The 576,716-nt window shown below is 40.9% G+C and overlaps 4 protein-coding genes across 8 annotated transcripts; 3 read left to right on the top strand and 1 right to left on the bottom strand.

The window, feature by feature from the left end:
* Positions 1–11,564: 11,564 nt before the first annotated feature.
* LOC126468642 (protein ARV1) lies at positions 11,565–83,083 on the top strand. 4 transcript variants are annotated; one of them, XM_050096567.1, is made up of 6 exons: positions 11,565–11,773; positions 42,934–43,038; positions 56,357–56,476; positions 69,606–69,771; positions 71,857–72,090; positions 82,899–83,083. In XM_050096567.1, the coding sequence occupies exons 2-6, from the start codon at positions 42,937–42,939 to the stop codon at positions 83,015–83,017; spliced, it is 741 nt and encodes a 246-aa protein (XP_049952524.1). In that variant the 5' UTR covers positions 11,565–11,773; positions 42,934–42,936; the 3' UTR covers positions 83,018–83,083. The 4 variants fall into 4 exon arrangements, with proteins under 4 accessions (XP_049952524.1, XP_049952526.1, XP_049952523.1 ...); XM_050096569.1 differs by lacking the exon at positions 11,565–11,773 and adding an exon at positions 11,844–11,995 and having other exon boundaries at positions 71,998–72,090; XM_050096566.1 differs by lacking the exon at positions 11,565–11,773 and adding an exon at positions 11,844–11,995.
* Positions 83,084–101,650: 18,567 nt separating this feature from the next.
* Positions 101,651–473,560, bottom strand: LOC126468584 (transcription factor IIIB 90 kDa subunit). The gene is made up of 14 exons (XM_050096561.1): positions 472,787–473,560; positions 458,372–458,459; positions 423,171–423,307; positions 409,206–409,310; positions 173,452–173,601; positions 171,934–172,027; positions 162,287–162,416; positions 152,832–152,940; positions 147,854–147,988; positions 129,507–129,707; positions 116,860–117,133; positions 111,664–111,839; positions 108,883–109,044; positions 101,651–101,841 (listed from the first exon to the last, which is right to left on the bottom strand). Exons 1-13 carry the CDS (start codon positions 472,998–473,000, stop codon positions 108,914–108,916), a joined length of 1,944 nt encoding a protein of 647 aa, XP_049952518.1. The 5' UTR covers positions 473,001–473,560; the 3' UTR covers positions 101,651–101,841; positions 108,883–108,913.
* Positions 377,630–383,520, top strand: LOC126468600 (BTB/POZ domain-containing protein 6-B). Of its 2 annotated transcripts, none has more exons than XM_050096563.1 (6): positions 377,630–377,811; positions 378,378–378,647; positions 378,892–379,039; positions 379,119–379,335; positions 382,193–382,558; positions 382,670–383,520. In XM_050096563.1, exons 1-6 carry the CDS (start codon positions 377,721–377,723, stop codon positions 383,138–383,140), a joined length of 1,563 nt encoding a protein of 520 aa, XP_049952520.1. In that variant the 5' UTR covers positions 377,630–377,720; the 3' UTR covers positions 383,141–383,520. The 2 variants fall into 2 exon arrangements, with proteins under 2 accessions (XP_049952520.1, XP_049952519.1); XM_050096562.1 differs by having other exon boundaries at positions 378,375–378,647.
* Positions 473,561–473,627: 67 nt separating the features above from the next.
* Positions 473,628–564,429, top strand: LOC126468626 (retinol dehydrogenase 13-like). Its single transcript, XM_050096564.1, has 7 exons — positions 473,628–473,818; positions 529,533–529,698; positions 529,840–529,948; positions 552,818–552,963; positions 553,080–553,248; positions 556,460–556,667; positions 564,237–564,429. The coding sequence occupies exons 1-7, from the start codon at positions 473,742–473,744 to the stop codon at positions 564,334–564,336; spliced, it is 975 nt and encodes a 324-aa protein (XP_049952521.1). The 5' UTR covers positions 473,628–473,741; the 3' UTR covers positions 564,337–564,429.
* Positions 564,430–576,716: the final 12,287 nt, after the last annotated feature.

Raw genomic sequence — 576,716 nt, 5'->3', positions numbered from 1 at the left:
AGGCCCAACTCTATTCAAATGGAATCAACTACGTCCAAGTACACCAAAAGCTATGGTTCAGTGGAGAACTGGGAGCTGTGAATCTCATTTAACAAACCTATGCCAGTGTAGTAGTATTTTACCCTTTCACCCTGATTCCTGCGGTGGCAGAAAACGGCGAGCTGTGGGCGAGGAGCGATGCGCTGCGGCAGCTGTATGTTCTGACACGTCCACGAAAATTTGCAAACCACGCGGCCTTATCAGAGCCTTGAATTCCCAGCATATTTCAATGTGAGGTGCACCTTTTCGCTGGTCTGTCCAAACCAATATGACTCATAGGCACAATGGAGCGCGCTGAAATTGTCAAACATCAAAAACAGCCGACTCCGGACGAATAAACTCACCCTCGTGACTCACTGTGTGCCCGAGATGATATGCATTTCCACTGTCGGTACAGTTGGAAACTGCCACTGGCTCTTAGTCCACCACAAGATACAGACCACAAGTCTCACCCACTGAGGACCAGGAGACGAAGAAGGCAAAGAATCACAACCACTTTCCACCAAGCCTCGGTATAGCAGTCGAATTAGCAGAAACGAAACGACCTCCACATTGCACAACCCAAACAAACTATCCGCTATTCATTGAATTTCCTTTATTGACTGTTTTGTTGTCCTGAATTTTAGACTAGGGATGTGTTGTTTTCATGGTAAGCATGGTCGTGTTTTCGGCAAAAAAATATATAAACATCTACGTAGACGGGACGACAGTCCCTCATTTCAGTGAGATCTAATCTTTCCAGGCCGACCATTTTCCATTTCTGAAAAAAGGCTGTTAAGCTTCCCAGGCTGTTGTGTGCATGAAATACATATATTTTTGCTGCTTGTTAAAAAAGACCTGCAGACTTCGTGGCGTCAGGGGAGTTACAGCTTGCCTTCACTAAACACATGGACCAACTGCTCTGTCCATGTTGTCCCAGTTTCAAACATGAGAATGCATGATTTGAATCATCCACCCACTGTTTGCACAAAACCTAAGTTTACAGCCATCTCTCTTAAATGATTTCCTCCACCCATTTTCTGCCACCTTCATGACTGACTGCCACATGACCCAGGTAAAATGTTTTTATGATCCGGTGCCCTCCTGCTCCGACCATAAGTGGAAAAAGAGGAGCGCTACAGCCAGAAGTACCTCCACAGGTATGATCCACTGAGAGCTGCTTCCCAGAATCACTCGCATAGCCAAATCGCTGCTCTAGGCATTTATGCCCCACAGTCCATCTCTCTCCCTGTTCTCCGTCGCCTCCACTACAGCTCCTCAGGTGCAACGTGCTACACATGCAGTTATATGAATATTTTTCCCACAATTTCCTAATGCAAAAATGTCATAAACTACACATACCAAATGTAGTACTGGGGAACACCAAGATGATGACCTAAAATATGAATATTAATCTGACTGCCAGTTTTGTTAAAGTGAGGGAGTGGCGTGTCACCTCTCATTATCCGGTCCGGTAGACCCTGTCTCCTTTGCAGAAGGTACAGGCTCTGTCATCACCTGTCCACTTGACTCTGAGTGGCGTTTCAGTGGTAGAGCAAGGCGTCCTGTACAGTATGGATGGCGACTAGGCAGGACTCAGGGCGTTGTACTGATCTCCCTGACCAACAAGTCTGAGGTGCTCTCTTTCACTGAAACTGAAGCTGAGCCACTGGATTCACTTCACCTGTTTAGGGGAAACCTATTTTGTCTGGTATCAAGAGGATCTATTAATTATCAAGCAGTTCAAACATATGGCGAATTATGGCTCCACAGGAGAGGAAAGGACGCCAGGTGCACTCTGTGTGTGTGCCTGGGGACCTCATTCAATATCTTGAAGAGTATATTCTGGCAGCCACTGAGGGAAGAATGTGCAACCAAATGCAGATTGTGGCACACATTGGAACGTAAGGTGTCTGTCGTCTGGGCTCTGAGGTCTTACTTGGGTCACTCCAGCGACTGGCAGAGAAGGTTGACAAGACCAGCATTGCACAGGGAGTTTCAACAATGCTCACAATTTGCAGCATTGTCCCCAGAACTGATTTTGGCTCTTTGGTTCTGAGTCGAGTTGAAAGACTGAACCAGAGACTTTGAAGGTTCTGTGACAACTAGGCTGCAACTTCTTGTATTTGTGGCTTATGATTGAGAACTGTAGGGTTCCCCTAAATAGGTCAGATGTGCGCTACACATCGGAGGCTGCTACTCAGGTAGCTGACTGTGTGTGGGGCACACACAAATGCTGTTTAAATCAGGCGACTCTCCATACAGTCGGATAATGATGGCTCTAGGAAGCGCAGAAGTATCAGTGTAAGATCGAAATAAATGCCTCTCACAGGTGAGAGTATTAAAATCCTTATGGTTAACAACTGAAGCATTCACAAAAAAAGTCAGAGTTTGAACTTCTCCTGAAAAGCAGTGAAACTCACATAATACTAGATACAAAAACCTCGTTGAAACCAGAAACTGAAAATCTGAGTGCGAATCGAAAGGATGGGCAAACGGGAAATGGAGGTGGCGTATTTGTCGCAGTAGACAAGAAACTCAAATCTAGCAAGATAGAAATTGAAGTTTCATGTGAAACTCTTTGGGCAGGCTCATCCCATGAGGCAACCGAAAACCTTAGAGGAAACCTCAGTACACTTTCTACGTAAGTTCCTCAGTGATACAGCAATCACTGGTGGAGACTCTAATCATCCAATAGTCAATTGGGAAAATTACAATTCCGTTAGTGGTGCAGACGATAAGACATTTTACATGACATTACTAAATGTGTTCTCTGAAAACTACCTTGAACAGATAGTTCAGAACTGCACTCTTGATAGAAATGTACTGGATCTAACGGCAACAAATAGACCTGACCTCTTTAAAGATGTCCGCATCGAAACTTATATCAGTTACCATGACACAATTGTGACAACAATGATTGCCAAAGCAGGAAGGACAACTGAAACAAGCAGTAAGATATGTATCTTCATTAAACTAAATCAAAACTCAGTAGTTTCGTATCTTGATGAGGAACTTGAAACTTTTAGCACAGGACAGGAGCATTTAGCGGAACTATGGCTCCAGTTTAAAACAATAGTTGACCATGGACTGGATAGATACATCTGGACACCTGGCTGAAGATGACTTACAAGTTCGTGGCGCCCTCCCTCGGTAATGTTGGAATTCAATATGGTGTTGGCCACTCTTAGCCTTGATGACAGCTTCCACTCTCAAAGGCATACGTTCAGTCAGGTACTGGAAGGTTTCTTGGGGAATGGCAGCCCATTCTTTATGGAGTGCTGCACCGAGGAGAGGTATCGATGTCGGTCAGTGAGGCCTGGCATGAAGTCGGTGTTCCAAAACATCCCAAAGATGTTCTATAGGATTCAGTCAGGACTCTGTGCGGGCCAGTCCGTTACAGGGATGTTATTGTCGTGTAACCACTCCACCACAGTCCGTGCATTATGAACAGGCGCAGGATCGTGTTGAAAGATGCAGTTGCTATCCCCGAATTGCTCTTCAACAGCGGGAAGCAAGAAGGTGCTTCAAACATCAGTGTAAGCCTGTGCTGTGATACTGCCACACAAAACAACAAGGGGTGCAAGCCCCCTCCGTGAAATCACAACCACATCTTAACACCATCACCTCTGAATTTTACTGTTGGCACTACACACACCAGCAAATGATGTTCACCGGGCATTTGCCATACCCACACCCTGCCACTGGATTGCCACATTGTGTACTGTGATGTGTCACTCCACACAATGTTTTTCCACTCTTCAATCGTCCAATGTTTACTCTCCTTACACCAAGCGAGGCGTCATTTGGCACTTACCGGCGTGATATGTGGCTTATGAAGAGCCACTCGACCATGATATCCTAGTTATTTCAACTCCTGCCCAATTGTCATAATACTGGCAGTGGATCCTGAAGCAGTTTGTAATTCCTGTGTGATGGTCTGGATAGATGTCTGCCTATTAGACGTTATAGCCCTCTTCAACTGTCTCTGTCAGTCAACATAAGAGGTCGACCTGAATATCACATCAGAAACAGTGGACCTAGGGATGTTTAGGAGTGTGGAAGTCTCGTGTACAGACGTATGACGCAAGTGACACGCGACCATCTATGGCCAGATGGCGCCCCATTCTGCTCTTTCACGATGTCTAATGACTACTGAGATCACTGATATGGGGTACCAGGCAGTAGGTGGCAGCACAATGCACCTAACATGAAAAAAGTATGCTTTAAAAATGAAGTAACCCAATCTGGCCCTGGCATACCATTCTTAAATTTGGGGACACTTCTGCCTGTTTTCAATAAGAAATATTTGGCACAGAATCTTAAGTCTGTTTTAGTCACAGGAAATACAAATTATGCAACTTTCAAGATATGGTTCTTGAAACCCCTACTTCTCCTCTTGAGTAAACACCCTTGACCCCCCAATAACAGAGCTTCCTACACCCTTTAATTTATTTATAATGGTACTGCGAGGTTTTCCATATTTCTTTGCACCTGCACGATGTGTGAGGCGCTTGCATTTGATGTCTTCAGGCATTTTTGTAAAGTTTCAGGTGAATAGTCCACATATGAACGAGATCCAAGCTCACGTTTGTGTTTTCTGGGCATTGTGAACTGAAAGGTGAAAAATGTAACACATATAAGACATTTCAGGTTCAGAAAGTCAGTTAAATTTTATTTTACTCACTTCAATTTTATTTTACTCATGTCAAATGTCAACTATTTGATATTAATGCAATCAATGGGGTGACATTGTTCCAGGACCAAAGTCACCCCTCTCTAACCTCAAAGTTACCTCTTTGACATACATCTCAATTATTCGAAGAATGTGAGCTCTCAGCATTAAAATGCAAACTGGAACTTTATAAGCACAATATTAAGCACCAAATGCTTGCTTACCAGGTGTTTTGTCCGTTGTTTTGTGGGTTACAGATATGAAAGTTCCCAGACGACTTTTTCGCTACAAAATTATCCATCCAAAACAAACTAGTGCCACCTCTAGTGGAATTTTCCTGAACTTCAAACTCTGGTCCCTATGTTGACAACATGCATTCTACAACACGTGCCAACTATGAAAATCATAATTTCCCCACTAGTTGTGTCAGGGAAGCAATTTATAACAAACTACCCACATTGGAACAATGTTACCCTGTAGGATCAATCTCACCCCAGTTTACGGTATTTCGAAAAATATTGTACTGATTTTTAGTTAATACAGCATCCAAAGTGACTAATTCCTAACAAAAGACAGCTGAATGAGAAAACTGTGATCTGTCTGCGGCAGATGTGGCCAGCAGCACAATGGGAAGTGCACCGCTGCTCAGAAGTGAAGATCTGAGTTAAAATTTCAGCTGAGCATCAATTTTCACTTTCACTAGGAGGTAAATATTAAACATTTTTAACACCTAAGTACTTATTATTTAAAAACAAACTTAACTGAGGCCAAAAGTTTTATTTTTGGAAGGAAACATTTAAGGTTTTTTTTAACATAGATTACCTCCCAACAACCCCAATAAATTTATTAATTTAATTTTAATGAAAGACGTTTTACTGTGTTGGAAAATTTATAAGTATACTTTTTAGACTTTTTTGACAGATTGAAGATCTCAGTCTTCCTGCAGTCATATTTCTGTACCCTGGAATATTTGTTCTTCTTCTGCTTAGTGCTGTTGGCTGCCCAGGAATGTATTTTACAGTATTTTTCCTTTTCTATTATGCAACAAAAATTACAGATATCACAAAATATGAGATTATATTCTCCTTACAGAACAGATTCATAAGAAATTATGTATTACCTGCTCCAAAATTTGAACAGTGAGAGGCAAATGCAGTCAGCGCTTCAATTTTTTCACAGTTTCTCATACATTTTTTCCAGTCCATTGGCCATTTCTTCTGGTGATTTGTCTGCAAAATCTTTGAATATTCCATGAATTTTTGACACTAATTCCTCTGTCCTTTTGGATGAACAATCTGAAGTGAGAGGTAACTCTTTCACTCTTTCTTCCGTTTCCAGTACTGTTGAAATACATGTTCTGTCATTTTTGAAAGCATTCAGTTCTGTGGAAACGCTAGTTGTTCCACACCAAAGTTCCAGCAATCCTGCAGGAGGTTCTTCATTTGTGGTTATTAGATGATAGAATCTTCATAGCCTGTTGGGTCAATAGCCTCAATGTGTTTTTCTGAAGGAGAAACAATACTTGCCCAAACCATGTGTTTACATATTTTTCCAGTGTTTCCTTCTAATCATATGCCAATCAGAACATCTATGTTAACAAAATATTGGTGATTGTTTTGACTCTCACTTGGTACAAGGAAAACATTTTTCTCTATCATCTTAATTTTGTTTAGCACACCCTATGTAGTCATGGGTGACTGGAATTCGAGTGTAGGAAAAGGGAGAGAAGGAAACATAGTAGGTGAATATGGATTGGGGCTAAGAAATGAAAGAGGAAGCCGCCTGGTAGAATTTTGCACAGAGCATAACTTAATCATAGCTAACACTTGGTTTAAGAATCATGATAGAAGGTTGTATACATGGAAAAACCCTGGAGATACTAAAAGGTACCAGATAGATTATATAATGGTAAGACAGAGATTTAGGAACCAGGTTTTAAATTGTAAGACATTTCCAGGGGCAGATGTGGACTCTGACCACAATGTATTGGTTATGACCTGTAGATTAAAACTGAAGAAACTGCAAAATGGTGGGAATTTAAGGAGATGGGACCTGGATAAACTGAAAGAACCAGAGGTTGTACAGAGTTTCAGGGAGAGCATAAGGGAACAATTGACAGGAACGGGGGAAAGAAATACAATAGAAGAAGCATGGGTAGCTTTGAGGGATGAAATAGTGAAGGCAGCAGAGGATCAAGTAGGTAAAATGACGAGGGCTAGTAGAAATCCTTGGGAAACAGAAGAAATATTGAATTTAATTGATGAAAGGAGAAAATATAGAAATGCAGTAAATGAAGCAGGCAAAAAGGAATACAAACGTCTCAAAAACGAGATCGACAGGAAGTGCAAAATGGCTAAGCAGGGATGGCTAGAGGACAAATGTAAGGCTGTAGAGGCTTATCTCACTAGGGGTAAGATAGATACTGCCTACAGGAAAATTAAAGAGACCTTTGGAGAGAAGAGAACCACTTGTATGAATATCAAGAGCTCAGATGGCAACCCAGTTCTAAGCAAAGAAGGGAAGGCAGAAAGGTGGAAGGAGTATATAGAGCGTCTATACAAGGGCGATGTACTTGAGGACAATATTATGGAAATGGATGAGGATGTAGATGAAGATGAAATGGGAGATAAGATACTGCGTGAAGAGTTTGACAGAGCACTGAAAGACCTGAGTCGAAACAAGGCCCCTGGAGTAGACAACATTCCATTAGAACTACTGACAGTCTTGGGAGAGCCAGTCCTGACAAAACTCTACCATCTGGTGAGCAAGATGTATGAAACAGGCGAAGTACCCTCAGACTTCAAGAAGAATATAATAATACCAATCCCAAACAAAGCAGGTGTTGACAGATGTGAAAATTACCGAACAATCAGTTTAATAAGCCAGAGCTGCAAAATACTAACACGAATTCTTTACAGACGAATGGAAAAACTAGTAGAAGCCGACCTCGGGGAAGATCAGTTTGGATTCCGTAGAAATACTGGAACACGTGAGGCAATATTGACCTCACGACTTATCTTAGAAGAAAGATTAAGGAAAGGCAAACCTACGTTTCTAGTATTTGTAGACTTCGAGAAAGCTTTTGACAATGTTGATTGGAATACTCTCTTTCAAATTCTAAAGGTGGCAGGGGTAAAATACAGGGAGCGGAAGGCTATTTACAATTTGTACAGAAACCAGATGGCAGTTATAAGAGTCGAGGGACATGAAAGGGAAGGAGTGGTTGGGAAGGGAGTAAGACAGGGTTGTAGACTCTCCCCGGTGTTATTCAATCTGTATATTGAGCAAGCAGTAAAGGAAACAAAAGAAATATTCGGAGTAGGTATTAAAATCCATGGAGAAGAAATAAAAACTTTGAGGTTCGCCGATGACATTGTAATTCTGTCAGAGACAGCAAAGGACTTGGAAGAGCAGTTGAACGGAATGGACAGTGTCTTGAAGGGAGGATATAAGATGAACATCAACAAAAGCAAAACGAGTATAATGGAATGTAGTCGAATTAAGTCGGGTGATGTTGAGAATATTAGATTAGGAAATAAGACACTTAAAATAGTAAAGGAGTTTTGCTATTTGGGGAGCAAAATAACTGATGATGGTCGAAGTAGAGAGGATATAAAATGTAGACTGACAATGGCAAGGAAAGCGTTTCTGAAGAAGAGAATTTTGTTAACTTCGAGTATAGATTTAAGTGTCAAGAAGTCATTTCTGAAAGTATTTGTATGGAGTGTAGCCATCTATGGAAGTGAAACATGGACGGTAAATAGTTTGGACAAGAAGAGAATAGAAGCTTTCGAAATGTGGTGCTACAGAAGAATGCTGAAGATTAGATGGGTAGCTCACATAACTAATGAGGAAGTATTGAATAGGATTGGGGAGAAGAGAAGCTTGTGGCACAACTTGACTAGAAGAAGGGATCGGTTGGTAGGACATGTTCTGAGGCATCAAGGGATCACCAATTTAGTATTGGAGGGCAGTGTGGAGGGTAAAAATCGTAGGGGGAGACCAAGAGATGAATACACTAAGCAGATTCAGAAGGATGTAGGTTGCAGTAGGTACTGGGAGATGAAGAAGCTTGCACAGGATAGAGTAGCATGGAGAGCTGTATCAAACCAGTCTCAGGACTGAAGACCACAACAACAACAACATGTAGCTGCTTTACTGGCATGTTGGAAACACTGTGCCTTTGCCTATTTTTGGCTGCATCAAGCAGTCTTCTCACAAAATATATCTTAAATTTTGTTGTTGTGGACTCAAACATCTGGACAACATTAAAGGATGCACTCTGTCATATACTATGTCTTTTATAATTTTAATTAGTGCCTCAGAAAAATTACTTGTGTGGTTGCCTTGCATAAGTAGGCCATTGCAATAGGAGAACACCCACAGTTTCTGCCTTCTCCAATAATTAATTTTTTAAGTACTGCGAGTACTAAGTACTTTTTGACAGCCACCTCCAAACAGCTTGGAGCACGTGGAAGATGCACAGCAGAACTTCAGATGAAGGAAAGGAGCTGAGAATAGCAGATTGTTTTGCTTGTGAATCATCAGTTAAGAAAATGTTTGGACTGTAGATATGTCCACAAAACAGATTTTCACCTATAGTCTTCTTCAGAAGCTGAAAACCAATTTCTACAATACCACAAATTTCAGACAAAGTGATTAGTGTCCCAAGTGGTAGGCCTCCACAATCACTGTGTGTGGGAATCACAAATAATCTACTGACAGTTTGATCGACACCACCAGTAGGGTCCATAAATGCTACTTGTGGTGTGACTTTTGTATATATTTATGTACACATATTGCCAGGGGCGAGAAAATGCTGAAAAAGAATATTAAATAATCAAAATTTTCTTAATAAACTCTAACCACTATTGAAAAACAACATATGAAAAATGTTTCTTGCCGTATTACATAGTAATTGCCTTCACTGGTGAACATTTTAGCAAACACACTTCCAATTTTAACACTATAATCATATATTTTTTTGGAAAAACGGTTCTTCTCCTTCACTGTTAAAATCTACTGTGCCTTAGTCTTTCTTAAAAACACTTCGGTACAAATGATAACTATAATTATAGTCTGAGCATCTGCAAGTACTAAAGAATAACTTGGCTCATTCATCTGAATTTCGATTTTGATAGCCTCGAAAGCAGCAGCTGGTGAATAGCCTTTTTTGAATAGACTAATCAACTTATCCGTCACGTCACTTGCTGATTTTCTTAAGAGTAAGAATGTAGCACTTCCTAAACTGTGGTTATGATTTAATGTTAAATTTATTTTACACAGCATTTCAGGCAAGAAATCACCTTTCCATTTACATTTCCTTCTATATCTTTTCTTCATAGCGTGTACAGTAACTGCCAGCTTTGAACAACAGTTTGTATTTTTGGTTACCTTACGTACAACTGGAACATGTATGTGTTCACAGTTAGTGTTGTGCTGACAACGCAGACGCTGGTCAAAAATTATTTTCTGTTCTGATGCAGGATCAGTTGATCTAATGCTGTACGTACTTTTCGAGAAAGACTGAAACTCAAGTACCCATTGCTTAAAATCATTCTCATTTTCAGCAGCTACCAGGAAATTTACTTCCGCCAGTTTCTCGTCAGTTTCACTTCACATCAGACAATAATGTTTTCTATGGCATCAAAATTTTCTGTTGAAACGCAACACAAAAGTGTAATAATGAAGCAAAACTAACAGAAAACACTTTCAAGAATTCCAGTCTTTTCCTCGTGCGTAAAGTTCTCTTCAAAACTTATCATGTTAGGCTCTCCGCGATCCATCATAACTCACGAACATTCAACCGAAAAAACGCGGTAGACTTCAGTTGAAACTTCGGGGCTGAGAGGCCGTGGTTGCTGTATAAAATTTCCACCTAACGTTTCGTCTCCATCTGCGGGAGACGTCTTCCGGCTACTGCCCATAAATATATATATATATATATATATATATATATATATATAAGCTACCGTGCTGGCACCATTCAGCTACCGGGGACGGACACTTACTAGATATGTTACAAAGAGTAAAGATAACACATACCTCAAATAAGTCTAAACTTTTACTAAAACAATTATCTGAACCAAAACACATCAAGATATGATCCCTCAGCGAAGCATATTAGGGCTATTACTGTTCGTACGTCAGTAACTTTTACTGTAGTGATAGTAATGGAAAGAAATTGTCTTTGCTGACGACAGAAATTTTAAAGTCACTGGGAAAACAAACAAGAGAACTCCTTGCAGGTAAAAATACAAAGTGAAATCCTCAACGAAGTTAACAACTGCTCGGTACACAATACAGTGACACAGCACAAAAAGAAAACTAATGTTATGAATTAAAGTTCGTAGAGTGACAACGCCTGTTAAATTAAATGTAGATGGAACCTCTACAGAATGCCTAACAAACCAAAATTTCTGGGAATAAATATTGATTCTCAGTTGAAACGATATGAACCCACCAAGATACTTGCAGGCATAATGTCATCAGCATGTTATAATTTTAGAGTCTTCTAGTCAGTGTGTCACAGCCAGAGTCTTCCCGTTACATGCTATTCATCTGTACAGTCAGTTCATAGCTACGGGATTCTTTTGTGGAGAACAAATATACAGAGTGTGAACACAGCTGTCAAATTACAGAAAACAGCCATAAAAATAGAAGATGACTCCTGCAGATGGAGACGAAACGTTAGGTGGAAGTTTTATACATCGACCACGGCCTCTCAGCACGGAAGTTTCAACTGAAGACAACACCGGCCGTGAAAGCCTACATTGTATGACTAAACGTGTTAGAATTTCAAGGCAAGCGCGCTACTCGCCTCACGCAATTGGCTGCGTCATTCTGGCCTGTCATTGGTTGGGCGTGTGTTCTGGCAGAAGTGCTGTAAGATCAGTTTTCGCTTTACTATCATCTGTGTATTTACGTTCGGCGCGAGGGGCAAATTTTATAAGAAGTGACTAATGAAGTCCAGTGTGAAGTACATACAGACGGTGGCGGGCAAAGATTTTGGAACCTAAGCTTTCCTTAAAAATATATAACAACAGTTCCGTATTTTGTCGCTGTCTATATTTGAAGAACGTAAGAGAAATTTATTTCAAATGTGTAGCCTACCTGATTATTTCTAGACGTGTTTAGAGTCAAGTAAGATCGCGACGTGTGAACAGAAGATTCGTACTAATAATGTATTATGGGAATGGTTAAAACTACTTGTGGATAAATACTGGTTTAATTTGAACGAAATTAAATCACTGCGGTAAAAGGATGTATTTTTTGTGACTGAACGAAATGCCAACATATATGGTATTGTGTCTAAATTTATTGCGCGTGTAGAATAGTCGTTTCCCTTATACTATTGCATCGTATCGTAACTATTTTCTCAGTACGGCAATTTTGAGTTTTGTTCATTTATGTGATTGTAGTGCATACCTATTTTCGTATCTACGTACGTCCAAACTCGACACAATCAGACTGTGGCATTACATTCTTGCCTTATTTATATTACAGTCTGTTTGGTTTACAGTGGAATCGGGAAAAACGAAGTTTCCTGAAGAAGTGCTGAGAGATGGCTGGATTCTGAAGGATCATAAATATCAATTGATTCTAGTCGGCTTTGGCGGCTCCAGCTCCAGAGAGCTGTACTCCATTGAGTTTCCATACTAGTATGCTTTTGCAGCCAATCACTTCATTTGACTGTTTGATGTTGTATATATGATCCGGACGTTCCCACTTCCGTCATCTTGAGTGACCTGTGAAAATAATTTTCATTACCTTATTCATTGGGATTCTTGACTTTGTTGCTGGACTGGCCTTGTTTGAGAAAGTACTTATTGATACCGGTATTAATTTTGGTTTCTTATATTTCATTACTCCTGTGGAGAAATCTTGTGTTGAATAGCGTTCTCACACACATTTGGTGAAAGTCGTCCATAACTATCTTGAAACCATTTATCACCCTTGTAAATCAACTGCTTTGACAGTTTTTCCTTTTCTTTTAGTACTTCCTTCATCATTCAATTCCAACATTGGTATGGCACTGTGGGACACAGAAGCCATCTGGCAATAAAGCAATTTCAGATGTATTCTCAAACAGTGTCTGAAAAAACTGACCTTTCATGGATTGGTAATCACATTTTCACCCACTGGCTTAATAGAGGGAGGACTAAACTATACTAGACTTTTTTGTGTCCATTTTATTCACTTCGGATTGTGATGCAATTTCATGAAAGATCCACATTATATATTATAGTGACGAGAAGTGTGCTTTTGTTAGAAGCAAGCATGTCATAAGAACTGTCTCTACTTTAATTTCTTTTAACAGCATGCAACCTGTAAAAATATCATAATAAATATATGGCAGGAGTGATTCTGGAAGCTCTCTGAAGAAATCTTTCAGAATATTTGCGACATCTCACATACCGAGTTTCCCGCCACTGTTGAGATGTCTTTATCTGACTTTGTCAGGCATTTGGAACTTGCTTTGTGATGGAGCCTTTCCGTGCCACAATTCTCTTCACTACATTTACATGTGTCAACAATGAAATAGTTATTTACTGACACTGCAACTGAAGTAAAGGCCTTTAGGAGAGCCTGCTGTCATTACTTCATGTTGACTGAGAGTACAGTGCTTGTTGTCACTGAATTTCTTAAGCCTGTGATATACGCCTATCACCTTCAGTGCTTGCAAGATTACATGCTTCAGTGCCTCCTTGCATTCCTGAGTGGAAATATGCATAATGGATACAAACTAACTCCATACCTTAAATGAAGGAAGACAGGAAACTTTATTGAGGGTGCATAAACACTGCTAGATGTAACAGCATGGTAAGAAAATTCCAACACAGTCCTCATGATGAAATATTACAGCTAAACAAAAAGTACACCACAACTAACAAAAACTTTAATTTTTTATGTTGTAGATCATAAAGATAGCTATTGTAAAGCTCAAAAGTTGTACTGTTCTGTTGATCTATCATGACAATCATATTGGGAAGAGCATGTGTATAATACCATCTATAATTCTTCATATTGATTTTCATGCTGTTAGCCACTTTCTACATAATATATGAGAAGTGGAAGGTGTGATCATAACTGTAACATAAATGAAAAGGAGGGGGCAGGACATACAACCAGGCAAATGCAGAGTCAGTGGATGTCATAAATACTTCGATGGACTCCACAACCTAGGGAAAGCTGGGTAGATGACATTACATGCAGGAACAAATTGTATTAGTATAGCTACAGGCTGTAATGAATGGGGAAATCAAGACCACCTTGTCTGTCAATGGATATGAAAGAGTTGATGGTTTTGTGGAGTGTGTCCATGTTAATAAATGGGCTTGATTGGAAATACTTGACTTGGCTGTAACATTGTGTTGTATGCATGTTATTCTTACTCTTTTAGTTCCATAGGCAGTCCCAGCATACAAAGAAGTTAATTACAAGCAGTTTAGCTCCTCAGGAATGACAGCACACACATACAAAACTATACAATGTGAATCAAACTTTCAAAGTTTGTTAATGAGTACCACCTTAGTATTTTGGTGTGAGGGATCCATGGTCTCTGGCAGCTTGTTAAAAAGCTATTGCATTTTGTTTGGTTTCTTGTCTCCACTTAGCTTTGTATTTGTTGTGCATTGTAAATAGTGCACAACAGTGCAGATGTCAATATGTGCTGCCTCTCTTGCTTCCATTCACTCATGGCATTTACTAATAACAGTAATGTGCATTTTACTCTTCACCTTGAAGCTTGCATTCAGTACTGCTCAGTTCTGTCTTGGGTTTTTTGTTGTTTTTTTTTTACATTATTAATTGCTGTTTAGCTGAAGAAAATAATTTCTGAAAAATTATATTATTTTGCCTCAAGACAGTGTAATTTTCAGCATCTGCAGAAACTAAAGAGGATGAATTCTTTTTGAGCGGGCTTTAAGACGAGGATGCAGTCTCTCACCTCTGCTGTCTTTCCTGTTTGTTGACACAATAAAGGCAGTTTAGGATAGACCCACTAAATCATTAAAGGAAATTCACATGCTGCTTAATATAGTTTAGAGTTAATAGTGAAGAAAATAAAAATAATGAAAACAACATCAGTAATCTGCCAAACATTAAAACTGGAGAAACTCATAGTAAGATATCACAGGATAGTTGAATCATGGAAGTTGTAAGCAACAGATTTGCATATATGAAGAAATCTTTCTTCCAAAAATGAATTATATTTGTGCGAGAACTGATAAATGAGTTACCAATGCTGTGTGCTTAGAACACCGGGCAGTACTAAAGTTAAAGGATACTGGCTGTAGCCATGTCTAGTATACCTTTATAATTCATGGGAGGTCTTTATTCACAAGTGTTATACTTATCAGCATTCAAAAACAGTTATGTTTGCAACTACGAATTACAGATAAAACTGAGCATATTTAATTGCTGTCCACTTTGCTTATATGGTGAAAATTGAATCTGTGGCACAGGGCTGTAGTCACATTTGTAAGGAGTCTGATGGAGCCACTCTGTTTATGGCTGCATAGTTCTCCGAAGTCTCTTCTGATAAATGAAGGGTTCATGATGCCATCGCCCATTTATTTTCAAACTGGGAAAGGAATTTAAAAATATCTGTTGAATATGTTTTAGTGCATAATCATTATTTTGTAATGTTTCATAGCTGTTACATGCAAATATAGAAGCTGTAGAAACTGTTAAATAGATAATACAGGTTCAGTATGTTGTGAATAGTGATTTCCTATCTTTAATGTCACAACATGCCAGTTGTTGCAAAAGAGTAGAAAATATCACATTAAATATCTCTCTGACAGCATGTATGATCAGGTATTCTCTTAAAAATTTATTGCTCATGCCCCTCCTCCCACCAGTAGTTCCCCATTCTGTGTTCTGCAGCTTTTATGATTGTATGTGATGTAGCAGTAGTGCAAAACGTATTGAAATAATCTTTACGAGGTTATTTTATATAAGCTATAAATCAGAACATATTAATTTCACAGCAAATATTCTTGGTGTTGCCATTAAGAGTTAAAAACTCACCAGCAAGTGCAACAATTTAAAAAAAGTGGAGTATTCTGTATTATAAGGAATTTTTTGCAAAAAATGGCAAAATTAAATGGAAAAAAACCATAAAGCTACAAGAAAAGAGAAATAAAATTTTGTTAATTACCCATCTGTTATAGAAAGATAGTGATAGTAGATAAGATAAAGCAGATTCATATGAGGAAATTTCTGATTTGTATCCCTTTGTGATAAGAAACCAGAACCCGAATCAAATAATTCTATATTAACAAAAGATTTGCACTACCAGCCATTAAAATTACTACACCGAGAAGAAATGCAGATGATAAACGGGTCTTCATTGAACAAATATATTATACTAGAACTGACATGTGATTACATTTTCACGCAATTTAGGTGCAAGGATCCTGAGGAATCGGTACCCAGAACAACTACCTCTGGCCTTGATACGCCTGGGCATTGTATCAGAGCTTGGATGGCGTGTATAGGTACAGCTGCCCAAGCAGCTTCAACACGATACCGCAGTTCATCAAGAGTAGTGACTGGCATATTGTAACGAGCCAGTTGCACAGCCACCATTGACCAGACATTTTCAGTTGGTGAGAGATCTGGAGAATGTGCTGGCCAAGGCAGCAGTCGAACATTTTCTGTATCCAGAAAGGCCTGTACAGGACCTGCATCATGTGGTCATGCATTATCCTGCTGAAATGTAGGGTTTCGCAGGGATCGAATGAAGGGTAGAGCCACGGGTTGTAACACATCTGAAATGTAACGTTCACTGTTCAAAGTGCCGTCATTGCGAACAAGATGTGACAGAGACTTGTAACCAATGGCACCCCATACCATCACGCCGGGTGATTCGCCAGTATGGTGATGACGAATACACGCTTCCAATGTGCATTCACCGCGATGTCACCAAACACGGATGCAACCATCATGATGCTGTAAACAGAACCTGGATTCATCTGAAAAAATGACGTTTTGCCATTCGTGCACCCAGGCTCGTCGTTGAGTACACAATCGCAGGCACTCCTGTCTGTGATGCAGCATCGAGGGTAACCGCAGCCATGGTCTCCGAGCTGATAGTCCATGCTGCTGCAAGCGTCGACGAACTGTTCGAGCTGATGGTTGTTGCCTTGCAAATGTCCCCATCTGTTGACTCGGGGATCAAGACATGGCTGCACGATCTGTTACAGCCATGCGGATAAGATGCCTGTCATCTAGACTGCTAGTGATAGGAGGCCGTTGGGATCCGGCACGGCATTCCTTGTTACTCTCCTGAACCCACCGGTTCCATATTCTGCTAACAGTCATTGTATCTTGACCAACGTGAGCAGCAATGTCGCGATACGATAAACTGCAAACGCGGTAGGCTACAATCCGACCTTTATCAAAGTCGGAAACGTGATGGTACGCATTTGTCCTCTTTACACGAGGCATCACAACAATGTTTCACCAGGCAAAGCTGGTCAACTGCTGTTTGTGTATGAGAAATCGGTTGGTAACTTTCCTCATGTCAGCACGTTTTAGGTGTCGCCACTGGCGCCAAACTTGTGAATGCTCTGAAAAGCTAATCATTTTCATATCACAGCTTCTTCTTCCTGTCAGTTAAATTTTGTGTCTGTAGCACGTCATCTTCGTGGTGTAGCAATTTTTTATGGCCAGTAGTGTACATCCACCTCTGATGATGTCATTCATATCTATGAGAAAGTAAATTCAACCTACAAACAAATGGATGTGGCTAAAAACCCTAATGAAATTCTGGATGTTCATCTGCAAGTATCATAGTTATTTATGTATAGAGTAAAAAATTATTTACAGCAAAAAGAGTAATGGTTTTCACTGAAATTGAAAAAGATTGATAGGGCAAGAACAAAAAACTCAGTTATCAAAACAAAAACAAAATTTCATCCTTCATCAAATAATTGTACTTTGAAAGGGTGATGAAGAACTTACTTTTAAAAAGTTTGTTACAGAATACTTTCTGCTTCCATGTTGGAAGGCTTAAAGTGATGCTGGGTAATGCATTTGGCATCACACAGAACTTGCAGGCTCTTAGGCCAAGGTAGATTATAAAACTTTCTTCTAATGTTTCATCTCTGAGTGCAGGAGACATCTTCCAAAGTAAAACTGCTAATCGCAACCAGAACTTGAGGGAGTGCTCTAATTATATAGGCAGTGTAGAGGGCACAGCAGTCAATCATATGACGCCGGCTACGAGATCATCACTGGTATTGCCAATATTCTCAATTGAAAGAAATCGATCTTCATTCTTGTGTTGCAAAGTTGACATCCAAATTCTGTATGATCTAACACCTTCCTCTTGTCTGTTAAAATTATTGTGTGTGTATGGATTTCAATAGCCTCTCTGTACACATGCGCATGATAATGCAGTGTTTTTGAAATGACCTTCATCTCAGTGAATTTTATTTTCGTAATAACCATCTTTGTAAAGATGTTCCTCTAAAGCAGATTTGTGCGTATCTCCTAGGCGACAGTGCCTCTTGTGTTCAGCATGATGGGTGTTAACATTTACTTTTGTGGTACCAGTATACACCATTCCACAACTACAGTGAATTTATATACACCCGGTGTAGCCAAAGGATGTCTTCTATGTTTTGCTGATCCTAAATATTCCTCTATATTCATGGTGTGTCTGGGGTAGTTTCTACACTGTACTTGCTCAACACTTTCCTAATGCAACCTGTAATCATACTGATGAATGGAAGGCAAGCTTTCCCCTTGATTGGCCGCTGTTACTCGTCGGTCCTGATTCTCTCCCTAGGGCGAAGGGCTGTGTATATCTCCTTGTTGGACTAACCATTCTTCTTGAATGTCGACCGTTGATGTTAAAGCTCATCTTTAATGTAAGTCAGTTCAGAAATTTTGTGCGCCCTATCTACCAATGTTTTAATCACTCCTCTTTTCTGTCTGGTGTGGTGGTTAGAATCTTTATGCAGGTACCGGTCAATATGCATGGCTTTTCTGTATACTTTATGGACCAATGTCCTGTCCCCTCACATGATAGCAGACACATCCAAGAAATTCAGCTGGCCGTTATTCTCCATCTCCGTAGTAAATTGTATTTTTGGATTGATACTGTTGAGATGTACCAGGAAGGCATCCAATTCCTCTGTACCATTTGCGCATACTACAAAAGTATCATCAACATAGTGGTATCACCTGGCTGGTCTTTTTCTGGCAGTCTGCACTGCCTCTTGTTCAAAGTTCTCCATAAACAAATTGGGAGCAGCTAAACTGAGAGGGCTGCCCAACGCCGTCAATCTGTTCATAAAAATCATTGTTGTTTTGAAAATAGATTGTGGTGAGGCAGTGTCTGAGTAATTCCAGAATATCTGTTGGAAAAATATCACTATACATGATATTAAAAACTGCAGTCTCAGGCAACTGAAACCACACTGCGAGCAGCAGCACCAGTGCATGATGGGAGTGGCAACTGAGTTTTTTTATGTCTCTCCTTTTCCACTACTTCCCCCTACCCACCTCTCCTCTGCCTCCATCTAAACTGCCGCACTTCAATGCCTGCCACCCCCGCCATACTATCCCTCCCCACCCCAGCCTCCTTACCCCCACCCAGTTGTCACTCCCATCATGTACTGGTACTGCTGCTTGCAGAGTGATTTCAGTTGCATGAGATTGCAGTGTGCACATGCATGCGTCTGTTGTTGATGAAGGCCTTAATGGCCGAAAGCTGTAATTGTGAGAGTCTTTTTGCTGTGCCTAACTGCAACTCAGCATCTCCGCTGTAAGGTAACAACTTTCCTTCTCATAATATTGTTACATTCCATGATGCATTTTCCATTGTTTGATTTCAGCTGTACATGAGGTAGCTTTGTTCACTGGAATCGTGGTAAATGACAACACATCAAAACTTAAAAGGATATCGCCATGGCTCACATGAATTTCTTTTAATTTGTCAATGAAATGATATGAATGTTTAATGTGACTATCAGTTCCACCACCATAAGGCTGCAGCAGTGGGGCAAGTTGTCCAGCTAATTTGTGGGTGGGAGACCCTACAGGGCTCACAATAGCCTCATAGGAATCTGTGGTTTGTGCATCTTGGGTAGCCCATAGAGCCTGGGCAGGTATGCTTCCATTTTGCAGAGTAACTTCTTATCAGAGGAGAGTGAAAATGCTTTCATCAGTTGATTAGTGATTCTTAAAATATTTGTAGTTGGATCGAATTGAAGTCTTTCATAGTTAGCGGGATCCAAAATGTTATCTTTTCGCGATAGTCATCATTCCTCATCAGGATCATGGCATTACCCTTGTCTGCAGTAAGAACAATAATGTTTTTATCTGCATTGATACCTCTCAGTGCCTTCTTTTGTGCCTGCAACACATTACTGTTAGGTGGCTTACTTGTACATAAAATTCTAGCTGTTACCGTCCTAATTATATCAGCCAACTGCTGTGGAATCTGAAAGATCCCCTGCCAGTATTTGCTGTAATATCTTCCATGGATACTTTTGAAGATATCGCAGCTAAATTGCTTCCTTTGGTTGAAATTTCAGCTTCAGTCAAAACTTTATCAGACAGGTTGATAATAGTTTGAGAATTATCCTCAATCGAAGCTAGTGGCATGTTCTTCTCTAGACTAGCGAACTACTTTTTGTGTCTTTTAACTGATCTCTCATAGCATTGCTAATTCCGTAGGGCTGTAAATACAGTGAGCCTGTGCCAAACGAACATCCTCTTCACCTTCAGAGATTTCAGAACAGTCGCAGAGTCCCTGCAGCATAACAGGAGGGTGAACATTCTTAGCTGTTGTGCTTTCGTCTTGTGCATTCTCTCAAATTGTCAAACTGATATTGACATGTCCTCCCCGTAGAGGTGTTTGATCATACAGTGTAAGCTTTCGTAGCTTGTACTGACATAACTTAAAACTTCCAGGCCATTAGGCTGTTTGGTCAATGTATAAAACTTTCTCCTAACATTTCCTCTCCAATTGCAGGAGACGTCTTCAGAGGTAAAATGGCTAACTGCTACCAGATTGATTGATTGATTGATTTTAACAGGAGAGCTAAAACAGCTTAGGTCTGACCCGCCACTGCCCGCACTGAAACTAGATTTATTGTGCGGTAATCACTTTCTGTATATCTAGTAAAGCCAACCAATGCCCTTAAATAGTGCAAGGAGTCCCTCTACCAGTTTTTTGTTAGACACAATTTCTTCAGGTCTAGTTGTCCTGAAGATTCTGTATCTTTTACTCTCCACTGTCATGCATTCAAAGATTAGGTGTGATGCAGTTTCTTCACCCTCATCACTGATCCTACATTTAGGTTCCTCTTCCGTTATATCCATTGTGTGTAGGTGTTTTTTGAAGTTCCCCCGTGGCCAGTCATCAGTCCAGTCATGAGTTTGATCTCTCTCTTTCCTGTTCAATCCCAGGATTACATTAAAACATGGCTTGGGCATAATTACCTTACCATGTTCTTGTTTATGGACCGTGGTCCAATATCCTGCGTGCTGTTTCCTAAGCCAGTTCCGTAGTTCTAATTTGATCGTAGCCTTGGTGATTGTCAAGACAGGTCCAGGTCCAGTAAATGGAGTTGTAGCCCCCATCCTAGCCAATCTATCGGCTTGTTCATTGCCACAGATCCCTGAGTGGCCAGGGACCCACACTAGGTACACCCTATTGCTTCCCCCTAGCTCCACCAGAGGCCTGTGGCAATCTGCAACAATCTTAGATCTTGTTGCACGAGCTGCCAATGATTTCAGGGCTGCCTGGCTGTCTGAATAGATGTAGATGCTACAGTCATTGTAGCACCTACTCATATTCTCCTGATTGCAGTAACTTCGGCTTGGAATACAGAGTCCAGTTTCCCTGGAGAGATGCTGCTCTCCAGTCTTGGCTGAACCCTGCCCCAACACCTTGATCTGTTTTCGACCCATCGGTGAACCAAACAATGTCCCCCGTATAGTGTTGAACTGTTTACTCCCACTGCTCTCTACTTCCAATTATTATGTTGTAAGGCTTGTCGAATCAGTTGGGAGTTATATAGTCGGTGGGCATTTCCCCAGCCATACCTATATTTACCTCACTCACTATGTTAGTGTGTGATTCTGGATATCCGAATGAGACCCAGTTTTTGCCAGTTTTAAGTCTGTATGCCCCAGCTGCTGCCTCCATCTTAATCCAAAGGTGAAGTGGAGGCATATCCAGCATGGCTTCCATTCCAGCAGTTGGTGTGCTGCTAAGTCTGCCCGTTATGGCTGAGCAGGCCAATCTCTGCACCTTAACAAGCTCTTTAGCAGCAACCTGCTGTTCTCCCTTCTTCCAGCACACTACGGCCCCATAGGAAATCCTAGGTCTAACCACTGTGGTGTATATCCAGTGCAAACCCCTGGGGCTTAGGCCCCAGTTTTTGCCATGAGCCCTCCTAGTACTCACTAAAGTGCTTTTTGCCTTGGAGTAGATACTCTTAATATGAGGGGCCCAAGTTAGCTTCTCATCCAAGGTTACTCCTAGATATTTCACTGTCCCCTTCACAGGTAGTTTCATCGAAGAGCTTTAGATTCCAACTTGCATGCTGAATATGTCTCTTCGTAAATGGCACCACAACAGTCTTCTTAGGATTAATGCTCAGATCCTGTTTAATGCACCATTTTTGCACAATGTCCAACCCTCCTTGTGCCATATTCCTGACTGTGTCAGTGAATTTGCCAAGTATTACTATGACAAGGTCATCTGCACATCCTTGGCAGAAGCATTGTCTGGAATTTAGTTCCTCAATGAGTTCGTTCACCACTAGATTCCACAATAGAAGAGACAAAACTCCTCTATGTGGGCAGCCTCTAGTGGTCTTAATTACCATCTTTTCATTCATCATGGTAGCCTCTACCTTCCTTCCACTAAGATGGCTCTGGTCCATCTACATATAGTGGTCTCCAGGTCATGCACCTCTGTTGCCCTTACCATGGAATTGAAGGTTGTGTTACTAAAGGCCCCCTCAATATCCAGGAAGATGCAGAGGGCTATTTCTTGGAAGTGAAGTGCTTTTTCCACCTTCCCAACGAGTTCATGGAGAGCTGTCTCACATGATTTACCTGGTTGGTATGCATGTTGGTTCAGTTGTAGAGGGACCCTACTTAGCCTCCTCTCCCCAACATATACATTTACCAGTTTTTCCAATGTTTTGAGATTGGAGGAGATCAGACTGATTGGTCTCATATCCTTGGCCTTGGTATGATCAATTCTCCCTGGCTTTGGAATGAAGACAACCTTCACTGCCCTCCAAACATTGGGAATGATTCCTACTACTAAGCTAACCCTGAATATCCTGCATAGGACTCTTATAAGCTTCCCTCCTGCCTATTGCAGGAGAGCTGGAAAATTCCATCTGGGCCAGGTAACTTCAATAGTTGGAATGTTCCCACCACCCACTGGATTTTTTTGAAGTTCACACATTCCTTGGCCAATTCCCAGTCCTCTCTTTGAGTGCCTGAGAACTGTTGTCTCTCTGGAGTCACATACTGGTCTGTTATCTGGCAGAGCATATTGAGGAAAGTGAGTTTTGAGGAGCAATTCCAGCGTATCATGTGCTGTCTTTGTATATTCCCCATCCTCCTTCCTCAACGTACCTCCTGGATGAGTTGGTACTCTAGTGAGAATATTGTGAAGTCTGGCTTGTGCAGCCGTGCCTTCCACTTCCTCACAGAATGCCTTCCAGGATGCCTCCTTTGCTTGTCTTATTGCTAGATTGTAACTGACAAGAGCCTCACAATATTTAGCCCATTGTCCTTTATGTCTCGCAATATTAAACAGTCTCCGAACCTGTTTTCTTTGCGTTTCCAGTTTGTTATTCCACCAAGGAACACTCCTATTTGTGCACTTCCTGGTGATTGCGCAGTCGTCCTGATATGAGGTCACTATGGCAGAGGTAACAGCCTCTGCTACTTCCTCAAATTCTAGTGGCTTCCTTATCCTGGTTTTAATTTCCGATAAGCCTAAGTCAAGGTCCCTCCTATATGTCTCCCAGTCTGTTTTCCTGGGATTTCTATAAGTCATGGTCTGCCTGATTCCCATTTCAACCTTGAATTTAATCTACATGTGGTCCGGTGAGGATGGCTCCAACACCAATGCTATTGTTTCTCATAGCTACCCATCGTCATGGAACCAAATGTTATGTCGATTACTTCTTCCCTCCTGCTATTCCTGACTGTACGTTCATTGCTCTTATTCAGGACCTCTAAGTTGTTAGCTAAGAGGAATTCAAGAAGGTACTCACTTCTGTTGTTGGTGTCCTTGCTGCCCCACACTAGGTTGTGGGCATTGGTGTCACACTCCACCAGCAGTTGGTCACCTTGCTGATGGCAAGTCTCTACCAGTCTCCTCAACTCCAAGGGAGGGGGATAACGGTCTTCGTAAGGAAGGTATGCTGAGGCCAAAATAATTTCCCTTGTGATACCTTCCTCACATTGCTGCATTTTGATGGTCACTAAGTCCCTAGAGCAGAATTCCATCATTGGCATGAAAGAAATGCCATTTCTAACATAGATGCATGTTCTGGAGTTTCTTAGATTCCTAGCATAGATCAACCTCCAGTGCCTCCGAGGCCCGATACACCCACTTTGTATAAATAGGGTTCTTTTATCAGGGCCACGTCCACTTCCTGTCTCCCCAGGAGCGGCTCAGGCCAGCAGAGGCCCCTTTACTGTGCTGCAGATTAATCTGCAGCACCTCCAGGCTCCGTCTTACTACCATCTTTGAGGTCTTTGAGAACCCTGATGGTGACCTGCGAGAACGCTAAAAACAGTTTCAGGTCCTGCTCCTGCATTGCCTTCAGAGACTTCTCACCAACCTCCACCACCAGGGTTCGTCCTTCCGGAGCAACCTTCTGGTTGATCACTCTCCAGTCATGTCGGGACTTTTGGGTTCTGGGCCTCTATTTTCGCGAACAGTCTTGGGAGAGACTTACTTAGATATCGTGGGCACCTTGTCCTTGAGCCATTCTATTGTGTGCACCCCCTCACAGACAAAAATGAGTGTGCCACGATCTAGATAGACCCTCCTGAAGTTGGGACGTGGGCCAGTGTCCCCCCAATCTTTTCAAAGAGGGCCATATGTACTAGTTCCTCCTGCTGCAAGGTGATGGCCACCAGTGGATAACTGCCATCCTAAAAACCGAGACTGCAGCACTATAGGTCTGTTTTCCTGTTTCTTGCCTCGGTTTTTTCTGGACTGGCTTATCCAGGGAGGAGGGAGTCTTTGATTCCTCTCTTACCCACTTATTACCTGTCTTTGATGTTGTGGGGGTCTATGTGTCCCCTTCTGTGGGGGTCTATGTGTCCCCTTCAACCTGAGACAGTTTTTGCCCAGGGGTCTTGGGTTCTAGTCCTTTTACTTCCCTCCACTTGTGTTTAGGAAGCCATTCTTTTCCATCCTTTTTCCTCTGTTCCCTGAGTAGCTTCCTCCTTTGGGCCCCAGACAAGCCTTTGATCTTAATCTGATCTAGCTTTTCGGTTACAGTTCCCACTTCTGGCTCAGGTCTAGACCCTGATTCAGTAGTGGAAATGCCTTCCATCAGTTCAGTCCCCGATGCTTGGGTATGTGAGGTCTCAATTTGTCCCTCAGTTTCTTTTTCTGTAGTCGTGTCCATGTTGGTCTCACGAGATTTGGGGATCTAGAAGGTCCACACCACGAATACCCCGCACGGTGTAAGGCTAATTACTCAGGGAGGTTGCCCGGTATCCCTGAGGCTCTGTTTGCGACACATCTTCTCATGTGCCACGCACCCCTCAGCATGGATCGCATCACACCTGGGTTGGGTCAGGGAATAGGGTAGGACTAGGAGTGGATAGGGAAGATGGGACGTTGTGGGACACTCTTAGTCTGATCCATCGGCTGAGGCCTTTCCGGCAGTAGGTCCTCTACCTTCGGCATAGCCCTCAGCTTCCTGCAGATACGCGAGCCTCTCCACCCACACAGACAGTGCTTCGTCAGGGTGGTGTCCCCCAGAGAGGACTGCAACCAGAACTCACAGGAGTGCTGACTATACAGGCAGTGTAGAAGGCATCAGTCTTATCACATGATGTCGGCCATGAGATTATTGCTGGTATTGCCAACATTCTCAATTGAAAGAAATCAACAGTCATTCTTGGGTTGCAATGCTGACATCCAAATTCTGGCTAACTTAACACAGTCCTCCTTTCTGTTACAATAATTATGTGTTTATAGATCTCAATAGTCTCTCTATACGTACACACATGATAATGTGGTGTTTTCTATACACCATTCATTTTGGTGAATTTTATATCATGTATCATCTTTATAAAGATCTTCCGCTATGGCAGATTTATCTGTGTGTTCTCAGTGGCAATTCCTGTTGTGTTCAATGAGACAGGTGTTAACACTTCTGTATGTGATATCAATATAAACCCGTCCACAAGTACAAGGACTTTTATATACACCCGGTGTAGCCAAAGGACGTCGTATATCTACCTTCCTGGTGGGTCTGAAGTAGTTTCCGCACTGAACTTGCTCAACACTTCCGCAATGCGATATGTAATTGTACTGATGAATGAAAGGAAAACCTTCCCTTTGGGCAGCTGTTGTTCATCAGTTCTCATTGTCTCCCTAAGGTGAAGTGCTGTGTGTACCTCCTTGTTAGGATAACCATTCTACTTGAATGGTGATCGTAGATTTTCAAGCTCATCTTTTCTACCAGTCACCTGCTAGAGTTGCCTTCCAATCAGCCACCAGGATAGCACAGGCAATAGTGCACTGTACAGCCACACCACCATAACTCCTTCAAACTGTCCAATGACATCTCAGATATGTGTCATTGCTAGGTGCCAGATAACCAAAAATGACAGTATAGAAAGTAAGATATTCACCAGTATAGAACAGTGAGCCAACCTGAAGAGGACCACAACAAGTCGGTTGAAATGTTGGCAGTTTAGCTGTTTTAGTAGTTTACAGTGACACAGTCAATACCCAAAAATTATTTTATCCAAAATGAATCTGGCCATGGAAGTCCATGAACCTATATTACTATGCATTTGTTTTTCCATTTTCATTTTACTTGTGTAAATTCAGCACTATAGCAGCTAACACACATTATGTCATTGTAATATATAACTTTTATAGGAGTTATTACTATACTATTGCCTGGTTTGTCTTTTGTACCAGGTCATCATAACGCGAGGTATAAACTGTAACGGTGCCATCATGTTGCCTGTCTTCATTTATGACTAGTTTATCAGGTTTGTGTGTCAAGGAAATTATGACAAATTCGCTGTACCTATTTCCAAGGTTTCCAACATTCTTATGAAATACATTTTGGTTAGGTTTTGTCATTGGTTCACAGCAGACTGCAAATTTCTTAACATTCACTATTTATTTAGATTTTGTAGCTTATTTGATTCATGTTACTCCGCACACTGCATATATTAATCCTATTTATCAGGAAGCTGTCTCTTACCAACACCTGTGATTAGTTTTCTGGTGATATTTTTCTCATTTTTGTGGAGGTGCAACTAATGAATTGTATGGAATTCTTTCTATAAACTCTTAATTTGATGAGTCATACATTATGAAATAATTTACATATGATTTTAAATAGGTTTTCCTTTTTAGCCCTTCCATAATTACATTATACTGCAGTATCTATATGTCACACGTAATATTTAGGACATGCCTGGCCAAACGGCATTCTGCAAGCAAGTGTGCTCCAGCTGCACTCTTGTTTAGTGCTCTGGTACAATGGTAAGTGGGGATAAGTGGGAAGAGGAAAAGAAAGCTGCAGCTGTTCGCATAGAAGTCCCCTTGTCAGACATCAAGCAGTTTGCTGAGAATACTACTTGTGTTAAATTAGATTTATGCTCTGCTTTAGGAATACTATAGCATCTGTGCACTTGTAAAAAAATATATAATATGCTTAATATGCCATGACACTATTATGAGCTAGAAAAGCACTTATTGGAACCTGATTACAACACCGGCCACAAAGACGATTTGCATTTGTGTTCTGATGAATGACACTAATACTGACTTAACTGAAGGTGGCCATTAAAAAGAAAAAACTGAGTTAAGGGTGACAAAAGCTTTTATGGTTGACATCACCAATTATTTGAATTCATTATATGTTTTAATTGAAGGGAAGAATAATTTGAGAACGGACATAGCCAATAAGATTGGTGCCATCAAACAAAAATTAATTGTATGTAAAATTATGTAAGGAAAATTAGAGGAAAAATCATGTAAATATCTTAGGGAGTGTCATGAACAACATATTAAAAATCTTGAGTGGTGGAATGTGAAGATTGGGGTGGAGGACATTTAAAGGTCAACTTTTACATTTTTTCTTGAATAACTCTAAAACCATGGCTTCTAGTGAAAATGTTTCCCAGTACTAAATTAAACTATATTGCATTTCTAAAAAAAATTGACCTGTTATTTTTTCTCCTGGACTAACAGTTTCCATGTTACAGTGGATGAAAATATTGTACATTATCAAAAAATAGTGTTTAATGATATAAAATTAATGTTTACTGTTAAATGAAGTGGTTTAAGAACAAATATTAAATGTGTGTACCATGTCTAAGTGCAGTCTAGCATTATTAAAGAATAAATTATGTTCAGGGGGTGTAACTGGGTGGAAAGTAGAAGCATGAAAGAAGAAGGTAGGTCATATTGTGGCCATGCACTTCTCCTTCATAGGTCTGCAGATGAAAGAGGGGGCTGTGATTCCACACTTTATCTGCCCCACAAAGTGAAAAGAAGCAACTACAGGGTTTTTCACAAAGTTGTGCCAATCATGCGCAGCGCATCTGGCAATCAAATGCACAGACGTGCCTGGGAGTGTTTACTTTCCACAAAGTGCATTGACACCACATGGAATACAGGTATGAGTTATAATATGAGGCATATTCAGAAAGTAAGTGTACAGTGACCATAAGAGGCTGTGTGTGTGTGTGTTTTTTTTTTAGTGTTGGCAATACTGAGGGGCAGAGGGAGATCTGACCAGAGCAGGCATAGCAGGAACACAGTAGTATGTAAATTAACTTTGTAGTGTCCGGATGCATGAAAGATGTCAGTAAAAAAGCCCACCAAATGCGAACCATATGCTGTGATTCACTTCCTGCTCACAGATGGGATAACACCAGCCAACATTTTTTTGCATGTCAAAATGGTTTACAATGAAGGTGTTATGAACAGAAAACGTGTGTTTAAGTGGTGGAGGGAGTTTAGTGGAGGTAGAACAAATGTTCATGATGAACAGAGAAGTGGAAGATCTTCCATTTTGACTAATAGTTAATGCAAAAAATCGAGGAAACTATTTGTGCAGACTGCAGCTGACAGTGAATAAAATATCTGGAATGTTTCCACAACTTTCAAGAACTCTATTATAGGAGACACTCGCAGTGAACTCGGATACAGGAAACTGTGCACAAGATGGCTCCCTAAACAGCTGACAGAATGGTGCAAGAAAGTTCGGGTCATTAGCACCTGCGACTTTCTTGAGGGACTTGAACTGGAAGATGAGGATTTTCAGAGCCCAATTGTGACTAGAGATGAAACATAGGTTGCTCATTACACATTTGAGACAAAAAGACAGCCATCACAATCATGCAACATCAATTACTCATTTGCCAAAGAATTCAAAACCACAATTTCGGGCAAAAAATCATGGCCTCAGGGTCTTGGAGACAAAAAGGCATCAATTTGGTCAAATTTCCGCCTCAGTGGGATACCATCAATGCACAACAGTTCTGTGAGAACCTAACGAAACTCAAAAGGAACATCCAAAGCAAAAGGAGTGTAATGCTAATAAAGAGTGTTCTTGTTGCACGGCGACACCCACCCTCACACAGTCTTGGCCACCAGGGCACTCTGGGACTCGTTTGGTGGGAATATTTTGAATTTCCCTCTCCCCCCCCCCCCCCCCCTATTTTCCCCTGATTTGGCATCTTTAGGGTATCATGTTTTCACCTACCTTAAGACACAAATGATTAGAATTAAATTTTCAACTGATGAACAGACGTAGAAAGTTTTTGAAGTGGGGGAAGGGGCTGGCAGGGGAGTTGGAGGACAGCATAGAGAAGCTTGTGCCATGGCTCACAATATGCATTGATTGGCATGGGGATTATGTGGAAAAATAGCCAATAAATGTGTTAACAAACATCATCTTGTAATTATTTTTATTTTTCCAATACACTTTTTCTAAAATTTCTAAACATGCCTCATAATACTAATGCAAGAAAGGCATATGGACTGAATCTATTTAAATCTCTGCACATTCTTGTACTCAGCTAAAGGGGAAATTGATTTTTAGTTGTCTGCTATGGTAGCTGTAGCATTCTTACAGGAAAGGCAACTTACCCTACAACGAACACTGCTTGCTCTTCGTTTTGCAGACTGACTATTTCTGTAGCATTTCCTGTTCAGTTCTCTTATGTGAATAGACAGAATAACTTAAACGTTTCGTCTTATAGGTGATGGTCCTCTCTCGGGTTTGACCTCCATATTTCCAAATTCTTCCGAAGAGCGAGCCAATTGGGGAAGGGCGCCGTACATGGTGCATTGTGTTCATCGTGCATTGAGGACTTTAGCCAGCTTTCTCGACACGTCGTCGCATTGCCATCTCTTGAGCGAGAATACATTCCTGGGTGTGATTTCCACCGTGCACTGTACAGTGTTGCTTTTTGCAAAGACGACGACCATGGACTTCCTTGCACCTAATATCCAGCACGGTAGCCAATCTGTCGTGGTGGGGCCTCTATGTACCCTGTTGGTTGTAGCCCCCTGACAATACAGGGATTGCTCTGCTGATGCCTGTGCCGTTAACTCTATGCCAAGGAGTAGATGCTTATCTCCTTGGGGCATCGAGACTCCTGGCAATGGCCGTCCTGCCAGGTGGCCCTTGCTGTGGCTAGGTAGTGCCCGTGGGGAGGGGCCTTGGTTGAAGTGGGTGGCATCAGGGCGGATGACCCGCAATGAAGTGTGGTACATCATCTCTTGCTGGTGGCCAGCCGCCAGCAGTCTCTAAGTGTTCTTGGGCTCAATTCAATGCTCAGAAATATGATCCCAAATCATTCCCCTCCCTGACCACACCGTGGAAGTAGCATAAGGTTCAGGATGGCAGTGACACTTATTTGCCCTGGTTCCTAGTTTGTACGAGAGCTGATGGAGAGTCTTTCATGTCAACAAAACCTCAATTCTTTGTAGAGCATTTAGAGGACAAGTTTGGGGAGGTCGAGGGCTTGTCCAAAATGCGCTGTGGGTCAGTATTGATATAAACGGCATCCTCTGCCCAGTCACGAAGGTTACTTGCTTGGGATAAGTTAGGGGATGTTTCAGTTACCATCACACCCCATAAGAGTTTAAATAAAGTCCAGGATATTATTTTCTATAGGGACCTTCTTTTGCAGTCTGATGACGAGTTGCGCTCTAATTTAGAGCGTTGAGGTGTTCATTTTGCCGGCACGTTCATCGGGGCCCGAAGGATAACCAGATTTCTACTGGTGCCTTCATCTTGGCCTTCAAGGGTGATGCATTACCACAGAAGGTCAAGGTGATGGTATACTGCTATGATGTGAAGCCCTATATACCTCCCCCAATATGGTGCTTTAAGTTCTGGAAGTTCTTCCATATGTCTTCCTGCTGTACTTCCAGCCTCACACGTCGAGATTGTGGACACCCATCACATCCCAATACTCCATGTACCCTGCCTCCCACCTGTGTCAACTGCGGACAGCATCATTCATCTTGCTCACCAGACTGCAGGATCTTACAGAAAGAGCAGAAAATCATGAAATATAAGACCCTGGACCGACTGACCTATACCGAGGCTAAGAGGAAATATGAATGACTCCATCCTGTGTGAATGACTTCCTCATATGCCGCCGCTACAACAACTGTAATAGCCCCATCAGTTCAGCGAATTCCAGTCGGCTCACCGAGCCATACAACTCCACATGCCTCCTTGCCCATGGGGGACCACTACCCACCCTGTTGCTCCTGCACCACCTACCTCGGGAGCAACACGCCCCCCACCCATCGGGGACGTCCATCCCTGCTTCTAAGCTAGAGAAGCATCCAACTTCTTCGGCTCCTCTCACTTGCAAGGGGTCCCTTGGGTGCCTCCCTTCCCAAGTTTCCACAAGTGGGAAGGATGATGCCCAGCAGTAGCATAAGTGCCCACAAGCAGAGCTAGTCGTAGGGCTTTGTAATCCTCCTCCGTCCTGAAGACTGAATCGGTGAAGCCCTCCCAGCCAGTGAAACCCAAGGAGCAGCAAGAAAAGTCCAAGACCACCACCTCTAAGATGAAGGAACTAGCGGTGGCACCCACCCCACTGCAACCTACAAGCTCTGCGTCTGAGGGCGAGGTAGAGATTCTGGTATCCGCTGAGGACGTAGATCTCACCAGACTCTCAGACACATTGGATGTCACTCGCACAGGTACTCAATCAGTGGCAGCAGGTGACCCAGCAGCATTATCTGCCTCCTCAGTCCCTTCACGCCTTTCTCGGCCATGGACAATGTCATCCTCCAGTGGAACTGCAGCAGTTTTTTCCACGATATTGCTGAGCTCCAACAACTTCTCAGCCTTCACCCTTCCCTCTGCATTGCTCTTCAGGAAACTTGGTTTCCGGCAATGTGAACCCCCACTCTCTGTAGCTATCGGGGTAATTATAGGAACCGGGCAGCGTATGAGAGGGTATCTGATGGTGTCTGCATCTACGTCCTTCACTCCATTTACAGCAAGTCTGTCCCTCCAGAAACACTTTGAGGCTGTCGCTGTTCGGGTGTGGATGCCTCAGGCTGCTACTGTCTGCAGTCTCTATCTTCCACCGGATGGTGATGTCCCGCAGCATGTTGTGGGTGCACTGATGGCCCAATTGCTGCCACCTTTTCTGTTACTGGGCGACTTCAACGCCCATAACCCTCTGCGCCTCCTAGACCTTTTCAATCGTATCTGGGTTGAGGGTGAGTTCCCGTCACAATGGCGGGAAAGCGTCATAATCCCCGTGTTGAAACCTGGCAAGATCCCATTGGAGATGGACAGCTGCCACCCCATTAGCCTCACCAACGTTCTTTGCAAGTTGCTCGAACGCATGGTGAGCTGGAGGTTGAGTTGGCTACTTGAGTCTCGGGGCCTTCTGGCTCCGTCTCAGGGTGGGTTCCGTAAGGGCTGCTCTGCCGCCGATAATCTGGTGTGCCTGGAGTCTGCCATCCGTACGGCCTTTGCCCGCTGTCAGCATCTGGTTGCCGTCTTTTTTGACATGCGGAAGGCATACGATACGACATGGCGACATCACATCCTCTCTGCGCTTCATGGTTGGGGTCTTCGGGGTCTGCTCCCGATTTTCATACAAAATTTTCTGGCGCTTCATTCCTTCCGTGTGCAAGTTGCGGCCTCCCATAGCTCCTCCTGAGTTCAGGAGAATGGGGTACCGCAAGGATCTGTCTTAAGTGTGTGCCTCTTTTTGATTGCAATTAATGGGCTCGCTGCAGTGATGGGAATGTCTGTCTCATCCTCCTTGTATGCTGACGACTTCTGTCTTTACCATAACTCCACTAGCATTGCAGCTGCTGAACGGCAATGCAGGGTGCTATCCGAAAGGCGCAGTCTTGGGCTGTAGCACATGGCTTCCAGTTTTCGGCTGCCAAGACCTGCATTATGCATTTCTGCCAGCGACGCACTGTTCACCCTGAGCCACAGCTTTATCATGATGATGAACCTCTTGCTGTGGTGGAGATGCATTGGTTTTCGATACCCAGTTGACTTGGCTACCTCATAGTCAGCAGCTTAAACAAACATGCTGGCGGCATCTTAATGCTCTTTGTTGCTTGAGTCACACCAGCTGGGGTGCCGATCGGCCTACCCATCTCTTAATTCAGTCCCGTCTAGATTATGGCTTACAGTTCAGCATCCCCTTCTGCATTGTGGTTGCTGGAGTCCATCCTTCACAGTGGGATCCGGGACCCGATTCGCCACTGGAGCTTTCCGGACAAGCCCTGTCAACAGCATACTTGTGGAAGCTGGTGTCCCTCCATTGTGGTTCCGGCACCAACGATTACTGGCCGTTAATGCTACACACGTTTGTAGCTTCCCGGGCATCCCAATTATCATCTCTTGTTCCCTCAGTCGGTTGTAAATCTTCTGGAATGGCATTCCCGGTCAGGGTGTACGATTGCGTTTCGCCTCAGAGCTCTTCTCTCAGGGCTTGAGGTGTTCCGTCTTCCACCTCTTTTCCAGGCCCCTCTGCATATACCCTCCTGAGGCCCTCTGCTGCTGCTTTCTTTCAATCCTTGCCACATTTCAAAGCTCTGATGTTGTCTGTACTGACAGTTTGATGGCTGCTGGTTGTGTCGGTTATGCTCTTACTCTAGGGGATCATTATGAACAACACTCATTGCCAGATGGCTGCAGTGTTCTCACTGACGAGCTGGTTGCCATCTCTCACACCCTAGAGTATATCTGCTCCTGCTCAGGTGAGTCCTTTGTAATCTGTAGTGACTCCCTGAGCGGTTTACGAGCTATCGACCAGTGTTTCCCTCGCCCTCGTCTGGTGATGGCTATCCAGTAATCCCTCCATACTCTTGCCCGTTGTGGCCGCTCTGTGGTCTTTGTGTGGACCCCAGGTCATGTCGGCATCCCGGGAAATGAATGTGTTGACATGCTGGCCAAACAGGCTGTCGGTGCACCAGCCTTGGAAAGAGGCCTTTCGGAAAGTGACCTCAGGTCAGTTTTGCAGCAGAAGGTACTTCGCACCTGGGGTGAAGAATGGCACACCCTTCCTTCACCCAACAAACTTTGGGCCTTCAAGGTGGCTACCAGTGCGTGGCTCTCCTCCTTGCAGGTTTCTTGCAAGGACTCTGTTGTCCTCTGCCAGCTACTTGTTGGTCACACCTGGATAATACACAGCTATTTATTGCGCCGTGAGGACCCACCTTTATGTCGCTACGGGTCAGCTTTGAGAGTGGTCCACATCTGGTTGGACTGCCCACTTTTAACTTCGCTCAGGCAGACGTTTGCACTGCCTGATAGACTTCCTGCACTTTTATCAGATGACGTTGCAATGGCAGATTTAGTGAGTTTTATTCATGCAGGGGGTTTTTATCGCTTGATCGAAGTGTTTGTCCTCTTTTTTTTGTGTTGAGTCTGGCCTTTGGCCTATGATTTTAGACTGGAGTTTTCAGTGCGTTTCTTGGTGGTTGGCTTTTTCTTTTTTGTTTATATGGTTGGCCAACCACTGTCACACTCGGTGTGATTTTAATTCCTTTTGTCTGGTCTCTGTTTGTGTCTTTCTTGTCCTGTGTTGTCTCTTGTATCTCCATTGTTTGTTGTTTTTATTCCTTGTGGGGGTTTCAAGTTCATGGAAAAAGGGACTGATGGCCCTAGTAGTCTGGTCCCTTCAATCCCACAAACCAACCAACCAATTTGCAGCTGCTAGATGAGATTTTATATAAAATATGTTCCTATAAACAATAGCTGAGAAGTATATAATTTGTCATGTTGATGGTGACCTTCGCAGTGTTAGTGGGGAAGGGATTGTACTCATAAATGTGGCACCTTGCTGCTGTCTGTGGTTGACAGCATATTGTTAAGCCAGATCATTTTGCTATCACTTGGTGGTGAATTAATGATCAACCATAAAGATACTGCACTTCCGTCACTATTAACTGTGTTACTGGTAAAATGGATAAATCTCTTCCATTCAGGAATCTCGACAGCTTGTAGAGTGGGCTGCGCTGAGGGGAGCCACTTACCACTAAGCTCAGGCAATCACCCCTGCCTGGCCTGTACCGGGGGGTACATGCGAAACCTACCTGTTGACCTAGGGCTTCAAGCTATTGCAGTCAGCATTTTTCTTCTTCACTTCACCTTTTCCCTTTGTACTGTTTACACTCCTCTGTCATTCAGTGTCACCGGGGCATACTTCCCCCGGCTTACTAGTTTCTGCTGCTCGGTGACTTTAATACGCACCACCCCTTTTGGGGCTCACCCATAACCTGTCCAAAAGGTGCTCTCTTGGCTAACTTTCTCAATCAACTTAACTTCTTCTGCCTTAACACAGGAACACCCACATTCCTTTCAGACCCCACGCACACCTATTACCATCTGGACCTATCCTGCTGCACTGTTCAGCTTGTCCATCGTCTCAAGTAGTCTCTTCTCTCTGACACATACTCGAGCAACCATTTGTGCAAGCAAATGGCAGCTTTCTAAGGCTGACTGGAGGCTTTACTCCTCCCTGGTGACCCTCAATGAACATCATTTCTGCAGTTGTGATGACCAGGTAGAATATTGTACAAACATTATCCTTACCGCCATCGAACGTGTGCTGCCTATGAGCGCACAACAGGGAAGGGTTTGGGACCTGAAGCAGCAGAAAGTCACTTTTGTTGTACTGTACTGCAAGTTCTGCGGTTAGGTTATAGTGTTCGTAGATAGTTACAGTCTGATGGTGGCCGTTTATGTGGCTAGACAGCTGGTTAGTTGTCATCCACAGATAGAACACTGAATAATAATTGCAACACAACTGTTTTATAGAATGGCTACTCTTGCATGTGGCTATGTCTTTTTAGGAGAGCAAATGCTTCTTAGTTGACTGAAGTCAGAGTGATGGACGTGTTTAGCTGGAATAAGCACAAATAAAATTAAGCTGTTATAAACGCAATGTTCAGATTAAGTTTCAAGAAGTAGGTTAACTTTTATTGATGCAGACCTTGAACTGTTTGAACTCTGAAGGTTATCCTTTATGAAATGTAAGGAGTATAATGAATGTGGAATGTATAAAACAGACATTGTAGTTGGATCATCAATAGGAGACTGACCATTGTGGTATTATTTGTTCTGATATGGACACCATTAAAAAAACAAATCCTATGTATGGTGAGTGAGGTTTAGCAATTAACGTTGTTATTCACATGGAACTAACAGTAATGGAAAAAGGTGTGTTCAAATAATTTTTGTATATTTAGCTTTGGGAGCCTTTGTGTCTGAATGATTATGCAGATTTTGCAGAGAGGTAGACAAGACTTTGCAGACTCACATATTGTAAAATCAGGAATGGAGTACCAATATGAATTAAGGTAGATTGCTACTCACTGCACAGAGGAGAGACTGAGCAGCAGAAGGGGCACAGTTTTTGTCCCTTTAGCACTTGGCACTCTGTTCGTCACTGTTGATGCCACACCCTTCTACACAAACTGCCCATGTCACACTACTTCAACATCCTTAAAGCTTAGAGCCTGGCTGCCACTAAACGCTATATTTAGCAATGTCCAAATGACTCCAGACCTGCAACCTGCCTACCTTTTACCCAAAATTTCCCTCCCTTGGTGAAATGTCTGGATCTTTTGGGAATGTGTTCTGCATTTTCAGTAGCCTGACATCAGAATAGTCTCTCCACTGTTTTTTGTATCTTTTTCCTTTCTTTCTTCCCCTTCTCCTATCCTTCCTCCACTTTGGTGTTTGAGTTTCCTCTTTTTCTTCTTCCTTCTTGTACGTTCTTGAAGGCTGGCCCACTCGTACCCCATGTTACAGGCCAGGACCAGGGAGCGGTGATTGCCTGAGCTGCTGCCTTCCCATACTCCCAATTGGTCTCTGTCAGATATTCTTTTTTCACATGTTTGATAGTGGTGCTTCTGTTGAAGATCAAAGCAGGCTATGAAGTTATCACAGTCCAAATGTACTTTCCGAACCTGATGAGCTGCTACTAGTGTTGTCATTAGAACCGCACTTGGATGTCCTGTTGATACCTGATCAGATGTCACCCGTCTTAGGGATGCTCACAAGGACGAATGCCCACCTCCTCCTCCCTGCTGTATCAATTGCAATTATGACCATGCAGCCTCCTCCTGAGATTCTCATGTTTCTCGATGTGCAGGTCATCCGGAAGACCCGGGTGAAGGAATAACTGCCTTACTGGTTCACTTGCAAGTTATTGGGTAGTCAGAAAACCTGCATTCTATCATCCGGCACTTACAGTATTATTCTTGCTACATCTCCCTCCACACACATGGCCACGCAGATATGACTTCAATTTCAGCACACCACGCGGCCAAGGCTGCGGTCCTCCAGCCTTGGACAGCTTCTTGTTGCGTCCCTTCGTCAGATTGTAGCAGGGTCATTTGTAGGCGCATTTTATCGCTGTGGCATGCCGATTGGGCTGCACTTACAGACAACAAGCTTCGGGCCTTGAAACCTCTTCCCGCGGCTTGGACGTCCTCCTCGCGCCCTTCTCGGCGGGAGGAGGTAGTTTTGGCCCGGTTACAAATTGGACACTGCCGGTTCAGCCATCGCCATCTGCTGATGGCTGCGCCGGTGCCGTTCTGTCCATGTGGGCAATTGCTGACGGTCCGCCACATTTTAACGTCCTGTCCGGATTTTAACACACTGCGTCTTGATCTTGGCCTGCCATGCACTCTAGATGCCATTTTAGTGGATGACCCACGAGCAGCTGCTCGCGTTCTTCATTTTATCAACTTGACAACCCTCTCTAAGGACATTTGATTATGCTGTTTTTTTTTTTTTTTTTTTTAATCCTATGCCTGTCAGTCTGTCTTTTATCGTGTTTTCCGTTTCGTTGCTGTTTTAAACTTGTGACTTGCGGTGCATTCCTAACATAGTCTGGGCGCTAATGACCGTTGAAGTTGTGCGCCACAAAAAAAAAAAAAAAAAAAAAAAATCAATTTCAGCACCACAGTTGCAAAATCACCGAGTGTCACGGTAGCATCCCCATCTCTTCCTCCAGCTGTGCAACAAGCCACCAAACTTTTGCCTCATGGGGCGAAACCGGCTATATAACAGGTAGGCTGGAAAGGACAGAAGGAATACTCAGACAAAGACTTCTTATGTCCCTCCAGCCAAGAAACATCTGAGTATTCCTCTGCCAACTGGAAAGGCTCCTAGAAATCAAACAAAGCCGAAATATCTTTTCCTTTGCCAAGTCAGAGATCCTCTTCGATAGTGGCGCCACATGATACTCTCACCCAGCTGACCTCCATGTTGCTGGTAAGCACAACCATTTTTCTGCCCTGGACTCCACAGAGTGACAGAAGCAGAGTGCTGGCACCTCTATAGACTTCAGGGACCAGAATCCTCCAGCCTCTGCACCCTGTTACAGTGAGTCTTCGAAGGTTGGCACTTTGCAGCCCCCAATGTGACACCTCTCGACTTTTTCCCCCTCCTATTTCCTCGTCATGACTGTCCTCCAATGGGACATTCATGACATTAGATCAAACAAAGAGGACTTATGGCTATTCTTGTAATTGCAATGTCCACTTGTTCTCTGCCTCCAGGAAACAAAATTGCATCATCCTCATGACTGTTTTGAGTTCTCACATTTCTTTCTGGTCTGCTTTGACCTTGCTCCCGAGGATGGCATTCCACCTCATGGGGTAGTCATGCTGCTCATCCAGGATGACATTCATAGTCAAACCGTCTTCCTGACTACCGGCTTCAAGCTATTGCAGTCTGCATTTTTCTTCCTCACTTCACATCTTCCCTTTGTACTATTTACATCCCTCCGTCATTCAGTGTCACCAGATCAGGCTTCCCCCAGCTTACTGGGCAACTCCCTCACACATTTCTGCTGCTTGGCGACTTTAATATGCACCACCCCTTTTGGGGCTCGCCCAGAACATGTCTGAGAGGTGCTCTCTTGGCTAACTTCGTCAATCAACTTAACTTCCTCTGCCTTAACACAGGAGCACCCACATTCCTTTGACCCCACGCACACCTATTCCCATTTGGACCTATCCTGCTGCACTGTTCAGCTTGTCCATCGTCTCAAGTGGTCTCTTCTCTCTGACACATATTCGAGCAACCATATCTTGTGTGCTATCCATTTGCACAAGCAAATGGCAGCTTTCTAAAGCCGACTGGAGGCTTTACTCCTCCCTGGTGATCCTCAATGAACATCATTTCCTTAGTTGCGATGACCAAGTAGAATATTGTACAAACATTATCCTTACTGCCATCGAATGTTCTGTTCCTCTCACTTCCTCTTTACCGCGCTGTGTGTCATTCCCTTCGTGGACTGAGGCATGCTGCAATGTGATTCACACCCAGGGACATGCTCCCTGCATTTTTAGCTGTCATATTCTTCAGGACGGCAAAAAAACTAGCTGGATTTCGTTTACTAGTTATTTTAACAGTTCCACTCCCTCTTCAGTCATGTGGGCCAACCTCTGATGTCTCTCTGGGACCAAGGTCCATTCCCTAATTTCTGGCCTGACCGTAGCAGATGATGGCGTAGTAGACCCTACTGCTATCTCCAACATCTTGGGCTGCTATTTTGCATCGATTTCAAGCTCCACCCTCTATCAGGCCTTCCTCCATCTGAAACGAGTGGAGGAGGCTCATACGATACCTTCTCTTTCCAGAATTTTGAATGTTACAATGCCACCTTTACTATGAGGGAGCGAGATGATGCTGTCACTTCATCCCGATCCTCTGCCCCTGGGCTGGATAACGTTCACATTCAGATATTGCAGAACCTATCTGTTGTGGGCAAGTACTTTCTCCTTCATAAGTACAATCACATCTGGGCAGAGGGCACATTTCCCAGATGCTGGTGTGAAGCCACTATCATACACAGACCTAAGCCTGGTAAGGACAAACACATTCCTTCTAGTTATCACCCCGTATCTCTCACCAGTTGTGTTTGGAAGGTGATGGAACATATGATTCATGCCCAGATGATATGGTGGCTAGGGTCTCACAATTTACTAACCACTGCATAGTGTTGATTTCGAGCATGCCATTCTGCAGTTGACCACCTCGTCTTTTTGTCAAGTCATGTCATGAATGATTTCCTGTGTAAAACCCAGACTGTGCCCTTGTTTTTTGATTTGGAGATGTTACAACACCTGCTGGAGGACTGGCATCCTCTGTACTCTATACACGTGGGCCATCTATTGCAGTTATCCACAGGCTTGTCTCATCATCACTCATAGAGCATTGCAATTTCGTATGGATACATAAACAAGTGTGTAAGTGATTTAAAGTTGCAAGTATCTGTGACAGGTAGTAAGGCCTCTAGAGAGCATTAGCATTTTTTGTGTTTACAGTCGTTACCAGGGTTTCATGTGATGCCTAGTGTCAGTGGAGAGTGTCATTTTGTTTCTCATTACAAACAAAAAGTTATTTATAAAGTGGAATTTTACATGCCCATTCAGCAGAGCTGTCCCAACTTAATCTGGGGTGATATTTGTTTAATTGATGTGTATTAACAGGGACAGTAAAAGACAAAGAATAACAGTACTCCAGCAGCGACAGCACTACCCTGGCCTGCACTGAGTACTACTACCATGTGGAAATACTGCTCCGTCACTGCTGGAATACTGGTTATTCTTCTTTTACTGTCCCTGTTAGTACATATTGATAAAACTAAAAACACATTAATTTGGGACCATTCTACCAACTGGAAACGTAAAACTCCAATTCAAAATTCATTATGTCTGTAATGGGAAACAAACTGACATTTTGTCAGTGCTGGGTGCCATATGAAGGAAATGTTGAGCAGGACTTGTTTGAGCCAACTCCAGCTACACATTGCAAAAATCAGATTGCTAATTTCTTCCAAAACACTGGAGAAAATGTACCTGATGATCCATGGGGGAGAGACGCAGTGTAAGTGGTGTGAACAGCGTCAGACATTGAGTGAGCGCAGAGGACACAGACATAACGAATATTTGTGTACGACTATATCAGCAGCATCTTACAGTGACTGAAAGGGGACTCTTTGTGGGTCTCTATTTGGCCGGCTATTCAAATCTTGCAGTATTCACATTTGTGGAACATTTAAATGTCACACTGGCCCGACGTTGGGCTGCATCAGAATGTGAAGGAAGGCATGCTTGTTGTCATGGTTCTGGTTGACCAAGTTTGACTTTCACAAGGGAGGATCCCTGTATTGTGTGCTAAGCACATTGTAACATCTTCATGTCTGCAGCTGGAGCTCAAGAACAAGGAATGATATTGCTGTCCCGTGCATAGGCTGCTATTAATACAACACAAATGGTTGTGTTTGGAGTGGTGCCATGACCAGTTAGCATGGACTGCTGATGAATGGTGTTGCACCGTGTTCGGCAATGAACCAGTTTTACACCACCTTGGATGACCGTCGTCAGTGAGTATGATGATGACGTGAGGAGAGGTCCTATTCTTCCGTTGTTTTGCAGAGGCACAGCAGTGTTACTTCTGGTGTTCTTGTGTGGAAAGCCATCGGTTATGACCTCAGCTCGAGGCTGGTAGTGCTTGAAAGAACTCTGACTGCAAATTGGTGTCAGACATCGTGTGTCCTTATGTGTTACCTCTCGTGTGACAGTATTATGATGCCATTTTTAACATAACAATGCTTGGACACACATGGCACATGTCTCTATGAATTCTTGATGTGATTGTGAGATACTCCTGTGGCCTGCAGGATCCCCTAAGCTGTCCCTGATAGAACATGTGTGGAACGAGGTCAGGTGTCAACCCGATCCCAGTGCCGGTATCCTGAATATCGTGGGCCATTTACAACAGCTATGGGACAGCTTGTCTTAGGAGAGGTTACAATGGCTTTGACACCCTTCCCACTTGCGTCGGTGCTTGCATCTAGGCCAGATGGGGTGGAACATCTTACTGATAAATGGGATGATACTGCCAATTTCCTTGTTAGTTTGACTCGATATTGTAATCACTGAAAACACATCCTGTACCTTCTCAACTTGTGAAACTTCATTTAGTTTCCTCCCCCCCCATCCTCCCCCCCCATCCTCCCCCCCCATCCTCCCCCCCATCCTCCCCCCCTCATCCTCCCCCCCCTCATCCTCCCCCCCTCATCCTCCCCCCCTCATCCTCCCCCCCCTCATCCTCCCCCCCCCCCCCTCATCCTCCCCCCCCCCCCCCCCTCACCTCTTCATCCTGTTCTGGCTGCTTCACTTTTTTGTTAGACAGTATAATTTACGAGTAAAGGTAATAATTTACTGAATAGTAGAATCATTGTGTTACTGACAGGCATATAAATAAGCTTGCTGAATAATTCCATGAGCTGTACTGTGTGTGTGTGTGTGTGTGTGTGTGTGTGTGTGTGTGTGTGTGTGTTCATTCCTCTGATACTGCATGCAAAAAATTAATTTTTATAAAATAATGATATTCTATTTACTGTGATGCATTTATCTCTTGTTGAATAGTTTCTCAAAGAAGTACAGCATATTTTTTAATCCAAGCAAAATTTACAAAATATGTTTCCAGCTGATGCAGAATGATAGGTGCCAGTATGAATGTATCCACTGTGGAAACCAAATACAGGACCTTTTCAAGAAGTACAGTGCTACTGTACTGAAGCTGACAGAATGTGTGAGTAACTAACTGATTAATGACATAATAATACTAATTAATTATTATATATATAATGTAAATATAATTATAATAATAAATGGTAATAATATTAATAATTATAACAATGATAACTATTTTCCTACATGAACATAAACAAGAAAAATTACTCACACCTTCATCTCACTATTGATAGAGACACAAAACATTTAGTGAAGGGGATTGACAAATGTATGAGGTTGAGTGAATGACATAGCGGAAGAAAATTTTAGAAGAGGAATGTATGTTTCCAGGACAGAATTATTGTAAAGCTCTTCACACTGGGTGGTATTGTAAGAGAAGAGTGTAAGAAATATTTGTCATGATCCCACTTATTGTATAGTTTGCTTGACTGCTTATGTATCAGGTTTTCAAACAGATCTTTTGTAAACAGACTTAGATACTTAAAGGGAATGGTCCTATAAGACATGTGAAAACCTGTGCTGAATTTTTTTACGCACGAAGAAGCCAATGAAAGAAATAGTCAAAATTTTAGCTGCTAAGATGCATTGCAAGTGTTAAAAAAAAGATGACGTGCCAAATTCGTAGCGCACTAGGCAGCGGTAGAAATGTTACACCTCTACTGGCGTTGTAACAACTGCACATGCACAACTAGGCGCGCGCGCGCCCACACACACACACACACACACACACACACACACACACACACACACACACACACACACAGAGAGAGAGAGAGAGAGAGAGAGAGAGAGAGAGAGAGAGAGAGAGAGAGGGGGGGGGGGGGGGGGGGGGGATGCGAGATCAGCGGTACATTTGTAAACAGGAAACACGACACAACCAGATCGTAATTTGTAAAGGACATTTCAGGTTACCGTTCGTTGATATTTTCTCTGACACTACAGTACACGGTTATTACTCTCTTCAATTAACCACTCAAGTAACATCTATTACAAATTATTGGTTGCTTTACATGATGTAAGAAATATGCGCCAAATCGAAACCCAAAACCATCTGAATGACAAACTGTCCGAAAGAGTTAGAACTGTTCGTGAGAGGCTATGCACCATTACCCATGGAGATCTATGAGACAGGGCCCTCCGAATTGCGTCTGACGTGAACATTGTTAATTTCCAGGCTTCGTCGACCTGGCTATGCAGGTTCAAGAAATCGTACAGAATAGGAAGTTGCAAAATTACCAGGTTTACATCATGTAAACGTGTAGAGCAGCTGCCAGTGATGGACAATGCTATAGAGAAATTCATAGCTGATGTAAAGATGAAACTTGCTGTTACCCCGCAACAGCTGTTTATAAAGCTGATCAGTCCGCTTCCAGGAAAGAACTTCATGCACACCACGCTTTATCATTTCGCGGTAAAAGAAAGATGGAGTCGGTTGCCCAATAAATGAATGCGATGACACATTCATATATGATAATACCAGTGATAAGTGTGAGTGTTTTACTGCGTCACACTACTAGGACCAAAAATAAAAAAATGGACTGTTTAGTTGCAAAAATCTTGTAATTGACATATCAAAATCTGGAAAAATGGGAAAGAATAATTTTCAACATTTCATTCGAAATGTATTCCTACCAGCTGCAGAAATTAATTTATTGCTTTTGTTGGATTCGTGGTCTCTCTTTTAGCATAGGATGACGAAAAATCTGTAGATGTAATGTGGATTCTGTCTGGAACTGCTAGTGCGATTCAACCTCTCAATAAATAATTTTTTCGACAGTGGAAAGCATTTTTCAGGAAATTATCAGACAACATAATTACCAATACCTCACTCTCATTTCAGGTTTATCAATGGAACAGTATTCTTAAGTTCCAGTCAGTGTGCATTACCAGATTTCTTCGCCACCATTTATGAATTTGATCAAGTATGCCTGGTATGCTGTGCAATATGCAGAACAATGGGCAGGACTATTTCTGACTCAATCCAGTTTTGGCTAAATAAAGCTAGTGGTTACTGCGAAGTGCCTGGCTGCATCAATTTCTCCTTTGACCGGTTTGCCTGGTGTAAGAAAATTGTTTGTTTTTGTCATTCAATAGACACTTCACATTTTTGTGATGACTGCGGGGAAAGAGCTGTTTCACTGATAGCCAAATGCACAACATTCAAACATTATTATAAGGAATGGCCTACAGGAATTGTTATAAAATGTAGTACTGCAAGACATATTTCATTTCAACAAATTACAAATTCTCATTGATGGAAGTCATTTGTGACATCAGACGCTGCCATGATTTTATTTTCTCTGCTAGCCACTTTTATCAGAATTTCTTGTGTAAGAATTTAACTGTCAATATGAAGTTATTCATAAAAAATGTTTGTGTAGTTTAAGCCAAGTTTTCACTGGAGCAGACAAACTAACAAACACGAACAAAAGAGAATTCTGTCTGGTGTACCCGGCAGGCCTCTTGCAGGTCTTTCAACTGGATGCCACTGCAGCTAATTACATGTCCCCAACCTTCTCCAGTTACCTAATTGGAAAATGAAGACCAGTAGTTTAATTTATTTATTTATTGTTCCGTGGGACCAAATTAAGGAGAAGTCTCCATGGTCATGGAACGAGTCAATACATGAAATTATAACATGATATTAGAAACAGATAAAATGAAATATAAAAAAAACATATTCAGGTGACAAGTTGTAAGTTTAAATAAAGAAAACCAACAATGTAACACTGGAATTTGCTTAATTTTTTAGCTCTTCCAGGAGCTCCTCGACAGAATAGGAGTGAGCCATGAGGAAACTCTTCAGTTTGGACTTAAAAGAGTTTGGGCTACTGCTAAGATTTTTGAGTTCTTGTGGTAGCTTATTGAAAATGGATGCAGCAGAATACTGCACTCCTTTCTGCACAAGTGTCAAGGAAGTGCATTCCACATGCAGATTGGATTTCTGCCTAGTATTAACTGAGCAAAAGCTGCTAACTCTTGGGAATAGGCTAATATTGCTAACAACAAACGACATTAAAGAAAATATATACTGTCAGGGCAATGTCAGAATTCCCAGACTATTGAATAGGGGTCGGCAAGACGTTCTCGAACTACATATAGCTCGAACAGCCCGTTTCTGAGCCAAAAATACCCTTTTTGAATCAGAAGAATTACCCCAAAAAATAATACCATACGGCATAAACGTATGAAAATATGCGAAGTAGACTACTTTTCGTGTTGAAGTGTCACTTATTTCAGATACTGTTCTAATGGTAAATAAAGCAGCATTTAGTTTTTGAACAAGATCCTGGACATGGGTTTTCCACAACAGCTTACTATCTATCCGAACGTCTAGGAACTTGAACTGTTCCGTCTCGCTTATAATGTGCCCATTCTGTCTAATCAAAATATCGGTTCTTGTTGAATTGTGAGTTAGAAATTGTAAAAACTGAGTCTTACTGTGATTTAGCATCAAATTATTTTCCGCATGCCACGAACTTATTTCATGAACTACATTATTTGATACTGTATCAATATTATACACAACATCCTTCACTACCAAGCTGGTGTCATCAGCAAACAGAAATATATTTGAATCACCTGTAATACTAGAAGGCATATCATTTATATAAATAAGAAACAGCAGTGGCCCCAGCACCGACCCTTGGGGATCGCCCCACTTAACAGTGCCCCATTGGGACTGAACATCACTACCACTCTCAATATTGTAGAGAATTACCTTCTGCTTTCTGTTCTTAAAGTAAGAGGCGAACCAATTGTAAGCTACTCCCCTTACTCCATAATGGTCCAACTTCTGCAGTAATATTTTGTGGTCAACACAGTCAAAAGCCTTCGTTAAATCAAAGTAAACACCTAGCGTTCGCAACCATTTATTTAATCCGTCCAAAACCTCACAGAGAAAAGAGAATATAGCATTTTCAGTTGTTGTTAAACCATTTGTAAAACCAAACTGAACATTTGACAGCAAATTATGTGATTTTAAATGCTCCAGTAACCTTGTATATACAACCTTCTCGATAACTTTAGCAAACACCGATGGCACAGAAATAGGTCTAAAATTGTCAACATTATCAATATCTCCCTTTTTATAAAGTAGCTTCACTACCGAGTACTTTAATCAGTCAGGAAACCGACCACTCCTAAAGGAAAAATTACAGATATGGCTAAGTACTGGGCTAACATACGTAGAACAATACTTCAGTATTCTGCTAAATACCCCGTCATATCCATGAGAGTTCTTGGTCTTTAGTTATTTAATTATTAACTCAATCTACCTCTTGTCAGTATCATGGAGAAGCATTTCAGGCTCGGAACACTTTTTTCTAAGAGCGCTATATGATTCCCTGTTGGGACTAGATTTCTATTTAGTTCACCTGCTATATTCAGAAAGTGATTATTAAATACTGTACATATATGCGACTTATCAGTAACACGGACATTCCCACTACGCACTGATTCTATATCCTCAATCTGTCTCTGCAGACCAGCCACTTCCTTTACGACTGACCATATGGTTTTAATTTTATCCTGAGACTTAGCTATTCTGTCTGCATACCACATACTTTTTGCCTTCCTAATAAAATTTTTAAGCACCTTTTTGTAATGGGCTGCTGCATTTAGATTTTGACTGTTTCTAACGTTTTGATATAATTGCCACTTCGTTCTACAAGATATTCTTATCCCTCTAGTCAGCCACCCAGGCTGCCTGTTTGTGCTAGTACCCTGTTTTGAACCTCCAAAGAGCACGAAGAAAGTCTTGAGAAAAGCATTATATTTATCGTCTACTGTATCAGCGCTATAAACATCTTGCCACTCTTGTTCCTTGATAAGGTTTACAAAGGTCTCTACAGCAACTGGATCAGCTTTCCTAAACAGCTGATGACTATATTTAACACGTGTTGCAGCACAAAAATCTTTTAGAGTTAAAATTTGTGCATCATGATCTGAAAGGCCATTCACCTTTTTGCTAACAGAATGCCCTTCTAGTAATGAGGAATGAACAAAAATGTTGTCTATGGTTGTTCTACTGTTCCCTTGCACTCTCGTTGGAAAGAATACGGTTTGCGTAAGATTATATGAAGTAAGGTGGTCTACCAGCATCCTCTTCCTTGCACAATCACTTATACAATTAATATTGAAGTCACCACATATAACTAACTTTTTGTATATCCTGTAAAGTGAATCAAGAACCTCCTCTAGCTTTAGCAAAAATGTTGTGAAATCGAAGTCTGGGGTTCTATAAATAACAACAGTTAGAAGTTTAGCTCCATTAAATTTAACCACACCTGCACAACATTCAAACACTTTTTCGGTGCAGTACTTCGAAACATCAATTGACTCAAATGGGATGCCGTTTTTCACATACATGGCTACTCCCCCACACCGCAAAGAGCTCCTCGAAAAGCTGCCAGCCAACCTGTATCCTGGTAAAGGAAGCCTCTGAATTATCTCCTTATTTAAGAAGTGTTCAGATATACCAATAATTTCTGAGTCAACATCTATGAGCAGTTCACTAACTTTATCTCTAATACCTTGTATATTTTGATGAAATATACTAATTCCCTCATTACTCGGATACCTAAGCTTTGTCAAAAGTGGTTCCTTTGTTAGAGAGACTTCCCTATCAGCTGACTTCAGTCTAAAAAAGGTGCAGCTCTAACACCCAATACTGCAGGAATTTTCCCATGAGTGATCCCACCAACCCCACCTATGATGTCACCTATAAGCTTTGCTAACCTCCCCTTCCCATACCTGTTGAGGTGCAGGCCATGTCTAGTGAAACCCGTCCTGCTGATAGACTCCACTGACACCAGTGAAATGTGACCCATGCTTTCTGTCATCAGCGCACCCCCAAGTCTCATGTTATTACGCCTGACGGCTGTATTAAGATGAGGCCGATCTTGGTGCTGAAACAGTTCCACGAAATGCATATTTGTGTTGCCAGTCTGAGTGGCTATCTTTTCCAGGTCACCATCTATGTCATACTCCCCATCCCTATCAATACTATTACCAGCCCCACCCACAATCACTACCTGATCCTCTTTAGTAAAATCCCTACATAACCCCCCTATGTTAAGTCACCTGAGCCAATCCTGCATTAGGCTTCACAATGCTGGTGACCTGGTACTCACTCCCCAGCACTTCCTGCAACTGCTGGCCTACACATCTGCCATGAGAACTACCTAACAGCAAAACCTTCTTCTTCCTCTTCGACTTTGCAACTGTTCTAGCCACCGTAACTATTGAGGTCTGCTGCATACTTCCTACATCTACAGCTACTAGAGATTCCTCTCCACTAGACTCTAACAGTTGGTCATATCTATTGTAAACACCAATAGTAAAACTATCTGAAAATCTTCTTCTCCTAGCAGATCTCTTGCCAACAGCCAGCTCCCGTTCCCCAACCCCCTTCTCCCTCCTCATCCTATCTAGCTCCTCCTGTGCATTTTTCAGCTGCACCTGAAGGGCACAGATCTTACACTCCTGCTCCTGTATCAACTTACTCTTGCTACATAACCTGCAGTTCCAGGAGAGGATCTCACCAGAACGCCCACTGGCTTCCCCACTGCATTCCCTCCAGTGAAAATACTTCGAACAAGTCTCACACCACAATCCACTACTCACGAACCTACGGCAAAGCCCACACTTCTCACTCGTGATAAAATTTTACTTTTTCTAAGTTCCGCTACTACAATAAGATGATGTTAAAAACCTGACTACAATAATCACAAACTTACTCTACAAGGGAAGTAACTACTATTATTAACAGTATTAATCAACAACAAATGTGAATGTATCAAAATACTAATACAGAAAGAGAATCAAACGTCTAATGACACAGTAACGAAGCTGAAAACAGTTCCCAAAAGGTTCTTCTGAAATTATTTCACCAGAAAACACAAAAAACACCGGTTGAAGACTACTAAAGTTCCTAAATAAACCACTATACACAAACCATTAATTAGTACTTAGCTTTCGACGCGCCGCGACAGCTGCAACTGGTCAGCACGGAATGTAAACACAGGTAAGAGGTTACGTTGCTCAATATGAAACTCTCATAAATATCAGGTCACAACACAAGAAAGGCAGAGGTGAATGAAGAAACCACTAATAAGTCACTTATATAGCAAATATTATCACAAAAACTGTTAAAATATGTATCTGAAACCTAAAAAAATATATAAAAACTTAGAGAGCCATCTCACACCAGTCACTCGCTTATGACTTCACACCAAAGAAGTGTGGAAGAACCACATGTCTTTCGTGGCCTCTCCAACATCTGTGAGAAGTGATTGGTGGAAAAGTTGTGGTCTGAACAGGATTTGATCCCACGCTCTCTGGATCGTGAAGCTACCATTTTGCCACTACACATTACACACATAGTGGAAACGCTAGCTATGTCACCTCTTGAGATGATGCTCCACGTCGGTAGTTAGTGTTCTGTTCATAAATTTACCCTCATAGGTAATGAGAAGCTGAGGAAAAATGGCAGCCAGCATACAAGGAAAATTTTGGACCAGTGAGAGATAGAGATGCAGTTCCATGTAAAGTATACAATCTCCACGCATGTCATGCTTCCGTACAAATTGAGACACTTAAATTCTTTCTTCCCTGTCCCATTTCGCATACTCCATCGAGAACAGTGCACGCACCATGTGAAATAATCCTCACTCAATAGCAAAGTTTCACATTGTGGCTCTAACAAGATATAGTTGTATCCTGTATGCCGAATATTAGCTCCAAAAACTAACAACATGGTGTTCATAGGTAATGTTCGCTACCACATGCCCTCTCCCATTCCTCTGGTATAAATGGTTCTACCCGTACACAAGTTAATGGTAGTGAATTTTCTGCAGATGCTCATTCGCATGTGTTTGCTTCCATTCGCTCCGTTGTATACCAGGCTTTAGGTGCTTAAAATTGTTGTCTTTGAACTCCGGATAATTCCACTACACAATGCTGCGCGAGTGATTCGCTGAGTCACACGCTAGGCGTTTAGGGGTGTACATCCCGCTGTTATAAGCTGTTCTTTGTGAGGCAAAAATGTGTAACTTCCACATTTTTTACAAAATACTTGCAGTGCCTCTTAGCAGCTAAAATTTTGGTCGTGTATTTCTTTCGTTGTCTTCTTCCTGTGTAAAAAATTTCAGGGTAGGCATCGATGTGTCTTATTGGACCATTCCCTTGTTGGTGCGAATCTACACAAACAGGGGAAACAAATTAAGTAGATAGCTGCAGACTAATATCATTGTTAAATGTATTTTGACAATTTTTTTTAAAGATAATTTGCAACATAGTGGCATTTCGGCCGTTAACCATTTGACATCCACAGATTTCTCCATGTTACTGTGGGGTTCAGCTGCATGCATTGTCATTTACACAGTTTTCATTAGGACATCAGCTTCATATTTTCTTAAGGCTAGAAATTCAATAAGTAACTTCCTTGTCTTGCCCATCTTCATTTCATTGTCATTACAGTAACAATTACACCTTCCACTGTAGTTTGCTCTACCTACCTACGTACCCACCGCGCATGTGCACACGCGCATACACACACACACACACACACACACACACACACACACGTGAAGTCTGTACCAAGAGGCCTCCGTGATATCACATGGCAAGTTATTTGTGTGAACACCAGTACCATAACTTACACTGCCGCTGGATGATAAGCCATTTACCTGCACAGTGCTGTTTGTATCAAACTTCTCAGCCTTGCAACTGATCTTGAAAGTATTACTTCTTCGTTGTTTAAATTTGGTGGATACCATCCAAGATCCTCAATGTGATGTGCGTTGAGGCTTATTGACATAATCTACATGCACTTACTACATTGTCTAAGATACTTAAAGCAGAAGGCACACAGCTCATTCAGTAGGGAGACCAGATACTTTTGTGCACATGCTGTAGATTAATTATGGATTCAAAACTGTCTATGGAAATAAAATTTTCATTCTCCTTTTTCCACTACCACATGCCATTTGTTGGAACCCCATTACAAGAATTAATCTCAGCTTCACACTCACAACAATCACTTTCTACAATTAATGTCACATTCAAGTTTAGAACCACTACTATGCTCTGTACTTGGTTCTGTAGATGCATTGTTCTTTTCCAAAGTATGCATTCAGGCAGTTCATTCTCATTGGTGCCAGAATTTGAAGTAAACACAAAATACAAGTAAAATGAGAACCTATGCTATTGCGGAAAGTTTGGTCACAGAGCACTGAAGAGGTATCACTCATTCCTTTACCAATTTTGAGTGAGTGAGGATTTTATTTTAAAGGTAAAAACTTCAGCCTGTTCTATTGATATTAACATGTCTGCTGACATTTTTTCTTCTTAATGTAAAAGATTCCCCTCATGGTTGTATCCATCTAACTCAGTTTTAGCAATTTTGGAAAGAATAGATTGCTACTCACCTTGAAGATGATCTGTTGAGTGGCAGATAAGCACAACACAAAGACTAGTACACATTGAACTTTTGGCCAAAGCTCTCCTCAGGAAAGAAAAAAATGCAAGCAAGCACACCTCTTACACACCCAGGACTGCTATCTCTGACTACTCAGGCCAGATTTGGTGAGTAGCAATCTCTCTTTTCCATAATTTTTAATATTCCAACCCAGACTTTCCATTGTTTGAATCAATTTTGTCATCTCTGATGACACTGACCCATATTTTTTGGTACTTTCATGGAGATCTCATTGGCATAATTCTTCTTCTTCTTCTTCTTCTTCTTCTTCTTCTCCTTCTTCTTCTGTGGCTGTTACTCCCACAAAAATTTCCTCATATAGGTATTTTTTTTGTCACTCAGTGATTCTTCAGAGTTACGTCTAAGTAAGATTGTAAGAAACATTGGTAATTTAATCAGCTTTTGGCTGTTTCTTTTCCTTATTCCAGAATCTTGGGAATGCATTTCTGAACTGCTTGAAAAAATGTTATCAGAAACACATTGCCAAATGACTTGAACAATTAATACTAACATATATGAAAATAAGTATCTACCAGAATCCTGTTTCACAATGTGTTAAGTTGCTTCTTTCTTATTCAAATAATGTATTTTCCATAACAGTTATTTCTCAATGACCTCTACTGAGGCATTCTGTGTACACTGTTCAACCAACTCAACAATTTCAGAAATTCGTATTTACAGCTCTATGTCTATCCTGTACTTCTTGATTCTTACCATGTAGTTTCATTATTTCTCTTTTTCTTGCTGTTACAATTTTCTCACAAATTGTTTGTCGCAGAATTGTGCGTATGCAACATTCTTCACACTTTTACAACTTTACATTCTTCCTCCATCTCATCCTCAAATTATTGGATTTTGTATAGTGTTTCCATATCTCACTTGGTAATAACATTTGAATCATAAATAATATTATGGAATTTTTGTGTCTGGTCCTGTATCTTCCATTTCAGTTCATAAAAATCCTCTAGCCTCATCTAAACTTTGTTCATATGCTAAATTGTATATCACTGTGATTTGTATAGTTTGTCTTTAAATTCTTGCACACATGGCATCGAGAATTGGAATATGTGTGTGTGTGTGTGTGTGTGTGTGTGTGTGTGTGTGTGTTTGGCTTCATGTCTGTTGTGAGTCAGATAACACATTCAGTATGTTGCATTATTCCTATATGGTTTTCTACCGCTAACCCTGCCTAAATTATTTTGTTTTTACTATTTTGACAGAAACTTAAAATCCTGAATATACATAGACAAATTAAGAGCAGACTTTTGGGGAAAAAAAATCTCGCTTATATCAATTTCATCATCAATATTTGTGTGTTCTGCAACTACCTAGAGTGTGTACAGTCCTGCATTTGTGGCCTGGCTGTCATGTTTTGTTTGATGTGGTTTCTACTAGTCTTCTTTACTGGTGCAGATTTAGATAGTTGGCAACAAATTGTGTGCTTTCAGTGTGTTCTGTATTGTTGTTTAGGCAGTGCTTTCCTAAAAAGGATGGCTATAGTGATCCTGAGTTTGGCATTGAATTTAGCTGCTCAGAAACTGAAGAACAACAGTAAGGACTGAAAGTTATGGCAATTTGTCAATTGACTGACAAGTGCTTGCCAGAGATAATTTTGTCCACTGTGCTTCATCCAGCTTTTCCAAGATTTCTGTTGCAGGAAACCATTGAGAAATACATGGTTCAACTTCATAGAACCCAGAAACTTAAGAGGCTTCAAGCTTCGGGATATTTCTCTCAAAGTCTAGTTTACGAGTATACTTAGGAATTTATTAATGGTGATCTTTAAAAATTTATAGGTCATTACTTCAAGCTTCAAAAGCTATATTTCTATGTCTGTATGTAATGTCATTCAGTACAGGTTGTTTTTCATTAATAAAAAATATTTTTCAAACTTAATTTGGAAATAAAAATGCAGTGTGTTAAGATGTTAAATTTTCTAGCCTACCTACCCGATTAATGGGCATAAATTTCCACACTCAGATCCAGACCCGTACAATGCCATTTTTGTTTCTTCTGACAATATCCTCCTGAGTAGTCACCACCTAGACTCCCAAAAGGGAGGCCATTTCACCTCCGCAATATTTTACTCAAGAGGATACCATCGTCATCCATATTAAGCAGTTGCATGCCCTTGGGAAAAATAACAGCTATAGTTTCCTGTTGCTTTCAGCTGATCGCAGTACCAGCATAGCAAGGCTTTGTTGTCTTATGTTACAGGATCAAATCTCTATCATCCAGAATATTGTCCCTGCAACTACTGATAAGGCCACTTTTCTTCAGGAACCAAAAGTTAGTCTGGCCCCTCCACAGGCTGCAGTCACAGTGGCATCCGTATCGGTGGAATCTGACGACGACCAAATCAGTACACCGATATGTGTGCAGTCACACTATAGCCGATCTCAACATCCGAATAAACAGACAACAATCAGTGAAATAAAAATTGGTTTGTTTTCTTTGGTCAGATTGACAGACATTCTCACACACAAAATGTTGAATGTGAGAAGCTGATAAATTTAGTCCAAGAAAGAGTTATTTCATGGCATTCTGATGATGAAAATATCATAATCAGAATATACGAGGTTTGGAACTATTTATTGACAACCGATACAAAAGAGTTACATGTTTGCACCTGTTACTTTCTTTCAAAATTAGTCTCCAGCATTGTCTAGAACCCGTTGCCAGTGATGTGGAAGACGTAGTATACCGTTAATAGAACTTGTTCTGTTGATGGTGCAAATGAAGCGGTCTAAAGTTATGGTGATTCTCGTGTAGCACTGTGATGGTCTTATTGTAACACATTACGTTCCTTCACAGCATACTGTCAGTCCACAGTATTACTGTCTTTTTTTTTTGGAACATCACCTGCGACCACCTTTTCGAAAGAAGTGGAGACACTTTCTGCGCAACCCACCCATCATTTTGCACGACAATGTGCAGGTGCATATGGCGCAAGCTGTGGCTGCTCTCTTCGATCAATAGGACTGGGAAGTACTGCACCACGCAGCATATTCTCCAGACGTGAGTCCTAGTTTACTCTATGGACTAAAACCACAGGTTTATTGGAAATTACAAGTAGGCAAAATCTTTATTGGAAACTTTATGTGGGGATTATAACCTCAAAAAAAATTTGTTAGAGTGAGAGGAGTGGCATATCTTAGGCTTATAGTTTCTGTAGTGGGTCTTTTTTGAGTTGTATGTTGGCATTAGGTGTCTACAAATAATTATTACTGCTTACTGGGATTTTTGTGCCAGTAGTGTGATGATTCTGTTATATGAAGTGTTTTGCAAATGTGGTGTATAGTATGTATTTGCACTTTTCATTGCCTTAGGTGTTCAGAGTGTCTTATGCTAAATTTTATGATTATCTTTCACAAGTATGCTGAATGACAGTAATTGAAGGTTAATTGACATACGCCTGCACAGCTTTAAATAAATACAGTGAAACAGTGGGTTTTTGTAATCTTGCTTTTAGGGTCACCACGAATCATGCCAAGTATGTAACAAAATGTTTCTCCCGTCTTCTTATATATTCCTTGAACTTGTATGGTTATTTCAATAGCTGAAGGAGATATGCTACATAGATAAAACAGATTCTAACTGAACCTAGCCTCCTTCACCCTGCAAAAAACTGATGAGGGGGATCGGACACACTGTGACCAAGCTGTCAGCTGACGGTACCAGGCAACCTATGGTGATGGCGTCTAACAACTTGTTGGTGCATCTGTGAATGCAGCCTTACAGTACAGTTATCTGTATCATTGTGGCGTGGAACCAACCCCACCATGGAATGATCCATGGTTCATGGGTAGCCATGAAAAACAGGAGAAATGAGTTAAACTTAGTTTCAAGATATGTGGTTTACTTATTATTTTAACATAGTCTATCTTTATTCCAGCAAAATTGCAAGAACATTGCTGACAAGTATATTGAATATGACCCTGTAATTGTTATGATTGACCTGGTTCTGCTGAATGAGCAAGCTTACCGACACATCTTGTGGAATACTGGCTTTGAGGTACTTATATTTATACTATTTCACATATTCTTTTTGACTGTAACTTGTCACTGTATTTAATATAACAAATATAATTGCAGACTATTGATAGCCAAGACAGTGAAGTAGTATGATGAAGATAGAGAAAAATATTTATAATAGTATGGCAGAAGTGAAATTGAGATTTATGTATTAATATATTTAAAGAGAATTAATGTCACGTTATTCACAAACCTTCGCATTGCATACTGCATTACCACACACATCTCTTAATGTTTAAACGTTTCCAACCGATCTAAAACAAAAATATTAATAAAACTCTGCCAGGGCTCTCTCTCTCTCTCTCTCTCTCTCTCTCTCTCTCTCTCTCTCTCTCTCGCACACACACACTAGGGTAAAACTTGAACATGTGCAGTTTTATTTTTAACAGTGAAACAGATTCAGTGGCGTGATGTTAACTATAATCCATATTTATCCAGATTTTCTTTATATGCTGTTTGAAGATTGAGAGTATGGAGACAAGCTCAAATCTGAACTTTGTTTCATGAAATCTAGGAAATGACTGAAGTTGTGATGTGGTTTTATTATACTCTCACCTGGTTCACACTGATACAACAATTATTGTATATCTGAAGCTCGGAGAGAGGAGAAGTAACAGTTTTGTTGCAAAGACCTCACCATAAATCAGTTTTTCTTTACATAATTACATAGATTGAAAGGAATGGGAAGAAACCCTAATAAAGGGTACAAAGGGATGTACCCTATGGCATTACACTTCATGATGGGTTGCAAAGTATAAATATCGATGTAGAGATAAGTCAGGGTCTTCAATCATCCAGTATTTAATCAAAATTTTTCTGGTGTTTTAAAAATGTTTATCCTCTATATCTTGTTCTTAGATGTTTCTCCTGCATTGTAAACAGCATCCAAATAATACAGTTTTTCCCAATAATAATACAATTTTAATTTATGCAGTAAAAAATCTAATGCTGATGTCCCCCTTGTTTAAATTATCATTTCATTCCACATGAATTCTTCTACCAAATAGCCCCATTCCTCCCACAGAATAGGCTGTAGATTTATTTTTAGAATCTGTGGGTTGACATTAAATAAGTTAATTTTTGCCCGTTAATTTATTATGTATTTTCATATCCATACACTGTCTTGTGTTGTATGATTCTCCTCAAATAATTTTTGTGCACTATGTAGGAACATTATAATTTCATAAATGTATGTGAGAAAACCACGAGGATTTATATTTTTTGAAGTAATGGCGCACAACATTCTTTTTTCTGTACAATACACATTTATCTGACATTTCTTCTGCAGTTTCAGTAATCAAGATGTGCCATTTGAACTTCCCCAGAAAATAATACCATTCCTAATGCCAGATTCAGACTAACTGTGGTATGCTACTTTTTGTGTTCTCATATCAGTAGAATTTTCTAGTAGTTGCATTGCAAATGCAGATAGTCCAAAGAATTTGATCATGTCAACTTCTCTCATAAGTTGATTGTTACATTGTATTTCAAGCTCCACACTTTTGGAATATTTGATTTTCATAATATTTAATTTCAAACAGTTTCAGTGGAACCTGTTTCCTAGTGTATCACGTGTAATCACACTAGAGTTTGAAATTTGTTTCTTTATCATCTTCGATCAAAACAGGAGTACCCTCTGCAGACACTACTAGTGGGGAATTTATATTTGAGTAAATTATTTACACAGAGCAGGAACACAATTGATCCTAAAATGGAGCCGTGGGACACTTTCATTGATACTGTGACAAAGGCTTCTGTAAGACAGCGGAGACATACAACTTTACACTCCTCTGATCTAATATTTTGCTTATCTTTTCACCCCTAAAACTATTCACTGCATCTAGAGTCTTTTCTCCTTGTTGGTATCTAAATTGGTTACTTGCAATCCTGTAATATAATTTTTTTTACACTAAAATTTAGTGTGAATTGTTGCAACATTCTCTGACACTTGTGACACAACTGGAAGAATAGAAATAGAGTGATAGATTTTGAAGTCTTCCCTGAACTCATTCTTGAAACGAGATCTGACCACCTTGGTGTACTTAAACACTTCAGGAAAGCATCCCTGTTCAGAATGTTGGTTGATTGAGTTAGTGGAGTTGCCATTATGTGATACACTGCTTTAATTACTTTAGTGGATATCCCTTCCCACCAAACAGAGTTTTTGTTTTGTTGTGATAATATAACATTTTCCACATTTTTTATATCCATCCTCAGCTTTTTGGTGAAGTCCAAAGGGATTTACTTTAACATCTGTCATAGCCACATTTATAAAGAGTTCATTTAAACTTTTTGATGTTTGAGCTGGGTTAACAATAAGGCTATCATCGCCTTTCATGACTAATCACTCTAATTTGACAATGGACTACATTGCCTTTGTCTTACTTTTGTGTTGTAAAATGCAATTTTTTACCATTTGTTTAGCTCCCGTCACAGATTATTATTATTATTATTATTATTATTATTATTATTATTATTATTATTTAGATATAGCTTGATAATGTCAAACATACTCAGTACAATGCCTATTTTTATTATACTTCTTCCTGTCACTAGAAATTTTTGTACTTTGCGTTTGGCTCTAAGTGAAAAGGTTTCATTGAAGATTTTGAAGTACCTACTTAAAAATTTGTCGAAGTTACTATTTGAAATACAGCTGTCAAAAGGCCGTTCACACTCATGTAATTTATCAACCAAACAGGGTTGTATTTCTTTTATTGAAGTGTCTTTTGGCACAGTTTTGTTACATGAAATTTCTCTGTCAATTGTTGGTAGTTCAATAAATAATGCAGAGTGGTCAGAGATTCCTAAATTTAAGAAAAGCTTGTAAAAATCTTCAAACACATAATTTGTAAAAATTTTGTCAATACAGGTCACATTTGCTCTAGTTGTTTGTGTAAAGTTTACTTTGAAGCCAAAGTTTTTATAGTCGATGAATCTGTATGAATCATTGCTTCCAACTGTAATATTAATATTGAAGTAGGCAGTTGATCTTTTCCTGTTTTCTTTATAAAAAATTTCAGGCACGCCGTGAAATTTTACCAGAAAAGCTTCAATTATAAACTTCTCTGGTAATCTGTAAATAGAGATTACTAACACTATATGTAGGTCCCTTAACACAGCATCTCTGTTACACACTCTTCATTCAAAGAATGAAAATTGTTTCTTAGTTTATATTTATATCAGAGTGGATAAGTATGCATGCAACTTCTTTGAGAATTTTAATAATTTCATCTGTAAGCCATTGCTCATTGAGACAAGTAACTTTGATATTTTTACATTCAGAAAGAATAATTTCTAATAAATCAATTTGACTTTTGTATGTAAAGACATCAGTTAGACCATTAATATTTCAGCCTATAATATAGGAACATTCTTTCTTTTCTATAGTTTCCAGTGTTCTACATCTACATCGATACTCTGCAAATCACACTTAAGTGCCTAGCTTCACAATAATTCTCTATTATTTCACTCTCAAATGGTGCATGGAAAAAACGAACACTTATATCTTTTTGTGCAAGCTCTGATTTCCCTTATTTTATTATGATAATTGTTTCTCCCTAAGTATGTTGGCATCAACAAAATATTTTCGAATTTGTAGGAGAAAGCTGGTGATTGAAATTTTGGGAGAAGGTCCCGCCACAGCAAGAAACACCTTTGTTTTAATGATTTTCATCCCAAATCCTGTTTCATGTCCCTGACACGCTCTCTCTCCCTTGTTTCTCAATAATACAAAATGTACTATTCTTCTTTGAATTAACCGATGTACTCTGTTGATCCTATATGGTAAGGATCCCACATCGCGCAGCAGTATCCCTAAAAGAGGATGGACAAGTGTAGTGCGGGCAGTCTCTTTAGATCTGTTGCATCTGTTAAGTGTTCTGCCAATAAAACACAGTCTTTGGTTTGTTTTCCACACATCTTCTATGGGTTATTTCCAAATTAAGTTGTTCTTAATTGTAATTCCTAGACATATAGTTGAATTTACGACCTTTAGATTAGACTGATTTATCATGTAACCAAAGTTTAATGGATTCCTTTTAGCACCCATATGGATGACCCTACACTTTCCATCATTTAGGGTCAATTGCCAATTTTCTCACCATTCAGATATCTTACGTAAATCGTTTTGCAATTTGTTTTAACCTTCTGATGGATTTACTAGATGATAAATGACAGCATCATCTGTAAACAACCTAAGACAGCTGCTCAGATTGTCTCCTAAATCGTTTGTATAAATAAGGAACAGCAGAGGGCCTATAACACTACGTTTGAGAATGCCAGAAATCACTTTTTGTTTACTCGATGACTTTCCATCAGTTACTATGAACTGTGACCCCTCTGATGGGAAATCATGAATCCAGTTACATAATTGAGCTGATATTCCATAAGCACACAGTTTCACTACAAACCACTTGTGTGGTACAGTGTCAGAAGCCTTTTGGAAATCTAGAAATACAAGATCAATTTGAGATCCCTTGTCAATAGCACTCAACACTTTGTGTGTAAAGAGCTACTTGTGTTTCTTAAGAATGATATTTACTAAATACATGTTGACTGTGTCTCAATAGACCATTGTCTTTGAGGTAATTCATAATGTTCGAACACAATATATGTTCCAAAATCCTACTGTGTATCAGCATTAATTATATGGGCTTGTAACTTAGTGAATTACTCCTACTACCTTTCTTGAATATTGGTGTGACTTGTGCAACTTTCCAGTCTGTGGGTACGGATCTTTTGTCGAGCAAGCAGTTGTATATGATTGATAAGTATGGAGCTATTGCATCAGCATCCTCTGAAAGGAACCTAACTGGTATACAGTCTGAACCAGGAGACTTACTTTTGTTAAGGGATTTAAGTTGTTAAACTACTCCGAGGATATCTACTTGTAAGTTACTCATGTTAGCAGCTGTTCTAGATTCAATTCTGTTTTCTTTGGTGAAGGAATTTTGAAAGGCTGTGTTTAGTAACTCTGCTTTTGCAGCTCTGTTATCGATAGTATTTCCATTGCTATCACGCAGAGAAGGCATTGACTTTGTCTGCCGCTAACACACTTTACATACAACCAAAATGTCTTTGGATTTTCTGCCAGGTTCATTGTGGAAACTATTATAAGCATCTCACATTGATGTAAGTGCTAAATTTCAAGCTTCTGTAAAAGATCGCCAATCTTGGAGATTCTGCATTCGTTTAAATTTGGCATGCTTTTTTCATTGTTTCTGCAACATTGTTCTGACCTGTTTTGTGTACCAAGGGGCATAAGCTCCATCATTTGTTATTTTATTTGGTATAAATCTCTCAGTTGGTATCAATAGCACTTCTTGGAATTCAAGCCAAGGGTTGTCTACACGTACATTGTTAATTTGGAAGGAGTGGAGATTGCCTCTTAGGAAGGCATCAAGTGAGTTTTTATCTGTTTTTTTTTTTTTTTTTTTAATATGTATTTTTTTTTATTTTTTTTTTTTTTAGGATTTGAGGGTTACAAAATTCAGTCTTGCTATGACAACCCTGTGTTCACGAATCTCTGTATCCATTTTGATGCTTGTTACTAGCTCGGATTATTTGCTGCTAAGGGGTCAAGTGTGTTTTCACAACCATTTGCTATTCGTGTGGGCTCATGACCTAATTGCTCAAAATAATTTTCAGAGAATGCATTTAGCACGATTACAGACGATGGTTTGTGTGTACCTCCAGATTTAAATGTGTATTTTTGCCAACATACGGAGGATAAATTAGTCATCACCAACTAGAATTGTATAAGTCAGGTAGATGTTTGAAATTAAACTCAAGTTTTCTTTTTTCAGCAATTGTATCATCTGTGTTGGGAGGTTGGTAAAAGGATCCAATTATTTTTTTATTCCAATTGACAAGCATGACTTCTGCTCATACTTACTCAAAGGAACTAAAAGTTGTACCGCAAAACTGTCCAAATCTCACTTTGTGACCATGATGCCATAGCAAGCACAGAACACAGCAACAATCAGCCTTCTGCAATTTATTGTTGTGTTGTATTGCAAAACTTTCCTAGTACCCTTGTATCTGCTTCAATTTCGCTACAAGATAAACTACTTATAACAGCAACAAACATGACACCACCAACTGTGTTTATCCTACCCTTTAGGAACACCATTAGGTTCTTCGCAAAAACTTTGTCTGAACTTATATTCAGCTGTAGTCAGCTTTCAGCGTTTATAATGATTTGAGCATCAGTGCTTTCTATTAGCCCTTGGAGCTCTGGTACTTTGCCAACACAGCTACAATAATTTACAACTGTTATACCAATTGTTCCTCTTATCTATATTCTCCCTATGTTCAACCTCCTCCCTGTGAGACTGAAGCCCTTTTTGTATTTTCCGAAGACACTCTAACTGAAAAAAACTGCCCACAACCCCTGCTATCCATGTAGCCATCTCCTGCGTGTAGTGGGCTCCTGACCTATTCAGCAGAACCTGAAACCCCACCACCCTATGGTGCAAGTTGAGGAATCTGCAGCCTACAAGGTCGCAGAACTATCTGAGCTCTGATTCAGACCCTCCACTCAGCTCTGTACCAAAGGTCTGCAGTCGGTCCTGTTGACTACGCTGCAAATAGTGAGCTCTGCTTTCGTATGCAAGAAAGACTGGCAGCCCTTACCACTTCTGATAGCCGCTTGAAACTAGAGATAATCTCTTCTGATCCAAAGTGACACATATCATTGGTACCGACATGAGCCAGCACCCGCAGTTGACTGCACACGGTGCTCTTCATCGCATCTGGAATGACTCTGATAGGTATGCATCGAAGTGCACATTTGCTTACTTCCTCTCCTTGGCAGCCAAGTTCCTAAGGGGCCCCAACTACCAATAATCCTACCCTCTGTGATTGCCCAGATCTTGCAGGCTGAGAGGTTCCCTCTGAAAAAGAACAAGCGACTGCCTCTGGCTGAGGGCTACAGACTGCACCTGGAACCTGTATGTCAGACTAACCAGGGTGGCCTTACATGCAGCCCGCTGGGCAGTCTTTTGCTGCTCACCACACGCCCCTAGGCTACCTCCCACTCGACCACAGGTTGGTTAGTGGTCAACCTCAGTGTGAGCTGTAACTGGGCTGGTCACCAGTGCGGGCCGATCGGTGAAGTCAGACTTGTTGTGGATGTCCATTGCATCTGCACAGCCGGCACACAACAGTGATGCCCATCCACTGCAGCTTCAAGCTGTGTAACCAAAGCCATCACAGCCTGGAGCTAAGAGCAAAGTGTCACCAACTCGGCTCACATCTGCACGTGCAGCCATCACAGTCCCTATCCATACTAAAGACTGTGGAAAACTACACTACGTGGACAAATGACAGTCGACGTGCACTATGGAACTTTACCAGAGACACATAGGACAATGCAGGAACTGTGTCTAATAAATTAGATTAACACACAGAGATTCAGAAACTGAACTACCAAAGCACACAGATGAAACTATACAATTCACTCCTGGTTATGAACCCATAAAATGTTACAAAAGACGCGCAGGGTAGCTGCGTTGTTTGCTGCGTGTTGCCATGGTTCGTGCGGCTTCCCCCGTCAGAGGTTCAAGTCCTCCCTTGGGCATGGGTGTGTGTGTTCTTCACATAAGTTAGTTGAAGTTAGATTAAGTAGTGTGTAAGCCTAGGAACCGATGATCTCAGCAGTTTGGTCCCATAGGAACTTACCACCAAATGTCAGGTTACTTCCCTGTTTCTCAGCCAGCAGCTGCTGACTCACTCTGTATATTAATCACTGAGGGATCTTCTGTACGCACTGCTAGTCACTACAATTCCAAGTGTTTTGTAGAGGATACTGGCAGATCAAATTAAATTTTTTGTTTTGCTAATAGTTTCCTCTTCACTGTCGTTTCTAAGAGAATTTGTATCTACATCGATGAAAACTTGTTTGTAATTCTTCAGAGATGCATCTGCTGAACCATCCTGTAAGCTTAATATGTCATTGAAGTGTTACTTCAACTGGCAGCTTCTAGTTCCTGGGCAAACGTCAGAATAATTTGGCACTACCACATTCTTCGGCAGGGAATCACCTGTGACAAAGAATTATTATTATTTTTTTAAAATTCAGTTTTCATCTCTGAGACACTGAGTTTACTTTTCACTGTGTGTTGCAATTTTACACAGATATTCATTTTCAGCGTTTGGGACTTCCATGGGAGTTCCTTGTGTAGGTTTTTATGTTATTTTTGTCTACCTCCTCAGCTTTTTCTAAACTGTGTTTCAGTACTCAGTTTTATTATTTCTTCTTTTAAAGTGTCAATGTTGATATGTAGCATTTTAATAATTTCTTCCTGTGAACTAGTGGTGTTTTTGTCCTGCAAACAGTTATGGTACTTGATGTTAATTGGTACTGGTGTTGAATTTAAAGTTACAATACCCTTTAAATGCCAAAGTGATATCTCTTCGATTTTCTCTTTCCACTAAACCATATATTCTTCTGGCAGTCGACAGAGGACTTAAAGAAAAAGGCAAGCCAATTTCTTCTGTCCTGCACACTCTCACAGATTTTCAGGTTGGAATCTATGCCATTGGTCCAGCTCTTCACCTTGTGCCTTTGATCTTCCCAGACATTAACTTCTTTTCCAGCGAATCATGTTATCTCATAATATGCACAAAGTAGGTCAGTATCAGACCTTCCCAAGGAACAATCTGGTTTTATTTGCTCTAACTGACCTATTTGTTCTCTCTGTAGTTCATGGAACACTAAGGAATTTCCTCCTCCATCATCATAATTTAAAGGCATCCATTCTACGTCATTCAGTCTCTCTTACAGTCCAGGTCTCATATTTGTTCATCATAACTGGAAAGATCATAGTTCTTACTATACAAATCTTCATTGTTAATGTTATGTCTCTTCTCATTAAAACATTGCCAAGATTTGGCATTCAGGATTAGATCAGCCCTTGGACTCCCTTCTTCCAACTTCTATAAGCAAATCTTTAACTCTTCTTCGCTTTATGCCATCAGTATGGTGTCATCCACAAATCTAAGATTATTTATTCCAGCTGTTTTAATTCCAGTTTCTTCTTTAGCTAGCTCGGCTTTCCTCATAATGTGCTCTGCATAGAATTGAATAAATAAGGTGCTGATGTGCACCTCTGAATGTGGAGCCATTTAGTTGTGCCTTATATGGTCCTCACCATGGCTTCTTGGTCAGAGTATAAATTCTGTATGAGGTGATGTGGTAATCCCCTGTTTTTGAGTAGTTCCCATAATTTATTGTAGCAGATACAGTCAAAGGCATTAGCATAATCAATAAATCAGAGGTATACATCTTTCTGAAATTCTTGCCTTCTCCATAATCCATCAGATGTTAGCAATTTGATCTCTGGTCCTTCTTCCTTTAAAAAATCTAGGTTGTTCTTCATGTAGCTCTTGGTCCATATACTGGCGAAGTCTATTTAGTGAGATTTTGAGCATGACTTTTCTAGCAAGCGAGATAAGTGAGATTGTATGGTGATTTGAACACACTCTAGAATTTTCCTTGTTTGGGATGAATACTGAACTCTTCCCATCTTTGGCCACTGTTGGTTATCCATTTTTCTTGACATACTGAGTGAAAACTTTCACTGCATTATTTCCAATGACTCTGAACAATTCTGCTGGAATTACATCATATCCACTGGCCTCGTTTTCACCAACATTATATAGGGCCCATTTGATTTCTCTCCAAAATATCTGGCTCTGATTCTAAAATAATGTTACCTTCCTCATCATGAGTCTCCAGTTCTTTCCTATATAGATCTTCTATATATTCTGCCTATCTTTCCTTAATGTCCTCTGCTCCTGTTAAATCTTTACCATTTCTATCTTTCATGATTCCAGTTTTCACACGGAATTTTCCGTTGATGTCTCTAATCTTCTTGTAAAGCTTCCTTCTGCTCCTCACTCTGCTAGTCTCTTCAGCTTCTTTGCACTGTTTATTTAAGAAGATATTCTTGTCTCTTCTAGCTGATTTTCAAAACTTATCATTTAATTTAAATGTTGCTAATCTATCCTGTTTCAATTTTGCTTTACTTCATTCTTGTGCAACGTGCAATGCCTCAGCCGATAACCATCAGGCCTTCTCCTTATTCTATTTCTTGGGAGTCAGTTCTGCTGCTTCATAGACATGTTCACAAATCTTGTGAGTTTTTGTCTTTTAACTCTAGTGCATTAAATGTATTCCTGATGTCTCTTGTATAATCAGAAGGTATGTTCTTAAGATCATATCTTTAAAATGGTATGGCTTTGGCCACTTTCCTCAGTTTCAGCTGGAACTTTGCAATTAAGTGATCATGGTCAGATCTGCAATCAGCTCCAGGTCTTGTTGTAGTTGACTGGCTGGCACTCTTCCACCTCTGATTGCGAAGTACTTAATCAATTTGATTCTGGTATTGTCTGCTTGGTGAAATCCAATTGTATAGGCATTGTTTGGGTAGCTGGAGCATTGTGTTATTACTAACCAACGAATGCCATTACTTGATGAAGTTGTGCCAAACCAGTAAACTGTCTTCGCAGAATTCTAGGAATCTCTATCATGTTCCATTTGTTGTATCAAGACCAAAATTTCTCCTTACACTTTCTACAATTTGATTTCCCACTTTTGTGTTCCTGCAAATTTACATAGAATTGGTCAATAACATCCTCTTCAACATCAGTGGTTGGGATGTAAACTTGAATGATTGTGATATTAAGGGGTTGACCTTGGAATCTGATAGTCATCATTCTATCATTTTTATAGTTGCACCCCATTACAACTTTTCTTACTCTGTTACTAACTGAGAAGGCCACTACATTGCTCCTGTTCTCTTGTCTCAAATAGTAAACCATATAGCCATCTGAAGCAAATTGTCCCATGCCAGTCCACCTAATTTTTATTATTCTCAGTACGTTGTTGCCAGTTATCTCCATTTCTCTTTGGGCCATGTCCAGTTTTCCTTTATACAAGGGTCTTACATTTCATGTTCCCACACAGTACTTCTGCTTGCAGCATCTTACTCTTCATGAAGCTTCTCTGTGTGGTTCCCCCACAGATCTGAATGGGGAACTTAAAACTCAGGAGCATTTTGAAGCAAGTAATTTCGATGGTGGTTTCCCATTGCCTTTCACTGGCCTCCAAATCCTGTCCCCTCACTGACTGTTTCCCACTAGTGTTGGTTACCCAACCATTCACTGAGTTGCTCAGCTCAACAGAGGCACCTCATGTAGGTAGGAAGTTGGAAAATTGAGGTGACAGAGGCTGAGAGAATGCACTTCCTGAGTTTCTTGTAATTTCATCTCATCCCCATTTTTTGCAACATTCTCAAGGTGTTTGCAGCTAGCTGCTGAATAATAATAAGAAGAATATATAAATATATTGTTCCATCAGCTGCAGTTCATAACACCTCATATACACACAAAATATGATTGTAAGTCACAATTATAACCATTTGTTTAACAGTCCTTTTCCAAGCATAGTATAGATATGTTATCGAATGTAATAACAGCTTCAACTTTTGTTACCGTGACAATATTGCTGACAACATGAACTTCTCTCCCATGGCCCTCAGCACTCTTTCTAGGCAGGATGCCATAGCCCTCAGCACACTTTCTAGGTAGTGTGGTGATGACATGGAGTAATCAGCTGAACAGCAAGTGCCACATCATGTGGAAAGATTAACCTCAGTGTCCCGACCAGTAGATACGCTGCATCCATCTCAGATCGTGAACATGCACGTAAGAAAGTCAGAAACTTTCCTATAGTATGCTATTTGAAATGTTAACACTTAACAAACATGAAACCATGTTCACAAAGGTCACAGTCGTCATTCATCACTTAGAAAGATATGAGAATAACACATCAGCATGCCCAGTGAGTACCATCACTAATGAAGATTAAGCACACTTTTCATGTAGCTAGAAGTTGTTCTTCACACACAGAATTCCTTTTACATTCTGTTTCTGACACTTTATATACGATACACTGTTAAACTTTGCATTTTTAAACTTTTGCCTTTTTACAACTGTTGTCGGGCCGTCTCTAATGACCTCGTTGTCGACGGGACGTTAAACACTAACCACCACCACCACAACTGTTGTCACTGCACTTTTCAATAAGCACCCGTTTGAAATATTGTTTACTGAAGTAAACTTCTTCTGAAAACAGAATGCACTATTTTACTTGTACACTCCAGGACTACACTCAACACAGCTGGTGACAAAGTGATAGAATCGATAAAAGTTGCAGTACTGTATTTCTTTGGACTGATATTCTCCTGTTTCAGGTTTGTCTCTATTTTGATCCAGCATACAATGCAGTGCACATGGGTATTTTATCAGCATTGTGTGTGGTCTTTGACGTGCTGAGTTTCCTTTTTTATTTAGCTCTAGTTTAGCTACGTAACTAGTAATGTTTCATGTCTAATTTCAAATAAAAAAAGCAGACAATGTTTTAAACTTGGTTTTGTCTGCTAAGTCAGACTAGATTGGCAGTGAGGAAAAGCTATCCGTGTCTGTCAAATGCTTTTGATCCATGTCAATTTGACTAGCCCCAATAAGCTACAGCACCCGTGTGAGATTTTACTCAATATATGTACTGCAAATATAAAATTACAGTATTATGAAAAGGATAGATTGTCACTCACCATATAGGGGACATTTTGAGTTGCAGACAGGCGCAACAGACACTGTTAAATGTGAGCTTTCAGCCAGAAGGTCTTCTGAAGTAGATAACACACATGCTCAGTCACGCAAGCACAACCCACACACGTGTGGCCAAAAGTTCACATGTTCAGCAGTCTTTTTGTTGTGTCTGTCACTCAGTATCTCCTCTATATGGTGAGTAGCGATCTATCCTTTTTATAATATTGTCATTATTCCATCCCGGATTTTACAAGTGTAAAAAATACTTAAAATGACTGGATTTCTTTTATAATTCAAGGCCTTTGAAGGACAGTCATAGTCAAGCCCAGCCAAAATAATACATATTCTTCTGTGCATTTAACATGACTTCAATACTGTTATAGTCAGTGTAACTATGAAGTGTGCTGGGTTAACTATTTCTTTTGTATTTATCATTTACACATGTCCAAATCACATGTTTATATTTTTTCTTTATTTTTTTTCTATTTAAGGGCCATTGGAAGCTTGCAGCTGTGTTGCTTTTGGCTGAAACATATTGCGAATGGGTGTCCATGAAGAAACAGTATTCTCCATTAAGCAATGGAGGCTATAAAAGTACAGAACTTATGTTTGAAGGAGAGAAATACTTTTACATCACTTGCTTGCAAGTCCTTTTTGGTTAGTAAAATATAAATAAATAAATAAATAAATAAATATATTTCTGTCAATCACATCCATTCAGAATTTGGCAGATTAATATGGGAAAACGGGCATTCACAAGTGTACATTATTGATGCATCATCCCTCACTTATTCACATCTTGCACAGTATGGTCTGCATCTGAATTGCATTTGGACCCGTGGCCATTGGTGTGTGCATTTGGGTGGCTGTGTGCGTAAACGTGTGTACTTAAAGACAAAGAGCAAGAGCTCGAAAGCTAGTACAAATACTAAGCTACACAGAGTCAGCTATAGGTGAGTGGTTGCCTTTCCTTTATTTTACATATTATCCCCACAGGATTTTCATTGTTGTTTAACAATGTGGAAAGATTACAATTTTTGAGAACATTTCTCATGGAGAAATGGCAATCTGGCTAAAAGTACTTTAAAAATGGATTACAAACAGTCTCAACTGCAAAAACATTTACTTTGATGGTAACCAGTTTGTCACTATTTGACAATTCTCAGAACCTCATACCATGATAGCAAATAGTGATGGTGGATGGGGTGGGTGTTGGGATTACATGAACATTTGTGGAGTCACAACACACCATTCACTGCAACTGTGAAGTTGTGCTAGTGGAATGAGGGGGGGTGGGGGGGGGGGGGGGGAAGAGAAGAGAAGAGAAGAGAAGGTTTGAGGCCAGTGGGGTTATTGGGAATGAAAGATATGTTGTAGGGAGAGTTTGCACGTACTCATCTCACAAAAGCTGTTGGTGGTAAGAACACTCCAGATGGCACAGGCTGTGAAGTAGTCATTGAAGTTCGTGTTGGGCAGGATGTTCAGAAACTGGACGGTCCAGCTGTCCTTTGTTACAGTCTATCAGTGGTCATTCATGTGGACATACAGCTCATCAGTTGTCAAGCCCATATAGAATGTGGTACTGTGTTTATATCTAAGTTTGTATATTACATGGCTGCTTTTACAGGTGGCCCTGCCTTTTATAGGTTGGGAGATGTTAGTGACAGAACTGGAGTATGTCGTAGTGGGAAGGTGTATGGGCAGGTATTGCATCTGGATATATTGCAGGAATATGAGCCATGAGGCAAGGGGTTGGGAGCAGGGGTGAAGTAGTGGCAGAAAAAGATATTGTGTAGGTTGGGTGGGTGGCAGAATACCACTGTGGGAGAGATGGAAAGAATGTTTCTCATATCAAGAGACAGTTAGAGATGTGTCTATTGGCAGTGCTACACAGGTCATCTCCTGAAGGTAAGCTCTGTCCAGAAATCCTGTGACATAATTTATTAGAATACTCATATGGTCTTTTTATTGCATTGCATTCTGCCAACTGCAGAATTGTTTCTGCTGCATCTATATTAGTTCTGATTATACATTGAGAACAAATGACTGGGAACTATACCAGTGTCTTCAAAATGGTTAGATCCGTGATCAAGTGCTCTTGAATTTAATATTCAGTACCTAGGAAATTTGCACAAGCAGCAAGAGTATTTCTATTTCAGAACCAACAGCAGCACATGTAGAGAAGTATACAATTATTTTAAGTGCTTACATTTGCATAGTGATTTGCTTTATCACTTCATTACTACTAACTTTATTCACAACAAATTTTTCAGACAGGATCCATGAATGTACATACAAAATTATATCATTGTATGACACATGACATTCCATAAAAATTGAGAGTCTTGAAAAATTAGTTCTTCTGAACAAGGAGTGCAAACTGACAAACTTTACTCAGTCAGAAAGGTTTCACATGCTTGACATGTGAAGTTAAGCACGTTTACTCGTTGGTAAAGAAACCAGATGCTTTAAGCTGTTTTACACACAAGAACTGTATTCTTAAAGAACTGGTGTGGAGGGATTGCCGATTTTCATGTAAGAGGGCTCACAATGTAACACTAGTGTTTTTAATGTTGTTGCTGCCGCTGCTGTTGTGAGATTGGGAAATGCCCATCGTGTTTTAATGTGTTGTAATGTGTTAAGAGGATATCTTTTTTACTAATTAGAGAGAGAGAGAGAGAGAGAGAGAGAGAGAGAGAGAGAGAGAGAATGACTTCTCGTAATGTTGTACTTGCTTTGCAGGTCACATGCTGCTTCTTGCTACAGTGTTAGCAGTAACAAAGCTGTATTGGATTGTTTTTCCAAAAAAATATCAAGAAAATTTTACATTTTTGATCTTTTGGAAGGCATTTGTTCTGTCAAATTTTGGAAAATTTCTTACAGTTGCAGAGTTAATATGGGATGGCAATGGAAATGGAATAACAAGTTCGTTTGTTGCAATCTACGTATATCTCTCACAGTTACACTCTTACTCAGGTAATTTTTGTTTTATTTATCATGTTATTTTGAATTAAAATATTTGGGTTATACAGCCATAATTGATTTTCATTGTATATTTAGAAACAACGCAAAATACTTTCTTGTTTTCTGAAGGAAAAATTAAACAGGGTGTCACCTGGTGAATCTTTTGGAAGTCAAAAGATGATGATGATCTGTTTTTACTGAATGAATAGTGACTAGGGACTCATAAAATAACGAGTTTCAGTGATCCTGAAATGCTACTCAAAAGTCCTGGGTGGTATACATGTAATGTTAGGAGAAAATGTACCATACACCATAAAGTTGAGCACTCAACAGGCATATTAATAATACTGAAAATATTTCTGCACTTTTGGTCAGTACACAGGTGTGTTTCTCTAGCCAAATACAGTGTCCATTATTCATCAATGAGGTTAAACAAGAACTTCTGTTTTTCCAAATCAACCTATTCTGATCTCGGCCCTTAAGATTGTTCTCAGTACACTCAGATGATCTTGCAATGTGTGTCCTTACACTCTGTAATGTAGAATAATGAAATCCTTTTATTTATTTTTCAGCCTTTGATCAGACAAATGCTTTCAACTTCTTAGCAAGTTGTCAGGTGCCAGATCTGGAGAGGCACTCTACATTGTCAGGGCCTCACACCCTGTTCAGTTGTGTTTTGACAAGTTACATAGTAACACGTTCAGATCAATCATCTCATCTGATGATGGCTTACTAAGAAGTCGAAACCAGTTATGATGCAGTGTAGATTCACACAGCCTGTATCACTGATGTTGTTTTTGTTCTGTACCCCTGGCAGTCTTTGTAGGTAGCTCAGTTACGTTCTAACTGCTGTACGTGGAACACCAGGAGAATACATTGTTTGTTCATTATATTCTGAGCAGACTTGAGTTACTGACTTGGCTTCATCTGTGTCCTTTTGTAGTTTAATCAAAAATTTCTTGTGTGTTTGTGTAGGGAAGATTGTCATCTTTAGCATGAAAAAGGGCTGTGTTCAAATGTGAGCTGAGGTGATCCTTCACTCACAGCTCCAAGCTGTGCTGGCTTCGGTCGTACAGCAATGATTTGGCCGCTCACATCAGCTGACATGAATCTCATTGAACATTTACGGGACATAATTAAAAGATCAGTATGTGCACAAAATGCTGCACTGGCAACACTTTAACAATTAAGGATGGTTACAGAGGCGGCACGGCTCAATATTTCTGCAGGGGACTACCAGTGACTTGTTGACTGCATGCCATGCCAGGTTGCTGCACTTGGTCAGGCAAAAGGAGGTCCGACATGATGTTAGGTGGTGTCCCATGACTTTAGTCACCTCAGTGTAAAACAGAAATGTTTTTCATTATAGAAGACCGTTTCATGAAATTTCAATTACCAACTTTGAACAATGGAAATTCCAGGATGGGATAAGAACAATATTATGTTATCACCACCACCACCACCACCACCACCACCACCTTAATCAACAACTGTTTCCAGACCCAGGCTGGGGATGTATGGAACATAAGCCTCATCACCTAGCCCTGTCTTCCCACCAACTTTGTGTTCAATCTGAGCCAGTCCTTGCCTCTTTTTTTCAACACAAATTTCCTTCACATCTCCATTTTGTGTATCTTCTTGGGAATCCTCTTGTTTTCCATTCTCTTTAAGTGGCCATTCCATCTTAGCCTTGATGTTTGTATCCTGCTCTGTAAAGCTTCCTCTTTCCCTTACCCTATCATTCCTCATCCTCTTTCTCTCTCTTTGTTACTTTTATCCTATTTCTGAGGAAATTCATGTAATCTGCTTACATATTTTTTCTTGATTACCCTTGTTTCAGACGCATAGGTCAACAATACTGGGACATACTAAATTTTGAATAACAATTCTTTGCTTTTTTTGTGGAACATTTTCATTGTAAAACAGGCACCTAACACTTCATAGAAATATTTCTGCCTTTCTGCCACATTCACTGATCTCTTTCTCATTTCTTCCATTTTCCTCCATTGTACTTACCAAGTACTCAGCACCCTCCACCGTCTTCAGTTGTTAATCTCCAATCTTCATTCTACTAGTGAGTCTAGCTTTCTTTCTAGTTGTAACCAAGATCTCACACCTGTTTACATTAAATTTCATCCCATGCTGTCTCTTAGTTCCTTCCCAAGCATCCAGCTGTTTGTGAATCTCCTCCTCCCTGTTTCCCAGGTCATCTATGAACACGTTTGCTTTCATCTTGCCTCCTCCAATTTTTTGTGCCATCTTGGATGAGATAATAACTAAGACCAAACTGAAGAGGACAGGTGACTCTGGACTGCCCTGTTTCATACCACTTGTTTGCTGGAACCAATCCGTCCTTTCATTTCCCATTTTCTCACAACTCAACCTTCCACATTACATCTCGTCCACTCTGCTTGTTCTCTCTCTTTCCACTCCCTTCTTTTTTAGTGCTTCCCAGACATTTCTTCTACATACATCTGCTTATACCCTTTCTATATTGAGAAGTGCCACCACAAGCTCTTCCCCAAATTCGTAGTGATGCTCGTGGAGCTGCTTCATTGCAAATATAAGGTCAACAGTTGATGTCTCAGGTCTGAAGCCATGCCAATCCTATTTCAATTTGGTCTTGACCCTTGTTCGGATTCTGCACTCCATGATCTTTTCATATGATGTGACACAGTGCAGTATCAGTGTGACTCCCCTGTAGTTCCTACAGTCCTTCTTATTCCCTTTCTTGAATATAGGGACAATTAGTGCCCTGTTCCAATCTTGTGGAGTCTTCTTTTTACTCCACACATCCCTCATCACATGAAACAGACACTGTTTCTCAACCTCCCCTGCCGCCTTCACCATTTTGACACCGACTTCATCCATACCTGATGCCTTTCCTCCTTTCATCTTATCCAGTGCCATTTCCATTTGGATTTAACAAATGCTCGAGGTACTTCTTCTGCACTATCTTCAGTGTCTTTGTTATTAAGCTCATTCCCATTTCTGTCTGTCTTTGTTGCATTTTCTCTCAAACCACTTCTTACTTTTGACCATTCCATATAGTACTTTGTTTACTCCATCGTCATCCATTATAATATTACGTCATATATGATATTAATATTTCATAACATTGTTGCAGTCGGCAACTTTCTCTCCCATTTACATAGGGTGAAATGATCATCATAATCAAATAACACAAATCAGAGGCACAGAAAGCTTTAAATGTTCATTTTTCCGACACACTATTCAAGAGCAAACATTAGAGAAATAGTCTGAAACTGATTTTATGAACTTTCTGCCAAGCTCATAAGTGTTAACTGTGCAGTAGTCCTGTAGATGATACAATTTGAGAGAGCTGTGGCTGAAAAACAGGAAAGAACATTTTCGTTACAGTATAGTCACTGTTTTTCTCCCAAGGCAGTATGTGTAGTCTGTTTAGTCATGAATAAATTGAGTGCAATAAGAATAAGGGGACTATAAAACAATTTGTCATATTTAATATTGTCTGTTTCTGCAATGGGTTGTCCGAAATGAAGCCAGGAAGTTTACCCTTGCAGTAAAATGCTTAAAAGAGAAGGAAATACAGTTTTCAAGGGAAATCGTACACTGCTGTTTAAGACCATCAAGGGGTGTGTAATGGCGAAATTCAATGAAGCGCAAGAATGCGGTTCCGCCATTCATTATTGGCATTTACAACATTGGGCATTGGACGTAGCCAGAAATCTTGGGTGTACAAACTTTACAGCTTCACTAGGATTTATTACTGATTTGAAAAAGGAGTTTAGGATAACATCACGCCGTATCACTATGCTCCAAGCACGAAAAGATAGGATGACGAAGAAGAGCTGATTGAAAGAGCTCAAACGTTTGTTGCTGATGTCAATGAGCATATCACAAGAGAAAACATCGATATTAGTTCTGTATGGAACTGTGATCACTTAACTGTGCAACACATAGTTACACAATCAATGTTGCTATATAAATGAATATAATAGAGGGAAACATTCCACGTGGGAAAAATATATCTAGAAACACAGATGATGTGACTTACTCCCTACCCCCTAAGGTAAGTCTTTCCGCTCCCGGGATTGGAATGACTCCTTACCCTTTCCCTTAAAACCCACATCCTTTCGTCTTTCCCTCTCCTTCCCTCTTTCCTGATGAGGCAACAGTTTGTTGCGAAAGCTTGAATTTCATGTGTATGTTTGTGTTTGTTTGTGTGTCTATTGACCTGCCAGCACTTTCGTTCGGTAAGTCACATCATCTGTGTTTTTTGCAATATAAATGGATGGATGGTTGGCAGACAAACACTATATTTGCTTCCAAGAATCCAGTGGAAAGTTTGGACCCCACGTGTCAAGGGAAATAGAAATGCGGTGCCCTCCAAATGTCGTCGTCGATGAAAGTGTGAGTGGGAAGATGACGAAACAACATCTGAAGACGTTTTTTCTGTCAGTTTTGAATCCACATTTGTTGAGAAAGTCATTAGTACTTTGTGACTCCTGGTCTGGACGTAAGGGTGAATGAGTACTACTGGAAGCATCTGGTGGAAAACATGTAGATTTAAAAATCATTCTGCCTAAAACTACAAAATATGCACAACCTCTGGATGTGCATTTCTTCAGGCAATATAAAATATATGCCAAGAAAATAACAGACTTCATTAAACTACGTTCCAGTAATATGCAGCCGAAATTGCACGACAGATTCTTTATCATGAATATGCATTCTGTCATTTACAGTCGGTTATCTGCGAGAGTATACAGACCAATGCTTCATTAAGCATGAAAGAATGCTGACTACGATATTGGTGAACCAGTGAACAACTTCAAAAGTGTCATTGACGTGGCGTTCAACACTGATATTATAGAATGTTCAAATATGCCATGCGATCAACTTGCGTTTCTTCACTGTGTGTTTTGCAGTCATTCGTATTGCTCGGAGCATTTTATTGACATTCTGCATTTACATTTATAGTTAAGATTGCTACATTGCGTATGGCGTCTACAATTACATCTACAGTGATATCTAGAGCATGACTGCAGAGTTTTGCAGAAAAACAACACCCACCAGCTCATTCAGAGGTACATAATGGTCCTGTAACCAAATGTCATACAGATCTGTTTGTTCGAGCCCAAGTACTTTCCTGGTAAGTACGGAAATCTGTGCCATAAACTGCTGTACATACACACAATTTTAATTTACACAGTACAGTAAATGTATTAGAGAAATTGGCAAGAAAACATTAGGTTTAAACAATGCACAACAATGAAATAAAAGCTATCAAACTTGCTAAAATACAGCGGACATTTGATCCCTACTTTTTAGACGACAAAAACTCATTGTTTTTTGGCGTAATGAAGACAGTCTGTTATACGACATGTAGTTGCGCCATAGTCTCATAAACATCATATCAGCAGGTGTAGCAGTGGGCTGTTGCTCCAAATAACGTGGCGCGAGGTCAAGGGCTTCTGCTGCGACACTGTGTGGCAACAGCTCTCCTTTGTCGCTTTCAGCTCTCCTTTGTCGCTTTCAGGCTCATTGTCACTTCCGTCACAGCAGCAACTAAATCAGAGTCAATAAGGTTCTCCACACATGCCCCATCTGCTGCCTTCCACGCATCTATGTCTTCTTCACTAGCTTCTTCGCATCAGGGATTGCATCATTTGTAGTAGAGTTTCCTCTTCATTTTCGACTAGGTTGTCCTGAAATTCAAGAGATGTCCTCAGTTTTCTCCACGATTTTCTCAGAGTATTTTCTGAAATATTCTGCCATACCTCAGCGGCCCAATAAACAACACCCTTCACAAAATTGTTGAGGCTTTCGTGCCCACTTGTTGACATACTGCCTATTTACTTCTGTCTCGGGTTCTTCGGCCGACATTTGTCTGATGATTTTACTGATGTTTCGCCAGCACGAGTGGCTGGCATTGTCAAAGCTTTACCCTCCATTGCCAGTGGTTAACTGGAGCCAAGCTCACAGCCGCAGACTATATGTACCTGGCACGTCAACGTCTGAGGGCTTCTCCGAGGTCATTTCCGGTGCAGTTCTCCTCTTGCTACTTGCGACGGTCGTTCGCTGCAGTACAGGAAGCCAGGATCCGTTTACCTTAAGGCTTTCCTCTTTCTCACTGAAGCTGTTCATGTGTTTTTGTATTTCTACAGCTTCTCTGAACAAGCGCGTGTGATAGTGCTTCTCTACAGCCAGAACTTCCGTGTCGGTGAAATTTATTACATGGTCGGTCTCACTCAGTGCGTGCTCTGCCACGCCCAATTTCTCCACCTGCCCCAACCTGCAATGTCACTTATGTTATTTGATCCTGGTGTTGATTGATCATCCAGTCATTCCGACATAAACTTTTCCGCATGTGCATGGTAAGCAGTATATTCCCGACATTGCAAGTGGGGCCCCTTTTATCCTTTGCCAATCTGACATTCTTTGATCTTCCTTGTTGGTTTGAATATTGTCCTTACGCCGTGTTTGTGCAATATACGACCGATTCTGTCAGTCACTCTGGGAATGTATGGCAGAATGGCCGTACCCGACATTTCTTTTCCTGATTTCTAACTTTGTCAAGTGTTTGGTTCTGTTACATTTCTAATATAATTTGTGGAGTACCTATTGCTCCTCAGAATACTTTCCAGATATTGCATTTCACGTCTGAGGCGCTGCGGCTCACATATTCGTCCTGCTTGCATTACGAACATGTGAATCGTACCTCTTTTCTGGCTCAGGTGGTGGTTTGATAGTTTGTGCAGGTATCGGTCCACGTGTGTTGGTTTTCGGTACACGCTATGTCCCAGGTTTTCGCCATCCCTTGTGACTAGCACATCTAGAAATGGTAGTTTTTTTTTGTCCTTTTCTACTTCCATGGTAAATTTTATGTTGGTGTGGAGGCTGTTCAAGTATCTTAGGAAGTCACCGAGCTGCTCTTCAACGTGGCTCCACACAACGAAAGTATCATCGACATATCTGTACCACACCTCAGGTTTACAAGTCGCCAATTCCAGTGCCTGTGCTTCGAAATGCTCCATGAAGAAGTTGGCCACCATTGGACATAGGGGACTACCCATGGCAACACTTTCCAGCTGTTGTATAAATTGCCATTCCACATGAAATAGCTTGTGGTGAGACATGCATGGAAGAGCTTTGTGATGTCTTGCGGGGAAAATGGAATCGATGTGCTCCAGAGCGTCACTGAGTGGCACTTTCGCAAACAGAGAAACAATATCAAAGCTGACGAGGATGTCGTTTGGTGTAAGTTTTAGTTCCTTCAGCTTCTCGGTGAAATGTCCTAAGTCCTTTATTTATGTGTTGGTCTTCCCTACATGTGGCTGGAGCAGTGTGTCCAAGTGTTTTGCCAGTTTAAACGTCGGTGAGCCAGGAGCACTAACAATCGGTCTTAGTGGAACGTTGTTCTTATGGATCTTAGGTAATCCATACAGTAGAGGTGGTAGGGCTTCTGTTTTTCACAGGATTCCCTGTATGTCCATTGGCAGAGAAGAAGCCTTGATTAACCAATTCGTATTCTGTGTGATACGCTGCGTCGGATCTGCGCTTAGTTTTTGGTACGTCGTCGGATCTTTTGCTCATAATCTCTGTTCTTCATTACAACGGTCGCATTCCCTTTATCAGCAGGCAGTACCAATATACTCTTGTCATCGTTAAGATTCTTAATAGCTTGTACCTCTTCTTTCTTCAGATTACAAGCTGGTGGTTTAGCTCGGCGCTGTATCCTGGCTGTTTCAGTGTGTATTTCCTCTGTCCTTTCATAAGAAAGGGTCCGAATGGCCGATTCGGTGTTAGCAGTGATGTCCTCAATAGGTATAGTTCTTGGGATGATAGCGAAATTCCCTCCTTTTTGAAGAACAGACACTTCCTCTTCGGTCAATTGTCGTTCAGTGAAGTTGACCACTGTATGTGACATGTCGGGAATCGCCATGTCAGTCTGCTTCCGGCACCTTTCAAACTTTTTCTTCTGTCACACAGTACAGCATTTGTGTTTGTTCTGCATGCTCCTGTGAGTGATGCTGTCGATCTTTTCCCAGTCGTCTTGATGCCTTCTGCTACTTAGGTGATAGAATATGTCCAAACGTTCCTGATCCGTTCTTGACAAGTCTCTCCATGTTTCATGAATTCGCTCATAAAGGAAAGCTTGTTCCATTCTGTCGTAGATACGATGTGCTTGGGCGGTGTGAATATGCACTTACATTTCAAGAACTTCGGTGTAGCATCTTCATCTCTGCACCGCGAAAGGAAGGCAAGAGAGGACATCACTCACTCTTCCTTCTTCTGTCGTTGGTCAGGGTGTCGGTACCATCTGCAAATCTCCTCCCCATAGAGGTGTAATACAAAATTGTTGAGGCTTTTGTGGCCACTTGTTGAGAAACTGCCTATTTGCTTCTGTCTCAGATTCTTCGGCCAACGCTCGTCTGATGGTTTTACTGACGTTTTACCAGCACGAGTGGCTGGTATTGTCAAAGCTTCACTCTCCATTGCCGGTGGTGAACGACCGTCGCAGGTAGCAAGAGGTGAACCGCACCGGAAATGACCTCAGAGAAGCCCTCGGATGTTGGCACGCCAGGTACATATAGCTCGGCTCCATTTCACCACTGGCAGTGGAGGGTGAAGCTTTGATAATGCCAGCCACTCGTGCTGGCGAAATATCAGTAAAATCATCAGATGAATATCAGCTGAAGAACCTGAGACAGAAGCAAATAGGCAGTTTGTCAACATCCTTCACAGGTTCACTAAAGGAATGCTATCAAGTTTTAATGTATGCAGTACGCCCTGATCCAACATTCGGGGGCAAAAGCTTCACCACAATTTCTCCATCACATAATTCCCAAGTGCTGGGGTGAGATAGCGCGTTATCAATCAAAAGGATTGCACAGGGAGACAAATTATTTTCCTTAGAAAACTGTCGAACAGAGGGAACAAACTGGCCTTGAAACCATTCTTTGAACAGCTTACCATCCATCCATGTTTTTTTTCTGGTTGCGATAATATACGGGCAGGGACTTCATGTTGCAGTTTTTAAAAGCTCTGGGCCTAGCAAATTTGCCAATCAGCATTAAAGGCAGCCTGTGATTACCAGCAGCACTGCTGCATGCTGATAAAGTTACACGATCTTTGCACATTTTAAAACCAGAAGCATGGTCTTCTGCTTTTGATGGCAGGCTTTTTGTTGGCAATGCCCTAAAATTAAGGCCAGTCTTGTCAGTGTTATAAATTTGTTGGGAGAATACTTTTCCCCTCTCATCATTTTTTCAAACTTACCCAAGTATTCCTTCTCTGCATCACGGTCAGAAGAAAGCTTCTCTCCATTAATTGTTAGCTGACGGATTCCATGACGTTTTTTTGAATCTGTCCAACCAACCCGTACTTGCACTAAAAGACTCATCACCATTCATTAACTTGTTCAGGTAAACAGCCTTCTCCTGAACTGGTGCTCCACTAAAAGGAATTCCCCTTTCTCTTTCCTGCGTAAGCCAAAGGAAAAGGGCTTCATCCACTTTATCATACTGGGACTGTTTCATAGTCTGCCAAATTTAGAGTGTTTTTCCCAAAGACGTTGCACAGAACCATTCAAGCTTCACTCAGTTCTTCTGATCACAAATGGTTGCTTTACCAACACACAGTTCCTTTGTCAGTTTAGATACATTCTCACCATTGTCTCTCTGCTTCAAAGCATTCAGTTTTTCTTTGAGAGTTAACGTATGTTTCAGTTTACTCATGACGAAAATACGTACACCACTACACCTGAACAAATACAATACAACTGTTACGCATGCCAGCGATCGATAACTAACATAATCGAGTGTTTTGCGAGCCAACTGGCAGTGCACTGACCTCACACTACAAAAGTCTCAATAGTGCACAGCAACAAGGGCAGGGAGTGAGAGTGAGCCATTGTTCCCACACTTGTTCCCATTTGTTAACTTGGTGTACTTACTTATCTGCTTGGTATACTTCATTCTAGAATCTCGTCACCGTAATTCCGGCTAATCCAAACAAGGTCCGGTCCCAATTAGTTCGGAATAACAGGACTCTACTGTATTTGCTAATTAACTACTTTTGATTGATTATTTTTATGGTGTACTTATTAAGTGATGAAGTATTAAAAATATGCCAGATATTGAGAAACATGTTAGCAATTTCATGTATACTGTATTACTGTTGATACCTTCACAACTAAAAAAGTTTAAGTTTGAATTAGAGACTTAGCTTATGTGTATGAAGGAGATTTCTTCAGTTAAATAGCATCATTTTTAGCTTTAGACGTTTTAATTAGTAGTCAGTTAAAGGTTGTACATTACTCTTAGTTCTAGCATTTCATCGTTCTTTGATGCAGATGAATTTATCTGTAGTCTACGACACCACCTCTAATTGCAAATATGTATTCCTTATATATAGTATGTGTTGTATAAATAAATGCAAAATTATGCTCTAAAAGATTAAGAGGTGAATAATAATAGAAGGCAAATGATTTGAGCTTGTTCTAAGAAACTGAGAGAGAGGGCAGAGGACAAGTGTGTTTATACATACATGGACTGCATTGGGAGAAATTCTAATTTTAAGTGCACACGAAACATAGCTGACAGTTTTGTTTTTCACTGAATGTTAAGATTCTTTTTCACTCACTGGCAAGTGATTTCATACCTACAAAAAGTGCAAAATATTGTAACTTTATTTTTATAAAATGTGTTATATTTCAGTATCTCTGAGTCTCCTACAAGTTGATTTGAGATTCATTGTATATGAAATTTATGTATGGTAGAAATCAACGTTTTTATTCATTGTATTCAGGACATAATTTTATTTCTTTACAGTCATTTCCAAGACCTCAAAAACAGTGGCTGGTTTTGTGGTACTACTTGGATTTTTTACAAAAACAATCATAACAGAATCAGAAACACTGCATGTACAGCTTTACAAATATGCAATGTAAATCTGGGAAGGATGTGATTTCAAGGAGTTAAGAGAAATAAAGAATAGATTGATGGTGTTGAATAAACTTGTAGGTCAGTTTTGTGTTGGCCCCTTCCATTCCCCTCTCCCCTTCCTACATTTGTATGTAACAGCTTTCATTTCATTTTCTGTAAATATTACTATAATAATAAAAATCAAACAATGGTGGTATCAAGAGAGTTCACAAATTGCAAATTAAAGTATCTTGGGGGACGATACAGGCAAGTGGGATAGAGACAGGAACCCACAACAGAGAATTCAATGACTAGAACATTCTGGAAGACTGAAACATTCACAATAAACAGTTCCAGTCAGGTAATGTAAAAGTGAGACATTACAAGACTTTCATCAGTCCAGAAACATTGGTCATGGATCAGGCAGGTGCATGAGAAAAAAAATCAAGAAATTGGATAGAAGAATCATCAGAAACATCCTAAGGCCTAATAAGACAGAGGTAGTTTACAGTGTGTGGAACAGACAAGAGACAGAACAGATATCTAACATAGTACATAATACGAAGAAAAATCAATTGAAATATGGGCATATTGAGAGATTGCCAGACACCAGACAAACTAGACACATCTCGGAGTACATAGAAAGCATTAAGAACATGAAAAGGATTACCCGAAGCTCGCTGATTTGACAAACAGATACACAAAGCAGACAAACGCACATGTATAATGAAATAATAGTACTCCTGTGTACACTAATGCTTACCGTGCTAGCATTTATGTTTCCATCAATAATGGAGACATGGGGAGGGTTTAGAAGACAGTTATCATATACTTGTTGCAAAAATAGTGTAAAATACTGTCAACTTTTGAAGATATTACTGGTTGAATGGATATAAACCACCTGTTAACTTTTTTAAATCACTCTTGCACAATAAATAATTTTTATTGTGACTGGTCAGACAATTCAGACTCATTAATATACTCACTAATCTTCAGATGTAGTTCAATGTTCTCCCGGTCTTCCTGTAAGAGTGGTATTAGGATGCACTAAATTTGTTCAGTTTAATTTGGGTCTAGATTCAAAATCTGTCTTTTCCTAGCATCATTACACCCCAGTGTTGTTTTCCAGTATTCACTCTGCTTAAATGGACATTAGATGCACCATTGTTGGTTCTTGGGACAGTTGCCAACTGAGGTAGAGAAGTACTTTAGCTGGGAATCAGGTGTTACTTTTACAGTTTCATTGAAATTTGAGTGTTCAAATTATATCTGGATGTGGTTACCCTGCAAGTACTAACACTTCTTTTTTTCTGTACATAGTAAAAGCAATTTGTAAATTCAATGATAAATGCTCATTCACTTCATCTGTTTGTTAATCATCAATAATACTTTTAGTTAAGCTATCTTGCTATACACCAAGAGCTACATGTAACCTTTAATAGTTTTTACTTTTTTTTATTTTTGAAATTTGTTAGTTTGTCAGCTGTTAGTGTCTGGTTTGGGTCACAATTGCAAATGGGCCACTCGTAAATTTTTAGCACATACCACTTTTTTTTTTTTAAAAAAAAAAGGGGGGGGGGCATGCTGCATATGTCTCACTAATCATTTCTTGGACCGATTTTCCTCAGAATACAATCGGAAGTTAGTATAACACGTACAAGCAAGCCATACTTGCACCAGTATTTAACATTATTCAGTGGGGGAAATCATTTGTCATTTTCGCCAGTACACAGACATGTGGAATCAATTATGACTCCTGTAATGTGGTATATTTACTGGAGCTCAAAAAACGTTGCTTGACAATATTTATTAACAGTTTCCAATATACATAGCTACTCACGCAATATCACTTGCTTCACTCATTCCTCCAAACATATGTTGTTGTTTTGTTGGTCTTGCCAACTTCATAACATTTAAATGTTCTCATTTGATTTCTATCACTGTGATCTCTACACTACTGCCCCGCCAGTAATGATTAATAATTAATACCTACATCTACATACATACTCTGCAAGCCACCGTACAGTGCGTGGTGGAGAGTATCCTGTACCACCACTTAGTCATCTCCTTCCCTGCTCAGCTCTCAAATAGACAAAGGGAAAAATGATGATCTATATGCCTCTGTATGGGTCTTAACTTCTTGTAGCGTATCTCCTTGGTCCTTATGCAAAATGTATGTTGGCAGCAGTAGAATCGTTCTGTTTCAAATCACGGTTCTCTAAATTTTCTCAATGATGTTTCTCAAAAAGAATATCACCTTGCCTCCAGGGATTCCTGTTTGAGTTCACAAAGTATCCCTGTAATACTTGTGTGTTGTTCCAACTTACCAGTAACAAATCTTGCAGCCAGCCTTTGAATTACTTTTGTTTTCCTTTAATCCGATCTGGTGCAGATTCCAAACACCCGGGCAGTACTAGAGAATATGTTGCACTAGTCCTATACGCGGTCTCCTTTAAAAGTGAACTACACTTTCCCAAAATACTCCCAATAAACCAAAGTTGACCATTCACTTCCCTACCACAACCCTCACATGCTCATTCCATTTCATATCATGTTGCAAAGCTATACCCAGATATTTAATTGTCATGACTGCATCAAGCAGGACATTGCTAATGCTGTACCTCAACATTATGGGTTTGATTTTCCTACTCATCCACATTAACTTACATTTTTCTACATTTAGAGCTAGCTGCCATTCATCACACCAGCTAGAAATATAAGAATTCAAAACAGTCTTGGTTGTGAAGTTACTGTTGTTTCACTCTTTTAGAGCATCATCAGATTGTCCGTAAAAACAATAAACCAATCAATTAGAAACAAGTAGATGAAGGGGCATGGTCCTATATTGTATGACTACACAGGTAAAATGAACTAAAAGTAAAAGAAACTTATGCAAAAGTAACTGGATATGTAGTCCATCCACTGTAAAAACCTATAAAATGTAAAGTGGACCTAGCTAAAAGACAAGAAAACCACCAATATATCATAAAGAAGGTACAAGAAAGTGGTGGAAAAATTTCAATCACCATCACGTTACCTTGAGTGCATCAGCTGCCTGTTCCATAGCAGTTCGAAATAGGGCCACACTTACAAAAGAAATGTTTTATGAGCCACACACAGCACAGTGTCAGCTTGGCGTGCACACAAATCTTACTGTTACAGATCGAGATGCAAGCACCACATATAGTGCAGCAAGAGGTCCCAGGTGGCGTGCATGACCAGCGTAAGGCATATTTACGAAATACAAATACTACATAATACTAATAAATTAAGATCCATATATGCAAACCATTGCATTCATGTGACAAAAAAAGTACATTAAGGTACTCCTATATGAAGAAGGAAAAATGATAAAATGAAAAATATGTCATTACAACTCTGTCATACAGAGTAAAATAGCTAAACTTTAAAGTGCATGCACAGCATATGCATACAGCATCAACAAACCCAAACATCAAGGTATCAGGATCAGGGGCAGTCGTAAGCGTTGCACACTAGAGACAAAGACCTATTTTTAGTCATTAAAATAAAAAGGTAATGTCACCTACAATGTGATACATTACTCCCGTAACTTCCCTCACAACAAAATGAACAAGTTAGGAATAATGCTGTTGACATAAAATAAAAGGTACGATTGCAGCAACATTCTAAACAATGATAGCATTCTTGATTTCTGCAAGTCAGCTGATCATTCAGCAATTTGTCTTTATCAACATAGAAATGTTAAACAATTTCCATGTAGTATTTTCAGTTTTTCTAGTATGGGAGACTGGTGCCCACTTGAGTTAAGATTCTCAGCGAATGTGGAATTCTGGTTAACCTGGCCTTTCTTAGTTAGTATGTGCTTGCTGAACCCGGTCTTGTACATTGTCAGCCTGTCCAATATGACATTTCATAATCACTACACTCTAATTCATATAAACATGACCCTGCATACTTATATTTATGGGGATGTTCATTGTGAATGCAATTATGCTGAAGGTTATGACAAGTAGCGAAAATAACACACAAATCCTGGTTTGTAAATAGCTGAGTGAAATCGTAAGAGCTTTCCTATGAACTGTATCTTCACAAATCTAGACCTCAAAAACAGTGAGATGGGGAGACCTCTGTGCTCAGCAGCTACGTATTTACTCGAATCTAAGCCGCACTTTTTTCCGGTTTTTGTAATCCAAAAAACCGCCTGCGGCTTAGAATCGAGTGCAAAGTAAGCGGAAGTTCTGAAAAATGTTGGTAGGTGCCGCCACAACTATATGTAGGCTGCACGGGCATGCTTTGCAGGCACAAAGATATACTGGCGCCAAAACCTCCGCGTCAGTAAATAAATTAAAAAAAAAAAACGTGGAAGACTACCTTTCTTCTCCGCCCCGAGTTTCGACCACTGCATTTTATACATTATCCAACGAAGTAAATACAAATTCCGTATTGTTCAACTTCGAATGTAGCAGCATTTCAATGTACTACGAAAATCCAACTGGCAAGACTGTTTGGGATGTTTGTCAATATGGCCAACTCTACGTTCTGAATTTTTTCCTACCTGTGAGAAGAGATGGTTGCTAATAGGAACGTTTATGAATTGTGAATCACATGCAGTATTCTCTTCGCCATAGGAATAATACGAATATAAACATTTTGCCATGTATTCTTTCGTGTTTGCTGCTATCTCATTTAAATCCTGTCTGCCTAATAAGCTACGAAACTAGGGTGAGACAGCAGCAAATGCGGAAGAATATACATATCATGTCATGTTTATATTCGTATTATTCTTATGCCTAATAGTGATACAATTAGAAATGAAGCACTAGATTTTTAAATCTAAGATGACCCTAATTTCTGTGCAGAATGTAATGTACTAAAGAGGCGCCTGCAAAGATTTTCAAAGCGAGAAAAATTTTCGCTAAACTCTCGTTCAGAACGTCTTCTATCACAAGCAGTCTATTATTTGGTTCTTGTTGGTCATTATCAAAGAAAGCAGCAGTGTAAGTAACAACAAATAGTTTCTTGCCATTGTTTTGCTAATGAGACGATTCCTCTCTTTTTTTTAATTGTAAGCGGCGGTAGCGCGCACAAAATCAAGCCATGCCGCGAGCGGGGACAGGCCGTAAACACTCATTATCAGAATACGACAAACAATTCATGACACAATACAGTGATGCATTTTCAGCTTATAGTGACGTAAACACCTATATCAGAGAGATCGGCACTTACCAGATCAAAGCAAAATAAACAATCAATTCAAACCAGACGAAGCATGTGAAAAAGGAAAGGTAACTGTATAAATACGGACGGAGCGCGTGGCGCATAGCAATGGCTACCTGGTAAAGCTTAATTGCTAAGCTTATGACTTGAACCTTCTGTAGCTGTATCGTCATTCATTCCACCTAAATTGTGTCTCATATTACAATGGACCAACTTTGTTTCGATTTGGTGGTGCGGCCTAAAACTTTTCTCTCCCCTTGAATTTCGAGTCTCAAATTGCAGGTGCGGCTTAGATTTGGGAAATTTTTTTTTCCTTGATTTCGAGTCTCATTTTTCAGGTGCGGCTTAGATTCGAGTAAATACGGTAGGTTATCAACAGGTCTGTGTGCATTGTTTAGAGCACTGCATCTCAAATTCACTAATTACTTTTCTATGGAGGATTGTGTGAATGGTATCTCCAGGGTTTCCACAGGTTCTGGAGATCAGGGAATATCGGAATTTCAGACACATCAGGGAAATGAGGGAAATATCAGGGAAATTTGAAAAAACACTGGAAAAATGTCATTTTTGTCTCAGTAGATGAAATGGGTTGTTTGCTGAGGTGTCATGCATCGTTGCTGGCTGGATGCAACTAAGTTCGTCTGTCGTTTCCCTACTCCCTCATTCTTACTGCTTCTGCCCTTCTTACCACTCCCCTCACTTTGCAGTCAGCACTGCCACCACTTCTTGCCACTAGCCTAGCAGCTGCCAATGAGTTTGTTTGGATCTGATTCTCATGTGTGTGTAAGTTGTCTCTCAGTGATTGTGTGAATGTGTATATGCTCTCATTTTCTGACGAAAGCTATGGTGGAAAATTTAATTGCGAGTGAGATTGTCTTCCTGTCTGCAGCTCAGCAGTCATCTTTATGGTGTTGGTGAGTTGCTACCTGTCCTCATTAGTGTTTGAACAAGTAATCTGTTGCATGGATTGATCACCATGGTATCAGTTTATCAACATGCTATCTGTTGCTCATGAATAGCTGGCCAGGTGAGTGGATTTCCATGAGAGGCCAAAACCAAAGGTCATTTCTGCGGATATCTGTAATGGATCGAGCCTGCCAATCTGAAGCCGTTCAGTTCCGACTAATGTGCAGGCCCTGCACGTCGGATCTAGTCTCACCAATCTGCCTGTGGGCCAGGTCTGTTTGTGTGTGGTGTAATGCAGTGGATTTTCATGGTTTATCCATGGACCCAGGACTGCAGTGCTCCTCAGCAGGCCAGAGACCATGGGTGATTGAGTTCAGGAATTGCGACTATCTCACTGCAAGCACATTGTGCAGTGCGGTGTTTTGTAGACTTTTATTTGTTCTAGTGCATTTTGGCACTCAAAAGTAGTTATATGTTAGAAAGTATTGACGATAAGAAGAAGAAAATTGTGGCAGTCACTGGTGGTTTGTATGCTATGTACTTGTATATTTCTCAAAAGTAAAGTCACAGAATAGCTGCAAAATAAGACATAATGCAGAGGGTAATAACCATCAATAACAAACACAGCAGAACCAACATTTTATTGGTGGTCACCTATGATGTTGGTTTAAACAATTGTTCCCCACCTTATACACTTCTCTCAAGGCACCTACTTTTTTCTGAGATTATTTGTCAGTGAAGGTATTTTAAATCCATCTTGTAACTCCAAGGAAATGCATATTTTTGTTGCCAAATGTGTTTCATTTTATTAAAATAAAATAACGTCAGTGGGCTTAATGAAACACACATACTATTTGTCTTGCTTTCTCCAGTTCATTACAAAAGATGTATGTTAATACTTAAGATTTTTGCTCACATCAAGAAATGCCATCTGCTTGCAGGTTTTTTTCCCCTCATTTGCACTATTTCTTCTTGTACTGCAGCTGCAAAGGCAGATTGTCAGCTTACATCTTAGTTTACCCCTGATATATCAAAATTTGTCTGGGAAAAGTGCTAAAACTTGTCTGGAAATCGGGGAATTTCACTTGTGGAAACTTTCAGCAACTCTGATCTTGTCAATATGGTGTAGCATAGATTTGAAAAAAACTTAACTTGTACTGATGATGGTGGCAGGAGGAAACGTGGATTATTGAATTACCAGTTGTGGGTTTACTGTAGACGTGAAACTGATCAGTACCACCAACAAGCTGAAGTTGCTAGACTAAATATTTAAGCATCTTATTATGGTCTTTCACTTCACGAGTGAATACCATCTTTTTGTGTAAGGGATTAAAATGTGTCAGCTAGCAATGTGCACTAATAGAGCTGTTGAAGAGAGTAATATCACCTACATATCTGCAATAAAATAGCACCCGTTGAGACATAAGGTTTTTATCAGCATAGTGTATTCAGTTTCGGAATGTAGCCATAAATTAACAAACGAGTTAGATTCACTAATTAAAACAGAAATTAATTTCAACCAAAATTTGGAATACCTAATTCATTTGCATTAATAAAAACTGAAAAACTTACCCATTCCACCTAGTGCAAAACCAGTCTCATTTAGTGTTAACAGAAATCACACAATGGTAAACCCAGGATGGAATGTAACAATAATATGAAAAGGATAGTTGCTACTCACCATATACTGGAGATGCTGAGTCACTGATAGACACAACAAAAAGATTGTCAGAAAGTGAGCTTTCGGCCAACGTGGCCTTTGTAGGAAGCACACACATGCACACAGTCTCTGGCCGCTGAGGCCACACTGCGAGCAGTTGTGCATGATAGGGGAGGGGGAGGGGACAGTAAAGTGCTGCTTGTGGCAGCATACAGGGACGAGGTAGAGAGAGGTTAGTGCAGTCAGGTCAGAGGGAGGGCAGGGAGGGGGGGCGGGGGGAGTGGAAAAGGAGAGAAGTAAAAAAAGTTGTTGGATTGTTGGTGCAACGATGGAATAGAGGGCTGTGTAGTGCTGGAAAGGGAAAATGGAAGGGGCTAGATGGGGGACAATGAATAGTGAAGGTTGAGGCCAGGAGAGTTACGGAAATGTAGGATATATTGCAGGGAGATTTTCCACCTTCACAGTTCGGAACAGCTGGTGTTGGGAAGGATCCAGATGGCACTGGCTGTTAAGCAGTCACTGACAAGAACATCTTGTTGGGTGGTGTGCTCGGTAACGGGGTGGTCCAGCTGCTTCTTGGCCACAGTTCATTGGTGGCCATTCAGCAGACAGACAGCTTTTTGGTTATCCTGCCCATGTAGAATGCAGAACAGTGGTTGCAGCTCAGCTTGTAGATCAAATGACTGGTTTCACAGGTAGCCCTGCCTTTGATGGGCTAGGTGATGCTTGTGACTGGACTAGAGTAGGTGGTAGTGGGAGGATGTATAGGACAGAGCTTGCATCTAGTTCTGTTATAGGAATATAAGCCATGAGGCCAAAGGTTGGGAGCAGAAGTTTTGTAGGGATGGATGAGGATACTGTGTAGGTTCAGAGGGTGATGGAATACCACTGTGGGAGGGGTTGGAAGGGTAGTGGGTAGGATATTGTTTATTTCAGGGCACAGCGAGAAGTAGTTGAAACCCTGACTGAGAGAGTCCTAGGTTGTACTGAGTCACGGGGGGAATGCTCCTCTGTGCCTGGATGGTTGGACTTTGGGAATTGGTGGGTGACTGAGAGATAAGGCATAGATGATCCGATTTTGTACAATGTTGGGAGGGTAAATACTATCTGTGAAGGCCTCAGTGAGATCCTTGGTATATTTCAGGAGGGACCACTCATCACCGCAGATGTGACGGCCATGGGTGGCTAGGCTGTATGGAAGGGTGTTCTCAGTGTGGTGTGGGTGGCGGCTGTTGAAGTGGAGGTATTGCTGGTGTTTTTTGTGTTTGATATGGGCAGAGGTACTCATGTAGCCATCTTTGAGGTGGAGATCAACTTCGAGAAAGCTAGCTTGTTGAGTTGAGTATGGCCGAGGTTCTGGAGGAGTGTGGATAAGGTGGCCTTTTCGATCCAGATCAGGAAGATGTCATCAGTGAATGTGAACTGGGTGAGGGGTTTGGGATCATGGGTGTTTAGGAAGGATGCCTCTAGATGACCCATGAATAGGTTGGCATAGGATTGTGCCACGAGGGTGCCCATAGTCGTATGCTGGATTTGATTGTAGGTAATGCCTTCAAAGAAGAAGTAATTGTGGATGAGGATATAGTAGGTCATGGTGACTAGGAAGGAGTTTGTAGTTTTGGAAGCCATCAGGCATTGGAGAAGGTAGCGTTCAATAGTAGTACGGCTGTGGGCATTATGGATGTTAGTGTAAAGGACATCAATAGTGATGAGCAGAGCACTATGTGGTAAAGGAACAGGAACTGTGGGTGAAGGTGTTCATCCACAACAGCAGAGATTGTCTCTGGGGGCATAGTGCCCAGCCACAATGTCCTGTGTGGTTGGGTTTATGGACTTTAGGAAGTATGTGGAAGGTAGGGGTGTAGGAAGTGGTGGGAGTGAGGAGAGAGATGAACTCCAGGGAGAGGTCCTGGGATCTGCCTAAGGATTTGAGGAGAGACTGGAGATCCCACTGGGTTCCTCGAATGGGGTCACTTTGGCAGTGTTTCTAGGTGGATGATTCTGGCAGTCTGCAGATTCCATTTGCCAGGTAATCCTTATGGTTCAAAACCACAGTGGTAGAGACTGTCAGCACATAGGTTAATAAGGTAGGTTTCAGTTTTTAGGTCATGGATTACAGTTCTTTCTGCAGATGTAAGGTTAGTTTGCATGTTGATGGATTTTTGGAATGATGGTGAGGTAAGGTTGGAGTTTAAGAAATTCTGGGAAGTTCCCAGGGTGTGATCCGGCAGCAGTGAGGTAAATGTAGTAGACATGCAAGACGGGGCTTGTCAGCTATGAGGGGGAGATTGTTATAGAGGTGCATTGTGTATGTTGCTCTAGTTCCTGGAGGGAAAGAGTTTCAATGTGTGATACAGGATCCAGGAATCTGAGATCTCTCCCTACCCAAACCCTGCTCCCAACCCCTTGCCTCATGCTCATATCCCTGTAAGGGACCTAAAAGCAAGACCTATCCCATACATCCTGCCACCACCACCTTTGCCAGTCCGGTCACAAGTATCACTTATCCCATCAAAGGCAGGACTACCTACGAAACCCATTATGTGATCTGCAAGCTGAGCTGCAACCACTGTGCTGCATTCTATATGGGCACGACAGCCAACAAGCTGTCTGCTGAATGGCCACTGACGAACTGTGGCCAAGAAACAGCTGGACCACCCCATTGCTGAGCATGACTTTCTTCATTTCTATGACAGCTTCACAGCCTGTGCCATCTGGATCCTTCCCACCAACACCAACTTTTCTGAATTGTGCTGGTGGAAACTGCCTGCAATATGTCCTACACTTCCATAACTCTTCTGGCCTCAATATTCCTTAATTTTTGTCCTTATCCATCTAGCCCCTTCCCCGTTCCCATTCCAGCACTAAAGGGCTCTCTGTTCCACCAATACCCCCACAGTCCTTTTACTTCTCTCCTTTTCCACTACCCCCCCCCCCCCCCCCAATCCGTTTGACCTCCTGACTGCACCTATCTGTCCTACCCTCTCATCATCTTGTTCCTATATGCTCACACAAGCAGCACTTGACTGTCCACCTCCCTGCCCCAGCTCCTCCTTACCCCCACCTCCTGTTTGCCTCTTGTAATGGGATATCCTCCTGTAGCATTACTTTTCCTCAACAGTAGTTGTCGATACCAGTTTTATTTTTCGAGTTTTAGACAGGTCAAGATTATCTCAGTTGCTTTTCTGAAAAATTTTATGCACAATATGTTATATTTCAAGCTGAAATTTATGAAAAGGAATTACTTTATAAAATATTTTAGTTTCTATGTTATAATCAATAAATACTAGTTCTGAATTTACAGTTAAAATTGATTTTTTTAGAAACATCTGAAATTATGAACTATTGGCAAACTTAAAATTTCTATTATTAATAATACACTCCTGTACTGTTTACTATGTTTATTTCTGGATTCATTTATGAAATAATAATTGAAAGTAATAATGTAAGGGAAACTAGTAGAAATTTGTTTGTTAAGAAAAATTTAAAACCCTTTGGAATATTAATATTTCTATAGAGTGTGGGAACCGTGAGCCTCCCTCCGATGTGATCAGACATATTTTTGTGTGAACATTGTAATTTCGACTTTGTTAATGTGAAATATCAAAATACTGTATGATATTCTAAAATGTGAGAAAATATACTTAATTAAAAAAATGCGGTAACAACAACAATCTTCAGGTTTTTTAGTGAGGACCTGCTATGACATTTTCAGCTTCAAGAATCAGACCCCTAGACAAGAACAACTGGAGCCATCTTAGCATGATGAGTTAAGTAAACTAGAAAGTTTATTGTAATCTTCGCTCCTCTCAAATTTTCATAAAAAAGACTTTGCTTATTAATTACTTGGACTGGACATTGTTTAATGTGGACAATAGGTGGCCTCAGCAGCCAGAGACTATGGTCGAGCGTGCACCTGTGTGTGTGTGTGTGTGTGTGTGTGTGTGTGTGTGTATGTGTGTGAGAGCAAGCGCGCTTTCCCAACAAATGCCTTTTTGCGCAAAAGCCCACTTTCTGACAGTCTTACTGATGTTAGCAGCCTCTTTTCCAGTAGTCCTGTTGCAGAGGCAATGAAAATTTTAACAGAATTGTTATATAAAACCAGAACAAATCCAGTGGAGACAGAAGATATCAGATTGTCAACCGAGACATGTTTAAAGTAAAGTTATTTCCAATTTCAGCAGGCTCTGTACAGTCAGACTATTTAGCAGTGGGGTCCCCACTGAAACAATTATTACCATATTTCTGGTGTTTATGGATAATTTTGAACAAACATTTTTAGATAAAGAGGCTCTAAGTTGTAAAATGTGATACTGGACTAGGTGTGTGGATGATGTACAGTGCTTGTGGACTGGTAGCACGTACCACCAGACTATTTTTTTCAACACATGGATTTACATCACAGTAAAAAAAAAAATTGGGAGGAGACTGTCAACTATTTAGACCTCACTATTGACATCGGTAAGCAACAGCATTTATGTAAGATATACAGGAAAGTAAGTTCAACATGAACAATGGTACTTTCCAATTCCCAGCAACCTATAACACTCAAACATGCAGCCTTCCACTCCATGGTGCACCACTTACTATCAATACCACAAACCAAACCAGATTTTGAAAATGAATTGAAAATAGTTAAAGAAGCAGTATGCGGCAACAGTTATTGTACTACCATAAGTGACAATATATTGAGGAGGAGAAAGAAGATATTGTATAGATAAAGAATCTATTCACCAAGCAGTGCAAGAGAAAACACATACAGAAAAAGTTTTTATGTTTGCATGCTTTCGGAGCCAGGGGCTCCTTGGCAGAAGGGTTGAAGAACTGTCACAGCAGAATTGAATGGCTGGTAAAAACATCCAATAATTAACTTGGTTTCACCTAGACCAGGTACCTTCACTGCCACACTCCATTTCCAAATGTTTCCTTACAAAGGAAAGCCCAGGATAACTGTCCAAATTTAATCCTCTTGCCACCGAAAAGATGAATTAAATAAGTATTAGTGTCAATGGTGTTGAGAAACAGTTGAAATCATTAAAATTGAACAAAATTCCAGGCCTCAATGGAATCCCTGTCAGATTCTATACTGAATTTGTGGGTGAGTTAGCCCCTCTTCTAATTATAATCGAACAAAAAAACCATGTCCAGTTCTTGGGAAAAGGCACAGGCCACACTCATCTACTAGAAGGGTAGTAGATGTGATCCACAATACTACTGTTGAATATCCTTGACATCAATTTGTCTGTCCCATACATCCTCCTACCACCACCTACCCCAGACCGGTCACGAACATCACCTATCCCATCAAAGGCCGGGCTACCTGTAAAACCAATCATGTGATTTACAAGCTAAGCGCCAATCTCTCTGCTGCATGAACGGCCAATCTGTGGCCAAGAAACAAGTGGACACCCTGTTGCTGAACATGCTGCCAAACATGATATCCCTCATCTTAATGACTGCTTCACAGCCTGTGCCATATGGATCCTTCCCACCAACACCAGCTTCTCTGAAGTGCGCAGATGGGAACTTTCCCTGCAATACAAAGTATGTTCCCATAACCCTCCTGGCCTCAACCTTCGTTAGTCACTGTCCTCACCCATCCAGCCCCCTCCATGTTCCCATTCCAGCACTACACAGCTGTCATTTCACCGTCACACCCAGTCTTTTAATTTCTTTTATTTTTCTCCTTTCCGCTACTTACCCCCTCCCCCCTCTGCACCTCCTCTCCTGCCCTCCGTCTAAACTGCAACACTTGACTGTCCACCATTCCCACCATACTCTCCCTCCCCCTCCCTGCCCCAGCCTCCTCCTTACAATAACATTTAATTGCAAAAGATGAATAATAATCATTCTTATCTTTATTTACACTGCTATATAAAGAAAAGTTATTTAATATTGTTAACAAAAATTTCAAAAGAAAAAAAGCATGACTGCTTTACCTGAATATCTTTACACAATCCTCTAACAAACATTCAGATGGACATTCTGAAAACCATAAGAAAAACTGTTTTTCCTGTATATGTTGCTCCTTATTATATAGAATTGTAAACAGAACAATTTTCTGTTTTGTTCTCTTGCTTGTCGTCGGTTTTACAGAAAAGGTAAGTTGTATTTATGGCTTATCAGCTAATGATTTGAATACTCCTACAGAATCTGAATTGTTTGAACCTTTGTACTCCTACCCAGTCACAGATTAAAACTATGTGATACACTGTCATTGAAGCTACTATGCCCACAGATCCAGCAGCTGGTGAGGTTTCTCTCATATCTCATGCACCAATGATTCCAACCAATTTACCCACTCATTTCAAGCAACTTCAATTCCCGATCAAGGTTTCATAAATAAACAAGGCTGGGGGAGGGGGGGGGGGGGGCATAGAGTGTGGCAAGGAGGAGATGGAAAGAGGAGGAGGAGCATTGCTGGGTGTATACAATATAAACAGCATGTAACTGTTTTTCTCAAGGTGGAGTCCTTGAGGTATTTTGATTTTGAAAACATACAGACATAGGCACAGCACCTGAAAAACTTTACTATGATCATGTTTTCACCTTTCATGCATTTTTGAAAGTTGACAATTTTGTATTTCACAGTTCAGTTGAAAGCTGCTGTTAGGAATTGTTCTGGAAGTTGTGATTTACTGGAATTTTAACATATCACCGTTGGGTGCCAATTCCCCCCCCCCCCCCCCTTACGTAGTTTAATAAGGGCTCAATGACTAAAATCTGTTCTTTTCATACTTAACCCATCTATTTAGTGCAAATATCTAGTCAGTTTTTGGACAGAGTCTCACCATTTGCAAAGTTATGTTGTTTGGTATTTGATGAGTCTGTAATACCTAAATCCCAATTCTGAAATTTCTGTTCCATATTTATCCTGTGCATGTATTGCAAAACATTCACCATTTCATGCAGCATCTAAGATTAAGCTGCTCTTGTTACAGAATTCTGAAAATTTATCACACAGTTGTTTTCAGTCATTTATGTGAACATTTGTCATGTACTACCTATCTAATTTAAACTTGTATCTGAGTATTTGCCTGCAGTTATGCTGTTTTATTATTGTATCTGGAATATGCATTTTTCCTAATTGGAAGACAGATCTGCAACATATTCTGCTTAGGCTGTAATGTGTGGGTTCTCCCAACATTTGTTTACTGGAATATGAAATTTTATTAAGAAAGTGAACATAACGTATTTTAGAGAACTGTCTTACACAGTCTTGTCTCTGCCAGTAGATATGGGGCACATTGTCCCGTAGCATATTCATGATGAATGATATCACTTTAGATCTGTAATTCATGTTGAACTCTGCAGCAGTTTTAGCAACAATTGCATGCCTGTTGACAGAGATGCACTGACTGGTCTTCCACTCCACTTTTCATCATTGACACAATCTTGAACTTTTATATATTGCCATCCATTAATACACTCTCCCTTTACAAAAACTGAACCTTCATTCTGCAGTAGATTTCAGAAGGTTTCATTCCCTTTAACCAGTTAGATTTCTGGCAGTTGGTTGGAGGTGTTGGTCAGTGAGAGCTGAAATTCTTTCAGTGAGAGCACAACAGCAGCTACAATGGGGCACCCAGGACTGTTGGGTTTCTGGATATTGTGGGGCATATAGAAGGTGGGTGTGCAGTGTGTCATAGGGGTGAGGAGGGAAATGGATTCAGGGGAGAGGTTCTGGAAGAGCCTAAGGCTTTATGCAGGAGTTGGAAGTTATGTTGGATGTCTGGTATGGAATCACTCTTGCAGAATTTATAGGTGGAGGTTTCAGAGAATAGGAAGAGACTTTCCACCAAGTAGTCACTGTGATTTGTAATGACCATGGTGGAACCTCTGTCTCCAGGTAGGATGATCTGGTGAGGATCTGTATGGTTGTCCTTTCTGCTGGTAAAAGGCTCATGTTCTTGGTGAGACCAAGTTGGAGGTACACTGGTGAACAAGAGCGTACTGCAACTATGGTTTTGTTCAATGTTTCTTTGAAAAGATCTACATCTAAACCAACTTGGCAGTGGAAACACATTCACCCAGCACTGTGAAACACTTTTTGATTAATTGTACCACTTCACATCAAACTGAATCAAAACCAGACATTTTAGCAACAGTAAAGATTATGTGTTAGTCTGAAAGTCATTGTCATCCAGTTGATAGCCACAGCCAAATAAAGACCTCCTACAGATGTTCCCACTTGGCTCCTACGTGTTTTCTATTGCTATCTGTCCACCTTCCATTTGGTTATTGTCTCAATTATTTCTTATAATCAAGCAAAGAACTTTTATCCACCTATCACCCATTCACTTAGGTAGGACATGTAGCTATCACCATTTCAGTAACTATACAATGAAAATGTTATCTCCCACACCAAATTGTTTGTTTTCCTGTTGTCTCCAGTCATTCCCAATATACCACTTTCCATTTCTCACAGAGCAACACTCATTTTTTAATGGTTTTGCTGTTAGAAGTCCATGTATCACTGCTACGTATAAAAACTGGTGATACACACTGATATAAATTTTTCTGGTTCATGTTTTAGAACCACTAGTTACAGTTAACCAAATGCACTCCAGGCCATACTCACTCTTCTGCTGCTCATATGGTTATTGTCTTCAACTGATGAAACACAAAAACTCATCAACTAGTTGTATGACTTTATCATTAATTAGTACAATTTTCTTTTCAATGTATTAATTTACATTAAATTATTAGCCTTATTATAATTGATTTTCAGATTTACTTTCAAACTTGCTGTATTAATTTCTTCCTTTTGTTGTTTGTATGCACAAGAGACAAATAGTAGAGTGACATCAGTGCTAGAGGCAAATAGTATAGTGACGTCAGAAAAATATGGCATATCACACAAGTTTTGTTCATAAAAGTTTAGTTGGCACATATTCCTTTTTTCAGTTTAGGGGTCTGAAAACTTTTTTGAGGCCTGGTGAAAATAAGTTTGATGTAACAGAATCTCATCGCCATATTCCTCATATAGCTGAAAATTATCCACTACTACAGTGAAGCCTAGTGAAGTTACATCACTGGCAAATATACAAGGAGTGATCAAAAAGTAACAATTTTTTTAATTTTGCAGACCTTATACATACAATTTTCAAATTTTTTTTATCTTGTTTGTGAACATATTCCTGAAGTATGTTTGCATTTTCAGCTGTTTTGAATATTTAGTTTACTTTTCACACTCAAAAAGGCTATATGTGTTTTCGAGTGCTCAGCGAACTTGTACTTCCTGAAAAGAAAGATTGAGTTGAAACTGAGTCAAAAAATTTCTCAAAAGCTATGTTCCTTGGTCCATTGAGTAATACCAACTTGTGAAGAAAACTTTGCTAAAATGGAATAAAGTGCAGCACTGCATTCGAAATGTTGACAATGGATTTTGGTAAATCCACCATGAATAACACTAGAGTTTACAAGCGGTATAAACATTTCAAAGAGGGTTGAGAAGATGTTGAAGATAACTACTGCCCTGGACACCATAGCACATCAATTGCTGAGGGGAATGTGGAAGAAGTAAAGAAAATAGTTCTGGAAAAGTCACTGAGTCACTATCAGACAGATTGCTGATGATGTCAGCATATTCTTTAAGAAAAACAACAGTTACCATTACTTTTTGATCACACCTCGTATTCTTTAGTAAACTAAATTTCTTAATGGTTGTTGGTACAGATTGAGTTGAAACTGAGTCAAAAACTTTCTCAAAAGCTATGAATGGCAATATATGTTCCTTGATCCATTGAGTAATACCAACTTGTGAAGAAAACTTGTTGCTTTGCTTGATTAAAATACCATATCTTTTTAATGCAGATCATTATAAAATTATCTTGTATGGGATGGAGATAAGAGCAATTACAGAAAAGTTTTGGTTTTGGAGAACTGACTTCTTCAAAGACGTTCTGTAAATGATTTTGCAAGTTCTTTTTGTTTAACTTTTCCTCCAGGTGCATTTCCTTTCTTCATGCGTCGAATGGCTTTATGCACTTACTTTGGATTTCCTTCCACAATATCATTTTCATTATTAATATCTGTTTTAAATCCACTCTGAACTAAAGAAACATTTGCTAGTTACAATGCCATAGGTCATCTTAACTAATGATTTCTATGGTAATGGAAAGTCCTTGGTGGCAAAAATATTTTAGTGATTGAACTTACCTTTTTTTGAAAATTCTGGTCCACACATGAGTAGCAGTGCCGTTCCTTGCCTCACTTTTTGAATATCAGAATGTTCTTTCTTATTTCATCAGCAGAATAAGTAACTCTCCTGCCCCCTTCTTCCCCCCCCCCCCCCCCCCCCCCCCCCCTGTGAAATGCAGTGTTCACAGTAGTACTGTTCTAGAGTTTGAGTAGTTATATTTAGATGTCTCAATGGGGAAATAACACAGCCAAACAGTTGCAAATAATTGTTTAGTACATTATCCTAGGTTTCAACACCTCTAAGGATGTCTTCATCAGAATAAAAAGGCTGTAACATTTTTAATTGAGCATGTCTGCTCTAAACTTCGACTATTGCCTTCTCACACTGTAACTTTATGGCTTTTAAAATTTCATTTTGATGAAGACATCCTTAGAGGTGTCGAAATCTAGGTCAATGTACTAAACAGTTATTGGCAACTGGTTGGCTGTGTTATTTATCTGTTGAAACTTCTATATGGTAGCTGAAAGACAGCCATGTTCAAAACTGATATATTTAGATGCATGTGTACCTTCTATGCTCAATTGTGATCATGTTCCCATTGAACAGTCATGAAGTTCGCAAATGTAATATGGGCCTATTTGCAGACATAAATGTATTGGTAATGGAAGTACATATTTTAATGAAAGGTAAGGTTGTAAATAACAGAAGCTGTAATTTGTTGTTGAAAAATAATTATTCTTCATTATTCCATTGCTTCACAGTGGAGTGAATTATCAAAGTATTACAAAACATGATTCGTATTTCAGTTCATATATGGCATATGAAATAAATAAAAAATGATACAAATAAAATATTTTGGAATGAGTGTATTTATACATTATTTTCTTCATATGTCTTTTTAATACCTTAAATCCATGACATGCAATCTCCTTTTGATGAACCTAAAAAAATAACAATACACTTTAGGAGTAAACAGTTACTTGATAAATGGGGAGGCAGCTAACTCTGTCACATAAGAGCTGTATATACAGCATCTCAGTGCCCTAACAACATAGTAAATGGACTTCTTTCTGATCCTTTTAAAAGTTTGTTTATGAAGTAGCTTAAATGAAAACTCCATATTTCCTTATTTTTTTATCTTTTACATAAATTTTCATTCTATGCAATGTTCATAGCATTTATTTTCACGATTTACTGCTGGCTTATAACTGAATGAGCTCTTCTAATAAGATAGTGAAGACTATGCCCGTAGTCTTAAGTATACATGGAAAGTAAAAATGCAGTACTGCTAGTGTGTAATAACAGCACTGATGCAAAGGAAGTTGCATACTGAGCTTAATCAACCGTAGATGCCAATTCTCTTTCCTAAAATTCTAAAAATTAAGCCAAACAAAGCTTTTGTAGATTTTTTTCTCCCCACCTTTCAACCCTCTTTCCACTACAAAGTGACTTGGAGGCACATCTACTCAGCAAATGCACCACAAAATTGGAAAGAAAACTCTTCATCTCATTAGTAGCACACTCACAGGAATGGTAAATACAACGTATATGTTTCAGCCATCATTAGCAATTCATACACTCTGCAACCAGGTATCCACATAATTTGTCAGTGCAGAAATACTTGCATTAGAAAAATATAGCCTGCTTAGATAAACAGGGCAATTGGCAGAAAAGGTGTTGTCACTGTAATGTACTGAAACTGTGCTTTTACAGAAACAACTTCAAAAATTCTCACTGTACCTATAAAAAAAAAACCTTTGTGGTGTTAGAAAGGAACATTTCAAAACCACAAAATGTGATAAGCCAACTAATGCATAACAAAGTGGTGTAGAATGGGAGAGAAACACTACTATATATTTAAAGGACGCCATTTTTCACTTATTACAATTTTGGAATTATGTCACTGTCAAGCATAAATATTCAATGCTGTGTCACAGCGCAGATATAAATACAGGACCTGTTAAGGGTTAAGTCTACACTTTATATCCTGTTAACAAATCATAGATACATGCATTACATGTACTACCACAGATTAAAACTGCATGTGAACACGGAGGATTTCATGGCCCTATTTCCAAAATCTCATAGATTATTAGATAAATGTCAACCAACATTGGTATGTGGAAATTCTAGAAAGTGAACAAAGTCAAGCTCATATGAGAAATATTGGGACTCTGGTGTGTTCCATTTCATCCTGCCCCTGTGAGAATCTGGTACATAATGCATGTTCACTGCTTTTTGGTCGAAAATTCTGTTTTGAAAGTTGGCCAATGAAGTGTGAAATGGCATTTTTAGGATGGCAGGTCCCACTTCTGTTATGACAAAAGATGTCAGGGCATCCCACTGCGAGAAATATTATGATATGTGTAGATGAGAGAACAGCCTGAACCCATCACTTCTGCAATCCGAGACAGTGATTGAGCATCTCCACCTGCTGTGTGGATTAGATTAGAGTCAGTTTTCATTCCATAGAGCCAAAAAATGAAATGATTCTCATGGGTGTGGAACATGTCAGAAAGTATAACATAAAAAACATAAAAAATCTGTCAGAATGAAACACTGTTATCTGAAACCAAGTTTTTAATGTTTGGTGGCAATTTATTGAAGATGTGTGTTCCTGAATATTGGACCAAGGTAAGTGATTTTAGGTCTTTATGTAGATTGTTCTTATTCCTAGTATTGATATTATGTATTGAACTGCTGGTTGGAAATAGAGACATATTACTTGCAACAAATTTAATTAAGGAATAAATAACTGAGAAGCAGTAGTTAGAATACAAAGTTCCTTGAACAGGTTTCTACATAATGTTCTTGAATTTACACCACAAATGATTCTTACTACATGCTTTTGCACATTACAAACTTTTGCTTGTTACCCCAGAATGTGATCCGGTACGACAGAATAGAATGAAATAAGCAAAGTATGCAAGGTTTTTTTTATATTTATATCTCCTACATCTGACATCACTGTCACAGCAAATACAGGCTTGTTTAGGCACATTATGCTTTCAAGCTGTTTAGAAGACACAGAGAAAAGTTCACAATGACTGTTGAATTGACTTATATTAATAATATATTTCTTGTTTTGATCTTGTACAAGCTACATATTTTTAAGATGATCTGTCAGCTCCCTTAGTATTTGTGACTGTGTTTTGAAATATGATGGTTAACAGAAAGTGTGAATACAAAAGGTTTAAAATGCAGTTGTTTATGTCATTCAGGTAGCTAAGAAGACAACTGACACTCTCTTTCAGTGCCCATTCACACATATGAGAAAGGTCCTTTGAAGGCTGTTGGAGCACTGTTAGATAGCCCTGAATAGCAGGTCCACCTTGGCAAACATCAAAAAAGCTGACCGAAAGAACTTTTATTAAATAAATTTACTGATATCAAACATAACAGGGTTCACATCACACACAGGATGTGTAACACTGATGCCATGTCAAAAACCATCATGGCCACATTTCGTTAATTTATTTCTATAAAAAAGCACAAAATGACGATCTGCTCTTTTTTAATTGGAAAATAGCAGTGCAAGGCCTAAAGTTTAATGCCATTCTGGATGAACTGCCATGTACAGTATTATTAAACTATTTTGCCAAATGTGTGTAACAGTCATTATGGGCTCCTATTACAGACCAGTCTTGGCTGGGATAAGTAGCGAGAAATAGGATATGTGTAGAGTGGGGGAGGCAAAGGAACAAGACAAGTGACTTAAGGAAAGTTGTGTGGCACATTTAGAAGGGTACACAAGATGTATTGGGCATCTGGGCACTGGGCAGGTAAGAGGAACAGTGAAGAGAGAAAATACAAAAGGAAGAGGAAAGACCCAGACTGGGAGGAACTAGGGCTGGAGGAGACAACTAACTGTGGGAGAGGAGGGGGGGGGGGTTGGACTGAAGTGGAGGGCAGGGACTTGGAGAGAGTGAGGTGATGAGGGTTGGAAATGAATGTTATTTTCCATGGAATGTTTCCGCTTGTTCAGATCACAGAAGTTGGTGTTGTGGGTCAGGATCCATATGGTGAGGAATATGAGGCAGCAATAAAAGACCATATGTGGGTGGTCTGTTTGGTCCATGCAGTGGTTGTTGTTAAGTTTCAGTATGATTTAGGTGCTTTTGTAGGTGGACAGTGTAATAGCACTTTGGAAAGGGTGAAAAAAATTCTAGGAGCTAGGTCAAAGTAGACTAGTAGTTGTGAGTTGCTCTGGGACAAAGAGGGCACTCCTTCGTGGCTGGTAAGCAGCTGCATACTATGTAATGGGTGTATGTGGAGATACAAAATGGGAGATCTGCTTCTGGGTATGGGGAAGGCTAGTGTCTGCCTGTAATGCCCTCAGAGGAACACTTTTAGCATACTGGAACAGGGACTGTCTGTTACTTCAGCATGCATGTCTAAGCTCTATGTGAAGAACTTTGTCATGGGGAACGTGTATTCTTTCAGAGTACAGGTATTATTGGTGACAGAGAACTTTAATGTGGAAAGAGATTCTTATGGAGCAAGGACTATATCCAAAAATCTTTTTGTTAGATAAGCCTCTCTGCCAATCAATGCCTCTTTCTGCAGTTGGGTGTGCACAGACTGCACAGTTCCTGGCAGAATAAAACTGTGTGATGGACCAGGAATCGAACTCAGAGCCTCTATGTTTCATGTGCAAATGCTGCAGTGACTGAGCCAACCAGAAAGTTTCAAAATAGCACTCACTCCACTGCACTGCAGAATGACTCATTTTGGAAACAATCCCCCCAAGCTGTGACTACGTTATTTTGTGAATTTTGTAAAGTAAGACAGAAGTACTGACACAAGTAAAGCTGTGATGGTGGGTTGTAAGTCATGCCTGGATAACTCAGCTGGTAGACCTTTCGCCCATGGAAGGCAGAGGTTCTGGCTTTTTCAGTTCCATCCAGCACACAGTTTCTATTGGCCAGGAAGTTTCATGTATACTATATTATCCTTCCACCTGATAGCAGAATTGGAAAAACTGACATACGAGATCATTGCAGAATTGTTGAATCTGGGGTGTAAGTTTTCCACTTGACTCAAAACAAAAAAACCACAACAATGGGTCTCAGAATGACACTGGAAATCATGAACCATGCATCCAAGCCATGTGCAAGGTTAGTTGAATTCATCATTTCAACCAGCCATCTAAAGATTGCACAGAACCAAGAGAGCAGGCATAATTCATGCTGACATCTTTGACAATTTGCTGACTGCAGCCAGTATTCGACAGTTGCCAACAGAGTGTCCTCTGCAAATTGGATGAAACCCCCCTGGCATACATACCAAGTGCCTACTGATGTTCCTTCCCAATCTGGCAGCTATTACCCTGAATATATCCAATACTTGCCTGATCCTGGGGCTCCCAAAGACCAGCAAACCAAATCTCTGTGCTTGATTGAACTTTGTAGGAATCTCAACCATAGATCCTGTGTTGACTCAGATGTAACTTAACAATGGATAGAGTTTTGTACCTGTTGCCTAGGCAAACAGAGGCACTGTGTGGTCAGTATCCACTTTTGCCATCTTTCCAGGGATTCGCGAACCTGCCAAAGGCAGCAGCCTGAAGACTGTCAACCTTGGAAAATATAATTTTATCTGTTTCTGGACGATGATCAATGCTACTGACCTTTTTTAGGTACAGCCAAATAACAACATGAAAGAGGGTACTCACCCAAGCAATTAAAAACTAATTGAGGAGAGACTACTACAATGGGAAACCGAACTACATGAATGTTGTTGCAAGTGGCAGAAGTATCAAAATAAAAGTGAACTCTACAGCACTGCTCATAGGCAATCATATATGATTAATAGTTATACAACATTCAAACTACAATACAGTGGTGCTGAAGAATGAATTAGCACAAAACGCGCACAATGTATATTATAAATATAAAATGCTATATACAAAAAAGGTTACATATGAGGGGGGACTCAAAAGTAACCGGAATCGTAATGCTGCACATCGTGCACTTGTAGTAGCAAGTTGTGCTGCCAGAGGGTTGTAGTAGGAGCTCTGCTGAGTCATTCTGCCACGCGGCGTCACCCAACAGTGAGAAGCGTGATTTCTTTGGCAGTTCTTTGAGTGTGCGTACAGTGCAAACGTGACACGAAGAAATGGCTAGTTCTTACAAACGTGTGGCAGTGAAGTTATGTTTCTTGCTCTGCAAGAACGCAGCAGAAACTGTTGCAATGATTCAGACAGCCTACAAAGACCATGCTCTTAGTGCAACACAAGTGTACAAATGGTTTTCCCAGTTTAAAAAGGGAGAAATGGTGGTTGAAGACCAGCCCCGTTCCGGTCGACCTTCAGCTGCTCGAAGTGAAGACAACATTGACAAAATCCGTGTTCTCATCAGTGAAGATCGACGCAGGACAATCGACCAACTCGAGAACTTGTCCGGGTTGTCCTGGAGCTCAATTCAGCGCATCTTGACCACCGATTTGGCGATGCCAAGAGTGGCAGCAAAATTCGTGCCGAAGCTTCTTGGTGGAGATCAAAGGGATCGTCGCATTCAAGCTTGTCTCAAAATGAAGGACGTGTTCAAAGATGATCCACATTTTTTCAACAAAATCATTACAGTCATGGTGCTATGGGTACGATCCAGAAAGTAAACAACAGTCATCACAATGGAAGTCACCTGGCTTACCTCGACCAAAAAAAGCTCAAAAAGTGAAATCTAATGTGAAAATGATGTTGATCTGTTTTTTTGACATAAGAGGGATCGTACAATCTGAATTTGTCCCTGAAAACCAGACAGTAAACCAACAATTCTATTTGGAGGTTATGAAATGGCTTCGCAGAAGTTTGTCGCGAAAATGCCCGGCTTTGTGGGATTCTGGCGTGTGGTTCCTGCATCACGACAACGCTCCTGCGCACACGGCTCTCAGCGTTCACCAGTTTTTGGCCTCAACGAAGGCGACTACCTTGACCCATGCGCCCTATTCGCCAGATTTAGCACCCTTGGACGTCTTCCTATTCCCGAGGATGAAAAGAGACTTGAGAGGGAAGCGTTTTGCAGATGTGGAAGACGTAAAACGCAATGTCATGAAAGTGCTAGCAGGTATCAAAGAGGATGAATTTAAAAGGTGCTTCAAACACTGGAATGAACATTTGGACAAGTTTATTAATGTTAATGGAGAGTACTTCGAAGGAGATTAAGGTTGTATTTGAAAACAATAAAGTATATGCTTTCTAGAAAGAAATTCTGGTTATTTTTGGGCCCTCCCTCACATTCCTCAGTGAAAGACCATGTTTCTGCAGGTTACCAGGAATGTCACTAATCTGCATTCTAAACACACTGGACAGAAATTTTAAAAACTCAAGATAATTGCAAACCAAAAGACTTACTTTAATTTTGAAAATCAAACAATGGAAAATCCAGAATGGAATGTAACAATTTTATGAAAAGAATAGTTGCTACTCACCATATAGCAGAGATGGTGAGTCACAGATAGACACAACAAAAAGACTGTCAGAGTGTGAGCTTCCAGCCAACAAGGCCTTCGTCAGCAATAGACAACAAGGCCTTTGTCAGCAATAGACAACATACACACACATGACCACAGTCTCTGGCTGCTGAAGCCACACTGCGAGCAGCCCCACATGATGAGAGAGGCAATCGGGTGGTGGGGATAAGGAGGGGGCTGGGACGGGGAGGGGGAGGGACAGCACAATAGGGGTGGGTGACAGTAAAGTGCTGCTTGTGGGAGCATACAAAAACGAGATGGAGGAGAGTAGGCCAGCTAGATGCAGTTGGGAGGTAGTGAAAAAGGAGAGAAGTAAAAGGACTGTGGGTGCAATGGTGAAACAGAGGGCTGTGTAGTGCGGAAATGGGAACAGGGAAGGGGCTAGATCGGTAAGGAGGCCAGGAGGGTTTACTTTTGAAAGTAAGTTCCTCCAAATTTTCATTATTCAGTCATTTTTTCAAACAGAAATAAGTAAGAATGGTGATAATTTATCTCTAACTTGCAATACATACATGTAGGACAGGTTCACAGACTGTCATGCACTCAGTATTCATCATAATCATCGGCTCCATAATATTCATCATCATCTCTATGATGGTTGAGCATCTGTGCCAAAGATATTTCACTATTCTCAGGTTCAGGCTCAGGTTCATCTTCAAAATCTTCCGCTTCATCTGAAAAATAATGTTGCCAGTTTATATTTCACCATAAAGAGACAAATAAACTGTTAAATGGAAATCACAGCATTACACAAAGCAGGTAGGATGGCACAAAGTTACTAAAGCTTCACTGTACACTTATTCTTTTTGTGTAGTAACACTAAAAAAGTTACTTCTCATTTAATTTTGCTCTGATTACTATGAAACTGAGTTTAACTTGTACTTATGTTCATGGAAATCTTCTCCAAAACCTTTCATTACAAAGAATGTGATGGAACTATTGGAATCAAGTAAACTAAACGAATTTTATTTTACAGAAACAGTAAAATATGGCAGGAGAGAAAAATATTTTTTAAAGCTCAAATAGCCATTTAATAGTTGTTGTTGGAACTCTTGATCTTATATAAAAATGGCACTGTTTTTGGCTTGTGTGTTGTTTGGTGAACACAATGTGTTTGCATAATGTTTTGCCTTGTGCTTGCAACAAGCAATTCAAAAAACTATTCAATCTTGTGCAACCCACTTGGAAATGTGTTTTCAATTCTGCTATGTGAGACAGGAGTGAATCTTTGCATTCCACAAGGTAAAGTGTCGAACTGCCGAATTATCTAATGCCTTCCTCCAACTTGTTGACTGGCTTACTCACCAGTTAGAGGCAGAACTATAACTAACTGTAGACCTCAAACCACAGTGGAACTTGACATTTCTCACCACCACTAAGCATTTCCAAAGATGAAAACAACTATGAAAAAAGCTGGAGATCAAACTCTGAGCCTTAGGATTTATAGTCTGACAGCCACTGACACACAGTGCCATACTAAATGATATTCCCATGCACACAATGAGAAATGTGGGTATGATTTATACAGGGTGGTCAATTGATAGTGACCTTGCCAAATATCTCACGAAATAAGCGTCAAACGAAAAAACTACGAAGAACGAAACTTGTCTATCTTGAAGAGGGAAATCAGATGGCGCTATGGTTGACCCGCTAAATGGCGTTGCCATAGGTCAAACGGATATCAACTGTGTTTTTTAAAATAGGAACCCCCATTTTTATTACATATTCATGTAGTATATAAAGAAATATGAATGTTTTAGTTGGACCACTTTTTTCGCTTTGTGATAGATGGCGCTGTAATAGTCACAAACATATAAGTACATGGTATCATGTAACATTCCGCCAGTGCGGTCAGTATTTGCTTTGTGATACATTACCCGTGTTAAAATGGACCGTTTACCAATTGTGGAAAAGGTCGATATCGTGTTGATGTATGGCTATTGTGATCAAAATGCCCAACAGGCGTGTGCTAAGTATGCTGCTCGGTATCCTGGACGACATCATCCAAGTGTCCGGACCATTTGCCAGATATTTACGTTATTTAAGGAAACAAGAAGTGTTCAGCCACATGTGAAACGTCAACCACAACCTGCAACAAATGATGATGCCCTAGTAGGTGTTTTAGCGGAACATCAGCGACCTTAGTGGGTTAATGTATGGTGCAGCATTATGGGAGGAAGGATAATTGGCCCCCATTTTATCACTGGCAATCTAAATGGTGCAATGTATGCTGATTTCCTACATAATGTTCTACCAATGTTACTACAAGATGTTTTACTGCATGACAGAAAGGCAATGTACTTCCAACATGACGGATGTCCGGCACATAGCTCGCGTGCGGTTGAAGCAGTATTGAATAGCATATTTCATGACAGGTGAATTGGTTGCCAAAGCACCATACCATGGCCCGCACGTTCACTGGATCTGACGTCCACGGATTTCTTTCTGTGGGGAAAGTTGAAGGATATTTGCTATCGTGATCCACCGACATCGCCTGACAACATGCGTCAGCGCATTGTCAATGCATGTGTGAACATTACGGAAGGCGAACTACTCGCTGTTGAGAGGAGTGTCGTTACACATATTGCCAAATGCATTGGGGTTGATGGACATCATTTTGAGCATTTATTGCTTTAATGTGGTGTTTACAGGTAATCATGCTGTAACAGCATGCATTCTCAGAAATGATAAGTTCACAAAGGTACATATATCACATTGGAACAACCGAAATAAAATGTTCAATCGTACCTCCTTTCTGTATTTTAATATAAAAAACTTACCTGTTACCAACAGTTCATCTAAAATTGTGAGCCATATGTTTGTGACTATGACAGCACCATCTATCACAAAGCGAAAAAAGTGGTCCAACTCAAACATTCATATTTCTTTATGTACTACATGAATATGTAATAAAAAATGGGGGTTCCTATTTTAAAAAAACACAGTTTATATCCGTTTGACCTATGGCAGCGCCATCTAGTGGGCCAACCATAGCGCCATCTGGTTTCCCCCTTCAAGCTAGACAAGTTTTGTTCTTTGTAGTTTTTTCGTTTGACGCTTATTTCGTGAGATATTTGGCCCGGTCACGAGCAATGGACCACCCTGTATTCAAAAGCCAATGTTCAAATATCAAGCCAGAAGATTAATTCATCTTGAAAATTTCTTAAACGGGCTTCAGAGACAGAGAAAAGTATTTTTCATTAAAAGACAAGTAACATTTGAAGGCATACTGCAGAAGAAATCTTACTCTAAGAATGTGTGAATCAGAACAATAAAAGTAACAATGTGAATACCCATTTCAATATCCTGGACATCAACTGTGTCGGTTGTCTGTAGTGTAGTTGATGATTGTTCTGCACTACCTGGAACCGGTGTCACATCATCATCTTTATCCTCAATTACTTCAACTGGAAGCTCATTTGTTTTCTCAACAACTTTAGTATGGAGTGTTTTATTACTCGTGAGTTCCCTGTAATTGCCAAATTACATGGTATAAAATTTAAACACCCACACTGGAATTTTTCTTGGTGCTAACAGAGTTAATGAAATCAAATAATTAATTAAAACAAGATAGACTCGGAATATAACTTGCATAAAAATTAGCATAGTCACTTTTGGCAGCTCAAGAACAGAGTAATTAGATATAAGTTACCAACATTTTTTTTTTTTTTTTCCACTCGAGAAAATTGTCATAGTAGGTTCCTGTGACATATGCAACACAGAAACAGCCTAGATCAGATAACTAGCTGTGGGGCTAGGCAGTACTGTATTGAGGGAGTGGTAAGATAAGGCCCCACCATGAGTGAGTCACAATGAGGCACAAAAACTGATCAGAAAAAAAGCAAGGAATAAAAATGGCTTAAAAATTAACCAGGAGAGGTGAGTTCTCCTACCCTTCATGTTCCTGTTGTCTGCCTATAAAAAGAAGCCTTTCCCTCAGCCAGCAACTGTAAAGACACGCTGTTGTCACAGTGTCATTTCTTCCAAGTAGTATCATAAAAAAAACTAGTGCCAAACATATGTCCATCACTGACATTCTTTATGTGATAGTAGTGAAATCAGTTCACGCAGGTTGGTCATGTACAACTATGAAATTCTTGCTGCTACTTTGTAATGATGCTGCATTATCTTACAATTCAGCAAGCAGTTGCTAAAGCAAATGTGCTATCTGACCAAAGTATTTTCTAATTTTTGCCAATTTGTGCTGAGTAAGACTGTTTGAGATAGTGATTCAAAGTATTTTATAGAATACTACATGAAATGGAAAATAAATCTCGCATATATCACACAATTCCACGTGACTCTGATTTCCTGTCAGGAAATGCCTTAACTGAAAGCTCTATCTCTTTTCTTTTAAAACATACAGCTGATTTTGGTGTCAAATATAGCCAGAGAAACAGCAGAACTAGTTCGTGAAATAGCTGCTTTCAAGTTTCATGTGAATGAGCTAACTAAAAGCATTGACACAGCATCCCATTTAGATATTTTGAAGATTTTTTTTCAGGGTTTGGGTTAGCAGATGCGCTTACCCAAACATCAAAATTGTTTTGAGAATATTTACAAGAGTGCCAATGATTGCAGAATATTATTAACATAGTTTAGAAAATAAAAACTACTTAAGGTTTAGTATTGGTGCAAACAAACTGTCAAACAAATTTATCTGCATTGTCAATAGAATACTACACAGTTGCTAAACACGACTTCAACGACATAATCAGCAAGTCTGTAGGAAATGAAAAATAAAATTATAATAAAAGCACAATTCTTCGAAATGCATATTTTCTCAGCTCCTCATTATAGGCCTTTTTCTCTTATTTGTAATTAGTAATTTATGCACTATTAATAATTTATGAGAAACAAATAATATTTGGAACCAATGTACAGCAGCTGCCATTAACAGTAAGATATAGACTTTATTTTACTTTCAATTTTTTTAGGGAGTTTATACAACTTGTATTTATTTAGTACAATGATATATTTAACTTCTTGTGTGCAACATTTTATATCAATATACAGGGTCCAGTCACATTAATGTTATCATTGTAGTACAACGATATATTTAACTTCTTGTGTGCAACATTTTATATCAATATACAGGGTCCAGTCACATTAATGTTATCATTGCTTATCAAATCAAATCGATATGGAATGCTGTTAGAAGGGAGACAGGAAAAGTAACCACTGGGGTAGGTAGTATTACTGTTAAAGAGAACGAGACCATCTTAACCAACAGTACACAGGTAGCCAATGTATTTAACAATCACTTCTTAAGTGTAGGAGAAAAAATTGGTGAGAATAGCTCAAAAGAAAAAGCCAGGCACTACATGGAAGAGTCAGTTTTGAAAAATTTTAGTCAGATTAAGTTTCATTTAACAACCTCTTGTGAAATAAGGAAAATTATGAAGTCTTTGAAAAATAAATGTTCTGTTGGAGTACATGACAAGTTATTAAACAATGTGGAGCAATTACAACTGATGTTTTGAGTCACATATGTAATGCATCACTGACTCAGGGTATTTTTCCAGACACGTTAAAATATGCCATTGTCAGGCCTCTCTACAAGAAGGGGGAAATCACAGATGTCAATAATTACTGGCCAGTATCCTTGCTTACAGCATTTTCAAAAATCTATGAGAAAGTAATGTGCTCAAGAGCGGTTAGCCATCTCAACAGTAATGGGATACTTAGTAAATCACAGTTCGGATTTCAGAAATGCTGTTCCACTGAGACAGCAATATACAATTTCACTGTCCACATAATAGAGTCTTTAAATAGTAAAATGTCACCAGTAGGAATATTCTGTGACTTATCCAAAGCATTTGATTGTGTGAACCATGACATTATGTTAGAGACATTACAATACTATGATATAAATTGAACAGCATATGAATGGCTTAAGTCATATCTACAGAACAGGAAGCAAAAAGTCTCTTTATAGGCTTCAAGTGATACAAAGGAATTTGCCACTTCATCTAACTGGGGTGAAATTACATTAGGTGCTCTACGAGGTCGATCGTGGGTCCCCTCCTGTTCTTGATACATGTGAATGATCTCCCTTCTTATGTGAAACAAGATGCTGAACTGACAATGTTTGCTGATGATACAAGCACAATTATTAATCCAGTAAAAGAGAGTCCGACAGAAAATGATACAAATAAGGTCTTTGGAAAAGTTATTAATTGGTTTTCTGTGAACGGGCTTGCTCTGAACTTTGAAAAAACACAGTACATCCAATTTTATGCTGCAAAAGTATAATTCCTTCAATAAACATAACACATCAAAAGAAGTCAGTAGCCAGGGTAGGGCATACTAAGTTTTTTGGGTGTACATATAGATGAGAATCTTAATTGGAAAATTCATATTTTGGATCTCCTAAAGTTACTAAGTTCAGCAACTTTTGCAATCAGAATAATTGCCAATTTTGAGGATGTAGAAATTAGTAAGCTAACAAACTTTGCATACTACCACTCTCTGATGTCATACAGAATAATATTCTGGGGCAACTCAACACTTAGGCAAAAGGTATTCACTGCTCAAAAGGAAGTAGTTAGAATAATGTGAGGGGTTCATAGTCGCACATCTTGTAGGCATCTGTTTAAAAGGTTAGGAATTCTTACAACTGCTTCACAGTACATTTACTCAGTAATGAAATTTTTTCTCACCAACATGGACCAGTTTAAAATCAACAGCGACATTCATGATTACAATACCAGAAAAAAGAAAGACCTACACTATCCTTTACTTAACCTATCTTTGGCACAGAAAGGGGTAAAATATGCTGCTATAAAACTTTTTGATAAATTACCAGATGACATAAAATGTCTGACAGACAGCAGCAATAGTTTCAAAAACAAACTGAAATCATACCTCCTTGACATCTCCTTCTATACCATTGATGAATTCTTGAATATGAGTAAATAAATCTGGAGATATAATATATGCATTTTGTGCCATTTAAGGGAATGGGATAGATAATAGAAATATTTAGGTATAACGCTATAATGTAAAAAAACAAAAAACAAAACAAAACAAAAAACACCTTGTTTCCTGTGCACATTTCTTGTGCATTTGACATGTTCCATATCATAACAGTTTTTCCGTGCTGTTGATCAATGGAACATGTAACTAACTAACTAACTTCGACATACACGTCCAATAACCTCTCACAGACAGCAGATGGCAGCGCTAGTGGTGGAGAGTATGTAAGTGTGTTGGAGGGGATGGGAAAAACAATGCAGTCACTGTCGTAATGAGGGAATGGAGCGATTTATCTGACATCCGAAAGGGCAAGATCACTGGGTTTTGGGCCAAGGGTGGAAGCATTTCCGAAACAGCTAAAACTGTTCATGTGCTGGAATGGTTAAAGTAAGCCGTGCATGGCAAAATGGCTCTATTACAAAACAGGTATCGAGGCAACTGTGGTGCACCAAGGGCCACAGATGACAGTGGTGAATGACAGCTATGGAGGTGTGTATGGACAAGCAGACATGCAACTGTTGAGCAACTAACCACTCAGATGAACCAAGGGGCTATAAACAATGTCTCCTCAATAGCTGTTCAGTATAGGTTTGTGCATATCTGCCTCTACAGAAGCAGCCTGGTTCATGTACCCATGCTGACTGCTGTTCATCAGCAATGAAGGCTGGGTTTTGCAAGCCAATACCAGAACTGGATGTACACTGAATGGTGACAGGTGGTCTTTTCAGGTGAATCACATTTTGTGTCCCATCAGACATATGGCTGTTGGTGTGAAATGCCTGAAAGCATACACCCCACAATAATTGTCAGAGCATTATGGTCTGGGGAAAGCTTTCGTGTCATTCCCTAGGTGATCTCATCATTCTGTAAGGTGCAATGGATCAACAAAAATATGTACCTATCCTTGGGGAGCATGTCCATGCACTTTGTTTTTCCTTGGCATGATGGCATCTACCAGCAGTACAATGTAACGTGTCACTCAGCTTGAGGGTGTATGTGCATCGTTTGAAGAGCCTAGGATGAGTTTACTGTACTTCCCTGGCTATCAAACTCTCCAGATTTAAACCCAATTGATGATCTGTGGGACCACCTTAACAGGCTGTTCACACCATGGGTCCTGAACCAAGAAACCTAGCAAGCTGGCCGTGGCACTGGAGCTGACATGGCTCCACATTCCTATCAGCACCTGCATATCTCGCAGCAATCTGCACTGACAACACAGTTATTCAGGTGACTGGACAATGTAATTCATTTAAGTACTATTTTACACTAATACTTCATTTTTATTGACCGAGACAAAATTATAAAATGAGCTTAATCTACATGGAAAAAATTGCAGATGTTAGTTTTACCGGGGGAGGGGTGCAGCATAGGCTGTTCTACTAGGGGTGATGGATCACCTCATTACAAGTGTGGGATCAGGTTCTATAGTTTAAAAGTAACTTTCAGAAAATGCATAAGTGTTGCTACAGAAAGACATAGATAATATGGATGAAGATTTATATACTTACCTTGCAGGCAGAGATTTTATTAGCTGCGATGAGCTGGCTGAGCCAGCTGTTGTTGATTCAGACGTCTTCTCAGGCTGTCCTCCATCTTTTGCATTTAGGCTTTTTAAGACATCATAATTAATTTTTAATGATATTTTTTTCTCCTGCAGCATTTTCTCAATTGCTTCTCCTGCAGAACTTGAAGGTGGGATTCTAATTTTCCTATTTCCACATCTTCTCTTCTTCTTTTCTGGCTTCCCTTCTTCTTTTTCCTTTGCCAACTTTTCAGCTTTTTCTAAAACAAATGTTGTTACAGTGAGGCCATAAACTGTAGACACAGAAGACCCAAAATATAAGAAGAAAATACAACAAATATAGGAGGAGGATTCAAATGAGAAGTTTGAAAGTGCAATAAAATTCCTAAAACTTGTACTATCATTTTTGCAGGAGTTTTCCTTTTGTTAGACAAATGACAAATAGTTTCCAGCCTGTTGTTGACTTGCACCACATTGGAGAAGTGATCCGTGATATGTTTTCAGAGTAGTGAAGCTGTTAAACCAGCAGAAATGTTCCACAGGATGAACACAAAAGTATGATGCTTCACATGTGTCTCTGAAGCAAGTGTATGAGTGATGCAGAGAGTTTAAAAGGCTGACTTCTGTGGGTTGTACCATTTTACCCAGGCCAAATATTCCATATAGAAATGAATAAAAACATTTCTGTAGTGGAAGAGTTTGTGAAAGAAAACAAGCATGTTACTGTAAATGAAATAACCACTATTTTGGATATAAGTGTTGTTTGAGCACACAATATTGTCCATGATGTGTCTGCTTGATATGTGCCACAGCATGTGATTGTTGAATTGAGAGACTGTTGCATCAGTGCCTGTGAGAAGCTTCTGTGTCATTTCCAGGTCAAAGGTAATGGCTTTCTGGGCAGACTTGTTACAGGAGATGAAACCAGGGTGCACTATGACCAATCTGAAATGAAAAGATCTAGTAAGGAATGGAGTCAGAGCTCTTTGAAAAAAGATCTTCATTCAACTATCAGCTGTACAACTCATGCTCTCTCTATCTTTATTGGGTGAAAAAGGAATATATTTGGAGTGTAATTTGGAAAGGGGATTAACACAGTGGCCAGTAATTCATACCCAAAGCTACTTCAAAATCATCTTCACCCTGCAATCAGAAGTGAACAACATTGTTCACTTCTGATTGCAGGGTGAAGATGATTTTGAAGTAGCTTTGAGTATGAATTACTGGCCACTGTGTTAATCCCCTTTCCAAATTACACTCCAAAAATATTCCTTTTTCACCCAATAAAGATAGAGAGAGCATGAGTTGTACAGTTGATAAACAATGCTCTTCCCAATACTTCCTGTTCAACTGTATCAACAACACAAAATATGAAATTCTAATGTCTCAATCACCCACCTTACTCAATGTCTCAATCACCCACCTTACTCACCAGACCTCACCTCGAATGTCTTTCATGTGTTCAGACAGTTCAAATAATTGCTTAAAAGGCAAGAATTTCAGAAGGGATAAAAATGTACAAACCACTGTGCATGAGTGACAGTGTTCACAATCAAAAGAATTCTTCTCACAAAGTATATATATGTGTAGACCATATTGCACTATAGAGATTTTCTGGAAAGAAAATAAGGGGTACTTATACTTCGGCAGTCCTGAGAAACCAGGTAAAATGAAACATGCTTATAAAGCAGATATCAAATTATTTTTAATAACAAACTGTCACTGGATGGGCAAGCAGCATCTGGAATAATGTTATAAAAAACTGGTAATCATCTGCAATAACCAGAATGAGATTTTCACTCTGCAGCGGAGTGTGCGCTGATATGAAACTTCCGGGCAGATTAAAACTGTGTGCCCGACCGAGACTCGAACTCGGGACCTTTGCCTTTCGCGGGCAAGTGCTCTACCATCTGAGCTACCAAAGCATGACTCACGCCCGGTACTCACAGCTTTACTTCTGCCAGCATCTCGTCTCCTACCTTCCAAACTTTACAGAAGCTCTCCTGCGAACCTTGCAGAACTAGCACTGCTGAAAGAAAGGATATTGCGGAGACATGGCTTAGCCACAGCCTGGGGGATGTTTCCAGAATGAGATTTTCACTCTGCAGTGGAGTGTGCGCTGATATGAAACTTCCTGGCAGATTAAAACTGTGTGCCTGACCGAGATTCGAACTCGGGACCTTTGCCTTCCGCGGGCAAGTGGTCTACCATCTGAGCTACCGAAGCACGACTCACGCCAGGTACTCACAGCTTTACTTCTGCCAGTATCTCGTCTCCTACCTTCCAAACTTTACAGAAGCTCTCCTGTGAACCTTGCAGAACTAGCACTCCTGAAAGAAAGGATATTGTGGAGACATGGCTTAGCCACAGCCTGGGAAGTGGCTTACAAACCATGCTATTAATTTTGTACTGAATATGCTGTTCAAATCCATTTAAGTTCCTAAATTTTTTATGAAGTACAGAAGTCTGGCAGCAGAAAACCTTCTCAGTTGAATTACGTTTGCTTGAGAATTGTTTGTGATTTCCCTTTTAACATGATTCTGTAAATGGTATTTGCAGACAATGAGCTGTTGCTTTTTTGGACTTCAATTCAAATGTTCATGGTCCGGACAATACTTTAAAACACACACACTTTATTTCTTTATTTTTTATTAATAATTTTCAAGTCAATACCAGCTTCTCCAAGGGGTTATAGATGGTTTGTTTTAAACTAATGTATTATAGGCCTCCATACTATGAAAGGAAATTTTTTAAATCAGATCTGAAAGAACAACAATTACATAGCAAACAAGCATTTATTGCCTCAGGGTTAACGTCTAGTGTTGATCCACATGTACATACATACTCTACAAGTACACTACTAGTAATTTCCGTTCCTGTTACATTCGGAAATACAGTGACAGGAGAATGACTGTCTATATGTCTCTGTACAAGTCCTAATTTTCCTTGTCCTGTTTTTGTGGTCCTTATATGAAGTGCACATTGGCAGCAGTAGAACTGTTCTGCAATTAGCAGCAAATGCCAGATCTCTAAGTTTTCTCAGTACTGTTTCATGAAACGAATGGTGTCTTTCGGCCAGAGATTCCCATTCAAGTTCGCACAGCATTTCTGTAGTTCTCACATGCTGATCGAGCCTAGTGATAACAAGTCTAGCAGCACATCTTTGAATCGCTTTTATATCTTCCTTTAATTCAACCTGGTGGGGATCCCAAACACTCGAGCAGTACTTGAGAATGGATCGCATTAGTGTTCTATATGTGGCCACCTTTACAGATGAACATATAACTCGACAAGCTATAGATTTTACATGTATAAATCTATCACAAAGAGCAAAGATTGAGTTGAGTGACATATAAATGGTGGAGTTGCAGCAAGATGGCTATATAAGGTATGTGAGATGTACTGCATGCCATAAAAAAGCTTGAGGCTGCTGAGTCATAGCCAGCTATGTCACCACTTCCAGAAAACCCCATGTCACTAAGTAAACTGCGGTGCTTGCAAGCAGCACACTAATGTGATGAGGTTCTGAGCACATCTAGAATTAAATTATATATTTAAAAAAAAGACTGATGATTCAAATAAAATTATTGCCAGTCAAGAACAAAAAAGTAGTAATGGGGAAAAAATGTCTGCTTGTGTCTGTGTATGTGCAGATGGATATGTGTGTGTGTGCGCGCGCGAGTGTATACCCCTTTTTTCCCCCTAAGGTAAGTCTTTCCGCTCCCGTGATTGTAATGACTCCTTACCCTCTCCCTTAAAACCAACATCCTTTCGTCTTTCCCTCTCCTTCCCTCTTTCCTGATGAGGCAACAGTTTGTTGCGAAAGCTTGAATTTCATGTGTATGTTTGTGTGTCTATCGACCTGCCAGCACTTTCGTTCGGTAAGTCACATCATACACACACACACACACACACACACACACACACACACACACACACACACTGTAGTTTATAATAAAAATATTTACAATTACAGACACCATTCACAAACAAATGATATACCATCTGACAGAGAATGAAGTTACTTACAGCTTGAGGCTATGAGACAATTTTAAACAAAAGAGGAATTTGTTATAAACAAAAAAATCATACTACAATTGTTGTGTGCCATAGCAAAGTATCCACAACAATTACAAAAAAAGATCAACCTCTGCATAAAAAGTTTATATTATTGTCTTTTACTGTTTATACATATTAGTATGAAATTCTGGTAGTGTGATGTTGTAAGAGTGGCGTTTGACCAAAGCAGTAACGTAAGGGCATGAAGAATCAAGTTTTGAACTTGCAGTTCCTGCAGTTTCAACTTGTATTGCAAAAATAGCCTCTAAAAACCATGATTATTGGTATGTATAAAATTAATCTGTATAATAATGGGCTGTAAACATATCATAAAGCTGTATCTTATTTGTGTAATATAAAATATGTATATCAACTGTAAATAATGTCAAATGATGGTCTATAACTTAAAAGCTAACTTTAGCATAACAGTGGTTACAGGAACAAGCTATGAAAGAAGAAAGCAGTGCAGATTTAAGGTCTTTTGTTGGTGTTCTTGGTCTGGGTAAGAGCTGAGCAGCCTAAGAGCAGCTGATGTTAGCTTGTGATAACATGGTAGCAGGTAGTTTGAACACATTCATTCTGGTGCGACAATCTGCAATTCTGGAGATTTATTTTATTTGTTGTGTGTTGGTATTATAGTAATCTGTACATTACTACACTTTCGCCGCCCCTAACATGGCATGAATCTCACAGTTTTGAGTAGCACATCATTTGGCTGCTCCACACCCCCACCAGAGGTTGCTAATCATGGTTTGGTGCCTCAATTGCCTCAGCTGAGCGACAGTGGCCCCCGGTTGGCAAATGCTCTTTATATTACCACTCACAGGCTCCAGCTACCAGTCTGTATTTGTCACCAGTCTGCAAGTGCCAACAAGTCTTGTACAAGTCATTACTTCTGTTACTTCCTGGTTTCTGACAACCCTATCTTTTATCACGTTTAGAGCCACAACACAAGTGGCAATGAGTAGAACTTTGGTGTGCTCTGTTACAGAACTTTCCTGGGTTCAACTTTGGATCTTTTGTGTGCCTAACTTCAGTGAATGTTTTTTCACGTAGTTCTCCATGTACGCAGTTCTTTGTTCACTTCTCCAGCAACAGCAACTCCTTCTTAGATGACTTCATGGCTATGCTGACAATGCAGATTCCACCATCTCCCTGTGCACTACCACTGTTTTTAGCCATCCAATGACTATGTTGCAGTTCAGCAAGTTTTTACTCGTGGATCCAGGAGAAATTTTTCATATTTTGGGTAACAGACATGGACACTTGTATGGCTTTGTTTCTGTCTTCAATTTCTTCTCGCGTGCTCTCACTGCTATATTCATTGGTCTCCTTTTCAGACACAGCCTCCCTTTCTTTGTTGTTCTGTTCATTGGCCCCCTTTTTAGGAACTGGCCTGTTTCTCTTAGTTGTTGTGTTGGCTATCCCCCATTTCAGGAACTGTTTCACTCTCCTTTGCTGTCTTGTGTTGTTTGTTCTCTTTTTATCATAGCTTGCTCACCCATGCCCTTACCACTCATGTTGAATTTTTGCTAGTGCCACAATCAGCCACGTCAGTCTCCACGTCTTTTCTGCCTACAATCTGCCCCACATCATATGCAGTCTTCATGGTTAGGGATGCGATCATCCGCCTAGTGCCTGGAGATGTGGTTTGTCAGAGCACTCTTTACTGTTGTGTAAAGGGTCAAATGATTATAGTGATTAAGTTAGTTAAAGGTAGGAGTTTTAGAGTAATGAAGTTAGTTAAAACGTGTAGGAATATTGGGAGCCAGAACTCGTATGTGTGTTACATTTTGTTCTGCTGCCAATGATATGCTACCGTGATACAAGTGTCTCAGAGGAGTGTCGAGTTAAGGAACACAAAGGAGAACACTGTATCACCGACCACTGGGGGATGTGACAAGAAGCATCTTGCCACATGTGAGACTGTCAACATTGAGAGTGGTAATTGGGTCAGTTACATCGGAATATTCCACTGGCCTACTGGGGAGGAAGAACTGCAAACATCTTGAGGCACTGGAGTGACAAAGAGCCTGTGTCACTCAGTGCCACCACCAATTTGGAGTCATCGCAGTCATCGTAACAGTCATAATCATAATTCGGGTCGTAGCCTAGGAGGCACCAGAGTGATGTCGTCACTGGAGTAGTGATGCCACCACTGTAGTCATCACCATCACTATCATCAGATGCCATCAGCAGGCAGCTGCCTGTAATGGGAGTCATCACCTGGTGTGCATTGTGGTAACGCACTAGCGCCATCGTCCTGGGACACTGCACAAACACCATGAGTGGGCTGAAGCTGAGAACCCTGGCCTGGTGATGCTAAACAGTGACTGCCACGGATGGTCACTGAGACAGGGCACTGGCCTGTCCCACTGCCACAGCCACCATGTCCCCCAGCTGTAATCCCAACAGAGGCCTGTGTAGCATGGTTTCAGCCACTGCAGTATGACTCAGCAAGGTATCATCGTTTGTGAACCACATCGGTGCATGGGGCAAGCTCACTGTGAGAAGAGGAAGTCACTGCAGTTTATACCAGGGAACATCACCGCAATGAACAACTCAACCAGCTACAACAACAAGGACACCATGCAGCATTTTCCTCTGGCCCCTCTTGCTTTATGCAATATGAGGGAGCTGCTTGTGAACACTGGAGCAGCTGTTTCACTCCTCAACCCTCAAACATATGCATGGCTGAGCTCCCAGCCACTGGTTCCTGCAAACATCATCTGGTAAGCTGCAATAAACATCACATTCCTGTTGTTAGTCAATTTATAAAGTTGTGTTCCATCAAAACACTTATGGGGTTGTTAATGATCCTCATGCTGAGAATTTGTTTGAGTTCCAGGCTTTGTTACTTTTGAATTCTCTGTTATGATTACATAGTCTTTGTCTTTCCATGCTACATAGTGGCATATGCATTAGTGCTCAATCCATTGTCTGCTCAAGACAAATCATCATATTTTCCATTTGCCATGAAAGCATGACAGACTATTTGATACTTTCTCCATTGCCAACTCCAGGATTACATCCCCAGTAGCTACAGACCCAGTGCTTAAACACATTGATTACTAGGTGGAACAGTGGGTCACAGTCTGCGACAAGTGTCTAAACCAACAGGCAGCACTGCACGCTGTTTTTTCCCTTGGCCAGTACCAACAATACCTTGGGACAGAAGTGATATCAAGATTGCTGGACCCTTTTTAGATACTTTTTGACTGTTGGTTGATGTCTTTTCCATGTTTTCTTATGTTGTTTGTTGTTTATCTACCACAGCAGTCATGATTCTCAAGGCATTGTCCTCTGTCTTTCATGCTGAAGGCCTCTCTTGTAAAGTGGTTTTTCGGTTCATCTCTTTTTATGACTTTTGCTTCCACAATGATATCCACCAGCATCACAGTTTGCCGTGGCAGCATACTCCACTGGCTGTACCCATCCACCTTCCTACAGGGGAACCACCCCCACAAGGACAGCGGCACATCAGCATTATATCTATTTTAAACTTAAGTCATTTATTGATTGTCTACATTTTGCTAACACAAGAATTAAAATAAAAAGAAATGATTTACATTAATTTTTATATTCACTACGTTTTTCTCCTTTTATGCCTGTTGTCTGTGGTGTTACTATTTTTAATCATCACTGTCATCCTAATAGCACAGTTATGAAATTTATCTTTGTTATCACAAATATTTCACTGTTTCTTTTGAATATGTTGCAACATCTGAGGTTGCGATTATGATGGAACCTGAGAATGCAGCTGCTTCTTGCTGAATATATCAGATTTTGCTTCTATACTGATGTGAGAATGTTACAATGTTTCCTGCTTCCAAACATATTGTCTGCCCATTGCCCTCCCATTGGCTGCACAGAACTAGCAGCTAACATACTCCCTTTTGTTCCCATTATACCTCACAGTGAGCATCAACAACATTGTTGCAGGAAACACGTAAGTATGCCACTGGCCCCTATGTAGTCTTTTACCACCTCTTCCAGAAATGTGTACTACTGTTGTGTATCTGTCTAATTTTAAAGTCAGTTCAAATGGATTCAGAGAAACTGAAGTGTTATATGTTCCCATTGCTGGGAGCTTGATGGAATTTGCTGCCTGTTCACTGCTCCCCTCCCCAAACCATCCTAGTTCTCAGCCAAGCTGGTATCACTGTTCCCTCTCCAACCCTTCTGTAATGCTGTGCTGAGCAACTGTGAAGCATGGACTGCAATATCTTCTAGGATGCAGGTCATGTGTAACAAAAACAACTAGTACTTAAATAAAAGATTGCAATCATGATTCACTAAGATTCTCAAACTGTCATTCATTCTGTGATCTAGTGACTTCTGTTGGACTTTCTCCATAAGATGTCTTGGCACTGTAATTCATTATCCTGATAACAATTTTAGCCAGTTTAATATGACTTTTTAGACGTTTTATTTTTGATTACTTTTCTTTCTTGTTTCATCTGCATGTCACGATTTGTTCTAAAGCTGATTAAAAGGTGGTAATGTTTTTACCCAGTATTCTAATAAGAGACCAATGACAGAAATTCTCCTTTGCACCCCACTTGGTAAATCATTGCAGTATCTCATAAGACAAATAATATACTGACTTGCATTGAGAATCAAGTTACGTTTTTTGAAGGACAACATTTTGCCTTGCGAGGTTAACTTTACTTAACAAGCACCATACATGTCTTATACAGTATCAATACGTGTATGAGAACATTTATTGCATATCTGCTCAAATAAAACAAGATTTGTAAGATAACAACATTGAATTCTATATCCTCCTGTTTTTCACAAAATTGTCAAATTTTATGCAGCGAAATAGATTATTGTGGTGGCTAGTTGATATTTTCTTGCATATTCCTTGCACTAGCACTGCACAAGTCAAATGTTACATGATTATTCAAGCAAGATCGATACTGTACCAAGTGCGAGTATCATTTGCCCTCCCTACCCTTCTGAATTTGCACATGACCTCAACAGCTCAAGCTTTATCACTAAATGTAAGGCAACACTTATAGCAGTTTATCAAACAATGTAAAACGTTGATCTCATCAGAAATAGTTTAATACAGGAATATAAGATGACCCTATAGTTTTCAAATGACAAATTTGGGGAAAACCTTATCTGACATGTTCCACAACCATGAGAATCATCTAATTTTTTGGGTCTGTGGAACAAAAACTGAATCTAATCTAATCTTATAATTGAGTAAATATAATATGTTTCATATTTAACTGTGTTTCTGATCTATTTATTGACTGTAATTTGGCTGGTAGTTGACCCACTAAATTTATTACATGGTTGTGTGTTTGCCCACAGGTTGATAGGTGGTGGTAGCAAATTGCTACACTTATAACTAACTTTAATTTAATATTGTGGAAACAAACCAACTGGTATGGGACAATTGGTTATCTTTTGTCAGAAATGAAGCACCATAGGAAACATGATGTTGAAGCTACACTTTTTTATAGTTCTATCAATAAAATGAAGTCAACCTTTTGGTTCCCTACCACTCCCTTCTATTCCTGTAAGTTTGCTTTTTTTCGAAACATGAAAATCTTACTTTATTACCACTTTTGTGTTTGCATTTTAAATTCTTATGATAACTGTGCCTAAAGAGGAGGGAGCCAGAACTGGGGTCTCCATACCTAACAGGAAAATTTACAAAAAAGATATAAAATCTTAGGATCAGATTAGTGAAAGAATTCTGGAGATGCAAATGAAAGTTTTAAGGCTAGGATCAGATTAGAGAAAGGATTCTGCGAATGAACATGAAAACATTAAGCCATTCAGTCATGATCATGGCTATGTATGCACTAAATGATGGTGCCAAAATGGAGGAAAAAGAAAAACTTTATGTGGGGGTGACAGGATCACTGAAGAAGATAAATGATCAAAAATAAAATTTTATTATTGGGGATCTGAATGCTCAAAAAGAAAATTTAATTATTGGGGACTTGAATACATGTACTGGGTGGAGAACGAATTATCCCATTGTTGGTCAGTATGAGGGGAATGTGGTAAATGACAATAGGGATTGTCTGATGGGCCAAGGTCAGCAAAATGCTTTGAAGATAAGAATGGGTAGTTTAGGCATAAATCAAGAGCAGGGGATTTAAGTATTTTACATGTCTGGGAGTTTGACATCATCAAATGGACGAAGTGCCGATGACATAAATAATAAAACAGGGCAGGGCAAGAGGGCCATACGTCAACTGAACTCAGTCCTTTGAAATATCAAAATAACAAAAAGGATAAAACAGGTAATATATCACTCAGTTCTTGAAAATATTTCTAGGTGGGGAGCAGAAATATGGGAAGAAACTAGCATCAGAGAAACAAGTAGCTTGTACTATAAATGGACTTCTGGAGCTGAAGTTGTGGCATCTCCAAGCTAGACTGTGCACCAAATACCCTCATAAGGAAGGCTACAGGTGTTGATAAATCAATAACAGACATGATAAAGATGAAATGTCTAAAACAGTATGATGATGGACAACAGCTGATGAGCAAAAAAAGTGAGGTATTGGAACTCAACAGAAACAAGAAAGCATGTACAACTTAAGAGGATCTGGGGTCAAGAAGTCTAGGACATGATGGATGCCAGAGGACTACAAACGAGGAACTGGCATTATCGGAGAAAGTGGAATACGGAAAGCAAGAAGCAGTGCCAGCCATAGAATTCTTGGAATATAATGAAGATAATGACGGTGATGACACTGATGATGATGATGATGATGATGATCATAATGACATCTATGTTTTAGATGTCTTCAATAGTTATAGAATTCTACCATTACTGACACACTGCTGCTCACTTCCCAAGTAAATTTTAATAGTGAAAGAATTCTTGGATTTTTCAAAAAATCACTATCATCCTAAAGGTAAAGTAGCTAGTTATAGATGGATAACACATACATATTCAATTTTTTAATCAATGAGTCACCAACTTATTTACAGCAATATAGATAGTATAGATCATTGTTGAACCTATTTGCAGAATATTCCAACAAAATAATACATGTAATACACATGCTTACCTAAACGACTGCTTGCATAGTGTTGATTACTATTAAACAACATTAATTTTAATTTATCTGCCCTATGTCTTCTTGGTATACAAATTACAATAGTAAGAATTAATCAAATGATACCACTGCGTTTCACCCAAACATTTCAGTGAGGTATGCTGACACTAACTAAAGATAATTCCACATTTCAAACCAGTCTCTCCTAATTTTTGGGAATAGTTACAAAGTTACTCCGTGATTCACATTCATGTCTATCGTGAAGCTATGGAGCACCAACATCAAACATTACTCACTACAGATTTTTACTGGCCATCTTGAAACTTACATAATTTTATCCACTCAGTGAGTACATCATTTCTACCCTGTGGCCCAGCACATGGCGGTCAGGTTGTTCTCCATATCACTGGTAACAGACTACATTAGATGTATTCACCAGCCCTTTCCACTACAATGTACTTATGAAATATATTTTGATTGCCTCATTTCATTCATGTTTCACTTAGCAATCTTTGTAAACTAAGATAATATGTAATGAAATTTGACACTGGATATTTATAGGCTTGACAAAGCAGTCTGTAGCCAAGTCTAGATACGTTACACACAATGAATGTGCACCACTGGAAGATTTGTAGTAAAGTGCTTCAAATTCAGGTCCAACAACTTGTTTAAAAAACAGCCTTCAATTTTTTAATAATTTTAAATAATAAAGTCAAAACAAATCTATTCTAGACCTGCTGACCAATCTCACTCAAATTCATATGAAACGACAAACGATGAAGCGTCACAATCAAAGACTTAATTTTTAGATCTACTTCTTTGCTGAAAATTTACTTTGAAGGTTTTCACTCCACCCTTCCATTAAGTGAACCAGGGTTGGGGTTTTCTGGTATGGATATTAAATCTACCAAAAGCTGGTTATGTGCCACAGGGAGCAGTCATCACGTCTGATGCCATGGAAGTGGTTTCCAGCCTACAGGGAGTATAAGGGAGTGGGGAGGGGAGGGGATAAATGAAGTTTTCAAATGTCCAAAAACAAAAAGTTCATATATCCAAAAACAAAATGGGGTGGATAATGGCTAAGTGACAACGGTTATGGTACGAGGGAGTAAGTAATGCTTCTAAATTTCTTATGTGAGACACTTTAAAGCTTTTAAAATAAAACAAACTTTATTAACATTCTACACCTTTATTCTTCATGTCTCCATATTTATTTCCCAACATAGTCATCCTGGTGATGAACATATTTCTCTCACTAAGGGACTAGTTAGTTGATACCGCCACTGTAAAAGGTTTGACTTTGTTGACAGACCCACAACCTCACCTCTTGTCAAAGCGAAGTCCTTGAAGGTGTTTCTAAGTTTTAAAATGATTGTAGTTATAAACAGAGTTAAACTTCATTTTTTCGATTGCAATTTCATGGAATCAAAAGCTACCTCCAGTGATTTGAAAAGTCAGGGAACACAAACCACAATAAGCAAAACCAGATGATGCAGTTATGCTATAGTTATATTGTAGTACTAAAAATTAAGATAATTACCTTTCTGTTTCTCGAGATAAGCAGCATTAATTTTCATCCAGAGATCATCTTTATATTTAGTTTCTTTTTCTGACATAATATACGAGTCAATTTCAGCATCATCTATTCCATCGAGATCTAACTCAGCATTTTCCTCTTCTGCCTCTTTCTGTGTATGATCATCAACAGATCCTGTTAAGCCCATGCTGGCAATGTCTGGTCCTGTCAACATAAAATGTCACTGCAAAGTCAGCAGATCAATGCAGATGCACCCATTAACAATAGAGCCCTTTGGGAGCTTCAAGGAGAGCCTTCAGGGAGGTGGAAAGAGTCAAGTTATACATTAACAGACAGAAGCAACCACTGCTGGCTACTTCTGTGAAGTATACGAGCAACAAATTTTGACAGAGCTGAAGCAGGACTCGCCTGAAAAGATGACAGGATGCCACTAGTGTCCAGTGTTGTTGATAAGCACACCACTGTAGGTGCACCTCGCTCTGCTGCTATATCAAGACAATCCACAACAATGGTCATTGTGCTAGCAGTCCATAGTGCTCCAGATGTTGTCACACTGTCCCTGTGGACACTTATCCACTGCAAACAAGCTCATTTCCTGACTCCAGAGGTATGTGATGTGGCTGGATGGTCCTGCAAGGCTGAATGAAAAATAAGTCTGTCCCTTTGAGCACTGGTCATGTGGGACTGTTGAGATCCTGCATGGTGTTGAGTATAGCCCTTCCATAGTCACAGGTCAGCAGGGGGATTTCAATTAAGCCCCTTAGGGAAATAGCGGGAAGGTCGGGGAAGAAGGCCAGTGTTCACTCTGTCTGCTTGCCAGGGGGTCTCATCTGAAATGTGGAGGAGGCTCTGCCGGCGGCGATAGAGGGCACTGGGTGCACCCGACTGCAAATTGTTGCTCATGTCGGCACCAATGACTCCTGCCGTCTGGGTTCAGAGGTCATCCTCAGTTCATACAGGCGGTTGGCGGAATTGGTGAAGGCGGAAAGCCTCGCTCGCGGGGTGAAATCAGAGCTAACTATTTGTAGTATCGTTCCCAGAACCGATCGCGGTCCTCTGGTTTGGAGCCGAATGGAAGGCTTAAACCAGAGGCTCAGACGATTCTGCGGAGATCTGGGGTGCAAATTTCTCGACCTCCGCTATTGGGTTGAGAAATGTAGGGTCCCCCTGAATAGGTCAGGAATGCACTACACGCCGGAAGCGGCTACAAGGGTAGCGGAGTACGTGTGGAGTGCACATGGGGGTTTTTTAGGTTAGAAAATCCCCTCCCTAGGCCCGACAAGACGCCTCCTGAGACGCAGCAAGGTAGGAGTAGGCAAAATGCAACAGGGAATAACAATATTAATGTGCTAATAGTAAACTGCAGGAGCGTCTACAGAAAGGTCCCAGAACTGCTCTCATTAATAAACGGTCACAACGCCCATATAGTACTAGGGACAGAAAGTTGGCTGAAACCAGATGTAAATAGTAATGAAATCCTAAACTCAGATTGGAATGTATACCGCTGGACAGTGAAGGGGGAGGCGTGTTTATAGCGATAAGAAGTGCAATAGTATCGAAGGAAATTGACGGAGATCCGAAATGTGAAATGATTTGGGTGAAGGTCACGGTTAAAGCAGGCTCAGACATGGTAATTGGATGTCTCTATAGGCCCCCTGGCTCAGCAGCTGTTGTGGCTGAGCACCTGAAGGATAATTTGGAAAATATTTCGAGTAGATTTCCCCACCATGTTATAGTTCTGGGTGGAGATTTTAATTTGCCGGATATAGACTGGGAGACTCAGACATTCATAACGGGTGGCAGGGACAAAGAATCCAGTGAAATTTTTTTAAGTGCTTTATCTGAAAACTACCTTGAGCAGTTAAACAGAGAACCGACTTGTGGCGATAACATATTAGACCTTCTGGTGACAAACAGACCCGAACTATGTGAAAAAGTTAACGCAGAACAGGGAATCAGCGATCATAAAGCGGTTACGGCATCGATGATTTCAACCGTAAATAGGAATATTAAAAAGGGTAGGTAGATTTTTCTGTTTAGAAAAAGGACAAAAAGCAGATTTCAGAGTACCTGTTGGCTCAACACAAAAGTTTTGTCTCAAGTACAGATAGTGTTGAGGATCAGTGGACAAAGTTCAAAACCGTCGTACATAATGTGTTAGATGAGTATGTGCCAAGCAAGATCGTAAGAGATGGAAAAGAGCCACCGTGGTACAACAACCGAGTTAGAAAACTGCTGCGGAAGCAAAGGGAACTTCACAGCAAACATAAACATAGCCAAAGCCTTGCAGACAAACAAAAATTACACAAAGCGAAATGTAGTGTGAGGAGGGCTATGCGAGAGGCGTTCAATGAATTCGAAAGTAAAGTTCTATGTACTGACTTGGCAGAAAATCCTAAGAAATTTTGGTCTTATGTCAAAGCGGTAGGTGGATCAAAACAAAATGTCCAGACACTCTGTGACCAAAATGGTACTGAAACAGAGGATGACAGACTAAAGGCGGAAATACTAAATGTCTTTTTCCAAAGTTGTTTCACAGAGGAAGATTGCACTGTAGTTCCTTCTCTAGATTGTCGCACAGATGACAAAATGGTAGATATCGAAATAGACGACAGAGGGATAGAGAAACAATTAAAATCGCTCAAAAGAGGAAAGGCCTCTGGACCTGATGGGATACCAGTTCAATTTTACACAGAGTACGCGAAGGAACTTGCCCCCCTTCTTCCAGCGGTGTACCGTAGGTCTCTAGAAGAGCGTAGCGTTCCAAAGGATTGGAAAAGGGCACAGGTCATCCCCGTTTTCAAGAAGGGACGTCGAGCAGATGTGCAGAACTATAGACCTATATCTCTAACGTCGATCAGTTGTAGAATTTTGGAACACGTATTGTGTTCGAGTATAATGACTTTTCTGGAGACTAGAAATCTACTCTGTAGGAATCAGCATGGGTTTCGAAAAAGACGGTCATGTGAAACCCAGCTCGCGCTATTCGTCCATGAGACTCAGAGGGCCATAGATACGGGTTCACAGGTAGATGCCGTGTTTCTTGACTTCCGCAAGGCGTTCGATACAGTTCCCCACAGTCGTTTAATGAACAAAGTAAGAGCATATGGACTATCAGACCAATTGTGTGATTGGATTGAGGAGTTCCTAGATAACAGGACGCAGCATGTCATTCTCAATGGACAGAAGTCTTCCGAAGTAAGAGTGATTTCAGGTGTGCCGCAGGGGAGTGTCATAGGACCGTTGCTATTCACAATATACATAAATGACCTTGTGGATGACATCGGAAGTTCACTGAGGCTTTTTGCGGATGCTGCTGTGGTGTATCGAGAGGTTTTAACAATGGAAAATTGTACTGAAATGCAGGAGGATCTGCAGCGAATTGACGCATGGTGCAGGGAATGGCAATTGAATCTCAATGTAGACAAGTGTAATGTGCTGCGAATACAGAGAAAGATACATCCTTTATCATTTAGCTACAAAATAGCAGGTCAGCAACTGGAAGCAGCTAATACCATAAATTATCTGGGAGTACGCATTAGGAGTGATTTAAAATGGAATGATCATATAATGTTGATCGTCGGTAAAGCAGATGCCAGACTGAGATTCATTGGAAGAATCCTAAGGAAATGCAATCCGAAAACAAAGGAAGTAGGTTACAGTACGCTTGTTCACCCACTGCTTGAATACTGCTCAGCAGTGTGGGATCCGTACCAGATAGGGTTGATAGAGGAGATAGAGAAGATCCAACGGAGAGCAGCGCGCTTCGTTACAGGATCATTTAGTAATCGCGAAAGCGTTACGGAGATGATAGATAAACTCCAGTGGAAGACTCTGCAGGAGAGACGCTCAGTAGCTCGGTACGGGCTTTTGTCAAAGTTTCGAGAACATACCTTCACCGAAGAGTCAAGCAGTATATTGCTCCCTCCTACGTATATCTTGCGAAGAGACCATGAGGAGAGATTAGAGCCCACACAGAGGCATACCGACAATCCTTCTTTCCACGAACAATACGAGAATGGAATAGAAGGGAGAACCGATAGAGGTACTCAAGGTACCCTCCGCCACACACCGTCAGGTGGCTTGCGGAGTATGGATGTAGATGTAGATGTAGATGAACATGGCAAGAATATTTTGAAAAAATAAACAGAAGTCTCCATAGCCTCACTCCTGCTGTTACCCAATTCTGACTTGTGCTAGTAGAGATTACTTCTTCTTACCTGGGGCATAACATGATTTTCTCATGAACAACCAACATTCATATGAAGTTTTAGAAAGTGAAACCAACATCTTGTTTCATACACAGCCTGCAGATGACATCACTCCTATCTACTTTGTGCAGTTATGCTGCAATGCTACTCATTTATGTAGCTGAATGTGTAGTACATTTCATGCTAATTTGACATCTATTGCATGCTGCCATCATGATGTTGCAGTTTTAATGGCCAGCAGAGTATACAGTGGAGAGGCACCCCCTAGTAAAAGTCAAGTCACATCCGATTGTTACATAAGACAATGAGCAAATACCTAACAAAAATATTTCAGTAAACATAAAATTTTGCTGCAGGTATTTACAAGGTAAAATAAAATAAAGTATTGAATACAAAAAGGAAAATATTAAACAAAATATGCAAGTTTCAAGTAATTGAAAATGGAACTAAACTGCATTTAAAAAAATAACGATTTGAAAATTTCTTGAGAGAAAGTGGGAATTTATATGAAAAAGTGGTAAGAGAAACAAATGAAAACACTATGAGTGTGAAGAAAACAAAAGAGTTAACATCTGTTGGGCAAACACTAATTCATCTGTTAAGATAGCAGATGGCTCATTAATAATAACAGATAGAAAATTGTACTACTATTTGATTAATTGCACTAGCATTCGAATGCCTGAAATAATGAAATGCCTGACACAATGCCACATGATGTGTATAAAGCCATTTGCAGTACAAAGTATGTAAAAGTGCCTGAAGGTAATGTTGTTTCAACAGAAACTGTTCAAGCTGGAAGCAAAACTATACAAAATTAATTTCCAAAATTATTTACAGAATGTGTGTGGAGGAAGAAAATATCCTAAAAGCTAGAACAATGCTGTAATAATTCAACCTTACAAGAAGTAAGAGAGAAAGACAAAGTGTAGGCTTGCCAGGAATCTCTTTATAATGTACAAAATATTTACTAGACACATAAAACAAACATTGGATTTTTAATCAAACAAATGCATGAACTTTCTTTAGAAGTGTACATAGCACAGTTAATCATAAGAAAGTTGTGAACAAAATTATAGGTTGGAGCAGTAAATATGAATTACTATTTTACTGAGACCTATAGATTTACAGAAAGTTTTTGATTAAATTTCAGTAAATCTGTATTAACAGCCCTTCACTGATTGAACCTATGTTAGTATACTGAAGAACATGGATTAACACTACAATTTGCATTACATTTTAATGCATACATACATATGGAACTGTTCTGCCAGGAAGTAATGGAGTATCCATAAATAAGATTTATGTTACAGTTCATAAGGATAGAGGAACATTCTGAATCTAAAGACAACTCGGACAAAGAGATTCCATGCACCACAATTTTTCTTAGCAGGCTTATAACAAGTCTTTGAATTAGAAAGAAGAAAAAGGGATGTGTGTGAACAGAATATATCTGAACCATTATTGTTTTACCAATGTCAAACTGTTTGTCACTAGGTCAACTAAACTCTGGCAACTAAAGTATGAAAATAGGGCACACTAAAAAGTAAGCCAAAATATTAAGAAAAATTTATTGTCATCACATCACAAGTGAGAGCTTATCAAGAACAGCAGGGAGACATTCATGGGTATTACTGAGGAAGTAGTACAAACAATGGCGGTCTTGCTGCCAAAGGAAGGAAAATTAGCAGCATTCAGTTTTTGATTATGAAACTGCAGAATGGTGTCTTCCCCATGTTATGTATTAAAGACATGTGGAATTGGTGATTGGGAACTTTCCACCAGGTGGGGACATTAAGTTTGGCAGCTTCCTTTGTACTATTGAAGAAAAGTTGGTTGCATGCTGACACTCTCACCCATTATTTCATTTCCAAATCATCCATAACTACATCAGTTTAACACTGCAATGGACAAGAAGTGATCAAAGCCTTCCATGTGATGAAAATGTACACTTCATCCACTGCAATGAGGATAGCAGAAGGGCCATACCTTGGTTGTCCAGTACATCTTGTGGAGGACAACCATGAAATGGGTCACAACGTTTAGATCTGAAGTAATAGTTAAAAACACAACAATATAATGTTCTCCAAAACTCAACATGGAGTCCTAATAACAATGTCAATGGTCTGAATAGCTTAAGAAATGTTCCAGGTTAACCTGGTAAAGTGATGGAATTGGTACATTAAGTCCTTCAAACTAAGGACATTGACCACCTCTGTAAGGGGGGGGGGGGGGGTCAACATGGAGTTAGAGCAGCTGCTTCAGGTGGATACTGCATCAGACATGTGTTTGGTTCATGTTGATGCAATTGGTGGATGGGATTTCACTACGCATGGCCTGCATCTCAATTGGAAAGAGAAGGGTAAATTGGCTGGCTTGATAGCAAAATCCTTAAGAGGGGCACTGAAACTCATGGGAGTACATCTTCTTTAGACTAAGATCAGCATCCAGTGATTCAACATTGAAAGGAATTAAGCTTAATGAGAAACTCAGACAGGCAGGTTTTATAACTTCAAGTTGAACAAATATATTTCAAGGAAGACACAATACATGAAAGTCACAGATCAAGTAAACAGAGTTAGACGTGTGTACACTTTAACAGTCAAATCATAACTGAGTCGGAGTCTAGCGGCTGCTGGCTGGCTGGCCGCTTAGGTGGCACTGCTGCTGCATGGCTGGCAGACAGCGCCGCATGTAGAGGACGCGCATAACTGCGCGGCGGCACTTTGAAAGATCGGCGAGTCACAACACTTTTCCCCCCTTTGAAGTTTTTGCACGGGTCTTGATGGAGGTGGCCTGTAGATTGCTAACGTCCATAGGTGTTGTTTGACTGGCCGTAAAGTCTTGAGGAGGAGGCTTCTCGTATGGACGGAAGTGTCCCCGATGACAATGGGTCGAGATGACACGAGACGTGGGGGTCCAATCTGCTGGGGCCCCGTGCACCAATCTGCCCATTGCGGCAAGTCCGGTTGTTATAACAGGAGACATGGGCGATGTGTCCACATCTGTAGGAGAAGGAGGTGAGTAGAGTTGCTCCAACAGATGATGGTCATCTGGTTCCTGCATGGGCATGTCTCCTGGTGGCGTCAGTCCTTGTGCTGGCACCAATATGATGGTGAGAGAACTGCGTTGTGAGTAATGTGAGATTCCAGTATCCCGAGCGCCAGGTAGAGCTGAAGGTGGTGTAGCGGCATCCGGAACAGGCGTTGCTGGCACACGAGGCCGAAGCTGGTCCGAATGACGCACTGCAACACCCGTGTCCGTCTGGATTTCATACAGGCATTGGCCACGGTGTCATAAGATGCAGCCAGGACTCCATTTTGGCCACCTGCCATATCCCGTACCGATACAAGGTCATCGGCGGCGAACCAGCCAAGCGAAGGCACCCGCGGCCGTGAGGTGGAAGGCCACAGAAGATGAAGTAGCATGCGGGGCTGTCGGCCATGTAAGAGCTCAGCCAGGCTGTGGTCGCCCATGGGGGTGAAACGGTAAGAAACCAATAAATTGGAGAAGTGCATCATCAGCAGCAGAAGAAGTCAGGAGTTTCCTCATCTGAGCCTTAAATGTGTGGACCAGTCATTCAGCCTCACCGTTTGACTGTGGATGGAACGGAGGGGCTGTAACATGCATGACGACGTGATGGGCACAAAAATCCGCGAAATTGGAAGAGGCAAATTGTGGACCATTATCAGTAACAAGAGTAGAGGGAAGGCCTTCTAAAGAGAAAATGTGAGCTAGAGCATTTGTGGTTGCCGCAGTGGTAGGCGACGTGCAACGGACAATGAAAGGAAAGTTAGAGTAGGCATCAATAACGAGAAGCCAATAAGTACCTAAAAAAGGTCCCGCGAAGTCAGCATGAATACGCTCCCAGGGATTCTCAGGCGAAGGCCACGGTGACAAAGATGACTTCAGGGTGGCGGCCTGTGACGCACAAGGGCCGCAGGAAGCGACCATGTGTGCGATTTCAGAGTCGATACCGGGCCAGTACACATGACGGCGCGCCAGAGATTTTGTGCGAGAGACACCCCAGTGCCCTTGATGAAGGAGGCGCAAGACCAAAGCACGCAAAGATGCAGATACTACAACACGCGGCGAAGCATTTTCGGTGGAAAGGAGGATAACACCATCCCTAGCCGTGAAGCGGTAAGGCAAAGCGTAGTAGTTCCGCAACGGATGAGAAGTCTTAGTGGATGAACGAATACAGCGTAAAACCCGGGAGAGGGTAGGGTCAGAACCCGTAGCAGCCGCCACCTGGTCCCCAGTGATGGGGAACCCGTCCACAACCTGCTGCTCGGCAACAGCCAGGTGGAAACACAAAAGTTCGTCCCTATCGAATGCCAGATCAGGACCCATGGGAAGGCGAGACAGTGCATCAGCATTTGCTTGTTGAGCTGTCATCCAGAAATGAATCTCATAATTGAAACGAGACAAGTAAAGAGCCCAATGCTGGAGGCGATGTGCAGCCTTGTCGGGAAGTGACGTTGATGGATGAAACAAAGAAGCAAGTGGTTTGTGATCCGTAACAAGGTGAAATTTGGATCCATAGAGAAAAACACCAAACTTATGAAGAGCATAAATAATGGCCAAAGCTTCTTTTTCAATTTGAGGATAATTTTTTTGGGCATCCGTGAGCGTTTTGGGGGCATAAGCAATGGGTTGTTCAGAATAGTCAGAAAAACGTTGCGCAAGGACTGCACAGACCCCGTATTGAGAGGCGTCCTTGGCAAGACCAAGATGTTGGCCAGGTCAATAAGTAGCCAGGCATGGTGCCTGTTTCAGCATAGTCTTCAATTTCTGGAAAGCCGCATCGCATGGCGCGGACCACTGAAAAGGCACGTTTTTATGCAACAGGCGATGCAATGGCTGAGCCACCAAAGCAGCAGACGGTAAAAGCTTGTGATAGTATGCTATTTTCCCCAAGAAGGCCTGCAGTTCCTTAACAGATGTAGGGTGAGGAAGGGCATTGATCGCAGCGACAGTTTGCTGAAGCGGACGAATACCATCCCGAGAGAGTTGAAACCCCAAGTATGTGATAGATGCCTGAAAAAATTTTTATTTCTGAAGATTACACTTAAGACCGGCAGTCTGTAAGACATGAAAAAGTGTGCGGAGATTTTGAAGATGTTCGTCAGTGGTGGAGCCAGTGACAACAATGTCGTCCATGTAATTTATACACCCAGGGACAGTGAGCAATAACTGTTCCAAGAATCACTGAAAGAGAGCAGGGGCGCTGGCAGCTACGAATGGCAATCGTTGGTATTGATAAAGGCCGAAAGGCATGTTAAGGACCAGAAACTGCCGGGAAGCAGTGTCGAGAGGAAGTTGATGATAAGCTTCTGACAGGTCAAGTTTAGAAAAATACTGGCCTCCAGCAAGTTTAGTGAACAATTCTTCAGGTCGAGGCATAGGGTAAGTGATGATAAGACATTGAGCATTTACAGTGGCTTTGAATCGGCACAGAGACAAATATCACCATTTGGCTTAGCAACGGAAACAAAAGGAGAGGACCACTCACTGGAAGTGACAAGAAGCAAGACCCCTGAAGCAGTGAGACGATCCAGCTCCCGTTTGACCTGATCACAAAAGGCCACAGGAATGGGCTGAGCTCGAAAAAACTTAGGCTGAGCAGTGGGTTTGAGCGTGATATGAGCTTCAAAGTCGTTTGCACGGCCTAACCCAGGAGAAAAAAGGGACGAAAATGTCGTCGACAAGGAATCTAGTTGAGCATAAGGAATAGCATCAGAGACGATATTGACAGATTCATCTATGGAGAACCCAAAAATGCGAAAGGCATCAAAACCAAAAAGATTCTCCGCATTACTATGGTCGACCGCAAATATGGGAACAGTGCGAATGACAGATTTGTAAGATACCTCAGCATCAAATTGTCTCAAGAGAGAAATCTTCTGTTTATTGTAAGCCCGTAATTGCCTAGTGACAGGTGACAGGAATGGAGAACCCATCTGAAGATACGTGTGAGAATTGATGATAGTGGCAGCAGAACGAGTATCCACCTGCACGTGAACATCTCGACCAAGTATTTGGACAGTGAGGAATAACTTCCCTGAAAGGGAAGAAGTACAATTGACAGACAACACAGAATCAGAATCAGCGTCATGTGCATGAACATCACGTATGCGGTCGGATTTGCAAACGGATGACACATGACCCTTTTTTTTGCATTTGTGACACACGGCCCAAAGTTGTGGACAATCTTCTCGTGAATGTTTCGTAAAACACCGCGGACATGAAGGAAGTTGCCGTGGGTTTTGCTGCAGTTTCTTAGAGGTTTGTTTACGGTTAGGCCGAGGCTGCGCTTGGGAGCATACTACGGCCATGACGGCCAGCGGAGACACGACACACGCTTCGTCAACATCCCACAGAGGTTGTATTTCCCCGACACCGCCCCATGCCTCTATTTGCAAAAAAATTTCAAAAGACTGAGCGATGGATAGGACTTCATCTAGAGCCAGATTTGCCAACTGAAGGGCACGTTGCCTAACTTCTTTGTCAGGTGCCGAGCAGATAATAGCATCCCGTACCACGGAATCAGCGTAGGATTCTTTGTGAACTTCAGTAACAAACTGACACTTTCTACTGAGGCCGTGAAGTTCAGCAGCCCAAGCGCAATAGGATTGATTCAGTTGTTTTTGACAACGATAAAAGGCAACATGAGAGGCTACCACATGCGTTTGCTTTTGAAAATTGATGGACAGAAGTGAGCACATTTCAGCAAAGGACAAAGACGCAGCATCTTTCAAAGGAGCCAATTGTGACAACAACCGATACATTTGAGGTGAAATCCATGAAAGGAACAGAGACTTACATGTTTGTTCGTCTGCGACATGAAATGCCAAGAAGTGCTGTCGAAGACTTTTTTCATAATCAGACCAGTCTTCCGCCGTCTCGTCGTAAGGAGGAAAAGGAGGTAGAAACAATGACGAGAGACGCCCTGCATTTGATGCCGCGACAAAATCATGAATCGCATTTGTGAGAAGCATTTGCTGTTCTATGAGACCTTGCAATAGTTGCTCTAAAGTAGCCATGGAAACATGTGGGTCAATGATGGAAAAGAAAAATCACCAATTGTTATAACTTCAAGTTGAACAAATATATTTCAAGGAAGACGCAATACATGAAAGTCACAGATCAAGTAAACAGAGTTAGACGCGTGTACACTTTAACAGTCAAATCATAACTGAGTCCGAGTCTAGTGGCCGCTGGCTGGCTGGCCACATAGGTGGCGCTGCTGCTGCATGGCTGGCAGACGGCGACGCATGTAGAGGACGCGCGTAACTGGCGGCAGCACTTTGAAAGAACGGCGAGTCCCAACAGCAGGTACTAAAGATGTTACAATATCACAAGATCCTCAGCAAAGTACAGTGGAAAATAAGGTCAGTATATTGCATCAGGTAATTGAAAAACAAAGTGTAAGAGGTTCTTGTTTGTTTGGAAGATTTAGGAACTGAGGATTTAATAGATTTACTATGCCTGTGTGTACATCATATAGTCAAAAGATATGGAAAAGGTAAATGTAAGTGCATGTAAACTTACTTAAGTAGACACAGTGCAGAAAAAAGGAGGAGTTGCCAAACATATTAAAAGTCATCATAGTGTGAAAAATTTAGAAACTAAAAGAACTTATGTAGAGCAACATGTAAAAGCATATTCCTGTGAGTAAATTAAACGATGGTACTTTTTTAATAAATTGTAGCTGTGTATAGATCCCCATTGGAAAATTTCCACCAGTTTCTGAAAAACTTGGATTCTTTGTTGAGATACCTGTCATACAGAGGAAAGCAAATTATTGTTTGGGGGATTTCAATGTAGATTTTCTGGGAGGGTCTTATAGGAAGAGTGACCTTGTTTTTTTTAACTCAACATCAGTTGTTGATTTTCTTACTTAGGTAGTGCTGGAAAGCAGCACACTGGCAGATTTTATTTTCATAGGTCTTAATAAATTTAAGCAAATGAACATTTATCCTATTAAGAATGGTCTTTCTGATCATGATGACATATCTTCATATGGTAAAGCAGAATAGTCCTCCAAAATGGTGCATTCAAATAACAATTTAACAATTGCAAATTTATGGAAATTTGTTTTGATCTTTTATTATAAATAGGTTGGAAATATTTTTAATAATCTTTTTAAATGTTGTGGAGAAAAAATAGGAGTCAGATGTTCATTAGAAAAGGCAAAGCTACATGCGGAAGAGGCAATACCTATGAAGTCTGATGAAATTTAAATTCTATGCACCTCTCCTTCTGAAAGTAGGAAAATAATAAACTCACTCAAAAGTAAAAGCTTGAATGGAATTCATGGCATTTGCAACAAGGTACTGAAGGCTTGTTCCCAGCAGGTAAGTAGGATTCTCAGCCAAATATGTAATAACTCACTGTAACAAGGTATTTTTCCTAATAGATTGGTATATGCTGTTGTTAACCATTGTATAGAAAGAGGGATAGGTCTGATATGCCATCAACTGCTACTCAGTCTCACTTCTGGCACCTTTACCCAAAATTCTTGAGAAAGTAATGTACTCAAGAATAGCTTCGCAAATTTGTAAAAATAAAGTACTAACAAAATATCGATTTGCTTTTCTGGAAATCTTTTCAACAGGAATGCTCTGAATAACTGATCATCACTGATCATGATTTTCTATCATCTCTCAAAGGTTTTTGATTGTGTAACTCACAAAATTCTTGTAGATAAGCTTAAGTACTGTTGTATGAGTGGGACAGTATACAACTTGTTTAATTTATATTTAACTGCAAGACTGCAGAAGGTTGAAATAAACATTCACATAATGCAGAAAATGCAGCAGATTCCTCAAACTGGGGAGGTCCCATAGGGTTCATTCTTGTGTCCCTCATTGTTCTTAATATAATATATTAATGATTTGCCGCTCAATATTCACAACGATGAAAAGCTAGTTCTTTTTACTGATGATAACAGTGTAGTAATCACACCCAACAAACAAGAACTAGCTCAGGAAATTGTAAATAATGACTTTCAGAAAATTATTAAGTGTTTTCCTGCAGATGGACTCGTATTATATCTCAATAAAACACCGTATGTATAGTTCTGTACAGTAAATGACATAACACTATTAATAGATATAGAGTTTGAATTGAAGCCTGTAGTAGCTAAGGTAGAATATTCCAATTTTTTGAGTTTGGATTGATGACATTGATGAGAGATTGATCTGGAAGAAACACATTGATGATCTACTGAAACATCTGAGTACAGCTACTTATGCAATTAGATTTATTGCAAATTTTGATAATAAACACATCAGTAAATTAGCTTTCTGTGCTTATTTTCATTCAATGCTTTCATATGGCATGATATTTTGGGATAAGTAATCATTAATGAAAAAGTATTCATTGCACAAAAGTGCGTAGTCAGAATAATAGCTGAGGCCCACTCAAGATCATCTTGCAGACATTTGTTTAAAAAACTAGGGATATTCACAGTAGCTTCAATGTGTGTGTGTGTGTGTGTGTGTGTGTGTGTGTGTGTGTGTGTGTGTGTGTTCACTTACAAAATTTGTTATTTGGTACAGAAAGGGGTGAATTATGCTGCCACAAAAGCCTTTGGTCACTTACCAAATAGCATCAAAAGTCTGATGGATAGCCAATCATCATTTAAAAACAAATTAAAAGAATTTCTCAATGACAATTCCTTCTATTCGACAGATGAAGCTTAAGATATAAATTAGTAACCACACAGTTATTAAAAAACATGTTGAATTATGACAGGTAAAGTCTGGAGCCGAGCGACCGCTACGGTCGCAGGTTCGAATCCTGCCTCGGGCATGGATGTGTGTGCTGTCCTTAGGTTAGTTAGGTTTAATTAGTTCTAAGTTCTAGGCGACTGATGACCTCAGAAGTTAAGTCGCATAGTGCTCAGAGCCATTTGAACCATTTGAATGCCAAAATCCCGAACACAATGGGCAGAAATGTATTTGACACTGGTGTAACAGAAAGGAGGTACACAGAATAAATGAACATCTGTGTAATACTAAAAATATTGTCACAACATAACCACTCACATGTCCAAACCCGAAAGCTGGCTCATTGATGAAACATAACACTTAGCATTGAAAGCACACTTACTTTGAACATCAATGTGCCCAATAAACAAAGAAGAACATGATACAACCCAAAGCAATATTTTAGTAACTTTTCCAACAGTCCCACTGTTCACACAGGCATAAAAATCCATAACAAGAATCCCAGGCTACATCTCTCTGGCCAGTGCTTCACGTTAGCACACTCTGTCTTTCTCCTGAGTGTCTGAGGTTCATGTGTGAGCAAGCTGTCTTGCTTCTTCGGTTCTGGTGATTTCTTTCACATAGTCATCATGAGTATCGTCCAGTTGAAATGGGGACAGTGTATCCACTGTCATTTCAGCCTCACACCCATGGAGCAGAAAGAGTGGTATGAGGCTTAAAGCATCTTGCTTCACTGCGTTGCATGCTAATGTCATGATGGACATTATTGTATCTCAGTCTCCCTATTCAACATGCATGTTCATTGAGAGCATATTTGATAATATCTTATTAAAGCATTCTCTGAGGCCATTCATCTGTAGATGGACAACTGAAAAGCTTTCCTATGATCAGAGATCATCACATGGAACACTCATGCTTTAAAATTACATAATCTACAAGGAACTTCACAGCTTCTAGAGCTTTGGCAGTTGGCACAGTTTTGGTGGTAGCATAGTGGGTTAGGTAATCAGTGCAGACTATCACCCATCATTTTCCATTTGTCAACTTTGGGAACCTCCCTAAGGAGTTGATTTCAATTTGGTGGAATGGTGCTGTTGCAGGCTGGATTGCTACCAGATGCCACAAAGGAAACTGCCGCATGTTTTGCCATCATTGGCATTCTCTACGGTATCCCACATTTTGTCTAATAGATTGCAAGAGATTTGGCCAGTGATACTCGCATCTGATTCAGTCTAGATTCTTCATGAATCCTAAGTGACCAGGTATTGGAGTGTCATGACAGTACTCCTGGATCATTGGCCACAGATGAGCTGGGATCATGAGATACCACTTCCACCACATCAGGTCATACTTCCTCTTATACACTGTTCCATTTATTAATTGGAACCCTCCTTTGGTCAGTTTCTCATTTTCAAGGCTTCTATGGTCTTCAGCAATGCTAAATCTATCTGCTGTACAGCAGCAATGTCATTTAATGCATCAACAGTTGAGATTTTATCCTCGCTGCTGTGTTCCTCTGAAGGACTCCTTGAAAGGTGGGCAGCATCCTTGTGTTTATATCCATTTTTGTACACCAGTGTGATGCTGTACTCATGAAGTGTTAGTGCTTATCTTGCCAGCTGATCCAATGGCTCCTTCATGTCAGTCATCCAGTGAAGAAAATTGTGATCCGTCACAATGGTGAATGGTTTGCCAAATAAATATGTCCAAAGAAGTACAAGGCACTCTTTCTTGGTTGTGGAGTTCTGCTTCTCAGACTTTGAGAGTACTCTGAAAGCAGAAACTATCACCTTTTCAATGACTTCCTGAATTTGTACTAGAATGGCCCCTATCCCAAAATTGCTAGTATTGGTGTGAAGTTCTGTCGTGGCAGTCTCATCATACAATTCTAGAACTGGAGATGTCAGCACCTCCTTAAGGATAAGGAACAATATTTCTTGTGCCCTGTTCCAGCAAAATTTGGCATCTCCCAATGATAGTTTTTACAAGGTACATGCCTTGGTACTTAAGCCTTTATGAATCACCAGTAGTATGAGTATTCCACTAAGTGCTGTCCTCCTCCTTTACAAGGGCCACAGCAGAGGACCATGAATACTCTGAAGATTCTATGATGTCTTCTTGCAGTATCATCTCCATTTTCTCCTAGTCTGTCTGTCATTCAGCTAATGAAACTTTATGTGAGTGCTGGTTAATTAGTGCATCATCCCCACTGTCAATACGGTGTTTTATTATGAGGCAGATGGTCTGTCTTTTCTTCAATGTGGATTTGAAATCATCCAAAAACTGACACAGAACTGCTGTTAATGGCTGAAATTGTTCCTCAGTCAGACCAGATCCTATTGGCAGCTCAATAGTGGCTTCATTCCCTGCATTTTCTGTAATGGTAGTGGAGTATGATACTTTGTGACACTATGCTGACTTTCCTGGACTGGCTTGCCTGTCCCTACCTAGGATAAGTTGAGGTTGCTCGTGACAATTAGTGAGCCAAAGTTCTCCTTGACCACCCGCAATACTACTGTCATTGGCATGTAGATTTATTTTGTGAGCCTGAGTGGCGATTTGCAACTGAAAAAAGCCTCACAGTTTAACTTGACATCTCAACTGATGACTGTAATCTTCTCATTGATTATGGTGGGATAACATCATCTCCAGTGGCAAACTGCTGCCAAAATCAATCTTTGTCGTGTGATTGCTGGAATAACTTCATCAATCTGAAGCTCTGATCTTCCACAGTCTATGATTGCTTGTGAAATCTGTAAGAAGTTCCAACAAAGAATATCACCATGACTATAGCCTGTTAAAACAACAAACACATAGGGCTGTGTTCTGCTATTGAAAGTTATTTGTGCAATACACATTCGTGATGGCTGGTTGTATTTCCCATTTGCGACCTTTCATATCACAGAACATATCTTTTTAGCTAATGACAATAAGCACTTGATATTGCAAAAAAGGAATCTAATGAGTTGTCTTGGGGCCCAGACTCACTGGCTGTCAAAGAGATTTCCTGTCATCTTGGTGAGTGTAATCACTGGACGATTTTCACCTGTGGTGGCCTCACTTCCATAGCTCATCATATCTCTTAGTTTTTGTGAATTTGATAGCTAGGTGCATGACTGGCACCTCTGTATGGTGATGGGGAATGGCAAGACCTTGTGCAGTGTAAGGCGAAGAGCTTTGGCCCAAAGGTTGACTACAGATGACTGGCATGAATAGGGCAGTGATGATGGCTGATTACTTGTGACATACTAGTAATCAAACTCTCATCTTCTTTCTCTGCAATAGTGTACAGCATCTCCAGGGCATCAACAGTGAACACAGACTGATGTGTTTTCCTCCATCCTCCATACATCTGTTCTTCTGTGGAGCATTTTACTTAGTGAAGGGATTGGTTGTACCTGCATTGGTCAGATATTGGGTTTTTGCTTAACAGTGGAGGCAGCACAAGCCCAAGTTGGTAGAGTCCATTCTTCATGGTTTGTTCAACCGATGGAGGAGATCGGTGCTAAAGACTGAAACACCTCTTCCTCAACATTCTCTAATACCTCCTGATGTACCAGGTCGACATACAATGTTGCTATCTCTTGTGTTCTAAGTCCAAAGTTTCTGGCTACCATACAACCATGTATGTATTCCCTTATTCTATGATGTAAGGGAGAGGTGAACTCATGATGGCCTTCCACAACTGCCATAGGGACCACATTCAGCAGTCGGCAGTCTCTCTCTTGCCTGACTTTTTCTGTTGATTCACCGGCACCACTTGATGAATTCCTCTGTCATTAGAACCTCCTATACCTAAAAAGCTTAGTCTTCCGTGACTCCTTTCATCAAGAAAATTAGGCTGCCTTAGATGTCTGTTTTGTCCCATGTATCCACTTTGTCAGCTTCTGTTGTATTAAAATTCATGACTTGGAATAAGGCCAAAACATTTTGTATATATGTCCCCATGATGTTGGGGCCTGTTCTTCAATTATTCTTTGGGCAAGCAGACTTGCTGCTGATTGTTGCCAGTTCTGTCTGGAATTGGTCGAACCAATTAAAGTTCTCTTCTCTATTCTTGAATCACTGCTGGGATTTGCTGTCCAAGTTCAATTAAGCATTTGCCAAATACATCATGTCATCCTGAAAGGCAAAGGTTCCACAAAAGGCAAAGGTTCTGAGTTTGAGTTTTAGTCTGGCACAAAGCTTCAATCTGCCAGAAAGTTTCACATCAACGTACAGTCTGCTGCGGTGTGAAAGTTTCATTCAAGAAACCCAGTTGATGATAGCAAATAAGTTGTCTTAGTCTATACAGTAATGGTTAGACAAAAAATTCCTAGCATTAACCCAAGAACAATGCATTCAGATTATCTTTCAAGGAAGTATAAAATGCCATTCATCTACATAGTCTGATCTATCAACTTACCTAATCCTACAACATTGCTGCTATTGGATGAGCAGTTGACATCATCTGTAATACAGCCCTCAATTGTTCCCAGTGTTGATTCCACAATAAAATTTTCAGTCTCTTCACATTCATTATCAGAATTTGGACCTGCATCTAGAAGAAAAAAATATGTTAATTGTTAAAATATTACAGTCAAAAACATGCATTGAAAAGCATGTTGCGTACAGAACATTTGAATATATGTTTCCTACATACAAGACTTCATTGCAGTCAAGTGTTATTGTGTTTTCTGACAGCAAGGTGGCACATGATCTACATAAAAAGTTCTCTCTGTTTTTTGTCTTTGAAATATGTCCACAATATGTGAAACAACAGTATATAAAGCTGCCTGGATATCCTTCCCCTCCCCATAAGAAACTGATGGCAAAGTGTACTACTATACGTAAAAATAACTCAGTCATAGTCCCAAAACGTACCTCTACATTTAAACTAGGTTTCTTTACAGCACAACCAGTACCCTTGAAGCTAGTACACATTATTTTTGTGTGTATCTGTATGTTCCTGTGAATGATGGTCATGTTTCTCTTTTCATCACTAGTAAGCCAGTCTGACAAGGAAGTCATCAATGTCTCATGTAGTAGTGAGTACTTGAATTTCAGATGTGCTAATTAAACTTTTTTTTCTGTGAAAGTTTTATGAGAGAAAGAGACACTATATCTATTATTCCGTGCACAATTTTATTTTTCCCACACCAGCTCAAAATCCTACTTAGCAGTGAAATATTGATTGAAATCTTGCCTTGAGCTCCTGGAGAGCTGAGGTTGCCTTTTGGGTGAGGACAGTTAATCAGCTTTGTATTCCTTTTACAGCAAATATCAACTTCATTTGATTTTTTTTATCTACCAAATTCTTGCACTGTTTTTGTGAATTTGATAGCTAGGTGCATGACTGGCACCTCTGTATGGTGATGGGGAATGGCAAGACCTTGTGCAGTGTAAGGCGAAGAGCTTTGGCCCAAAGGTTGACTACAGATGACTGGCATGAATAGGGCAGTGATGATGGTTGATTACTTGTGACATACTAGTAATCAAACTCTCATCTTCTTTCTCTGCAATAGTGTCCTGTGGTGCCTCTCTTCCTCCCAGTTGGCCAGTTCACATCCTACTCCCCTTAAAAAAACTCAGAATTAATACTGGGTGGCATTGACAGACAGGAGTTGTGGTCCCACTTGTTGCCTGTCAGGTTGACTGCACTCCTTTCAACTATTTGCCTGACATACTGTAAGACAGGATATCAAAAATAGAAAATAAAAATAAAATTTAATACGTTCATTTTGCAGTGCACATCTTTCTGAAGAGTTTGATATATAAAACATATGTGTTCGAGGAAATGTAAGACGTGTTATTTGGTCTTACAGGTGCCAAAGTGTGTGCCGCACCTCTTCACACAGCACGTCACTGCATTTCGCTCTGTGGAATTCAAACATATATATTTTGTAATGGAAGCCACAAACCTATATTCATGTAATAACTACAAAGAATCCGCATCGTTCTGTCTTAGTACGGCTGAACAAAAATTTGAGTGAACATAGACACAACAAAAATACTGCTATATATTTAGGCTTTCGGCCAAAAAGCCTTCTTCTAAAGTAGCTAACACACACATTCACTCAAGCAAAACTCACATATACATGATTACTGTCTCTGGCCATTAAGGCTGAATTGCGCACAGCAACTGTCGTGTGTGTGTGAGTTGTGGTTGTGAGAATGTGGGGGTTTGTTCTTTAGGAGGAGGCCTTTTGGCCATAAGGTTAAATGTATAGCTGTCTTTTTGTTGCGCCTGTCTGACTGTACGGTGAGTAGCAACCTATCCCTTTCATAATATTGTCATTATTCCATCTTGGATTTTCCATTGTTTGAGCATAAATGTGATAGTTAAAAAATGAATGCAAAACAATTAATGAAAGACTTAAATTTTTGAAACATATCTTACAGCAGGAATTATTTCTTTCATTAACAGGGCATCTTTAACAAGGTCTGCAACAAGTCAAGACGGTACATATTACAAAAGTAATACAAACCTGACTACCTGCACTCACAGTGACCTAAGCTCTCCATACAACCAAGAAAAAATCTCAATTAAAATTTCACTGCTAAGCAAATATAAAATATTTTCTTTGTGTGTATGTGTGTGTGTGTGTGTGTGTGTGTGTGTGTGTGTGTGTGTGTGATCTTTACATCCACCCTGTAATGTATCAAAATGGGACAGTATTGAATGAAGAGTACAATCGCTCACATATTGGAGATTACAATACTATAATGCAATACTTGCATGAAGTTATACAGGAGGGAAGAAAAATTTGCATACTTGGACTTCACAGTGCCATCTGTCACATGCTAGTAATACAAAAACGTCTGTCACAAAATTTCATCCTGCGCCTATTTCCGGCAGTAAATGGACATTAAAGATTGCCAATCTGGCAACTCCGTAATCACATGTACATTAACTACCTCTGTCAGCATATAGGATAGTGTTGTGCAGCTGGTGCAGTGGATAGCATTTTGGGTTAGCATGGTGGAGATCGAGGTTTCAACTCTGTGTCAAGACGTATTTGTTTTTATTTGCCAATTTCATTCTGCCATGTAATACAGCAGTACACACCATTTCTTAACATAACTGATGTTCAGATAGTACAATGTTTTGTAATGATGAACATAACAAAAATGTGGTCAGACAAGTTAGAAATAGACAGATGAAACAAATGACCTGTCATAGGACAGAATAACAATTTTGAGATGCTAAAGATGAATGCACAGTTAAATAACCCTCAACATCTAACAGTCATTCACAATACACGCAGTACATCTGCTAAGGTGAACACATTAGCAACCAGGGACAATAATATTTTCCATATTACTGACGGCATGACGTTTACAAAGGAGTATATTGTCCTCAGAGCAGATGCTCAAAATGACCCTCACGCACGCCCAAACATTACGAGACCCACTGGATCATGCAGCTCTGGATTCTTCACAACATGGCTGCATCCATAGATAAAAGAGCAGCATATGCACCTGCTATCTGTTCCTCCATATATGTTGGCAGAGTAAAATACACATGCTCCTTCAAGTGTCCCCACAGGAAGAAATCCAGGGGGATTTCAGTGAGTTGAATGTGGAGGCCATAATTGTACCTCCCTGTCTGAGGCATTTCACTGGAAATGTTCTGTCTACATGCTGTTGCACATTAATTCCAAAGTGTGGAAATGCACCACCATGTTGGAATGATAAACTCTGCCGAACATGGAGTGGAACATCTTACAGTGTGTCAGGCAAATAGTTGAAAGGAGTGCAGTCAACCTGACAGGCAACAAGTGGGACCACAACTCCTGTCTGCCAATATTCTGACACAGATGTTGATGCCAAAGTGAACTTGACATCCATGCTCATGGATGATGTGCAGATTAACACACACCAATGGTGGGCATTGTGCATATTGAAGACACCCTCATGAGTCAATGTAGCTTCATCTGATCCTATTACAGTGTTCATGAAGTTGTCATTGGCTTCCTGTAGTTGTTGGAACCAATGACAGAATTACATCCACAGACACAGCCCCAGATCTATTATATTTCTGAACAAAGGCAAACACTTGATAGTGGCACCCCCCCCCTGCCCCCCTCAATAATCTGAGACAGGATGTCAAAAATAGAAAATAAAAATAAAATTTAATATGTTCATTTTGCAGTGCACATCTTTCTGAAGAGTTTGATATATAAAACATATGTGTTCGAGGAAATGTAAGACGTGTTATTTGGTCTTACAGGTGCCAAAGTGTGTGCCACACCTCTTCACACAGCACGTCACTGCATTTCGCTCTGTGGAATTCAAACATATATATTTTGTAATTGAAGCCACAAACCTATATTCAGGACAGTGGAAATTACAATGTCCTGTGGTGCCTCTCTTCCTCCCAGTTGGCCAGTTCACTTCCTACTCCCCTTAAAAAAAACTCAGAATTAATACTGGGTGGCATTGTTTGTAACCAGAAGAATAAGAATTCTCCAGAAAATTTGCACTCTTTATTGCCTATTAGCTAAAACTTTTTCTTTCATGTGATAAAATTAAATATAGGAAACAGAAACCAGTACAGACAAAAGACACGACAGTACCTATTTCTTCAGTCCTCAGATCCCAGCATTTTTTTTCTCTAATCTTGCTACAGCTTTACATGGCGTGCTTTCCCTTCAATGAAAGAATCTATTACCTCATCAAATTTTGTCAAACATTTTACTACAAGAAAATTAAAATGTCATTGTGTGATACTGAAAAAGCCATTAATACAAATAGTACCCAAAACTGGTATGTTTCTCGATTTGAATACATGTATTTTGTCACTGTTGGATAGATAAAAAGAAATAGGGCTTTATAATATTGCAGCAATTCTAACACATGCCACATATGCAATACTGTTTTGGTACAAATGGCCATTTCTGTCTACCTCATTTATGTGCATAACATGACAATATGGTTATAATAAAGGGAAACATTCCATGTAGGAAAAATATATCTAAAAACAAAGATGATGTGACTTACCAAATGAAAGTGCTGGCAGGTCGACAGACACACAAACAAACACAAACATACACACAAAATTCAAGCTTTCGCAACAAACTGTTGCCTCATCAGGAAAGAGGGAAGGAGAGGGAAAGACGAAAGGATGTGGGTTTTAAGGGAGAGGGTAAGGAGTCATTCCAATCCCGGGAGCTGAGAGACTTACCTTAGGGGGGGAAAAAAGGACGGGTATACACTCGCACACACACACATATCCATCCACACATATACAGACACAAGCATACGTATTTAAAGACAAAGTAGTTTAGGCAAAATGAAACTTAAATAAGGCTCAGAAGGTACAGATTAATAGCTGTGCTTGTTCAACTCATACAGAAAAATCAAATGTCTGAAAGGTACTCAATCTTAATTTTCATTCTCACCAATTATAACTTTTCTTTTCCGCTTCTTGTTATTTCTTTCATCAAGAAGTTTTTCAATCTCCCGCTGCAGTTCTGTAAAGTCTTTTTCTACACCCTCTTCCTCCAACATCTGTAAACAGATATCTTGTCAGTAAACATAAACTGGAAATAATGGAAAGGAAAATGTTGGATAAATAACTAACTGAAGATAAATTTGAACAAGACTACACAGTTTACATATCAAGAAATGAAAATCATATTTTACAGATTGACTGCAATCTTGTAACATGAACTCAATTCAAGATAATCTCCCTTCCTGTTTTATGCATGGGAACAAAGGGGTATAGTGTTGGGGTAGATTGTGTGGAGTGCCTTTCAACCACAATGTAAATGCTGATCTGTTGTTTGAACTGGGTGATTGATGTCGTATGATGTTGTTGTGCCTATTGCTTTTCTCTCGCAGACAGGAAGTTACACTCACCTGTTGATCTGCGGTCCCTGGACCTTTCAGGTGTCAGAATACTACTCCCCACAGGTGTTTTGTTGCCTAACTGAGAGCTTCATTTAATGAAAAAAAGAGACAGTGGGAAAGTTACAGAACATGATTCGCAGTAAATATGATAAAAAATTGGCATATATATTGCAGTAAAACACACAAATATGAGGCAGCCCTGTCACAAGTTTTCTAGCATGCACTCTCAAATCTGAGTGACTTGATTCAAAGCCACCTTGCTGCAGGACAAAGATTTAACACAAGAACAACATTAAAATGCAGTGAAGTTTAGTGAGATTACATCCAGTCCCTACAGAGTAAGGAATGGTTGAACAAGAGAGTGACAAGATGCTAGCCATGAGATCCACATAACAGAAACATGAGAAAGGACTGAACAACAAATCTTACCTCATTATGATTATTTTGTCAGGTTGCAATTCTGATCACTCACTGTGCAAACCGTGTAACTGCTCGGTAGCAACCAACATGATTGCTGCTAGCTTCTGAACATGAATCATGCTGATCTACAAGGATAGCCCTAATATATGGCTGCTCCCACCACAGGAGCTTGAATAATAAAATGTGGTGACTTTTGCAGTAATATAGTCTGTGAAGTGAAGGCGTCCAAAATCAGCATCCGAATGGCTGGAGCATGACTTTTGTTGTTATTTGTAAACTCAGCCACTGCGCACAGTGTGTGCCCACCCACAGTTCACAAATAGCTCCCGGCAGCCACCATAACACTGGGAGGGAATGAACTGTTGCTGCAGCCTTGCCCCAGAGGGTGGCTCAGTCTCTTCACCTCTCAGGCTGGGACACCTGTTTGGGCACAAAGTCTCCAAATGAGGGAAAACTGGTATGCCTACATTAACATGTGGCTTCACCTTCTATTCAAATGTAATGTCCAGGAACTGTTAAGGAAATTTGCCATTTTGAACATTTTCTACAATAACTAAATGGATAATGTGAAAATTAACCTGCCTCGTCCACTTTATGGTCCTTCATGTAAGCAGTGTTTTTGTGATACTGGTCGGTCAGGGAAAATTACTCTAATTGCATAAAATGATTGATTCTATTTTATGAATTGTTAATTAAAGGTCTGTCTGGTCTCAGCTTTTTATCAATGAGTTTGAAATTTTGTAGGCAGTTTGAATCTGTGGTAAGAATTATCAAATTAATTTTATTCGGCTCTCTTTCTTTGTGACAGGAACTGGCCAGTACAGTTCTTGTGGCCGTGCTCTGGGCACTGTATTCCCTCAAAAAGCCTCTGTGTTACAATAGCTTTTAATAACAATAACAAAAATAATATTTGTAAGATTCAATACAAATGCAGTGAATTAAAGCATTCCAGTGACAGATTGGATGAAGTGCTACTGAGGGAGCTTGTCAAGCCTTTTCATGACTAACAGACTAAATGTTGGGACAATGTAAAAATAATAAACTTTTAATAAGTTTCAACTCAGGGTAGCAAAATTAAAAACAAAAAAACAAAGCCCCTGAACTGTGTCAAAATCTGAACTCTTTAAAGTAAAATAATGGATCTTCCCCCCCCCCCCCCCCCCCCCCCCGCTCCACTTTCCCTTTCTTTCTTATCATCATTATATAGAGCTGACACATATAATGTTGACTAAATATCCTAGTACAAAGGGTAGGGGGAGGATGGAGCACAGGCATTCCTTCACACTTAATATTCCTACTTCTATATTCATCTTGGTTGAGGTGGTTGGAAAGCCAGACACTCTGAATTATTTCCTCTCTTTTAGTACTATGAGCATCAGTATGCTACAACCACAGTATGCATACACAATTTTCATTCTGTAGTACCCTGACCATTTTGCTCAGTTTCTACATATCATGATTAGCAACAGCAAAGCAATACAATTTTTCCTACAAGATCTGCATTTAGTCTCATATTCACATAGAGTCTTCAAGCACAACATTTCATTGTTTTCTGCGAATGATGTTAAAATTGGATCACTTTTATTGCCCAAACAGGTTTGCAGCTCTCTCTGAAGACCATGTAGTTAAAGCTTCCACTAACAATTAAACAGCTTTGAAATGCACTTCCTTCAACATTTCTGCAATTCTTTATAGTAATTTTATATTCTCATGCAAGATTTTCCAGTACAATATAATTCATTGCAAGAGAGAAGTTTCCATCTACAATTAACTGGAAAAATAAAGGAGAATTGTTCAGATGGCTTGGATGCACAAGTAAAAATACTGCCATGTGCATGAGGTACATCCACATAACCTATACCCCTATCTTTCCTAGCATTTATCCAATCATAAGGGGCCTCCAGTTTCCATGATGTGACATGTTTATTTTATTTTAACTGCATGGCTAAATGTCCTCCCTGCACTACTGCTGGGTACATCATCTATGTGTGAATTGTGTAGTCTTTGTTTTGTGTGCTATCATAGAGATTATATCTGGGCCCAGCTCACCTCCTTGTCTTATAAAAGTGTGCTCTGTGAGCTAAATGATCAGGGAGCCCCCCTAGAACCTCTATCCCACTCTTATACAGTCTGTTCAGAAGATACACTGAAAGCATTCTCACTACTTTCAGAACACACTGGATGCATTCCAAAAGCTTTTTCTTTTTCGTTTTAACAACAAATTTTCCGTTTTTGTTACATTATGATCAGAAATAAAAGGATTAGGGCAATAACACATGATGTGCTCCTGGAAAAGAACATTGAGGAAAAAGTTTAAAATGGTGTGAACATGTATGAGGACAATGTGGGGACATAGGAAGATGCACGAGATGAAGATGTGGGCTAGGAGATCAAGAGGAAGGCAAAGTGGAAAGTGGCGTATGTCTAAAAGGAGTGGAAGAAAGCCTCCAGAAAAGTAAAAAAGACTGGAGCAGAGTAGCAAGAGACAACAAGCTGGTGGCAAGAAACAATACATGATGATGCAGAAGATGATGATGACTGTACCAATATATTTACAAAAAAGTGTAAAATGTAAATACCTACCCAGAACTAAGTTAAAAACTGTAATGAGAGTACACCAGAACAGAGGAAATGCATCTCAATTATTGAACGAAACAATTTTTTAACAGGTGGGAGTTTCAAAGAAGCATGACCACTAATGCATTTATCTGATATTATATGTGGTTATGACTCAAGCATTTTCTTTAGTCACTTGTGTATCTGATTGTGTGTATGTACCTCCAATTTCCCTACAGGGAAATCTGGTTCCTCCCTACAGGGAAATCTGGTTCCATGATTTGTAGGATCATATGAATTTACAATGATATCATATTAAAATCATTCAAAACAAATAGTATAACAGATTCCTTTGCCTTTGGCATGTGCATTTAAATGTTTGCTTCATAAGTTCTAAAATGTAAAACTCAGCACTTTATAAAATGAAAAAATTTAGTATTCTGTGGATATAGTACCAACCAGTCACAGCTGGAATTAGACAATTTGTACCAAAAGCTGAGTGCAACACTTTGTAGGGATATCAAATGGAATAATATTATTGTCTCAGTTGAAAGTAAAGCAGGTGCCAGACACATAAAAGATTACCAGTACTGCAGTCGAAAAGTTATTTTTTTATATGAGAGCCACTAGTTAAGTGTTTGGACTTTTCAAAAAACTGACCAAATCTCTATCAAGTCCAAATCTTATGCAGTTGAAGTGAAACATTATGTAGATGTTGTGAACCATTACAACTGGTGTACAACCATGTAATGCATCCTTTAATGGAAGACAATTACTGCAGAATGTGGTAGGTTTAAGGAACTGTTTCAAGAAGTTATTCACCTGATCATTCTGGTCACTGTTCCAGTATCACCAGCATCCTCTGAGAGGTCATTAGGTGCCTTGTAAAGACTTAAAGCTTGTCTCAGGTTGACAATGAGACAGTCGAGATTCACCCATCTACTACTTCTTCATGTTAATCAAGACAGAACTGGAAAAATTAATATCATGGATCTCATAAAAGAATTTGTTTCCCAAACTGGAAAATGACATAATAATATGTAATTCTAAAGATTTAAGAAAAACAATGCCTTCTCCTTTTTCAAAGAAACTGTTATTACTTTTTCGGTCTTCAGTTCAAAGACTGGCTCAATGCAGCTCTCCTCGTAGTCTATCCTGTGCAATCCTCTTCATCTCTCTGGAACTACTGCAAACCACATTCATTTGAAGATGCTTACTGTAGTCAAACCACAATCTCCCTCTACAATTTTTATTCCCCACACTTACTTCCATTACGAAACTGACTAATTCCCTGATGCCTCGGAATCTGTTCTATCAGCTGATTCCTTCTTTTAATAAATTTGTGCCATAAATTTCTTTTTTGTCATTTTAGTTTGCTGCTTCCTTATTAGTTACTCAATTTATCCATCTAATTTTCAATATTCTTTTCTAGCACTATATTTCAAAAGCTTATGTTCTTTTCTTCTCTGGCCTGTTTGCTGTCCACATTTCCCTCCCAAACAAGGTTACTACTCTCATTCTGTTTCAACAAATAACTCTTTTTCAAAAACACTTATATTACTATTGTCAGTTTTCACTTCATATCACTCTATTTCAGCCACTATCAGTTATTTTGCTGCCCAAATAGCAAAACTCATTGACTGATTCTATAGTGTGCCATTTTCTTATCTATTTCTGCCAGCATTACCTAGTTTATTTCAACTATATTTCATTATCCTTGTTATACTTTTATTGATTCTTATCTTATAGCATCTTTTCAGGACACTGTCCATCCCAATCAACTATTCTTCCTTTCCTGCCTCTGACAGAATTAGAATTTTTATTTCTTCTGCCTGAACTTTAATTCCCTTTCCCAATTTCTCATTGATTTTCTTTACTGCTTGCTCCGTGCAAAGATTTAATAACATTGGGGAGAGACCACAGCCCTGTCTCATTTCCTTCTCAATTACTGCTGCCCTTACATGCCCTTTGATGCTTATAACTGCAATATGTACAAGTTGCAAGATAACTTTTATCTCCTTTTACTGTACCCCATCTATCTTCATAATTTCAAAAAGTGTATTCCAGTCAACATTGTTAAACAGCTTTCTCTAAATTTACAAATGTTAGAAACATATGTCTACCTTTCTTCAACCTATATTCTAGAGTAAGTCATAGGGTCAGTATTGCCTCGTGTATGCCTACATTTCTCCAAAAATCAAATTGATCTTCCCTATGGTCAGCTTCTATAGCATTTGCTTTCTTCTGTAAATAATTAGTAATAGTATTTTTCAACCATGACTTATTAAATTGGTGGTTTGGTGATATTCATACCTGTAAGCACCTGCCTCCTTTGGTATAGAAGTTGTTATATTCTTTGTGAAATCTGAGGATATTTTATCTGTCTGGTATAGAATCTTGCTTACAAGGTGGAACAGTTAGTCATGCCTGCCTCTCCCAAAGTTCTCAACAATGCTGATGGAGTGTTGTCTACTGGGGCAGGCATCTTTAAACTTGTTTTTCAATGCTCTGTCAAATTCTTTCCACAATATCACATTCTCATTTCAACTTCATTTCTGTAATAAAATCTTCATATCTGTTTCCCTTACTAGACACTCTGTGTATTCTTTCCACTTTTCACAGCCTTCCCTTCTCTGCTCAGTACAAGCTTGCTATCTGAGTTCTTAATATTCGTAAAGGTGCTTCTCTTTTTTCCAAAGGTCTCTTTAATTTTCCTTTATGCTGCAGTTATCTTTCCCGTAGTCACACATGCTTCTACAGCCTTGGATTTCTTGTTCAATCATCTCTGCTTAATCGGTTTCAACTTTCTGTCAGTCTCAGTATTTATACTCCTGGATTCTCCTTTGCTGGCTTCTTTTGTTGCATTTGCATATATTGTTCTTTTGTCAAATACATTATCCAAGAACTTCTACTGTGCCTTGTCTTTTTGCCTCTTTGATCCTATGCTGACTTCACTGTCTCAACTCTCACTGCAATCAATTTATCCTCTGTTGTGTTCCTTAGCTCTATTTCAGTCTGTCGTTGCCTAAAGCTCCCTTTGAAATTCTCAGAAACCTGTAGTTCTTTCAACTTATCTAGGTCCGAATTCATTAATTTCCAACCATTCTGCAACTTATTCAGTTATAATCTACAGGAATAACCAACAAAATTGTGACCAGATGCCATATGTGCACCTGTGCAAGAAATTATATTTTTCTTCCTTTCATTAACATGTGAAAAACAGTTCTTGTAAAATAGTAACTGTAGTAGTAGTAGTAGTAGTAGTAGTAGTAGTAATAGCAGCAATGAGGTCTATCCATAGCACTCAATGCCTAACACACTTAGTAATGAAGCAAGCTGGGATAATTTTAATTCCCCTCTTGTTCTGCCATCTGCCTCCTTAAATTCGTTTTGTTACTTCGAACTATTTATCACTAACATACGTGAGCATAATCTACATTTTCATAAAAGAGAAAGATTGGCCCTCAGTTTTAAAAGAATATAACACTGGATCTAATTTTGTTCTTAGTTTTATGTATGTAATTGATTTTATAATTTATTTTGGTTATTCCTAGTTAGTAACTTACATTATATGATGAAATCAGTAATTGTTTTGTAACTCAAATTCTACTGTTCACTTATAAACAAGTATAAATTCTGTAATAATCGTAAACATTTCAAAGACGAACTAATAGTAATCTTAAAGTATCTATTTAGCTCTATTCGAAAACATGTTAGCAAAGGCTGGCCCTTCATGAATTCCAAAGTAATTAAACAGTTTTGTCAAAAGTATTGTTTGAGTAACTATATTTGTTAATTTCATGATTTAAACAAATAATTTGACATAATTTCTGTTAAAAAGATGCAATTTTTCGATGTATTCAGATAATATCATGAGTTAAGTTTTAATTGTAATTTCTGTAAATTTAATTTCAAACAACGAGTACTTTCAGTACCGATTATTGTGATGATATATAAGGGCCCAATTTTTGGTCATAAGACAGTCAGTCCACGGTCAAGTTTCAGACGAGTAACCAGTGTTGGTTAGAACAACAACAATGCTTCAAATTAACTGTGGAATAAGTGTTAAACAATTAGGCTGCATGTAGCTCCATACGTACGTGATCATTCTTCAAGAACTGTGAACTTTGTGGTTAGGTTTTACTGCTCATAGATATTCAATAAGAAACTACTGTAGGAGTATTTGGAGTTGCACCCGCTAACTACTGATGAGGCTTATCGAAGATTAAATAATAGTGCACTGGCCATATAACAGTGCAATATTGGGGGTTGTGAACAGTGAAACTAAAGTACTATGAAACACAACTGTGCACCTGTCGGCTACATAACTTGCAATAGTCAGTGTCAGAATCCACAACCCATTTTTTCGGCCAGTGTAGCAATGCAGTACACCCATACTGAGGACAACAAGCAACAAATGAAGAAATATAAAGCAGGTGGAACCACCACAACTTTCCCATATTATTGGTTTTCCATGACTTCTGTTAATTGCTTACGGCAAATGCCAGGATGAATCCTGGGCATGGCAAACTTTCTTCCCCATCCATCCCTAATGAAGCTTATGCTGTGTCCCTAATGACCTCATTATCAATGGGACATAATCACTAAACTTCAAATTGCTGGTAGTTATGTGTGCTCAATGGTTCCACTGAAAGATATATGTTTAATTCACATTACACAAAATCAGCGAATATTTATCATTGATCATTGTCCTTTTCCCCACCCCCTTTCCCATTGCCCTCTTCCCCTATCCCTCCCCCCCCCCTCCCCCCAAAAAAGAAATCACTGAATAAATTTCCTTGCCCCCCCCCCTCCCAAAAAAAGAAAGAATAGTTGGTATGCCAGTGCTGCTGTAACTGTTCCTGTATCAGCAGCTGGTCATTTGAAATTCTTCTCTCTACTTGTATCATGCAATATTTGCAGCTTACTTTCCTTATGAGCTGACTTCCTACTAGGAGAAAAGTAGTTACTGTGAAAAAAGCCACTGCTACCCCTCTTTTACTATTTCCTGTTGTTTGTATCTAATATTTCGGACCAAGAATTTACATAACTTTATACAGAACACTATCAGCTGCCTATATATTGGTGAAATCAATATATGTTTGATACAGTAAAAATAAATCCAAATATCAACTACTAGCTTCAAATCCTGAACGACTGTACATGGCCCTCTATCATGGCTGATTGAGAGAACGTCAATGAATTCATGCTCATGCAAGATGGAGAACAGTCACTCAACATGCTTTCTGTGCATCCCTGAATGAAAAGCTTCCAAGACATTGGTTGTGATAACAACGGTATTATGAGTAGCTTGCCAGAAGTCCTGGGCTCATGCCTTGCAACTTATTTTTGGGGGTTCAAAACAAGACATATACCAAGCAAAACTGCATATATTACATGAACTGGAGGTTCATGCATGGGAAGTTACATGAGATATAGCACATTATTTCTTGTAAGAAAATATTTGTTTCATTTCTGCCCATTCAATACCAATGACATCTACACCAAAATTTAAGTTATGAAACCTACTTTACTTATTTCATACTGCACATATACATTAACTTCTGTTACATTCACTTAGATAATAAAGTTGTAGTACCAAGATTTTAATGTTTAGTCCAGTTACAAACAAACTGCTTATAATGATTCTTTAGTTAAAGTATTATTTGATCTCTTTCTCATTCTGCCTCGTTTTATTGAGAAATGTAAGCTTCTCCAAATAGAAAATAGTCAAAATGTGTTTCATTTCCATAACACCTGTACATTAACAGGTGATATGGGCACACAAAAAGTACCAAAGAGTGAAGTACAAGATAATAAATAAGTGAACAAAAGATTTGTTAATTGTGAAAAGCAATGTAAATATGACTGACTTAGCAGAATGCAACAAGGATATTCACCTTTTGAAAAAGATACAAAATAGAGTTTCAGAACTGTAATGACAATGCCAATAATTTTACGATAATTTTGTTCATTAAGCAAGTCATTAACATATTCACTGAGCTCTCATTTTACTTTAGTTACTTACCTTTAATCTTTCTTTATCTTTCTTCCGAGCTGCCTTAAATGATGGTGGATCTTGTTCCTCTTCTAAATCAATTGTCATAAATTCTTCAAGAGTCAGTGCACTTGAAGGTGTTTCACCAAACTCTATTAGTCTGTAAGTATAGTAAGCATCAAAATTTATATTTACAAATAATTATGAAACAATTACATCAAAACAACTTTTCACTTCATTTCACTTGAATTTAAACAATCAAAATCAATTTTACTACACATTTCAAAGCAGTTAAACTCAAATATTGGAACATGTTCAGTTTTAACATACAAAAAGAAGTGGCATAGTTAACTTCTACATTTTGAAAAGCATAAACATCACATAAAACAGAGAATATTATAATTTTTTTATTCGTGAAAGATCCCGAATGCTGTATTTTTCATTTACTTTTACAGACCACACTGCTGTTATTGAAGAGATTTGCACCAATGCTTTCTTTAACAGTTCAGTAGTTCAAAAACTACAAACTGCGGCTCTGGGGTTTGGGTATCTCCTGAGAAGAGATTCACACTGGTCTGATAAGGTGACCAGATGAGCCCACTAACGTCACCAAACAAAGAAATAAGATGAGTGGTAACGCTTCTCTAAAAATGAAAGTGAACTATGAGAAGTGTAATCTGTGCCCTCCATTTAGTTTAAGTCACATACATTTTCAAGATCAACCAAGTTGGGTAAAAAGTTCTTAGAATGGCACAATTATTAATTCAAAGTCCCAGTTGCCTTCCTCAAAAAATATGGACCCAACACACCAAAGCAGTTACTATGAAACTATGATATAGTTGGTAAGGGAATTACATCTTTGGAAATGTTCCCTCCTTGCAATGTTGTCTCTTATAAGACTTTAATGTTGTCTGAGACTGTGGGGTCATATTCTGCCTCCACAGCACATCTGTTTCTGTAGATAAACATTTGTGTATTTATTCAAGATGTATTTCAAACTCCAAACATATTACCTCATTCCCCTTAGTCCTTACCAAACACACAACTACTTGTCCTATGAGGAGAAGGTATATAAAGAAATGCATGGTACAGCCATGGGCACTGGCCTGACACCCTCCAACACCAATGTTTTTATGGGCCATTTATAGGAAACCTTCCCAACCTCCCAAAACCCCAAAGCCTTTGTCTGGTTCTGGTTCACTGATATCTTCATTATCTGGGTTCAGGGCCAAAGCACCCTATCCTCATTTCTCCACAACCTTAACACCTTCTCTCCCTTCTGTTTCACCTGGTTCCCTTCAACCCAATATGCCATCTTCCTGGACACTGACCTCCACCTCTCTGATGGCTCCATCCACATCTCTGTCCACATTATACCCACAAACCACCACTGGTACATGCATGTTGACAGTTATCATTCCTTACACACCAAAAAATCACTCCTATACAGCTTGGCCATCCATGGACAGTGTATCAGCAGTGATGATAACTCCCCTTGCTGAAGGTCTGATGAGGGCCTTCACAGACAGGCACTAATGCCCAAACATACTCCACAAACATATTTCTCATGCCATGTCCTCACAGCCTGATCATGCTCTCACCACCCACAAGAATAAGTCATATAAGAGCACCCATCTTATCACTAAATGTTGTTCTGGACTGAAGCAACTGAACCACATCCTTTGCCAGGTCTCTGATTGTTTATCATGATGCCCGGAAATGAGGGACATCTTATCCAAGATCATCCCCCCCCCCCCCCCCCTTATGTGGTGTTCCATCATCCACCAAATCTACACAACAGCCTAGTTCATCACTACGCCACTCCTACTCTTAACCCCTTGGCACAGGGGTCATATCCCTGTGGAAGACCCAGGTGCAAGATCTCCCCAATCCACTTACTCAGCACATCCTACTCCAGTCCTGTCACAGGCTTATCCTATCCCATCAGAGTCAGAGCTACTTGTGAAAGCAGCCTGCAATCACTGCATAGCCTTTTATGTCAGTATGGCAACCAACCAGCTGTCCAACAGAGTGAATGGTCACTGCCTGACTGCAGCCAAAAACAAATTTGATTATTCTATGGCAAAACAAAGCAAGGCATGCTTGATTTCAATGGCTGCCCTTGCCATCTGGATTCCTCCTCCAGCAACAGCTTCTCTGACCTACAAAGATAGGAGTTATCTTTGCAACACATCCTTTGCTGTTCTACCTCTCCTGGCCGCAATCTCTAGTATTCCACTGCCCCACACGCTCTATCCAACAGTTACCCCTTTCTCTTTCCTGTCATGCCATTGCAATCCACTTTATTGTGTTATTCTCATTGTGCGCACACCCCACCAGCTCCGGTACCCATGCATCACATGGAGGGGTGTGTGTGAGTGCATTTTTTGTACCCTAGCTCGACAAAGGATTTATTCCAAAAGCTAGAAGGTTTTCTCTTTTGTGTGTGCCTGTTGACAGCTTAAGGCTACTATCTCATTATTTCTATGATGTAGTCAAACCCTGTGTGGGAAAAAATAGCATGTGTGTTTCATTTAAGTTCAGTTTCAGTCCATTTGTTAAAACTTTTCAAAGAAATTTTCTTTACATTTTCGACCATTAAGTTTCTCCATTATACTGTATCATAATACTTGCAAAATCAATAAACAGAATTGTACAGTTAACAATGGTAAATCATATACTTTGTTTTTGTGGTTTTCTTGTTGTGATGTTCAGTCTGAAAGTTCGATTTGATACAGTTCTCCACACTAATCTATACCATGCAAGTCTCTCCGTCTGAGCATAGCTATGACAAACTACATCCATGTGAACTTGCTTACTGTACTTCAACTTTAGTCTCTCTCTACAGTTTTTATTCCCTACACTTCATTCATTACCGAATTAACTGTTCCTTGATAGTTCAGGATAATTTATATCAACCAATCACTTCTTTTAAACAAGACATGCAATAAATATATTTCCTCCCTGATCTGTTTCAGTACATTTTCATTATCTACTCGATCTATCCATCTAATCTTTCGCATTATTTTGTAGCTGTTTTTGAAACTTTATATATTTTCTTCTTGTCTGAACCATTTATAGTCTTTTACTTCCATATATGACCACAGTCCATCCTGGAAATTCTTCCTAACATTTTAATTTATATAAGACATTAAAATATTTCTCTTTTGCAAAGTAAGCTTTCTTGCTTTGGAAGTCTGCATTTTATATACTCTTTACCTCTGTCATCATCAGATAGTTTGCTGCTCACATAGAAAAACTCATTTTGAACTTCTAGTTTCTCATTTCCTACTTTAATCTCTTCAGCATCATCTGATTTAATTTGACTACATACCATTATCATTGATGATGCTATAACATCATTTTAAGACACTATACATCCAGTTTAACTGATTTTGCAGTCCTTAGTCATCTCTGGCATCCATGGTTTCCTTTACTGCTTGCTCAATGTACACAATTGAATAGCATGGGAGATAGGCTAAAATCCTGTCCCACTCCTTACTCTATCAGTGCATTTCTTTCATGTCCTTTGACACTGTTTCATGACATCACACTCCCTAGATTTCTTATTTTCACACTCCATGCAGATAAAAATTAAGTTATTATTTGGCCTTTCAACAAATTACTGATAATCTTATAACTTGTATGGTAATGAAAGATGAGGAGGGGGTGAGGGGGAGGGCGTCAGACAATTAAGACTTCATAAAGAGAAAAACCCCCCATTAACCATGGACCTTGCCGTTGGTGGGGAGGCTTGCGTGCCTCAGCGATACAGATAGCCGTACCGTAGGTGCAACCACAACGGAGGGGTATCTGTTGAGAGGCCAGACAAATGTGTGGTTCCTGAAGAGGGGCAGCAGCCTTTTCAGTAGTTGCAAGGGCAACAGTCTGGATGATTGACTGATCTGGCCTTGTAACAATAACCAAAATGGCCTTGCTGTGCTGGTACTGCGAACGGCTGAAAGCAAGGGGAAACTACAGCCGTAATTTTTCCCGAGGGCATGCAGCTTTACTGTATGATTACATGATGATGGCGTCCTCTTGGGTAAAATATTCCGGAGGTAAAATAGTCCCCCATTCGGATCTCCGGGCGGGGACTACTCAAGAGGATGTCGTTATCAGGAAAAAGAAAACTGGCGTTCTACGGATCGGAGCGTGGAATGTCAGATCCCTTAATCGGGCAGGTAGGTTAGAAAATTTAAAAAGGGAAATGGATAGGTTGAAGTTAGATATAGTGGGAATTAGTGAAGTTCGGTGGCAGGAGAAACAAGACTTCTGGTCAGGTGACTACAGGGTTATAAACACAAAATCAAATAGGGGTAATGCAGGAGTAGGTTTAACAATGAATAGGAAAATAGGAATGCGGGTAAGCTACTACAAACAGCATAGTGAACACATTATTGTGGCCAAGATAGATACGAAGCCCACGCCTACTACAGTAGTACAAGTTTATATGCCAACTAGCTCTGCAGATGACGAAGAAATTGAAGAAATGTATGATGAAATAAAAGAAATTATTCAGATTGTGAAGGGAGACGAAAATTTAATAGTCATGGGTGACTGGAATTCGAGTGTAGGAAATGGGAGAGAAGGAAACATAGTAGGTGAATATGGATTGGGGGACAGAAATGAAAGAGGAAGCCGCCTGGTCGAATTTTGCACAGAGCACAACATAATCATAACTAACACTTGGTTTAAGAATCATGAAAGAAGGTTGTATACATGGAAGAACCCTGGAGATACTAAAAGGTATCAGATAGATTATATAATGGTAAGACAGAGATTTAGGAACCAGGTTTTAAATTGTAAGACATTTCCAGGGGCAGATGTGGACTCTGACCACAATCTATTGGTTATGACCTGTAGATTATTAAAACTGAAGAAACTGCAAAAAGGTGGGAATTTAAGGAGATTGGACCTGGATAAACTAAAAGAACCAGAGGTTGTACAGAGATTCAGGGAGAGCATAAGGGAGCAATTGACAGGAATGGGGGAAATAAATACAGTAGAAGAAGAATGGGTAGCTTTGAGGGATGAAGTAGTGAAGGCAGCAGAGGATCAAGTAGGTAAAAAGACGAGGGCTAGTAGAAATCCTTGGGTAACAGAAGAAATATTGAATTTACTTGATGAAAGGAGAAAATATAAAAATGCAGTAAGTGAAACAGGCAAAAAGGAATACAAACGTCTCAAAAATGAGATCGACAGGAAGTGCAAAATGGCTAAGCAGGGATGGCTAGAGGACAAATGTAAGGATGTAGAGGCCTATCTCACTAGGGGTAAGATAGATACCGCCTATAGGAAAATTAAAGAGACCTTTGGAGATAAGAGAACGACTTGTATGAATATCAAGAGCTCAGATGGAAACCCAGTTCTAAGTAAAGAAGGGAAAGCAGAAAGGTGGAAGGAGTATATAGAGGGTCTATACAAGGGCGATGTACTTGAGGACAATATTATGGAAATGGAAGAGGATGTAGATGAAGATGAAATGGGAGATATGATACTGCGTGAAGAGTTTGACAGAGCACTGAAAGACCTGAGTCGAAACAAGGCCCCCGGAGTAGACAATATTCCATTGGAACTACTGACGGCCCTGGGAGAGCCAGTCCTGACAAAACTCTACCATCTGGTGAGCAAGATGTATGAAACAGGCGAAATACCCTCAGACTTCAAGAAGAATATAATAATTCCAATCCCAAAGAAAGCAGGTGTTGACAGATGTGAAAATTACCGAACTATCAGCTTAATAAGTCACAGCTGCAAAATACTAACACGAATTCTTTACAGACGAATGGAAAAACTAGTAGAAGCCAACCTCGGGGAAGATCAGTTTGGATTCCGTAGAAACACTGGAACACGTGAGGCAATACTGACCTTACGACTTATCTTAGAAGAAAGATAAAGGAAAGGCAAACCTACGTTTCTAGCATTTGTAGACTTAGAGAAAGCTTTTGACAATGTTGACTGGAATACTCTCTTTAAAATTCTAAAGGTGGCAGGGGTAAAATACAGGGAGCGAAAGGCTATTTACAATTTGTACAGAAACCAGATGGCAGTTATAAGAGTCGAGGGACATGAAAGGGAAGCAGTGGTTGGGAAGGGAGTAAGACAGGGTTGTAGCCTCTCCCCGACGTTGTTCAATCTGTATATTGAGCAAGCAGTAAAGGAAACAAAAGAAAAATTCGGAGTAGGTATTAAAATTCATGGAGCAGAAATAAAAACTTTGAGGTTCGCCGATGACATTGTAATTCTGTCAGAGACAGCAAAGGACTTGGAAGAGCAGTTGAATGGAATGGACAGTGTCTTGAAAGGAGGATATAAGATGAACATCAACAAAAGCAAAACAAGGATAATGGAATGTAGTCTAATTAAGTCGGGTGATGCTGAGGGAATTAGATTAGGAAATGAGGCACTTAAAGTAGTAAAGGAGTTTTGCTGTTTGGGGAGCAAAATAACTGATGATGGTCGAAGTAGAGAGGATATAAAATGTAGGCTGGCAATGGCAAGGAAAGCGTTTCTGAAGAAGAGAAATTTGTTAACATCCAGTATTGATTTAAGTGTCAGGAAGTCATTTCTGAAAGTATTCGTATGGAATGTACCATGTATGCAAGTGAAACATGGACGATAAATAGTTTGGACAAGAAGAGAATAGAAGCTTTCGAAATGTGGTGCTACAGAAGAATGCTGAAGATTAGATGGGTAGATCACATAACTAATGAGGAAGTATTGAATAGGATTGGGGAGAAGAGGAGTTTGTGGCACAACTTGACCAGAAGAAGGGATCGGTTGGTAGGACATGTTCTGAGGCATCAAGGGATCACCAATTTAGTATTGGAGGGCAGCGTGGAGGGTAAAAATCGTAGAGGGAGACCAAGAGATGAATACACTAAGCAGATTCAGAAGGATGTAGGTTGCAGTAGGTACTGGGAGATGAATAAGCTTGCACAGGATAGAGTAGCATGGAGAGCTGCATCAAACCAGTCTCAGGACTGAAGACCACAACAACAACAACAAAGAGAAAAAAATACTTTTCACTCCCTTACCTTTCTTCATCCACTCAGCTGTATTCATGAGATCAATTTAAGGTTCTGTATGTCTTCAGGTTTGCTGATACATGGAAAATACTTTCTCCATACTCTTATCAGAAAATGACACAGACTACAGATTTAAACTGATTTATGCACCATTGTAATGTGCCTAAAGATGGCACAGTTCGCTCTGAAATCAATTGTACATATTTTTGTCGCCAATAAATGCAACTGAAAGGATAAAGACAACCAGAAAATAGAATAAAAAAATTTGTTTTCTTCCATGGAAACTAACATGGAGCTCTCAGGTTCAATCCTCAGTATTCATATTCTTTTGGGATGGGAAGGTCTCGTGTGGAGTCCACTTTGTCTTATGAGGTCAAATGCTCAAATTAATAAACAACAACATTTGACGTGATAGCTGCTGACATGGCATCAAATCAAAAGGTTTGAATCTGGAACAGTGATTTACTGGAACTGTAATGAAGAAAATTTCGAACATATTGTGATTCTATCCTTTCAACAACTGCACCTTCTAGTTCGATTTTTTCTGTCCCTCTATGAAAACAGGCTATTTCATATGGTATCTCAGAATTTTATTCAAGTTGTAAGTAGGACTTGACAGAGTACTTCTGCATAGATACTGCTGGGTATATAGATCACTGTGTCTCTGCAGTAAGTTCTCATATAGTCAATCAAAAATATGTGGCATCTGGTGTTCATTTCCCTCACTCCATAATTCATACAACCAGATCCACCCCTGACTGCATTTGGAACTTGCACGCCTTATGTAGGCTCACAAAGAATGGTGTACAAGTTGAAATCCAAGGATTTTGATAACAAAACTTGACATTCACCTTGATTAGCCTCACTCTTCCCAAAAATCGCATTGAGATGCAACAATCAGACAGGACAGTTCATAAACAGAGGAAGTCAGGTGATACCTGGGAAGTAATTTTATTTGATGATTTTGGTACTTATTTGATCTCAGATAGTACTGGTAGAGAACATCTAATGCCAGCTTTGATCTTTTCTTCACAGTAGCTTTCCAACAAGACTTGAAGGACTTAGTGTAATACTACTGATACTTTACACTCCCTGACACTAAAAGTAAAAGACCAAAAAGATATGGTTAGATGTCAGTGTAACTTTGTACACATGCACACAATATCTTCATGTATGTAAATGACTAGAGTTGCAGTTCTCTGTGGTAGGTAGAATGGCCACCAAAGTACATTAGTGTTGTTCACGTTTAGCATTGTCACCAGACCCAGTAGGGCATGTAAGGGGAATGTGCAGTGTCAGATGATGAGTGATGACTATGGGGACAGATATGTCACATACTCATGTGGGATGCAGTTATTGCACCTGACAGAGTTTGAAAGCGGTCTCATTGTGGGGCTCCATTTGGCTGACTGGTTGAAGCAAGCAATATCGTGATTCATCACTTATCCTGATGTCACAGTCGTCTGACGTTAGACTTCATGGAAATGTAAGGGCATGCATACTCATCGACAGAGTTCTGGTTATCACATCTGGCCACACAATGGAGGATCGCCATACTGCACACCGAACACAGTGTAACCTCTTCACATCTGTGCCTGTGACTTGAGAAAAAGGACTTCCTGTAATGTTTTGTATCATCCCAAACCATTGGTCAGAGATTAGCAGCAGGTGCATAGGCTGCCATTGACAACACAACACAAGCAGCTGTGTTTGGAGTGGTGCCATGATCAGGAAGAACAGGCTGCTGCTGATTGGCATTGTATTGTACTCTCTGATGAATCACAGTTCTGCACTAGCCCAGATGACTGTCATCAGTTTGAACTGCAGAAACATGGGGAGAGATCCCGTTCTTTCAATGTTTTGGAGAGGCACAGCAGTTTTACTCCTAACATCATGTTGTAGAAAGCCATCAAGTGTGACTTTTGGTCACAACTAGTAGTGACTGAGGGAACTCTCATGCTAAACGGTACATCATGGACATGCAGTGTCCTCATGTGCTATGTCCATGTGACAGTATCATGGTACCATTTTTCAACAGGACAATGCTCATCCACACAACATGTTTCTCTATGGACTATCTGCATATCAAGGTACTACCATGGCCAGCAGGTTCCCTAAACCTGTCTCTAACAGAGCATTTGTGGGACCAGGTTGGATGTCAACTCCGTCCTAGTGTCAGTATCCAGGATATCGACTAGTTACAGCAGTTGTGGGCCAGCTAGTTTCAAGGGAGGTACAACAGCTTTATAATTCCCTTCCCAACTGAATCAGTGTTTGCACCCAGGCCAGAGGGGATGTAATGTTAAACTGATAAGTGGGCTCAAACTGGCAACTTCTTTGTAAATTTGATTTGACTTTGTAAACACTGAAATAAAATTGCATACCCTCTCAACCTGTGAAGTTTCATTTGATTTCCTCCTCTCCTTCTCGGTCCTTCACTTTCCTTGACAGGCAGTGTATTTCTAAACCCAACTGTGTTACATGAAACAGATGTAATCCCCAAAATTACTGTTTGCCTAACCATAACAGAGAAGGTAGCAACAAAGCACACGTAAATTTATTGTAAATCCAAGTTAAGAATAGTACCATGCCCTTGTGACTGATGTCTTGCACAAGAAACCCGAAACATTATTAGCAGAAACTTACCTTTTTTTCAATGTTGATTCATGAACTTTTACTATTTTAATTATATCAGAGACTGTGCGACTGAACTCATGTAGTCGGGCAGCAATCAACAAAGCTGGAAAAATAGATAACGAAGTTAGTAATGGCATTCAGTAAAAATAATGTCATTAACAGTAACAAGAACTAAAATAAAGCCTGAATATATGCAGGCAAAATACTTTCAACAACAAATAATTAACTTTGTGAAAAATGGGGCTTAAAATTCTGTAATTCCACTGTGTAATTCTTCTTTTATTTTTTCACAATACACAATATAATTGATCAACTATTCTGTTGTGTGTTTCACTCTCTAATTTTCAGCATTAGAAATCTACTGCCAGAATACCACTATACCTGCTCTGAAATGCTCTGCTGTGTTTGGAAGTGACAATTTTAAGATTATACTTTTTTATGTCATATTCTATTAGAAGTAAAGTATCATGTACAAGTAAAATTGATCAAGTATATATGATAGTCATACAAAACAGAACTTTTCTTGCCATAAAATATATTTAAGTAAATTTGAAACACTTAGCACCATGTTTAATTAAAACCCTTGTTATGTATAAATTCTCATCCCCTTGCTTACCTGTATTTGAAAGTTAAGTAAATAACTAGACTGTTAATAAATTCCAACTTCCAGGTACAGCCCTTGTATTGGTTCATTTCAAGCAGCAGCATAAAAGTTTGTTGCAGAAATTACTAACAGATTAATAAGACAATAAAATAATTTTATGTGGCTTTCAAATTTGAGTTTAAATAGCACCAGCGATGAAAGAATACTAGCATTAAATGGTTGAAACAAAATGTTTAGTGCGTCACTTGTGAAAAATTTGTAAACTGGAATTTAATGTTTGTAATTTTTAATGTTGTATGGAACATGAGAGCTAAAGACATGCTCCCACCTGGTAGTTAGGTGGTGACCATAATCAATCACCATAAAATGCAGAGAACATTTGCAGCTTGCAGAGTTTATGAATACAATATTAGAAGACAATTGTTTTTTGTCACTTTGGAATCATAAAAGTGACACAAAAACCAAGCACAATGACTTTAATGCAAGTGAATGCAAGATTAGAAAGATTTTGGTGTGTAGTAAATAATTAGGCATTTGTGTCTTTTTATCTTTAATATTCTCTGTTTTCTTTCCTTATCAGGCCACAAAGACCTGATTCAGGACACATTATATAGAAGTCAAGGTAAGTTTCAGTAACACTGGTGTGTAATAGGTTATTATTTTTAGTAAAATTAGTTCAAAACTTTAGCTGAAAAATACTGACTTTGGCAGTAAAGAGAAACATCAGTATTACATCCAGGTTCCTCTCCCATTCTTCTTTAATTGAACTATCACTCTGTCTTTAAGAACACTGAAGTCAGAGAGACATTAAAACATTATCATATTTCCTGTAAAGCAGCAGTACTATATTTGTCTCACATACATTATCTTAGAAACTTAAACCTTTTTCAAATATGTGTTAGTATGTTTTTACATTAAAATACCTGCACCACATAGGCCAGAAGGTCTTCTTCCAGTATGGATGCTGTCTCGTTTCATTCGCTGCACTAGACGCAATGCAGTCATGGAAACTTCATGAGTCTTATCTCCAAATTCTAGTCTATTTGCAAATCTTAGAATGTATAAACAAGGATCTGTAAAGAAAAAAGAATCAGTCAGTAATTAGTTTGGAATTTATTGTGGTAGTGGTATCCTGCCTGAAAACATGTAAAATATTTAATAATTCTACAAAAATGAAAAGAAAAGGTGGATTCATAGAGTAAGGAAAGAAAGTTCTGAAAGAATGTAAATAATTTAGGAGTAAAGGAGGTTATGCAATGAATAGGAGAAGTACTGAGTTGTCAACAGGCACACGTAAAAGAGAATGAAAACCTGCTAGCCTTGTTTGAAATAAATCCTTTGACAAGTTAGGACACACACACACACACACACACACACACACACACACACACACACACACACACACACACAGAGGATAGCTCACCTACAAAGGAGCAACCCTTTTGTCACCCAGTATTGACTGGACCAACAGGTCTTCGCCAAGGCTTTAATTATTCATCATCATGCCTAGAAATGAGGGACATTCTATTCAAGATAATTTCCACCCATCCTGAAGTGGCATTCTGTTGCCTACCCAACCTACACAACATACTGATCCATCCCTATGCCACTCCCATTCTGAACCACTCGCCGCAGGGAACATATCCCTCTTGAAGATCCAGGTGCAAGACCTGTCCAGCCCACCTACCCAGCACTTCCTACTCTAGTCATGTCACAGGCTTATCCCATCCCATCAGAGGAAAGGCCACTTGCGAAAGCAGCAACTACGCTGCAATCACTGCACAGATTTTTATGTCAGTGTGACAAGAAACCACCTGGACACTCGAATGAATGGCCACCATCAAATTGTGGGCAAGAACAAAGTTGACCACCCAGTGGCACAACATGCACCTGAAGACAACATATTTGATTTTAATGGCTAATTCACGACCCAAGCCATCTGGATGCTTCCCTCTATCACCAGATTTTTTGAACTACGCAGATGAGAGTTATTCTTACAACACATCCTTTGCTGCTGCATCTCCTCCCGCCTCAGTCTCCACTGACTCACTGTCCCCAAATCCTCTATTCAAAATTTTCTCACTTCTCTGTCCCATTAAACCCTCACAACTCACTCCTCTATGTCATCAGTGTCCCCCACTATCATGTAAGCACTGTTAAAGGTTGTGTAACTTGGTTTTATTAACATAATACCCCAAGAATAAGCTAGGGAGATTAGAATTAAACACCCAATCGACATGAGGTCATTAGAGAAGAAGTACATGTTTCACATAAACAAGGAGATGAAAGGAAATGAGTCTTGTTCCTTTCAAAGGAAACATACTGGTTGGTGTGTACACTGTCAGATACGGTACACAGCTAAGCCTACAGAGTGTGTGACATGCCAGGTAGCCTTCTGTGTGGTGACACATAGTTAAAATCAGTCGGCTTGCAGATGACAGACATAAGAGGAATCTCTTTACACTTCCACTACAAGACTTACAAATACTCCACTACATCAGCTAATAGTTGCGTCTCCCACTACTGAAGACAGTGACACAAAGGACTAAGTGGTCTGGCTAAAAAAATAGCTGGTGTAAGGATATAACATTCTTTATTTTTACTTCTTCTCAAATTTTACATTATTCCTTTAAAATTCTCCCCTTCATATTCCTTACTGCAGCCCAGGCAAATTTTCCACTGCTGAAAGAAGTGTTTGAAGAGAACTTTAAAAGCACGTTCATGGTCTCCATCATTTTCTTTTTCACAGCTTCACCTGTTTCAAATCTTGTCCCTTTCGTAGTAGATTTCACTTCCAGAAAGTGAAAAAGCGGCATACGGAGCAAAAACTGCTGAGTAGGGTGGATGTTCCAACAGAGATTCCATGCTTAGCGAAAAACGATTTGACAGGTGTCAGCTTCTTGTGCACAATTTTGAACAAACTATCCTCATGTGAAAATTATTTGTGTAGAATGTGCCACATTATTTCTTTGTTAATTCTTACAATGCGAGCAACCACATGAAACTCAACCGACAGTCTTCCCGAATTTACTTCCAATTTTTTCAAAGTTTTTGTCCCTCGTTGACGTTGCGGGTCGCTCTGCACGTGGCTCATCTCCAGTCTCTTCTCGTCCCTCTCTGAGCCGCTAAAACCACTCAAAATGTTGAGCGCATGAAACACATCCGGCACTGTATCCTAGTTTCAATGAAGAATGGACCTCTGGAGGTCTTTCCAAGTGGCCCGAACGTACAGATTTCGGACGACAGTCGGTGAAATTCAAATCAGTTTGTTTTTTCCCGTCAATATGGCCGACATGACACGAAACATGGACTGTGAGAAACTGATAAGTTTTGTCGAAGGAGTAGTTTGTGGCATCCTGAGAATGAAAAATATCATAATCAGGTTATAGTTCGGATTTTATGGACTGAAATCGAAGGTTTATTGGAAACCACAAGAAGGCAAAATCTTTATGAGAAATTTTAGGAGTAGATCATAGACTCGAAACATAATTTGTTCAAGTGACAGGAACGCTGTATCTTACGGTTAAAGCTACTGTAGTCGATCTTTTTGGGTTATAGCTGGTGGGCATTAGCTGTCTACAAATTACTGTTACTATTTTCTGGCATTTTTATGTCAACAGGCTGCCTATTCTGTTGCATGAAGTGGTTTGTAAATGTGATATACGTACGTGTCTACACTTTACAGTGAATGTAACAGCACACACGAAAAGTGTCTTCTTCAAAAGTAAGGTTAAACTGAGAAGCTTCCTTAGAACGTGTACGTGTTAGTTTGACATATCCGTAGTGCGAACTTGACAGGGAAGTTTGCTCTTTTAGGAGGAACTTAATAAGTTATAAAAAGTTCCAATGTCCATTCGAATTAAGTAGTTGTGATTACCGGGTTCTGAGAGTAATATGTCCTTTAGCAAATTTTCTTGGGTAAATCTGTCATTTTAGCCATTCCCTGGATCAGAGTCTCGCTTTTTTCTTCTTCCTTAAACACAGTGCTAGGACTGCTTTTTCTGCATTTGCGGCCGTACTCACTGCTCTCAAAGTACACACGAACACAAATAGTGTCTGCTTCGAAGTGAGGTTAAACTGACAAACATCGTTTGAACATCTACGGGCTTGCTTGTCAAATCTGTGGCTAGATAAGAGCGAATTTGTCAAATACGTTTGAACGTTTTGGTGGCGGGGGGGGGGGGGGGGGGGGCCTTTAATGCAATGTATCACTGAACCTACCGATACATATTTTCGTACTATGTGGGTGTATCGTAAAACTTGTTTGGTAATCCTAATAGCTGCAGACAGAGTGTACAGTACCGAAAATGTTTTTTTAGAGACAGATATAGCTCATTCAGCATCTTATTAACGAACGACGCATTGCAGCACTCGTCTCCAAGCACAGAGGCATCGTGATATCTATCCCACCCTTGGAAGTTAAAATGTATCCTACTTCGTTCATAGACCAGATTCTAATCCAACCTAACTTGCTCGACCGTACCAAAAACTGACAAACGAGATCGAACGCACCGTAACCAAGCAGTCGTCCGATGTTATCGAGCGACCTCTGGCGACGGCATCTGACAACCATTGTCGGTGTCACAGTGAACACAGGACAAAGGTCCGCAGCTCGTGGTCTAGCGACTAGCGTTGCTGCCTCTGGACCACGGGGTCCCGTGTTCGATTCCCGGCCGGGTTGGGGATTTTCTCTGCCCAGGACTGGGCGTTTGTGATGTCCTAATCATTTCATCATCATCATTCGACTGGACTGTGTAAAAGTTGGGACTTCGTACGGGCGCTGATGACTGCGCAGTTGAACAACGTCCCACAAACCAAACATCATTACCAGACAAATGCCGACGCCCCGCACATCTCCACTCAACTGTTGTCACCGCGATCAAGATTTTCGCATATCACCAGTTGCCGATCAGTTCCAGTTATGTGCGAGTGATCCTCGGACAGCCAATGCAGAGTATCAAAGTGTGTATAAGTATTTCAAGCCTGAACTATAAACTGTTTAACAGCAGCCTATTGGTTTAGTCAGCTAACGTTCACTGAGTTCGAATAGACCCGTCTTCCATACCTTACTTCATTGCCATGCCTGTTTATCAAGCTGAAGATGAAAATTTGCGGACATACTATCAAAATGATTGTTCAATATTACTCAGTGTGCTGCCAACTTTATTTGTGTATCAATGTACTACAGCATGCACGCTATCTAAACACAACAACCACATTTCTTGTGGAAGAGTTTTAGCTTCTTGTTGCCTTTTATGTTGGGCACCAAACTTATGTGGTGAATACAACATAAAACTGATACCTGTCTCACACTATTTAAGGAAATCTAAATCAAAATTGCCAGATACAGATTCGAATTCTCTTCTTCCCAAATGTGAGTTCAGTACACTAACCATTCTCCCACCTCACTCGGTGGTATTCCAGAACAGTCACAGAACTGAAAGTTGGTGTTTTTAAGCGAACACATGTGGTGTCACCGCCAGACACCACACTTGCTAGGTGGTAGCCTTTTAAATCGGCCGCGGTCCATTAGTATACGCCGGACCCGCGTGTCGCCACTGTCAGTAATTGCAGACCGAGCGCCACCACACGGCAGGTCTAGAGAGACGTACTAGCACTTGCCCCAGTTGTACAGCCGACGTTCATAGCAATGGTTCACTGACAAATACGCTCTCATTTGCCGAGACAATAGTTAGCATAGCCTTCAGCTACATTTGCTACGACCTAGCAAGGCGCCGTATTCAATTGATATTTATCATATGAAGCATGTATCATCAAGAGAGATGTTCTACAAATGTGGATTAAAGTTAAGTATTATAGCAACTGCGTCCATTTTCTAAGTTCTCATTTCCTTTTAACTGTTCCAGACCTCACGCCAATCTGCGTGAGCTTAACGCGTGCCTTTCGGCTTCCTCTCGTTGTGACTTGGCTGTCGTGCTAAGTCACAACAACACATGTGTACAGTTATCTTCCAAGGACTCTATAGTCAGACAGTTCTGTAACATGTTACGTTATCAGATGTAAAAGGTGACTGGTAGCAATGAAAGCAGCTCTAGCTGTTAAGAGTTTTTTTTTTTAATGCGACCACTTTCACTTTCTGAGTGCCATTTTCAGACGTCATCAAGTACCTATGGTCAGACAAGAAATGAACATACAGAGTTCTTTATGAGGGACAATTTTTCTCACAGATATGAAAGTAAGATAATCAAAAAGTTAACAATCTAGCTTCAAGCAAAACCAGTGAAAAACAAAACATAAAATGCATAATCACAATTCGGCTGAGGCTTGAAACACCCGGCAGTTACCGAAGAGTATGTCGGAGGAAATTGGCAGCGATCTTCTAGTAGAAATAAGCTGAGAAATCGGCTGCAATAATTTAGTAAAAACAACTGGAACTGAACAACGAGGCATGAGTGGAACTGGAACGCTGCTCTTGTTGGCTCGATATGAAAGACTGTTGTGCTCTCACAACTAGAGAACTATTTGTCACGACGTATTTGTGCGCTATTGCCTCTCCATTTTGAACTACGTACTTAGTCTACGACACAAGTACTCATAATCCATCATCTCAGTGCCAGTGTACAAATACACTGAGGCGCCAAAGAAACTGGTATAGCTATACGTTTTCAAATACAGAGATATGTAAACAGGCAGAATATGGCGCTGCAGTCGGCAACGCCTATATAAGACAGGAAGTGTCTGGCGCAGTTGTTAGGTCGGTTACTGCTGCTACAATGGCAGGTTATCACAATTTAAGTGAGTTTGAACGTAGTGTTATACTTGGCGCACGAGCGATGGGACACAGCATTTCCGAGGTAGCGACGAAGTGGGGATTTTTTAGCTGATTGTACATGTATTCTGCTCAACAAGGTGTGGATACTATCCAGCTACATTATGTTAATGTGTTTGTATACTATACCTGTGTGTTGCGGGAATATGTTATTGTGTTAATATATTATGACAAAATTACAATTACGAAGTAAGCTAAACTTATGTTAACATACACTGCCAGAAAAAATTCCAGCTCCTCAAGGTTTGTGTTCACTGGCATCAGGGTATAATACGTGCATACTGAAGGGTTGCTGGGTTGATGATTCATTTTCCATGGACATCGGCAATCAGCGCTCAGGAAAGCTATCAGTGCAGCCTCTGTTTTGACTCTACAGTAATTGTGCTGACTGTAGAGGTTAACAGTGTTTGTAAGATTCAGTCTGGGTACAAACAGACCCCACTGACGAGTATGTACTTCTGTTGGACAACTTCTGCATTTGAATGGGGTTGCATTGTGGGCTTGCAGGAAACCAGATTAACATATCGACGGATTGCTGCACCTGATGGGCATAATGCACCGGTAATGTGTCGCTGCTTTCAACAGTGGTCTCTGGAACGATCACACAATTGTCGGACAGATTGTGAACCTCCGCGTAGTGCAAATGCATTGAGCGAGCAGCGGTGGCTGACCGAATATCAAGGGGAACGAAATCTGGACATACGTTGCAGTAACTATTTTATCAGGGGCCATTGGGAACCGTCTGCTTGCAGCAGCATTAAGAACACGTGTGCCTCTGACCAGGTTACCATTAACTGCACGACACTACCGACCATGGCTACTCGGATGTCGTGAAAGAGTTGACTGGATAGTGGAATGACGCTCCGTTGCCTTCAACGATGACAGTACGTTCTGTCTGTACGCAAGTGATGGACGTGCATGTGTATAGCCTCGGCCTGGTGACCTACCTGAGTACATTCACCTACGACACACAGGTCCCATCCCAGGCTTCATGGTGTGGGGCCCATCAGTTACAGCTCGTGCTCACATTTGGCGTTTCTGAAGGGTAAAGTAACCAGGGACTGCTACATTGCGCGGGCTGTTACTGCCGTACTACTGCTATTTCTTTGACAGGAAGGTGATCTGATTTTTCAGCAGGAAAATGAGCGTCCATTGTGTGGCCGAGCATTTCTAGGCGCTTCAGTCTGGAACCGCGCGATCGCTACGCTCGCAGGTTCGAATCCTGCCTCTGGCATGGATGTGTGTGATGACCTCAGATTAGTTAGGTTTAAGTAACTCTAAATTCTAGGGGATTGATGACCTCAGATGTTAAGTTCCATAGTGCTCTGAGCCATTTTTGAGCGTCCATTATGCCTGCTGCAACGCAACGTGCTCTTCATGGTGTACAACAATTTTCCTGGCCAGCAGCACAGCCAGATTTCTCGCCAATTGTATACGTATGGGACCTGATGAAGCTGAAACTACACAGGCTGCAAGAACCACTGCCCAACTGCAACAAAAAGCGCAAGATACTTGGGACAATCTATCGTAGGACGTCATTCGGCATCTTTATGGTGGTTTGAATGGGAGAGTACGCTCCGACAGAGGAAGGTAGACTGTGTATTGGTGCGACTGTTAGGGGTCCCTTTACTGTGACACGTGTGTAATACGAGGGTAATTCAGTAATTGCAGGGACAAATTGGTCTGGACAAAAAAGCGTTTATTTTTACAAAACAATATGTTTTCTACTTTTCAACGTAATCCTCCCGAACATTTATGCACTTGTTCCAACGGGCTACAACCTTTTTTATTCTGGCTGCAAAGACCTCTTTACCTTGATGTTGGAACCAATTTCCCAGAAACATTTTCACGTCCTCGTTGTCCTGGAACCTCTTCCCACGTAATGCCTCCTTCAGTGCGCCAAACAAATGGAAATCACTAGGTGCTAAATCAGGACTGTAAGGGGGATGAGGTAGTACTTCCCAGTCCATTTTGTCGATGGTTTCACACGTTAGTTGAGCAATATGAGGACGTGCGTTGCCTTGCTGGAGAATCACACCTCTCCTCTGAGATCCACGACATCTCTTTCGCATGGCTGGCTTCACCTTGTTTAAAAGCAAATCCGTGTAACATTGGCTGCTCTTCGAGATAATCACAAAAAACTCGACCTTCAGCATCCCAAAACACCGTCAACATGACTTTTCCTGCTGATTCTTCGATTTTGAATTTTTTCTTGACAGGTGAGTTCGTGTGCTTCCACTCCATGTTTTGTCTTTTTGATATTGGCTCATAATAGTGAACCCAAGTTTAATCACAAGTTAAAATTTTGTTGAAGTGCTCACCTTCTCTTTCATAACGTCCCTTTAGCTTTGTACACACTCTCAACCTTGTTTCGTAGGGTAGCCGCGTCAACTCCTTTGGGACCCATCATGCATATGTTTTGCGGTACTTCAGCTTGTTACAGACAATGTTATGAACTGTACCAGTACTAACTTGAACCTCGTCAACTATAATTTCCAAAGTCACACGGCGGTCGGCACGAATAATTTCATCAATTCGATTTTCAAGTGAGGAAGTTGAAACTGCAACTCATCGGCCAGAACGGTGTTCGTCAGTCACTCAGTCGCGACCATTTTTGAACTGCACTACCCACTTGTAAAAATTTGCACGATTCATACTACATTCACCATAAATTTTCGACATTTTACAGTGTATATTCACTGGTTTCTGGCCTTCAGCAAGTAAAAAAAGAGTAACAGAACGTTGTTCAACTATGTGGACGTTTCAATATATTTTTGAAGTTATAAAGAAAACAATGTTGATACATCAGCTGATCAGGGCTCATCCCCGTGTGCCAACTTAAAGCCATAAATGTAACAAACTTTCCCTACAAACAGTTTTTCCCCAGACCAATTTCTCTCTTTAATTATTGAATAACCCGCGTACTTGGTATTTGGTCTTTATTCGTTATCATGCATCCTACACTGATGAACTACGTGTCACCTTACCTGTCAATAAAATTACCTTGTCCATCAAGTATTTTTTTTCCGGTAGTGCAATTACGCACACTACGCTTCGTTATACATATTTCTGACATTGTAAGAATACTGTTAACATTTACTATGTTGAGAGCATTGAGGTTACGAAAGCCATGGGATACCTTCTAGTATCGTGTCGGACCACCTCCTGCCCAGCGTAGTGCAGCAGCTCTCCGTGGCATGGACTCAACAAGGGCATTGGAAGTCCCTGCAGAAATACTGATCCACGATTCCTTTACAGCTGTTCATAATTACGAAAGTGTTGCCGGTGCAAGATGTTGTGAACGAACTGACGTCTCAAATTTTAAATTTGTGGGAAGATCTTATGGGACCAGACTACTGAGGTCATCGGTCGCTAAGCTTACACACTACTTAATCTAACGTAAACTAACTTACGCTAAGGACAACACACACACCCATGCCTGAGGGTGGACTCGAACCTTCGACGGGGGGAGCCGTGCTGAACGTGACAAGACGCCGCGGACAGCGCGGCTGACCTCTCGATTATGTCTCAGAAATGTTCGGTGGGATTCACGTCGAGCGATTTGAATACCCAGATCATTCGCTCTAATTGTCCAGAATGTTCTTCAAACCAATCAGCAACAACTGTGGTCTGGTGGCATGGCGCATTGTCATCCACAAAAATTCCATTGTTGTTTGGGGACATGAAGTCCATGAATGGCTGCAAACGGTCTCCTAGTAGCACAACCATTTCCAGTCAGTGATCAGTTAAGTTGGTCTAGAGTATCCAGTCCATTCCATGTAAACATAGCTCACACCAGCAGCTTGCACAGTGCCTTGTGGACATCTTGGTCCATGGCTTCGTGGGGTCTGCGCCACACTCGAACCCTACCTCCAGCTCTGAAATCGGAACTCATCTGACAAGGCCACGGTTTTCCAGTTGTCTAGGTTCCGACCGATATGGTCACGAGCCCTGGAGAAGCGCTGCAGACGATGTCGTGCTGTTAGCAAAGGAACTCTGTCGGTCGTCTGCTGTCATAGCCCGTCAACTCAAAATTTCGCCGTACGGTCCTAACGGCTACGTTCGTCGTAAGTCCCAAATTAATTTCTGCGGTGATTTCAAGCAGCGTTGCTACTCTGTTAGCACTGACAATTCTATGCAAACGCTGCTGCTCTCGGTCGTTCAGCCATTGCGTAGTTCGTGGTGAGTAGTAATGCCTGAAGTTTGGTATTATCGGCAGACTGTTGACTCTCTGGATCCCGAAATATTGAATTCCCTAACGATTTCCGAAATGGACAGTCCCATGCTCTAGTTCCAATTATCATTCAGCGTTCGGAGTTTGTTAATTCCGATTGTGTGGCCATAATCACGTCGGAAACCTTTTCACATGAATCACCCGAGTACAAACGGCAGCTAAGTCAATGCACTGCCCTTTTATACCTTGTGTACGCGATACTACAGCCATCTGTGTACATGCATACCGCTATACCATGACTTTCGTCAGCTCAGGGTACCATTACATTAAATTCCCATCTCACATAGCGCAGTAATGAAATTTCAGTTATCACCCCGAAAAAATAAAGTTCGGCAACTATTTTTTTGATTGCTTGGACGAGTATGTCTGCAATCCAGGCATGCAGTAAATCCCCATGCCACAGCACCATAGCACCACACTACAGGAGCCAAAACAAAATGGCTCGGCTCATCCCCACTTTACCATTGTGTTGCGGCATCTTGTTTTGGCTCGACAGGCGGCGTGCTATGGTGCAGGAATCTTACTGTGTGCCTGGACTGCAGGCAGGTACCTGCACGCCAACAACAAATTAATTGAGTAACTTTACTTTTTCGAGGTGATAATTAAAGCTTCACGGCTACCAGCCATGCCTCCTGCACGCGAGGGGCGTGAAGTGATACATAGAACCACACGGGAGGTTAACTCGCGCGAAGTCAGGCAGTAGCGTGACAAGTGAAAGTAAATGCAGTGGCGGCTGCCGAAAGAGTGAGAACAGCGTGACCCACAGAGCCGGCTGGCGGTGCAGCGGGTCTGGCTAGACGGTGAAACCCGCGCCCCGGCTCCCGAGTCGAGACGCTACTTTCGAGACTGGTCAGCGCGGCAGAGGCGAAGTCGTCGGGCAGAAAGCAGGTCGTGGTCCAGCGTCGAGCCGAGTGGACGCGGCGTCGGCGGCCGCGCAAGCAGATATGAATCCGCGCCATGGACAAGCCTCGCCTCGGTGAGTACCCTTGTTGCTGCGGCCTTGTGGCTGGCCTTACGGGGTTGGGGACGTGTTTGCGTGTGGTGATTAACGGTTCTCAGATACCTACAAGTGTGGCAAATGAGGTTTCCGTGAAGCGGATAACAATACTACACAGGTAAGCCTTTTCCAAATACATAAAGGAAGCTAAACTGACACTGTCCACCTTCTGCTTCCACAGATTTCGTGAGCTTAAAGTATAACAGAAGTGACGCTAGCCCTCCTTTCAAGGAGCTTCTATGACAAGTATTGTGACTGCTCCACAGAACGAGCATTCTCTCTGATGACGAGCGACAGCAAACAACATTTGGTTGTGTTCAGTTCGTGTAGGCAGGTGCTCGCCCGTGTTCCGCTACGTTGCTAAGTTTTCAGCGAGCCATCATAATAGTTCTCGTGCAGTCCGCTTCGGCACTCTCAAAACAGAGAACATCGAGCGCGAACTATGTTCATTGAGTGGCGTGATAGACGCCGACGTCTGAATATTGCTCATAGAACTAAGAGTCACAGCACAAAATGTCGAACAAAAAAAATAGGCTGGACAGAAAATGTCCGAAACACGCAGTGGTCCACTTCGGGATGTAACAAAAGTGATATATTCATTATTTGGTTTCATCAGGAGGGAACGGATTGAAGAGGTACAAGCTTTCGGACTTTTTTAAAAAATAAATGAACAGCATAATAAGTTTTCTTGAAGGTAAACAAATACGAACATGTATCTGTTATACTGACCAGTGTAAAACTGAAAATATATTAAAGATCTAATCACTCTTGTGATTTACAGTCAAGGTAGCTAAAATTATATCAAAGATACATCATTGCTATTTTAGGGGCTTTTGATGTAACAACCGAATAAATAAAAATCTTTTCCCGGCGTCATACAATCTCATCTCCAACAAACTAAATAGGAGATTTTATGAAGCACGCAATGTGGGGCAAATCATATGTATGTTTACATTAATTAATTGTACTTTACTGGCAATAACGTCTTTACATGCACTTAAACAAAGTCCTTGATTCATTTGTACATGTCACTGTTGACACGTTGAACTAACTGATATACCGTACAGCAGCTGCTAAAATACCAAACAGTTAACATTACTAAACGGCTAACATGAGGCACAATCCCAGTTGCAGGTTGTTTATCTAACGCCTTCCATGGGGAAACAAAAATTTGGTTTTCAGTATCCCGCGTAATTACTCACCGAGATTAATATGGCTCTGAGCACTATGGGACTCAACTGCTGAGGTCATTAGTCCCCTAGAACTTAGAACCAGTTAAACCTAACTAACCTAAGGACATCACAAACATCCATGCCCGAGGCAGGATTCGAACCTGCGACCGTAGCGGTCTTGCGGTTCCAGACTGCAGCGCCTTTAACCGCACGGCCACTTCGGCCGGCCCGGAGATTAATAATTCAGAATTCTGTCATACCTACTAATTGAGACCTACAATCTTATTTTAAAAGTTTAACACAATTAGCAAAGTATCACTATAAGAAACTACGTATATGACTTGAGGCAATGTAATTTATGGCGCACAAACTACCCAGACTGTATTTATCCAGGATTTGAGAACGAGACACTTAGCGACGTCCAATGAACTTTACACATAATTTCAAACCTTTGCGAAGCTTTTTCTCCCAGACACAAAATAATGAAAGGAGAAAAGTTTTATCGCTTGTTACATTTTCGCTCTTGCAGTAAAACTTTAGCAAGCGGCATAACGTTTCAATTTATTACTTCTTTACTGCTAACTCTATTCGGAATACATTTTGGAAAGAGTATTCACATATTCCACTGAATGTACCTGCAGAATTTATCATTGCACGACACACAGTTCACGAGATATGACGTCACTGAGATGCGTGAAAACCTAGCTTTTGCTTGAAACGGAGCGCATATCACCCAAATTCTACTCAACCACAAATAAGAGCACTTAGCGACTTCCAACAACCTTCAGTCATAATGTCAAACCTTTTCTGAACCTTTTCTCGCTTACGTGCTTATCGTCAACTATTTAACACATTAGCCGGCCGGTGTGGCCGAGCGGTTCTAGGCGCTTCAATCTGGAACCGGGCGACCGCTACGGTCGCAGGTTCGAATCCTGCCTCGGGCATGGATGTGTGTGATGTCCTTAGGTTAGTTAGGTTTAATTAGTTCTGAGTTCTAGGTGACTGATGACCTCAGAAGTTAAGTCCGCATAGTGCTCAGAGCCATTTGAACCGTGATAGCGTTAAGGAGATGTTTAGCAAACCCAAGTGGCAGACTTTGCAAGAGAGGCACTCTGCATCGCGGTGTAGCTTGCTGTCCAGGTTTCGAGAGGGTGCGTTTCTCGATGAGGTATCGAATATATTGCTTCCTCCTACTTATACCTCTCGAGGAGATTACGAAAGTAAAATTAGAGAGATTCGAGCGCACAGGGAGGCTTTCCGGCAGTCGTTCTTCCCGCGAACCATACGCGACTGGAACAGGAAAGGGAGGTAATGACAGTGGCACGTAAAGTGCCATCCGCCACACACCGTTGGGTGGGTTGCGGAGTATAAATGTAGATGTAGAATGCAGATGTAGAACCGATCACTGACTGGAAATGGTTATGTACGGCAACCTGGAAACCAGTTGCAACCATACATGAGTTTCATGTTCCTAAACAATATTGAAATTTTTACTGATGACAATGCGCCATGTCACTGGGCTACAATTCTTGGTTCGATGAAAATTATGGACACTTCGAGCCAAGGATTTGGCGATCCAGATCGCCCGACGGGAATACCAACGACCACTTATGGGACAGGCGTAATCGAAATCCTGCACCAGGAACACCTTCGCCATTATGGACGACTACAGAGGGAGCACAGCACAGTATTTCAGCAGAGGCCTTCCATCGTCTTGATTCCGCACCACGTCAACTTGCTGCACTATGCCGTTCAAAAGGGGGTCCGATGTGATTTTAGGGGATATCCCATGATTTTTGTCACCTCAGTGTGTACACAGAGTAAACCTTTATTCGACTTACAATATTTCGGCTGATATTCAAGGGTTGTTTTCTATTTTGGCATAAGAGACCCATGACTCTGGAGCCTCGTCGCCGCGTAATAAAGGCTTCTCCGGTTCGTTACCCCAATAATCTTTAACTTCACTACAATGATATGCACTCACCAAAACATCCCCTACAGATATGTGCAGATGCAGAAGTAATGTAATGTGGTTGCCACGCTACGAGAACAGCTGACCATAGCGTCATTTTGTCGCTTTTCCAGTCCTTTTAGTGAACCCATACACGAGGTGCGTATAGCCAACTCCTCACCAATAAACCTATTCATACTGCCGTATATCCCTGTTAACGTACAACTCATGCTGCTGGAAAAACAAACCCGAGGCAGAAATGAACAGAAAGACACACAGGGCACATCTCCGACACTTGCACTGTTGTTTGGATATTTTCCGTGCAACACATACAAAAGGACGAAGGAGATAAAAAATCAAACGAAATGCAATTAATAAGTAACGAACCACCGGAGTCCACGTTTCCTTATACCAAAATACAAAATATCCATGCACAATTCCTAAGCCGGCCGGGGTGGTCGAGCGGTTCTGGGCGCTACAGTCTGGAACCGCGCGACCGCTATGGTCGCAGGTTCGAATCCTGCCTCGGGCATGGATGTGTGTGATGTCCTTAGGTTAGTAAGGTTTAAGTAATTCTAAGTTCTAGGGAACTAATGACCTCAGAAGTTAAGTCCCATAGTGCTCAGAGCCATTTGAACCATGCACAATTCCTAAATTATGTTAGTGGATTTTGGGTTCGCCTTGTTTATGGAATTTGAACAGGCGTCATCGTGAAAATTCACAAACCAGAACAGGGTACCAAATACAGAAGGTTCCCAAAACTCAGTGTATCGTACAAACGTATAGCGTAGTATGACCGGACCGCAAGTAACATGTCCTAGATTATGTCGGCAGCATTATTTGACTACATGGATATCGTCGTTTTCGGGCGCTGGTCATCACAGAATTAACAGTCTGCGAGCAGTAATGTTCTTCCATACAAGAATTTTGATTGTTAATGTCAAAGGATTGAAGCTTGGCAATACTGTTCCTAAACGCAGGCACGTTTTGCATTGCTTTTAGAGTTTGCGCGTCTGTAACTCCACTGCTCCGATAGATCACTACGATGTTCCACGTACATTTCCAATAGTACAAGAGGTCCACTGCAACTAGATATCAAGTCTCTCCACTCCTGAAGTGCATTACTGGTACATTCTAGAGCTCTTTACACTGCCTGACAAAAACGGTGCAACACCCACAAAGTATGGAGGAAATTATGTGAAATATCAGGTGTTGAGAGGGTATATGATGTTATTTCAGTCAATACAAAATGTCGTCAAATTTACAAAAAAAAAAAAAGGATAAGGCTGGCCACAGGACTATCTCGATACAACGCAGATGGTTCATACAGACATGCGCCATGTCTCGACGAGCACTATCCTGTTTAAAATAGAACCGCGATAATGTCACATGAGAGACAACACAGGTACTACTGTGCCACGATAATATCCTCAATCACCACTAACCATGATCTGAAGTCATGCCAGATTGCTCCCCATAGCATGACGCTAGGGGTAAAACCGCTGTGCCTTTCCAAAATATTAGCTGAATGGAATCTCTCCCCAGGTCGCCGGCGCACTCACAGACAATGGTCACATGGGGAAATGCAGAACCACGATTCGTCCCTGAACACAATGCGACGCCATTCATTAGCAGTCCATGTTTCCTGATGACGGCACATTTCCATCACCGTCGTATGTGTCGAGGTTTTAGCGGAAGCGTACGCATGAGACCCACATGAGGCCCGTTTCATACTCTGCCAGGAGATGGAGGAGGAGGAGGAGATTAGTGTTTAACGTCCCGTCGACAACGAGGTCATTAGAGACGGAGCGCAAGCTCGGGTGAGGGAAGGATGGGGAAGGAAATCGGCCGTGCCCTTTCAAAGGAACCATCCCGGCATGTGCCTGAAGCGATTTAGGGAAATCACGGAAAACCTAAATCAGGATGGCCGGAGACGGGATTGAACCGTCGTCCTCCCGAATGCGAGTCCAGTGTGCTAACCACTGCGCCATCTCGCTCGGTCTGCCAGGAGATGATAACGCGGTCTCACACGAGTACGCAGCATCTCCGTGTCCTTCACAGAGATCATTCAATATCTCAAGCTATTCACGCCACTTTTATACTGTATCATGCATGGCAACAACATTAAACACCAACTAACGCATTCTGGTGGCCGTTCTACCTATCACAGAGAATTGCAATTCGAATCATTTCCACACCCGCCGATGGTGTGTACTTGTACGCAGTTATGTTGGCATCTGAACTTTTCTTCTGGGTGCTTCACTTTTCTTTTGTGAGGCCTGTATAGTTGATCCTTTTTTTTCGCTATAGGTCTATCACAATTTTAATAATAACCCGTCTTTAATAACAGACACCTTTCCGTCTAGCTGCCATTGGAAACAGGAAAACAAGAAACCACCAAGCACATCTTAATATCCTTTATTTAATACCCATACATTTTCAACTTTTTGTACGAGAATTCAGTTACCATGGCTCTATTCTCGTTGTTTTTTATCCCGAAGGACAACACTTGAAATTATCCAGCACCAGTTTGTGACGTCAAGTATCTACGATCCTTGATGACATCAATACTGCTATGAGAAATACAAAACAATGGTAACTTTTCATCCGCTTCGTGGTCCCCGAAATTAAAAAAAAAATCATTATTATTTTTCTTAATATAGTCTGCAGCAGGGGCTACTGAGTGAATTCTTGTCTTTAGCTTTTCGTTATCGTTGTTTGACTCAATGCACTGCAACAGGGCCGCACTTATGATTTAGGCTGAACCTGCGGTACAATCAATAACAGGATAAATTTTGTAAGAACTAGCTCGCAAATACAGCATTTTTGCGCTATTTTCGAATTTAAAAATGTGTACGGTAGCATTTAGGGTTTATTGTGTAATTGTATAAAATTTTACTATACAATTTACGTTTTACTGAATTCACGAGATTAAGGAAAATGAAAAGTATTGAAACAATAAACTATTAAACATGGATTATTAACATCACTATGAACACCAATATTTTTATAAAAGGAACAAATTCTTTTCACTCGTGTCCATAGAAAAACCAGTATTTCAGTTTTAAAAACAGCATATTATGAGTGTAAGCAAACATGCTTATTAGACAAATGCAAGATTATAAAACGACTGTAACAACCAAACGAATTTTAATTATATTACTTCAAGCACAATACCTTGCCAAACAATCAGCCTTAAAACGAAGGTTTATAATAATTTTACTGGCTAATTGCGCCTACACTTCGTACTAATAAAGCACCTTATAATACCTTCATAACAAAACGCTCATACGGTCACCCTTGACCTTGCTATTCGTCACGAGCCAGTAAGCTGTCTGTCAGACACTATGGATCTTGAAATATGTTGTCAGTCTTCTTTAAAGAATAAAGTTGTCTGAAAAGGGTTTCTCCAATTTAAATGTAAAAAAAAAAAAAAAAACCGCTCCCGATTTGGTGGCATGGCAAAAATCGACTTTCAAGGAAGTTGGACTCATTCCGCACTGCAAAAATTCCGTTAAACGTTCCCTTCAAAATCGGAAGATTTTGCCATGCCAGCGGGAGTTTTACTGGGAATTTGACGAGAGGGAGCGCAGGGTTTGAGAGGTGACTACTAAATTAATTCGTATCAGCTGTCCACTGAAAACTTTAGCACAATAAGCCTACGCAAAATAATTAGACTGCTTACCAGAAATGGTTACGCTCTAAAAGGCAAGATGATACAGATCATTACAGCGCAATTACGAAAGAAGAAAAAGGATGGTTATTCGATATAAAAAGGAGTTATGGGAGAAGAAATGTGCATAGGAAAACATTTTGTAGGACACAACATGGCATCAGAAGCTTGGCGATTTATAGGTCAAGTGAGAGCTCCTGCTAAAGAGAAGCTAGAATGATTGCCATCTCTGTATGGAAGACACATGGAAAATATCTTCTTACAGTGGACAGGGAAAAGTTGCGAGACGAAAAAAGCGAATTGGAGATTTATCCTGTAGAAGAGTTGACTGACAGTAAAGTTTATCAGACCCTTGAAAAACCAAAAGACTGGAAAGGCAGCCGATCGTGAAGGTATAGAATGGAATTATTAAAGTATGGAGGACCTAAAGCAGTAGCAGCACTAGTAATTATTTTTAATGAAGTAGTTCAAGGAGATGAACTACCCCAATGCGGGAAGATGTATAACCGCCATATGTAAGAAAGGGAGCAGGAGATGTCCGACTAATTACAGGGGAATAAGTGTACTGGTTTCGGTGAGGAGGATGTTCAGTACTGTAGTAAAGAGCAGATTAGTATCGGTCTCGCATGTCGTTTAGCTCAGAACAGTCGGTTTGTACTGCTGGGAAAAGCTGTGTTGATAACATATTTTTCGTGCACCAGAAAATGATTTGTGTGTATCAGAAAATCATTGCAAAAAATTAAGCTCTCGATTTGGTATTTGTTGATTTAGATGATGATGTTTGGTTTGTGGGGCGATCAACTGCGTGGTCTTCAGCGCCCGTACAAACCCCCAATTTTAACACAGTCCAGTTTCCTTTACACAGGCCAGTATAGCCACGGTCACGAATGGTGGTGATGATGATGATGAAATGATGAGGACAACACAAACACCCAGTCCCCGGGCAGAGAAAATCCCCAACCTAGCCGGGAGTCGAACGCGGGATTCCGTGATCCAGAGGCAGCAACGCTAGCCACTAGACCACGAGCTGTGGACGTTGGTGTAGAAAAAGCCTACGATTCTGAACCAAGGAGGTTATCATGGTTAGCAATGGAAAATGTTGGACTGGATCGTGCATTAAAAGCATTAGTGAAAAGGATGTACCACCAATGTGAGGCAATGTGAAGGTTAATGGTACGAAACCGGAAAGATTTAAAACAAGTAAAGGATTAAAAGTAGGATATTCTATGTCAAAAATTTTATTTAATTTGTATTTTAAAGTTGTTCTTGCTTACTAGAATAAACAGTGCAAGGTCTGGGAGTGGCAGGAAAGCACCAACATTTATGTTCATCATTATTTGCCGACGGTCAAGTACTTATGGCTCTGGATGCGGATGATACAGGGTATCAAACGAGAAAGTTAATGGACTCTTAAAAACAATGGGAACTAACAGTCAATAAAGATAAGACAGAATATCTTAATGTTGACAGTAGGCAAGGTGAAGATTTGGATTTTTAGTTTGACCTAGAAATAAGATTAAGTATCTGGGTTCACTAATTGATAAGGCGCCCAGTGTGAAGTGGACATATCCCACAGCATATGTCAGGCGAGGGTACCTATTAGATCATTAGATGGTATCTTTTGTAGTCGGCACATACCCAGACGAACAACGAAATTAGTGCTACATGCTGTGGTTGAAAGCATTCTGTTGAACACTGAACGAGAGAGAAAATGAGGCTGTCGAAATGGACAGGTTATGGCAGAGCATGAGAGCGACCCGTTTGGATTGAGTGAGGAATGAGTATGTAAGAGTGGATATGGATGCTGTGGAACCAGTCACAGATAGGATTGATGCTCGAGCACTGAAATGATACGAACCTGTTCGATGGATGGAGGAACAACGATGGCAGCAGTGTTGGCTCAAATAGTCTCCACCAGGCAGAAGAAGCCGAGGAAAGCCGAGGTTAAACGTGGAGGGGGAACTATGGCAAAAGCCATGGAAAGCAGGGGTATACTGGTAGAAGAGTGACACGATAAAAGTATGTGGCATGTGAGAAAAGGTAACTTCTGATAAGTGGAAACTCCTGCTGAAGTAAGTAAAATAATTAGGTCTATGCCTTTTACAATTATAAAAGATTCCGCACCATAGCATTAAAACAAAGACGTTTTTATTTTAAACTAGTGAACCAGGCAATGATTCGTAATTGCTAAAAATGTATGGGAATTGGATATACATCCTAATCTCCACTCTTCTCTCACTCTGTCCCTCTGCCCCTGCCCACTCTCTCCATCTCCTCTTCCCTCCCTTTGTCCTTATCCTCCCCCTCTCTTCTGCCCATTTCCTCCGCCTCCCCGCTTTCGCTCCCAATCTCTCTCCCCCCCCCCCCCCATACCAATCCTGCCTTTCTTTCCCTTTCTCTTTTATTTCCATTTCCTCCCTCCCCAGCTGTGCGAGGTAGCTGCGCGGTCTAGGATATCTTCTCACGGTTCGCACGCCTTTCCCCGTCGGAGGTTCGAGTCCTCCCTCGCGCATGGGTGTGTGTGTGTGTGTGTGTGTGTGTGTGTGTGTGTGTGTGTTGTCCTTAGCATAAGTTAGATTAAGTAGTGTGTATGCCTAGGGACCGATGACCTCAGCAGTTTGATCCCATAGAAACTTATACAAATTTCCAATTTTCCTCCCTCCCCTTTCTCTGTCCATCTACTCCCTCCGCCCCCATCCCCCCCCCCCCCCCCCCACCTCTCTCTCTCAGATCTTGAGCCTTGCTTACTGTATTGTAAATTACGATTAGATAGTTTTATTCTAATCATAAGATGATAAGCCATAAATAAATTTTTCTATTTTCTGTGAAAACCGACTGTGAGGAAGAAAATAGTACAGTAAATTGTTGTATTATAAGTTTCGCGTAAAAATATATGTAATGAGAAAGGATGTGCATGCGAGCAACAATGTTTCCTTACTGTTTGAATGCTACTATCGCAGTTGAAGCTGAATGTAAATTTCACTCATTTTTGTAATGAAACCATACACATTCACAGCAGAGCACAGCATACGATTTTCTTTCTCTAAGACGGTTTTAACAGAATACCTGAACATTGTTGTTTAAAAACATATAAAGCCTGGGTCCATATAAATGTTTATCACGCTATCTCGCAAAAATTTGAAGTAAATCGTCAAGAACTTTTCGAGATTTCTGCTATCAACGTTTCCCTATTATAATACATTTACATATTTACCTTACAAATGTAACAGCGTATGAGGCTATTATAATGCGTGGGATCTTCAGTGTTTATGCAAATCTATATTATGTAAACCACTGTGAAGTACAAGCAGAGGGTATGTCCCATTATACGTTTTTTTTCGCTTTCACAAATGGATCACGGGAAGAATGATTGTTTAACTGCCTCCGTTAGGGGATTGTAGTATATTCCAGGAGTCATGACTTAAAGCCGGTTCTTGAACTTTTGTAAGTAGGCTGTCTCGGGATAAAAACAGCTTAAACGGCTCTAATCACTATGGGACTTAACATCTGCGGTCATCAGTCCCCTAGAACTTAGAGCTACCTAAACTTAACTAACCTAAGGACATCGCACAAATCCATGCCCGAGGCAGGATTTGAACCTGCGACCGTAGCAGTCGCGCGGTTCCGGACTGAAGCGCCTAGAACCAAATTACATAAACAAAAATCAAATGATTCCAATGGCTCCGAGCAGTATAGGACTTAACATCTGAGGTCATCAGTCCCCTAGAACTTAGAATTACTTAAACCTAACTAACCTAAGGACATCACAGACATCCATGCCTGAGGGAGGATTCGAACCCGCGACCGTAGCGGTCGCGCGGTTCCAGACTGAAGCGCCTAGAAGCGCTCGGCCACATCGGCCGGCAATTACATAAACATCAAGGGTCCCAAGACACTTCTCTGGGGTACACCCGAAATTACTTCCACATCAGTCTCTCCATCCAAGATAAGGTTCTACAAAGAAATCCCCAATCCGTTCACAAATTGCGCTTGAAACCGCATACTAAAGTTGTTTTGGCGTAACCACAAGCGCCGGAACGAAGAAGAAGAAGAACGCAAGACCAGAGGAGGCGATGAGACGACGTCAGCCAATAGTGCGCTGACCAGGACGTCACCACGATAGGAGCGGCATCTAGCCGAAGTGAATATAAGCGTCGCTCCTGCCAGGCTCGGCCGGAACGGGTTTTCCGTGAGTGGCAGATCACAAAAAATCCCGCCACCAAGCGGCTGCTCAACCGACTGCGCCGGGCGATTTCGGCGGCAGTTGGCCACAACCGAAATCGGAACTGGGCTAGCAAGATAGCCACGCTCAGGATCGACGACGGCAGCGCCTGGGCGATGACCGAGAGCTCTCTGCAGAAGGGCCAGCGCATCCCGCCGCTAGGAGTTGGTCGTGGCATTGCTGCAGAGCCGGACATCAAGGCCAGCGTGCTCGCAGACACCTTCGCGGAGAACTTTACGCCAGTGGACGATGTCGTCGACCACAACATGATCTGGGAGGTGAATGAGCGTCTCCCGCTGTACTTGAAACAACAGGGCGAGGACGACGTCATCGAAGCCACCACTGAGGAAGAAGTCCAATGCCACCTCACATTCCTACAGCCCAGGACAAGACTGACAACGCCCTGCTGAAGAAGCTACCGCCGGAAGCAGTGCGCGACGTCACTGCGACCTTCAACGCCATCCTTGGTACTGGCGTCAACCCCACTGCGTGTACACGCCGAGGTAGTCGCCATCCCAAAGGCCGGAAAGGATCTCAGGCTGGCGCAAAACTACCACCCGATAATCCTCCTGCCTCTCCTCACGAAAACCTTCGAGAGGATATACACCAAACGCCTGCAGCGTCACGCCAGTGAAGAAGGCCTGCTTCCTGACGAGCAGTTTGGCCTTCGACGCGGTCATTCGACGCAACATCAACTTCTGCGACTGGTGGCGTAGGCTATAGGGGCCCTGGAACGTCGCGAGTACCTTGGGGCGGTACTCCTTGACGTTTCAAAGGCCTTCGACATCGTTTTGCACGATGGCCTCCTGAACAAGCTGCTGGTATAGGGAGTGCCCGTGTCGCATGCCCGCCTACTTCAGTCATACCTGCGCGGACGTACATTCCATGTGTGAGCTGATGGTGGTGTGCCAACAGCGCGCCACTTCCGAGCTGTTGTAAGCAGGGGTCGGTGTTTGGCCCCCTGCTGTACTCTCTTTACACCGCCGACGTACCGAAGACGACGCCGAGAGTACATCTTGCGCCCTACGCCGATGACACCGCTCACGCGCAGTATGAGCGTGCAGCTGATGCGCAGCCGCCTGCAACTCGCCTGCAACGAGCTCTGAGCTTGGGCTACCAAATGGCGGCTCAAGTTCAATGCTGGGAAGAGCCAAGCTGTGGTGTTTACACGCAGGCGAATTTCCGATGCGCTGCCGCAAGTGCGGATCATGGGAGGCCCCATTCCGTGGTCTCGCACTGGAAAGTACCTCGACGTCACCTTGGACCGGCGCCTCGCCTGGGGCTACACATCCGGGAGTTGAGAGGCTGAGCACTTGTTGCATCCTCTACTCAACCCCACGACTACACTACCCACACACTGCGGCATCTCGCTCTACGTAGCACTCATCTGGCCGGTGCTTGAGTACGCGGCCGTGGTGTGGGGAAACGCGGCAGACACCTATCTGCAGACACTGCAAAGAGTGCAGAATAAAGTCCTCCGGCTGGCGCTTCATCTGCCAAGAGACTTTGACACGAGGCAGCTTCACGACATCGCTGCAATCCCGATGCTGTAGCGCCGCTTCCGTGCGCTCGCGACGAGATTCTATGCGTCGGTCGGCGAGGACATCGAGAAACCCGGTGGTCAGTGGACTGGGCAACCAACCACCATATGGCCAGAACTGCTCCTGGAATGATCACCTGGCAGCAAGAGAATAAGAATGCAACGCAGTGACAACCAAGAAGACGAGCTGAACTGAGAAAACAACGAATGCACTGCGATTCACCGAAGCAGGAACAGCAGGCTCTGCTTAGCCTACATCGACCGTGCATAGACTGCACGTGTGTCACGAAGCAAGCAAGCAAGCCTCAGCCGGACATTAGTGGACAGTATTCGCAGAGTATTAGCACCGCCTAGCAGAGAGTGCTACGATAGTAGTTAGTAGTGATCCACAAACTGTGTGTCAAACTTGCATGAACATTATACTCATATAAAAAAGTATTGCATCACCTCGGTTCCTAGAGTTCCGGAACCTGTACAGAAAATTGAAATAGAGATCAACATAAACATCATTTCCGCACTTTTTATTGCTCATGAAAACCACACATTGCATGTTGTACACCATACAGGGAGACCTTCAGAGGTGGTGGTCCAGATTGCTGTACACACCGGTACCTCTAATACCCAGTAGCACGTCCTCTTGCATTGATGCATGCTGTATTCGTCGTGGCATACTATCCACAAGTTTATCAAGGCACTGTATTCCAGATTGTCCCACTCCTCAACGGCGATTCGGCGTAGATCCCTCAGAGTGGCTGGTGGGTCACATCGTCCATAAACAGCCCATTTCAATCTAGCCAAGGCATGATCGGTAGAGTTCATGTCTGGAGAACATGCTGGTCACTCTTGTCGAACAATGTCGTTATCCTGAGGGAAGTCATTCACAAGATGTGCACGATGGGGGCGCGAATTGTCGACCATGAAGACGAATGCCTCGCCAATAAGCTACCCATATGGTTGCACTATCGGTCGGAGGATAGCATTCACGTATTGTACAGCCGCTACGACGCCTTCCATGACCAACAGTGGCGTACGTCTGCCTCACATAATGCCACCGCAAAACAGCAGGGAACTTCCACCTTACTACACTCGCTGGTGTGTCTAAGGCGTTCAGCCTGACCGGGTTGCCTGCAAACACGTCTCTCCACGATTGTCTGGTTGGAGGCATATGCGACACTCATCAGTGAAGAGAACGTGATGCCAATCCTGAGCTGTCTATTCGGCATGTTGCTGGGCCCGTCTGTACCGCGCTACATGGTGTCGAGGTTGCAAAGATGGACCTCGCCATGGACGTTGGGAGTGCAGCCTACTGCGCACAGTTTCGTAACACGACGGCCTGTGGCTCCAGGAAAAGCATTATTCAACATGGTGGCGTTGCTGTCAGGGATCCTCCGAGTCATAATCCGTAGGTAGCAGTCATCCACTGCAGTAGTAGCCCTTGGGCGACCTGAGCGAGGTATGTCTTCGATAGTTCCTGTCTCTCTGTATCTCCTCCATGTCCAAACAACATCGCTCTGGTTCAGTCCGAGACGCCTGGACACTTCCCTTGTTGAAAGCCCTTCCTGGCACAAAGTAACAATGCGGACACGATCGAATCGCGGTATTGATCGTTTAGGCATGGGTGAACTACAGACAATACGAAACATGTACCTGATCGGCTGTCGGACCCCCTCCGTCTAATAGGCGCTGCTCATGCATGGTTGTATACATCTTTGGGCGGGTTTAGTGACATCTCTGAACAGTCAAAGGGACTGTATCTGTAATACAATATCCACAGTCAACGTCTATCTTCAGGAGTTGTGGGAACCGGTGTGATGCAAAACTTTTTTATGTGTGTATATAGCAAAGGACTTGGATTTATGTTGCATGTCAACCATCGCTTGCGTCACCATTGTTATTTCAAAGTTAAGTACTGTCAATCTGCTTTATTAAAATAAAACTACTAATGTAATTTGCTTTGATTGATGTATAACATTCCGAGAACGCAGCATCCTCTAGGCACACTACAGGAGATGAGTGGGCAAGACGCCACAATCGTACTTGCGATAAGTAGTTCACTGTCTTGGTCCGTGGCTTCGAGGATGTCATGTGAGAATGCGCATCAGGCGACGGAATGGCATATTTTTGTCCCATCACTTCCTGATAATGAAAAGTTTATCACCAGCCACTAAAATTTCTGCTCCTTGTTAGCCGGTAGCAGAATTTCCCTTTGACTAGCAGTTTTCTTAAATGATATTTTTCCCAACTAATTTGCACCAGTTTTTTCCTGTTATAATTACCGAGGACCAAATAAGATGACGCGATCCAACTAGGCAGAAAACGGACCTGCATGATGTTATTTCACATGATTGTAGTACGCGACCGTACATACAGAGGCGCATGTTCGATTTGTTTTGCTCAACATACGAGAGAACTCATCTACAGGAGCTAACCCCCAAACCTCTAGATGTCAGAGACTCAGACCAGTACCAAACGTTGTATGTCGAGACAGTATTAGCCGAAACTCCGATTTACTTCGTACTGTGTGCTGTCGTCCAGCAGAACGGGCGTAAACGTCAATTAAAAGTATACCAGAACTACGGAGCACAAGAAAAGCTTAACTGTGAGTGACTTTAACGTGTAGCTTCCGTGAGGGTTTGGTAGAGCTTTAGATCGTCGTACCGAGGATCAGGGGCTCATATCCCCATGGTGACAATTTTTTTAACTGCGTGAAAGTGTTGTATGGGACTATTAATACTTCCGCCCGTGTGATGCAATTGTTTCTTTATTCTGTTGTTCCTATTGTTTATGTTTATCCTGTCAAGCTACAAATGCACTAGCTGCTTCATCAAGAGTGGTGTCTACTCTGTCGCATGTGTCCGATAGAACAATATACCTACCTACACAAATGTACTCTATAGGTTTGCTACTTTCAACTAAAGAAGCGAAATCAGACTGCCAATGTAACATTGCTACAAACGCCGAGAAGTCCTTTTACATGACAGGAAAATGTTCTCCCATAGAACAGTTTGCCTCGTAAACAGTTAAAACAAACTCTCATCAGTGTGGGCTGAACAGGGGACCTTTGGCACAAAGACCTCACGCTCTACCAACTGATCCACCCGAAATATACGAAACTGTCTGTCGCAGATACGCATTTCTCATACTCCGTAGTTCTGGTGTTACTTTTAATTACCGTTTGTGCATGTTCTACTGGACGACAGCACATAGCACCAACTAAATCGGTGGTTTCGCTAGTACTCTATCGACATACAACGTTTGGTACCGATCTGAGTGACTGATAGCTCGAGGTTTGAGTGTAAGTGCACTTCCTAAAAGCAAAGTAAACAGAAGTGTGCTTTCTCTCAGTGAACGCCATAAGAACAATCACTAATCTCGTTAAGTTTCGTTGTTTTACGGGAAAAATAAAGCTACAACTTCGCAGTCACTTGTTTACGATATATGAGAATAGATTTGTAAGTCGTAACTTTCTACGCTACAGAAGAAACATTATAAAGCAGCCCGGCTGTTTTGCTGAAACTGCACGCATTTTTTTTTTCTTTTTACGGACCTTGCGTTGAGTTGTTTGTTGCTACCAGTTTCAGTTGATAATGTCTCGTGCTCCACACACACGGATAAAGACGAGCATTATGCAGAAAGGTAACATTTCAAGAGTAGAGGAAAAGAACGCGCTTTGTCTACCTTTTTTCTACGAGATGTAGAATTCCGTGTTGTATAATAGAGTTAATTAACTAGTGTGTTAATACGAATAGTTCACATTCTATACCACTTTTTACACTTAGGCATGCAGGGAAAGAACGTGCTGATGTCTCTCTCAACAGAGAATAACTGTGCATTGTCCAATGTTGTGCACCAAGTTTTTGATTCCTAGTAGGTTGGCAAACAGTGTTAAAGCAATGAACAGAGAATTCTTCTTTATTCTGTCTTGTTGGTACTAGTGAACACGGTTGCTTTAGTTTGAGAAATTCTATACAGTAATGCAGATGTTTAAGCGATTCATTTCCGTTTAATATTTTATAATTTATACTGAATGACGAGTACTTCATTTGAGGATGATAGACAGAGACCTTCAGATTCTAACAGTGATCGGAGAAGATAAGTGAGAGGGCAAGTGCGTACAGTCATGCAGAAATTAAAGCTTCAGTCGTACAAACTATGAGAAGACTGCAACTGCACGTTAAAGTGTTTTGCGGAAGTTTGTGCTGAAAGAAGATCAAGTATTATAAGAAAATTTAATGATTTGGAAGACTACAATAAAGAATCATTGCATCTGGCAGGCCTCATTATAGTACTTGCAGTTCACAGAAGGCAATCAAGGTAGAATAAAGTTAAAACAGAGCTCCGAGAGAGTAATTAGAACTGCACAATGAGAGGGAAATGTGACGAAATTGTACATGAACCTCCCATATGCAGAAAAGCCCTCATGGCAGTAATGGAATAACAAGGTAATGATTAATGACAGGAATGAAAGTAAATCTAATCTAATCTAATCAGAAGTTTATGAATTTGTGGGATTTTCCTCAGTTATCGAAGAGGTAAACGTGGTAACAGACCATGGAAAATTGAGGGAAAAGTAAGAAAGGCACTTTGTGATTACATTGATTTATTTAAGGGTAGGGCAAGTCATTACAGCAATGAAAAGACCAAGAATTTGTACCTCCCAGAACAACTTTCGTTGAAAGAAATGCATGAAATGTTCCAGGAAAAATGCCCAAATTTCGACATTCCAATGAAATGTTTAGAACAGTATTAAACACCAAATTCAGTATAGCTTTTGGATATCCAAGAAGTGATACATGCTCATCCTACGATAAGAAGACTGCTGAGATGGAAGTGCTGATTGCTGCCGTAAGTGAAATTTAACCATTCGATATAATAAAATTCTGGCGTAACCAGTTCACAAACAAAGCATTTCGTACTATTGACAGGAACCTATTTATCCGTTCTGGGAAGAAACTACCCCATCGCTCGCCTGCTGATGATTCAGATTTTTATGTTGACAATGATGCAGCTTGCAGTGGACCTACCTACTACACTGCTGTTCACTTACTTCCAGGCGATCTACACAATCACTTTGTTTACATTTCGCCGCTTCTTTTATCAAAGAAGATGATTTTGCAATCGACAATGAAATTATATAACAATACACCCTACGTTTTACACGTAATGAGAATTAAGTTTAGAATTCTATTGCTAGACAGATATAATTTCTTTCAGCAAATATTATTTATTGCAAATAGAAGCAAATAGAGTATTACGTTAATTTTGATAAGAATGGAGACCGTAGTCGGTCGCCTGTTCGGTAGACGATAAGTGATTTATGACGCTGAAACAGTTGTGTACACCGTCTGTGAGACGTCGTGATACAATACCGCACGAGAAGCCACAGGCTTTCCGTCTGTAGGTTTCATCACGGTAGACCTTAACTGCGAACCTCAGAACATTAATTGGGTCTACCAGACCATTATGTACGGCTACAGTATAATTACGACGGGAAAAATTCTTCAGAATAACCGCGTATTTTGGCTTTAGCCCTACTTTACTGCTAAATAGGTTAGATAAAGCTCGATACGGTGGAATAGAAAACAGCGCCTCACCTTCACAATGACCTAGGTCTGATTACTATCCTTTTATCTGAAATGTCACCGACATCTCGTCCGGCATATGAAACTGCATCAGAAGGTACTTAGAGCATTAGCTCTTCTGGTCTTTGCCTCCTCTTCCCCCTGGAAAGAAGTGCACAAGCATCAATTGAAGGTTATGTGCACGTTTCTTATTTCGTTTTCTTTTTTTCCCATATATAAAAGTAGCATTTGTCTTCGTGGCCGACACAGCCAAGGTTCGCTACGATGGCAGTGCCACACTAGCAAGTTGTTGGTTCGAATCCTATTGGTGGAAGAAATTTTCGTCTTCACTGGCTGTGGCGTACCTTTCAAAATATATCTACATGAGAACTCTGCAATTCACAATTAAGTGCCTGTCAGAGGGTTCATCGAACCACTTTTAAGCTATTTCTGTACCGTTCTACTCTAGAATAGCAAGCGGGAAAAACGAACTCGTAACTCTTTCCGTGAGGATCATTTCTCTCTATGTAGGTGGGCGCCAACAAAGTACTTTCATGCTCTGAGGAGAAAGATGATGATTGAAATTTTACGAGAAGGTCCTGCCCCAGCGAAAAACGCCTTTGTTTCAAAGACTGTCACGCCAATTCGTGTATCATATCCGAGGCACTCTCTCTGTTACTCTGCGATAATACAAAACGAACTGTCCTTCTTTGAACTTCTTCGATGTCCTCCGTCAATCCTATATGGTGCGGGTCTCACAGCGCATAGCAATACTCCAGAAGAGGGCAGAGAAGCGTAGTGTAAGCAGTGTCTTTAGTACACCTGTTACATTTAATAAGTGTTCTGCCAGTAAATCGCTGTCTTTGGTCTGCTTTCCCCGCAACGTTATCCACGTGATCGTTCTAATTTAAGTTAGCTGTAATCCCTAAGTCTTTAGTTGAGTTTACGGCCTTTAGATTGGTGTGATTTATCGTGCCACTGTAATTTAGCGGATTCTTTGTAGTGCTCATGTGAATGACTTCACGCTTTTCATCATTCAGAGTCAATCACCACTCTTTGCGTCATACTTATATCTCGTCTAAATAATTATGAAATTCGTTTTGGTCATCTGATGACTTTACATGACGGTAAACGACAGCATCATCTGAAAACAAAGAGGACTGCTCCGATTGTCTCCTATCGTTTATGTAGATCACGAACAACAATGGGCCTATAACAATTTCTTGGGGGACGCCGGATATTACTTCTGTTTTACTCGAGGACTTTCCGTCAATTATTACGAAGTGTGACCTTTCTGAAAGGAAATCAGGAAATCTAGTCACACAACTGAGCTGATACTCCATAGGCACGCAATTTAATTAGAAATCATCTTGGCTATTAATAAACGCTTCAGCTGTATTTTGGTCCTTTATTACTGTACCACTACCGGTTTCGTGGCGTTAAAGCCACATCTTCGGGTGACATATGATTAAAACATTAGAGCGGAAAAGCTCGGAATCTTTTCCAATGCTTTAATCATATGTCACCTGAAAATGTGGCTTTAACGACACGAAATCGGTAGTGGTACAGTAATAAAGAACCAAAATACGGCCGAAGCGATTATTAATACCCAAGATAAATACTCACAGCTGTGGTTGTCCCACTTACAAGGTCGTCTAATTAGAAATCGCTTGTGAGGAACGGTGTCAAAAGCCTTCTGATGATCTAAAAATACGAAATTAAATTGACGTCCCCTATTGATAGCACTCATTACTTCATGAGAATAAAGAGCTGGTTGTGTTTCGCAGCCGGCCAATGTTGCCGAGCGGTTCTAGGCGCTTCAGTCCGGAACCGCGCTGCTGCTACGGTCACAGATTCGAAACCTGCCTCGGGCATGGATGCGTGTGATGACCTTAGGTTAGTTAGGTTTAAGTAGTTCTAAGTCTAGGGGACTGATGACCTCAGATGTTAAGTCCCATAGGCTTAGAGCCATTTTTTTGTGTTTCGCAATAACTATATTTTCTGAATTCATTTTAGATATTTGTCAACAAACCGTTTTCTTCGAGGTGATTCATAATGTTCGAGCACAGTGTACATTCCAAAAGCCTACTACAAATCGACGTTTTAGCGAAATGGGTCGGTAATCAGCAGATTACCCCTACCTCCTTTCTTGGGTACTGATCTGACCTGTGCAACTTTCGACTAGTTAACTATGTACTTTGGGAATTTTACACACTACTGTTTACATTTCTAACAGCTAACATTTATAGCAATTTCAAAGACGTAACATTGTCCATGGTTGGTGCCAATGAATGACGCAGCCATTCTTACATTATTGGGATTATCAGGGGTACGGATTCCCCGCGATTTTTATGGACATCACGTATTTACTTCTGATCTTTTTATTTCAAAGAATATTCTTGTTGGACACCTCTTATTACTAGAAGGTGTTCAGCAATATGTGTTTCCCACAACTGTAATTTTTTCATGCACATTTTTTTAGCCTAATCTCACAAATACTCCTTCGGCCGGCATATAGCATACACATATTCTGAAGCCGTTTTAGAGACTATTCAGTGAAATGGTAAAGACGAACTAACAACGAAAACTACATTCTCCAGGACTCAGCATAGGCTTTGATATCAATCGTAGCAGGTAAACAAAACTGAATGTCGAAAAGGCCATTTAAGCAACGCTCCTACCGGATAAGTGTGTTGCACCTCCAACGGCACATGGTATTATGCGTATAGCATAAGATTCTATAGCACTGCTGTATCGAAGCATAATGCAGACTAACGCTTGTGTCGACGACACTTATTTAGTAGCATGGCAGCGGACAAGACAACGGTGTAAAAATTTCCTGATCAGCAGACAACATACTAATGTGTTGGGTTCCATACCAAGTTTCTCTTCAATACCACATGAAATGGGAGCTCATGACACTGCTAAAAGAAGAAGGACGGAAGACTGAATTTAACCTCCCGTCGACATCGAGGTCACTAGAGACAGAGCACAAGCTCGGATCTTGCCAAGGATGAGGAAGGAAATCAGCTGTGGCCTTTCAAAGAAGCCATCCCAGCATTTGCCTGGAGCGATTTTGGGAGATCACGGAAAACCTAAATCTGGATGGCCGGACGCGGGTTTGAATCGTCGTTCTTCCGAATGAGAGTCCAGTGTGCTAACTACTGTGTCATCTCGCTCGGTCATGTCACTGTTGGCCACTACTCCGTCGGATGGTAACGTTAAGGCCGCTCAGCCTTCAGCGGCACGAGTATTTCAAAAGGTGGAATGGTTAAGACATCGTGCCTAGCATTCGAGAGGAGCAGGTCTGAAATCGCCGTTCACGTATCTAGAATTGTGTTTTATATAGTTTGCGTAAATAGTTTCAAGCAAATGCCGGATGATTTTCTCCCTCGCCCTCATAAAATCAGAAATTTGAAATCCATATCTAATAACAAGGATGTCATCGTAGAGTTAAACTGCAATCTTCCTTCCTTCTGTATTCGAAAGGAGCGTGTTTCAACCTCTTCCGCCCCTCATTCGAAACATATATATGGCAACAATGCACATGTTCCAGTCGTTCACACGATATACGTACAGGGCCACAGAGGAAAGCAACGGCAAATCAGTTCACCTTTGAACTTGACATGTACGCGTAGCGACACATAAAATGCAAATGGCAATTTTGATGGGCGCTTGTTGTCACCGAAAGGGAACACAGAATGTAATGCTAGCGATATGGCTTTTACAACAGGTTACTATTGTTATTGTTGTCATTGTTGTGGTCGGAAGAGTGGTTTGATGCAGCTCTCCAGCCTAGTCCATTCTACGCAAGCCTCTTCGTGTCCGAACAATACTGCAACCTACATCCTTTTGAACATACTTAACTTGGTCTCCCTCGACGATTTTTACCCTCCACTCTTCCCTCCAGTACTAAACTGATGATTCCTTGATGCCTCAGAATGCGTCCTATGAACCTCTCTCTTATATTAGTCCAATTGTGTCACAAATTTCTTTTCTCCGCAGCTCTATTCAATACCTTCTAATTAGTTACGCAATCTGACCATCTAATCTTCAGAATTCTTCGGTAGCAACACATTTCTTTTTGTCTGAACTGTTTATTGTCCACATTTTACTTCCATACATGGCTACATTCCAGACAGAGTCGTGCAGAAAGGACTTTCTAATACTTAAATTAATATTAGATGTTAACAAATGCCTCTTTTTTTCAGAAAAGTTTCTCTTGCTACAGCCAGTCTGCATTTTATATCTTCTCTACTTCAGCCATCATCAGTTATTTTGCTGCTCGAATAGCAACTTCATTTGCTACATTTAGTGTCTCTCCCAATCTAAATTCCCTCAGCACCGACTGATTTCATTCGACCACACTGCATTACCCTTCTTTTGCTTTAGTTGATGTTCATCTTACATCCTTCCTTCAAGACACTGTCCATTCTGTTCAATTGCTCTTCCAGGTTCTTTGCGGTATCTGACAGAATTACTGTCATCGGCAAATCTCAAAGTTTTTATTTCTTCTCCCTGAACCATAATTCCTTCTCCAACTTTTTCTTTGGTTTCCTTTACTGCTTGCTCAATTTACAGATTAAATAACATTGGAAATACGCCACAACCCTGTTTCACTCCCTTCTCAACCACTGCACTTTCATGCCTCTCGACTCACGTAAATGCCCTCTGGTGGCTGTGCAAATTATAAATAGCCCTTCGCTCTCTTTATTTTACCCTTGCTACCTTCAAAATTTAAAAGAGAGTATTACACTCAACTCTGTAAAAAGCTTTCCCCAATTTAAAGGTGCTATAAACGTAGGTTCGCCTTTCCTTAACCTTCGATGAGAAGTTCTTGGGTCAGCATTGTCTCGCGTGTTCCTACAGTTCTCCGGAATCCAAACAGATCTTCCCCGTAGTTGGCTTCTACTAGTTTTTCCTTTCTTCTGTAACTAATGCGTGTTAGTATTTTGCAACCATGACTTTCTTTGGAATTGGAATTATTACGTTATTCTTCAAGTGTGACTGTACTTTGCCTGTCTCATACATCTTGTACTCCAGGTAGAAAAGTTTCGTTATGACTGGCTCTCACACGGATATCAGTAGTTGTGAGGGAATGTCATCTACTCCAGGGGCCTTGTTTTGACTTAGGTCTTTTTGCGCCCTGTCAAATTCTTCTCGCAATATCATATCTCCCACCTCATCTTCATACATATCCTCTTCACACTCTATAATATATACTTCGGGTCCATTTATACAATTGAGCTTGGAGGCCAAAAGTTAGGCGAGCAGTTGTCCCATCTGTAGCTGTGCCGCGTGTGACGCCCTAAGGTTGCGGCTACATGTTGCAAACAGGCCGAGTGTAGGCACGATATCTGATGGCCGTAAGGTGAACATGGCGACCCGATGTAAGTTAACGGACTTCGTACGTGGGATGATAATTGGTACAAGTCGCTTGGGTTACAGCATATCGGAAATTTCAAAAGAATTTGGGTTTCAGAGGTCAACAGACCCTACGGTGAATTTTCAATAGCTCAGGGAATCTTCGCACACTCGTAAACCGCCGCTCACGACGACCCCAGTGGCTACCGAGCGGCCGTAGCGCCGACCTGGCACACGTGTGCGGGGCACCTGACGGCGATTGGAGCGTGGTGCAACAGGAACCTCTTTCAGCCGGGGCTGTACGGAGATAAGTTCACCGTATAGGCAACAGTGGTCGACGACCTACTCGTGTGCGCTGAGGCTCCCAGTGACATAGCCATCTAGTGCAAATATCATCCACAACTGTACTAACTGTTATGAACCGGTGTATTGCTGTATTGGCTTTAGATATCGAATGAAAGCGGTCCACGGATGCCGTGAAAGGACAGCAAACATGAGCATATCGCACTGAAGTGCGTAAAGGACGTTTCGGCAGAGATAAAAAAACCGCTCTGGGCGGCGACACGATGTTGCACTTCGGTAGCTTGCAGATCATCGTCCGGTTCAAGCGCCTCTCTTATCTGCGTCCTTCCGGCTTTCACAGTAACCGTTATTCTTAAGTAGGTACTGTTCGCAAATTAAAATGCACTGAAATGGACTAAAAGTTATGATTTGATGCCCGATAACGGATTTTATGAATTTATGACGCATGGACTGATGCGCAGCAGTCAGTGAATGACCCATATTTTACTTAAGCAATGGCAAACATTAAAATCTAGATGATTTCAAGACTTAGAAGATTACCTACTGACATTATGTCTCAATGTTTGAAAGTTCCATTGAAACATTGGTTTCTAAAAGTAAACAACAACACTGAATCCATTATTTTGAAACCACTCATTACTTTATTGTGCTCTACCACAACGAAAACACACACACACACACACACACACACACACACACACACACACACACACACACACACAAACTCGTGCGCGCATCTGTGTGCGTGTGTGTTTGTGTGTGTGTTGTTCACGTGTGTTTGATTATAGTTTTCCTAAAGCACTTGAAATGAATACAGGAAAGGGTCTTTTGAAAATGCCATAGCCATAGTTCTCATATGCGCAATAAACAACCGCAATACGAGAGCAGGCATCGTCGCTCGGAGCACAAATTTGTGACAGAATTCTACGCGGAATATTTTGCTGGTTACTAATACGATGAGCGCTTAACCTGTAATGCCCAGCTGATCCATCAATAGCATGTTTCCAGCCACTAGATACTCTTCAAGGTAGCTATCAACGCAACAGTTAGCAATTTACTAGGTGAGCGAGCAGAAAAATGGTCCATAACCAGGAGGAGGAAAAAGCAAATGTTCGTGCTACAGGAAGTAACACTTTCCCTGATTCCTCTCAAATATCTTCTTTCACACATGATTTTTACTTTATTTCCGTAATGTCGTTCAGGTTTCTGAAAACCACAGTTTTTGTTCTATTCCAATTCTTCTAGTGTCTATAACAAAAGATTTAATATCCATTTACTTCAAAATGTAATATGTAAGCTAACTCAGGTTCATTACCAAACAATAAGAAAATGTTGGCTCGCTTTTGACAAATAACTGTGGCCGCCAGACGCTTGAATCACACAAACATGTCACTTCTAGCGTTTCAGACGAAGGTATTTCAGTTTGGAAAAATTTGGAAATCTGTGGTAAGGTCTTAAGGGGACCAAACTACTGAGGTCATCGGTCCCTAAGCTTACACACTACTTAATATAACAAACTAACTTACGCTAAGGACAACTCACACACACACACACACACACACACACACACACACACACACACACACACACACACACACACACACAGGAGGGAGGACTCGAAACTCCGACGGGGGGAGCCACGCGAACCGTGACAAGATCCCTAGACCACGCGGCTATTACAGTTTATCCTGTTTTAAAGACCCCCTCATCTACGTTAACGCCTCTCCAAGTGACTACATGAAACCACACCGACCACCAGCTCTCAGCTAGAACATTCACCACCTACTTCTTTCGGTGCGAAGCTTCAACATGAAAGCCAGCGACAGAGGCAAAGCGCTATGGTTACTGCAGGGCACTTGTTTTTGGAAACAGTGGAGTTCAAGACACAGTCCAGCCACAGAGATTTAGATATTCTTTGGCTTGGTAAATGGTTTACGGAGAACCCTGGGAAGATTCCTTTGTAAAGGCCCTGATTGTTTTCCTGCAACCTGGTTGTCCAGTTCGAAATGAGAAGTTAAAAACCTCAAAGTTCCTTACTTGCAGAATTTTAAATTTTTATTTCGCGCTTTGTCTAAATCCTATGCCTTGTTAAAACTAAACTTTTCATATGTTTGATTTTTTGGACAACAATGTCATGTCGTTTCAAACGGGGAATTAATTCTGCTACATAAGCGAAGCAATACACTAAATGGCCGAAATATATTAGTATATTCTGCCAAGAGACAACATTCGTTCTATGGGCTGGGTACTTAGTATCTAAAGACACCAATTATTTTATACGACTCTAATGAGTGCCTCATCGACGAGACGTTAAAACCCACTTTCCCTTGCGTAATTACAGTGTTTTTATCTTACTGCGGACAGATCACAGTTATTGCATGTATATCTGCATGCGTAGTTTCGACAGTTTTTGTAGAGAAACGTAGATACTAACGATATTCCCTGCCTACTAGTGTCCTTCCTCCATGAGAATCAGTGTTAGCACAAATTCTCATCTCAAAAACACAGTCCAGTTTGTTGAACTCGTCGAAACGCCGTGAAAGTAAAATATTTAATGGTACTAAATAATTGGCTTTGATCTGCTCGTATAGCTTGTTGCGCAGTGCGCTAGCTTGCGGACTAACAACTACCGGTCCAAAACCTAAATTAAAACAATTATCTGCGTCAGTCACTTGCATGTTTTCCCAAGACACTTTTCGACGGATTACACCATCACCTTCAGGTGTATCAATGGATTACATTACATTTTTGTTTGCTAGATGTAGCCAGTTATCTGTTTTGAGATTCAAAGCACAATAATAACGTACAATTAGCACTTGTTAGAGTAATACAGGACTGGAATTACAAATTTTAAACACAAGATGTTGCAGCAGAAAGAATCCTGAGGGTCGTCATTAACACACATTTTCATCATTAGATGGCGCACAAACACAAAATAACATGAACAATCCAGAGATAGTACAGAGGTAGACACACAGTACCTTAAAGTCAAAGAGCAGTCAGTACTAGCTTACGCTGTGGATCAAGGATACAGAAACGTGTATAAAGTGTTTAATTCTTCACAACATTTTCGCTTACGAATGTCGTTATAGTGAAAATCTTTGTTCCTGTGTACATCGGCAGATTTTCACCCCTGTTGAGGTAAATGCTGGGGTGGCACACAATCCTCATGGTTCACAGACAAATGGCGCAGACGATACCCTCTCTTAGCTGTCCTCAGCGCTAGGGCTACAGGAAGCACATCTGCCCACAAAGTCAAATAAAAACAAGTTTGCCAAATTTTGGGGGGAGGGATGGTAGGGAGGGGAGGGGAAGGGGCGGAAAAAGAAAATACGCAGCCCGTACGACGGGAAAAACGCTAGGAAAGAGAGACTAAACAACTTTCTATTCGGGTTTTGTGCTGAAGATTCAAATCGACATTTATACAATCGCATGTATCGACGATATCCACTCAGTACTAATACAGTGGGAAAAGAGTAGGGAGCGGGTTGTAGGATCGACACGCAGAGAGCCGTTACAAAATCAGGTTTGAACCATATTGTTTATTCGAAGCTTCGAGTCAGGTTCAGCAGAGCGGTTAACAAGGTGACAAGGTTTACTAGTTAGCATTCTTTCTCACTCATTCCCAAAGTCTTTTCGCAATCGCAAGTCGTGTGCATAGTGCAACCGGAGATGAGGACGTACGCTGTACTGGCAACTGGCCCTCCACAATACGACCTTAAATCCCCCCCTCCTTTGTTATGGATAAATTTGTCTGTTTGAAGCGTTTGTCAGTCCGCAAACTACGTACCAGGAACACAGCGCTACTTTTAGAAATGACAGTGTTTTCCGCCTGTATTTTTATTAAATACACTTACTCACAATCGTGAATATAAGACTATTGCTCTAAGTAACTATTCACCATTAAGTGCGTTAATGGACAAGCATTCCTCTTAAGACGGCGTCGTCCTAGTGTCATCTCCGTTTACACGTTTCATATGCATAATAAATCAGGATTTCTTGTCATTATGGCACTCCCTAACCATTCCTTGTCGTACTGCACTCCTATTTATATCACTGCTGGTTGTGAGCGTAAAAAAAGGAGGCCGGTCGGAGTGGCCGAGCGGTTCTAGGCGCTACAGTCTGGAGCCGCGCGACTACTACGGTCGCAGGTTCGAATCCTGCCTCGGGCATGGATGTTTGTGATGTCCTTAGGTTAGTCAGGTTTAAGTAGTTCTAAGTTCTAGGGGACTGATGACCTCAGAAGTTAAGTCCCATAGTGCTCAGAGCCATTTGAATCATTAAAAAAAGGAAAGAAAACGCTTCTGCGACAATACCGTCGACGTCGTCCACCATTAGACACGAAAAAATAGTTCGAGGAGGGAAAGACGGTGCGGGCAATTGGCCGAGGTAACCATCCCTCATACGCCTCAAGTAGTTTACGGAAAACTGAAACCAGAATGGCTGGGATTTAAACCGTCGACCTCCCTGTGCGAGTCCAGTATGTTAACCATTCCATTGCTTAGAAATCCGTTAGGCTAATCGCACAGGATACTTCAGGGAAAGCAAAGAAAGTGTCATTCACGATGTTCAGATAGTTATGAACACAAAAAACATGATGACACTCCTCTCTAACCCTCCGTTTCCAGTGTCAACACTTCAATGTTTTATTTTTTCCGCTAATTCGACCTGCCTATTTTACTGCACTAAAAAACGCAAACAGAAATTGTTAGTGTTGTTAAAAAGGATCCTTGTTTTATACAGAATATTTCACAATGACAACACGTTTCGTTGCTTTATTGGCGAAAACATACCACACCTGAGTCAACGAAATTCTTCAGGGTATGTGACCGCATTGCCAGTGTGTAAAATTCTGACGTTTCGGCCACTGTTGCAAATTGCTTTACTTAGGTTGCTTCTTTAGTTAGCCCAAGCATGCTGAGTAAGGTCATTTGCAACAGTGGCCGAAACTTCGGAGAATTCTACACACTGACAATGTGGTGGTATACCCCGAGGAATTTTATTGACTGTGACAACGGCCGCAAAAAACCACACTTACGTATCATACCTCGTCTTCTACGACCACCTTTAAAACCTATTAGATAAGTAACTAGTTGTATTCAGCTGCGTTGAATTCCTCGGCATCAACATAAATTGAAAGTACAACACGTAAAGGAATCACAGACTAAGCACTGACTCGTTATAATTCTCCTAAAATTTCCCGAAGAACGGAAAAGTAATAGCTGCGAAGAAACCGTTATCAAACTCTGGGAAAGGTCAGTCGAGGTGGCGACTGTACAGAGAAAGCGCAGACTAACGGCAGCTTTGGTAACGGCTTTCGAGAGAACCCGAGCGGACCATCGTGTTGCCAGACGCTCCATTTCGTCACCTCAGCGTCGTCTGCGGCCACAAACATGACTCTGTGGTCGTTTAAAGTGCAGTGGCGATGAAAGTAACTTTACATCACAGGTCCTCACTTAAGATCACCGCGACTGTTCGCGGCTTGGGGCACCAAACTGGGGTTGTGCTGGATCAGTTTTCCGAGCGAACGAAACCAGTCGTTTGTGGGGACATGAAAAGAAGATGAGGTGCAACAGCAGACAAACATCACTTCCGAACATGAGACGTACTCAAAGGTGCAGCGAGGCCCACCAACGACCATTGTGAGTTCTGTCGAGGTCCTGCCAGAATTACAATCTGTGAAGAATGTCCATATGAAATGTATCCGAAATAATATTAATTTCAAATCCTGTCATTGCTCCATCTCCAATATTAATTGTACTCTTCCGCTCATTTCATTCCCGTCTGAATGAGAATAAAAGGTCTCTCGGCAGGCTTAGCTCTTAATAGAGGTTAATCAAATATTTACTAAGGCGATTCATGAAACTTCCTGGCAGATTAAAACTGAGTGTCGGACCGAGACTCGAACTCGGGACCTTTGCCTTCCGCGGGCAAGTGCTCTACCAACTGAGCTACCCAAGCACGATTCACGACCCGTCCTTACAGCTCTCTTCCGCCAGTACCTTGTCTCCTACCTTCCGAACTTCACAGAAGCTCTCCTGCGGAACTTACAGAACTAGCAATCGTGGAAGAATGGAGTCGTGCTTGGGTAGCTCAGATGGTAGAGCACTTGCCCGCGAAAGGCAAAGGTCCCGAGTTCGAGTCTCGGTCCGACACACAGTTTTAATCTGGCAGTAAGTTTCACATCAGCACACACTCCGTGGCAGAGTGAAAATTCTGGGAGGTGATTCATATTCGACACAGTTTATTTCTTGGGATACGAGTTGTTGATGTTAAAATCGAGATTCACCGATGTCGATGATGATGCTGACAGACGCCGCAAGTTCAGGTTTCACATGCGTCATGACGCTACGGCACCACCGAGAAGATTATACCGGAAGATGAAAACGGCAGGAAATACAACAACTCGAAGAGACTACTATAAAGAAAGTGTTACATATGTAACACATCTGATATTGTTGTTCATGTTGACAAATTGATCGAGAAGTAATGCGAATATTATGTCTGCTTTATGTAAGATGCGATGTGCACCACAAACTTAAGACAGGAATGACAGTACCCGCTTGTGGCGAAATATGACATCAATTCCAACAAAATGTAACTAAAAGCCTTTTCTCGCCACGCCATGACGAAACAGGCAAGCGCTTCTAAATCTATCATGGATAAAGTAATGTTTCTAGGAAAGAGGGGAGGTGGATTTACGTTTCAGTACATTTTGTTAAACATTAAACAGCTACTATTCAGAAAGTGATATGGTTATCTCATTGAAAACGATATTTGCAACTTCAGGAATACTGCACAATAAAAATTCGAACAACATGAGTAATGTGTAGCCTCAGTTTTATGACATGCTTAACGGTAAACTACCGACGGCTCTGACGCTGCCTCACATGCTAAACGCTGAATATATTATTCTGTTAATTATGACTGTTTAATGGAATTGGTGGTCATACATGATGCTACTGGTGTGGCCTACAGTTTGTTTTGGCATTAATCGTGGAATGCTAACAAGACCAAAACTAGGACATTCCCCTATGACACACGACTCTGCCCTACGCGGACAATATGCACCGGTTTGTCGGGCATATGGAATGAGAGTTCTAGTCCGTCACATCTTCAGTAATTGCGTTACGTATTCAGAAAAAAGTGCAGAAAATTCCCTGTGGAGTCAACTACATTATTTCTAAGGAACCACGGGTTCAACGAGCAAATCGTTTTACGGGCTTTATGTTCGCTGGACTTATACACCAACTATTAGGTACATTCAGAGTACATTGGTTTCAATGCGGCTGGCTAACCATTCCGCTCAATAAGGAGTCAATCATATTTCTCAGATTTTTTTGTGACATCTATGAATGAAATTGTGTGTTCCTTTCATAAGACTTAAAAAACATGCAGTCTTCATCCACTTTTTTTAGTATCAGCACGTGGAACTGTATGTGTCTCTCATATCATCACGTCACACAGTTTAACCACAAGCGCTTGATAGCAAAGGCAATATGGCCGCTAATGACGTCGTGCGGTCTAAGTTGAAATATATCTGTGCCCGTCCGTAAGCTCCGCAAAACTTAAGGACAAGATAAATACATTACAAAAGGAACATGCTAACTACTCGGTAGAAATGAATGAAAGTGCGTGAGCTTGTTGCCAAAGGTCTCCCAGTCATACACAGAAAGTTGGACGTCATATGGTGTGAGGTGCGTGTCACCACAGCGCCAGATGGGGCTGGCCCTACAATATAAGGCAGTTGAAGGAGCGGGAAAAGACAGTGTATTCAATCAGCGAGAATTTACGGCCCGCTGTAGTGGTGTTCTTCACTAAAACATGGCCCAGAGACAACATCTGGATGACTTCAAGCTTAGAAGAATCATCAGGGAACTGGAAGAAAAACGGAGTGGGACGAATACTGTCCACAGGTTTGGCATCGCTCACGTGCACAGGGAGCGGAGAAGAGGCTGTCGCCCATGGTCAACTACAGCAGCAGATGACCGATACATCGAGCAACAGGCAAAAATGAACCACGTGAAACAGTGGGTGCAACTGTAACCACATCTAACAGAACTGCAAGAAGCAATCTCATGCTGTACAGTGCCACGGCGACTGCAAGGGGGTGGTCTCTTTCCCCAACGACCTGTGCGCTGTGTTCGGTAGACACCAGCATATCGTGCACCGTCTGCAATAGTGCCAAGAGCATAGGGGCTGGACCAAGCCGAGGAGAGCAGATTCAATCTGAGTAGTGAATCTGAACATACCCTCAGATGACGAGAGGTAGGAACACACACAGCACCTAAGAACAGTGTCGAACATGATCGTTTTGGTGGTCCAAGTGTTATGGTGATGTTGCACGAGTGCACTGATACCCAAATTTTCGAACGCGGTACACTCACCGGTCAACGTCACTGTAACACTATACGCCTTCCCTAAGTGCATCTTTTCATTGTTGCATTGGGCCCTAACTTCATTTTGTGGATGACAATGAGCGACCGCTTCTGATCTTCGCAGGTGGAGGAGCGCTTCGAACGAGAGGATATTCGGTGAATGGACCGCCCTGCACGTTCCCCCGACTTAAATTCCACAGATCATGTCTGGGATACGTTGGGGAGACATGTTTCAGCATGTCCACATGCACCAACGACGATTCGGCAGTTTTCAACCGAGCTGGTGGAGGAATGGAAGGCCTTGCCACAAGAACTCCTTACCAACCTTGCTGTCCCTGTTGATCACACACCCTGTTAAGACCATGTTCCGCCTTTTTTAATGGCCGGGGGACCATCAGAAATCGCGGTAACTTCAGTGGTATTATTGCCTTTTGTATAAAAGCGTCTGTTCTTTTAGTCTCATTGCATATTTCTTTGAGTTGCATTATGTACTATATTGTAGGAGATCTTTCTTTGTATGGTCCAAGATTCAACGAGCACGTTAGTATGCAGTGACACATTATACGAAAGTTACTTTCATCCTTGAGCTGCCACATCTCGAGTGCATCCATGGATCAAGTAATCTTCATGTTATATACTGTGCAACATCCAAACTGTTGTTACAATCGAATAAAATGTAACTATTATGGTATTTGGTAATTAAATGTTAAAATTCCATTCATATCAACGAATTAGAGGCAACGTCAGCTGCACAAGGGAAGAGATATGGAACAGATATGCGATTGTCTTGTTCAATGACTCATTCTGAAATTCGTACGAAATGGTTTTGGGAAAGCACATAAAATCTGAATCATGACTTCCGGTGGAGACATGAAGATGGTTCCTCCCAAACTGGTGTCGTTTTCAAAGAAAGCGTCTGCTACGGTGAAACATGAACGTTGTGGAAGAACCGTTATTCCACGTGGTTTCTGCTCATTTCTTCTGACCGTACTTATCGTTTCAGTGGGAACAATTCATACTTATTCATACTGTATTGTTCAGACTAGCTAACACCACACGGATGATTCTCGAACTCGAGATTTGTATGTGCAGAATAGTATCCGTGCTTTCAAGATTATCTAAGCCACACGTATTCCTTCACAGCCATATATTACAAGCGCAAACAAAGTTGACACTCCGCGCCCTATGACTCATGGGGGCGACCGAAAAGGTGTTTCCCATTTACAGTCGCTTCCATCAGCCACCGCGCCGAGTGTCAACTTTGTTTGCGCGAATAATACGTAGTGTTCATGAAGGAAGATGGGCACTGCTCAGCTGTCTAGATTGCCAGACTCCCTCCCGTTTCAATTGTGTGAGTTTCCGACATGAAAAGCATATCTGCCGAATTTGGCGACAATTGCATTAATTTGATGTTATAAACAGGATTTGAGTAGGACCTATTTTCGTTTTTAGGAAAAGTGGCGAGATCACAAGTGCTAGAAGCGACCACAATTTGGTCCCTCATGACGATAAATCCAGCGTGTCATATTTATTTTGGACGTCAATGTTAGAACATTTTTGTCTCTGCCTGAACTGTTTTGTTAGTGTCCGTTGTTGGTTTGCGTTAACCCTTCTTTCCAAACATCTCCACGATAAAATGACCAGCTCCCATCAGATTGGGCGAAGGCGGCGGCACAAATCCCTTTGAAATGGAAGTTTTTCTGGACGGACGCTGAATTTAAGCTTTACTGGTACGTGACGTATCTTCACCCCTCTCATGTACTGTAGGTGGCAAATAAATGCAATCGAGAGTTCCATACGTGCAGCTATTGTCATGGTTGTACATAATAAAGTGACATCAATTATGCATGGCCATGCTGTCCTTTATTAAACACTTACTCTCATTGGATTAAGACATTCATTATGTGGCGTACTGCGATTACCACTTCTGTAACGAGAATTTCGCGAAGCGAGGGACCCTTGTAAAACCAAGATAAACCACGACACACCTCAAACTGGTTCTCCAGTGGCGCTATTCCGACACAATAGGAGACTGAATGAGGTCTGGAGGCACGTTCAGACAACATGAATGTTAACGCAATTGCTCGCAATAAGCAGGATATTTGTGTTCGAATCCCGATCTAGGATGGATTTCTATCTGCACGACGTATTCAAGGAAGAAAAGGAAAGTTGCGTTGTCGGCCAAGTCTTAAACCATCCTGACATTTTCAGGCTTATAGAACTAACACTTGAAAATAAAACAGTCAACAGGCGTGGATGCGCTTCAGAAATTCATAAAGTAGGTTTCTAGTTAAAACTCTGCTAACTATTAAAATTGCAACAACAAAATGCGGCATGCAGCAAACGTCAAATTGGCATGAAGTGAACTATGGTGCTTGGATACGCAAATGATTAGAATTTCAGCGCAACCGCACAAGCAAATAATCGTAATGACACATACACTGGAATATAAGGGAAGATTAAGCGGAGGGTCACGTTATGCCTCATGTAACCTACTGAGAAACGCCTACCAAGTTTTGGAATCCGACAGCGGCAAGATCGTGACCTATCGAGGCAGCAGTTTTATAGGTCCATGATACTGACGCTGACAGTGGCCGGCATCCCACGATTATCATGCGAATAGGGAATCGATGGGTCCAGGAGAGCCATTCTGAACGCAATGTCTCGATCTTACTTGCCCCTTGCGAGTAGTTCTCGAGAGGAAGGAAGCTATCGCATATTGTTCCCTTGTCCTGGTATTTCCCATGAGCCTTGAGCCTCTTCAGACAACACCTGGTTCTGCAAGCCACATCACGAAGGACGTATCCGCATGTAGAGTTGAGAGGAGAACGATCGTTGCAAGTTTGCTTCCGGCATCATCAAACGGCCCAGCACCTGGTGTGATGATACGGAGTGTCATTTAGTTCACTACACGGTTATCTCTGGGTCACAGGGAAGGTAATTTGGACAGCAGCATTTCTGACGTGTTACGGTCGGCGGCTGTGCCCTTTCTTCGACAACTGCATGATGTTATCTTTAAAAAAGATTATACACGACGTTGCCCGTGCTGTCTTGAACTACCACTGCACACAGTGCGTTCGACTGTTGCCCTGGCCAATATGTTCTGAGATCTCTCAACGATTGAAAACATCTGGACATTGTTGAAAACATCTGGACATTGTTTGTCGAGAGTCTTGCACGCTACCGCTTGTCAGTCACTACAATTGATAAACTCTGGCAAAGAGCCGAGGCGGCATGGAATGACGCACATGTTTGTGATGTCCAAGATCAGTTCAATTCAATGTCCAGCTGGGTTAAAACAACTATTGCCGAAAGAAATTTTCACCTCTGTGTTTTAAATTTCTCATTCTATATACCACACCAATCACCCACAAATTTGAAGTAGTATTCTTTGTACTATATGTACTTGCACATTACGTAAAAATTAGCTACTTGCTATGCTTTCTGGTGTTGAAAATTTAATAATAACTCGTTTTGGAAGGGCAATGGATAAGGACAGATTTGTTATTAGGAACGTCAAAATCTGGTAACGGACCATCACTTGAAGATCTCCCCTGGAAGTTAGTAACAGGGGCCTTTCGTATACCTACATTTCTTAGCATTTGATTTTATACTTACAAGGGGTAGAATCTTTACTAATTTCAAAAGTACACGACCCGGTCACATTAATGTGACCACCGCCTATGCTCGACGTCGACGTGCAATAACCACTCACAGATGCAGGTGGCAGCACTAGTAGACAAAACGTGTCAGGGAGACGCGGACAACAGTGTAGTCGTCATAATGCGGGAGCGGGGCAATGAAGTCCCAAGGGGCATGATTATTGCATTTCGGCCAAAGGTGTCCGCCCCCGGTAGCTGAGTGGTCAGCGCGACAGAATGTCAATCTAAAGGCCTGGATCAGAGATTTTCTCCGCTCAGGGACTGGGTGTTGTGTTGTCCTAATCATCATCATTATCATCATCATCATCATCATCTCATCCCCATCGACGCGCAAGTCGCTGAAGTGGTGTCAAATCGAAAGACTTGCATCCAGACAACGGTCTAGCAGACGGGAGGCCCTAGTCACACGACATTTACATTTTTAGGCCAAAGGTGGAAGCATTTCCCAAACGGAAGAGTTTGTAAACTATTCGCGTGACATCATGGTTAAAGCAAGCGCGTGCGTGGCAAAATAGTGCTATCCAAATCCGGCGCCGAAGTAACTGTGGTGCGCCACGTCCACCGATGACAGAGGTGGACGACGCCTGCGGAGATGTGTGCAGGGGAATAGTCGTGCAACTGTTAAGCAACTGACTGCCCAGATTAACCAAGGAGCTAGAAACAGTGGCTCCTCACTGGCCGTTCAGCTATCTTTGTGCCTATGGGGCTCTGCAGAAGGCGTCTGGTTCACGCACCGATGCCGACTGCTGTGCATTGGTGACGAAGGCTGCAATTTGCACGCCAATACCGTAACTGGACGTCCACTTAGTGGTGACAAGTGGCCTTTTGAGATTAATCACGGCTTACGCTCCAACGGACCTCTGAAAGAAAACACCCCACAACCAGAAGGTAGCGTTATGATCTGAGGAAGGTTTTCGTGGTATTCCCTGTGTGTTCTCGTCATTCTGGAAGGTACAATGGATGAATACAAGTATGTACTTATCCGTGGGGATCATTCCCACCCTTACATGCAGTTTGACAATATCATGAAAAGGGTAGATTGCTACTCACAATAGAGAGGATATGTTGAGTCGCAGACAGGCACAACAAAAAGACTGCTAAACGTTTGAGCTTTCTACATCTACATCCATACCCCGCAAGCCACCTGACGGTGTGTGGCGGAGGGTACCCTGAGTACCTCTATCGGTTCTCCCTTCTATTCCAGTCTCGTATTGTTCGTGGAAAGAAGGATTGTCGGTATGCTTCTGTGTGGGCTCTAATCTCTCTGATTTTATCCTCATGGTCTCTTCGCGAAATATACGTAGGAGGGAGCAATATACTGCTTGACTCTTCGGTGAAGGTATGTTCTCGAAACTTTAACAAAAGCCCGTACCGAGCTACTGAGCGTCTCTCCTGCAGAGTCTTCCACTGGAGTTTATCTATCATCTCCGTAACGCTTTCACGATTACTAAAGACCCTGTAACGAAGCGCGCTGCTCTCCGTTGGATCTTCTCTATCTCATCTATCAACCCTATCTGGTACGGATCCCACACTGCTGAGCAGTATTCAAGCAGTGGGCGAAAAAGCGTACTGTAACCTACTTCCTTTGTTTTCGGATTGCATTTCCTTAGGATTCTCCCAACGAATCTCAGTCTGGCATCTGCTTTACCGACGATCAACTTTATATGATCAAACCATTTTAAATCACTCCTAATGCGTACTCCCAGATAATTTATGGAATTAACTGCTTCCAGTTGCTGACCTGCTATTTTGTAGCTAAATGATAAGGGAACTATCTTTCTATGTATTCGCAGCACATTACACTTGTCTACATTGAGATTCAATTGCCATTCCCTGCACCATGCGTCAATACGCTGCAGATCATCCTGCATTTCAGTACAATTTTCCATTGTTACAACCTCTCGATACACCACAGCATCATCCGCAAAAAGCCTCAGTGAACTTCCGATGTCATCCACAAGGTCATTTATGTATATTGTGAATAGCAACGGTCCTATGACACTCCCCCGTGGCACACCTAAAATCACTCTTACTTCGGAAGACTTCTCTCCATTGAGAATGACATGCTGCGTTCTGTTATCCAGGAACTCCTCAATCCAATCACACAATTGGTCTGATAGTCCATATGCTCTTACTTTGTTCATTAAACGACTGTGGGGAACTGTATCGAACGCCTTGCGGAAGTCAAGAAACACGGCATCTACCTGGGAACCCCTGTCTATGGCCCTCTGAGTCTTGTGGACGGATTGCGCAAGCTGGGTTTCACACGATCGTCTTTTTCGAAACCCATGCTGATTCCTACAGAGTAGATTTCCAGTCCCAGAAAATCATTATACTCGAACATAATACGTGTTCCAAAATTCTACAACTGATCGACGTTAGAGATATAGGTCTATAGTTCTGCACATCTGTTCGACGTCCCTTCTTGAAAAGGACGTGAGAGTATTTCAGCGGTATCTGACATCTAGCCATGACAACTAAAAATGGGTAGGATTGTGTTTTAAGTGTGTCACGTTAGGTGCTTTTCAATACATTGCAGTGAACTCTGTCTTGCAGAGATATTTGGTGCTATTGTTATTGTCTGTATCCTATCAGGAAGTTGGCCCTTCATCCTCCTTCAAAATGTAGGAGAGAGAATCAACTTAGGAATTATATAGTGCTTTAAAAACCCAACCGCGACGTTAAATTTCCGATTGATAGCCATTTCCAACTTCTAGCCATGACAACTATTACGAGGGCAGTTCAATAAGTAATGCAACACATTTTTTTTCTGAAACAGGGGTTGTTTTATTCAGCATTGAAATACACCAGGTTATTCCCCAATCTTTTAGCTACACAACACTATTTTTCAACGTAATCTCCATTCAATGCTACGGCCTTACGCCACCTTGAAATGAGGGCCTGTATGCCTGCACGGTACCATTCCACTGGTCGAAGTCGGAGCCAACGTCGTACTGCATCAATAACTTCTTCATCATCCGCGTAGTGCCTCCCACGGATTGCGTCCTTCATTGGGCCAAACATATGGAAATCCGACGGTGCGAGATCGGGGCTGTAGGGTGCATGAGGAAGAACAGTCCACTGAGGTTTTGTGAGCTCCTCTCGGGTGCGAAGACTTGTGTGAGGTCTTGCGTTGTCATGAAGAAGGAGAAGTTCGTTCAGATTTTTGTGCCTACGAACACGCTGAAGTCGTTTCTTCAATTTCTGAAGAGTAGCACAATACACTTCAGAGTTGATCGTTTGACCATGGGGAAGGACATCGAACAGAATAACCCCTTCAGCGTCCCAGAAGACTGTAACCATGACTTTACCGGCTGAGGGTATGGCTTTAAACTTTTTCTTGGTAGGGGAGTGGGTATGGCGCCACTCCATTGATTGCCGTTTTGTTTCAGGTTCGAAGTGATGAACCCATGTTTCATCGCCTGTAACAATCTTTGACAAGAAATTGTCACCCTCAGCCACATGACGAGCAAGCAATTCCGCACAGATGGTTCTCCTTTGCTCTTTATGGTGTTCGGTTAGACGAGGGACCCAGCGGGAACAAACCTTTGAATATCCCAACTGGTGAACAATTGTGACAGCACTACCAACAGAGATGTCAAGTTGAGCACTGAGTTGTTTGATGGTGATCCGTCGATCATCTCGAACGAGTGTGTTCGCACGCTCCGCCATTGCAGGAGTCACAGCTGTGCACGGCCGGCCCGCACGCGGGAGATCAGACAGTCTTGCTTGACCTTGCGGCGATGATGACACACGCTTTGCCCAACGACTCACCGTGCTTTTGTCCACTGCCAGATCACCGTAGACATTCTGCAAGCGCCTATGAATATCTGAGATGCCCTGGTTTTCCGCCAAAAGAAACTCGATCACTGCCCGTTGTTTGCAACGCACATCCGTTACAGACGCCATTTTAACAGCTCCGTACAGCGCTGCCACCTGTCGGAAGTCAATGAAACTATACGAGACGAAGCGGGAATGTTTGAAAATATTCCACAAGAAATTTCCGGTTTTTTCAACCAAAATTGGCCGAGAAAAAAATGTGCTGCATTACTTATTGAACTGCCCTCGTACTACTACGGATTGTATTGCGGTTTAAATGTATAGTGTCTAGTGCTTCTCAATACATTGCAGTGGACTCCTTGCAGTGGTATTCGCTGTTGTCTGTATCCTGTCACGCAACAGATCCTTCCATCTCTTCCGCCTCCGAATGTAACAGAGAGAACCGGTTTCGGAAACCTATAGTGCTTTAAAAATCCAATCGCGATGTCAGATTCCCGATTGATAGCGACCTCTGACATCTAGCCATGACAATTTATTACTATGGATTGGATCGCAGTTTAAGTGTGTCGTGTTTAATGTTGTTCAATACATTACAGTGAACTGTGATGTATTGATGTTTCTTTCAGAGGTATTTGTTTTTGTTGCTGTCTCTATCCTATCACATACTAGGCCCTTCCTGTTCCTTCCTAATGTGGCGGAAAGAACGAGCTTAGGTGTTCGCAACTTCAGATTCTCGATTGGTCAATTTATTGTTTCCAATAGTGGTATTGCGAGCACACACACCAGTCTAACCCCTCTGCAGATTGTTTAAGGAGAAGCAAGCAACTGAAATTTCAAATTTTCAGCTACCTCCAAAGTAATCAACTTCCTACCAAATGACCTAACTGTCCCAATATCCACCGATAGGAGGCAAGGGAAAACAAATCTGGTATGTTTTGGAACATGGGTGGCTGCAGGATCAAATCCTGTCAAACATTACGGTCCTAGTACACGCCAATAGGAAGCAAGGAGAAACTGTCCTACACAAAGGTATCGATTTAATTAACTAGTCAATTATTAATTAGCCAAATATTTCCAACACATCAACAGCTATGGGTTTACCAGGTAAACACTGATTCGTTTGCCGTCCACTCAGTGCATAACCAATAGCGCACGCAGGGCTGACAGTCGCACGTGACAGGGCGTGGCTGGCTGAGAGAGAGAGAGCACGTGATTCGACAGAAATTTCTCACCTACCAGCATCAAACCGTTGCCGCCATCTTACGCTTTTGTTCGGGAATTACCGCTATACTTCAAGGGGCTGTGGAGCCGCTGGAAGCTTACAGTGGTATGGCAAACCTGATGGCGTTCCCACGTCCCTATGACACGCTCTGTGGGCAGCCTGCATGGGTGTAGAGATGAGGGAAAATTTTTCAGATATGTTTAAATGGCCTGGAACAGTGTAATTATGTGTTTCCTTATGCGAACAGGATAAAAAAAGCGCCGGAATTATTTAAATGCTCCATACGGACTTCGCTTTCAAAATGTTTAAATACACAGTAATTCCATACACTTCAATCGATTTCCTACCAATTTCTTTAAATAAATAAATCGTGTTCCAAACGTTGCCTTGTATCCCATAAATTGTTTAAATAAGCAGTATTCAACGCATTGCCTTGTCTACCAGAAATTGTTTACACAATATCCATACACTGCATTCGATTCCCCACCAAATGGCCAATCAACTGAGTCGTTTTCCTGCTAGTTTCCAGGTGGAGGAGTTTGGCAGGAGGACTTGGTTGTTCCCAATAGGGGGAGGTTTTTCATTGATTGATTTAATTAATTAGTCAATCAAATTTATATCAAAAGTTTGCTTTTATCAGCGAGTAGGTTCCAAGAAGGGAGTGGAAGGAAGAGGGGGAGAGGGAGGGAGGAAGAGGAGGGGTCTGGTGAGTTTTCTCGGTAGGTCGGATTATCCCCAGGTAGTCATAACCCTCTTAGCAGAACAGTAGCTTAAGAACCTGTCAGTCAAAAGAGAACAATAGGTCTAACCCCGAATGCATACTTGCCTCTGATACAGGCGACCCACAATCTCTGATGATGCCTGCTTTGTCCCCCTACTTCCAGCAACTAAATTACCACATCGCAACTGTGATGATTATTACACTACTGGCCATTAAAATTGGTACACCATGAAGATGACGTGCTACAGAAGCGAAATTTAGCCGACAGGAAAAAGATGCTGTGATATGCAAATGACTAGCTTTTCAGAAATTTGTTAACATCGAATATTGATTTAAGTGTCAGGAAGTCATTTCTGAAAGTATTTGTATGGAGTATGGCCATGTATGGAAGTGAAACATGGACGATAAATAGTTTGGACAAGAAGAGAATAGAAGCTTTCGAAAAGTGGTGCTACAGATGAATGCTGAAGATTAGATGGGTAGATCACATAACTAATGAGGAGGTATTGAATAGGACTGGGGAGAAGAGAAGTTTGTGGCACAACTTGACTAGAAGAAGGGACCGGTTGGTAGGACATGTTCTGAGGCATCAAGGGATCACCAATTTAGTATTGGAGGGCAGCGTGGAAGGTAAAAATCGTAGAGGGAGACCAAGAGATGAATACACTAAGCAGGTTCAAAAGGATGTAGGTTGCAGTAGGTACTGGGAGATGAAGAAGCTTGCACAGGATAGAGTAGCATGGAGAGCTGCATCAAACCAGTCTCAGGACTGAAGACCACAACAACAACAATAGCTTTCCAGAGCATTCACACAAGGTCGGCGCCGGTGACGACACCTACAACGAGCTGACATGAGGAAAGTTTCCAACCGATTTCTCATACACAAACAGCAGTTGACCGGCGTTGCCTGATGAAACGTTGTTGTGATGCCTCGTGTAAGCAGGAGAAATGCGTACCATCACTTTTCCGACTTTGATAAAGGTCGGATTGTAGTCTATCTCGATTGCGGTTTATCGTATCGCGACATTGCTGCTCGCGCTGGTCGAGATACAATTTTGTTAGCAGAATACGGAATCGGTGGGTTCAGGAGGGTAATACGGAACGCCGTGCTGTTCCCAACGGCCTCGTATCACTAGCAGTCGAGATGACAGGCATCTTATCCGCACGGCTGTAACGGATCGTGCAGCCACGTCTCGATCCCTGAGTCAACAGATGGGGACGCGTTTGCAAGACAACAACCATCTGCATGAACAGATCGACGACGTTTGCAGCAGCATGGACTATCAGCTCGGAGACCATGGCTGCGGCTACCATTGACGCTGCATCACAGACAGGAGCGCCTGCGATGGTGTACTCAACGACGAACCTGGGTGCACGAATGAGAAAATGTCATTTTTTCGGCTGGATCCAGGTTATGTTTACAGCCTCATGAGGGTCGCATCCGTGTTTGGCGACATCGCAGTGAACACACATTGGAAGCATGTATTCGTCATCGCCATACTGGCGTATCACCCGGCGTGATGGTATGGGGTGTATGGGGTGCCATTGGTTACACGTTTCGGTCACCTCTTGTTCGCATTGACGGCACTTTGAACAATGGACGTTACATTTCAGATGTGTTACGACCCGTGGCTCTACCCTTCATTCGATCCGTGCGAGACCTTTACATTTCAGCAGGATAATACACGACCGCATGTTGCAGGTCATGTACGGGCGTTTCTGGAAACATAAAATGTGCGACTGCTGCCCTGGCCAGCACATTCTCCAGATCTCTCACCAATTGGAAACGTCTGGTCAATGGTGGCCGAGCAACTGGCTCGTCACAATACGCCAGTGGTATCTTGTTGAAGCTGCATGGGCAGCTGTACCAGTACACGCCATCCAAGATCTGCTTGACTCAATGCCCAGGCGTATCAAGGCCGTTATTACGGCCAGAGGTCGTTGTTCTGGGTACTGATTTATCAGGATCTATGCACGCTAATTGCGTGAAAATGTAATCACATGTCAGTTCTAGTATAATATATTTGTCCAATGAATACCCATTTATCATCTGCATTTCTTCTTGGTGTAGCAATTTTAATGGCCAGTAGTGTATATTTAAATGATGGTATCCGCTGGCCACCAAACAACCTGTATTTAAACCCAGTCGAAAATCTGCGGGACCACCTCGATCGGGCTGTTAGCGGCATGGTTTCTTGGTCGAGAAACCTAGCACAACTGGCCACAGTACTGAAGTGGGCACGGCTACACTATCTTGTCAGTACCTCCCAGAACCTCACTGACTCTTCCTGCACGTCGAGAAGCTGTCCGTGCTGCGTAAGATGGTTTCCAGGCTTTTGACAGGTCTTCGCATTAATGTGACTGGGCAGTGTAGTACGGCGATGCGGGTTAGGGATGGACCGCAAGCGCTGCGACGAGCGGTGACGAGAGCGGCGGTGAGATGTCGGTGGCCGCTAGCGGATGTCCTGTGGCTGTGGCGCGGCGCGGCGCGGCGCGGGGTGGGCCAGGCGGTGCGGCGGCGCGCCGAGGCGCGGCAGTATGGCGGCGACATGGGCGCGCGCTGGGACGCAGGCGGCGGCGGCGGCCACGGGAAGCGGCGGCTGGGCGCGGCGGCGGCGGCCGCGCTGCTGTCCGGCGTCGCCAGGGGCGCGCTCGCCTGGCTGGCAGACGCCGCGCGCCAGCCCGTCCACCTGCTGCTGCTGCAGCTGCACGACGCGCCGCACACCTCAGGTGCGTCTCCCCACACACGGCCGCTGCCAATTAGTCGTCGCGAACTTCCGAGTTGCTCACCACCGAACATCTCGAGCCGGCACCGGGCGTCCCGCGACGTGCCTCACTCGTCAAAATGTTGCGACTAGCGTACACACAGATGATGACGATGTCGTGTGACTAGGGCCTCCCGTCGGGTAGACCGTTCGCCTGGTGCATGTCTCTCGATTTGACGCCAGTTCGGCGACTTGCACGTCGATGGGGATGAAATGATAACGATTAGGACAACACAACGCCCAGTCCCTGAGCGGAGAAAATCTCCAACCCAGCCGGGAATCGAACCTGGGCCCTTAGGATTGACAGTCTGTCGCGCTGACCACTTTTTTTTTAATCTCATTTTGTTCGTTTTCGTTTGTTGTATCTGCTCAGGGCGGAGGTCGCAAGACACCGTTTCAGTTCGTCCTTGATCCAATAACTCAGTTTATTTATTACAGAGGGCAGCAAACCCTCTGACCGAACACGCTGAGCTACCGTGCCGGCATCCACTCAGCTAACGCGGGCGGACTGTACACACAGAAAAATCACGTCTCCAGCACAGTACTCTAATATTTGCGAAAATGTCATCAGCCCCAGAAAAAGCGCAAATGCATCCAAACTCTGGGGATGTGTAAGACTATCAGCAAAATGTGATCGGTTTTGTGATGATAGGGTGTGCACGTTGGAGAAGCAATATTCTCTCTCGTCCAAACGAGAATGTTTTTGCCATTCGGCAACATTTATATCCAGTCTCTGTTAACTCCATCTTTACACATATCGTTGCGGGACCTCGGCTGTTCAATATAAAATGTTGAATCAAAACCTTCAGCCGTCTAAATTTCCAGTTGTCTTTTAATTTGAACAACTAGTTTCAGAACTACATTACACCATCTTCAGGCCCCCCTGACGGACGTATAGATAGACTCCCACCTCTTGGCCAGTAGGCAAGTGATGGTCGAAGCGATCGGTGTGTCAAGAATCTAAGATACCAGTCACTGAATGCTGGTCCCTATTTTGACTGGAAAATGGCTGGCTCTGAGCACTATGGGACTTAACATCTGTGGTCATCAGTACCCTAGAACTTAGAACTACTTAAAACTAACTAACCTAAGGACATCACACACATCCAAGCCCGAGGCAGGATTCGAACCTGCGACCGTAGCAGTTGCGCGGTTCCGGACTGAGCGTCTAGAACCGCTAGACTTTTGACTGGACCAGAGGTCGGAGTCTTTCTACATGTCGGTCAGAGGGCCTGAAAATGGCGTGAAATAATAACTGGAAATTTAGACGTATTTAGACGTGTTTTGATTCCATATTTTATATTTTTTGTATTTATTTCCTCCCGGAATTGTAATTTTGGCTTATTAGCAATAGTCTCCTTTCGGAATTAGTTACATTGCATGTCGTAACGCTGCTCAGTAACATGATATTCGTTATTTGATCATACAGGGATCGTCACGTTAACGCCACTTTCATGGTATGTCAGAGTACGGAGTGGAAGCATCATGTACGTCGCGAACAATTGTACTTTTGCATCATACATAATTCTACAATGACATCATAAGTGAAGTACATCTTCGGCTGTTGGGTCCCTTTAGAGCATATGTGGCAAAATTTTAGACGCTGTTGATTTTCAGTACTTCATACTCTGCAATAGGTATATGTTGCCCTTAGATGAACATAGCTGCAAAGGTTTCCAAGTGATTAGCTTACGACCTATATATTTCCATGTGCATCCATTACACTTCTTATTGTCGCAATTTAATAAAAGTATTCTTATTTGTAAATTTGTAGCAATAACTGATGTTCATATACCACATGTTACCAACACGCTATTGAAGACCTCACTGCTAGCTTTGTAACTTATTTCACTTATTATGACATTTCAAAATTATGTTTGGCCGTTGTGAGAGACTGTTGACAACCTACACTTTGCCCTTTAACGCACCATAAAAGTGGCATTGCCATGACGTAACCCTGTATGGTCAAATAATGAATATCATATTCTTGACAAGAACTAAGAAGTACAATGTGGACAATAATGCTACGTTTATCTGTTGAGACGATACTCGGTACGATTATTAGTGTTGTACATGGCAATTCTGTAATAAATGCTGAAATGTGTACTATACGTTAATTGCATAATCCCTTGACAGTCGCTACAAAGCAGAAGTGGAGGCAATAAAATAAGTCAAATGGCGAAAGCATCACCATGTTAACAATTCTACATGATTGTGATTACTAACAATAAGAAAAGATCTGTCTTCTGTCACCGGAAAGGTCTGTATCTCACCAACCTTAGTCAATGGGGAGACGTCAAACGTATAGAATCGTGGGAGTGCCAACACGCCTTATGGGCGTCACGTAGCGCAATATTAATATGTCAGAGAGAACGGGACAGAATGATCAGTGCACGGAAAATAGTTAGTTACGTCGCGACATTTCGGTACGTACTGGGTTTGTTGCTTCTCTACAGTGAGGCGTGTGTCACAACCGACATCGTATCCGATCGTTCGTAACACAGCGCACAGTGCATTCAGTTTTGACTTGACACTAGAGCAATGCAAAGGGCATTGGCTCCATCTACCGACATAGGACGTCGTCTTTGGCTGCGACGCAGTGATGTTGCGCCTGACATCCAACGTGCGTAAAACGAGATAGAACAGAACACTGGAATTTTTTTATTTCCTATTTTACATTAGTATTTGAAATCTAAGTTGTGGTGATAGACTGAACTGTAGTGTAGCTCAAGATGTAGGTTAAGTTGGAAAGTGACCCTTTGTTAGCTAGCGAAGCTCACGAATGAGAATGTTAAATCTTAGTCGTGGTGAATACTGATCTGAGGTGTTGCCTAATATAGGTTAAGTTGAAATGTGACACTTTGTTTGCGAGTTATCTACGCCAACGAGTGTAACTTCACAACAATAAATATAATTCTGTTATGGCGGGTGTTTTAAGCATACTGGGTTTCGATTACTAGTTTATGCCCGCCAGTTTGATGGACTGAAGACTCTACGTAGACAGGTGGTATCGGCGGGCTCAATATTTCAGCAAAAATGGGTGTACCTGTCTCTGTCTAGGGTTCAACACTGTCTGCTGCGGTTTGGACCGGATGCACGTATATCAACGCGTCGGCTTCCACTTTCTACAAACGATCAACTCTTCACACTGCAATGATTACCTGAATGCCGTCGGTGAGAGGATGAACAGGGAGAGGAAAAAAACCTGGTAATACGGTGAGAGCAAGGTAGCGCACGTCGATTGGAGCAAAATTTTCCAAATACGGTAACAAGTCGGGAATGCACCGTTGTCTAGCAACAGCCATAAAGCGACAGGTAATCGGTAACAAGCGCGGGCAAGTGCACGCATCTAAACTATCTTGCCCCACCTAATAACTGTTGCGCTCTAGAGTCTAGAGCGCACTACTTATTAAATTAACTGAACAGTCAAAGAAACGCTAAAGACTGAGCACTGAAGAACGTATGTTCAAATCCTCATCCGGTCATTTCGATTTAGGTTTTCCGCGATTTCCGTAAATCGATTAACGCAAATTCCAGGATGGTTCCTTTGATAGACGGCCGGTTTCCTTCTCCTTCCTTCCCCAATCTGAGCCTGTGCCCCGTATCTAATGATCTCGTTCTCTACGGGACGCTAAACAGTAATCTTCCTTTTTCTTCCTTCCGTAAAGAGATTTTGAGAAAGTGCTATCTATGACGACCTCGGCTACCTGACATAGTGCGGTTTCACTTGCGCGAGTCTCCGGGTAACACTGTTGCTCGTAAGCTGAAGCCGCAGGTTCGAGTCTCTATTCGCATAAGAGGGTCGGTTTTAGATGAAACGTTACTGTGAGTCATCTTCTAGTATCATAGCGTGCAATCATACGTGTGAATATGGCAAAAGAAATGATTAGGAAAATACAATGAAACAGTTCAATAATATACAATGAGGTGTCGAAAGGCATGGGGTATCTCCTAATGTCGTGTCGAGCCTCCATTTTTGCGACGTAGTGCAGCAACTCGATGTGCTATGGACTCAACAAGTCGTTGGAGGCCTAAGGAGAAATAGTGAGCCATGCTGCCTATATTGCCGTCCATAATTGCGAAAGTGTTGCAGGTGCAGGATTTTGTGCACGAACTTACCTCTTGATTATGTCCTATGAATGTTCGATGGGGTTCGTGTCGGGCGATCTGGGTGGCCAGATCATTCGCTCCTCTTGTCCAGGGAGTTCTTCAAACCAATCGCGAACAACTGAGGGCCGGTGACATGGTGCATTGCCATGAAGTCCATGAACGACTGAAAAAGGTCTGCAAGTAGAGCCGAACATAATCATTTACAGTTAATCCATTCAGTTGGACCAGATGGCCCAGTCCATTCCATGTAAACACAGCTCACATCATTATGGAGCCACCACCAGCTTGCACAGTCCCTTGGTGACACCTGGGTTCGTGGTTTCGTGGGGTCTGCACCACACTCGAATCTCACCATCAGTTCTCATCAACTGAAATCGGGACTCATCCGACCACGTCACTATTTTCCAGTCGTCTAGGGTCCAACCGAGCCCAGGAGAGGCGCTGTAGGCGCCACGACTTTTGTCACCTCAGTGTGTGTAGCACTGATGTATGAAGTGTAAATAGTAATATCGGTGAAACTGATGATTGTGTATGCTACTAGCCAGATGATGAAGATGATGATGATGATGAGGAGGAGGAGGAGGAGGAGGAGAAGATGCGGGAGACCTGCACCGCCTACTAGGCAGGGTCCTAAAATAGAAAAAAAAATACCGCCTAAGTAACGAGTAAGTGATGGAACCTGCTCTAAGCCGTCAATATTGTCCTTCACCTTTAACCAACAGCCGTCTTTCGTTGTGAACGTGTATATAGATAAAAATATAATACGGTCTGGCCAACAGCTAAATTGCTATCCTTTTTATATTATCACTAGGACGAAACTTTGTGTCGACTTCTTCTATTGCTCCGCCAATATGTTAGGTTTACAGTTTAGGTGATCACTATCAGGGCTTTGAATTGGTCTACTGGACACACAACTCGTTTCTATAACGGATACAGTGGGAAGTTCATCGGAAATGAAAAATCGGGTCATCGTCAGATACCGGGGCAAATGTGGGAGTACGTTAAAAACGGCGCAGTTTGTGTGCTGTTGCAGCGCTGAAGTGGTGAAAGCGTATCGGGCGCAGGCGAACGCCACTACTGAAAACAACCCCAGTGAAAACAGTGCTATGCTTTCGAATGGTGCGGGAGGGAATGGTGCGACAGAATGAACCACGGGCGTGTACGTACGTCCAAGAGGCCAGTGCGGTAATTCACATGCGTGTTGGTGCAGAGGAGGCAGAAATGAGAAGAAAAACCCTAGCGCCACCCTTGCTTAACGAAGTTGCATAGGCGGAGAAGGATTTTCCAGCTGCAGGTGTTGGTTGCCTCTTCCCCGTGAGTCAAGTTCTCGCTTCGCGGAACCTATGAACGTTGGCGTGTCAGGTAAGAACGGAAGACAAACATCCTGCGAGCGCAGTTCGAAGTCAGCTGAGTAAAATTTTATTTTTTCATGGCTTTCGCTGTTAACAAGAGAAATAGAGGAGGTTCGAGGAAGAGCGGAGCGTTTCGTCGCGGGGTCACTTAGTCAGCTCTAGAACGTTACAGAGATGCTCGACAAACTCCAAAACGTTTTAAGCGGATCAAATAAACGACATCTTGTGTATAAGTAAGCTCGCTCCGCGAGTATAAATGGGCAGAAGGTGTGACTGCTATGTGGAGCATCCAGAATCGATCCCTAGTCGATATTAAAATTTTTCCTTAATGGGAGGACGGAAACGAGTTCCATGAAGCCTCACGAGGACAACTGGGAAGCTAAGTGAAACAGAAGCAGCGACATCTGTTTCGAAAGCCGGCATTAACGCCAGGAAAGCAGTTTTATCTTAGAACATTGTTTTCTAATGACAGACAGATGCGGCCTCCGGTCGGCAGGTCAATGTCCAACGGAGCACAAGAGCGGCACAGCATTCTATTTTGTTTCGTTCGCAACTGAAAGCCGACTTGTTTGTTTCACACGCATGTGGCTCTGAGCACTATCGGAATTAACATCTGTGGTCATCAGTCCCCTAGAACTTAGAACTACTTAAACCTAACTAACTTTAGGGCATCACACACATCCATGCCCGAGGCAGGATTCGAACCTGCGACCGTAGCGGTCACGCGGTTCCAGACTGAAGCGCCTAGAACCGCAAGGCCACTCCGGTGGGCCACACGCATGTACAGCGTGTTTGAATATTACAAGTAAAATGAAAGTAGCTAATAGAGGACAATGAAACACGCAAATAATCCTAATTAGCATAGATCCAGGAAACAAATGGTTTCTCCCATACGACGTGGTACATAGACACCTTATAATAAGAGTCTCCGAGGATCCACACTGCAGCCGGCCGGAGTGGCCGAGCGGTTCTAGGCGCTACAGTCTGGAACCGCGCGAGCGCTACGGTCGCAGGTTCTAATCCTGTCTCGGGCATGGATGTGTGTGACGTCCTTAGGTTAGTTAGGTTTAAGTAGTTCTAAGTTCTAGGGGACTCATGACCTCAGATGTTAAGTCCCATAGTGCTCAGAGCCATTTCCACACTGCAGATAGGTACTCGACGGCAAACAGTTTACAACAAGTGTTTGACACCGCCATCGCTCATATGAAGACAGGCTTCAGAACGTCTCCTCATCGGTGCCCGTACACTTTCGAAAATCCCATACTTGTTTTGAATACATTGACAACCATCCACAATGCGTTCCCAGAGTTCATGTCAACAGTGCTGGAATACATCGAAGCTTTTAAATATCCCATACAAAAAAATCCTACGGGTTCAATCTGGAAGGCCAGGGTATGGCGAGCAACGACAGTTACACTTGTTGTCGAAACATTATTTACCAATAGTTAGGAATGATGATAACACCGAACGAGGGCCGTTTATCACTTTGTAATTTTTGCTTCCCTTGCGGTTTTTTGTTTTTGTTTTAGGAGGCAAAAACAACTTAAGTCATGTGCGCCCATGACAGAACCTTAGAACACGAAGACAAAGAGAGGAGTTAAAAACTACTACACGTTAATCCCAATCGACGGAAGAGAAGACAGCTAAAAACAGGGACATAGAAAAAGATCTATAAAATACGCCATAGAGAAACGGAGGGCCTAAAAATTAAATGTCCTTCGCCATATTGCTACGACGGATAGAAAGTAAAACGCGGTCGACAGGACGCGAGTCGTTCGCTAACACGGCCGATAACTCAGATGGCAAACATACATTAGAACGCAAGTGGTTAAAAAAAGGGCATTCGATCAGGAAATGACGAACCGTCTTAGGTTGATGGCAACGAGCACAAAGTGATAAGGAAACACCACTAAATAAATGGCGATGTCAAAAACGACAGTGTCCAATACGCAATCTAGCTAAAATGATCTCCTAGCGGCGAGAGGGCAGAGAGAATGTCGGCCAAGCCTCTGGGAGAGCTTTAATTCTCCGGGGCTTGTACGCATGAAGGGAAGACCAGCGATGACGCCAAAGTGACACCACCTGCTGACAGACAGTAACACGGAGATCATCAGAAGGAATGGAAGAACTAACGGGTCGAGGAAGGACGACTACAGTCTTGGCAATAGCGTTAGCAGCCTCGTATCGGAGAAACCATTGGTTTTCTGACTTGCATATATTGTGATTTTATGCTTGTTTCATCGTCCCCGTTCACCCTATTCGTCTGTATCTATAATAGTCAAACACCTTGTATACTTCGTGGATTGCGCCCTTACCTTCTGTTCCAACCCTTTCATTGCAGACCGAATTCTAGCTCTAAGTAAACATTAACTTATTCCTTAAAATGTAGTTGACATCACAGCAAAAGTAATGTCGCAAGCGGTAGAGGTAAAGAGGAAAAAGACAGGGGACGAGAAAGAGTTGTTATAAACCTTCCATTCTTTACAATTCAGATCCGAGATATTTCGTTCGCTTTGACGCAAAGCTAAATTGTACTTATCCATATAAACAGTTTCATGAGAAGGCGTATCGAGAATCTAGCTTTCGTTGATAACTCCGTCAATATGTATGGAGAACAGCTCTCATGTTCGGTTTCATACTCTCTTTTCATACATCATATACTTTACAATAATCAGCATGTAACACTAACGTTAGATACTGCGGGCTATCTGTGATATCAAATTTCTTCAATGGTTAAGATTCTAAGTTGTTAGAGACAAGTAGGGCGAAAGAAGGTACAGTCCAACTATAAAAATTGAAACTGTAGATCGTTCACGCAGCATGCACAGGATATCTTCAGTTGACAGAGGGACCGTTGCTGTCTTTGTTTTTACACTGTAGCGCCAAAGAAACTGATATATGCATACGTATCCAAATACAGAGCTATATGGCTCTGAGCACTATGGGACTTAACATTTATGGTCATCAGTCCCCTAGAACTTAGAACTACTTAAACCTAACTAACCTAAGGACATCACACAACACCCAGTCATCACGAGGCAGAGAAAATCCCTGACCCCGCCGGGAATCGAACCCGGGAACCCGGGCGTGGGAAGCGAGAACGCTACCGCACGACCACGAGCTGCGGACACAGAGCTATATGAAAGGCAGAATACGGCGCTGCGGTCGGCAACGCCTATTTAAGACAACAAGTATCCGGCGTAGTTGTTAGATCGTTTACTGCTGCTACAATGGCAGGTTATCATGATTTAAGTAAGTTTGGACGTGATGTTATAGTCGACGCAAGAGCGAGGTAGCGATGAAGTGGGGATTTTCCGGTACGACCATTTCATGAGTGTACCATGAATCTCAGGAATCCGGTAAAACATCAAATCTCCGACGTCGCTGCGGGCGGAAAAAGATCCTGCAAAAACGAGATCAACGACGACTGAAACGAATCGTTCAACGTGACAGAAGTGCAACACTTCCGCAAATTGCTGCAGATTTCAATGCTAGGCCATCAACAAGTGTCAGCGTGCGAATCATTCATTCAACGAAACATCATGGATATGGGCTTTCGGAACCGAAGACCCACTCGTGTACTCTTGATGACTGCACGACACAAAACTTTATGCCTCGCCTGGGCCCGTCAACACCGACAATGGGCTGTTGATGACTAGAAACATGTTGCTGGGTCGGACGAGTCACGTTTCAAACTGTATCGAGCGGATGGACGCCTACGGGTATGGAGACAACTTCATGAATCCATGGACCCTCCATGTCAGGAGGGGACTGTTCAAGCTAGTAGAGGCTCTGTAATGGTGTGGGGCGTGAGCAATGGGAGTGATATGGAACCCATGATAGGTCTAGATACGACTGTGACAAGTGACACGTACGTAGGCATCCTGTCTGATCACCTACATCCATTCATGTCCACTGTGCATTCCGACGGACTTGGACAAGTCCCGCAGGACAATGCGACACCCCACGCGTCCAAAATTGCTACAGAATGGCTCCAGGAACACTCTTCTGAGTTTAAACACTTTCGCTGGCCACCAAACTGCCGAGACAAGAACGTTATTGAGCATATCTGGGGTGCCTTGCAACTTGCTGTTCAGAAGGGACTCCACCCTTGTACTCTTACGCACTTATGGACAGCCCTGCAGGATTCCTGGTGTCAGGTCCCTTCAGCACTACTTCAGAGTTTAGTCGAGTCCATGCCACGTCGTGTTGCGGCACTTCTGGGTGTTCGCTGGGGCCCTACACGATATTAGGCAGGTATACCAGTTTCTTTGACTCTTCAGTGTGTATTGGACACACGTATGCACCAATCGCACTTGGTATGTACCGCTTTCGATTGTTGTATGCGCGGTTGTTTTATTTTAGTTTGGCACTCGTATCTGTATCTTCTTTATTTTTATTTGCATTATGTGCCTGGTATTTTAACGAATGACCGCGTCGCGCTTGCTTGCAACTGTTCCCTTCGGTTCTGCAGCCGATTAGCACTGAAAATTTGTCTATGCAGCGGTTGGATGATGCATACTATTAGTTGAATTAGATGACGACATGAAAATGACGTTTCCGCGCCTTTGCAGTATTGCTTCGCTGTCATGAAGCTGTACGCATTACGGAAGCAAACACAGTTGCAATTCCCACATGCCTGAAAACACAAAGCATACTACACGCAGAGGACTAAAAACAGAACTCTGAGAATTACGTTCCTGAATAACACAGTCGGTATGCGCAATTACTTTACCACCGTAATCTCATTTCACATGAGCTGCAACCTTCAGTTTTCAAAACAATATCATCTCTTCCTGTCTCTCAAAATACTTTCTGCGCGTGTGTTACGAGTGCTTCGAGTAAGCTGTGCTGTCAGACCAGTTTCCTATCACAACGTGTGTTTGCAGCCAGTCAACTGATAAAGAAATTACACAATCTACTGGGTGTTTTCTGATGTACTGGTTGAATGTCTCGTCGAAGGTGTACACTTGGGAACAGACCATGTGGTTCAAATGAAGAATACGGACTGTACAAATTAGAAAAACCATATAAAATTAATCAGATAATTTACATAAGTTTCCGATATTACACATCTACGTGGAGTTGTACATTTCTGCAACTAAATCGGTTAAGTCCAGTCATCAATTGGCGTGATCGAATGATAGATCAACAGTAAAAAAAAAATCGCCCATAATTAAATCCCGTAAAAAAAAGGTACTTGACCTGGTACGAAGAATCCATCTAATGTAGATACTGAATCTCACACTTCTCAGCTGCAAACGCAGATCAAAGTGACCTTCCAGTGTCCGAGGATCTTTTTCCAGACTTCACTTGTCATCGCCAATCGTGCAGGGCGAGATGATCTAGAGAACTTCATTCTTTTGGGGTTAACAATCACTGCAAAAACTGTCACCATCCCAGAAGATAAACATTTCTTGCTCAAATGTACACTGAGAGTGTGTGATGTCTACTGCTAAAAATCTTTCGGCGAACACGTAGAAGAAGGACTATGGGTTCTGCTATGTTGCTGACACATCCGCAGAAACGGAATGAAAAATCCCATTTTAAAACTTAAGATAAACTAAACCCACAGGGAAGGTCGTTAGACGTCGCTTAGTCGGAGGCGTCTGCTGAGAACAGGCAGACAACTCAACGTAAACGGTGTGCCAACAAGGCGTCGTGTTTGGTCGCCTACTTAGCACCAATATCTCGAGTTGTTGGGGCGCTGTGCGGTGCTGTGTAGCAGCTACACACTCTCGGTTTCATAGTGCAGAAAGGACAGCATTACAAAGCCCTAACCTTCAGCCTTGTCAACAGTAAACAATGCGGCATCTCAGTTTAACTTCCCAGTCATCGATATGTCTCCATTAGCTGATACATGGATTGTCAGGTTGACATACCCACTTTTTGACATACTATTTCTAACGTAACAACTCAAAAGTTTCTAGTAATAAAGCGAAAATAATGGCTTTCCGAGGAAAATATCCAGTGCGATCAAAAACTTTTTTCGATACTTCAGTTTCAAAAAAAAAAGTCTCTGGAGTCTCTTATTTAGGCAGCGCTGTAAGTTTTGATTTTCACTCAGATATGGAAAATACAATATACAAATTGCAAACTGTCTGTGGCGCCATTACCAGACCATTTCCCCATAAAATACAAAAAGAAACCATCGTGAAATTCCATTAAGTGAGGGCAGTTCCAATGTTTTTCTACAGACGCGAAAGCTGTGTTACCAGGAAAAAAGAGAGACATGGTTAGAAATGACGATATTAGAAAGAAATATTTTCAATATGAATCAAAAAATTAAAAAGTCTCGTGAAGGTTGGAGACAACACCTGATGAGAATGCCAGGTCACAGAATACCCAGAAGATCCAGAACTAAGAGCCGAATTGGAAAGGAGATTTTGGTAGAACTCGAAAAAGATGGGAATGATTTTGTTTGTGAGTTCGAAACAGGCAGTTCCCTAATCCTTGAAAGGAAGGTTATGATGATGATGATGATGACTCCTAACCTGCTAGTCATTAATGAGCATAAATCATAGGATCTACTAAAACAGTGAGCGCGCGCGCGCGCACACACACACATACAGACACACACACACACACACACACACACACACACACACACACGCACGAACGCGCGCGTACGTCAAAATATTCCGTAGCAAAAACATAAAAAGGACGAGTTAATTTTCAAAAACTAATACCAGCCCATCAGAAAATAGAATAACCAAAATTTTGAAGGTAATTAGCTGCTCGTCACAATTCTGTGATTGCTAATTAAATATCTTCAGGTTTCGTTTGTTTGATAAAATTATTCTCTTGCTTTTACTGCGAAAATATATTCCAATGCAATTGCATATGTGCGATGAACTGAAAATTTGTTTCCGACTTGTGACATAAATAAGCATGCACTGAAGACGACGTACCCACTACAGCGTTTTTAGGGCATAAAAAACAACTAATTGTTTTTTACAAACGCCGATCGTTACTAAGGTATCACAAAATAATTATCTGATCCAAGAAAAGCAAGATAAACCAAGTCGCCCAATTATATAAAACACTGAAACTTTTCAAAGCATTTATTATTTCGCCCTACCATCTTGATCTGAAAGTTTACCGTGGTCTTCCGAGTCATTCCACGTTAACCCTAATAAACGGTTTGTACAGTAAGGCGACAGGCTCTTTGGTGAGATGAAACTTGGTGTTTTTTTTTTCCCCCTTCTTAAGTGTGTCGCTGTCGACGATATGATTAACTCAATAACAAAAAAAAAAAAGATGTTTATATGCTTGAAAAATTTTCATGAAGAGATGGAGTTTTTTTAACTGTTTTTACAAAATTCAGAAAACGGACAGTACGAAATTAAAATATCAGTAACAGAGTTTTTAAGCCGGATTATTTTCAACTAGTAGCTGAATGCAAAAGTACTGCCAACTATTAATTTATTGAGAGGATGTGTTTGTCATGGTACTGAGAATGCCATTACTGAAAGCTGCGAATGAGTGGGTTGTACGCTCCGCCACACTTAAAATGCACCAAAATGGACGACCGCAGACAGCGGGTGATGCCTTAGAAAGCCACCGCCATTGCCAAACATCCGCTCTCGTGGATTGCTGTCGGCCGCAAGAGCTGTGACCTAGGTCTGATACGGGCCGCAACTCTCCATTCTGTTTGGTTTCGTCACAGCTCGGTTTTAACAGAAGAAAGAGAGTTTTGAAGCTCAGAATAGCATCCAATTTTAAAATTAAAATATTTCGATCCACGTGACCAGACTCGGGAAAATATGCTGATTGTCTTCAGTAAAATGTAAATGTCGTGTGACTAGGGCCTCCCGTCGGGTAGTCCGTTCGCCGGGTGCAAGTCTTTCGATTTAACGCCACGTCGGCGATTTGCGAGTCGAATTGTCCTCAGTGGTGAGGTACTACGTTACTATTGGAGAAGACCTATACGGGAAACAGACGAAGACTCGGCGCAACCACCTCTAACTATGGGGAAGGCAACGTTAAACTGTATAGCGTTCAAGGAATGCAGTGACCCATTACCGCATATTTTCACACACAAAGGTAACGGAGGATATGTAATTGTGTACTGTCAATCTTCACTTCGGCGCAATGATGCCAAACTCCTTTGCTGCTGTTCATTTACAATATTTTGACATCACATGGTTTTAAACAGTATGATTCTACACTCTGCAGTCAATAGCAAGTTGCTGTGGCATTCAGTGACCAAACTTTAAATTAATCCGTGCAGATAAAAAAAGAGTATGTCCCCAGTTATCACTGTGAGTAAAGATCAATAATACAACTTAATACAACTGAATTAAAATTTGAAACTTTTGTAATACGAATGACAATGGAATGTGTTCAGTTTCATAATTCAAATAAATTATACATGTTAGTGACTCAGTCACGGCTGATCACGGCGGAGGTTCGAGTCCTCCATCGGGCATGGGTGTGTGTGTTTGTCCTTAGGATAATTTAGGTTAAGTAGTGTGTAAGCTTAGGGACTGATGACCTTAGCAGTTAAGTCCCGTAAGATTTCACACACATTTGAACATTTGACTCAGTCACTTCCTTTTCCTGGTACCTCGAGACATCAAGGGTTTGTTTTTTTCTTTTGACCAGACTACACAAAGACGAGTCTCCAGAATAACGAGATCAGAATCATTTACAACTATTGACCTTCAACGTAAATAAATATAATGTATTGCGCACAAACAGACGGAAAAGCCCATCACCGTCCGATTACAATGGAGTATGCCATGAATATGTCGTTCAACTTTCAAAGAAGTGGCTTACAAACGACTCGTGAGATTGTTTTTGAGTATTGCTCGCTATTCTAGGACCTTTAACAGGTAGGATTAACAAATGAGCCAGGCCAAAACAAGACGAGTGTGTTTCGTCGCATATTCCGCCGATATGCGCGAGAGCGTTACTGTAGTGGGAGACGCTACAAGAGACTTTGTGCAACACGGAGAGTTTTGCAGTTAAAATTCCGAAAGCGTGCTTTCCAGGAAGAGTCAGTCAGCATCTCGAGAAATGACCGCGGCGGGGAAATCACAGAAGTTACAACTCATACGCTGGGATACAGACGGTCGTCCTTCCGACCTGTCATTCGCGACGAAAGGCCGCAAACGACAGCGGTGCCACAACTACCCTCCTCCACACTCCGCATGGTGGCTTGCCACTGTTGGTGCAGCAGCTTCCTGAGCAACAAAGACCAAGTAAATTCAGTTTCAAATCCACAAACAACACTGTGGCGAAATTCGAAAGTGCGGCCCTCTAGTTCCGGCTTCTCTGCTTACCAGGTACCTGTAACTGGATCAGCAATTGAGCTCTTCTTTAAGAAATGTAATCCTACATCAACCAATTCGCTTCTCTTCCAAGTTCGAGCGGTAACCGCATCTACGTCAGTAACTGTATCTACGTCAGTTTTTATGGGCCATTATGTACGGGTGTAGCATACAGCCTCGTTAAGAGAGAGATTCCATCATCCACGTATGTCTGTTATCTTCGCCCAACACATTCACAAACTGCATAAGTGAAAATGATTTAGCTGGCAGCCTTATTAAATGGGATTATTAAAAACTATAGTCCTGACCATCGGAGCACGGCTTTCTAGCAGACAGTGCTCTCGCTTTCGTACGAACTAATAACAGTAGCTGTGTTCCATCGTTGACTTCTTTTCCAGCTGCCGGGACAGAGCTAACTAACGGGACGCGCGACAGTAGACACCTACTACCGTAGGCAAAGCTTTCCCCCCCGTCCAGTAGAAAGTCGCGATAGGATGTGCCAAGGCGGAAGCTCTCTGGTCTCCTACACTTCCACCGTGCGAGATAATGTGGTCGTTAAGACACAGGGGACATGAGCTGGAATTCCCTTTCGGCCACCTTGGCTTAGGATTTAGGTGATTTCCCCGGGGCGTTTCAAGCGACTGTCGAGAAGGATCCTGAAACAAGACACAGCAAACTTACACTCTTATAGACATGAACAGCAGTCCCAAGGAAGGAAATACGCTTATGATTTAACGTTCCGTCAACGACGAGTGCGTTAGAGACAGCGCAAGCTCGGACTGGGGAAAGATGTAAAAGGAAGTCTGCTCTGCCCTTGTCAAAAAACTCAAATGGGTGGCCGGACTGAGACTTGAATCCACATTCTAGTTAACCTAGTCTCCAAACGGTTCCACTGTCACCAGACGTCAGTCCGTGCACTTTTTTGTGCAGATTTATTGTTGACTACGAAGCAGATTGCTTATTACAAGGGATGAAACAATTTTTTCTTCTTCTTCCACGTAGGCTGGTCTATTCTAGAGTAACTTAAGTCTGTTATTTCGCCACGATTAACTAGATTCGGTATTACTGACAGTGTCAAGTATACCTACAAAACATTCAACTTATACGAAATATATTGTCACAGCAGTACATATTTTGCGCCATTGCATTAAAATTAGGATAAGCTGTGGGAGCACTTACATGTGTCACGCGCATGCGTCGTTTCTGTAACTGACGATACGACCATCTTGTGCATTATGTGTCATGTAATCAACTGGAATAAATATAGGAGTCCATACCAGAATGAGTAATACGATTATGTATACGTTGGAGGTTTTGGAGGTACCACTTCAAAATGGTTACAAGGCAGAAATAATAGAGTAACACGAAAGTAGCCTAGATGGAAGAAGAAATGTTCTACAATTTGAAAGATTTTGAGAGACTGTTGGAACCCAGCAAAACGAAACTATCTGTTTTGATTAGCTTGAATTACTGCGTATATCGCTGCAGTGAAATGCCAATTAATTTCGCGTACACACCAGTTCTACTGAGTGCGGGACGAACCATCCACTTCTGACCTCAGAGAACAACAAAAGAATATGGCTGAATTAATTATGATTCCAGCAGCCTGAGTTCCCAGGTGGAACTATTTCCTATTGTGTTCTGAGTGCCACCGCTCGACTACGAATACACCTGTGCTGAGGTGCTGTTGCAACTGTCACAAAGAAGTCTTACGGAACAGCACGTGCCAAGAAACATTAGGTCTTATCGTGACGTACCAGGTAAATGGCATGCGAAGTCTTTGACGAAAAAAAGCTTTCATTTTTTGTGATTTCTGTGAGAGGTTCTTTTCCATCGGTGCCAAACGTAATGTTCTCTCCATTAATTGTACCGCTCATCAGATAACACCAACTGTGGATATCGCGTGACGTCAAAGAGCACCAGCGCGATTTGGGACATAATTCCTTACATAGTGTCAAACTATCCTTGACATAGGTCACTACAATCAGTACAAAGAAATAATCGGAAATGTTCGGAATCTTGTCTGCTGTAACAAATAAAAGTACGAGAATCTACTGCAACTCCCAGGTACATCCCTCGTAAGGATTAGTGATACAAATGAAGAAATGTAAATCTAAGTTAGCCAGTTTACGGGACGACGTCATCTCGAGACCAGGATATTCAGCTGTACGCTGGAGACCATGCTATGTCCTTGTTTTCGTGAGAACAAGGTGGGGGTGTCGAAATATTGTATCGTGTATTTAAGATCAAACTACCCGGACGCACTCTGAAGAAATAAACAAGCAACTCATTCGACAGGGAAGCCAATCGATCACACAGTGAGAGAGAGGTTTCATTCTTGAAACATCCCCCAGCCTGTGAGTAAGCCACGCCTCCGCAATATCGTTTCTGCCCAGGAATGCTAGTTCTGCAAGGTCTGCAGGAGAGCTTCTGTAAAGTTTGGAAGGTAGGAGAACAGGTAGTGGCGGAACTGCGACTGTGAGCACGGGTCGTAAGTCGTACTTGCGTAGCTCAGATGGTAGAGCACTTGCCCATGAAAGGCAAAGGTCCCGAGTTCGAGTCTCGGTGTGGCACACAGTTTTAACCTGTCACGCAGTTTCAATGAGAGCAGAAGCTGTGGCCGTACACACACTTCATTTGTACGTCAAGTAAGCCAACACACAGAACTGATATCAGAATAATTACAAATACACACGACTAAGCAGGACACCGTAATACAGAGTACAGGTATGCACTGCCGCAACATTGAACTTATGTTCGTTGTCACATAGGGCGCACTATGGCTCGGATGCGATAATTCTGCGTAGGCTTTCACTGTTGACATTAGCAGCTATAGCCCGACACACTGATTAAAATTACTATTCTGATTGTCATCCATGGCCGGCCGAAGTGGCCGTGCGGTTAAAGGCGCTGCAGTCTGGAACCGCAAGACCGCTACGGTCGCAGGTTCGAATCCTGCCTCGGGCATGGATGTTTGTGATGTCCTTAGGTTAGTGAGGTTTAACTAGTTCTAAGTTCTAGGGGACTAATGACCTCAGCAGTTGAGTCCCATAGTGCTCAGAGCCATTTGAACCATTTTATCATCCATGTAAAAAAAATGCTTACACGCAAATTCCGTCATTTTAAATTGAATTTTAGCTAACTGCCACCACACTGTTGTTTTCATCAAAGATTTCACTGTATTAAAATTATTGGGACTCCCGAGATTAATAGCTTATATGCAGTGTTCTTATTGACACTCCATTGCTCTACAGTTAGTCCGTTCTTGTCGAACTTGGAAAAGCTTCTCTTAATTACCATACTTGAAATGCGAGATTTTTCGGTTTTTCGAATCGTGTATTGTAAAGGTGTCATACCTCGGGACGCTCATGATAGCTGACCCTGAAGTCGGATTCGTCCGCATGGGATACCTAAGGCGGTATCTAAAGAAACTGAAAACTTCCTGACAACGAGGTTACTAGAGGCAGAGGAAGGAGGGGGAGTGGGGGGGGGGGGGGGGGGAGGGGGAGGGGGGGCGAGGGAAGCCAGCCGTGTTCTTTCCACAAGAACCACCCCAATATTTAGGGAAAACACTGAAAACCTAATTATGATTGACCAGACGGGATCTGAACCGCTCTCCTCTCGGTAGCGTGTCTGGCGGTTTAGCCACTGGGCCACCTCGATCGGTCGTAGTTGATTGATAACCATCCAGAGGCACAGAAAGAATATCTGCTGTACCTTAGGAACGTGTGAATGAATCTCAGACTTTTTACTGAATATGCATTTATCTGTATTCAAGAGTAATCCAACAAAAATTGTAGTCATCCCTGGCGAAATATCAGCAAAGACTGGCGACAAGCTGTAAATGTATCCAAAAAAAAAAAAAAAAAAACTTGAGCTCTTCACAAAACCTGGAAATGTAGCAGCCTTTTTACTACATAATTACTCGATCACAACTTTGTTCAGCCGCATCATAAGAAGCACCAGAGAGTAACAACGTGTGGGGACATAAGCGGATCGACTACACGGACTACGCTGAAGGTATGGTCAGTAATAAGTTCCGTTTGATTGGAAGAATACCGGGAAACCGCAATTTGTCCAAGAGAGAGACTGTTCACAAAACACTTGTACAAACCTGGAACCCTGCTAGAGTGTGTGTTATCCGTATCATGCCGACTAGCCGGGAACGTGGTACTTATAAACAGAAGCGCGACACGACTGAGGGAAACTCTAAACTGAGTTCGTGGGGCACTAGAACTGTCATTGTATCCTCATCTCGTATGTCTGTTTAAACAGAATACTTAATAAAAAGTTAAAAATGTACGTGGACAGTCACAACACCAAGAAACTTTTTTTATGAAGTTACCGGCTTCGGTCTTTTTTAGACCATCTTCAGACCTCACACGTTGCTGGTTTCCAGCGAAACGTTCGTCTTGAATGCAGTGCACCAATGAGGCGAATTACTGATCTGTGGCGTGCTATGAATGTCGTGGTGCTATCAAAATCTTTCAGTTCGTTTCTCAAACATTTTTACGTTTCCACATATCTCAATATGATGCCGGGCCCATCTCATTTTAACAGATGCCTTTAGCAACACAGTGATAGAATGTATAAACCTAAAAATCGAGTGGGAGCCTCATTTGCAATCCAAAAGTGAACAGCGTATCCTCATATTGTCACTAAGTACTTCAACGTAAAGAGATGGCGCAATCGCTACAAATTGTCGCCTTGATGTTTGAAAGAAGGACAGAAACATTTCATTTCAATGGCAAGACGACATTCATAGATAGCATGCCACAGCTCAGTAATTCGCCTCATTGATGCACTGCATCCAAGACGAACGTTTTGCTGGAAATCAGTGACATGTGAGTTTGAAACCGGTCTAAAACATACCGAAACCGGTTGTGATTGTTCACGTTCATTTTTAAGTAATAAACAAAACCGCTTTTCTCCGAGAGAAATGTTCTCAAAAATTACTTATTAATCAAAAGTGCCAGGGAAGCAACGTCGACTGCCGCAGAGAGAATACCAACGAACAGTAGTCAAGCTTTGCGTAAGCTATAAACATAATGAAGAGTGTTCATTATTTGTCTTCATCTCCCCATTACAATTAAGATACTGATAATTATCTCGCGATCAGCGTACAGAACTTCTGAGATGCCTTTTACGATTATTAGCGCCGTCGATCCTACGGCTAAGTACAGTACAACGAATGAGAAGAGTGGGCGTGTTCTCCGTTGCGAGTCGATTAGCGCAACTGCTTTAGTAAGAACGCGGAAATCGGAATTGCAGCACGTGGTCAAAAATAAGACCTTCAAGCAGGGTAATAACATACTGGTGCTAAACAACTCTTCATTGCCTAATATACAAAGCTGTTTATCTGCCGCCTCGATACGGTTGAGCAAGCAGGAACTTGCTCTGAACGCCACGTAGAGTAAAACTTAAAGAACATTTAAAGCGAAGGTGCGTTGCGAAAATCCATCGCAAGCAATGAATTTGTGGGGCAGCCAAAAGTGTGACGCAATAGGCTAATGCAAACCTAACACAAAAGACGACCGCGCCACGAACTTGGCTCGCACAGTCATATACAAACAAAGTACATTCCCTTTCAGTGATGACAGCACTGCAACTACCAGGACATTACATAAAGGACGATTTTGACGTTTATTCGCTTTCACGAATGCAATTCAAACACTTCATATACATATCCTAACATACCCTACACAATTATCCAGATAGATTTGAGAGTGGTTCTGTTCCTTAACAAGAAAACCTTGGGAGGAATATTACCTTCAGAAAGAAAGCAATATCGGATGTATCATGCATACTTGAGTCAGGATAACAATTGCTCTTGTTTAAATTAATGAGTTGATAAACAACAGAAGTTTCCATCATAAATAAGCTTCCATCATAAAGAGTTCGCAGAGAACGTTGGTATCTATAGATCCTTTTCGGAAAAAAGAAATGCTTAAATATATATTCAGATCTTGAAACAACCTACTCTTGTATAAACATTAGTAACTGGTACTGAATATGTAGAGATGTTGTAGTTTACATAACACACTGGTGTGCAAAACTTAAGGACCAAAGTAACTTTCACATGACGTGTCACTGCCAAGTAACACAGCTTGGTGAAATTTGGACTATACATAGGGAGAACTGCTACAGTATAGTACAGACGGTAATTGAAAGAAATATGCAAAGAGATGAACGGAAAAATGATACTTTTTTTTAAGCAATAATTACACTAAAGTCACCTCAATTCGTGACGATACCCCGGATATTACAAAAGATGGACATAGTTCTTAATAGGTTGTGGAACCATCACGAATGGTAGTGCACGCTCTGCAACGTGCTTCCATGCTGGCGACAAGGTTGGTAAGGAGTTCTTGCAGTAAGGGGTTCCACTCCTCCACCAGAACGGTTGACAATTGCTGTAAGGTCGTTGGTGCTATACATCTCCCCAACGATCCCACACATGACCTGTGGAATCTAAGTCGGGGGAACGGGCAGGGCGGTCCATTCGCCGAATATCCTCTCGTTCGAAGCGCTCCACCACCTGCGAAGATCAGAAGGTGGTGGCTCACTGTCATCCATAAAAATGAAGTTAGGGCTGAATGAACCAATGAAAAGATGCACATGGGGAAAGAGTACAGTGTGGCCGAGGAGTGTATAGTGTTCACGGATATCAGACAATGACACCTGGACCACCAAAACGATCCTGTTCGACGACGTTCCTGGGTGCATTACGTGTTCCCACCTCTCGCCACATGGTGGTACGTCCAGAATCACTGCTGTTCTCATCAGAGAAGAGCACAGGACACTACTCCTGTTGGCCCAATCCCTATGCTCGTCAAACCCTCGCAAACGGTGCAGCCGTCGTGCGGGTGTCAACGGAACACAACGTACTTGTCGTCAGCCGGAGAGAGCACCTCCTTGTAATCGCCGTGCCATTGTGAATGTGAGACAGCTTGCCTTGCAGTCCTGTTAAACGTAATTACGACTGCACCCACTGTTTGACGTGGCTCCATTCTTGCCTGTTGCATAACGCAGAGGTCATCTGCTGCTGTAGCTGGCCGTGGTCGACCAACTCTTCTACTTCGGGCAGAAGTGGAGGTGTCTCTGAATGCTCCCCATGCACGTGAAACAATGCTGGGAGTTACATCAAACTCCTGGGCTACACTCCTCACACTTTGTCCTTTCTGCCCGTTTCCTAATGATTCTTCCTCGTGTGAAATCATCCAAATGCTTTCTCCGAGCCATGTTGCAATGAAGAACACCAGCACAGTGCACCGTAACTGGTCACTAAATGACCACTCACTGTCTTTTTCCCGTTCCTTCAGCTGCCTCACGTTGCGGGGCCAGCCCCATTTGGCGCTATAGTCACGCTCACCTCACGCCATTTGACGTCCAGCTTTCTATGCACGACTGGACTGGAGTCCTGTCGCAACATGATCCTACACTTTCATTCTTTTCCACCACGTTGTTAATGTGCTATGTTTCCTTATACCATCTCGTCCTTACGTTTCAGAGTACTGGTATGTACATAAGCATTAACTTTGCGCTACCCTGAAGTGAGCCGTAGGTAGTTTTATGTGGGCGTCTGAAATGAAAATGTTGCAAGAGGAGATTAAGTATATATTTTTAATTTCTTATAACTAAATTCATAATCGACTTTTATGAAAGAAAGAAACTTTTTCTTTTTATAACGACAACTCTTTTACAGTTTGAAAAATCTACATATAAATACCATTATTCACCACATTTCATAACTACTTGCGGATGATTACGAAAGATTTGGTAGGTTCCCTGGCGGCACGCTTGAGTGATTTGGAAATTTGCTCCACCAATTCATGCATAATTTCAGGTCCGGTGCGACACACTTCCTCTTTTGCCCGCAGCTAGAGGCCGAAGTTGCAGGTAGGCATAAGAAAAACTGGTACGTACATCTGGAATCCTTGTTTGCCCACCTAGCATTCTGGTAAGTGACAGGAAATATGAAAAGAGGGGATGCCCTACCTTGCGTAACACACACGGTGTCGATGTTCTTGGCTCAAATGGCTCTGAGCACTATGGGACTTAACATCTATGATCATCAGTCCCCTAGAACTTAGAACTACTTAAACCTAACTAACCTAAGGACATCACACACATCCATGCCCGAGGCAGGATTCGAATCTGCGACCGTAGCGGTCGCGCAGTTCCAGACTGTAGCGCTTAGGACCCTTCGGCCACTCCGGCCGGCGAGATTCAGTCGCTGTGAACTTCGGTTCATTTGCTGGATACCAAAGAAAGTGTACAGTCCTCAGAAAGGAGATTCACTGTATGATTCACACTGACGTACTGCTCAAGTGTGTGAAATCCACAATGAGAGAAACTAATAGGGAAAGTAGAGCGTATGCAAATGAGGAGAATTCGGTTTGGTAAGTGGAAGAGTACCACACAGAGGGTGGACATTTTTAACTGACAACCACTTGTGGAAAGACACTCCCATATCTTGCAAAATGTAATCAGAATCATCAACAACCCTTACATAATGTCCCGGCGATGTTAAGATGAGACTAACAATTATACTAGAATAAATCGGCCGTTCTGCTCACGCACCATCTGTAAATGTAAATGAATGGAATATACTCCCTGTACCATGCAACTTAAAGTGATTTGTACTGCACAGCTGTGCGTGTACTGGGGAGAAAGAGCAGACGCGCAACGCCTATAAAGTAGTTGCGCTTTAAGATTTTATTTAATTACTGCTCCTGAAACTATGTATTTCTTCATCTCCGCTTCCACGAGTTTGGGTTCTCAATTATTGTCGTTCCTCGCAGAGGGAAAGGTACTATAATGAAAATCAAAAGTAGACCGTCGTTAGCACACACACGTGAGTTGTCTCACGATTCTCACAAGCGACAGCCACAACGTGAAACCTGAATGCATAATCGCACAACAGAATGTAAACACAGTGGACAACATTACGAATTCTTTGACCTGTGTCGACGCACGCTTCCGGCTGCCGGCGTTGCGAACTCCCGACTCGCAGCCAGAATGCTCCTTCGTACGCCTCGTAACGCCTCGCATTAGCGATGGTAAACACTCTCAGTCACCACAATAGACTGTGTAAAACTCTAGTTAAGAAAGCTCCTAGTAGTGACGTACACTACTTCACCAAAAGCCTCTGGCACTCATTGATGTTCATTCCAATGACGACTGCCATCTAAATAACAGTGCACAAAAATTCTTTCTCCTTCTACGGCACCACTTAAGGCTTTCCACAAAGTTTTGACAAACTGAGAGCAGACTGAACTTCCTTTCCCCCTAATGAGCTTTGTTCAGTTTCCATAATTTTGAGCGAACTGATCCGTCACGCAGCCGATGCTCTGATTCACCATAAATACAGTGTGTCCGAAATCTTAAGGGTCAAAGTTTTACAGATAGCAGAAGATCCTAAACTGAGTACTTTGAGGTAAGGAACTAATTGTCAGTAATTAATGGTTCAAATGGCTCTGAGCACTATGGGACTTAACATCTGTGGTCATCAGGCCCGCAGAACTTAGAACTACTTACACCTAACTAACCTAAGGATATCACACACATCCATGCACGAGGCAGGATTCGAACCTGCGACCGTAGCAGTCACGCGGTTCAAGACTGTAGCGCCTAGAAACGCACGGCCACTCCGGCCGGCCAGTAATTAATATTTAGCTTTTTATTGACATGTTGTTGTTTTTGTTGTTGTCATTGTTGCGGCCTTCAGTCCGAAGATTGGTTTGATGCAGCACTCCAATGCTACTCTATTCTGTACAAGCATCATCATCTCCGAGTAACTACTGCACTCTACATCCTTCTGAATCTCTCGGTCTCTCTCTACGATTTAACCCCCCACCCCCACCCACGTCCCCCCAAAACCAAATTGGTAATATCTTTATGTCTCAGAATGTGTCTCATTAACCGACCCCTTCTTTTAGTCAAGTTGTGCCACAAATTTCTTTTCCCTCCAGATCTATACAGAACTTCCTCAATAGTTACGCTATCTACCCGCCTTACCTTCAGCATTCTTTTGTAGCACCGCATTTCAAAAGCCTCTATTCTCTCCTTGTCTAAACCTGTTACCGTCCATGTTTCACTTCCATTCATGGGTACACTCCAGACAAATACCTTCAGAAAAGACTTCCTAACACTTAAGTCTATATTCGATGTTAACAAATTTCTCTTCTTTAGAAACACTTTTCTTGCCATCGCCGGTCTACATTTTATATCCTGTCTACTTCGACAATGATCAGTTATTTTACTGCACAAACAGCGGAACTCGTCTACCGTTTTTTCTGCCTCGTTTCCTAATCTAAATCCCTTACATCAACTGATTTAATTCGACAGCATTCCTTGTAGTGTTTTTGCTGATGTTCATCTTATATCCGTCTTTCAAGACACTGTCCGTACCATTCATCTGTTCTTCCAAACGTCTTTGCGGTCTCTGACACATTAACAATGTTGTCGACAATTCTCAAAGTTTTTTATCCTCTCCCAGAACTTTTAATTCCTACTCCAAAGCTTCCTTTGGTTCGTATCTTATATCTATGTTGCAGTCTTCAGTCAGGCGAGCGGTTTGATGCTGCTCTCCACGCTACACTATTTTGCACGGTGTGTTAACTTTAAGTTCGCTGGTCAGCTTCCTAGTCCTAAATCGGCAGAAGTCGGAAGGCTTCAGTCGGTAGACATTTGCTTTTGGCTGCAGCAAACATTATCTAGCTGACAGTACTTTGTAGAAAGAGACATATTTCTAGAACCATATGGAGCAGCTTCTCCTAATTTTCTACTGGTGTTTCATACATCAATGGCTTCCTGTAACCATATATTGCCGGGCGGAATGACCGCGCTATGTCCCGGATTGCGCGGCCCCTCCCGCTGGAGGTTCGAGTCCTCCCTCAGGCATGGGTATGTGTGTTGTTCTTAGCATAAGTTAGTTTTAAGTTTAAGTAGTGTGTAAGTCTAGGGACCGATGACCTCAGCAATTTGGTCCCTTAGGAATTCACACACATTTGAACATTTTTGTAACCATATAGAAAAAAGTCAAGGAGTGAGATCTGGCGATCGAGCTGACCTTGGGCCAGCCGCTCCTCTTCCAATACGACGGTGAAGCTATCGGATGTTCAGGTGCTCACGGACGTTAACAACGAAGTGGGATGGCTTACCGTCGTGTTGAAACGCTATTCTTTCGTGTACAACAAGGGTACAGTCTTCAACATCTGTGAAACTACATCCAGAATTAATACCAAGCATCCTGAACGCTTCAAATAAAGAGGCAGCAAATAATGTGTTAAGCTCATAGCAACTCATCAACCCGACGGTCGACACTCTCAGAGAAGTATTGCAATGTAATTCGTTGACAGAACTAAATTGTTGGTTCATAATTATTTAGCTTCATTGCTTTATGACATTGTTTGCGATAGATGGATTTCTCCTTCGCCAATAGTCGCTCTCCACAATGTATTCTCGAATTTTCGACTTCACGGTCAAGTTGACGGCAGCTTATTTATGTATGTCTTCCATCAGACAGGACACCCTCTCCTCAAATTCTACCGTGAGAACCACTCACTAGAGTCTTCACCATCCCTTTGTGGCTTGAATAAGGCAGTTTCCCTTAAGAGACAGGAGAAATCGCACATTCGTCCCAGAGATCTGTGGCTTCCGAAATTGCAGCACTAACATGAAAATCGAGTCGTCTCGCCTCTCGTCATATAGTTCTCTCACTGCCCTCTACAGCAACGGAAGTTCTCTGGGATTATTAACAAGAATGTCTAACGACAGAGTCGTACAGTGTGCTTCAGATTTCGCCAGTCGCAACCCATTTACTTCTTTATGCTTCCCTGATCTTACTACTTCCTAGCACCATTCGACTTCGTTGTGTTGTAACTCGTGTGAAATCTCTCTGACGGAATATTCAAATTCGTTGGCTCTACAGCCCTCCACGTTCGAACACACTCGAATCCGTTAGTTGGCTGGTGTTGGCGGAAATAACATGTTATGTGGGTGTTACAGGACCAGATTTAAATACCTTAATATACACACCCAGACTCCTCAGTAAGCGCATTGAATGACATTTCTAGAGAGTTCTGGCGTCTTGCTATACTACAAATGGGATGATATTCCGAGTCAGTACAATTTATGTCTTATCACTCGACATTATTTTCAAAACTTTAAAAATAAAAAATAATGACTGAATCTCCATATTGCTCAGACGGATAGCGGTTTGGGTATTAAAGGTTTGTCGGGAGATGTACAACAGTATAAAATAAGCGGATAGGCGGTTCCAGTTGTCACTAGTAGGTATCTGCACTCATCGAGCATTAATCTTCAAAACGCAACAAGAATCATGAATGGCATTTATGCGTTTTAGTTAAAAGTGCCCAAAACGGCGACCGCCAGTGGCAATAGTCAGTCAGTAATGTTGCAAAACGGAGCGACCCACTGTAGCTGTGGCACGGAATGGTCCGGAGCGAGTCATCGTCACTCGTCTCGTGGCACCCTATGTAGTGTCTACAGAGAAAACTCAACGGAATGCCATTTGAAGATCCGAAAACATCAGTATTTTCTCGTTGGCCGTAATCTAGCATACAATATCTCACCAGACGTATCCGGACACCTAACAGTGGACACAATTATGGAGTGTGTTCACCCTTTGCTCTTAAGACAGCTTGAACTCTGCTGAACACACCTTCAATGAGGACTTAGGTGCTTCCATTATTGCTATGTTGGATGGTGGGACAGCAGACGGTATATATGTAATAAATCAGTCAGGTGTAAATTCGTCTCCAGTTTATTTTGCAGACTACCAGCTTCGGCAATATAATACGGCATCAACAGGGCCGTCTTTTCTAGACAGTTGCAGAATTTTTCACTGACAAAATGATGTACATCATATATGAAAAATAGCCACTGGCTTATCAGAGTACGACTGAAGCCCACGTCATCAGCTAGAACACCTCAGCTGTTGTGTGCTACAGTCGTGCATACACAAGATGGCACAAAGCTTGGTTATTTTTCGTATATGACGTATACACATTTTGTGACTGAAAAATTCAGGCACTATCTAGAACAGAGGGCCTTATGATGGCGTATTATATAGCCGAAACCAATAGTCTATAAAATAAATTGTAGATGAACTTACAGCTGATGGTTTCTTTTTATATATTTACAGCCTCCAACGAGGAGTCTAAATGTCAGTCGAGGAATTGCACCCCACTCTTCCTCAAAAGCCGAAACTAGAGAACCTACTGATGTTGGACGCTGGGTCTGATGGTAAGTCTATGTTCTAATTCATCTCGAAGCTGATCTATTGGGATGAGCTCGGGACTCTGGGCAGACAATCCAATTTCAGGAACATTACTGCCGCAAGCCACTGCCTCACAGAGGCTGCTTTATGACAAGCTGTATTGTCATGCCGATACTAACACTCATCGTCTCCGAACTGTTCCTCTATTGCACGCAGTACATAATGCTGTAAAATGTGTTCATATCCTTTCACATTCAGCGTTTTCGTAAGCGGAATAAGCAAACCACGCCCTAAACACGAAAAATACCCCACACCCTAACACCATCTCCTCCATGCTTCCCTGATGGCACTACACATGATGGCAGTAACGTTCTCCAGGAATTCACCAAACCCATACCCTTCTGTCGGAGTGACACAGAGTATTCATCACTGCGAAATCACTCGTTTCCAGTAATCCACTATTTAGTGGTGTCGGTCTTTACATCACCTGAAACTTGTCCACGGCAATCCATGGCTTATGAGTAGCTGCTCGATCTCTGTACCCCATTCTTTTCAACTCACTACAAACACTCATGTGCTAGCTGCACTACGGAATTCACGGCTGATTCTTTCCGCTGATTTCAAGCGATTTTTCAAAGCCACCCTCTGCAATGTTCGACGATCCCTGTCCGTCAGCACGTGAGGTCTGCCTGGTCTTGATTGATCAGTGGTTATTCCTTCGCTTTTCCAGTTGACAATCACGTCATTAACAATCAACTTGGGCAGCGTTAGAAGCGTTGATATGGCCATGATGGAACTGTTATGCATGAGACATCAAATGACTAGTGCACGCTCGAAGTCATTGAGTTCTTCTGGCTGACCTATTGTGCTATTACTGCTCTTTATTTATTTATTCATTCATTTATTGTGACTTTTGGGCTGAAGGCCATACAGTCAATTACTGCTTCTCTGCTGACAACGCAATACTCCCCACCTCCAATATCGGCTAGTCCGCTTCTCGTGACGTCTGGATGTCAATTCTTCATTACAGACGGGTGTCCGGACAGTTTTAATCACATAGTGTACGTCCTACACGGGAATGACGGCATTCCCACGATTGTACGTCAGTGCGCTGTCCATATGCAAAGCTGCAATCGTTATCTGATTCTGACTGAAGACGAAATCACACGTTGTTTTTTCCCCAACGCGAAACGACAGTGTTCATCTCTCATAGAAGAACTGCCCTTCAACACCTTTGGCTTATGAACGGAACATCGCTGTTAGGAAAAGTTCACTCTTTATCACAATACACGAAGTTGGGAAAGCTGGCAGTTCAGCTAAATTTAAAACAGCTTCATGTAATCACAAACACAGGTTAGTAGAGAATTAGCTGCTCTTCCAGATGTCCACGGTTAGCTCGTAAGATTGGCTCGCTCGTAAGATTGGCTAATCTTCGTACAGGGGGTCATTCATCTGCGAAGGTAGTTAGTTCTTTTCTAGAAATACACAGCTGCTTCACTCTCAGAGACACAATCGTTATACTACTTCTGCTCGCAGATGTAGTTGTGGCGCCAGGCAAAAAACCTAGATGCTATAAATGCATTTGTTACGATCTGTAGAATGGGCACAATCACATACTAAAGTAAAGTTACGGTTTTCCGGAAAAAGTGACATTACTGTAGTTATTTCGCACTTGGAGCAGTACAGGCCAATTGCAACAGTTCGAGGATTCGTAGAGCGCTGAGTAGTTAATAGCTTACTCGTTACCAGCCTTTTAACGGTTATTACGATGTTTACAAGAGTGCTTAAAGTGCGCTACACACACTATTTACGGACATCCCAGTAACGCAACTTCCTAGGAAAACGTTAAAGGCGGTACCTGTCACCACTGTTGCTTCATACGTTTCCGTTCTTCTCCTTTCACTATCCTTCACCATGGCACACATTCATTCTCTCCGTTTCAAACTGTTACGAACACTGTAACTCTAACTTGACAGGGGCCATTCGTGAATTCCTCTCTGCATCGCTATCATGTTGCCACAGTACTATTAACTTTTTCTTCAGTAATTCTACCTACGAAAAATATTAGTAGTACTCTTAACGTACAGCTGACATCAAACCGAAAGTTGGTTTGAACATCTCATTGCTTTACTAGATATTGTGCTATTGTCTTCTTCCGATCTATGTCACATTAACAAACATTGTCAGGAGTGGTAAGCGAAAAATAAAAATCCTTGGATTGAATGGATATCGAATCGCAGGGCATTGCATTCTTAGTCTAATATTTAAGCTCTGAAGCACCGAGCTGTTATACACCTAATACTGCCCTCACCGATTCAAATAGTAAGAGCTCCATCTGATTGTTTTCTACGTCTCTAATACGTCTCTTAGCATTCAGAGGAGAGTATACACTGACGTGAGCCAAGCTATAGTACCAAATCATTGACTGCCAGTATTTCGCTACTGTCCTAACAAGCCTCTTCCATACCTGTGGAGAGAGATGGCAACACGTTACGCACCAAAGAAAGTTCTTGGACGTCATCGATACGGCCTAGATGTTACGGTTAATCAAGCTTCATGCACAATGGCCGAACACCACTGCATATCTTTGTGCGAAGTACCGTTACAGTATAGCGGTATTGCAGAGGCATTACTCTGGATAATGTCCGTCTGTTTAGGGGTGCGTTAGGTACCGTCTTTCTATGGACGACAATACCCATCTACACACGACCGATGAGGTTTCGGATACACTGGAAAGTTAAAATGTTGAACGTATGGAACGGCCTGCGTATTCCCCGAACCTAAACCCTGTAGCACATGGCCGGGATGCTCTTCGTAGACGTATTTCTTAACGAACCCAACCCCGAACCGTGCAAGAACTCATAACCGTCTGGAGAGAGGAATGGGACGATTACCCCAGAGGACTCCTAATTAGTTTGGTAGCCAACATGAATAACAGGTGAAAAACGTGCATCAGTGCACGAGGAGGCCATATTCTTTACTGAGAGTCTGCTATCGATCTTTATGTTGGAAGTATGACCTGTGTCAAACATGAACGTTATTTATGTCTGTTATCCTGCCTCCCCATGTGGTGAAATCTGTACCATTTTTCGTAAAAATATACCTTTCAATCTCTAGTATGTACGAACATGTACTGCATTTAATGGTGACCATCATTACCTGTGATTACTCCAGCCCAACGATGTCTCTGTTCCTTACCAGTTGTCAAACAGCGCATATAGCCCAGCGCAGTTATCTTTCAACAGCTCCGTAGCAACGCGTAAAACTTTTTCGAGATACCTATGAAGCCATTGTAAGTGTTTGTTGGTGGATACGTGGCGTAACATAGGAATCATCAGAAAACACTGCAGTTTAGAGGAACGTTAAGTAAGTGAAACACGCAAATGATTAGAAACGCATAATAATCACACTTGCAGCGACGTCTCAGTGATATTGTGAATCGGATAAACAGATGGTTGCGGAGAAGACACAATAGCGAAGCAGTGCGATTCACCGACAGTTGTCGATACACGTCGTCATCGCCAAAGCGTACCGTGTACACTAAAAAAATCTTCTGGCTGCGTTAAAGATACTATTGCTCTTCTGGGGAAAGATCCTGTTGGTGTGGTGAACGAGCTTGTGGTGGTGGTGGAACTGAGCGACCCAGATAAGACGCAAATCCGGTAGTGGAGCTTCAAATGTGACGACATCTAGGGATGACACACGTCCCGCCTGGCGCTGATGAAACTTGCACCTGCTTCTGTAGTGTTGCTTTAGAATGAAGTACTCTTGCAGGTTGGTGGTACCTGTTTGTACACTGCAATGACTTGTAGTGAAGTAAGGTTTTTAAAAATCATTGTACAGACCCACAGACACAGAAATGTGCATAATGTTAACACGTCATGTTTTCGGAAAAGTCTAGCAAAGCTCGATGAAAACTGTGTGTTTACACACAAGGGTACACATCGCCAGAAATAGGGGATGGAGACTGCCTCCTACGCAAGAAAGGAAAAAACGTCTACTAGTAACAAGTCTACCAAGAGCCATTTGTTTTAATAACTAAAAACAAAACGGTTTACTTTGGTGGTTCGATGAACCCTCTGCCAGGCACTTGAATGTGATTTGCAGAGTATCCGTGTAGATGTAGACCATGTATTCAAATAAGACAGTTCGACCATTGTCGTGTCACCATCGTAGATCTCGTGCAGGGATCATGACGATAAAGAGACACCACGAATCGTGCCAACTCGTACAGTCAGTCATTTATCGCTCGCTAAATATGCGAGTGAAATAGCATGGAAAATCGACTATTGGTTAGACGTCCCTCCGCCATAAACTGTATTATGGCTGCGTTCTATATATGTAGATGCAAGTAGAGAGATAGGTTAGGCCTATCATGTGTATTTATCTTCAGATCTAACGCTCTTTTGCTTTTCTCTTTTCTTCCACGGGGTCGGCATTGTTACATGGGTTAAGGCAATTTTAGTGGAACCGGATGCCCTTCCTCCCGGAACGGTATCTGTGCACCCCATCTACCTGAGTCTAGAGAAGATCCATTTTCAAGTCTGACAATATGTTCTAAACGTGTGCAGAGCGTGTATCTGAGCCGGAACGAGGGTACCAGCCTGTTATTCACCTAGGCGTATGAGGGAAACCGCCTAAAAACGACAGTCAGACTGGTCGGCTCAGCAGCTCTCGTCGTTAATCCGCGAGGCGCATTCGATCTGCCTCTCCGTATCCTGTATCAGATCTATTGTTATAGCATAAGACGCCTCGTAGATGACGGTAGATTACAGCAGAAACTGTTAACTGTACAGGTAACAACCGCGACTGTCGCCTGGTTAAATAAAAGAAACAAAACGAACAAGGAACGCATTGGTGATGTGGAGTAAAACAACAGTGGTGCACGTCAGTTGACTGTGGATTAGTTTGCGCTTCACGAATTACAGATAAAAGCGGAGAAGGTCATACGTGGGAGAACCGTCAATAAGAGTATTTACGGGTCGCGTTGGCGCCCCGGCCCGGACAGTGGGCTATCGGGCCGGTGACCGGCAGCAGCCACCAGGGACGCTGTTTCGAATGGCCTCCTAATGGCCGCGTTTACGGCAAATGTGGCCGCGATAACGGCGCAGATACTCCAGGGCGGCCGCAGCCAGTCCAATATCGCAATGCACGACCACATGTCCCAATGTGTACGAGCGATGCGTATGTTGGTCAAGGGGCGAAGCAACGGCATAAGCGCCCCGCCGCCGCCACTACTGACGTTGCGGTCACTACGACACGGGGGTTAAAGTATGAAAACATTTGTGGAAAAGTGCATACAATATGGTGCCTCATCACGTGCCAAATTAGAACTAAAGTTCTTGCAAATTTCAGAATGAGTTCAAATTATTGCTCATTTGATGATTTCCTTGATGATCAAAATAAATGTACTCATCGGCGAACCAAGAGAATATACAGCTTTCGCAGACGTCAGCCCACCGTTCCTATTTGCAGAATGGCAGTTGCAGAGCGATTTAATCAAGCAAATTAGTCGCACAGTTCAGTGGAAACGTAACAAAAACTTTACAAAATATTCGGCTGCTTAACATTTTGGAATGACAGGTTACATTTTGGGAAGTATTAGTTTATGACAATATCAATTTTAATAGCATGCTGTATTAATCGCGTAGGTATCCCCTAAAGGAACTGTCCAGCAAAATAACAGATTGTAGACACACTCGCACACTCATTACGGTAAGACACTCAACAGATATACCTAACACACAACTGCCACACTTTGCACAGGAAAGGTGCCATAGAGTGTAAGGCAAGAAAAACTTTCCCAACTAAGCGTATGAAACTATACCCTCACTGTTTGCGAACCGTACTTCTTCACTTAATGCCAAGTATAAGTGTACGTGGTCGCACCGAATACTGTTGATGTCCTTGTGGCTGATCCGATATAAGACAAACTATTACTCGAATAACGTGCTTATAATCCTATACCATGCTGTAGCAAAGAGCAACTAGTAGATTATGTTCGTCCTGGGCGTTAAGAAAATGCGAGATATAATTTCTAAGAAAAAGGTAGTGATTAACGTCCTGTCGACGACAGTGTCATTAAAGGTGGAGCATATGGTCGAACCGGGGAACCATGGGGAGTAAATCGGCTCTATCCTTTCAAGAAAACCATCCCGGCATCTGCCTTAAGTGATTTAGGGAGATCATGGAAAATTTAATTCTGGGTGGCCATAGGGACATGAATCGCCATTCTCGCAGTACGAGTCCAGTGCCACATCAGTAGGTATGATTTATAAATCATGTTATGAACATTTTACACACCTCCCGAGGAAATTAGTAGTGTATATGTACACAATGTATGCTGTCTTGACTTTATGACTACACTAATGAAGTGGTCTGTCTGGGCTTTCATGATGACGCTTGATGTGGTCTCTATTTGCGACAGACAGTACATTTTTACAGCAGCAAGTGACACAGCAGGTGGCATTTAATATCTACATTTACATCTACATGATGACTATGCAGTTCATAATTAAGTGCTTGGCAGCAAACGGGAAAAACGAAATCTTAAATCTTTCTGTGCGAGCTCTAATTTCTCTTATTTTATAATAACGATCATTTCTCCCTGGGCGCCAACAAAATATTTCATGCCGGCCGAAGTGGCCGTGCGGTTAAAGGCGCTGCAGTCTGGAACCGCAAGACCGCTACGGTCGCAGGTTCGAATCCTGCCTCGGGCATGGATGTTTGTGATGTCCTTAGGTTAGTTAGGTTTAACTAGTTCTAAGTTCTAGGGGACTAATGACCTCAGCAGTTGAGTCCCATAGTGCTCAGAGCCATTTTGAACCAAAATATTTCATACACTGAGGAGAAAGATGGTGATTGAAACTTCACGAGAAGGTTCCGCCCAGCGCAAAACGCCTTTGTTCCAATGACTGCCACTCCAATTCGTGTACCATATCCGTGGCACTAACCCCCCTATTCCACGATAACACAAAACGAGCTCCCCTTCTTTGAACTTTTTCGATGTCCTCCGTCAATCCTACATGGTGTGGATCCCACATCGCAGAGCAATGCTCCAGAAGACGGCGGAGAAGCGTAGTATAAGCAGTGTCTTTAGTACACCTGTTACATTTAATAAGTGTTCTGCCAATAAATTGCAGTCTTCGGTCTCCTTTCCCCACAATACAATCTAAGTGATCGTCCCAATTTCAGTTATTCGTAACTGTAATCCCTAAGTATTTAGTTGAGATTACAATCTTCAGATACGTGTGATTTATCGTGTAACTCAAATTTAGCAGATTCTTTGTAGTGTTCATGTGGATGTCTTCACATTATTTAGGGTCAATTGCCACTTTTTGCACCATACAGACATCTTGTCTAAACCATTCTGCAACATAAGACGGAAAATCGTCTCTGTACAAGTTGGATATGTTTAAAATGGAAAGAAAGGCAGGAAAAAAAGCTTTCATTATGGGCTCATCGTTCATGAAATAACTCACAAAAATTCAGCCATACCTGGAATGGAAATAAACAAGAGGACTGAATTTAACAAAAAGAGCATTTCCCAGGATTCCGCTTGTCCGCTGCGGATACTTCAGGTTCTCCATCCGTATGTCTGGAAACGGACTGGACACGTTGCGCTGAAAAGACAGGTGTTAACAATGAAGACGCCCAATCAATTTCCTGTTAGTAATAGAATTTCATAATGCCTGCCTGGAATATATCAAAGGGTTACTCAGCTGATATATTAAGTAATAGCCGTATAATTGGTAAGTCCGCATGTAGTGGGAATTGCGGCTTGACAGCGAGCATTTTGCATTTGCGCAGGCGAGAATGGCGTCGACTGAAAGAAATCAAATGGTTCAAATGGCTCTGAACACTATGGGACTCAACATCTTAGGTCATAAGTCCCCTAGAACTTAGAAGTACTTAAACCTAACTAACCTAAGGACATCACACACACCCATGCCCGAGGCAGGATTCGAACCTGCGACCGTAGCAGCCTCGCGGTTCCGGACTGCAGCGCCAAAACCGCACGGCCACAGCGGCCGTCTGAAAGAAATAGGCTTCATATAATTTAGAATTAGAGTATATGAAAAGCTGTCTTCTGAATGCAGATTTATTTCAAACATATGCAGTACCTGTAGGTCTACTCGATTTTTTCCCATTTTTGCGCTTAACAATATTTTGAATACGTGGTCCGCCTTTCTCTAAACATATTTCGCTGCTGTTGTGTTATCTCTAGTGTCCCTATTCCGGCTAGTATTAGAAATTATACGAATAAAAAACAAGTTTCATAAAATAGTTTCGGTATTTATGTGCCCTCATTAGCGCATCTGATATACACTCCTGGAAACTGAAATAAGAACACCGTGAATTCATTGTCCCAGGAAGGGGAAACTTTATTGACACATTCCTGGGGTCAGATACATCACATGATCACACTGACAGAACCACAGGCACATAGACACAGGCAACAGAGCATGCACAATGTCGGCACTAGTACAGTGTATATCCACCTTTCGCAGCAATGCAGGCTGCTGTTCTCCCATGGAGACGATCGTAGAGATGCTGGATGTAGTCCTGTGGAACGGCTTGCCATGCCATTTCCACCTGGCGCCTCAGTTGGACCAGCGTTCGTGCTGGACGTGCAGACCGCGTGAGACGACGCTTCATCCAGTCCCAAACATGCTCAATGTGGGACAGATCCGGAGATCGTGCTGGCCAGGGTAGTTGACTTACACCTTCTAGAGCACGTTGGGTGGCACGGGATACATGCGGACGTGCATTGTCCTGTTGGAACAGCAAGTTCCCTTGCCGGTCTAGGAATGGTAGAACGATGGGTTCGATGACGGTTTGGATGTACCGTGCACTATTCAGTGTCCCATAGACGATCACCAGTGGTGTACAGCCAGTGTAGGAGATCGCTCCCCACACCATGATGCCGGGTGTTGGCCCTGTGTGCCTCGGTCGTATGCAGTCCTGATTGTGGCGCTCACCTGCACGGCGCCAAACACGCATACGACCATCATTGGCACCAAGGCAGAAGCGACTCTCATCGCTGAAGACGACACGTCTCCATTCGTCCCTCCATTCACGCCTGTCGCGACACCACTGGAGGCGGGCTGCACGATGTTGGGGCGTGAGCGGAAGACGGCCTAACGGTGTGCGGGACCGTAGGCCAGCTTCATGGAGACGGTTGCGAATGGTCCTCGCCGATACCCCAGGAGCAACAGTGTCCCTAATTTGCTGGGAAGTGGCGGTGCGGTCCCCTACGGCACTGCGTAGGATCCTACGGTCTTGGCGTGCATCCGTGCGTCGCTGCGGTCCGGTCCCAGGTCGACGGGCACGTGCACCTTCCGCCGACCACTGGCGACAACATCGATGTACTGTGGAGACCTCACGCCCCACGAGTTGAGCAATTCGGCGGTACGTCCACCCGGCCTCCCGCATGCCCACTATACGCCCTCGCTCAAAGTCCGTCAACTGCACATACGGTTCACGTCCACGCTGTCGCGGCATGCTACGAGTGTTAAAGACTGCGATGGAGCTCCGTATGCCACGGCAAACTGGCTGACACTGACGGCGGCGGTGCACAAATGCTGCGCAGCTAGCGCCATTTGACGGCCAACACCGCGGTTCCTGGTGTGTCCGCTGTGCCGTGCGTGTGATCATTGCTTGTACAGCCCTCTCGCAGTGTCCGGAGCAAGTATGGTGGGTCTGACACACCGGTGTCAATGTGTTCTTTTTTCCATTTCCAGGAGTGTATGTTGCAGAGTATTTGGAATTATGTTTTATCCGGCACCATTGGTCGGACTATTAGCAACCGAACTAGGGAATTACCGTCCTATATGTAGGCTGCCGTCAACGCTAAAACACAAACTGCTGCGTTTAGGTTTATGTCATGACCAGGAAACTAGGACTTATGATAAAAGGCGTCACACTGTGTTCAGCGATGAGTCGCGGTTCTCCACTACCCCGGAAGACCATCGTCACCGGGCGAGTATGGCAGCGAAGATTCCATTCTTCCAACGTTTTGGAGAGTCACAGCGCTGTTACTCCTGTAGTCACGTATTACCTCTCAAGCGACGGTATTGTGAAGGCGTTTTTCAAAAGGACGATGGTCACTCACAGGTACACGTATGTCTACCAAGTGTATGCATGATTTTGAGGTACCCCCGTAGCCAGCAAGATCAACAGGTTTGTCCGCGACAAAACGTGAGTGGGACCAGCCCGGTTGTCCATTGTGTCCCAGTGCCAGCCTCCAGGATACCGAGGACCAGTTTCAATAGTTGTGGGCCAGCTTGGCTCAGTAGAGGATACAGCTGCTTCATGACACCATTTCCAAGAGAATCGGTGCATGCAGACAGGTCAGAGGGATTGCAACGGCATTGTGATTAGTGGACTCATACTGCGAAGTTGTTTGTAAATTTGGCTCGATTTTGCAGTTACTGAAATAAGATCAGATATCCACTCATTCTGTAAAGCTTTATTCTATTTTTTCCTCTCGTTGTGGGTGTTTCACTTTTTTTTTGTTAGTGTAACTGAGCTCAAATTTCACTCATGGCCTTTCTAAAAAAAGAAATGCATTAGTGCTTCTCGTACCTGTTAAATGAGGTGTTCTACGTGTCGTCTTCGCCTTTCAGTGCAATACCGCACTTCTCTATGCAGTGAATTACGAATTCTTTCAAGCATACCTTAACCATCTCGCAAATCTTGACTTGACTGTACAGTCTGCCGCTCGAATTTTTCAAACGTATCAATGGTAGTGATGAACACTGTTACTTCAGTTTCTTAGACGTATCAATGGGAGTGCTTTACACTTCACTTTTGAGGTGATCCAGACAGAAACAGCCACAGGTTTGAGGCCAGGTGATCTTGGAGGCCATAGTACAGGCCCTGATCGACTTGGATCATACTGACACGTGGATACTGTTTCACGTCAATAGTGCCGGCACTCCTCCACGCATTTAACACATTCCCCCATCATAGGACTTGGGTGACATTTGAATCCAATTAGATGGAAGATTCATTTAAAAACTTGCATCTCTGATAGATTTGTAGTAACTATACCATCACTGAATATCGAAATCAACGACACCCGTAACCACGCATTGCCCGACATCTCACAGACAGCTCATTTGCGGATCCAAGTTGTAATCTCGCCACTCCTTACTAAAACATTATTTATTTACATTTGCTTAAATTGCAACTCAGGCGAAGGCGGAACACATACGCGGGCAGAGTCAAGATAGTCCAACAGCAAGTTTTATAAGCTTTGCTAAAGGTTTGTTAGATTTGTTGCCACCAATCTAATAACCATTATGGCACCGCATCATAAAATTTAAAATCGGCTTATTTCTTTCCGAGAAGGGCAGTAAATGATTGACCACCATTTAGCAAGTTACGTAGCACAATGATAATGATCTGAAACTTATGTGAATATGTCAACGAAAAATTTGTTTCACTTGTCATATCTGACTTCTTATGCAGTAAGGCGCAGGCGATTTTAGTTAAGGATGACTCGCAGAAATGTTTGCTATCTTACACCAAATAACAGGCTTCGCCACAGTACCAGACCACCTCGACTAATTACTATCCAAATAACTTTTCAATTCTCAACAAATGGAAATGATGTTTGAGATTCAGATTTCACTACGAAATTATAGTTTAGATCCAAGTAATTCATTATTATTATTTCGATATTACAACACATATAATCAGAATGAACTTACAACCGATCGTCGTCGAAACGAAAAACAAGATAGTGTCTTATCTGTAGAACACCACAAACAGAGATTAATTACATAATGTCAAAAGCCACATACAACTTCCAGTTTCAAAGATATTCACATCTTGCTAAACAAAGTAAATATAATAATACCAATTCGTACTCTTCTATTCCAAATAGAGAATTACAAAACTGTTCAAATGGATCTAAGCACTAAGGGACTTGACATCTGAGGTCATCAGTCTCCTAGACTTAGAACTACGTAAAGCTAACTAACCTAAGGACATCACACACATCCATGTCCGAGGCAGGGTTCGAACCTGCGACCGTAGCAGCGGCGTGGTTCCGGACTGAAACGCCTAGAACCGCTCGGCCACAGCGACCGGCAGAGAATTACATTCTTATTTAAACCACAGCGCCACTTTACATGTCACGTCTTGACCATTTTCGTCAAAGAACCGTTATAATGTCTACTGGACCTGTTTGCTTCTGTTTGCGTATGCTTCACCGGTATTAGTTTTCGCTATTAATTGTGATCGAGCTGATGTATGAAAACGTTCTCGTTAGATCCTTGGGAGAGGCAGGAGGAGAACGGAGGCAACAGAAATTCGGACGCAGCGACATCGGCCAGACAGTGGTTGTGGACTGCGGAAGACTGAGCAGGGAGCAGGCCAGCGCCTCGCCACTTTCGGCGAGCCACAAGACATGCACAGCACGCGCCCGCCCAGGGCGACTTTCCAGCACGACACTCGCAGGAATGCGCGTCACGGCGCACGCCCGAACCTCCGTGTGCTAGGCCCCGGACCATACCACACACAGCGCGTCCTCCGTGTTTGATTAACGGCTTCTTAATGGGCTGTTTGGTCACAGCCGACCGCGGCTCGCCTCTCGAAAGGTAAGAGAGAAACCCACAGCTTATGATCACGTCTGTCCACACTCTTGCCCTATTTTTGCACACGCAGTTAGTGTGTGTATGTGTGTGTGTGTGTGTGTGTGTGTGTGTGTGTGTGTAAATATTATCAGTAATGTATATCAAATAGTGACGCATCACATAGTTAATAAGTTCGCTAATGAAACACCATGATCGTAAATCGTTTCCGTTTAATGCCTTGATTGTACCTGGGAAAGGTCGCCTTTTTACGTGGCCAGTGGTCAGTGGCGTAACTAGGGTACATGGCGTAAAGGACAAATTTCGAGTGAAATACGGACTGCACCGTCTTCTAGGGCGCAGATCATATGTAGATAATATGTAAAAATAGTAATCAATCAATAAATAAATAAAAGTTCGCAATCCCGATTCTGTCTATTTATCGAGGTTTCACCCGTTTCGCAATGTAGCTACGTTTGTCGGCGCCATCTCCACGACAAGTCTTGGCGCTGTAATTTTCACATACATTTCTACTAACTACAGCAATATTGAATACTGAAGTCAGTGTTGGCCGTGCCCACATATTACCAAATATAGTATGACTTATTTCGGTTATTAGGCATTTTATTTCTAATTTATTTTTTTGACTATTTCATCTGAATGTTAACGCTTTGATTTTAGCTGATTAAAAGTTGGTAACTTGTTTACCCATTATTTTAATACACGTACGGACTTCATCAAGTAAGTCGTCCATTCTCAGAATGCATGTTCCATGTTTCCTGCAGAAGTAGATCAGCTGCGGTAAGGATAACGGTTGCATTACAGTGTGGGAGTGAAATGGCACGTCTACGTACTCCAAAGTTGAACTACGAGGGGCACTAAGATTTTTGTGGGCAAATCATCTAAATTGCACTCAAATTCTGGCGACATATGGACCAAAAGCAGTGTCGCGTCCTGCTGTATTCAAATGGTGCCAACAATTTGACCAAGGCAGCACAGACGTAGTGAGATGCTGATCGGGAAAAAGGACCATCCACGTCGACCACAGACGACAAATGTCCACGCAGTCGAGGAATCGGTCCTCAATCATTTGCAACGCACTTAGTTCGTGATAATACTTTCTAATTACAAAATAATACATTATTTCTTCTTGTTCTGGGCTCAGAGTTGAGTAACGTCTTTTTAAGGACGAAACACCGTGTTTACACAGGTCTATTCGGAAAGTAAGGGACGATACGTGGTGAAATGGAAACCACAGTGAAAATTCGATGAAGTTTTGCACAGATATGTTGAGCAGTGTCTCCAGTATGCCCGCAGATAGTGTCACGTCGCTCTTCTCAGTTCTGAGCGCGCAAGGATGCCTCGAAAATAGTGTCTCCCGCCAAGTATGGGTCTCTGCTGGGAGATTTCGCCTGATTTCATGCAACCCCAGATAACGTAACAGTCATGCATTTCCTTCTTCACGGCTGTTCTCGGCGACATACTGCGGGGACAATGAGGACAACCATGCAGAGTTTCCGATGGGAAGTGTTTGATCATCCACTACACAGCCCGGACTTAGCTCCCTCTGAATTTCATCTCTGCTCGAATGAACCATTGTCTATGAAGACAATATTCTGGCACAGTCCAGGATAGAAACTTGTCGGAAAGCGCATGAGGCTGCCCTCTATGACGAGGGTATTGGAAAGGTGGTACAACGCTACGTCAAACGTCTAAGTCGGAGCGACGACTGTCTAGAGGAGTGGCTGGAAGTTGTAGCTAACTGTTGCAAATAAAACAGTTTTTATTTCCACTGAGGTTTCCATTTCGCGATCGATCTTTCATTACTTTCCGAACAGTCCTCTTATATCCATACATAACGCATGACAACTCTTATTGCAAATTTTTTCAAATACAATGGGAATTTGCACAGTAGTAGCATTTAATGCTACTCCTCCTGCGCATCACAAAATTGACAGATACTAAGCACAATTATGGTTGTTGCGACTACTTCGTTGTTTTTAGCACATCGCTTGGTGGTGCCGTGTGGGTCTAATGTTACTGAGTGTTCGAGATGCTCTTGATACCGTATCGATCTCTGAAGCGTATAGGGGAAATATCGAACTTGTTAGAAGGCGAGCACCGGTTGCCCAGTCCTAGCACGCAGTCTAAAGAATTTCCGCTTCCCGTACAGTGGAAGCTGAGGCTACGGCATGGATGCCAGCAATGAAGCCGCAGCTGACTGTCACACAGACAGGTTCACTACCGCAGCAACGGTCCAGCGTCGTGCTAACACCTTGGCGAATCGTAAACGATCTGTAAGGGACTTCTAAACGAGAAAGTACTCCTCTCGTGCTGCGATCAAACTGCGTGGTCAGCACCTGCTTGTCGCTGAGTACGACCCTCTCCCATCCGTTGGTTACACACACGCATCACTTTCATAGTATAGTATCATTTACAACTGACGATAATTAAGCCATTTCATGGAAATCTATTATTCTGCCCCTTCGAACTGAATCCATTGCAGAGATTGCACTCTTTCCGCTCGACGAGACATTCTTGCACTTGCTTTAACATTTTCACACCCTCGCGGCTGTTAGTGTGTGCGCTTGGCAGAATTCCAAGCGACGGCGTTGCCGGATAGACATATGCCCTATCTTTCCTCCCTTCTGACAGTGCTGGTGAAGTATATTGCGCTACCTCCAAGTTTGCAGTCTAAAGTCCATTCTATAAGGGTGGCGTAATTTTCACACACATCACTGCATACGTCAAGCTATTCGTACACGTTAATGCGCAGGCCTAGAAGTGCGTTAGTTTTCGAGACAAGGAGGTGAGTCACGCCAATGAGCATGGTTTTTCGGCATTTTTCCTCGCTCGTTCACGCAAATGCTGGTTGGTTCCCGATCTCCTCTCACGAAAATACGATACTCAGTTAAAATACAATAACACACAGAAAAAAGTTGCCTCGATTCCCAAACAGACTCCCTTTCTCTCCTTGGCGACTATGATGACAGGAACGGTATTCGGCTGCAAAGTTAAAAATAAAAAGTAAACTTGCCAACTCATGACCTCTATGAAAGATACAAAATATTGACGTTAAAGATATTGAGTACGCACTGAATATCTTTTTGCAGCACAATGAATCGACATGGAATGTTCGAGGCTATTATGATGGGCATTCGTGTTACTGGCCTACATCGCGTGCGGAAGACTGTGTTTCTTCATTGGTCCTCACCACGCCAACATAATTGTATGTAACAGTTGGGTACCGATAGTTCCTCAGCGCTGTAAGATTTCTAATCCAAAGGGATGGAAATAGAAATGCCGTGTGGCTAGGGCCTCCCGTCGGGTAGACCGTTCGCCTGGTTCGAATTGACACCACTTCGGCTACTTGCGTGTCGATGGGATAATGACAACACAATACCCAGTCTCTGAGCGAAGAAAATCTCCGATCCGGCCGGGAATCGAGCCCAGGCCGTTAGATATAACATTCCGTCGCGCTGACCACTTATCTACCGGGGGGCGGACATCCAAAGGGATGACAGCGGCAGTTGTGACGAATACGGATGTATAGAAATTGGTAAACCTGAAAAATTTCTGTGAGGTGCGCGTAACAAAGAAATCTCTGATGACTTGCAACAGAAAAAATCGATGTTCAAATCCTGCCGAGATTGTTGCCATTGAGCATTTGTCGAGCTCACGACGTTGGCGACGATGTTTTGAAGTAGACAGGTCTTTCCCTCGTCGCTAGCAGAGACTGTAGTCGAAAAACCTTGGTTGTCCTTTCGCCCTTCGAGATTTTTAAGTTTTTACAGTTCCCGTTTTTTCTTTTGCTTCATTTGGCTACTTTGAATTTCATTTGGCTTTTAGAAAACTTCACACACGTTGTCTTCATACAACATTTTACTGTCATTTGACCTGTTTTGCATTCAGCATCGTCCATTGAATTGAAATGTCGTGTGGCTAGGGCCTCCCGTCGGGTATACCGGGCGCCTGGTGCAAGTCTTTTGAGCTGACGGCACTTCGGCGATTTGCGCGTCGATGGGGATGAGATCATCATGATGAGGACAACACAACACCCAGTCCCTAAGAGGAGAAAATCTCCGACCCAGCCGGAAATCGAACCCGGGCCCCTTTGCACGGCATTCCGTCGCGCTAACCACTGACCTATCGGGGCGGACAGCATCGTCCATTAAGGCAATTCAACACTGTCCATGAAGACAACATGTGTGAAGTTTTACAGAAATTAAGTGAATTACAAAGGAAGGATGTGCAATGAAGGAAGAAGCGGATTTCCAAAAATTGAAAAATCGCAACAGCTGATAGTGAACGTTTTCTCTGCTAGCGACGAATGAAAAACTTGTCGGCTGCAAAACTTGTAAAAATGAGTAATAGTCATCAACCACCACAGATGATGCTTTGTCAGTAAAAGCAAATCGCATTTGGTGTAACACTCTTAAATTGCAGTACACTAAAGACAGCAAGAAATAATAATTGACACACAACAGCTACAGCGGAAGGCGGCCATCGAAACAGACAACATAAACATTTTATGTTATGTGAATTCTGCCTTAAATACTTGGAGGGCTTTGACCTTTGTCTGACCTCACACTTCGGACAGACCCGGAGAGATGTGCAATTGATAGACTTTGCCTTGCTAGTGGATACTGCAGGCGTGAAGTCTGTTTACAATGGAGGTCAAGAACAGCTTGCTCTGCCTCTGTCAGGAGTTGTCACTGGCAACAAGGGGAAAAAAGTCACGACGGGCACCAGGCGCCACGAATTGTACCCCGCAATGTGAGAAACTTTAGCAGTCAAACGCTCCAGTGAATCAGGCGACGTCGGGTACGATGCGACGTTTACCACCTCCACAGGGAGCGCCTGGAAAATACTCAGTTACTCCTAAGAAAACGGAACTTCATCGGAGTTGCCACGGCAACGGCGATGAAGGCGCTGTAATGAAAATCGTGGAAAACAGCATTACGAGGAGATTACGCAAGAGTAACCGAGCGATGCAATTTCTGCCACCCTGCAGATTGTACTGTACGTGATATGAAAATCCAGACAGAAACTGCCACTTTGTCTTCTCATCACGTTGCCACAAACATTAACATACACATTTTAAAGACTTACTGTCACTATCGTTTTCTATAATCGTCTCTTATTGTCTTTTAACATTTTAATTGTTTCAGCAATAACGTGCTCCATTAATTATTATTTTTCCTTCACAGCCTAAAACCTCGCGTCAGTACTGAAATACATGTAATAATGGTTCACTCGAAATACCCCTTATCTGTGATCTACACAAAAAACACATTCATCCTGAGAGAAGTGTTGTGTTGTAGTGAAATGCTGTGCCGTTGTGAAGTGCGTTTCTCCACTCTTAACACTAATATAACGTTAAGCCTTGTTTCTCTAATCTTCTCTGGTTAAGTTTCTCTTGCTTGCTCCATTTCCTTCTTTCTGTCTGTCTTTCCTAGCTTTAAAATTTTAATACTCAGTCTCCTTGTAACACGATCGAAATTTTCCACGTACTTATCTCGCTCCAGAGCAAGGGCTATAACGTAATAATTGTAGTAATTGAGTACAGATGTATACAGAAGTTGGTTTGAGTTTGTAATTTAGTTTACCAACGTTTTACAATCTTCCTTTTTCCTTTCTCGATAAATAGATCACCTGGTCATAACTTTCTAAGCAGGAGATACCGGTTTGACCGGAGGCTGAAAAAAAAAATAAAAAATAAAAAGGATGAGAAAATGGTGAATAAGAATTATATATTTGACTGTTGCTACCTGCTATTATGTTTTATTGTATTGTGTGTCTTTTGCAATACTGTATTATAAAAGATAAAATTGCTTCCTGTCTTCTTACTTTTGATGCTAGGCATGTTTTCTACTATTTTTCTTCATTACCCTTATTTTTTCCCTGCTTATTCATAAGTTCAATTTTTCATGAAGCGAGTTATTCATCTATTTAATAGTTTTCCTAAATGTTTCTAAAATTAAACCAATTGGGCTGAAATCCTTTTCTCCTGCATTTCTCCTGTGGAGATCTACTACATGCCACGCATCAAGTTCTCAGCAGCATTTCGGAAAACCCGTTATATTGCATACACAGCACCCGTACAGAGTTGTGTCTGGAAGATACGACTTTTGTCAAAAGAGACAATATTTCAAATTTTGCCACTGACATTTATTTAGTATAGTAACAAGAGAAAGAGAGAAGAGGAAAACAAAGGCATAAGTCGGGATTGTGCAACGGGGATGCGGAAGGTTCACATAGAGATTATGAAAGCTTTTTCTATCGCAAAATTACGAATACTGGCGGGTAGTTTACAAGGACAATACTGAAAGAAATATGCGCTGTCAGCACGTTGAACGCTTGACGACTGTTTGTGACTGAGAAGAAGTCAGTGTAACGTCTTTCTCCTCCTGTGACACGCATTAACTATGTGATTCTGCACGAAACAGCCCTATGACTGAATTCACATTTTTACAAAGTGCCGGGTTATGAAAGGTAGCCGCACAATACGAGACAGTTTTGTCCTGCTGAAGAGAGCACCGTTAATGCACACAATAAGGATACGTCTATTTTTTAACTTGTGCATCACAAGCTTTGAGGAACCGATCAACATATGACCTTTTAATTTCACAGTCTTAGGCTGTTTCTCTCTCCTAATAAATACATTCTATTTATGCGACGATGCTCCATTTCAAATAATACTTTTGTACGGATTTTTAGAACACCTCAGGTATACATGTACACGAAGGGAATGAATGAACTGTTACACATACCTACAGCAGTTGAAGTTAGTGTAACGGTATGGATATTTGTAGGAAAATTAAGATTGTCGTCTCGAATGATTGTGTACAGAATGTATGCAGTAGTATGAGATCCTGTATACTGACAAATGCAGTCAAATGGTATCGCATTTGAGGTCAGTAGTACGGTATATATAGGGTGACAATTATTGAACTATATGAAAAAACGTAAATTAATTACAAACTACGGCGTGTACACACTTTATTAAAAACGCATATGTCACTACAGATATTCGGATTTATGTTATGACATGTTCGATATGCTTGCAATCATTGGAGTGATGTGGTGCTGACCAACAGCGAAATTCTATATGATCCGCTGAAGTGTCAGAATCGATGTTGTCGATGACCTCCTGAATGGCTGTTTTCAGCTCAGCAGTGGTATTGAGGTTATTGCTACATAGCTTGTCTTTAACGCAGCCTCACGCAAAGGAATCGCATGTGTCCAAATCCGGAGAATATGGCGGCCAATCGAGGCCCATGCCCGAGTGCGGTCCCCAAAGTATTCCTTCAGGACATCAAACACCCTTCTGCTTCGATGGTGTCGAGCTCCATCTTGCATGAACCAAATATTGTCGAAATCAGGGTCACTTTGGATAATGGGGATGAAACCATCTTCCAAAACCTTCACGTACCGTTCGGTAGTCGCAGTGCCATTAAGGAACTAGCACCGATTATTCCGTGACTAGACATTGCACACCACACAGTCACCCGTTAAGGGTGAAGAGACTTCTTGATCGCCAAATGTGGATTCTCAGTCCCCCAAATACGCCGATTTTGCTCATTGACGAACCCATCCAAATAAAAGTGGGCTTTGTCGCTAAACCAAACCACGCATGCACATACTAATTCCCATCACGTCCCGCGGCCAACCGTGAAGTCTGAAGATCCTAACGCAAACTGTTCAGAAATTATGACGGTTTTATTCCATGTAGTTCAATAATTGTCACCCTGTAACAAGACATCAACGATTCAGTTGGTAGGACGAGGACCTCAGTACAAAGGCTATCGGCTCTGTGTGGTGCTAGTGTGTGCGTTCGTGCCTTTATTGCAAATAGGAAAAACAGACACCACTGCTGACACTTGAGTGCTGTGTACATAAATCACGACTGTGATAGTATCACGCGGAAAACAATTATCATGAGATGAAAAAGAAAAATTTGTGCGTACAAGGAAGCGGGAATTTCTAATCGTCAAATCGCCAAGAAATTGAAGCGTTCGAGTACAGTGATTGATAGTTTCTTTAGACTGGGCGATCGATAAAGGACAGTTCGATAAATATGGGCTAAGTAGAAATTTATTTGAGGCATCGAAGCGGTTCCTTTTGTGCAAAGCAAAGTCCACAAACCGTTATTCTTTCCAACTTGTTGCTGATTTACAGTTGTCAGTTACTGCCAAATGTGTACGACAAATTTTGTCAAATGACAAACATCATGCGTTCAAGAAACAACCGCAGAAACCTGCTCTAACACCCAAATATAAATAGGCTGGATTGGAATTTCCTGAAAAACGTGTGTCATAGACTTCATAATGGGATAAAGTGATCTTCAGTGATGAGAAGAAGTTTAATTTTGGCGGGCTGGATGGATTGCAATATTATTGACATGATCTGTGAACAGAGCAGCAAGTAGGAATGAGCAAAAGTTTTGGTGGTGGAAGTGTTATGATTTGGGATGCCTACTGCACAAAAGGTAAACCACGCATTGCTTGATTGAACATTACAATAATTAGAATGTATAAGTACCTGGGGAAAGAAAGTCTAATGTATCAATAAGATAATGCATCTGTGTATGTTTCTGCAACAACCAAAAGCGGTCTGAAGAAAAGGATATTGCTGCCTTTCCCTGGCATGTACGTATTCCTGATATGAACCCCGTGGAAAACGGCCGGGGATACTTGCAAGGCGTTTTAATAGGAATGGAAGGCAATTTAATGCCGTACGAGAGCTGAAAAGTGCGATGTGAGAAGAATGGACGATGATTTGACTCCAAGAATTACAAACCCTGACAAAATCGACACCGAAGAGAATTTTTGAGTCAATTAGAAAGAACAGAGATTAGACAAAGTACTAACAATGCAATAACGACAATGTAAACTGGTGCAAGATGTTTGAAATTCTGAGAAAAATAGCGGTAAGCTATAGGGATAGACGGGAAATACACAATATGTACAAGTGCTAAGAGGAAATAATAAGAGAGGACTGCCAAAAACGAAATACTCGGATTAGAAAGGGCGTAAGACAGGGATGTAGTCTTTCGCCCTTGCTTTTCAATCTATACATCGAAGGAGCAATGATGGGAATAAAAGAAAGGTTCAGGAAAGGAATTAAAATTCAAGGTGAAAGGATATCAATGATACGATTCGCTGATGACATTGCTATCCTCAGTGAAAGTGAAGAAGAATTACATGATCTTCTGAATGGAATGAACAATCTAATAAGTACAGAATATGGACTGAGAGTAGATCGAAGAAAGATGAAAGTAATGAGGAGTAGCAGAAATGAGAACAAAGAAAAACTTAACGTCAGGATTGATGGTCACGAAGTAAATGAAGTTGAGGAATTCTGCTACCTAGGCAGTAAAATAACCAATGACGGACGGAGCAAGGAGGACACCAAAAGCAGACTAGCAATAGCAAAAAGGGCATTCCTGGTCAATAGAAGTCTACTAGTATTAAACATAGGCCATAATTTGAGGAAGAAATTTCTGAGAATGTACGTTTGGAGCAGAGCATTATACGGTAGTGAAACATGGACTGTGGGAAAACCGGAACAGAAGAGAATCGAAGCATTTGAGATGTGGTGCTGAAGACTTATGTTGAAAATTAAGTGGACTGATAAGGTAAGGAATGAGGAGGTTCTGCACAGAATCGGAGAGGAAAGAATATGAGCAAAACACTGACAAGGAGAAAGGACAGGATGCTACGACATCTGTTAAGACATCAGGGAATGACTTCCATGTTCTAGAGGGAGCTGTAGAGGGCAAAACGTACAGAGGAAGGTAGAGATTGAAATACATTCAGCAAATAGTTGAGGAAGTAGGTTGCAAGCGCTATTCTGAGATGAAGAGGTTGGCACAGGGAAAGAAAAAGGAGAGAGGAAGAGAGAGAGAGAGAGAGAGAGAGAGAGAGAGAGAGAACAGGGCAGCGAGAGCCAATTTCCATCCACGACATAGTAAGGCCTTATTTTGTTACTCGTGCTATGTAATTCCATCATGATGGTTTATGTCTTATACGTATCTACTGCTATCATAATAAATGTGATACAGTATGCGACAGACCCTGCCTTTACAATTTCCGCTACTGTACTGCTACATTCATCCATATCTACACTCCTGGAAATGGAAAAAAGAACACATTGACACCGGTGTGTCAGACCCACCATACTTGCTCCGGACACTGCGAGAGGGCTGTACAAGCAATGATCACACGCACGGCACAGCGGACACACCAGGAACCGCGGTGTTGGCCGTCGAATGGCGCTAGCTGCGCAGCATTTGTGCACCGCCGCCGTCAGTGTCAGCCAGTTTGCCGTGGCATACGGAGCTCCATCGCAGTCTTTAACACTGGTAGCATGCCGCGACAGCGTGGACTTGAACCGTATGTGCAGTTGATGGACTTTGAGCGAGGGCGTGTAGTGGGCATGCGGGAGGCCGGGTGGACGTACCGCCGAATTGCTCAACACGTGGGGCGTGAGGTCTCCACAGTACATCGATGTTGTCGCCAGTGGTCGGCGGAAGGTGCACGTGCCCGTCGACCTGGGACCGGACCGCAGCGACGCACGGATGCACGCCAAGACCGTAGGATCCTACGCAGTGCCGTAGGGGACCGCACCGCCACTTCCCAGCAAATTAGGGACACTGTTGCTCCTGGGGTATCGGCGAGGACCATTCGCAACCGTCTCCATGAAGCTGGCCTACGGTCCCGCACACCGTTAGGCCGTCTTCCGCTCACGCCCCAACATCGTGCAGCCCGCCTCCAGTGGTGTCGCGACAGGCGTGAATGGAGGGACGAATGGAGACGTGTCGTCTTCAGCGATGAGAGTCGCTTCTGCCTTGGTGCCAATGATGGTCGTATGCGTGTTTGGCGCCGTGCAGGTGAGCGCCACAATCAGGACTGCATACGACCGAGGCACACAGGGCCAACACCCGGCATCATGGTGTGGGGAGCGATCTCCTACACTGGCTGTACACCACTGGTGATCGTCTATGGGACACTGAATAGTGCACGGTACATCCAAACCGTCATCGAACCCATCGTTCTACCATTCCTAGACCGGCAAGGGAACTTGCTGTTCCAACAGGACAATGCACGTCCGCATGTATCCCGTGCCACCCAACGTGCTCTAGAAGGTGTAAGTCAACTACCCTGGCCAGCAAGATCTCCGGATCTGTCCCCCATTGAGCATGTTTGGGACTGGATGAAGCGTCGTCTCACGCGGTCTGCACGTCCAGCACGAACGCTGGTCCAACTGAGGCGCAGGTGGAAATGGCATGGCAAGCCGTTCCACAGGACTACATCCAGCATCTCTACGATCGTCTCCATGGGAGAATAGCAGCCTGCATTGCTGCGAAAGGTGGATATACACTGTACTAGTGCCGACATTGTGCATGCTCTGTTGCCTGTGTCTATGTGCCTGTGGTTCTGTCAGTGTGATCATGTGATGTATCTGACCCCAGGAATGTGTCAATAAAGTTTCCCCTTCCTGGGACAATGAATTCACGGTGTTCTTATTTCAATTTCCAGGAGTGTATATTTGAGCATTTTTTTTTTTTTTTCAATTTGAAATAATTTTCTCCCTGACGAGAAACACATGAAGTTGCTTGCATCACTACTAAACTACCTGTCGTAGTGCATTAATGTTTTCTTCGTGATGATCTGTTATTGCAAGTTTCGTGAAAAGCGATAGAGTGAGTGGTTGCGAACGGGCATTCTAATGCAGGCGTGTTCTCGGACTCCATCGAAAGACAAAAGCGGTCACGGAGAACGAGGCGCGGAAACTTTTTGAGCAGTGATGGAAGGATTCATGTCAAACGGGTCCTGCTTTGCATGCGACCACACGATGTGAACTCATTTCGTAAGTACACACTTAGTCAGTATCAACCACGTTTTGTTTCGTGAAACACCTCGTACACGACATTTTCCCGCGGGGAGCAAGAACACCTGTCTAGTACTAAGTTGCTGAGACTTGCCCGGCGTAAGGTCACAGTTCGAGGTCGTAAATAAGTCACGCACAAATAAGCGACGACAAATATTTCCCCAATAATGGGAGCAGTCTCGTGTTTTTCTGTCAACCTCCATAAACTTGTGCACTCGTCTCGTTCTGAACGAGTTGTATAGGCGGTGTTATTGCGTACAGCGAATACTGCATATCGTAACATAACAATGAGAGCTCCATTACGAAGCGCTGAGCACGAAATGAGTACCGTCACGGCGACAGCCTGTATGAATCCCAATAGTGGGTAAATTTCATCATCCTTATTTTGTAAGGTGGGCGGGAAGTTTTTCGCTTAAGTTCGTGCTCACGAGTCTGTAGGCCAGTGTGCTAGGTTAATGATCACATTTCTGCATAGTGTCTCTTGCAGGAAGAACATTGGGCATTGTTTGACGGTGATCCGTCTAGACAGAGGTGCTATGTTCGGTGGACGCTGTACGCTAGTTCCATTTTAATAAACACGTATGTCAACATTACACTGCACAGCACCCACACTCCTTACAGGTGCCCAAACTACTCACATACAAATAATGACAAGAAAAGATAATGGGTGGTATACCCGTGTCTATCGCGAACACCTATGAAAATGGGTTACGACGCCCATGTTCACACGAATAACTAACACTTGTTTTCGTTGTGAAATACTGTATGCTAAAAGGCAAAATTAATTCTCGTCTTCTCACTTTTGAAGTTAGGTACAACTTTCTACTATCTGCTCTTCTTCACTACCTTTGTCTTTTCTCTGTTTACTCTCATATCAGTTTTTCATAGAAAAATGTTTCATTTACTATAAACAGCGTAGTTTTGCATTACTGGTAAAATGGCGAAAAATATTATACAGTAAGCGATGATCATACTATTATTAATATACAGTGTGGTAATCTTTGAGTAAGAACCTTTGTGAGGCTTGGCCTTAGAGAAGATAGCAGTTTCTTGCATCTCTCAGCTTTTTTAATCACGTTATTCCGTAATTCTGGAAGGCCTACATTCCAGCTCCCGTGCGAAACACTATTCGGACTGGCATTCGACATTGCGCAGGTGTCTGAAAGTAGCAAGTCATGCTCAGCACTGTGAAAGTTGAGCGCCCGCCAGAGGACGAAGGTAGGTTCTCGATAACAGAACAGAGATGTTTAAGTCACGGCGACAACCAAAGCTGTGGTGTCACCGCCAGACACCACACTTGCTAGGTGGTAGCCTTTTAAATCGGCCGCGGTCCGCTAGTATACGACGGACCCGCGTGTCGCCACTGTCAGTGATAGCAGACCCAGCGCCACCACACGGCAGGTCTAGACAGACGTACTAGCACTCGCCCCAGTTGTACAGCAACGTTGCTAGCCATGGTTCACTGACAATTACGCTCTCATTTGCCGAGAAGATAGTTAGCATAGCCTTCAGCTAAGTCAATTGCTACGACCTAGCAAGGCGCGATCACCAAGTTATATTGAGATGATAATACTGTATCAACAAGACCAATGTTTACCAATTGTGGATTAAAGTTAAGTATTCCAGCAGCTACGTACTTTTCTTTATAGCATTCATTACGTATCCTGTTTCAGACCTCACGCCAGCCTGCGTGAGTTTAAGCGCGTGCCTTTCGGCTTCCTCTCATTGTGTCTAGGCTGTCTAGACACAACAAAAGCAAAATCTTCTGAGGCAAATGCTGCATCAAGTGGGAACAAAGAGGTCTACAGTAGTTGAAAGAAAGCGCAAAAAGTTAAATGAATGTTATTTACAGCGAGTATCTAAAAATTAGCGTAAATGAGGTGCCTCCATTACAGTTGTCAACACTGCATAAAATCAACGACTGCAGCGAAAGACCTACAGCCGCTTGGCGACCGCCGTATCTCAAACGAGGTCTAGTTGCCCTCAACAGAGAGAGGACCTAAAACCTAGCCAGCCTGCCTGGCTGGTTGGATAAGTTTTGTATAGATGCCAAAATAATCCCCTTCCTAGTACCAAATTATTCATGTACAATGCTATTACTTTTTAAAGATTTGCGCATCGTAGCGCTAATAGAATTTATATGAATGGTCTCTAACGAAAACGAATGCTCAAATAACGTTACAGTTACACTAGGTGCAAGCAGCCACGCACTCTCTCTCTCTCTCTCTCTCTCTCTCTCTCTCTCTCTCTCTCACACACACACACACACACACACACACACACACACACACACACACACAGAGAGAGAGAGAGAGAGAGAGAGAGAGAGAGAGAGAGAGAGAGAGAGGGGGGGGGGGGGTGCTTAGAGATGTACACTGCTGGGAAAAAATGCAACATACTCAAGGGCAAGGTCATTTTACTGACAAGTCAAGTGACAGGCAGTTCATCGCTTAGGAGTATGTCACAGTAAAAAGTGTCCAAACAGTCGCTCCAATACATAATGTATCTCGCTGCCCTCAACGCGGGCTAGTATTGTCGCATGTAACCGATCATAAAGGTGCCCAATGGGATTCTGTGACAGATTGTCCCCAGCATCTTCGCCTTTTGCTGCATTTCTGCAATGGTTCTTGCAGACCCTGGACAACGAGCAAGCTCCCCCTTCATCAGGAGCCATATGTTACGAGAGACCAGGTGATCCTGCTGACCAGGCAATTGTTTTACACTACGAAGAACACGTTGTGTTGCAACAACCGTATGTGGACGTGCATTGTCCTGCTAAAAAACTACATCACCTTCCAGTCGAAGGAATAGCAGCAGCACGGGGATAACAGCCTGCAAAATGTACCGGGCAATGGTTACTTCACGCTGCGGAAACACAATTTCTGGCTACGAGCTATAATCGAAGGCTCCCACACAATGACTCCCGGGATGGAATCTGTGTGTCCGGATGAATGCAATCTGGAATAGGTATCTCACCAGGTCTTCGCCATACACGTGTTCGTCTATCACTGGCATTCAGACAGAACCTACTTCACCACTGAAGACAACATAACATCATTCCACTGGATGCTTTTACGACACCAGAGTAGCGTCGCTTGACTGTATCATGGAGTCACTGGTAGTCTCGTCAGAGAGACACGTGATCTCAATCTTGCTGCAAGCGGACGGTTCCCATTGGCCCCAGATGACACAGCTGAGCTCGGATTTCGTCCCAGGATGATGTTCGGCTGCTCACTGCAGCTCGCACAATGCGTCGATCTTGACGTGCGTCTGTACTATGCGGACGTCCAGAACCTGATAAACAGGTGTGTGAATGTGCACTGTACCACTGTTGAAAGCAGCGACACATTGCCGATACATTACGCCCAACATGCACAGCAATCCGTCGATACGTCAATCCAGCTTCCTGCAGGCCCACATTGCAACATTGCTGTTCAACAGGAGTACATACTCGATGGTATGGCCAAGTTGAACACTAAAATGAAATTTTCACTGTTCACTTCTAAAATCAGCACAGTCAAAATAGATGGTGCACAGAGAGGTCTCCTGAGGGCCATCGGACCGCCGATGAAAGTGACAGATGGATCACTAACACTAGAACCCCCTCAATATGCACATATAAAAGGCGATCAAAAAGTTTCCATTTGTGGGCGTTGCCGTAGCGTATATGCAACACAGCACGACTCCGATACGGGTATGTAAGCACCGACGTATATAGTCCGCACAGGAGATGGTGGCCAATGTGCAGTGACCACTTTTCGTCCAAAGCGCTGGGCGTGTTAATTCGTTTGTTCGGAAGGGAAGGCCGACAAGTGTTTGCCAGCTTTTGGCCGGTGGGCGATGAGAGAATCGGAGCGCACGCCCTGCAATTTTTCTCAAACGATTTTACAGAAACTATTGGGTAAAAAATTCATTTTTGCGTTACTTATAGCTTTATATGTCAGGTTCATGATGATGTGCCAACATTTCGTTAATGGTCATAGTAACTGTGATATTTACATGGAAGTAAACCGCGAAATCCGAAAAAGTTTGCAGTGAAAACTGGAGGTCGCTATGATTTTGCGTTTGTTGCAAATTACATAATATGTTGCTGCGTATGAACTCAGCTAACATATCGAATTTTTCCTTGGACTTGGGTGGAAGTCTCTATATCCTCACCAATCACGTGAAAATTCATTTTATCTTGCACAATGATTTTCGATCACGTCGCACGCCAACGATAAATCCAGAATGAAATATCCACAACACTCCTCATATTTCATAAACAGTTTGAGATATATAAATGAGATTTTGGCAAATGATAGCACACAAAGAGGTTGAGTATTTTACCGTATGTATATTATGAAAAACTTCATTGCCTACCGCGTTATCCAACTAACTACAGACTTTTTCCATGAAAGAATCTAATTTTTAGGGACCATCTACAGCTAGTGAAAAGAGAAACGCTATGGGTTTCGGAACAACATAAGTGAAGACATTACACATTTATTTTGTACCGAGGATGTGTCTTTTTAATAAGCTACTGACCTTGTATTGTATTGTATTTTATGTTAACCGGGGATCTAGAAACGACGGAGAGGCTCCGTCCCCGCTGCAGCCGCAGTGGTCCACAACCCCACGACGACTACCGCAGTCCACTTCACCCCTCCGCCGCCCCACACCGAACCAAGGGTTATTGTGCGGTTCGGCCCCCGGTGGACCCCCCCCCCCAGGGAACGTCTCACACCAGACGAGTGTAACCCCTACGTTTGCGTGTTAGACGCGTACGTGGAGAACTTGTTTGCGCAGCAATCGCCGACATAGTGTAGCTGAGGCGGAATAAGGGAAACCAGTCCGCATTCGCCGTGGCAGATGGAAAACCGCCTAAAAACCATCCACAGACCGGCCGGCTCACCGGACCTCAACACAAACCCGCCGGACGGATTCGTGCCGGGGACCAGGCGCTCCTTCCCACTCGGAAAGCCGTGCGTTAGACCGCACGGCCAACCGGGCGGGGTAGCTACTGACCTTACTTTCCCTCAGTTCCTCACTTAATAAAGTTTATAAACCATTGTTTCACAATTCTCTTACAACTGCTTCTGCACATGTTAGAGAGTTGACAGTGTGTAATCTCCACTGTGTTTTGGCAAAAGAAGCAAATTTTAACATTGCTACAAGAAAAAAAGTGCAGGTTTTACTCAAAATTCGCCACTCATGACTCTTCTCTGAAAGTTACAAATGGTTAACAAATGAAGCGAAAATAAATCGCCGCATTTTCAGCGAAATTATTTTTAGATACTAATCAAAGCAGAGGTGACAGATCTTCATGAAAGGTCACCATGCAAGTATGGGCGTGTAGGGGCTCCACTTAATATTCACAACAAAAAGAAAGAGAGCGCAGGCTTGAGTTTAGAGCGGCATTCCCCTCCAGTACTTGGCATTTCCCCTACATCGCCTGATGGTAGCCCCCTCTACTACCGCTCTCCCCATTGCGTGCCCTGCCTATCGGCCACGGTATTCTGCAACGGATTAGTGAGGCATGTGCATGCGGTAAGCGTGGAAGCATGAACTACGACGACGTTATTGTCAAATGCATCCAAACACGACCAATGTGCTGTTATGATTCTCTTGGCTGCACAAGGACAAACGCCGATAGACATCCGCTGGAGAATGAAGAATGTGTATGGGGTAGCATGTCTGTCGAAAACCACCATTGTGGAATGGTGCGCCAAGATCAGCGCTGGTCGTAAATCGACACAAGCAGCCGGTAGATCCTGGAGGCCAGCCTCGTCCATTAAAGACAATGAATGACTCATGTGGGAGACAGTCGAGCCCCCGCCCTGTAGTACTGATCGCTCCCCATGCGATTGTCACACCTCCAGTCCCTAACAAGACGTTTGAGGATCGACGTTTCCCGTCAGACAAGGATGTGCAGTAGGCAGTTGCGAACTTCTTCATGCATCATGTTTTACCAGTTATATTCAACCTGTTGCATTGGTGGGATGATTGCTTCAATGCTCACGGCGATTTTGCATGATTGGCAAACGAAACGGAAGCTTTTTGATCGACCCATATAGTATAACATGAACACAGTCATTAGGAGGCTGCATTTTTTTCCACGGCAGTGTATTATTCTCTATGTCTTCTCGACCTCATGTGTATCACAAAATTAGTGGATGTCTCTAAAGCCATGACAATAACACCCATTCTAGGCTAAACTTAAGTTAAAGTCTCAAAGCTGAAGACAGTGAGAACGATTTAGAATGAACGTTATGGAACTAGCAGTATCATTACTTTTGAGAAAACGGAAATGACCTTTTCATACACATACCTATTCCTGAATTACCGCATATCAGCAAACGTTTACGATAGCTCGACCTACCTCAAAAATACTAAAAATCACACACAGCCGCAATTTCGTGGTGCTCCTCCATCTCGCATATTATTCAACCAATTGTAGACAGCTACTGTTAGCGCGATACTAATTACATGCGTTGCAGCTAGCTTGCGGTTTAATTAAGGCTGACATGATGAAACTAGCAATGGCAAAAAATGGTGAAAAACAGGTAGAATGGTTAACAAGACGCGCGTTCTAGTCGCCATATGCTATACTACTGAAACGAATTAGGAAACTGTCGCCACGTTCGCTTGTACAGCTGAGGCGCAGTTACGTAAGCGCGGAAATTGGAGGCGCTAACATTTTGGTGGGTCGTCGACAAGCTTTGCGATGTCGACACAAGTTACCGCAAGGTGTGTCGCTACGTTGGACTGTGACATTTGTGAAGCGGCCACCCAACGGACACTCTTTGTTTCTCCTCTAGACTGTACAGCGAGAGATTTGTGTCTGCACATGGAAATCAAGCGGACTCTTTCTTTCAGGAAAGATGAAAAACGAGAAACTATGGTATTTACAGTCACAGTCTATACTCATATGCCCGCAGCTCGTGGTATCGCGGTAGTGTTCCCGCTTCCCGAGCATTGGGACCCGGGTTTGATTCCCGGCGGGGTTAGGGATTTTCACCTGCCTCGAGATGACTGGGTGTTGTGTCGTCTTCATCATCATCACTCATCCCCATTACTGTCGGAGGAAGGCAATGGCAAACCACCTCCATTACGACCTTGCCTAGTACGACGGTGCGGGTCTCCCGCATCGTTCCCCTAAGCCCTGTCAAGGAGTATGGGATTTCATGATCATCTATACTCATATTGCAACAATTTCATGATCCAGAATTAATACCTTATCGTAAGACTAAAGATTCGAATCACAGAATTTTTCGAACTACCTCAGATTTGCTGTTGTATCCGCCGTTAACTAGTGCTTAGCCGAAGCAAGCAGTGCTATACCGCCGTACATCTAAGGCTCTGTGTGATGCAGTAGTCCCGTGACAGTTCCTACTAGCCTTACAACCTATAGCAACCGATGATGGTATGTGTAAGAGAATATCTATAACCAAAAAAGAAATGTGTGTGGCACTTCACTATTCACTCCGGGATCTCTCATCTTTCAGTTAAGTTCCTAGTGGACATCTGAACTTCATTTAATCGATGACAATAACATGGTCGTCGTGTCTCCAACTACTGTGACAATCAGTTCAAGAAGTTACATAACCGAAGGTAATTATTGCTTTAGCATCTATAACCCCTTGACTGGGCTGCCCCTTGCGCCGCTGTCTGTTCCCACTCGTGTAGCTCCCGTGCCTCGCAGCGCTTTCTTGCAGCGCGGCGTTATCTGACACGTTCCACCGCACGTTTCTCAAATTACGTGATTGTCGCGATTGTAGTTGTCAACAATTCGAATCTTTTGGCAGCAGTAATGTGTACTATGGAAATAAGCACGACACAACTGTTTTTTTTTTTCAGTTTTTACTCGAAGAGCGAACGCGAACACAATTCTTTTCGGAAAATACATGTTTCAAGCATATTGGTCCCAGAGTAATATGTTTCAAAATAGGGTTTCTCAAGCATGCCTTGTAGGAATAGCACTGCGAACAAAAGAATAGAAATCTCAGTTGTTTGTTGGTACCCATCTATGCATATACGGACGTTGTTTCAGAACACCCACATGCGAACTTACGAACTGTTCAACATATTTGTCTGTCTCATTAATTATTGCATGGAAAGTCTAAATACAATTTGTAGGGTCTCCCGAATGTTGCCAATTGCGGGCCCGAGCGCCGTTCGTCCAGTACACAGTGCAGCACCCGCAGGCAGCCCGAACTCAGTTCGCTAAGCATGCTCGAGGATTAAGGATACTTTACGAAACTTAAAGCGCCAAATTTAACACTCTGTCGATTCGTAAGCTCGAAATTCTCTTACAATTCTTTCTCAAACTTCTTCCTTAACTAACGTGTCTCTTGTTTTTCATATCTGATTAAACGCGTTAAGTTTATGTAGTTGTTTCCCAGCACTCAAAGATTGTACGAGCTACAATGGCCATAGAAAATATGTCTCGCCCTTCCTACCTTTCCAAACACACGTAACGTATTCTGAAAAACTGTCAATTACACTAATGAGCATCTATTTTGCAGATAGTTGCCCTGTTCCAAAAAACAATGCGTTTTAGGGTCTCGACAAATGGAATGATTCAGTATACCAGGGCATATGGTCATATGCAAATAATTGGGACGGACGCCTAGGACTCATCATCTCCGAAATCGCACAAGCACCGTTGTTCCATGGACGACCGTCACAATCGTAAACAGAGAGTGTTTCGGTTCTGGTAAAACAACCGTCAGAAGAACCGGGAGCAGGCGTCAGCAATACATGATCAGCTTTGCTGCCCCAGATTGCAAGGCTGTGATGGTAGTAGCTATAGTAACTTCAGACTCACTGCGCACCACCGACCGTTGGATATTCAAACAGATAGTTACATAGTACCATTTGGAATTTCATTTAGATATCTGCCGGAGCACCTCGATATTCACTGTTAGAGTTTATTTTTACTGCACCGGCACAATCAGTTCAAGTTTCAGTGCTTACATTAATCGTTATTGGCCACACTCTATTCATGCGTACACTGCTCTCTATGTCAAGAGATTTCAGCAGAAGGATGTGCGTTTCTTGTCCCCAAGCCGAAATATTCCAATCAATATCGTCTGTCTCCATATGTTCAATTATTTCTGCTCAAGCGATAGCGGTTCGAGAGGTTCTAAAATTTGCTCATCATGCGAGTCTCCAGATAGTGTCGGACGCAAAAAGTGTTTTGCAAACCGAATATTGGAATAGTAAAATGAATAAACGAATATGAAAAATTATGCGAAAATAATTGTTAAATGAACGAAGAGCTACGATAATCTCCTTCCTATGCGTCTGAGCTAACGTGGGATTAGTTTACGATGACGAGGTTGACCAGATGGCGAAGGAGAGTAATGTTTCTGGCTACGTAATGACCGTCCTACAATTTGTTGTTATGGATGCGAAAACTGGTCAAGGAACAAAGGTTAGAAGATTGGCGCTTTCAAACTGCCAAAAGATCAATACAGCGCTGCGACCCGACCAGTAATTAGAAGCTCCTGCTGGTTTTGAAAATAACAGACGAGTGTAAAGCTGATAACTACCTTGCTACGAATGCGTACCAACAAGAGTTCAGCTCCATTTCACTTACATCAGATTGGTATCAAAGATAACTTCTTCTGTGAGTGTCAGAAGAAAGAGATGTAAGTCATTTGCCGTTTTCCTGAAAAGTTTATCGCAAAACCTTGTGAAATTGTGTGTCCCTTCCAACAAAGGCTCCAGTTAATTCTTTTCTGAAGATCCTCAAATATACAAGACTCCTTAGACGTAAATAATGAAACTATGTGGAAACTGTAAAATATTTTAAAATCTTTGTTGAAACTATTCATATTGTGATTTCTCTGTCTTTATGTTTTTAAATTCATTCCGAGATGTTGACAGCATGGTTCAATAAATCCAAGCCAAATAATAATTTAAAAAAAAGTGCTTCACAATCATCGCTCATTCGAGGCCTCGTATCGTCTTGGTTCTTTATCTCTAAGCACTCAATTTAAAATCGTCTATCACTTACACTGAGGTGGCAAAAGTCATGAGATACCTCGTAATATCGTGTTGGACAACCTCCTGCCCCGCGCAGTGCAGCAAGTCGACGTAGCAGCCATGCTGCCTCGACAGACGTCCATATTTGCGAATGTGCAGCGAGTGCAGGATTTTGGGCACGAACTGACCTCTCGATCATGTCCCATATTTGTTCGATGGGATTCAAGTTGGGCGATCTGCGTGACCAAATCATTCGCCTGAACAGTCCAGAATGTTCTTCAAACTAATCGTGAACAACTGAGGCCTGGTGACATCGTTGTTTGGCAACATGAAATCCATGAATTGCAGCAGATGCTCTCTAAAATGCCGAACATAACCACTTCCAGTCAAGGTTCGGTTCAGTTGGACCAGACGATGCAATCCATTCCATGTAAACACACCCCACAACATTATGGAGCCACCACCAACTTGCACAGTGCCTTGTTGACAACTTGGGGCCGTGATTTCGTGTGGTCTGCGCCTTACTCTAACCCTACCATCAGCTCTTACCAACTGAAATCGGGATTTATCTGGCAAGGCCACGGTTCTCCCGTCGTCTAGGGTCCAACCGATATGATCACGAGCCCAGGAGAGGCGCTGCAGGCAATGTCGGGCATTTAATAAAGGTACTAGGTCAGCTGCTACCATAGCCCATTAACGCGAAATTTCGGCGCACTGTCCGAATGGGTACGTTCGTCGTACGTCCCACATTAATTTCCGAGGTTATTTCACGAATTGCCACTTGTCTGTCAACTTTTTACGCAAATGCCGCTGGTCTCCGTCGTTAAGCGAAGGCCGTCGGCAAATCCGTTATCCGTTGAGAGAGGTTAATACCTGAAATTTGGTTTTCTCGTCACACTCTTGACATTGTGGATCTCGGAATATTGAACGCACTATCGATTTCCGAAATGGAATGTTCCATTCGTCTAGCTCTAACTACCATGCCGCATTCAAAGTCTATTAATTCCCGTCGTGCAGCCATAATCACATCAGACACCTTTTCACATGAATCACCAGAGTATAAATGCGACAAAGTCGTACGGTGTGCAGGTGATCATTATTATACTAATCAGTAGTTCTGCATCCAGGTTGACAGAGTGCAATGGCAAAAATCAAACATCAGGCAAGGAACGACTTTATTGCTCATATGAATCGTTTCGGAATTTATCTATCATCATACACTCAGAAGCGATTACTGCACGCAGATATGGCGTTTCAAGTTGTACGTGAAACGAACATTCGCAGACTAGTCAATGCAAATTGAGTTAGAAGCTAACATTTATTATATCACAGACCTTACTATGTGACATAAATTTCAACTTGATACGTCTCCGTTCCTGAGGAAAAGGTGTCTTTAGCAGACGTACGAACGGAGTCAGATATGAAACGACAATTTTTTTTCTTGTGACATAATTACAAATTTATAGTTTTTGGATTTTTTTCCTTTGAGTGCACTGTGAAACCATCTCTTTACCAAAATTCAGGATTCTAGGGCAACGGGAAGTACCCTATAGGTTTTGGTGAGTGAGCTTGCATTAAAATATGTGACATAAATGGCCGCATCTTTTGATTTCACTGACTTAGAAGCTTTTTTTCTCCGCCCAGGGGCTATAAACCTCAGTACGTGACATAAATTTCAGCTTGATAGTCTAACCCCTCTTGACAAAAAGTGTTTTCAACAATCAGACAGACAGACGAACAACAAAGTGATCCTACAATGGTTCCGTTTTTATCAATTGCCGGCCGGAGTGGCCGACCGGTTCTAGGAGCTACAGTCTGGAACCGCGCGACCGCTACGGTCGCAGGTTCGAATCCTGCCTCGGGCATGGATGTATGTGATGTCCTTAGGTTAGTTAGGTTTAAGTAGTTCTAAGTTCTAGGGGACTAATGACCTAAGAAGTTAAGTCCCATAGTGCTCAGACCCATTTGAACCATTTTTTTTATCAATTCAGTCACGGAACCCTAAAAACTGAAAAAACAACGGACCCTTTACGACGAGATAAATGATACGAAAGGTACTGCACAGCTGGAACGCGGCTAAGATGTCTGCTGCATTTGCGTTTACGTAACGAGGCAAATCGGTCGTCAGCAGATCGAGGATGGAACGACGCCTTTCTCCAGCCGTGGCAGCGCTTTATCCTACGGCAGCCAACTTCGCGGACGAGGCGAGGGCGATGCTCGCTACTTTCGCTTTGTTACGTTGTTCTGCGACCAGGGCTGATGCGTGGTCGAACATCTGTAAATGCAAGATCTGGCAGCATCAGTACATCGCAGTTTCCGTAGCAATCGTAATCAGTAGGTCGCAGAGAGATGAGCTGATTTCGCCAAGCTATTGCGAAACGAGCGTGACTGACGGTGATACCTCATAACTAATTACACGACATTAATGCCGCAGCCAGGCCTGTCACTTTCTTTCTTACAACATCCTCCGTAATTCGGCCCACTGAAGCCTGTCGTCTATGATTGCGTGTATTTTGGTCTGAATAGGAACTAATTAGCCACAAATATGTCAAGCGTCAAATCCACACTAATTGTCTGGAAACTGAGCTTAGCAGCAGAACTGCTGCATATTCAGAAAAATTCAGTGTGTCTACGGATGTCCAACGTTCACGAGTATGGCAAAAAGATGCAATCGAGATAGCAGACATCTTATCCGCATGGCTGCGCCTCGTGTGTAAAATTACGTAGCTGTATGTGAGGTACATGCTCTCTACTCTACATCTGATTGATGCCATTCAATATTGCTAGGATACCAACTGTCGTCGCTGCCTTAAATGTTGTCTGGTGAGGGTCAAAAGATATAGCGCCGATATCAGTAACTTTAAAGAAACGCAACTGAGACTTTAATACAGTCAAGATCATTAAGACAGTCACTGTAGTTCCAAAAAAATTACATCTAGAATCATTGAAGTTGTACACTACTGGCCATTAAAATTGCTACACCACGAAGATGACGTGCTACAGACGCGAAATTTAACCGACAGGAAGAAGATGCTGTGATATGCAAATGATTAGCTTTTCAGAGCGTTCACACAAGGTTTCCGCCTGTGGCGACACCTACAACGTGCTGACATGAGGAAAGTTTCCAACCGATTTCTCATACACCGGTGTTGCATGGCGAAACGTTGTTGTGATGCCTCGTGTAAGGAGGAGAAATGCGTACCATCACGTTTCCGACTTTGATAAAGGTCGGATTGTAGTCTATCGCGATTGCGGTTTATCGTATCGCGACATTGCTGCTCGCGTTGGTCGAGATCCAATGACTGTTAGCAGAATATGGAATCGGTGGGTTCAGGAGGGCAATACGGAACGACGTACTGGATCCCAACGGCCTCGTGTCACTAGCAGTCGAGATAGCAGACATCTTATCCGCATGGCTGTAACGGATCGTGCAGCCACGTTTCGATCCCTGAGTAAACAGATGGGGACGTTTGCAAGACAACAACCATCTGCACGAACAGTTCGACGACGTTTGCAGCAGCATGGAATATCAGCTCGGAGACCATGGCTGCGGTTACTCTTGACGCTAAATCACAGACAGGAGCGCCTGCGATGGTGTACTCAACGACGAACCTGGGTGCACGAATGGCAAAACGTCATTTTTTCGGATGAATCCAGGTTCTATTTACAGCACCATGATGGTCGCATCCGTGTTTGGCGACATCGCGGTGAACGCGCATTGGAAGCCTGTATTCGTCATCGCCATACTGGCATATCATCCGGCGTGATGGTATGGGATGCCATTGGTTACACGTCTCGGGCACCTCTTGTTCGCACTGGCGGCACTTTGAACAGTGGACGTTATATTTCAGATGTTTTACGATGCGTGGCTCTACCCTTCATTCGATCCCTGCAAAACTCTACATGTCAGCAGGATAATGCACGACCGCATGTGGCAGTTCCTGTACGGGCCTTTCTGGATACAGAAAATGTTCGATTGCTGCCCTGGCCAGCACATTCTCCAGATCTCTCACCAATTGAAAACGTCTTGTTAATGGTGGCCGAACAACTGGCTCGTCACAATACGCCAGTCACTACTCTTGATGAACTGTGGTATCGTGTTGAAGCTGCATGGGCAGCTGTACCTGTGCACGCCATCCAATCTCTGTTAGACTCAATGCCCAGGCGTATCAAGGCCGTTATTACGGCCGGAGGTGGTTTTTCTGGGTACTGATTTTTCAGGATCTATGCACCCAAATTTCGTGAAAATGTAATCACATGTCAGTTCTAGTATAATATATTTGTCCAATGAATATCCGTTTATCATCTGCATTTCTTCTTGGTGTAGCAATTTTAATGGCCAGTAGTGTAATTGCCCTGGCAGGAAATCCCCATCCACGACGTTTGTGTACGAGTCGACAAAGTAACAACAGTGGTTGTTGAAGAATTGTGAAAACAAGTAGTCGACCAACCATGTTCCGAACATATGAGGGAACTATGCAGGCCAAGGAAGGATTGCACATTCTTCGTCAGGTGTTACTGGGCACTGTCCTGCTGAAGTACGGCACGTGAGAGTGCCTGAGGGAGGGCAAATCCTCGGACTTCAAAACTCCACGATAGACAGTTAGTGTTCAGATTCAGCTCAGTATTTAGGAGTCGAGAGAGCATGCTGTATGCAACAGAACTTCAAACCATGAGATTTGGCTACGCGCGAGATGCCAGAATATGGTCACTACAACAGTATCCAACACGTAATTGGTCATTTTTATAGGACACGTTCAACCGAGTCTTATCTTAAAACACTACATTCAGCGATGGCGTTCACGTGCCAATTGCGGTTAGAGACATTTGTCGGTTCTGGACAATGGCAACTGACACAACTACATGCGTGTAATCTGCCCAACCCTTAAAAGACCAAGTTGAACCATAGGCAAAGACATGTCCATCCCTTTTGCATGGTTCCAGCGCCCCGCCAAGACCGTAGGTGAACCTGTGTGGTCTCTTACGACTCTGCAAATAAAATGGCGATCATCCCGATCTATGGTCACATTGTGTGGTCCATATATGAAAGGAAATGAAGTCAAGCATCACGTCTGTCAACGACAATCGATTTCAAACCACAAGCAATTGCTGATTTCTGGTCCATCTCAGTTTCCGAACGAACACTGTGAAGGGAACTGCATGCAACGGACATTTGGAGTTAACTGATTCGTAAAAGGCCATTGCTCAGAGTGTTTCATACAGCTGCACGCCTTCAGTAATGTCACGCTCAGTGAGCAGTCATAACAAAATATATGTGGTTCTGGACAGCAGCAGACTCAGAACCTTGGTTTCACCGGTAATAGTTTTTTCTTCTTCCTCGCAGATCACTGCTTTCACCCTGTTCGAATTTACTCAAATGCTTATAATGCATTCTCTGAAGTCGGTCAGGCGAACTGGAATTGCTTTTCCATTTACAATTGTTCTGTTTGCTCCTCATTTAACGTGCGTGACGTAACACTGATGTTTTTGGTGGCTCGGAGAGTTAATTTCTTGTGGCCTGCATCACTGCGCTGTCTTAAAGAGGCACGCATTGTAAACTGTCCGAAATGGGTTCTAATCAGGTCAGTCTGTAAGCGAATATTTCATAAGAACTGAAAACGTGTTCCGGACCAGAACTAGAACCAAGTTTTCTTACCTATTGCGAATTGTCTCAATCGTTCGGCTATCTTAGCATGCCTCCAGGCCTGACTCAGATTTCACTGTCACTTATGTTTGTACATATGACACATATGTCCAAAGAACATATGACATTTTGATCCTGCAGCCACTATGAATCAAGACACACACGGAATTAAAAAAATTATCTGCCAGTGTGAATCAATGGGACGAGTTAAAAGTTTGTGCCGGACAAGGATTCTAACCCAGGTCTCCTGCTTACTAGGCAAATGCGCTGACACTACGCCATCTGGACGCAGTGATCACGACAACCGCACGGACTATCCCAGTACGTCTCTTGTCAGGCTCGGTCCTCAACTTACACCATACAACACTGATGACGTGTCCCAGCTTATTATCCTCAATACTCGCCCCATCTCGCCGATTCCCGTAAGAGCTCGAGCTTGTTTTGGATCCGCACTGATCATTAGCCGTCATCGCCTTAATTATGTATACCGGTATGTGGTGTCTGTTTCTATCGGCCATTTCCGATAGTGCCTTTAATTCCTTTGTGGCCTGATTCATAATGGCTACAGGATCAAAATGGTGTCTGTTCTTTCGGATCTGTCCGACGAAATGCAAGAATGACACGGAGTAAACTGACCTCGATAAGTGTCACAGAGTTCTTACTTTGATAATACTTCTCACAGCATAAGGACTGAGTTGAAGGTATAAAAGAGTCACGCACTAGTAGGCCACCACGAGTATTTGCTTAGTAATGCGAGCAGTCTCGCTTCTTATGTGTCGTGTTAATACGTATGATGCTTCTCGTCTTTATTCTGGACCGTTGTATTTCACGAACGATGTTATTTTCGTTGGACATACGTTATGGCCCTAAACACATAGAAACCGGCAGCTTGTCGCCTCTGGTTTGACGGAGGGACTTTTAAAAGGAAGTTACACATTATTTTGGGAGGTCAAGTAACTTTTATTAAACGCTGCACTACACTTCAAAACGACACAGATATACGACATTATTTTTGAAGAGAGTTACCAATTCTTTAAACAATGGTGGAACATTCTACCGATAGTTCACATCTTGGACGATAGAAATCCGCTACTTGGTCACGGAATCATTGTGAAACGCTATGTGAATGCCCCCCCCCCTCTCTCTCTCTCTCTCTCTCTCTCTCTCTCACACACACACACACACACACACACACACACACACACACACACACACACACACACACACACACAAGCAAACGAGATCATAAACGATATCTTTAAATAAGTCTAGAACGCTTTACTTCTATTGAATTAATAATTAAATCCCAGACCTTTTAAGTAAACATGAAGGTGAAAAAAGTTTTTGGATGTTGCAATACACGAATCAGTTATACTTCTACACCACTTCTATCCCTTCGTCTTTATCGACTGCGCTGAACTTTTGTAACAAGTAAAAAAAATCTTTTATGTTACGATCTTCTGACATTTTTATCGCCTATATGTTATTAACTGACATTTAATCACAATAAGTCGTACCAACACGTTTTCGAAGAACCTTCAACGTGCCATTACCTTGAAACGGCATACTTTCATAACATGCAAGTTACAGTACAAAAACAATCAGATACGAGAATCTCTTAGCGACAAATAAGACGTCATCTCTCATATTATTACAACAAATCGTATCACTAAGGACATATTTTCGAGAGATCCTTAAGACGCTGGTGCTCTGAAGAAGAATATATTCCGAGGACGTAAGTTGTAATATAAAACCCACCAAATATGGGGTGGGATTCACTTGAAAACGACGAAATTAAGAAGGCGACTCTGAAGTTCTGTTTGTGGCGTACAACACGATCTTGCATATTAGTGACCACATTCCTTTCCACGAAGCAAACGTATGACTTCTCTTATTCAGTCTTTCACGCTACGAAATAGTGTGTAACATGAAATTTGACGCCGTGACATCACAAAACTGGAGAAGTTCCTCGCCCACGAACGCTTTCTCGTCCCGTGTGTGGGCTGCTTAGGCATTAACCTAGTAGTGTACACCTCTGAAACAATTACGAACTGTAAACCAGAATCACAGTGACTCAATTATTTGCTAGAGAAATTGCATGAACATAGAATATTTTAATCTGAAACTGGACTCTCATATACTAAACACATTTTGTTTCACCTCTATTATGTACCTTTTCAGTCAATATTAGTACTAATACATCAAAAATTCGAGACTAACTACAAACTGCCATGGGAGCTATTCAATGTTGAAACTTGAAAGTGATCCTGAAACAAAATACTTTATTTGCAGTTTAATTAGATGAAAATCCTATTCTTTTAATAAAACGCACATATTACATAAATATTTTGACGTGTTTTCAATTATTCATAAGTAGATTCATTCATTATTTCAACACATTTGGAATATGGACTACAATGTTAGGGACAGCTGTGTTCCACAATGGCCATTATTACCGTTGACGTCTGCATTTTCTTCATCTCTGTCTGAAGTTTCGCCGTTGTCCGTAACTGCTGCAGAAGCACCAACTTCAGAATCACTTTCATCACGAAAGCCACTTATGTCACTTTCACGACTGAATTCTTCTAACAGTGTTTCCCTTATAACATCTCCGTTAGCAAATTGTCATTCGTACGTCGCATTTTCACACAAATATACTTCACACTCGCGACCGAATAGTTACACGATGTGTACACCAGGATCACAGTGACCCTTCAAAAACTATTTCTGTCATATTAACAAACAACGTCTCACCCTCGAACTTCTGTCCTCTACTAGGTCTCACTCAATGCTGAATTTACATTGGTGGCAGCAGGCTGTGTATCTGTAGTGGCGCACGCACAGTAACAAACAAAAATCTCCAGGTCAGATGACCCTGGTGTCCACTCCTAAGGTTAAAGGCCAAATAATAGCTCTAATGGAGCAAGACAGTGTAGTGGCTATAACACTGACTGTGAGCTGTTAATGAGATGGAGCAGGTTTCGAGACCAGTTTGACGCAGCATGGTATTTGTCGACGGTTTCCCGAAGCAACGTCAGGTGACTGCCTGCATGATACATTTAACATTGTCATGGACGAGTCCTCCATTTATCATTGTACAACTGAGCTAGCGTAGCGCCTCGTAACATTTGTTGTCTGCGGGACGATAAATTTTACAATAAGTAAATAGAAGCTCGACTAGCGCTTGCTACTACCATGGGCTAGGTGGACAGACAAGGAGGAGCTGTCAGTTTTGGCTGTAAATCACTCACAGCGAAGGAAAATGTCTTGAGGTGTTGGAGCCGACTCACGAGTGACGTGGTGCGTACTGTGCGGCAGTGGCAGAGTCTTGTACAGTCATCAAGCATTAAAGCAAGTTCTCAGCGTGAAATTGTAAACACTTGAGACAACCGGTTTCGTCGCGGATCCGTGTGGTACGTGTTCGCAACCGAACAGCACAAAGATATCCAGCCTAATACGCAGTTACGTTAGAATGCATTTAGAAGCTCCAGAGCCAGACTGAGTACGCCTTCTACATCTTTACTCCGAAGGTGTGTGCGGAGGATACGTGATCTATCAGAATCATTACCATCCATTTGCAGTCGAAGGGCAGGAAAAACGATTGTCGATGTCCCTCCATATTCGCATGAATTCCTCTAATTTTACTTCGTGGTCATATATAGGTTGGAGGAAGAATATTATTGTTGACTTGTAATGTAAGCTGCCGGAGAGTTTGTCTCTCTCCTGCTCCTTCTGTGCTTCCTTTTAGGCATCTAACTTGGTATAAGGAAAGTTGAGTATGGGAGGAACACGACAAATATTCTCATCCGGCCCTCCTGATTTAGGATTCCTGTAGCTTGCCTAAGTCACTTAAGATGGTCGCCGGAATGGTTCCTTGAAAAACACCGCAGCCTATTTCCTTTCCCGTTCTCGTCTACTTGTAGCTTGTGTCGTCTGTCGTATAAGTCGACGACTTCGATGGTATGCTAAAAACTTTCTTTCCTCCCTAACTTCCCGTCCTGAAACGCAATGACCGATTCAGTTCGTGCTGCAACTTTCCAAGGTTACGCATTCTACGTTTCTTTCTGTTGACAATGTATTGTAATAGATACAAGACTCTTTTTAAGGGAAACGAAGCCGGTGGTGTTCATTTCAAGGCTCACAAACGAGGGAAAACGGGGTTCCACGCACGCTGTGTGGAGAAACTACTGCATGCAGACTTTTGTTTACAGGATAGACGAACAAGACAAACATGCGCCTATACTTTTATAAAGTCAATAATAGAAGCAGAGAGGAGCATTCAATTTCAGCTAACTATAATTCTCGCTGAAGAGTAGCAGGATTCCTGTACACAGTTCGCAACTTCAGTTCTACAAGCCATTAATTGCGCATTTTTGGTGTTACGAACTGACATAGTTCACTCCCCACCGCTTGCATCACATTGCCTTTATTCATTAATTGCGCATATTTTGTTGTTACGAACTGACATAGTTCACTCCCCACCGCTTGCATCACATTGCCTTTTATTACTAATAACGCAGATACGTACCACATTGTTGATTGATAACAAATGGATGATCATTCGGAGTAACTTTACTTATACATGACTGGCTGATAGAATCCAATAAACTGTATTGGAGTGGAGATGTTTAACAGAAACGACAATGACACAATCAAGTGCGGCAGGACCCCCAGTGTTCTCAATATACCTACGTACACTATTTATCAGATGCGAACAACCATGTCGTTGGCCAAAGGAAAGTATCACCGCTGGAAGACTATAAGGAAATGCAGTACGACGTAGGCACTATTTCATCTTCGATAACTCAATGGTAACCCTATTTAAATGAAGATAAATGCAGGTGATGCCCATAAACAACAAGAAACTGATTGTATCCGACCACATCGTCAGTGATAAGTTTTGCGATGACAGAAGACATGGGTTACCTCCTAATAGCGTGTCGTGTCTCCTTTTCCCAGCTGCTCTCGCTCTATCTGCGAGTGAAACACGAAAGCATACGACTAATCGTGTTACAGGGTAACCTCCGCCACGCACCGTAGGGTGGCTTTTCAAAAGAAAACATTGTCTTAATTTCAAAGTTCTTTTCTGAGACATCATGCGCTCCCATCTTTGAACACTTCATACAGTGTGAAAACAGTCGCTTGCTATCTAATTTTGAACATGACAGGCAAACTGTCTTCAACACAACATCAGGCATTGACAGTGTCTGTCTATTCGCAAGGGACTTTTTCCCCCTTCAGAATATCTTACACGGTTGAGACTTCCCATTCTAGGTTAACATAAGACTCTCTGCCATGTCAGCTTCAAGTGAGTTCATTATCATCCAACGGTTGAAGAAAGAAGCTAGGAGATTTGAACATTTCACGTGAATCTGGGGCCATAATACAAGGACGTGCTAAGAATTAATGCCTCCAACTTTTTTATGTAAAAACTTAAAATTAAAGCAAACGTTTTTAACATTCTACATCTTTATTCTTCATGTCTACATATTTATTTCTCAACAAAGTCACCCTGGTAACGAACACATTTCTCCCAACGAGACACCACTTTGTTGATACGGTCACTATAGAATGTTTGAGTTTGTTGACGGAGCCACAACCTCACCACTGCTTGTACAGCTTGATCACTATGAAAGTGAAGTGCTCGAATGTTTTATTTCAGATTTTGGGACAGATGAATATGGGACGGGCTCAAGTCGGAACTGTACGGAGGATGACCGATGGCAGTGAACCCAAGGCGTCGGGTTGTTGCAGATGTTGCAGCGCTTGGGTGTTGACTGGAACTGTCACGCTGAAGGAGAAGGTGCTCCATGTGCAGACGAACCTTTGGAATTCGAAACTCGATTAAAGCACGCTGGTTCTCGCGCACCGAAATAGTGACCGCAGAAACCGCCATTTCACACATTACAATTTGGATCCTCTTGCGGCAGAGGGCTACAAGTATGTATAAGTGAAGATTATAGTTACAGAATGCGTCTGTTTTATTTAAAAATCTGTAAGAGTTTCGACATAAAATATTCGGAGGCATTTTTTCAGCACGCTTTCGCAGTGTCTAATATGAAGGTGCAACTCAGTGTGTTTCAGTATTTTCTTCATCTCTGTCTGAAGTATTCATCCTTCTACATTTTTCAAAAGCTCGCTGATTTACCACCAAAAATTCATTTTCCCACAGCAATGAAGTGAAGTAATCTCCACTTTTAACTTAGAATAATAGTTATAGTACGATATTGCAACGCCTGTATTATTTTGATTACGATTCAAAGTTCCTTTGAACAGGCATGCATTACTTTCCATCGTAATCAGAATAACACAGGCACTACAATATCGTATTTCCCTGGCGATGCCGGGCAAGCGACCTTCAAGTACAACGTCAGACCTGTACTGGAATGTACATAATGGACGCACGAGTCCAGGTCGTAGACGCGTGGTTGATGACATGTGGAAGTCTGGGTCTGGCCGTGAGTCATGCGCGGATAGCTAAATGGCAAGGCGATCGCTCGCGGTTAGCTGGAAATCCGGGTTCGAGTCCCGGTCCGGCACAAATTTTCATTGTTGTCATCCCATTCCACAGCTGATGGCTGTTATTATTCGTAGTTGCGTGTACATTTAACGAATAGTTATAGTTTTATCCGGGGACGTCAATTAATGCAGTGTCCTTTGATGGTCCTAATCCAGTAATTGCTACCTTTTGTGATTCTCATACTACAAACAGCTGCGCTTTCCTGCTTCTTTCCATAACTCAATCACAATAATCCTCTGTACATGAGTAGTTTTTGTACCTTCCTGCCGGCAGCGGTGGCCGTCCGGTTCTAGGCGCTTCAGTCCCGAACCCTGCGACTGCTGCGGTCGCAGGTTCGAATCCTGCCTCGCGCATGGATGTGTGTGATGTCCTTAGGTTAGTTAGGTTTAAGTAGTTCTAAGTTCTAGGGGACTGATGACCTCAGATGTTAAGTCCCATAGTGCTCAGAGCCCTTTGAACCATTTTGTACCTTTCTTTTTTAATTACTTCCACGTCTAGAGACATATGAAGCAAAAGCAAAGCGTTGTCGCATTCACGACCTTACTTTCACGCCTAGCCTTGGTGCCAGCTGTTAAGAGGCTGAACACTTATTATTGTCATTCTATCATTTCCCCCCCCCCCCCCCTCCCGAACGCTGAACCTGTTTACTGTAATGCGAACAGCAGATTTTAATTCTGCCCGCAAGCACCAACTGACTATTTTCAGGAGTTTCCTTAGGAGGGAGCATATCTGTCTTTTCATTTCGTCTTTATACCATTACCTTTACGTGCGTCTATATTAAAAACAATATTTGTTAAGGTGGTATTATTTATTAATACCTATTGGGAATATCAAACATGGATTCTTATGTTTATATTAACATTAAACGCACGAATTTAGTTTCAACAAACCTGATCAAATATTTTTTACCTGCAGAACTTTCTTCTACTGTGGCAAATTAAGGGCAAGTAGTTTTTTTTTTTTTACTGTTATATTTGATAGTATTACTGTTTTCTGGTTGCGAACGATTGTTAACGTCTCTGCAGAGGCCTGATTTATTTGGTAAGAGCTATGAAGTTCAACGAGCGTTGATCTTTACGTGATTCGTCAGTACACGCTCATTGTAGTCTGTTTTCTCTTACCTCGTAGTGTTAAATAACTTTTTCCTCCCCACAGCAGCGATACTTTATCCGCTCGGGAATACTTTTGCTTCAGCAATTTGTTCACTCTGAACACCGCTATCATAAAACTTGGTCACATTCGCCTGCCTCTGCTCCCGTGTCAACAGGTTTTAAACGTTAGATATATCATTCTTCTACTTCTTTTTCTTCTTCGCCTTATCCCAAGTTAATCTGGATTGGGCAGTGTTAGTTGTAGAGAGCGGCCGGATGCCCTTCATGTACCCCCACCCCCCAACCCCCGCCCCCAAAAGCTGCGCGGATTTTGTGAACCCCGTCCCATAGCATCTAATTTTTTTCCATTGGAAGGCGGAAGAACACTTTGGAAATGTTTGCGAGTTGCGTAACTGAGTCGGGATTTGGATACTAGCAGGGTATTTACCGGGTGGTATGAGGGAAACCGCCTAAAAACCACACCCACATTGTCCGGTTAGCTGGCCCCCGTCGTTAAGCCGCTGGGTGGATTCGATCCGGGACTGACAAGCTTCCTCGAACCTCGGAAGCGGCATTGTAACGCGCGCGGTTGTCCGGAAGTGTCTTATAAACACATCAACGAAGTTTTGCATCACCCCAGTTTCCAGAGCTCCTGAAGATAGACGTTGACTGTGGATATTGTATCACAGATATCAGAGATATTACTAAACCCGGCCAGAGATGTAAACAACCGTGTCATGAGCAGCGCCTATTAGACGGTGGGGGTCCGACAGTCGATCAGTTCCAGTCATTCCACCAGGAAGGAGGTACACGGGTTGTGTTGTCTGTAATTCAACCATGCCTAGACGGTCAATGCCGCGGTTCGATCGCGTCCGCATTGTTACTTTGTGCCAGGAAGGGCTCTCTACAAGGTACATGTCCAGGTGTCTCGGAGTGAATCAAAGCGACGTTGTTCGGACATGGAGGAGATAGAGAGAGACAGAAACTGTCGATGACATACCTCGCTCAGGCCGCCCAAGGTTTACTACTGCAGTGGATGACCGCTGCCTACGGATTACGGGTCGAAGGAACCTGACAGCAACGGCACCATGGTTAATAATTTTTTTTCGTGCAGCCACAGGACGTCATGTTACGACTCAAACTGTGCGCCATTGGCTGATGATGCGCAACTACACTTTCGATGTCCATGGCGAGGCCCGTCTTTGCAGCCACGACACCATGCAGCGCATTACAGACGGGCCCAACAACATGCCCAAGGGACCGCTCAGAACTAGCATCACGTTCTCTTCACTGATGAATGTCGCACATGCCTCCAACCAGACGATCGTCGGAGACGTGTTTGCAGGCAACCCGGTCAGGCTGAACGCCTTAAACACACTGCCCAGCGAGTGCAGTAAAGTGGAGGTTCCCTGCTGTTTTGGGTTGGCATTATGTGGGGCAGACATACGCCGCTGATGGCCATGTAAGACGCCGTAACGGCTGTACGATACGTGAATGCCATCCTCCGACCGATATTGCAACCATATCGGCAGCATATTGGCGAGGCATTCGTCTTCATGGACGACCATTCGCGCCCCCATCGTGCACATCTTGTGAACGACTTCCTTCAGGATAACGGCATCGCTCGACTAATGTGACCAGCATGCCTGGGATAGATTGAAAACGGCTGTTTATGGACGACGTGACCCACCAACCACTCCGAGGGATCTACGCCGAATCGCCGTTGAGGATTGGGTAATCTGGACCAATAGTGCCTTGATGAACTTATGGATAGTATACCACGACGAATAAAGGCATTCATCAATGCAAGAGGACTTGCTTCTGGGTATTAGAGGTACCGGTGTGTACAGCAATCTGGACCAGCACCTCTGAAGGTCTCGCTGTATGGTGGTACAACATGCAATGTGTGGTTTTCATGAGCAATAAAAAGTGCGAAAATGATGTTTATTTGGATCTCTATTCCAGTTTTCTGTACGGGTTCCGGAACTCTCGGAACCAAGGCGATGCTAAACTTTTTTCGATGTGTGTATTATTCTACTTCAAAGAGGAATTAGTGTGACTGAACTCAGTTTTACCATTATCACTGTGGTCTTCGGTCCCCGTGTCAGAAGACTCGCACCGCACACCTCATGCTGCTCTAGTTTTCCAATGGCCTCGTCTGTCCTGTTGTGAAGTCTCACGACTGAATCTGCATCGCGTCAGTACTGGATAACTGTGATTATAGCATTATAGTGCTGCTGAGTAGAGGTGTTGAATGAAAGAGCCTGAGAGGGTAAATCTTGTTACCGGCAAATAGCCTACAGCTATAAAATTACACGAAGTGGGTGGCCAACTACTATGTCCCCACGGGACCCACGGGTCACCCCCGATAAATACGATATTGCAGTGCCTGTATTTTTCAGAAGTACGATGCACAGTTCCTTCGCACAAGCATGCATTTCCGAAGGAATTTTGCATCGTACTTCTGAACAACACAGAAAATGCAACATCGTATTTATCCGCCAGCCCAGCGACTTTCAGTCAAAATGTCTTCCCGGTACGGGAATATACACAAGGGATGTACGACTGCAGGTTGTAGACACATGGATGACGACGTTTGGAAGTTTGGGTCTGGCCGAGAGTAGTGTTCGGGTAGCCTAATGGTAAGGCGACCGCTCACGATAAAAGGGACATGCGGGATCGAGTTCCGCTTCGGCACAAATTTTCACTGTCGTCATTCCATTATATAGCTGATGGTTGTCCACATTCGCAACTACGAATACATTTCAAAAAAATGGTTCAAATGGCTCTGAGCACTATGGGACTTAACATCTATGGTCATAAGTCCCCTAGAACTTAGAACTACTTAAACCTAACTAACCTAAGGACATCACACAACACCCAGTCATCACGAGGCAGAGAAAATCCCTGACCCCGCCGGGAACCCGGGCGTGGGAAGCGAGAACGCTACCGCACGACCACGAGTTGCGGACTACGAATACATTTCGTTGTCCCTGAGGTACAACGAAGGAGTTCGGAACTTAACCCACGGCATTTGCGCAGTCTGGTGATCGGTAACTGCACGTCACGCCGCCACCTTCCCGGCCCTTTTTGGCCAAATCTTGTGATGAGAATACCTATCACCACCACGATCTGACTAGCTACACCAATGCTGGATGCACCTGCACTACCGTGATCTCGTATAACTGGGCAGGTATGACACTCATCTTTTAAATCACTTCAGTTTCTCACGTTCACTTTTCTTCTTTTATACATGAGAAATGTCCGTGCTCTGTCAGCTGACAGCGAAGAACGACACGGACGTACACTTGGTAAGATACGGCACACAGCAACTACCGCAGGTAGGGTTCGATTCTGTACGGGGGTTCCGGTAGGTAGCACTGCGCCCATCTCTTTGTGGCTGTCAAACTAGTTCTTCCAGAAAGGCGAGAGATTCAGGTTTTCCGTTGGCAAGGTTCTGGCCAGACTGACTTGATCCTCTCGCCAAGCCGAATGCCTTGACTGGGGCTCTTTTCACCTTTCTGCATCCGTCTCTGGACCAGTACATACGGCCGCGACCACGTTATTACGTCGAAACTTAAAAATTTATCCGGGCGGTATCGCCACAGCGGCCAGTGTCACACCGAAGTCCAAAAAGTGAAAGTCGTGTAAGGTTAACAGCTTCGGACTCTCTATTTCATTCTACTCTGAAAAGTTATGCAAATACTTGCATCCCATAGCACGTATTAATAATTTTGTGGAAACTGATTCCAGCTGCAAAAAACTGCGAACGTACATACTTATTGTTGTTGGCGTGACGAGAAAAAGAATAACCGACCAGTTTCATACACCAAATTATTTTTTAAGCGTAAAAGGATTCATGCTTAAAACTAGCTGGCTTTCATGTGAAAGCTGTGCTCGAAGTTTAACTCCAAGCATCAGGCTATGCAGAACACAATCAAAATTCTTATCAGTTTACAGTTTTGTACTACATCGAACGCTCTTTTATAGCAAAACGAAAAAATCTTCAGTATTAAAATACTGAACTCTATTTAGTGGTTTAAAATTTGTTCAGACGGGAACATATGTTTTCAACACGTAGTGCGCAAGAACGGCCAAAGCTATTGAAAATGTACGTCAGTTCTCATTTACGTCACTTTCGTTACATCGATGGTTCTGTCGGTACCCCTCATTTCCAAACCATCACCCCCCCCCCCCCCCCCCTTCGTGAAAGACTGGTTAGTCTATGACCACAATAAAGAATTAATATCAGACTAAGTACTGGATCGGTGGCTGGCATTGCTCCGAAATCAGGCGTTGCCTTAAGAAATTAATACGAAAATTCTATTAAATTTGGGTTTCTTAAAAGACAGGGTCTGTAACTGTGCCTAAAGCCGGACGCTGTAAGCAACTCGTGTGCGAACAACCGTCTGTGAGACATGTCACACCCAACCAGGCTAGCTGAATACGAGGGGGCACATTATCAGAAAGAGATAATCCCGCACGTAGGATGCACAATAATAAATATTTCTGCAGCGAATAAAAAGGAGGCGATACTCTGAGTGCATCCGAAGCGTAAAAGTTGAAGTAACACAACGCACAATGAAGTAATTAGACATATGAAGCCTAAGAGGTACGGTTGAATTGTGTATTTTTTGCCATAAATGTACCCTACTCGTAGCAAAGATAAGAATTAAGTTCTTAACAGGCGTTAAAGAATGGCATAAAGACAAAACAATGAATGGCACAAAGCTGCGTTTCAAATTTCTTCGACTCGAACATGTGTTGCAAAATTTTTCTGAAAAAAACATCCTCTGAAGGACAGCAACTGACGACTACCTGCATGAGCTGCCGTGTTGCAAGTAACCGCTTTTCAACATCGTATAGAAACCTTACCAAATCACCAGTCGATCTACTCTCAAGTTTTCGACTGCATAATCACTGTCACGGACGTACTATCCAGTGAAGCTACTTTTCAGGAAGCGTTATCAAAATTTCTCGACGGAGATATTCTCTGCTCTTCTATTTTATTCGCTGCTGGGAAAATTAGTTTATGCATCAGAGTCAAATAAAAATAATTCACAGCGTCTGTCCACAGATGATTTCCATCAAGCTTTACAAATTGTAGCATTTTTACATACAAAGTGATATCCACGCGTTTCTCGTTTCAGTATAATGAATATTTCTCGACTATATCCTGTTGGGTACAAGGAAGAGTACGCTACCATAACGAAAACTTATTGCCTCGTGACAATTACTGTTGAAATGGAGTCAAGCTCTGTGCTGGCATCAATGCAAGAGCAAGACTGCGTACATTTGTAGTACGGTTGATCACCATGTAGTGTGTTTCACAGTCATAGCGGAGCGATGCACTATGTGGATCAAGATCTCCCGACACGTATAACTTTTCATTCCAGGGACTTCGGTCATTAAACTAATGATCCGTAGAATTTCTTTTTGTTACTGTATTGTGTATAATCTTCGGGGAAAACAGTTTATTAATTTCAGATAAGATGGAGGAGGAACTAGTTTTCTTTCTTCCTAGCAAACGTTGAATTGTTGTGGGCGTATTTTTTAGTGCAATTGGTCCGCAGACTACCTTCATTACTTCGTTCCACGTATCTTCAATGGTGTCCAGGTCGGGAAGAAAGGGAAGTTTGCTTAGAAAATCTATACGATTTTTTTCAAGCCGTGATGCAACGACCTTGCTTTGCTTTCAGGAGAACAGCATTTTCATGTTGATGCATAAGAACTGTTATACCATGCCTTTGCCACACTGTGCAAACATGATATTGTCTAGAATGTTTCCACAAACGCCTTCGTTCATTGCGATCTAAATCAAAACTATGGTAGGCCTACAAACCAGAAAAAACAGCTCCAAGCTATCGCACTACACAGACATGATAGGCATATACAGGGCTCCTGGCATCCGTCAGATTTACCTCATCGTACGCCGTGGCTCATCGCTACACATGACTCACATGGGATTTACGCAAAGACTTAGCCGCTACGTCTGACAGTCAGTAATAGTGCACAACCTCCTCTCCTGGGCTTTCCATCGAATACTCGAGATGAAAATATCTTAAAACACGATAACTTGAATCAGACACCCCCAGGCACAGCACCTTTATAGTATCGTCAGTTGCCACCTCGACGAGCGGAGTAATGGCAATTGATTTTCAGTGGAAAGACAGATTTACATTATACCTTTTGTTGTTTTGACTATCAATGCTAAGGCTGGTTTGATGCAGCTTTTCAATCCTATCGTTTGCTGCTTGTCCTCACTTCAACCTAGCACGTCATTCTTGATAATAACATGAACGGCTTTACTTTTCGCATCCCTTTAAGAACGTAAGAATCCTACTTATTATCGTACGAATTTAAAGTGCTATGAAGGAGTTCCTTACGTGCAATCTCGTCTGCTCGTGGTATCAGATAGCGTAAAGGTCAGATAGCTTTTCAGAGAGAGGGAAGCGCGCGTATGCGAAACTCAGATCGAATGTTAATTAAAGACGACTGTTATGTTGTAGCGAGGTTTCATTTTCAAGGAGATTCCATACTTGACTATCGAATGTTAATTAAAGACGACTGTTATGTTGTAGCGAGGTTTCATTTTCAAGGAGATTCCATACTTGACTATTTGAATATCGACTTCCCTTTGTAAAAAAACAGTAGAGAATTAAATTACACACACACACACACATACACAAAGCGTGACTTGTGGTGATGCGGCGTTGGGATGAAAATTCGGTGACAAAATTAAATTCGGGATAAAAATTCGGTCACAAAATTAAATTCTAAGTCTTTCGCAAGGGTGGTCATCATTACAGCATGGTCAGATTAAACGAGAGCAAGCAAAAAGTATTAAGGAAGAGATTGATTAGTATTAAAAACTTAGTTTCCAAGTCACTCAAGAACTGCCCATTTACGTCTGTGCGGAATACCGGAAATAAATAAACTTTTTAGAATCGTTTTATCCCTAGGCCTTTTTTTTTTCAAAAATATCGTAACTGTCGAATATTGCAGCTTATCCCGAACTGTACGGCAAGAAGGCGCACTTTAAGCAAACTTCTATACCTCGTAATCAGAAGGAAAGAAACAAATGAAGGTTATATTTTAAGGTGAGAATTTAAAGCCTATACCTGCAATAATAAAACTGCAATATTGACGACCCATCATCTCAGAAACATTCACAGATAGATACTTAAAATTTTAGGAAGTATTGTATAACCCCTTTTCTGGATTACTGAACTAGATACAGAACTTACAGACAAATAACTAATTAGTTACCATTTTTAATTACATTCAATTTCTTCCTTTAAAAACTCCAATTTTCCCCTCTGTAAGTAAAAAACCGTTAGACATAGAAGTATTTTGACGTTTCAGTAACTGCATATACTGAGATGTAGCAAAGTGAATAATCTGATGTAGATATATGTAATAACTCATGAGATAGAGGGTCAAAACATTTTAAAAACGCTCAATTTCAGAAAATCAAGTTCACAATTTCAGATAATACCAACAAACGTATGGAGGCATGACACTTCATAGCAACAGCCAGGTTCATAATTAGTATTGTCCGTAGCCGTGCTTTATCATCCTGCACGCCTAAATGCTTTCTTTTTTACTGCCTCTTTCTTCTTTAGTCATTTCTTCCGTTGTTCTCAGGGACTAAGTTTATAACCAATATCCACGATGACCCTCTTGGTTTGAAGAGTTAAGTCGAAAAGGTTATGCAAGAAAGTGGCAGAAATAACACAAGAGAACGGATAGAAGTAAACTGCAATTAAAGAGCATGCGAGAATAAAATCGCTTAACAGCTAATTAAAGAAACATGTAGCATGAAAAAGTTGTGGTATGAATCTAAATTAAATCATTTGGTTGCAATGTCAAACCTGAATACTTCTATACAGCTGGAACAATGAACATAATCGGTAAAGAGAGGTCTAATAGACATTAGAAAAAGGCGGAAATACGGACCAGAAATCTTGGGTTCGAAGCTGAGAGGTGGGGAAAGATGAGTGGAAGTAACGAAGAATTGTACCGCAACATAAAAGCAGATCTGTAACTGATAAAAAAAGGACTATTTTTTAAGATATTTATTAAAAATGGACGAGACATAATAAAGAAAATATTTTTTAAAGAGAAAGAAACAAAATTATTTACTGTAATAACCTCGTCAAGTCAAGCGAAGAAGAAAACGTCGTGAAAAACGACTGCTATTTTTTGACTTGCAAAGGACAAAAGAATAACTGCCGAATACTACACAAAGATCAGTGTAACAATAATGCCAGTACGGTATAGCAGTGCTTGTGTTATTCCAAATCACGATACAAAGTTCCTTTGGACATGCGTACATGCCCAAAGGAACACTGCATCGTTAATTCGGAATAACAAAGGCACTGCACTATCGTATTTATCCGCTGACAGGGGGCAAGCGACTTTCAAGTAAAATGTCTCACCTGTACGGGAATATACATAATGGATGTACGAGTACAGATTCCACCTGGCAGAGGGTTCGTCGAACCACCTTAACAATAACTCTCCATTATTCCACTATCTAACAGCAAGCTCTGATTTCCCTTACTTTATTGTGCTGAACATTTCTCCCTGTGCAGATCGGCGTCAAAAACTTATTTTCGCATTCGGAGGAGAAAGTTAAAGTTGGTGATTGAAATTTCGTGAGAAGACCCCGCCGCAACGAGAAACGCCTTTGTTTTAATGGTATCCACCCCAAATACTGAATCATTTCCGTGACACTCTCTCACCTACTTCCCGACCATATAAAACGTGCTGCTCTCCTTTGAACTTTCTCGATGTACTCCTTTAATCCTACCTATCTGGCAAGGATCCCACACAACGACCCAGTACTCCGAAAGAGGGCGGACAAGCGTGGGGAGTCGTTTTAGTAGATCAGCCGCATCTTCTTAGTGTTCGGCCACTAAAACGCAGTCTTTCGTTAGTCTTCCACACAACATTTTCTATGTGTTTTTGCAGTTTAAGTTGTTCGTAATTGTAATTCCTAGGCATTTATTTGAATTTACGGCCTTTAGATTTGACTGATTTATCGCGTAACCGAAGTTTAACGGGTTCCTTTTAGCACTCATGTGGATGATCACACACTTTCATTATTTAGTGGCAACTGCCAATTTTCGCACCATACAGGTATCTTTACTAAATCGTTTTTCAATTTGTTTTGATCTTCTGATGACTTTACTAGACGATAAACGAAGCATCATCTGTAAACAATTGTCATCGTTCCATTATACAGCTGACGGTTGTCCATATTCGCAACTGCGAATACTTTACATGTATTTCATAATGGCTATAGTCCCCGCAGTGCCAGTTCCTTTGAGCATGCAAGTATGCATGCATATACATAATGAATGTATGCGTAGAGGTCATAGACATATGGATGTTCGGGGTCTGGGCGTGAGTCGTGCTCAGGTAGACAAAAGGTAACCCCTCGCGATAAGCGGGAAATCCGGGTTCGGGTCCCGGTTCCGTATAAATTTTGTCATCATTCAGTTATACAGCTGATGGTTGTCCATATTCACAATTTCGAATACATTTCATGTATAATAATGCCAGATTCCCATAAAGGAGCTTTCTCACGTGAAAACATGGGGATTTGAATTAAGAATTGTCGAAATATCCACATTATTCAGCAGATTTGGAACGTCTGACTTTTAAGTATCGCAGTTCTAAACAAATTTGTGCCTGTAAAATATTCTGAAACCGCGGAAGAGGTTTTTCATGGAAGAATCAGTTCTTTTTTTAGGTTGAGCGATGTCCTTCCAGTTTGTGGCCACTTCCCTAAGGCCGCTCTTAGAAAGTAAGGTGCTACTTGCTGATCTGCTGGGCATTTTCTGAGATTGTCCCATCGCGCGCACCGTTTACGTACGATTCGGTCGCGCTGCAAGAGACTGTCTGCCGACAGTGAGTAGTTATACGACTGAAGAGGAACGCATAATTTCATCACACAAAGGGTGGTACTGCCTGTACAACTCGGGGCAAGACGTAGTCCTCAGCACTGCCCTGCCGGCCCCTCGCAAAACACGCTACGACCGCCGTCCTTTCCTGGCGGCCACAATGTTTTGAATTTGCAGGGCTCCACAGAAGGTATTAGAGCTGAAAAGCAGGAAAAGTCTGACATACAACACACAGACAATTGTTCTCGGCTATTTGTTTCGCGTCAATTTGGTCTGTAATCAGACTACAGATCCCCTTCATTCCTAAACTTACGATTCTCCACGGTATATCGCCTGTTTGTGAACACGTGTAAATTAATAAAAAAAATATTATTTCTGACATCACTCTTTCCAACCTGCAACTACTCCAAAGCGTAGTAAAGGATTGATTCCAATGAGAAGTAGGAAGCATATTACGACAGGACGATAACCTTTTTTCATTGCAATACACAATGAGTTCCCAAAGTTTTCCGCTCACGGAACCCTTTGAGAATCATCGACCTCTTTATGAAATACCTTGTTTATTTTGAAAGTTAATAATTTTTTTTTTAAATGAGAAAAACTTATTTTATGCAGTGATTCAAATGGTTCAAATGGCTCTGAGCACTATGAGACTTAACTGCTGTGGTCATCAGTCCCCTAGAACTTAGAACTACTTAAACCTAACTAACCTAAGGACATCACACACATCCATGCCCGAGGCAGGATTCGAACCTGCGACCGTAGCTGTCGCGCGGCTCCGGACTGCGCGCCTAGAACCGCGAGACCACCGCAGCCGACTATGCAGTGATTACTTCAATTTTAAATCATAACTGCTAACAGAGAAATCACAACAAAATTTAAAAAAACTAGTATCGTCAAAATCTCGAAAAACAAAAATGTCATGTTATTAACAGTTTAGGAAACCCCACTCTACAAGGATCTACGGAGAAATACTGAAGCACCGGAGCACCATGCGGCTTATATACAGCAATGTATCTAAATCTGATAACGTTATGCTTATCGTAATACGCTATCGCAAGAGAACTATGAACTTATCACGATGCTTTTATAGTTAGATGTGAGATGACGGGCTAATCTTTTATGATAAGCGACACCACGCGAAAACGTGCGTGCGCAAACGGCGCCGTTGAATCAAAGCAATTCGCAAAGCAGGCACGCAATACAGAGCAAACGGAAACCTGCTCATACGCATTTATACTCTGGAACGCTAGCGCGGGAATTCTTTTACAGCACCAGCCAGCTTCGCACGGAACACAGCGGAAAATAGTTTTCTTCCCGGCTGAAGTCGCAGTACCTCCTCAATTCATCACTGTGGCGGAACTATGTAAGTTAAAACACCATGACATCATCTATGGCGGAGCCTGCCGGTCTTGTGAATCGCATGTGAAAAGTTTCAAAGCGAGCCACTTTACTCCAGTTACACATACTGTACTGAAGAGTACTAATCGCGTATGAAGAGTCAGAAAAATTCAGTAGTAGCACATGTCTCATCAGAACTGTTGTTCTCGTCTACCACAGAGCGAAGCAGAGCAGTGATAAGAAGCCGGTCTCGCATTCTGGAAGACGGCGGTTCAAACCTCCGGCCCGTCACACAGCTTCAGATTGTAACGCACAAGCCGGCTCTTGCAAAGGACAAGGTCAGTTTCCTTCCCCAATTTCATCTTCTCCTCCATCGCTATCAACATCGCCGTCGACAGTATGTGAGACCCTAACCATCCTTTTCGTCTACTAATGACTGATTTGTCGCGCAAAGAGCGATTAGCGCACGAAATCTGCACTGTGTCACCAGTCTTGGTCTTAAAAATACAGCGTGTTGAAAAAAAAAGTATTCCATACTTTACGAGTTGGTAGCATGAACCAAAACAAGATAAAAAGCTCAGTAAATATGGGCTCTAAAATGCATACCTCTTGAGCTATGAGCACTTGTTAGTCTTCGCTACTGTGTAACATCTACATCGATACTCTGCAAATCACTTGTATGTGCCTGGCAGATGGTTCATCGAACCACCTTCACAATTCTCTATTATTCCAAACTGGTACAGCGCGCGGAAAGAATGAACACCTATATCTTTCCGTACGAGCTCAGATGTCCCTTATTTTATCTTGGTGATCGTTCCTCCCTATGTAGGTAGGTGTCAACAAAATACACTCCTGGAAATGGAAAAAAGAACACATTGACACCGGTGTGTCAGACCCACCATACTTGCTCCGGACACTGCGAGAGGGCTGTACAATCAATGATCACACGCACGGCACAGCGGACACACCAGGAACCGCGGTGTTGGCCGTCGAATGGCGCTAGCTGCGCAGCATTTGTGCACCGCCGCCGTCAGTGTCAGCCAGTTTGCCGTGGCATACGGAGCTCCATCGCAGACTTTAACACTGGTAGCATGCCGCGACAGCGTGGACGTGAACCGTATGTGCAATTGACGGACTTTGAGCGAGGGCGTATAGTGGGTATGCGGGAGGCCGGGTGGACGTACCGCCGAATTGCTCAACACGTGGGGCGTGAGGTCTCCACAGTACATCGATGTTGTCGCCAGTGGTCGGCGGAAGGTGCACGTGCCCGTCGACCTGGGACCGGATGCACGCCAAGACCGTAGGATCCTACGCAGTGCCGTAGGGGACCGCACCGCCACTTGCCAGCAAATTAGGGACACTGTTGCTTCTGGGGTATCGGCGAGGACCATTCGCAACCGTCTCCATGAAGCTGGGCTACGGTCCCGCACACCGTTAGGCCGTCTTCCGCTCACGCCCCAACATCGAGCAGCCCGCCTCCAGTGGTGTCGCGACAGGCGTGAATGGAGGGACGAATGGAGACGTGTCGTCTTCAGCGATGAGAGTCGCTTCTGCCTTGGTGCCAATGATGGTCGTATGCGTGTTTGGCGCCGTGCAGGTGAGCGCCACAATCAGACTGCATACGACCGAGGCACAGAGGGCCAACACCCGGCATCATGGTGTGGGGAGCGATCTCCTACACTGGCCGTACACCACTGGTGATCGTCGAGGGGACACTGAATAGTGCACGGTACATCCAAACCGTCATCGAACCCATCGTTCTACCATTCCTAGACCGGCAAGGGAACTTGCTGTTCCAACAGGACAATGCACGTCCGCATGTATCCCGTGCCACCCAACGTGCTCTAGAAGGTGTAAGTCAACTACCCTGGCCAGCAAGATCTCCGGATCTGTCCCCCATTGAGCATGTTTGGGACTGGATGAAGCGTCGTCTCACGCGGTCTGCACGTCCAGCACGAACGCTGGTCCAACTGAGGAGCCAGGTGGAAATGGCATGGCAAGCCGTTCCACAGGACTACATCCAGCATCTCTACGATCGTCTCCATGGGAGAATAGCAGCCTGCATTGCTGCGAAAGATGGATATACACTGTACTAGTGCCGACATTGTGCATGCTCTGTTGCCTGTGTCTATGTGCCTGTGGTTCTGTCAGTGTGATCATGTGATGTATCTGACCCCAGGAATGTGTCAATAAAGTTTCCCCTTCCTGGGACAATGAATTCACGGTGTTCTTATTTCAATTTCCAGGAGTGTATTTTCGCATTCGGAGGAGAAAGTTGGTGATTGGAATTTCGTGAGAAGACTCCGTCGCAACGAAAAACGCCTTTCTTTTAATGATGTCCAGCCAAATCCTGTATCATTTCTGTGACACTCTCTCCCATATTTCGCGATAATACAAAACGTGCTGCCAATCTTTGAACTTTTTCGATGTACTCTGTCGGTCCTATCTGGTAAGGGTCCCACACCACGCAGCAGTATTCTAAAAGAGGACGGACAAGCGTAGTGTAGGCCGTCTCCTTAGTAGATCTGTTACTTTTCTAAGTGTCCTGTCAATAAAACGCAGTCTTTGGTTAGTCTTCCCCACAATATTTTCTATGTGTTCCTTCCAATTTAAGTTGTTCGTAACTGTAATACCTAGGTATTTAGTTGAATTTCCGGCTTTTAGATTAGACTGATTTATCGTGTAACCGAAGTTTAACGAGTTCATTTTAACACTCATGTGGATGACCTCACACTTTTCGTTATTTAGGGTCAACTGCCACTTTTCGCACCATCTCCCATCTACAGCAATCTCTATGCTATTACGACCGATCAGCAGAATGCAGTAAACAAATGACACATTTTTCTGTTACTGTCCATGGATTCAAGCGTGCAGTTAACACTGGTTAGTACATACAATACTTCTAATGTGTTTTAATCATACAATCTTTCTAACGTGTTTAAACAAATGTATGAAATTGTTTTACATTGTCTTTGCACTTACCGGCATAACAGAAGCCTACTGTCCCCAACGGGAAGTGGCAGACATGACAAAAAAAATGTTCAAATGTGTGTGAAATCTTATGGGACTTAACGGCTAAGGTCATCAGTTCCTAAGCTTACACACTACTCAACCTAAATTATCCTAAAGACAAACACACACACCCTTGCCCGAGGGAGGACTCGAACCCCCGCCTGGACCAGCCGCACAGTCCAGGCAGACATGACATCTGTGGCCGTTTGGCAACTGGATGCAACCGTCAAGCCTATGTATTCCTGTTGTGGTGCAGAAAGTACTGCAAAGTGTGGAAGACGATCTTGCAACTATTGTATGTAGAATTTTTGCATCTATCCTGGTTAGTTACCCTTTGGTCTAGGCGGTCCTGCATGAACAGCTGCTATAACCATGTATCATGCACAGTCCATCGGCCACAAGATCGGCTTGCTAAAATGAAATTCAGACAATGGCTGTTGGAAAGACGTGATGAAGAGTTACTTTTCACAACAATGATTCTATTCACCGTCGAGGCTGGTTTCATGAGAGATGGGACTGTCAATTTTCATAACCAACGTATATGCGCTGATGGGAATCCACATGCAGTTGAAGAAGCAAGGCATCAGCGCCGATATTCAATCAGTGTATGAGCAGGAATTATTGGCGATTGACCAAACGACTTACCTGTCCTCCTAGGGAAGGTACCATTCCAAGAATGGCTGGAGATTTGGTTGATTGCATACCGAGTACTGGTCAATTTCCTCCGAAATATCCGAGGACACATCGCACAGGCAAATAATGGGCAATAAAATTGCAAAATAAATTTGCCACCACGTTTCCCTGGTCTTAATCCTTGGAGACACTTGACATATTTCGTGTACACCAGTCCCTTGGAGACATCTGACACCTTCCTGTACACTAGCCCCATTAATTATGTACAAATATTGCAAGAACCCGTCATCAGTGCTTGCTGGAATTTATAAGTGTGCTTGATTTCCTAAGACGCCGGACAGAAGCTTGCCTTACAATGGAAGGGCACCATACTGAGCACGTCCTTCAGCGAAGGCTCGTAAGTGCAGGTCGTATGTAATAGCAAGCGGATTACATTAGTTCTGCTAAATAGCAAAGATCTTGTAGTAGAAGAGATGTGTTTCACACATGCGAAGATGAACAAGTGCTCGAACCCCCTAAGGTATGCATTTTAGATCCTACATTTACCAGACATTTTTACTTATTTCTGTATAAGGAACCTGTCCCTTAAATTTGTGGTTGTCTTTTTGAGACACACTGTTTATGTCATCACTTCGTTACAGTACTGATTTTAAGTACTCGCGAATTCCGCTATAAAAGTACATATAGCGGCTTCAATATTCAGGCAAATAAAAACATTCCGGGCATCTGCCATAACAGCAATATAGTCGCTGCACCCTGTTTCTAAAACGTTGTTTTTATATCTTCGACAGTTACTGCAACTATTCGAGATTCGTTCTCGCTTCCCACGCCCGGGTTCCCGGGTTCGATTCCCGGCGGGGTCAGGGATTTTCTCTGCCTCGTGATGACTGGGTGTTGTGTGCTGTCCTTAGGTTAGTTAGGTTTAAGTAGTTCTAAGTTCTAGGGGACTGATGACCATAGATGTTAAGTCCCACAGTGCTCAGAGCCATTTGAACCATATTCGAGATTAACCGCTTATGTGATTCGCCCCCACAACATGCATATTCTCCACTTCTCATTCACGCACTGCACAGTTACAGACCTCGCTCTATCACAATTACAAAGATATAACACTTGAAAAAAATAATTTGCGCATGCTATTCATTTGAGGCTATGCTTCTTTTCTTAAATTTCTGTTTGTCACTATTAGCAGCAACGTACCTGTCATGTAGACACCAGACAAATTCTTGTGAGGAAACATCATCAGTAACGTGCTTAACAATGTGATGGTTGAAGTACGTTTTTAGAATATGAAAATATCAACTACAAAACTGCAGTCTAAACTGTCCCTATCGAAATTCGAATTAGCAATAACGGAACAACCGTTTTCAATTAGATGTATCGAAAGGTTGTTCAGCAAAACAGTAAACTGCTTGAAGGAGCGTCCTGGGAAAAATGGATTTCAATGCGGAAAACTGAGTGGTAGCAGCCTGAGAGAATTCAGACAAGGTGGAAATGTTGTCAGGAATGTGACATAAGGGCAAGAACAGGCGCAACACAAGGCGTTTACCGGTTACGTCGCTTTGCGCGGCCTTGTCTCTGCCACTAAAGGCGGCACTATACTGGAACCAAGCTGAACGGAGCAACTTGCGAGACGTTTACGTCAATTCATTGTGTCGACTTCTGGCGTAATCACAACTACATCAAATCCAATTTTAGACACATGGGGCAGCCATACTGATTAAAATTAGATACAGGACCCGTAGAGAAAGCAATATTTACAAACCGGCTCTTTCGCCGATAATATGGGGAAACAAGGATACTTAAACTTCATGGTGAGCGACATTTCCGGGTGTACTATTTGGATACTGTTAGACTAATATTTCAGAACCAGTAATACGTAGAACTAGTAGGCCTATTCTGACCAGTCGCACCGTAGAGCACAAGAATTTCGCTGTCCACTGGTGGTTTTAAAGCCATGTGAAAGCTGCACCATTTGCTGGAAATATCTGAAACTACGCCACAGTACATAAATAGAATGAAAAGAAAGGCAAAGACAAATAACTGTGATATTTCCTTGCCGAATTAACCCTGGTTTGCAGCGCCTACCTCGACTCGACGTCCCTGATCCACTCGACATCTATGTAAATGAAGAGTGAAGACTGAAGAGTTTCTAAGTGCCAAATCTCACATTTGTCGCAACAAGCAAAGACAAATGTATCTCTCTTTATGCATTGTTCCCAAAAAACTGAGATGGAATTATGATACCACAGAATTATGTTGCCTACCGCATCACTGCAAAAAATGAGACAAATTATAAAATAAACAATTTATTAAGTAACGACCCAAATGCAAAGAAACGGAATGGTTCTAAGTGTCAATATGAAAATTTTTGTTTCAAGTAACATCAATACAGAGGCACTACTTTTTTTTATTATACACAGAACTAATATTTTAACTAGTAGAACTGTAGTCAACAGAAACATTTCTCGTATCTTTTAAATGTGTCACAAGAGATTAAAAAAAAATAATTCAAGAAAAACATCTCTCAGTGCTGGGCGACCTCTGTTTCGTATACAACACCTTTCTTGAGATCAGATGATGTAAAGTTTACTGTAAAACTGGCTGTGCTGGTGAGAAGAAATGGCATCATCGTTAACAGGTCTTTCTTTTTGCAACTGGTAAACATGACTGGCCTTCAGATAACGTACGGCATGGCATACATCAGCCATGATCTTTCCCCTTTTGAACACACTGACATGTGTCCCCTCTTCCGGTTCAGGGTAAGAATTTTTAATAGCTACTTTAGATGGATGAGTATGAGGCACTTCGATCATACTACATTTAGGCATTTTAGGCGTCTGCATTGATAACAGTGTTGTAGATGCATCTTTAAAAGCAAAGAAGACAGTTACATACCTTGGAATTACGTGGAATGAGTTTCTAGCTAACTCAACGATCTTGTGTAAATATTGTGGAACAAGGCTCTTGCTTACCTTTCTTCGTTTCTCTATAATTAAAAAACTTCTGTCGCAGCTCAAGAAGCTGTGCGTGTCACCTCTTGAAACCATCCCAGGCTAAATACAGGAGACCTTGACGTACGGCACTTGAATCTCCAGATGGAAGCACAGCTTGGCACACAGACGATATGCCATTTACTAACACATGTTGCGACGCCTGAATCTAGTCTATGGACATGAAACAGAGTGCCAAGAACGCAATAGGACTGAAAACGCGTTTTGTGAAAAAATGGCACTTAGAACGTTTTCACATCCACACCTGATAAAAATCTATACTCCTCAACCGAACGTGTGGTGTGTTACCGAGGGTACTTCGTGTACAGCTGTTAGTTCTCCAATTTTCGGTTCGAGTTACGAATGCTTCACTGAAAGAACGAATGTTGTTAATCTTCTGCGTGAGCTCGAATCTCCCAAATTTTACTTTCATGGTATTTTTGGGCGGAAGCAATACCGGGTGTATCTAAAGAAATCATCCGATTTAAAAAAATCGTAACTATTATGTTATTTGAGATATGTGCGTGAACAACGTACTGTTCGAAAGAGCAAACTCTCGAGTTTTACGTGGTTCCCACTAGGTAGCAGCAGTGTGCGCCCATTTCAGTTCAAGTAAAAATGGTGTCTGGACAACAGAAAGCGTTTTGTGTTCTATGTTTTGCGCAGTGCATGTTAGCAATAACTGTTCAGCGAGACTTTCGTACAGAGCATTAGACGATGGCATGAACAATTCCGAGAAACAGGTTGTTTGTGTAAAGGCGAATCACTGGGCCATCCCTGAGTGTCTGACACAGACGTCGAACGCATCCGCCATAGTTTCACAAGGAGTCCGCAGAAATCCGTTCACCGTGCACTTCGACAGCTCAACATGCTCCCGATTTCCGTCTAGTATGTGTTGCGTCAAGGTTTACACATGAAACCAAACAAAATTCAGCTACTGAAAGCTCTTCGTGATGGTGACAAATAAAAACGTGTGGAGTTCTTTCGTTCTGGACAATATGGAGGATGACGGTTTTCTTCCACGCTTAGTGTTTAATGACGAGGCAACATTCCATTTAAATGGAAAGGTGAACCATCATAATGTGAGAACCTGGGGTACGGATGAACTGAGACATCGCATAACAGCAGCCGTGGAAGCTATAACTCTAACTCAACACATGCTCGCTGCAGTGTGGGAACAATTTGAATACAGCATTGACATATGCCGTGGATCTCAAGTGGGGTATATTGAACACCTATGAATAGGTATGAAAAAAGCTTTTTGAGTTCCCCGTTCATCAAAAACAAAAATTCATTGTAGATGTTTATTACACCCAGAAATATAGACGTGACAAATCGGATGATTCTTTTTGATACACCCTGTATATTGGTTGAATTTTTTAAGAACATACCAGTGTGTCAAAGATTGAAACCGTCTTTACCATTACAAAGGTAGCTTTTTACATTTGTTACCCGAAGTTTATATTTAAATAGGGCTTGAGGAGTGACACTCAACTGATTAAGATCTCAACGGAAATAAAACAGTTACCTACAAACAACCAGAACACCCCAGCTACTGGAACACTACAATTATTATACAACTTGCGAGTTAAGTTATACTGTATGCCTAAAATATGACTGTGGACGATAAAATTATGTGCCACAATACTATTTCCATGGCTTTATTGTCTGTATTATTGCTCATTAACATTAGAAAACCAACATGGCCAAAGTAACGTGTTAAGCAGTTAAGGAAGTAATAGTTGACACTTCCTCTTAGGCCTAAATGGGGCTATGTTACTAATGTTATAAAACGAACTGTCCAACCGCCATTTTAAAGGGGAAGAAGATAATACATCAAGAATAATATTATAAACATAACTGACTCGCTAATTTAGCTTTCCTTTTTTTTTAATTTTATCCATATTTTGCTGCTTAAAACGTGACTGTATTCAAAACATTGGAGGTATGAATTAAACAACGCCTTCAATCACAACTTTTTCGTGTTTTATTAACCAAACGATGCATTTCCTTTTATTGCTTTTGATCTTCCATCTACATGTAGTTATACTCCTCTACAATGTTTATCCACTGACATCACATTTTTCAACAAGGCAGCACAACAGGCTGCATTAAAAATGTATTTTTATGACATCTTTAATGTGTTGTAACACTCAAACTGCATCTTTTCGTAAACTGCTCCAAATATGACATGGAAACACTGCCCAGTTAAAGACAATGATGGGAAAAAATTGTCTGGATTATTTATCACATTACGCAAAGATTTGTTCTATAACAGTACAAAAGAACATGGCAGCACTGTTGTAAATTAATTGGTCTATAACATTAAAAAAATACACATGGCTCACATATTTGCACTAGTGGTCTAACTTACACGTTACGCTGCACTTAGCACAGAGCAAAATGCAATCATTCTACCATGCTTCAAAGAAACCAAAAATTGTCTGTATTATTTTTCAAATATTCTCAGGTGATAAAAGACATGCGACGCCTCCTGATATGTCGGAACTCCTTTCGCCGGGCGTAGTGCAGCAACTCATCGTGGCATGAACTCAACATGTCGTCGGAAGTCCCATGCAGAAATATTGAGCCATGCTGCCTCTACAACAGTCCATAATTCCAAAGAGGATTTTGTGCACAAACTGACCTCTCGATTGGCCCATAAATGTTCAATGGGATTCATCTCGGGCGATGGGGGTGACCAAATCATTCACTCGAATCGTGCAGAATGTTCTTAAAACCAATCGTGAACAATTAAGGAGCAGAGACATGTGCACTGTCATCCATAAAAATATCATCGCTATTAGAGAACATGAAGTCCATTAATGATTGTAAATGGTCTCCAAGTAGCCAAACGTAACGACTTCCAGTCGATGATCAGTTCAGTTGGATCAGAGGATCCAGTCCATTCCATGTAAACTGTATTATAGAGCCACCACCAGCTTGCACAATCCATGGCTCCGTGATGTCTGCGCCCCACTCGAACCCTACGATCAGCTCTTATCATCTGAAACTGGGACTCCTCTGACCAGACCACCGTTTGCCAGTGGTCCAGAGTCCAATCCATATGGTCACGAGCCCAGGAGAGTCACTGCAAGCGATGTCGAGCTGTTAACAAAGGCACTCGTCTCAATCCGTCTGCTGCCATCGACCATTAACGCCAAATTTCGCCGCACTGTCCTAATCGTTGTACGTCCCACGTTGATTTCTGCGGTTATTTCACGCAGTGTTGCTTCTCTGTTAGCACAGACAACTTTACGCAAACGCAGCTACTTCAGTCGTTAAGTGAAGACCGACGGCCACTGCGTTGTCTGTGGTGAGAGGTGATGCCTCAAATGTGTTATTATCGGCACACTCTTGATCCTGTGCTTCTCAGAATACTGAATTCCCTAATTATTTCCGAAATCTAGCTCCAACTACCACTGCGCGTTCGAAGTCCTAATTCTCGTCGTGAGGCCATAATCGTGTCGGAAACCTTTTGACATGAAGCATCAGAGTACAAATGACAGCTCCGCTAATCCAGAGCCTTTTTATGTCTTGTGTAAGCGATACTACCGCTATCTTTATACGTGCATATCGCTGTCACACGACTTTTGTCACCTCGGTATATATATATATTTTCTGTAACAATACAAAGAAGGCACATCATGTAGTAGGTTGCGAACCTACATCCTTTCACTCCGTAAACCACGACATTTTCCATTACACAGAGGCTTAATCATATGACTATATTCTCAAGTCCTGTTTATCATAATCTTTCTTAAGCCTTGTATCGTTGGTGCGTTATTAACAGATATTTAAAGGTAAGGGTGACGTGTTAGTGATAAATTTTCATTGCGCCATTGCTTTGAAACAACATACTGCGGCACACACACACTAAGTAAACGACTAATTCAAAAATGGTTCAAATGGCTCTGAGCTTTACGGGACTTAACATCTGAGGTCATTTGTTCAAAAATGGTTCAAATGGCTCTGAGCACTATGGGACTTAACATCTGTGGTCATCAGTCCCCTAGAACTTAGAACTACTTAAACCTAACTGACCTAAGGACATCACACACATCCATGCCCGAGGCAGGATTCTAACCTGCGACCGTAGCGGTAGCGCGGTTCCAGACTGAAGCGCCTAGAACCGCTCGGCCACCATCGGCCGGCAAATGACTAATTGAAACATTTTACACGCTCTCGCAAATGTCGATAGTCGAAAGCCCACATGTGACGTCACGACTGCAAACGGTTAATATCTGCACGACCCATGCCAACTACGCTTCCTGTAGGCGGTCGACGTTCAAACCATTAAATACATCTACTATCTCCCAGGTGGCATATGCAGTCATCGGATCAAAATCGACGTCGTCTTACCAAGTGTACTATTTTTTAACAGCAGTGTACTTTTTTCATTGTGTTTATGTTCTTTGCTTCGAATTTAAGAAACATAGAACACGCAATTATTCAATAGGACGTTCTCGTGGGTTAGCACTCTTTTTTCGCCGCCCCCTTCAAGTGTACAGGAGGAGCACAGGATGATGGCCGTTCCAGCAACAGTAACGGTGGCGGTGGTGCCGCGCTGCAGGAAGCAATGCGGCGCTGGAAGCTTATGGTACGGTCAGGCAGTGTTTTGCTGGGGCGCAGGCGAGGCGAGTCCTTGGCGTGGCGGAGGATGCGGTGTGGCGGCGGCGGTAGTCGCCAGGGCGTGTGGTGGCAGGGCGCGGGGGGGGGGGGGGGGGGGGGGGTGGCAGGGTGGGGAGGGGGGGGCAGTCCGCCTCGCAGACAAAGCGGCTTGCAGCCTGCTGTGGCAGTAGGCGCCAGGCAGGCGAGTGAGCCACACTGCACAGGAGCGTCCCGTGCTACTGCCGTGGCGAGCCGCGCTGCGCCGACGCCCATGTTGCAGCTGCTGGAGGCACTGGAGCAGCCCGCGCCGCCGCCGCCGCGACTCAAGACCGCGGCGGCCACACACACCGGTGAGACTCCGGCCTGTCGTGCTGTCTCCGCACTCGACAGTTTCCACAAATGGCCCAATGTGCTTATACAACGCCCCGGCGGGTGACGCGGTTAGTCTACGAAGCTGTTCGTGGGTGACTTCAGGCGTGCCACAGGGTGCTTTGTTGAGACAGTTGCTGCTCGTGTTGTACAGGGTGAGTCAAAAAAGGCTTCACAACTTTGGAATGATATACAAATTTATTGAGATAACTTACAAAATCCGTAGATGTGTCATTTAGTAGCAAACAACCTCAAGTTTCACATAAAAGTGTCAAGTGTCATTTTGATTAGATGTGACAACCATCTGTGATGCGGCAAACATCCCGCTGGTAATCAATTTCTTCCCACACTCTTTGCAGCAAATCGAGCGTAACGTGAATAACGGCAGGGTACATTATATTTTTTCAGGACGGCTAAGTTGTTTGGTTGGGAAGGAACATACACACGTGTTTTCAATGAAACCCCAGAGAAAGAAATCCAGCGGTGTCAAGACGGGGAGTGAGGTGACTATGCGAATGGCTTTTCACTACTAAGCCATCGACCTGGGAAGCGATTATCGAGGGAACCTCGAACTTCCACGAGGAAATTGGGGTTGCACTATCTTGTTGGTAGTAAACCATCCCGTCAAGGTCCTCTTCATCGACCTGTGGAATTAAAAAGTTTTCAAGCACAAGTTGCGCCCGATTTGTTGCAACGAGTGAGGGAAGAAATTGATTACCGGTGGGATATTTGCCGAATCGCTAATGGTAGTCACATCGAACAAAAATGACACTTGACATTTTCATGCGAAACTTGAGGTTGTTTGCTACAAAATGACACATCCACCGATTTTGTAAGTTATCTCAATAAGTTTCTGTATCATTCCAAAGTTGTAAAGTTCTCTTTGTCTCACGCTGTTTGTTAATGATCTGGCAAACAACACCGACGGTAACTTCAGATTTTGGCAGATGATGCAGTTAACAATAGGATGAAACCAAAGTACACCTACAAAATTTCGGAGTTTGTGTCGGTGATATTTTCCGAGTACTCTAGGGCACGATGGCTGTGACCTCAGGTGGCTCTTTGCATAGTAACTACACTTTGTTTGATTTCTTACCCCCATCTACCTTTGTATTTGGATTGCACTGATAATATCTGCACAGCAGTGCAAACCACGACGTTACGAAATCTCTCTCTTGTTTCCAGACAAACTTGTTCCATTCACTCGCGGTATTTGCTGTCGACAACAATGATTCCCGCTGTTCTCTAAGTCCTCAAATTCTGCATTCTGTGCTGCTCAGTTCCGTCTTTGGTTTGTTTTACACGTCGGCAGGACGTTAAACTCAATCTTCCTTGGTTTGTTTTGCCGGCGGTATTAGTTGTCCGTTAACAGTGAAACATAGCACTGTGGACACGTTTCACGACAGAGTTGTCCGATATGTACCTCGTGAACGTGTTCACAGAATACAATGGAAGAAAGGCACAGCGTCGCTAACGCTATTCCCGGAGCGACGTAACCACATGCCAGTACTTTTGCCTCTGAGGGTTGTTGCTTCAATCTCTCTTTCGTGTTACACCTTTTGATTACTGCATCTTCCAGGCTTTTCCACTGTTGCGAAGGTATTTTTACAGACACAAAGACGCTTTTGGGTAACAAACCAAATAAAAATAGCTAAATTATTAGTTTGGAACGAGACATCGGACACGACGGATTTCTAACACCAAAATACTCTGAAAATATCACTGAACAACATCCGAAATTTTATCCGTGAAGTTCGGGTTCACTATATGTAATGGAGTACCGCATGACAGCAGCAGCATAATTGGCAGGCCGTTCTCGGTAAGATTTCAAAGTGGTGCAAATATTGCAACTTGCTTTAAATGAGCAGAAACCGATATAAAACACGGAAACGTAATATTCTGTGGCTGTGATGTCAATAAGCCGCAGTAGGAATCTGTCAACTCCTACAAATACCTGAGTGTAAAACTTTGTAGGTATATGAAATGGAGTGATCACATAGGCATTCGTGGGTACAAAAGGTGCCAGCTCTCGGTTCATCGGTAGATACTGGAAAAATGAAGGCATTCTTCACATGAGACTGCTTACAAAACATTCGTGAGATCCATTCTAGATTATTGCTCAAGTGTGTGGGACCTGTACCAAATAGGACCAACAGGAAACATTGAAAGTGTACTACGAAGGGCAGCACGAACGGTCGGTCACATGTTTATTTCGTCACAGATGAACTGAAAAACGTAAACTGGTAGATGTCAACAATCTCGCGAAAGCCTACTCACAAAGTTTCAAGACCTAGCTTCAAATGCTAAACTTAGGATTCTACTACGACAGCCTACATATCGATCCCATAGGGACTGCAAAGACAAGATTATACTATTTAGTGCCCGCACAGTGGCATTTAATCAGTCACTCTTCCCGCGCTCCATACGCGAATGGAACTGGAAGAAACCATAATATGTGGTATCATGGATGTACCCTCTGCCATGCACTTCACAGTGGTTGCGAGGTACGGATATAGAAGTAGATTATGTTCTGTACAGGGAAGTCAAATGGCAGAAAATGCTAGACGGCGTACAGAGGGCACACGCATTGTGGCCACTGGATTAGATGTCACTTTACGCATGTAGTATCCTCCACAGCTGGGTCTCCCGTTCATCTGTATCTAATTCACACCGAGACAAACAATAGCGACATGGCAGGTATCTTCACTTCTGTAAATGCTGAAATGCGAGACTTCTACTTTGGTTGTTCAAAACTACCACTAGCCTGTCGGAAGACTGCTTTAGCGGCGTTTGCGGTGATATCTTAAAACTCCACCTTCTGCAAAACACAAAAAGAAATTGTTCTGTCTTTTGGTTGCACAACACGTATTTCGCTATCTACTACCCATCTTCTATGCGTCTCACTTTAATTGTTAATACGTAGCGTTAAACTCTTTAATTTAAAACAGTGGCTTTCTTTCGTATACCTTATGAGATGACAGCTTATCATGTCTAAATACCTTTTGTACTTTCTTGGTATAATTTTATCTAACATTGTTTTTCTATGCACTTGAGCCACTTCTCTAACTTCTTTTGTCGATATACAATGAAAAACGATTCGCCTAAGAAGCGAAGAATTCTGTTCGTAATGTAGATAGTAAAATGTCCATATCTTCTTAAGAGTATGTTAGTTATTTATCTGTCATTAATAGCGTGAGGTTCAACAACCGAACAGAAAAAAAAGTATGAAAGCTTGTACCGGAAGGCATCAAACGCTCTGAACGCGCAGTATAAAAAATAAGAACAGTAACTAACAAGGCGCTGTTTATTAGTCTAGAGTCGTGAACTATTTCCGACCAAGAGGTTCACCTCCTGTCGATTAGTTTTTATGAAAGACTTAACAACAAATTGCAACAATTATCACACCTTAGAGTGGCTGATGAATTCTCGTGTGTGCTAATTTCGTAGGAAATGACATTATGACAACACATTGTAAGACAACTTTGTCACCTTCTCTCATACTTATTTGTTTCAAACAGTATACGAACGAAACAAGGTAAAATAAACTGCTTAAAATGTGTAGGAAGACCAGTGACCAAAAAACACAAACGCATAATCAATAAAACATGTAATATTTTCTTCATAAACTGTACCAATGAATGCCACTATGTTTAAGTCATGAATTACTTGATGCAAATTATGAAACTAGGACCTACAGAAGTTACCACATAGCTCCATAAACATGTCTCGAGAAATCAGAATTAAAGAGAAACAGTATTTTAAGTTTAACAGAAAGCGAAATTACAAAACCCAAATTTATGTCGTACACACGGATTGAAACAGAAGGTTCAACATTTACTGATTCGAATATCTTGATAATTAGTCGACTCGTAAACCTTTCATTTGTTGACACTTTCATTCTGTATATGTATTATATGTTTCGAGCTTTAAAAATTTACATTTCTCACTTACAGTCAAGTTGTTGTCTCAGATTACTTCCACTAATTCAGTTGGACGTGCTTGATGGCTGAAGACATAATTCGATTGATTCCTCAGAAACTGATAGACGTGTTTCTATGTATATAATAAAATGTCCATATTCCGCCTACCTGTATGTCAGTTATTCATTTGTACGTGACACAAGAATCTTCAAAAACTGAACGAGGTACAAAGGCTTGTACCGGGCGATGGACAAGCGCTCGAAACGCGCAGTACAAAAGTAAACACGAATATAACGTGACTGCTCTCAAGGTTGGTTTCCCGTTAAGGTATCACTATCAACTGCCGCGGTCGAGAATCAGACAACATGGCTGGTAGTGGCTACTGACGATAGGTTAGGCGATGCAGATCTCGTTGACCAGTCTACCTAACAACGAAGGGGAAAAAAAGGTCTGTGAAGAGTTAAGTGATTAGCTCGCCGGCTTAGGAACAAACTTCCAAATAAGATGTTTCAGTAAAAAATGGTACTCATGTCATTGTTCAAATCAACCATGGAAGAAAACGAACGAAACGACGAAATCTCTGTACGAATCAACCGCGCTGATATCGGGTAGATCTGAGAAGTTCTGTAACTGCCATTGTCTGCATTCCTCCATATCACTATTGTCAACGTCTTCGAACAATGGCCCTGAGTCATGTATCTAATACATGTTACGCGCACAAATTACATAGAAAAAAGAAAATACATTCTACACGAAAATGTAACACTAATGCTCGGAAAACTAAATTTGAAATCCTAGGAAGGAACTCTACGTTGCTGTGGCTAACCCTGTTGGGGAAATTTAGAGAAACTCTTATGAAAACTCCTACTATGCAGCCATTGTGCCGCCACCGTCATATATCTCACGTAGAGAGAATAAGATAAGTGGGGTTACGTCACGTATGGAGGGAGGCATACAAACAGCCGTTTTTCTCCTCACTCAATGCGCGAATTAAATAGGGACGAAAATTGATGATAACATTGGTATCTTGAACCCTCCGCCATGCACAATATAGTGGCTTATGGAGCATGTATGTAGACGTTGTGATTTGGCGTTAACAGTGGCATTGATATAAGGTACAAAATTCAACAGTGCATCTTTTAACGTACGCATATTTCGCTCCAAGCCAGCGGCTCCCGAGTCAATGTCGCTGCTTATACATTCAGGCAGCGTCTGAGTTGGCCTCTCGAGGCTTAGCGCATCCTGTCCCAAATATTAAAATCACACAAAACTCTAATCTGGTCTCAGAGCATGGAACAGTAGCTAGCGGCGCTAACAATAAGATCACAGTAATAGTTAGGCATTCGACTAACGAAAACTGGACATTTTTGACTTTCTGGAAGTTTCGAATGACTGGGACATGGTGGCGCATCTCACTTCTCGTGTGTAACACCACGAATCCCGGTGACTGGACTGAAGTTGTAAGCAAAATTATCTTGTTCGTTCCCCGTGATCTAACACGTCATCTTATTACTACACTCTGTTTTTATCTGTGGTCGTCTAAGACAACGAATGCTTTTCTCTGCTCCATTTGTTAGTCTTCAAATTAGTAGACAGTAAATTGCACAAGCCGGGCAAGTTCATACAGATATTTCAAGGATAACTATTCTATTGTTTGCCAAGAATCATACAAGGATCTTCATTTATCTAATGGTGTGTAGAATGTTTTTGCCTCTTTTTACAGTTTGGTTGAAATAAAAGTTTCATGTATGCTACATGTACAACAAACAATACGAAGTGATGAAATCAGTCTTTGTGGTTCTTCTTCCTGTTCAGTTTTTTGTTTATTTTTAAAAGGTAACTGTGATTTTCAGGCCTCAAACTATAACGAACTTGCTGTGTGAAATGATTCCGAGCGGCAACCAATGTCAATGTACTCCTGTTTTCTACAGTGTCCCATTATCCACGATGAACTGAAATTGCCCATATTCAGCTATCAGATGTCTTCTATGGTCTTTAAATAAAATTTTTGTACACAGCACCATGCTACGACTTGCCTACACCCTTCAATAATTAAATACAGTTTGAATTACTCTAGTGCAATGAATAATTTAATGTTAGTAAAAGCATATTTACTCCTTCAACAGCTAACATCGCTGAGAACTGCAACCGAAACGTAACGCCCAGTAAGATTTTGCAGACGTTTACACAAACTTTCGTGATAATGACCAACTGCAAGCAGGTGCAGCCTCAGTTTTAATCACACTACTGCCTGCTGTTACGAACCCTTGAACGCGAATCGAATGCGCTGGAAACAGGAAGACTCCAGACAAAACAAAGGAATCGCAACATCGATACGAAAAGATGGCTGTCATGCATTAGATGAAAGGTTGGATGGTTGGTTGGTTGGTTTGGGGAAGGAGACCAGACAGCGTGGTCATCGGTCTCATCGGATTAGGGAAGGATGGGGAAGGATGTCGGCCGTGCCCTTTCAGAGGAACCATCCCGGCATTTGCCTGGAGTGATTTAGGGAAATCACGGAAAACCTAAATCAGGATGGCCGGACGCGGGATTGAACCGTCGTCCTCCCGAATGCGAGTCCAGTGTCTAACCACTGCGCCACCTCGCTCGGTGAAAGGTTGGAACTTGTAGAATTATGTACCTCATAAAAAAATGGGCGAATTCTGTCGGAAATAAGTAATTAATCAGGAATTGGACAGGAGAAAACAAATACAACGCAGTTGGTTCCAATCTATATTAATATGTTCCGCATCTCTGTTATTTGGCTATAGTGTTTCAGTATACACGGCATTTGACGAATGTCTGATATATGGCGATGCTTCTAAAATTGGACACTCAGACGGCATATGAATGTATCGACGATTGCAGACATGGATCCGACAACCAATGCTGATTCTGGAAAAGCGAGTTTTTCTGCCTGATTTTAGCTCCGTGTAAATACTCTGTCGTATTTGAGTCTTGACAGTGTTGCCAGGTCGATGCTTGCTGTGTAAGTTGGTTAATGTGGACGAAGTGCGAAGTGAACAAGTTATAGATTTCCTTTACTAAGAATGTCTTGAACAAGTTGTGATTTGCAGCTTCCAAATATTGAAATATATACTTGTAAGCTGACGAATAGACATTACTTTTATTTATTACCAGACTAATGTCAGACACATGCCCATCGTCAACATCATCTTATATGCTGGTTTCTTAGTACAAATGTTCAAATGTGTGTGAAAATCTTATGGGACTTAATTGCTAAGGTCATCAGTCCCTAAGCTTACACACTACTTAACCTAAATTATCCTAAGGACAAACACACACACCCATGCCCGAGGGAGGACTCGAAACTCCGCCGGGACCAGCCGCACAGTCCATGACTGCAGCGCCTCAGACCGCTCGGTTTCTTAGTACATGCCAAAAATGTTTACCAATGTCAGTCACGAAATTATGTAATTACATGACAGTTTTGATCAGCATTATTAATCTGGGATGTTATGTACCTACGATATTATGGATATTATGCTGATTAAAGTCTCATAAAATTAGGTAATTACATGTCACGAAATTATGTAATTATATGACAGTTTTGATCAGCATTATTAATTTGGGATGTTATGTACCTACGATATTATGGATATTATGCTGATTAAAGTCTCATAAAATTAGGTAATTACATGTCTGCCAATGTCTCTGGCACGTTCTAAGAAACCAACATATAAGACGATGCTGACGATGGCCATGCGTCCCATACTAGCCCACTAGCTCACTAATAGTTGACTATCTGATCTAACAGTTGTTCATTCTGGAACGCTATCAATAGCTCAATACTGTTCAGGCTTTGCTTTACCCGCGAATGGAGGAAGAAACTTCATCTGCGAATTATTTAGCGGATGCGGGAAGCAGTCCCTGATGTCAGCACCCTCCGAACCGTGACTCGGACTCGGGATTTTTGGTTTTTGTGGGCAAATCTTATCCTCCAATCCTGCAAGTTTCGCAAGAGAAATTCTGTGAAATCTGAACTATAGATCAGGTACTGGCGGAAGTAATGCTGTGAGGATAGGTCGTGGGTAGCTCAGTGCTTAGGTAGCTCAGTCGGTGGAGAACTTGCCCACGAAAGGCAGAGTTCGCGTCTCGGTGGGGCACACAGTTTTGATCTGACAGGGAGTTTCAGGTCCTTCTATGCGCAACATCTCTGTGGCGGCTGCACACACATATGTGCCGCCCTCTGTAAATGTAGCGGTGTACCGTAACATACAGCGTATGCAGCAATATACAAAAATGACATACTCCCATTATTTAACTGAAGAGAAGCAGATTTTATATTTATTAGACGGCAAGAGACACATAATTGCTGATATATTTTGCTGAATTAGTAAACTCGAACTGTTCGGCAACAGTACTTAGTGCAAAGGCTCTCGTACATTATTAACGGCTGATGGCAAGATTTTCGCTAATTTTGTACACAGGATTCAGAATGTGTGTTTACCCATTAGGAAGTTTTCTAGCCACTCTAAGTTTTCAAAACGTTGGAGTGTTTGGGTTGACCAGTTATCGCTTTATACTTTTTCCTCAAAGCAGGTGATTTGCATGTGTGTAATAAAAAGTTTCACATTGATTGGTATGTATAAGATTTTTTACCATCCTTTTCCTCTCCTCCTCCTCCTCGTGAGATGACTGACTTCCAGAAGAAAATCGCTCTCCGTCTCTTTGTTAAAACATTACAAAGGTACTGGTAACCTAACTTCATCGTGCTGACGAAAACAGAGCAGCTGATTTACACACATCATTCGCCTAAAACAAATGCCGGTCGGAAAACTGATGTTTGGTTGGGCTATCATAATATTTCCGGGCGTAATATCTAACGTCGACTGCCAGAACTGGTTACTGAATTTCAGTTTTCGTCTTTCAAAAGTTGTGTCCGCTGCAAATGTAGTGTGAAGCCTCATTCACCCACCCAACTGAAGTGACAGCATGCGATGGCGTCAATGAAGTGGTGTCACTTTACTTGTATTTCAAAACACCAGCATTTCGTTCTAGTTGTCCTAGAACAACTGTCACTCGGGTCCGTTCATTCCAGTGAATTTTCGTTTTCTCAAAAAAATCTCAGATACGATTTCTCAGCTTCTGGAGCTATATTAAGAACTACCGAGCTTACTGAAGCAAAAAAGCGAGTCGTATAATGATCATGGTTTTAGATATCCAGCACTGCTAGCAAATGCGGACTGCACGCGGGAAATAGCCCCCGAGAGTGATCTGACGGTTGCAAAACAAAAAATTTGAGGTTTACGAAATGCCTACAATAACGAATATAAAAAAATATGAAATCGGGATTGGGTGATGCGTCGGTTGATGAAATTTAAGAGTAAACACCTTTTGGATATTGTGGCTCTCCTTATTTTCCGCGCTTGTTGGGAAAAACCGGTACGGAATTCCACCCTATACAAGACAACGTTTTATAGTTTTGTTATTAACCAAACATACTGCAGCACTTTATGTGCTATCTTCAGTGGGATTCTTCTTTATTTTCTTTCCCATGGGACCTACTAGTTGTGTATGCCGGTAGCTTTATATGTACTATGCATTCTGCATCTTGTCATTCTTTATGTTATGATTTTGTTTACCTTGTTTGTGACGTGCTGAAGCACTTATTTCTTTTGTTGTTATCACTTCTTGACGTTACACATGCATCTGCTTATCTGCAGGGCACGATGTTTCTGTCCTTGAGTACGTAACTAATAGTGTTCAAATGGCTCTAAGCATTATGGGACTTAACATCTGAGGTCATCAGTCCCCTAGACTTAGAACTGCTTAAACTTAACTAACCTACGAACATAACACACATCCTTGCCCGAGGCAGGATTCGAACCTGCGACCTTAGCAGCAGCGCGGTTCCGGACTGAAGCGCCTAGAACCGCTATGCCACAGCGGCCGGCGTAACTAATAGTGTTCTGTGAGAAAGAACATAAGCATAAATCCTACTAAAAATAGCACATTAAATGCTGAGACATGTTTGGGTAAAAGCCAACCTGAAAAACGGTTTCTTCCATAAAACATTTACAAGTCAATTGTTTGTTAGTTGTCATAGGAGACAGCATTTTCGTTTTCGAGTGCTGTTTATTTTAGAGCGTGTTTTATTCCTGTGCAAAAACAGTTTTCGAAATCAGCATTTGGGTTTCGTACTTCATGCTTGCTTCAACTCTAATTCCATAACTTGCATTAATATCCCCCAGAATCAGCTTAACGTCATATCTTAAACTGTATAAATACATAGATTTGTGGTATGTTGTGTGAATGGAAGCTCAAAATGCCACTGGTACGACTGTGGCGTTACTTTTGTTGCCTATGAGAACGCGGCTTTAGATTACTCCGATAAGCTACGTGAAAAGGTATCGCGACTGTTACCCGTGCGAAGTAGACTGCCGGCTGCAGCGGATGTTGTTTTCTCGTGGCGCTACGGTGGCGCCCGACAGCCTGGGTCGAAGTGCAGCGTGCATATCGACTCGCGCGCGCCGGGATGTGCGACTGGTGGGCGTGACAGCGTTCGCCGGCCACGCCATTGGTCGCCAGCCTCCAACGACGCGGCTGCCTCACGCATTCGTAATGACGGAGCGTTGCGCAGTCGGCACCAAAACCGGAGCCCACCATGGCCCGCGAGCTCGACCACACGCGCCCACGCGTGCAGTTCGCTGTCTTGTAATGTCTGTGTCTGCAACGCTGCCCGCCCACAGCTCCCAGCGCTGTTCGTGACGGCGGCAAGTCACATACTAATACTATTTTGCGGCGGCAAAGATGAGCGTCTAAAATCGATGGACCACTGCGTAGGGGAGGAATCTTGTAAGCAAATTCTTTTATTTGTTCCGTCAAACACGATTTTTTTTGAAAGCCTGTAACTCTGTAAATAATGATTTACATCATAAAGTACTGATCAGTTACGTTTTTTCATGCATATCATGAGCCGTTGCGCAAGAAGTTTTTCTGTGCTCTTTCCCTGCTGTCGTCTTTTTATGCACTCGCTGCAATAGGACAAACGGAAAATATATTTCTTGGAATTTCAGGTGCTGATATAGGATACTATTTTGTGCACTGTACTTACATGTATTTTCCCTAAATCACGCAAAAATTCACACACTCCCACCACATCGTTCATACTTGCACTATGTGATCAAATATATCCGGACACCTGGCTGGAAAAGACTTACAAGTACGTGGCGCTCTTCATCGGTAATGCTGGAATTCAATATGGTGTTGGCCCACCCTTAGACTTAATGACAGCTTCCACTCTCGCAGGCATACGTTCAATCAGGTGCTGAAAGGTTTCTTGGGGAATCGCAGACCATTCTTCACGGAGTGCTGCACTGATTAGAGGTATCGATGTCGGTCGGTGAGGCCTGGAACGAAGTCGTTCCAAAACATCCCAAAGGTATTCTATAGGATTCAGGTCAGGACTCTGTGCAGGCCAGTCCATTACAGGGACGTTATTGTCTTGTAACCACTCCGCCACAAACTGCGCATTATGAACAGGTGCTCGATCGTGTTGAAAGGTGCATTCGCCATCCCCGAATTGCTCTTCAACAGTGCAAGAAGGTGCTTAAAACATCAGTGTAGGCCTGTGCTGTGATAGTGTCACGCAAAACATCAAGGGGTGCAACTTCCATGAAAAACACGACCACCCCATAACACCACAGCATCCGAATTTTACTATTGGCACTACACACGCTGGCAGATGCCGTTCACCGGACCCACACCCTGCCATTGGATAGCCACATTGTGTACCGTCATTCGTAGCTCCACACAACGCTTATCCACAGTTCAATCGTCCAAAAATTTACGCTCCTTACACCAAGCGAGGCGCCGTTTGGCATTTACCGGCGTGATGTGTGGCTTATAAGCCGCTCGACCATGGAATCCAAGTTTTCTCACCTCCCGCCTGTCATAGTACTTGCAGTGGACTCTGATGCAGTTTGGAATTCCTGTGTAATGGTCTGGATAGATGTCTGCCTATTACATATTCCGACCCTCTTCAACTGTCGGCGGTTTGGTGCCAGTCAACAGACGAGGTCGGCCTGTACGATTTTGTGCTGTACGTGTCCCTCCACGTTTCCACTTCACTTTCACATCGGAAACAGTGGACTTAAGGACGTTTAGGAGTGTGGAAATCTCGCGTACAGACGTATGACACAAGTGACACCCCCGTCACCTGACCACGTTCGAAATCCATGAGTTTTGCGGAGCGCCCCCTTCTGCTCTGTCACGATGTCTAATGACTACTGTGGTCGCTGAGATGGAGTACCTGGCAGTAGGTGGCAGTACACTGCACCTAATATGGTAAACGACCACGTTCGAAATCCATGAGTTTTGCGGAGCGCCCCCTTCTGCTCTGTCACGATGTCTAATGACTACTGTGGTCGCTGAGATGGAGTACCTGGCAGTAGGTGGCAGTACACTGCACCTAATATGGAAAACGCATATTTTTAGGGGTGAACTTTGATCATATAGTGTATTTGTCACACCATCTCGCAAAGATATTGCGGCAGTATTGCTTACTGAAGAGATTGGATACAGTCACGCGTATTCTATTTCAGGGGATACATTTGTATTTATATTGCACTATCACTTGTAGATGTTGTCAGTATTGTCAGTAACACAATTGGAACGTTCAAGTTATTAAACATCTAACTCATATAGAATAACTATAAGCATTTTTAAAAACGAATATTTAAGTTGTAGTGTAGAATCTTTGAAACTGGAGATATATTTTATACATAAGACTACATTTCTGAAAAATAATACCTACACAATCCCGAAGATTGCAAGAGTCGACAAAGTCGCATAGTCAGCTCATGCATCGTAGTTGCTGAAAATAATACACAGAAGAATGGAAAGGAATACTGAAGAGTTGTTACATGACGATCAGTATGACGTTCGGAAAGGTAAAGGCACATGAGGCCGTTCTGAAGTTCCACTTGATAATGGAAGCAAGACTTAAGAAAAATCGGTATACGTTCATAGGATTTGTTGACCTGGGAAATGCTTTGCAAATTCTCAGGTAGATATGTGTAAGCTATAACGAAAGACAGCTAATATACAACATGTGCAAGAACCAAGTGGGAACAATAAGAATGGAAGATCAAGAACGAAGTTTTCTGGTTAAAAATGGTGTACGACAAGGTTGTAGTCTTTCGCGCCCGCTGTACGATCTATACATCGAAGAAACAATGAAAGAAAATTTGAACAGAGATTAAAACTCGGAGTAAAAGGAAATCAGTTATGAGATCCGCTATAACACGGCTATTCTGCTGAATGGAATGAGCCGTCTAATGCGTACAGAATAGTGACTGAGAGTAAACCGAAAAAAGACGAAAGTGATGCACGAATTAGACGAAGTGAAGAAATTCAGCTACCTTAGAAGCGAAACAAAACATAGCGGACGGAGCAGAGACGGCATAAAAAGCAGACTAGCGCAGGTAAATACGGCTTTCCTGGTCAAAATGTCTGCTAGTATTAAACATCGGCCTTAATTTGACGTAGAAATTACTGGCGATCGTATGTTGAGAGTGCGGCATGGACTATGGGAAAACCGGAGAAAAAGGGGATCGAAGTGTTTAAGTTGTGATTCTAAAGAGGAATTTTGAAAATCAGGTGGACTGGCAGGATAAGAAATGGGATGATTGTCTGCAAAATCATCTAAGAAAGAAACATTGGTTGTCTGTTTCTTAACACTGGCTGAAAACTGCGTTTCAAGCACATCGGAGGCTTGGTTTCGGGAACTTCGTTTAGAGTTCCAGAAGAACTCCAAGTCATTGTTATTGTTCTCTCTATTTTTCGTGCAGTTCGTACAGTCATCTTCAACTTCCCTAAATACAAATAGCCAATCAACTGTTTCTATACGTTCACTCTTCATTTGTACGATTTTCTTTTCAGTACTTGTTGTACACTAGTTTACCACAGCTACACGTTCTATATTTGTTCTATTACATTTCTCTCTTCATTGTTGCAGTTTATCTGCACTAGAGGCATACGATTGAAAGTCAACAAAACGAAGGGGCTCCTGATATAAATAAGTAGACTTCCGTGGTGCTGTAAATCTCATTAAAATCCTATGTGCACTACCATGTCATCTTATAAAATACTTAAATTCTAAAAAATACGACGTTTCGGCCGTGCTGAGCGGTCTTCCTCAGGGCTGCCTGGGGAACTGCCGCAACGTCGGTTATTTTAGTCCTTTTAGCTTTAAAGTACTTTACAGGTTCACGGGAATCAGAGAAACAGAGAACCGAAGCTTTTGAGATGTGGTGTTATAGAAGGATGCTAAAAACTTAGTGGACTGATGAGAAATAAGGAGGTTCTCCGCAGAATCAGTGAAGAAATGAACGTATGGAAAACGCTGACAAGAAGAAGGGACAAGATGATGGGACATATGTCAAGGGATGATGGAATAGCTTCCATGTTGCAGGAGGGAACCGTAGGTCAAAAACTGTAGAGGAAGACAGAGATTGGAATACAGCCAGCAAATTATTAAGAAAGTAGGATGCAAGTGCTGCTCTGATACGAAGAGGTTGGCACAGGAGAGGAATTCGTGGCGAGCCGCATCAAGCCAGCTAGAAGACTGGTAACTCAAAAAAACAGTACTCCATGAAAGATTACGATTAGCTGGTTTTGATATGTTCCGTTAACATGGATTCCTTCTTCTTTGCCGGCCGTTGTGACCGAGCGGTTCTAGGCGCTTCAGTCCGGAACCGCGCGACTGCTACGGTCGGAGGTTCGAATCCTGCCTCGGGCATGGATGTGTGTGATGTCCTTGGGTTAGTTAGGTTTAAGTAGTTCTAAGTTCTAGGGGACTGATGACCTCAGATGTTAAGTCCCATAGTGCTCAGAGCCATTTTTAACTTTCTTCTTTCCTTCCCATTCAGGGATCTGTAAAATTTCTCTAGGGTTTTTATTATTATTTTGGTGACACGGAATATCCTTGACTGACTCATTCAATTATTAATACCCAACTATCCTCGTACAGTCTAATGGAACATGAACCGCTCATATGTGTTTATTCTTCAGGATGTTAACACGGGGTGAATCAATGTCTTCTTTCTAAAGGGCTGTTAGTAAAGATTTCTTTGAAATTACGCGAAAAAGGTTTTTCGTAAATAAATAGTCTATAAATCTCAGACAAAGTGATAATTCCTACATATCCCAACGTTCTATGGTTTCTATATACCTTGTAAATTGTCGAATTGTGCAGCATTCATTTCTAAAGCCAACTCGTTTCTTCCCTTAACAAAAATGCAATGGTTTTCTTTGCGCTTGCTGATAATTTTTGCGAATATCTTGCGCACTATGGAGAGGAGTCTGCTTTCTGTCCTTCCTGTTTCCTCTGTAGTGGATAAGTTTTAAGTCCACAATCGGCCTCTATCACTAAACGACCAGCGCGTCTCTCACAGGGACGACCCGATTTCGATGCCCAGTACTTTTCTTTGAGGGGAGGCCTGGAACGGTATTCGCCTAGCCATGTGAGGAGCTCCTCCAAGGACACGTAGCGGGCCCTCTTTCGAAAGCCGACTTTAACGACCGGCAGCGATGAGAGTCGACCACATGCCCCTCCCGCACCCTCACCACTCCACTGCCAATACTGTCGCCCAGTGACATTTTGGAAGCAACATCGGTAGGCAGCTCATTGTCCTACATGCGGCACAGTGCCACGGAGGTCTGTTAGCTGAAGTTGACGGACTGTTGCTTCTTGCAAAATAGCTTCAGATATTCGTACAAGTAATCAAATTTAATTATGTACTACAAGGGGGTCAAGGATTGGAACGAAAATGGATGGCACAAGGTGAAACGAAGGGCGGTGGACGAAACCAGTTCTGAAGTTTTATCCTAAACAGAAAGGAACCGTCTACAAATATGACTGCCCGACTGCTTTGATAAGCGTATGAGACGAGTCGCTGGCTCCAACTATCAGAAAACAGCATCTGAAAGGTACAATATCACTGGCCTTCTGCTTGAAAAAAATACATAATTAATTTTATTTATCCATTTTGAAACACAGTCATATCATCAGCAGACGCAGATGGGAGTACAATATATATAAACAGGCACGATCACATAGCTCTATGGGGATCAAGTGGGTGGTTCGTGTGGTTAAGGTTATAATACGTAAGTCAGAAATAATTTTATTCTATGTGTAAAGGGTGCAGAAACGTTTATTAAACCTTTGCTCAGTCTTCAGGCGTAGTATTGCTGAGAGGAAATAAGTTAAAGAGCTCAGTGTCGTCTGGATTAATTCATTAAGAGATAAAGAAAGAGGCAAGTCCGACAGTTTCAAGATGTGCTAGAGGGTTTTCATTTCTACTAAGTGTTTCTGAGATGATGTAGTCATTAAGTAACTGGATCGCATTCGGTTCAAATTCTCGGACGGTTATCTGGATTGAGGGTTTCCGTGCATTGTGGAGAATGACGAGACGGTTCCTTTGGAAACAACTTTACCGGATTCCTTCTCCATCTCGCCCATGTCCTACACGAATTGCGCCCCGTCTCTAATCACCTGGCAGTTGACGAGTTGTTAGACCCTAATATCCCTTCCTTTCTTGGGTCTCACTAAGATTTAGTGCACTCCATTAGAAGACCAGAGACCAGTGTTCAGGATCATCGAAACGCTTTCACAAGCAAGCAGCCTTATATAACTTGACATAAACTATTAAATGACAACAAACGGCAATTATGAACGCAATAGAAGCCTGCAGGGTGCCACCGTTGTATTTTTGCTCCATAGATATCATTATCCTGCCGGTGTACCACAAGTTCAATTATTTTCATGTGTAATTAACAGGAAACAGATCGATCCCCAGTTTTCTAGCAGTTCACAACAGCCCAAGACGCCAGCCACAGGAAGCATAGTCCTTAACAATGCGCTTGGGAAAGCGCCTGATTCAGCAATTCCGAGTCGCACGAAGAGTCCCATCTCACGCAATGTGAATCGAACTTTCTTCCCAGCAGGCGCAGCCATGCGCAAACAACGAGGCGAAAAATGTCAAACAGACGCAAGTACACACTAGGTAGCACCTTCAATGATGCGTTCTACTATGCATCGAGCATCGAGCCAGTAGCGTATGATCCTAACACTTCAAATGTTCAGCCAGATTTCTCTGAAAGTTCCCAATCGGATACTGTCCGTTCTAAGGGAATGATGTATTTCGAAACACTAGCAACATTACGTATACCTGAAGTATCACCAGCCAGAACTAATCCTCTCAAGACACCCCCCAGCACAGGTGGATGTCTAAATAGGCTGGTGACCTTTGTAACCGTATACCTATTTGTGTGCAGTGGGTTTCGCAACAAGTTTCTCGTTCTGCAAATACGCCTTGTTGGCGTTCTCTAGACGAGCAGGCGTGTGCCAAAAACGTGCAAATATACACAGTGTCCCAAGCTGTAGACATTCATTCAGTATCAGTAGCTTCCAATATGTTGCAACTACGTTATGAGTGGCGTGCGACATCCAATAAATCGGTCGTGTAAACGCTGTTTTCCTTCCTTAGTGTTATAATTTACATTACAGGTAATGTACCTACAAAGTATTCACCACGTCTGCAACATTTCGAAAGTTGCAGAGCATCACCAAAAGGAAACTAACCCTCAATGTCAGGTATTGCGTAACCCAACAGAGTGCACTCCGAAATTCTAATGACCTCTAAGTTCAGTAGTACTCTCTCCGACTATTATTCGACGAAGGAAACGTCATTTTGATGGAAAAGAACGCAAGCAAATAAATAATATTGGTGTGAAGATTACACATCGACAATACTAAGAATGCACAACGCATCTGCCTTCATCGTTTTCGTGCAACTTTTCTGCTGTACTTGACGTTTACGCGCGCAAAGAGAAGGAAAAGCATGCTAAACTTCAGTTAGGATGCCCGGGCACGTATCTGAAACCCATTCTTCCTAAAAGAACAACTCAGTACTCCAACTCACCACTCACAATAATTGCATTTGCAATTTATTGACCAGCATCAGGATTTTTTTAAAGTTCTAAAGTGAGTTATAATTATGGTCAAGTATTAAACTGTGGTCACAATGTCGCGACAAACGAAAATCTCTCCGTAACCGGGATTCAAACCCATATTTAGTGCTTTTCGCGAGTAGTCGCCCTAACTGTCAGGGTTTCTGGGAAAATATCAAGGCGCAACTGAAATTTTAACTGTCGCTAATGTTTCCATGTATTTCATGCGAACACTACAATGAAGGACTCTCACACGGGATACGGAAAAATAGCATCATTGGTGGGAACGGAGCCGGTGATGAACCGTGTCTCAGTTTGTCATAGGAATATTTTAATGTAATTAAAATAATCCGGCACGTCATATCTTTACATTGCACATTAACCATTTCTGAACGCATTTCAGGCATTTCGTTGATTTCATCTCCAATGGTACCATTCTTTCAATTTAAGTGGATCTTATTTAAATGGTGAAAGTCCAATAGTCAGTGTCAAAAGCCATGGGAAATGGTCTGTATCAGGAATAAAGCTTTCTGTCGAACAAGAAAGAAACGAACTTAAACGTGTAAAGCGTAACATGTCGCTTTTATTCTTTCCTTTTCCTCCTATGACCTGCGAATTAATATTCCAGGTCCAATGTCCTTTCATTAACAAAGATACAAGCTACATCACCAGTTTCATACATATGTAATAGTCAAAGTTTGTGAACTGATAAAATGCGATATGATCTGAAGAAAGAACGAAAAATTCAACTACTTTTTGTCACATTTGTTACACAGTTCCGCTTGGCTAATCATTATGTCAAACAGTGAAACTATCAGGCTTATTCCCAACCAAGTGTCCTGACAACAGAGTTTGTTCCTCTCTCGGAACTTAACTCAATGTGAGCTGGAAAATCAAACACACACACACACACACACACACACACACACACACACACACACAGAGAGAGAGAGAGAGAGAGAGAGAGAGAGAGAGAGAGTAAGCAGAGCATGGGCTCGAAATGGTTTTCGAGATCTGCAGGACAATGCGGGTGATCGCTATTGCCGCCCGGGGCAAGGTCACAGACGAGGTTAACGTCCTCATCTCAAGGACGGGAAAGCCGTAACAGTACTGTAAGCCTTAACTCCGCAGGACCAAAGTCATTATTATGATTTAGGACATCGGCGTCCAGCTTCTACGTCGATTTTCCGGACAAATACTAATGACCAGAGTGTTTATACTATCGACACTCACAGTGTCTTTCATCAGATCAATCATCAATTCCGTATGGCAGCCTCTGAAAAGGAAAGACATTTCTTGCAATTTGTTATTGAGAAATCGATTTTCTTCAGTCAACGCTGTTTCGAATTTCTTTCTTTCAGACATGTCACTTTCGCTAGGTTTCGAATACACTAATACGAACAGACAGTTTTCGTTATGTGTTGCCAAGACAAATGATGAATTCGGAAATTTACAATATTCACGTTATAAATCGTAAAAGTTTTACGTGCGTAAACAAAAAAAGTAAGAATTGTAAGGGAGGTTCAAAAACTAGTACTTTTACCAAAATGAGACTGACACGCTTTTCTCTGATGATAACTATGTTAGTTCTCAACACTTGGATTCAGTGACGGGCTCCGGTTAATTTACCGAGATTCTCATATCTGACACGAAATTTAGATTAATATATAACATTTTATACATAAGAGATTCAGCTGCAATCAACCTGACGGTTGGTTTAAATACTACAGTGCTTCACTTTGCAGGATTCTGTTGGAGGTGGTAAGCTAACGGCTTCCTCCGACTTTCTAACTGATTTTACCAGCCAGTTAATATGGGGAAATACAGTTTAGCGTGGAGCCTGAACCACGTTGCGACATATGTCACATTAACAAATATCTGACGTGAAAGGCGACACGTAAAAACCCTACTATTAACCGGGGATCATACTCGAGACCTCTGGATCCGTAACCTCGCACTTTCCCACTGAGCCACCGAAGTAAAAAAAAAAAAAAAAAAAAAAAAAAAAAAAAAAAAAAAAAAAAAAAAAAAATTGTTGACTGCGAAATGTTGGCACTGGATAGCTTCTCCATAAGATAAAGCTCTATTTCATCAATTGCGACTTTATTCATTTACATTTCTTAACTATTCAGGAATTTGTCCTAAGTCTCATAAGATGGTAAAAGCAGCTTCTTTGTTCAGATGATATTTATATCTAAGAACATATCCATGAAACACTGAAGATTTTTATATTTCCTTATTCTAAGTTTCAACGACTCACCGAAAGTAATAAAAATGTTACGAAAAGTCGCCCGTGACCTTACTGAAAGACCACTGCAACATCTGCCTGAAGGAAAACCACGTAAAACATCAATCAGGCATGCCGAACGAGTTTGGAACATTGATACTATTGAAACTCGCCACGGCAAGAGGTGGATCAGCTCTAGCTACTGTTGTGGTATTCAGTCCGAAGACAAGCTCCTCATGCTGGTCCGTCCTAAGCAAGACTCTTCATCTCTGAAGAACCATTGCAGCTCACATCCACTTCATTCTGCTTACTATATCCAAGCCTTGATGTCCCCCTACAAGTTTTACCCCCCGCCCCTCCCACCCCCCTCCCCCCCACACACACGCATTAAATTGGTGATCCCTCTATCTTTCACAATGTGTCCTATCAACCGATCACTTCTTCTAGTCACGTTGTCCTAAGAATTTCTGTTTTCACCCAGTTCGATTCAGTACCTTCCCATTTACTTTCGATGTACCCATCTGATCTCCAGCATTCCTCTGTAACACCTCATTTCAGAATCTTCTATCCTCTTCTTGTCTTAACAGCTTATCTTACTGTAGCCAGTCTGCTTATTATATCGTCTCTACTTAGACCATCCGCGATAGGTTACAACCCTGCCTCGCTCTCTTCCCAACCACAGCTTACCTTTAGTCTTTCGACAAATAATAGCAATCTTGATTTAGTGCAAGCTGTGAATAACCTTTAGTTTCTTGTATTTTATCCCTGCTACCTTCATAATTTCGAAGAGTATGTACATGTCAACACTGTCTTAGTGAGCCAAAATGTTGAAAATTTACTTCATAATTAGAAGATCAAAATTTTAAGTGAAATTACAGTTAAGGATCAGATATTTGTCTACTTCATTAACAAATTATGAACTGTAACGTAACAAGATATTCTGTAAATCCCAAGTAATTCTATAATTAAAAAGAGCACCGCAAATCGCATGAAGCTTACTAGAGCGCCGTATAAATCTGGATTGTGTATGGAATGCCAAGAAAAATCTCTAATAATGAATTAATCAGTTGCTATTGCCACTTTGCACCAGCAGGTAAACATAATTGTATTCGATTTTGCGATAATTTTCTGGCACTGAAAAACGTGCTATCACAAGTAAAAGAAGTACTCCCGTCCATGAAGCCCCCTATTTTTGACCGATGCAAAGTGTAAATACCTGTCTTTTTGCATGCAAAGCAAATACAGCTGAATCAACACAGCGCAATGCGACAGAAATAAAAGTGAAGAGTCGCTACGCTCGCAGTATAAACACTTCAATAGTGTTAGGTCACTGCAAATTGTGTCCGTCCTGTTATCCAGTGGTCTGCGTCGCTGGTTACTGTCACGAAGTCCAGAGTTCGATTTCCAATGTCCGTTTCTCATTTTCCTGGGGCGTGGAACTAAGGAACGGGGACGAATCCGACATTATGAGGCCGAATGAGGAATACTTGTTGTGTAAATAAAAACTAAAGTGCCAATTAAGCAACCAAATTGGCCGGGTCTCAAAACGCTTCTACAGGCTCAGAGGCACAAGACCACAATTGATTCACCTACTGCAGATGAAAGCACTTGCTGGAAATGATGTTGGTCTGAGTCTAGTTGACTATATGCTAAGGTGGGAAACTGATAATCGAAGTTCGAGTCCATAACATTTTGAAAATGGCTCTGAGCACTATGCGATTTAACTTCTGAGGTCATCAGTCGCCTAGAACTTAGAACTAATTAAACCTAACTAACCTAAGGACATCACACACATCCATGCCCGAGGCAGGATTCGAACCTGCGACCGTAGCGGTCACGCGGTTCCAGACTGAAGCGCCTTTAACCGCACGGCCACACCGGCCGGCTAACATTTTGAAGACCGGCTACTTAGAAGAATAGTGGGCCAAGAAGATCGGGAATCTACGTCATTACTTAAAGTATTACTGGTAAGTGGGAAGATCGACTTTCGGTAAGACTGAGTATAAGATTAATTTCCATGACTTTTTTAGTCGTCGTAGTTCCGCGAGACCTACGCGGTAGGAAGTAATACGCTGTCGCACTCTTTTTAAGATCTACACTCCAGGAATTTCTAACAAATAAAAAGAACTCTTTGTGATGTCCTTGGCCCTACTGCGAGTTTGACGCCTGTACATTAGTGACGGGCGGGGGGGGGGGGGGGGGGGGGGGGGGGGGAGAGGCTCAGCGGATGGATTGATTACCACTGCGTAAGAATGTACTGGAAGGTGTGAAATTGGCATGCAGTCTGCTTGGTAAAGGTACGCCTTTCACCCTTCTCCTCCTGTAGAACGGGGTACACGGCTCTCCCGTAAAGGCAACTTTCAAGTGGAAGCTGGGTTCACTGCGTCAGTCGTGCACTACCTCGGTACCGCTAAACGGTTTAACCTCGTCCGGGCTAAACATCCACTGGTGCGAGAGGCGAATGGGTGTAATGAGGCGTGAAGGAGCAACGGCTTCTCCGGCAGGTATCTGAGGAGGCAGCTGGGTCAAAAAGGAGTGTACCGCCAAACATAACATACACTACTGGCCATTAAAATTGCTACACCACGAAGATGGCGTGCTACAGACGCGAAATTTAACCGACAGGAAGAAGATGCTGTGATATGCAAATGATTAGCTTTTCAGAGCATTCACACTAGGTTGGCGCCGGTGGCGACACCTACAACGTGCTGACATGAGGAAAGTTTCCAAACGATTTCTCATACACAAACAGCAGTTCACCGGCGTTACCTGGTGAAACGTTGTTGTGAAGCCTCGTGTAAGGAGGAGAAATGCGTACCATCACGTTTTCGACTTTGATAAAAGTCGGATTTTAGCCTATCGCGATTACGGTTTATCGTATCGCGACGTTGCTGCTCGCGTTGGTCGAGATCCAATGACTGTTAGCAGAATATGGAATCGGTGGTTTCAGGATGGTAATACGGAACGCCGTGCTGGATCCAAACGGCCTCGCATCACTAGCAGTCGGGATTACAGGTATCTTTCCACATGGCTGTAACGGATCATGGAGCCACGTCTCGATCCCAGAGTAAAGAGATGGGGACGTTTGCAAGACAACAACCATCTGCACGAACAGTTCGACAACGTTTGCAGCAGCATGGACTATCAGCTCGGAGACCATGGCTGCGGTTACCCTTGACGCTGCATCACAGACAGGAGCGCCTGCGATGGAGTACTCAACGACGAACCTGGGTGCACGAATGGCAAAACGTCATTTTTTCGGAGGGCGACATCGCATTGAACACACATTGGAAGCATGTATTCGTCATCGCCATATTGGCGTATCACCCGGCGTGATGGTATGGGGTGGCATTGGTTACACGTCTCGGTCACCTCTTGTTCGCATTTACGGCACTCTGAACAGTGAACGTTACATTTCAGATGTTTTACGACCCGTGGCCCTACCCTTCATTCGATCCCTGCGGAATCCTACATTTCAGCAGGATAATGCACGACCGCATGTTGCAGGTCCTGTACGGGCCTTTCTGGATACAGAAAATGTTCGACTGCTGCCCTGGCCAGAACATTCTCCAGATCTCTCACCAATTGAAAACGTCTGGTCAATGGTGGCCGAGCAACTGGCTCGTCACAATACGCCAGTCACTACTCTTGATGAACTGTGGTATCGTGTTGAAGCTGCATGGACAGCTGTAACTGTACACGCCATCCAAGCTCTGTTTGACTCAATGCCCAGGCGTATCAAGGCCGTTATTACGGCCTGAGGTGATTGTTCTGGGTACTAATTTCTCAGGATCTATGCACTCAAATTGCGTGAAAATGTAATCACATGCCAGTTCTAGTATAATATATTTGTCCAATGAATACCCGTTTATCATCTGCATTTCTTCTTGGTGTAGCAATTTTAATGGCCAGTAGTGTAGTTTTCCAGCTGCAACGTACTGGGGTTAGGAATCGCTCTTTGGCGGTGATACATTTCGCATGAACCATAATGTCAATTCCTTCCAAATTATGGAGAAAAGGTTTCAGAGCCTGTGAAAGTACATATACAAACTACATGTTACGAGTCACGTTGTCAATTGCATCTATAAAAACATTGATTATTATATTTTTCCAGACATATTTCCACGAACTGCATCTTCAAATTCAGTGGTTATTGTCTAGTATTCCAGGTTTTTTGGAACAAGGAAATGCCACACAGTCTTCCTTCAAGATGAATATGGAGGCACTTTTGCTGCACTTAGAGTAGTTTTGTCTCCAGGAGGATATAGGGAAAAATCATCCAGTAACACCCGTTAACCTCCTTAGCTTGGACATTAATGTCTCAATCGTTGTAACGACATTTACGTAGACCACAGTTCATACCTTATCACGTAACAATGAGTATAAAATAAACTGAGACTAGTGTTGCAACGCAAATAGATAAGTACGAAGCAGCTGTGTTCTCGTTATCCTATCTGCTTTGAGCACTGAAACTGGAAATCTATTAGGTGTGTGGCAAGGACTTTAGGTTGGCAGTGTTGCATCCTTTCGGCTTGTATTTTTTTGTTCCTCTCTCACGTTTACATTTTATCATCTCTACAAAACTTATTAAATACCAGATTAATGCTTCATGGTGTAACACTATCCACTTTCGTGAAAATATTAATTAAATGCATTTAATTTTAGCAGATAGTCCCCAAAACTGTTTTCTCGCTTTTCTTTCCGCTGATACAAATGTAGCTGTTACAAATTCAGATCAGGAACAGGATAATATATATATATATATATATATATATATATATATATATATAGGCTGACCCAAGTGTGGATGGCACAACCTTCTGCAGAGCTGAATGCAGTTACATTTACGATTTGAATACTGTCCACACACAACAACACCAGAGATACACCGGAACTGGTTCACTTTGAATAGTTTTATTTCTTGGTGTCGTATGGGCAAGACTTAGTATAAAATTATTATTTTTGTTCAAAAGCGAGTAATCAGCTCCATAAGGGTTGTTAATGCAAGAAATTCATTGTAGAAAGGGAATGAAGCTTTAGGTTTAATGTCCCGTCTACCACGAGGTTTTAGAGACGTGCGAACTTCATGCAGGTCTGGTTTTAATGATCTAGGATTCCTACAATAACTTCGTAACACATCATTTTTAATATGTGTGGTGGCAAATGAACTTATCCATTCACTAAAATCAAGACAGAGCAACGATCTCTACACTGCGAGTACATCCTTGATTACAATAAAAATAAACTATTGCAACACGTTTTCTCAGTAGGATTCCACGCGACTAGACGAAAGTCATCGCCAAACGGCAGGTACTCAAACACAAGTTGGATTTCTCCTTGATAAATTTTTTCTATTCCCTACAGGAATACTGCCTACCCACATATTTTTGTTGCGATAATTCTATCTCATAGAAGATAATGTAATAAACCGTTTATATACTAATGTTGTCGCTTCGGTAGGTTCTTTTTATTAAATCGAAAAGTAAGGCAAACTGTTCATATAACGTTCGATTCAGTTTTGTTTACATGAATCAGCCAAAATGATTTGGGTTTTCCTAAACCATTCAACGTGAATGCTAGGATGGTTCCTACTAATAAGACATTACCGAAGTCTTTCCCATTACTTGTTCATTATTAAGCTTTATAAAAAGAAGTGAATTTTCTTGCTGTGTATTATTATATTATTATTATTATTATTGTCACTGTTATTTAGATGTCGGTTTTTATAGTTATTTGTTTTCATATTCTTGATTTTTTATTTTAAAAAGTTTTAAAGGCGCAAAGAAATATTCTATAATTGCGTGTCATAGAAAGTTCCAATGGGATAAAAATAAATAAATAAATAAATAATACACTTTCCAATGAAGATATTTCCATTATAATATTTGTAGTATCGCCATTTGACTAGCAAAGATAACATGCCATTTTCACTGCTCGACGGATGGGCTACGTTCGTTGGTCACAAAAATATTGGATTTTGATCTAATTGATCTCTGAGAGTGAGTACCGATGTTAAGTGCAAGTTGCGATAAAAAGAAAAAAATCCGCCGCTCGCGTAATAGAGATTGTTAGTCTCATAAAATACCAACTTTAGCTCAAAACGGCACCTACAGTTACGAGTGGGAAAAGTGCCGATTATGATCGCCGTATTTCTGACAGATGAATTAAAATTGCAAAAAATCAGTCGATTTTTTGAGCCCTTAAGAGTAGGGTTTTTTTCTTAGATACCTTCGCTTGAAATCTTTAATTGCATCACATCATATAACATTTAATGTTTGAAATGGAAAGCACTTTAAAAAATAATGAAATGAGAAGAACTTCATTAATGCAGAAATACCGATAGGCACGTTGGCAGCAAGACTCCTGCAACCAATATGACGATTCGTGTGGACTCTAACAATGATGGGAAGCACTACACCGTTTGTATGCAGGGAGGTCACTGCTCTCCTAATTATAACAGAGACGATCATCGACACAATGCGTGCCTAACAACACAAACGGACCGAAGATACGGGAACACTGGCTGAATGCCTTTATCGTAACTGGGACAACGTGAACAAATAGCTCTTTTCTCAAATAGGCTCATGCGGTTTTCCTTAATAGCAACTTAAATGAATGATGGGGTGGGTCGTTTGAATAATAAGGCGGACTGCTCGCTTAAAACATTAGTTTAATTGAGAGACATGGTAGTCATCCATGGTTTCGAGAGCAGAAGCATTATCCATAGCTACCGCCGAAAGATGACAAAAATACGAAAGACTTTCGGCCTGAAATTCACACACAAACCCATGAAACGAACTAATAATCCATTATTTACCATGATTTTTACTTTGCAAGCACGCCTTCGCCACTTGTTATTAATCGCAAACCAACGACGTCCGAGAAGCACCGGACATGCAGAAACGGGCGACATTAAAATAAGTACATAATTAGGCCACGTTGTTGATTAGTACGCGGAAGAACAGCTTTCTGTTTCACGAAGATAGATACCAGCTATTACTAAATCGTGAGTAAAGAAATTGGAAATTTGTTTGACAAGCGTGCACACTAACAGTGTTTCAGTTACGGGGGAGTACCCAGTTACACAGTTATTTTAATACACAAGATTACGCGACGGCGTATTACGGAAATGTCTGTTACTAGCATTATTAGGTGCGAAATTTGCTGCGTGACTTTGAACGTAGTTTCATCGGAATAACGGTACCTTACGTAATTTTATGCCCGCATTACAAAAAAAAATTAATTTACTTTCTTCCTTTTCTACATTAAGCCTAGAACTTCCCTCATTCACAGTCTTGGAAGTTACTATGTGCGCTTTTCATTACAGAGGCAATTGGACGCACCTGAAATTTCCAAAAAAATGGCTCTGAACACTATGGAACTTAACTGCTGAGGTCATCAGTCCCCTAGAACTTAGAACTACTTAAACCTAACTAACCTAAGGACAACACACACATCCACGCCCGAGGCAGGATTCGAAACTGCGACCGTAGTGATCACGCGGTTCCAGGCTGTAGCGCCTAGAACCGCTCGGCCACGCAGGCTGAAATTTCCAACTTGTTTGATTTACAATTAGGTACTAATGCAAATCTGTTTCTCCCTTTATCCGACAGCCTAACAGTTCGTCAACGATATATAACTATCTGCGAAATGATAATGTGCAGTAAGTAATAAACTGCAGTTGCGTTAAAAAAATAATTCGGGTGTTTTGAAAAAAATTCTTTAAGTTCTGGCTTTTATAAATATTCGGAGTATTCCGAAAACGTGGTAATTATTATAAGTATGAAATTAAGCAAACACTTTTGCAACATTGCACCAGTGTACCATTTACGACAAAATATCTACGTACCGTCTGTATTCGAAAAAAGTTTAATTTATTCACGAGCTGTTTCAGCAGCATTACGACTCTCAAGTTCTTAGAATTTTCGTTGCTCTGTTGTTAAGTGTGAGACAGTAGATTAAAAGCTTTCATCTGTCTATTAATAGTATTACCGTAGCTTCATGACCGACTGCATTAATGTTTCCCGGTAGGAAGACTGCAATCGTTACTTCCTACTCCAGCAGACCATTGCAAGTTAAGCACTAACGACTGCTTCAGAGACATGAGATATCAACGAAGACAAGTGGGTGTTCACAACGCTATCTTCGTGCGTAACTAAATTTCCTTGCCTGTCTGTACCGATAGGCTAAGTTTTCCACGTCTTAGATTATAGCTTTAACAGAGAAAAATGAATAATGAAATAACTGCCAGCAGTTTCAAGTTCTACCGCGCAATACAATAGCGGTACAATTTTAAAAAAGTTTTGAAAGAAACAGATGCATGTTGAGTGCTGTCTCGTCGGACAGAGGAGTGTCCTGACATGAGTCTCCCCTTTCCCCTTGTAATAAACCACTTTTGTATAACTCAGTAAGGAACATTGCTGCTATCGTGCATCATTACGGCCGAAAACAACAATTATGAAAATTAAACAGCTGATCTCAAATGAATCTAAAAAGTTGATTAGAAGTTAGTTTTCGTTAGTAACGCCGTCACAATACCGTGCATCCTATTAGTAAGCTAGTGTGTCAGTATGTAAAGGTGAGAGAGTTAGACAGCACGTTATAGTAAGCCGCCAGTCAGTCACGTAATGAAGCCCCAGAGGATTTCGTTTATTCCAGTATCCCTCCCACAGCGTTACGGAGCCTGACCTAATACCGCTACAATCGGTCTTCAGTTGAAACCAGCCTTTCATGTAATTTTGACGATATTGTGATTGACATAAATATATAAAAGAAGTTAACAGGCAAGACCGAAAATTGTGTTACAAGTGTTACAGAAAACACGCTGTTTTCATAATGATTAGCAGAAGATACGTACTAAATAATGAAATCGTTTTCCTACTATAAACAGCGCGAACTGCCTGTAAAATCTGATAAGACGAGGCAGAACATTGCCAGGTAGCCTTTCTATTTGCTAAGCAGAGCCGAAGAGGTGGCACTGAGCTCCTTCTGCCGACCGAAGTTAAACGGCGGCTTGCAGTCAACCGGTACGGACTGGCGTGTGCATGTTTGATGAGAAAGTTTTAAGTTCCTTGTACACCTAAGGGATTGTCAACTCCGTGTACTCGTTCAGATTCCCGCCACCGTAGACGACGTTGCTAAATCATGGAGACGCACAGGAGGTCAAACCAAAGTTAATTGGTTCGAATCCAGCCAGTGAAAGAAATTTTCCTTATGGCGACTAGATCCGTTATATTAAAATTTGCCGCATTTAACCCATTAAGCCCCAAATTAATTTTTTAAATTGAATTTTTTATTCCTTAATTATAATGCAGATAGTGTATGAACCACAATAAGTACACAAATAGCCAAAGAATATTTATACATGCTGATATAATGGCCGTCCTCAAAATAGGACACTGCGATCTAAAAGTATCGTATAGCATACTAAACTGTATTCTAGTCTCAACTATTTATTTCTTGTGAAATGGTACAATCCACTTCACACACAGCGTTACACGGCATTTAACACAATATGTTTTAGGTTTGGCCGGCCGAAGTGGCCGTACGGTTAAAGGCGCTGCAGTCTGGAACCGCAGGACCGCTACGGTCGCAGGTTCGAATCCTGCCTAGGGCATGGATGTTTGTGATGTCCTTAGGTTAGTTAGGTTTAACTAGTTCTAAGTTCTAGGGGACTAATGACCTCAGCAGTTGAGTCCCATAGTGCTCAGAGCCATTTGAACCATTTTTGTTTTAGGTTTCCCGTTGCATTTAGCTCTTACACATCTTCTTTGCGTGCTTCTTTTGTCAATCATATGAACAATTCCATCAAACCTGATGTCTGGTATCACTCTCAACTGAATTGATGGGTATTCCATTGGACATCCAATATTCGGTCTTCCAGTGTCGAATTTCAGGTATGTAACTGTAACAGCACGTCTGAAATCCAGTAAATCCTGTGCATTTTTCCCATGTACTAGTCTGTAGCAGAGTCAGGCATTTACGAGGGCCATTTCCAGCAAACATGTAATAGGACCCAGTACCATTTTTTCCCTCTAATTACCGTTGCATATTTTCCAACTAACCAGTCATGATGGTCAACACCTTCCATGTACGCGTTATAAGACTTCAAAACGGCAGGTTGTTGCACTTGTGTCTTCTTACTTGCTTGTCTACTGTACCGCGTAGCTGCTCCCAAAGGCTCAACTTGGTCAAAATTTGTATCATTTGTAACGCATCTGTTGTCGTGCCATCGAACAAATAAGACTTCACAATTCCCGTCGAACTGGTAGTCATAGTTTCCTCGAACTGTCTTTTTCAGTTCGTTGCTGCTCAGTAGTGGACAGTCACAGACTCGATTCTCTCTGACAGTCCCAGTTGTTCGAAAACCCAAATTTCTCAGATGAATCAGAAGATCTCTACTAGTGCAGAAATTGTCAAAGTACACACAATGATTCTCGGGTTTTTCAATGCAGTCCAACATGTGTAGGACTACTCTTGATCCCAATAGTAGGTCATCCCTTGCAATATCTTCTGGATCCTTTCCACAGTATAAATCAAATTTGAAACAGTAGCCACTTGTTCCACAAAGAGATCACAACTTATAGCCAAATCTAATAGGCTTGCCTTGGATAAACTGTCCATCTGGAACTGTATTATTTACTAATGGGTACGATATTCATAAATATACTTACATAATACACTGTAAATTTCAAAGTAACTTCATATCCTGTAATTCATATACAAAAGAGGGGTCGTTACTTACCTCAGCAACAAAATCTGGTAAAATTACCACGTTCTAAAAAGAAAATACATCAGCAGTAGCAGAGTTTCATATTGGAATGTACAGCAATACAAATAACCGAAATGATAACACCAAGTCCCAGTGTCCTACTTCGAGTACACCAAATTTTATAACAATGGAAAACAATGAATATAACTCCAATTGATGTAGATTAAAAGACACATTGTTGACTGTAAATAATCGCAAAAAGATCTTTGCCACATATTTCAAATATTACTAAATTGACGATAAAGTAAATACCTGTAATAACGAAAAGTGTTCCTTAGTATTCAATAATCAATTAATGGTAGGATTTATTGCTTTTAATTTCCTCTAAGCATCAACAAATGACGTAGAACTGTAATAGATGCAAATTAATAATTTATTGTGTATTTATAAATAAATATGTGCTCTGTCCTCAAAATAGGACACTGGTACTTAATGGGTTAATAGTCGATCAGCAACATTTCCTATTAGGTGCGAAGACGGCGAACTTGAAGGTCTGTAGCCCCACTGGTCCTCTTCGACACAAACACGTTACGGGAAAGGTACCAGGTTTCAGCTTTTTTTATTTCCACTTTCGTCGTCATAATACCGTTATGCACTTGTCACATAACAAACACATCCACATCCACACTCCATAAGCTACTTTAAGGTGTACGGTGCTGGGCACTTCGTGTACTATTATCATTTCCTCCTTTCCATCTCCACTCGAGAATACTGCGAGAGGAAAAGTTACGATTGGTAATATTCCGTATAGGCTAATTTTGCTCTAGTGATTGTTATCTGATATGTATAGGAACAAGTAATATGTTGTTACTGAGCGAGCGAGGTGGCGCAGGGGTTAGCACACTGGTCTGACATTCGGGAGGACGACGGTTCAATCTCGCGTCCGGCCATTCTGATTTAGGTTTTTTCGTGATTTCCCTAAATCGCTCCAGGCAAATGGCGGGATGGTTCCTTTAAAAGGGCACGGCCGACTTCCTTCCCCATCTTTCCCTACTCCGATGAGACCTATGACCTCGCTGCCTGGTCTCCTCCCCCAAACAACCCAACCCAATATGTTGCTTGGCTATGCTGGGACCATCGTGTCTCAAATTGTTTTTGAGTAAATCACTCCGGCGCACGCAACGCATCTGTTGTTAAGGCTGCCATTGGTGTTCGCTAAGCTTTTTCGTGACGTTCTTGTTCTTACGTATCAAGCCCGTGACGAATATGTTCCTTTCCCTTTGGTCTTCTATAACTCATATATTAATCCCACCTCGTAAGGCTTCCAGACTGATGAGCAATATTCAAGAAAGTTTTGTGATTTACATTTCGTTAGACTTCCTCCAGTGAATTCTGCCTGACATCTGCCTTTTCTGCAACAAGTTTTCTGTGGTCGTTCCAGATAAAATGGTATATAGAATGGAGAAAGGCAAAATAGTAACACTTTCATAGGGACTTCGTTAAGACAGACAAGTTACCACCACACTCCACAACTGACCGCTACTTCTGTAGATGTTTCATTTCTGGTGATTATTGTGTACCATGTCCGGTTCTTCTGCACGGACAGTCACGCAGTTCCACTAGTCTCATAAAAGACAACAGCCGGTTTAGTTGCGGTTTTACAATCTAGCGACTGGGAAAAAGCGCAGGTCACTCCCGTTTTCAAGAAAGGTTGCAGGACAGGTGCACATAGCAATAGGCCTATATGACTGGCGTTAATCTGTTGTAGCATTATGGAACATGTTTTTTGCTCATGTATTCTGATGCTTTTGAGGAACGAAAATTTTCTCTATAAAAATCAACATGGATTCCGCAAAGACAGATCTTGCGAAACTCAGCTCGCTCTGTTCCTCCACGAGATCCACAGCGCTCTAGGCAACGGCGCCTAGTTTGATGCCGAGTTCCTACACTTCAGGAAGCCATCTGACACCGTTCCACAATGCCGTTTTACCGAGTATCGGATAATATTTGCGACTGGTTTCACGACTTTCCTGCAGATAGAACACAGCACGTCGCTCTCAACGGACAAAATCGGCAGATGTAAAGGTGATTTCCGGGGTACGCCTAGGAAATGTGCTAAGACCGTTTCTGTTTACAACGTATATAAATGATCTAGTAGAAACGTCAGAAGCTCTTTAAGACTGTTCACAGATGATGCGGTTGTCTATGAGAATGTAGGGATGCCAGAAGACTGTATCCATTTGTAGGACGACCTGCACATGACTGATGAATCGTGCGGGCTCTGGCAGCTGATCCTGGACGTACATAAATGTAACATATTGCGTGTACATAGGAAAAGAAATCCACTACTGTACAACTACATTATTGACGACAAATTGCTGAAAACAGTATCTACCGTAAAATATCTAGGAGCAGCAATACAGGGCGACTTTAAGTGGTATGGCCACTTAAAATAAATAATAATGAAAAGCAGATGCCAAACTGACATTCATAGGAAAAATCTTAATGAAATATGACTCATCACGAAAGAAATGGCTCGCAAGGCGCTTGTTCGACTGATTCTTGAATACTGTTCATCAGTCTGCGACCCTTACGAGGTAGGACTGATAGAAGAGACAGAGAAGATCCAACGAAGAGCGGCGCGCTTAGTCACTGGACTGTTTAGTCTGAGCGAGGGCGTCACAGAGATGCCCCACAAAACCCATTGGCAGACGCTACAAGAGAGGCGTTTGGCATCACGCAGAGGTTTACTATTAAAATTTCGGGAGCGTAATTACCGGGAAGAGTCGGGCATCATATTACTTCATCCCACATACTTCTCCCAAAACGACCACGACGAGAAAATTTGAGAAATTAGAGCTAATTATTGAGGCTTACCGACTGTCATTCTTCCCACTCACCATTCGCGAGTGGAAAAGGGAAGCGGGGATCAGAGGTACTCTCCGTCCCACACACCGTTAGATGGCTTTCAGAGTATGACGTAGATGTACTTGATCACTGATGCAAATTCTGCATGACTTGCAATCGTCCAATGAAATACAGGGTTATTCGTAAGTAGCTCCAGGATTTCAGAATACTAGTGCATGAAAACTACAAGACAGAGAAAAATGACACGTCAGTGGATTGCGTATCTCTCTCAGTTTAGATTCGTAATACGCGTCGTGGTATAGTTGAGGAGTGTACTACTAGGAGACAGGTGTTTCAGAACATTTAGACAAACCATCCGGTCCATACCGTTGCATTGATTTAGTTCGCGCTTGAAAATAGGCAACCCAACGAACAGATTCCCAAAGCGGGTTGCTGCCGTCGCGCGCGTGCATCGCACGTACAAATTGACGTTTGACGCGTCACAAACAGTGCCCATATTGAACACCCGTATGGTAAGTCAAAAGCTTGGATTCACGTTCTATCCACTGACGTGTGGCTGTTTACGGCATATCTTCTTGTTTTCGGTCAGTGGACTTCAGAAACTCCAGGTATACAACAGCTACCTACAAAGAGTCCACAAGACTATAGAATTCAGATACAGTAGCGATTTAGAGAGGATACTGAACTCGCAATACGAACAGGAACTACATTTCCTCAATACCGTAAACAAACAGGTGAAAGAACGGAATAAAATAGTGAAGATGATGGAACAAATTAGATGTGACGCTGTATCACGAACAGACTGTAAAAAGGTGTGTGGCGAATACATTAGTTCGCAACAGATGGTATCTGTCTTACTCATAAGTCATAACGTTGCTTACTCACTGTGACTCAATTCGTTTCGATTTATCCTTGAGAAATGTTGTATTAACCTGCAGGCTTTCCTGGCCATTGTAATTGGCTGTTAAGTCTTCTGGATGACTAGGCGACACTATATTCCTCTTAAAACTACTTTTCCAAAACTCGACGCTTCGACTCTTCTTCCAGAGGAAGATTCCAGTAGAGGGGTCGCAAGGTTGTGTTTTCAACAAATTTGCTAATATGGCGAGGCCTAATCAGCCAAATTTTACCTTCAACAAGAACATGCTTCATTCTCAAGTTTACGCTGAGTACTTGAGTCACAGGCTTGTCTACGCTACGTGGGCGAATTGATAACGAAAACATGATTCAAAATGACTTTTAAAAACGGTTCTCTCTACACCAACACACATGCTCCACAAGTAACTACACGACAATGGGTCGTTCTTTCTTTCGGTTTATCCATTACGTTGGGAACAGAAGTCCCATTATCCGCTTTCCCAATTGTGAATAAGAAGAAACATTACACCTGCTCGTACAGCTTAAAGCGCAACGCGCTCGCTTTAAAAGACTGGGAAGTGAAGCATACCAGGATTGGTTCCGCGCGTCGGGTTAAGGTCCAGCTGGTGTTTGTTAAGACCGTTAACCGGGAACACCGGCCAGCCTGAGTGAAGCGTTCAGCAGATTTTACGTGCTTGTCTTACCAATTACCAGTCAGGTTTTTTACCAACATCTCTAAAACACATAACAAGCACAATTAATATGCAAATATACACAGAAGACTTTTATTCAATTTGAGACCATAGGGTTTAAATAAAAACTATTTCAAGCCGTGGATACGCGAGTACCTATCATTAGTAGATCCTGTAGCAACCTATCTACAAAAATACTAAACAGAAGTCAGAAAAAAATCCGATTTTCGCTGTCCTACTTACATACAGGCCCAAGATTGGTTTTGCTAGTCAGATCAAGTATCAGTGTTGGAAGCGACAGTTGTTTTATACGACTGATGTCTGTAAATGAACTGTTTCGAATTTACTACCATGATAAAGTAAGGTTATCCCTACCTTCGTAATCTATAACAATATACAAAGGGGAAACGTTGTTTCCAAAAATCTCGAAATGTTCTCGACAGCTTTACTTCAAAATTTTTGCACGATACACTAATAAACATTCGGACAGGTTTTCTGTCGACTCCGAGAAAGAAAATGCTGTGCTGTGTTGTGGAAACGTGCGGTTTCGTTTTCTTCCTCGCAGTCGGCTTCAGCTACGATAGAAGGGCACTTAAACCAAAAAACACATTATGCTTCATCTATATTATTTTAAACAATGTGCTGTCTTGTTTTCTTCCTCGCAGTCGATACAGTCGTCACCACGGAAGATGCAGTCAAGAATTTCTACATTCACTGAATCCAGCCTGGCATACCGCCACACACTTTATGGCTTAAAGTCGGCGTTCCTGTAATATTACAACGCAATTTCAATCCTCCAAAACTATGTGGTGGTAGTCTGCCCGTTTGCAGATTAAAACTACGAGATGCGATCTCGTAGAAGCTACTATACTCCCAGGTTCAGCCAGCAGCTGGAGATGGCAGTCATCCACCTCGTACACCAATGATTCCAATCGATTTACCTATTCATTTTAAGCGACTGCAATTCCCAATCAAGGTTTCGTTTGCTATAACAATAAAGAAGCTCAAGGTCAGACAACCAAATATGTTGGGATTGATTTTTGATCAGAGTGTTTTACGCAGGGTCAGTTGTTTGCTGTCCTTTCACGAACTGGCATTTAAGTTCACACTCTTTCCATACAGTACACAAAAAATGAAAATGTTGTCTATTCTTGTTTCCACTGGGCAAAAAAATTTGAAAAACCTTAAAAATATAAAAGCCAAAAACGAAAACAATGGAGACTTTTCATTCATGTTCCATGAGATTTATTATAATTTCAAATTCCATACCTTCAAAGTAGGCCAAGTCGCGATGAGGGGCCGAAATTTGTGTCTTGAAACTTCCCAGGTGAAATGAAATGTCGTGTGACTAGGGCCTCCCGGTGGGTAGACCTGTCGCCTAGTGCAAGTCATTTGAGTTGATGCCACTTCGGCGACTTGCGTGTCGATGGGGATGATATGATGAAAACAACACAACACCCAGTCCCTGAGCGGAGAAAACCCCCACCCAGCCGGGAATCGAACCCAGGCCCCAATGCATGGCATTCCATCGCGCTGAGCACTCAGCTACCGAGGCGGACATACCCCAGCTTATCACATTATACCCAATTTCCACACATATTACGCAATTGCGAAGCACCGCCGGGTTCGTTAGTTTTGTAATAGAGAGAGAGTACGTATTTTTAAGGAGGAGGAAGAACGGATTGTTCAACAATAAATATCCAAAAATCTTCGGGAACGCGTGTTTTAAAATTTTGTCCACGCAGATTAATGCTCGCGAAACTTTTATTACGACCAACAGATCATGTGCGTTGTGGGGAACTGGAATGCGTACAAAACATCCGAACGAGTAAAGACGCATCCTTAATCCTGTGCACAGAATTAGCGAATATTTTGTCGCCTGGCATTGATTATGCATGAAAAGTGTTGTCATTAAAAGTGAGAGACGGTACACCGCTTTACAAATAAGCCTAAGCCTGCTATTTAGGCTATAGGGTTGTTGCCAAGAAGTTCGATTTTACTAAAGTACTAAATAGGATTTATGTACCACTTTCCATCTCATAAAGAAATGTATGTGACTTTCGTCAGTTAAGTAAAGAAATTACCAATTTTCCGTTACTCCAGTCTATTAGTTTTTCTTCACTCCATACAAAAATCATTTCATCCACATTAAACAACATTTTAAACAGTAAGCAGCAAATTGGCAACCTAATCACGAGTCAAATCCGGTACAGCGTTCACATGGAGCAACAAATCGATTGAAGAAGGTGACTCCCGACAACCAGAGCCGCTTTTTGCCTATTTTAAGTTAGTGTCTACGTAAGCGAAAATGAGTCAGAATCGAAGGAAACTCTGCTCCATAGTAGAGTGAAAGGTGATACCCTTTCTCACTGCTTTCTAACAGAGAATTCGACGTTGTACTCGCCATAAACTGAAACTTCTATAAACTAAACAATTCGCAATTTGTAAAATATATTTAATAAATATGTGACAGGCCCTCGGCGTGATTTCGGTCCCCTTGCCCCAATTGAGCACTTCGACCCCCCCTCCCCCCACCAGCATCCCCTCTCATTGAGCCTGGCGATCTGAACGTAAACCTAGTTGCGTCTCCAAATACGTCACCTGCGGAGGCCGCAACACGTCTCGCCAGCCTTCGTAAGACCGCTGGGAAGGAAACTGGAAATGCGCCAGAAGTGAGTCATTCGTAAACAAGAGGATCGCTCACGTCCCAGCGTCTACCATGGCCGAATCCCAAACACTACAAAGCAACACGGTCACGTCGTTACATGCTGACGGCCTGACAGCTATAATGAATTCCAGTGGTTTCGGTGAACTGACCAGTGTCACCCATACTGATGCAAACGACTCACAACTCTGCTCTGAAACAAAACTTCACGCACTGACGTTCAGAAAACTCTCCTCAGCGAGAGAGAGAGAGCCGCACGTGAACCCATGAGGGTAGGAGGAGGGGGTCCACAGAAATTTATTAAACGGGATACGGAGGGGCAAGTTTTTAAAATTGCCATTAGTTATGTGTTATTGGGTCTATGAGTTTTGAGGGCGCACTGCCACAAGAACTACACGATGTATATGAAATGTATTATATACATAATGATTGATAGTTATCCACTAAATATTTATGGTGCTCGGCTCACTATTACATCTCAAAGGTTTCCGTGAGCTATTAGTATCTATATTTATAATATTAATATGATTTGATTAGCTCGCTCCCTAACTTAATAATTAGCACATCTTACAGGAACTAAAAAATGGTTCAAATGGCTCTGAGCCCTATGGGACTTAAGATCTGAGGTCATCAGTCCCCTAGAACTTAGAACTACTTAAACCTAACTAACCTAAGGACATCACACAACACCCAGTCATCACGAGGCAGAGAGAATCCCTGTCCCCGCCGGGAATCGAACCCGGGAACCCAGGTTACAGGAACTGTGCATGAGGACTCATTTCAGTACATGTTCAGACATTCTACAAGATGAGCTCCAAAAAAGAAAAGAAAGCAAGTGGTTTTGTGTATGATGACGCTCACGCATGTTACAGTCACGTTGTTCAAACTGTCTTTCTTAATATATATGGTGACAGACCATAGGTACAGGAGAACCTCTTGTATGATTTGCGCATTCACCCGAGTTCAATTCTTAGGATTATTATCTGTGGGAACCCCTAAGAAAACTGATGCATGTAATATACAACTGTAATACAGAGACACCTCATCGAAGTTTTACGGAAACCCTCAAAAGCGTCTGACACAATCTAGAGGCGTTTGAAAGTCTACAATAGGCTATGGTCCGGGAAGTATATGAATAATATTTCCAATCAGTTTATGACCACGGAACATTGAAAAATGTCCTTTCATTAAAAGAATATTTAATTGTAGGCCCTTTTTTCTATTTTGGTGTGAGGAATCCACATTCCAAAATTTTTACAAGTTTTTCTCGTAATGTACATCATTATATTTGATTACGAAAATTCCCAGCTAGGCATGTTAATATATGTTATGCAGTATGTCTACATATGTCACTTATGTCACTTTTTAGAGATTTTGGGTTATGCAAATTCGAAAAAACATATGTCAAAAGTTAAGCGTTCTGGGCAGCTGGTGAAGAGTATGACCTAGGTCCAGTATTTGTATTGACACGTGTTATCACCTCCTAAAACCGCACTAAAATCCGCCAGTGGAAATGACACTCAATAGTGAAGGATCGGTCGAAAAGAACAGATAGAATTACATTTTCCTGAAGACATATGAGTCTTAACTTTATCTTCCATAGGGATAGGAACTTAAGTAGTGAATTAAAATTCGTGCCAAGGCCAAGACTCGCACCAGGGTCTCCTGCATACAAGGAAGTTGCGCTGACCACTACACTAGTGTGGCATTGTGGCTAAGACAGATGCATAAACTACCGCAGTCCAGTGCCCTCCCTAACACAAACTTCAGTTCATGTCTTCAGGTTCTATCCTTGTCAAAGATCAAATTTGGCTGGTCCCGGCGGAGGTTCGAGTCCTCCCTCGGGCATCGGTGTGTTTGTCCTTAGGATAATTTAGGTTAAGTAGTGTGTAAGCTTAGGGACTGATGACCTTAGCAGTTAAGTCCCATAAGACTTCACACACATTTGAACTTTTGAACAAAGATCAAGTTGAGATTCATATATCTCCAGGAAAATGTAATTCCATCAGATCAATAAATCACCTACGCGTGAGGTAGAGGCAGGATTTCCCCTTTACATACAAAGCTGGGGTGCTATTCCAATATTGGAGAGCCTCGGCAATGCTGACGATTTAAGAAAGGAAAAATGGGCTGAATGTGTGGATTGAAATTTGTGTTAGGGAAGGTATTGACTTAGGATAGTCCACGCAACTTTGTTAGCCACAATGCTACAGTGATGTACTGGTTAGCAAACCTGCCTAGAAAGCAGGAGACTCACGTTCAAGTCCCAGCCTTTTGCACAAATTATAATTAATAACTTTAGCTTTTATCCTTATCGACAATAAATAGCTGTTTAGTTAGAGGTGAAATGTCAAAGTACTTTATAGATGACCATGCGTTGCTTATGAAAGCACGAAAAAAATTTGGACTTGAGAGCATGCTATGTCATTTCATGAAGAAAGAAGCTGGTATTATAGTATATGTGTTCTGGTTGCAGCCCAGATATGCTCTACAGGGGACAAACCAGAGGACCAGGCAGGCGAGACAAGGATCCGTTACATTCCTCACTGCTGTTGTGGTGTGAACTACAGCGTGGAGCCTTGTACTGATCTACTGGTATCGTAGTCGTGAAGGGCACGACAATAACGTTTACTATTCTTGCCGCATACTGACGAACATTCACTTTCCCTTCAATAACTACTAAATCAGCCATGTCTACACCATGAGATCAGTAGTTGCAGAGGTATGGGTCTCCGCCTTCTTGTGACCTTTCACGATGATGTTTCAGTAGACACTGGATTCTGTCTGAGCGCCATAAATATAAATGAGACTTATCGCTGAACCCCACAGAAAGCCTCTCTGTGTCCCAGTTGACTCTTGCCACCAGTCTTGTCATCTTCGCGTCGTTTTGCCCTTCTGGAAGTACCCGTGCACCCTTCTTGCGATGCAGTTGTCCATTTCGTCACCAATCGTTCTGCAGTTACTGCACTACAGCCCGTGTTATTCATTGGTGCAATGCTCCCATGTCCGTTCTGCCCATCAGCCGCCTTTCTCAACGTCGGTAAGGTGTCGATCTGCTGCATGCGCACATGTTGCGTTGCGATCCGCACTTGAAAATCTCCAGTAACGTTACAAACACGGAACAGGCATCATGTACGCAAATCATTCTTGATCTGTAGGAATGGCTTCACTCCGTTCAAAATAAACTCTTATAACGATGAAATGTTAATCAACATAACGCACAGGCATGGATAACCAGCTTGGTAGTGTTCAGTCAAGGCGTCTATTGTGTAACACTTTCCATTACCCTAAGTGTATTTAAAGAATCTTTGAATGCTTGTACAATTTTATCTCTGTTGCTAGTTACACTGCAGTTGTGGTGCCTGCACAACGTAATTTTCTGTTTTGTTTCCTTCATACTGTTTTTTTTAATTAGTGCTAATTCTTTAAGTATCTTCACACATCCTCTCCAAGACATTTCCTAGTAGTGTTTTTGCCCTACTTATTCGACTCTGCCCTGTTATTACTTTATGAAGCTCTCGTTTTCTGTTTAATAGCTGCCTTGGCCCATTTGAGATCTTTTGACTGATTGATTTGCTTCTTTGAACTTGCAATATATTTTGCTGTTTCATTACTACATTTGTTAAATAACTGCCCCTTTCGCCTACGCATCCGAACCTTAATTTTTTTTTTAAGATGCTTAACTTGTTACTTAATTTAACCTGACGTACTCACTTATGATTAAAGACTCATAATATTTGCTTATGACTTCCTATCTGCTAAGTTTGTTTACTTCTTGCTTTGATTCGATTTAAATTCTACATGTTACTAGTCCAAGATTACAATGACTTCTTAAATGATTTAAGATCGTCACACATTGCATAGTTTCTTTATTGTTTAATGTGTCATTTTCAGTTCGACATGTTCCTTGCCAAACACATTTTCTATTTCTCTTCTTTTGGGTGAATATCTTCCGGACAACTGTATAACTGTTCTCTGCATATCCCACTGCCCATCTTAATATATCTAACGAAATCATTCTCATAATAAAAATGTGTTTTTATATGGTGTCGACACCAAATTATCTGCTGCAACACCGAGCGAGGTGGTGCAGTGGTTAGCACACTGAACTCGCATTCGGAGCCCACGTCCGGCCATCCTCCTGATTTAGGTTTACCGAGATTTCCCTGAATCGATTCCCCATCCTTCCCTAATCTAATGGGACCGATGACCTCGCTGTCTGGTCCCCTCCCCCAAACCAACCAACCAACAAACCTGCTGCAACCTACATACTATCCCTGTCCATTGCACATTCAAGTAGCTGGTAAGAAGCCATATTTCCTTTTCCCTCACACACTCGTTTCAGTTACGTATTAACGAAATCAGAAGGTATTTTAAACCAGTTTAACGTAATAGTCGAAAATAAACGTGTTCGAAGAAACCAACATGAATACCCGGCGGGAAACGGTCTTCTCCTTTCCGTTGGTTGTGTAAATGAATACGACACATCGTAACTCCTACTGATTACACATGTAGGAAGGCGGAGCAGCTCAGGTTGACGAAAGAGAGGGAAGAAATTGGCGTGAGTGTGCGTCTTCTGCACTCAGTTATCGTCAAACAATAATCTAGTGCTTTACCACTACGTCGCAACTCATCTCGGTAACTATAAAAAACATAGAACAGGTGTGTGTGTGTGTGTGTGTGTGTGTGTGTGTGTGTGTGTGTGTGTTGAGGTGGGTCGGGAGGGGAGCAGCTGGAGTGGTACAGTGAGGAAAGAGGAACATCAGAAGTAGTAGCACACGAAGAAATTTGGCTGCTGTGGCCAAGTGCATACAGTTATTTCCACGACTACTGGTAAACGACTCGCCATCGCTACTCGCAATTCGTTATCGAGTTTTGTGCAACTAATTCGCCTTTTAAAACGCTCACGTAAGTTCATAACGTCCCAGAGTAGAAAGTTTCACCCATCACTGTTGTGAAACTGCTGCCTGCTTCGAATCGAGACCAAGAGGGAAAGTGTCTCCTACTCATCTGAAATCTCCAATAGACGTTCAGCTAGCAACGTCTGAGTACAATTGATCATAAAATATATTGTCTCAAAATCGAACTAAACTTTTTTCTTTCGGCATGGTTTCTTTGCTACATTTTTGATGCGATCTCGTCGTTCTGGGAGTTCAAAGTACGAATAAGATGGAGTATACTGATCCACTTCACACAGTCAACGTCCTTTCTATTTTGAATGATACAAAACATGGCTGTCATACTTGTCTCGGTACGCGACAACTATCTTTTTATTATTATTGTGTTTTTGTTCGTCTTCAGTCCAGAAACCGGTCTTATGCGGATCTCCGTGTTTCTAGTTCCTGCGCAAGCCTTTGCATCTCTGAATAACCACTGAAGGCGACATCCTCTTGAATCTGCCTACTGTAACCATTATTGGTCTCCCTCTACGGTTATACTCCTCCTCCCCCCTCTCCCACAAGTGCCTCCGATTTTAAATTGGTAATCCCTTGACGTTTCGGAAAGTGTTCTAGCAACCGATCCCTTCTTTTAGTCAAGTTGCGGCACGAATTTCTTTTCTCCGCAGTTCTATTCAGTAGGTCCTCATTAGTTACGCGATCTGCCCATCTAATCTTCAGCATTCTTCTCAAAAGCTTCTACTGCCTTCATGTCTAAACTGTTTATCGTTCATGTTTCACTTCCATAAATGGCTACACTCCATACAAATACTTTCAGAAAAGACTTCCTGACACTTAAATCTACAATCGATGTTAACAAATTTCTGTTTTTCAAAAACGCTTTGCTCGCTATAGCCATTGCTTCGACCATCATCACTTATTTTGCTCCCCAATTAGCAAAACTCATCTACTTTAAGTGTCACATTTCCTAACCTAATTCCCTCAGCATCACCTGATTTAATTCAACTACATTCCATTATCCTCATTTTGCTTTTGTTGATGTTCATCTTTATATCCTCCTTTCAAGACACCGTCCACTCCATTCAACTGATCTTCGGGATCCTTTGCTGTTTCTGGCAGAATTACAATGTCATCAGCAAACCTCAAAGTTTTTATTTCTTCTCCATGGATTTTAATTCCTACTCCAAATTTTTCTTTTGTTTCCTTCACTGCTTGTTTAGTATATAGATCATATAACATCAGGGATAGGCTACAACCCTGTCTTACTCCCTTCTCCGCCACTGCTTCCCTATCATGCCCCTTCTCCGCCACTGCTTCCCTATCATGCCCCTTGACTCTAATGAAAGCTTTTAGTTTCTGTACAAATTGTAAATAGCCTTTTACTCCCTGTATTTTATCCCTACCAACTTCAGAATTTGAACGAGAGTATTCCAGTCAATATTGTCAACAGCTTTCTCTAAGTCTACAAATGCTAGAAACGTAGGTTTGCCTTTCTTTAATCTATATTCTAAGGTAAGTCGTAGGGTCAGTATTGCCTCGCGTGTTCCATCATTTCTACGGAATCCAAACTGATCTTCCCCGAGGTCGGCTTCTACCAGTTTTTCCATTCGTCTGTAAGGAATTAGTGTTACTATTTTACAGGCATGACTTATTAAACTGATTGTTCCGAAATTACACACCTGTTGACACCTGCTTTCTTTGGGATTGGGTATTTTGCCTGTCTCATACATCTGGCACTCCACGGTTGGCTCTCGTACCAACGATAGCACTAGTTCTTTGCTCAGTACTGTTCGTCTACTACAAGAGCCTTGTTTGGACTTAGGTCGTTCAGTGCTCTGTCAAATTCTTCTCGAAGTATCATATCCCCCATCTCATCTTCACGTCCATTTCCCTTTCTATAATATTTCTCTCAAATTAATCTCCCCTGTATAGCCTCTCCATATGCTCCTTCAACCTTTTCCTTTATTTGCCCAGTATTTCCATCTAGCTCTTGGTATTCGTACAGGTGCTTCTCCTTTCTCCAAAGTCCACTTCAATTTTCCTTGGAGATATCTATCTTTCCTCTAGCGACATATGCTTCTAAATCCTTACATTTGTTCTCTAGCCACATGCTTAACCATTTTGCACTTCCTGTGAATCTAAATTTTAGACGTTTGTTTCCTTTCTCTGCTTCATTTACTGCATTTTTATATTTCTCGTTTCATCAATGAAATTCAATATTTCCTGAGATATCCATGAATTTCAACTAGGACTCCCTTTTTTACTTATTTGATCATCTGCTGTCTTTACTATCTCTCGAAGTTGTTCTACTGTATTGCTTTCCCCTATTGTAGAGGATCATAACCTAATGCGTTCTCTGAAACTATCTACACCCTCTATTTCTTTCAACTCGTCCAGATCCCATTTCCTTAATTTCCCATCTTTTTACGGTTTCTTCAGTTCTAATCTACAATTTATAATCAATAAATTATAGCCACGTGGAATGGCCGCGCGGTTAGAGGCGCCCTGTCACTAACTGCACGGCTCCTCCCGCCGGAGGTACGAGTCCTCCATCGGGCGTGTGTGTGTGTGTGTGTGTGTGTGTGTGTGTGTGTGTGTGTGTGTGTTTTGTTGTTATCACAGGTTAGTTTAAGCAGTGTGTAAGCCAAGGGACTGATGACATCTGCAGTTTGATCCCTTATGACCTCATACACATTTGAATAAATTATGGTCAGAGCCCACATCTGTCACTGCAATCGTCTTACAGTTTAAAGCTTGGTTTCGGAATCTCAGTCTTACCATTGTACAATAAATCTGAAACCTTCGATATCTCCAGGTCCCTTCCACGTATACAACCTTCTTTCATGATTCTTAAAACAAGTGTTAGCGATGATTAAAATATGCTCTGTGCAAAATTCCACATGGCGGCTGTTGCTTTCATTCCTTTCCCCCAGCCCATACTCACCTACTATTTTTCCCTCTATTCCTTTTCCTACTATAGCAATCCAGTTCCTCATCACAAAAAGATCTAAAATTGCACTGTTTGATCCATAGAACGCCAGTTTTGTTTCGAGATCCGACTGGGAGAATATTTTAACTCCGGAATATTTTAGCCCAACAGGATGCCACCGTCATTTAAAAATACGGTAGAGTTCCGTGCCCCCGCGAAAAATTACGACTGCAGTTTCCCCTTGCTTTCAGCCGTTTGCCGTCTGAAAAGGCTGCTGCCCTCTTCAGGAACGACACGTTTGTACGGCCTCTCAACAGATATCCATCTGTTCGGGTTGCACCTACGGTATGACTATCTGTATCGTCGAGGCATACAAGCCACCCCACCACGACAGTGTCTATGGTTCACGATAAGACAACTACATTTGTTCCAAATGTTCAGTTTGCAAGTGTAAACCGTAATCACCATTTTTTTTCCTCCATTGAGTATTACTATAAAAACATATGTGACATATTTTTTACACACCAGGTAATCAGAACTTTTTTATACCTGCTAATCAGTTACAGTCTTCATCTCTGTAATCATTTAGACATAATTTTCTTGGTTGTCAAGGAACACCCACAATCAACAATAAAGCAGTTTAGTTGTTCAGGGCTCTCTTCCCCCTCTCCCTCTCTCTCTCTCCCCTCCTCCCCCCCCCCCCCCCCTTTCATCGTGAACCGAGTTCTCAACGCCTCTAGCCAACTGTTTGTGAACATGTACGTCATGATTGTCAGCCTCCACTGCCTAACAGTTAACAACAGTATCAAAACTGGGTAAGCACTGTCTCATGAGTTACAGTAATTGCGCAGCGAACCTTGTACAGCATGCTCACCTACTATTTTACACCTACCTGTAGAAAGGAATTGGCCGACTGGTCTCTCTGACAGAATAGTTTCGTTCCAGAAGCGTGCATTGAGCATGTAAATTTATAACTGCTTTTCACCCACGTGAATCGACGTCAAAATTTATAGAGTTTTACCCCTTCTGTACACGACACTTTTCTTACATAAGCAAAATGAATCAGGACAAGATGGTAACTACACTAAATACTTGGAACTCCGGTATTTTCTGAGTTTCGCGAAAATTAGCAACAAATTAAATTTCTACGTCCTCATTCGTGGTCCAACTGACCTTCCACTTTTTAATATGTGTTGATTACTTCTGTAAATAAACAATATGTTACTATTACGGGCCATAAAAAATAATAGCGAGGATAAACAACATAACAAGTGTAACTTCATTTTCTTGTTGTTGTAGTAGGGGCGAATTTTTTTTTTTTTTTTTTTTTTTCAATTTGTGACAGTGTCTCGAAGCAGCTGAAGGTCTATTCAGCACTGGGCAAAATAAAACATGATAAAACATTGTCAATGAGATTCGTAATAAATTTCCACAAATTGAAAGTTATACTTTACACAAAAGTACTCTTTCGTTTCGCACTTGATTTCTATACATTCGCTTATTCAATTCAGTCGATGTTATAAACACGGAAATCCTCTGTCGGCTGCTTAATTTTTAACTCTGTGGTTTCAGAGAAGACGTGGGGTAGGTTCAGATGCGTAACTGTGATAGATGCTCTTGATAACATTATACAACACTGTGTCTGCATTTACGGGCGGCTTGTCCGTCAGTTTCTAAGCAATCACGGTTCCATATGCTCAATTATATCTGGATAAAGACTTCTAGTCAATCACTATGGTACAGCAGTATTACGACTTAAAAACTATAGTTGGCAGACAAGGTTTGTAACAATGTAGGAAAACATAAAGATTTCAATAGTCGGCTGTTTGATAGCGACATTATTCAATAACCGTGGGATATTCTACACTTTCATGCCTAAAAAACAACACTTTAATGTGTTCTTTAAAAATGCTTACACATGGCATCCTTGATTATTAAGAATAGCTAAGTCTCATTTGTTAATCGCTCCTAACACAAACACAAAATAACTGACTGTTTACAAATCTCAGAACTCGTCCCTTCGTACCTCGGAATACATACACATCATGTAACAGTGTTTCAAATCGCAACTTAACTCTCTCAATAGTAACACTGTTGTTTGACTTTCAAACTGTGATTGTACTCATTTATGGGCATTTTTCGCAGAAATACCAGATAACATACATTATGAGGCCAAAAGTATCCGGACACCCGGTTGGAAATGACTTACGAGTTCGTGGCGCTCTGCACCGGTAATACTGGAATTCGATATGGTGTTGGCCCACTCTTGGACTTAATGACAGCTTCCACTCTTGCAGGCATACATTCAACCAGGTGCCGAAAGTTTCTTGGAGAATGGCAGCCCATTGTTCACAGTGTGCTGCACTGAGGAGAGGTATCGATGTCGGTCGGTGAGGCCTGGCTCGAAGTCGGCGTTCCAAAACATCCCAAAGATGTTCAGTAGGATTCAGGTCAAGACTCTGTGTAGGCCAGTCCATTATAGAGATGTTATTGTCGTGTAACCACTCCGCCACAGGCCGTGCGTTATGAACAGGTAGGTGCTCGATCGTGTTGAAAGATGCATTCGCCATCCCCGAATTGCTCTTCAACAGTGGGAAGAAAGAAGATGCTTAAAACACAAATGTAGGCCCGTGTTGTGATAGTGCCACGCAAAGCATCAAGGGGTGCTAGCCCCCTCTACGAAAAACACGGACCACACCATAACGCCACCGCCCCCGAATTTTACTGTTGGCACTACAAAAGATGGCAGATGACATTCACCGGGCATTTGCCATACGCGCACCCTGCCACCGGATGGCCACAATGTGTACCGTGATTTGTCACTCAACACAACACTTTTCCACTGTTCAATCGTCCAACGTTTACTCTCCTTACACCAAGCGTGGCGCCGTTTGGCATTTACCGGCGTGATATGTGGCTTATGAGCAGCCGCTCGACGATGAAATCCAAGTTTTCTCACCTCCCGCCTGTCATAGTACTTGCAGTGGATCCTGATGCAGTTTGGAATTCCTGTGTAATGGTGTGGATAGATGTCTGCCTATAACACATTACGACCCTCTTCAACTGTCGGCGGTCTCTGTCAGTCAACAGACGAGGTCGGCCTGTACGCTTTGGTGCTGTACGTGTCCCTTCACGTTTCCACTTCACTGTTACATCGAAAACAGTGGATCTAGGGATGTTTAGGAGTGTGGGTATCTCGCGTACAAACGTATGATACAAGTGACATCCAATCACCTGACCACGTTCTGAGTCCATGAGTTCCGTGGAGCACCCCTTTCTGTTCTCTCACAGTGTCTAATGACTATTGAGGTTGCTGGTATGGAGTACCTGGCAGCACAATGCACCTAATATGAAAAACGTATGTTTTTTTTTTTGGGGGGGGGGGGTGTCCGGATACTTTTGATCACATAATGTATTTCCATATTTCTCAAGTTCAACAATATCAAAATTGTTCAAAAATCGATTATCGTATCAAGTTTTCAGAGATCTAAATATGCAAATTTTGCATTCAAAATATTCCGCTCTTCGAAAACGCTCGTTCTCGCGTCCACAATAAAAACCAGTCTTTCGGTTCTAGCACTCCAAGTACGGAAACCAAGCGGCAGGAAGATACTGAGACCATGTATCAGGAATAATATGCACAACCCATTTTGACGATGCGTTTTTATTTTCTTCGTAGTTTCCTTGCTGCTCTGATGGGCGGTTTCGGTAATTTATTATCTTTTCATTTTCACTGCAATGGAAAGGACTATTCTCTTCGCTGAATACACTAATTTTTCATCCTACTACATATTCGACTGTAAGCTGGGAATTGTCTCTTTCAACCATGTATCATGCACCTTTTGCTTATGAGCACAGGAACCATCCTGTCAGCTCAAAACAACGAACCCGTGAGAAAAAAGACAAGTGTGACTGAACAGAATTCGAGAACAAAATCAGCGGGCAACAAAGTACTTCAAAATATAAAGACTTGATGGTAGATAACACAGGAATTTCGGTATAATTCCGGATAAAAGCTTGTGTTTTTAGTAGCCACCGGCAGTACGGCTTCTCTACCTGTAATATTCATTCGTGGGCAGCAGGAATCTTATATTTCTTCCTGTCATTTTAATGCTCTCTAAGATAACAGACAAGTCTATTTAATATCGTTAAAGGATATAAGCAGCGCTGGGTCAATTAGTAACCAAAAATACTACTGCCAAGGTGCAACTTATATGACTAATTAATTAGGTTTGGACCGTTTCATTTGCCATACATTGCAACTTTTTTGTAATAGAACGAAGTTTGTGGTAATCTATTCTTAAAATCATTTCTGCCAGATTGATGTTGGTAGATAGTTTAACGCCAAATTCATTCATCACTGGTTCCACAAAAACTAATGCCGTTTCCTGCGTGTAATATGCAGAACAAGCGCTCCTGCCTCACTCCCACTTCTTTCTTGTTTCTTTGTTTCGTATCGACCGCTGCCAAGCGAAGTAACTGTTCAACATGGCTGCCGCGTAAGAGGGGCTTGCGGGAGTGTTTCAAAGATTTGCGTCGATATCGTATTTCCGAAAATGGCCATGTCAAATCTTTATTCAAAAATATCAACGAAGCCTATAAAAAGATTCCAAGAGAATATATCTCAAACAAATGCATGGGTTAACGGTACGTACGAAAATACAGCTGGATGACATTTGACATCCATTAAGTGACGGAAGTAAATAAGCAGACACAAACGTTGAATCTGAATATAAATTCGCTTTACTGATTGAAAAGCTATAATTCACTCTATTTTTATATGTTTTTCATTGCAATACTTTGTGCTCAATCCAAGGATGTACCTAATTATTAATATCGGTATCGTTCGAAAATGTAATGTACAGACGTAAATGAAATGTCAACAAATTGCAGGTAAACAAAACTCAGAAATTTACCGCCGAGCGAAGATAAACTGTTTCTGCACTAGTTTCTTAATGGAACGAAGATGTTAACTTTTCATTTATCATGAAAAATAGTGGTTCTGCTTACTGTTTTCGTAACTATCATATTATTAAACAACGTAACCAAATTAGACTACCTTTCGCATTGCGTGCTAACATTTAGTATTTCAGTGAGTGTATGGGGCGATTGTGCTATGTACTTTAATGCATTACATTACGTAGCGTACATCTTTTGACTTTTCCCTCCATAAACAAGATATGTAATTCAGTTCTTAATCACTGTTTCAGCAGAAGCAATCAACAATGGTGGCGGTTTGTCTCTGTCACCACCCCACAGTGTATCACAACGGGAAACAATGCAGATTACTCAGCCAGCTAGTGCTCCAACATCACCTCTTGCTTCTCCAAACCTGATCAACACAACTTTCACACTTTCATGCCCCAGCCAGACAACTGTAGATCCTAACTGGCAAGCATCAAAATCAACTGTTCGTGAACGAAATGCAGCTATGTTCAATAATGAACTCATGGCTGATATACGTTTCATCGTTGGAAGTCCAGGTGATTACAAATAATTGTTATAAGTGAGTTGTTAAGGTGAATGTTGGTGGGATGCTTCCATTGATACCATGTCTGACTTCCTCCCTTAATCCTATTGTACTTTGTTCATGTATTATGTATTTCCTATGTATTGTATAATTTCTGATACTTTTGTATTGAGTGGAATAAGAAAACTTAAAATAAATGCTATAATAATGTGACTGTATAATAGTCCATGCTAAAATGTGATATTCTCCTATTCCAGGACACACACAGTCTATACCAGCACACAAATATGTACTGGCCACAGGAAGTTCTGTATTTTATGCCATGTTCTATGGTGGTTTGGCAGAAAATAAGGATGAAATTGAAGTTCCTGATGTGGAACCATCAGCATTTCTTACACTTTTAAAGTAAGTACCAATATTATGGAAGACAAATTTGATATACTTGTTTATATTCTTCTTTAAATTACCTCTTTGTTTTGCACAGGTATCTCTACTGTGATGAAATTCAGTTAGAAGCTGACACTGTGTTAGCTACATTATATGTAGCAAAAAAATATATAGTTCCTCATTTGGCACGGGCATGTGTAAATTATTTGGAAACAAGCCTCACTGCAAAAAACGCATGTCTATTACTCAGTCAATCACGGCTTTTTGAGGAACCAGAGCTGATGCAGAGATGCTGGGAAGTTATTGATGCTCAGGTACGTCTTTCACAGTCGCTCAATACACTGCGACTAGATGACAATCCTGACACTTATAATACAGCTCATATGCAGTGCCGTGAAGACAAATCCATCTCTACGACTCATTCCATCCAACATCTTATGCAATGACAGAGTCATTTATACTATAAAGACTGATCAGAAATGTGCAATTAGTGATTGAGCCACTGAGGCAGTATGCAAATGAACAAAGTGATGTGTGAGGTGGGCAAGTGATTGTAAAGTTTCATTTATAAAAAAAATCCATAACTAACTTGATCAGTTTAGTAAGTATAATATAGACTTGTATATGGGGATCATGGGTTGAAGAAAATAATTGCACCTTCATAATGTGGAGAGGGAAAAATGACAGAAATAAATAAAATTGCTCACGTGGCTCATAATCCTCCAGAGTTCTCTCCTACATCTATATATAATAGATATCTGTGTTACTTGTAGATACATTTTTTGTGTAATAAATATACAAATATTTTTTTGTAAACCAAGCAACAATCTGTCACACAAATTTACTATATCCCATTATGAGATGAGGAATGAAAAGAAACCTAAATGGATGTTATGAAAAACTGATGATGTACAATTCATTTCTTGTGCAATTAATGAGTTTTCATTCTTATTAGGTGTCAATTGACCATAGTTTAATGAGTTAATAAATTTCATGATGTCATGCAAAAACAATAAGACAAAGATCAATCTATATGGTTTGCTTGTCATTGCAACACTGATACATACATCACTACATTACTGGCGGTGCAGCTTTTATGAAATATCTCTCCTTTCCCATAAGATGAAAAACAGAAAGGGAGGGGCTACTTTGTGTTTGAGAATATATCTTAGTATCCTTTGCTGAAGCTGCATGCAACTCTGATCACACTTGCTTCAGTTTGTCCCCCAAAACAGTCCTTATAACTCTGTTACAGTATAACAAGCAGTTTATTTATTGTTAATTGCCAACTTCAAACAGCACCTCAAAATGTCAATCAAAAATGGCAATATCATTTTAAATACAGTGAAAACTTTTATGTTCTTTGTAATAAAAATGGTACTCCTGTAAATATCAGAGGATGAAAGCAGATGACAAAGGCTGTACACACGAGAAGCACTGATTGTAACAACATACAATGTATGTACTGTAATTAAATTGCAGGTTTAGGTACTTAATTTGAAATAAAGGCAAAGAACAACTTTTTCAGAATGCTTGGCAAAGAGAATGGACAAAGAGAGTGTGACTGGATAAAATATTAGCTATGTTGGTATTTAATGAACTGTAGTTTTCATCAAAGGTGAGCACAGCCTTTTCAATCTGTCATTTACTCTTATTTGAAGCTTTAATGATCTGAGTTATATGAAAACAGGTAATAATGACAGTGAAGGCTACCTGAAATGGAAAATGTGGTTACATCAGCCTTACAAAAATTATTCTCTGCAACTGCCGCCATCCTTTACTTAATATTTTCTGTGAATCAAATGGTTTACTTTTTAATATTTTGGTTAATTTAATGTGTTTATATTGTTCAGATATGTGATTACAGTATTTAATTCAATCACAAAGTTAAAGAATAAATCAATTGGTGAAGTAAGTTTATAAATTTCACTGTATGGATCATTTAATGTGAAAAACTGAAAATAGATGGAAAATGTTACAGATGAAAGAAATGAAATGGAATTGACCTGGATGCTCATGTTGCTGTCATTTCAGAAATGTTTATCTGGTATACATTGTCCTGAAGTTCACAAGTATTGCAAATAAGTAATCTTTCATGTGGAGCCTGTGGCAAAGACATATCAGAAGTACTGTCTCACTAAACCAAAGGAACAATCATGATTAATGAAGCCATTATATCTGAATTTCAAGATCTTAAAACATTGAAGATATCACATTGTAAGTCAAAGTAGCTGACTTCAGTATGAATGATATGTAACAAAAGTATTACAATTAGTGACAATTTAGGAGTGCAACAGAATTCTGAAAATGGAGGAGACTTCAATGTTAACTGACTGGCTCTGTCATGTATGATGTAATTATTTGTTATTGGACTGATTTTACTACGCACTAGAATTTCTGCACTCAGTGAAGATTGTTCTCACTCTTTAAGAGTAGGGCATGTATTATAGTGCCTATGTTTTCCTTTAAAGCTGCTGTTGTATGAGATCATTAAATGCCAATTGAGAGAAAATTACAGCAGTGCGCATTTTGTAAGATGGCCAGAATGTTTAATTGTGATGTAAAACATAATCATCATGTAACAGTATTTGGGGACATCATTTGACAAACACATGGAAATATGATGAATGTTAATGGTTTCTCATGTGCTGCTGACTTTACCATATAACAGCAATTGAATAACCAACTACTAAAGGCACTTAGCCTATAGAGCATAGTGTCAACACTGAAATTTGATGACCAGACAAAATTTAATATTGTAAAAGAACCCATTGTAATTTCTGTGCACGCATGCTTTCCACACATGAAAAAAATATATGAAATATTTTTAATATATAGTCTGTTGCTTTGCTCAGAATCGCATTACAGTGTAACTCTTAAAAGCACATCTGCATCATACACATAATACGAAACAGAGAATTTTTTGCAAAGAATAGTTGTCTCATTGGAAAGTGCATCATTATCTCCTATCACAATTGATATAGCAGAACTTTACAACTGTAGTAACCCTTTTTGTTTTTTAGTATGGATTTTTATTTCTTGCTAGAAAAGAACACACGTAGAAGAAGTAGCAAAAACAGTGAATATGTGACTTCTTGTAATGATTATTTTCTCATTCATTCGGCAACAAAATGGAATACGTTTTAATACAGTTATGTTTTCTTTTTGAAGGCTGAAATGGCTCTCCGATCTGAAGGCTTTGTGGATATAGACATTCATACACTGGAGTCTGTATTAGCAAGAGAAACACTTAATTGCAAGGAGATGCATCTCTTTGAAGCAGCTCTTAACTGGGCTACAGCAGAATGTACTCGACTAGATTTGGAACCAACTCCACAAAATAAAAGAACAGTGTTGGGCAATGCATTGTATTTAGTTCGTATACCCACAATGAGTCTTGAAGAGTTTGCTAATGGTGCAGCACAGTTGGGAATACTCACATTACAGGAGACAATTGATATATTTTTACACTTTACTGCTCATAAAAAACCGCAACTTAGTTATCCAACAAAACCAAGAGCAGGACTTAAGCCACAGGTATGCAATTAAGGTTTAAATTAACAGACGAAGTATCACTAAGTTTCTACACTTTAATTTCTGTAGAAATTGCTTAACGTTTGAAATTATTTCTCATTCCCATCTGTACAGGTATGTCATCGCTTCCAGTCTTGTGCTTATCGCAGTAACCAGTGGAGATATAGGGGACGCTGTGACAGCATTCAATTCAGTGTGGATAAGAGGATATTTGTTGTTGGTTTTGGACTTTATGGCTCATCTGGAGGTGCTTCGGACTATAATGTGAAGATTGAGCTAAAACGGTTAGGTCGTGTTATGGCTGAAAATAACACAAAATTCTTTTCTGATGGTTCAAGCAATACGTTTCACGTATATTTTGAACACCCTATACAGATTGAACCAGAATCGTACTACACAGCTTCTGCAATTTTAGATGGAGGCGAATTAAGCTATTTTGGCCAAGAAGGAATGAGTGAAGTGACAGTAGGCTGTGTGACATTTCAGTTTCAGTGTTCCTCTGAAAGTACTAATGGAACAGGAGTGCAGGGAGGACAGATACCAGAACTTATATTTTATGGGCCTTCATCAGCTGATGAACATTAGTATGTAACATTTATTGCTTCTCTGACTTTGTACAGCTCTGTATGAGGTTACTTTTTAATGAGGTGTAGCATGAAAATCCCAATTTTTTTTCCCCACATTCCGGCAATATACATACTTGGAATGTAGGAGAAGAATTTTTGGCACATGCATACACACAAGTCAATATTCTTCCTTTGTAAATACATATAAAATATACTGTCTCATTTATTTCACTGTTGTGACCATAAGTGAATAAGTAAAATAATTTATTTGTTTTTGGAGTTTTTCTTTGTATTTATTCTAAGTCTTTATAAAGGAAGGTAGCAAGGCATGAGTGCAAAAATGCGTAATAATGTTACTGAATAGTTCAGTATTATGACACTGTACCTATTGTTGGAATAAAAAAAAATATTTGGATGAATGTATTTCTCTGCCTCCTTTTGTTAAAGAACAGAATGAAATTATGAAAAGAAAATGATCCATGGCAAACCATTCATGCTATTATAACTAAGTTCAACCTGAATTCCTGAGAATAACTACCGAATCTCTATAATACACACTTCAAGGTATTTAACAATTTCATGCCTCACAGCATCCCTAATATAAAACCTTCCTTATTATCTCATTAGTATCATATAGCTCAGGCTGCCAACTGTAAGAGTATCCTCAAATAATGTCGCATCATACCTATAGCAGTTGAGTGAACCATGGACATCATTAGGAACAACTGTGAAGAAACATCCTTCCGTTATAATGCTGATCATTCCACACAATTAATATTATATTACTTTTATTGTATTGTCTATTTTCAAAGCCAGCTCTCATAACAGCATCAATTACTATTGACTGGATATCAACTGAGGAGAAAATTAGGTATTTGGCATCTAAAAAATGTACAGTGCCCCAGAAGATTAAATAGAAATGGCACAAATGTGGTTCCTGGCAGCTCACATGAGCTTTATCATAACATAGCCACTGGTTTGATGTTCAAAGCAACATATTTTTCAGTGTTGACATCTCATTATATATAGTAAAAGCAATGTAGAACTTCAACACTGAATTCAGTCTCAAGCAACAATAATCCCAATCCAACAAACTGGTCTTGGGGCTTCCGATGTGTGTGTGCATCTTGGGATGTGCACACACATCAGATGAAAAAAGTGTAGATACTGAAGAATAAGGTGAATAGAATGGTTGAAATCTCCATGGTTCAAAGATACCTCCACCTTTCAGCAGTAGTAGATAGTGTTGCAGATATAACTTGAGGTGTGTATATTCTGTACACTATATGAAAACATATAGCTTCAGGTGTGTATATTCTGTACACTAATGACAACATTTTTCAGAGAGCCAACATTGACCTATTACCTGTCTCTTGTAGGGAGGATGCACTTAAGGTAACACAGCCAAGAAAATTTGCCTCATAACACAGAGCACTAAAGAATTTTATGTTCTATTGAAGCCTCAGAGTCCAGAAAGGGGAACTCATCTGCCATAGTATGAAAGGTGCTGAAGAGCTTCAGCAATAACCCTACTGAACAGGTGCATCTCAGAAATCTATAGAGTCACAGCTTACTAGAGAACTCAAAGTTAACCACTTATTGGAAAATTCACAGAAAGCCTCATGATGCAGGTGGTACACAAGAAAGTGATTATCCTGTTGCTACTACTAGCTTGGACAGATTGGAAGTCTTATAAGTATTTACAGTCAGTACAGAAACAACCCATTCTAACAGTTGAAGTGAATGAAAGGGAAGCCACTTCTACAAAGTCCTGAAAAGAAAGTTCCTCACAATACTTCCAAACATTTTGAATGATTATCGAAGAGCAGTGTAGCTTATGCCCAGAAGGATATGATCTGTTCAGAATGGTAATCAAATAGAGAAAATTGATGTGTACTGCTTGGAATGATATAGGATGGATTTTAAGGATGTCTACAGCCGAAGCCAGCACGACATATCATCTTCTAGCGACGTACTAATACGCGTTAGATTAAGAACAGTGGCAGAACATGAGAAGAAGGACTCATGGTAGGCATCTCTTGTTTAGACAAATCCCAGCTCTTTATATTCCGAGCACGAATGTCTTTTATATGAAGTCCCATCAAGTCTGACTAAATTTTGAACCTTTCCACAATGTCTCATAAAAAGGAGAGAGGGGTGGAGCACTTGTGGTATTGTTGATGTGATTCATCTATTGAATGGGGACATTACTGATCACACACTTTTACTTAGCCCTTGATCGGAGGTTGCTGGGAGGGGAAGCTTGCACCTGGCTCACTGTGCAATAGTTACTGATACACCCCCACCTCCTTGTCCAGAGCAGCCAGCTTATACCATATAAAACAAATGAACACATAATGGAATAATGAGGTGCAGGAGTGACATGAAAGTTTATGGTAAGTTGCTAGAAGGACCAGGTACAGCCTCTTCAATCATTTTTGTAAATTATATTACCAATAAGTACAGGGATCAACACTATATTGACAAAACTACTTCGTTAAGGTGCACACCACTGTTACTTAGCTACTAAGATTGGCAATGAGCTTAAATATTCCCGAGTGGCACAAAGTTAGCGTACTTTCAGTGATCACAGAGGGACCAATTAAAACTGCGCAACCAGTAGGCTTAGTGGCCCCTTTGCTGCTGTCTAGTGTATAGGTTATGAACTGACTGGCAACTTATCTTCTTTCTCCCTTTAATGTAACTTTCACCTATAACAATTCAGCAAGGCACTAAACTCACTCACAGTCATGTGTGCTGAGAAAAGAAAGCGTGTCACAACATTCATGTATAAATTAAAGATTTGATTTAGTCCATATTTGGCTCAGTAACGGTCCTCAAAGTTTGTGAAAAATATCTTGTTTGTTACTGCAGAAACTACATTCATGATTTCTTTTCCTCCTCCTTGTGCCCAGCTATTGAGAATAATCTCTATGTCACAAATTAATCCATGAAGACATCTAATGTGTGTGGTTTTCTTAGGAATCATTTTCTTTGTATTTCTCAACACTACTGTTTCATTATCTGACTATAATCCCTGACAGATAAACACAATTGTGATGAAGCTATCAATGTCATAAAATAATTTATCTTTGGTAAGCCTTGGAAATGAAGCTAGTGTATTACACAACATACACCATTACGTGCTACAATTTTGAAATTATGTCAATCAGTTGACAGAATTTATACAAATAAAGACTGAGGGATAGAAGATTCAATTTAAACAAGTGTTGGGGTCTGACACTCAATTATTAATATCTTGTCAGCCATCACATCCACAAGAGTTGGAAAATACTGAGAGAATTTGTATTTCGCAATATATCAGTCCAAGCTCTGTAAAAAAGAGTGTGTCAAAGGGTATAATGGGCATTGGGAATTCAGTTTGGCAGGTTGAGCCCAATAACAGTAAACAGTCTGGTTGGAGCGTAGGCAGCAAATACGCAGTACCTGAAGAAGACAGCTGCGTCAGTCATCAAAATATTGTGGATCAATGGAAACAACAAACCAGATGTGCCAAGAAAACCTGAGAGATCACAAGGACTGAAACTGATTAAATACATTAGTAAAGATGTATTATTTATTGTCTGACTATAAATGTGATGATATGGGTTAGTCATTTGATAAAGACAACTTTTCTCCAAGTAAAATGCAAAGGCTCAGTACTACACCTTTTCTTGATGAGCCAATTTAAAGCAGAATTACAGCATATGAAAAAAAAAAAAAAAAAACATGTGATCAACATTCATAATGCATTTTACCTATCAACATATTGATTATAGTTTGTTTAAGTTGTATGTATGTGTTTTAATGACATTCAAGACATTGAAAAATGGGAGTATACTTATTAAAAACAAGTACGGAACATTCAAGTTTAATGTACTGTCAGAGAGATCCTTAGAGATAACATATAAGCCTGGTTTGGTCAATGATGCAAAGGAACTACCTTGGCATTAAATTTAGGAAAACCCTATTCCTTCTAGGCATGACTCAGTGTCACAACCACTGCGTCACATTGCTTGTTGACACGCATTAAAATGTGCTATTGCGTGGGGCTGAAGTGGCTGTGGAAATATGCAAAACAGGCAAATGTGAAATTTTTACAAGTCAATGAGGATGCAACTGGGTTGTATTTTGTTTGTGTCAGGAAATCTCCCATTGTATCCACTGTATCATAATGAATAAAGGAGAAATTGTAAACAGGTATGTAATTCACAACAGATGTAAGGAGGACAGCTTGCAGAGTACACCATTTCTCATAAATTACAAAAAGAAGACTGATATCTAGTCATATGTTACAATCCGTATGTATATTGCGAAGAGTTCCTCAAGAATGTACAATACTTTTTTAAAAAATAACCATACACATTTACAAAAGATGAAATAGGTTAAAGAACCTTCCACAGATCCTAGCAAAAATGTGTAATACGTATACACATTTACAAAAGATGAAATAGGTTAAAGATTGTTCCACAGATCCTAGCAAAAATGTGTAATATGTATACACATTTACAAAAGATGAAATAGGTTAAAGATTGTTCCACAGATCCTAGCAAAAATGTGTAATATATATACACTGAAGTACATAGGATCATTCTGCAACAGTTAACTTACAGAGACTGCATTATTGCATATAAAGTGTGTAAGAGTCAGTGTTGCACTGAAGGAGTGTAAAAAGTCAGTCCTTTTTTTTTTTTTTTTTTTTTTTTTTTTTTTAAAAAAAAAACAAGTGCATTATTTGGCATCATTAACAATAAATACATCAATGGTTCTTCCTTCTACAAAATACATCACTGGAATAGAAAGAATCAACCACTAATAATTTCTACAGGGTTCTTAGCAGCTTAATTTTTACTGATTGCTGGCAAGCTACTGAAAATATATACTCCTGAATAATGAACATCTTTGTGGATCAAATTGAGTTGTTAGTATGAAAAAGAGATATATTATTTATGACAAATTCCATTAAAGGATAAGTGTACTGAAAAGCAGTAATCAATATTGCCAGTTTTTTAAACAGGCTTTTACAGGGTGTTCCTGATCAGTATTACAGGTTTTTGGGCCCGAAAAACTTAAACCTTGCTCGATGGGTTACCCATACGTATGATCCTGTACAACATTATGGAATGAAAGTAAACAAAGTATGCCAGCTTTTTTATTTTTATGTCACTTGGTCTAATTGCATCCACCCTACAAATAATGATTTGTTTTGGTATTTAAGAAGTTTTGTGGTATACTACTCTCTACTGAATTTGTTATCATGTTTTAATACGAACAATCATTTCTATATGCTGTCATCATATTTTAGACATATGGTATGTGTAAACCTCTTACACGTTCTGAACAAGAATTAATGTCTTTTATAAGTTTAGTGACAAAGAACTGGCTAGAAACCACACATTAATGTCCATATGACTGAAGAAATTAAAATATGAGTAAACAGTGAAAAGCAGGCAATGATTGTGCATAGAATGACATCACATTCACTATACAAAGTGGTTAACTGTCACGTGAAGGGCTTGGGTTTGATTGTCAGTATCATCAAGGTTTAGCTTTTAATAATACTGGATTAAAACAATGACACAAATTATTTGCAGATGAATGTAAGACTGGTAGATGTCAACCCCAGGTAAGATCAGTTAGAGTTCTGGAGAAATGTAATACACAAGGCAATACTGACCGTATGGTTTGTCTAAAGAGACAGACTGAAGAAACAAAAATCTATATTTATACCAATTTGTAGGTTTTGAGAACGATGACTCGAATAACTCTTTGGAATTCTGAAGATACCAGGGATAAAATGCAGAGAAGAGTAGGTTATTTACAACTCGTACAGAAACCGGACCACAGTTATAGTAGTTGAAAGACATAGATAGGAAGCAGTAATTGAGCACAGAGTGCTGTACCCTGTCCCCAGTGGTATTCAGCCTGTGCACTGAGCAATCAGTAATGGAAACCAAGGAAGAATTTGCAAAGTGAGAAGAAGTGAAAGCTTTGACATTTCCCTATGACATTACAATTCTCTCAAGAGATAGCAAAGGAGATGGAAAAGAAGTTGAACAGAATAGATAGTATCTTGAAAAAGAGGTTATATGATGAACCTTGACAAACGTGAAACAAGGGCAGCCAAATTAAATCAGGTGAAGCAAAACAACTGATGTCAGCTGAAAAAATAACTGATGACAGCAGAACTAGATGGATATAAAATGCAGACTGGCAATAGCAAAAAAAGCATTTCTGAAAAACAGGAATTTGTTAAGATCTAATATCAATTCCAGTGTTTTGAAGTCTTTTCTGAAGGTATTTGTTTTGGAGCGTGGCTTTATATGAAAGTGAACATAGGCCATAAAGAATTCAGACAAGAAGAAAATAGAAGCTTTCAAAATGTTGTGCTACAGAATAATGCTAAAGATGAGAAGATATAATAACTAATGAGGAGGTACTGCACCAAGTTTTGGAAAGAAGAAATTTATGGTACAATCTGACTCTAAAAAGGAATCGGACAACAGGACACATCCTGGGGAATAAAGGAATCATCAGTTTGGTAATGGAGGGAAATCTTAAGGGTAAAAATTTTAGAGGGAAACCAAGTCTTGAATACAATAAGCAGATTCAAAAGGACACAAGTTGCAGTAAATATGTAGAGATGGATAGATTTGCCTTCAATAAACTAGCATGGAGAGCTGCATCAAACTAATCCTCACACTGAAGACCACAATCAAAACAGTTTATTCTTGGGGCACTCAACTCCTATAGAAGTATGTGGATTTGGAGCAAAGGCTGTCACAACATCTACTTCTTACACATTGCAGAGCTGGCCACAAGTCCCAGCATGGCATTTCATTACCTTTCCAGTAACAAGTATCTGCGTTGTTGCATAACTATAACTGTCACTATTTTTGAGGATAGTTTTGTGGAGATAATTCAATTGTTCTCCTCAAATGCCTTTTCATTATCAACAAAGAAGTAACCTGATATGCTAAAAGATTTATTCTTTGTACTAAACAGCATTTAGCACACTATTGACTACACAAATACAATACAAAGCTGCTTTTATCTAAGGGTCCTTTTTTTGCCAATAATTCAGTGGCCTTGATGTGATATAGAATACTTCCTTATTACAAACAATTTCATTTTCTTTTATCGAATAGTAACAAATCTGAAACAGGAAAATCCTAAATTGTATGTAATAAAATGTATCTGAAATTGATTATCAGATTTATGAGTGTGAACAAGTATTTGATTCATATGTTTCAGATGGACAATGCTAATGTAACACTGTCCTCTCATTTGGATAAACAAAGCTGATATTGATACCTCTAGAATTAACATGTCTATGACAAGAAAAACACCCCCACCCCCCCTCCCATGAACCATGGATCTTGCCATTGGTGGGGAGGCTTGCGTACCTCAGTGATACAGATAGCCTTACAGTAGGTGCAACCACAAAGGAAGGGTCTCTGTTGAGAGGCCAGACAAGCGTGTGGTTCCTGAAAAGGGGAAGCAGACTTTTCAATAGTTGCAGGGGCAACAGTCTGGATGATTGATTGATCTGGCCTTGTAATGTTAACCAAAACGGCCTGGCTGTGCTGGTACTGCAAATGGCTGAAAGCAAGGGGAAACTACAGCCGTAATTTTTCCCGAGGACATGCAGCTTTACTGTATGGTTAAAAGATGATGACATCCTCTTGGTAAAATATTCTGGAGGTAAAATAGTCCACCATTTGGATCTCCGGGTGGAGACTACTCAGGAGAAAAAAAAACTGGTGTTTTACGGATCGAAGCATGGAATGTCAGATCCTTTAATGTCAGTAGGTTAGAAAATTTAAAAAGAGAAATGGATAGGTTAAAGTTAGATACAGTGGTAACTACTGAAGTTCGGAGACAGGAGGAACAATACTTCTAATCAGGTGAATAAAGGGTTATAAATACAAAATCAAATAGGGGTAATGCAGAAGCAGGTTTAATAATGAATTAAAAAAATAAGAGCACAGATAAGCTACTACGAATAGCATAGTGAAAGCATTCTTGTAGCCAAGATAGACATGAAGCCCACACCTACCATAGTAGTACAAGTCTATATGCTAACAAGCTCTGTAGATGATGAAGAGATTGAAGAAATGTATGATGTGACAAAAGAAATTATTCAGATACTTAAGGAAGACAAAAATTTAATAGTCATAGGGGATTGGAATTCAATAGTAGTGACGGGAAGAGAAGAAAAAGGAGTAGGTGAATATGGACTGGGGGTAAGAAATAAAAGAGGAAACCACCTCGTAGAATTTTGCGCAGAGCATAACTTAATCACAGCCAATGCTTGGTTTAGTAATCATGAAAGAAGGTTGCATACATGGATGAGGCCTGGAGACACTAGAAGATTTCAGATAGATTATATAATGTTAAGACAGAGATTTAGGAACCAGGTTTTTAATTGTAAGATATTTCCAGAGGCAGATGTGGACTCTGATCATAATTTGTTGTTTATGAACTGTTGACTAAAACTGCAGAAACTGCAAAAAGGTAGGAAGTTAAGGAGATGGGGCCTAGATAAATTGAAAGAACCAGAGGATGTAGAAAGTGTTAGGGAATGATTAATTAATACACCAGAAGATGAATAGGTAGCTTTGAGAGGTGAAATAGTGAATGCGGCAGAGGATCAAGTAGGTGAAAAGACAAGGGCTAGCAGAAATCCTCGGGTAACAGAAGAGATACTGAATTTAATTGATGAAAGGAGAAACTATAAAAATGCAGTAAATGAAGCAGGCAAAAAGGAAAACAAATGTCTCAAAATTGAAATTGACAGGAAGTGCAAAATGGCTACGCAAGAATGGCTAGAGGACATATGTATGGATGTAAGGGCGTATATCACTAGGGGTAAGATAGATACTGCCTACAGGAAAATTAAAGATACATATGGGGAAAAGAAAACCATCTGTATGAATATTAAGAGCTCAGATGGAAAACCAGTCCTAAGCAAAGAAGGGGAAGCAGAAAGGCAGAAGGAGTATATAGAGGGTCTATACAAGGATGATGTACTTGAGGGCAATATTATGGACATGACAGAGGACTTACATGAAGATGAAATGGGAGATATGATACTGCATGAAGAATTTGACAGAGCACTGAAAGACTTAAGTGGAAACAAGGCCCTGGGAGTATACAACACACCATTAGAACTACTGATAACCTTGGGAGAGCCAGCCATGACAAAACTCTATCATCTGGTGAGCAAGATGTATGAGACAGGCGAAATACCATCAGACTTCAAGAAGAATATGGTAATTCCAATCCCACAGAAAGCAGGTGTCAACAGGTGTGTAAATTACATAACTATCAGTTTAATAAGTCATGGTTGCAAAATAATAACATGAATTCTTTACAGACGAATGGAAAAACTGGTAGAAGCCAACCTCAGGGAAGATGAATTCGGATTCCATAGAAATATTGGAACATGCGAGGCAATACTGACTCTACAACTTACCTTAGAACATAGATTAAGGAAAGGCAAACCTACGTTTCTAGCATTTGTTGAGTTAGAGTAAGCTTTTGACAATATTGACTGGAATACTCTCTTTCAAATTCTGAAGGTGGTAGGGACAAAATACAGGGAGCAAAAGGCTATTTACAATTTGTACGGAAAATAGATGTATTTATAAGAGTCAAGGGGCATGAAAGGGAAGTAGTGGTGGAGAAGGGAATAAGACAGGGTTGTTGCCTATCCCCGATGTTATATGATCTATATACTAACCAAGCAGTGAAGGAAACAAAAGAAAAATTTGAAGTAGCCATTAAAATCCATGGAGGAGAAATAAAAACTTTGAGGTTTGCTGATGACATTGTAATTCTGTCAGAGACAGCAAAGGATCCCAAAGAGCAGTTGAATGGAATGGACAGTGTCTTAAAAGGAGGATACACAATGAACATCACCCTAAGCAAAATGAGGATAACGGAATGTAGTTGAATTAAATCAGTTGATGCTGAGGGAATTATATTAGTAAAAGAGACACTTAAAGTAAAGTAGTAGATGATTTTTGCTATTTGGAGAGCAAAATAACTGACGATGGTCGAATTAGAGAGGATATAAAATGCAGATTGTCTATGGTAAGGAAAGCACTGCTGAAGAAGAGAAATTTATTACCATCGAGTATGGATTTAAGCGCCAGGAAGTCTTTTCTGAAAGTATTTGTATGGAGTGTAGCCATGTGCGGAGGTGAAACATGTGTGATAAATAGAGAGGAGAATAGAAGCTTTCAAAATGTGGCACTACAGAAGAATGCTGAAGATTAGATGGGTAGCTCACATAACCAATGAGGATGTATTGAATGGAATTGGGGAGAAGTGGAATTTGTGGCACCACCTGACTAAAAGAAGGGATTGATCAGTAGGACACATTCTGAGGTATCAAGGGATCATCAGTATAGTAGCCTACTGAGGGAAGTGTGGGGGGTAAAAATCATAGAGGGAGACCAAGAGGTGGATACAATAAGCAGATTCAGAAGGATGTAGGTTGCAGTAGTTACTCGGAGATGAAGAAGCTTGCACAGGATAAAGTAACATGGAGATCTGCATGAAACCAATCTCTGAACTGAAGACCATAACAATAATAACAACAACAACAATGACAAGACACTACATACTGTTTAGAAATAACTTTGATAGATAAATCATCATGATGAAAACAAAATGATATTTGAAATTAACAGCTAAAATTATATCCTGTATGTGTAAAATCACTGAATTATTGACAACATGGCCATGAGTCAATTTTTGTGGATCACTGTGAAAGCACATAGGACAAAGCAGCACAACTAGTCACCGAGTGGCTACTTAGCATATGACAGAAGAAAAATAAAAGCGTGTGATCAAAGAAAGACCATGGGGCTCAATGGATTAATGTTTTATCTGTCAGATAGCTGCAGTTGTGTGTGTTTAAGATGTGCCTTACTTGAAGTGAACTGAATCTGGTGTCAGTAACAGTAGATGGTTAATTGTGGATAACTATGATGGTTAGTAATGAGTTAACAGTTGAATTATAATTTCAGTGCATACCTTTCAATTTGTATATGAGGGATTAGTATATTTACGTCTACATCTATACTCTGCAAACTGTTGTAAAGTGCACAGTAGAGACTACTTAGCACTACTTAGAGCTTCTTCCCATCCATTCAGAATAGAGCAAGTAAAGAATAGTTGCTTAAATGCTTCTGTGCATGCTGTAATAAGTTTAATCTTCTCTTCATAGGTCCTATGGGAGTGATAAGTAGGGGCCTGTAATATATTCTGAAATCCCTAAAAGCTTATTCTTCAAACTTCGTAAGTAGGTTTTTGCGGGACAGTTCGCATCTCGTGTCTGTCTATTCAGATTTTCCACTATTTCCATGATGCTTTCCCAAGAGACAAACAAATCTGTGCCCATTCCTGCTGCTCTTTGTTGTATATATTCAGTATCTCATCTATTAGTTTTTCCGTCAGCCGAAAAGCAAGCAGCACTTGTGGGGGAGCAAGTGGCCATTTTCAATAAAAAGATCCAGCTCCTATACAGGATGGCTAAAGATCAGTATCCTACTTAGCAGTGCAGAGTGCAGCGAAGCATAAAGTGGTATAGGTATATTAATAGTTGGTTCTTTTTACCAACCACCCAACTCAGATGATACAGTTGCTGGATGGTTCAAGTAAAACTGAAGCCTCAATTTGAGAGCACCCTTGATTGATACAATTATAGTTCATTGCAAATTCAATCTATCTCTATCTGATGACAAAAATACATGTTTAAAAGTCAGTGGCAGGCATAAAACATCACCTGAAATTGTACTAAATGCTTTCTGTACAAATTATTTTGACCAGTTGGTTCAGGAGTCCATACGAAGCGAAAATAGTTGTGGTAACATACCAGACCTCTTAGCAACAGACACTCCAGAGCAAATAGAGAGCATCATAATGGGTACATAAATTAGTGACCAAAAGATCACTGTAGTGAGAGTGAATTGTGTAACATCCAAATCCAACAAACACAAAATACATCTGAAAGCAGATAAAAATTAGCTTAACACCTTCCTAAGAGACAGTTTCCTTTCCTTCTGCACTAACTATGTAAATATCAGGCAAACAAGGCTTAAATTCAAAGAAACAGTTTCGTGGAAGTTGAGAGAAAAATCAATAAGAGATGGAATAGATCCCCCTATGGTGCAGAAAAAAGAAAATGTATGCCACATTTAAAAGAACACAAAATCTACAAGATTGGCAACAGTGACACAGACATCAATACAAGAGGCTTCTAATAGTTTCCACAGTGAATCTCTGTCTTGGAATCTGATAGAAAATCCAAAGAGATTTTGGCTGTATGTAGAGTATTCCAATGGCAAGACATCAATACCTTTAGTGTGTGATGGCAATGGCAATATTACTGATGAGTGTGTCACTAAACTGAGGTTACTAAACAAGGTTTTCTGCATTTTTCTCACAAAAGAAGATGCAGTAAATATTCTAGAATTTGAATCCAGATAACTGTCAACATAAGTAATTTAGAAACAGATATGCTTCGTGCAGTGAAAAAATTTAAGTCACTTAATAAAGGCAAGTCTCCACGAACCTACTACGGTGTCGTAGCAGGCGGAGAGGTGATACTCCGACGTGGCGCATCCCAGGTGGCGGATAGGGGGGTCCTCCCCGGTTTACCACCGGACTTGAGCGAAATAAAATAGCTCTCGCGGACCAAACACTAAACAACCTCTATGGCTAACAACCGTAGTTGTAACTCGGAGCTTGCTCCATACAAGGTTGACTACCTTTGAAAGTCAAACATGGAAGGAAATCTTTCAAGGAATAATCCACCGCTTGGCAATAACCAAGGAAGACTGCACTCGGATACGGTGGGCAGTCACCTGAAAGATAACTTGGATGAGTCGGAGCATCTGAAAATACCCAAAACGGACAGACGACCAAAACTCAAGACAGGACAAATAAACTACATTGCGACACACAATATAAATTCCCTCATACAACCAGGCAAACTCAAAATTCTGACGGATGAAATGGATCGCAAGGGGATTCTCATAACCGGACTTCAAGAAATGAGAAATACTGATCAGGAGCCGATAGAATCACAAGGATATAGGATTTATAAGGGAATACCAGGGAAAAGAGTCATGAAACAGTGTCCACAATTTGGAACAGGATTCGTGGTGAGTCTGAAAATAATAGAGTCCATAATAGAATTTAAAGCACAATCTCCCAGGGTCTCAACATTAACTCTAAAAGCTGCAAATAAAATGTACACAATAATAAATGCCCATGCCCCGACAAATGATAAAAATAATAAAAAAGAACACAGAGAAGAGGTAGAAAAATTTTGGGAGCTCTTAGATCAAACAACGAATAACATTAATAAAAATCACATCAAAATTTTAATTGGAGACTTCAATGCCCAGTTAGGAAGGGAAAAGAGATATAGAGACATAATAGGGAAATGGACAGCACAAAGAAGAACAAACAAAAATGGCATAAGACTAGTGGAATTTTGCAGAAACCATGACATGATCTCAAAGTCGACGTATTTTAAGAGAAGACCAAGTAAACTAAAAACTTGGAAACATCCAGACTGGAAAAAAGGAGAATGGCAACTGGACCATGTCTGCATGGATAAGAATTACCACAAGGAAATTTACAATGTGAAAGTACTGAGAGGGACAGATACCGGATCAGATCATTACATGATAAAAATTAAAATTAAATTAACCCCATTAGCAAAGAAAAAATCCCACCAGGAGAAGAAGAGAACCTATGACCCTCATAAACTGATACAAAATGAGGATTATGAAGCACAAACCAGGGATATAAAAATAACAGATGATCTGGAAGAAATAATTCCCAAATTGAAACAAATAGCTGAACAAGTTGCCCCTATAAATCCAAGGAAAAAACACCAGTGGTGGAACGATGAATGTGATGAAGCAGTGTTGGATCGACACCAAGCCTGGTTAAGGCATCAAAATGAAAAAACAGAAAAATCATATTTGGAACTCACAAAACAAAGGAAGACAACACAAAAAATAATAAGGAGAGTTAAACGTCAGTACCAAAAAGATATACTTCTAATGATAGAAACAAATAGTGAAAAAACAAACTCAAGAGACTATTACAAAATATTTGGCAGACAATTACAAAGATATGATCCTCCAACATTAATGTTAAAAGATAAAGATAATAACCTAGCCCATAGCAATAGTAAAATTACAGAAATTCTAGCAGAAACATTTAACAAGTTACTAAATTGTGAAGATCCCCCAGAACTTCTTCAGATAAACCCCAATTAAAACACCAGCAGAAAATATAAATCCACCTACGATAAATGAGGTCTACAGAGCTTTGAAAGAACTCAAAAACTACAAAGCAAGTGGAGAAGATCAAACGTTTGCTGAACTTTGGAAATATGCAGCAGAACCAGTAAAGATAGCATTACACCAATGCATAGTAAAAATCTGGAATGAAGAGAAATTACCAGAAAATTGGACTACTGCTATAATACATCCATTACATAAGAAAGGAGAAAAATCAAATCCAGACAACTATAGAGGAATTTCCCTTTTGGACTGCACGTATAAGATCATGTCAAGAATACTATACAACCGCTGTAAAGATCAATTAGAACTGGAACTGGGAGAATATCAAGGAGGATTTAGATCCTGGATAAGCTGCCCAGAACAGATAATCACCTTGAAGTTAGTTATGGATGTCTACAAAAGAAGGCAAAAACAACTAGTCATAACCTTTGTAGATTTCAAAAAGGCGTATGATTGCATCCATAGATCTTCAATGATGAAAATATTAAGGAATTTTGGACTTCATCCTAAATTAATAAAAATGATACAGTTAACCTTAACAAACACCAAATCCAAAGTAAAATTTAGAGGAGAAATATCTGAACCATTTACGATTAAAACAGGGTTGAGACAGGGAGATTGTTTATCACCATTGCTATTCAATTGTGCTCTTGAATATGTAATGAGAGAATGGTACAAGGAAAATCCTATGAATATTAAAATTGGAACTAAGAAAGATAAAATAAACCTAAATTGCTTGGGATTTGCTGATGACCTAGCATTACTAGCTAATAATATTCAGGAAGCCACGAAACAAATAACAAGCTTACAAAATATAGCACAAAAATTAGGACTCCAGATATCATTTGAAAAGACTGAAATAATGGTAACGGATCCACTTGTAATAGATCACATCACAGTGAACAATAGGGAAATTAAAATAGTGAAACAATTTAAATACCTGGGTGAAATTATAACACATAAATTGGACGAGAAACCTGCATGGCGAGCAAGAACTAATAAAATGATAAAAGCTCAAAAACTAACATGGTCTACCTACAATATAAAATGTCTATCAATTAAAACAAAATTAAAACATTACAAGACGGTGGTTCAACCAGAGGTTACATACGGAAGTGAAACTCTTTTTAAAGTCACCCAGAAAAACAGAATTGACAAAATTTTAAAAGTAGAGAGAAGAATTGCTAGAACATGCATAAATAAGAAATATCAAAAAGCTGGGCAATGGCGGATAGTTCCAAATGAAGTGGTATACAGAGAACTGGAACCCATCACTGATACTATACGAAAGAAAAGGATCTCTTTTTGTGGTCACATTCTGAGGACACCAGAAACCAGATTATCAAGGAAAATTATTGAGAAACTCTGGAATTTGAAACAACAAGGAGGATGGCTTAAGGAAATAAGAGAGGATATGGAAGAACTGGAAATAACTCTGGATGATTTGCAGAACAAAACGCCAAATTTAAAGAAGTTGAGGGACACAGAAATAAGATTTAAACCAAAAATTGACAAACGACATACAATGAAAAGGGTATTTACAGATAAGGAACGACGAAAAGCATCGGAACGAATGAAGAGATACTGGGCCACTCGGAAGGGGAAAATACCAAAGAAGAGGACCAGAAATGATTGACTGAAGTGGTCCAATGAGGCCGTAAAAGCAGAAGAAGAAGAAGAAGAAGAAAGGCAAGTCTTCTGGTCTAGCATACATATTAATTAGGTTCCTTTCAGGATATGCTGATAAAACAGCTCCAGTTTCAGGAGTCGTGTGAAACCAACCAATAAACAAAAAATCAGTATTTACAGACTGTGAAGTTGCACAGGTGGCAATAGAAATAATCTGCTGAATTATAGCCCCAAAACATTGACTCTGATTTGTAGTAGGATTTTGAAACATAAACTATGTTCCAACATCATGAAATATTTCAAGGAAAATGATCTACTGACACATAAATAGCATAGATTCAGATAGAACAATTGATCTTCATTCACACAAAGTAATGGGTGCTGTTGACAGTGGTTCTCAAGTTGATTCCATATTTTCAGCTTCCCAGAAGTTATCTGTTCCTCACAAGCAGCTTCTAATCAAGCTGCATGCATAAGGAGTATTGCTACCAATCTGTGGCTGGATTCAAGATTTTTTGATAGTCGATAGTAACTGACAGGAAGTTATCTATAGAAACCAAAGAGAGATAATTTAGGAGTCAATCTGAGCACTCCTCTTAGACTGCAGATATGGTGCTGTCATTCACCATCTAGTAAGGTCATCAGAAGAAGATCAAAAACAAGACATTTGCAAGATGCAAAAAGTGGCGCACGCGCGCGCTCACACACAATAAAAAGTGTGAGGTCCTCCACATGAGTGAAAATGAAAATCAATTAAATTTTGGTTATGTGATTAATCAGATAAATTAAAGGTTGTAGACTCAGCAACATATCTAGGACTAAAATTACAAACAACTTTAACTGGAACCATCACAAAGAAAATTTGTTGGGAAGGTGAACTGACAACCATATTTTACTGGCTGAACACTTAGAAGATGCAACAAATCCTATAAAAAGATTGCATACACTATGCTCGTGCACCTTCTTCTAGACAACTGAAGTGCAACATGGGATCCTTGCCAGATTGGATTCATGGAGGGCACTGAAAAAGTTGTAAAAAGGGCAGCTTGTTTTGTATTATCACAAAAAGTGACCTGGGGTAGCAACCATTAGAACAACAGAGTTTTTTTTTTTTTTTATTGTGGCCACATCTTGTCACAAAATTTCGATCACTAACTTTCTCCTCCAAATATTCCAGTATTTTATTGGCTCCCATCTACCTAATGAGAAATGATCATTGTAATAAAATAAGAGAAATCAGAGCCTGCATACAAAGATTGTGGGGTTCATTTTTCTCCACACATAATTCAAAAGTGGAACAGTGAACAAACAGTCAACGCGGTTCTATGAATCATCTGTCATCACTTAAGTGTGAATTGCAGAGTGCTGATGTAGATGGAGATATATTCTGTTCATGTGTGATTCTTTTGTTAGTTAAATTACATACTACTTTGTGTATTCTATGTAGTGTTAGTGAATTAGTGTAAAATGAACATTCTCGTGGCCAGTTTGTGTATTGCATCGCCAGTGATTTAAAAGGCGTGCAGTGAAAGAGTCGGTATAGCTCATTAGCCTCTAGGCACTCCTTGTGAATCAACCAGTAGGGAAAGTGGGAGTTCACCTGCTCATTGTTCAGTTTGCAGACATAATATAGTTCTACGTGGTATGGATCCCACACATTTATAAAACACATTATCAAAATGCCCTGTGCTGCTAGACATCACATTTCCCACCCATCCTTTCCCTTTCCTTCCCCTTCCTACATTTCATGCTTACATTTTGAGATGTGTTACAGGCATTTTGTTAACAATCTCCTTTGTAGACTGACTGCATTTTCCCAGTAACCTACCGATGAAACTAACAATGTTGCCTGCTGTACCTAAGACAGACCATGTGATCATTTCATTTCATATCCTTATAAGTTTCCTTTTTTGGAAGGCAGCATATTAAATTTTTAAGCATTTAAAGTAAGTAGCAAATATCTGTACCATTTTAAAATCTTTTAAAGATTTGCCTGAAAATGTGTGCATCTTTTTTCAAATGGTACCGGTAGTTTATTACAGACAACCACATCATTTGGGGAAGTCTGAAGTTACTATTAATGCTGTCTGCAAGGTCATTAATATAAAACATGAAGAGCAAGGATCCCAACACACTTTATTGGGGATGGGTCCCAACACACTTCCTTGGGGCACATCTGAAATGATTATACATCCAATATAACATGCTGTGTACTCCCTGCCAAGAATTCCTCAACTCAGTCACAAATTTCACTAAATACCCCACTGGATTGTACTTTTGATAATAATCTAAGTGTAGTCCTGAGTGAAATGCGTTTTGGAAGTCAAGAAATTCTTCATCTACCTGATTGCCTTGATCCATGGCTTTCAAAATGTCATGAGAGAACAGCATAAGATGGGTTTCACATGGTTGAAGTTTTCAGAATCTATGATAGATAGCATGGGGGGAGATCATTCTGTTCAAGATATACCATTACGTTTCAACTGAGAACACTCTATGATTCCAGAACAGATGGTACACTGTGATTAAAAGATAGGCCAGAAATCTTGTATAGAATCTGATACAGATTTATTCAGGTCCTAGAGCTTTGTTCAAGTTTAGTGATTTCAGCTGTTTTTCAAAGCCACTGATCAATACCTCCTTAAGGCGTCGTGACACTGTTGCATCTTTCTGTAATTCACTGAACATTTAAATCTTTGTATTTGTTGTAGTTGCCCTTTGTACTTTGTTGCTTCAACTGCCTCATGGTCATAGATACAAGTTTAAACAGAGGCATTCTCAAAGGGGTCATATCTGTTTGTTGCCTTAGATCTAATATATTTCCAGCAAGAGTGGGCTTACAAACTATCTGATGTATTTATTTTCAGCGATTGCATTTAATACATTTTTGCAAGATATCATATCATGCCCACCACTTACAAAACTGTAACTATCCCAACTGATTGTTGGATGATTAAATTCTGCTCTGATAATGAAAGTGTGATTGGGGAACTTACTAGAAAAATGACACTACCCCAACTGATTGCTAGATGATTAATGTCTCCCTTGATGATGACAGTGTGATTGGGAAACTTATGTACTAGGAAACTGAGGTTTTCTCTGAAGTTTTCAGTTACAGCTGAGAGTATATCTGGTGGTCAACAGAAAGGTCCAGTTATAAGTTTATGACCATTCTCATACTACAAGGCATGTTTTTTAAGTAAGTAGCGTTTTGAAATTAACAAAAGACATTCTAAGATATCTCAATAATTTTATTTTTACATGAAAGCCTGTACCTTAATCTACTTTTCTACATAATTTCCATCAATATTGAGGCACTTGTCATAACGTTGTACCAGTTTTTGAATACCCTACTCATAGAAGTCTTCCGCCTGACTTGTTGACCTCTGCATCACCACTGTTTTGACTTCGTCATCGTCTTGAAGACGCTCACCACCCAGGTGTTTCTTCAAGATGAAACACGGGTGGCCTACGTCACACCAGAATCAAAGTAGCAGTCCATGGAATGGCGGCATTCAGATTCACTCAGAAAAATGATGTTCAAGCAAACAATTTCTAACCGGAAAATCATGTGCGCAGTTTTTTGGGACAGAAAAGGGGTATTGCTTGTGGAATTTCTGCCTTGTAATGAGACAATCAATGCAGCAGCTTTCTGTAAGACATTGCACAATCTGCACTGTTCAATTCAGAACAAAAGATGTGGTAAGTTGAGCAAGGGCATTGTTTTGCTGCAAGACAATGCCCGTCCCTATGTGGCAAATCAGACCAAAGATCTCATCACATCTTTTTGATGGGAAACTCTAGATCATCCTCCGTACAGCCCCGATCTTGTGCCCAGTGACTACCATCTGTTCCTGCACTTGAAGAAACACCTGGGCGGTCAGCGTCTTCATGATGAAGTCAAAACAGTGGTGATGCAGTGGTTAATAAGTCAGGTGGCAGACCTCTATGAGGAGGGTATTCAAAAACTGGTACAATGTTATGAAAAGTGCCTCAATATTAATGGAAATTATGTAGAAAAGAAGATTAAGGTACAGGCTTTCATGTAAAAATAGAATTATTGAGATATCTTTGCATGTCTTTTTTTTTAATTTCAAAATGGTACTTAATTAAAAAACACATGTTGTAAGTTTTGCACAATGTTGTATCCAGCTTCAATTTCTATCTTTGCAGGTCTGAGTTTCTTATCTGCTGTCAAAAATACAACACACCAATTCTTATTTGCCTGTCCTTTTGATTCACTTAGATTTAGCCCAAAAATCTCATTGCTATCAGTTTCAGGTTTAATCCAGCTTTCTAAGCCTAATACAATGTGATCTACACTGCTTTTTAGGAATACAGATACTTGAAACTGTGGCATATTGTTACAAATGCTTTGGCAGTTGATCACTAGAACTGTAATAGTTTGGTCTGTGCGTGTGAGTGGGGGTGGGGGAGGGGCATTTCTTTGGGTATTTTACAAAGTTGATATTTCAGTGCCTTTGTTGTTCAGAAGTACAATGAAATGTTCCTTTCGATAAGCATGCATGTCCAAAGGAACAGGCTATGCGGAACTACAGCTGTTATGAAATACATAAAATGTATTCACAGTTGTGAATGTGGATAACAATCAGCTGTATAATGAAATAATGACAATGAAAATTTGTGCCAAACTGGACTCGAACCCGGATTTCCCGATTATCATGAGTAAGTAACTTTCAATTACAAGGATTTCCTGATTATCATGAGTAAGTAACTTTCAATTACAAGGTCTCCCCTGTATGAGAATATACATAATAGATGTATGACTGCAGGTGTAGACACATGGTTGATGACACATGGAAGGTTGGGTCTGGCCTGAGTCATGCTCAGACAGTGTAATGATAAGGCTACCGCCATTTGGGTTTGACTGAGCAAGTTGGTGGAGTGGTTAGCACACTGGACTAGCATTCGGGAGGACCATGGATCAAACTCACGTCCAGCCATCCTGATTTAGGTTTTCCGTGAATTCATTAAATTGCTTCAGGCAAATGCTGGGCTCATTCCTTTGAAAGGGCAGGGCCAACTTCTTTCCCCATCCTTCCCTAATCCGATGGCACCTATGACCTCACTGTCTGGTCCCTTCACCCAAATCAACCAATTCTTCTCCATTCTTTCCTCATCTGATGGGATCGATGACCTCAATGTTTGGTCCCCTTCCCCCAAGTCAATTAACCAATCTGGGTTTGAGTCCCAGTCGGGTACAAATTGTTGTGGACTGACAAGACAGCCAGTCCACAGTGACGGGTAACCGATAGGCACGCGCTTAAACTCATGCAGGCTGGCATGAGGTCTGAAACAGGATACGTAATGAATGCTATAAAGAAAAGTACGTAGCTGCTGGAATACTTAACTTTAATCCACAATTGGTGACATTGGTCTTGTTACTGTACATGCTTCATTAGATACATAGCAAAGGATAACTGGCGCCTTGCTAGGTCGTAGCAATTGACGTAGCTGAAGGCTATGCTAACTATCGTCTCGGCAATTGAGAGCGTAATTCTCAGTGAACCATGGCTAGCAACATCGCCAAATGGAAGTGGCTTTCGAATGGGAACCACAAATGTTTGATGACAAGGCGACAAATCAACTGAATGTTCCGCCAGAAAACATGTCTGGTATGTCAACACAACATTAGTGACAGTATGTGTGTCATATGACACGAATCTCTGCTCTCAAGTAAATAAAGGAAAAACATAACAGTTTGTCACATAAGTTGCAACAAATTAACACAACAGTTTCACAATCACACAGTTTCTCTGTTTTCTGTCAAAACATATGTTTTTAACATTTTTGAAGATGCTTTCCATTTTGGAAGTTTTGACTCTTGAATTCCTTTGTTGTAACTTAGTTTACACCTGTTTATTTGTTGTTCTCATTTCTGTGGGACATCTATGTGGCACCTCACCTGCTCTCACTATTCGTCACATTTACTTGTGACGGTAACATATTCTTACCATGCTACTCATATTGTACAACCAATGTATAGTATGACAATTGCCAAGACTACAGCAAAAGAACAAACACTCATATGAGGGGATAGACAGTTCAAAATGTCATGGGGAAAAAATAAAAAAGGGCACACCAGAGTTTTGAACATGGCTCATCCGGTTTGCATTTCAACACCTTGACCACTTAACCATGACGGCACGGCTGTTGAATAATGACTGATATTGCACTTGTTACGCTTGGACCATTCACCGTTTCTATTTTCCTTTTTTTTCACAGTTCAGTACACCTTCTTTGTGTTTTCATGCTTTGTGTGTGTTCAGTTTTTGACGGGCTATCCACTGGGCCATCTTACCACTAAATCTGAGATCTGAGGGAAAGGGGGATGGAGGGGTGAGGAGGGTGGGGAGGGGTTGCAATGGGAAGTTTTCCTTGTCAGGTCTATAGTTATTTGAGCAATGAGAAAACCTGTCACTGAAGTTCAATGTAGGAATGAGTAAATAAAACTTCTACAAATGTTTTGCTGGTTTCTTCCTGCAATTGAAGTGATTCATTTTGAATTTAAGATTCCTTTCAGTACTTTCTTCCTGCAGTTGAGATGATTCATTTTGAATTCAAAATTCCTTTCAGTAGTGCAATCAGTTATGTGGTTTCCTAAAAGAGAAACTGTCAAAGTGATGCATGTTATTCACCTGGTAAAACACACAAGAACACACTCTCCGATCATCTGGACAACTCTTTGTAAAGCAGAATTGCACTAGATTTCATGGGAGGTGGACTTGCCAACATAAAAGGAGGTGGAGATTATTGTATTGCCAGTAGAGAAGCAGAAATAGCAGGTTGTGTCAGTCAGGAGAGTTCAGTGACTTCAAATGATGACTAGTCATTGGATGTTACTTGAGTAACAAATCCATGAGGAACCTTTCAACTGTTCTAAAGCTGCCCAAGTTGATTGTTGACAATGAAAATGTGAAGCAGAAATGCGAAGGAAGAACGACAGATAAACCAAGCTCAGGCTGACCTCAAGTATGTACTGACGGACAGGGACCACTGATCATTGCAAAAAATCACATTAAATCAGTGGAAGGAATTACTTGTGAGTTCCAAAGAGCTACCAGCAGTCCAGCTAGTACAATAACTTTACATAGGGAGTTAAAATAATGGAGAACAATAGTTGAGCAGTTTCTCATAAGCCGCACATTTCTGTAATCAGTGATTAGTAACGCTTGAGGTGGTGTAAAGAATGATGCTGCTGCACAGTGGATGACTGGAAATGAGTGATTTGGAGTGATGAATCACACTATACCATGTGGGAACGAAACAGGATTTGCGTCTGGCAGTGGTTTGCACACAACAACATTCCTGTAATGGACTGGCCTGGCCACAGTCCTGATCTGCATACCATGGAACACCTTTGGAATGAGTCAGAATGTCAGGAATGAGTCAGAATGTCAATCTGGATTCAGCTCTTGACGAAGAATGGACTGCTTTTCCTAGACAGATATTCAGACACCTCATTGGAAGTGCCCCAAGCAAAGTTAAAGCCATCATATTGGCAAAAGATGGGTACACACCATATTAATGTCCACTAATAGGAATCCAGATACTTTTGATCAAATAAAGTATGCTTATCACAAGCCCACAAAATAAGTTGAAGCCAGTCAGCAAAGGGGAAGCTTAAGAGATGTTGAAATTAGAACTGTGGCAAACTTGAGTGTCAATTGTTCTTGCAAAAACTTACTGCTTTGCCATTATCTCCAAAACATTACACGTGAAGAGAAAGAGACAAAAACAGCTACAATTCTGCATGAAACTAAACTAACAATTCCAGAAAACAGGAAAAATTTTGATACTGAGAGTAGCATACCAGTCTTACCAGAAAGACACATACCCATCCCCATGAAGGAAGGATAGTAAGAACACGTCTGTGAATCAATTTACAAAAAAAGTTACACCCATATTCAGTACATAACATGACCATTCATGAAGTCATTCAGTACTCTAGATAAGCATGCAAATTTGAAAGCTACACTACAATGTTCGACTTATTGTTTTGTGCCTCCTCATTATTTACTATCTACTGTATGATGTGACGTAGCCTTCACTCTTTGCTAATTCCATTATTTCTGTTCTACTTAATACTTTCTATTTTCTTATTAATTCTCCTTTCCCTTCAAAAATTTGTACCCATAAACTAGCCCAATTTTGATTAAATTTGTCCCGCATTATTGCTATAACTGGGTGATATCTATTTATTCCACTCTGTATAAAGGTACTATTGTTTTTTGTTTTTTCAATTTATGTGGAAATATCACAGTGAATTATTTAATTTTCACATTCCATGTAAATTTCCCAAATGCCTCTCTAACACTAATACATGTGTCAATCAGACACCTCATTGGTGATAACATATAAACTCACCTACAAGTGGAAATATTACATGCCTTCTCTCGATAAGACAATGGGGGGGTATTTGGTGCTGTAATCAAGAATGTTTGTACACAGCCTGGCCATCTGAAACTATAGATCAATACCTCTCTCATTCAAAGTTTGCATAACATTGTCTTATCTAGAGCCCATCAATGTGAACAAATAATTGATTTTCCATCACAAGAAAATGGAAGAGTGGTGTTTTTTAAAAGTGATTATTCATGCCTGTGGAAGCTGGGAGACGTTACTGACAAATGCTAATCTAAAAAATTAATCCACAATTAACACCATGTAAAATAGGTGTAAAAGCAAAACATTCTACCCTGTCAATGTATTCAACACACAAGACTTAAAACCCAGATGAACATTAGTTCTGGATCAAAAGTTTAGGTACATATTAAAGAAACAGGAGGTGATACATACATACAACATTTCTTTCATGCTGAATGGTTACAACAATGGTTTCATGTTTGTCAGATGAAGGATTCATAGTTCCAGCCATAATGATTCAAGTGATTTCGGATGAAGACCAAGATGTTTTCAACAACAAGTCCACATCTGATCCACTGGTCTCCCTATTTCCAACTCAGCTAGATTTTGGGTTTTAATGACCTTACTGTCACTATGCCCCTCTTCTCCTAATTTTCTTTATAACAGAGTGATATGCCAGTGTCATGGCAGGACAGCTTTCTTCATGATAACTATACTATAAACCGAACAATGGAAGTTGCAAACTGAAATCCTCTGCGGTAATTCCTTTTTAAGTAGAGTACTTGAATTGTTAATATAAGAGAAATCTGGTCTTCCTTCCTCAGTTGACTTTCACTATTTAGCTAATTTATTGGCAATATCACAGAAAAATATAGTCCACTGTCAGAGGTACCAGTACAATTTTTGCTTGTAACTTTCGACTTGGTCATTTCCAGACCAGAGTCCCTTACCTCAAATAGATACATTTACTCTTCTCTATTGTCCTGAAAGTTAGTAACATAATCACAGAATCACCCAGTATATTAATTGCATTTTCATGGATTAAGCAGTATCTCAGGTACTGTAAATGATTGATCGAAACACTAAACATCCAGACTACACTCATACTACGTTTTAGTAGAAGCAAATGCAATAATGGTATCACTGCATTATTTTCCAACAAAGGAATATATCCTTTCATGTAGTCTAATCTTTGATAAAGGGTTTTGATTTAATAAATCCAATTTATCCACTATATGTCCAATTCACATTAAACAGATCAACTGTTAGAATGTTCTGCTGAAACACAAATGTATGAAATCATGTTGGCCCCACCTTGCTGACTGAAAGAATGAGTTAACTTATCACATGGATGAATTGAATTCACTTTCTACTTTCATTCTCTCTGACTACTAGGACTGTGATGGTGACTAATGTCACAGTATGTATAAAATCTGTGTGTCCTTTTTCATATCAAGTTTTTCAGTTAAAGAAGAGGCAAAAGTGATTGAATATGCACCATCGCTAGTGATGTTGGGATCTCTATTCTAGAAGAAACACTGCTGAACTTCACATGGCATTTACTCAGTAAGTCTGGAGAAATGAACTGATTTGTATGGATATATTTAAATATGCAAAATTGACAGAGTATTAAATGAAAGAAATCAATTTATAAAAGAAGCCCCTTCAGAAAGTATTGAAATTGTCATCAGCATCACAACCACCACCAAAAGCAATAGCAATGCTACTCACCCATTGATGGAATGTTGATACACAAAGCTTGTGACAATCGGAGGTATGTACGTCCCAGTTCATACACACAAATTTGAAGCACATCACTGAAATCAATCAACATATCTGAACAAGATGTTAAGGATTCAACTGCATTAGGAAGACTGAGTGAGCTGTCACACGGTGTATTGTTTATACTGAGGTGAATACAGATGGGAGATTAGTGCTTGATATAAGCGTGTATGATGGAATCAACAATCTTATGAAAATAATGCACAAAATATATATAGTAATTTTTTAGGGGTTTATAACAAAACTAATGGCAAAGATATTCTCATTAATGATGTTTTTGCAGTGCTAAACAAGAAAAACAATTCTATTAATATTTCCTGTGATCAACCCAAGGCCAATAATTCTGTAGAAAATAAAACAATACGAGGGCTGGAGTTTTAGCTCCATAAAAGAAAGCAAGTCAGATTAATGGATACCACTTCGGGTAGAAAACTTAACTCTTAACTGGTTGATGTAAAATGATGATTATCAAAGGTTTCATAGTTGGTTTGTACCTGTTCCCTGACATTAATGATTTAGGATGGGAATTAAAATCCTTCCAAGAAACTGTAAAAACTTCTCATGATATAATAGTACTCACCATGGACCCAAACTTATTTACACTCAACAACTGAATGTGCAGTTCATTCATTACACACCATATCAATCCATCAAGTATTTAAGTACTATACACAATGAAACTCACTAAGTATAATTACTTGATTACCAAATGTGTAATGAACTAAAACTGAATTCATACATTGATAAGATGATCAAAAAGCTGCCCAGCTTATTTCATACTGACATATAACTCACTGTATTGGTTTTTAGATAGGTGTGTAAATTTTATGTCTATTTAAGCTCTCTGCTTTCTTATAGGGAAAATTATTTGGGAAAATTTAATATACACAACGTACAGCAGCTGATTGTGTTGCCTTGGCGAGCAGTTCAGATTATTTTGCTGGAAAGTAAATATCAGTGGCTTGTCGTCTGTAAACATTATGAAGGTGTGAGTCTCAACATGAGAATGAAAATATTTGACAGCCTCGTTCATCGCCAGCAGTTTGCTTGCGGGCATACATACTCCATTTCTTTTGCAAGATGGTCAGCTTTTTAGAGAAGAAAGCTAGCAACTGCCAGACCTCACCAACATGTTGGTGAAGCATGCCACCTATCGCTGTGTGGTTCACATCTACAACCACAGCCAACAGTGCATTCAGCTCGGGATGTGACAAGAATGCCGCATCCGCTATCACTTGTTTTGTTTTCTCAAATGCTGTCTTCATGTCGTCCATCCAGGTAATAGTCAAATTGTTTTTAGCCTTCAGGCCACCAGTGCAGCAACATGTGGCAGATGCTGCTGATAAAAGTTCAGCATCCCTAGGTAGCGTCTTAATTCCTTGCATGTGGCCAGCCAGGGCAGCTGGCAGATAGCCACTATTTTTTCCGGCAATGATAGCGAGCCTGAAGGACTAATGCAGTGGCCTAGGAAGTCTGCTTATGAATGTCCAAAGATGCACTTCGCCACATTCAGCACAATTTTGTACTCGCTTAGTTGTTGAAAAGCCTCGATGAGATGCTGGCAATGTTCTTCTACTAAGGCTGAGAAGACCAAAACATCATCCAGGTAAGTGTTACAGAAAGACAGGTCTCGCAGCACTGAATCAACGAACCTTTGCCATGTGTGCGCAGCATTCCAGAGACCGAAAGTCATAAATTTGCTTTCAAATAAGCCGAACAGCATAATAATGGCTGTCTTTGGTATATCTTCGTTGGCCACTGGAAACTGTGTATATGCCTTGGTGCAATCTAATACACTATACACACAAGCACCACTCAACGTGTAGCGGAAGTCACAGAGCAGAGGTACCGGTACCTGTCAGGTATTGTGCAAGCGTTCAGTGCTCTGTAATCCCCTCAAGGCCATCATGCACCACTCTTTATGGAGACAATGTGTAACGGTGAAAACCAGGGGCTGTCAGACAGATGCATGATGCCCTCTTTGATCATGTTATCAGACTCGGCCTTATTACCAGGTGTACTGGTATGAAATGAGCATTTTTTTGTGAAAATGAAACACTAATTTTGAATTGAAAAGTAAAAACATTTTATTCAAAGTACTGACCATTGATTTCTATACATTTTGACCACCTTTCTGGCAATTTGTGGACACCACGCCAAAAGAAATGTTCGTCTTTTGAAGCAAACCAATCAGACACCCGATTTCGACTTCTTCGTAGGAATCGGAGTGTTCCTCAGCCAATGCGTGTCCCACTGATGAAAACAAATGGTATTCAGAAGGAGCTAAGTCTGGTGAATACGGCGGGTGGGATAGCAGCTCCCAGCCAAGTGTTTTGATTGTATCCTGAACCAGTTTTGCTTTGTGCGCAGATGCATTGTCGTGTAAAAAAATTACTTTGCCATGTCTTCTGGCCCATTCTGGTCTTTTTTCAATCAATGCATAGTTCAAATTGATCATTTGTTGTCTGTAGCGATTAGTATTCACAGTTTCACCAGGTTTTAGAAGCTCATGATACACCACACCTTTCTGATCCCACCAAACACAGAGCATTGTCTTCTTGCCGAAGATGTTGAAGGTTGTCCCGGATTAACCCATGATTTTTCTCATTCAGGATTCTTAAAATAAATCCATTTTCCATCGCCAGTAACAATTCGATGCAAAATTGAATTTCATGTCTTTGAAGCAAAATTTGACAAATGGTTTTTCGGTTTCCCATCTGTCTTTCATTCAATTCATGTGGCACCCATTTTCCACACTTTTGGATCTTTCCCATAGCTTTCAAATGGTCAGAAATTGTTTGTTGTGCAGCATTTAGCATTGCTGCCATTTGCTTCTGACTCAAAGTATCATCTTCATCCAATACTGTTTGCAATTCAGCGTCTTCGAACTTTTTTGGTGGTCTTCCACGTTCTTCATTTCTTACATCAAAATCATTATTTCTGAACCATTGAAACCATCTTTAGCATGTTGCTTCAGATAGAGCATGATCACCATATGCCTCGACAAGCATTCAATGCAACTCTGCAGCACTTTTTTTCAAATGAAAACAAAAAATTAATGCTTTCCACAAATCATCACTTTACGGTACAAAATTTGACATTGTTAACACGATGAAAACATATGATGTTGTTTGTTCCATGACTTGATGTATACTAAATATCTTTGATAGATGTCATACCAACCAAAGAAAAAAAAATTAAGGCTTGTTTACAACAAATGTTCCCTATCGACACATTTGTATCTTAACGCTCATTTCATACCGGTACACCTGGTATCCTCAAACAGTCTGGTGCCAGTTGTCATGGTCATGGTCATGGTCATGGTGGCCCCTCAGATGTCTTGATACAGTGCACAGTGTTGTGCCCGACACTCTTCATTATTCCCAGTGGCTTTATTAATACTGAAAAGTCCTTCAATAGCATGGTGTACTCATGGTTACTGGCGGTAATCAGCCAGGCAGATTGGGTGGATGTCTGACGCTGGAAACCAGCGGTCGTCTGCCCGATGGTCTGATCCACAAGGCAGGTGTTGGTCGTGTCTGGCAAAAGGTTATAGTATGCCAAGAAATCCGCTCCTATTATTGGCTCTGCCACATCTGCCACCATGAAACTCCAAATGAACGCACCGCGGAGGCCAAGATCCAGCTCTATTCTGTGTGAGCAATACATTTGTTACAATAGGCAAGTTATTCACGGCCGCCAGGCAGAATGACATACTTGGTCAGCACTGATGTAGCATCTTACTTGGGTAAATACATAAGTCAGAGCCAATATCAATCAAGTACTTACAGCCACTGTATTGATCACTGTTGAATAGGCGCTGTGATGTTGGTCAGCAGTTGGACAAAGTGCCTATGTTCAATTGCTGCTGGCATCTGGGAACTCACACAGTTTGGTGCAGCAGTATGCACATTCCCCAAAATGCTGGTGGTACCAGCACATGTCCTGTGCATCAGGTGATGGCACAGGTGTGCGGGACGCAGCCCTCCTGTGGGAGTGTCTTCTGCATTTTGTCTGGCTGCGATCTCCACCAATACTGCAACACGCTACCAGCTGGCGGATCAGTTGCGTCAGTTGATTGGCCTTTGCCGCTAATGCATTGCACTCAGCTCGAGCCACCATGGTGGCTGTACTCGCGGACTGCATGGCTGATACTACAATAGGCATGGGTGAGATGGCATCCAGCACTTTGTCAGCCAATTCTGCCATGGTTTCTAACAACATCTCTAACTGCATTGCTATAATTGCCTTGATAGATGGAGGTAAGTGACTGTTCCAGATTGTATGCAACAGATGATCGGGTACAGTACCAGCGTCAATTATGCTTCTAAGATACTGCAGATACTGTGACACTCTTCGGTCTCCAATGTCTTCTTGAGTTAGTACCTGATGGATACACTCTTCTTGTGATGTAGATATGCGGCGCATCAGTTCCGTCTTCAACCGTTCGTATGCATTCCCTTCAAGTGGTGTGACGATGATTTCTTCCACTTCTGCCGCATATTGCTGCTCCAATTACCTCACCACCAATGCAACTTAACATGTGTCTGTGGTAATGCCTGAACAAGAAAAAATTGCCTCTATCTGGGCAAACCACAGCACCTCATTTTGTGGCCAGAAGAGAGGTAGCCTCACGACTAGTCTACACACTGCCAGGTTAGCAGCCGCTTTATTCTCATTCATTCTTTACTGGTGTTACGTACGTGCAGATAGGCCAGATCATGTTGAGGTCACCACTTTAGCAGCAGTATAAATGAATTAGGTCCTGCAACTCTGCCATGCCTGCTACAGAAATGGTGAATATGCCAGAATATGTTAAAGTAAATGACGGAATTTTATTTGTGCGTGTGGCGCTAAAATACAGACCTCACGATTATAGTAATGTGCAATAGTCTAGTCGAGGTCAGTGAGCTCCTCGTTGCTAGCATTACTAAAGGCATATAAAAGGAACACACACTAGAGGAAGAGAAATAAAAAAAACATAGAATAATTAACATACAAAATGTAAAAAAGCAAGGAATAAAAGATCTGCACTTCGTGTGAATAAACCCAGCAACTCTGGTGGTGTGCACGGAACTACTGACACATGCGAGAAAATTTGGCACTCATGAACTACCACACACACACACACACACACACTTTTGTGCGAGTGTTAGCTTTATGATTAAGGATTTTATCAAATCTTAGCTGGTAACCCAACCTTTCTACATATATATCTGCTGTTCAATGCTACTATTACTTGGTGAGTACTGACCCAGCCTCATATACATATTTAATATTCCATCTCAGATTTTCCATTGCTGTACTTGCATCCCTTCCTTTCATGCTTCAGCTCTGGAGAGTTGCCTACAATTTCATTTGAAGTATTTATGTACTATTGATGAACAGCAGTTTTTTTGCGTGGGCTGAAATTATGTTCAGTGAACTAAATACACAACAGGTAGTTTCCCCTCAACTCAGGATCTAGACCAGTACATAATGAGGAGCTTCTCATTAGAATACTAAACAAAAAAGAGTAAGTACCAAGTCTCAAGGAAACTACTCTAACCATGATAGTGAAATGAGTCTTATGAAAATGAAACATGCATGATATGTAATTCAGACAGGAAGAGCTTTTGAAATGTAGTGCTTTAGAAGAATGCTAAATATTAACAAATGAGAAAGTACTGAATAGAATTGGGGAGAAAAGAAATTTGTGGCCTGATTTAACTAAAAGAAGGGATCTGTTGACAGGACACATTCTGAGACATCAAGGAATCATCAATTTAGTACTGGAGGGAAGTGTGGGGTTAAAATTTGTAGAAGGCGACCAAGTCTTGAATACAGTAAGCAGATTAAAGTGGATGTGGGTTGCAGTAGTTACTGAGAGATGAAGATGCTTGCTCAGGATAGGCATGTGTGGAGAACTGCATCAAGCTAGTTTTCAGACTGAAAACAGTAAAATTCACTATAATTAATATACTTTGCTGTTATAAGAGACATCTACCATACATGCAATTTACCAGAGGTCTAAAAAGTGTGTAAATTTCTATAGTATTTGTTTTCCGCAATCTTCGCAACAAGTGGGTCCCTCTCAGTCTGAGGTCCAAGTGAGCTGCCCATCCCTTCCAACTTTCCCAAACCTATCCCTCTTACCTCTCTGACAAAGGAACAAACAATTCCAAAACCTAGGAATAGTCTGTGTGTGTGTGTGTGTGTGTGTGTGTGTGTGTGTGTGTGTGTGCATTACCGGAATTCCACCTTAAGCAGGTAAGTATTCTCTAAGCTTTCTGTCAACTTATATTTTTACAGTTTTCTATAATGTTATTCTGTTTGGTTCATGTCTCACAACCTGTAGCTGGCAGCACACTTTTTAGACATCAATTTGGTAATTTACTTACTTCCTAAGTGGAGAAAAATTTATCAAAGCTATATAGAAGAACAGCTGATTCAATTAATTGTAGTTTTGCATATTGCTCAGATTGTAATTCATTTAGTTCTTTCGAATGAAACTAGTCTTTGGTAGTAACTGTATGAAAACAGTTGACGCAGTCCATCATAGTCCTGCATATTGACTGACTTATTCATTCTTTCTTTTCAAGTGAAACCACTATGTCGTTATTCTGATGGTTGAGCCAGGCATTCTTCAATGTTTTAGTTGATTGAGATATCCATTCGTTGTTCTGAATGAGACCAGTCTGTAGTATTTTCACATGTGAATTTAAGCAGTGGTCACCCTACCCAGGGGGTATGTGAAGAGACACCTTAAAGGTACACAAAAGTGAAAATAAGTATTATATACGATCATTTAATTACATACTGAACTGAATGATTTTTCTTTTTATCATTTAAAACTGATTAATATATTGTTGTGGATGAAGTTGTTCCAGATGCAATTGACATGTAACTAATTAAGCTGATCTATCATTGGGAGTACAAAGTTGAGCATAAACGTTTCCTTAGGATTACCTGCGGAACAAAGGTACACTGCCAGATTTTAGTGGCTATTTGCATTCTGCTTTACTGAAAATGTTTGACGACGTCCATTAATTAAAAATCATTTGAGTCTATCCCTTAAACATTTATTCAGTCATTTATTTGTGTGGAAGGTAAATTTATTCTGCAGAAAACTGCATTGATGGCTATGTATATACAAATCATATACACGCACACAAATCTGTTTATATTTAACAGCCTCCAGAAAATAGCACATATAGCATTTCCAGGGCACGATGAAGCTCCCTTCACATTCAGTGATTAGTACTTCAAAATTACAGTAAAGTCTATCTCTTTTAGTTGTTTGGTGTCTTAATCTCTTGCTTTTTAAGCCATCACAGTAAACAGGTTGTAACCATGGTCACACCCCTTCTAGACCACTGGGAACTGCAATTGGAGTTGTCTGACCCCTGCTGAATTCAGTTCTAAGTGGACACATTCATTTTTTTTTCTTTTTCGTATACAGATAGTAGCACACATTGAAGTGCCACTTCCGGGACAGGGAGTTGTGCTGGCCCCAGGTCGAATCCATCTGGTAGAGGTTTTCAATGGGGTTCAATGTGCCCACTACACTGGATGTAGTTTTTTGGCAATATCCCAGGTCCATCTTGGCGAATACAGGGCTGGTATCCAAGTTCCACATCTGTTACATTATTTACAAATGTTTAGAAAAGTTTCGTTCACTTCCACATGCAGACAGTTGGGGTACATATAGCCCATAGCAGAGGAGGGTAATGGGGTGGCAACAGGAAGGGCATCTGACCACCCCTTAAATTAAGCATTCCAAATCTGTTAATAATCCTACCGACCTGCACTGATGCACAGAAATAGAAGAAGAACAAGAAGGAAAAAAAGTTATTGTTTTGGCACCGTTTAATTGTTATTGTTGACAGCACTCTTTTTATCACCTTTCATCACTGTCACTGTCATTCTGATATTTGTTTTTTGTTGATTGCCAATAAGTGGCTTTTAGTTCAGTTATTCAACCATGTTTATGAACAGGTGTTTACTTAATAGTGAACACTGTCCCAATCAAAAAGCTGAAACATTCAATGGTGTGGTAATAGGAGAAATCATTTGACTGAATAAAAAGTGATCCTCACGATAAATTCGATGTGATGTGTAGCATCTGCAAGGTGATTCATATTCTGAAATTATATTAATTAAAAATCAATGAAAATTAATGAATGATGCCAAATATTTCTTGCGAAAGAAATACTTAACACAGAGGACAAAATATGCTTAAAAGGCAAGAGATTAAGACACCAAACAACTAAAAGAAATTATCTTATTTGCTTTCTATTCACATCACCTCACACCTCAACATTTACCAATACAGAATTATGGGCAATGGGAGAAATCCAGTGGGAAGAGGGGGACAGAGCCTCAATAAATTTAAGTAAACAGTAATAGTTCATTTACATAAACGTAAGTTTATAATGGGGCAACAGTTATCAACCTTTTAAAACCAACCAAAGATCCATATTCAATGTTAGAACCATGAAAAAATCATATTTAAGCAAATAAATATGTAAGTTTTGAAAATATTTCATTTTTAGAAATATACTTTTTACTCACCTCTTCTTGAAATATGTTACTTGTCTCCCTAAAAGTTGATATGTCTAGTCATGGTTCAAATAAAACCAAAAAGGCTGAACGAGTATGTAACCGAAATCACACAAACCTAGAGACTGATTGGAAACATTCATATGCCTGGTGACCTACAGAGGTTAGTTTCATTCAGCTGCTTCAGTCAACTGAAAAAAACTGACTGGATGAAAACACAATACACTGGCCAATCAGTTGCTAAAACCATCAGTTGCCCCATCACTGGATTTAGAGCTCCAGTCTGTGTTGACAAAGGGTAATAAGGGGGACGTCACTTTGCAGCTGATTCTTCAGATGGTGGGGGGATTAGGGTCATGTGAGCATATGGTGTGGGAAATCTGTTTGCACACTAGTTAAAGGATTCACATAAGCTAACAAAGTTTTCATTCTTTTTTGTGTGCCTGTTGACAGTCTGAAACTTCTACTATTTGGTGAGGGGTCTACAAGCAAAGATGTGTATAGACACTTCAATTATTATGACTCTGACTCGTGTTATTTAAAGGTCTGTGTTGACTACTGTCAGTTACAACCTGTTTCCATCAAGTGTTATTGCGAAGGAATCAAACACTGTTCTCTACATTCCACAACAGTTTTTGAGAGGAACTTTGAGATGACTGCTCATAATACACAAAATTATGACGTACCTTCAACAACTAGCTGCTCTTTCTCTTCTCAGCCTTACCCTTATTTAATTTACAAGTCTTAAGAAATGGAAAAAGAATTTCATTTATAAAATATAATTAAGTTCTAGGAGCTAATTAAATAAAGTGAAGTAACAAGGGTAAAACACTATGTAAAGATTACAGCAAGAGCAACGAGTCTTCAGGCCTAATGAGTGCATTAACGTCAACAACAAATATTTCATTGACAGTAGAAAGAAAATAGCAACTCACTATAAAATCCACAACAACAAGTGCAAAGTTGTTTTGCTTTCAGATAGCCATGAAAGAAAGTTAGCTGCTATACTACAAATGTAAACATTAATATTAAAGTTAGATGTGCGGTGGAAAAAAAGAATTCACGGTAGAAGACAGAGAATTAGAAGACAAAATGTTCCATAACAGCGATTTCATAATCTGTGTAGGTGGTACAAATCTTGTGATGTGTAGTGAAGATGATATTTGCACTGAAGATTCAATGAATGTTCCCACACAAAATAAACAAATACAATCTCTGATGAAGGCAGTAAGCTGAAATTGGCAGTGTGAGTTGTACAGGATAATATGACATTTATAAGTACAGACAAGGGTTGTACATTGTCAAAGAAATAAGGAAGACAAATTTAAAATATTTTGTTCAGGTTACATAAAATGCTTTATTATAGACACAGGGAAATTAAATGCAAGCTTGAATATCAAGCATTGATTAATACATCTGAAGTACGAGGTTAAGAATTTTTTGTGTACAAAATTAAACGAAATAATTATGAAAAAAATCAAACTAAATAACCTTTTCTATCCAAAACAATTCTGTTTTTTTATGTGATTGAAGTTGCATTCATCATAAAGATACTGAAGGCATAATATGCAGTCAAGCATTGCAGAACATAAAACAAAATCCAAAATAATATTCTGTAATATTCAATACATGGCAAATTAAATATAACTTATTGATTAATTTCTAAACAACAGTACTCCATACTTACAAATTATGAATGTATATTTTAGTAAATTACAAGAAAGAACTGCTGGCCAGTAATTCTCTTCAGCAGGTGAAATGAGCAGCACTGCCCGTAGATACATGTAAAGGTAAAAGAGACGTACCACTTAGCTTTTGGAACTATTGGTCCTGTTGAGTGGTGAGTCTCACTCATCATGGGGTCTGAATGATCTGCCCTTCCTTTTTCACCTTTCCCAGCTTACCCCCTCTCTCTTCAGCAATGAAGGAACTATTAGTTCCAAAAGGTAGGTAGTGTGTCACTTTCATATGTGTGTACATCAACAGTACTATGGTATGTATTTTGTCCCCTAAAGGTAAGTTCTGGCAGCAATGCTGTTTCATAATTTATTAGTTTTCTTAACTGAATGTATATTTTATTAAAGAAGCACAAGGGTACTGGTACATGCATTTGTTGTTGTTGTGGTCTTCAGTCCGAAGATTCATTTGATGCACCTCTCCACACTGATCTATCCTATGCAAACCTCTTAGTCCCTAAATAACTACTGCATCCTACATCCTTCTGAATCTTGGGCTCCCTCTAGGATTTTTACCCTCGAAACTTCCGTCCACTACCAAACTGTCAATTCCTTGATGCCTCATAATATGTCCCATCAACCAATCACATCTTTTAGTTAGTCTGGGACATACATTTCTTTTTATCCCAATTAAATTCAGTACCTCCTCATTTGTTATTTGATCCATCTGTAGAATATTCAGTATTTTTCTGTAGCACCACATTTTAAAAGTTTCTGCTCTTTCTCATCTGAACTGTTTATTGCTCACTTTTCACTTTCATGGAAGAAAAGACTTTATAACACTGAAATTGATATTACATGTTAATAAACTCAGCATTTTTCATAAATGCTTTTCTCATCGTAGCCAATCTGCATTTTATATACTCTCTATTTTGACCATCATCAGTTATTTTGCTTGCAAATAGAAAAACTCATCCACTGCTAGAGTCTCATTTCCTAATCTAATTCCTCCAGTGTTTCCCAATTCAATTGGATTGCAGTCCATTACCCTCATTTTATGATTGTCGATGTTCATCTTGTAACATTTTTTGAGACACTATCCAGTCTGTTAAATTGCTTTTCAGAGTCCTTTGCTGCCTCTGACAGAATTACAATCTCATAGGCAAACCTGAAAGCTTTTATTTTTTTCTCCCTGAACGTAAATTATATATACAGTCTGACAAACCACGAACATTTGTTCACCAAATGATGCCTGTAGCATCTCAGAATGGTCGTTGTTGACCAAAACAGGTTACAATTATTTCACGAAAAGCGATTGTGTGAAAAATTAACAAAACTGCATAAGTCAGTCACCATCTCTTTAAATGAAAAGTTGTTTCGTCCAAATCCGTTTCTGAATTTCTACTTTGCTTCCTTCACAGCTTGCTTAATGAACAAATTGAATAATATCAGGCATAGGCTACAAATGTGTCTCATTCCCTTCTCAACCATTGCTTCCCTCTTATGTCTGTTGACTCTTATAACTGCAGTCTGATTTCTGTAAAATTTGTAAATCATATTTTGCTCCCTGTATTTTATCACTGCTACCTTCAATATTTCAAAGAGCATAGTTCAATCAACATTGTCAAAAGCTTGTTCTAACTCCACAAATGCTATAAACATAGGTTTGCCTTTCTCCAACCTATTTTCTAGAACAAATCGTAGGGTCAGTATTGCCTTGCACTTTCCTACATTTCTTCGATACTCAAACTGATCTTTCCCAAGGTTCGCTTCTACTAGTTTTTTGAATGATATGTGTGAATATTTTGCAATTATGACTTACTAAACTGATGGTTCAATTGTATTCATACCTGTCAGCACACGCCTCCTTTGGAACTGGAATTCAACATTCTTCATGAAGTCAGAGGGCATTTCACTTCTCTCATATCTTGCACACAAGACGGAATGATTTTGTCTCCCTGAAGGATCTCCGTAATTCTGAAGGAATGTCATTTATTGCAGGTACCCTGTTTCCACTTAGATCTTTCAGTGTCCTGTAAAATTCTTCTTGCATTATTATAATTCCCATCTGATATTCACCTACTTCCTCTTCTCTTTCTATAATATGAGCTCCAAGTTCATTTCAAAATCCACTTCAGTCATTTGATTCTGCAACTTCAGTATTGATATACAAATTAGAATCTTATAGTTTGAGTGAATTATCATTAAATTCATGTTCTTCTGAAAATTTTTTTGTGCCAAACCATTTCACAAAAAAACTAAGTGCAGATTTCATCAGCAAAATCATCATACAGTATTCTTAATGTGATGTACCAAAGGGAAGCATTCTTGGCTACTCAAGTATGAAGCATGTTCAGAAAGTGAGTATAATGTGACTGTAACAGGCTGTCACATTGTTTTTTTAGAGTTGGAGACACTGAATGGTAGGGGGATGTGGGGGCGTGTGGGGGGGGATCCCCTGATGGGAGCGAGCATCACAGGAAGATCAGGAAGATGGCAGTATGTAAAATCACTTTTTAGTGTCCTGTCACATGAAATATACCGGTAAGAACTCCCGCCAATTGCAAGCCACGTGCTGTGATTCTTTTCCTACGCGAGGAAGGAACAACACCTAATAAATTTTTATCATGAATCAAAACAGTTTACGCCAAAGGGTGTTTTGAATGGAATACGTGCGTTTAAGTAGTTTAGGGAGTCAGAACAAATGTTCATGATGAAAAGAGGAGTCGAAGACCTTCCATTTTGATTAATGAGTTGGAGCAAAAAATCGAGGAAACTGTTTGTGAATACCACCAGTTGATAGTTGATGAAATTCTTGCAATGTTTCCTCAAGTCTCCAGAACTCTTTTATATGAGACACTCAGAGAAATTATGGATACAGGAAACTTTGTGCAAGATGGGGTCCCACAACAGCTGATAGAGCAGCACAAGTAAAATTGGGTAACAGTGCCTGCAAGTTTCTTGAATGATGTGAATTAGAAGATGAGGGTTTACTGAGCTCTATTGTGACTGGAGATAAAACTTGCGTGGCTCATTGCACACCTGAGACAAAAAGACAGTCATTACAGTGGCATCACACCAATTCTCCATCTACCAAAATCTTTAAAACTACTATTTTAGACAAAAGAAATATAGTATTAGCATTTTGGGACTGAAAGGACAACATTTCAGTTGAATTCCTACCTTGGGGAGGGGGGGGGGGGGGGGAGCAGAGGCATCAATGCATAACATATTGTGAGACACTAAAAATCTCAAAAGGAGCATTTAAAACCAAATGAGGAGAATGACGACAAGATAAGTGTGCTTGTTGCATGACAACATCCTCATCAAGCCTTAGGCATCAATGTCTTTTGGACTCCTTTGGTTGGGATGTTTTTTAATCACCCCCTGCATTCCCTTGTTTTACTGCCTTAAGATTATCATCTTTTCATCTCCCTGAAAAAACAAATGACTGGAATTAAATTTTCAACTTCCAATTAGAAGGTACATGGAGGGGGGGGGGGGGGGGGGGTAAGGGTATTCATAGCACGAATCCACACATGCACACTAGACAGCAGTAACACTTCTTAGTATTCTGTGTTATATAAAGTAATTCACACTATTGACACGTCTCCCGAAACTATACCATATATTTACATGGTAGATAAAAATTAGAAAGAAATTTAAATGCAACATGAATCCACCTTTAAAAGGATACGTGCTGTTCCTTCAACTCTGCAAGTCATGTAAACACAAGCCGCTACAACATGAGTATTTTTTCTTCCTTTAGTTAACTGCCTTGTCAGTGCCATCTTGTAAAAATTGTATGCTGTGTCAATGCAGTGCTGGTTTAACCTGAAACAGAAGTATCTAATATGAACACATGTTTGTAATGAATAATAGGAAAAGATTGAGAAGTTATGGTAACCTGAACAAAACTATGATTATATGGGGCTCTCTATTTTGTCTTACACCACCTGTGACATAATCTCTTTAAGAATAATTTCTTTTACTAATATCCAAAAAATCTGTTACATTTCATGAATAACTCAGTACACTTCAGAATTTTAAGCATTCACTTTTCAATGTATCAGCACTAAAATATGGTCTTGTATATGTGGATTACTGTGCAAATCACAACAAATTTTGTGAGAGTACATCATTTTTACACTAAATAGAGCACTAAGTGCTGGCCATAAATGTATGCTGTTTACAAATACAAAAATCAAAAATTTATATCAATAGCGCGTCAATTATACAGATGTCCAGTAAATAAGTTAGTTCATCACCTACTTTGTAGGTGCCTCTAGCACAAAATTTATTCTCCCATATCAGTTCAAGTACATACCACTTTTTACCAGATGCATCAGTTACATGTAGAAGTACCACCAACAAACATGTCAGCAAGAGATAAAATTTGGACATCTGAGAAGTCAACAACAAGAACAACAACAACAGCAGCAGCAGAGCAGATGAAGGAAGGAACAACGAAACTGCAAGCATACTACAGCAATGAAGGGGGGTGATAAAGAAACAGATATGAGATAAAGATGGACAACATTAAGTACAAAACAAAGAAGGCGGTAATAAAGGAAAAATTAATGGAAACAAAAGATGTATACATAAATCACAAAATTTAAAAGAGAGATGAAAATAGAAACTAATTAAGTAATGTCTGTGACAGTGAGATGAGAATACTAAACACTGGATGTTTCTCAGTTAGTAGAGAACATGGGTCACCTCAAATGTAGGTAGTCTTGTTATGAAATGTTATGAAATAATTATTATCAGGAAAGAAGCTGACAGTACATGGTGTGAGTATTACAGTGAGGATGTGGATAAGATCCATACAACACATAAAGAGATTTACAAGCAACATGATTCCTGCCTACAATACCATGGTTGTGTTTGTTGAGTGACCAGGCCCCTTAGAAAAAATAAGCAAGGTGGGTAGATTTCAAAGTGTGCTCCAGAGTATCATAGCTCGGATGAATAATTAGGCTGATGCATTGCAGGTATGAACAGCACTGAGTGAAAAGAGATATTCTCTTCTTCTTTGGTGACATCTGGTTTTTGAACTTAGTTTGCAGCCTTACGTATATTTTTCTGCGTAACATTTGATCTCCCATGGCAAGATACATTCTCAGAGGCTAAGGAGGCAGGCATTTAAATTTTAGTGGCCTCTAATAATGCATCTCACAGCAGGGGATGAAACTGTAGGCCTAACACTACACGCTAAGGCTCGATCCACAAGTTTTCAGCGAGAAAGTAAAGAACAGTCCTTAAAGGAGGCACTGTATACAGCTCTTCTTCAGGTTTCTATGGTATTTTGGCAGACAGCATTAACTTTACTTGATTCAATATTCCCAGAGTAGTGATTTAGCAGTGAACAGATGGAGGAATCCATAGCTTCCATAAAAAAAGGGGCAGTTATACATAGAAGTACCACCAACAAGGATGTCAGCAAGAGAGAAAATTTTAACATCTGAGAAGTTAACAACAACAACAAAAACAAAAACAGAGCAGATAAAGGAAGGAACACTGAAACTACAAGCATATTGAAGCAACGTTTCTTTTCACATCAACAAAACAATGTCATTAGACACACAACACAGGCTCAAACTGGGTACAAAAAGGGAAATGTGCCTTTCAGCTTTCATCAATTAAGGGAAATCACATAGCAACTAAATACTGGTGGTCAAACGAGTACTAAGCTCTGATCCTCCCAAACTGAAACCACTCTATGAATTCACTCTACAGGAGTCCTCATTTAACAACAATCCTCTGGAACCTTTAAATACAACAAGCAAGCAGGCACAGAAGTGTAGGCCTATGCATATGGCTTCACATAAACATGAAAATTGCATTTAGCAGCAATTACTGGTTTGTGGAGGTGAAACACTTCTCCTCCCCCATATTGCTCCTTTTCCCCATGCACCTGAGTTGAACTTGTATTAATACCTAGTTGTTAAAAACCACATTCAGTTCAAAATCCTTCCTAATCCAATTGAATTTTATGGTTCTTTTCAGTGTTCACAAAAGGCAAAGCTTATTGTAAGTATGTACTCTTTTTTACAATGTCAGTGAATGAGGAAGTAGATGCTACTGTCCATAAATGAAATGAAACGTGCATCAAATTTCACTTTTAGCAGAGGGCAGGTAAATATGAGGGCCGTTCAGAAAGTAACCTCCGGTTGATTTAAAAAAATACACCAAGTTAAATAAAAATATTTTAATATATACATCTTACAACTACATCTTTGCACTATTTTTCTACATAGTCTCCATAGCGATTGAGGCACTTATCGTATCTCTTGACAAGCTTTGAAATTCCTTCTGCATAAAAATCACCCGCTTGTGCCTGGAGCCAGCCTGTGACCGCATCTTTGAGCTCTTCGTCGTCATCAAACCGCTGTGACCCGAGCCATTTCTTCAAATGCATGAAGAGGTGATAATCACTTGGCGCCAGGTCTGGGCTGTAAGGTGGATGGTTGATAACGTCCCACTTGAAGGACTCAAGAAGGGCCGTTGTTCTGCGAGTAGAGTGAGGACGGGCATTATCGTGCAAAAAAAACGATACCGGAAGTCAGCATACCACGGCGTTTGTTCTGTATAGCCCGTCGTAACTTTTTTATTGTTTCACAGTACACGTCTTGATTAATGGTCGTACCACGTTCCATGAATTCAACCAACAACACCCCTTTGGCATCCCAAAACACCGTTGCCATCAGTTTTCTGGCAGAAAAATCTTGCGAGGCTTTTCTTGGTTTGGTAGGCGAATTTGAATGTGCCCACATCTTTGATTGTTCTTTTGTCTCAGGGTTCACGTACTTAATCCAGGTTTCGTCACCGGTCACGATTCTGTTTAACAATGGTTCTCCTTCGTCCTCATAACGTGACAGAAAGTCTAATGCGGAGGCCATTCTTTGAGTTTTGTGGTGGTCGGTAAGAATTTTGGGCACCCATTGTGCACAGAACTTACGGTAACCCAATCTTGCTGTCACTATCTCGTACAAGAGAGTCTTAGAAATCTGTGGAAAACCAGTAGACAACTCCGACATTGAGAAACGTCGATTTTCACGAACTTTTGCATCAACTGTCTGAACGAGTTCGTCAGTCACCAATGATGGTCTACCACTCCTCTCTTCATCATGAACGTTTTCTCGTCCACTTTTAAATAAACGTACCCATTCACGGACAACTCCTTCACTCATAACTTTTGGTCCGTACACGGCACAAAGCTCACGATGAATAGCTGCTGCAGAATATCCTTTGGCTGGACAAAACCTTATGACAGCACGCACTTCACATTTGGCAGGGTTTTCTATTGCAGCACACATTTCAAACTGCCACAAAAACTAAACTAGCGCAGGTACGACGTTCACTCGACCACGGCTTGATGCCGACTGACCTGTTGAGTGTGTGAACGCACAGATGGCGTCGCTACTCCCCCCACAACCCGCACTGTGACCAATCGGAGGTTACTTTCTGAACCGCACTCGTATAAGGGGTTGTATACATTCCCTATGAGGGAACATTTATAGTTCTCTGGCTCACATTGCTGTGAGCTGTTGTTGTGGTCTTCAGTCCTGAGACTGGTTTGATGCAGCTCTCCATGCTAATCTACTATCCTGTGCAAGCTCCTTCATCTCCCAGTACCTACTGCAACCTACATCCTTCTGAATCTGCTTAGTGTATTCATCTCTTGGTCTCCCTCTATGATTTTTACCCTCCACACTGCCCTCCAATGCTAAATTTGTGATCCCTTGACACCTCAGGACATGTCCTACCAACCGATCCCTTCTTCTGTTGGGCACGAAATGTGGTATAGTGGTTGGTATCGCTAGCTGGTGTGCCGGTAGTCACCAATCCAGACCCAAACATAAACTATTATTTGTTATTTTGTTTTTATCATTTCTAGAAGGTTCTTGAAATATCTTTTGCTTGTAATGTTTGTATATTCTGGAATATTTGCTGTCTGCATAAACACCATCATTCTGGAAAATGCAGTGTTTGTATAAATGGCTGCACTGTACATCCAGAAGGTCATTTCTGTTCTGTCTGTACATTGGTATCCATAATAAACATGCCTTCAGTGCCAAGTGTCAGTTCTTTTGAGCTCTAGAGAAAGGAACAGCTGTTAATGATTGCTTCTTTGGCATTTCCAATCAGTCTCGAAGCTGCAAATGCACACAATTCACTACAGTGGGCTCTCCCTACCGGTTTTGTGCCCTGGATGCATTTGCAGCCTCATGAGTGATTAATAATGTCATGGAAGTGACCATTAAAGGCTGTCCTCTGTTGTTGAAATCATGCACCACAGAGTTAACTAATTAACCACCTGACCCATCTTGCAAAGAGAACGACACCAACAAGGAAACATTACCACCTTGACGACACATTTTTACGAGAAAAAAAAGCACACTTGCAACATATCAGCTCCAACAATCGATCCTGCATCATAATTTGAGTCATAATTCTGATACTGCACAGTTATGACCTTTTGAACTTACAGCTTTTAAACATGGTGCATATGCCAGTTGTCACTCAGTCAGCCGATTAATGCCCAAGTGTGAAGAACTGTCCCGAGGGGAGAATAAGAGGTTTGCGAAATATTGGTTTTACATTTGTAACATGCTTTGTTCATTATGTCAAAGCACACAGTTTCTAACCTGTAGCTGGTGCCAGAGATTCTTTGGTCTGAGCACATATATTTTGTGATTCAGAAATGCAGTGTACATTAATCAGATGAATGGACATTAAAGAAGTAATGTAGCATTACTTAATTATTAACATCAATGTTGTGTGTTATTTTCTTTAGTTTGAAGAGCTGAAACTATTAATGTTAAGTATACAGTGGTTGTAATTAAACTTTTGCTACTTGGGAGGACTCCCATGACAAATGACTGATCATAGGACAGTGAAACTTTGTTGAAACATTTGTAAGGACATGTGGAAGAGAAATAACAAATAAACCATTGTAAGAGCACATTTTAATTTCTACACGAGAGAGTAACATTTGTTAATTGCATATTATGTTTACACGCCAGGTTACAAATGTTGCCCAATGTGATGATCATCTGCATCCACAACAGCCTGGAACTACACTACAGATTACCCTACTACTGCTCAAAACAACGGTGGACTATGGAATGTTCAGCTGTCACAGCACGAATCATGTACTGCTTGAAGACTGCACATTCCGTATAGAATTTTCAGCCATGGCAACATCAACTTCTTCACCAATTTGTGGTGCAATTGGCAGTCAGCCTCTCACAGGGGCAATTCCCAAATTGCCAGCTATTTCCAGTTTCTGAATCATGTTTTTCAACCCTGGTGAAGAAGAAGGACCCCTCAGTATTCATTTTATGCATCAATACTCATAAAGAGCAGCAGCACTACTGCTGTTGTTTTGATAAAACAGCTGTATCAGTAAAGCCCCATTCACCTTGTCCAGCCCCATATTGACCATCTGCATTTGTAATGCACACTGATGATGTGTTTCAACCCTACATCGCTGTACCAGTACTAGTGCCTAACAGCAAGTCATGAGAACAACATTACTAACAATGTAAATCCTGCAGCACTCAGTCTGAACAACTTTCATATGAAGTTTGGTACCCATATGGTAAATAGTGGCAAAAGTTTAATTATAACCATCCTGTACATTTGCAGGAGTTGTGCTATTTTTCAACATGACTGGCGTGATTTAATTGTGAATTGAAAATCATGAACTCCATTTCATTACAATTCTTCAGTATCTTAGTTTATTAATTCTGATTTTTTGGTATGTACAGTCAAAATAATACTGAACAGATATGTGCACGAGTTTGATGTACACTATGTTATCAAAAGGTATCCGAACACCCCCAGAAACATAAATTTTTCATATTAGGTGCATTTTGCTGCCACCTGCTGCCAGGTACTCCACATCAGCAACACCAGTAGTCATTAGACATCGTGAGACAGCAGAATGGGGGGCTCTGCGGAACTCATGGACTTCAAACGTGGTCAGGTGATTGGGTGTCACTTGTGTCGATTGTCTGAATGCGAGATTTCCACACTCCTACACATACCTTGGTCCACTGTTTCCAATGTGATTGTGAAGTGGAAATGTGAAGGGACACGTATGGCACAAAAGCGTACAGGCCGTCCTGCTCGTAAGTCACACATGGTGGCGGTAAATGCCAAATGATGCCTCGCTTGGTGTAAGGAACATAAACACTGGACAACTGAACAGTGGCAAAACATTTTATGGAGTGACAAATGATCTGATGGACAGTGAATGTCATCTGCCAGCGTGTCTAGTGCCAACAACAAAATTCAGAGGAGTTGGTGTTAAGGTGTGGTCGTGTTTTTCATGGAGGTTGCACCCCTTGATGTTTTGCATGGCACTTTCACAGCACAGGCCAACATTGATGTTTTAAGCACCTCCTTGCTTCCCACTGTTTAAGAGCAATTCAGGAATGGTGAATGCATCTTTCAACATGATCGAGCACCTGTTCATAATGCATGGCCTGTGGCAGAGTGGTTACATGACAATAACATCCCTGTAACGGACTGGGCTGCACAGAGTCCTGACTTGAATCCTATAGAACACCTTTGGGATGTTTTGGAGTGCCGACTTTGTGCCAGGCCTCACTGACTGACATTGATACCCCTAATCAGTGAGGCACTCTATGAACAATGTGCTGCCATTCCTTAAGAAACCTTCCAGCACCTGATTGAACATATGCCTGCGAGAGTGGAAGCTGTTGTCATCAAGGCTAAGGGCGGGCCCACACCATACGAAATTACAGCATTACCGATGGAGGGCGCCACAAACTTGCAAGTTATTTTCAGCCAGGTGTCCGTATACTTTTGATCACATAGTGTATTATAGGCTCTTTTCACATAAGACAACATGGTCTCTAACAAGATATCAAAGCACATTTGGTAGACTTGAGTCCCTCCCCACCCCAATCTTCCCTTGTCTTCAACATTAAAAAGTGAGGTGAAGCGCGTGACAAATAACTGGTGCACATGAAAGTCTAAAAGCTGTACATTCAGAATACTGTCAGATATACTGTCAAAATTATGGCTCAAATTCTCATGCAGGATCGATTCCTAGGGCTGTCTTGCAGGCTTTTCTTTTTCTCTCCTCTTTCTTTCTAAAATATGAGGTCAAATTTGTAAAGTTTCCTTGTGACAGAAGAGCATAAAGGGAGTAAGCTCTGCACCCCTCAAGTAAACAACAACGTGAATGCCATGCAGAGGTAATTAAACTTTAAATGATTCTCATAATTCAAGTGGAAGTTGCTTCATAAAGACGTAGATATGGATTATTGTACATGTCACTACAACACAACTACTACAGCTTTATAAACTCTCCAAATACTATTGCAAGAATTGTAAAGCCTAATCTACAAAAATGAAAACTCTTTTCCCACTAGCAAAACAAACAAGTAGAAACTCAAAGAAAGATGGCAAGGAATGGACTTGGTGTTAGCATAAACAGGTCATTCACACAGCACACACAGTGCCTTAGTATCAAACAAAAACTGTTAGCCAAAAATAGCATCATTTGTGAACGTACTGGGAGTAACTGGGGGAGGGGGAGTCTTGAGGATGGTACTCTGAAAGTCTGTCACAATATTTGTTTCTGTTTCTTAATTGGTAATATGCGTGTCCTGCTTGATACAAGTCTGTTCAAATAAAGTAAGCGAACATGGTTCGTAATGAAACAATAAGACTGGTTATTTTGCTGTCATCATCCAGCGTAGCAGTACACTGCTCTAATGGCTCTAGCACATAGTCACATGCCATTTTTGACAAACATTGCCAACCAGCTGAGCTCCAACACCTTAAAGATGGGTTTCACCAAAAATGGTACAGCAAAGTGGAGATAAACACCTTGGAGGTGATTGACATAGCTCATATGTCATACAGATTATATGCAAAAACGACAAGGGATATGGGACCTGCGTCAACCATTTCTTACCTTTGTAAATGTCTTCAAACATTTGTCTAATGTCTGCCATCTGTGTAAAGATGGTCTGTGATGCTTCTACTACCACGTAAAAACACAGATGGTATGGTATCATTTTCAGTCGTACTGCCAGAAAACAAACACAACAGTATTGTGTGTTACTTGTTTCACAGTGTTCACATTCCCCTTTGTTGCCACATGCCTCACAATGTCATACACAGTGCAAATGGCATCAGTTATTGTCTGCTACATACTTTGTATTTATTTTCAAAGTGGTCTTACAATACAGTACTGAAAAATAAAAAAGGGCTACCTAAAGATCTTATCGCCCAGAAGCTGAAAAAAATTTAGCAGATAAGACCATTTGCTGTTTATGGAATGGAAGGACACTACAAATGTATTTCTTTTGATGACAAAATGCAAAATGACTGCATCCAGTATCAACGGTAGAACAATATTATTAATGATAGAGAAGATGAAATCTGCTTTAATTTTGGATGATTACAAAAAAACAAGGTTGTTGTGGACCACAGCTAGCTACTAGTACAGTGGTAATTACCCCTGAGGGGTAAAAACTAAACAATTTGATTCTGTTTCAGTCATGAAACTAAATTATTTTCAAGAGATTGTTACTATTATAACAGTTTTGTTAGACTCTAATACTGATTATATAGGTTATCAATAATTACTTTTCTCAATTAGTAGCATTAATGCGGTGGCGGTTACAGATTCCTGACATAGTCCAGCCATTACACACGTCATGCTTTCCCATATATCACTGATGATAAAAGTGAGGCATATGCATAACAAATGCTAAATATCCCAAGAAAATGTCTTGTCCAAGTTGTAGATAGTAACTGCAGTAGTCCAGTAATTGCCTCATTACTCACTTCGAGACATATAAAATGAACTGATCAACAGCAGGACACAACAGCAACTACATAAGGACTACTACAGTGCTGTAGACAGTGTTGTTGTTATTGTTATTATTATTATTATTATTATTAGAGTGGTTTGACACAAAGCATTAGCAGCCTGAAGTTGTCCAATTTCTGCCAGTTCAGAAGTAAGGAGTACAGCAATGATGTGATTTACAGACAGTAAGTATAGTGCACACGTTTGAACATCTTTGATTTGAAATGGGTTCGCAGTGTGCTGGTAAAGCAAGTGCTGCAGTGGAGAGGAGTAATGCAGGGCATGTTTTGTAACAAGTGTCTACCCTCACTGTCAACAGTAAGCTTCCTTTTCTGAGAAGGAGTTGTGGTTAGCACTTGCAATGCACTACAAATTTCTTCATATATATATATATATATATATATATATATATATATATATATATATCACACACACACACACACACACACACACACACACACACACACACACACAGACAGACAGACAGAGAGAGAGAGTAAATATCATTCATATTTACTCATTTTAAAAATAAAAGTGTTCCTAGAAAAGTCCTTCATTCTACAGTTTAGTTAGGTGTTAAAGTTGGCGATAATGTGACAGGAAGTGGGGGAGGGGGCGCTGCAGTATGCAGTGCTAGCTAATGTATGATGGCATGCAGGGGTAATGATCTAAGAAAGGTTGGTAACCACTGCGGTAATAGGTTAATACCGATTGAGAGGAAGTAAATAGTCAGGGAAGAAACCTATTCTCACATCTTCATGACAATGACTGTGAATCTGTGTTTTATAATAAAAGACAAGGCCTATTAGCAAACATGTTGGTGAATTCTGTAGTCACCTGCACAGTACCGCACCTACACCACCACTACAACAAAGCGTGTCAATATGTTCACTCACTCAAGTAGTGTGCCGTTTGGCTGCTCTGGGCCTCTATCAGAGACCCCCCCCCCACGTTTTGTATGTTCTCTAAATTACATTGTATTTATGCTGTCATGCTGTTGCTTAATATATAGTTGGTTTCTTACATCTGTGTCATTTACTGTGTTCAGAGTTAGAACACAACTGGCGACAGTTAGAACTTTCATGTGCTCAAGTTCAGTTATCGCTTTTTCATGTAACTTATCCATGGATGCAATACTTCTATCATTTCTCCACCAGCAGAAACTTGCCACAATTGCTTGGAAAAAATCTGTGGCCACATTGACTGTTGAAGTTCCACCATCTCAGGTACAATGACTGCCGAAAATTGGGAGGCTTAAGAAATGTAGTGCCGACAGCATTTTATTGCATTTAGGGTGATGGACAAAGAAATTTGTAAGGAATTGTTTTTATCGTGGATTGTTCCTTGTATTTATGAATTATTATGTCAATTAGTCCCTTTCCAGGAACCAAACCAGCCTCACCTTTTTTGATGAAATGTATAGTTATCTTCATATCATCGCAAGTGAACCCATGTCATTGCTGCTCATGTGAAATTTTACCAGTGCCGCAAGCAGCCACATCAGTCTTATCAGGCTAGGGCAGTGAATCTAAAGAGTTTTTAGAGCTGTAAATTCCACTTTATTACTAAAAACCCTCAAAGAATCCTAAGCAGACTCCATGGTTGCAGATGCAAGCATCCACCTAGTACCTGATCAGGAAGTTAGTCAGCGAGCCCTTCAATGTAAGGATAAATCCTTTGAATACGTTTTAAAGATTGCTCAGTCCTTTGAAGCTTCCTGTGCTGCAGGCCACCAAATTGAAACATGGGCAATGTCACCGTTATTGATAGTGAACCACATTGGTGCACAGCAACAAGCTCGCCGAGCAAGAGGAAGCCAATGCCATTCTAACTACAAAATCTAGCCACAACAGACAAAATGACTGACAACTACAAGGATAGCTTGCAACACTTCCATCACACCCCTCCTGTTTCACACAACATGGGAGACCTATATGGCCCAGGCAGTTGGCACCGTGCCACAAGAAAGACCACATTCCATCAGTTTGTTGCTGTCAGGCTTCCTCAGAACATATGGACTTTGATAATCACTCTATTTCATCACTACCTGCAGATCAGAATAAGCTCTTAATTGCAGCGTCTGTGCTGCACAAAGCATTATCGCTGCAAGCAGGTACTGGAGCAGCTGATTTGCTCCTCAACTCTCAAACATATGTATGGCTGGGCTCTCTCCTGTTGCCCCATCAAACGCTGTCTGGTAAGCTACAATAGACAGCATATTTCTGTTCTTGATCAATTTACTGCCACCACAGGTTACAATTCTGTTACCTGTCCTATCACATATTTGGTTATTTATGACTATCATACAGAAAATTTGTTTGGGTTAGATTCTTTCATTGCTTTTGAATTTTATACTACTGACACTGTGCATCTTGTATCAGATCAGGTTCCTTATCACAACGTAGAATCATTGTGTTCTGAATTTTCAGATTTGTTTTCTTAGAGATTAGGATGTGCAAACACCTTCACAGTGCATATCTTGCTTAAACTTCCAGCTTGGCAGAGTTTTCTGCGCACATCCCATGCCTGTGTACCTATGTGAACAAGTTAAATCTGAACTGAATTTGTTGGTGTCACTAGGCATCATTCCACCAATTTCAACAAGTTAGCGGGCTATGCTATTAATTATTGTCAAGAAATTGTCGTGTCAGCTCCAAAATTTGTGCAGACTTTAAAGTTACCATCAATGCACAGTCTTTTATTGACCCATACCTTTTGCCTCAAGTTGATGAAATAACTTGCAAAATTTGCCAAGGGCCAATTATTTTATTACCTCAGGCCTACACATGCAGGTTCTATCAGACAATGCATAGAAGCAAATGCTTATAGTAAATGCACCTTTTGGTCTTTAGCAATATTGGCATGTAATGTTTGAAGTGGCTAGTGCCGCAGCTATCTTTCAATGCTTTTTGGAGGAAATTTCAGTACATGTTCTGTGCCACAACAAGTATTTTGACAATATTGTATGAATAAGCACTACCAAGGAAGAACACTTATGTAACCTCTGTTCTCTCTTTACTATTTTGCAAACTGCAAGCCTTACAATTCTTTTAACCTTGTATTAGTATCTCAGTCATGAAAATTCAATGCAGGATGTTCAACTGGAACAGCTATTACATCTTTGCCTTTTCCAACCAATTTGCAGGAACTACAGTCATTCCTTGGTAAAATAGCATACTATCATAGGTTTATTTTGGGTGCAGCTACTCTGACTCACTCTCTGCACATGTTGCTTCATAAAAATGTTCCTTTAAGTGATCGCTGGCTTGTGAGCTTGCGTTTATGCGGCTTAAAAACAAATTACGCTCTGCACCTTGCCTTGCGACCTTCCAACCTGGTAAATGATTAGCCCTGGCCAAGGACATGTCCCAGTATGGTGTGGGGGCAGTTATGGCTCATTGTTATGCAGACAGCTCTGTGCAACCTATGACTTTTGCACCCATAACACTGAACACAGCTAAGCAGTACTACTCGCAAGTCAATCATGAAGCACTTGTGATTATTTGTGCCTTAAAAGAATTTCATATATTCTTATACGGTACAAAATTCATTTCGTCACAGATCATAAACCTTTAGTTTCCTTGTTTTGCCCTTCAGCTGCTTTACCTGATAAAGTCACTCATCACTCTCAAAACTGGACCTTATTTTTGTGGAGATATAATTACAGGTTTTATTTCCATCCTACATTGCAGCATACAAATGTGGGTGCTTTGTCTCTGTTGGTCATATGGCCGTCTATTATTTGATCAGGAAGAACTGTTTTCAACTTGACACGGAAACAAGACAGACTACTGATGGTTTTCCCATCATCAGCACCAGGATTGCATCCACAGTAGCTGCAGACCCGGTGCCAAAATAAGTGGCACACCTGATACAACATAGTTGGCCTGACCATCTGTGAGGCCGGGCATCTGCCCCTTTGTGGAACTTCTACACTTTCCGTCATCGTCTTTGTCTGGTAGACTGTGTCATCCTCTTGTTGATGGAAAGGGTAATCCCTGTGTTGTGATTCCAGCAATTCTGCATAGGAAGAGTCTCTCCCTGTTACATCAAGGTCATTGAGGAGCCTCCAGCACTAAAAAATTCGCACACTGGAACGTTCTCTGTCCTGGTATTGATTCATGGCAGATTGCCAGGTAATGGCACACCACAAGGGTTCAAATCAAAAGGTGGCACCATGCACTGTTTTCTCCCCTTGGCCAGCACCCATGCTTCCTTGGGAAAGAATTCATATCTACGAGTAGTTTGCTGGTCCTTTTTTAGACACACTTTGGTTATTGTTTGTTGATGCCTTTTCCAAGTTCCCTTAAGTTGTTTGTTGTCCTTCTGCCACCAGCAAACATGATGAATGTGCAGCAAATTTTTTTTCTATTGATGGCCTACCTTGTACAGTGGTTTGCGACAATGGTTCTCAACTTTTGGCTCAATCCTTTACAGATGTCTGCTTACACAATGGCATCCACCACACCACGGCACCTCCCTTTCATGTGCAATCCAATGGCAAGGCAGAACTTCATGCACAAAATTTCATAACACAAACACATCACAGAATTTCTGGTGGAGGAAGCCCTTATGTTCTTTCACCATTCTTACGTAACAACTCGGATCAGGGATGGGAGTCTGGAAAACTCTTGCATGGCCAGTGGCCATGGATGCTGCTCCATCTCCTACTGCCGGACGGTGTCCAGCAGTGGCACCAATGTCATTGCAGTTTGTGCCCAAAACTCCAGTCTGGAGTCAACTGTTCGGGCAATACCTGCAATGGAGTCTAAGCTCATCCATAGCCAGCGCCAGTGCTGTATGTTCGTGGTGCATACCATCAAGTGCCTTATGGTGCAGTACTAAAATCAGACGTGGCCTTTGGTGGACACATTTACTCCCTGTAGACCATTGTGCTGGCACTTCTGCTGTCATGGCAATTCACTGTGGGTAGCATGCCACCCGGACTGCGCCCACCAGATCTCCCAATGCTGTCTCCGGCTTCTACACTGAAGCAAATGCTGTCTACACTGATGCCGCTGCCTGCCATGCACCTGCCAGATAGTGCAGCTCCCCAACTCATGGCACCAACAGAAGAGTCTGATGTCAATGTGACCCTTGCTTATGGGTGTGCTGGGGTTGTCTGCCTGCTCTTCAGGAGAGAGCGGAATGCACGTATGCTCGCACCACTTCCGTCTCTACTCGCTGGTTTGCAAGTACCGAGAACTATTTGTGTCGAGGCCAACTTCTTCACACAGTATCTACGTTTCAACCAAAAGCAAACCACAGAGGAACTGGAATGTGGCTGCTCTTCCCCTAATGAAGGAGAAGTGTAGTAACCCACACATTACTACATCTCCACCTCCATTACCACAGCACGTGTCAATATTATGTGCTCATTTGAATAGCATGCCATTCGGCTGCTTTGGGCCCACCACGTGCTACCGACCTTGGTCCAGTGCCTCTTATCAACTGCAGCCAATATAAATTGGCTCCTGGTGGGCAAATCCTTATATAGCCATGTACTGGTTCCACCAACAGTCTTGTTTATGTTCTCTACACTTTATGTACTTGTGCTGTCATGTCATGTCTTAATAAATAGTTGGTTCCTTACGAGCATGGCTTTTATTGTGTTCAGAGTTGAAACAAATTTGTCACTGTATTGGCAGAGGTTTGGTGAGCAAATGAGGCCTGGTTGAATAACTTTCAGTCGGAATAGTGTTGAACAACTTTCAGTCAGAATAGTTCATCTGTAAACAGATTAATAGGAAAACTTTTCCTAAATTGATTCCAGCTGCAGAAATGTCAAAATGTCCTCCAAGGACAAATGAGGTTTGTGCAGAATGAAGCAAGACAAAACCTGGGAAAGCAGCAAGAAAAGATACCAGATACTATTGTGAACAATGTGAAATAGGACTTTATTTTCCAAAATTCTTTGAAATTTTTCACACTAATGCAAATGAAACTAAGTAATTTTTAATAAAAAACTACATTTCAAATACTTTTATTTTTAGTACAAAATGGTTCTAATTCTACTTCCATTTAAGAAACAAAAGGGAAAAGAAAAAAAAATTGTTTGTTGTAAAAACAATACATTTTTATTTCCATGTAAAAAAAAATGGTCACTGATGTAAGTCTATGTTTCTTTGTAGTATGTCACAGAAGAGAGACTCCTCTTTCAACTGAATCACTTATTTGTAAAAGTGGACAACTCATGTTTGATAAGTGATGTAGGAGGAATAAAAAGGATTCAACAACCTTGTTTAACAATTTAATGGTGAATTTCTTTCTGCTGTGTGAATTGACTCATTAGCTGGAATGTGCAAGGCTAATATTATCTAGTTTGGAAAAATATTTGTAGCTGCTAATGTGATTTTTATCACAAGGAGTTATTCCCTCATAGCAATAAATGAAGAAGCAAATGTAGTTTAAGGCACTTATTTAAATTACATGAAAAGTAAAAACTTATATTAATGAATGACAATATTTCAAGTGCAATAAATTTAATCTATATATGTCTGTCTGAAGCATAATACTACAAAGAAAAATTGCTGTACACAATTATGATATGAAGTACAGTTAAATGATACCCAAATAACTTATGGTTTCTCAACACTCTTGAACTTAAACCAATGAATATGTTTAACATTATCTTTATTAGTCTAAGTGTTCACAAAACTGTCCTAAGTTCATACAAAATAAATACAAATCATTTTATAAACAATGACTGCCTACTTGTTCACAAACTATACCAAGTTTATACAAAAAAAAGACACAAAATGTTACAAAACTGATTGGTTGTAGTCACTTTTCAGTCATCTTCATCCACTTTTATTATAAGCTACATCTTCAAATTATTGGATATAGGTTCTGCCTTTTATGCTATGTTTTCTTGTTACTCAAACATTTTTCAGCACGTCCGTGCCATCACCAGTGGGTTTTGTTTATTGGACAACTGTAAAAGTGAACATATTTTACATTGTAACTGGTCTAACAAAATGAGGCTTAAAGAGAGTAGTTGTTTGTTTTTGCTCTTACCTTGATTTTATATTATACAGTTTTGCAGGACCATCTGTATGGTGTCCTGCACTGATAGCTTGTCATTTGCAAACTAAATGATGTAAATGTGAATTTTATCAGCGAGTTAACATATCCCTTGATTTTTAAAAAAACATGATTTTGGTGTGGCAATGTTTTATGTATATATTGTTATCACTCATGTTTTTTTTTGTGACTGATCTTTTTTCTTTCTCTTTCTGAGGGCACTGCATACATCTATTAAAAGTACTGTGCATATTTTCAGTTCTGCAATCACATTTTGACTTTGCAAAAACAGTGCTCATCAAACCTCTGCCAGTACAGTGACAAATTTGTTCCAGCTCTGAACGCAATAAAAGCCACGCTTGTAAGGAACCAACTATTTCTTAAGACTTGGCATGAAAGTGTAAGTACTAACCCTGTTGCCATTAATTTGTTCCCAAGTGAGTTTGGTGTGGAATTTTAATTTTTTTACTTCTCTCTCTCTCTGTCTGTGTGTGTGTGTGTGTGTGTGTGTGTGTGTGTGTGTGTGTGTGTGTAAGCTCCTTTTCTTTTATGTTTTAAATAATGTGCTTTGCGCCTTTACACGGAGTTGTGTGTTAATTAAAAACACATTTGCCTTTTGATATTGTCTTCAGTATGTGGAAGTTTTCTTCTATTTTTAGTTTGTGATCAGGCTGATGCTGGGTTTCAGTATTTAAAGTGTGTTGTTATTGTAGTTGGATGGCAGTTATGGGCATTAGGTGGTCAGCTAATGTTCTATGGGCCTGGGGTGTCCTGAATATCTTGTTTTAAAGTCCCTGCATTATTGTCCTATGTATACTGATTGGTAAGTGTTGCATGTGAGTTCATATATTCCTGATATGTTAACTTATCTGTGGGTGCCTCCTGTGTTCTGAGTTTTTTCTGTGCTGTGTCCCAGTTTCTTCAATATACTGCCTGTTCTGTGGACAATTTTGTTATTGTAGGTGAGTATGTGCTATTTTGTTTTGTGTACATGTTGTTGCACTGCTGTGTCTTGCACCATGAGCCCCACAATTCACAATCTATCATACCACCTGATGGCACACAAACAGGCAATTATCAGATTCATGCTCCACAGATTGAACAGAACACCCATAAGGAAGCAGAGATAAACACAATAAAACAAATAGCAGAGGAAAATGGTTACAAGCCCCATATGATAGAGAAATTAAACCAACAAATTTGTTAACAGAAAAGGAATGAACGCACCATACACACACAACGAACAGCGACTGCATACAAGACACAACAGTGCAACAACAAAACACACAAACACACACACACACACACACACACACACACACACACACACATGCACACACACACACACACACACACACACACACACACACACACACACACACACACACAAAAAACAAAACAGTACATACTCACCTACAGTAACAAACCTGCCCACAGAATAGACACCACAGTGAAGAAACAGGGACTTCAAATAGGATACAGGACAGAAAACACAATACAGAAGAAACTCGGAACACAGGAGACACCCATAGAAAAGTTCAACAAATCAGGAATATATGAAGTCACACGCAACACTCGCCAATCAGTATACATAGGATAATAATGCAGGAACTTTAAAACAAGATACTCAAAACACCCCAGGGCCCTAAAAAGTAACAGCATCCACAGGATATTTGTTGACCTCCTAATAGCCGAAAACTGCCACCCAACTACAATAGTAACAGACTTGAAATACTGAAATCCAGCAACAGCCTGTACCACAAATAAAAACAGAGAAAAACTTCCACCTACAGAAGGCAATAGCAGAAGGCAAACATGTTTTATATAAATACAATAGTACCTGTAAAGGCACAAAGCACATTATTTTAAACATAAAAGACAGTTTACAGAAAAGGCAACACAAACAGCTAAAGGCACTTGCACGCACGCACACACACACACACACACACACACACACACACACACACACACACAGCAAAAAACATACAAAAGTAAACAAAATTAAAATTCTGTGCTGAACTCACTCGGGAACAAATGAATGGCGACGGTGTTAGGACACACAACAACACTGTGTACAGTTTGTTTTGCGAAGTGAAAAGGTAACTGCAGAACTGAAAATATGCAAAGTACATTTAACATGTTTGTGTGCAGTGCCCTTGGAATGAGAAAGAAGAAGGACTGGTGACAACAAAATGTTAGTAATAACAAATATACACAAAAAATGTTCTCACACAAAAATCACATTTCTAAAAAGCTCAAGGGGTAGGTTAACTTGCTGATAAAATTTACAGTTACATCGTTTGGTTTGCAGATGACAAACTATGAGTGCAGGACACCATACAGATGGTTCTGCAAAACCATGTACCATAAAATCAAGGTATGAACAAAAAAGAACATAAATGAATGCTACATCTTCAATTTATTATACAGGCTTGATTCTGTCAATCTGTAATTTACTTCAGTAGTTTCTGAGCATCATCTTACCTTTTTCTTGTTTATGGAAACTTTCTCATCACATGCATCTGTTTGCAGTAGCCGAATGTTCTTGTGGGAAAACATGTACTTACAGTACCAAAGCAAATAGGGGGCAAATGATACTTTGTCCTATTCTTTAGTGCCTCTTCCAATTGTTTCAGTTAAGCTGGTGACCTTTTTGTGTAATAGGATCCATCACATTATAAAATTTCTCTAAATACTGATTTGGAGCAAGTACTTGGTCGTACATTTGTAATATCCTCTTCATTATGCCTAAGTTATGGTCTCACAGCAGATAAGAGTGCCCTCCAATAGTGAGAAAGTGGCAGATTTTATCAGTCTGCCACTGCTTGTTAAAATCAAGAACATTATTATAATCTTACGACTGCAATTTGGGCCACCACATATTTTGCTGAAGAAGTGGAGTTCTCTTAAGGGGACAAAATGCTCACTGTAATAGTATACACAGCACTCACTTTATTACAATATTTATTACCTTGACCCTCATTATAACAATAAAATGTACCTCCACCTGTTTTTGTGTTGTGTATCTAAAAAACCCACAGCATACTAAAACATGATCAAGTTTACCTCTTTTTGTTTTCTTGTTTTTTCATCATTATTTGAAACTTCAAACCATGAGATGCTTATCTTAAAATTATACGTTAATCAGAGTTCCCAAGAAAAAACATTGATTGGTTCAGTAAGATTCCATGCTTGCCTTAAGTTTATTTCTAAAATGTTACATCTCCTATTAGAAAGAATTCCAGATTTAAATCTGCTCTCTACAAGCAGCAAGACAATGACAGTCTCCAATTTCAATTCCAGTCAATGCATCTACATGTCAAGGCACTGACAAAATCTATATTTTTAATTTTTGAGGAGTGACCTACTTTTGGTACTAAGTGATTTAAATGCAGTTAACTGAGTTAATTTCTGTGCAGTAGAACAAAAGATACATAAATAAATAAATAAATAATTAAACTCTGTCTGAACAGATGTTGGAAAGACCAGTGATAGCAACTGACAGCTGTGTCATCTTCAGCCAGAAGGTGTTATTGGATGCAGGTATGAAGGGGCGTAGGGTCAGCACACTGCTCTCCCAGCCACTATCAACTTTCGTGACTGGAGCCACTACTTCATTATCAAGTAGCTCCTCTATTGGGCTGATGGGAACCAGTGCTGACACTGCAGCAAGGCCGTTGGCATACACTAGAAACCACTACAAAAAATTCAGAAAACTGTAAAAAGGCACAATATCTACCAATTGAACTACACTCTGGTTGCCGAGTCCTCAGTGCATTATAGAGAATGTACAGCAACCTGCAAAGAAGACAGGTGGGGGGGGGGGGGGGGGGGGAGACATATCAAGGTCATCTTCTGACCACCATGAAAAATAAATAAAAGATATGCTTGGCTCGGTGAAGGACAAACTACACCTGCAGATATCTGGTATACATAGCACCCCTTGTGATTGTGGCCGCCAATACACTGGACAAACATAGTGCCGCATCTGACATTGCTGCATGGAACACATTAGGTGTGTACCTGGGACATAAGGAAAAAACAGCCGTGGCACAACACAGCCTCAATGAACAGGGGACATATGTTCACGTCTGAATAAACAAAAAAGTTTTGCCAAGCTAGTGGCTTTTGGGTTAGCATCTTCAAAAAGTCAATCGCGATAAGGCTACATGACAATTTCGACACCAGAGAGAAGGCCTATCAGCTTAAGTTCAGCATGGAACCCTGTCACTAGCAGCTATATATTCAGAATGCACTCAGTAGTTGATGCCTCATGAAAATGGGCATAACTAAATGCAATAAGAGTTAAATGGAGGTCCATGCCACTCACCACAGGTCGCTGAGCCCTATGCCTGTGGGAAAGGGGCAGAGAGAGACAGCTGCACTCAGGTCTGTGTGTGTGTGTGTGTGTGTGTGTGTGTGTGTGTGTGTGTGTGTGTGAGAGAGAGAGAGAGAGAGAGAGAGAGAGAGAGATATCAGAGCTCGAGAAGTTTTCATCAGCAGTATATTCCAAGAAAGCTTTACTTTCATATATGGCTATTTTGCACTTGTAACAAACATGTGGAAAAGATCTAATGCCTGACAGATAATGCTCCCCTGGGCATTCACTAAAAGCTGGCCACAATGCTGATAGGGGAATGTTGAAAACAATGACAGTCCCTTCTATACAGCTACAGACGAGTAACACAAAAACTGGAATCACGATACAACATTCTTAGCAGAGAAAAGATCCAAGCACTTTTACTGGGGAGGGGATGTTAATCTCAAATGGTCTACATGGTAGTCTTTGAACAAGCTAACAAAGGGAAGGCCTCTGGCATGGCCAACCAATTCAGCTCATATTCAGTGGGTGTAATACCTAAAATGAAACACTGTAAGATATTTTGGCTTAACACTCAACTGCGTTTTTGAGAAAAAAAAAAAAACTGCCCCTAAATTTCATGACATGCAATTGACTCAAAATTGGGAAACATTCCACGTGGGAAAAATATATCTAAAAACAAAGATGATGAGACTTACCAAACAAAAGTGCTGGCAGGTCGATAGACACACAAACAAACACAAACATACACACAAAATTCAAGCTTTTGCAACAAACGGTTGCTTCATCAGGAAAGAGGGAAGGAGAGGGAAAGACGAAAGGATGTGGTTTTTAAGGGAGAGGGTAAGGAGTCATTTCAATCCCGGGAGCGGAAAGACTTACCTTAGGGGGAAAAAAGGACAGGTATACACTTGCACACACACGCATATCCATCCGCACATACACAGACACAAGCAGACATTTGTAAAGGCAAAGAGTTTGGGCAGAGATGTCAGTCGAGGCGGAAGTAAAGAGGCAAAGATGTTGTTGAAAGACAGGTAAGGTATGAGCAGCGGCAACTTGAAATTAGCGGAGGTTGAGGCCTGGCGGATAACGAGAAGAGAGGATATACTGAAGGGCAAGTTCCCATCTCCGGAGTTCTGACAGGTTGGTGTTAGTGGGAAGTATCCAGATAACCCGGACGGTGTAACACTGTGCCAAGATGTGCTGGCCGTGCACCAAGGCATGTTTAGCCACAGGGTGATCCTCATTACCAACAAACACTGTCTGCCTGTGTCTATTCATGCGAATGGACAGTTTGTTGCTGGTCATTCCCACATAGAAAGCTTCACAGTGTCGGCAGGTCAGTTGGTAAATCACGTGGGTGCTTTCACACGTGGCTCTGCCTTTTATCGTGTACACCTTCCGGGTTACAGGACTGGAGTAGGTGGTGGTGGGAGGGTGCATGGGACAGGTTTTACACTGGGGGCGGTTACAAGGGTAGGAGCCAGAGGGTAGGGAAGGTGGTTTGGGGATTTCATAGGGATGAACTAAGAGGTTACGAAGGTTAGGTAGACGGCGGAAAGACACTCTTGGTGGAGTGGGGAGGATTTCATGAAGGATGGATCTCATTTCAGGGCAGGATTTGAGGAAACAGAAGAACCCCAAAAGTGCCCCACTTGTGACAGGATACTTTCCGGGACTGGATCAGACTCTGAATGTGGCTCTCCAGGATCACCCGGTGGCTAAACATGCCTTGGTGCACGGCCAGCACATCTTGGCACAGTGTTACACCGTCCGGGTTATCTGAATACTTCCCACTAACACCAACCTGTCAGAACTCCGGAGATGGGAACTTGCCCTTCAGTATATCCTCTCTTCTCGTTATCCGCCAGGCCTCAACCTCCGCTAATTTCAAGTTGCCGCCGCTCATACCTTACCTGTCTTTCAACAACATCTTTGCCTCTTTACTTCTGCCTCGACTGACATTTCTGCCCAAACTCTTTGCCTTTACAAATGTCTGCTTGTGTCTGTGTATGTGCGGATGGATATGCGTGCGTGTGCAAGTGTATACCTGTCCTTTTTTCCCCCTAAGGTAAGTCTTTCCGCTCCCGGGATTGAAATGACTCCTTACCCTCTCCCTTAAAAACCACATCCTTTTGTCTTTCCCTCTCCTTCCCTCTTTCCTGATGAAGCAACCGTTTGTTGCAAAAGCTTGAATTTTGTTTGTATGTTTGTGTTTGTTTGTGTGTCTATCGACCTGCCAGCACTTTTGTTTGGTAAGTCTCATCATCTTTGTTTTTAGATACATTTTTTCCCACGTGGAATGTTTCCCTCTATTTTTATATATATATATATATATATATGAAAATTAAGCACTGTTCATCAACACATATTGGGTTGACAAATGCTTATTTTCCAACAAATTGAGGAAATAAGTGTTTACAACTGCTGCATAAGTGCCCATTAAGTAAGTACTGGTCAATGAAAGTGCTGCTCGTGTTGCAACTGAGGGATGTGGCTGGGGAGTAGAGAACCCGTGTTTTATTCCAAAATGCATTTTGGAGTTCTTTTTACCAATTGTATTTTTTTCATATCAAATTTGGCAGGAATAGAGGGTTAATAAGAAAGCAAAAATAATAATCAATAATAACGAGGTAGGCAAATTTCTTGAACAACTTTCAATTAGCAAAAACCTACAATTTTAATCCTGGTCGCCTTCCAATGGCTCTTTCACTCACTCTGTTAAATGTCCTCACTTTCCTTCAAAGAACTACTTCAATGGCACTTGTCATTCTTCACAGAATTACATTGTTCCTTCTGAAGAGTCAGCACAAAAAAGGCTTGGTTTTCGTTTAAAATACAAGGCGAGTTAAAAAAGACTTTACAAATTTGGAATGATTTAGAAATTTATTGAGATAACTTATAAAATTGGTAGCTGTAACATTTTGTAGCAGATAACTTCAAGTTTCACATAAAGGCGTCAAGTGTCATTTGGTTTGATGTGACTACCATTTATGATGTGGCAAACACCCCACTGGTAATCAATTTCTTCCCATACTCGCAGCTAAACAAGCGTAACTTGTGCAAAGGTAGTGTAGATTCGATTTTTCAGGTCAGCTAAATTGTTTGGTAATGGAGGAATATACAACATCACTTGTGCCAGTAACAGTTCTGAAGAAGAATACCTTCCAAGCCCTAAAAGAAGTATGGCTATTTTGCACTTTGTCTTTAATAAAACTCCAGAGAAAGAAATCCTGTGGTGTCAAGTCTGGGAAGAGAAGTGGCCATGTGATTGGCCCTTCGCAGTCAGTCCGGCAAACTGGCAAGCAATGATCAAGAAAACCTTGAACTTTGATGAGGAAATGAGGTGGTGCACTGTCTTGCTGGTAGTAAACCATCCCATCTCAGTCACCTTCATCTATCTGTGGAATTAAAAAGTTGTCATGAAACCAAAACACATACTGATCAAACTCTGCATCAGTGAAAGAAGCCATTTTAACTGTGCACAACTCTGGTGCTTCTGGTGGCAGAATGGGCTACTGATGCACCATGTGAATCAAACTTGAAGCTGTTTGCTACAAAATGACACATCTACTGATTCTGTAAGTTATCTCAATAAATTTTTCTCTCTTTCTAAAGTTGTAAAGTCTTTTTGACTCAACCTGTATTTCTATTTTGGGAGTTAATTTTAATGTAATTCACGCATATTAGAACATTGCCTGATAAACTAGTGCTGACAGCTGATCATGAGTTATGTTATGAATCACCAATGCATCCATACAACTGGGCAATTGCCATTGAGCTTCCGGAAGCGCAATGTAATTTTGAAGCTACGGAATAACATTCTGTCCAGTGTCTGGCTGTAAACAGGCATTGTGTGGTTGGCGGTATGTGGTCCATCATCATGAATTCACAGCACTATTACTCGGAATTGTTTTCATACAAAGAGGCTTAAAATTTTAATTCTTTAGTAATCAAAGTCATTTGAGGAATTTATTTGCCTACCTTGTTATTATGGGTTATTGATTTACTTACCCCTTTAACCCTGCTATTCCTAACAAATGTGATATGTAAAAAAATACAAATAAAAAACTGCAAACTGTCTCTGGGAATCGAACCCACATTCTCCACTTCCTGGCCAACAGCTATGGTCCCTATGACAGTGGTGCTTTTGTTCAGCACCATTTGCCTTATGAACACACAAATGCCAGTCGTAACAGTTTCTTTCCTCAAATTCCAGGAAAATGTGTTTTTCAGACACTAAATATGATGATGAAAAATGCTCACTTTTCAATTTCTTATTGATCCCATCAACTTTGAGAGTCTATTCCGAGTCATGAAATTTAGGGGCGATTTTCTCAAAAGTGGGAAGGTGCTGAGCCAAAATATCTTAAGAGTCTTTCATTTTAGGTTATACACAAGTAATCTGCTGAATAAGACCCAAATTGGTTGGCAGTGTCCGAGACCTCCCCTCTGTAAGTGAACTATTCCAAGCAAGAGATTGCATTGCCTATGCTGATGACTGATACTGGTTGATAACAAAGAAGGCTGGGTCTAGGTTGGAAGCAAAAGGTTGGGATGTTACCCTGCTTCATTAATGGTGTTACATACGGTCCTGAAAGTGAAACTGTTGTGCACAAGGAACTTGACTATAGAAATTAAAAAATGATGCCACTAACAAGGGAATGGTCCAATAAGACATGCCGAAACCTACCCTGAATTTTTTTACACAGGAAAAAGACACCAAAAGAAATGCACTTCAAAATTTTAGCTGTTAGGAGGCACTGCAAGACTAGCGGTGGTAGAAATGTACACCCCTACTGCCGCTGTAGTAACTGCACACGCGCAACTACACACACACACACACACACACACACACACACACACACACACACACACACACACACACACACACACACAGAGAGAGAGAGAGAGAGAGAGAGAGAGAGAGAGAGAGAGCCGAGCTCGGCAGTACATTTGTACAAACAGGAAACATGACACAACCTGATCGTAATTTGTAAAGGACATTTCAGGTTGCTGTTCATTGATAGTTTCTCTGACACTACAATACACAGTTACTATTCTCTCAAATTAGCCACTCAAGTAACATCTATTAGAAATTATCTGTTTTTTTTTTTTTTTTTTTTTTTTTTTTTTTTTTTTTTTTGCAGTATTGATAAGGACTGACAACACAGATAAAGCTGAATTAATATTTATTGTGCTTTCGTAAGGCATGCCTGCTAATAGTACCTTTTTGTTATTCCAGTTTCACAGTAATGTGAAATCCAGTTAATATTCTTAATTTAGGAATGATGAAATATGAAGAACACAGTTTCCATCCAAAATCACCTACTTCTACTGAGGATGTACAACGTGCCATTTGTTAGTTGATTTCCTTTTCCTTGAGATTCATTAGAAGGATATCAACATTTTGTTTGAAATTTTGGATATATTAGAAGAAATAGGAAATATCTGTGATGATTCGATGAATTGTGGTTCGGACAACATTACTTGTGCCAGTAACAGTTCTGAAGAAGAATACCTTCCAAGCCCAAAAAGAAGTATTGCAACAGCTTTCAGCAACAAAGAAATGGCAATGAAATATTGGTTAAATGAAGGAGGGAAAAAATGCATCTGAATGAAAAATTGTTCGAAAAATTTAGAATGCTCATCAGAGGCTATGTGCCATTATCAACAGAGATCTATGAGACTGGGCTCTCTGAATTGCATCTGACATGAACACTGCTAATTTACAGGCTTCATCGACATGGCTATGCAGGTTCAAGAAATCATACAAAATAGGAAGTCGCAAAATTACCAAGTTTACATCACATATATGTGTAGAGCAGCTGCCATATTGGGAAAGTCATAGCTGACGTAAAGACGAAACTTGCTGTTATCCCCGCAATTGCTACTTATAATACTGATCAGTCAGGTTTTGTGGAAGAACTGCATGCACACCACACTTTATCATTTCGGGGTGAAAAAAAGACAGAGTCGGTTGCCCAATGAATGAATGCAATGACACATTCATACATGATAATGCCAGTGATAAGTATGAGTGGTTTACTGTTTCTGCAGCTGTATATCTGTCTTCAAGAACTGCAAGGCAAATTAGGACCAAAAATAAAAATATGGACTGTTCGGTTGCAAAAATATTGTAATTGATGTATCAAAATCTGGAAAAATGGGAAAGAATAATTTTCAACATTTCGTTCAAAACTTATTCCTACCAGCTGCAGAAACTCATTCATTGCTTTTGTTGGATTCATGGTCCGGACACATTGATGCCTCAGTTTTTCTGGATGCTCATGATGAAAAATCTGTAGATGTAATGTAGATCCTGCCTGGAGCTACCAATGCGATTCTACCTCTCGATAAAGAATTTTTTCGACAGTGGAAAGCATTTTTCTGGAAATTATCAGACAACATAATTTTTGATACCTCTCTCTCATTTCAGATTTATCAGCGGAACAGTATTCTTAAGCTCCAGTCATTTGTGCATTACCAGTTTTCTTCACCACGATTTACAAATTTGATCAAGTATGTCTGATATGCAGTGCAATATGCATAACAATGGCCGGGACCATTTCTGACTCCATCCCACTTATGCCTAAATAAAACTAGTGCCTACTGCGAAGTGCTTGACTGCATCAATTTTGTCTTTGTCCAATGTGCTTGATACAAGAAAAATGTTTGTTTTTGTCATTCAATAGGCACTTCACATTTTTGTAACACCTATAGGGGGAACAGACAAAGAACTGGTAGTCAAATGTACAACATTCAAACATTATTATAAGGAATGGTCTACAGGAACTGTTATAAACTGTAGTACTGCAAGACACATTTCATTTCAACAAATTACAAGCCACTGATGGAAGTCGTTTGTGACATCAAACACTGCCATGATTTTATGTTCTCTGCTAGCCACTTTTATCAGAATTACATGTGTAAGAATTGAACCGTCGAAATGAAGTTATTCATAAAAATGTTTTTATAGTTTAAGCCAGGTTTTCACCAGAGCAAACAAGCTAACAAGCATGAGCATACAAGAATTCTGTCTGATGTTCCCGGTAGGCCTCTTGCAGGTCTTTCTGCTGGACACCACTGCAGCTACTTATGCGTCCCTAACCTTCCCGAGTTACCTAATCCGAAAATGGAGACCTGCATTTTAACGTGGCATCTGAACCACATGTCTTTTGTGGCCACTCAAAAATCTGTGAGAAGCAAATGCTCAGTTAAAAATCATAGTGAAAAAGTTGTGGGCTGAATGGGATTTGATCCTGTGCTCTCTGGATTGTGAAGCATGCACTGTGCCACGAGACAATTTTTGTAGTTTTTTTTTTTTTTTTAAAAAAAAAAGAGAGAAAGAAGAAGAAGAAGAAGAAGAAGAAGGAGAGAGAGAGAGAGAGGGAAAGAATATGACCATCAGACCTTATACACATAGTGGAAATGCTAGCTGTGTCCCCTCTTGAGATGATGCTCGACATCAGTAATTAGTGATCTGTTTATAAATTTCCCCTCAATGGTAATGGGAAGCCACGGAAAAATGGCATCCGACATACAAGGAAAATTTTGGACCAGTGATAAGAAGAGATGGAGGTGCAATTCTGTGTAAAGTGCATGATCTCCACGCATGTCACACTTCCACACAAATTGACACACTTAAATTCTTCCTTCCCTGCACCATTTGGCATACTCTGTCAAGAAAAGTGCCCTTGCCATGCAAAATAATCCTCACTGAATAGCAAAGTTTCACATTGTGGCTCTAACAAGATAGAGTTGTAGTTCCAAAAACTAAAAACTAATAACATAGTGTTCATAGGAAATATTCGCTAACTCGTGTTCTCTTCTGTTCCCTCTAATATAAACGATTCGACCCATATACAAGTGAATGGCAGTGAATTTTTGGCAAATTCTCATTCACAAATGTTCGTTTCCATTCGCTCCTTGTAAACCAGGCTTTAGGTGTGACTTCCAACTTTCCCGGCAGATGTGTTTGCAAATAGTCTTCATGGATTTGCTGCCACATCACTTTGTGCAAATGCCACAATATTTCCTCGGAGTAACTGTCTGACATCTTCAGGTGGTTCAACCTTCCTGGTGGCTAGGTATGACTAACGGTATCTGCATGTCAATGCCCCATTTCTAGATAAAGCATGTGAAGAATGCGCAGGCGCAGAAATCACACATGCACAATGATCTGCAGATAGATGGTGCCATATTCAAACTCCCTCTGCCAAAAATCGCAGAGCAGCTCTCCTGCGTGTGAATTGAACGCTGTGTTTGCCAACAGTGCAGCCAGACGTTACTCACCAATGGCCGTACTAGACCAATGGTATGACAAGTCTGTTATCGAAAAATCTTGATTTTCGTGTCGTGATTTTATAGCACCCATTGCAGGGTTCCAGGCTGTGCTCAGTTGAAATCCGCATCCTTGTTGATGAAATTATCAGCTGTATGGATATCTATTGCTTCCTTAATGATGAAATCCCAGAAAGATGATGTTGGGGATAAAACTTCCATCTTTTCATAAATCATCCGATGTCCTGTATTCAGACAGTGGTCCACAATTACCGACTTTTCTGTTTCTGTATGAAGCTGATGTTCATCACAGCATTCTTGTACTGTGCGGCATTTCTGACCTACGAGGTGTGACAATAAAGTAAGAAGACTGATGTGAAAAAAAATGTTGCTTACCGTTTTAGTCAAGTTTAGTGTTATCTCCTTCAAAGTAGTTCCCTTCTGATTTCACACACTTTTTCCAGCACTTCTGCTACTGATGGTAACACCTCCATCTTCGGTAATATCCTCCAAGACCCTCATCACAGCTTTTGGGACATCTTGTGATGTTTGAAAATGGTGTCCCTTGACCACCGTTTTGCCTCTTGGAAATAGAAAAAAGTCGCATGGAGCGATATCTGGTGAATAAGGTGGCTGTGGTGGTACTGAAATTTGTTTTGAGGTTAAAAATTGCTGTACTGACAAAGCAGTATGGGACCGCGCAGTATCGTGATGCAGAATCCAGTTATCAGCAATGTTGGCACGGACACGAAGAACTCTTTCACGAAGTCTTTCTAAAATTTCTTTGTAGTAATATTGGTTAACTGTTTGTCCAGGAGGCGCCCACTCTTTATGAACAATTCCCTTGGAATCAAAGAAGCACACAATCATGCATTTCACTTTTGACTTTGACATGCAACCTTTCTTTGGTCTGGGTGATTCCTTTGAGCACCATTGTGAACTTTGGTTTTTTATCGCTGGATCATATTGAAAAAAAACCAACTTTGATCACCAGTGATAACACGGCTCAACAATTCTGGATTGATTTCCATTTACTCTAACAGATTAGCTGTCACATTTTTCTGTGTTTCTCGCTGTTGTGGTGTGAGATTTTTGGGGACCATATTTGCACAAATCTTTCTCATTCCATTATCTTCAGTTATTATTAGACAAACCATTTCTTGATTGATGTTCAGTTCTTCTGCAATCATTTTCACGGATAATCTTCGATCAGATCGTATGAGTTCACGCACCCTGGCCAAGCTGACATCCATCCGTGAGGTTGATGGTCGTCTACTGCGGTCTTCATTTTCAACATTCATTCTGCCTTCACTAAACATTTTATGCCAACGAAAAACTTGAGCTCTTGATATAACCCCATCTTCAAAAGCCTTCTAAAGCTTACCGTAAGTTGTCGTCGCGTTTTCACCCAATTTAAAGCAAAAAGAAATGACATACCATTGCGCAATATTATGCGGTTCCATTTCCATGATGAGAGACACAAACACACATTAACTTAATACAGCACAGCACACGACTGAGCAGTTGCATCGATGTCCGCTTGGACTAGAAGCACCTTACAGACCAAAAAGATATTGTGCTGACACAAGCCTGCAGGGTTGCCACATCTTGCACAGAAAATCGGTCTCATTACTTTATTGTAGCATCTCGTTTATACGCTGCCTTACATTGTACACACCACATTTCCTCAGGCCAAGGTCACCCTTAACTGAACCCAACAGGTTTCTCAGTTTTGCAGATGGTTGAAAAACACATTTAATTCCTTATCTTCCGAGGACTCTTCTGATTCTTGACAAGATGGCACCAAAATACAGCAAAAAGGCCAAAGTGGTGGGAAATTGTCGAAGTCACACAACGTGATCTGGCAGCAAACCCGTGAAGACTATTTACAGGCTTTAGGTGCTTAAAATTGGTGTCTGTGAGCTCCAGATAATTCTGCTACATAGCATCGCATGAGTGATTCGCTGAATTGCACACTGGATGGGCAGGGCTGTACAAACTGTTGTTATATGCTGCTCTTAGTGTGGCAAAAATCTGTAATTTCAATCTTTTTTACAAAGTACTTGCAGTGCCTCTTAACAGCAGTGCATTTCTTTAGTTGTCATCTTCCCATGTAAAAAATTTCAGGGTAGATTTTGACATGTCTTATTGTGCCATTTCCTTGTAAGATGTGCAGTATCAAGGAGGTTCTTGGAGCCATATATGAACAGAAAGCACAATTTTCATAAATGCAGTGGAAGCATCTACTTGCAACCTCTTTGGCTCGCGTACAATATTGCAACTACTCAGAATGAGTTACTTCTACCTCTAGACACAACCAGCTTTGACCATGGGGCTATACTTGTCCCCACAGCAGCTTATGTTCCGAGTGTGTGAGAATACAGGATAAGACTAGTCCTATTTAAATTGCAGGGGAGAGATTTATGGGATGAGATTTCAGAAACATCACTGAACACAAAAAGTTGAATTATGGAACAGAAGAGCATACAATACTGTACAGGGTAAAGCACTACAATAAAATTTAAACAAAGTAGTTGGGAAGGCACTCAAGACAATGTTGGAGATTTACCATTATAGAAATCAGAAGAGAAGGATGGAATTTCCACATATTTTTAATTATGTACATAAATATGCAAAAAATAGTCCCCTCAATGCAAGATGATGATGGTCCTCATAGTGAAACAATGTAAAATGGTACGAATGTTAGTAAGTGTACAATCAAAACAGAACAATGTTTATATTTGCGAAAATGTAGAAAGTTATGAAATTTGGATTCTTTGAGACAGTCAGAATCAACGAGATGCCAGAAACGCTGTACTAGTGCCAGGGATACAAACCAGATATTTATATATTTTGACCAAATGGTTGATAATAGCAATGCAGATATGAGGTTTAACATATGAAACAGAGATGCACAAGTTTCTTCATTTATGATTATTATGTAGCTACGTTTGGTTTTATGTAAATTGAAAGGAAAGACATGCAGAGGTCGCTAATAATAATAATAATAATAATAACAAATTTATTAATTGTTTGCTACAATAATTATTATTATTTTTAGAAATGTTTTTATCCTTTATACCTCAAAATATAAGCAACCGAAGTAATTGAGTTGGCATATTTCACTAGTCACCACACATCCATACCATAGTTTCTAATCTACATAATCACAGAGCCTTTTTTTTTTTTTTTTCCAAGGTCTGGACACTTTGCTTTTTGGCTGCAAAATTCCAAAAACTGCCGTTCACTTCTTGAAGCTGTCTTTTGTTTTTTCTCCAGTTGTGAATACAAACTTCACTCACACAGTACTTCCTTTCCACTGCACCAATTTTCTATGTTTTTCAATAATTTAAAGTTTTTCTTTAGTTGTGTACGAACGATAACGAGAACTTGTACTCATAATTAACAAGTTAACATGTGGTTAATACTTCACTTCTAACATGCTACTGAAGCATAACAGACTGAGGTTGCAACAACGCTACAGTATAATGGAATCTATTGTTGGAGGTGGAGCAGTACCAACCTTATTACTGTTAAACCATGCACCATAGTTATCATCCTTAAATTTGGGGAAAACCATGTGCAGATTATTTGCATATCTACAGTAACAGCAAAACTAGCAGCACCTGAAGATTATGCCTGGGTCAGTCATTGAAATATTCTGTGAAAATGGAAACAACAATTCGGCAGGGGCCTCCTAGATTGACGCAGGTGCCACCCACAGTGGACACCAGCACCTGCCGCCCTCCTGTCAGCATCACTATTAATCAATCATGCCACAAAAACCTGAGATTCAAATCTTCTTTCCATTCCAATACCATTGCAATGTGTCTATTTTGAGTTTCTTTTTTAATTTGTTATTTCTTTCAAGTATATCTTTGAGCTACCTATCAAAACAGCTCAATATTAATAAAATGCTACAATTTATACCTTGGCCTCAGTACAAGTGGATCTATCTCTCTCATCCCAAGGTTTGAGTGGTATCTTTATCAGGTAGGGCTGACAGAAGAGATAGAGAAGATCCAATGAAGAGTAGTATATTTCTTCATGGGATTGTTTAGTCAGTGTGAGAGTGTTACCGAGATGTTTAACAAACTCAATTGGCAGATGTTACAAGAGAGGTGCTGTACATCACAGAGAGGTTGACTATTGAAATTTCAAAACAGTACTTTCTGGGAAGCATCCGGCAACATATTACTTCCTCCCACATACTATGATGAGAAAATTCAAGAAATTAGAATCAATACAGAGGTTTACTGACTCCCTGAAGAAGGAACCACTTGCTTCAGAAATGGGGGTAGTACGTCACCTTTTACCTTTACATATACAGGGTGTTACAAAAAGGTACGGCCAAACTTTCAGGAAACATTCCTCACACACAAAGAAAGAAAATATGTTATGTGGACATGTGTCTGGAAACACTTACTTTCCATGTTAGAGTGCATTTTATTACTTCTCTTCAAATCACATTAATCATGGATTGGAAACGCACAGCAACAGAACATACCAGAGTGACTTCAAACACTTTGTTACAGGAAATGTTATCTACATTTGGTACCGGGGTTGCGTAGACAAGAGCTTTCAAATGCCTCCATAAATGGAAGTCAAGAGGGTTGAGGTCAGGAGAGTGTGGAGGCCATGGAATTTGTCCGCCCCTACCAATTCATCAGTCACCGAATCTGTTGTTGAGAAGCGTACGAACACTTCGACTGAAATGTGCAGGAGCTCCATTGTGCATGAACCACATGTTGTGTCGTACTTGTAAAGGGACATGTTCTAGCAGCACAGGTAGAGTATCCTGTATGAAATCATGATAACGTGCTCCATTGAGCGTAGGTGGAAGAACATGGGGCCCAATCAAGACATCACCAACAATGCCTGCCCAAACGTTCACAGAAAATCTGTGTTGATGACTTGATTGTACAATTGCGTGCGGATTCTCGTCAGCCCACACATGTTGATTGTGAAAATTTACAATTTGATCACGTTGGAATGAAGCCTCATCTGTAAAGAGAACATTTGCACTGAAATGAGTATTGACACATTGTTGGATGAACCATTCGCAGAAGTGTACCCGTGGAGGCCAATCAGCTGCTGATAGTGCCTGCACACACTGTACCGGGTACGGAAACAACTGGTTCTCCCATAGCACTCTCCATACAGTGACATGGTCAACGTTACCTTGTACAGCAGCAACTTCTCTAACGCTGACATTAGGGTTATCGTCAACTGCACGAAGAATTGCCTCGTCCATTGCAGGTGTCCTCGTCGTTCTAGGTCTTCCCCAATCACGAGTCATAGGCTGGAATTTTCCGTGCTCCCTAAGACACCGATCAACTGCTTCGAACGTCTTCCTGTCGGGACACCTTCATTATGGAAATCTGTCTTGATACAAACATACCGCACCACGGCTATTGCCCCGTGCTAATCCATACATCAAATGGGCATCTGCCAACTCCGCACTTGTAAACATTGCACTGACTGCAAAACCACATTCGTGATGAACACTAACCTGTTGATGCTACGTACTGATGTGCTTGATGTTAGTACTGTAGAGCAATGAGTCGCATGTCAACACTAGCACCGAAGTCAACATTACCTTCCTTCAACTGGGCCAACTGGTGGCGAATCGAGGAAGTACAGTACATACTGACGAAACTAAAATGAGCTCTAAGATGGAAATTAAGCATTTCCGGACACATGTCCACATAACATCTTTTCTTTATTTGTGTGTGAGGAATGTTTCCTGAAAGTTTGACTGTACCTTTTTGTAACACCCTGTATATTGCACATTTAATCTCCTGAAGGTAAGTAGCAGGTAGCAACTCTTTCTTCCAATTTATTACAATCTGTACCATGGCTGTTAGTCCAATATTTCTCTCAAGTTGAACAGGACCTTCTATTGCTCCTGATCAAAGGCTTGGAGAATCTCTTCCTTTCTTTTGGCAACTTCACCATCCATCCTTTTCTTTCTCCTGATGAAGCAATTTAAAAAAAAAAATCTTAAGTAAGACATTAGCCATATTCTTATATTATATATGTCTGCATTGCTCCAATAATTCCTAATTTCCTAATAAGTACACGCTGTTCTCCTGCCACAAAAATTCTCCCAGTTATTCACTCAACCAATTACCCTCATTCATTGTGATCATACATATTTAAGCATCACATTCTCAATAACTATCTTTTCTTTTAACTGCCTCTTAATTTTTTTTCTCTCTCTCCACATAATTATGTTAGCTGTGGCAATAAGTGGCTTAGCATCATGTTTTGTGTGTGTTTTCACCTAATTCTCTTTTGTTGTTGCTGAAGAAGTTCCCAATACCCACCATAAGCCATTAGTAAATGAAAATACTGGTTCAGAACCAGTGTAATATACAATGAGACACAGAGATACATTTCATACCTTAGCTGCTGGGCTAGGTTAGTAACAGCTCGCTTAGCATTGCGTAGTGTGATCTCTCTTGATTCCTTCCCGAAGCCAGCATGAAAAGCTGAAACAGAACAGGAATATATAAACTTTGATTTGTTTAGATATTATAGAACTTAACCTATGAGGCACACAGTACAATGCTGGTTATTTTGTTTCTCAAATTATGAGATTGTTTATGTAAAGTAATACCACTAAAATTAAAACTTCATGAGTAGCAGAACTTAAGACCATATTTATAAGGAAAAAAATTGCATGTAGTAAAGGTACCAGGAAAACTACATACTACAGCAACAGAGTATGTCTGAATGGCAATAAAAATGTGAACCAAATTATAAACAAAATAGAAAGTAGCCTCCGCTCAGAACAATATACATGGTGACTCTTATAAGTGTTTAAAAACACCCGAAGTGATGTAGATGACATTGAGAAAAGTAATTTAATATAACAAACATGAGACAACAAATGTTGGGAAATACCTCAAAAGTGGATGATAAATACTGAACATGTGATGTCACTAGATGATGTATCTCACCACACATGCAGCGACTGGGCTTGGAACTGTCATCCACTTTTGGGGTATTTCCTGATGTTTGCAGCCGCACATGTCTCGTATTAAATTATTTGTCTCAGCATCATCTACGTCGCTTCAGGGGCTTTTAAACATTAATAATAATCACCCTGTAGATGCAAATTTGGATACAGAAATAGACTCGCAAACATGGATGACTACTAGACCCGTAAATAATATAATTATCTTTGGTGAATACCTTTATTTTAAATGTGCTGCATGTACAGAATGGACCCTAAAAGGCACATCAAAAGGTATAACTGTGTGTGTGTGTGTGTGTGTGTGTGTGTGTGTGTGTGTGTGTGTGTGTCAGTCTTTGCTCTCATTTTTACATTACCATGAAAAACGATTGTAAAAAATGAAAAACACAAGAAAAATGTGGTGTTAATTGCCGATTTACAGGACTAGGTTGTTCAGTCATCAGCTATTTTTCCTCTTTATAAGAGGTTTCGAACCAGTGCATGAGCATTTATTGGCAATTACTCTAAAATAAATTTTCTGTTCAATGGTTCCTCCACAGTAAAATTCAGATGTATGCTTCACACTTCAAATGTCATGTTACCTCAGCTTGCACCTATGGCTCATACAGCCAACAGCCACAGTCTCATAGCTATACTAACTGAATATCCAGGTTTGCCAGGGTATGTATATATTCCATTCCTCTATTATGTAATCCAGTCAGAAGGATGGACATACAAAATCTTCTATTAGTCCATCTCCCACCCTACTCCCCCTATCTATCACCACATTATCAGCCCCACACCAGTTGGAAGTTGATGGTTCCCATGCCCACAGTATCTCTTTCCCAATGGTAATATGTGTACCAAGTTTGGTTGAAACTGATTCAGGAGTCTAGATGCAGTTTTTACCTGCAGTTTTGCCTGGGTTCGCAAATGCCATATATTTCAGCTATATTTAAAATATTTCACACGTATTTCTTGACATATTTCACTGAAACTCTAGTGAATTGTATCCTGTGGTTTCATCTTCTCACAGCTCAATATTTATGACACCATATCCCATGAACTATGCGTTGTACAATGGTATAATTTTGCAGGTACATTCAGTGGTACATGTAAATACTATCTGCAAAACGTGTTGCAAATAGAGTTAGTAGTTAAGAAGTAATAAATTAAAATGCCATGCCTGATGTGGCAGTTTCACTGTTGAACAGTGGAAACGTAGTTGTGTCAAGTGGCTCCTTTGCAGGAACAACCTCTTTTTCCTTTGATGAAATGTGTAGTTTGTTGTCTGCTTATTATCATAAGTGGACGTCACTGCTGCTCGCGTAGAATTTTAGCAATGCAACAAGCAGCCACAGTAGTCTTAATCGGGTTTGAGTGGCAGAGCTGCAGCGTTTGTGGCGTAAGTGTTGCTTTACCATTCATTTATTTGCCCAGTTTCAACAAATGAGTGGGCTACACAATTGGTGATTGCAAAAAAGCTGTAATCTTGTGGAGACTTCAAATTTACCATCAGTGCTGTTATTGACACATATCCTCTGCATTAAACTGATGATTTACTTGCAAAATTGGGTGGGGACTAATTATTTTCCAAAACTGACCTCGCTGAGGCCCTCTGCAAGTTCCATTAGATAATGTATTGAAATGATTGTTTGTAGTGTACAGGCCTTTTGGTCTTTATCAATGTAAACATTTAATATTTGGAATGGCTAGTGCCCCAACTATATCCCAACACTTTTTGGAGCAACTTATGGCAGATGTTCCTTGTTGCTTCAAATGTCTTGACAATACTGTAGTAATAGGTGCTATGATAGAAGAACATTTACATAACCTCTGTTCCCTCTTTACTGTTCTGCAAACCACAGGCCTTAGTGTGATCTTATGAAGTTGCAATTTTTTAACCCTGTATTTTTTACCTCAGTCAAGAATTTTTCAGGTAGTGTGTTTGGTCCCTGTAACAGCATGTCGCCTCTATTATGGCTCTGCCTCGCGTAAACAGTCTGCAGGAACAACAGGCACTCATCGGTAAAGTAGTATACACTATCACAGGTTTATTCTGAGTGTAGCTACTCTGGCTCACCCTCTGCAATAGTTGTTTCATAAAAATGTTCCTTCAGGTGGTCACCAGCCAGCATGCATTTGTGCAGCTTAAAAACAAATTACTCTCTGTGCCTTGCCTTGCAACCTGGTAAACATTTAGTCTTGGCCACATATGTGGCCAATATGTGGAGGGTACAGTTCCAGCCCATCGTTATGCTGATGGCTTTGAGCAACTTATCCATTTTTCTATATTCACATCATTAGGGAGCCTCCCACACTAAACAATTGGCTCATCAGAATGTTCTTGCCTGATACTGACTGCTAGGGGGAATGCCAGGTCACAGCTACTTTTTGATTGTTTATGCTTTTTCCAAGCTTCCTTATGTTGTTGGTTGGCCATCCACCACAGCAGATGTGATGATCAAGGTGCTCTCAGTTATTATTTTCTATCAAAGGCCTATCTTGTATGGTGGTTTCAGATAATGTTCTTCAATTTATGGCTCTATCCTTTCAAGATTTTTGCTCACGCAGTGGCATCCACCATATCAAAGTGCCTCCATCCATCTGCAATCCAATAGCCAAGCAGAATGTCTCATGTGGACTTTCATAATGTAAATGTGTCATGGTTCATGCCTTGAACCCCGGCTGGGTTTGGGGGTTCGGATGACACCTGGCACTGTCTTCTGGGCATCATCCACAGCCAGCACAGGGGCCTTGTGTTCATGGTGCATACCAATGGGTGTCTTGTGGCACATCATACAATTAGCTGTGCCCTAAGGTGGGCACTGACACCTCCACATGGAATGCCATAACGGCACCTCTTCCACCATGTCACCTACCTTCCTGATGTGGTCTCTGGCTGCTCCGCCAGTACCCTGGCCACACACAGGTGATGCAGCTCAGCCTCTCGATGCCCCTGCAGTGTCTTCTCTCACAGGAGTGGGGCGGTAGGGTGGCGGTGCCAGGGTCTTGTATGGGTGTGCCCCCAGGTGTTGTCTACACCAATGAAAGTGCCTCCAACGCTGACGCAGGCAGGGGCCTCCTAGATTGATGCAGGTGCCACCTGCAGCAGACACCAGCACCTGCCACCCTCCTGCCAGCGTCACTTACATTACCTCTGGATGAAGAGGCTCCCTAGCTCACAGCATCTACAGATGAGTCCAATGTCGACAAGACCCCCGCCTACTGGGTGCCAGGGTCATCTGCCTGCTCCCCTGAAGGGGGAGGAAGGCACATGTGTCTGCACTTGCACTACTTCCACCCCTATGTGCTGGTCCACGTGTGCCAGAAACTGTTCATGCTCAGGATGATTGCTTAGAACACTATGAATGTGTCAACCATTAGCACATCATGGAAGAGTTGGCATTTATTGGCTCTTTCCCATGATAAAGGAGGAGTGTAATAACCCGCACTTTACAATACCTCCACTACTGCTACTGCAGCACACACTGTACATTTAGTATTGCACTATTTGGGTGCTCCAAGCCCTCACCAGAGGCTGCCAACCATGAACGGCACCTCAGTCACCTGCAGCCAATAGCCAGTGGCCCCTGGTGGCCGAATGCTCTTTATATTGCCTTGCTCCAGCTCTGGCTGGCAGTCCTGTACATGTCACTAAACTGTATTCTATTACTTCTGTTTATGCTGGCATTCAATTATATAATAAACAGTTGTTTACATGTGTTTTATTGTGTTCGGAGTTAAAACAGACTCCTGCAACAGACAGCAGCAGAGCAGTATTCTGCACTATGGTTTGGTTTACTGTTAGAAATGCTAAGAATGTATGTTTTTATAACAGTCAATCAGTATATTACTTCGTCTTATGCACACTGATCAGCCATACCATTATAACCAGCTACCTAATAGTCAGTATGTCCATCTTTAGCACAGAGAACAGCAGCAATGTATCACAGCATGGAAGCAAAGAGGCCTCAGTAGATCGCTGGAGGGAGTTGGCACTACATGTGCACACACAAGTTACTTTAAATCCTGTAAATTAGGTGAGGGAGGGTGGTATATGAGCTCTGGCACCATTTTCAATAACATTCCACATGTGTTAAAATGGGTTTAGATTTGGGAAGTTGGGTGGCCAGCACATCAACTGAAACTCACACCTTTGTTTCTTGAACCTCTCCATCGTCTGCAACCAATGTGCAACACTCGTTGGCCATCATGGTGCCATGCATGAGCTCCACTGGGCCCATGGATGCCCATGTGAATGTTCCCCAGAGCATAATGAAGCCACCACCAACTTGTCCCCGTACCAAAGTACAGATGTCAAGGAGTTGTTCCCCTGTAAGACAACAGATTCGTGACCCCATTCAGCATGAAGAAGAAGGTATCGGGATTCATCAGACCGTGCAATACTCTGCCATTGTGGCAACGTCCAGTGCGAATGGTCACATACCCATTTCAGTCAAAGTTGCCCGTGTCATGGTGTTAACATTGGCAGGTGAATGGGTTGTCGGCTGCAGAGGCCCACTGTTAGAAGTATTAAGTGCACTGTGTGTTCAGACAAACTTGAACCCTGCTTGGCATTAAAGTCTGATGCTAGTTCTGTGACAATTCTCCACCTGTCCTGTTTTTACCAGTCTGCCCAGTCTCTGATGCCCAACATCTGTAATGACGGGTGGCCGCCCTGCCCCACAATGCCTCGACCTGGTTTCACCTTGGTTTAGTCATTTGTTGAAGGCACTCACCACAGCACTCCTGAAATACCTGACAAGTAGTGCAGTTACCGAAATGCTTGTGCTGAGCTTCCAGGCCATCACAATTTGCCTTCATTCAAACTCAGATAGATTAATGCATCTTTCCCATTCTACACTTCCAGATACCGACAGCACACACTCACTGCTATTACATCCACCATGCCTGTGACTGAATAGCAGTCATTCCTCGCCAGGTGATGCTGCTATCACCCATAGAGGTTTGTATTGATAGCAGCTTGGGTGTATATCTCGTGAAAAGACTATGAAGGTAAAATTAGAGAGAGTTGAGCTCATATGGAGGCTTACCAACAACTGTTGCTCCTGCAAACCATTTGCAGATGGAAAAGGAAAGCAGGGAAGTGACAGTGACACACAAAGTACTCTCAGCCACACACCATAAGCTGGATCGTGGAGTACAAATATAGATGTAGAAACAAAATAAAGATTTATGGCTTATTTCATGAGGGGTAAATGAAGGTAGCTGCAAAAAATCCTGCCTTAAGCATGATATTACGAGGCATGTTTTTTAAGTAAGGTCCGTTTTAATGTAGACACTAGTAGGTCACGAGCATACCGCAATGAGTGTGTGCGTCATGTACCAGCATGCCTCTGGAACAACTGTGCTCAGTTTCATCTCTGTAGCTAACCTTTACGGTTCTGTTCTGTGCTTTCAAAATGTTTAAGACTATTAACTCGCCCGCCACATGTGAGGTTCGCTCAGTAATATGGTTTTTGTCAGCAAGGAACGTGTGTGCTGCAGAAATTCATCGACAGATTTGCAAAGTGTACAGTGATGCTGTTATGAAGGAAAGCAAAGTGCGTAAGTGGGTACAAGCATTCAAAGATAGCCACAACAACGCCCATGATGAGGACTGCTCCGGTCGCCCTTCTTTGATAACAGACGATTTGGTGGCTTCAGTTGAAGCAAGGATTCATGAGAAAAGGCGCTTCACAATAACATGTCTCTCAAACGAATTTCCTGATGTTTTACAACACTGTTTCTGAACACCTAAAGTTTAGGAAACTGTGCTCCCATTGGGTCCCGAAACTCCAAACAGAGGAGCATAAAAACCAAAGATTTGAGTGTGCGATGAAGTTCTTGACTTGTTATCACGAAGAAGGTGACGGCTTCTTGAGTCAGATCATAACTGGAGATGACACATAGGTATCGCGAATCGAAGCAACAGTGCATGGAATGAAGACAGATATACTCACCTGTAAAGGTGAAGACCAAACAGACTCTGTCCCAGTGCAAAATCATGGCATCGGTGTTTTGGGATAGGTGTAGTGTTTCCTTCTCCATGAAAATGCAAGACCTCACACTGCAGGTCAGGCCCATGATTTTTTGGACAGTTTTGGCTGGGAAGTTTTAGACCACCGACCCTACGGTCCTGATCTTGCGCCAAATGATTACCATCTGTTCCTCCACCTCAAACAACACCTCAGTGGCTACCGTTACAATGACAACGACACGAAAACAGCACTGAACTCTTGGTTATCGGAGCAGGTGGCAAGTTTTTATGAAGAGGGTATTTTAAACTTGGTTGAGAGGTATGATATGCATTTGAACAAACTCGGCAACTATGTAAAAAAGATACAGTGAAGTATGTACTTTCTGAAAATAAATTTCCTTTTTTGAAATAACCTTTTGTTGTGTACTTATGTTCAAACGGACCTTACTCAAAAAACACGCCTCATAGTAATACTGTCAAAAAATCTATCACGTGTATCACATATGGATTTACTGGACAGAATGGCATCACAGTCTGAATAATCTAGATTATTATTGACCCACTACTGCCTGCAATAACTGGTACCTTCAACCACTCCATGACCACATTCATTTTCCCTGTTGCCTAGAAACATGGATTTGTCAAGCAACAGCCCAAAGTAGCATCACCACATCACCCTCTGCCTGATGCAGGTCTTTGAAAAAGAGAATTGAGATCCATGCTTCAAAATTAATATTGTGCCTATCAGATGACTACCTGAAGCTAATTCTAAAGATCATCCACTGATATCAAACTGGAGCACTGTGAAAGAGTCACCTACATATTTGATAACTTAGAATATCTCCAACATGACTGCAAAACAACTGAAAACAGAAAGTTCTAGATGAACATTGGTAGACAGCACTGGAATCCCAATGTCTGGAACAAGGAGAGGATAAAGTAGTGCTAGACAGTGATGAACGCTTTCAGTAGATAAATGAATACTGCAATTCATTGGCGATAGTAGGAGAAACCATTTTGGATTGTGGAGTTCAAGTACATCAGGTGGGAGGTGGTGGATTTAAAATTATGAAAGCTGCACTGGGATTGAGTTACAAGTTCTTGAGATTGTAGACACCAGAGAGGTCCCTGATTCATCACCCTCTTCAATAGTTTGTGCAGTTTATTTGTCAAGCAGGAAGGGGTTTAATGCTGTCCAGGTATTGTGAGTTCTTTCCAGGTTTAAATATGAGAACAAGAACACATACTCTGTTGTCGTTTTAGCTGGTTATTGAGCCATCCATTTTATATACTAAAATACTGCAGGTAAAACTCATTTTGAATCTGTATGTTCTCTGTTCATGTGTATAAAAAGCTGTTTAAGATATTTTTACTCATTTTATCAGCTTGCATCTGATCTGCTGTATTTTTTTGAAAACAATGAGTAGCAATTGAAGATAGAAAGCAATTTAATACAGTGAGGACCAAAACAGACATCGTATGTGAAAGCAGTCAGCAAGCAATCTCCCGAAGTTAAGTGGTTAAATATTGTTGTCAGAATATGAATTGAGGATCCAACAAGCCCAATAAGCTTTGGAAACAGCCAGAGTTCCGCAACAGTCTATTGGAGTATTGATGTTCCTCTAGTTTTGGGTTCATGTTATGACCATATAGCACTTTCTTTCCTTGCTTCCTTTAGTGAGCTAGGAAAGATGATACTTGGGTATTTGATCAGATATACTCATAATTTATTTACCAAACTATGCCCATGTCAAGTACAGTGTCAGTAGGTAAGACACTATACTAGGCCCATGTCCACTGTGATACATTTAAATGCAGTCTCAGAAGTGCAATTAAGACTATTATTTACCAAACTATGCCCATGTCAAGTACAGTGTCAGTAGGTAAGACACTATACTAGGCCCATGTCCACTGTGATACATTTAAATGCAGTCTCAGAAGTGCAATTAAGACTATCTGATAATGACATTGATCAAATGTTTGAAAACTTGACCAGACTAACAAGAAATAATGACAATGACCTTGTTTAACAACAAAATAGAAATTACAATGACTGAGCTGAAACAAGATTCTCTTCTCACTCCGTACCACTGGCTATCAGCAACTCAATGCACGGTGGCATATAAATAAAGCTGTTCTTACCCTAGATGTTTCGTTGATCACTACAGTGCTCTGATAGGTGTGGTCTTATTGGAGATAGTATGCCCTCGCTTTCCTCTGAGATTTGAACTTACCCAGCCAGTAACAAGCGACTTATAGTATAGCATAGGTATGGAACCACAATGCAGCTTGGCATTTTCTGTATGAAAACAGAATTACCAGATGTCAAAGAAGCAATAAATGACAGAAGAAATCTTAGACCAGTATTAACCTTCAGCAGGTGAAAGGTTTACTGCTACCAATAGCCACAAATATAGGTGACAACACTATCCTAACTTTTGAAACTATTTGTTCCTCCCTCAGCAAAGAGAGAGGAATATGTTGTGGAAGATTAACATGGAAAAGCATTTCACTCAGAGCACTGAGGAACGAACTAATAGTTCTGAAAGTTAAAACCATATTGTCACTTGTATATACCTATCAGCAGCAATAAACATTTCGTCATCTGAAGATAATTAATGGCCAGTGACACTTTATAAGTTTTCTTGATTGAGTTTTGCTTTGAAACATGACCAACTGTAGATCAAACCTGTGGATTTTTAGTCTTAACATTTATCACATATGTAAATTATAATTCATATTTAAGTGAAAACAGTAGCTAACACTTACAATAATTGACAATGAAGGCACGTGGATCTGGGAACACTGAACAAAGTGCTTTCAGATACGTCACAGAACATGGTCAATCTGCGGCACATGAGGACCGCACAGCAGTGTAAATTGTGGCATAAAGTGTATTGTGTGTGTCTGAGCCAGGAGCTTCACTGCTGATATCGGGTGGGCAAGGAGGATTTCATGCAGCAGTTTGTGGGTGAGGATGAAAGGTGCTAGCACCATTTCATAAATAAAGTGCAGGGTGTCAACAATGAGACTCCAACATTTTAATATACTAAATCTTTCTCATTTCAGATGGTGGACCTGTGAATCCTGAAGGGGCAGACAGAGCAACTCAACTAGTTTGTGGTGTGCAAATTTGATATGCTAAGTGGCCGTAGTGGAACTGCAATCAATTGTTTTAGCAAAATGGAGGATATGAAGGAGCATGCACAAGTGGTCTGGTGGTATGCAGAGACAAAATCAGTGACCCAAGTACAAAGAAACTTTCGTCGAGTTTACAACAAAGTGCCCCCGTCATTCAAGACTATACAGAAGTGGTGTGATCAGTTTTTGGCTACTGGGAGTGTTGCAAAAGGGCATGGTGGTGGTAAGCCTGGGATCAGCAAACATCATGTGGAAGAAGTGTGGCAGTCATTTGAACAAAATCCACAGAAGTCAGTGCGACAGGCAGCACGAGAACTTCTTATGAAACGTTCAACAATGCACAAACTGCTTCATTAGCGATTATGTTTGTATGCATATAAAGTGGAGGTTGTGCAAGAAACCAAGCCTGATGATCGACCAAAGCGAGAAGAATTTGCATGTGTCATGTTAGATCGCACTGCCGTGGACGAGACATTTTTATCATGCGTGATGTTTACTGACAAGGCAACCTTTCAAGTGTCAGGGGCTGTCAATAGTCACAATGTGCGCATCTGGGGGTCTGAAAATCCACATGCATCTAGGGAACACATGCGCAACAGTCCAAAAGTTTATGTGTGGTGTAGTTTGATGATAAATTGCATTGTTGGGCCGTTTTTCTTTCAGGAGCTGACTGTGGGTGGAGCCATTTACCTGGACATGTTGGAACAATTTGCCGTGCCACAGATAACAGACATGCAGCCAAATGTGATGTTTCAACAGGACGGTGCACCAGCCCACTGGAGCCTTGATGTTCAAAAATTTTTGAATGACACATTCCCGCAACGATGGATTGGCCATGGAGGTCCAATTCCTTGGCCACCACGTTTGCCCGACATAACCCCCCTCGATTTTTTCTTGTGGGGTTATGTGAAAGACCGGATATACGCTACACCAGTAAAGGACCTCCAAGACTTGAAACAGCGCATAAGAATTGTCATCAACTCTGTCACAGAACAGATGCTCCACAACACATGGCACAAAATCGATTATAGACTTGATCTTCTTCGCGCTACCCGTGGCGACCATGTTCAAGTGTACTGAACCGTCCACCTGTGTATGAAAACTTGTTGAGCATCTGTATGATTTCCCTGTATTTGTTCGCCAATAAATTGTGTTTCCTCTCAGATTTTATGAGTTCAAATGTTGGAGTCTCATTGTGGTCACCCTGCATATGAGTCAGGAAATGAGAGACATGGTATTAACAACACTCAAAAAGCCGTAAGCATCTGCTATGGCTCACAAGAGTATAATAATCATCTATTAGGGTCACTATAGTCCGATCCATGAATGATGGTGGTTTGTGCATGTCAAAGCATGGATAGGGATGGCATTGTTGACGATTCCAAGTGACAATTGCGGTACGTGCACGCGCATAGATTCTGCTTTATGGAAGCATATATCCTGCAAAATATGTCTCTCCTTGCTTACGTAGAATTTATGACTTACCACCACCATCAGCAATAACAACTCACAACAAATGAAATAGAAATTCACTAGAAAACATTTAATGCTCGCATTAGCTATGGCATTAAGAGCAGAGTGCTCCGAACACTACTGAATGCTCATTCGCTCTCGGTGTGTGTGTGACATAGGTGTCCAGAACAAACCTAAACTTGGCTGCCATCATTCGTGACTCCAACAATAGTACAGGAGACTAGTTGGAACAATAAGTGATCACAGTTTCCCCCTAGACACGTTGTCTCTCACACATAGAACAAGTCAGTCACCTGAACATACCCATCTGTGATAGAAACAACACTGACTGAGGATCTGAATGGGTGTGTGAGGTTGTCTGTGTTTTTCTGTGTGAGAGTGTGTACTTAAACTAAAAAAGAAGAAGTAGCCCAGAAGTGAGTTAAGTCGGAGTGCTGCAATAAATTTCTACAAGCCACAAGTCAAACAGCAACAGGTGAACGATTCCTTTTCCTCACACTTGTTTATTGTTTCTATCCTGGAATATCGATTATTGAAAGAATAATATATTTTTTAAGTTCATAGAGTTAATGAATTCATATACTCACTTCCCTGCAGCATGCTTTTAATTGTTAATTGTCTTTGTCGCTAATAATAAACATCAGTTCAGCTGAACTAGATTTACAAATCCAAGGTAGCCTACATGACACACATATAATTTTCATGTAAATATTACCTCCCTTTCCCATTCTGTATCCTGATGCAAAGCTCTTTCACTTGCTTCATCAGAAATAACAAGAACTTCTGTGATGTTTGAGAGGTAGGAATGCGGTACCGGCAGAAGTAAAGCTGTGAGGGCAAGTCATGAGTTATGCTTTGGTAGCTCAGTTGGCAGAGCGCTTGCCAGGGAAAGGCAGAGGTCCTGGTGTTTAAGTCCTGATCTGGCACACAGTTTTAATCTGCCAGGAAGTTTCAGGAAATAGGGAATCTCTATAGACTCAAAATAAAGCGATAAATAAACTTTTTAATCCACCATTCCAACAAATTGTCTGTATACTGAAGATTACCATTAGCTGTATGACAAGTAGCAACATTCATTACAAGAAAGCTTTTTTTCTTACAGCACACAGATAACTTTCTTGTTTGATATAAATCAATGTCATCATCTAAATAACAATCTTTCAGTTGGTGTTAACAGCCGGTATTTAATATAACAGAGGAAGTAGCAGCTCTTTTCACAGTTGTGGCTGCCCTCATAATTTTACTGTATTAAACTTAGCCAGCAAAAGTACATGGTATGTATCAGTGTGGTGATGGATTATTGCGAACACACTGCACATATTAATTTCTAACAATGACTCCTCTTTTTTAATGCATAAGTTAGCTTGACCAACATCACTGAAAGGTCTCCTTTGTGATGGGACCCACAGAAAACAATGAGTAAATGACCAAATTAATTATTGAAAGCAAAAATAAATATGTCATACATTTTGTATAAGACTAACAAAAAATTAAATTCAACTATGATAGTGTCGCCACTCTAAATCTTAGTTGTGGTAATACACAGACATGTAGCATAACCAGAGGTCTATGTTGGGTTGGAAGATGACGCACTGGTTGCGTGAGCGAAGCCAACAACTGGGAATACAAAACGAAGATGATTGTAGCAAATTATCTGTAGCATCACCAAAGATGTATGGTCGTTCTACATTTAAATCACACTTCAATATAAATAACCCTCTGATGAATATTTTAGTGCATATTACATACATATATGAAAATATTATGTAGCTCACGTTATCTACATATGAGCCGCTGAGAGCCAAAGTGATGTAATCAATTTTTCCCACTTCTGAGAAATGAAAGATTTTGCATGGAGTGCAAACTTCCCTTATAAAGACAATTTCTGCTTTAATAACAACTGGATATTACGAATCTAAAAAAAGAAAACAATGCTAATACTTACTAGCACTTTTACAAGGCCTTTTTGATTGTTGAGTGTAAATAAACACGCTAAACAACAAACAACAACAAGACCACATGCCCTTGCTGTTTGACTTACATCACTATTCCCACAAATGCACTTCACTCTGGCACTCTCATGTGAGAGGAAAAATGCATTTGGAGCTCTCAAGTGGTTCTGGTGTGTTATCGTTATACCACCTCTCCACAACAAATTTCCGTTCATTGTGAGTGAACTGAGTGGTATAACTCAAAAACTAAAATATTTTGACTTAGACCACTTTGGTTCTCAGTGGCTTGTGTTTGAAAATGACACATGCATGGGAAGGGGAGGGAGGGGGGGCGGCGAACATACAACTGTTACCAAAAAATTAGCTGAACCACTTGTTTGATAAAATCTTAAATCTGCGAGACTGTGATTTTTTTAAAATGCTTGAATGTTAAATCCACTACTGTAGATGGTTTTTTAAAAAAAAGGCCGCAGAACTGAGAACTGTATCTGCAAACATATCCTCCATGACCAATAGCTCCCCTAACACATCATATGTAAAAAATCGCAAGAATCAATCACATTGTTGGTATATTTGTCACTCCTTGCAGTGATTTTAAGATAGACCAATCATCTAAATCTAATTGCTGGGGAAAAAGGATGCCGTAATATGATTCACAGAACAATTCCTAGGAAATGTAAATCAGCTATGAAGGAAGGTAGGCCCTACTAATAAACCTCTTATATAGTCCATTCTCAACCATTATACCTCCATTTGTGGGCATTAGCATACAACAGGGACACTGAAAAACATTTGCTCATGAATTTCCAAGAAACATGTTTTAATAGAAATTCTCTGTCACAAACAAACATTTTGTATGAATGTGAAGGCAAAATTACACACATTCATGCCTGTGAAGAAGCAGAGAGGCTGTCATTCTTCACACATACCATTCAGTTGTCTACCAGCAAGGAGTATGATGGTTCTGATTAGTATGTACCCTTCACTCCACTTTTGATGCAACTCGTTCATATGTATGTAAGAGTTTGGTAGTTATGTACCGTAAAACTTGTAGGCCTACATATATTTGTTTTCGTGTTCCGTAGGTTCAGGTAGCGAGCGACTCTCAAGGATATGGAATAAATCAAACTGCACAGAGATGAAATATAACTTAGATGAGGATAAATGATACAATGTAAAAAAAAAGATATCAACTAAAGAACATAAACTTATGAATTAGTGTCTTTTTACATGCCTCACTATGTGCTGCTAATGAAAAACGATGATTTATTGGCTGTGGTATGAAGTTTTGATAAAAATAGAAATACTTACCCCCTCCAAAGTTTCTGGCTCCACCTTTTGAATCAGATGACACAAACTGTCCTATTGTCCCTCTTCCTCCTTGTGCATTATCTTCAAACTGTATTTCTGACACAATTATACTATGCTCCAGCACAGAACCACAGCTGGTGCACACAGCATCACCACGGGCTGGGTCGACATCTATGTCTGTACCACCACAATTTTTGCACTTGTTGCTCGACATACTGAATGTTGTCCGTTTTTCTGAACAACAGATAGTATGCTCCTACTGCTTATGACCACTTCCTTGTTGGAGCGAAAGGGCGTATTGTGAACGAATAAATTAAAAAGAAAACACTTCAGCTCAATTTACGTCAGCTGAGAAAGTGTTGTATGATAACTGTTCATTTATTTTTCTGAACAACAACTATGTCTGAAACGGACAGAAAGCAGTCCGCTATTCTCCTTTTACAAAGTATGGACTAAAGCAAATAGCACTCTACTGGCACTTCGTCTTTATGTATGACTATACATAAAACGCTGTGGGTGACAGGTTTCAAAAAAGCGTACACATTCCATCCTTTTCTAGGTAAGATACTTGTTTAAACCATATATTATCATCCCGTACAGTTGCTACCCTCCCTGATAGTATCATTGAGATTATTTACTATAATGAAAATTACTAGGAGGCTCTGAAACATTTTTGTAACATGTTTAATGAATTTCTTTAAGGTTATACGCTATTCACTGTTCCGCTTCCAAGCCACATACACTTTTTCACGCTCTTGGAGTACGCATAAAATTGTCAATCTTATTCGTAATATCTTTGAGTTAGCATATAGCTCCATTGACATTGCATCTTTGCCATACCGGCAATGTAAATAGTAAACAAAAGGCAATCCTGTATTGCCATGTGAGATATTTAGAGTGTGTGAAGACGAAGCCGAGTTTTACTTGAAATTAGTAGTCAGTTTTTCCCAAAGACATGGTCTGGAAGCCATCGAAGCCAATGGTGATACTGAGCGCTATAGGAACAGCAGTTGGAGGTTCACTGTTCGTCAAGTAAGTTTCTTGTTTGATATTGCTTGCTGAAGTCTGCACGTAACTTTTTTACAGCTGAGTGTGCATGTATGTCAGACAGTTTAATATAGCTGACCTGTAGATAGACGTCTAGCTATCTAACTGTCTTAGGGATGAGAGTCAAAGAACGAGTACGATATCCATTATTTGAGACCCCTTTGGTTACACCGAGAGAAGTGTCAAACCCCTTGAAATTTTGGTTGTTGAGACAGGCTGATCTGCAGTGTACTTGAAGTCTAGTAGCTACTTCTCATCATGTTGGTCGGAGTTCGGGCTGTTTAATTAATTTTTAAAATGTATTTCGTTTTGTAAATCAGCCAAAAGAAAGTTGGCATACAAAAAAAGTTAGCCACCCCCCACCCCCGCATTTTTCATTATGACACGTACGTAAACATTAGGCTCCACTACTGGTCGATTTGGTACCACACTCAGATTTTCTGCTTTCACATTTTTTAGCTTCACCAACTCACAGCCAAATTTTCACCCTCCAATCTAACCTAAACCTTGGGCTTTGCTACAGATCAGTCTATCACCACAACCAAGATTTCGGGGGGGGGGGGGGGGGGGGGGTAGGCGGCCAATATGTAATTTTAACCAGTTTTATAGCGTCTGCATCTAAATAGGTACACTGCAAGCCATCATATGTTGTGTGGCCCTGTGTACCCCTGTACTACTACTACTACTACTACTACTAGTCATTTCCTTTCATGTTCCACTCACAAATGGAATGATGGAAAAACAGCTGCCTGCATGCCTCTGTATAAGCCCTAATTTCTCGAATCTTATCTTTGTGGTCCTCAGGGGCAGTGTATGATGGCAGCAGTAGAATCATACGGCAGTCAACTTCAAAAGCCAATTCTCTAAATTTTTCTCAATAGGGTTCCTCAAAAAGAACACCACCTTCCCACCAAGGATTCCCATTTGAGTTTGCCAAACATCTACATAACACCTACATGTTATTTGAATCTGCAGGTAACAAATCTAGCAGCCCACCTCCGAATTGCTTCACTACCTTCCTTCACTCCAACCTGATGCAGAATCCAAACACTCGAGCAGTACTTAAGAATAGGTTACACCAGCATCCCGTAAGTGGTCTTTACAGGTGAACCAGTCTTTCCTAAAATTCTCTCAATAAACCAAACTCACCATTCGCCTTCCCTACCACAGTTCTCACATGCTTGTTCCATTTTGTATCAATTTGCAATACTGTGTCCCGATATTTAAATGACTTAACTGTGTCAAGCAGGACACTAGTAATACTGTATCTCAACAGTACAATTTTGTTTTTCCTACTCCTTCTCATTAGATTACATGTTTCCACATTTAGAGGTAGCTGCCATTCATCACACCAACTAGAAATTTTTTGTCAGTCGTCTTGTATTTTCCCCTAGTCACTCAACTTAGGCACCTTACCATACACCATGGCACCATGAGCGAACAACTGCAGATTGCTGCCCACCCTGTCCGCCAAGTCATTTATGTATACAGAGAACAACAGCAGTCCAATCACACTTTCCTGGGCCACTCCTGACTATATCCTTGTCTCTGTTGAACACTCACCATCAAGGCAAAAATCTGGGTTTTATTACTTAAGAAGTCTTCAAGCCATTCATATATATGTGAACTTATTCCATGTGCTCCTACCTTCAGTAACAGCCTGCAGTGGGGCACCGTGTCAAACGCCTTCTGGAAATCTAGAAATGTGGCATCTGCCTGTTGCCCTTCATCCTTAGTTTGCAGTATATCATATGAGAAAAAATCAAGCTGCCTTTCGTCTATCTCAAAAGAAATAATACCCAAAAAAATTTACATTACAGCATTGAGCAACACCAACAAAACCACAGGAATCGGAAATTTCCATTGACCTATATAGCTCAACCACAGCTATCAGTACCAGAAGACCAACACCTACAACTCCAAAAAGTGGAACCAAAACCCCAACAACTCAGAAACCCAATACCCCATATTCACTACACGAGTTGAAACACAACCAACCTACCACACATATACAGCACACGAAACATCCAAATTATTGCATAATAAAACCAAAATAAAAACTATTTACCAACAAAGCCCCTGGCGCACACACACACACACACACACACACACACACACACACACAAACACAACATGTACATGTCCCTGGTCCAAGTCACCAGAACTCTCATCAACTTCATGTTGGTGCCACAAACGTGACACCTAACATACTCAGCAATAAGACTGTACTGTATGACTGACATCATATCATCACCCATCTCAGAACATAGTAATATACTCATGAACTTCAGTGTGATATCCACACCAAACAAATAATCAAAACAAAACAAAAATTTAGTCTTCTTTCCGCGCAACAAACAGCAAACTAATCAGACCTAACAAAAACGCCAAACACATAAACAAAAGAAAAACATTAATAACTGACTCAAAAAATTCCATAACCCATGCTACCGCACCAACTACGTAAACTCAAAAGCACTTAAGCACAATGACAACCAGAACTTTTGCAAAACTTTCAAGATAATGAATCAAAACATTTAGTGTCTCAAGAATAAAGTGTTAGAAGTAGAAGTCGCCATAAACAACTTTGTAGATTTCTCTTGTATTTCTCTATCGGAACATTGGTGCAGGGTCAGTGAATTAAGTCCTATAAATATAAGCAATTTTGAATTATTGCCACCCTGTTTGTAAAAATGGTGGAGTATGCATATACGGTAGGGCTGAGCTGCAATATAAAGTTAGATATGAAACATACCATTTAAATATCAAGAAACATTTTGAATCATGTACCATTGAACTAAAATATGAGGAGAAGCATAAAAAACTAATTGTCATATCAATATACAGGTCAACATTAGGTGACAAAAACATATCTTTTTTAAAAAATTTGGAAGCAGTGCTAAACATTTTGTATAACAATGAAGTGAATTTATTACTATGTGGGGATTTTAACATAAAATGAAGAAAAAAGACAGCTTTTGAGTATCCTAAACAGCTCTCACATGAAACCACTCTTCATGGACCCCACTAGAATAGAGTCATCTTCGTCCCTATTAGATATTATAAAATCAACAACTGTTCAATCATTCAATGCATTTTGTAATAATTTCATGTCCATATTTGAGATGTATTAACAAACAAATGACAAGAATTAATGTCATGCCGGGGAACAGCAGCCAGTGGATAACACCTACTATCAGAGTATCCAGTCAAAAGCTAAAACTTTTCTCAATCAACTGAGAAAAGACAACCAAGATGAACACTTTGCAGAATATGTTAAGACATATAAGAAAATGTATGAGAAAGTAATTAAAACAGCCAAGACAATGCACAATGACTAAGTAATCATAGGAACAGCAAACAAGTAGAAAGCAATATCGAATATAGTGAAAAAGGAAACAAACAAAAGTGTTAAAAAGCAAGATGACATTGTATTAAAAGATAATCATGGTGTGTAACTCAGAAAAGATACTCTAGCAAATTACATAAATGACTATTTCATAAACACTCAAGTCAATCTAAGTAAAAAATTTACTAGTAATAGTAGTACCACAGTTCAAGTAGAACAAAGTGGTAATTCAATATTGCTATGTCCCACAAATAAATTAGAAGTTCTTAAGATAATAAAAACAATGAAGAATAAAAGTACTCTGGAATTGACGAGGTACCAGGTTCAGTCCAAATTAAATGTGCTAGTGTCATAGCAGAACCACTCATCACGTATCATAAATACATCATTAATAGAAGGGGTGTTCCCACAAAGATTAAAAATTTCAAAAATAAAACCATTGTATAAAAAGGGTAATATATATGAAGTGGGAAACTATAGACCAGTAGCTTTGTTATCTTTATTTTCAAAAATAATAGAGACTGTCATGAAAAATATAATTACAAATTACCTCAAAAAATTCAGTCTCTTGTCTGTAAACCAACATGATTTTTGCAAAGACATGAGTACAGATACAGCAATTACCCAATTGATCAAAAACATTGTAATGGGACTTGACAGAAATAATAGTACAGTAGGAATAAACTTGGACTTATCGAAGGCATTCGATACTGTTGATCATGATATCTTTCTAGACAAACTAGCTATAGGTATACGAGAAGTTGCATTAAAATGGTTTCAGTCATGTTTCCACAATAGAAAACGGGTAGTAGAAATTACCTCAGCAAACAATAAAAACCAAAGCATCAAGATCCCAATCAGTGGTACGCACATAACTTTGTTTGCTGATGACACAAATATTGTTGTAACAGACATAAATAGGGTATTGCCAACATCTGCAAGTGTGAGAGTTTTGGAATACATACAAAACTGGTTTGAACTGAACAGGTTAACCTTAAATATTTCCAAAACTAATTGTATACATTCAAGGTAAACAAAGTCTCATCATGATGTGAACGTCAAAATTCACAATAAACAAATTGAAAGGGTAATTGTCACAAAATTCTTAGGTGTGCAAATTGATGAAAATTTTGACTGGAAAGCCCACATTCTCTACCTCACTAACAAGTTAAGCTCTACTTGCTTTGCATTATGCATAATTAGTACTGTGTGTAGTAGAGAGTGTAGCAGAACTGGCTACTTTCATTACATCTATTCTGCTATCACCTATGGTCTAACCCTATGAGGTCATAATAAGGCAAACATGAAAACCATCTTCACCTTACAACAATGAGCTGTTAGAATAATTTCAAACAGTACAAGGCTAACACCTTCCAAACAGTTATTTCAACACCTAAATATTCTACCCTTAGCATGCCTCTATATAAAACAAAGTGTTGTTAATATAAAAATGCACACTGATAATTATAAAACCAACACAGATCTTCATTCGTACAATACAATAATGTGCACTGACATCCACATAAAAAGAGTAAACAAGGCTTTAACACAAAACAAGCCACATTCAGGGTACTATTTTGTACAACAAACTTCCAGCTCAGCTAAACGAAATAAAAAAATTGTCTACAGTCAAGGAAGCAATATTTAAATTCTTAATGACCAACTGCTATTATAGTATAAATGACATCTTCAGTAACCTTGTAGCTAGTAACTACATTCATTTACTATATGTTAATTGTACCATAAATCAAATGCTTGTCACCGTCTCAATGATAATTTTTCTGTAACAGGAGTGTTAAATCAATCATTTACTTGTAATATATTACATGTAAAAGGCCCCGAACAAAAATATTAAATCAATTATTTACTTGTAATGTATTTCATGTGAAAGAGCCTTCTCATACTTTTATATTATTACAGTGATCGAAGTTGTATTGGCCAAAAATGTTGTGATGGGTACAATGAACCATTGTATTATGTAGGAAACTGTACACCCTTATCCTATCTTTGTTAAACTTTGACAAAATCCATAAATGTACATTGTCGCTGGATGAATAAACTACTACTGCTACTAATGAACCCAATACTACATGTTAAAATCAACATGTCCACACCCACCATCTGAGGTCACCATCAAATACAACAACATGACATCTGCAAACACAACCAACTCAAAAGCTCTATGCTATAGTGATGTCACACACCAAACCACATCACCATTACGTCATGGGTTAACAATTCTCCTGTGTGAATGATTTCTTGAATGTGAAATTTAAAACTTCAGCTTTTGTTTTGCTATCTTCAACTGCCCCACCAGACTGGTCATAGAGTGAGGTGGTGCAGTGGTTAGCACACTGGACTCCCATTCAGGAGGACGATGGTTCAATCCTGCATCTGGCCATCCTGATTTAGGTTTCTTTGATCCTTAGATCACTTCAGTCAAATGCCGGGATGGTTCCTTCGAAAGGGCATGGCCAATTTCCTTCGTCATCCTTCCCTAATCCGAGCTTGTACTCCATCTCTAATGACCTCATTGTCAATGGGACGTTAAACACTAATCTCCTCCTCCTCCAGACTGGTCAACAAAGGGCTGAATGGAAGGCGTAGACCTGCTTAGCGATTTTACGTGGGACCAGAATTTTCTCGGGTTCTCTGATATATCTTTTGCTAAGGTGTGACAGTGGTAGCTGTTGGATGCTTAGTGCATAGATCTTTTCACAGATGCACAAGTCTCTGCTAAAAATGCATGTTCCATTCCAAAATACTCATTGGAGAGCTGTCTGTTATGTTAAGCAGCTTTTGCTTTTCTGAATTTACATTGCAGCTTCAATTTCTATAATGGAAAATGTGTTATGTTTGCCACAAATGTAGGCAGCGAGCTACACTACAAATCTGTCTGTTACCACAACCTTTATTTCGCAAGTTTTTTTCCATTAATTGGTTTTATATATATACACACACACAGCACACACACACACACACACACACACACACACACAGACACACACACACACACACACACACACACCTGTAATAACATTTACATATGATACATTTGCCAAATTTAAGTGTTAGTAGTTTGAATTGAAAGAAAGATGTCTGAAGTTTTTACTCTTTGGGTAAAGTGTGGTTTTGGAACCACCTCCATCAGCACCCCGAAATCTTGATTATGGTAACAAACTGATCTGTAACACAACCCAAGAGTGAGATTAGATTGAAAGGTAACAATTTGGTTGTAAATTGGTAAAATAAATGGATGTGAAAGCCAAATGAAGGTTGTGGTAATGAATTGGCTGGTAGCACAACCTAATTTTTATGTGTGTACTGTATTGAATAATGCAAGGGGGTTCCAATACATAACTTTTACTGGATCCTCTGTTCACAGAGCAATGCAATAATACTTAATTGTGAATTCTCTGTCACACTGCACAGCAGAGCTGGACACACTATAGTACTTACACTATGTACACACACACACACATACAACCAGACTTTTCCAAGTCATTAATTGATGTGTAACCATCCATTTACAGTACATCATATACTGAGATTCATTCAGCACTTGTCTATTTTCCTTTTACACGGTCATGTGCACGCTACTATATTTGAAACAGCAGAAAAACTCTGGCAATAATATGTTTGCGTAAAAAGGTATTTCTTCAGTATGAGATCTATCTCATTTTGTGTGTTTCTTTTATTGCAGTATTATTAGGTAACATGTAATGTTTGATACCTGCCATCATCAAAATGGTGGATGTAAATAATTAGTCTAAATCCAAATTGACAACATTCGCATCACTTATACAACCATAACAAAACACACAATTGCAGCAATTTCATTGTCAGAAATGTATTTGAAGTGATTTAAAAACCAACTTGTAATTAGCAGTATACTCGTGGGAATATGGGGCTCTGGATAGGTACAGACCAGGCAAAAGACAACCTTCTCTCCTACAGATATGAATCAAAATCGAAATGTTAAACAAAATAACATTAACTTAATATTAACCTCCTCAAAAAAACACCACATAATTGGTAGTTTTCTTCAGTTACTTGTTTGGCTATACTGAGCACCACAATGCCAACTAGTAGAAAATTCATGATGGAAAGTAACGATATTATGGAAAGCGTAGTTGCCACTCATTATATAGTGGAGATACTAAGTCGCAGATAGGCACAGTGGAAAGACTGTCACAAAATGAGCTTTCAGCCAACAAAGCCTTTGTCGAGAAAAGACCACACACACACACACACACACACACACACACACACACACACACACACACTCACAGCATCTCTGATATATGGTCAGTAGCAACTATCCTTTTCATAATATTGTTACAATGCCAACTAACAGTGATATAGCCATATCTGTGAGGGATGAAACGTAAATGCTGGTATTGAACTGTTCTTGAATACTCATCTAGGTGGCATCGTGCATATGGTGCAGTATTTGAGGAAAATGGGGTGTTGCCATAATCAAGCTGTCCTGATGATTGCTTGTCCTCTGCTGGGCACTTTCTTATGCAGAATGAGTCAGAAGGAAAGATATATGCATTGAGGGATGATAATATTAGTGATTCTGTACAAAAAAGAAGTCATATGAACGTATATCCAGTTCTTCACAGTTTGCAAGGAAATTAATGAAAACATTGGGGAACAAGACAAATGCAGGTGATAGTAAATGCAAAATTGTGATCTAATGATTTATTTTAATTGTGTACATTTCCTCACAAAAGATGTTCAGAAAGTCCATTAACTGCAATGCATTTTGCAGCTCATGTAGACAACTGTTGTGTTGCTGGTCTGAGCTTATTCATATGGTCCTTTACTTGAGCACACACCTGTAAAATGAGGTCTAGAAGTTCTTCCTTTTTGTGCACTCTGTGCTCGTGGAATTCACTTTTAAACTCCACCTAACAATCCAATGACCAGGATACTTTCCAGTGAGGTGCTGTGTCACTGGCCATACAGAATGTGTAGGTGCTCTGTCATGCTGAAAGTACGTATTACATCATATTGCCAAAGGAATATCCTTCAAGTATTCTAGTAATGCATTTAGGACACCAAGATACTGTACTCCGTTAAGACGGTTACCTAAAACAGCTGTATTCGTGAGCTGTTCATCAGTAATTTTGCAGTAAAGGCAACACTACGTAGCCTAATATCACTTTGGTCATATACATATGTGAGTGCTAGCATGCAACTGACACCTTGATTTTCAAACAGCTGTGTGTCAGATATGGTGAAGGAAAGGACAGTGATATTCTAAAGTTTTTTTGTTCAGAATCACAGATAATATCACCGCTTAAAGAATGTACCATTCCTCCTGACTCATCCTGCATGGCCCCTCCCCTCCCCCTTGCTGAAGTGATGGGGAATGTACACTGACAGGAACTGAACAACAATCCTCAGTCTGAGTGCCACCGCCAATGACCTCATGTTGTTACTGGAGGCATTTCTATGTGGTGAGGTTCCAGCTGTTCAGGTTGCGAGAGGTGAACGGCTCTTCCCATATACTTACTGCTGGTGAATCTTCCTGCTTGTATAGGTGTGGTACATGAAACTTTCTCGTACCTGATGTTTCATTCAGAGCTGCACTTTACATCTTTGGGTATGTTCCTTGTTCTGCTGAGTCTTGCAGATTTGGCAAACCTGGAGCATCTCCAAAGACATTTAGTGCAGCTCCAGACGAAATGTCAGGAACAATAAAGTTTCATGGACCATGACCGTACAGCTGGGAAGATTGCCCAGCTGCTAAGAGATTACTCATGGAAGTCTTCCCATATTGCCATTGTACTTTGAGCACACTCAAGGCTTGGTCCCAAGCCTTACTTATTTGGAAACTGTTGTCTTTATTCATTAATTCTTCATGTAATCAGATCTCTGCACATTATTTTAAAACACAGTCCAAGAATTTGTTGGCCTGTTTTAACAACTTAATGCTATTTGGAGATACAGTGCTCTGCGACAGCTAACTTTGTCCGTTTTTCTTTATCTGTGTGATGCCTTTGGTCCACGTGTCTTTCCTCCATGGTCTAGATTGTATGACCTGTGTACAGTTTCCCCACATGTGCACCAGACATGTTAGACTCATGGTTTTAGGAGTCCTAGGTCATCCTGAAAGATCTCCAAAAAACTTTCTTTTTGGGCAGCAGGTGAAATATGCATATAATGGTAGATTTTTGTAATATTCTCCCAATTTTTGCTATGTGTTATTTACATAATGGGATAAACACTGCTGTAGCACTTTCTCTTTTTGCTCTGTGCTTTGTGGCTTGGTTTTTTTCTGTTTTATGACATGCTCAGTCTGGCATAATTGGAAACATTATTTTGGAAAATTGTTTGTAGGTGCTGCAACTCTGCTGCTAAACTTTCTTGATCGTAAATTTCATGAGCACTGTGCACTAGTGTATTGGGGACACCTCTCATTGTGAAGGTGTATGATGACTGGAGGCGTGCAAGTATGTTTGTGGTAGGTACTGTCTGCACTTGAGTAATACACCCAGAAATGGAAGTTATTTGTTTTCTTTTATCTCTATCATGAATATGATTTTCTGATGCAGTAAAATCTGATGATTCAGTAATTCTTATAGATTCTGTTGTCCATGTGACCAATTTATGAAAGTTTCATCCACATACCTGTATTTGCAGAAACATGGTTGTTTATGGGCTGCTGAATCAAAGGCTTCTTGTTGAAGTGCCTCCATAAACATTTTGGCTTCCATTGGTGTTTGGACCCCTTATTGCCATTCTGTCCAAGTGTTCATTGCATGTCACTAACACACCACTTGGAACAGTGAGAATATAATGTCAGGTGGGTGTTTCACCTGCCAGCCAAGGTGAAAACCTTGCTGAGGTCTGCTAAGCACAACCAAGGACACAGTAAACTGGGAGTCAACTACATCTGATGTGCCATTGCAGGAAAATGTACGCAGGCCAGACGATCCGGACCGATTAGGAAAGCTGTGCTGAGCACAGGTGTCACTCAGATAATGAAAAACCGACAAAGTCAGTTGTTGCAGAGTACTGGATCTCCAAAGGCCACAGTGTGAATTACAATGGACCATGTTGTTAAAACAGTCCAACAGATTCCAGCTAAGTAAGGTATGGAACCCAGCCTTGTGCATGCTCAAAACAAAGGCAGTAAGTGGGAAGACCCATTCACCCAGTACTAACTAAAGAGCAAGGACATCACCGCACGTAAGTGCCTCCTCTCCAGCTACAACATGAGCTCGGTGGTGATCACCCTCAGACTGAGGACTGTGGCTGGGATCCTGCCTACACAGTTCCACCAACCAGCTTGGCAGTGGAGCCCTGCCCTATCACTGCAGGCCTGTGATCAACAACATGTGGGAGGTAGGGGTATATAAGATGGGGCCTGGCAGAAGACGAGCAGTCATCAGTACTGCCTGAAGATGACAACAAAAGAGGAAAGGCCGCTGGACCTGATGGTATACCAGTTCGATTTTACACAGAGTATGCGAAGGAACTTCGCCCCCCCCCCCCCCCCCCCCCCCTCCCGCCCCCCTTTCTTGCAGCGGTGTACTGTAGGTCTCTAGAAGAGCGTAGCATTCCAAAGGATTGGAAAAGGGCACAGGTCATCCCTGTTTTCAAGAAGGGACGTCGAACAGATGTGCAGAACTTTAGACCTAGACCTCCCCAAAGGGGGGAGGCCCAATTGCTGGCCATGATAAATTCACTCGGTATTGGTAATAGAAATAATCTCCATAATAGCCACAAGCCATGAATCAGCATACAAAATGTAGCAAACTACTTGCAATGTACAATTTGTATTATTATTTGCACCTAACCAATGAAGTTAAAATGAAATTCGCAATAGCAGTCAAACACAAAACAATGATGTCTTTAAAGTTACAAGCTAGTTACAGTGTTGGACTGAATTACAATCTACACTTAACCCGTGTAACTAAAATGAGTTCCTTAATACTCAAACATAAGAAAACAATTTTCACATTTGTGGTCCCCTTCCATGTTTGACCTCCATTTTCCAAATTTTTCTTTAGTGTGGACCGACTGGGGAAGAATACAATAAATAGTACCTACTGCATGCAGTGCTATAAAGCATCTGTGTACGGTACCTGCTTAGGTCCTTACTTGTTCTTCAAAGCGAATGCCGTAGCCAGTCTGATTTGAAGGGATTGTTATGTACTCTTTTCATTGAGCCACCTCACAGCACAGGAGTCACATTGCTGGTGCCTGAGCTGCTAGTTCCCCACACATGCTAAGGAGTAGATGCCTTTCTTCCAAGGTCATCAGGAGTCCCGGCAATGGACATTGTGCCAGATGGCCATTGCTGCAGCTGGGTGGTTCCTGTGGGGAGAGCCATTGATTGGACTAGGTGGCATCAGGACGGACATTTCACACATTAAACATATTAAATTACACCAGAACAATGATCATTCTGATTGAAACTTCAGTATGGACAATTACAACCCTGCTGCTTTTCCTACTGCCTCTATCCCATGGGAAGAGGGACAACTCAGATGTCTAGGTCTAGGAGCAAAATTATTTATTCCATCCTTAATATGTACTCCAACTGATCAGGAAACTTCTACTGCGACAAAGCCACTATTTTTTGTGGAGTGTAATGAAGATAAATTTGGAGAAGTTAGTAATTAGGAAAAATGTGCAATAGACTGCTGTTGATCAAAGTCTGTTCTGCTGCACAATCTACAGCTCTTACAGCATGTGAATCTGGCTGACATACCAGTTGCCCCACACAAGACTTTGAATATGGTCCAAGGAATCAGGAAATGTCCTGCTGGGAAAAGCTAGTTGTGGTGTACAGGTGTAAAATTTTCTGGCAGATTAAAATTGGACAAGGACTCAAACCCAGGACCTTTGCCTTTGATGGCAAGTGCTGTATCGACTGAGCTATCCGAGCACAACTCATGAACTGCTATCACAGCTTTATTTCTGCCAATACCTCATCTCCTACCTTCCAAGCTTCAGAAAGTTCTTCTGGTATACCTTTTGACACTAGCATTCCTGGAAGAAAGGATACTGCAGAGACGTGGCTTACCAATAGCCTGAGGGATTGTTTCCAGAATGAATTTTTATTCTGCATCAGTATGTGTGCTAATTTGAAACTTCATGACTGATTAAAACTCTGTGCCAGACTGGGATTCGAACCTTGGATTGCTGTTCTTCCAGGAATACTAATCCTGTAAGTTTCGCAGGAGAGCTTCTTTGATGTTTGGAAGCTAGGAGATGAGGTGCTGGAGGAAGTAAAGATGTGAGGATTGGTAGTGAGTCGTGCTTGGGTAGCTTAGTCGGTAGAGCACCTGCCCGCGAAAGGCAAAAGTGCCAGGGTCGAATCCCTCTGGCACATAATTTTGATCTGCCATGTAGTTTCAAATCAGTGCACACTCATTGCAGAGCGAAAAATCATTCTGAAAACAGAAAATACTTAGAAATATCAAATTTCACCTCTCTCTCTCTCTCTCTCTCTCTCTCTCTCTCTCTCTCTCTCTCTCTCTCTCTCTCTCCCCTTCATAAAAATCAGTAACTGAATGATCAGTGACACCCATCTAGTGGGCACAAAAGTACATAGATGAATTATGCCAAAAATAATAAGTCAGCAACAAATCATATACCGGTAGCAGAGATGCTGAGTCATAGATAGACACAACAAAAAGACTGTCACAAATAAAGCTTTTGGCCATTAATGCCTTTGTCGACAATAGATGACAGACACACACACATGCACACTCATGCAAACGCAACTCATACACACGACTGCAGTCTCAAACAACTGAAACCACATTCAGCTATATGGTGAGTAGCAACTTTCTTTCCTTTTCATTATATTGTTACATTCCATCCTGGATTTTCCATTGTTTGAAGTCAGCAACAAAATATCATGGATAAATTATATAGATTTTTCAAGCCCAGCTCCCTATCCCCTGCCCCCCCTCCCCCATCCCTGCATCAGTCACCACAAATTGTCCCCCCAATAGCTGCAGATAAAACCATCACTGCTACAGGAAAGAGTCACTTTAGCTACTTTTGTGTAGCTTTCCACATTATTGACTCATAACATATTCCACCAATACACCATATTTCTGAAAGAAAGTTGTGGTGTTCGGCATCACACATTTCCTCTGTCAACAAATGGCTGTTAAACTTCACTGTTGGATCCATGACACAATCAATACACATAATCACTTTTTACAAATAACAACACACCCAACAACTTCCATAATATACGTATTTATCATAAGAGAGGTACACTTTAAGCTAACTTTCAAATGCACTTCCAATATATGACATTACACACCACAACTTCAGTACACCACAGGTCAAAACCGATGCACAGTACCCAGCACTTCAATTGACCCCATAGTATTGTACGGATGAACCAAAATTAAAATGCATTTAATTTATTACAGGCCTCATTTATTCTTTCTACACTTTTATTGTCTTTTATACGTCTCATTCCCTAGGACCAAATTAAGGAGTAAATCTCAAAGGTGATGGAACATGTCAGTACATGAAATTTCAACATAAAGGTAATAACAGATAAAATAAAATGTTTATTAACCCAAAAAAAGACAAGCCATAAGTTTATGTAAACGCAATCAACAATATAACAGAGGAATCAGCTTAATTTTTAAGGAACTCCTCAACAGAATAGAAGGAGTGATCCTTGAGGAAACTCTTCAGTTTCAATTTGAAAGTGTATGGATTACTCCTAAGTGTTCTGAATTCTTGTGGTATTGAAAATAGATGCAGCAGTATACTGCACACCTTTCTGCACAAGAGTCAAGGAAATGTGATCTAAATGCAGATTCAATTTCTGTCTAATATTAACTGAGTGAAAGCTGCTAATTCTTGGGAATAAGCTGATATTGTTAACAAGAAACAACAGTAAAGAATACGTTGGGGTATTCTGAGCCAAAAATATCCTTTGTGAATGGGGAGAGTTACCTCAAAATATAAAACCATATGTCATAAGCAAATGAAAATAAGCAAAGTAGACCACTTTTCATGTCAAACTATCACTTACTTCAAATACCGTTGGAATAGTAAAAATGGCAGCATTAAGTCTTTGAATAAGATCCTGAACATGGGCTTTCTGTGACAGTTTACTATCTATCTGAACACCTAGAAATTTCAACTGTTCAGTTTCACTATTCATTCTGTGGAATTAAAACATCAGGTTTTGTTGGATTGCGAGTTAGAAACTGTAAAAACTGAGTCATTCTGTGATTTAGCATTAGTTTATCTTCTACAAGCCATGAACTTATCAATTGCACTATTTGAAACAGAGCCAATGTTGCACACAACATCCTGTATTACCAAGCTAGTGTCACCAACAAATAGAAATATTTTAGAATTACCTGTAATACTAGAGGGCATATCTTTTGTACAGATAAGGAACAGGAGTGGCCCATTTCACCATGTCCCACTCAGAGCTCACACCATAGCCGTTCTCAGCACTTTGAATAATGACCTTTTGCTGCCTATTATTAAAGTAAGAGGTGAGCTACTCCCCTTATTCCATAATGTTCAAACTTCTGGAGCAATATTTTGTGATCAACACAATGAAATGCCTTAGTTAAATCAAAAAAGATGTGTAGTGTTCAAAACCTTTTGTTTAATCCATCCAGTACCTCACAGAGAAAAGACAATATGGAATTTTCAGTTGTTAAACAACTTCTAAAGCTGAACTGTACATTTGATAGCAAATTATGTGAAATAAAATGATCACTTATTCTTACATACACAGTCTTTTCAATAACTTTAGCAAACACTGGTGCATAGAAATAGGTCTAAAATTGTCTACATTTTCCCTTTTTCCCTTTTTATAAAGCTGAGTACTTTAGTCATTCAGGAAACTGAGTATTCTTAAAGGAAAAATTATAAATATGGCTAAGTACAGTGATAATATGTGCAGCAAAGTACTTTAATATTCTTCAAGGCACTCCATCATATCCCATCAAATCATGTGAATTTAGGAGATCTTCCAACATCCTTTTTCTTGCACAATCACATACAAAATTAATATTGAAGTCACCACATATAACTAATTTTTGGTACTTCCTATAGAGCGAACCAAGAACCTGCTCATGCTTGAGCAGAAACGCTGTGAAGTCATAGTTAGGGGACTTATAAACTGCAACATTTAGAATTTTAGTTTCACTGAATTCAACTGCTCGTGCACAACATTCAAATACCTGTTCAGTGCAGTGCCGTGGTATGTCTACGGACTCAAATGGAATACTGTTTTTTTACAAATGGAATACTGTCTTTAAACAATGAGACAATTAATTGAACAAGATTTAACTGCCAGAATGAGATTTTCACTCTGCAGCGGAGTGTGCACTGATATGAAACTTCCTGGCAGATTAAAACTGTGTGCCCGACCGAGACTCGAACTCGGGACCTTTGCCTTTCGCGGGCAAGTGCTCTACCATCTGAGCTACCGAAGCACGACTCACGCCCGGTACTCACAGCTTTACTTTTTCGTCTCCGACGAGATACTGGCAGAAGTAAAGCTGTGAGTACCGGGCGTGAGTCGTGCTTCGGTAGCTCAGATGGTAGAGCACTTGCCCACGAAAGGCAAAGGTCCCGAGTTCGAGTCTCGGTCGGGCACACAGTTTTAATCTGCCAGGAAGTTTCAAGATTTAACTGGCATTTACAAATCCATTAGTTTTATCTGTTTACCTTCAGTGTGGTATTAATACCTTGTAATTTTTCCTCCTATCTATGTAATTATGTAGTTATGTAGTTCTCCATTCGTTCGAGCAATCAATCATTCATAATAGGAAACACAGTCATAACTCAGTCACTCAAAATGATTCAGAAATTTTACTTTTTAGAATGAAATCAGCCAATGATTCTTCTTCTCTGCAGGCTCATGCTTTGCGGCAGTCTGCTAATCTGTACAGATAAAATGCCTCGTATTTTTGGGAGCATTGTATAATCAGTCGAGAAACCTCAGATCAAGCGGATATTTGGCTTTGATGAAGTTTAACCTTCCGAAGAAGTAATGGAGCTCTTGGATTATTAAATGCAGGTTCGTATCCAGTCTTTCGGAAGTTCCCTTCTGATTAACAACTACGCAGTATATCGATGAATATCATTAATTCTCAAATGTCAAATACACACCTTTTGTATGAAGGATATCATACAATTTCGTATCAGTTATCTTTTGTCATAAATCTCAATATTCAGATTACAATTCTTCAAACAAAGCTCAGGCTAATCGGCACGAAGACAATGTCGGAAGCTTTTTTTTCTAACAACCACCAGAGAGAGTACTACAAAGAATAATTATGCACTCATGGCATAGCTATTGTATGAAACTACTGTGCGCATGGATTCTGTGAGTATGAAGATAGAAAATTAGTAAACGTCATTCAGGGGTAGAATTGTATCAGAATAATTCTTCGAATATAAATAGATATTACAACCTAATGATATATTGCAGTTTATCTGTTGTAAGGACATTCCAGCAATTCACCTAATGACTTCTTTTTTTGTCGCTGTGTCGTTACGTTTTAATTTAGTGAGTGTGAACATTTCATTTCCTAATACATTTTCATTAAAGCCTCTACATTTGCTGTAGTACAAAATTTGCTCAGTGTTAACATGCTATAGCTTACTTTTGGACATTTTTTGCTATTTGTGGTTCCCTAGTCATCTCATGGTGACATAAAGGAAGTTCTAACACTAACAGTTTCTTTAGAACTGTCCTCAAAGTTTGAGATTAATTTGCCAAGTTATGCTGTTTACCAGTTGGAATCTACATGTACACCATCACACTGCCATTTACAAATAGCTCACTCCTATTTATGCTGCAAGGGTAAACTTCACCATGTGGTTATAACTGAACATACAACAGGCAATTAACCGACATTGTTAACATACACAGTGAAGGTAGTATGGCTTGTGGGAGATGGGGTAGAACAGAAGAAGAGAGTGATTGTGGAAAGAAGAGCGAGTGTAGGATAATGGCTAGCAGAGGCCAACAGGACTGCACGACTGCAGGATTGAAGGATATGTAGTAAGTAGAATTGCCATCTGTTTAATTCAGAGCAATGGCTGTTGGAGGGCAGGGGGTGGTCCAGATGTCACAGGTTGTGATTCAGCCATTGAAGTTGAACGTGTCATTCTCATCAGTATATTCTGCCACTGAGTAGTGAACTTTGCTCTTGACCACAGTTTGATGACGACTTTTCATTCAAGTGGACCGTTGATTTGTGGTAATGTTCACCACATAAAAGGGTAGGCAAAAGTTACACTAGGGGTGCTATGTAAATCACTGCTTCAACAGATGGCCCTGCCTCTAATAAGAAGGATGTGATTGTGACAAGACTGAAATAAGATGGGCTGAGCGAGTATATGTGAAACGTTTTACTCCAGTGTTGGGGGGGGGGGGGGGGGGGGGTTGTGGCACAAGGCTAAACTATGTTGTTGATAGGTCAGGCAGCAGACCACCTTATACTGGGTAGGAAGGATGTTCCTCATCTCCAGGAATGGTGATAGGCAGTTGAATCACTGGCAAAAGGAGTGCTTAATTGTTCTAGTTTGGGGTGATATTGTGTAATGAGTGGGACACTCCTTTGCAGGTAGTATGTGCGAGTCATTAGAGAATGATCGCCATTTGTAGATATGGCCATGAGATCTGTTCGCAGGATAGGTTTGCCATTTAGTACCTGTCTGTGAAGGCCTTACTATCAACTCAGCATACTGGGCAAGGGATCACTGCAGATGTCTCATACCCAGGTGGCCACAGGCTCCATCACTCTTGTGATGAACTACAGTGATACCTGACAAGATGTCCACCAACATTCTGACTCGTTCATCTTCTAGCCTTGCCATTGCCAATTCAACTCCAGAAGTCCATCATAATGTCTAATTCCTTCTTACATTTTGAGGCTCAATCAGTCCATCTATCCTGAGTCTTTCTGTCTTCTTGCACACCCACCACTTTCACACTTCCTAAAATCCATAAACCTAACTACCACTAATTCCTCATCGTAGCTTGTTAGTGCACTCCCATGGAAAGAATATCATCACTTATTGACCAGTGCCTCCAAACTATTTTCTGAAACCTATTTTACCATTTCAAGGACACAAACTACTTTATTCATCATGTATCAACAATCTCCACCTCATTACCACCAGGATCCCTGCTTGTCACTGTTGATATCACCCCTCTCTACCCCAACATCCCCATGCCCACAGCATTGCCACCATAGAATACTGCCTCTCCAAATGACATATTGACTAACAACCCACCACTTCATTCCTTAAGCCACGTTACACTGAGCTTAAAACATGTTTCTGTTCACAACATTGTTTTCAATATTGTTCCATAAAAGTAAATAACATGTTAGTAACAATGTTCATTGTTTACATCCCCGTCTACAGTAGCGACAAACATTTTACTGCGTATGTTTTACGCATAGTCTGCTTCACTGAACTGGCAGCATTCATCTCACAGCATTCACATCAGCTGCGATGCTGTGCCAAGTGAAGAGGAGGAATTAAATGATGTGTGGTGTTGCATTAATAATACTCAACAAAATACACAGACAAAGAAAGAGACTAGTCATCATTGGTGGAATGAGAGTTCTTAGTGTCTGCAACTGAATTTCACACATTATTTCAAAACTCTGTGAAACTTTTTCTTTCGCCGACCCCCCCACAAAACGATGAAACAAAAAATGTTTACTGCTTACCCCTTTTTTCTATTCGTGCTGTAAAACTTCAGCATCAGGCATGACATTTTAATTTATTACTTCTTTACTGAGCTCGTGGTCTCGCGGTAGTGTTCTCGCTTCCCGAGCACAGAGTCCTGAGTTCGATTCACATCAGGGTCAGGGATTTTCACCTGTCCCGAGATGACTGGGTGTTGTTGTTGTGTCTTCATCATCATCATTCATGTCAGAGGAAGGCAATGGCAAACCACGTCCACTAGCACCTTGCCTAGTGCAGCGGTGCCGGTCTCCCGCATTGTCCCCTACGCTCTGTTACGGAGTATGGGACTTCATCATCATCATTACTACTGGAATGAAATTTTCACTCTGCAGTGGAGTGTGTGCTGATATGAAACTTCCTGGCAGGTTAAAACTGTGAGTTGCACCGCGACTCAAACTTGGGACCTCTGCCTTTCGCGGGCAAGTGCTCTACCAACTGAGCTACCCAAGCATGACTCACGCCCCATCCTCACAGCTTTAATTCTGCCAGTACCTTGTCTCCTATTTTCCAAACTTCGCAGAAGCTCTCCTGCATACCTGGAGATCTAACACTCCTGGAAGAAAGCATGAAGGAGGGCTTCTGCGAAGCTTGGAAGGTAGGAGATGAGGTACTGGCGGAATTAAAGCTGCGAGGATGGGGCGTGAGTCGTGCTTGGGTAGCTCAGTTGGTAGAGCACTTGCCCGTGAAAGGCAGAGGTCTCGAGTTCGAGTCTCAGTCTGGCTCACAGTTTTAATCTGCCAGGAAGCTTCATCATTACTACTGATTGTATTCGCAACACAGTTCACAAGTAGTATCCACATATACTACTTATATCATTGTGCAACACATAGTTCATGAGATATGACATCATAGATGTTTAGATTTGTGAAAAACTTGCTCTCTCTCAAAATGGAGAGCAAATTACCTGAACTATATTCACCCAATGTTTCATAATCAGAGCACTTACTGACTTCCAACAAACTTTAAAAAATTTTCAAAACTTTTTCTCCCTTACATGCTTGAAGTAAAATATTTAACACATTAACTCATTTGTAAACTAATCAGATGTTTGGAACTGTTTTATCCATGTGAGGTTGATTCTTTAAAGAATCAGCTATTTACTGGTACTATATAAGACATGATGGGAATGACATTCTGTGTAAATTGAATTTAGAAGACATTTCTGGTGTTTGTAACTTCTCGAGGATGTCGCCCTCTGCTTTCAGAATTCTAATGAATATTTTAAGGTCAGTTATTTCAGGGAAAGACACAAATTTCAGGAAAGCAATTCCTGTGATGCAATGACTTGCTGTTACTCTTCTGTCTTTGGCAATAGGAGATTCCTATCAAAACCTCGCATATTTATTCCAAATTCCTGCAGTTTGTGAAGTAAGACAGAGTGTAAACAAACACTACCGCTGCATAGCAGCATGTTGTGGTAGCAGACCAGAAACAGTGTTCGTTTGATCTGTGCAAACACAGCTATCGAACACTGTTTTTATGTTCGCAACACATTGCAAATGTTGGTTGTCATGCTGCCAATGTGTTTCAAACAGTGGCAGTCCAAAACCAGCCACAGACAATGTTCTGAAAATTGTTGCAGAATATGTTTCAAACACAGTGTAGACGCATCTTATCCATGTGAAAACTACATTATTACCCGTACTACTTCTCCTTCAAGGGGAACCTATAGAAACAAACTTCCAACATCCACACAACTTGTCCAAATTTCAGTGTGTACATACAAGCTTAGAGTACAATAACATTGTCCAGTTGTGAGAAAAAATTAAACTGTATCTCTGGCCATCACAGTGGGTTGGTTTGCTCTGTGCTTAGTGCCACAGGCAGTGGCAGTTGGTTGCCAGAATCATGGGCAAGCTGTTGTAGTAAATAGTTGTATGGGTCAATCGAAGGATTTTGTAATAATTCATCTGTGGATAATAAGAGAGTTTTCTGATAATAAGAGAGTTTCCTGAAATATTGGTTGATCATTTGGTCTAAGATTCAATTCAATTACTGACCATGTAGTTCAAATAAAGGCAGTGGCATATTGTATTCGGTGAAGTTATAATGGAGAAAGGCATCAGTAACAATAAATGGCTATTATCAATTGGGACCCTTGTGTAAGACAGTAAAATTCGATTGCCTGGTCCATACCACAACCTGCTATAGCATGAGAGACGAAGGAGACATCTACAAAGATGGCAAAAATGAGAGTATAACAGTGGAAACTTTATACATCACATCCTTTGATCTTGTATTTCCCTTGATATCAGTCTCTGTTAGTGCCTGGTGACGTCCCTGCTACTGTAGCATTCCTTCTTTCTCCATGCCACTGTGAGGCATGGTATTGCTATGTTGTTTGTCTCAGGAAATCGGGTTCATGCCTTAACTGCCTAACTGCCGAGATTGCAATGGTACAAACCTTTATTAGAAACCCCAATCTCATTGTGCAATAGACACTGGTGAGATGAATGGGTGTTTTTAAGGAAAACTCTAATTATCAGGCAGCAGGCAGCACCTGTTGTACTGGTCACACCCCAGTTGTATAATGCTTGTCCCGATAAGTGGGGCTCTGTCTAGTTCAACCATTTTTCCTAGTTACTCATGGGATTTAAAGGTAGTGTAAAAAAAAAAAAAACTCTCAACAGTATTGGTAGGTCGACATGTTTTAATGAAGCTCTACCAATCAAAAGGCCTCAGGTGGACAGCCCATGTGAGAAATCTGCTAAAGCTAATAAAGACATTTACAGTGACAGACCACATTCTGTGCTAGATATTAGATTTAAGAGTTATTGAGAATGAGAGAAGGAAGCTTTAAAACTTATCTCTGTTCTTCATAAACAAAGCTTTGGAGGAATAACCAGATCAGTCAAGTCAGTAAAGAACTTAAGAAATGTCACACTTCTGGGTAGGACAGCAGTGTTGCCCTAGTAGGCAAGCTACTGAATGCTAAAATACATGGAAAGTACCCGACCATTAGTCAGCTATGCAAAGCGCTGAATTACAGCAAAGAAGTTGTCAGCTGCAGAGACATTGTGTACTTGGTTACAAACCAACTGCTTCAGGTAAGGAAACAAGAAGGGATAGTAGAATATACTGATACTATGAAAAGGTTCAGTGGAGGGCCAGAGAAGATTGCAGAATTCATACTTATCTTTAATGCTCCCAAACTCCCACAGTACATGTTTGCTGGTCTCAACACGTGAAAGTATGACCTTCACATTGTAACCCCATACAGTATTTAAGGTGCCGAAGGTTAGGCTGTACATCAGGTGCACAGACCAAGCTATGTGTGACAGGTGCAGATTACCTGTGTATGTACCAGGTACCTGGTATACATCTTAGCCTGCATGGAGCTGAGAGTGCCCAGTGTTTATTGATACAAACAAACTTCAGGTGACCAGAGTAAAGCAACACATACCACATTCTGAGGCAAGAAAGCTATTTCAGGCAGTATAGCCCTCTAGCTTCAGAATCATCACAATTCAGCAACAGAGCAGCCAACTTGTTTGCCTTTTGTTAGTACACATACCATAACAAGTGCTGTTGGTACACACACCTGCAACAACAAATGAATTTGCCATACCACACTACTGGACAAACATTTAACAGTGAGTAATGCTGAATGTGCAATTGCCAAAGAACACAGGATGTGAAAGTTATTGTTGGTGTGTGACAGGAGCACAAAGAAAAGAGAAGCATGGTGACTCAAAATAAATCTTTACCATGCCTGCACTGGAAACTCCTCGTGGTATACCAAGGAGTATGTGCTTGTTGTCGCTAGGGCAAAGGGATTCTGGGCAACAGAAATACTCCCCACAATACTTAGTTTGCACTAGGATCAACTGGTTTGCCCACAAAGCTGGTATTCTTTTTTTTAGCACCTAAGGGCAGCTTTGGGAGAGAAGCAGTGATTTCAAAAATGAAAAGTGGTTCAGTTCTGATTAAAATGTTGTCCCATGCACAGTTACGAGTACTGCTCATTTGTGACAAGCTAGGTGACATTCCTGTCACTATCATCCCCGTAACTTCCTTAGTATGGTACAGGGTACTATCTTCCACTGCAACCTCCTTTTACAGGCTGATAATGGAACAATGTGGGTCTACATTTTGTCCTTTGTGTCCAACGGGGACCAAAGAATGATAGGATTGATACTGGGGCCTTCATCTTGGCCTTTGAAGGTGACTCATTGCCTGAAAAGACCAAGATGGTGGTGTGATGTTTAACTGTATTTTCCCCTTCCCATGAGGTGCTTCAAGTGCATGAGATTATGGCAATGTCCTTGCATTGTAATGCCAACACCTTCTGTAAAGATTGTGAACAACAGTTTTACACATATGCTCCTTGTGCCCACCCCTTGATGATTGCTGTGGCTACAGTGATATCCTCTCTAGCAGCAGTACCCTTGCCCTTCATGTCTTCTATTGGGACCCTTGGGGCCACTTGAATATACCTGCTCCCCTGGTGGTTGGGAGCCCTCCTACCACCATTTCTTGCACACAACTTTGGGAGCATTGACTCCCAACCCACCAGGGACAGTGATCCCCAGCCCTCAGCCAGAGAAGCAATATCCTCCTCTAGTGTGTTTTGCCAGGAAGGAGCAGCTTCGGATGCTTCCCTCCCAGGAGTGTGCTGCTCTGCAACCATATAACAACCAGTGGCTGAAGAAGTCACAGTTCACTGCTTTGCATTCCTCCCCTGTCCCTGAAACTAGAGCAGACAAACTCCCATAGACATTGAAGTCACCCAAGGAGAAGGACAAAAAGAAGACCTCCAAGGCAGAGGAGGTTCTGGTGTTCCCCATGCCACCAGACCCCGCATGTCCCAACTCTGTAAATGAGGCACAGTTCCTGGTTGCCCCAGTGGCACTAGACACAACCTGATTCAGAGCGCATGTGACCTGCCTGTTTGGTCCCTCGCGTCCCACACAGGATTCCAATAGGTGATCCTCCAGTGGAACTGTAATGGTTTTTTCACCACCTGGCTGAGCTATGGTGCCTCTTACACATTTCCCCTGATTTCTGCGTTGCCCTCCAGGAAACTTAGGTTCCCAGGGTTGCAAACCCCTGCCCTTCATGGCTGTTGGGGCTATTTTAAGAAATGAGCAGACTATGACAAAGTGTTTGCATGTATGATCTGGAGTATGTCTACAGCGAACATGAGCTACTTGCTACTATTTTCAAGGCCGGGCTCTTCTTGTGAAGATGTCTATGGATTTTACAGTCTGTAATGTGTGTCTCCCTCTTGATGGTGAAATGTCCCAGAACACATTGTTTGCACTGATTTCTCAGGTGCCCCCACTCTCCCTCAATTTGGTTGTCTTGAGCACCCACAACCATTTGTGGGGTGGGCTACAACCACTGGCCACAGTAAAGCTATGGAAACTTTGCCCATATGGCTCAGCATTTCTCTCTTGAATACCAGTATCCCAACAAACTTCAGTGTGGCATATGGATATTATTCGACCATTGATCTTTCCACCAGCAGCCCTGGTCTTCTCCACTCCATCCTGTGGATGGTCTTCTCCACTCCATCCTGTGGAGAGCCCAAAGTGACCTGTGTGACAGTGATCATTTTCTGATCACCTTGTCCCTGTCTCAGCATCACATGCCTGGGTTCCACGCAGTTGGGCTCTCAACAGCAGTAAATGGGATGCGTTTACCTCTGCTGTCATCCTTAGCACCCTGCCACATTGGAGGTATCGATGCATCTGTCCAGAGCACAATGACAGCCACTTTATCAGCAGCAGACTTAGTGATACTCTATTCCTTGGGATCCCTGTAAAAAGACAGTACTTTGGTGGACTTCAGAAATCACTATGGCCTTTAGAGATCACAGTTGAGCCCTTCAACACCATAAGCAATATCCATTGATGGAGCATCACATTGTCTTTAAATGGTTCTGTGCTCAGGTCCACCATGTAATAAAATGACAGAAACAAGAATGCTGGAATGGTATGTTACTACCATTGGACCATATACCCCTCCTTTGTAGATTTGCATAAACATTTGAGGCCTCTGTGAACAGCAATATCCCACAGGTTTACCTGGTGTCTTCTGACTGATGTTTTCTACACTGACCCAGATTCTGTTACTGAATATTGTGCCCGGCATTATGCATGAGCCTCTACAACTGAGAATCATTAACCTGTATTTCGTGTCTTCAAACAGTGGGTGGAGTTAATTCACTCACCTTTCACTACACACTACCTGGAAACTTATATTGCCACTTTCAGTGAGTGGGAACTCCTCTGTGCCCTGGCCCTATGCCCTGAGATGGCTGAGGGTCTGACTGTATCCACTGACAAATACTCAAAAATCGTATTTGTAGGTTGCCAGTGTCATGTCGTTTCCATTTTCAACCTTATCTGGAACAAAAGTGAGTTTCCATCTCAATGGTGGTAGAGTGTGATCACCCAGTACTGAAACTGGGTAAACACTCCCTCAAGATGGACAGCTATTGCCCAATTAGCCTCACTAATGTTGTCTGTAAGTTGCTTGAACACATGGTGCAGTCCTGGGCTCTCACCCACGGCTATTGGTTTTCAGTCACCAAGATATGCATCATACATTTCTGTAGCTGTCATACTGTTCACCTGCAACTGGAATTCTACCTTGACAACCAACTGCTCAATGTGGTGGAGTCTTACCGCATGTTGAGATCATTCTTCAATACCCAGTTGGCATGGCTCCTCCGTTTTCACCAACTTTAGCAATTGTGCAGGTCAGACCTTAATATTTTTCGCTGCCTCAATAACAGCAGATGGGCCACAGACCACTCAACACTTTTGTGGCTCTACAAAGTTCTGATTCGTTGCCATCTTGATTATGGAAGTCTGGCATATGGCTCAGCAATCACCTGCAGCATTGTGGATATTGGACCAGATGCACCATCATTGGGTCTGATATGCGACAGGTGCCTTTTGGACCAGCCGTGTGAACAGCCTGCTTGCAAACATTGTGCTTTCTCCAATATTGATCAGCACCAACAACTTCTGCTCAACTATTCAATAAACATTTGCTGCTTCCCTGATCAACCAAACTACTGTGTTCTTTTTCCTGGTAAGGAGAGCCACCTCCCACAACAGAGGTCCAATACTGGAGTCATGATTGCAGTTTGCATACAGTGTCATTGCTCTGAACTCACAACTTCCCCCACTGTCGCCTCTGGTCATGGAGCTATCACATATGTCCCGGTGGTGTGTATTCCGTCCTTGTATCTGTGTTGAACTGTCATTTTCAGTGACACCATGGCTTTTCGCTGGCTTTTCGTTGTCTATTCCTGGCTGTCCTTGATGAATTTCCGGGTTCAAAAGTTGTATACACTGATGGCTCTATGGTTGATGGACGAACCAGCTTTGCCTACACATGTGCAAAGTATAGTGAACTATGTTCCCTACCAAATGGATACTGTGTATTCACTGCAGAGTTGGTGGCCATCATTTGCTCATTCCATCGCATTTGTTCTTGCACTTGTGAGATGTTCCTAATTGGCAGTGACTCCCTGAGTGGTCTTAAGGCAGTTGCCAGAGCTGCCCTTGATATCAACTGGTTTTGACTATCCAGGTATTTGTTTCTAACATCCATCAAACTGGGTGGTTGGTCATCTTTGTCTGGACTTCACGTCACGTTAGGATTCCAGGGAACAAAGATGATGGCCTGCTGTCTAAGTTAACTACCAGCATGCTGACTTTAGAGATGGAGATACCAGAATTGGACCTTTGGGTGACCCTACACAATCTGTTTTTGGATACTAGGAACACAGACTGATGTGCTCTGGCTTCTCCGAACAAACTGTGAGCAGTAAAGGGGACCATGACCATGTAACAGTCTGCCCTGTGTGCTTCTCATAAGGAATTTACCATTCTGTTGGGTTTCACATTGACCACTTTTGGCGGACCCTTTGCTACATCCTACAGCATGAAGATCAACCCCACTTCTGGTGTGGTGCCTGTCTGACAGTGACCCATACTCTACAGGACTTCCCTAATTTGGCCACCATACGGTGAAACCTTCAACTTTTTGACATGTTGCCTCTGGAGCTAGCAGATGATGCCAAAGTGACTCTTTTTGTTTTATGTTTTACCTTGAAGGTAGTTTCTACTCCTCTTTGTAAGGTAGGACACATTGGCCTCATTGGCTACTTGAGGGATTGGATGGGTGGCCTGTCACCTGCTCCAACCCAGGGGGGCCAAGGCTGCCCTTGCTCAGTGGTCTGGCCTCACTCTTGCCCTTCCCACCTTTTTAGTCTCTGCTGGTGCATCTGTTCTTACTGAACACCTCATGACCCACTTTGCTATGGTGAATGTTAAACAGTAGCTGCAAATACATGCCTATCTCTTACATAAACTGCTCTGACGAATCCCTCAACAACTACACCAATAACCTGACCAGTGCTTTCCTCTCCCGCAACTATCCTGCAGACCTTGTCCACAAACAGATTTCCCGAGCAATACATTCCTCCCCGTCCAACAACAATGTTCCTACCCCCAGACCACACAGAAGCATCCCCCTTGTCACCCAATATTATCCTGGCCTCGAAAACATCAACAAATTACTCCGCCAGGGATATGACTTTCTCAAGTCAACCCCTGAAATGAGATCATCCCTTGACAAAATTCTCCCCACACCACCCAGAGTTGCCTTTCGTCGCCCCCCTAACCTCCGTAACATCCTTGTTAAACCTTACAATATTCCCAGACTACCTTCTCTACCCAGCGGTTCCTACCCCTGTAACCGACCCCGCTGCAAAACCTGCCCCATGCATCCCCCCACAACCACCTACTCCAGCCCCGCTACTGGTAAAACATACACAATTCAAGGCAGGGCTACGTGTGAAACTACACATGTCATTTATCAGCTGACATGCCTGCACTGCACAGCCTTTTACATCGGCATGACAACAACCAAACTGGCTGAGCGCATGAACGGACACAGACGAACTGTCCGCCTAGGAGATGCCCAATACCCAGTAGCGGAGCATGCCCTCCAGCATAACTCTAGGGACCTAGGAACCTGCTACACCGTATGTGCCATTTGGCTTCTCCCACCCAACACCAGTCCCTCTGAACTGCGGAGATGGGAACTTGCACTCCAACACATCCTTTCATCCCGCCATCCCCCTGGACTGAACCTACGTTAAACAACCTCACTCCCATTCACTCTTCAGTCTTCTCCTCTTTCCCTTTCCTCTTTAGCCATTCACGCATCTTTCTATCCTACATAGTTGTGTTTATCTTTATACTATATACCTCTTTACTTCTGTATGCATCCTCTCTGGTTTGAAGCTGGCACAGTACTTACAGTAGAATATCTTTGGCTTCCCTCTGACAACCATGCCTCCATCCTTGCTACCCTCCCTGTTTACCTTTCCCTGTTGCTTCATAACCTGGGTTGTGAGTAACTGAATCCACTTTCCCTTCTTCCCATTTTTCCCCTCTCTCCTCCCTGATGAAGGAACAAAGTTCCGAAAGCTAGGAATGTAAATTTTCAGTTCTGTTTTGTGTGTATCTATCGGCTGTACTGAGCTGAGGTAAGTACTGGCCAGCCCCTCTATCTCTTTGTTAGTATTTGTTTCACATCTTATATGAGATTTTCCATTAATCATTTAGATCACCTATATGGTCCACATCCTTCATTGTTTTGTCCCTTTTGTTAGCTATCACTTACGTCTGTCATCTTAACACTTTCTCTTCTTCAGTGTTTTATATATACATAAATAAATATTTTCGTCACCAACTGTGCTACTTTCATCTTCCTCCTACTATCTTGTTCCGTTTATAGTCCTCTTCTCTTTTTTATTTATTGATTTATTTATTCAACATTCCATAGTTTTAACGTTCGTTATTCGCTGTTTCCCAGCCAACAATCACTGCCAACAATCTCTTCCACACCTACCAGTATCATCCATTTCCGTCGATTTCTTGTTGCTGGCGATATTTTTCTGCCATTGGCTATCTTTCTCTGCCACAAGAAAAATTTTTTGGGACATTTCTGCCCCACCCGCGATCTTTTTTGCGGCACGCGCGATCTTTTATTGCGGCACGCGCGATCTTTTTTGCGGCACGCGCGATCGCTTTTGCGGCACGCGCGATCTTTTTTTTTTTCGCCACTCGCTATCTCTGTTTATGAGCTACGTGTGTTCTTTTTGCCCTGATCTGGACATACTTGCTTGGTCTGGTCAACTTTTTCCGTATTTTTCTTATTTAGTGGTCTTCCTTTGGTATTGAACATTACCAACACAATTTCTTTCCTTCTCGTCCTTCCCTCCGTGTTTTACTCCTTCTTATGGTTACTATCTCAACTTTAGTTATTTAATTTCCCTACCCACCAGTTACCCACTATGTACCCTAATCCTATACCACATTATTTACATTCATTCCGGAAACATGCATTCACCGTAGCCAAACTGCAATCCCACATACTTTTCCTCCAGTCCTGCTTAACCTTTGGAATTACCCCTAAAGGGCTTACCTTAAAAGTTCCCATCTCCGGGTGCAATTCCTCCTTCCACCAGTCTCTCCTGGACTTCCAGAACCTTCAATCCTTAGCCCTTACCCAACTTGTCCTGAATCTCTACACTACTTCATGTAACCACCACTCCCAACAGCTCCTATCTCTCTTCAAAGTCCTCCACCTCTCAAACCCTTGCTTGGAGAACACACTGAGGAACATCATCCTAGAAGCCAGCTGCAAACTTGAGTTCCATGCCACACACCACCTGAAAAAACTATCCACAGTGCTAGTGCAACACCTAAGAAGTGGGGTCCCTCTCCCTATCCCTCACAAACACCAACCACAACAGAACCTTCAACAAACCCCCCTCATAGCCAACAAACCTAGCCTAGCCACCCTACTCAATCTCCCCATCCCAGCACATACCCCACACAGACCAAATCTCAACTATAACCACAGTCAAATGCCACATATCACCAGTCCCAATTCAGTCCTAAACCTCTCATCCAGATCCCTCTCTCCTTCAGAGACATCTGTTCTATCAAAAGGCTTAACCTTTAGCCCCACACCTAAATTCAACCACACTGCCCTGGTTAAAGATCTCCTCTCATTCACCCGGAACCTCAACTGGAAATATCACTTCACTACCCAAACACAGCCCCCAAGTACTAGACCCAGTGTTGAACCCTGTCTAGAACAGTTCCGACTGCCTTCTCAAAGGGATCCTCCTCCCCTCCCCCAAAACCATCCCTTGCAGACATTTCAGGAATTCCTCACATCCAGTGTTGCCTCCCAGTCCTTCTTGAAGAACATCCCGACAACCCCCAACATCACCCCAGCTGAATCTCGTGCCATTAAGGAGCTGAAAATAGACCGCTCTATTATCATCCTCCCGGCGGAGAAAGGCTCCACAACTGTCGTACTTGACCGTGTGGAGTATGTGGCAGAAGGACTGCGTCAACTCTCTGACACCTCAACCTACAAAGCTGTTACCCAGGATCCCATTCCCTCCATCCAGACTGAGCTGCAAAAAATCCTAAAAATCCAAGGTCCCTCACAAGGCCTCACAACGGCTTCCATAGACTTACTCACTCCACCTGAGCCACGTACCCCTACCTTCTACCTATTACCCAAAATCCACAAAGAGAACCATCCTGGCCGTCCCATTGTAGCAGGCTTCAAATCCCCAACCGAACGTATCTCAGCTCTGGTAGACCAGCACCTACAACCTATCACCCGCAGACTCCCATCCTACATCAAAGACACAAACCACTTCCTAGAACGCCTCAAATCCATTCCCACTCCTCTCCCACCTGAAACCTTTCTTGTCACCATAGATGCTACATCCCTTTACACAAACATCCCACATACCCATGGTCTCTCCGCCCTTGAGCACTACCTCTCCCAACGCCCACCCGAAGATCTTCCAAAAACCTCGTTCCTTATCACACTTACCAACTTCATCCTCACCCATAATTACTTCACTTTTGAGGGCCAGACCTACAAACAAATCAGGGGAACGGCCATGGGAACCAGGATGGCTCCCTCCTATGCCAACCTCTTCATGGGCCGCATGGAGGAGGCTTTCCTGAAGACCCAACAGCTGCTTCCCCTGGCCTGGTATAGGTTTATAGATGACATCTTTGTGGTCTGGACTTATGGTGAAGAAACACTCCTTAATTTCCTCCATAACCTCAACTCCTTTTCGAATCTGAATTTCACCTGGTCCTTCTCCAAAACCCAAGCCACCTTCCTGGATGTTGACCTTCATCTTGTTGAAGCTCACATCCACACCTCTGTCCATATCAAACCCACAAACAAACAAAAGTACCTTCACTTTGATAGCTGCCATCCTTTCCACATCAAACGCTCCCTTCCCTACAGCCTAGGTATTCGTGGCAAACGTATCTGCTCCAGTGACGAATCCCTCAACAACTACACCAATAACCTGACCAGTGCTTTCCTCTCCCGCAACTATCCTGCAGACCTTGTCCACAAACAGATTTCCCGAGCAATACATTCCTCCCCGTCCAACAACAATGTTCCTACCCCCAGACCACACAGAGGCATCCCCCTTGTCACCCAATATTATCCTGGCCTCGAAAACATCAACAAATTACTCCGCCAGGGATATGACTTTCTCAAGTCAACCCCTGAAATGAGATCATCCCTTGACAAAATTCTCCCCACACCACCCAGAGTTGCCTTTCGTCGCCCCCCTAACCTCCATAACATCCTTGTTAAACCCTACAATATTCCCAGACTACCTTCTCTACCCAGCGGTTCTTACCCCTGTAACCGACCCCGCTGCAAAACCTGCCCCATGCATCCCCCCACAACCACCTACTCCAGCCCCGCTACTGGTAAAACATACACAATTCAAGGCAGGGCTACGTGTGAAACTACACATGTCATTTATCAGCTGACATGCCTGCACTGCACAGCCTTTTACATCGGCATGACAACAACCAAACTGGCTGAGCGCATGAACGGACACAGACGAACTGTCCGCCTAGGAGATGCCCAATACCCAGTAGCGGAGCATGCCCTCCAGCATAACTCTAGGGACCTAGGAACCTGCTACACCGTATGTGCCATTTGGCTTCTCCCACCCAACACCAGTCCCTCTGAACTGCGGAGATGGGAACTTGCACTCCAACACATCCTTTCATCCCGCCATCCCCCTGGACTGAACCTACGTTAAACAACCTCACTCCCATTCACTCTTCAGTCTTCTCCTCTTTCCCTTTCCTCTTTAGCCATTCACGCATCTTTTTATCCTACATAGTTGTGTTTATCTTTATACTATATACCTCTTTACTTCTGTATGCATCCTCTCTGGTTTGAAGCTGGCACAGTACTTACAGTAGAATATCTTTGGCTTCCCTCTGACAACCATGCCTCCATCCTTGCTACCCTCCCTGTTTACCTTTCCCTGTTGCTTCATAACCTGGGTTGTGAGTAACTGAATCCACTTTCCCTTCTTCCCTTTTTTCCCCTCTCTCCTCCCTGATGAAGGAACAAAGTTCCGAAAGCTAGGAATGTAAATTTTCAGTTCTGTTTTGTGTGTATCTATCGGCTGTACTGAGCTGAGGTAAGTACTGGCCAGCCCCTCTATCTCTTTGTTAGTATTTGTTTCACATCTTATATGAGATTTTCCATTAATCATTTATAAACTGCTCTGAAGCATATAAAGAATCTTTTAGTGAATGGGAATTGCATAAAGCCATCAACTCACTCCACAACACAGCCCCAGGGGCTAACTTGATTCACAGCCAGATGATTCAACACTTGCATGTGGATCATAAATGCTAGCTACTCAAGGTTTTCAGTTGTATCTGCCTTAGAAATAAATACCTCTCATTGTGGTGGGACTGTAACATCATCTGTGTGGTGGCAACTTAAGCAGCCTGTAAGTGGTTTCTTCAGAGCCTTGGCACCAGCAGCAGATCCCATGGTTGTCTGAAGAAACTATGGCATCGAAGCAGAATCATCTAGAAGTAGAAACACCCCTTGATGGTCAACCTCATAACCTAAAAGTGGCTGCATGATGAGGCTCATTTTTATAAATAAGGAAAAGAAGAAGGAACGCTATGTCTCCTCTTTGGGAATGAATGCATCTTTCTCCCATGTTAAGGATCAAGCTGCTTGGTCTACTAGGCTACCAGTGGCCTACAACTATCCCTGGTCTCTTAGTTAATGACAGTCTCTATTGACCCATCTGTCCTTGCCGAAACCTTCACGAACCACTTTACTGTGGTGTCAGGGTCCACATTTTATCTCCACATTTTCTGAGCAGGTAAATTATGTGTACAAATGCCTGCCCATCTTTTGCTATAAACTGCTCCAAACCATATAAAAAAACCTTTTAATAAATGGAAACCGCTTAGAGCTCTCAATTTGTTCCATTGAATAACACATCTCCAGAGCCTGACTTAATTCACAATCAAATGATTCAACACCTGTATATGGATCATAAGTGCTACCCGCTCAAATTTTTTTTAATGGTATCTGCATTAGGTATGAGTTCCCCTCACTGTTATGGGACGGTACCATCATCCAGATCCCCAAGCCAGCCAAAAATCTGACTTTCATTGACAGCTACAGACCAGTCAGTCTTATGAATGCTCTATGCAGATTGCAGGAGATGATGGCGGCCTGTTGATTGGACTGGATCTTTGAATCACAAGACCTTTTCTCAACCTATCATTATCACTTCTAACTGCCTAATCAAGTTTTAAATAGCCATTTGGCAGATCTTCATCAACTGCCAACATCTTATCTCTGTCTTGTTCTGACTTGCGCAAGGCATATGATACTCTGCCATCACCATATTGTGAGGGGTATCTGATTTTCCAGATATTTTGTGGCCAAAGCTTGGAAATAATTTTGATGAGTGGAAGTGAAACCTCATACTAATTTTGTAACAATATTATGAAAAGGAAAATTGCTACTCACCATATAGTGGAAGATGCTGAGTAGCAGATAAACAAAAAAAAAAGACTTTCACAGATAAAGCTTTTGGCCATTAAGGCCTTCGTCAACAATAGAAGTACACACACACACACACACACACACACACACACACACACACACAACTGTAGTCTCAGGCAACTGAAACCACACTGCGAGCAGCAGCACCAGTCTACATCTATTATTGATGAAGGCCTTAATGGCCAAAAGCTTTATTTGCGACAGTCTTTTTGCTGTGCCTATCTGCGACTCAGCATCTCTGCAATATTTTGAGTAGCATTTTTCCTTTTCCTAATATTGTTACATTCCATCCTGGATTTTCGATTGTTTGATTCATACTTGTTTTGAATATAAAGGAACAATCTTGGTTATCCAGTATAATCATTCAGGATATAAAGTTTTAATTATTATGTAAGAAGATTTATTAGGGAACAAGTCATGTTTTGTGTATTTTATTATTTGCTTGAGATATTCCGCCTGGTCTCCGTGCTGTTCCAAGAGAGTTGAAGACATACCTGGAGTCTTGGCAGGCAAAGTAGTCAAAGGCAGCAAAGAGTCTTCTGCACCAGCCATGCTGTCAAGGAATACCAGTGACCAGAAGTTTTTGTCAATAATCTATATGTGTATGTGTTGAAGAAACACTTGTTTGTTACCTAGAAGGTCTCCTGTAACAAGATACTTATCATCTAATATATGTTGTATTTAAAGGCACAATAAAAGCCTTAAAATATCAGAGTTGTCAAGTCCTGGTTTTTAGTAAAAATTAGTTATTTTACAGAGAAGAGGAAGGGGTTCTCAGACTACTGCAAGCTGAAGATCACAATGAGGTAATTTGAAATACAAACGAACCCTCGCAATGTCTCATGCTGCCAACTGGGGTTTCCAAGGCGCCTTACCAATTTTTACCTGCTACTTTTTGCCACCATTACTATTTCAGGTTGGAATTGGTGCATCCCTCAGTTCTCCACAGGTGCAGGAGGGCTGCATCCCTCAGTGTTCAGTGATACACTTTTTGTTTTACCCAATAAAAGAGTTGTGGAATCTGAGAGTCAGGGTGTTACTCCCACCCTTTGTGTTAATGATTTTTGCATTTGGTTTGTCACCCAGTCTGTTGTCAAACCACAATCAGCCCTGACCCATAACTTTATTTGAGGAACCAATGCCTCAGAGTAGCCATTCAGTCCTATTTCATGGGCCTTGTCTTTGATAATAAACTGATATGGCTACTCCATATTCAACAGCTTAAAAAAAGCTGCTTGTGGGAGCTTAATGCTGCGTGATTTCTTACCCCTACCCCTTGTAGCACTGATCATACCACCCTCCTATACTTCTATAGTACACTGGTATTGTCGTGACTAGATCACTGATGGGATATATGGTTCAGCAGACCCATTGGCTTTTTGGCTGTTAGACCTAGTTCATCATTATGATGTAAGACTAGCCAGTGGCTCCTTTTGTACAAGCCCTGTTGACTGTTTTCCATGGATGCTAGTATCCTACCTGTACTGTTTCACTGCCACTAACTATTACTTATTATGCAATTATCATCTGCCAATTACCTAGTCATCTGGATTATAAGGTTCTTATTCCATCTAAGGAATATCAGCCCCCTTGAAAATTGACCCAGGAAGGCTGCCAAATTAGTGTGGGCACTTTTCATTGGGATCCAGTCCTCCATCCTCTCAAATGTACCCAGGGGGTGACTTCATGTACTACCCAGTGGTGCCTAACCAGATCACATGTCCAGTTAGTCATATTTCGAGGACATAAAATCTCTGTCACCCTTATTGTTTTCCCTCAGTCCTCTGGGAACACCAAAATGCTGAAATGATTTATACTGATGTGTCTAAATTTGGAGAAAATATGGACTATACTTCCATGCTTGCTAGAGGCCATAAACAGTACTCTTTATTAGGGGCATGTTGTGTCATCATGGTGTAACCAGTGATTATTGCCAGTGGCCTTTGTTTCATCAAGAACAAAATTGGCAACTGCATAATCTGGAAGCTATTGACTGATGCTGGTCTCACCATCTTGTAATGTCAGTTAGCCATGTCCATCTTTATGATCTCAGCTGTACTGCATGCTTAGTTGTTTCCCTGTAGATCTTGGATCACATGGGAATTTTTGGAACTGATTGCCTAACCAGGGAAGAGACTACTCAACCAACATGGGTAATGGAGATACCAGGGACCAATATGCGATCACAGGTGGGAGTTGTGATCCGTTGCAACTAGAGCATGGAATGATGGGCTCCTGATCTCTACAACAAACTGTGCGCCATCAAAGAGATCTGGCTTTGTGACATTTCTCTTTGTTTCCCAAGGAAAGATATCATTGTCTTATGTTCACTTTTTATTTATTGGACCCATCTGACTCATGGTTGTACCCTGTACTACAAGACACCTACGAAGTGTGACAATGGTGCTTCACTGGCAGTTCTCACATCCTCATGGAATGTTCCTGCTGACCGAATGCTAATGAACAGTGAGTTACGAGTTTTTCAATATTGGCTGATTATTACAGGACAGCAAAGTTACTTTTATGTTTTCTCCTACTTTTATGTTTTCTCCAAGAGAGTGGCTTTTTGCAGTTCTAATGATTCAGCCATATTCAGGTTAGAAATCGAGAAGCTTCCTGCTGCATTCTTAGCTCACAGGTGAAAGGGGCAGCAACTGTGCTTTCCCCACTTCTCAACTATGTCGTTCCATTTTATCTTACTTTTATTATCTCTTAGGTCATTTTCTGATATGTGCTACACGTGTAGCTCTCAACCCTCTTTTACTTGCATTGACCTCCTAGTTATGGTTGTCCATTTTGAAGGAAGGTGTTCATTATACAGGGTGATTTTTTCCACCATGTACAAACTCTAGGGATTGATCAATGAGAGGATGCAGAACAAAAAAGGTCTAATGAAATTATGTCCGGAAATGCATGGTTTGCATGCTAGAGACCATTTATTCAATTATATTTTGTTACAGAGACTGCAGTCTAATATGCACTGTACCATGAAGGCACAGCTACAGTATGCATGGTTTCCTCCTAGAGCGTGGTATTCTTCCTCATGCGTCATGCCTTAGTGCCCTCTCCTGCCATAGATATTGATAATGTTGTCTGATTCTCTTCTCTTGGTGACTCATCTTGTAGTGGATGTAATACAGCATTGCACAAAAGCTCCATATTATGGAAAGGCAAATGGCAATGGGCAGCAGGTAGCAAGGTCGTTTCAAGAGACCTATCCCTGCTGACAACATTCACAGCATTCAATGTTTGCAACAGTGTTTCGCCGTTTGTCTGAAACAGGGTTGTTTCAAGAATCAGGAAATCATGAAGGATGTACCCGAGATGTTCGGACACCAGACTTGAAGAAAAATGTGATCAACACTGTGGAAGGTGTCTGTCGTGTAAGTACCAGACACTTGGCCTGCCAGTACAGGGTAAGCCAAATGACCACGTGGAACATTCTCCACAACAGTTGTTACTACCCTCATCACCTACATATTGGGAAAGTATTTTGTGCTAAGCTGGATTGTCTTACTTACATACACTTTATGATGACAAAAAGGAGGAGGATAAGAAGATACACTAAGAAGAAAGTATCCAAATGGGATGCAATTAGGTAGATGTGATATACATGTACAGACAAAAAAAAATTGGGTGATTTATTCAAGAGAAGTAGCTTCACAAATTGCACAAGTGATTAAAGTGTTGATCCACCTCTGGCTCTTGTGCAAGCAGTTATACAACTTGGCATTGATTGATAGAGTTTTTGTGCCCTCCTGAGGGATATCGTGCCAAATTCTGTCAAATTGGTGCATTATATTATCAAAATCTTGAGCTCATTAGAGGTCCCTGCCCATAGTGCTCCAAACGTTTTCGTATCGGAAGAGATCTGGTGACCTTGGTGATCTTGGCAAGCATGAAGAAAAGCATGCTGTGTGCGGGTGGGCATTATCTTACTGAAATGTAAGCCAAAGAATGGCTTGCCATGAAGGGCAACAAAACAGAGTGCAGAATATGGTAAATGTATTGCTGTGCTGTAACAACCAAAGGGGTGAAATGAATACTAAGCATAGTTCCGCTTAAGTCTTGTGGTGGTGGAAACCATACACTCATCAGCCAAAGCACTGTCTAACACAAGACTAAGTCAGTCCCGGTAAACAGAAATGGCAGTCATAGTTCACTTCTTTCAGCAAGTCAGATAATGAAAACTGAGAGTGATCCCACAACTGGCTGCCTATTTGCTCTCTCATGGAAGCTTGCATGACCACCCTGCAATATCGATTGCTCTCCTGCCACAGGTACCTTTGCAGGACACGAGTGATGTCGTGCCTGTCGATGCATCCATTTCTTCTATTTGCACTGCTGGCAGGGTTACTAAATTAGGCAGCACTCAACAAGTCTCTGTCATGGCTAACCTGTCCATCTGCTCCGGCCTGCAAATTTGTTTATGTTTAATGATCCAGATAATCCCATCATTCTGATATACCCTTTGATACGTACGCATGGCATTAAAAAAACCTGTGATGTTGAGAGTAGGTACTTCTTTTCCTTCATCGATCCAAGGCACTCACTGATTTTTGTGATAGGTTTGCATACTGCCAGTCTAAGAAATGGGAAGTCCTCTAAAATGGTTTACAAAAAATGTAAAGCTGTCATCAGCCCAAAGATTGGTTTGAACATCACAGTGCTTTACTGGGCATGGTCCTATTAGAGGTGATTTGCTGTTACCTACATCCAACTTGTGAATTGACCTACCCAGTCAGTTATAGGGGTACATGGACTACAAACTGTGGAGCATTTCAAAATTTTTCGCATTAACAAACAGGCCAGAGATGAAAGAAGTGGTAAGTAGCAGATAAAAATCTTAGGACTGATGGGGGATCAAACCCCCATGACTTTACCACTGAGACATTTACTTGGCTACTTAAAACTCGGTTTAAAATTTTCATTTACAATTATTCAGCAAAGATTAGAGTCTTAGTGTTAAGCCTGTGTGGTGTGAATCTTTTGTTTCCAAAAACTAAGACTGTTGAGAATAGTAATATCAGTATCATTTTGAACTGTGTTCACAGTTATTGTTGTATTTACTTAGAACTGATGCTGTTTCTGTATTGTTTACCCTAGCCAGTTTAGGGCTGTCCAGATCCTCTTGAGCATCATACCAGGCACCTTAGGCGTTACGTATAATTTTTTTTATGACAATGCAGTATATGATGGCAGTACTGGTACTCCATACCAGTATCTGTCAAGGGGGGAGAGAAAAAAAAAAACTAAATCAGAATCCACAATCTTGAGATGTGGTACAATAGAACTTATTTTTTACTAGAACAAATGTTGTATTTGCAATTTTAAAATGTGCAGAAAAGCTTCAAGATACTGTTTTGAGAAGTCTAAATTTCAACCCCCGCCCCCGTCCCCACCTCCTCTAAAAGGTCGCAGTACCCCAGCCTGTTTTTTCTTTATAAGTCGAGCATTCATGAGATTATATAAATGATTTAACTATACAAGGGCGATAGTATAAAATCAAAATTAAAAGAGGGAAAAACAGGCAGGACATAACAATTTTAGGCAACAGTATTGGAGTGGAGAGTGTAGCTTATGTAGACTCAATGAGAAACAAAGGAAGAGACCATTATTTAAAGAGATAAAACATGTAAGATAAGTGGTATGTTGTCCATGTTAAAGTTTAAGATGTTGATGGTAAGATTTAGCTGGGCTGAACTTGACCAACAGGAACAACAACAGGGGTGGGGGTTTCAAGGATGGCCTCACGCTTACTGGCAAAAGGACGGCCAGTGGCAGATAGGTGAGTTTCTGGCTGACAGTGTGAAAGACACAATGCAGGAAACCTGCGTAATGGCAGTGTCAGCCACTTGGAATATGATGACAGTCAAACATTCTCAATTCTGTAATAAACTGGTATTTTGTTGTAGCACTAATACAAACATATCAGCACAAACTTGGCACTGACATGGATCTATTGGAATATTAATATTGTACATATCTAAAAAACTCTCTGAGTTAGATCTTGAGAGCAAAAGAATATTATCAGACAGCAAATGAATACAGTCACACCAGTCAGTAAAAATTAATAACTGCTGAATGTCACGACCGCTACGGTCGCAGGTTCGAATCCTGCCTCGGGCATGGATGTGTGTGATGTCCTTAGATTAGTTAGGTTTATGTAGTTCTAAGTTCTAGGGGACTGATGACCTCAGAAGTTAAGTCCCATAGTGCTCAGAGCCATTTGAGCCATTTGCTGAATGTCACATGATGTCTTAAGAAGCAAGGTATGGGATGATAGTCGAGAACTATAGCAATCATTTCCCAATGCCTCACATTTATACCTATTTTATTTTCTGGCCTTTTACCATTTAATACCTTTATTAATGAAATGTGTCAGATCATCAAATATGCCACAGTTATGCAGTAAATGACTGCAGCAGGGCAAGTCTCATATCATACTGTACATTACTCTCTTTGTGAAGTTGGTTTAGTCAACTTTAAAAACATTTGTAATTTAAAAACAGCAAAATATCCAGAAGCTGTGATGGTATCAGTAGATCGAGCATGAGATGATGTTTCAGTAGATCAGTCATTTACTTATTTTTTCTAAATGTTTTATTACATTCATGGTAATGAGTGCAGTTGAGCTTGTTACTTGATAAGTATGTATGTGTAACTTTTATAAATAGAATACTGAGTTTTGTATTACTAAAATTGTAAGATAGTAATACTTAAAACATATATCTAATTTGAGTGTTTGTTAATAATCAGGTTTGTTAATAGTAGATTGATTGTCCGTTTACTACATTTTAAGTAAAACTGCACAGTAATAGTAGGGGAATGTTTCCATTGGTGTGAGTTGTTTGCGTTCTTGAAAAATTTTAAATTTTTTGAATTTTTAAAAGATTGTTATAGTATTCTGATAATATGTATTACATGGGATCCTTTCCTTCTTTTGTAGTTCACCTGAGGCTGCTGTTTTAATGCAGTGGAACTAGTTGTGACAATAAAGAAATCACCACTTACAGCTATCTTGTTCATTTTACTTCCATTCATTATGTTTTCTGTCCATTTTCAACTTCTGTCTGATTATTTGTAGCACATTTTTGTAGTTGTTCTCATTGAGGAGAGTTTTATTCAATTTGTGTAGCATGTGTCAGAACCCTTGTGGGTAATGGATTGGCTTTATTGTTGATGTATGGTTGTGCTGGTGCCTGTGGATTTTCTCAGTATGGAAAATTGGTATTAGTTGTTGTGTCTGTGTTTTGTGATGTCTAAGGAATTTAGCTTTTGGCCTTTTCTGATTCTGTGGTGAATTCTATCTATGGGTGAACTGTGTTTGTATAATTGTGAAGTTGTTGTATGTGGGTAGATTGATATTTTCGAGAAGGCATATTCTAACGTTTTTGATGACAAGAATGTGTGAAGTTGGATTGCAACCTTCCCACTTCTTTTACATGCATTGACTTACTCAGTATGCACAGCCGATCTTCTTCTCTGGATAGCCGGCTATGTCGGTCTCCAAAAACTTCTTCTCCAAAGAATGATGCTAGTTAAAGGAATATATAAGACTCTCTATTTACTCGTCATATAAGTAGGTACTCGAAGAATATTTTTAGTTCACTGTCGGTATATTTCAACTTTCATAAAGAACAAATTGTCATTTCTCACTTCTTGTAAGTTGCCCATGTCGTCTCACAGTAGACACAATTAAGACACATTTACTACATAGTTGGTTTAACAGCCACAGAAATCATAAACATGTCTTGCCTCTAGCAAGTCTGTATTAAAAGTTACTAAAAGCCTTTTTTCACTCAATTGCTCTTTCGTCACTAACAATAGTCACAGTTACAAAACAGCACAGAATAACTCAGAAGTTCCTTGCTTCTGCCGTGCGCTTTCATTATGACTTCCATGGTCTGACCAACAAGTACTTGTCGGTGCCATTCGACCGCCGTGTCTACAGTCTTCTTACAATAAACTTGGGACCAGCACACACAGACAGGTGGCGCACAGTAGATAGGGTTCCTTTCTCCCCACTCACATCTAAAATATCGTGTGTTCGAGATGGTGGAAGGCCGAGTGGTTCTAGAATTTAAGCCGAAATTCTTGAAGCACTACAATATGATGCCGTCTACGTATGTAATACCAGCATATTATTCTGTATTGTCTGTGTTTCACTATGGTTTCAAATATTTTGTTTTCAACATTAGGAAGATGTTGCCGAGGCTTCCGCTGATTGGTGAGCTGATGGAGAGTCCATACTGTTATGAGTAGAAGTGGCTGTCAAATGTGTTTCGTTCTGTGATTAATTTTAGAATGTTTGTTAGTTCTGTTATGTAAGGTTTGGGAAAGTCTTCTTGTTCCAATTTCTGCTCGATGATGTTGATGGTTTCTGTATTGTGGGGATATTGGTGCAAATAATTGTCATTTCAAATGATGTGAGTTTTGCTATTGTTGCGATGTTGATTTTTTAAAATCTTTTCTGTAAGCTCCTCAGTGTTGTGTATACTGTTGTCTGTGTAAATGTAATATTTCTGTAAATATGTGTGCATTTCTCTGGTTAGGTGATATGTGGGTGCTCTTCTGCAGTTTATGAGTGGGCGTATTGATGTATCCTGCTTGTGGATATTTGTTAGTGTGTTTAGTGTGGGTGCCCTTCAGCTTTTGTATTTTCAGTTTTGTAAATATTTGTGAAGTTTTTTTAGAAAAAAGTTTTTTAGAAAAAATAATATAGAAGTGTCTGTGTTTTGAGACACTGATTAGTTATATTACATTAATCTCTTCTATAAATTTAAGAGGTTATATTTTTGCCCTCCTCCTGTTTATTGCAATCATGGTATTGGTCTTGTCTGATTTTGTGATGAGAAGTCCGTTGCTTCTAATGTTATATATTATTTTTCTGGATTTTTTTGCTTCGTTGTTTCTTTTTATCTGTTTGTAATTTGGTTTTCTTTATTATGCATCTGATTTCCTCTGGTTTTTAACTCTCTTGTTAGCCCTAAATTTAAATAAGAGTAGTTGTTCTTCACTTGTTGTTTTATTATGTGTTCACTTTGTGTTGTTAGATCCACTATTGCCTTGTGTGTAACCTGTGCATTGACAGTGTGTTTAGGTCCTCTTTCTAGTAGGCTTAGTTCTCATTTTGTGAATTGTATGTCAGTAAGAGTGACTGGTCATATATAGAATGTTCGCTTATTGTCTCTAACATTAGCTAGTGTGTTATTTCTATTAATGTGTGTAGTTTTTGTTTTTGTTTTCACCACTCTCTTTCCTTTAGAATTTCTGTGTGGTGTTCAACTCTACTCATGATGTCAATAAATATTTCTCAGATTTTTGTATGATATGCTAGTTCAAGATGAGTTTTTAACAGTTCAAGGGTGAGCGTGTCCTTGGAATGCAGATATTTAATTTCCCGTTTCAACCAACCTACTTCTGCTTTGTATTTGGCACATTGTGCTGCTGGTGACGTACTGTTTACAGTGACATGTATGTACATAGGTAGTACTTTATCAGACAGACAGATTTTTTTTAAATTTTGTATTGAATATGGTCTGATGTAGTTTTTCTGTTGTGTTTCTGAGTTTGTTGCAGAGCTTACTAATGCCCAGCATGGTGCTGAGATAATCATTTTTTAGTCAAAGCTCTTTCCCAATGCATATTTCCTTCCTACTATGTAATAAGGAAATGTAGTTCTGCCTTGAACAATGCAATTTTTCTTGTTTTGCTACCCATACATACTGGAAAATGCCTATAGAACAGACAACCCTGTACAAAAGAAACTTAGGGCAATAAACACTGAACAGACAAAAACAACACTTAAGGTCTACCAATTCCTGAGTCAACACTGCATCTTAATTTATGTTGGGCAAACAAGTAGAAATTTCAACATCAGATATGCTGAACACGGAAGGTTGCTTAAGAGTAACAGCAGTCATTCCACATTTGCAGATCATCTCATGTACGAGAAACACAAACCAGCAGACATAAACAAAGACTTAAACATTCTTAAATGCAGCAGAAGACCTCCACAGAAAGTTATAATAGAAGAAAATTGCCATACAAAAAGCCATAGTGGGAGGAAAAGAAGTGATAAATCGATACACAGCACTAAGCAATGTATCCTTGTTCTCAGCTCTAAAGGAATTATCAAACACACACACACACACACACACACACACACACACACACACACACACACACACACACACATATACATACATCCCAACAGCCTAATGTCACTGGAAAATTAAAAATTTCCACCCACAACAAGATGGCGGAATGAGTGAACATCACACAAACAGTGATACAATGTCACCAAAAAGAGAGATCTACAAAACGTAAGTACACACAATAGTGATCGTAGCAGAAGAAATGAAGTACACATTCACGTAGTGTCTGCTCCTCATCCTCAGTCAACATTTCATAAAGCCTAATCACAGTCAGCATGCATTTCAACAGAATTTTTCGAAAAAAACAGTACTGTAACCTTAAAAACAGTAGTCAAAGAGTAAAATAGAGTATCTTTGTTTACAAGATGATGTAATATAATGACAGTAGTACTATAGAAAAAAATCAATAATGTCATATTAGGCCTAAAGTATGAGAAATTACATAACAGAATATTGATAAACATTTATTAATTGCAGGTGATATACTAGTAGATAATAATTATAACTGTGCTGTAAATACCAGACAGACTTGTGAACACCAATATGTAATAATAAGGTGGATTTTTCTTCATGTTAATATTTATGTCAGTGCTTACAGTAATGTAAATTAGAATTGCAAAAACTGGTAAATGTGTAAATTCTTTTTGTATTGTACTATAGATAATAAATAAAACACACTGAAGATGTACAAACTTCAGTGAGAAATGTGTGTGTAAAACAAGAAAGATTATGTTCGCTCAAGGTAGAACCACTTTTTCTTATTACATAGTAGGAAGCAGATGCGGACAAGGAAAGAGCTCCAACCGCAAAATGATTCTCAGAGTCTGTGTTTTTCAGACCAATTATACAGTATGTAGGTCACATATAGGGATTCTGCTGCCACTCACTTTACACATTTACACAAGTTTTACCGCACTCGGAAAACATTATTAATTTTGTTGCGTATTTAAATAAAACTGTAGGACTATCACTTTAACAGCTCTGATGTTTTGTCTGATTGAATAAATTGGTACATACAATATAAATCTTTTGTCACCTATGTCAGTTATTCATGTAATTCAATCAGTTTTCATTTATTATTATTCGTATATACTTTGAGGTTTGCCGATGACATTGTAATTCTGTCAGAGATGGCAAAGTACTTGGAAGAGCAATTGAACGGAATTGACACTATCTTGAAAGGAGAATGTAAGATTAATATCAACAAAAGCCAAACAAGGATAATGGAACATAGTCTAATCAAATCAGGTGATCCTAAGGGAATTAGATTAGGAAATAGACACGTAAAGTAATAGATAAGTTTTGCCATTTGGACAGCAAAATAACTGATGATGGCCAAAGTAAAGGGGATATAAAATGTTAAGTGGCAATGGCGAGAAAAGCATTTCTGAAGAAGAGATGTTTGTTAAAATCGAGTATAGATTTAAGTGTTCAGAAGTCTTTTCTGAAGATATTTGTCTGGAGTGTAGCAATGTATGGAAATGCAGTTTAGACAAAAACAAAATACAAGCTTTCAAAAAGTGGTGGTACGGAAGAATGTTGAAGATTAGATTGGCCAATCACATAACTAATGAGGAGGTACTGAATGGAATTGGGGAGGCAAGAAATTTGTGGTACAACTTGACCAAAAGAGGAGATCAGTTGATAGGACACATTCTGAGACACCAAGGGATCACTAATTTTGTACTGGAGGGAAGTGTGGGAGGTAAAAATTATAGATAAATGTAGTTAGCAGATTGAGAAACATGTAGGTTGCAGTAGTTATTCAGAAATGAAGAGGCTTGCTCAGGATAGAGTAGCACGGAGAGCGGCATGAAACCAGTCATCGGACTGATGACTACAACAACATTATTCATATATTTCAAAATGTGTTACCTAATAATTCACACTACATGCCAGTGCCTGGTAGTTCGACTGTAGGATCACAGGAAAACTACATACAACATTGCAGTGAAATCTACTTCTGGGTATGAAAGCAGATATGTACCACTCGACATTATGACTATATTGAACCACATGTGTTGTAGAGCTATACATTGCCCAAGTATCAAATCCTAGGTAAGACTGAAATGGCTTTCTAGTCGAGAATTTGGTTAAGAAAACAACCATAGTTTCATTGCAGACATGAGTCTATTTTTGAAACTTTGGAAATATATCTAATGTTACAGGGCATGTTATACATAGACATGTGCTTACAACACATGACATCAATACATGTAGTATCAAAGGGGGAGGAGGGGAGGTAAGACTACTACACAAAGGCTACGATCACTAAGGCATCTACAATGCAGACACACTGTATGGTAATTGCAATGTTGTGCTGCTTGTAAGTAGAATCTTATTATGTGGTAAGGGACAATATCAACTTGCCGTACGGTGTTTATAATATCTCCCATATACCGTTCCATAGGAAAGTAAATCCACTGTAATTTGTTATTGTTTGAAAAGGATAGTTGCTACTTACCAGGTGCTGAGTCACAGAAAGGCACAACAAAAAGGCTGTCGGAAAGTTATCTTTCAGCCAACACGGCCTTTGTCAAAAATAGACAGAAAACACATACACAAACGTAACTCTCGCGCACATATGACTTGCATTTGTGGGGGGAGGGGGGGGGGGGTTTGACGAAGGCCTTGTTGACCGAAAGCTAACTTTCTGACAGTCTTTTTTTCTTGTGCCTTTCTGCGACTCAGCATCTCTGCTTTATGCTGAGTAGCAACTATCTTTTTTTTCATTATATTGTTACATTCCATACTGGATTTTCCATTGTTTGTTATTATTTGATATTTATTTTAGAACGTCAAATAACTGAAGATGGGGAAAATTAGCTACAAAATCATTTTAGTTTCAAGATTTTTGGGCCAAAAACAGTTTGCATTTTTGTAAAGTATTAAGCGACACATATAGCTACAGCACACAGACACAGTATTTCTGCTCTAATGTATGTGTTCATTTAGTATTACACCAGTATCTCTAACTGAGTGACTGAAAGGGATATGTAAATTATTTAGAGCAATGTGTAAATGTGATTCATGCAGGGGTGAATTGATAAGCCATTAATGAGCTATGAGGAATGCTTCCAATTTAATACAGTTCAGTTTAAGTCTTTATTTTGTTGTTCTAGTTATAAACAGCTTTGCTGTATTTGTTATTGAAGTTTATATCTTCATTTTCTGGTGCTCAGACACACTTGAAGATCATCAGTATAGATGTGGTAGTTACAGTGAGAGAGTATGGAATGGGAATCATTCATGTATAGGGGAAACAACAGTGTCTCAGTGTATGGTTCTTAAGGGGGTATTTTCTATGTTTTGTCTTTTTCATTTCCTTTATTATATATTGTTGATGTCCTGGAGGACATCATTCATATCATTTCTTAGCATTGGTGGCCAATGCAAAGTTCGCTCATTTTTTTAAACTCATTATTATCATAAGGTGTTCTGCCTATTGATAGGCATATGTTTATTTATTTATTTATTTATTTATTATCATCCCAATGATCACATTTGTGATATAGGATTTGTCAGGTTGCATTTTAACAACTATATAATATTTTAACAACTATATAATATCTTTACAAAATTTGTATCTGTGCTGAATTCATACTAATCTATCTTATGTTTAATACAATATACAACTAATAAGTGTTTTTATAACATAATTTATTATGCACTGATGTAATTTCATTTGTCACATTAACTTAAACATATATTTTATACAGTTGCGCAGAGATATTCACTTATGCTGTAATAGCATTTGTCAAGCATGTGGTTCTTTAGAACAGTTTAAAATTTATCCTCATTTTCCAGCTCTTTGATATGTTTTGGTAGTGCATTAAAAAGTTTGATGCCTTGATTACATACATGTTTCTGGCTTTGGGTCCTTGTTACAGCTTGTATGTGGAGATCTTTACATTGCCGTGTATCGTAATTATGGAAGTCTGTATTGGTTTTCATTTTGTCCTGATTTCTTTTGATCACCAACAGACATTTCAGAATGTATAATGATGGAATTGTTAAAATTTTCAATGCTTTAAAAAGGGGCCTACAATGTGTTTGAGGTGGGCTGTGGGTCATTATCCGAATAGCACGTTTTTGCAATTTGAAAATCTCATTTAGACGACAATTTGTTTTTCCCCAGAATACTATCCCATAGGATGCAATGGACTGAAAATAGCCAAAATATACTAATCTGGTACAGTCATTACTACAAACTCTTGAAATTATTCTAAGCACAAAACATGCTGAATTTAGTTTTAATGCTAAGTTCACCACATGGTCCTTCCAATTAATCTTCTCATCAATGTGCATACCCAGGAATTTTGCACACTGTACTCTTTCAAGTTGTTTGCCCTCCATGGTGGGATTTAGGTCGTCCTGTTCACTTATTTTTCCATATTGCACATAATTAGTTTTTTTTGCATTCAGTGTTAGCTTGTTAGCACTAAACCATTTTTGTATATCTTGTAGGACGTGGTCCACAGTATTGTGCAATGACTGCTTCATATCACTAACTATTAAACTAGTATCATCAGCAAATAACATGATTCTAGCTTTTCTCTCTGACACCTGAATATCATTAATGTAAATGAGGAACAGCAAGGGGCCTAATACACTTCCTTGAGGTACTCCTACTGTGACCTCCCTTGGATCTGATCTTAGTTTAATTTTTTGAATAATATTTGGTGCTGTAATTTCAACCACCTGCATCCTCTTTTCCAGATAAGACTCAAACCACTTTTTTACCGGTCCTCTGATACCTATAGCTTCAAGCTTTTTCAAAAGTATGCTGTGGTCAACAGTGTCAAAGGCTTTTGACAAATCTAGATTTATCCCAACTACACTATTTCCCTCTTCCAATTTAGTGATTATTTCTTTTGTGTATTCTAGTACAGCTGTTTCGGTACTTCTCCCAGCTTGAAATCCATGCTGATTACTGTTTATCAGATTGTGCATATTAAGATAATGTGTGACTCTATATTTCATTAGTATCTCTAAAACTTTAGAGAAAGTTGGGAGGAGTGAGACAGGTCTGTAGTTTTCTATTTTAAGTTTATCACCCTTTTTCAACAGGGGAATGACTTTAGAAATTTTCAGTTTTTGTGGAAATACGCCCTCAGCCATTGACAAGTTTGCTATGTGCGTCAATGGTTTCGCTATCTGATTAGCTGTTTTCTTTACTAATATTATTGGCACCTCATCTACTCCAGCTGACATCTTGGACTTCAGACTTTTAATCACTTTTAAAACTTCTTTTTCGTTTCTTGGAACTGCCATCATACTGCTGGCTGCCTTGGGTGCTTCCATCTTAATCTGCTCCCCAAGATTCCTGCTTAATGTCTGGGGTACATTTAAAAAGTAATTATTTATATAATTAGGCATGGCATATTTATCTACCATTTTATTCTCCTCATCTTTTAGAATAATTTCCTTGTCTTTGGTAGGTACCCCGGTTTCTTTTCTCACAATTTCCCATGCTATTTTAGTTTTATTTCTGGACTGTTTTATTTCCATATTATTACTTAATAACTTTGCATTTGCAATTACTCTGCGGTATATTTTCCTATACCTCTTTAAATATTCTATAAAATCAATATTTGTACACTCCCTCAACTCTGAATTCAGTTTTTTCATGTTTTCACTTGATTTCTTAATTCCAAGAGTCATCCAAGAACTTGACTTTATGTATCCAGTAGACTTGACTCTGCTCAGTTTCTTTGGAAAACACATCTCAAAGTTCATCATATAAATCGATGCAAATACACTATATGCCTCATCTGTACTTGACTGTTTCAAAACATCTAACCAATTTTCATTTTCTAAGATACTTATGAACTGATGACAGCTGTCCACAGAGAAGTTTCTTTTGTAAATATTATTTACACCTTTATCTTCCTTTGACCTTAAAGGGATTTCAATGGTGAGAGCATTGTGGTCAGACAATCCTAAATCTATGTTTGTTACCTCTATGTCAGTTTCTGACATATTTGAGAAAATGTTATCTATGAGGCTATTGGAGGTGTTTGTTATTCTAGTTGAATTGTTTATGTGTGGTGACATGTTGAAACTCTTTAATATGTCCAAAAATTGCCTTTTTTGTTGACTTTCAACTAGAAGATTAATATTGAAATCACCACAAAGAATAATCACAGTTTCTTTTTTGTAAATAGTATTTAGCAACAATTCTAATTTATCAAAAAAGACTTCTATGTTTCCACATGGTGACCTATACACTGTTATGACTATGACTTTTTTCATCAGGACATATAGCTGGACAGCACCTGCTTCAAAAAACTTTTCAATACTTAAGTTCTCTGCTTCACATCTCTTTTTAAATTCTAACTCTTGTCTAAGGTAAATACCGACTCCACCACCTTTTGCAATTTTCCTACTATAATTATTTGCCAGTTTAAATGGATTAATATGAATACTACTAATTTCTTGGTCCTTACACCAATGTTCTGTAATACACAAGACATCAGGTTGGGTGTTACTGCTATTTCAAGTTCACAATATTTGTTCTTGAGGCACTGCACATTTAGAGTCATAATCTTCAGAACAGGGGAGTGAGCACTGGTGGTATTTCTCCTTTCGTTTAACACTGTTATCTTGGAGTTTTCATTATGGCTGGATACCAAAAATCCTGTTGTACCACAGGTTTCTTGTTTCTGTTGCTTTTCCTACTTGAAGTTGATGATGCTGATTGATTGTTTATACTAGCTGTGGCAGCTGATGACATTTTAATATTTACAATAGCAGATGATGATGTTTGTAGTGCTTCAGCAAATGTTGCTCTTGTTAAGGTTTTCTTTTCTTCTGCTTCTGTCCTCATTTGGAGTGGGATTTTAGGGAACTTTTCTACTGTTATGCGGCTTATTTCTTCTAGTATCTTTTCACCCATCATCTTTTTTCCATAATAGTTCCTGTGCTGTCCATGCCTCATGAAATGATTTCTCACTGAGCTGTATGCATCCACAAAAGTTGCACACTTAAAAGCACAGCAGATCTTCCTGAATTTATTATTTGTTGACTTCATTTCTTTGTTTACACATGATTCCTCGATTAGATCATGTCTATGTGGCACACTTACAACGAGAACCTTTAAATTTAGATCTGACAGCTTTTTTAGAGCTGTTTGAAGTGCCCTTGTCGCTAGTTGGCTTTCATTTCTGTATATGTCATTTGCTCCACCTATTAGCACACAGCATGTTCCAGTCTTAACTAAGTTTTCACAATTATTTACTATTTCATTAAGGGGAGCACCAGGTTTGACAATGGCTGTTACTCTGAATTGCGACTGCCGATCATTTATTATTTGTGCCACACCCTTTGCATGACTATCACCTAATACACAGACTTGATATTTGATGTTGCCAAGCATATAATTAATATGCTGGAATTAACAATGGTGAAAGGTTAGCTTAAGTACAGAAGGATCATTATAGTAGACTATTGTTGGTTCATATCCATTTCCATGTCGTCATGTCGTCTGCCACTCTGACAAGGGCCCCCTTACATTGTTTGCAGATGACACTGTAATTTACCGTCTAGTAAAATCATCAGACAATCAATTCCAATTACATAATGATCTAGAGAGAATTTCTGTATGGTGCAAAAAGTGGCAATAGGCACTAATCATAGAAAAGTGCGAGGTCATCCACATGGATACTAAAAGAAATCTGATAAATTTTGGGTATACGATAAATCACACAAATCTAAGGTCTGTCAATTCGACTAAATACCTAGGCATTACAATTACGAGCAATTTAAATTGTATAGACCACATAGATAATATTGTGAGGAAGGTGAAACAATAATTGCGCTTTGTTGGCAGAACACTCAGAAGATGGGACAAACCCACTAAAGAGACAGCCTACATTACACTTGTCCATCCTCTGCTGGAATATTGCTGCACAGTACACACTGGACTCGCATTCGGGAGGACGACGGTTCAATCCCGCGTCCGGCCATCCTGATTTAGGTTTTCCGTGATTTCCTTAAATCGCTCCAGGCAAATGCCGGGATGGTACCTTTCAAAGGGCACGGCCGACTTCCTTCCCCATCCTTCCCTAATCCGATGAGACCGATGACCTCGCTGTCTGGTCTCCTCCCCCAAAACAGCCCAACCCCTCATATATCACATCCCATCACATCGCTGCACAGTATCGGATCCTTACCAGGTAGGATTGACGGAGGACACCGAAAAAGTGCAAAGAAGGGCAGCTCGTTCCATGTTATCGCACAATAGGGGTGAGAGTGTCACTGATATGATACACGAGTTGGGGTGGCAGTCACTGAAACAAAGATGATTTTCTTTGCGGCAAGATCTGCACTCCTGGAAATTGAAATAAGAACACCGTGAATTCATTGTCCCAGGAAGGGGAAACTTTATTAACACATTCCTGGGGTCAGATACATCACATGATCACACTGACAGAACCACAGGCGCATAGACACAGGCAACAGAGCATGCACAATGTCGGCACTAGTACAGTGTATATCCACCTTTCGCAGCAATGCAGGCTGCTATTCTCCCATGGAGACGATCGTAGAGATGCTGGATGTAGTCCTGTGGAAAGGCTTGCCATGCCATTTCCACCTGGCGCCTCAGTTGGACCAGCGTTTGTGCTGGACGTGCAGACCGCATGAGACGACGCTTCATCCAGTCCCAAACATGCTCAATGGGAGACAGATCCGGAGATCTTGCTGGCCAGGGTAGTTGACTTACACCTTCTAGAGCACGTTGGGTGGCACGGGATACATGCGGACGTGCATTGTCCTGTTGGAACAACAAGTTCCCTTGCCGGTCTAGGAATGGTAGAACGATGGGTTCGATGACGGTTTGGATGTACCGTGCACTATTCAGTGTCCCCTCGACGATCACCAGTGGTGTACGGCCAGTGTAGGAGATCGCTCCCCACACCATGATGCCGGGTGTTGGCCCTGTGTGCCTCGGTCGTATGCAGTCCTGATTGTGGCGCTCACCTGCACGGTGCCAAACACGCATACGACCATCATTGGCACCAAGGCAGAAGCGACTCTCATCGCTGAAGACGACACGTCTCCATTCGTCCCTCCATTCACGCCTGTCGCGACACCACTGGAGGCGGGCTGCACGATGTTGGGGCGTGAGCGGAAGACGGCCTAACGGTGTGCGGGACCGTAGCCCAGCTTCATGGAGACGGTTGCGAATGGTCCTCGCCGATACCCCAGGAGCAACAGTGTCCCTAATTTGCTGGGAAGTGGCGGTGCGGTCCCCTACGGCACTGCGTAGGATCCTACGGTCTTGGCGTGCATCCGTGCGTCGCTGCGGTCCAGTCCCAGGTCGACGGGCACGTGCACCTTCCGCCGACCACTGGCGACAACATCGATGTACTGTGGAGACCTCCCGCCCCACGTGTTGAGCAATTCGGCGGTACGTCCACCCGGCCTCCCGCATGCCCACTATACGCCCTCGCTCAAAGTCCGTCAACTGCACATACGGTTCACGTCCACGCTGTCGCGGCATGCTACCAGTGTTAAAGACTGCGATGGAGCTCCGTATGCCACGGCAAACTGGCTGACACTGACGGCGGCGGTGCACAAATGCTGCGCAGCTAGCGCCATTCGACGGCCAACACCGCGGTTCCTGGTGTGTCCGCTGTGCCGTGCGTGTGATCATTGCTTGTACAGCCCTCTCACAGTGTCCGGAGCAAGTATGGTGGGTCTGACACACCGGTGTCAATGTGTTCTTTTTTCCATTTCCAGGAGTGTATTTAGGAAATTTCAATCACCAACTTTCTCTTTCTAATGCGAAAATATTTTGTTGACACCCAGCTACATTGGGAGAAATGATCATCATAATAAAATAAGAGAAATCAAAGCTCTAACGGAAAGATTTATGTGTTCCTTTTTCCCACGCTCCATTCGAGAGTGGAATGGTAGAGATGTAGTATGAAAATGGTTCGATGAACCCTCTGCCAGACACTTAAGTGTGAATTGCAGAGTAACCATATAGATGTAGATGTAGACTATGATGTTTCCAAAAACCTGATGGATGAGTGCCAAATAGTTCATTCATTTTTCAGTTTTTAGTTAACTGGTACTTCACTAAGTGTGTGAATGCTTATGATGATAATAGGAAAAAAACTTCGAACTTTAATTTGAGGAACAGGTGGTTGTTACTTTCTTTTTGTGAAATGGGTTTATTAGAGCTTACTTGAAAATGGATTAAAATATTCATGTCTTAAGAGAATGTTTCAAAATACTTATTATAGTGCAGAGCACTTCACTGATGTCATGTAAGATCACTTGAATTATAATATCATCTTACCCTCCCACAACAGATCTTATAATATTACTGTTATTATAAATTAGTATAAAACTTTTAAATCACATCTGCTGGTGACAAAGTGTCTGACATGGTAAACTTGTGCATAGAAAAATTTTACGTGCTTAATAATGAATTTGTGTTCTGCCATCCAGTATCAGATTCCCATCAGACCACTGAGACTGTTGACCAACTGTATTGTTTAGAGGCCAGTGACCAATCTCAAAATTATGCAGTTCGCATAATTACATTGCCCGGCTACTGATAGAAAAGATTGGTAAAAGAGTTCTCAGGAATGCTGAAATAAAAGTTTGATAAAGTAAATGCTGATTGAACACTAGTAGCGTTCAACTGTGGCCACAAAACAATTCAACAACAACTCTCCTTTGCTGCAGCTTGAAAAAGTTCTAAAATGCAACATAGTAAATTGAGATGTGGCATTAGTGGAAGAGGAAAGTAGGTTTCTTGATTCAAACATGACTCTTATCCTTAAATTAACATCATTATTTAACAAAAGGTTACAGATATGAGATCAACACTTACATTTTATGAGACAGCAATGAAAAACAAATGGGGGGGGGGGGGGGGCACAGCTTCCGCTTTTATAGTCAAAACAAATTATGGCGACTGCCTTACAACTTGCTTTGCAGAGCATTTTTTATCAAGTTTCAATATATAAACATTTCTTTATATGAACAGTAAAAAATACAGTTTTTATATTAAATTATAACCTTTTCTCTTTAATTTACGGATTTATTTACACAGAAAAAATTTATTCTTAATGTCTTTTACCATTAATTAAATGTTTGAGACATGTTTTATTAATTATTCAGAAAGAAACATTTCAATCTGCCCAAAATTCATGAGTTTTTAATTGTTTGAGCTGTGACAAATTTTACTTCGCAGCTGTGTTTTAATTTGAATTGATGGCAGAATTCATGACATCATTTCTGCATGGATTGGTTAAACTATGTGATGCGGAAAAATGGGTGTCTGTTGCAGTATCCAAAATGCTATATTGCATGACACTCAATGTTAGCTTCATGAACACTTCAAAAATCAGGCTGTATAATTAATTTTAAGATAAATGAGTAACACAGAAACAGTTGTTTGTGTTTTAACTGTATGAACTAGGCCTATATGAATAATGTGTGTTAGTTGACTGCATAGTACTGCTGATATACCCTCAAAAAATTATAAGTTATTATTATGTTACAGAGAATATACTGGAGGTCCTAAATACGAAAATAAAACACGTGCTGATGGCAAGGTAGTAATAATTACCGGTGCTAATACAGGAATTGGAAAGGAGACAGCTCGAGAACTTGCACTCCGAGGAGCCACTGTTGTCATGGCATGTCGTGACATTCAAAAGTGTGAAAAGGTAATGTCATAAGTCCTGACATTGTATTAGTCTTATTATATATTAGTCATAATATGTACAAGTTAAACTTGAAGTACTTATAGAAGTATTTTTAAAAATGTCTGAACAAATTACATTTGTTGTATTGTATGTCTGTTACAGTCAAGACACGAAATTGTTCTGGAAAGCAAGAATAAATATGTATATTGCAGAACATGTGACTTGGCATCGTTAGCATCTATTCGAAAATTCTGTGAAAGATTTAAAAATGGTGAGCTAAAACAACTCCATAAAATAAATGATTTATTGCTTAATATAGCATGACAGTTTTAGTTTCATACATTTAATAAGCACTCTTGATTTGATAAAATATGCTAATCCCAGAAACTTTCCTCGTGAAATTTACAAGTTTGTTAATTGTATCACTTGCAGCTACAATAGCACTAGGCATGCAGAGGAGTACCATAGGGCATTTAAAGCATTTGATTTGATTTATTTATTCATAAAGGGATCATTTCACAATGATATAGATTTATGAGCATAATACAATGAAAATAAATGGCTCAAAATATTCATACACATAGAATGTATAAATATGTTTTTATGAGTATAGGATAGGTGGTCAGCAGTGGCCTTGTTGAAGGAACCACCCTGGCACATGTCTGAAATAATTTAGAAAAGCATGGAAAACCTAAATCAGGATGGCCGGAGAGAGGATATTCCACCCCGCTGAATATGTTCTGTGATTTACACTGTGTCGCTGCACATCCTAAGGACACCTGCTGGTGACTGTTGAACAGCAAATATGCTGCTATACCCCTTGCACTCCCTCCAGGCTGTTCAGAAAACGTTCTCCAGCCCTGTAAAATGTGATTTATTCATCTCGTTACATGTTGTTGTTGTGGTCTTCAGTCCTGAGAGTTGTTTGATGCAGCTCTCGATGCTACTCTATCCTGTGCAAACTCCTTCATCTCCCAGTACCTACTACAACCTACATCCTTCTGAATCTGCTTAGTGTATTCATCTCTTGGTCTCCCTCTATGATTTTTACCCTCCACGCTGCCCTCCAATGCTAAATTTGTGATCCCTTGATGCCTCAGAACATGTCCTACCAACCGATCCCTTCTTCTAGTCAAGTTGGGCCACAAACTTCTCTTCTCCCCAATCCTATTCAATACCTCCTCATTAGTTACGTGATCTACCCACCTAATCTTCAACATTCTTCTGTAGCACCACATTTCGAAAGCTTCTATTCTCTTCTTGTCCAAACTATTTATTGTCCAGGTTTCACTTCCATACATGGCTACGCTCCATAAAAATACTTTCAGAAACGACTTCCTGACACTTAAATCTATACTCGGTGTTAACAAAGTTCTCTTTTTCAGAAACGCTTTCCTTGCCATAGCCAGTCTACATTTTATATCCTCTCTACTTTAACCATCATCAGTTATTTTGCTCCCCAAACAACAAAACTCCTTTACTACTTTAAATGTCTCATTTCCTAATCTAATTCCCTCAGCATCACCCGACTTAATTCGACTACATTCCATTATCCTCGTTTTACTTTTGTTGATGTTCATCTTATATCCTCCTTTCAAGACACTGTCTCTTCCATTTAACTGCTCTTCCAAGTCCTTTGCTGTATCTGACAGAATTACAATGTCATAGGCAGACCTCAAAGTTTTTATTTCTTCTCCCTGGATTTTAATACCTACGCTAAATTTTTCTTTTGTTTCCTCTACTGCTTGCTCAATATACAGATTGAATAACATCGGGGAGAGGCTACAACCCTGTCTCACTCCATTCCCAACCACTGCTTCCCTTTCATGTCCCTTGACTCTTATAACTGCCATCTGATTTCTGTACCAATTGTAAATAGCCTTTCGCTCCCTGTATTTTACCCCTGCCACCTTTAGAATTTGAAAGAGAGTATTCCAGTCAACATTGTCAAAAGCTTTCTCTAAGTCTACAAAAACTAGAAACGTAGGTTTACCTTTCCTTAACCTTTCCTCTAAGATAAGTCGTAAGGTCAGTATTGCCTCACGTGTTCCAACATTTCTACAGAATCCAAACTGATCTTCCCCGAGGTCGGCTTCTACCAGTTTTTCCATTCGTCTGTAAATAATTCGCGTTAGTATTTTGCAGCTGTGGCTTATTAAACTGATAGTTCGGTAATTTTCACATCTGTCAACACCTGCTTTCTTTGGGATTGGAATTATTATATTCTTCTTGAAGCCTGAGAGTATTTCGCCTGTCTCACACATCTTGTTTCCCAGATGGTAGAGTTTTGTCAGGACTTGCTCTCCCAAGGCCGTCAGTAGTTCTAATGGAATGTTGTCTACTCCCGGGGCCTTGTTTCGACTCAGGTCTTTCAGTGCTCTGTCAAACTCTTCACGCAGTATTGTATCTCCCATTTCATCTTGATTACATCCTCTTCCATTTGCATAATATTGTCATCAAGTTCATCACCCTTGTATAGACCCTCTATATACTCCTTCCACCTTTCTGCTTTCCCTTCTTTGCTTAGAACTGGGTTTCCATCTGATCTCTTGATATTCATACAAGTGGCTCTCTTTTCTCCAAAGGTCTCTTTAATTTTTCTGTCGGCTGTATCTATCTTACCCCTAGTGAGATAAGCCTCTACATCCTTACATTTTTCCTCTAGCCGTGCCTGCTTAGCCATTTTGCACTTCCTGTCGATCTCATTTTTGAGACGTTTGTATTCCTTTTTGCCTGCTTCATTTACTGCATTTTTATATTTTCTCCTTTCATCAATTAAATTCAATATTTCTTCTGTTACCCAAGGATTTCTACTAGCCCTCGTCTTTTTACCTACTTGATCCTCTGCTGCCTTCACTACTTCATCCCTCAGAGCTACCCATTCGTCTTCTACTGTATTTCTTTCCCCCATTCCTGTCAATTGCTCCCTTTTGCTCTCCCTGAAACTCTGTACAACCTCTGGTTCTTTCAGTTTATCCAGGTCCCATCTCCTTAAATTCCCACCTTTTTGCAATTTCTTCAGTTTTAATCTACAGTTCATAACCAATAGATTGTGGTCAGAGTCCACATCTGCCCCTGGAAATGTTCTACAATTTAAAACCTGCTTCCTGAATCTCTGTCTTACCATTATATAATCTATCTGATCCCGTTTAGTATCTCCAGGAGTCTTCCATATATACAACCTTCTTTTATGATTCTTGAACCAAGTGTTTGCTCCGTGCAAAATTCTACCAGACGGCTTCCTCTTTCATTTCTTAGCCCCTATCCATATTCACCTACTATGTTTCCTTCTCTACCTTTTCCTACTGTCGAATTCCAGTCACCCATGACTATTAAATTTTCGTCTCCCTTCACTACCTGAATAATTTCTTTTATCTCATCATACATTTCTTCAATTTCTTCGTCATCTGCAGAGCTAGTTGGCATATAAACTTGTACTACTGTAGTAGGCATGGGCTTCGTGTCTATCTTGGCCACTATAATACGTTCACTGTGCTGTTTGTAGTAGCTTACCCGCACTCCTATTTTTTTATTGATTATTAAACCTACTCCTGCATTACCCCTATTTGATTTTGTATTTATAACCCTGTATTCACCTGACCAGAAGTCTTGTTCCTCCTGCCACCGAACTTCATTAATTCCCACTATATCTAACTGTAACCCATCCATTTCCCTTTTTAAATTTTCTAACCTACCTGCCCGATTAAGGGATCTGACATTCCATGCTCCGATCCGTAGAACGCCCGTTTTCTTTCTCCTGATAATGACGTCCTCCTGAGTAGTCCCCGCCCGGAGATCCGAATGGGGGACTATTTTCCTCCGGAATATTTTACCCAAGAAGACGCCATCATCATTTAACCATACAGTAAAGCTGCATGCCCTCGGGAAAAATTATGGCTGTAGTTTCCCCTTGCTTTCAGCCGTTCACAATACCACAACAGCAAGGCTGTTTTGGTTAGTGTTACAAGGCCAGATCAGTCAATCATCCAGACTGCTGCCCCTGCAACTACTGAAAAGGCTGCTGCCCCTCTTCAGGAACCACACGTTTGCCTGGCCTCTCAACAGATACCCCTCCGTTGTGGTTGCACCTACGGTACAGCTATCTGTATCGTTGAGGCACGCAAGCCTCCCCACCAACGGCAAGGTCCGTGGTTCATGGGAGGAGGCTTGTTACATACAGTTTTCAAATCACTTTATCTGATGTATAGTAGATATATCAGGTTTTACAGTAATATTTTAGGAGAAATACAAATGTTTACATTATTTTATATACATTTCTGAGATACAAGTACAATTATAGATTTCAGTTCACAAAAAGTTGTAATTCCCTTGTTCACACTTTGAAACTAGGCTCAGTTATTTCTTCATTAGAATTATTGCTCTTTTCCATGAGAAGAGTAAAGAGTAATCATTTTAGCTAATGAACCTCCATGTTAAATATGTAGCTGTCTTTTACTTTATTGTAAATTTTTACACCTTTTGCTCTGGTGGTTAAAATTATCTCTGTGGTGAGTTTTGGTGGAAAAGGTCAAGTATATGTTGATTTTTGTGTAAGAAAATCAACACGTTATGTGTGTTAAGGGAGAGAATGGATAGTATTTTTAAATTTTTTAAGAGTAGTCAACAGGATTCCATTTGTTTGGCAACACACATATTCCTAATTATTTTCTGTTGTAATGCTAGGAACCCTGCAACACTTGCTGAATTCCCCCAGAAGATTATGGCATAACAAATAACAGTCTCAAATTATGCGTGATAGACTGTCCTTCTGGCATCTCTGTTTGTGGTGCCTGGCAAAATACACGTTACAAATGCTAGGCTATTCAGGTTATTTACTAAACAGGCAGTGTATACATTCCCCTTTATATTTTTATCAAGATTTAGGCCTAAGAACATTACATGGTTTGCTTCTGTGAAATATTGATCATTGTAAGTTAGTTTTATTTTACTTATGGTTTAGTTTTAAATTGCATTGATTTGGTTTTAGTTACATACAGTTGTAGTCCATTTTGATAGAACCAAGATTCAAGTTTTTCTAAAGTATTGCCGGCCGCGGTGGTCTCGCGGTTCTAGGCACTCAGTCTGGAACCGCGCGACCTCTACGGTCGCAGGTTCGAATCCTGCCTTGGGTATGGATGTGTGTGATGTCCTTAGGTTAGTTAGGTTTAAGTAGTTCTATTAAGTAAGAGTTGAATTATTGTACAGTAGTGCCCCTGATTTCTTATTTCAGCAATTTAAATAGAAATAGGGAGTGAAGCAGATGGTTTGTCAGATCACAGAATATTCCTATAACATTTCTACCCTTGTTTAATGGTGAGCATATCTTTTTGATTAACATTATTGCCACCTTTACAGTGCTTTATCCTTGTTGTAATCCAAACTGGTTTTTAAAACTTATGTCATTCATAGTAAGGAAGTTTTCCATTTGTTTTGCTGCAGTCTTTTCAAACAATTTGAAAAAGACTGGCACAAGAGATATAAGGTGGTAATTCTCCACACCTTCTGTTGATCCTTTTTTGAATCACAATTTTATCTCAGTGCATTTCAGTTGAATTTGAAAACAACCCTGCTCAAAGGATTGGTTTATAACAGTTGACAGTGATAGTGAAATGATATAACACACAATCTCGTTCCAGTTGCGGATATTTCATCCCACCCAGATGGGGTTTTGTTTTTTAAAGACAATATTTCATTTTCCACCTCTCTTGGTTCATTCTATCTTACAAGAATTATACATAGAAGAAACATTATCTATAGAAAAAATCTCTAAACTGGTTGAGAAATTTTTAAGGAAGGGCATATGAGAGAATACATGGTTACATATAAGTTGGTGTAACTTTTACACTTTGAGAGTTAATTGAATCAAATTCTGCACATGGTATCATTGTTGTATTGGCTATAATCTGGATTATTTCTTTTTCAATTCTTTTTGTGAAATAAGTTTAGCAAGGCATTGATGGACACTTTTAGAACTTGTACTACCACACAAGGAACATTTTCTAAGGGGTTACTTTATTTATCACTTTCAAAATGTAGTAAGTTATTCTTAGTAATTAGATAAACAAGGCTGTGTACCAGTTTTTTAATATCATTCTTACAAATCTTGTGACAATTTTTTAAAATTTATATGTATGAAACACTGGAATTTTTATTTCATAAAAATTTTAATAAATTTGATGATAAAAGACTTGGAAAATTTTGTGCCACAGAAAGTTGTGTTATAGTACATACAAAGTCTGTACTAAATTTCACTTCTTTATCTGCAGTCGGTCAGTGGAAAATGTTCCTTTATACATTGAAAAATGAAATTCACGGGAAATGCATAAAAAATATATTATTAGCATTTATACCAGAAATAAACACCATAATCTTGGTCATAACCATACATTTGGCCTTTCTGGTCTTCACCTACTTGTTTACTTTTAGTTTGATCCTTCTGTTGTGCCCTTTTGGCTATATATTTTATTGACATTTCAGAAGTAGCAATATGCACATCATCACTCTTCTTCAGTAAGTCTTCAGTGAAGCAACAGGCATCAAATCCTAGTCTCATAAGGGTCCTGACTGTTTCAGTGTTATCATCGTCGAACTCCAGACTAGCATCATATGAGGAAACTTTAAGAAAAGTAGATGAACAAAATGTTCTTTTTTGGTATCTCTTCTCCATGAGGTTCTAAAAGCTTTCGTTTGAGTTTTGTGTTCAGCCATGTGTGGATTTCTTTAATAAATCATAAATAATTATTTTGTAAATGGGCTCACAGCCTTCTATACTGTACAGATGTTTTCACTGGTGGAAGGAAATAATAAAATATCACAAACGAGGACAGAGTCATGTAGAAAAGAGGTATGGCATCATGCACTAATTGAAATGAGATGGATTTTACATAATTTGTAGCATGAACTACCTTTGAAAATTGGAGACAATGAAGTTTAAATTTTCATTGATAAAAGTATGTGTTACATAACTATCTAGTGCCAGGAAAAAAGATTCAATGTTTTTGACCAATTTTACATACATCCCCTCTTAACGGATGATTTACCCTACCAGCGACAACAGGTATTTGACCGTGTATGGTACCATGCTCATCTCCCATACTCAAATTCAGATTCTTTATTCACCAGGCAGAATAGGCAATTTACATGGATATCATATAACATTTTCCTTGAATAGTACCTTAAAGCTAAATGAGCATTGCAAATAGTCCCCATAGATGATAACATACACCGTAACATAAGATAAATACATTCAGTGAGATCACATAATGAAAGCCTTAAAAATTGATTTCATTGATTTTATATTAATAAACTCTGTTATATTGTAAAGAGGATTGATTAGTAACCAGTTTAGTAGCTTGCTCCTGAAGCTTCTTATGTGAGCTGATCGAGAAGAAAATGGAAGTTTATTAAATATTTTTAGACTGTTGATTAGATGGGAATTCCCTGTTCTTGTCAGCCTGTGCCTAGGTATGTCTAATTTTGTTTTGCCTCTGGTATTATGGTAGTGTATGTTTTCCCTCATTTCAAAATCTGCCATATTGTTTTTTGCATACAATGCTGAGGCTATATATAAAAAGGAGGTAAAATAGTCCCCCATTCGGATCTCTGGGCGGGGACTACTCAACAGGACATTGTTATCAGGAGAAAGAAAACTGGCGTTCTACGGATCGGAGCGTGAAATGTCAGATCCCTTAATCGAGCAGGCAGGTTAGAAAATTTGAAAAGGGAAATGGATAGTTTAAAGTTAGATATAGTGGGAATTAGTGAAGTTCTGTGGCAGGAGGAACAAGACTTTGGTCAGGTTAATACAGGGTTATAAATACAACATCAAATAGGGGTAATGCAGGAGTAGGTTTAATAATGAATAAAAAAATAGGAATGCGGGTAATCTACTACAAACAGCATAGTGAATGCATTATTGTGGCCAAGATAGACATGAAGTCCACGCCTACTACAGTAGTATAAGTTTATATGCCAACTAGCTTTGCAGATGATGAAGAAATTGAAGAAATGTATGATGAGATAAAAGAAATTATTCTGGTAGTGGAGGGAGACGAAAATTTAATAGTCATGGGTGACTGGAATTCGACAGTAGGAAAAGGGAGAGAAGGGACCATAGTAGGTGAATATGGATTGGGGCAAAGAGATGCAAGAGGAAGCCACCTGGTAGAATTTTGCACAGAGCATAACTTAATCATAGCTAACACTTGGTTCAAAAATCATGAAAGATGGTTGTATACATGGAAGAACCCTGGAGATACTAGAAGGTCTCAGATAGATTGTATAATGGTAAAACAGAGATTTAGGAACCAAATTTTAAATTGTAAGACATTTCCAGGGGCAGATGTGGACTCTGACCACAATGTATTGGTTATGAACTGTAAATTAAAACTGAAGAAACTGCAAAAAGGTGGGAATTTAAGGAGATGGGACCTGGATAAACTGAAAGAACCAGAGGTTGTACAGAGTTTCAGGGGGAGCAAAAGGGAACAATTGACAGGAATTGGGGAAAGAAATACAGTAGAAGACGAATGGGTAGCTCTGAGGGATGAAGTAGTGAAGGCAGCAGAGGATCAAGTAGGTAAAAAGACGAGGGCTAGTAGAAATCCTTGGGTAACAGAAGAGATATTGAATTTAATTGATGAAAGGAGAAAATACAAAAATGCAGTAAGTGAAGCAGGCAGAAAGGAATACAAACGTCTCAAAAATGAGATCGACAGGAAGTGCAAAATGGCTAAGCAGGGATGGTTAGAGGACAAATGTAAGGATGTAGAGGCTTATCTCACGAGGGGTATGATAGATACTGCCTACAGGAAAATTAAAGAGACCTTTGGAGAAAAGAGAACCACTTGCATGAATATCAAGAGCCAAGATGGAAACCCAATTCTAAGCAAAGAATGGAAAGCAGAAAGGTGGAAGGAGTATATACAGGGTCTATACAGGGGCGAAGTTCTTGAGGACAATATTATGGAAATGGAAGAGGACGTAGATGAAGATGAAATGGGAGATACGATACTGCGTGAAGAGTTTGACAGAGCACTGAAAGACCTAAGTCGAAACAAGGCCCCGTGAGTAGACAACATTCAATTAGAACTACTGACAGCCTTGGGAGAGCCAGTCCTGACAAAACTCTACCATCTGGTGAGCAAGGTGTATGAGACAAGCGAAATTACCTCAGACTTCAAGAAGAATATAGTAATTCCAATCCCAAAGAAAGCAGGTGTTAACAGATGTGAAAATTACCGAACTATCAGTTTAATAAGTCACACGTGCAAGATACTAACGTGAATTCTGTACAGACGAATGGAAAAACTGGTAGAAGCCGACCTCGGGGAAGATCAGTTTGGATTCCATAGAAATGTTGGAACATGTGAGGCAATACTGACCCTACGACTTATCTTAGAAGAAAGATTAAGAAAAGGCAAACCTACGTTTCTAGCATTTGTAGACTTAGAGAAAGCTTTTGACAATGTGGACTGGAATACTCTCTTTCAAATTCTGAAGGTGGCAGGGGTAAAATACAGGGAGCGAAAGGCTATTTACAATTTGTACAGAAAGCAGTTATCGTTATCAGGAGAAAGAAAACTGGCGTTCTACGGATCGGAGCGTGGAATGTCAGATCCCTTAATCGGGCAGGTAGGTTAGAAAATTTAAAAAGGGAAATGGATAGGTTGAAGTTAGATATAGTGGGAATTAGTGAAGTTCGGTGGCAGGAGGAACAAGCCTTCTGGTCAGGTGACTACAGGGTTATAAACACAAAATCATATAGGGGTAATGCAGGAGTAGGTTTAATAATGAATAGGAAAATAGGAATGCGGGTAAGCTACTACAAACAGCATAGTGAACGCATTATTGTGGCCAAGATAGATACGAAGCCCACACCTACTACAGTAGTACAAGTTTATATGCCAACTAGCTCTGCAGATGACGAAGAAATTGAAGAAATGTATGATGAAATAAAAGAAATTATTCAGATTGTGAAGGGAGACGAAAATTTAATAGTCATGGGTGACTGGAATTCGAGTGTAGGAAAAGGGAGAGAAGGAAACATAGTAGGTGAATATGGCTTGGGGGACAGAAATGAAAGAGGAAGCCGCCTGGTAGAATTTTGCACAGAGCACAACATAATTATAATTAACACTTGGTTTAAGAATCTTGAAAGAAGGTTGTATACATGGAAGAACCCTGGAGATACTAAAAGGTATCAGATAGATTATATAATGGTAAGACAGAGATTTAGGAACCAGGTTTTAAATTGTAAGACATTTCCAGGGGCAGATGTGGACTCTGACCACAATCTATTGGTTATGACCTGTAGATTAAAACTGAAGAAACTGCAAAAAGGTGGGAATTTAAGGAGATGGGACCTGGATAAACTAAAAGAACCAGAGGTTGTACAGAGATTCAGGGAGAGCATAAGGGAGCAATTGACAGGAATGGGGGAAATAAATACAGTAGAAGAAGAATGGGTAGCTTTGAGGGATGAAGTAGTGAAGGCAGCAGAGGATCAAGTAGGTAAAAAGACGAGGGCTAGTAGAAATCCTTGGGTAACAGAAGAAATATTGAATTTAATTGATGAAAGGAGAAAATATAAAGATGCAGTAAGTGAAACAGGCAAAAAGGAATACAAACGTCTCAAAAATGAGATCGACAGGAAGTGCAAAATGGCTAAGCAGGGATGGCTAGAGGACAAATGTAAGGATGTAGAGGCCTATCTGACTAGGGGTAAGATAGGTAACGCCTACAGGAAAATTAAAGAGACCTTTGGAGATAAGAGAACGACTTGTATGAATATCAAGAGCTCTGATGGAAACACAGTTCTAAGCAAAGAAGGGAAAGCAGAAAGGTGGAAGGAGTATATAGAGGGTCTATACAAGGGCGATATACTTGAGGACAATATTATGGAAATGGAAGAGGATGTAGATGAAGATGAAATGGGAGATATGATACTGCGTGAAGAGTTTGACAGAGCACTGAAAGGCCTGAGTCGAAACAAAGCCCCCGGAGTAGACAATATTCCATTGGAACTACTGACGGCCGTGGGAGAGCCAGTCCTGACAAAACTCTACCATCTGGTGAGCAAGATGTATGAAACAGACGAAATACCCTCAGACTTCAAGAAGAATATAATAATTCCAATCCCAAAGAAAGCAGGTGTTGACAGATGTGAAAATTACCGAACTATCAGCTTAATAAGTCACAGCTGCAAAATACTAACACGAATTCTTTACAGACGAATGGAAAAACTAGTAGAAGCCAACCTCGGGGGAAGATCAGTTTGGATTCCGTAGAAACACTGGAACACGTGAGGCAATACTGACCTTACGACTTATCTTAGAAGAAAGATTAAGGAAAGGCAAACCTACGTTTCTAGCATTTGTAGACTTAGAGAAAGCTTTTGACAATGTTGACTGGAATACTCTCTTTCAAATTCTAAAGGTGACAGGGGTAAAATACAGGGAGCGAAAGGCTATTTACAATTTGTACAGAAACCAGATGGCAGTTATAAGAGTCGAGGGACATGAAAGGGAAGCAGTGGTTGGGAAGGGAGTAAGACAGGGTTGTAGCCTCTCCCCGATGTTGTTCAATCTGTATATTGAGCAAGCAGTAAAGGAAACAAAAGAAAAATTCGGAGTAGGTATTAAAATTCATGGTGAAGAAATAAAAACTTTGAGGTTCGCCGATGACATTGTAATTCTGTCAGAGACAGTTAAGGACTTGGAAGAGCAGTTGAATGGAATGGACAGTGTCTTGAAAGGAGGATATAAGATGAACATCAACAAAAGCAAAACAAGGATAATGGAATGTAGTCTAATTAAGTCGGGTGATGCTGAGGGAATTAGATTAGGAAATGAGGCACTTAAAGTAGTAAAGAAGTTTTGCTATTTGGGGAGCAAAATAACTGATGATGGTCGAAGTAGAGAGAATATAAAATGTAGGCTGGCAATGGCAAGGAAAGTGTTTCTGAAGAAGGGAAATTTGTTAACATCCAGTATTGATTTAAGTGTCAGGAAGTCATTTCTGAAAGTATTTGTATGGAGTGTAGCCATGTATGGAAGTGAAACATGGACGATAAATAGTTTAGACAAGAAGAGAATAAAAGCTTTCGAAATGTGGTGCTACAGAAGAATGCTGAAGATTAGATGGGTAGATCACATAACTAATGAGGAAGTATTGAATAGGATTGGGGAGAAGAGAAGTTTGTGGCACAACTTGACCAGAAGAAGGGATCGGTTGGTAGGACATGTTATGAGGCATCAGGGGATCACCAATTTAGTATTGGAGGGCAGCGTGGAGGGTAAAAATCATAGAGGGAGACCAAGAGATGAATACACTAAGCAGATTCAGAAGGATGTAGGTTGCAGTAGGTACTGGGAGATGAAAAAGCTTGCACAGGATAGAGTAGCATGGAGAGCTGCATCAAACCAGTCTCAGGACTGAAGACCACAACAACAACAACAACAGAAAGCATATGGCAGTTATAAGAGTCAAGGGACATGAAAGGGAAGCAGTGGTTGGGAAGGGAGTGAGGCAGGGTTGTAGCCTCTCCCCCATGCTATTCAATCTGTATATTGGGCAAGCAGTAAAGGAAATGAAAGAAAAGTTCGGAGTAGGTATTAAAATCCATGGAGAAGAAATGAAAACTTTGAGGTTCGCCGATGACATTGTAATTCTGTCAGATACAGCAAAGGATTTGGAAGAGCAGTTGAATGGAATGGACAGTGTCTTCAAAGGAGGGTATAAGATGAACATTAACAAAAGCAAAACAAGGATAATGGAATGTAGTCGAATTAAGTCGGGTGATGGTGAGGGAATTAGATTAGGAAATGAGACACTTAAAGTAGTAAAGGAGTTTTGCTATTTGGGGAGCAAAATAACTGATGATGGTCAAAGTAGAGAGGATATAAAATGTAGACTGGCAATGGCAAGGAAAGCATTTCTGAAAAAGAGAAATTTGTTAACACCGAGTATAGATTTAAGTGTCAGGAAGTCGTTTCTGAAAGTATTTTTATGGAGCGTAGCCATGTATGGAAGTGAAACATGGACGATAAATAGTTTATACAAGAAGAGAATAGAAGCTTTCGAAATGTGGTACAGAAGAATGCTGAAGATTAGATGGGTAGATCACATAACTAATGAGGAGGTATTGAATAGAATTGGGGAGAAGAGGAGTTTGTGGCACAACTTGATCAGAAGAAGGGATCGGTTGGTAGGACATGTTCTGAGGCATCAAGGAATCACCAATTTAGTACTGGAAGGCAGCCTGGAGGGTAAAAATCGTAGAGGGAGACCAAGAGATGAATACACTAAGCAGATTCAGAAGGATGTAGGCTGCAGTTGGTACTGGGAGATGAAGAAGCTTGCACACGATAGAGTAGCATGGAGAGCTGCATCAAACCAGTCTCAGGACTGAAGACCACAGCAACAACAATGTATAAAGATTAATTACTGTTAATATTTACAGCTGAATGAACAGTGGCCGGCAGTGCTCTGATCTACCAGGATTGCTCATTGCCCATATCACTTTCTTCCGAATTTTTAGAACTTCAGTGATGTGAAGGGAGTGTCCCCATATCAGCAGTCCATACTCTATAAGTGAGTGAAAGAGTCCAAAATAAATAACTCTTAAATATTATTTTGTCACCAGGCTTCTCAGTTTCCACGTTAAATACGTAACTCGAGACAATTTTGTGCAGGTATGGTTGATGTGTGTTTCCCACATTACTTTAGAGTCTACATGAATTCCTAGAATTTTAACTGCTTTCACGTCTGCCTCTTTTGACAATCCTAGTGTAATCTGTTGGTTTTTATCAGGATTGCAAAGCAGTGTATTTGATGAGAACCAATTTAGCACTGCTTCCAGGCCATCTTGCATCACATCTTGCGGAACTGATATGTTCTCATGCTGAGCAAGCAAAGTTGCATCATCAGCATAACAAATAACAGTATTGGGGGTACAGTGGGGTAAATAATTGACTGCAGTTATAAAAAAGAAGGGCCCAAGGACAGAACCTTGTGGGACTCCTGTCTTAACTTCTAGCAATTGTGAGTCTTTGTTACTGACAGAGGCAAACTGCTTCCTATTGTTTAGGTATGATTTAATTACTGCCAATGCAGAGTCTTGTACACCATAGAATTTGAGTTAAAAGAAGTGAAGCTTTATTTTTATTCCCGAAGGCTGTTATTACTTCATTCACAATTGAAAGAACAGTAGTGGTGGTATTTATTCCCTTGCGGAAGCCAAATTGGCTATTAGAGAGTAAGTTATGCCACTCAAAGTAGTAGTTTAGTTGGTTATAAAAAAGAGATTCAAATATTTTCGAGAAAATGGGAACTATTGAAACTGGTCGGTAATTTTTGAGATCATGTTTGTCCCCTTTTTTTATACACTGGGATAACTTTCAATATTTTTAGAGTTGTAGGATAGACTCAAAACTCTAGACACCTGTTAAACAGAAAGGCCAATGGTTCACTAATGATATGCACTGTTTTTTTAATTATATGATTGGACAACCAAGAGTAGTCCATGCTCTTGGAGTTTGAGAACTTTTCCACTACCTTTGTAATCTCAGTGGGTGTGATTGTCCTCCATTTAAAGGTATTGTTTGCAGGTTGTTGTTGCTTAAATAGATCACTTGCATTAGTGTTCGTTGTTTCAATTTTGTTCCTAATATCACTTACGGAGTCCATGAAAAAACGATTAACTTTATCTGGGTCAAGTGCTATGCTGTGTTCATCATTCCTGCAATGCTCTCACCAATTAACTCTACCACCCTCCCATTCCCAGTCCTGTTAAGGTGCAGACCATGCCAAGTGTAGCCCCATCTCCAAAATATACCACCAACTGGCATCAGTGCTATGTTGACCCAGGCCAGCAGTTATCAGCATCATTCCCAGCTCTGTACTGACTTGCTGTACCACACTGGCAATACCGGGCCAGTTGTGCTGCCAAAACAGCTTAACCAAGATAAAAAGTATTATTGAATTTGGATGCACATGGACACAGATTCTCTGACCAGATATATATGACTTACCATACAAAAGCGCTGGCAGGTCGATAGAAACACAAACAAACACATACATACACACAAAATTCTAGCTTTCGCAACCAATGGTTGCTTCGTCAGGCAAGAGGGAAGGAGAGGGAAAGACGAAAGGATGTGGGTTTTAAGGGAGAGGGTAAGGAGTCATTCCATTTACAAATGTCTGCTTGTGTCTGTGTATGTGCGGATGGATATGTGTGTGTGTGTGTGTGCGAGTGTATACCTGTCCTTTTTTCCCCCTGAGGTAAGTCTTTCCACTCCCGGGATTGGAATGACTCCTTACCCTCTCCCTTAAAACCCACATCCTTTTGTCTTTCCCTCTCCTTCCCTCTTTCCTGATGAAGCAAGTCTCAGAGTAGCAAACATTGTTAAGTATTCAGTGGAAATGGATTCAAATTGATAGTAACGACAAAGCAGTATGAGATCATTTTCTAGAATTATTTGAAGCACCATTCATGTAAAACAGCTTAAGGATGTAAATCTGTTGGCAGAACCTCAGGCATAATTTTCATCACCAAACTTAAGTCACAGAACAAGGACTCTAAAGCACCAGAAAATCCTCAGCAGTATGTTGAGCAGCTGTTGGATAGTGTTAAGGTTATTTTTTGGTAAAAGAATTGTGTTACATTTTTTAAACCAGGCATTACTCCGAAAACTGTTGATGGTTAGTTGTAGATCTGAAATATGTTTATCTCATTTGTGGATCAAATGGCAGAAGTGAAATGATAGTGTGGATGTTATCAGTAAGATAGGGCAGGGGCACACAAACCTCACATGCGACCTTGGCAGAAGAGGACAATCAGCAAAGGAAGTAAAATCTCCGGGATTTCTCTCTCCCTTTGTGGAGCAAGTTGAAGTGCCAGGTATACTTAAATAATCATGAGCCTGGAAGAGAGACAGCAGAACAATGAAAATTCTATTCCTTCCACCCGTCAGCCAGAGCTACTAAGTTTGTCTCATAGTTTGATAAATCACGTACAGTTCCAAATTGACATCAATGGATTTCTATCACCATGTGTAAAGAACAATTCTATTCTTTAACCAATGTATTTATTTTGTGACAGACGTATAAGCATTTTTGGAGACATCTCTATTTTGGCCACCTTGTATTTACTTCCAAGAATACGAGGGCTATCCACAAAGTACATTACGTTTTGGAATTAAAAATAAATAAAGTATTGGAAAATTTTTTTATTATATACAGATGAAAGCCACACTTAAACACTACTTTTCTACATAGTTGCCATTTAAATTAAGGCACTTATCGTAGCGATGGACGAGCTTGGAAATTCCTTCGTCATAAAATTCGGCCGCCTGCGCCTTCAACCACGTGGTTACCTCTTCTTGAAGCTGTGTGTCGTCATCAAAACGCTGCATAGCCAACCACTTCTTCATTTCTGGGAATAAGTGGAATTCGCTCGGTGCCAGGTCAGGACTGTACAGCAGATGAGGAAACAACTCCCACTTAAAAGATTTGAAAACTTCACGAGTGGCATTTGCCGTGTGGGCCCGGGCGTTGTCATGAATCAGCAAGATCTTTGAGCCCAACTTTCCCCTGCGCTTGTTTTGTATTGCTCTTCTGAGGTTGTGCAGAGTTTGGCAATACCTTTGAGAGTTTATTGTAGTGCCTCTTTCCAGGAAATCCACCAAAATCACACCTTTTCTGTCCCAAAAGACATTCGCCACGTGGTTGAAGGCGCAGGCGGCCGAATTTCACGACGAAGGAATTTCCAAGCTCGTCCATCGCTACGATAAGTGCCTTAATTTAAATGGCAACTATGTAGAAAAGTAGTATTTAAGTGTGGCTTTCATCTGTATATAATAAAAAAAAATTCCAATACTTTATTTATTTTTAATTCCAAAACATAATGTGCTTTGTGGATAGCCCTCGTATAATGAATACAAGGAATGCTGAAACTTGCGAAAGAATAATTTTAATATTATCTCTTGCAAAATAAGTGATTGACATTTCTTGCTGTAATTGTTTTCAGAGTCAATACTGTGTGTTCCAGGTGATGATGCAAGAAAAGGGTGAAGTTGTTATTTTCTGCCTACACATACCTTCAAATGATCTGCCAAGCTTTAGATCCTCATTTGACAAATGAGTCTCTAATTATTCTCCATTTATTTTCTCATGACTCTTGCTATGTTTCACTGTTCAGTCATCTTACTGAACAAAGTGCCACAATGGTTCAGACACTGAAGTTAGGTTGAAATCTCTTTTGAGCCAAGTTCATGTATGTTTTCCATTCTTTCTCTAAATCACATTTACTGGATGTCAGGAAGGTTCCTTTAAAAAGAGCCACAGCCAATTACTCCCCACAGCTTGGTCAGTCCAAGCTGTCTCCAGTGAATTTCTACCTGTAATGACATTGTTGTTAACAAGGAATTCTAATATTTCTTATTTCCTCTGATGATTTTTTTTTTTTTTGTTCCATTAGCTTGTGTTTTGTGTTCCATTAGCTTGTCATTTTCTGCTGCCAGTGAAACAGTTGCATCTGTATCAAATTCATTATGCAATGAAAGATTTGATGTGCTCTTTTCCACAGATATTTGTAATTCAGTCCCTTGGTTCCTCTGAACATCAGTGTAAGGATTTTATTAATATTTATAAAAGCACATTGGAAAATGAAGTTTAAATTTTCATGGCTAAAAGTGCTTATTTCTCCAAAGTGGAACCAAATACCTTCTCTAAACCACTATGATACGCAAACTCTTGCACTTGTTCCATTGTATCATACTCTTAGGTTTCTGTCAACTGCACAGAATCCCAGATAGTGTTTCACATACCACCACATGAAATCAGCAAACAGTTCAGTAGGTCAAATTTTCAAACTTGATGACTCACAAATACTTTCTCAGCTAAGTTGTATCAACAGATGCAAACTGCAGAACACATTCTGTCAGCTTCATGCCACACTCAGTAGCACCAATCCAATAAATGTGAAAGTTTTATTAGTTGCGATGGTATATGTTGTGAAGTAATTTATGTTGAGTGACAACTTATATAAACTGAAGGGGAAATGAAATGAAAGGGAAAGAACTAATGATATCAGCAACATTGAGACTCTACGTAGAATCAGTGGTGACGAGTGAAATTGTTAGCAGGCTCCCCGGCTGGCCCACACTTCCACCTAGCGTCACCTGTCCACAGTCCCTGACCATGTCTTCTATGATGGAGGTCAAACGTAAATGTGCATCCACACTGAAGGTTGTTTATTCATTGTGCAGTGAGGCAAATCAAATATACGAATATGCGATATCTGTTTGTTTGGACATGTCCAAAAGAACAGACACCATACGTGATCTGCAGGGTGCCAAGATATACTGCACATTTGCAATAAACTCTATGTCTGGGTGGTAAAGAGGTTAACACAACTGCCTAGTAAGCAGGAGATCCCTGGTTTGAGTCTGAGTCCGGCATACATTTTGACTCTTCACCACTGATTCCACAAAAAATGCTGATACAGCTGATGTCATTAGTTCCTTTCATTTCTCCCTCCCCTCCACCTTCAATTTACGTAATATGTGTCACAGGTGTGGGTTACATGTGGTGTTTGTTCTTTCAGACATGTTCAAATGAATAGAAACCAAGCATTCACGTAAGTGACATCTTGATAACTTTGTTCGCACTACATTTTTAAGTAGTTGACGTATATGTGTTTTGTTAATATGGGTAATGAATTATTGGGCCAGTGGCTTCCGTAACTGATAGGACTGCTCTTGCTCTCTATATTCATAAATGACACCACAGAGAGGGTGAGCAGCAATCTGCTGCTGCTTGCTGATGACCCAATGATGTACAGGAAGGTGTCATCGTTGAGTGACTCTAGGATGATGTAAGATAACTGAGACAAAATTCTAGTTGGTTGGTGAATGACAGCTTGCTGTAAATGTAGAAAAATGTAAGTTAATGCAGATGATTAGGAAAAACAGTCCCATAATGTTCGAATACAGAATTAGTGGTGCACTGCTTAATATGGTCATAATGATTAAATCTCTAGATGCAACATTGCGAAACAGTATGAAAGTGAGTGTGCGTATGATGACAGGAGTAGGGTAGGTAAATGGTTGACTTTCGTGTATTGGGAAAATTTTAGGAAAAAGTGGTTTGTAAAGAAGACTTTGTATGGAGCACTAGTGTGACCCATTCTTGAATACTGCTCCATTGTTTGCCATCTCAACAAGGTCAGATTGAAAGAAGACACTGAAACAATTCAAATGCAGTCTACTAGATTTGTTACCAATCGAGTCGATCAACATGTGTGTATAATGGAAGTGCTTTGTGAAGTCAAATAGGAATTCCTGGAGGAAAGATGACATTTTTCCTGAAACACTATTGAGGAAATGTAGAGAACCGGTATTTCAAGTTGACTGTCAATCAATTCTACTACTGCCAACATCCATTTCATAGAAGGACCACAAAGATAAAGTAAGAGAAATGAGGGCTTGTACGGAGGCTTAGAGTCGTTTTTCCTTCACTCTATTTGCATGTGGAACAGGGAGAAAATGAAGAGTAGTGCCATCACTGTACAGTTGCTTGTGGAGTATCTATGTAGATTTAGAGGTAAATGAGGAAACAGGACTAATGAAGCCTGCCAGAGAAAGATGCGGTCAACAGTCTGCAGGATATGTGGATAGTGAATGCCTAGTGTACAAGCAGCTCATATGAGAAAACTTTGTGGTCTGCCTCTTCAGAGCAAATGACTCAGATTTCTATTCTGGTCTCTTTCCATTTATCTAATGTACCATCTAAAAGTAGGCTGCCCCAGCTTGTGATCTCCTTGTTGAACTGCACAGCACTCCTTGCTCCATAGAGCATTGTCACTGATTGTGAACAGACAAATGTGCCGACGACACGTAGCATGACAGGTGGTACTGCGAGCCTTTTGATCTGCCTGACACTCTTTACATGATCAACATCCAAATACTCTTTAGCTGCTACGACATGTGTCATATTACTTTAAGAAAATAGAAAGTTAAGGAAATAAATAAAAAACAACTATTTTAAGAGAAATTTAAATTTTCTGTTCAAAACAAGCAGAAATATCTGGCAGCAAAGTGTTTGCAGCCTTATTACAGAGAATGTTCTTCATTATTGTGTCCTGAAGAGATCGTTCCTTGATTTTTATTCTTTTCATTGCTGAGAAAAGCTACTCATAACGATTTGTAGATCCAAACATATGTATCATCCGTGCAGCTTGGGACATGTTCTTTGCTGATGATTGATACCACCTTGACAAATACAGTGTGTTGTAATATCTGTCTTTCAGAAAATTTGAATTTTCCGAGTCTTTAACTTCTAACTGCAGTGATGATGGCAGCTCATCATGTGGAAGTGAGAAAAGTGTGCTGAACAGTTTCATTTCCACTTCCAAAGTGGTAAGCTCTTGGTATCTTGTTTCAAAAGACGTGATTACTTTTTTTTATCTTGGCTTGGTAAATGCTGAAACTGTTACTTTCAGATAGTTTTAAAGCAGCCAGAGAATTGAAGAATGTTTAAATTCCATTACTCATTTGCTTCTCATGCAAACATAACTTTTTTGATCGTGCATTTCAAGTTATCAGCAGCTGTTCAGCCTCAACAACAAATTTAAATTGTTGAGATACAAAGTAATATATCAGCTGGGAACACTAGGTCTGATATCCATATTAATCTTTCAAGCAGTGCATTTCTTCCCCATTATGTCAAAAAAGAGAGTTATTTTCTCGTGAATGGGAAAGAAAACATCAAGGATTTTTTCTTGACTAAGCCAACAAGCTGTGTGTGGAAGATACGTCGCCACACTCCACTTCCATATCTTTCAGGAATCCTTTGAAATGGCAGTGGTTTGCTCCATGCCGCCACACAAAATTCACTTATTTGACCAGGACTTGCATTACAGCATCTAGTTCCACTATTTTAGCACACAGTGCATCTTGAGAATGAAAAATGAACCGTAAGAACATCAATCTGAAATTCACTTTTGGTTTTATTTTTTAAATGAGAAGCAAAATCTTAATGACGTCCAATCATTTGTTCTACACTACCTGTGGTTACAGAGTGGAACTTATCCCACAGCAAATGCATCTTGTCCACTGATTGACAAACAACTTCAAAAATATCAGATCCTGTGGCATTATAATCAAGCAGTACCTAATCCGAGACTTCCTGAGATACTAGTAGCTCCATATCGACACACATGCACAAATATTGAAAGCTGAGCTTCAGATATATCTGTGCTTTTGTCAAGTGTGTGCAAAGGTACAACAAAGATAATGAGACATTGTCCTCCCTTCAACTGCCTGCAGCTCCCTTGGAAACAAACATTCTGTAATTTCTGCCATACATGAAATTATGAGAGGTCCCACTGAAAGGATCTTGCCACTCATCGCTATGAAATGAGTGACTTTGTAATTTCCTTGAACTGCTACTTCACTTGCATTTTCTTCACTGTCAATCACCTGAAAAGTATAAACACGCTACAATAAATGAACTATGCTGCATATTTTTTTCTGTATTAAGAATTCTTTTGCTAACTTATGTCTCTTGTTATGTTGTTCTTAAGCCTGCTAATGTGGAAAAAAAACTTATCACCATTGTTTCAAATTGTTATTTATACAAATCTTTTGCTGTGGATGAGGCATGGGTCCGCCACTTCCAGGCAAAAATTAAATGTCAATAAAAGCATTGGGTGGCAGTCACTGGCCCAGCACAATATTTTGAAATATTTTGAAGTGGATTTCATCCAGAAGAAGCCTTTTTGAGACACAAGAGGGATCCTTCTCATTAATCACTTTAAAAATAAGTGACAAATAGAGTGGGAGTTTTCTAAGAATGAACTGTATTAAAAAAGGAGAGCAATTTCGACAAATGCCGAGTCTTTTGCTACCAGGCTGTAAAATGTTTTATTTGCTCTCATATTGTGCTCTATCTAAATTTTAGTACAATAATCTGATCTTCAAACTTTTTGATGGTTTCATTTTAATGTGTTCAGCTTTTGATGCAATATAAAACCATTAAATACTGAAGAACTATTTCCCCCCCACCCCACCCCCCACCCGCTCCCTCACTCTATGAGATAATTTTTCTTGTTTCAGATTTTTGTGAGAAACATAAGTAAGCCTTCTTTTGTTTGCATTTTTTTTATAAATTCACACTTTTTCCCCCTTTCATATGCTCATTTACTTAAGGGTTCCTTGTTGAGGTTGGGTGGGAGATAACTGTGTTTCCTCCACATAGCCAAGTAGAATTCAGAGGAAAAATGAATTGTCAGCAGTGTATATTAACCGGCAATCTGCATCTTATGTAGTCTACTTAATGGAAAGACTGCGCCGTAGGGTGGGATGATCAGAATTTAAAATAACATAATTTTTTGGCCAGAAAATTATGTTTCAGATCACCAGTCAGCTCTGTGTTCATTTGAAACTTGTTAGTTTTCTGAAGTCTTGTGAGAAAAACTCAAGATTCTCAGACTGTCTCATTACTGTAGTGATATGCCTGTAAGAAGGCAGATGGTAACATGATCCACAGCAGCAAGGACCAGTTTACCACATGATGCTCCAGCAGTAGCATCATTCTGCTATGGATAGCTGTAGTGTGAACATTAGGGTACAAATAGAAAATTTAGTGCTGATTTTTGTGTTAGTTCAGGTATGGTGAAGATCATAGCCACTATAGCATTTATTGTAGCCATAATAAAGTAGACTTATTAAGTATTACATTAACAAGCAACAACAATAGATTTTTGACCATGTAAAGTTTTCATGGAAGAGTCAGAAACATAAACAGTAACAGTGGCTTAATTTGGCACGTAACCCAGTGTTGCCAGTTATCAGGATAAGCAACAGCTGTAGCATGGCACAATATTGCAAAGTATTCTGTCTCTGCCTGCACAGAATACATAATGCAGCTGCCTTCTTAATTGTACACCATTGTAGGTGTGGTTTATTGAGATACAATGGAACTGTCATCATTCATCTGCTTCAAGTTTCATAATTCATTACCAAACTAGTTACTACTGATAAAAGTTTGCTTTCTGTTGTAGCAAATACAGTCTATTTACATATAATGATATTTAGATATATATTGAATTGTTTGTTTTGTTTCATATATTCAGAGCACAAACGACTTGATATACTAATCAACAATGCTGGAGTAATGAGATGTCCTCTTTCAAGAACTAAAGATGGAATTGAAACACAGCTTGGAGTGAATCACATGGGTCATTTTTTATTGACTAACTTGTTGCTAGATATAATCAAGGCAAGTTCACCTGTAAATTACACTCACTAATCTGTGACATTATCACGATTCTAGTTTCCATAATAGTGTGATAATATTGTGTGTAAATTATTGCAGCAACGGAAATTTGTTGGCAGGCTTCTGCACCAAGCAGGATAATTAATATATCAAGTATAGCACACAAACGAGGAAAAATAAACATAGAAGATCTAAACAGTGAGAAACAGTATGATCCTGGAGAGGCTTACAATCAGAGCAAGCTGGCAAATGTGCTTTTTACAAAGGAACTCGCAAAGAGACTGGAAGGTAAGTCTGTATTTCTGAACTGCAGTTTGACATAAACAATCATGGAAATTGATGCTAAATGTTTAGGAAGTGGCTCTAAAACCCTACTGCTAAGACACAGCCAGCCAGCTGCTGTGTTAATAATCTCTGCTACTGAGTGGAGAAATTTAGGGGCCCCATAATAGCCTAGGCACGTACTATTCACAGGAAGCAGCTGCTTTGGTAGTGCAGTATGTATGTGAGCATAATTTTTTTTAAGAACAGAGAACTACTCCTTAGGTTCATCTGTTATATGCTGTTTTCAGAGAAATCATCTATATTAATTACTATAGGAAACCTTTAACATTGTAAAATAAAAATAAAGATTAAATGTTAATGTGGTATTAATTAACTGCAAGAGCATCTGAGAATCAATCTCACATGTAATATCAGTAATGCCCACATGGTACTATACACAGAAAGATGGCTGAACACCGAAATGAATAGCAATGAAATCTTAGAATATATGTCACAAGGCTAGTTAGACAACAATAGTGCTGGCATATTCACTGCAAAGAATTGGATCATACCTAGTGTGTTTATTACACATACCAAATCAAAAATAATTAGGCAATATGGCAGTGCTGGTGTTATTCTGATGATGATGGTGGTGATGCACTGTGGTGACCACAGCCATTACTAAACACATCAGATGAATTCTCAATTGCAAATAATGACTACCATCAGCAGTAGAATGGAATGATGGCAATGAAAATTTGTGCCAGACCAGTATGGAAGTTTGGGTCTGGCCGTGAGTCATGCACTGTTAGCCAAATGGGCTGGAGGAAAACCATTATCTTCCTTCCACAAATGAAGTAGTGTGTGGGTATTATGGACGTTATCTTAAGTCGAAACTGCAGAAATTGAACTTATTTACCTTCCAGGTGCCAATTTTTAATGTTGTGTTCATGATTTTGTAGTGGTAGTTCTGAAAGAACTGTGTAGCTCAGGTGCGGAACGAGGTTTCTGTGTGTTGGAGTTCGACAAAAACAAGTGTGCTATGGCTGTTCAACGGATGTTCAGAACCGAGTACGGTAAGAAGCCACCAACAAAAAAGACCATTTACCACTGGCACAACAAATTCATTACAACGGGTTGCTTGTGCATGGCAAAGAGAAGCGGACATGCCAGTGTGAGTGAAGTGAATGTGGAGTCCGTACGAGAGACATTCATAAGAAGTCCAAAGAAATCAGTGCGTCGTGCATCCTGTGAACTCGAAATGGCTCCAATGACAGTGTGGAAAGTCTTGCGACAGAAGCTGTCATCGTGAACTTCAGTGGTACTTGAACACGGAGCTGTGCATTGATGGATCGACCATGCTACAGAAGGGGACAGTTGTTTCATGGAATGGCCTCCCCATTCATCAGATCTCACTCTGTGTGACTTTTTTCTGTAGGGACACATTAAAGATCTGGTGTATGTACTGGCCCTACCACGTGATGTGGCAGAGCTCCAGGAGAGAATATGGGAAGCGACTGCCACAGTCGACGATGCCATTCTGGGATGGGTATGGCAAGAATTTAATTACCGTATTGACATCTGCCAGGTCACTCATGGTTCGCATATTGAATGTCTGTAAAAAAAACTTTCAGAGTTTCTCTACAAAATGAAATATGTATGTCATCTGTACAATGTTTAGTTCTTGTGCAGTAAATAATTGAAAGTGTTCCCAGACTGTGTGTACACCCTGTATATACAAAGAGTTTGACAAGAGTGGGACTACCTCAACAAAGGGATATATTTGATATATTACACTGAAGTGCCAAAGAAACTGGTAAAGGAATCATATTCAAGTGCAGAGATATGTTAACAGGCAGAGTGTGGTGCTGCAGTCTGCAACGCCTATATAGGACAATAAGTGTCTGGCACAGTTGTTAGATCAGCTGCTGCTGCTACAGTGCCAGGTTATCAAGATATAAGTGAGTTTGAACTTGGTGTTGTAGGTGACGCACAAGCAATGGGACATAGCATCTCCGAGGTAGCGATGAATTGGGGGTTTTCCCGTACGACCATTTCACAAGTGTACTGTGAATATCAGAAATCCAGTAAAATATCAAATCTCTGATATTGCTGTGGCCGGAAAAAGATCCCGCAAGAATGGGACCAATGATGACTGAAGAGAATCATTCAACATGACCAGAAGTGCAACCTTTCCACAAATTGCTGCAGATTTCAATGCTGTCCATCAACAAGTGTCAGCGTGTGAACCACTCAAAGAAATATCATCGATATGGGCTTTTGGAGCTGAAAGCCCACTCATGTACCCTTGATGACTGCACAACATAAAGCTTTATGCCTTGCTTGGGCCCTTCCACACTGACATTGGACTGTTTATGACTGGAAACATGTTGCCTGGGTGGACGAGTATCAAGCAGATGGACATGTGCAGGTATGGAGACAACCTCATGATTCCATGGACCCTGCATGTCAGCAGGTTACTACTGTTCAAGCTGGTGGAGGTTCTGCAATGGTGTGTGGTGTTTGCAGTTGGAGTGATATGGGACTTATGATACATCTAGATATGACTGTGACAGGTGACACATATGTTAGCATCCTGTCTGATCACCTGCATCCATTCATATCCATTGTGCATGCCAATGGACTTGAGCAATTCCAGCGGGACAGTTTGACACCCCACACATCCAGAATTGCTGCAGAGTGTCTCCAGGATCACTCTTCTGAGCTGAAACACTTGTGCTGGTCACCAAACTCTCCAGGTATGAACATTATTGAGTATATCTGGGATGCCTTGCAATGTGCTATTCAGAAAAGCCTCTCGTACTCGTACAGATTTATGGACAGTCCTGCAGGATTCATGGTGTCAATTCCATCCAGCACTACTTCAGACATTAGTCAAGTCCATGGCACGTCATGTTGTGGCACTTCTATGTGCTCGCAGGGGCACTACACAATATTATTAGGCAGGTGTACCAGTTTTTTTGGCCCTTCAGTGTAAACCTTCCGATAACACAGTTGAAAATAGAAATGAAATTATATAGTCTATGGTATCCACAGCTCATTTGTAATTGATGGATATAAAGCACACAGTTGGAAACAGTTTTGAAATCATATAAATACTTAATTACAATCTGTAGACTTCCTTAACATCTATGAAGATACATAAAGTAAATGTGTTAGGGAGATATGCACTTCTTGTTAGAGAACACTTATATATGTCTAATTGATATTACAGGCACAGGTGTGACGGTAAATGCTGTGCACCCTGGAATTGTTGATACAGAAATAACTCGGCATATGAGCTTCTATAATAGCTCCATCTCAGCCGTTTTTTTGAAACCGTTTGTGAAATTGTTTATTAAAAGTCCAAGGAAAGGGGCACAAACGACAATTTATGTTGCATTGGATGAGTCTCTACAGAATGTTTCAGGAAAATATTTTAGGTAAGTAGCATGCAGAAAACTGGCTAATGAGAATAAGTTCTTTATTTCCATATTGTTGTGGTTACTCTTTCATGAAGGAAAATGAAATCTTTATCCATTTTTATTGCTAATAAACACAAATATTATTCTTTGATGTGAAAGAGATTGCATATCTCAAGAGTCCAGAATTTGTTGCTACAACAAGCAGGCAATTTTTTTTCCCATGAAGGCAGGGCAAAAAGTCCCTAATTATTAAATGTGAAAAAGAAGAGTAGTTTAGTACACAACACTAAGTGATCCATCTGCGAAGAAGAAGAAGAAGAAGAAGAAGAAGATCACTTAGGACCCTCCTTCTTCTTTGCAGATGGATCACTTAGGACCACACGTAATCAACATTCGTTGGCCTTCCTTTTCGCCCAGTATTCCTTCCTAAGCAACAAATGGGTTAGCTTTTGTTGAGTAGACCACATATGTTGGTTAGTTTCTCCCTCTTCTTCCTGAAAACCCCGAGTGTTTGTAATTTTTCTGATTTCATTTCTGTCATATTGATTTGGAGACCCTAATTCTCTCAGTTCTTTTTCCATCTGTTTGCACCAGTTTGGGCTTGTAGTTTTGTTCTTTAAAAATATATGGATTTTGGGGGTGATCTGTTTGAGTCCATTCTTTCTAAATGCCCCATGAATTGGATTCTTCTCATGCGCATTGTGTCTGTTATTTTGGAGATATTTTTATATATTTCTGCATTGGGTTTTGGATAATGCACACCATCTTTACTTCTTAGTCCTAGGATTTTCCTCATTATTTTACGTTCTTTCACTTCTAATTCCCCTTTTAGTGTTCTGTGTTTAAGGTTTACTGTCTCAGATGCGTAGAGAGCTTTGGGTTTAATTACTGTTGTGTAGTGTCATATTTTGCAGTTCCAAGACAGACTCTTTTGGTTGTAAACGTTTTTTGTTAACTGAAACACCGTCTCCATTTTCTGGACTCTTGATTTGACAGATTTCTTTTCATTACAATTTTCTGCAATCCATTCACCTAAATATTTAAATTCTTTTACTTGAGAGATGTAGTTATTACCAATTTTGTGATCAAAAGGTCCATCTTTGATATCAGTCATAAATTTTGTTTTTTTCCAATGAAATTTGTAATCCTATTTTTGCTGCCTGCTCTTGTAATAATTCTAGCTGTTTCTGTGCATCGGTAATGTCTTGGGTGATCTGTACTATGTAACGAGTAAATGCTAAACAGTCTAATTCTATCCCCTTAAGTTTTGGCCCCAGTCTGTGTGCTGGTGCACCTGCTTTTCTCCATTCTCAAACAACTTTTTCAAGAGTTCAATTGAAGAGCACTGGGGACAGTCCATCCCCTTGTCGTACTCCTGTGTCTATTTCAAAATCTGTGCTCAATTCTCCCATAAATTTTATTTTGGATTTGGTCTCTCTGAGTGTTTCTTTTATGATGCTTGTCGTCTTTTGATCAAGTCCAAATTCTGCTAACACTTCAAAAAGGGATTCTTGGTCTAGTCTGTCATATGCTTTTTTAAAGTGGACAAATGTGATGACATAACTTTTGTTTGAAGTACTATGCAAATATTTCATCGAGTTTTTCAAGTTAAGGATTTGTTCTACACATGATCGACCTTTTCTGAATCCACCTTGGTATTCGCCTAGTTTTGAATCCAGCTGAGGTTCTGCTCAGTTTAGCAGGGCTTTAGACAGAATTTTGTATGTTATTGACAATAAAGAGATTCCACAATAGTTGTTGGGGTCTGTTTTATTTCCTTTTTTGTACAGAGGATGTATGATTGCTGTCTTCCAATCTGTGGGGATTTTTTCAGTTTTCCAGATTTCATGTATAATTTCTTTGAGTTTTGCAATGAGATTTTCTCCTGCATTTTTCCATAACTCTGCGATGATTGGTCTTCTCCTGATGCTTTGTTATTTTTCAGTGACTGAATTATCTCTTTAATCTCCTGTAAACTTGGTGGCTTTGAGTCTGGGTTTCGTTGTGTATGATGGAACTCAAAATTTTCTGTGGGCTTTCCACAATTCCGTAATTTAGAAAAGTATTTTGCAAGAATTTCACAGTTTTCAGTATTGCTACAGGCAATTTCCCCATGTTCATTTTTGAATTGGAGTGATGGAAGAGAGTACTTTGTTAATTTTTGTTTGAATACTCTGTAGAAAGCCATTTTTCATATATTAGAGAAAAGTATTTACAGAAAAAATGTACAAAATTGTGTTTACAAAAAGAAAGTGGCCTAAAAGGACGATAAAAAAGAAAACATTTTAATGACAAGAAGATTGATGACACTGTACTTTCTGGTATTTGTGGTAGTAATAGACTCCAGTTTGTAGGTCAAGCTTATTTTGCTGCATGATTGTTCCATGTTCATAGCAAACCTGCTGAGAAGTTTATGGCATATTTCTTACAGGGCCTTGAAAAATTTATTTAGAGCATTCACAAAAATGGAAGGAATATTGGAGATCAACTTCATGTTGATGATTAGGTCATTAGACATGGAACACAAGCCAACATTCGAAAAGGACAGGGAAGGAGTATGCTTGCTCATTTTAAAACAACCATTATGACATTCATCTTAATTAGTGTAAGAAAACCACAAAATATCTGAATGCGAGTAGACGGGTTGAGATTTGTACATTGCTTGACCAAAATGCATGTCAAGTGACTAAACCACCTTAGCCAACAAGTAAACTGAGTTTTGTTTAAATGTTGCCATGTAAAAGCCTATGTGATAACATGAATCAGAACATTCCAGAATGCTGAATGCCATTTGTTGTTGTGGTCTCCAATCTGAAAACTGTGTCAGTGCAGCTCTCCAAACAAGTTGATTTGTTGCAAGCCGCTTCATCTCTGTATAACTACTGCAGCCTACATCCATTTTAATGTAGTGGCTGTATTCATTTTGAAGTCTCCCTCTACAATTTTTACACTCAGCACTTCCTTCTGTTACCAAATTGACAATTCCAGGATGTATCCTGTCAATCAATCCCATCTTTTAGTCAAACTATGCCATAAATTCCTTTTTCCCCCAGTTCAGTATATTATCTTTCATTAGATCCATCCATTTAATTTTCATCATTCTTCTGCAGCATCACATTTCAAAAGTTTATATTCTCTTCTTGTCTGAACAGCTTATTGTCCATACTTCAGTTCTGTTCAAGGCCACACTCCAGACAAAAATCTTCAGAAAAGAGTTCCTTACACTTAAATGTATATTGGAGGTTAACAAATACTCCTTTTTCAAAAATGCTTTTCATGCTGTAGCCAGTCTGCATTTTATATACTCTTTGGTTTGGTCATACACAGCTTTTTGGCCATCCAAATAGCAAAACTCATCTACTGCTTTTAGTGTATTGTTTCCTAATCTAATTCACCAAGATCACAAAATTTAACTAGATTGTAGTCCATAACCCTTATTTACTTTTGTTCATATTTATCTTACAATCCCTTTCCAACTGCTCTTCAAGTCCTTTGCCATATCTGACAGAATTACAATGTTATTTGGAAACCTCAGAAGTTTTATTTCTTGTGCTTGAACTTTAATTCCCTGTCAAAATTTCTCCTTGGTTTTCTATACTCCTTGCTCAGTGTACAGATTGAATAACATTGGGGATATGCTACAACCCTGCCTCAACTACTTCTTCCCTTTCATGTATTTTGGCTCTACAGTCCGGTTTTTGTACAAGCTGTAAATGACCTTTCATTCCGTGAATTTTATCACTGCCACCTTCATAATTTTAAAGAGTACATTCCATTCAACTTTGTCAAAATCTTTCTCTACATTTACAAATTCTAGATGTACGAGGTGCATTCATGTTCTAAGGCCTCCAATTTTTTTTCTAATTAACTACTCACCCGAAATCGATGAAACTGGCATTACTTCTCGACGTAATCGCCCTGCAGACGTACACATTTTTCACAACGCTGACGCCATGATTCCATGGCAGCGGTGAAGGCTTCTTTAAGAGTCTGTTTTGACCACCGGAAAATCGCTGAGGCAATAGCAGCACGGCTGGGGAATGTGCGGTCACGGAGAGTGTCTTTCATTGTTGGAAAAAGCCAAAAGTCACTAGGAACCAGGTCAGGTGAGTAGGGAGCATGAGGAATCACTTCAAATTTGTTATCACGAAGAAACTGTTGTGTAACGTTAGCTCGATGTGCGGGTGCGTTGTCTTTGTGAAACAGCACATGCACAGCCCTTCCCGGACGTTTTTGTTGCAGTGCAGGAAGGAATTTGTTCTTCAAAACATTTTTGTCGGATGCACCTGTTACCGTAGTGGCCTTTGGAATGCAATGGGTAAGGATTACGCCCTCACTGTCCCAGAACATGGACACCATCATTTTTTCAGCACTGGCGGGTACCCGAAATTTTTTTGGTGGCGGTGAATCTGTGTGCTTCCATTGAGCTGACTGGCACTTTGTTTCTGGATTGAAAAATGGCATCCACGTCTCATTCATTGTCACAACCGATGAAAAGAAAGTCCCGTTCATGCTGTCGTTGCGCGTCAACATTGCTTGGCAACATGCCACACGGGCAGCCATGTGGTCGTTCGTCAGCATTCGTGGCAGCCACCTGGATGACACTTTTCGCATTTTCAGGTCGTCATGCAGGATTGTGTGCACAGAACCCACAGAAATGCCAACTCTGGAGGCGATCTGTTCAACAGTCTTTCAGCGATCCCCCAAAACAATTCTCTCCACTTTCTCGATCATGTCGTCAGACCGGCTTGTGCGAGCCTGAGGTTGTTGTCACACGATGTTCTGCCTTCATTAAACTGTCACACCCACGAACGCACTTTCGACACATCCATAACTCCATCACCACATGTCTCTTTCAACTGTCGATGAATTTCAATTGGTTTCACACAATGCAAATTCAGAAAACGAATGATTACACGCTGTTCAAGCAAGGAAAATGTCGCCATTTTAAGTATTTAAAACAATTCTCATTCTCGCCGCTGGTGGTAAAATTCCATCTGCCGTACAGTGCTGCCATCTCTGGGACGTATTGACAATGAACGCGGCCTCATTTTAAAACAATGCGCATGTTTCTATCTCTTTCCAGTCCGGAGAAAAAAAATCGGAGGCCTTAGAACTTGAATGCACCTCGTATAGGCTTGCCTATCCTCAGCCTACCTTCTAAGACAAGTCATGAGGTCACTATTATCTTGATTATTATTACATTCTTTGGAACCCAATTCCGCAAGCTCGGCTTCTACCAGTTTTTCCATTCTTCTGCAAACAATTAGTACATTCTTCCAGTTCTGTTCATTCACCACATGACACATTTTGCAATTAAAAGCATCTAGATCTCCAATTAAATTTCCTTATGTATTACACCATTTCAGCTACTGCCATCACCAGATATCAAGTAACTTTGAACTTCCAAAGTAAGATTCATTTTCAATATTAAAACCAATGCCTAATCAGGGCATCAACTAACCGAAATGATGTAATAAACAAAGAATTTTATTTAGCAATCCAGATGGTTTTAGTCACAAAATATTCACAGTGACTGTGGACTTACACAGGAAGTTTATTCCCTTTGTCGATAACATGAAACAATTTGATGAATTCATACCTCTCCAGTCACTGAGGCAGTTTGAAGTGGCTTGTATCCATATCACTGCAGAGCATTGAATTTTTAGTGCTGGACATTGTCCCTTGATGAAATAACAAGAAATTTTTGTGGCCTACAGATCTTGGTAACCCATATTTTAAATTTGTTCTCATCCTCAAGGAGGATGACTGTAAATATAAATGGTGCCCTTCTTTATTCCAGCTGATGATAAGTAGTCTGGTCACAAAGAGATGTACAAGGACTACCTGATGCCGTATTGGGATTATTTGCTAAATTTTAGCCCACTCATATTTCATATCTGAAGTCTAATACAGAACTACATATGTCACCAATTTGACGTTACTTTTCTGCCTTATAGTGTTGTATCAATTAGTGTATTAATTATACATCTTGTGATGAGTGATGAAGCAGTTTCTGACCAGTACCAGATATTTTTACCACACCTTGAAGTGAAGCTAGGAATATAATTTACCAGTGTTGCTCAATGTTGTGAGCAGGAGAACTAAAATAAAGAGTTGCTCCACACTCCCCCTGAATTGATGAGATGAACAGCGATGTACACAGGAGTGAGCTTCAGTTGTGTGTGAGTAATTCAGAGTTTTCACAAAGATAATACTGGGAAGAGGTAAATTTTGTTTCAAATTTTTCAATTTGCTGGTGATTGGAAATGGCCCTTCCCCTTGTCTAAATTACTTTAAAATGCTCATTTTGTTTGTGTGTATAAAAGCACCATAATTTTTTGTGGGAACTCCTGGTACAAGGAGAGGTCCCCAGGGGTGGGATCAATGTTTTGAAACCACGTATGTGGTTGTGTGGGTTAGATTCCCACCCTACAGCCATTTACCTTGGTGGGCACTAATTTGCGAGTAATAAAAAATTATTTTCCTGTGATGCATTATATGACTAAACATGCAATAACTAGGTTGTTAAAGGTAAACTTTCACTGCCAGAAATGTCACAGTTAATGAAATTTTGTGGGTTATTATTCCGTGGTCAAATGGATTACACCTTAAAACGCAATGTTTTGTCCCTATCTGCGGAGGACATTTTCAATGGTAACAATAGCTTCTTTGAATGTCTGGTTATTAGACATGCAGTACATACAGCTTGTATAGTAGCCAGTAGATGGTACTGTCAGTGGAGCATAAATTGGTATTTAGTGCAAGTGTAGTGCCAGCACTGAGTGACATAAGTGCAGCTTCTTAGCCCCACATTACTCCTCCCCCCTTAGCAGCATATGTACTAGGAGTCAGTAGACGGAACTTGCTTTCTCAACTCCCTTCACCCTGCTCAGAAGTCGCTCGCCTCCTTGTGAGCAGGCTATAGCGTCATGGTCAACTGATCTCTCTATATTTGTAGGGACATTATTTTAATATGTACAGAGAGAGTGAGTAATCTGTTTTCTGGTCCTAAAGGTCAACTATGCACATACATAATTGTTACATCATTCTAGTGCTTACACAGTTCTTACTTTTTTGCCGTGGGTTTTCAGTCCACTCTTGTTTTTAATATCCCCACATCCTTGCCCCAACCCTATTTCTTTAAATGATTACAAATCTTACAGAATTTTTGCAGGTGTTAAAGACTTCATCATAGGCCTAATATGGCTTAGACCGTGCTAACATCTTTATCAATATTCTGTTCTTGTGCAAGGACAACCATATATTGCTTTACTGGCTTTTTCTGCATACTCTGTGGACTTCTATTTAAGAATGATACTGCTTTTGTATCATGTAAATAATTAAAAGCTTTAGAATTTGTTCAAAAATTATACGCACTGCTGAAGTTTCTTAAGGATATTTTACTGTCATTAATTTGCTGCTGTAGTGTTCATTCCATGTTGTTATATGTGTAAGACCTCACAGTAAATTGGAATTCTTTGCTGTTCTTGTTTTGCATACATCAAGTTGCTTACAAAATGTATTGAATAGCAACAATCATTTAAAATTCAGATATGAGTTGTAACTCACAAATATTTGTTTCAGTAACTGTAAGGAAGAAGATGTTGGACCTCAAGGGAAAGAGGATGTAACAGCCAAATGGCTGTGGCTAGTTAGTGAGAAGTGGACAAAACTAAACATTTGACACATCAGAGATATATCTTTAGTGTCAGATTTTAAACTGTGTATTCATGAAAGCTTTTATTGTATGTAAATAAAGGCAATATAATATTTTGTGCTTATTTCTTCATTATTTGAAATACCCTCTGAAATTATTATTCAAATAATATGTGATAAAATTTTGTATTCAGGAACGTCATAAATGGCAAAATTGATCCATGGAAGACAGATGGTTGTTGGAGGAGAAAATTATGGCAGCACATTTAGAAAAAAAAGATGATGATATCACTATAATCTTCACAAAGAGTGTATTGTGTCATGTCTTCAGTAAAATGTATTAGGTTTTGGCATTCCAGGAGTCACAGCTTCTCTACATCTTGTAGGAAATACTTACAGAAGGCCTAGTTTTTAGACCTTTGGATTTTTCTTAAGGATAAATGGAAAATATGAAATTGGTGGAAGCAGGGAAAGGGGGAGTGTGTTCTAACCATGCAAGGAACATTGTTCCACAAGGTTGTCTCTAGTGAAATGTTTCTGTTTGTTTCTGTCAGCCATATTGTGAATTAAGACCCCAGAAGGTAAATATAGACCCATCCAACTTTCTTTATGTTAATTTGAAATGTACATACTTGATTTTTTTGTTCATTAATGGAAGATAATCATCATACTTATAATATAAATAATGTGATAGTGCAGTGCAATAAATTTCAAATATAAAATGTTTGAGGATTTTGCATATTACCACATTGCTCTTTATAATAGACTAGAATAATTAGTATGTATAAGTACATTGTATTTAGCTCTTTTAATATTATTTTAGTCAAACATACTGTTTTGATAAATAATGACCAGATAAAGAAAAGCAGGAAATTTTTACAAAGAAATAAGAACAATGCAGATTATATAAAAACTGTTACCTTTTTTCCCACTTTTGGCTATTTCAGCTTTGTTATATTTCATTCATTCTTATTTGCTTCATGGTAAGGACAATGTTTCATTTATAAAAGCATGTTAAGCAGATGGGGGTTGAATGGGGAACTGAATGACAGAAAAATAAAAGATACAGAAAAATAAAAAGGAGCAAAGAAAATGAATGATTGCTGAAAATAAGTGCTGAGACCTCAGAAATTAACATAAATTTAGAGCAGGCAGGTGACAAAAAACAAGCACATGTTGTAAAACCATCTCCCAGCTATGAAGATCTGGGAAACTGGTGCCAGGAGGATGGCACATGTGTAGAAATAGCCACCGAGATCACAAGTTTCATGTTGTAGAAACTCAGATTTTGTTTAGACCTCCAATGATACTTTGTCTTTTCACCTCTTTTCAAGCTTATTACTTGCTTACTTCCATTCAGTTTGATTACAATAAATGGTATGGAAAGCTGGGCTTTGAACAGTAGTTTAGTAACTAAAAACAGAATATTTTAGAATTATGATGGTAGTAAATAAGAGGGTCAGTACATACCTTAAAGAGGCAGAATTTCAAGTACTTGCTTATAGAAACACTCAAAAGCAGAAAAAGAACTATACCAAGTTTTCTGAACTTGTACGTTTGTTACTCATGGAAGAAGAGGAATAGTTTTGAAAAGAGTAGCAAGTCACTCAGACACCAGGATTATAGGGATGTACTTGCTGTGAGAATGTGAATTTTCTTGTTGATACCACTGAATTAAATATATTTAGTCTACTCAACAAACAGTGGCAGGATAAAACATATCTAAAAGATATGGAAATGCGCAAGCTTTCAGAGCCAGTGGCTCATTCTCCTGGCAGAACAGTTGAAGGTGCAGGAAGAGGGATGAAGGAAAAGAGCTGATGAGGTTTAAGAAATTGGGAGATGGGAGATGTATGGAAAAGTGCCCAGAACCATGGGTCAGGGGAGACTTACAGGATCGGATAGAAAGGGAAGACTGATAGTTGGTACTGCACCAGAAGAGGTTTGAAAACCTGAGAACTTAGTGATAGAAGATAGGATAATAATCAAGATAGACATTACTGAAAAAACATTGTGCTAGTATCAATAAGAGCAGAAAGCTCAGTGCATTATACATGTTAAGCAGGTGGGGGTTGAATGGGGAACTGAATGACAGAAAAATAAAAGATACAGAAAAATAAAAAGGAGCAAAGAAAATGAATGATTGCTGAAAATAAGTGCTGAGACCTCAGAAATTAACATAAATTTAGAGCAGGCAGGTGACAAAAAACAAGCACATGTTGTAAAACCATCTCCCAGCTATGAAGATCTGGGAAACTGGTGCCAGGAGGATGGCGCATGTGTAGAAATAGCCACCGAGATCACAAGTTTCATGTTGTAGAGTATGGTCTACAACAGGATATTGTGTTTTGCCAATATACACCCTCTGTCTATGCCCATACATCCTAACTGATAACTTGGTGGTAGTCACGGCAATGTAGAAGGCTGAACAGTGTTTACATCACAACTGGTACATGACATGCTGTTTCTCAGCTGACTGTCCCTTTGATAATATATGTTTTGCCCATTACAGGGCTTGTGTAGGTGGTAACAGGAGGCTGCATTGGGCAAGTCTTACGTGCTCAAACATTTTATTTGGCTTCTTCTACATTATTTGTATTTTTCTGATATTTTTGTTGCTTTTGTTCCATTCTTTCTCTCATTTTGTGTCCCTCTGCTTTGTTTCCACCATTCCCACCATGTCTAATACTCCAAATCACCTATTGTTATGATGAATCCATCACATATCATGTTTAGTCCTTTCAAAAACATGCTTCTGTGCTATCTAAACTGAGGTCCCGCACTATGTTTCTTGAAGCCTACTTGTCTCTGGGAGCTACTTCCAAAGGTCTAACTTTGAAAGTCCATGGTTCTAGATGTAATCCTACTCATCACCAGCTCCTTTTACAGTTTGAAAAACCACAATTTATTGCACCTACAAAGCTAATCTGTGACCTATAAACCTTGTTTGCCAATTTCTGCTCATCCAGGCTGTCTTTTTGTATAAAAACCTTCAGTTTTACCTATCCCTTGTGTTTGCTTGGATGATATCATCCACCTAACCAACAAGAAAGTGCAATTTACTTCAAAACAGTATCCTACCTTCTCCTAAAGTACCTCAGCATTGGTGCTGTCCCCCTCCAGCTCCATAAACAGCCATACAATTACCAACCACTTCTCTCATACAAACTGAGCTTGGAATAACTTCTTAACTTCCCCCAGTCTCTGCCACTGCCTCAAGGTGCAATATCCCACTGTATGACTTCAACAACCACCTACCACTACCTATACTGACCCAGTAATTGGCAAAACATATATTGTCAAAGGGATGGTCTCCTGTGAAATGACTCATGTTGTATACCACTTGTTACATAACACTGTCCATCCTTCTACACTGATATGACTACCACCAAGTTATCAGTTAGGAAGAATGGGCATAGACAGAGGGTGTATATTGGCAGCACACATTATCCTGTTACAGAGCAAACTCTACAACATGAAAGTTGTGACCTCGGTGTTTGTTTGAGCACCTATGTCATCTACATTCTCGCTCTTGACACCAGTTTCTCAGAACTCCGCCTGTGGGAACCAGTGTTACAGCATGTCCTTGGTTCTCGCCATCCACCGCCCCTAAATTTACATTAATTTCTGTGGCCTCAGAATTTCTTTTCAATAATTATACCTATGCTTTGCTCCATTTTATTTTCTGACCTGCCTTCCCTCCCCCCTGCCCCCTCACTGCCTACACCATTTGTAATGCACTTACCTTTCCCCTCTTACTGACTCTTGCACAATGTATTTTTTAGTAATCCCTGTCTTGCTCATTATCCTATCTTCCACCTTTAAGTTCTCATGTTTCCAAATCTCATTTGGTGCAGGCACCAACTGTTTAGTATTTCCTTCTTATCAGATCCAGTAAGTGTCCCCTGACCCATGGTTCTGGGCACTTTTATGTAAATCTCCCCATTTCTTAACCTTGCCAGTCCTTTTCCGTCATCCTTTTTGTTCCCCTTCAATCCTTCTGCCTGGAGCACAAGCCACTGGCTCTGGAAGTTTGCACATTTCCATATCTTTTAGGTGTTTCCTCCTGCCACCACGTGATGTGTAGATTGTAGATTTTTTATCTGTCCAATTATATTTTCAAACACTGATTATTTTCATGAATATTGTTAGTGCTTCATATCATACAGTGAAGGAAACAAATTTTAGATGACCCGCTTTAGAAGATGTGTTTTGCATCACACGATACACAAATTTAAATTCTGGTACTTTGTATCAATAACAGTTCAGAGACAAAACTGTTGCAGACACCACTGCCATACAGGATACAGAATGACAAACACTGTCAGTGAACTCAGTGTGCAGAGCTAATGATGTGTTTGCCCAGGGATTTCAATGTACTTTACCTACAAATGAATAAAAAAATAATTATGTAACTTTATTTTCTGTGAGATGAAAATTAAAACTTCGTGACTACTCGCAGGAACATCTAACATAGCTAAGGTTTGAGTTTGCAATGTCACGATACCAAAAAGATGTTTCGCGTTGCTAGCTGGACAGCTGGTACAAGTTACAGTGGCATATTTGGGATCTATAAACCCCCTAGGCTGAAAGTGTGATGTAAAAATTCTGTAGTAACTGACCAACAAATGTAGCATTGTAGAGCTAATTTTAGATTAAAAAAGCTTACAATGCAGCAGTTAATGTTTATTATTTAATTGTGCTAAATGTTGATATACTTTTTTCTTTTTATTGAATTCGTAAGAAAAACAATGAAATGAATTGAAATCATTAAGGCAATCAGCATGATTTGTTAACATCACTGTGATCAACCACATAAAAAAAAGTCATCAAAAAGTTGAAATTCATAATTCATGTACGTGCAAGTTTCAGTGTTAAAAATAACATATTGTAAATATAAGCAAACATTTTTACAGGCAAATGCAAAATGAAAAGAGGAATGTTTTAATCAAGCAAATTTTACCAATATCTAACTCCAATACAATACTTTCCCAAACAATCAGCTTTAAAATTAATGTTTTAAATAATCATGTTGGTGAATTTCCTTGCACGTACACTACATATTAATGTAGCTACTTATAGTGTCATCGTATCTTAGTTGTCACAAAAAACCACTTTCAATACTCGTTGTAGCCTAAACATTGAGACCGTCTTCTAACAAGGTTTGAACATTGGTTATGATCAACTTCATTTGTGAAAATGACCTTTTTCCATCACTGTGTTTGATCACAAGTGACAGATATATTCTTAGAATGACCTCAATATTAGGAAAATAATATCTGAAGTTTTATAAGTTCTGATTTGGTGATATGATGTGTAGAAGAAATCAACCTTCTGCAAAGTTCAACTCATTTCCAACTGCCGAAATTCCATTACCCACTTTTAAAATTTATTTTGCAGTTCAGCCAACTGAAGCACCATGCATTTGGCCAGGTGCCATTGACAATTTGATGCGGGGAAGTGCAGGGTTTGAGAGACGAATGCTGACTTTCGCTGTGTACCAGGCTTAAGGGTACATAACAAATAGCACAATAGGTCGCTACCACACAGGCACAAGGTTGGTGCCTCTCAGTTCTGAGCAACAGCCTCTAGATGGCGTTCACAAATTCAGACCACTTTTCTGCATCCGCACCACATCCATCTGTGTGTCATTCTTATCCACCGATAGTGTGGCCAGTCATTAAGAGAGTGCTGTCAACCCTGAACGACATTGCTTCCACCTTGTGCTGGTGGGTATGGAAAACCTTCCACCACCTGGCAGAAAGCGTGGTGTGCCATGTGTCACGGGCACTCACACAGTTTTGTGCCTACAGTTCAGTTCAGGGCCTGCAGCCAGGTCTGTACAGCTCCTGGAATTATGCTACAGAGTACACTTCTCTGTTTTCCACTGGGAAGACAACATTCCGACTTAGCAGTTGCTATTTATGTAGTACTAGGACACTCATGAGTTTCTGCATAATTACATTCAGTCACAGTGAAAACATCATAGACTGCCAAAGTTATTTAGATATCACTGTATTAGGTATAGGGCATCAAGTGCCATGCATCAGACTATTCAAAATTTAAGTACAATTTTGTAAGATACTCTCTAAAGCTCTTGTCTTTGATTAAATTAATTTTTGCAGCTATTGGATTTAAGTGTGGGACTTTTACATAGAGAACACGCTTTGTTATGAAATAAACCTGACCATATTCCTATACAAATGTGTGCCTTATACTTTTAAAATATTAAAATTATTCAGTTGAAAAATGAAATACGTCACTTTGAAATAATAACAATAGGAGTCAAATTATTTTGTTTTGTTGGCCGTTTAACATGTAACACACTTCCCTAACGATGCCTAAAGTTATCCAGTCTTGTATTATGCTTGTTTCACATGTTTCCACACTAATTAAACAGACAATCACGAAAGTTACTGATTCACAAACACAATATTGTTTCAGCTTTAAATCTAATAATTAATCCCGTGCTCCTTTCCTCGAAATAACTGAATTACTCAAACACTTTTCTCCCACAAACAAAGATAGCACTATCTAGCAAATTCTTCATATCTTCATACTGTTCATATACATTGAGGGGTGCACAACTGCACTATGTGCAAACTCAACAACGATTCTGCTGAGCACACACCCAGACGACATGTGACCACTAACGCTGGGGCGTTGTTGATGTGTTATAACATGAGACAAAGCCCCCTCTGTGGAAAAGGCATGCTCAGTTTAAAAAGTTCCAGAACCCAACGATAAGTAAGGAGTACAATATTGATACATTATAACATCAAAGATATCATTACTCCTTACATCCCCATGCCAGTAGACTTCCCCCCCCCCCCTCCCCCCCCCAGAAACACGAGAAAAAAGACCTCACAGAAAAAAAAAAAATCTCATGTTGATGAACAAGCCAGCAGTGGTGCCCTCCGGAACTATTATACTGTAACACAATAAAAATGTCAACCACACTTCACACTCTCTTGTCTCTCACCAAAAATTTATAATTGTTTAGATTTTGGTTAATATACATGACAAATGGGCAATCAACACTCACAAATAAAACTGGATGAGCAAAAAGAGAAATCAGGATTCCTTTTTATGTCAGGTAAGTCTCAGTGGCATACAACTCATACTGGTCATTAATTTTTCTCAATGAACAGTATCATATACTGATGGAAAAAAGTCCCAACACCAAGAAATAATTAATGCAGAGTAGTGAAATTTGGGGGATACATTTGTGTAGGTTACATATTTAAGTGATGAATGTCGCAAGATTACAGGTTAATGTAAGTGCGGGACAAGCCACTGCAAATATGAAGTGCTGATACATTAATACCTGGAGTAACCACCAGGATATTGAACGCAGATGTGCATGCATTGTGTCTTACAGGTGTGGGCTGGAGTTCCATGATTGTTGCACTTGGTTTGTCAATACAGGGATTGTTAATGCTGGTTGTGGATGATGTACATGTACATTTATACTCTGCAAACCACCGTGAGGTGCACAGCAGAGGGTATGTCCCATTGTACCAGTTATTAGGGTTTCTTCCCATTCTATTCACATATGGAGTGCGTAAAAATGATTGCTTGAATGCCTCTGATCATGCAGTAATTATTCTAATCTTATCATTAAAATCCCTGTGTGAGCAATACGTAGGGGGTTGTAGTATATTCCAAGACTCATCACTTAAAGCAGGTTCTTGAAACTTTGTTAATGGGCTTTATTGGGATAGTTTACATCTATCTTCAAGAGTCTTCCAGTTCAGTTCCTTCGGTATCTCTGTGACACTATCCAAAGGATCAAACAAACCTGTGACCATTCATGCTGCACTTCTCAGTATATGTTCAGTATCCCTGCTAGTATTATTTGGTACGGATCCCATACACTTGAGCAATATTCTAGAACTGGCCACGTGAGTGATTTGTAAGCTATCTCCTTTGTAGACCAATTGTGCCCAGTATTCTACTAATAAACTGAAGTGTACCATCTGCTTCCAGCCTATGTGATCATTCCATTTCACATCCTTACAAAGTGGTTCACCTAGGTATTTGTATGAGTTGGCCAATTCTAACTGTGACTCATTGACATTATAATAGAATACTAAATTTTTTCATTTCGTGAAGTGCACAACTTTACATTTCTGAACATTTAAAACAAGTTGCCAATCTTTGCACCACATTGAAATATTATCAAGATTCGACTGGCCACATTGAAATATTATCAAGATTCGACTGAATATTTATGCAGCTTCTTTCAGACATTATTTTATCATAAATACCTGTTTCATCTACAAAAAGTCTGAGGTTACATTTAATATTGTCTGTAAAGTCATCAGTTTACAACACAAACAGCAAGGGTCCCAACACACTTCTCTGGGTCACACATGAAGCTGCTTCTACATCTGAGGATGACTCAATCCAAGATAACATGCTGCATCCTTCCTACCAAAAAGTCCCCAATCCAGGTACAAGTTTCACTTGATACCCCATATAATTGTACTTTTGGCAATAAGCAAAGGTGTGGGACTAATCAGATGCTTTTTACCTGACTGCCTTGATCCAAAGCTTGCAGTATGTCATGAGAAAAGTCCGAAATGAGTTTCACATTACCAATGCTTTCAAAATCCATGCTGGTTGGCATTGAGGTGGTCATTCTGTTCAAGATACCTCATTATGCTTGACTCAGAATATGTTCTAAGATTCCACAAGAAATCAATGCCAAGGATATTGAACAATAGTTTTGTGGATCACTTCTACACCACCTCTTGTAGATGGGTGTAACCTTCTTTTTTCCAAGAACTGGGCATAGTTTTTTGTTTGAAGGCTATCCAGTAGATTATATTTAGAACAGGGGCTAACTCAGTTGCAAATTCAGTGTAGAGGCTGACAGGGATTCCATCAAGACCTGGAGCTTTTCTTAGTTTTAACGATTTCATTCATCTTCTCAGTGGTATGAGGATCAAATTGGGATATTCTCCTGGGTTTTCCTTTGTAAAATAATGTTTGAAAACAGAGTTAGGCATTTCAGATTTTGCTTTACTACCCTCAATTTCTGTCTTATTCGCCAGGGACTGGACACTAGCTTTGGTGCACGTAACAGACTTTACATACAATGCTGGAGTCGTTGTCCAATAAAGTTCCATATCTGCTCGACTGGAGACAGGTCTGGTATTGAGACGCCCAAGGCAACATGTCGACTCACGATAGAGTATGTTATGTTACAACAGCAGTATGTGGTTAGAGTGTTCATTTTGCAAAACACCCCCTGGAATGCTGTTCATGAATGGCAGCACAACATCTGGAATCACCAGACTGGCAAACAGATCTGCAGTCAGGGAGCATGGGATAACCACGAGAGAGCACATGCTGTCATATGAAATTGCACACCACACCATAACTCCAGGTGTTTTATACTGTACTCCAAACCAATGATTCCTTCATAATTCCTTTCATAAAAATTCTGAGTGCATTTTATTGTAGTATGTGAAACAAATACTAAACCGTACAATATTCCCAGACTACCTTCTCCACCCAGCGGTTCCTACCCCTGTAACCGACCCCGCTGCAAAACCTGCCCCATGCATCCCCCCACAACCACTTACTCCAGCCCCGCTACTGGTAAAACACACGCAATTCAAGGCAGGGCCACATGTGAAACTACACATCATTTATCAACTGACATGCCTGCACTGCACAGCCTTTTACATCGGAATGACAACAACTAAACTGGCTGAGCGCATGAACGGACACAGACGAACTGTCCGCCTCGGAGACGCCCAATACCCAGTAGCGGAGCATGCCCTCCAGCATAATTCTAGGGACCTAGGAACCTGCTACACCGTATGTGCCATTTGGCTTCTCCCACCCAACACCAGTCCCTCTGAACTGCGGAGATGGGAACTTGCACTCCAACACATCCTTTCATCCCGCCATCCCCCTGGACTGAACCTACGTTAAACAACCTCACTCCCATTTACTCTTCAGTCTTATCCTCTTTCCCTTTCCTCTTTAGCCATTCACGCATCTTTTCATCCTACATAGTTGTGTTTATCTTTATACTATATACCTCTTTACTTCTGTATGCATCCTCTTTGGTTTGAAGCTGGCACAGTACTTACAGTAGAATATCTTTGGCTTCCCTCTGACAACCATGCCTCCATCCTTGCTACCCTCCCTATTTTCCTTTCCCTGTTGCTTCATAACCTGGGTTGTGAGTAACTGAATCTCCTTTCCCTTCTTCCCTTTCTTGCCCCTCTCTCCTCCCCGATGAAGGAACATTTGTTCCGAAAGCTAGGAACGTAAATTTTCGGTTCTTTTTTATGTGTATCTATCGGCTGCTGTACTGAGCTGAGGTAAGTACTGGCCAGCCCCTCTATCTCTTTGTTAGTATTTGTTTCACATCTTTATATGAGATTTTCCATTAATCATTTTGTTGTAGTATGCTAGGCAAAAGACCACAAACTTCATGTGATAGCCATTGCCTCATCCTGCATAAAATGTGATTGTTTTTATACTGTACTTCAAACAGATGATTTCTTCGTAATTCCTTTCACAAAAATTCTGAGTACATTTTGTCATAGTATGCAATTGAAAATCAAAATTAAACTCTCATCTCTTAGACCAGTATTTTTCAAGAAACATTGTCTCAGTCTCTTCGTATGACAGATTTTGTTCTTGCTTCACAGCCAGCACATCTTCAAGCTGCTTCTCATGATCTAATGAACTCAGACATATTTATTCTGAATCTTGTGTTTCTTTCATTATAGTATGTTTCATCTCCTTTCCACAATAATCTTCTCATCCTCTGCCTGAATATTCTGTTTCAAAGTATGTTCTTCTTCCACTGACCATGTACTTGAACTCAGACTGAAAGTATTAGTGTGGTTCATTACCGTCATTGTCTGTATTTGTACTGGTTATCTTGTCTTCTGAAACTGCAGTGGTTGACACTCTGCATGGCATGTTTAGTTCAAACTAGGTGTTTCAGTTAGCAAGTCAGTACCCGAAGTTGCTTCTAATTGTGACTTCATAGGTAACAAACATTCTGTAAGAATAGGGGTGCACTATGCCTTTCATTACATGTGTTTCTATTACTGGCTATCTACAAGTGTCTTCACCATTTCTTCTCAACCCTCATTAAATTTGATTTTATTTCTTCTCTGGAGTCTTGTACGATTTTCTTGTAAATCACAAAGTTTTTGTAAAATTTTTTGCATCCCTTGGAGCTTTCTCTTTCCCTTCTTGAAGTTATCTTAATTCCTTCCTAGATACCTGCGCAGTTTTTTCTGGACTTGTTCCTACTGCTTTCTCCGTCACACTGAGTAGTGCCTGCATATCCCACTGACTGTTGTTACTTGAAGGTGGCTGATGTTCTGCTTTACTGGTAAATCGTGTCTCCTCTAACTCTTCCCATTTTTGTATCTATGCAGTTGAAATTTTTATAATGTATGGAAAGTTCTGGCTGAGAATAACAAATTATTTTGGAATAAAGAGGACAACTCATCCAAAGGCGAAGCGCTGCGTCATCGACAGATAGAAACACAAAAGGTACAGAGCTTTACTTGGCTAGCTTTCGGAATGGAATTTCTAAAGCTGTTGGAGAAACATGCAAACACACACACACACACACACACACACACACACACACACACACACACACACACACACACACTTACACTTAAACCCTGTTCCAATGTACCTTCACGTGCTGCTGCCGCGACGGCGTCACCATTGATGAGTCCGTTACACCCACACCCATCGTCTAAGGTTGCTCCAGTGGGCCCTCAGGGCTGCCCATATCCCTCCCCTGTCCATTTGGCTGGGGGCACATCTCCTTCTGTTGCTCCCAGAGCTTCTACTTTGGGAGCATCACCCCCCAAAATGCTGGGGACATCAGAACGAATTATCACAACACTCTAAAGTTTTTCATAAACAGTTTCTGGTCACTACCAGATACCATTAACACTGGACCATAATGCGGAAGTCATCCCAAGACTTCATCTTACACATAATGTGAAAAGTCACATCCAGCATAACCGCTTCCAATCAAAGCTAGCTTGCGACTCCCTTCTCACTCTCCCACACTTAAAACTATATCTCCTCACTAGGCGGCCAACCGTCTCGCTTCTCATTGACTGTCAGCATTTACGACCAATGAGAACTCACTTCTAGGGTGCGGCTCGTGCCAAAATCTAGCAAGCACCAACCACGTCTCTAGGCTCATTGACGTCATCAAATAAGTAACACAAAACTCTCTTATTAAATAAACAAAACAAAATGAACTATAAGCTTTACTCTACATCTGGAAATTTATTATGTAGTTGTGAATGTTCTGGCTGTCTTATACATAAGCATACATACTTGGACATCCGACATTCACTAGTAGGGGAACCACTAGTGGATTCGTTCCCACGTTAC

This window comes from Schistocerca serialis, chromosome 1 (genome assembly GCF_023864345.2).
Source record: "Schistocerca serialis cubense isolate TAMUIC-IGC-003099 chromosome 1, iqSchSeri2.2, whole genome shotgun sequence".
NCBI classification, from domain to species: Eukaryota; Metazoa; Arthropoda; class Insecta; order Orthoptera; family Acrididae; genus Schistocerca; species Schistocerca serialis.
This window is presented reverse-complemented; position numbering and strand designations above follow the sequence as displayed.

Coding starts and splice junctions, on each gene's coding strand:
- LOC126468642 (XM_050096566.1), top strand. Junction 69,772..71,856: donor TTGCTTGCAAGTCCTTTTTG/GTTAGTAAAATA, acceptor CTTGCTTTGCAG/GTCACATGCTGCTTCTTGCT. Junction 72,091..82,898: donor ACAGTTACACTCTTACTCAG/GTAATTTTTGTT, acceptor ATTTCTTTACAG/TCATTTCCAAGACCTCAAAA.
- LOC126468600 (XM_050096562.1), top strand. CDS start 377,721: ATGGCCATGTCAAATCTTTATTCAAAAATATCAACGAAGCCTATAAAA. Junction 377,812..378,374: donor AACAAATGCATGGGTTAACG/GTACGTACGAAA, acceptor TCACTGTTTCAG/CAGAAGCAATCAACAATGGT. Junction 379,040..379,118: donor GCATTTCTTACACTTTTAAA/GTAAGTACCAAT, acceptor TGTTTTGCACAG/GTATCTCTACTGTGATGAAA.
- LOC126468584 (XM_050096561.1), bottom strand. CDS start 473,000: ATGTCGAGCAACAAGTGCAAAAATTGTGGTGGTACAGACATAGATGTC. Junction 162,417..171,933: donor GAATCAACATTGAAAAAAAG/GTAAGTTTCTGC, acceptor CTATACTTACAG/ACTAATAGAGTTTGGTGAAA. Junction 129,708..147,853: donor CAGCAATGTTGTAGGATTAG/GTAAGTTGATAG, acceptor TTATGTTGACAG/GACCAGACATTGCCAGCATG.
- LOC126468626 (XM_050096564.1), top strand. CDS start 473,742: ATGGTCTGGAAGCCATCGAAGCCAATGGTGATACTGAGCGCTATAGGA. Junction 529,949..552,817: donor CTGTGAAAGATTTAAAAATG/GTGAGCTAAAAC, acceptor TCATATATTCAG/AGCACAAACGACTTGATATA. Junction 556,668..564,236: donor GTTTCAGGAAAATATTTTAG/GTAAGTAGCATG, acceptor TATTTGTTTCAG/TAACTGTAAGGAAGAAGATG.